This window comes from Homo sapiens, chromosome 1, assembly GCF_000001405.40.
Source record: "Homo sapiens chromosome 1, GRCh38.p14 Primary Assembly".
NCBI lineage: Eukaryota > Metazoa > Chordata > Mammalia > Primates > Hominidae > Homo > Homo sapiens.
In genome coordinates, this window is record NC_000001.11 from 147,299,887 (window position 1) to 147,876,602 (window position 576,716).

The window sequence follows — 576,716 nt, forward strand, 5'->3', positions numbered from 1 at the left end:
CCTGTAATCCCAGCTACTTGGGAGGCTGAGACAGAAGAATCACTTGAACCTGGGAGGCAGAGGTTGCAGTGAGCCAAGATTGCACCACTGTACTCCAGCCTGGGCAACAGAGTGAAACTCCATCTCAAAAAAAAAAAAGGATCATAAGAAACTGTTATGCCAACAAATCAGATCACCTAGAAGAAATAGGTAAACTCTTGGACACATCCAATCTACCAATATTGAATTATAAAGAAACAAAAAATCTGAACAGAGGCCAGTTGTAGTGGTTCACACCTGTAATCTGAGCATTTTGGGAGGCTGAGGTGGGTGGACCACTTGAGCCTGGAAGTGAGAGACCAGCCTGGACAACATAGTAAGACCCTATTTCTACTAAAAATAAAATGAAAAATTAGTTGGGTGTGGTGGTCCACACCTGTGGTGCCAGCTACTCAGAAGGCTGAGGGAGGACTGCTTGAGCCTAGGAGTTTGAGGCTGCGGTGAGCTATGATCACATCAGAACACTCCAGCCTGGGCAACATAGCAAGACACTGTCTCAAAAAAAAAATCTGAACAGACCAATAAAGAACAAGGAGATTAAACCAGTAATAAAAAGCCTCCCAGGGAAGAAAAGCCCAGGAACAGATGGCCTCACTCCTGAATTCTACCAAACATTTAAAGAATTAGTACTAAAAATTTAAGAAAATGGAATACTTCCAAACTTATCCCACAAGGTCAGCATTATCCTGATACCAAAAGCCAAACATATCAAAACCAAACAAGGACATAACAAAAAAAGAAAGAGAACTACAGGCCAGTATCCCTGATGAACATAGATGTAAAAATCTTCAACAACAACAAAATTCAGCAAACCAAATTCAACAACCCATGAAAACGGTCATCCATCATGATCAAGTGCAATTCATCCCAGGAATTTGTGGGTGGTTCAATTTACACAAGTCAATAAATGATACACAGTGTTAACAGAATGACAGACAAAAACCTTATAATCATTTCAACAGATGCAGAAAAGGCATTTGACAAAATTCAAAATTCCTTTATGATAAAAACTCTAAACAAATTATGTATAGAAGGATTGTACCTCAAAACAATAAAGACCATATATGACAAACCCATAGCTAACATCATACCGAATAGGGAAAAGTTGAAACCCTTTATGCTAAGATCTGGAACAAGACAAGCATGCTCACATTGGCCACTACTATTCAACATAGTACTGAAAGTGCTAGCAAGAGAAAGAAAAGTAATTGAAATTGGAAAGGAAGAAGTTAAATTTGTCCCTGTTTGCAGAGACATGATCTTATATAAGAAACCCTAAACTCTCCATCAAAAAAACTGTTAGAACTAATAAATTCAGTAAAGCTGCAGGATACAAAAATGAACAGAATTTATATGCAGTAACAGCAAACTCTAAAAAATCAAGAAAACAATCCATTTGCAATAGCTACCAAAAAATAAAATACTTAGGAAGAAATTTAACCAAGGAGGTGAAAGATTTCTACACTAAAGACTGTAAAACATTCATAAATTAAAGAAAATACAATAAAGTCTTTGTTGATAGATTGGAAAAAATATTGTTATAAAATGTCTATACTACCCAAAGCAATCTATATATAAAGTACAATCCCTATCAAAGTGAAATAGAAAAAAAATGCTAAATTTGTATTGAACCACGGAAGATCCTGAATAACCAAAGCAGTCTTGAGCATAAAGAACAAAGCTGGAAATACCACATTATCTGACTTCAAAATGTACTACAAAGCTGTAGTAACTCAAACAGCATGGTACTGGCATAAGAACAGACATAGATCAATGGAACAGAATAGAGAGACGAAAAATAAATTCATGCATTTACAGTAAATGGATTCTTTACAAAGGCACCAAGAATACACAATGAGGAAAGGACAATGTCTTCAATAAATGATGCTGGGAAAACTGGATACCACATGTAGAAGAATGAAATTAAACTCTCTCATCTTTTATAAGAAAAAATCAATTCAAAATGGATTAAAGACCTCAAACTGTGAAACTTCTAGAAGAAAACATAGGGGGAGACCTTCATGACATTGTTCCAGGCAATGATATGACCTAAATAGCATAAGTAACAAAAGCAAAAATAGACAAATGGAATTACATCACACTGAAAACTTTCTGCACAGCAAGCGATCAACAGGGTGAAGACATACCCTACAAAATGGGAGAAAATGTTTGCAAAGTATGTATTTGATAAGGGATTAATATCCAAAATATATAAGGAACTGAAATAATGCAATAGAAACAAATAACTGGATTTTTTAAATGGGCCAAAGACCTCAATAGCCATTTCTCAAAGAAGACATATAAATGGCCAACAGGTATATGAAAAAAATGCTCAACATCACTAATCATAAGGGAAATACATATCAAAACTACAAGGAAATATCACCTCCTGTTAGAATTGCTATTATCAAAAAAAAAAGATAAGTGTTGGCAAGGATATGAAGTAAAGGGAACCCTTACACACCATAAGTAGGAATATAAATTAGTACAGCCATTATGGAAAACAGTATGGAAGTGCCTCAAAAAATTACAAACTGAACTACTGTATGACAACATATGATTGAGCAATCCCACTACTGGGTCTATATCCAAAGAAAATAAAATCAGTATGCTGAAGATATCTGTTCTCCCTTGTTCATTGCAGCATTATTCACAATAGCTAAGATATGGAAGCTAAGCGTTCATCAGTGGCTAAATAAAGAAAATATATGTATACACAATGGAATACTTACTATTCAGCCTGTAATTTGTGATAACAGATGAACATGGAGGATGTATGTTTAGCAAAATGAACCAGACACAGAAAACTACCATCTGATTTCCCTCATATGTGGAATCTAAGAAGTTGATCTCAGAAGTAGAGACTAGAATGGTGGTTACCAGAGGGTTGGGTGGTTAGTGGGCTTGGGGAGTTGGGGAGATGTTGGCAATGAGTACATATTTACAATTAGGAGAAATAAGTTCAAGACATCTAATGTACAGCATTATCTTGCTAATGTACAGTAAGATGACATTAACGATGTATTGAAAAATATTTAGAATGGATGTTGTGTTCTCACAAATATATCAGATAATGCATATGTTAATTAGCTAGATTTAACCATTCTGCAATGTATATATAAAGAACATCATGTTGTACATGATAAATACGATTTTATATGTCAAACAAATTTGAAAAGGAAAATGGAAAAAATGCATATATAGGAGGATAGCAGACATGACAACATCTGGATAATAGCATTATACAGGACAGAAAGATTAAAATGGAGATGAAAAATTATTAGAATAAATATTGGAGACAAATTTCTCATTAAAGAAAGATAAACTACTTCAAATTCAGTGTTCAGAGAGTACTAAGTAGAAGAGGTGAGAACCCATACCTAGACATATAATGACATCTCCAAACATCTCAGCGGTTTTGCCACAAAGGATTCATTTTAAAAACATTTTTGGAGGAACTGTTTAAATAAGAGAAATAGAACCAGCAGATGTTGGCCTGGACCACTTTACTACCTTGCTAACATGTCTCACTCCTTCACCCCACTTTAGGAACTTAGTGTAGCTCAGAATCTTTTTATTATTCACACACATTTGAATAAATTCTCGGCTAAATATAAAATTTGTTTCAAAGTAATTTTCCAGCAATCCTGAGCAAAAAGAACAAAACTGGAGACATCACATAACCTGACTTCAAAATATGTTACAAAGCTATAGTAACCAAAACATCATGGTATTAGTATAAAAATAAACACATAGACCAATGGAACAGAATAGAGGATCCAGAAATAAAGCCATGTATTTGCAGCCAGCTGATCTTCAACAAAGCCAACAAGATCTTACACTGGGGAAAAAAGACTATCTTCAACAAATAGTGCTGGGAAAATTGGATGGCCACATGCAGAAGAATGAAACTGGACCCCTTACCTCTCACCATACACCAAGTAAATTCAAAGTGCATTAAAGACTTTAAATATAAGACCCAAAACTATAAAAATACTAGAAGCAAATCTAGGGAAAACTCTCTTGGATATTGTTCTAGGCAAAGAATGTATGACTTAAGACCTCAAAAGCACAGGGAACAAAACCAAAAACAGAAAAATGGGACTTAATTAAACTAAAAAGCTTCTCTACAGCAGAATAAATGAGTGAAGAGACAACCTATTAAATGGGAGAAAATATTTGCAAGCCATTCATTTGACAGGTGACTAATATCCAGAATACACAAGGAACTCAAACAACTCAACAGTTAACAACAAAAGAATAAAAAAGTGGACAAAGGACATAATAGACAACTCTCAAAAGAAGACATACAAATGGCCAAGAGGTAAAAGAAAAATGCTTAACACCACTAATCATCAGGTAAATGCAAATCAAAACCACAATGAGATAATATCTTACCCTAGTCAGAATGGCTACCATTAAAAAGACAAAAAAAAATGCTGGCAAGAATGCAGAGAAAAGGGAACTCTTATTCACTGTGGGTGGGAATGTAAACTAGTACAACCACTATGGAAAACAGCATGGAGATTTCTCAAAAAACTCAAATAGAATTACCATTTAATCTAGCAGTCCCACCACTAGGTATCTACTAAAGGAAAATGAAGCAATATATCAAAGGAAAACCTGCATTCACTTGTTTATTACAGCAGTATTCATAGTAAGGCTTGTGCCTCTCTGGGATGAAGCTTTGAGAGAAAGAAACAGGTAGCAATATTTGCTGTTCTGCAGGCTCTGCAGGCTCTGCAGACCCAGGCAAACAGGGTCTGGAGTGGACCTCCAGCAAACTCCAGCAGACCTGCAGAAGAGGGGCCTGACTGTTAGAAGGAAAACTAATAGAAAGCAATAATATCAACATCAACAAAAAGGATGTCCATGCAAAAACCCCATCCAAAGGTCCTCAGCATCAAACATCAAAGGTACATAAATCCATGAAGATAAGGAAAAACCAGTGCAGAAATGCTGAAAATTCCAAAAACCACAATGCCTCTTCTCTTTGAAAGGATCACAACTCCTCACCAGCAAGGGACCAAAACTGGATGGAGAATGAGTTTGATGAATTGACAGAAGTAGGCTTCAGAAGGTGGGTAATAACACTCCTCTGAGCTAAAGGAGCATGTTCTAACCCAATGCAAGGAAGCTAAGAAACCTTGATAAAAGGTTATAGGAAATGCTAACGAGAATAACCGGTTTAGAAAAGAACATGAATGACCCAATGAAACTGAAAAACACAGCATGAGAATTTCATGAAGCATACACAAGTATCAGTAGCCAAATTGGTCAAGCGGAAGAAAGGATATCAGAGATTGAAGATCAACTTAGTGAAATAAAGCGTGAAAACAAGATTAGAGAAAAAATGAAAAGGAATGAACAAAGCCTCCCAAGACATATGAGACTATGTGAAAAGACCAAACCTACGATTGATTGGTGTACCTGAAAGTGATGGAGAATGGAACCAAGTTGGAAAACACACTTCAGGATATTATCCAGGAGAACTTCCCCAAATTAGTGAGACAGGGCAACATTCAAATTCAGGAAATACAGACAACACCACTAAGATACTCCTTGAGAAGAGCAACCCCAAGACACATAATTGTGAGATTCACCAAGACTGAAATGAAGGAAATAATGTTAAGGGCAGCCAGAGAGAAAGGTCAGGTTACCCATAAAGGGAAGCCCATCAGACTTAACAGTGGATCTCTCTGCGGAAACGCCACAAGCCAGAAGAGAGTGGGGGCCAATATTCAACATTCTTAAAGAAAATAACTTTCAACCCAGAATTTTATATCGAGACAAACTAAGCTTGATCAGTGAAGGAGAAATAAAATCCTTTCCAGACAAGCAAATGCTGAGGGATTTTGTCACCACCAGTCCTGCCTTACAGGAATTCCTGAAGGAAGCACTAAATATGGAAAGGAAAAAATCAGTACCAGCTACTGCAAAAACATGCCAAAATATAAAGACCAATAACACTATGAAGAAACTGCATCAACTAATGTGCAAAATAACCAGCTAACATCATGACAACAGGATCAGATTCACACATAACAATATTAACAATAAACGTAAATGGGCTAAATGCCCCAATTGAAAGACGCAGACTGGCAAATTGGATAGAGTCAAGACCCATCGGTGTGCTGTATTCAGGAGACCCATTTCATATGCAAAGACACACATGGGCTCAAAATAAAGGGATGAAGGAATATTTACCAAGCAAATGGAAAGCAAAAGAAGCAGGGTTTGCAATCCTAGTCTCTGATAAAACAGACTTTAAGTCCAGGACCAGATGGATTCACAGCCGAATTCTACCAGAGGTACAAGAAGGAGCTGGTACCATTCCTTCTGAAACTATTCCAATCAATAGAAAAAGAGGGAATCCTCCCTAACTCATTTTATGAGGCCAGCATCATCCTGATACCAAAGCCTGGCACAGACACAACCAAAAAAGAGAATTTTAGACCAATATCCTTGATGAACATTGGTGCAAAAATCCTCAATAAAATACTGGCAAACCAAATCCAGCAGCACATCAAAAAGCTTATCCACCATGATCAAGTGGGCTTCATCCCTGGGATGCAAGGCTGGTTCAACATATGCAAATCAGTAAAAGTAATCCAGCATATAAACAGAGCCAAAGACAAAAACCACATGATTATCTCAATAGATGCAGAAAAGGCCTTTGACAAAATTCAACAACGCTTCATGCTAAAAACTCAATAAATTAGGTATTGATGGGACGTATCTCAAAATAATAAGAGCTATCTATGACAAACCCACAGCCAATATCATACTGAATGGGCAAAAACTGGAAGCATTCCCTTTGAAAACTGGCACAAGACAGGGATGCCCTCTCTCACCACTCCCATTCAACATAGTGTTGGAAGTTCTGGCCAGGGCAATTAGGCAGGAGAGGGAAATAAAGGGTATTCAATTAGGAAAAGAGGAAGTCAAATTGTCCCTGTTTGCACATGACATGATTGTATATCTAGAAAACCCCATTGTCTCAGCCCAAAATCTCCTTAAGCTGATAAGCAACTTCAGCAAAGTCTCAGGATACAAAATCAATGTACAAAAATCACAAGCATTCATATACACCAATAACAGACAGCCAAATCATGAGTGAACTCCCATTCACAATTGCTTCAAAGAGAATAAAATACCTAGGAATCCAACTTACAAGGGATGTGAAGGACCTCTTCAAGGAGAAATACAAACCACTGCTCAATGAAATAAAAGAGAATACAAACAAATAGGAAGAACATTCCATGCTCATAGGTAGGAAGAATCAATATCGTGAAAATGGCCATACTGCCCAAGGTAATTTATAGATTCAATGCCATCCCTATCAAGCTACCAATGACTTTCTTCACAGAATTGGAAAAAACTACTTTAAAGTTCACATGGAACCAAAAAAGAGCCCGCATCGCCAAGTCAATCTTAAGCCAAAAGAACAAAGCTGGAGGCATCACGCTACCTGACTTCAAACTGTACTACAGGGCTACAGTAACCAAAACAGCATGGTACTGGTACCAAAACAGAGATATAGATCAATGGAACAGAACAGAGCCGTCAGAAATAACGCCGTATATCTACAACTGTCTGATCTTTGACAAACCTGACAAAAACAAGAAATGGGGAAAGGATTCCCTATTTAATAAATGGTGCTGGGAAAACTGGCTAGCCATATGTAGAAAGCTGAAACTGGATCCCTTCCTTACACCTGATACAAAAATCAATTCAAGATGGATTAAAGACTTACATGTTAGACCTAAAACCATGAAAACTCTAGAATAAAACCTAGGCAATACCATTCAGGACATAGGCATGGGCAAGGACTTCATGTCTAAAGCAACAAAAGCCAAAATTGACAAATGGGATCTAATTAAACTAAAGAGCTTCTGCACAGCAAAAGAAACTACCATCAGAGTGAACAGGCAACCTACAAAATGGGAGGAAATTTTTGCAACCTACTCTTCTGACAAAGGGCTAATATCCAGAATCTACAATGAACTCAAGCAAATTTACAAGAAAAAACCAAACAACCCCATCAAAAAGTGGGTGAAGGATATGAACAGACACTTCTCAAAAGAAGACATTTATGCAGCCAAAAAACACATGAAAAAATGCCCATCATCACTGGCCATCAGAGAAATGCAAATAAAAACCACAATGAGATACTATCTCACACCAGTTAGAATGGCGATCATTAAAAAGTCAGGAAAGAACAGGTGCTGGAGAGGATGTGGAGAAATAGGAACACTTTTACACTGTTTGTGGGACGGTAAACTAGTTCAACCATTGTGGAAGTCAGTGTGGCGATTCCGCAGGAATCTAGAACTAGAAATACCATTTGACCCAGCCATCTCATTACTAGGTATATACCCAAAGGATTATAAATCATGCTGCTATAAAGACACATGCACATGTATGTTTATTGCGGCACTATTCACAACAGCAAAGACTTGGAACCAACCCAAATGTCCAACAATGATAGACTGGATTAAGAAAATGTGGCACATATACATCATGGAAGACTATGCAGCCATAAAAAATGATGAGTTCATGTCCTTTGTAGGGACGGATGAAACTGGAAGCCATCATTCTCAGCAAACTATCGCAAGGACAAAACAACAAACACAGCATATTCTCACTCATAGGTGGGAAATGAATAATGAGAACACATGGACACAGGAAGGGGAACATCACACTCCGGGGACTGTTGTGGGATGGGGGGAGTGTGGAGGGATAGCATTAGGAGATATACCTAATGCTAAATGACGAGTTAATGGGTGCAGCACACCAACATGGCACATGTATACATATGTAAGAAACTTGCACATTGTGCACATGTACCCTAAAACTTAAAGTATAATAATAATAAAAAAATAATAAAATGAAAAGACTTTAAACCAACAAGGATAAAAAAAGACAAAGAAGGGCATTACATAATGGTAAAGAGATCAATGCAACAAGAAGAGCTAACTATTCTAAATATATACAATACAGGAGCACCTAGATTCATAAAGCAAGTTCTTAGAGATCTACAAAGAGATGTAGACTCCCAAACAATAATAATGGGAGACTTTAACACCCCACTGTCAACATTAGATCAACAAGACAAAAATTAACAAGGATATCCAAGACTTGAACTCATCTCTGGACCAAGTGGACCTAATAGATATCTACAGAACTCTCCACCCTAAATCAACAGAGTATACATTCTTCTCAGCACCATATCACACTTATTCTAAAATTGACCACATAATTGGAAGTAAAACATGCCTCAGCAAATGCAGAAGAATGGAAATCATAACAAACAGTCTCTGAGACCACAGTGCAATCAAATTAGAACTCAGGATTAAGAAACTCACTCAAAACTGCACAACTACATGGAAACTGAACAACCTGTTCCTAAGTGACTACTGGGTAAATAACGAAATTAAGGCAGAAATAAATAAGTTCTTTGAAACCAGTGAGAACAAAGACACAACATAACAGAATCTCTGGGACACAGCAGTGTTTAGAGGGAAATTTACAGCACTAAATGCCCACAGGAGAACGTGGGAAAGTTCTAAAATTGACACCCTAACATCATAATTAAAAGAACTAGAAAAGCAAGAGCAAACACATTCAAAAGCTAGCAGAAGACAAATAACTAAGATCAGAGCAGAACTGAAGGAGACAGAGACACAAAAAACCCTTCAAAAAATCAATGAATCCAGGAGCTGGTTTTTTGTAAAGATTAACAAAATAATACCACTGGCCAGGATAATAAAAAAGAGAAGAATCAAATAGACACAATAAAAATGATAAAGGGGAGATCACCACTGATCCCACGGAAATACAAACTACCATCAGAGAATACTATAAACACCTCTATGCAAATAAACTAGAAAATCTAGAAGAAATGGATAAATGCCTGGATTTATATACCCTCCCAAGACTAAACCAAGAAGAAGTCGAATCCCTGAACAGACCAATAACAAGTTCTGAAATTGAGGCAGTAATTAACAGCCTACCAACCTAAAAAGGCCCAGGTCCAGATGGATTCACAGCTGAATTCTACCAGAGGTACAAAGAGGAGCTGATACCATTCCTTCTGTAACTATTCCAAACAATAGAAAAAGAGGGACTCCTCCTTCTCATTTTATGAGGCCAGCGTCATGCTGATACCAAAACCTGGTAGAGACACAACAAAAAAAAGAAATACCCTGATGAACATCAATGCAAAAATCCTCAATAAAATACTGGCAAACTGAATCCAGCAGCCCATTAAAAAGCTTATCCACTATGATCAAGTCACCTTCATCCCTAGGATGCAAGGCTGGTTCAACATATGCAAATCAATAATCATAAACCATCACATAAACAGAAGCAATGACAAAAACCACATGATTATCTCAATAGATGCAGAAAAAAGCCTTTGATAAAATTCAACACCTCTTCATGCTAAAAACACTCAACTAGGTATTGACGGAACATATCTCAAAATAATAAGATCTATTTATGACACACCCACAGCCAATAAATGTGATACTGAATGGGCAAAAGCTGGAAGCAGCTTTTGAAAACCAGCACAACACAAGGATGTCCTCTCTCACCACTCCTATTCAACATAGTATTGGAAGTTCTGGCCAGGGCAATTAGGCAACAGAAAAAAAATAAAGGGTATTCAAATCGGAAGGGAGGAAGTCAAATTGTCTCTGTTTGCAGTTGACATGATTGTGTATTTAGAAAACCCCATTGTTGGCCAGGCACAGTGGCTCATGCCTGTAATCCCAGCACTTTGGGAGGCTGAGATGGGTGGATCATGAGGTCAAGAAATCAAGACTATACTGGCCAATATGGTGAAACCCTATCTCTACTAAAAAAACAAACATTAGCTGGGTGTGGTGGTGCGCACCTGTAGTCCCAGCTACTCGGGAGGCTGAGGCAGGAGAATCGCTTGAACCCAGGAGGCAGAGGTTGCAGTGAGCTGAGATTGTGCCACTGCACTGCAGCCTGGTGACAGAGTGAGACTCTGTCTCAAAGGAAAAAAAAAAAAAGAAAAAACCCTATCGTCTCAGCCCCAGAACTCCTTAAGCTGATAAGCCACTTCAGCAAAGTCTGAGGATACAAAATCAATGTGCAAAAATCACAAGCATTCCTATACATCAATAATAGACAAACAGAGAGCCAAATCATGAGTGAACTTCCATTCACATTTGCTAGAAAGAGAATTAAATACCCAGCAATACAACTTACAAGATATGTGAAGGACCTCTTCAAGGAGAACTACAAACCACTGCTCAAGGAAATAAGAGAGAACACAAACAAATGGAAAAACATTCCATGCTCATGGATAGGAAGAATCAATATCATGAAAATGGCCATACTGCTCAAAGTAATTTATAGATTCAATGCTATCCTGTCTCCTGTATAGCCAAGACAACCCTAAGCAAAAAGAACAAAGCTGGAGGCATCATGCTACCTGACTTCAAACTATACTACAAGACTACAGTAACCAAAACAGCATGGTACTGGTATCAAAACAGATATATACCAATATATAGTATCAAAACAAATATATACCAATAGAACAGAAGAGAGGCCTCAGAAATAACACCACACATCTACAACCATCTGATCTTTGACACACCTGACAAAAACAGGCAATGGGGAAATGCTTCCCTATTTAATAAATGGTGTTGGGAAAACTGGCTAGCCATATGCAGAAAACTGAAACTAGACCCCTTCCTTACACCTCATACGAAAATTAACTCAAAATGGATTAAAGACTTAAACGTAAGACCTAAAACCATAAAAACCCTAAAAGAAAACCTAGGCAATACCATTCAGGACATAGGCAAGGGCAAAGACTTCATGACTAAAACATCAAAAGTAATGGCAACAAAAGCCAAAATTCACAAATGGGATCTATTTAAACTAACGAGCTTCTGAACAGCAAAAGAAACTATCATCAGAATGAACAGGCAACCTACAGAGTGGGAGAAAATTTTTGCAATCTATCCATCTGACAGAGGGCTAACATCTAGAATCTACAAAGAACTTAAATAAATTTACAAGAAAAAAACAGCCCCATGAAAAAGTGGGTAAAGGATATGAACAGACACTTTTCAACAGAAGACATTTATGCAGCCAACAGACACAGGAAAAAATGCTCATCATCACTGGCCATCAGAGAAATGCAAATCAAAGCCACAATGAGATACTGTCTCACGCCAGTTAGAATGATTAAAAAGTCAGGAAACAACAGATGCTGGAGAGGATGTGGAGAAATAGGAATGCTTTTACACTGTTGGTGAGAGTGTAAATTAGTTCGACCATTGTGGAAGACAGTGTGGCGATTCCTCAAGGATCTAGAACAAGAAATACCATGTGATCCAGCAACCCCATTACTGGGTATATACCCCAATTATTATAAATCATTCTGCTATAAAGACTCATGCACACGTATGTTTATTGCAGCACTGTTCACAATAGCAAAGACTTGGAACCAACCCAAATGCCCATCAATGATAGACTGGATTAAAAAAATGTGGCACATATACACCATGGAATACTATGCATCCAAAATAAAACGGATGAGTTCATTTCCTTTGCAGGGACATGGATGAAGCTGGAAACCATCATTCTCAGCAAACTAACACAGGAACAGAAACTGCAACACCGCATGTTCTCACTCATAAGTGGGAGTTGAACAGTAAGAACACATGGACACAGTGAGGGGAACATCATACACCAGGGCCTGTCAGGGGGTGGGGGGCTAGGGGAGGGATAGCATTAGGAGAAATACCTAATGTAGATGACAGGTTGATGGGTGCAGCAAACCACCATGGCACGTGTATACCTATGTATACATTCTGCACATGTATCTCAGAACTTAAAGTGTATTAAAAAAAAAGAAGTCTTTTAGAATTAGCTACAGCTAATGGATAAAGAAAAACTTGGAGAAGTTGAGCAATACAATAAAATTTGGTTTAAGAGATAATATGTAGAACTTAACGTGCCTTAAAAAAGAATATACATCTTTTTTATATACCATGAGACATTTATAAAAATTGATTATGTAATTGACTCCAGAGGAAGCCATAAACTTTAAAAAACAGAGAGCAAAAAGGAGCAGAAAGGGAGGGGGGAGGAGAAAGGGCTAATAAATATGTAAACAGTCACTATGCTTCATTTGCAGTCAAGGATGCATATTAAAGTAACAATGTACACTTCTTACCATTAAACTGACAAAATTTAGAGTGACAAAATCTACTGTTGACAGTGATAGGCTACTTTCATACCTTTTTGGTAGAAATATGAGGTATTACAGCCTTTTAAAAAAGCCACCTGACAATATTTGTTAAAATTTAAACTACACATACCCTTCTAACACGTGTTCCCAATTCTGGAACTCTATCACATAGATATAAAAGCAGAAGTATGTAAATGATATGCTTACACAGATGTATTAACAGCTGATTTTCATTACTAAATACCAGAATGACCATGCCATTTGTTTACAGATGGTAAACAATTGTCCTATTTGAACTAGCAAAACCTCTGGTTGGTTGAGTTCCGTGTCATACTGCTTACTGTTATTTTTAGTATCACTCCAGTATGTAATGGATATATATGTCTATGTAGGTATGAGTGTATGGTTTGTAGTGGCAAAAAAATAAAACCTCAGACAAGTTAAATGTTCACTAACAGAGGAAAAATGGTTAAATAGATGGTACATCTATATTACATAAAACATTTTGTAGCCGTTTAGGAGTTTGATTGTGATGGATAAAAATAAGATAAAGAAAGTTGTAGCAGAAAGTGCTAGTTGCCAGCATGATATCTATTCTTCCTCAGTATGAAACAAGACGCTGTTTGTTAGTGTGTGTGTGTAATGTATCCAGTTAAACAATGACACATTCCAGCTATGTTTGCTGCTAGCAGTGGCCATGTCACTAGGTTATAGCTAATGATAGGTAGGTGAAAATTGTTGGGTGGGCTTTATGTGAAATAGCTTGCAGATTGTAAAGCGTCTTCTGCTTCTGGCCATGAGGAAGTAATTGAGTCCAGAATTATGCTTCCACTATAGACTATTAGAAAACTGGACCAATAAAACAAACAAACAACAAGGAAAAAAACGGTTTTAAGCATTGGAAAATGGAAAGCTCAGAACTATAACACCTGAAAGAAGTGAAAGAAACAAAGTGAGCCTTAGGCACCAAAGCTTTACTCTCACAGACAATTTTTGGACTGTGGCACCAGGAGGGAACCCAGACAAATCATGACAAACTGTTAAGTAAAAGAGAGACCATAGTTCAAGGGAGCTTGGATTTTGGCATAGAGTAACCAAGAGGAGGGAGAAAGAGAGGAAGACTTCCAGATATATGTATAGTTGTCTCTATATTGTCCTATTTGAACTAGCAAAACTTCTGGTTGGTTGAGTTCCGTGTCATACTGCTTACTGTTATTTTTAATATCACTCCAGTATGTAATGGAAATCTGTGAATGGTAGGGTAAACCTCCAAGAGGCTGGGCAAGAACAGCTTCTTGGAGAAAAAAAAAAAAAAAAACAGCTGCTAGCAAGAAGACAAAAATATTCCTAGAGATCACACTGAGCTAGAGATTATTATAGTTCCCAGAGCAGCCAGACTGGAAAGATAGAGAGACCACATTGAGTACACAGAGCATTTAGTAGAGAACCCAGAAGGGCCATGCCTTGGAAGTGGGGCCAAGTTAGCCCTAGAATAAAGAAGACTATAGACTTACCCTGAAAGAACTTAAAAACAAGTTTCAAAAGAATAAAACAACACAAGTAATTTAACTGCTAGAGAGAACAAACTCCAACAATCTTTTTCTTTTTAATGCAAAAAAAAAAAAAAATCCAGCAACCAGCCATGTATAATTTACAATGTCCAGCTTCTAACAAAAAGTGTTAAACATTGGGCAGAAAAATAAGGCCCATAACCTGGTGTATTAGTCCGTTTTCACACTGCTGATAAAGACATACCCGAGACTGGGCAATTTACAAAAGAAAGAGGTTTACTGGACTTACAGTCTCCCTTGGCTTGGGAGGCCTCATAATCATGGTGGAAGGTGAAAGACACATCTCACATGGTAACAGTCAGGAGAAGAGCGCTTGTGCAGGGAAACTCCCGTTTTTAAAACCATCAGATCTCGTTAGACTTATTCACTATCACGAGAACAGCACAGGAAAGACCCACCCCCATGATTCAATTACTTCCCACCAGGATCCTCCTGTGACACGTGGGAATTGTAAGAGTTACAATTCAAGATGAGATGTGGATAGGGACACAGCCAAACCATATCACCTGGAGAACATTCAGACAATAGAAACAGACTCAGAAATGAAAAAGATGATAGAACTAGTAGATAAGGATGTTAAAACAGATTCTATAAATACGTGCATATGTTCAAAAATGCAAAATAAACATGAACATAATGAGATAAATGGAAGATATAAATATGGACACAGTAGAACTCCTAGAGGTGACATATAAAACACCAGGATAAAACATTTACTGTATAGGACTAATGGCAGGTCAGAGACTGTAGAAGGAAATATTAAACTTAGAGACTTGGCAACAGAATATATACAAAATGCATCAAAGAGAAAAAGAACACTGATAAAGTCTCAGTGACTTGTGGGGCTATTAAAGCACATGGTATATACATATTTGGTGTCTCAGAAAGAGATGAGACAGACTGGGGCAGAAAAATAACGGCTCAACAGTTTCTAATTTTTTTGAAAGCTATAAATACAGAGAATAAAAAATCTCAATGATCTTCAAGAAAGAGACACATAATACACACACACCCCAAACCACTCCAAAGCATACAACAATCAAGTTACTGAAAACTAGAAAACTGTTTGACTAAAAAAAGATACTTTACATATATCGGAACAACTAGAAAAAGACATTGCACACACATAGGAAAAAGATTAGTATGGATTTCTTATAAGAAATTACTTACAGCTAAAAACAATGGGACAGTGACTTTTAAGAACCAATAACAAAACAGAACAACCCCCTGAAAAAAAAACAAAAACAAAAACAAAACAAAAAACCTTGTCTATCCACAATTTTCTATCCAGTGAAATTATCCCTCAGAAATGAATACTAAGGTGGGGGCCAAGATGGCCAACTAGAAGCAGCAGTGATCAGAGGCTCCCATCGAAAGAACCATAATAGCATGTGAATCCTGCACCACCAACCAAGGTATCCAGGATCTCTCACCAGAACTGACTAGGCAGCTGGTGTGATCCATGGAGAGGAAGGAAGAGCAGTGTGGTATGACTGCACACCCAAGAGCCACATGGAGCAGGGGAAACCCCACTCCCCAAGCCAGGGGAGGCAGTGAGAGTGCTACCCAGCTGAGGAAACTGTGCTTTTTCCATGGAACTGTGCAATCCATGGATTAGAAGATCCCACTCGCGATCCCATGCCACTGGGGCCTAGGGTCCCAACCTCAGACCTGTGCAGATTCTCTACAGCCTCTCAGCTAGAATTTGCTTAAGCCTGCCAAGTTACAGGGGAGAGGGGTGACCAGCACCACAGCTGCAGCTGCCTGCTGTCTACACCATTTGAGCTCCTTGGGGAAGGGGCAGCAGCCAGCACTGGGACTCATAACTGCTTATCACACTAAGCTCCCTGGGCAGGAGAAGGGCGGCATCCATCTCTATAGCTCCAGGTTGCACTTTTCCACTGCTGGAGCCAATGAGGTGGGACAGCTTGGTCACAAGAGGTGTCTCCCACAGCCCAACACACTGGCTGTGGCAGACTGGCCAGACTGCCTCTTCAGGCCTGGGTGGGGCCCCCATGCAGGAACTCTTAACAACTCCAGCCAGAGGCTCCGGGACAGGACCCTGATCTCCCTGGGCCTGACCCTTTTGGGGTAGGGGTGGCCGTAGTATCTGTCGACCAGCAGACTTAGCCTTTCCTCCTGGTAGTTTTGAGTAATTGCAGCAGCCCAGATGAGTGGGTTTCCCCCAGCGAAGCACACCCTCTCCACCAAGGGACAAAGTGCTTCATTAAACAGGTCCTGTTCCCTGTGCCATGCAATGAGGTGAGACCCTCAAAAAGGGGTTGTCAGACATCCTATACAGGAGTGATACTACTGGCATCAGGTTGGTGCCCCTTGAGGTCAGAGATCTCAGAATAAGGAGCAGGAACTTACCTTTGCTGTTCTCCAGCCTTCTTGAGTGACATCTGCAGGCATAGGAGTGAACCAGAGGAATATGGCCTGAAGTGAAACCCCAGCAAACTGCAGCAGCCCTACAGAAGAGGGACCTGACTATTGAAAGAAAAACAAACGAAAAGCAACAACAGCATCAACAACAAAAAAAGTCCCCACAAAAACCCCATCCAAGAGTCAGCAGCCTCAAAGATCGAAACTAGACAAACTCATGGTGATAAGAAAAAAATCAACGAAAAAATGTTGAAAACCCAAAAGGCCAAAGTGCCCCTTCTTCAAATGATCGCAACGCCTCTCTAGCAAGGGCACAGAATTGGACAGAGGATGAGATGGAAGAATTGACAGAAGTAGGCTTCAGAAGATGAGTAATAAAAAAAACTTCTGCTGAGCTAAAGGATGATGATCTAAGCCAATGCAAAGAAGCTAAGAACCTTTATAAAAGGTTAGAGGAGCTAACTAGATTAACCAGTTTAAAGAGGAACATAAATGACGTGATGCAGCTGAAAAACACAGCATGAGAACTTCGTGAAGCATACACAAGAATCAATAGCCAAATCGACCAAGTGGAAGAAAGGATATCAGAGTTTGAAGACCACCTTGCTAAAGTAAGGCATGCAGACAAGATTAGAGAAAAAAGAATGAAAAGGAGCACACAAAGCCTCCAAGAAATATGGGACTATGTAAAAAGACCAAACCTATGATTGGAGTACCTGAAGGAGACGGGGAGAATGGAAACAAGCTGGAAAACACCTCAGGATATTATCCAGGAGAACTTCCCCAACCTAGCAAGACAGGCCAACATGCAAATTCAGGAAATACAGAGAACACCACTAAGATACTCCATGAGAAGATCAACCCCAAGACACATAATTGTCAGATTTACCAAGGTGAAATGAAGGAAAAAATGTTAAGGCCAGCCAGAGAAAAAGGTCACGTCACCTACAAAGGGAAGCCCATCAGACTAACAGCAGACCTTTCAGCAGAAACCCTACAAGCCAGAAGAGATTGTGAGCCAATATCAAACATTCTTAAAGAAAAGAATTTCCAACCCAGAGTTTCATAGCTGGCCAAACTAAGCCTCATAAGTGAAGGAGAAATAAAATCCTTTCCAGAAAAGCAAATGCTGAGGGATTTTGTCACCACCAGGCCTGCCTTGCAGGAGCTCCTGAAGGAGACACTAAATATGGAAAGGAAAAACTGGTACCAACCACTGCAAAAAACACACCAAAATATAAATACCAATGACACTATGAAGAAACTGCATCAACTAGTGTGCAAAATAAGCAGCTAGCATCATGATGACAGTATCAAATTCACACATAACAAAACTAACCTTGGCCGGGAGCAGTGGCTCATGCCTGTAATCCCAGCACTTTGGGAGGCCAAGGCAGGTGGATCACCTAAGGTCAGGAGTGCGAGACCAGCTGGGCCAACATGGTGAAAGCCCCGTCTCTACTAAAAATACAAAAATTAGCTGGGTATGGTGGCAGGCACCTGTAATCCCAGCTACTCAGGAGGCTTAGGCAGGAGAATCGCTTGAATCCAGGGGGCAGAGGTTACAGTCAGCCGAGATCATGCCATTGCACTCCAGCCTGGACAACAAGAGTGAAACCTTGTCCAAAAAAAAAAAAAAAAAAAAACCTTAAATGCAAATGGGCTAAATGCTCCAATTAAAAGACAAAGACTGGCAAATTCGATAAGGAGTCAAGACCCATTGATCGGTGTGCTGTATTTAGGAGACCCATCTCACATGCAAAGACACACATTGGCACAAAATAAAAGGATGGGGGGAAATTTACTAACCAAATGGAAAGCAGAAAATAAAAATTAAAAATAAAAAAAGGAGGGGTTGCAATCCTAGTCTCTGACAAAACAGACTTTAAACCAACAAAGATCAGAAAAGACAAAGAAGGCAGTCCCAGCCACCAACCCCAGACAGTGGAATCCTTGGGCTCCTGAGCTTCAGGATGATTCATGCTGAGATGGACCCTGAAGAAGCACTTTGTTGGCAATCCTACTAATAGTGACTTTGAGTTGAAGACAGCTGAGCTCCCACCCTTAAAAAATAGAGAGGTCCTGCTTGAAGCTTTGTTCCTCACTGGGGACCCTTACATGAGAGTGGCAGCCAAAAGACTGAAGGAAGGTGATACAATGATGGGGCAGCAAGTGGCCAGATTTGTGGAAAGTAAAAACGCAGCCTTACCAACAGAACTATTGTACTGGCTCCTTCAGGCTGGACAGCACACTCCATTGCTCATGGAAAAGATCTGGAAAACCTGCCAACAGAATGGCCTGACACAGTACCACTGTCTCTGGCTCTGGGGACAGTTAGCATGACAGGCCTCACTGCCTACTTTGGCCTACTTGACATCTGTGGTGTGAAGGGTGGAGAAACAGTGATGGTTAATGCAGCAGCTGGAGCTGTGGGCTCTGTTTTGGGGCAGATTACAAAGCTCAAGGGCTGCAAAGTGGTTGGAGCAGTAGGGTCTGACGAAAAGACTGCCTGCCTTAAAAAGCTTGGATCTGATGTCTTTAACTACAAGACAGTAGAGTCTTTGAAGAAACTTTGAAGAAAGCCTCTCCTGATGGTTACAATTGTTATTTTGGTAATGTAAGTGGATGGTTTTCAAACACTGTTATCTCCCAGATGAAGAAATTTGGAAGAATTGCCACATGTGGAGCTATCTCTATATATAACATATACATATCTACATATAACACCTGTAATCCCAGTACTTTGGGAGAATGAGGCAGGTGGATCACCTGAGGTCAGGAGTTTGAGACCAGCCTGGCCAACATGGTGAAACCCCCGTCTCTACCAAAAATACAAAAATTAGCCGGGTGTGGTGGTACCAGCCCACTTCCCCCAGGCCCAATCCCAGAGATTGTTAGATGTATCAGGAGCTTCACATGGAAGGGTTCATTGTGACCTGCTGGCCAGGAGATGCCCACCAAAAAGCTCTAAAGGACTTGCTGAAATGGGTCTCAGAGGGTCAAATCCAGTACCAGGAATATATCATTGAAGGATATGAAAACATGCCAGCTGCATTTATGGGAATGCTGAAAGGAGATAATTTGGAAAAACAATAGTGAAAGCGTGAAAAAAAATGACACATGGAATCTGAATGCCATTTAGGTGATTACTTGTTTTTCACCATTTAGCAAAAATGTGTACTACGTTAAATGTCTAAGAAATAGTACTAGTAACGGGTTTGACCTACCTAATAAAATACATTTAACTGGTATGTAATTAGTGATGGAGGATGAAAATTTCAGAGCCAACAACAACCAGCCACCTCACTGTTCACTACAGCTTCTTCTGAGTTGTGGTAGAAAATAATGGCTTTGGAGTTTGAAAGTTTATCAAACACTGCATGTTCTCACTCATAAGTGAAAGCTGTACAATGAGAAAACATGGATACGGGGAAGGGAACAACACATACTGGGGCCTATGGGGGGTGGGAGGAAGGAGAGCATCAGAATAAATAGCTAATGCTGTGGGGCTTAATACCTAGGTAATGGGTTGATAGGTGCAGCAAACCACCATGGTGTACGTTTACCTATGAAACAAACCTACACATTCTGCACATGCATCCCAGAACGTGAAATAAAATAAAAATTAAAAAAAAAGAAAGACAAAGAAGGGCACTACATAATGGTAAAGGGATCAATTCAACAAGAAAAGCTAACTGTCCTAAATATACATGAACCCAATATAGGAGCACCCAGATTCATAAAACAAGTTCTTAGAGACCTACAAAGAGACTTAGACTCTCACACAATAATAGTGGGAGACTTTAACACTCCACTGTCGATATTAGACAGATCAATGTGACAGAAAATTAACAAGGATATTCAGGACTTGAACTCAGCTCTGGATCAAGTGAACCTAATAGACGTCTACAGAACTCTCCACCTCAAATCAACAGAATATACATTCTTCTCAGCACCACATAGCACTTACTCTAAAACAGACCACATAATTAGAATTAAAACACTCCCTCAGCAAATGGAAAAGAACTGAAATCATAACAAAATTATCTTAGAATATAGTACAATCTAATTAGAACTCAGGATTAAGAAATTCACTCAAAACCACAAAATTACATGCAACTTGAACAACCTTCTCCTGAATGACTCCTGGATATATGACGAAATTAAGGTAGAAATCCAGAAGTTCTTTGAAACCGATGAGAACAAAGAGACAATATACCGGAATCTCTAGAACACAGCTACAGCACTGTTAAGAGGGAGATTTATAGCACTAAATGCCCATATCAGAAAGCTAAAAATCTCAAATTGACAACCTAACTTCATCATTAAAAGAGCTAGAGAAACAAGAGCAAATTAGTTTTAAAACTAGGAGAATACAAGAAATAAATAACATCAGAGCACAAATGAAGGAGATAGAAACACGAAAAACCCTCCAAAAAAAATCAATGAATCCAGGAGCTGGGTTTTTTTTTTTTTTTTGAGGTGATGGATACTTTATTTATCCTAATGTGATTACTACACCTTGCATGCCTGTATCAAAGTATCTCACGTACCCCATCAATATACATAGCTGCTATGCACCCACAAAATTAAAAACTTAAAAAGAAAATAAGCACTTTTGTGTAGCAGACACTATCAGAAAGTGAAAAGACAACCTATTAAATGAAAGAAAAAAAATTTTTTTTTATTATACTTTAAGTTTTAGGGTACATGTGCACAATGTGCAGGTTAGATACATATGTATACATGTGCCATGCTGGTGCGCTGCACCCACTAACTCGTCATCTAGCATTAGGTATATCTCCTAAAGCTATCCTTCCCCCCTCCCCCCCACCCCACAACAGTCCCCAGAGTGTGATGTTCCCCTTCGTGTGTCCATGTGTTCTCATTGTTCAATTCCCACCTATGAGTGAGAATATGCAGTGTTTGGTTTTTTGTTCTTGCGGTAGTTTACTGAGAATGATGATTTCTAATTTCATTCATGTCCCTACAAAGGACATGAACTCATCATTTTTTATGGCTGCATAGTATTCCATGGTGTATATGTGCCACTTTTTCTGAATCCAGTCTATCATTGTTGGACATTTGGGTTGGTTCCAAGTCTTTGCTATTGTGAATAGTGCCACAATAAACATACGTGTGCATGTGTCTCTATAGCAGCATGATTTATAGTCCTTTGGGTATATACCCAGTAATGGGATGGCTGGGTCAAATGGTATTTCTAGTTCTAGATCCCTGAGGAATCGCCACACTGACTTCCACAATGGTTGAACTAGTTTACAGTCCCACCAACAGTGTAAAAGTGTTCCTATTTCTCCACATCCTCTCCAGCACCTGTTGTTTCCTGACTTTTTAATGATTGCCATTCTAACTGGCGTGAGATGGTATCTCATTGTGGTTTTGATTTGCATTTCTCTGATGGCCAGTGATGGTGAGCATTTTTTCATGTGTTTTTTGGCTGCATAAACGTCTTCTTTTGAGAAGTGTCTGTTCATGTCCTTTGCCCACTTTTTAATGGGGTTTTTTTCTTGTAAATTTGTTTGAGTTCATTGTAGATTCTGGATATTAGCCCTTTGTCAGATGAGTAGGTTGTGAAAATTTTCTCCCATTTTGTAGGTTGCCTGTTCACTCTGATGGTAGTTTCTTTAGCTGTGCAGAAGCTCTTTAGTTTAATTAGATCCCATTTGTCAATTTTGGCTTTTGTTGCCATGGCTTTTGGTGTTTTAGACATGAAGTCCTTGCCCATGCCTATGTCCTGAATGGTAAAGCCTAGGTTTTCTTCTAGGGTTTTTATGGTGTTAGGTCTAAAGTTTAAGTCTTTAATTCATCTTGAATTGATTTTTGTATAAGGTGTAAGGAAGGGATCCAGTTTCAGCTTTCTACATATGGCTAGCCAGTTTTCCCAGCACCATTTATTAAATAGGAAATCCTTTCCCCATTGCTTGTTTTTCTCAGGTTTGTCAAAGATCAGATAGTTGTAGATATGCGGCATTATTTCTGAGGGCTCTGTTCTGTTCCATTGGTCTATATCTCTGTTTTGGTACCAGTACCATGCTGTTTTGGTTACTGTAGCCTTGTAGAATAGTTTGAAGTCAGGTAGTGTGATGCCTCCAGCTTTGTTCTTTTGGCTTAGGATTGACTTGGCGATGCGGGCTCTTTTTTGGTTCCATATGAACTTTAAAGTAGTTTTTTCCAATTCTGTGAAGAAAGTCATTGGTAGCTTGATGGGGATGGCATTGAATCTGTAAATTACCTTGGGCAGTATGGCCATTTTCACGATATTGATTCTTCCTACCCATGAGCATGGAATGTTCTTCCATTTCTTTGTATCCTCTTTTATTTCACTGAGCAGTGGTTTGTAGTTCTTCTTGAAGAGGTCCTTCACATCCCTTGTAAGTTGGATTCCTAGGTATTTTATTCTCTTTGAAGCAATTGTGAATGGGAGTTCACTCATGATTTGGCTCTCTGTTTGTTATTGGTGTATAAGAATGCTTGTGATTTTTGTACATTGATTTTGTATCCTGAGACTTTGCTGAAGTTGCTTATCAGCTTAAGGAGATTTTGGGCTGAGACAATGGGGTTTTCGAGATATACAATCATGTCATGCGCAAACAGGGACAATTTGACTTCCTCTTTTCCTAATTGAATACCCTTTATTTCCTTCTCCTGCCTAATTGCCCTGGCCAGAACTTCCAACACTATGTTGAATAGGAGTGGTGAGAGAGGGCATCCCTGTCTTGTGCCAGTTTTCAAAGGGAATGTTTCCGGTTTTTGCCCATTCAGTATGATATTGGCTGTGGGTTTGTCATAGATAGCTCTTATTATTTTGAAATATGTCCCATCAATACCTAATTTATTGAGAGTTTTTAGCATGAAGGGTTGTTGAATTTTGTCAAAGGCCTTTTCTGCATCTATTGAGATAATCATGTGGTTTTTGTCTTTGGTTCTGTTTATATGCTGGATTACATTTATTGATTTGAGTATATTGAACCAGCCTTGAATCCCAGGGATGAATCCCACTTGATCATGGTGGATAAGCTTTTTGATGTGCTGCTGGATTCAGTTTGCCAGTATTTTATTGAGGATTTTTGCATCAATGTTTATCAAGGATATTGGTCTAAAATTCTCTTTTTTGGTTGTGTCTCTGCCCGGCTTTGGTATCAGGATGATGCTGGCCTCATAAAATGAGTTAGGGAGGATTCCCTCTTTTTCTATTGATTGGAATAGTTTCAGAAGGAATGGTACCAGTTCCTCCTTGTACCTCTGGTAGAATTCGGCTGTGAATCCATCTGGTCCTGGACTCTTTTTGGTTGGTAAGCTATTGATTATTGCCACAATTTCAGAGTGTGTTATTGGTCCATTCAGAGATTCAACTTCTTCCTGGTTTAGTCTTGGGAGAGTGTATGTGTCGAGGAATTTATCCATTTCTTCTAGATTTTCTAGTTTATTTGCGTAGAGGTGTTTGTAGTATTCTCTAATAATAGTTTGTATTTCTGTGGGATCGGTGTTGATATCCCCTTTATCATTTTTTATTGCATCTATTTGATTCTTCTCTCTTTTTTTCTTTATTAGTCTTGCTAGCAGTTTATCAATTTTGTTGATCCTTTCAAAAAACCAGCTCCTGGATTCACTAATTTTTTGAAGGGGTTTTTGTGTCTCTACTTCCTGCAGTTCTGCTCTGATTTTAGTTATTTCTTGCCTTCTGCTAGCTTTTGAATGTGTTTGCTCTTGCTTTTCTAGTTCTTTTAATTGTGATGTTAGGTGTCAATTTTGGATCTTTCCTGCTTTCTCTTGTGGGCATTTAGTGCTATAAGTTTCCCTCTACACACTGCTTTGAATGCATCCCAGAGATTCTGGTATGTTGTGTCTTAGTTCTCGTTGGTTTCAAAGAACATCTTTATTTCTGCCTTCATTTCGTTATGTACCCAGTAGTCCTTCAGGAGCAGGTTGTTCAGTTTCCATGTAGTTGAGCGGTTTTGAGTGAGATTCTTAATGCTGAGTTCTAGTTTGATTGCACTGTGGTCTGAGAGACAGTTTGTTATAATTTCTGTTCTTTTACATTTGCTGAGGAGAGCTTTACTTCCTACTATGTGGTCAATTTTGGAATAGGTGTGGTGTGGTGCTAAAAAAATGTATATTCTGTTGATTTGGGGTGGAGAGTTCTGTAGATGTCTATTAGGTCTGCTTGGTGCAGAGCTGAGTTCAATTCCTGGGTATCCTTGCTGACTTTCTGTCTCGTTGATCTGTCTAATGTTGACAGTGGGGTGTTAAAGTCTCCCATTATTAATGTGTGGGAGTCTAAGTGTCTTTGTAGGTCACTCAGAACTTGCTTTATGAATCTGGATGCTCCTGTATTGGGTGCATATATATTTAGGATAGTTAGCTCTTCTTGTTGAATTGATCCCTTTACCATTATGTAATGGCCTTCTTTGTCTCTTTTGATCTTTGTTGGTTTAAAGTCTGTTTTATCAGAGACTAGGATTGCAACCCCTGCCTTTTTTTGTTTTCCATTTGCTTGGTAGATCTTCCTCCATCCTTTTATTTTGAGCCTGTGTGTGTCTCTGCACGTGAGATGGGTTTCCTGAATACAGCACACTGAAGGGTCTTGACTCTTTATCCAATTTGCCAGTCTGTGTCTTTTAATTGGAGCATTTAGTCCATTTACATTTAAAGTTAATATTGTTATGTGTGAATTTGATCCTGTCATTATGATGTTAGCTGGTTATTTTGCTCGTTAGTTGATGCAGTTTCTTCCTAGTCTCGATGGTCTTTACATTTTGGCATGATTTTGCAGTGGCTGGTACCGGTTGTTCCTTTCCATGTTTAGCGCTTCCTTCAGGAGCTCTTTTTGGGCAGGCCCGGTGGTGACAAAATCTCTCAGCATTTGTTTGTCTGTAAAGTATTTTATTTCTCCTTCACTTATGAAGCTTAGTTTGGCTGGATATGAAATTCTGGGTTGAAAATTCTTTTCTTTAAGAATGTTGAATATTGGCCCCCACTCTCTTCTGGCTTGTAGAGTTTCTGCCGAGAGATCCGCTGTTAGTCTGATGGGCTTCCCTTTGAGGGTAACCCAACCTTTCTCTCTGGCTGCCCTTAACATTTTTTCCTTCATTTCAACTTTGGTGAATCTGACAATTATGTGTCTTGGAGTTGCTCTTCTCGAGGAGTATCTTTGTGGCGTTCTCTATATTTCCTGAATCTGAATGTTGGCCTGCCTTGCTAGATTGGGGAAGTTCTCCTGGATAATATCCTGCAGAGTGTTTTCCAACTTGGTTCCATTCTCCATGTCACTTTCAGGTACACCAATCAGATGTAGATTTGGTCTTTTCACATAGTCGCATATTTCTTGGAGCCTTTGCTTGTTTCTTTTCATTCTGTTTTCTCTAAACTTCCCTTCTTGCTTCATTTCATTCATTTCATCTTCCATTGCTGATACCCTTTCTTCCAGTTGATTGCATCGGCTCCTGAGGCTTCTGCATTCTTCACGTAGTTCTCGAGCCTTGGTTTTCAGCCCCATCAGCTCCTTTAAGCACTTCTCTGTATTGGTTATTCTAGTTATACATTCTTCTAAATTTTTTTCAAAGTTTTCAACTTCTTTGCCTTTGGTTTGAATGTCCTCCCATAGCTCGGAGTAATTTGATCGTCTGAAGCCTTCTTCTCTCAACTCGTCAAAGTCATTCTCCGTCCAGCTTTGTTCCGTTGCTGGTGAGGAACTGCGTTCCTTTGGAGGAGGAGAGGCGTTCTGCTTTTTAGAGTTTCCAGTTTTTCTGCTCTGTTTTTCCCCATCTTTGTCGTTTTATCTACTTTTGGTCTTTGATGATGGTGATGTACAGATGGTTTTTTGGTGTGGATGTCCTTTCTGTTTGTTAGTTTTCCTTCTAACAGACAGGACCCTCAGCTGCAGGTCTGTTGGAGTACCCAGCCGTGTGAGGTGTCAGTCTGCCCCTGCTGGGGTGTGCCTCCCAGTTAGGCTTCTCGGGGGTCAGGGGTCAGGGACCCACTTGAGGAGGCAGTCTGCCTGTTCTCAGATCTCCAGCTGCGTGCTGGGAGAACCACTGCTGTTTTCAAAGCTGTCAGACAGGGACATTTAAGTCTGCAGAGGTTACTGCTGTCTTTTTGTTTGTCTGTGCCCTGCCCCCAGAGGTGGAGCCTATAGAGGCAGGCATGCCTCCTTGAGCTGTGGTGGGCTCCACCCAGTTCGAGCTTCCCGGCTGCTTTGTTTACCTAAGCAAGCCTGGGCAATGGCAGGTGCCCCTCCCCCAGCCTCGCTGCCGCCTTGCAGTTTGATCTCAGACTGCTGTGCTAGCAATTAGCGAGACTCCGTGGGCGTAGGACCCTCCGAGCCACGTGCGAGATATAATCTCCTGGTGTGCCGTTTTTTAAGCCCGTCGGAAAAGCGCAGTATTCGGTTGGGAGTGACCCGATTTTCCAGGTGCCATCTGTCACCCCTTTCTTTGACTAGGAAAGGGAACTCCCTGACCCCTTGCGCTTCCCGAGTGAGGCAATGCCTCGCCCTGCTTTGGCTCGTGCACGGTGCACGCACCCACTGACCTGCGCCCACTGTCTGGCACTCCCTAGTGAGATGAACCCGGTACCTCATATGGAAATGCAGAAATCACCCGTCTTCTGCGTCGCTCACGCTGGGAGGTGTAGACCGGAGCTGTTCCTATTCGGCCATCTTGGCTCCTCCCCCCCTTTTTTTTTTTTTTTGAAAAAAAAAAGACCACTATCTAGACTGATAAATAAGAAAAAAGAGAAGAATCAAATAGACACAATAAAAAATGACAAAGGTGATATCACCACTGACCCCACAGAAATACAAACTACCATCAGAGAATACTATAAACACCTCTACACAAACAAACTAGAAAATCTAGAAGAAATGGAGAAATTCCTCGACACATACACCCTCCCAAGAATAAGCAGGAAGAGGTCAAACCCTTGAATAGACCAATAACAACTTATGAAATTGAGGCAGTAATAGCCTACCAACCAAAAAAAGCCCAGGACCAGATGAATTCACAGCCAAATTCTACCAGAGGTACAAGTAGGAGCTGGTACCTTTTCTTCTGAAACTATTCCAAACAATTGAAAAGGAAGGACTCCTCCCTAACTCATTTTATGAGGCCAGCATCATCCTGATACCAAAGCCTGGCAGAGATACAACAAAAAAAGAAAACTTCAGGCCAATATTCCTGATGAATATCGATGCAAAAATCTTCAATAAAATACTGAGAAACCAAATCGAGTAGCCCTTCAAAAAACTTATCCACCACGATCAAGTCAGCTTCATTGCTGAGATGCAATGCAAGGCTGGCTCAACATACACAAATCAATAAATGTGATCCATCACATAAACAGACCCAAAGACAAAAACCACATGATTATCTCAATGGATGCAGAAAAGGCATTTGATAAAATTCAACATTCCTTTATATTTAAAACTCTCAATAACCTAGGTATTGATGGAACATATCTCAAAATACTAAGAGCTCTTTATGAAAAACCCACAGCCGATATTGTACTGAATGGGCAAAAGGTGGAAGCATTCCCTTTGAAAACTGATACAAGGCAAGGATGCCCTCTGTCACCACTCCTATTCGACACAGTATTAAAAGTTCTGGCCAGGGCAATCAGGCAAGAGAAAGAAATAAAGCGTATTCAAATAGGAAGGGAGGAAGTCAAATTGTCTTTGTTTGCAGACAATATGATTCTATATTTAGAAAACCCCATAATCTCAGCCCCAAAACTCCTTAACCTAGTAAGCAGCTTCAGCAAAGTTTCAGGATACAAAATTGATATGCAAAAGTCACAAGCATTCCTATACACCAACAACAGACAAGCAGAGAGCCAAATCATGAATGAACTCCCATTCACAATTGCTACAAAGATAATTAAATACCTAGGAATATAACTTATAAAGGATGTGGAGGACCTCTTCAAGGAGAACTACAAACCACTGCTCAAGGAAATAAGAGAGGACACAAAAAAATGAAAAAAACATTCCATTTTCATGGAATATTCAATATTGTGAAAATGGCCATACTGCCCAAAGTAATTTATAGATTCAATGCTATTCCCATCAAACTATCCTTGAGATTCTTCACAGAATTAGAAAAAACTTAATAAATGAAGACCCCGTTTTGCCAAGACAGTCCAAAGCAAAAAGAACAAAGCTGGAGGCATCATGCTACCTGACTTCAAACTATACTACAAAGCGATAGTAACAAAAACAACATGGTACTGGTACCAAAACAGTCATATATACCAATGGAACAGAATAGAGACCTCAGAAATAACGCTACACATCTACAACCATCTGATCTTCAACAAACCTAACAAAAACAAGCAATGGGGAAAGGCCTCCTATTCAATAAATGGTGCTGGGAAAACTGGCTAGCCATATACAGAAAACTGAAACTGGACCCCTTCCTTACACCTTGGACAAAAATTAACTCAAGATGGATTAAAGACTTAGATGTAAAACCTCACATTATAAAAACCCTAGAAGAAATCTAGGCAATACCAGTCAGGACATAGGCTTGAGCAAAGACTTCATGATGAAAACGCTAAAAGCTATTGCAACAGAAGCCAAGTTGACAAATGGGATCCAATTAAACTAAAGAGCTTCTGCACAGCAAAAGAAACTATCACCAGAGTGAACAGGCAACCTACAGAATGGGTGAAATTTTTTGCAACCTACCCATCTGATGAAGGGCTAATATCCAGAATTTACAAGGAACTTAAACAAATTTACAAGAAAGAAACAACTCCATCAAAAACTAGGTCAAGTACATGAACAGACACTTCTCAAAAGAAGACACTTACACAGCCAACACACGTGAAAAAAAGTTCAACATACTGATCATTAGAGTAATGCAAGTCAAAACCACAATGAGAACCATCTCATGCCAGTCAGAATGACGATTATTAAAAAGTCAACAAACAATAGATGCTGGCGAGGCTGTGTAGAAATAAGAACACTTTTACACTCTTGGTGGGAATGTAAATTAGTTCAACCATTGTAAAAGATAGTAAGGCAATTCCTCAAGGATCTTGAACCAGAAATACCATTTGGCCAAGCAATTCCATTACTGGGTATATACCCAAAGGAATGTAAATCATTCTGCTATAAGCATACATGCACACATATGTTTATTACAGCACTATTTATAATAGCAAAGTCATGGAACCCCCAAATGCCCATCAATGATAGACTGGATAAAGAAAATGTGGTACATATACACTGTGGAATACTGTGCAGTTATAAAAAGGCATGCGATCATGTCCTTTACAGGGACATGGATGAACCTGGAACCTATCATCCTCAGCAAACTAACACAGGAACAGAAAACCAAACACCACATGTTCTCACTCATAAGTGGGAGTTGAACAATGAGAACAGATGGACACAGGGAGGGGAACAACACACACCAGGGCCTGTTGGGGGTTGGGAGGCGAGGGGAGGGAACTTAGAGGACAGGTCAATAGGTGCAGCAAACCACCATGGCACAGGTATACCTATGCAACAAATCTGCATGTTCTGCACGTTTCCAGAACTTAAAGTAAAATAAAAATCAAAATAAAAAAATGAATACTAAATCAAAACTTTTCAGATAAACAAAAGCTGAGAAAATTAAGCAGAAGCAAGTCTACATTACAAGAAATGTTAAATGAAGTTCTCCAGACAAAAGGAAAATGATGTAACTTGCAAACTTATATCTACACAAACAAATGAAGAGTACTGCAAATAGTAGATATGTGGGTACATAAAAAAGACTATTCCCCTCATTTTTAAGATCTTTAATGGATAATTTAATTCTAAGATCAAAATAATTTAGCATGTGGTTCATAACACGCAGAAATAAAATGTATGACAACAATAGCACAAGGGACAGAATGGGGAATAAAATACTACTTTAAGAGTTTCAAATTATTTGTGAAATATCATTATAACATTTAAAAGTAGATTATAATAAATCAAAGATACATATTTTAAACCAAAGAGTAGTGTAGGCAAATGGAAAAATGTGAGCCAAATATGTAATTTCAAATTTTCTAGTAGCCACATTAAAAATCTAAAAAGAAACCGGTAAAATTAATTTTAATGATTTTATTTAACCCAACAAGAAAAAACTGTCATGACAAGAAAAAAGCTGAACAAATTAAAAATCACCAACTGAGATCTCCCAGAGAATTGAGGTCACAGGGCAAACTACCACTCCGAAAACCAGAGAGATGGGCAGATACAGTGAATCACAACTTACCAGGAGCAGAAACTGTTGAAATCAGTAACTGATAGGAACACTTAAATAGTAATTGACAAATAGCTACAGACTGATTGCAAATTAGCTTGAGAATTAAAAACTCCTAGTGACCCAGTGTAGGGTTCCCCACACTTATGATTTTACTTCTAAAAGCCCAACCAAGGGTCTCACAGTGAAGATGAAAGAAAACATCTCCTTGTGCTTTGGGAAGGGGAAAAGGGGAAAGCAACCCTTTTGAAATTGGCCCAGAGTGTTCTATTCTTCATAACAAAGACCTGCCCTCAACAGAAACTACTTTACCAGGGCCTTATCTGATCAAACATGGGGGCAATTAGACAACTCTAGTGCACTCTACCCATCTTGTCTCACATAAAGAAGGGGAAAAAAGGCTAAGAAATTATTCTGGAAGTTACATCCCAGGGACTTTGCTCATTTGAAAAAAAAAAAAAAAGATTTAAGCAGATGATTATAGAATGTTTCCCTTCCTGTCCTCCCCAATACTTTATTATTACAATAGGGCTCCAGTATAATAAAAGTAGATTATAACTGAGAGCATTAGAGACAGAGTCTAATTAAGAAGCCATTTCTAGGGAAATCCAAGGATGACAAGGTAGACAAAAACTAGGACACTAGAGGAAATTTAAGGCTCTGACACCTATAGCTACAGCAAATACTAAATACTGCATAACTCCTAGCCAGATAAACATAAAACCTTACACGAAAGCCCTATTTACCTCAGTTCCTATTAGTATACCACATACAGCTTTCAAAACAAAAACAAAAACTACTCAAGTCATCTTAAAATGCAGGAAAAGGCCAGGTGCGGTGGCTCATGCCTCTAATCCCAGCACTTTGGGAGGCCGAGGCGGACAGATCACAAGGTCAGGAGTTGGAGACCAGCCTGAAAAACAAGGTGAAATCCTGTCTCTACTAAAAATACAAAAAATTAAAAAATTAGCCAGGCATGGTGGCACTTGCCTGTAATCCCAGCTACTCAGGAGGCTGAGGCAGGAGAATCGCTTGAACCCAGGAGGCAGAGGTTGCAGTGAGCCGAGATCTTGCCATTGCACTCCAGCCTGGGTGACAGAGTGAGACTCTGTCAAAAAAAAAAAAGAAGCAGGAAAAAAGACAAGCAGTCTAAAAAGACAATATAAGCATTATAACCAGACCCAGCTATGACACAAATTGTTTTTTCTAGGCTGGAAATTTTAAATAACTATGACCTGTTAAGGGCTCCAAAGAAAATGGTAGACAACATGTAAGACCAGATTGGTAATGTAAACGGAGAGATGAAAACTCTAAGAAATAATCAAAAACACTGTGACAAAAATAAAGAATGCCTTTGATGGTCTCAATAGACTGAATATGGCTGAAGAAAGAATCCATGAACTCGAAGATGAATTAATAGAAACTCCCACAACATAAACGTAAAGACCAAATAGAGTGAAGCAATTACAATAGAACATCCAACTGTGAAACAATTTCAGTAAGTGTAGCACGCACAACTGAAATACCAGGAGAAGAAAAAGAATGGAGCAGAAGATATATTTGAAATAAAAATGTCCAAGACTTTTCCAAAATAATGACAGACATGAAACTGCAGTTTCAGTTAGCTCAGAGAACACCAAGCAGGATAAATGTAAAAAAAAACCCACTATACATAGGCATATCATATTCAAACTTCAGAAAAAGAGAAATCTTTCAAAAAAGCCAGAGGAAAGAACAACTTACTTACAGAGAAACAAGGAAGAGTATTACAGATAACTTCTCATCAGAAACCACACAAGCAGGAAGAGAATGGAGTGAAAGATTTAAAGTGTTGAGAGAAATAAACCCACTAACCTGAATTCTATATCTAGTGAATTTATTCTTCAAAACTGAAGGAGAACTAAAGACTATTTCACAGAAACAAAATTGAGAGGTCATTGTCAGCAGACCTTCCCCTGTAAGAAAAACTAAAGTTGTTCTTCACGGAGCAGGAAAATGATCTATGTCAGAAACTTGGATGCACAAAAGGAAAGGAAAAGTGTCAGGGAATGAAGTACAAGTAAAGTAAAATGTTTTGTTTTTCTTATTCTTAATTGATTGAAAAGATAATTATTTAAGGTAATAAGAGTGACAATGTATTGGTGATTGTATTCATATGGACAAATAAAATGAATGACAGTAATGTCATAAGAGATGAGAGGGAAAATTGGAAATAGTCTGTTATAGGGTACTTTCACTGCACATGAAGAGGAAGAAATATTAACTGTACATGTATATGGCAATCCATAGGGCAACTACTTAAAAAATTGAAAAGCGTAATTGATATGCTAAAAGAAGAGATAAAATGGAATCATATAAAACCAGAAAATGCAGAAAAAGAGATTTTAAAAAAGAACTGGTACAATGAATAGAAAACGGTTACAAACAGTAAATATTGATTCGACAATATCAATAATCACTTTAAGTGAGAATGGTCTAAATGTACCAATTAAAAGATTGTCAGAGTGGCTAAAAAACAAGATTCGACTATTGTATTTGAATACAGATGTGATTCCCAGTCTATTTTCAGGCAAGTTCTCACCACTGTTTGTTATTTGGTTTCCTGTCATTAAAAAAAGTTGACTAACTTCCCTACTAACTGGCATATTCAGACAGTAAAGAGCTTAAAGGAGAGGGGCTTTGAGCAGAATGGTGGCATCCTGATATAAGAGAGTAAGAGCAGGGAGCTAGGAGATGCATGAAACTGCAGCAAAGTAACCTCAGCCTCTGAATTCAAGTGCCCTTCAAGGAACTGAACTCATTTAACCATACTATCATATTTGGGAAGCAGGGATTATTACTTCCATTTCACATTTTGTGAAAACTGTTAAGTATCTTCTGTGTACTCCAGACAAGACATCCAGGCTCCAGGCCTCTCTTACATGGTCCAGCACTTATTTCATGGAATCCTCTCTACTTTGCCCTTCTGTATTCGCTAGTGCCCACTCCCTTGTCCTCTGCCAATTCCATCGTGGTTCTATAGGAAAATGGGATGTCTGTCATTCTCTGCAGCTGTGAACTTTGCATATTTCTTTGGCTTTAAAATATCTGGCCTGTAGTGATAAGGATTCAGCAAGCCACTGAAAAGCAATGGCACTTAAGAAAATCTCCGGCAACTCTGTCTTTTCCTCTTGCTTTCTCGGTCCTGCTCAAAGTTGTCTTGTTGGCAGGCAGCCACCTGTGAAATGTGCACATTTCAAAGCAAATGGCTCCAGGAGCTCATAATTGCTGCCAAACGTGTGTGGATTTTAATAGCCCATTTTCATTAGCCTTGTGTGAAATCACCTGTCTCTGTGTTGTTACCCAACTTAATTGTCAATTATGGTGATTAAGCTTGGCTTTCACTACCATCACTGGTAATCATTAGTATTATCTCTGAGGCTGAACGAAGGGAAAAAAATCATGCCAGAAAAAAATATCATTTTGTAGGTGAAGGTGAATATTTTGGTGTCAATGCATGAGGAGAATGGCATTTTTTTTTAATTTGGGCTGAACCAAACTTGAGTCTACCTGTTATTTCCAACCTGCCTTTTAGATGTGTTAGGACAAACGCTTCTCTTTTGTCACTTGGTTTTCTCTCACCAAAGAAGTGTTCCTGATGCCTATCCCTTTGCAATTCTCCTGAGATGAGCATAGGTAATTAAGACAGTAAGTTAGATAATTAATGCCTTTAAAATGCTTTCAGCAATGTCGGTGATTCCAAGTGTAATAGGTGGAGCCCTAGAAAAACTTGGGAGATAGCACAGAAAGTGCTGCCAATGTACAACTTGAGATTTTGATTGATGTTCTTTCTGCTTTCATCAGTCTCGTTAAATTTTAAGCACCTTACCTTGCCTTCTTGACTACAGGGTCATCTAATTTTGCATCTTGACTAATATTTTACTTTTTCGTGGAATTTGCAATGAACAATAATGAAAATCAACGACATTATCATTATCATCCTTTTCCTCCTTCTTTACAAATTTTAATTTAGTAAAATCCCAAACTCATTTCTGTTATGCTTTTATGGGATTTCAGGACATGGCAAAATAATGAAAGACATTTTTGAAAATGGTATCATTAGACATCATCTCTAGTATTTGAGTGCCATGTGTGTCCCCAAGGTTTATGACACTCTTAAGACTTGACAGTTTCCTTTATCTTTCCAAAACCCTTGGAGGAAACTAATAAGAGTTTTTTTTTAATTCTAACTTAATGGGAAGAAAGAAATTAAGTCATGCAAGCTTAAGGGATATGAAGTGTGAATCAGTGACTGTTGCCTTCTGGGGTAGAGGAGGAATGAGGCTCTATTCCAGATAGTCCTTAATGAAAACACCTAAAATCCATAACCTAGCAAAGATCCTCTGGCAAGTCTGGACTGAGGCTGGCAAGAGTTACAAATGAATTAGCTGGACAGTTTCCCTCTCTTCCCACTTTCCCATTCCCATTTAGTGTTCTTTACAGTGTTTTGTTTTTAAAGGCCTGATTATAACAAATGCTGTCTTCATCACTTGGTTTCCAAAACCCCTGTACTCAAGATTACAGAGTGTCCTCAGAAGCTTCATGGTTGCTCACCCGTGAAGAGTGGAGGACTGGAATCCAAACTCTTATGGTGCTTTTGTAATTTCTGTAAATATATATTTTTCTTGTAATTAAAAAATGTATTTTTTTAATTTCCCAAAAAGAATATAATTTATCATTTAGGAATAGAGGAGGAAGACAAATTACAGCTGAAACATTTTCTCTTTTATGAAGCTTTAACCAACTCTTCCTCTTCCAAGTCCCTAGGACAAAATAAATTGCCCTTTTTCCTGTGTTTCCCCTTTTTCCTGTGTTCTTTATTCTTGTGTGGATTTTAGAGTGACCACATTTTATTATAGTTATTTGTTGTATAATCCCACATTTTTATCCTTAAATTTTGGTCAAGAGAGGTCTTCTTTTTCAGCTGCTGTGTAATTAAGTTTAAGGGTGACGAAGGAAAGAGAAAATTCAAACAGCCAAGAACTGTGAAGGATGAGCCTTTTAAAGGAGAGCTTACTGCCTTATGGTGAACTGATTCAAATGCTTTGGTAACGTGGACATGCTGTTAAGGGCTGAGTGGTTTCTTTATCAAACAGCATTCTGCAAATTCATGGAGTTCCCACATAGACTTGCAAATGCTTGTACTTTGTGATAGAAATGTCTCTGGAAGAGCTGACTTTGGTCTAATTGTAAACTTTTCCATTTCTCTTAGTGTGTATGTATCCCCCATTAGGACAGATTGTATATTGTATTCATTCTTTTCCATATCCTAGCACAATGTCTGACACAAAGAGAACAGCAACAAATGTTTGCTAAATAGACTTACAGTATCACACGCTACCCCCATAACTCCAAAAATCAATTTTGAAATTAAAGGAGAAATAATGTTAGATATTCATGTTCTTCCTTTAAAGTCTGCACGTCCAACATATATTGGAAACAATGAAACAAGACATAATGATGTCTTTTGATATCAGAATCTCAAACTCCAGCTGATCCCCACCTCTTTTTGTTTTCATAGAACCTATGACTTCTCTCAAGAAGCTAGCAGGACAAGAAATTGCTGTTTCTAGACCCACCCTTTGCTTCTCCTTTGAGCTTATGGATCTGTTATTTTCTGGTTATTTAAATTTAAAGCTGCCTTTGAGATTTCAGCCCTCAGTATCAAGAGCTCCCAAAATTTTCCTGCAGAAATTCCTCAATTCAGCTATCTCTGCCAGTTGGGGTTTCTGAGGAAATGAACCAAAGCCGGCAGTGGTTGCTATGGTGACTGAGTCTCCCTGGAGTGAAGTCAGGGGAGCATCCATTTGAAGGAATGGGGGAGCTACATTCTAGAAGAATGACCATCTGCTAAGAATGAAGTGATCCCGGAGAAGGGGTGGGGTTAGGGGAATCTTAAGGAATATGGAAAAAATTAGAATAGATACTATGAGAGATGCATCAGCAACTCAACAAGAGATGAGTAAAGTGATTGCCTGAACAGCAGTGAGAGTCCAGCCTAGGAAAGATTGCATGTATCAGAGTGGACCCTGGGAGCACGGCTTTCTGGTTCTTCACAGAAATTCTCAGCAGCCTGGGAGTGGCAGCAGAGAAGAGGACAGAAGAAGTGACCATCGAATTGGCAAAGAAGAAACATGAAATATGTGTAGATCATGCACACTTGTGAGACATAAATACACTTCAGATTATGAAGAACTACATTCACAGAAGTTTTTGTTTAAAACAGTTTGCCACAGAATGAACAGAAGTTTGTTTGTGTGAAACTGAAGTGTGATGGAAAGCAAAACCTCTTATTATTTGTGCAATAATCCCCAAATCACAGTTACTATGAGGGTACATTTTATGATTTATTAGTAGAGACATAGTACTTGTTACATAGTCTAGCTCAGCAAATTCTTGTCTTGATATTTTAAAAATTATTTTCTGTCATGCAGGCTAGAGTGCAGTGACATAATCAGCTCACTGCAGGCTTGAACTCTTGGGCTCGAGAGATTCTCCCACCTCAGCCTCCCAGGTAACTGGGACTACAGGTGTGTGCCACCACACCTGGATAATTTTTTTTATAGAGTCAGGGTCTTACTATGCTGCCCAGACTGATCTTGAACTCTTGGGCTCAAGAGATCCTCCAGCCTCAGACTCCCAAAATGCTGGAATTAGTTTTAAACCACTGTGCCTGGCCATTTATTTATTTATTTATTTATTTATTTATTTAGACAGTCTCCCTCTGTCACCCAGGCTGGAGTGCAGTGGCGCAATCTCGGCTCACTGCAACCTCTGCCTCCCGGGTTCAAGTGATTCTCCTGCCTCAGCCTCCCGAGTAGCTGTGATAACAGGTGTGTGTCACCACGCCAGGCTAATTTTTTGTATTTTTAGCAGAGATGGGGTTTCACCATGTTAGCCTGGATGGTCTCAATCCCCTGACCTCGTGATCTGCCTGCCTCAGCCTCCCAAAGGTATTTATTTTTTAACCTGTTGATCCACTAGTTGGTAAGTCATTTGAAGGCAAGAATTACGCCTTATTCATTTTTTTTGTCCTTCGAAGCACTGATATAGGATTTCTTGCATAGTAGTTTCCTAATACCTGTTTGTTGCCCCAGAATAACGAATTCTCAAAGTTGGAAAGGAACTCGAAAGATCATAAGACACCATCCCATATCCAGGAATGAATTTCCTCCCAAACCTCCAGGGTAAATGGTGTTCCACCTCTCCATGGTGCCTCCAGTGATAGGGAGCCTGCTGCCTCCCACAGCAGCCCACCCCACAGTTGGACAGCTGGTATTGCTGGAAAGTGTTCCTTTGTACCGTGTTGAGATTTCAGCCAGCCTAGTGTGATAGCTCAAGCCTCTAATCCCAACTACTCAGGAAGTTGAGGTGGGAGGTTGGCTTGAGGCCCGGAGTTTCAGATCAACTGGAGCAACACAGCAACACTATGTCTCAAAAAAAAAAAAAAAAAAGAAAAAAAAAGAAAAAGAAAAAGAAAAAAGAAAAAGAAGAAAGAAAAAGAGAAAGAAAGAAAATTGCTTTCCTGTGATGTCTACTCATAGTGCCTTTTGCTGCTCTCAGAGCCACACATAGTTCCTTCATGAGTCCATCTCACAGCCCTTCAAGTATTTGAAGCAGCTTTCATGTTATTTGGGATCTAATATTGTCTATTCCTTTAAGTGTTCTTCAAATAAATGTTTTTCAAGATCCTCCATCTCTTCTCTTGGGGTCTGGTTAGCCAAAATTTCTCATAACATGCAGAGCCTGGAAAGAACCCCACACAACAGTGAGGCAAAACCAACACAGAGTAGAGCTGGACAAGGCTTCTGTTCATATACTTACGGACACTTAACTTTTCTGGCAGTGGTTCCTCTGACACCAATGTAACTAATAGTCAACTGAAGCACCCATGTTGTCTCCTGTAAACCACTGTGCAGTCCAATCTTACTCATTCCAGACTTGTGCAGCTGGGTTTAGAAACCAGGTAAATGGCATTATATTTATCCTTCTTAATTGATTGTCCTCATTTATCAGGGCTATTGAGATGCTTTTAAAAGCCTGGTTCCATGAGGAATAATGTTCCTTCCCTCTGGTGTTATTGTGAGGATTACGTGAAACAATGCATGCGAAGCACCTAAAATACCATGCACATAGTAGGTACTCAATAAATAGTAGTTCATGTGATTATGGCCAACCAAATTTGAATTAAATAATGAATTCTAAGTTCTCTGACACCTCTAGTATTCTGGGATAACAGAAACAAATATTATTTTTCACAGTAAACAAGTAATTTGGGACACCTGATTCTGTTTTATTACTCAACCTAACATTTTTATTTGTTGCATGTTTTAAAAACTCTGCCTGTAACTAAAAAGGAGTAGAAATAAGTTAGGTCACAAAGCAAAACACTCCTTATCCTTACTCGACAAGCATGTTATCCAAGCGATCTAAACAGTAAGATCATCAGATGAATGACTGTCAAAAGGAAAAGATTTGCTGAGAAAATATAGTCAGAAGCATCCATCAAAAATGGATGAAGTGGCAATTTCTACACTGGGAGTAAGACTGATAAATATAAACAAAACATGATGCCAAAAAGATATGTTTTTGTATTTAGTGCAAATTTGAGTTAACAAATGAAATAATTTGATATATGTAGGGATATCAAATGAGTTATACGTAGCTATAAGGAGTGACTTTTAGCTGGTTGCATTATTTGGGCCCTGAAGTTATCAAGCCTGTAATGTCAAATTTCCCAAAGTGTAGTTCAAAGACTTTATGCATCAGAATCACCTGGGGTGCTTGTTTAAGATGATTACTAGGTATTGTCCCAAACCACTAAATTATAATTACTAAAGATTGGACCCAGGAATCTGAACATTAACAAGCTTTCCAATTGATTCTGATGTCCACAAAAGGTTAAGAACCTCTGCAGTATAGGGTAACCTGGAGAGCAAAGGGTAGTTACTGCTTGGAGGAAAGAGAGGGAATTTCACCACCCCTACTGCAGGGACACGAATCTACTACATGCCTTGTCACTCCCTTAGAAGCTATTAACTTGAAAGCTAAGTCTCTCCCTTGATCTGCCTTACCCATTCTGGATCATAGTACAGATCATATAGAAAAACTGAGGCCTCCACAGCCATGAAACCTCTGAAAAGACTCAGCAAGATAACCTACCCAGGAGTAAGCTAATTCCTGAGAGATCAGAGAAGGCCTCCACCATTGCCAGCTTCCTATATCCAAAAAGCACCTGAAGGATTAATGATCTTGAGTGCATTGGACTTAACTTCCTGAATCACAACTGGGGACAGCACTCCTGCTCCATAGCAGTTCACTGCTAGCTGTCATGTTTGTACCATGTGACTCCACCTTTGTGGCTGACTGGAAGGGGAATGGATTCCTACCCAAGCTGTGACAATCAGATTTTCTCTCCTGAGGTTTTAGAATTGGATCTGAGAGTTAGCAAGTTGATTGCTCAGTTGGTTAGAAATAGAACATGTAAATTTGGGATCTCTGTTTACTCTGTGGACAAAAAAGCAGAAAAAATGAGTTGCATGTAGAGATAAGAAGGAAGCAAATGGGCAGAGAAGCAAAGACATGGGAACCGTTCCTGCTTCTAGCTTCTTCTGCAGATCCAGCTGCACTCTTGCCCTTGGGTTCTATGAGAGACCCTTGTATCCTTCTACCAAATCCTTCTTTACCATATTATACTGATTGAAGGAGCACTCTGTTACTTTCAGCTAGAAGGATCCTAATTAGCTAACTCCTTTTTGCCACGTCCATTTTTCCTTTCTCAGCACCCAGTGAAATCCTTTCCTGTTACCTACATTTCCACTCACATCTCTGTGTTCTGTGCCTTTGACTCAATTTCCCACTGTTGCCTTCCCACCCAAACTTTTCATGGAATCTGTCCTGTGACTGATAAACTCCTCTCCATCAGTAACTCATTGTTCTTTCTCCTCTGGCTTTAATTGAAGTCCAGTTCTTCTCAGAGGATAGCAGTACCCTGTGGCCCTCTCAAGAGGAGACTGTTCTTTTCATATGCTTGCTAATAGAGCAATCATTGTTCAGGACAGCAATGAGATTTCTAAAACTGGTTAGGCCAATCATGACTTATTCTGTAGGCTGGGTAGAGGCTCTCTTCCCTGAGGTTAAGAAATATCCACTGCATGTTTATCTGGGAAGAAGTAGGAGATTGGCTACTGGGTTGACCATGGTTTATGTCTGACATGTCTCCTGCTACCGCCTTCCCCCCATCACATACACCCATGAGAGTGTGCACACACACACGCACACACAGGCACACACGGGCACACATACTCCGTTCTCCAGCCACAGTGGAGATTCTTTCACCTTTGGACTTGTCCATATGCTGTTCCTATTGACTGATAACCTTTTCACCTTCTTCTTCACCAGACCAATACCTGTACACTTTTTAGGTCTCCCTAAAATGTCTCTTGCCCTGGGAAGTTTTCCCTGACAACCCCTCCTGAGTCAAGCACCCTTGCTGTGTTCTTTCATTACAGTGCATGTCCCTTATCTTCATGTTTATCTATCTTACAATAGTACTGTTTAAGTATCAGTCTTTTCTACAGCATCTTTCTCAGCACACATGGTAGAAAGAGGACATGCTGCCTTCCTTATCTTTGCATTCCCAGTAGCTGTAACAGTACCAGGTCAACAATGGCAGGAATTTTATAAGCATTTGTTGGGTAAATGAACAGTCTCCTTCTGAGCTGGGCTTAGATTTTATTAACCACCAGGTTTTCATAATTTGAGGACACATTCAAAATCCTGAGAGGTAAAGAGACCTCAGACAGATAACAAAATAGAGATGAGAAATTTTGCAGCTACAGAAATATAATGCATCATTTGACAACAAGCTGATTGTAGAATTTAGGCAATTTCCTGGGTGAGAGTCTGCCTTCTGACCTGAGGCACTGACAGACCCAGCCAATGTCCAGGCAGTGTGACAGAAGCTAGCATGGTTGTGCTTCTCTGGGCCATCCAGACTGATGAACCTCCCTCCTTGCTTTTCTCTACTTTTCCTCCTGTGTGGATCTTCATGTCTAGGGGCTGGGGAATGCAGACAGCATGTCTCTCTGGTTTTTTTAGTTTTGTTTTCTAGTCTTAATACCCTTCCTCTTTCCTTCCTCATTTCTCACTACTTACGCCAAGACAAACACTAGTGACTTTTCTTTCTTTTGTGTATGCTAGACAAGAAATGAAGTGTAGTTAAAACAGGAAGCTTTAGGTTAGATACTACCTTAGAATACTATGAAAAATGGAAGAAAAAGGGAGAAATAAGAGGTAATAAAGATAATAACAAGCAAATACCTAAAATTGTCTAGAGAGTGTTGGGAATCAAAGTTGGCCCTTTTCAGAGAGAAAACAGTCAATTGCTTTCTTAAATTTTCCTTTATACTAATATTTAATAATTATCTCTCTCATGATTCAAGCAGCCAGGTAACCTGAAAGAGAAAGATTGCCATGATATCTCTTACATTATTCTTCATTTTTAAAACAAAAGCAAAATCCTTATTTAAATAGCCAACATTAAACACAGCCATTTAAAATGATACAACAGGGGCATGGTTCCAAGATGGCTGAATAGGAACAGCTCCAGTCTACAGCTCCTAGCGTGAGCAATGCAGAAGACAGGTGATTTCTGCATTTCCAACTGAGGTACCGGGTTCATCTCACTGGGGCTTGTTGGACAGTGGGTGCAGGACAGTGGGTGCAGCTGACCGAGTGTGAGCTGAAGCATGGAGAGGCATCACCTCACCCAGGAAGCACAAGGGGTCAGGGAATTCCCTTTCCTAGCCAAGGGAAGCTGTGACAGACGGCATCTGAAAAATCGGGTCACTCCCACCCTAATACTGCGCTTTTCCAATGGTCTTAGCAAACGGCACACCAGGAAATTATAACCACGCCTCGCGTGGAGGGTACCACGCCCACGGAGCCTCGCTCATTGCTAGCACAGCAGCCTGAGATCGAGCTGTAAGGTGGCAGCGAAGCTGAGGGAGGGGCGCCTGCCATTGCTGAGGCTTGAGTAGGTAAACAAAGTGGCTGGGAAGCTCGAACAGCGTGGAGCTCACCACAGCTCAAGGAGGCCTGCCTGCCTCTGTAGACTCCACCACTGGGGGCAGGGCATAGCTGAACAAAAGGCAGCAGAAACCTCTGCAGACTTATATGTCCCTATCTGACAGCTTTGAAGAGAGTAGTGGTTCTCCCAGCATGGAGTTTGAGATCTGAGAATGGACAGACTGCCTCCTCAAGTGGGTCCCTAACCCCCAAAGTAGCCTAACTGGGAGGCAACCCCCCAGTAGGGGCAGACTGACACCTCACACAGCTGGGTACCCCTCTGAGACGAAGCTTCCAGAAGAATGATCAGGCAGCAACATTTGCTGTTCAGCATTATTCGCAGTTCTGCAGCCTCCACTGCTGATACCCAGGCAAACAGGGTCTGGAGTGGACCTCCAGCAAACTCCAACAGACCTGCAGCTGAGGGTCCTGACTCTTAGAAGGAAAACTAACAAACAGAAAGGACATCCACATGAAACTCCCATCTGTACATCACCATCATCAAAGACCAAAGATAGATAAAACCACAAAGATGGGGAAAAAACAGAGCAGAAAAGCTGAAAATTCTAAAAATCAGAGCGCCTCTCCTCCAAAGGAACGCAGCTCCTTGCCATCAATGGAACAAAGCTGGATGGAGAATGACTTTGAGAAGTTGTGAGAAGAAGGCTTCCGATGATCAAACTTCTCTGAGCTAAAGAAGGAAGTTCGAACCCATTGCAAAGAAGCTAAAAACATTGAAAAAAGATTAGACGAATGGCTAACTAGCATAATCAGTGTAGAGAAGTCCTTAAAGGACCTGATGGAGCTGAAAACCATGGCAAGAGAACTACGTGACAAATGCACAAGCTTCAGTAGCCAAATTGATCAACTAGAAGAAAGGGTATCAGTGACTGAAGATCAAATGAATGAAATGAAGCAAGAAGAGAAGTTTAGAGAAAAAAGAGTAAAAAGAAATGAACAAAGCCTCCAAGAAATATGGGACTATGTGAAAAGACCAAATCCACGTCTGATCAGTGTACCTGAAAGTGACAGGGAGAATGGAACCAAGTTGGAAAACACTCTGCAAGATATTATCCAGGAGAATTTCCCCAATCTAGCAAGCCAGGCCAACATTCAAATTCACGAAATACAGAGAACACCACAAAGACACTCCTCGAGAAGAGCAACTCCAAGACACATAATTGTCACATTCACCAAAGTGGAAATGAAGGAACAAATGTTAAGGGCAGCCAGAGAGAAAGGTCGGGTTACCCACAAAGCGAAGCCCAAAAGACTAACAGCAGATCTCTCGGCAGAAACTATACAAGTCTGAAGGGAGTGGGGGCCAATATTCAACATTCTTCAAGAAAAGAATTTTCAACCCAGAATTTCATATCCAGCCAAACTAAGCTTCATAAGTGAAGGAGAAATAAAATCCTTTACAGACAAGCAAATGCTGACAGATTTTGTCACCACCAGGCCTGCCCTAGAAGAGCTCCTGAAGGAAGCACTAAACATGGAAAGGAACAACCGGTACCAGCCACTACAAAAACATGCCAAATTGTAAAGACCACCTATGCTAGGAAGAAACTGCATCAACTAACGAGCAAAATAACCAGCTAACATCATAATGACAGGATCAAATTCACACGTAACAATATTAACCTTAAATGTAAATGGGCTAAATGCAAATTGGAGAAAGAGTCAAGACCCATCAGTGTGCTGTATTCAGGAAACCCATCTCATGTGCAGAGGCACACATAGGCTCAAAATAAAGGGATGGAGGAAGATCTACCAAGCAAACGGAAAACAAAAAAAAGCAGGAGTTGCAATCCTAGTCTCTGATAAAACAGACTTCAAACCAACAAAGATCAAAAGAGACAAAGGCCATTACAAAATGGTAAAGGGATCAATTCAACAAGAAGAGCCAACTATCCTAAATATATATGCACCCAATACAGGAGCACCCAGATTCATAAAGCAAGTCTTTAGAGACCTACAAGGAGACTTAGCCTCCCACACAATAGTAATGGGAGACATTAACAACACCCCACTGTCAACATTAGACACATCAATGAGACAGAAAGTTAACAAGGATATCCAGGAATTCAACTCAGCTCTGCACCAAGTGGACCTAATAGACATCTACAGAACTCTCCACCCCAAATGAACAGAATATACATTCTTCTCAGCACCACATTGCACTTATTCCAAAATTGACCACATAGTTGGAAGCAAAGCACTACTCAGCAAATGTAAAAGAACAGAAATTATAAGAAACCATCTCTCAGACCACAGTGCAATCAAACTAGAACTCAGGATTAAGAAACTCACTCAAAACTGCTCAACTACATGGAAACTGAACAACCTGCTCCTGAATGACTACTAAGTGCATAACAAAATGAAGGCAGAAATAAAGATGTTCTTTGAAACCAATGAGAACAAAGACAACATATCAGATTCTCTGGGACACATTTAAAGCAGTGTGTAGAGGGAAATTTATAGCACTAAATGCCCACAAGAGAAAGCAGGAAAGATCTAAAATTGACTCCCTAACATCACAATTAAAAGAACTAGAGAAGCAAGAGCAAACACATTCAAAAGCTAACAGAAGACAAGAAATAACTAAGACCAGAGTAGAACTGAAGGACATAGAGACACAAAAAAACCCTTCAAAAAAAATCAGTGAATCCAGGAGTTGGTTTTTTGAAAAGATCAACAAAACTGATAGACCGCTAGCAAGACTAATAAAGACGAAAAGAGAGAAGAATCAAATAGACGCAATAAAAAATGATACGGGGGATATCACTACTGATCCCGCAGAAATACAAACTACCATCAGAGAATACTATAAACACCTCTACACAAACTAACTAGAAAATCTCGAAGAAATGGATAAATTCCTTGACACATACACCCTCCCAAGACTAAACCAGGAAGAAGTTGAATCCCTGAATAAACTAATAACAGGCTCTGAAATTGAGGCAATAATTAATAGCTTACCAACCAAGAAAAGTTCAGGATGAGAGGATTCACAGCCAAATTCTACCAGAGGTACAAGGAGGAGCTGGGACCATTCCTTCTGAAACTATTCCAATCAATAGAAACAGAAGGAATCCTCCCTAACTCATTTTATGAGGCCAGGATCATCCTGATACCCAAAGCCTGGCAGAGACACAAGAAAAAAAGAGAATTCTAGACCAATAGCCCTCATGAACATCGACACAAAAATCCTCAATAAAATACTGGCAAACTGAATCCAGCAGCACATCAAAAAGCTTATCCACCATGATCAAGTGGGCTTTATCCCTGGGATGCAAGGCTGGTTCAACATATGCAAATCAATTAATGTAATCCAGCATACAAACAGAACCAAAGACAAAAACCACATGATTATCTCAATAGATGCAGAAAAGGCCTTTGACACATCAACAGCCCTTCATGCTAAAAACTCTCAATAAATTAAGTACTGATGGGACATATCTCAAAATAATAAGAGCTATTTATGACAAAACCACAGCCAATATCACACTGAATGGGCAAAAACTGGAAGCATTCCCTTTGAAAACTGGCACAAGACAGGGATGCCCTCTCTCACCACTCCTATTCAACATATTGTTGGAAGTTCTGGCCAGGGCAATGAGGCAGGAGAAGGAAATAAAGGGTATTCAATTAGGAAAAGAGGAAGTCAAATTGTCCCTGTTTGCACATGACATGATTGTATATCTAGAAAACCCCATCATCTCAGCCCAAAATCTCCTTAAGCTGATAAGCAACTTCAGCAAAATCTCAGTATACAAAATCAATGCGCAAAAATCATAAGCATTCTTATACACCAATAACACACAAACAGCCAAATCATGAGTGAACTCCCATTCACAATTGCTTCAAAGAGAATAAAATACCTAGGAATCCAACTTACAAGGGATGTGAAGGATGTGAAGGACCTCTTCAAGGAGAACTACAAACCACTGCTCAATGAAATAAAAGAGGACACAAACAAATGGAAGAACATTCCATGCTCATGGGTAGGAAGAATCAATATTGTGAAAATGGCCATACTGCCCAAGGTAATTTATAGATTCAATGCCATCCCCATCAAGCTACCAATGACTTTCTTCACAGAATTGGAAAAAACTACTTTAAAGTTCATATGGAACCAAAAAAGAGCCCACGTCACCAAGTCAATCCTAAGCCAAAAGAACAAAGCTGGAGGCATCACACTACCTGACTTCAAACTATACTACAAGGCTACAGTAACCAAAACAGCATGGTACTAGTACCAAAACAGAGATATAGACCAATGGAACAGAACAGAGCCCTCAGAAACAATATCACACATCTACAACCATCTGATCTTTGACAAACCTGACAAAAACAAGAAATGGGGAAAGTATTCCCTATTTAACAAATGGTGCCGGGAAAACTGGCTAGCCATATATAGAAAGCTGAAACTGGATCCCTTCCTTACACGTTATACAAAAATTAATTCAAGATGGATTAAAGACTTACATGTTAGACCTAAAACCATAAAAACCCTAGGAGAAAACCTAGGCAATACCATTCAGGACATAGGCATGGGCAAGGACTTCATGTCTAAAACACCAAAAGCAATGGCAACAAAAGACAAAATTGACAAATGGGATCTAGATAAACTAAAGAGCTTCTGCACAGCAAAAGAAACTACCATCAGAGTGAACAGGCAACCAATAGAATGGGAGAAAATTTTTGCAATCTACTCATCTGACAAAGGGCTAATATCCAGAATCTACAATGAACTCAAGCAAATTTACAAGAAAAAAATGAACAACCCCATCAAAAAGTGGGCTAGGGATATGAACAGACATTTCTCAAAAGAAGACATTTATGTAGCCAAAAGACACATGAAAAAATGCTCATCATCGCTGGCCATTAGAGAAAATGCAAATCAAAACCACAATGAGATACCATCTCACACCAGTTAGAATGGCGATCATTAAAAAGTCAGGAAACAACAGGTGCTGGAGAGGATGTGAAGAAATAGGAACACTTTTACACTGTTGGTGGGACTGCAAACTGGTTCACCCATTGTGGAAGACAGTGTGGCGATTCCTCAAGCATCTGGAACTAGAAATATCATTTGACCCAGCCATCCCATTACTGGGTATATACCCAAAGGATTATAAAACATGCTGCTATAAAGACACAGGGACACGTATGTTTATTGCGGCACTATTCACAGTATCAAAGACTTGGAACCAACCCAAACGTCCAACAGTGATAGACTGGATTAAGAAAATGTGGCATATATACACCATGGAATACTATGCAGCCATAAAAAAGGATGAGTTCACGTCGTTTGTAGGGACATGGATGAAGCTGGAAACCATCATTCTCAGCAAACTATCGCAAGGACAAAAAACCAAACACAGCATGTTCTCACTCATAGGTGGGAACTGAACAATGAGAACACATGGACACAGGAAGGGGAACATCACACACCAGGGCCCGTCGTGGGGTGAGGGGTGGGGGGAGGGATAGCATTAGGAGATATACCTAACGTAAATGACAAGTTAATGGGTGCAACACACCAACACAGCACATGTATACATATGTAACAAACCTGCACGTTGTGCACAGGTACCCTAGAACTTAAAGTATAATAAAAAAAATCACCAAAAACAATAAATAAAATGATATAACAAATGTATGAAAAATACAAGATTCAAAGAAGTCACTTAGGTAAAATCAGCAATCTTTCTCACATTGTTATTTATGAATGTTCAATCCAGCCCTGATTTATATCCTTAGGTTTTTGCAAAGGTTCCTTTCTAACTCATCTTGAGTTCTTATATTGTTAACACTCCCTAAACATCTTATTGAGACAAATCAGGGATTTCAGGCTATCTTAATATGAAAAGCTTTACCCATCTGCCACAACTTCCCTCGGTCATAGCCACAAGTATTCTTTACCCTGCTTAACTGTTAGGACTAAATCTAGAACCTGCATCACCTTCCCCTTGGCTCAACTGCTGCTGCTGCGGCTTTTACTTATTTTCTTACAAACAACATAAAGAGAAAATGATCAATTTTTCATGTTAGCTGTCTGTGACAGTAGCATGAACCTCTGTGTCTTTTTCACAATAAGGGGGTCATATTTTATCCTCCTCAGAAAAAGAATAGTAGCTACTCCTCTTCTAAAACAGCTTTTCCTCACTGGGAAACCCTTAAGTTTGCATAAAACAAACAATTTTATGCAAAGCTTAAAGTTATGCTTTATGCATAGTGGTTGCTCTATAAGGCTGTTGATGAAACAAAGTCCTTCCAGTTAAAGAAACCATGTGCCTGTCATATAAGACAAGCATCAAACACACACACACACACACACACACACACGTGCAAATTGAAAATTTAGCAATGCTTTATAAGGATACTCAGTAACTCCATTTTACCACAATCCTCCCTGAAAAAAGTCAGATGAACACTCATGTGCCATGATGACATAACCTCATTTCTTTTGGAGTCTAATGTTATTTTTCTCCCTAAACCCCAAACTGCAGAAATACCAAAGGCTGCCAGCAAAAGAAGTAGTTGAGCTGCTGAATCAATGAATCCTGGATGCACCCTTGGAAAACTGTGATTAGCTTTCTCTGCAATCAGGATCATTCAGGGGAGCAGAGTAACCACATGGAAAGTTGCCTTCTTCCAACTCTCCTACACTGAACATTTTATTCTTGGTGTCTCTACCTCCTGTGTGTATCACAGGATGAGGCAGTGGAATAGTTAGTTGATCCCCAGGTTTTCCTGTCACCTGTACCTGCCTTGTGGGTTGTTAAGCTGAGCCAAATTATTCCAGAGGAGGTGAATTCCAGAATTTTTTTCAACAATTCAATAGAGTTTCAAAATTTCAGAATACAGTCCCAAATTATAGGTAGAGTCATTCTTTTTCTAGTGACTTATATTCACATTTGATATTCTAAACTAGTAACTAAATCTCTCCCCTCTTACATGTATATAGAGGGAATATTTAGGCAAGGAGAGAGGGATATCAACAACAGCTTAATATGTACTGACTACTCCATGTCCAAAGCTCCATTTATTGTCTCAATTAATCCCCAGACACTTCTGTAGATTAGATACTATAATTATCTCCATCGTACAGATAAGGAAGCTGAGGTTTAAAAAGTCAGTAATGTGCCCAAGGTCAAATAGTTATTAGAACTGGGATAACCTGGAATCTGACCCTTACTTCATTGCCACTCAGCTATTTCAAAGCTCCTGGCTGGTACAACCAAAGAGGATATGGCCAGAGGCAGGGTGGGAATCCTGGTTCTGTCCCATCATGTTTAGGCTCTGCGAATGGGGAGGAGACTTCTTGGCCACTGAGAGAAGCTTTTGTTCTTTTATCTACAGATCAAAAAGAAATAAGAATATAGAAAGGTTTCTCACCTACATACCCAAGGCCCATAGCTTTAGTGACATCTTGTAACTTCACTCACTCCTGGCGAGTTGTGGTAGTAAAAGTTTATTGTTAATTTTGTGAGGTTTTGTTTCTGTTTGTTTGTTCTGCAGAAATCTTATGCATGGCACTCTGTTCTTCATGACACACGATCTGCTCTTAAATCCCCTTCTTCGAATGAGCAGTTCAAAGGAGTGTAGTGACTATTTACATTCATAAACTATATCAGTGACAGAAGTGGCATGAAAATGACCCAATCCTAAATCCTTATGGAAATAGTCTTTTCTCTCACTTTGTGGGTCATGATAAGCTAGTACAATATGGAGGGCAAGGTAGAAAAGTGTGTTTCAACTCCATACACACTGCTGCAGAAAAGCACATGCCCTGCCAATGGTACTGATTCACTGCCAAGTCGCACTATTCTGAAAGGAATCAATTGAGTTATCCTGCATGCAATCTTTAACCAGTCCCTCTTCCTTTCATGCATACATATTCATCACTTTTATCAGAAAATAATCCATTCTGGAGAGGCAGCTGCTTTCTAAATAAATTGCTGTTCCTTAGCAGCTGAATCCAACAGGCTGTTTTTCTCACTTCGGTGAATTTGTTCTGACAACAGTGCACGCCAGTCATTTGCTCTTTTCCTTTCATGATTTGGTTTTATTATTAATCTATTCATTATGTTTATTGGCTCTGTCCATTATTTAAGAGCCTCAGTGCATATTTACAAGTACAATAAAAAGAGACAGCCTCAGCCATTGTAGCATACAGGCTAATAGGCAGTCAAGACATAAAATGATCCTTCTCTCTTCACCTCTGACTAAAGCTATGTGGGGCTGTTGGGTTGACAAACCAAATCAACATGCTAGTACAATATGACCCAGTCAAATAGCCAGATGATGTAATCAAGCAATTGGTTTGCTTTATTTTTCCTCCATTTAATCAAAATTTAAGGATTAATTGTTCTTTTTAAAAATTACTGACATATAACCCACATACCATAAAATTCACCCTTTTTAAGTGAGCAATTCAGTGGTTTTTAGAATATTCACAAAGTTATGTAGTCATCACTACTATATAATTTCCAGAACATTTTCATCACCCCTAAAAGAAATCCATATTATTAGCAGTCACTTGCCTTTTCCCTTCCTCCTAGCCCCTAACAACCATCAATCTACTTTCTATCTCTCTGGATTTGCTTATTCTGGACATTTTACATAAATAAAATCATATAATATGTGGCCTTTTATGTCTGTCTTCTTTCACCTAGCATAGTGTTTTCAAGGTCCATCCATGTTTTGGCATGTACCAGTACTTTAATCATTTTTATGCCTGAATAATGTCCCTTAGTGTAGATGTACTACATTTTATACATTCATCAGTTAATGGACATTTGGGTTGCTTCCACTTTTGGACTATTATGAATAATTCTGCTAGAAACACTTGTGCACAATTTTTTTGTGAACATGTTTCATTTCTCTTGAGTATCTTCATAGGAGTGGAATTTCTGGGTCATAACTCTATATTTAACATTTTGAGGAACTGCCAAATTGTTCCAAAGTGTCTGCACCATTTTACATTCCCAACAGCAATGTACAAAATGTACAAGAGTTGTAATTTCTCCACATCTTCACCAACACTTGTTATTATCTTGTTAGTTATAACCACCCTAGTAGATGTGATGTGATATCTCACTGACTGTATTCATAATTACTTTTTTCCTTATGGCTAATGATGTTGTACAGATTTACATATGCTTATTGTCCATCTATATATCTTCTTTAGAGAAATATTTATTCAGCTATTTTGTCCATTTTTAAATTGCGTTATTTGTTCTTTAATTGTGAATTTTAAGGTATGTATTCATTCTTATCACATATGTGATTGGAAAATATTTTCTCCATTCCTGTGGGTTGTCTTCTTGCTTCTTAATAGTGTTCTTTGTAACACAAAAGCTTTCAATTTTTAGGAAGTCTGATTTATGCATTTTTTTCTTGATTGTGCTTTGCTTTTGATGTTATATTTGAGAATCCATTGTATAATCCAAGGCCATGATGATTTACATCTATATTTTATTCTAAGAGTTGTATAGTTTTCTTATATCTAGGTCCATTTTAAATTAATTTTTGTATATTATATGAAATTTCATCCATTTTAAATTAATTTTTGTCTATTATATGAAATTGGATCCATTTTAAATTAATTTTTGTATATTCTGTGAAATAGGTGTCAAATTTTATTCTTTCGCATGTGGCTATTCAGTTGTTCCAGCAACATTTGTTGAAAAGACTATTCTTTCCTCCTTTGAATTATCTTAGTACCCTTGTTGAAAGTCAATTGATCGTAAACGTATGAACTTGTTTCTGGATTCTCAATTCTATTCCATGGATTGACTGATCGACTGGTTGATTGATTTTTGAACAAGATCTTGCTCTGTCACCCAGGCTGGAGTGCAGTGGTACAATCACAGCTCATTGCAGCCTCAAACTCCTGGGCTCAGGCGATCCTCCTGCCCCAGCCTAGGACTAGTAGCTAGGACTACAGGCACACACCCCCACGCACTGCTAACATTGATTTAAATAGCTTGCTTATCGTAGCTTTGTAATAAGTTTTGGAATCACAAAGTGTGAGCTTTCCAATTTGTTCTTCTTTTTCAGTATCATCTTGGGTCCTTCGCTTTTTCATGTAAATTTTAGGATCAGCTTGTCAATTTCTGCAAAAAAGGGAAGCAGCTGGTATTTTAATAAAGGTGTTAAATCTGTAGTTCAATTTGGATAATACTGCCATCTTAACAATATTAATTATTCCAATCCATAAACACAGAATGTCTTTCCATTTATTTATGTCTTTTTAAATTTATTTCAGTGACATTCAAGAACAATCCAATAATCATTCTTTATTGAAATAAACAGGTGGTTCAGAGACATAGAGAGACATAGAATGAATTAATCTCCCCCTCTCTCATTTTCCCTGTCTTTCATTGTTTCTCTTGCCCTCTCACTCTCATTTTCTCTCTTGGCTTCATTATAAAGCAGCAGAAAAACACATTTTAAAAATATTTGAAAGAAATCTTATTATTAACACCACATTTAAAAAAATAAGCATAATCCCAGCAGTAGTCCCAGCACTGGTTATTTCCACCAGAGACACAAACAACACATATTCTGTTTCTTGTATGGCAATTGCACTTCACTATAGAAATACAAACCATTTTAGATGTCAATATAGTCTAATGGCAACATTTTATGTTACAACTGGTGAGCACTAGGGCATAGCTAGCAGATGATCTGCAGCTTTTCTCTCAAATTCACCCAAATATGGAGTCTATTTACTCAATACCTTCTTTATTTATAGAATTCCATGAATGTAAACACACACACACACACACACACACACACACACACACGGCATATCCCTACTAAAACAGATGTTTACAAAAACAGAATCTGTTCCCTCAAGAAGGTAACAGGCTGGGTGAGGTGGCTTGTGCCTGTAATCCCAGCTGTTTGGAAGGCCAAGGCAGGAATGCTTGAGGCTAGGAGTTTGAGACCAGCCTGGGTAACATAGTGAGACTCATCTCTACAAAAAATACAAAAATTAGCCAGGTGTGATAGTGTGTGCCTATTGTCCCAGCTACTCAAGAGGCTGAGGTGGAGGACTGCTTGAGCCCAGGAGTTTGAGGTTGCAATGAACTATGATCATGCCACTGCACTCCAGCCTGAGTAACAGGGCAACAGAGTGAGACCCTGTCTCTAAAACAAACAACAAAAAAAGCAACAGTTTGTTTAGAAAGAGCCTGTGCACATATGAAACCATTTGGTAGTGGTGTAGCAGGGCCCACAGTAATAATATCAAATGGATGGCCAAGGAAGACCACAAATGAGAGGTAAGACAAAGGAATACTTGTGTGGTCCCTGCCTACCACACACTTTCCATCTCATGCAAAAATGTCCATCTGAGGGTCTCTAATTAAGAAAGACGTTTTAGGCATCGTGAAAATGCTCTCTTCCCACTTGGTCTTCTTAGGGATTGCGCTTTCCCTTCTGGGTCTTCACGATCATTGTTTCAATGATGCCCTTCCCAGCATGTTCCGCCACCATTTTCACCTATAGTCACTGTCAATATCCAGCCCTTCATTATCCCCACCACCCAACTTCTCAGCTCTTTATGGTGGTTTGTCGGGGCCTCTTGGAGTTACGAAATCCAACCTGATTCCTATTGATTCATATTAGCAATACCTCATTGATTCTAGTAAATGTCGCCATAAAAATTACTTCACATTTTTACCCTATGTCTTCACTCTTAATGAATAATATGTTCTCCCACTTCAGACAGAGATCATAAGCATGAATATTTCTACCTAAATATATTTCCTAAAAGCAGTTTCTCATCTTCCTGTTTCAGAGTAACCATTTTACCTTCTCAAAGCACTAACCCCTCAATTTGTAACTCTCCTACTTTATCAGGAAGCTAGCTGCAATAAATACATTCCTACTCTCTTGATATCTTCTCTCTCTCTCTTTCTTTCTCTCTCCCCCCATGAGGGCTCATTTCTTTTCATCTCCAAACAAAACAAAAGAAAAATAACAAACAACTTTCTTTCACACAGGTACCCATTTTGGTCATTGCCTCCTTTTCTTCCTCTTTTGTGTGCACATTTTTTTTTTAGTATGCAATTGGATTTCACTTTATCCTCTGTTTACCCATTTACTTCTCAATATCATGCAATCTGGCATCAACTCTTAACATTCAATTTCTCCTCATCCTTTTTGTCAAACCACATCCCATGCTCCTTCTCTGCCTTTCTTTCTGCTAGAGGTTAGCACAGGGTCCTGCGCTTTTAAGATTTACAGAGAAATTGTCTCTCTGGACTGCTTCTGCCCCACACAGAAGTATGACACTCTGAACCCCTTCTCATCTTCAGCTTTCCTGAAATTCTCAATGAATTCTATAATAGGCACTTTTCCAAAATGTTTCCTACTCTTTTCCTCTTTGTGTCCTTAGCTGATTCCCCTTTATCTCCACAGTGCATGGACTGTTCATTTATCGTTCTGCATGTCCAGCGCCCATTAAAAGGACTTCTTTCTTGACTTTTGTTTGATGATGTCTTTCTGATTATCACCAATACTATTGTGACAAGGGCATAGAAATTTATCTGAAACCTAGTAAAGCTTGAAAATTATGTCTATCTATTTTGGATTGCCTGTTTTTAAAGAGATTTATTGCAATATTTTCTTAAATTTGACTTATTTCAACTTACGAGGCTCCAATAGAGACCAAATTGAGATGCAAATAGAGAAGTTCCTTGTCATTTTTCGGAAATTAAAGTGTTACTATAGCTTCTTGAGTTTCATGAGTTGACTTCTCTTTGACCCTAAACCAAATTAAAGGTACATATTAAAAAGAATTTTAACATTCTCCTTAAGTTCTTACTCTCAAGGCTTATTTAGTAAAAGTGTACATCAGTGACATCAAGTTTCTTCAATTTCTTTGAATAAAGTCATTGCTGAACAAGGGGGGCTGTCCACATTTCTCATTTGTAATCTTGTTTTTTGTTTTTGGTAGAGATGGGGTTTTACCATGTTGCCCAGGCTGGTTTCAAACTTCTGGGCTCAAGTGGTCCTCTAACCTAGGCTTCCCAAAGTGCTGGGATGACAGGCATGAGCCACAGCACCTGGCCCTGTAATCTGTTAATTTACGCAGTATTAGTTGAGCATACCAGGAGTAGCTTCGGATGAGAAATGACTTTTGAACTGAATCTGTGAAAATGTTTACTAGGTGAAAAAAGTCTCAGATGTAGGGAGGAAAGGGCATGAGAAGACATTCAAGGAAGAAGGAACGAGCACTAACAAAGGCAGAGAACTATGAAAGGATATCATGTTTGAGTGATTGCAAAGATTTCAACGTGGCTGGAGTATAGGGTAGAATAGTGGAAAATTAGGCAGGAAGCAAGCATAGGCTGTGGTTAGACTGGAAAAGTGCTTGTGCATCAAACAGGGGAGGGAGTAGTGGTTGAGAGAGGGCCCAAGAAAGACTGGCAATTTTCTGTTTTTTAACCTGAGTCATGGTTATAGGAGTGTTTGTTTCATGGTATTTTGTGTACTTCTGTATTTTGTGTACTTCTGTGTATATGTGTTATAGACAAAACATTTTTAATAGGAAAAAATAGAAAACTCATTAATATTCTAACATATGGTAGCTAGACACACCTAGAAATAAAGCAACTAAAACAGTTCTTGGCACATAGAAAAAGCTATGAGAGTCAATATTATCTTTTAAAGACAATCTTTGTCCGACTCCTGGTTCCCAGCTTCCTTTCCTAAACAACTTTAACAGTGTCTTCCAGAAATCTTTTAGGCACTTAGAAACACCCCTCTACTCTCTCTACACTTTGAATTATCAGGGCTAAAGAGCTGGCTTGATCTTCTCTATCCATGCATACACTCTTGAATTCAGGGTCTGCAAGTGATTCAATGCTGTATCTCCCTCAGTTCTTATCCCAGGACTTTTTGCCCAGTAGGAGCTCAGCATATATTTGTAAAGGGAATAAGTAACCTCTTCCTGTTTCCACTCAAACTCAATATCAAAGTTAGCACTTGTATCATAGGCTAATCTAACAGAGGTGACACCTTAGTGCAAGAGAGCGTTACCAGTAGCTGAATGGACATATTGCTTCCCATTAAAGAATGGCTAGGGAGTGGGGCCTGGATGGCCAACTAGAGCAGCTGAGATAGGAGACTCCCGCTGAAAAGAACCAAAACAGCCTGCGAATCCTGCACTGGCAACCGAGGTACGCAGGTTCTGCCATCAGGACTGACTAGGTGGCTGGCATGACCCACGGACAGGAGGAAAGAGCAGGGTGGTGCATCAGCCTACCTGAGAGCTGCATGGGGCAGGGGAGCCCCTACCCCCAGCCAAGGGAGGCAGTAAGTGAGCATGTTACCTACCCAGCCTGGGAAACCGTGCTTTTTCCATGGAACTGTGCAACCCATGGATTGGAAGATCCCATTGGTGAACCCATGCCATCATGGAGCCTTGCAGATTCTCAACGGCCACTTGGCTGGAATCTGCCTAAGTCTACTGAGTTCCCTCAGGGGAGAGGCGGCCATCACCATTGCTGCTGCCTGCTGTCTAAGCTGTCTGAGCTCCATGGAGGAGTGGTGGCAGCCACCACCACAGTTGCCTAAGACAAAAGAGCTCCCTGAGGGAGGGGCGACCACCACCACTGCTGCTGCCTGATGTCTAAGCTATCTGAACTCCCTGGGGGAGATGTGGCAGCCAACATTGCAGCTGCTAGCTACCTAAGACACTAAGCTCCCCGGGGAGAAGGGTGGCAGCCATTACTATAGCTCCAGGCTGTGCTTTTTCCCCTGCTGGAGCCACGGTGGCTGGATGGCTTGGTCCCAAGAGGTATTCCCCACAGCACAGCACACTGGCTGTGGCAGACCGTGGCCAGACTGCCTATTTAGGCCAGGCCCTGACCCATCCCTCCTCACTGGGTGGGGTGTCCCTGCAGGACCTCCAACAACTCCAGACAGGGGCTCAGGGACAGAACTCTCATCTGCCTGGGCTGGAGTCCATAGGGGTAGGGGTGGCCATAGTCTCTGTGGACCAGCAGACTTAGTCTTTCCTTCTGCTACCTCTGAGGTATCTGGGCAGCCCAGACAAGTGGGTTTCCCCACAGTGCAGCACACTCCCTCCACTAAGAGATAGCCAAAGTGCTTTGTTAAATGGGTCCTGTTTCTGTGCCCCCCTACTGGGTGAGACCTCACAACAGGGGTCACCAGGAGCATTCATACTGGCATCAGGTTGATGTCCCTCGAGGTCAGAGATCCCAGAGGAAGGAGCAGGCACCCATCTTTGCTTTCTCCAGCCTCCTGGGGTGACATCTCCAGGCATGGGAGTGAACCAGATGAATAGGGCCTGAAGTGAACCCCAAGCAAACCGCAGCAGCCCTACAGAAGAGGGTCTTGACTGTTCAAAGAAAAACAAACAGAAAGCAACAACAATAGTATCAACAACAAAAAAAAGTACCCACAAAAACCCCATCTAAGGGTCAGCAACCTCGAATATCAAAACTAGACAAACTCATAAAAATGAGAAAGAATCAATGAAAAAATGCTGAAAATTCAAAAGGCCAGAGTGCCTCTTCTCTTCCAAATTATCACAACACCTCTCTAGCAAGGGCACAGAATTGGATGGAGGATGAAATGGATGAATGGAATTGACAGAAGTAGGCTTCAGAAGGTGGGTAATAACAAACTTCACTGAGGTAAAGGAGCATGTTCTAACCCAATGCAAAGAAGCTAAGAACCATAATAAAAAGTTACAGGAGCTGCTAACTAGAATAACCAGTTTAGAGAGGAATACAAATAACCTGATGAAGCTGAAACACACAGCACGAGAACTTTGTGAAGCACACACAAATATCAACAGCCAAATCGATCAAGTGGAAGAACAAATGTCAGAGATCACAGACTATCTTGCTGAAATAAGGCAGGCAGACAAAATTAGAGAATAAATGAAAAGGAACAAACAAAACCTCTAATAACTATGGGACTATGTAAAAAACCAAACCTACAATTGATTGGTGTACCTGAAAGACATGGGAAAAATGGAACCAAGTTGGAGAACATACTTCAGGATATCGTCCAAGAGAAATTCCCCAACAAAGCAAGACAGGCCAACATTCAAATTCAGAAAATACAGAGAACCCCACTAAGACACTACATGGGAAGATCAACCCCAAGACAAATAATCATCAGATTCTCCAAGGTTGAAATGAGGGAAAAAATGTTAAGGGCAGCCAGAGAGAAAGGCCAGGTCACCTACAAAGAGGAGTCCATCAGACTAACAGTGGATGTGTCAGCAGAAACCCTACAAGCCAGAAGATAGTGTGAAATAATATTCTGTATTCTTAAAGAAAAGAATTTCCAACCCAGAATTTCATATCCAGCTAAACTAAGCTTCATAAGTGAAGGAAAAATTAAATCCTTTTCAGACAAGCAAATGCTGAGGGAATTTGTCACCACTAGGACTGCCTTGCTAGAGCTCCTAATGGAAACACTAAATATGGAAATGAAAAACTGGTACCAGCCCATTCCTTCTGAAACGATTCCAATCAATAGAAAAAGAGGGAATCCTCCCTAATTCATTTTATGATGCCAGCATCATCCTGATACCAAAACCTGGCAGAGACACAATAAAAAAAGAGAATTTTAGACCAATATCCCTGATGAACATCGATGCAAAAATCCTCAATAAAATACTGGCAAACTGAATCCAGCACCACATCAAAAAGCTTATCCACCATGATCAAGTGGGCTTCATCCCTGGGATGCAAGTCTGGTTCAACATATGAAAATCAGTAAAAGTAACCCAGCATATAAACAGAACCAATGACAAAACCCACATGATTATCTCAATAGATGCAGAAAAGGCCTTAGACAAAATTCAACAACCCTTCATGCTAAAAACTCTCAATAAATTAGGTATTGATGGGACGTATCTCAAAATAATAAGAGCTATCTATGACAAACCCACAGCCAATATCATACTGAATGGGCAAAAACTGGAAGCATTCCCTTTGAAAACTGGCACAAGACAGGGATGCCCTCTCTCACCACTCCTATTCAACATAGTGTTGGAAGTTCTGGCCAGGGCAATCAGGCAGGAGAAGGAAATAAAGGGTATTCAATTAGGAAAAGAGGAAGTCAAATTGTCCCTGTTTGCAGAAGACATGATTGTATATCTAGAAAACCCCATTGTCTCAGCCCAAAATCTCCTTACGCTGATAGGCAACTTCAGCAAAGTCTCAGGATACAAAATCAGTGCGCAAAAATCACAGGCATTTTTATACACCAATAACAGACAAACAGAGAGCCAAATCATGAGTGAACTCCCATTCACAATTGCTTCAAAGAGAATAAAATACCTAGGAATCCAACTTACAAGGGATGTGAAGGACCTCTTCAAGGAGAACTACAAACCACTGCTCAAGGAAATAAAAGAGGATACAAATGGAAGAACATTCCATGCTCATGGGTAGGAAGAATCAATATTGTGAAAATGGCCATACTGCCCAAGGTAATTCATAGATTCAATGCCATCCCCATCAAGCTACCAATGACTTTCTTCACAGAATTGGAAAAAACTACTTTAAAGTTCATATGGAACCTAAGAAGAGCCTGCATTGCCAAGTCAATCCTAGGCCAAAAGAACAAAGCTGGGGGCATCACACTACCTGACTTCAAACTATACTACAAGGCTACAGTAACCAAAACAGCATGGTACTATTATCAAAACAGAGATATAGACCAATGGAACAGAACAGAGCACTCAGAAATAATGCCGCATATCCACAACCATCTGATCTTTGACAACCCTGACAAAAACAAGAAATGGGGAAAGAATTCCCTATTTAGTAAATGGTGCTGGGAAAACTGGCTAGCCATGTGTAGAAAGCTGAAACTGGATCCCTTCCTTACACCTTATACAAAAATCAATTCAAGATGGATTAAAGACTTACATGTTAGACCTAAAACCATGAAAACCCTAGAAGAAAACCTAGGCAATACCATTCAGGAGATAGGCATGGGCAAGGACTTCATGTCTAAAACACCAAAAGCAATGGCAACAAAAGACAAAATTGACAAATGGGATCTAGATAAACTAAAGGGCTTCTGCACAGCAAAAGAAACTACCATCAGAGTGAACAGGCAACCTACAAAATGGGAGAAAATTTTTGCAATCTACTCATCTGACAAAGGGCTAATATCCAGAATCAACAATGAACTCAAACAAATTTACAAGAAAAAAACAAGCAACCCCATCAAAAAGTGGGCAAAGGATATGAACAGACACTTCTCAAAAGAAGACGTTTATGCAGCCAAAAGACACATGAAAAAATGCTCATCATCACTGGCCATCAGAGAAATGCAAATCAAAATCACAATGAGATACCATCTCACACCAGTTAGAATGGCGATCATTAAAAAGTCAGAAAACAACAGGTGCTGGAGAAGATGTAGAGAAATTGGAACTCTTTTACACTGTTGGTGGGACTGTAAACTAGTTCAACCATTGTGGAAGACAGTGTGGTGATTCCTCAGGGATCTAGAACTAGAAATACCACTTGACCCATCCATCCCATTACTGGGTATACACCCAAAGGATTATAAATCATTCTGCTATAAAGACACATGCACACGTATGTTTATTGCGGCACTATTCACAATAGCAAAGACTTGGAACCAACCCAAATGCCCATCAATGATAGACTGGATAAAGAAAATGTGGCACATATACACCATGGAATACTATGCAGCCTTAAAAAAGGATGAGTTCATGTCCTTTGTAGAGACATGGATGAAGCTAGAAACCATCATTCTGAGCAGCTTGACAGAGGAAGAGAAAACCAAACACCGCATGTTCTCACTCATAAGTGGGAGTTGAACAATGAGAACACGTGGACACAGGGAGGGGAACGTCACACACTGGGGACTGTGTGGGGGTTGGAGGGCTAGGGGAGGGATAGCATTAGGAGAAATGCCTAATGTAGATGATGGGTTGATGGTGCAGCAAACCACCATGGCACATGTACACGTACGTAACAAACCTGCATGTTCTGCACATGTATCCCAGAACTTAAAGTATAATAATAAAAAAAAGACATTCATGGGGCCAACAAACATATGAAAAAAAGCTCAATATCACCGATCATTACAGAAATGCAAATCAAAACCACAATGAGATACCATCTCATGCCAGCAAGAATGGCAATTATTAAAAAGTCAAGAAACAACAGATGCTGCTGAGGCTGTGGAGAAGTAGGAACGCTTTTCCACTGTTGGTGGGAATGTATATTAGTTCAGCCATTGTGGAATACAGTGTGGCGGTTCCTCATGGATCAATAACCGAAATGCCATTTGACCCAACAATCCCACTATTGGGTATATACCCAAAGGAATATAAATCATTCTATTATAAAGATACCTGCACACATATATTTATTGCAGCACTATTCACAATAGCAAAGACATGGAACCAACCCAAATACCCATCAATGATAGACTGGATAAAGAAAATGTGGTACATAGATACCATGGAATACTATGCAGCCATAGAAAGGAATAAGATCATACCCTTTGCAGGGACAGGGATAAAGCTAGAAGCCATCATCCTCAGCAAACTAAAACAGGAACAGAAAACCAAACACCACTTGTTCTCACTCATAAGTGGGAGCTGAGCAATGAGAACACATGGACACAGGGAGGGGAACATCGTACACCAGAGCCTGTCGGGGGGGTGAGGGGAGGGAGAGCATCAGGACAAACAGCTGATGCATGCTGGGCTTAATACCTAGATGACGAGTTGATAGGTGCAGCAAACCACCATGGCACATGTTCACTATGTAAAAAACCTGCACTTTCTGCACATGGATCCCAGAACTTAAATTTAAAAAAAAAAAAAGAATGGCTAAAAGGTGACATATTTCCTTATTCCTCCTGCACTCCTTTTTTCTAAACCAACCCTCCAAACATATTTGGACATAATTCTTTGAAAAATCTATCCAATGTAAACTGTGTAGATCTCTTGCCATCTAATATTTTTGGTATGAGGTTCATCTTAACCTTAATGTGTATAATGTCAGTAAGAATCCCCAGGCAAAAGGGCTTAAGCGTACTAAGTCTCATTATGTTAGTTTTACCATAAAACTGTTATTGAGGAGGATATGGAAATAACAGGAGACTTTATGAGAGCTGTGGGCTTCTTGAGCTCTCTCATGGCTCCTAATGAGAGCATAATCACAAAATTATTATAGGGAATTTTTTTCTTCACCCAATAAAAATGACACATTTTTCTGAGCCTGAACTAGAAAACAACTTTTGCACGTCCCTGCTGTCATTTACCTGAACATGGTGCAAGCACTTATTTTTGGTTCTTAATGAAGGCACGGAGCTTCTAATTATTTAGGGATGTGATTAAATGAGTCTCCCAGTGACTTGGTGTCGCAGGAGAAATCTTTTAATTTGTACGCTCCTATGGCTGATGTATCTTGCAAACAGTGACTATTTAACAATCCCCATTGCCGCTCATTTGCACTGCTACTCCAACTCATTGACTTTGAAAGTTTTAACAGTGCCCAATGAAACTTTTAATTGCCACTGATTAGCGTTTAGGTTTCCGAAGGCAGGCTGTTAGGGGACATGGTTTGGTTCTGCAAAGAACTGACTGCAGAGGTCTTGGATGAAGATCATGTAAGGAACAGAATTCCCTCATCTCGGTCTTTCTCCTACCCACTCTTTTGTCATGAAAGCTCCATATCTATTTTTGAAGACCTGCCTGACTTATTTTTTTATCTTTATTTCATCTCAGATGACTGTAAGAAATTCACAAACAAGAACAGAAAAGCAAAGAACATCATAATTTCAACACAAATTCTGAAAATATGACTTAGGGTTTAAAAACTTTAACCTTTACTTTTTCTTGCCCAAGTCTCATTAGCCCTGATTTATCTCTCCGACTATTTTGGAGTAAAACCTAATCTCAAAATTTCAATGGATTTGGCAGCTAATATCAGAACATGACAGTCACTGCACCTCCCATGTTAAAATCTTGCTATGTAATCTACATTTGACTTGGAATAATTGTGGGTAATGAAACTAAAAGCTGATTTTCAGGAAATTATAGGCAATATTAACAGAGTAGAAAATAAATTGAAAAAGAGGTGGATCCTGTGTTTTCCTCAATCAACCAATAGTGAAGTGTCAGATTCAGTAGATATCTTAGCATCAAGGAAAGAAGATTAGAAAAATTACAAAGACAAACATGTCAAAAGTAAATTTGGGGGCCAGGCATGGTAGCTTATGCCCATAATCCCAGGGCTTTGTGGCCAAGGCAGGAGGTATCACTTGCTCCCAGGAGTTCAAGACCAGCCTGGGCAACATAGCAAGACCCCTATCTTTACAAAAAAAATTTTTTTAATTAGCTATGCATGGTGGCAGCCACCTGTAGTTCCAGCTACTTTGGAGGCTGAGGTGGGAGGACCTCCTGAGCTGAGGAGTTTGAGGCTGCAGTGAGATATGATCAGGCCACTGCACTCCAACCTGGGCCACAGAGCGAGACTCCATGTCTAATAAATAAATAAATAAATGTTGGCAGGACTTTTGGATATGGAGAAATGAAAAAAAATGTTTAAGTTCTTTCTGGTTTGGAGAACTTGATTGATTATAAATATGGACACTGCACTAATCATTTTGGGGGTTCTTTCAATTAAAGAAAAAGTATTAAAAACATTTTAATAGAGACAGGATTTCACCATGTTGGCCAGGCTGGTCTTGAACTCCTGGCCTGAAATGATCTGCTCACCTCGGCCTCCCAAAGTGCTGGGATTACAGGTGTGAGCCACTGCGTCCAACCTCTTTCAACTTTTTATGGTGATGTAGTTTCCATCATCTTTTTCTGAGTAATTTGTTTTGTTTTGCATCCTTTCTCCTTTAAGAGAGCTGGAAATGATTTAATTAAAACATTTGAGGGGAAGTTCGGTATGATCATCTGCAATTATTAGTAAAAAATTTACCATTTTTCCATTTGTCTTTTAGTTGCTTCATTAGTTAATTTCAACGAATGCTTAGGGAATCACTGATTATGTGTTTGCTGAGCACAGAAACTGCCTGGTTACCGGTAGTATTTGCAGGGGTACTGTTTGGAACAGATCTTTCTAGTATTTCAGGCCTTGCTCTATCGATTTGGTGCAATTAGTAGTGCGCTTTACAAATCAGTTGTTGGCCTCTAACCCATCGTGTACCATATGCACTTTTTCTTTTAAACCCTCCTAGTTTATGAAATGACTTTCACTGTGCCAGGTGAATTTTTCCAGGCTGGAGACCATCTGTCATTTCTCCTCTTTCACCTCACTTTGACAATTGTCTTCTACTTTACAAGGAGGGGCACATCTGTTACCCACACCAAATCTAAATGAGCTCACCACTGCCTCAGGGTACCAAAGAGACAAGTTACAGTATTGGCTTAGGCAAAGTCTCATTTTTAAGGAACCTCAGTGTGGCTGTCCTTCTCAGTCTTTCACATATTTCTGTTAAAGGAGAAGCTTGATACTTGAAATGATGTCATTTTGACCCATGTAAGGTGTTGTAAATTCAGATGTATTACAGATAACAGCAGAAATGACAACAGATTTTCTTCGACAAGATCTCACTTCTTCTACTCTCTAACCCAGAACATGGCATCAGAAAGAAAGAGCAAAGGCAACAAGGCCTTATTTCATTCTTGGAAAGTCTCTATATTTTGCATATTTATTTATTTCTTTATATATCTTATAATAAAAAATTAGCAGTTGGACAACTGTCACAGAGATGCATAATATGTTTAAATATTTTTACGTCACTTTTTTCTGATTTCGCTGATGAATTTGACAACGAAAGCTGGCTTTGTCAATTAGATTACATAGTGGATATTTACCATAAATTGAATGAGGTGGGTATCAAGTCATAGATTCAAGATTTTGAAAAAAGCATACAATAAAATAAAAGCATTTTACCAAGAAAACATTGCATTGCAAAGATGTATTAAAATGAACAGTGATTTGATTTTCTGAACTCTTTCTGAGTCTACCGAGCAAAGTAAGTACCTTTAAGTGGAAGAGTAACAGGCATAAATAATGGTAGTTTGACAATTCTTGGTAAAGCCTTTTTGGGATACTTCCCAGAAAATGAGAAAGTGATTTGACTGTAATGAATAGGTAACAAATCAATTTGTAAATCAGGTGGTTTCCAATTCTTTGCTTCAACAAAATTTATGTAGTAGCTGATATACTTAAATATTATTGATTATACAATACTATGTGATTTTGTCAGATAGCTCAGAAGAAGTTAAAAGATTTAAGTGACAGTGGTGTGGCAAAACTGTTTCCATTTTCAGCTACTTATTTACTCGAGCTTAGTTACTTAGCACTGAAAGTGACAAAAAAAGTAGAAGAATTGATGCTAAATTCTATTTCATTCTAGCAATAAGTAATATTGGATATACGAACTAACTTTTTAATTTCTAAATTGTATTTATGTCTTTGCCTTGTTTGCAATTAAAAAAATAATTTCAACTTTTATTTTAGATTCAGAAGGTACATGTACAGGTTTATTACATGGGTATGCTGGGTGATGCTGAGGTTTGGGGTATGAATGATCCTGTCACCCAGGTAGTGGGCATAGTACCTAATAAGTAGTGTTCCAACCTTTCCACCCCTTCTTCTCTCCCCCAGCTAGTAGTCCCCAATGTCTATTATTTCCATCTTTATGTCTATGAGTAATCCAATGTTTAGCTCCCTCTTATAAGTGAGAACATGCAGTATTTGGTTTTCTGTTCTTACTTGAATTCACTTAGGATAATGGCCTCCTGATGCATCCATGTTGCTGCAAAGGACATGATTTTATTCTTTTTTATGGCTGCATAGTATTCCTTAGTTTATATGTACCACATTTATCCAATCCTATATTGATGGGCACCTAGGTTGATTCCATGTCTTTGCTATTGTGAATAGTGCTGTGATGAACATACAAGTGCATATGTCTTTTTTTGTGGAATAATTTATTTTTCTTTGGGTGTATACCCTGTAGTGGGATTGCTGGCTCTAATGATAGTTCTGTTTTTAGATCTTTAAGAAATCTTCCAGCTGCTTTCCACAGCAGATGAACTAATTTACATTCCCACCAACAGTGTGTAAGTGTTCTCTTTTCTCCACAGCCTCACCAACTTCTGTTATTTTTTCACTTTTTAATAATAGCCTTGCTGGCTGGTGTGAGATAGTATCTCATTGTGATTCTGATTTGCATTTCTCTGATGATTACTGGTGTTGAGCATTTTTTCATGTTTGCTAGCTGCTTGTATGTCTTCTTTTGAGAATTGTCTGTCCATGTTTTTTGCCCACTGTTTAATGGAGATACTTCTTTTTGGCTTGTTAAGTTCCTTATAAACTCTGGATATTATACTTTTGTCAGATGCATCGTTTGCAAATATTTTCTCCCATTCTTTGGGTTGTCAGTTTACTCTGTTGATAACTTCTTTTGCTGTGCGAAGCTCTTTAGTTTAATTAGGTTCTATTTGTCCATTTTTGGTTTTGTTGCAATTGCTTTTGACAACTTAGTCATAAATTCTTTGTCAAGGCTGATGTCCAAAGGCTATTTCTTCTAAGATTTTTATAGCTTGAGGTCTTACATTTAAATCGTTAATCCATCTTGAGTTAATTTTTGTATATAGTGAAAAGTAGCAGGTCCCGTTTCATTCTTCTGCATATGGCTAGCCAGTTCTCCCGGCACCATCCATTGAATAGGCAGTCCTTTCCCCATTGCTTAGTTTTGTCAGCTTTGTCAAAGATCAGATGGTTGTAGGTATGCAGCTTTACATCTGAGTTCTCTATTATATTTCATTGGTCTGTGTGTCTGTTTTTGTATCAGTGCGATGCTGCTTTCATTATTGTAGCCTTACTGTAAACTTTTTTGGCTATCCAGGCTCTTTTTTGATTCCATGTTACTTTTAGAATAGTTTTTTAAATCCTGTGAGAAATGACATTGGTAGTTTAATAGATAATAGTGTTGAATTTGTAGATCGCTTTGGGCAGTATGGCCATTTTAACAATATTGATTCTTTCGATCCATGAGTAGGGAATGTTTTTCCATTTGTTTGTATCATCTGATTTCTTTCACCAGTGCTTTGTAGTTCTCTTCTTTGTAGAGATCTTTCATCTCCTTGCTTAGATGTATTCCCAGATATTTTTTGTGAGGCTATTGTGAACAGGATTGCATTTTTATTTTGGCTGTCAGCTGGAATGTTACTGGTGTATAGAAATGCTACTGATTTTTATATGTTGGTTTTATATCCTGAAACTTTACTGAAGTTATTCATCAGGTCTAGGAGCCTTTTGGCAGAGTCTTTAAGGTTTTCTAGGCATAGAATCATATCATCAATGGCCAGGGGCAGTGGCTCATGCCTGTAATTCCAGTACTTTTGGAGGCTGAGGCAGGCCGATGACTTGGGGTCAGGAGTTTGAGACCACCCTGGCCAACATGGTGAAACCCCGTTTCCACTAAAAGTACAAAAATTATCCAGGCATGGTGGCACACACCTGTGGTCCCAGCTACTCAGAAGGCTGAGGCAGGAGAATCACTTGAACCTGGGAGACAGAGGCTGCAGTGAGCCAAGATTGTGCCACTGCGCTCCAACCTGGGTGAGAGAGCAAGACTTTGTCTCAAAAAAAAAAAAAAAAAAAAATACCTATCATCAGTGAAATGAGGTAATTTGGCATCTTCTTTTCTATTTTGATGACTTTTAATTATTTCTCTTGCCTGATGGCTCTAGCTAGGACTTCCAGTACTATGTGAAATAGGAGAAGTAAGAGTGTCATCCTTGTTTTGAAATGGATAAATTCCTGGAAACACAGAACTTCCCAAGATTGAATCAGGAAATCGAAACCTTGAACAGACCAATAATGAGGTCTGAAATTGAATCAACCATAAAAAACCTACCAACCGAAAAAAGTGCTGGACCAGATGGATTCACAGCTGAATTACCAGAAGTACAGAGAAGAGCTGGTACCAATTTTATTGAAACTAGTCCAAAAAATTAAAGAGAAGGGACTCCTCCCTGATTCTATGAAGCCAGCATCACTCTGATATCAAAATCTGGCAAAGACACAACAGAAAAAGAAAACTACAGTCCAATATCCCCAATGAACATAGATTTTAAAATCCTCAACAAAATACTAGCAAACCAAATCCAGCAGCACATTAAAAAGTTAATTCACCACCATCAAGTAGGCCTTATTCCTAGGATGCAAGGTTGGTTCAACATATGCAAATCCACAGATGTAATTCACCACATACAGAGAAATTAAAAGAAAAACTATATGATTATCAATAGATACAGAGAAAGCTTTTGATAAAATCCAACATAAGAACCCTCAACAAACTAGTCACCGAAAAAAACCAATATTTTTCAAGATTTAAAGTTAATTTACATGGTTTTGACCAATTGTGTACCATTATTGTTTGTGTTAATAACTCAATCCAGGAGAAATTTTTAATATTCAGAGCTTTATGTTAATGGGAAATTTTAAATATTTAATTTCAGTTTATTAGTTATTATTTATAATTTTATATTATATAAATTATTTATTTATTTATTTATTTTTGAGACAGAGTCTTGCTCTGTCACCCAGGCTGGAGTGTAGTGGTGCAATCTCGGCTCACTGCAACCTCTGCCTCCCGGATTCAAGCGATTCTCCTGCCTCAGCCTCCTGAGTAGCTGGGACTACAGGCACCCGCCACAATGCCTGGCTACTTTTTTGTATTTTTAATAGAGATGGGGTTTCACCACATTAGTCAGGATGGTCTCAATATCCTGACCTCATGATCCACCCACCTCGGCCTCCCAAAGCGCTGGGATTACAGGCATGAGCCACCACGCCCAGCCTATAATTTTATATTATAAAACATATACTTGGATACAATTCTTGAAACGTACAATAAAAAAATTAAATGATGTAAATTTCTAACTCTTTAAGAAGAGCATGTTCATGTAGTTTTAAAAATGGGTGATGGTCTTGTTAAATTATCATTTAGATTCCCTAATAAATTTAAACTAGTGATATACGTATCTTAATTAAACATGCCAATAGGTATTATAGCCACAAAAATTATATTTTTGCAGCCTTTTGAAGCCATAATGAAAAATTTTAGCTATTATTTAAAAATGTAGATGGTGTGGTACATATTTTCAAAATTATTTAAGGGGGAAAAATATATATATGAGGACCACTACTCCTTTCCTGAATATATATGTATCTGTCATGATCATCTTTGGCTGAGAGAAAATTATCTTAAGTAAATTTTAAAGTAGTTCTAGTGAGAACTACCTAAAATTACTAGTGTATCACTGAGTTGGGAGAGGTGATATCAATCTTGGCTTGATCTCTCATAAACAACATGATCCAGAGGTAATTACCTAATCTTGCTAAGCCTTGCTTCCTACTTCAAAGAGAAACTAGAGGGTATTAATGAGAGATTTCTTCAACTTCATGCCCCTGCCTGCCATCCTCTTGACTACATCAACACTCCAAGGGACAGTGGTCCTTCCTGTCTAAGACTGACTCCTCCTCCTGTGCTCCAAATTTCACCACTTCTTGTCTTTCTCAGGAACTCTGCTCATCAATTATTCTTCCCCCTCTCTGTTACCTCCAATTATCACAACTCTAGTGGGTTTTTCCACTCAGCATTTAGAAAGCCCAAGTCTGTGCCATATTAAAATTGGAAAAACGGTGTGGGGAAGGAGGCACTCTCATGATTTGTTGCAGGTAGTTTAAATTGGCATTTCCTTTCTGTAAGGCAAGTTAGTAATAGGAATCAAAGGCTTTAGAAATGGATGTGGAATTTGGTTTGTCAGTTTGAACTGTTGAACTGTATCCTTAGGAAATAATCTAGTATATGTGCTTGTATGTATGCCTATTTTACAGGGATGTCCATCACAGCAATATTCATAGTAGGGGAAAATTAGAAGCAGTTTAAAAACTCAACAGCAGTTTTGTTGAACTAATTATCATATGTGCCATTTAGAGTCATGGTGTTGAAAAATTTAATTAAATGAGGAAATGTTTGCATTAGTGGAAAAAGTCAGATTGTACACTGCAGGGTGGTATATATATCTTCCAGTAGTTATTCCTCTCTGGATATGGAATAAGAAGATTTTTCTCTTTGCATTTTACTACATTTTATTTACTACAATTAACATACACTGCTTTGTTTAACCCTTTTAAATTTATTTCTCTCTAACTGACATACACTAAAGAAAAGAAACTGGAAGAGCCCAGGGTGGTAGTGATGGAATTGGCATTAGCAGGTGAGAAATTTCAACAAATTCATAGATGTGAGGAGTTGTGATCTAGAATAATCTATTTTCTGGTCCTTTTATATCAATAGCATTCAAAAATTTTTATTTGCAGACCACTTAAATAGGTCAAAATACGTGACACCCCATCTATCCCACTTTCTGAAGTAAAAAGAACTTGCTGATAGCAGATTTGAAAGGATCAAAGAAACATGCTGCCATAAACATTTTTAGCAGCATTATGAATCAAGTATTACTTACTTTATAAGTTATAACACAAGGCTCTAGAAATTTAAAAATCACCTAGAAATTATACTTACATTGAGTATATACTGTAACTTCCTTAAATGGCAGAAATGTATAGATAATGTATCATCAATGAAGACTTACTGTACTAGCTAATGATTTTGGATTACATATGTACTTATTTAACAGTAAGGAAATGGGTAGTACACACTTCTCATTACTTTTAATATTGAAAAGTTGCTTTCATATGAAACATATATACAGATAGGAAAAGTTTAAACAAAGTTTATCAGAGTTTCATTTTAAAAAACCGTATCACAAAAATTCCAGAAATTGCAATGTTCTCCATGTCATTGTTTCTTCAGAGTAATTTGCAAGGGGTTTTCAAACATGTCTGCAGTCAAAATTTTTTCACTAAATTTCTTCAGAAAATTTGTCATACATTTTAATTGTTTTTGGTGAAAACTTTAAAAATTTGTGGTGGCTTGGGATTTTCAAGTTCCTATGGGGTGCAGTTTGTATCTCCAACCCCTGTGGCATTATATATTCCCCGCATATAAACTGTAGAACCTAAATAAATAATAGTTGCTCTATCATTGTAATGACAGAAAAATAGAACTTGAGTTCTTCCTCGCTGAAAGAACCTGTGTGTATAACTAGGAGTTCTTTGAATTAACTGTTATGTAGAAGATAATGTTTATGAAAGGATAAAAACATGTTAACTGGAGGTTAATATATATTATGAAAACTCAGTAGTAATTACAGTGATTATTTAGATTATTAGATGCACAAAGGTTTTTTTTTTCAGGAAAGAGTATTTTATCACTGGCATTTTTTACAATTCCTAACACACAACAATAATAAAAAGCAGATGCATGTCCACTAATTTTATCACTGCTTTAAATTATCTGTAGTTAATATAGCCCCTCACTGCATATCACCAGGTTGGACCATTCTCACTGCCACAAAAATATGGAAATTAACACATTCAAACAACCAATGGATCAAAAAAGAAATCACAAGGAATATTAGAAAATACCTTGAGATGAAAGAGACTGAAAACATGAGATTCCAAAATTTATGGGATGCAGCAAAAGCAATGCTAAGAGAAAAATTTATAGCTGTAAATGAATACGCTTAAAAAGAAGAAATATATCAAATCAATAACCTAACTGTGCATCTCAGGAAACTAAGAAAAATAGCAAACTAAACCCAAATCTAGCAGAAGGGAGGAAATATTACCCAAAGTGATCTATAGGTTCAAAGCAGTTCCTATCAAAATCCCAATGGTATTTTTTTCAGAAATAGAAAAACCAGTCCTGAAATTCATGTCAAATTGTGACGTGTCCCAAATAGCCAAAACAATCTGGAAAAAACAACAAAGTTAGAGGACTCATACTTTCTCATTTCAAAATTTACTACAAAGCTACAGTAATCAAGACAGTGTGATCCTGGAATAAGGACAGACATATGGAGCAATGCAATAAAATAGAGAGCCTAGAACTAAATCCTTGCAGATATGGTCAAATTATTTTTAATAAGTGTTCCAAGACCATTTAATAGGGGGGAAGATGTTTTTTCCAATAAATGATGTTAGAAAAACTGGATATCTACATGCAAAATAATGAAGACCAACTAACCCTTCGGGTAGTTAGAACAAGAACAAGAACAAACACTCGGTAGCCCTCATAGCCTTCTCAATAGTATTCAGAATTGCAAGCTCAAATATAACTAGCCACATGCATATTTTAGGAGGAAGAAAAGCTCACATTAAAATGTGAGCTCCTAAAAATGTGAGATTTACTGGTAGAGTTTATCAAAGACAGAGATAACTGTATTACCCCGGAATGAACTGGTCAACATAAATTATTTTTTAAACTTAAAAAATAAAAATAAACAAAAAATATTTTTAAACTTAAAACTAATTTAAAAATTTAAAATTTTTATTTTAAATTTCTAATATTTTTCTGAAAGATCTTCTAAAATAGTCTTAGATATTTCACTGCTTTCTTTAAAAAAGTAGGTTAAATACAATTTAATAATTTATTGATAGCTAAGAATTATCTTTTTGGAAAAAAAATGTATCCTTTTATAATACAGTGATCTCCATAACCACTGTTGAGGTGTGAAAAGTTTGGTCCTTTAATCCATCTTGAATTAATTTTTGTATAAGGTGTAAGGAAGGGATCCAGTTTCAGCTTCGTACATATGGTTAGCCAGTTTTCCCAGCACCATTTATTAAATAGGGAATCCTTTCCCCATTGCTTGTTTTTCTCAGGTTTGTCAAAGATCAGATAGTTGTAGATATGCGGCATTATTTCTGAGGGCTCTGTTCTGTTCCATTGATCTGTATCTCTGTTTTGGTAACAGTACCATGCTGTTTGGGTTACTGTAGCCTTGTAGTATAGTTTGAAGTCAGGTAGCGTGATGCCTCCAGCTTTGTTCTTTTGGCTGAGGATTGACTTGGCAATGCGGGCTCTTCTTAGGTTCCATATGAACTTTAAAGTAGTTTTTCCCAATTCTGTGAAGAAAGTCATTGGTAGCTTGATGGGGATGGCATTGAATCTATAAATTACCTTGGGCAGTATGGCCATTTTCACGATATTGATTCTTCCTACCCATGAGCATGGAATGTTCTTCCATTTCTTTGTATCCTCTTTTATTTCACTGAGCAGTGGTTTGTAGTTCTCCTTGAAGAGGTCCTTCACATCCCTTGTAAGTTGGATTCCTAGGTATTTTATTCTCTTTGAAGCAATTGTGAATGGGAGTTCACTCATGATTTGGCTCTCTGTTTGTCTGTTGTTGGTGTATAAGAATGCTTGTGATTTTTGTACATTGGTTTTGTATCCTGAGACTTTGCTGAAGTTGCTTATCAGCTTGAGGAGATTTTGGGCTGAGACGATGGGGTTTTCTAGATATACAATCATGTCATCTGCAAACAGGGACAATTTGACTTCCTCTTTTCCTAATTGAATACCCTTTATTTCCTTCTCCTGCCTAATTGCCCTGGCCAGAACTTCCAACACTATGTTGAATAGGAGTGGTGAGAGAGGGCATCCCTGTCTTGTGCCAGTTTTCAAAGGGAATGCTTCCAACGTTAGACCTGAAACCATAAAAACCCTAGAAGAAAACCTAGACATTACCATTCGGGACATAGGCATGGGCAAGGACTTCATGTCTAAAACACCAAAAGCAATGGCAACAAAAGCCAAAATTGACAAATGGGATCTAATTAAACTAAAGAGCTTCTGCACAGTGAAAAGAAACTACCATCAGAGTGAACAGGCAACCTACAGAATGGGAGAAAATTTTTGCAACCTGCTCATCTGACAAAGGGCTAATATCCAGAATCTACAATGTACTCAAACAAATTTACAAGAAAAAAACAAACAACCCCATCAAAAAGTGGGCAAAGGACATGAACAGACACTTCTCAAAAGAAGACATTTATGCAGCCAAAAAATACAAGAAAAAATGCTCACCGTCACTGGCCATCAGAGAAATGCAAATCAAAACTACAATGAGATACCATTTCACACCAGTTAGAATGGCGATCTTTAAAAAGTCAGGAAACAACAGGTGCTGGAGAGGATGTGGAGAAATAGGAACACTTTTACACTGTTGGTGGGACTGTAAACTAGTTCAACAATTGTGGAAGTCAGTGTGGCGATTCCTCAGGGATCTAGAACTAGAAATACCATTTGACCCAGTCATCCCATTACTGGGTATATACCCAAAGGACTATAAATCATGCTGCTATAAACACACATGCACACGTATGTTTATTGTGGCACTATTCACAATAGCAAAGACTTGGAACCAACCCAAATGTCCAACAATGATAGACTGGATTAAGAAAACGTGGCACATATACACCATGGAATACTATGCAGCCATAAAAAATGATGAGTTCATGTACTTTGTAGGGACATGGATGAAATTGGAAATCATCATTCTCAGTAAACTATCGCAAGGACAAAAAACCAAACACAGCATGTTCTCACTCATAGGTGGGAACTGAACAATGAGAACACATGGACACAGGAAGGGGAACGTCACACTCTGGGGACTGTTGTGGGGTGGGGGGAGCGGGGAGGGACAGCATTAGGAGATATATCTAATGCTAGATGACGAGTTAATGGGTGCAGCACACCAGCATGGCACATGTATACATATGTAACAAACCTGCAGGTTGTGCACATGTACCCTAAAACTTAAAGTATAATAATAATAAAATAAAAATAAAAAATATATAAAAAAGTTTGGTCCTTTGCCGAGTGGCTCATATTGCTCTACATTTTGAAATAGTTGTCCTCAGTTTTTAAAGTTTTTTTGCTCTTACTTTGTTGTCATGCTGTCAGCTATCGCTGTGTCTGTGTGTGTACTGGCAACCAGCAGAGTTCTGCATTTCATGTCAGCTCTTAGCATCATTTCTTTGTTGGTGGGGGGGGGGCGCGTGGGGTGACTGTGGTGGTTTGGTAATTTCATTGTCTTTTTTCTTTTTTTTTTTTTGTAGACAGGGTCTCGCTCTGTCGCCCAGGCTGGAGTGCAGTGGCGTGATCTCAGCTCACTGCAAGCTCCGCCTCCCGGGTTCACGCCATTCTCCTGCCTCAGCCTCCCGAGTAGCTGGGACTACAGGCGCCTGCCACAATGCCCGGCTAATTTTTTGTGTTGTTTGTAAAGATGGGGTTTCACCATGTTAGCTAGGATGGTCTCGATCTCCTGACCTCATGATCCGCCCACCTCGGCCACCCAAAGTGCTGGGATTACAGGCATGAGCCACTGCGCCCGGCCTCATTGTCTTTTTAAAAAATACTTCTTTTCTCAATTTTGTTATGGATATATGAGGCTGGGAAGCTGATCACCAGAGAAATAAAATGTAATTGAGATTCTATGATATTTCTGTTTCTTTTTTATCACAAGAAAAGTGATTAAAGAAATCCAGCTGTGAGTGGGATGTACAATACATATACATGGTACATATGTCTTGTACATATTATATATATTGTATCTTTTATAGCTTGCTACAAAAGGGGAAAAAACTTGAGGTACACCTTAGAGAAGCTAAAGAAACACAGTGTCATGAGTGGAATGATTTTTCTAGTGATTTCCAGATGTCTTTTTAAGGGTAACATTGACTTGTCAGGAATAGGCACAAGCTGTGTATTCTAACAGAGACCACTGCCGTAGATGAGGCTGCAGGGGAGATGCCTATGCTAGGACACACACAATGTCAGTCAGAGGATGATTAGAGGGAAGGTTCCCTCTAATTTTTGTATGAATAATGCAGTTGTAAGGAAGATAAGCTGGCATTCAAATCCAGTCCTATCTGACCGCTAGGTTTGAGTGCTTTCTACAGAAACATGTGACCTCCACAAACAAAATGCACATCCTACATGGGCCACTGTTTGCTTTCTGGGAGTTCAGTCCTGGGCTGAGCTGCCAAACATAAAACCTTCTTCCTCCAAGAGCCACAGAAGTGTGGCCAAGTCTCTTTCTTAGTAATACTATGGTTAAAAATGAATACACAGTGTTAGTGACAAAGCTGGTCTCCCAAAAGATGGGGTCTTTTTCTGTTCAGTGTCATGAAGCCAATACACAAAACTGAAAATGAATTGTCAAGCAGTTCGGGCTTCATTTCATGGCCATGGAATGGAGAAGTGGGAACACAGCTCATACATCAACTTCTCAACAAGTGATGGGTGAGGAGGTTAAAATATAGGATTTCTCTAATGAAGGGGTTGGATATTAAAAACAAGGAGAGGAATATTCCTTTCTTTTCCAGAAATGTGTAGTGAACTTTCTGGAGCTGGACTGCTGCCTTTCTTTTTGTCCTTTTATGGCTTCTTCTGGTCATTGTCATGTAATTGTCAACTGTCATAGCACTGCTGGGAGTGTCATTTAGCATGGAAATGAGATTATAATGAAGCCCGAGATCTTTCTGAAGTTGTTTGGTCAGCTATCTTGGTTCTAGCCAGACTCAGCTGGTCTGGTTACAAAGGGAACTTTCTATCGAAGGCATCCTGTTTCTTAAAGATAAGCAGAGTTAGGAAAGGGTAGAAATTCAGCTCTGTCATGTAGTAACAATAGCAACATCAGTGTGGATAACCTAAACTCAGGGGCAAAGATGACCAGCTTGGCTTGCAGCTTGGACTGAAAAACAAAACAAACAAAAGCCCTATTTCTATGGCTTCATCTGATGAGCTTAAAAGCAGGAATTACCTCACCTAGTTGTTTTGTCTATAACCCTATATGTTTTTCCTCATTCTGTTGTACGCACTGAGAAGCTGGGTTAACATTAAGTCATAACAAATTCGGTGACAGTGAATTTTGAGAGACTTACTTTCAGATAATTTACTGCCAAATTAACACAGAGCAGTTAATCACTTTTAATGTCTCTTTTCATACATCTACTTTCATCAAAAAGGTCCTTTCTGTTTAATTACTCTGACCCAAATATTTAGAATAAATATTGCTGCCATCACAGATTCAGTCTAGGGAGGAATTTAATGGGAGTAAAAACACTCACATGAAAAATAGCATTCAGAAATACAGAAGGAAAAATATATAAGTAAATGTGATATAATATTTATTTCACTCAGAAAGATCACTCAGGCAATTTGTATATATATCAGGGCTCTAAAAAGTAATTTTCACTGTAACTCTTGGTCAAAACAGCCAGTACTATTTGCTTACATGATAACAGGATTAGGACTAACCATACATTATGACCTTCGCTGACTGTACAACTTTGCAAATACACCATTCTGGAAGACACACAAAGCTACACTTTCACACAGGACACCCAACCAATTTTCTGACACCAAATGGGTGTCCTGCAATTCAATTAAATTCCAACACTCTCTACCTGGAGTTAGCATCAGATCTCACAAGTTAAGGGCTGTCCCACAAATCTACCCCCACTTCAGACGCCAATCTCAAGCCTAGCTATAATTCAGGAGTTCCCACAATCCCCTCCTTGGGTTCAATAATTTGCTAGAATAGCTCACAGAACTCAGGGAAACTCTTTATTGTATTTCTTTGGTGGGGGGTGAGGTGATTGTGGTGGTTTGGTGTTTTCATTGTCTTTTTAAAAAATACTTCTTTTCTCAATTTTGTTATATGAGTTATATATGTTAACTAGTATATTATGTTAACCAATATATTATAAAGAATACAACTCAGGAACAGCTAGATGGAAGAGATCATAGGGCAAGGTATGCAGGGGAGCTTCTCCAGTGTGCCACCCCTGAGCACCTTGATGAGTTGACCAATGCAGAAGCTCATCAAGTCTCATTCGTCAAGAGTTTTTATAGAGCTTGATCATTAGCTCCACCACCTACTTTCAGGAGGTTGGTAGATGGAGGTGAAAATTTCAACCTTCTAATTTCTTAATCTTTCTAACGACCATTCCCATCCTGAGTCTATCTTTTTCGCGTAAACTCTATGACCCCACCTAAGTCATCTTATTAGCATAAACTCAGGTATGATCAAAACTACGTCATTATGAGTAACAAAAGACATTTCTATCACTCAGGAAATTCCGGGGTTTTAGGAGCTCTGTGCTAGGAATCTGGGACAAATATCAAATATATTTCTTATTATGCCACAAACATGTTGACAGGAAACTTAAATAGGGAACCCTTTTATAGAAGAGGCAACTCAAGACAACTCGAAAACTGGTGATGCCCTAAGGAAAGTCAGAGGAGACTTGATTGCTTTCTTACAAAAAGTCACAGCTTTTGACATTTTGCACAACCTGATTCAAAGTTTCTGGTTCAATTGTACTGAATTCTAGTCAGTTCTCTTCCTCCTTCTGCTCCTCCTCTTTCTTACTTGATGCAATTGGACCTAGAAAACCTTAGGCCTAGAAGACACTTAGAACTAAATTTGAATGTTGGCTTTACCACTTACTAGTTGTGTGCTCTTATGAAGTTCTTTAAATTCTTTGATCCTCAATTTCCTTATCTATATACAGCCCTGCATTTCTTAACAACAGGGATGATTCTGAGAAATGCATTGTTAGGCGATTGTGCGCTATGATAACATCATAGAGTATAATCACACAAACCCAGAAGGTATGGCCTACTACACACCTACGCTATATGATATCATCTGTTGCTTCTAGGCTACAACCCTGTACAGCATGTCACTGTTATGAATACTATAGGCAGTTATGACACAATAGCATTGGTATATCTAAACATATCTAAACATAGAAAAGGTACAGTAATAATATGGTATTTAAAATTAAAATTCACCTGTATAGGGCACTTACTATAAATAGAACTTACAGGACTGCAAGTTGCTCTGGGTGGGTCCCTGAGTGAGTGGTGAATGAATGTGAAGGCCTAGTACATTACTGTACACTATTGTAGACTTCGTAAATACTGTATACTTGAGCTCCACTAAATTTATTAAAATTTTTTTCTTCAATAATAAATTAAACTTATCTTACTGTATCTTTTTTACTTTATAAATTTTAATTTTTTAACTTGTTGGCTTTTCTGTAATAACATAGCTGAACATGCAATATGGCTCTACAAAAATTTTTATTTATATCCTTATTCTACAAGTTTTTTTCTATTTTAGAAATTTTTTATTTTTATTTTTTACTTTTTAAAATTTTTTGTTGAAAACTAAGACACAGAACGTATCTTGTCCCACTGGGAGGTCTTCAGGGGCAATAACACGCATGTAGCTGTCATCTCCTAGAATAACAATGCCTTCTTCTGAAATACCTCCTGAAGGACCTGCCTGAAGCTGTGTTACAATAACCTTTTTTCTTTTCTTTTTTTTTTTTTGTAAACGGAGTCTTGCTCTGTCGCCCAGGCTGGAGTGCAGTGGCATGACTTCGGCTCACTGCAACCTCCACCTCCCGGGTTCAAGCAATTCTCTTCTTCAGCCTCCCGAGTAGCTGGGATTATAGGCACACGCCACCATGCCTGGCTAATTTTTGTATTTTTATTAGAGATGGGGTTTCACCATCTTGGCCAGGCTGGTCTTGAACTCCTGACCCCGTGATCCACCTGCCTCGGCCTCCCAAAGTGCTGGGATTACAGGTATGAGCCACTGCGCCCGGCCACAGTGACCTTTTTTTCATAAGTAAAAGGAGTACACTCTAAAATAACAGTAAAAAACTATAGTATAGTAAATATTATATATAAAGCAGTAACATAGTCATTTGTTACCATTATCAAGTATTAGGTACTGTTCATAATTGTATGTGTTATGCTTTTATGTGACTGGCAATGCAGGAGATTTGTTTATATCATCACCACAAACATGAGTAATGGGTTGTGCTACAACATTATGATGGCTACAACATTACAGATGATAGAAACTTCTCAGCTCCACTATAATCTTATGGGACTACTGTCTTAAATGCAGTCCATCACTGACTGAAACTATGTGGTGCATCACTATATATTGGGGAAAATAATAGTATCTACCTCATAGTATTGTTGTTAGGATTAAGTGATATAAAGCATATATGAGTACACAAAGGCATACAGAGTGATATAATGGACTTTGGAGAATCAGAAGTGGGAGGTTGGAAGAGGTTCTCAGGATAAAAAAAACTACCCATTAGGTACAATGTACACTACTTGGGTGACAGGTGCACTAAAATCTTCAAATTCACCACCGTATAATTCATCCATGCCACAAAAAACCACTTGTACCCCAAGAGCTATTGAAATAAAAATTTAAAAATATAAAGTACTTAGCATGAAGCCTGGTACATGGTAGGGGCATTATAAATATTAACTATTATTTGTATTATTAACAAATATGGATAATTAACTTTACCAATCTATGGTTCTTATAAGTGCCATTTTAGTTACCTTTTCAGATTGATTGCTGACTTCTGGAAACTGAGATAAGTATGATGAGCACTTGAGGAGGTCACTGTTCTGTCCTGATTTGTAGGATTTACATGTAGATGGTCCCAATGTCAGTCAGTAATACAAATTTATAGCAGTACAAGCTACAAAAATCTTGCTTACTGTGAATTAATCTTTCTTGCACATCTTACTTAGTAATGATAGTTTTCCTTGTCCTGAGTAAATATCAGTCAATAGCCAGATTAATTGCTTCTGCAATTAATTGCTCCCCAGATGTTACGGCTCTACCAAAAACAAGTTAAAAATATGTTAATTATTTTATTGATACATAATAGATGTACATATTTTGAGGGTACATGTGACAATTTAATACATCCATATAGTTTGTAAAGATCAAATCAGTGTAATTGGAATACATGTGTTCATTTTTTATATACATCATATGCGTGCTGTAACAAGGTGCTCCGCAGGCTCATCTCAGGCCAGGAGGCTCATTGCTGAGTTTTCACATGAGACCCAGGTCCAGAAGGCTTTGCACCGTGGCTCCTTTACAATTCTCGGAAAAGTGCTCCTGTTACGTGCATGTGGACAGATCTTGACCTTGGTTGATGAACCCAGAGTAAGACTGAGGGCCAGCTTCAGAGAATAGTCCACTCATTAAAGAGTTGAAACAAGGCTGGTATTCAAGAAAGCACACTGAATATTCTAGTTTCTCACACATCATAGAAAAAGAAGTTGATGAAAATATAAAGTTGGAAACAGGACATTTCTAGTTTCAGGAAAACAAAATTGTTGGGTTTGGGTAGTTACTAATAATCTCTAAAACCAATATGACTGACACCTGTGGCTTGAGAAGCTCCAAGAGAGTAAGAGAAGGGCGCTGTAATGGAACGTGATGATTCCCCACATTGTCTCTCTAGGTTGCCTCGCTCCCTCCCAGGTCACTGTCATCACCAGTGGCCACTTTTTCAGTTCTGTGGGCCCCTTTTTCCATTGGTATTAATTCTATCATCAAATTTCCACACCTGTACTTGGCTGTGGGTTGAAAATTCTCAGGAGAGAATGTGATTATTTCTGTGCCCAAGGTAGGTATTCAATAACTGTCTATTAATAAGTTCTGAAAATGAGCAAACAAAAATCCCTTCCTATAGCCTTCTAAAACCCACAGAAACATGAAATTCTTTCTCTCTTTCTCTCTCTTGGTAAAGGGGTGCATACTGCAGGAAACAGTGGGTTAAGCTATATGGAGGAATTTATAGCCAAGACATTCTAAATACATTCAACTCAGTCTTATTCATCATCAATTGACAAAGCAGATGAAGGTATCTATCTAAGACTAAATGACTTCTATCTGTGCATCTGTAAATTCCACAGGAATCCAAGGATGAAAATGGAAGATGTGGCCTACTTCTGCATCACGAGATCAGAGAATTACAGATGTGACCCTCACTTACAGGTGAGGCCCACTGGTGAATCTCCCCTCCGTACCAGGCAAGTTGAACAAAATTAGACAATTCAAGACTAAAACAGAAATAACCAATTTCCACTACAGCAACATGGACCCTGAATTCTTGGTGTGAATAAATAGGCAAATAAAGGAAATAAAATTCAGTGCATGTAAATTTCTTGGATTTTCAACCTAGAAAGACAGTGCAGGCAATTGTCACATTCCATTGTTGCTCTTCTGTTACTCTCTTAGAGCTTCTCAAGACATAGGTATTGGACATATTCAGTTTTAGGAATAATTAACTACCTGTACCCAACAACCTTGTTCTCCTAAAATCAGTATCTTTGGATACTCGTGTAATTATTCAAGATTGCTCAAGAATCCATTCTGGGGCAGAGTCTGTTGAATAGGTTTATAAATGATGATAAGGAAGGAGTACATAGTGAAGTCTCAGACTCCAAGATATACAAATCTCCCCAGAAAGAAGACACCCCAGAGAAGAGAGACATTATAGAATAATCCTGAGATTCGTGTCAATGGGCAGAGCCTTAAGAGATGTTATAATGTGTGTGAGGAAAAAGTAATGAATTTATGAGTAATCTAAAACACATCTATAAAATGAAAGACTATCCCTTAGATTCTGCTCAAGAAAAAGACCCAGAGTCATTAAATGTTGACCCCAGCATATGTACCAATATTCTGCATCAGGCAAAAAGACCTAGAAAATGAAGAAAATCATTAAGGACTATACTGGAAAGCAAGCTTTATACTGGTATATCTCTGTTTGAAAAGATTTATGTAGTTCTTGCTGCTATGCCTCAAAACCAAGTTTGCCATAACTTGAAAAGATCCAGAGAGCACAAGCTCAAAATAATTGGAGATATTGAGAATTATAAAAAGAATTTTTTGTTTAAGGTTAGATTTGTACTTCCAATATGGAAATCTAATTAGAAGTAATTAAATCTATATAACCATAAATAGTACAAATAAAGTGAACAGAGATTTGCTTATTCAACAACTTTAAAGACCTGGGACAGGGAGATGGTAATTTTTGAAACTCATAAAATGAATGCATTAGCCAAAGAGGTAGGTGTGACAGGAAATAGAAATGCATTTCAAAACATTTGGACAAATTTTGGCTGATGCAGTTATCAATGACTTTGAAATTGATTCAACTCCTGGAATTAAGATGGCTTCAGAAGGGGCAGTAGAAGTATTTCCTTGACATTTTTGTGGGCAGGATAATTCAGATGTGGATTGACCATATGCTCAAATATTCCCAAACAGCTCATGAGTTATAAAAGTTTGAAAACTATTGATATAATCAAAATATTACCTTTAATCCATTCAGCATACCACTTTTTATCCTTCTTCCTTTTAATTTCAAGGAAGTTGAATACCCAGTACAGTGAAGACAAACCTTCAGTAGTGAACGCTTCCCTTTGATCGATGGCCAGAGGTCAGGACTCTCCAGCAATTCTGATGAATGTATGTAACTTCTTGGTTCTTTCTCTATTGTTTCATCTTAAATTCTGCAAAGGAGATGATGCAGATGAGCAATGCTGCAGTTCCTTCTCATTTGCATTTTACTAGCTTTATGACAGTTTCCTTCTTGCATGATATTACCTAATTACATCCTTCAAGGAAGCACTAACATACCACTCTCCACTTTCAATTACTCACTCCAACGAAGGAAATCATGAAACACCCATCCCTTCTCAGAAAATTCACCCAGCAACTGGGTCACTGTGGGACAAAGATCGTGTGAAGGAGTGGAACTACAATCTCAGTCAGGAGGTCCTAAGACAAGCCAAGCTCTGGCCCTGTTTCCCTTCAAGCCAACTTCCTAGCCATACAATAATACAAGTCTCAGACCCATATATGCCCAGATGGTACTACCCAACTTACTGCTCATGTACTTCAATGAATTTGTTCCAAAAACAGCTTATTTCAAATAACTTTGGGATGTTTCCAAAAATCATCCATTTACAAGAAATCATCTTTTCCCAATACTTCAAAAAAAAAAGGGCTGTAATCTCTGAAAACCTTTGGAAAGAGAAAATCCAGACTAATGTTGAGCAGCTTGTGTTGCAGTTGGTGTGTAGCTTCCTAGGGGTTTGCTACACCTTTTACATATGGATGATCAGGCCTATGTAAACTTGTGAAGATGTGTCTTTGATGCCTGATTTTCCTTCCTTGACTCACTTTTATTTTTTTTTAAAGTTCTGGGGTACATGTGCAGGATGTGGAGGTTTGTTATGTACATAGGTAAACATGTGCCATGGTGGTTTGCTGCACCTATCAAACCATCACCTAGGTATTAAGTCCAGCATGCATGAGCTATTTTTCCTGATGCTTTCCCTCCACCTTCCCCATCACTGCCCTACAAGCCCCAGTGTATATTGTTCCCCTCTATGTGTCCATGTGTTCTCACTGTTCAGCTTCCACTCATAAGTGAGAACAAATGGTATTTGGTTTTCTGTTCCTGTGTTAGTTTGCTGGGCATAATGGCTTCCAGTTCCATCCATGTCCCTGCAAAGGAAATGATCTCATTCCTGTTTATGGCTACATAGTATCCCATGGTATATATGTACCACATTTTCTTTATCCAGTCTATCATTAATGGGCATTTTGGTTGATTCCATGTATTTGCTATTGTGAACAGTGATGCAATGAACCTACAAGTGGGTTTACTAGGTCATATGGTAGGTATGTGTTTAACTTTTTAAGCTGCCGCCAAACTGTTTTCTAAAGAGATTTGTTATTTTACATTCCTAATAACAACATATGAAAGTTTCAGTTGTTCCATATCTTTGGCAACACTTGGTTTGGCCCTTTAAATTTTAGCCATTCTAGAGGAAGTTTACTGGTATCTTATTTTAATTTGTGTGACCCTAATGAATAATGATGTTGAGCATATTTCATATACTTATTTGCTACTTATACATCTTCTTTGGTGAAATGTCTGTTCAAATTTAACTATTTTTAAATTTGGTTGTTTGTCTTATAGTTGAACTGTACATTTTTTTGTACTAGATACAAGTCCTTTTTTGGATATCTGTTAGCAGATATTTTCTCCCAATCTGTGGCTTTGCTTTTCACTTCCATTAGAGTATCTTCTTGAAGAGCAAAAGTTTTTAAATTTTGATGATGGCAAATATATGAGTATTTTCTATCTCATGCTTTTAGTGTCTTATCTATGAAATCTTTGCCTCACCAATGTCATTAAAATTTCTCCTATATTTTTGTAGAACTTTAATAGTTTTAGATTTTATATTTAGGTCTATGATTGATTACAAGACTATGTAGTACACAGAAATTTCATTAGCTATTCTAGGTTTTTCAAATTTCCACATAAATTTTAGTATCAAATTGTCATCTTTTTTTAAAAAAAGAGAAAAACCCTGCTATTATTTTGAATGGTATTATATAGAATCTATAGAACAATTTGGAGATAAGTAACATGTTAATATGGAGTCTTCCTATACATGAACAAATTCCCAGCTTTGTTTTTTTAAAATAGTTTCTGCTATTCTGAGTCTTTTGAGTTTTCACAGAATTTTTAGAATCTGCTTGTTTGTCTCCACACAAAATCTACTGGAATTTTGAATGGCACCAAACCCATAGATCAATTTGGAAAAAATTGCCATCTTAAACAATATTGAGTTTTCCAATCCAAAAACATTGAAAGTTTGTACATTTACTTAGAGTTAAAAAATTATCTCTACAAGGTCTTTTTTTTTCTTTTTTCAACTTTTATTTTAGAATCAGGAAGTACATGTGCAGGTTTGTTATTATACGAAGGTATATTGCATGATGCTGACTCTACAATGTTTTGAAACTTTCCATGTACAAGACTTGCATACCGTCTATTAAATGTATTCCTACATGTGGTATTCTTTTTAATGCTTTTATAAATTCATAATTCCCTTTTCAGATTGTTTATAGCAGGTAGACAGAAATACAACTGATTTTTGTATATTGATCACATATCTTGTGACCTTGCTAAATTCCCTTATTAATTCTAGGATTTGTTTTGTTGTTATTGTTGTTTCTTGCGTAGACTCCCTAGGGTTTTCTACATGGACCACTGTGTCATCTGCACATAGGTATAATTGTTTTTTTTTTCCTTTTGATCCATATGTCTTTTCTTTCCTTTTATTTTCTTTTTGCATGGGCTACAACCTCCCATAGAGGTTAGAATGAATCGAAGAGGTTAGAGTGAACATCCTTGCCTTTTACCCAATCTTAGATGGAAAGTCTTCAGCCTTTTATCATTAAGACTGATGTTTGCCATAGGTTTTTTTGTAGATGGCTTTCACCAGACTGAGAAAGCTATCTTTTATTCCAAGTCTTTTGAGATTTTTTAAAATCATAAATAGGTATTGAATTTTGTCAAATATTTTTCTGCATATATTGAAATTATCATGTGGTTTTTGTCCTATATTATTTTAATATGATGTATTTCATTAATTGTTTTTTGGATGTTAAACAGCGTTGCACTCCTGGGATGCATCTTACCTAGTCATGGTGTATAATTCTTTTTCATATTCTTAGATTTCATTTTCTAATATTTCCATTTATATTCAGAAGAGATGTTGGTCTATAGTTTTCTTTTCTTGTAATATGCTTATCTTACTTTGGTATGAGGATAATATGGCCTCATAGAATGAGTTGGAAACTGTTCCTTCTGCCTCTATTTCCTGGAAGAGCTTGTGGAGCAGCAGTCTTATGTCTTTGTTAAGTGTTTGATGGAATTCACTTGCAAAGTCATGTAAGTCTGAGTTTGTATTTGTGAGAAGGTTTTAACTACAAATTTCTTTACAGATTTTGGATCTATTCAGATGTTTCATTTCTTCTTGAGTTAGTTTTGGTAGTTTATGGGGTTTTTTAAGAATTTGACTATTTCACCTAAGTTGTCTAATTTGTTGGCATAAAGTTCCTCATAATATTCCCTTATGATGCTTTTCATTTAATTTGAAATATTCTTTTTCTTTTCTAATATAGGCATTTAAAGTCATATGAATTTTTCTCTGTGTTGCTTTAGCTGCATCCCATAAATTGTAATATGTGTGGTTTTCATAGTGATACAATTTAAAATACTTTCTAAATTTTTGGTAATTTCTCCTGATTCATTCATAATATAATTCATTCAGAAATATATTGCTTAATTTCCAAATATTTGTGGAGTTTCCAAATTTCATTTTGTTGTTGGTTTCTAATTTAATTCCATTGTGGCTGGGGAACATACTTTGTATTATTTAAATACTTTCATGGAAAGGGACAAAATGGCTGACTAGACACAGCCAGGAAATGCCTCTCCCACAAAGAGAATCCAGGATTTCAAGTAAAACATCATAGTTCAAACAGATCATTTGAGAGAAAACACAAAAAGTTGATAGAGAGGTGACAGAGACACTGAGGGTGAAGAAGGAGGAAGCTAGGCGCCTGCATGGAGTCACTCAGAGTGACAAGACCAGCTCCTGATCCTGAGCAGGTCCTAGGGAAGCAGTGAGTGAAGGAACTCCCAGGCACCACACTCCCGCCACACACCTCTGGGATCCAGACTACAAGAGATCCCATGACCCCCACAGGCATTTGAACTGATAGAGGAAACTGCCTTGAAGCAGAACTGGAACCTGCATGGAGTCCAGAGCTACAGCAAAAATGTGAGCATAGGCTCCCATTCCCCAAGGCTCTCCATTTTGTTCTGTGTGGCTCTAGCCCCTGCTGACTGCCGGGCTGGGAGAGAGCAGAGCTACCTTTCCCGTGGGACAGGGGCACATCTGATACACATGGCCCTTGTACACCAGCTCCTCCCAAGGCCACATGCCTGGCTGCTCCTGCAACAGGGAGCACAGAGCACAGCCTCCAGCCTCCACTGCTCCACCTGAGTATTTTTGCCAATCGCCTGGCAGCAGTTTGGCTCCCCGGAACACAGCCAGTGCTCAACCCCAAGAGGCCAGAGGGCAAAGCCATGGGCCTGGTCCCCAACCCCCAGGGATTGTGCACACTGCCCAGGGGCATCAAGCTGAGATCTGTGACCTGACCTCAAGCAAGGGAAAAGCCTCCACTCTCAGAACACTGAGAAGAGTGAGGCGTGAGTTTGTGGGCATGTGCTGGCGTGGGACTTGAGCATCTCTTCCTATGCAAAGCTGGCCTGGGAAGAGCCTAGCCTGTTGACCAGCTGCAGCTTCTGCCCAAGAGGGCCCCAAGGCTTGGAACACCTGGAACAACCCAGCGATCTGGATGCAGAATGCTTGAGACAAATCTAGCTGGTCAGGCCTCCTCCTGGGGCAAACATCTGAGGGAGGCTCAGTTGGGGGACTGCAAGCTCAGTAGACCCCATAGCCATCTCCTGGGCAAAAATAAAAAACCCAGGCCGTGGACGCCACACCAGCTGCACACTCGTGGCACTACCACCCTGCCCAGGGATCCTCCGCCCATGATCCACTGCATCACCAGGCCAACGCAGACATAGCCCACAACCCTCTCTGGCTCTGCCAAACACAGAGAATCAGCAGGTTCCCTGGAGTGGTGGGTCTCTTGTTGACCCAACCTGTGGATCTGACTGCCCCTAACGGAGGTGGGAGTGCAGGCCACCAGGACCCCCACTGGAACTAAGGAACATAGACACAGTGCTAGTGATTGGAGGGGGGTCCCTCAAGGCCCAGGAGCAGATACCACGAGGGAGACATCTCTTGCCCTCCCCTCTCCCTCTTCCCCTAAGCACTGCTGCTAATGCACATAGCTAACAGCATATCTGCTGGCTCTTACTCTTAAGTGCCATCTACTGGATCATGACATGAATTACACCACCAACCAAAAGTAAATTTGTTGGGCAGGCAAAGCCTGTGAAACCCAGTGCAGGAAACTAGCCACAATTAAGGAATGCCCACAGACCCTTTACCCTTTGAAAGCACCCAGAAATGAAGCCAATCGACTATACACAACATACACCACAGTCAAAACCTCAAGGGGAAAAAAAGAATATAAAAACAAAAAGCCCCACTCAATCAACAGCAACTTTAAAAAGACAAAGAGACACCAGCCCTCTCAGATGAGAAGGAATCAGTGCAAGAACTCCAGCAATTCAAAAAGTCAGAGTGTTTCCTTACCTACAAAGTATCGCCCTAGCTCCCCAACAACGTGTCCTAACCAGACTGACATTTCTGAAATGACAGACATAGAATTTAGAATCTGAATAACAAGGAAGCTCAATGAGATTCAAGAGAAAGTTGAAACCCAAACTAAGAAAGGCAGTAAAATGATCCAAGAGTTGAAAGACAACATAGCTATTTTAAAAAAGAATCAAACTGAGCCTCTGAAATTGAAAAATTCACTACAGGAATTTCAAAATACAATGGAAAGCCTTAACAACAGAGCAAACCAAGCTGAGAAAAGAATTTCATACCTCAACAACTCAACCAGCAAAAAAGAAAAAACTCCATTAAATAGTGGGCAAAGGATATGAACAGATACTTCTCAAAAGAAGACATAAAAGTGGCCAAAAAACATATGAAAAAATGCTCAACATCAGTAATCATCAGAGAAATGCAAATCAAAACCACAACAAGGTACCATCTCACACTAGTCAGAATGGCTATTATTAAAAAGCCAAAAAGTAACAAATGCTGGTGAGGCTGTGGAGAAAAGAGGATGCTTATACACTGTTGGTGGGAATGTAAATTAGTTTGTCCTCTGTGAAAAGCAGTTTGAAGATTTCTCAAAAAACTTAAAAAAAAACAAAAAACAAAAAACGACCACTTAACCCAGCAATCCCATTACTGGTTATATACCCAAAAGAAAATAAATCATTCTACAAAAAAAAGACACATGCACTCGGATGTTCGTCACATCACTTTACAATAGCAAAGACACGGAATCAACGTAGGTACCCATCCGTGGAGGATTGGATAAAAAAAATATGGTACATACACACCACGGAATACTACACAGCCATAAAAAAGAATGAAATCCTGTCCTTAGCAGCAAAAAGGATGCAACTGTAGGTCATCATCCTAAGTGAATTAACACAGAAACAGAAGACCAAACACTGCATGTTCTAAGTGAGCACTAAACACTGGGACTCATGGACATAAAGATGGGAATAATAGACACTGGAGACTACTACAGTCGGGAGGTAAGAAGGGAGGCAAGAGTTGAAAAACTATCGGATACTATGGTCATTACCTGAGTGTTTGCTATGGGTATTGCATGAAATCTGTGTCTTAATCTAAATCTAAAAAGTTCAGATTAATATCAACTTAATTCCCATTATAAACTCATTAACACAAATTTGTAAGTATTGTTTTATCTTTAAAACATTTTTTATTTGATTTTTTTTTTGGGGGGGGAGCAGTGGGGATGGAGGCTTACTTTGTCACCCAGGCTGGAGTGATGAGATCAATCATACACCAAACCTCAGCATCATAGAATATGCCCGTGTAACAAACCTGCACATGTACCCCTTGAATCTAAAGTAAATGCTGAAATTTTTTTTAAAATAAAAATAAATAAACCCTTTAAATTCATTATTGCTTTGTGGTCCAGTATGTGATCTATGCTGGAGAATATTCCACATGTGCTTGAAAAGAATGTGTATTCTACTGTTGGATGGAGTATTTGATAGAGGTCTGTTAGATGAAGTTGGTTAATAGTGTCTTAAAGTCTTTTATATCTTTGCTGGTTTTCTGTCTATTCTATCCATTATTGACAGTGGAGTATTGAAACATCCAATTATTATTGTATTATCTATTTCACCCTTCAATTTTGTCAGTTTTTGTTTCATATCTTTGGATCTTTGTTCTTAAATGCATATATGTTTGTAATAATTAAAGCCTCCTTCTGAATTGACCTTTATGTCATTACAAAATCTCCCTCTTTGTCCGAAGTAAGCTTTTTTGTCTCAAAGTCTATTTTTTTCTGATATTAATATGGTCATTCCAGCTCCTTTACTGCTTGCACAGTGTATATTTTCCATCCTTTTACTTTCAATGTATTTGTATTTTTGAATTGAAAGTATGTCTTTTAAAGAAACACTTATCATATCATTGGATCCTGCCTTTTTTTTTTTTGAGGTGGAGTCTCACTGTCACCCAGGCTGGAGTGCAGTGGCATGATCTCGGCTCACTGCAGCCTCTGCCTCCTGGGTTCAACTGATTTCTCCTGCCTCAGCCTCCCAAGTAGCTGAAATTACAGGCACCCACTATCATGCCCAGCTAATTTTTGTATTTTTAGTAGAGACAGGGTTTCACCATGTTGGCCAGGCTGGTCTCAAACTCCTCACCTCAGGTGATCTGCCTGACTTGGCCTCCCAAAGTGCTGGGATTACAGGCGTGAGCCACTGTGCCTGGCCTGGATCCTGCTTTTTAATCCAATCTGAATCCCTGCCTTTTATTTGTAGTGTTTAATCCACCTACGTTTAATGTAGTTATTGAAATAATAGGAGTTACATCTGCTGTTTTGCAATTTGTTTTCTATATATTTTATGTATTTTTGTTCCTCTACTACTGCTATCTTTTATGTTATATAGAGATTTTCAATTGTAGCATTTAAACTCCCTTATTAGTTTTTTATTGTTTTGGTGACTCATGTTTAAACACAGACTTTAAGCCGGGTGTGGTGGCTCACCCCTGTAATCCCAGCACTTTGGGAGGCCAAGGCAGGCAGATTTCTTTTTTTTTTTTTTTTTTTTTTTTTTTGTAGACGGAGTCTCGCTCTGTCGCCCAGGCTGGAGTGCAGTGGCGGGATCTCGGCTCACTGCAAGCTCCGCCTCCCGGGTTCACGCCATTCTCCTGCCTCAGCCTCCCAAGTAGCTGGGACTACAGGCGCCCGCCCCACTACGCCCGGCTAATTTTTTGTATTTTTAGTAGAGACGGGGTTTCACCGTTTTAGCCGGGATGGTCTCGATCTCCTGACCTCGTGATCCGCCCGCCTTGGCCTCCCAAAGTGCTGGGATTACAGGCGTGAGCCACCGTGCCCGGCCAAGGCAGGCAGATTTCTTGAGGCCAGTAGTTTGAGACCAGCTTGGCCAACATGGCAAAATCCTGTCTCTACTAAAAATATAAAAGTTAGCCAGGCACGGCAGCACATGCCTGTAATGCCAGCTGCTCAGGAGGCTGAGGTAGGAGAATCACTTAAACCCGGGAGGCAGAGATTGCAGTGCGCCGAGATCATGCCACTGCACTCCAGCCTGGGTGACAGAATAAGACTCCATCCTGAAATAAATAAATAAAAATAGACTTTATTTTTTAGAGCATTTTTAGGTTTACAGCAAAATTGTACAGAAGGTACAGAGATTTCCCATATACTAATGTTTTTCTACTATATATTTTAAAGTATTTTTAAGTGTTTGCAATGGGTATTGCATGAAATCTGTGTCTTAATCTAAACCTAAAAGGTTCAGATTAATATTAATTCCAGTAGTTTATAAAAACTTTGCTTCTATATAACTCCCTTCCCATTATAAACTCATTAACACAAATTTGTAAGTATTATTTTATCTTTAAAACATTTTTTTATTTGATTTTTTTTTGGGCAGTGGGGATGGAGGCTTACTTTGTCACCCAGGCTGGAGTGCAGTGACACGATCTCGGCTCACTGCAACCTCCGCCTCCTGGGTTCAAGCGATTCTTCTGCCTCAGCCTCCCAAGTAGGTGGGATTACAGGTGCACACCACTCCGCCTGGCTAATTTTTGTATTTTTAGTAGAGATGGGGTTTCACCATGTTGGCCAGGCTGGTCTTGAACTCCTCACCTCAGGTGATCCATCTGCCTTGGCCTCCCAAAGTGCTGGGATTACAGATGTGAGCCACTGCGCCCAGCCATAAGTATTATTTTAAACAGTAGTCTTTAAAATCAGTTAAGAGAAGAAAAATTTAAAATATAAGTTGGTAATGACTTTTATATTTACTTCACTTAATTACTTTTACTTGTGTTCTTTAATTTTTTCATGTACTTTTGGATTACTCTCTAATGTTCTTTCTTTCAAGCCTGAGGTAATACCCTTTAGTATTTCTTATAGGGCAGGACTGCTGGTAGTTCATTATTTGTTATTGCTGAGTAGTATTCCATGATGGATGTACCATAGTTTGTTTAACTATTCATTAACTGGAGGACATACTGATTGTTTCCAGTTTGGGGCTATATAATAAAATGTTATATATATATAGTTATATAAAATATAGCTTATATACCACTATATAATTTATTATATGTAATAATGCTCATCTGAACAATCATGTACAAGCTTTAGTATGGATGTCAACATTTATTTCTCAGGGATAAATGGCCTGGTGAAAAGTTGATGGATTGTATAGCAGATGCACATTTAGTTTGTAAAGAAACTATCAAACTATTTCCCAGAGTACTTGTATTATTTTATATTCCCATTAGCATTGTGACAGAGATCCAGTTTCTCCATGTCCTTGCCAATATTTAGTACTATTTATCTTTATTTGAGCTATTCTAATGATTATGTTGTATCTCATCATGGTCTTCTGTTGCTTTTCCCTAATGGCTAGTGATACTGAATATCATTGTTATCTATATAACTTATTTTATGAAATGTCTCCTTGTGTATATTGACAATTTTCTAATTTGATTTTTTATTGTTAAGTTTGAGAGTTCTTTATAATTCTAGATGAGTCCTCTGTCAGATATATGGTTTGAAAATATTTTCTCCAGATCTGTATCTTGTTTTTTTGTCCTCTGATCTTCCACAGAGAAAAAGTTTTAAATTTTGGTGATGTCAATTTACTATTTTTTTCCTTTTATGGATCAAGCCTTTGGCATTATGTCTAAAATGTGTTCACCAAATCACTGGTCCACAAAATTTACTCCTATGCTTTTCCATAAAAGTTTTATAGTTTTATGGTTTAAGTTTAAATATATGATGCATTTTGAGTTAATTTTAGTATAAACTGTAAGGTTGAGGTTTAGTTTTTTTAATATGGATATCTAAATTCTTCATCACCATTTATTTGAAAGACTAAATTGATTTTACACTTTCATCTTAAATTAGTTACCCATGCCGCATTGAGTCTACTTCTAGGTTGTTTATTCTGTTCCATTGATCCAAGTGTCTTATCCTTACACTAATACTACACAGTCTTGTTGTAAGGTACAGTACTTTTTCCCATTTTATTTTTTTAAAACATAATTGCTTTAGCTATTCTAGTTCCTTTACCTTTTCATTTAAATTTTGGAATAATCTTGTCTATATCTGTTAAAAAATCTTACTGGGATTTTGATGGAAAATGTATTAAACCTGTAAATATCAATTTGGAGAGAACTGATATGACTATATTAATCAATCCATGAACACATATGCTCTTCCACTTATTTTTAGATCTTCTTTGATTTCTTTCATGAGCATTTTGTAGTTTTCAGTGTGCAAGTTGTGTGTATGTCCCATTACATTTATACCTAAGCATTTTTTTTAACAATTGTAAATGGTATTGTATTTAAAATTTTTGGTTTCCACATGATGCAAGATAGCTGAGCCCCACAACTGGGGCTTAGCCCAGGAGGGTTCTTAGCTTAACCCTGGAAATAATTCAAGGGCAAGCTGGTGGTGTCAGGCATCAATTTTTATTGAAGCAGCAGTGTACACCAGCAGTAGAGGTACTACTCCTTGCAGGGCAGGGCTGCCCAACAGGCAGTGAGCCCTGAGTAGTAGCTCAGGGCAGTTCTGCCATCACATTTATATCCACTTTTAATTATATGCAAATTAGGCAGATTATGAAAATTTTTAAGAAAAATGGTGGTAACTTCCAGGTGTTCCCATGCCACTGGTAAACAGGTGGCACACTGGTGGGCATGTCTTAGGGGAAGGTGCTCCCACCCCATCCCTGTTTTAGTTAGTCCTCAATTTGCTCTGGTGTCTGAGCCCCACTTCCAGAGTTGAATCCCACCTCCAAAATCAAGTCCTGTCTCCTACTTCACACGTTCTCATTAATAGAATATACATGTACAGTTGATATTTTGTTTGCTAACCTGTGACCTTGCTGTACTCATTTACTGGTTCTATGATTTTTTTTGTAGGCATCTTAGCATTTTCCACATAGACCATTATATCATCTGCAAATAAGAACAGTTTTATTTCTTTTTTCCTGATCTACCTGCCTTTAAAAAATTTTCCTGCCTTATTGCACTGCCTAGAACTTACAGCACTACACTGAATTAAGAGTAGTCAGAGCAGACATCCTTGTCTTGTTCCTGATCTTTTACCACTAAATGCAATGTTAGATGTGGGTTTTTCTTGCAGACTCCCTTTATCAAGTTGAGAACAACCCCCTCTATTCCTATTTTTCTAAGAGTTTTGCCATGGTTGTGTATTGGATTTCGTCAAATGCTTTTTCTGCATTGATAATACCATTCGGATGTTTGGCCCCTCCAAATCTTATGGTGAAATGTAATCCCCAGGGTTGGAGGTGGGCCCTGCTGGGAGGTGTTTGGGTCATGGGGGCACATCCTTCATGAATGGCTTGGGCTATCCTCATGATAGTGGGTGAGTTCACAAGAGATCTGGTTGTTTAAAAGTGTGTGGCACTACCTGTCTCTCTCTCTTGCTCCCACTCTCATCACATGATGTACTGGCTCCCCCTTTTTCTTTCACTGTGATTGGAAGCTTCCTGAAGCCCTCACCAGAAGCAGATGCCAGTACTATGCTTCAGGTACAGACTACAGAGCTATGATCCAATTAAACCTCTCTTCTTTATAAATTACCCAGCCTCAGGCATTTATTTACAGTAACACAAAAAATGATGTAATACAATTAATTAATATAATCATGTGACTTTTCTTCTTTAGCCTATTAATATGCCAAATCACATTAATTAGTTCTTAATATTGAACCAGTCTTGCATTCCTGGAATAAATCCCATATGGTAGTGGTGTATAATTCTTATTACATATTGCTGAATTCTATATGCTGATTGGTTAAGAATTTTTGTACCTACACTTATGAATAATAATGATTTATAGTTTTCCTTCCTTTTGATGTCTTTGTCTAATTTTGGTATTGGAGTAATATTCACTTCATAAAATGATTTGGGAAGTTTTCCTTTTTCTTGTATTTTTTGGAAGAGATTATGTAAAATTGATGTTAATTCTTTAAAAGTTTGGTGGAATTCTCCAGTGGACCCATCTGGGCCTGGAAGTTTCTTATACTGAATTTTTAAAATGAAAAAGTTGATTTTCTTAATAGTTATGGATAGGGCTATTCAAATTATCTATTTTATATTAGGTAAGTTGTGACAGTTTGTGCTTTTCAAGAAATTGGTCCATTTCATCTAAGTTGTCAAGTTTACATGTGTAGAATTATTTGTTGTATTTTCTTACTATCCATTTGATATTGGCAGGGTCTCTAACGATATCCCCTGTTCATACTGATATCAGTATTTGTGTCATCTCTCTTTGTCAGTCTTACCAGATGTCTATCAATCTTACTGATATTTTCAAAGAACCAGATTTTTTTCATAAATTTTCTCTATTATTTCCTGTTTTCAATTTCATTGATTTCTGCATCATTTTCCTTCCTTCTCTCCTTGCTTATTTTTCTCTTTTTTCTATGTGTGTGTGTGCGTTTGTGTGTGTGTGTACGTCTGTGTGTGGTGAGAGTTTAGACTAAGAATTCTAAACTCTTCCTCTTTCTTAATGTAATTTAGTGCTTTAAATTTTCCTCTCAGCACTGGGTTAGCTATATTCCAAAAATTTTGATATGTTGTATTTTTATTTTCATCCCATTCAATGTACTTATCAATTTCCCTTAAGGCTCTTTCTTTCACTCACGGACTATTTAAAAGTTGTTTGGTTTCCAAGTGTTTGGAGACTTAACTGTTATCTTCCTATACTGATTTCTAGTGTGATTCTATTATAATCAGATAATATACTCTGATAATTTTAATTCTTATATAATTTTTGATTTGTCAATTTTTCCTTTTAGCTCCCTCAACTTTTATTTAACACGTTTCAAAGCTCTGTTTTTTGGTGTTTATACATTTAGAATTACTTGGTCTTCTTGGTGGATTGACTCTTATCACTAAAGTTCCTCTCAATTCTCTGTTTTTAAATATGATATTAATATACCCACTCCTGCTGTACTTTTTTTCAGGCTTTTACTTTCAGTATACCTTTATTGTTTTATTTAATGTAAATTTCTTGTAGATATATATAGTTAGTGGGCCATTTTGTGGTTTTTGGTGGTGCTGGTGGTGGTTTGTTTTTTAAAATCTACCAATCTCTGTCTTCTACTTGACATGCTTAGACCATTTACATGTAATACGCTTATTGATATATTAGGGTTTAGGTCTGCTGTTTTATTTTTGTCGTCTAGAACAAATAGCTCTTTCTGCTGTTCACTTCTCTGTAGTATTTTTTCCCTGCCTTCCTGGAGGTTACCTGAACATTTAATAAATTCTACTTTGATTTATTTGTAGTCTTTTGAGTTTATCTCAATGGAATATTTTTAAGTGGCTGTTCTAGGTATTATACAGTCTACCTCTATAAACATTTTTTCAATTCAAGGGATGTGTAGAAAATTTACCTCCTTTTACATCTTTTTACTCTCTCCCATTTATTAAATCATTTATTAAATATTTGCTCTACATACACTGAGTGATACATGAGACAGTGTTATAATTTTGCCTTAATCATAAAACTTAGAAAACTCCAGGGGAAAAGGAAAGTCTATTGTATTTACCCATATTTATACTCTTTTCATTGCTCTTTCTTCCTTCCTGATGTTTCAACATTTCTTCTTTCATCATTTCCTTTCTCTTCAGAGAAGTGTTGTTTTAAAAGTTTTTTAATAGTAGATCTTCCGGTGACAGTCTTTTGGTGTTCCTTCATCTGAGAATATCTTAATTTTTTCTTCATTCCTAAAGGGTTATTTTTGCTGGATCTATTCACTGGAGTTAGAGTTACAGTTCTTTTCTTTCTGCACTTGAAAAATGTTGTACCACTTCCTTCTGGCCTCCATGGTTTCTGATGAGAAATCCACTATCAGTGAAGTTTTCTTTTTCCCTCTTGTCAAGATATCATTTTCTTTCACTGCTTTCAAGACTTTTTTCTCTTTCGTTTTCCGTAGTTTGTCTATTGACTCTTGGCATGGATTTCAATGAGCTTATCCTACTTTGGCTTTGCACATCTTGATTGATAGGTTTATGTCTTTTGCCAGATTTGAGAGATTTTCAGCTATTATTTCTTTGAATATTTTTAGCCCCACCCTCTCTCTCCTCCCCTGAGACTACAATATGAATGCTAGATCTTTTGTTATAATTCCACAGGTCCCTGAGTCTCTGTTCATTTGTTTTCAATCTGTTTTCTCTCTGGTGTACAGATTATTTAATTTCTATTATTTTATTTACATGTCCTCTGATGCTTTCCTCTGTACCCTTTATTCAGCTTTTTAACACATCCACTGATTTTTTTCATTTTGGTTATTATATTTTTTTAAATTTCCACCTTTTTTAAGTCTTCTCTTTCTCTGCTGAGACACTATTATTTTCATTTGTTTTGAGCATTTTATAATTTGTTGAAGCAGTTATATGGTGGCTACTTTAAAATACTTGCCATAAAATTTTAGCATATATGTCATGTTGGTTTTGGTTTTTATTGACTGCCTTTTATCATTAAAATTGAGATCTTCCTATATTTTGGTATAACTGAACTTTTTATTAAAATCTGGACATTTGAGTATTATGAGACTCTAGATCTTTTTTAAACCTTCTGCTTCTACAAGGCTCCTCTTACACCACCCCCGCAAAGGATGGGGGATGGCACTGCCTTATTACTGCCAGGTAGGGGTGGAAGTCCAGATTTCTCACTTGACATCCACTAACACCTGGTTATGGAGAGGAGAATCTTCATTACTGTTGGTGGGAATGGAAAATCTGGCTCCCTACTAGACTTCCATTGATACCACCCTGGCTGGGAAAGGCAGGCATGCCCCAGAACTGCTCTTCACATGAACTTCCCTGGCACGGTGGTGGGTGACCTTTTTACTGCTGGGTGATGGTGATAGTCCTGACTTGGCCTTCCCTAACACCACCCCAACAAGAATGGGAAAGTCTCATTACCGTTGAGTGGGGGTGGATGTCCAAGCTCCTCATGTGGTCTTCACTGATACTGCAGGGAATATGGTGAGGAATAGTCTCACTTGGGGATATCTATTCTCCCCACTTGGCCTTTGTTAACAGGTGTGGATTTGGAGCTTGTTTTTTTCTGTGGTGTTTGGCTAAAGTAGAGCAGCTATTGTCTAAATGTTTTTCTGTCTTGCTATGCTGCCACCTTTCTGATCCTGTGGCTGAAGACAGCAGGCGTTTTCCCCCTTTGTCTGTACCCATTGGTATTTCTGGGTTGCCAGCATGTAGATATATAAGACAAAATTAAAACAGCTAACTCACTACCATGTTTTTCCATGCATCCAAAGTTCCAAGGTCCCTGACTCGTCTGCCTTCTTCACTCCACCTTTCAGAGTTTTCTCATGTTTTCTAATATAGAATGTCCAGAGTTTTGAGCTTTAGTTAGAGGAAGGCATAGAGAAAAGCATTTCTACTCTATCTTTCAGAAGAAGAAATACCTCTCTCTTTCATTTAGAAGATGGGATTCTTATTGTTTTATACAGATTTCTTGATTGACATTCTTTTTCTTTCAGCACACTGACCATGTTATCCCACTGCCTTCTGACCTCGATAGTTTCTGATGAAAAGTCAATTGTAGATATTTTTTATAAGAACCTGTATGTGATGAGTCATTTTCTCTTGCTACTTTTATGTTTTTCTCTTTGTCTTTGGCTTTTTACAGTTTGACAATGACATATTGAGGTATGGATCTTCTAAATTTTCTTTTCATTGGGGTTTTTTGAGCTTTTTGGATATGTATGTGTTAATTTCCTACTGCTGCCATAGTAAATTACGACAAATAGTGATTTAAAATAGCTCTGGAGGTCAGAAGTCTAACGTGTTCACTGGGCTAAAATCAAGGTGTCAAAAGGGCCACATTCCTTCTAGAGGCTTTAGAAAAGAATTATTTTCTTGCTTTTTCAAGCTTTAAAAGACTGACTATATTTCTTGGCTTGTGGCCTCTTCCAACATTTTCAAGTCTAGCAATTGCCTCTCAAGTCTTAATCATACAGCACTTCCTTGATACTCCTTCCTCTGTCTTATAAAGGCCCTTGTGATTACACTGGGCTCATGCAGATAATCTAGGATAACCTTCTCATCTCAAGATCTCTAACAATTATATCTGCAGTTTCTTCTGGTAACATATTCACAAGTTTTGATGATTAGAATATGAACATCTTTGAAGGGTCACTGTTCTCCCTAACCACAGTATCAAATGTTTTTTAAAATCAAATTTGGGAAGTTTTAAAATATTTATTTGAAGGTGGAAAAATCAACTCAAGAAAAGGCAGATTAGTAAGAGAAAAAGCATATAACCTTATTAACATGTGCACAGAGAGAACCACAGGATGTCTTCCCACCTCCAAGGGGGTGCAGAAGTTTATATAACATCTGGAGGTTACAGAAAGAATGGGGACTCAGAGTATGGCCAAAATCAGGGTTTGGTGATAAATCAGGTTATAGCAGCATCTGGTTATGGGAGGAAAAGAAGATACTTGGCTAGCAAAGATGATCTTATTATATAAATGAAACCTCACAAGCAGCAGCCCTCAGAGATACTAGATGGTAAATGTTACTTTCAGACATTTAGAGTGTGTCAGACCATCAGTTAATATTTTCTAGCTCCAGACAAGGGAAGTCCTGGCTGCATCAATGCAGATTCTCCACAGATATAAATTTTCTCCACAAAAGACAGATTTGCAGGACTACTTATGTTTGCTGGCTTTTTGACAGCCATCTCAAAATATGCTAAATAAATATATTTTGGGTTAAAATATTTTTATGTCTTTCAACTGGGTGGAGGGATAAGGAGAAGTTGGTTGAACGGTACAAAAATACACCTATTATAGATTGAAGGAACATGTTCTAATATTGGATAGTACAATAAGGAAATTATAGTTAATAATCACAGACTGGGGACCTCGGGGGGAGGAGCCAAGATGGTCGAATAGGAACAGCTCTGGTCTACAGCTCCCAGCGTGAGCGACGCAGAAAACAGGTGATTTCTGCATTTCCAACTGAGGTACTGGGTTCATCTCACTGGGGAGTGCCAGACAGTAGGTGCAGGACAGTGGGTGGAGCGCACCGTGCACGAGCCGAAGCAGGGTGAGGCATCACCTCACCCGGGAAGTGCAAGGGGTCAGGGAATTCCCTTTCCTAGTCAAAGAAAGGGGTGACAGACGGCACCTGGAAAATCGGGTCACTCCCACCCTAATACTGTGCTTTTCCAACGGGCTTAAAAAATGGCACACGAGGAGATTATATCCTGCACCTGCCTTGGAGGGTCCTATGCCCATGGAGTCTCACTCATTTCTAGCACAGCAGTCCGAGATCAAACTGCAAGGTGGCAGAGAGGCTGGGGGAGGGGCGCCCGCCACTGCCGAGTTAGTTGTTTGATTAGGTAAACAAAGCGGCCAGGAAGCTCAAACTGGGTGGAGCCCACCACAGCTCAAGGAGGCAGGTCTGCCTCTGTAGGCTCCACCTCTGGGGGCAGGGCACAGACAAACGAAAAGACAGCACTAACCTCTGCAGACTTAAATGTCCCTCTCTCACAGCTTTGAAGAGAGTAGTGGTTCTCCCAGCACGCAGCTTGAGATCTGAGAGCAGGCAGACTGCCTCATTAAGTGGGTCCCTGACCCCCGAGAAGCCTAACTGGGAGGCACCCCCAGCAGGGGCGGACTGACACCTCACATGTCCGGGTACTCCTCTGAGACAAAACTTCCAGAGGAACGATCAGGCAACAGCATTTGCAGTTCACCAGTATACTCTGTTCTGCAGCCACCGCTGCTGATACCCAGGCAAACAGGGTCTGGAGTGGACCTCTAGCAAACTCCAGCAGACCTGCAGCTCAGGGTCCTGTCTGCTAGAAGGAAAACTAACAAACAGAAAGCACATCCGTACCAAAAACCCATCTGTACATCACCATCATCAAAGACCAAAGGTAGATAAAACCACAAAGATGGGAGAAAAACAGAGCAGAAAAACTGGAAACTCTAAAAATCAGAGCACCTCTCCTCCTCCAAAGGAACACAGCTCCTCACCAGCAATGGAACAAAGCTGGATGGAGAATGACTTTGACGAGTTGAGAGAAGAAGGCTTCAGACGATCAAACTACTCCGAGCTACAGGAGGAAATTCAAACCAATGGCAAAGAAGTTAAAAGCTTTAAAAAAAATTAGATGAATGGATAACTAGAATAACCAGTGCAGAGAAGTCCTTAAAGGACCTCATGGAGCTGAAAACCAAGGCACGAGAGCTAAGTGACGAATGCAGAAGCCTCAGTAGCCGAGCGATCAACTGGAAGAAAGGGTATAGTGATGGAAGACGAAAGGAATGAAATGAAGGGAGAAGAGAAGTTTAGAGAAAAAAGAATGACAAGAAACAAAGCCTCCAAGAAATATGGGACTATGTGAAAAGACCAAATCTACATCTGATTGGTGTACCTGAAAGTGATGGGGAGAATGGAATCAAGTTGGAAAACACTCTGCAGGATATTATCCAGGAGAACTTCCCCAATCTAGCAAGGCAGGCCAACACTCAAATTCAGGAAATACAGAGAACGCCACAAAGATACTCCTCGAGAAGAGCAACTCCAAGACACATAACTATCAGATTCACCAAAGTGGAAATGAAGGAAAAAATGTTAAGGGTAGCCAGAGAGAAAGGCTGGGTTACCCACGAAGGGAAGCCCATCAGACTAACAGCTGATCTCTCGGCAGAAACTCTACAAGCCAGAAGAGAGTGGGGAGCAATATTCAACATTCTTAAAGAAAAGAATTTTCAACCCAGAATTTCATATCCAGCCAAACTAAGCTTCATCAGTGAAGGAGAAATAAAATATGTTACAGACAAGCAAATGCTGAGAGATTTTGTCACCACCAGGCCTGCCCTAGAAGAGCTCCTGAAGGAAGCACTAAACATGAAAAGGAACCACTGGTACCAGCCACTGCAAAAACATGCCAAATTGTAAAGACCGTCAAGGCTAGGAAGAAATTGCATCAACTAATTAACAAAATAACCAGCTAACATCATAATGACAGGATCAAATTCACACATAACAATATTAACATTAAATGTAAATGGTATAAATGCTCCAATTAAAAGACACAGACTGGCAAATCGGATACAGAGTCAAGACCTATCAGTGTGCTGTATTCAGGAAACCCAACTCACGTGCAGAGACACACATAGGCTCAAAATAAAGGGATGGAGGAAGATCTACCAAGCAAATGGAAAACAAAGAAAGGCAGGGGTTGCAATCCTAGTCTCTGATACAACAGACTTTAAACCAACAAAGATCAAAAGAGACAAAGAAGGCCATTACATAATGGTAAAGGGATCAATTCAACAAGAAGAGCTAACTATCCTAAATATATATGCACCCAATACAGGAGCACCCAGATTCATAAAGCAAGTCCATAGTGACCTACAAAGAGACTTAGACTCCCAAACAATAATAATGGGAGACTTTAACACCCCACTGTCAACATTAGACAGATCGAGACAGAAAGTTAACAAGGATACGCAGGAATTGAACTCAGCTCTGCACCAAGCGGACCTAACAGACATCTACAGAACTCTCCACCACAAATCAACAGAATATACATTCTTTTCAGCACCACACCACACCTACTCCAAAACTGACCGCATAGTTGGAAGTAAAGCACTCCTCAGCAAATGTAAAAGAATAGAAATTATAACAAACTGTCTCTCAGACCACAGTGCAATCAAACTACAACTTAGGATTAAGAATCTCACTCAAAACCGCTCAACTACATGGAAACTGAACAACCTGCTCCTGAATGACTACTGGGTACATAACGAAATGAAGGCAGAAATAAAGAGGTTCTTTGAAACCAACGAGAACAAAGACACAACATACCAGAATCTCTGGGTCGCATTGAAAGCACTGTGTAGAGGGAAATTTATAGCACTAAATGCCCACAAGAGAAAGCAGGAAAGATCTAAAATTGACACCCTAACATCACAATTAAAAGAACTAGAAAAGCAAGAGCAAACACATTCAAAAGCTAGCAGAAGGCAAGAAATAACTAAAATCAGAGCAGAACTGAAGGAAATAGAGACACAAAAAACCCTTCAATAAATTAGTGAATCCAGGAGCTGGTTTTTTGAAAGGATCAACAAAATTGATAAACTGCTAGCAAGACTAATAAAGAAAAAAAGAGAGAAGAATCAAATAGATGCAATAAAAAATGATAAAGGGGATATCACCACCGATCCCACAGAAATACAAACTGCCATCAGAGAATACTACAAACACCTCTATGCAAATAAACTAGAAAATCTAGAAGAAATGGATAAATTCCTCGACACATACACTCTCCCAAGACTAAACCAGGAAGAAGTTGAATCTCTGAACAGACCAATAACACGCTCTGAAATTGTGGCAATAATCAATAGTTTACCAACCAAAAAGAGTCCAGGACCAGATGGATTCACAGCCGAATTCTACCAGAGGTACAAGGAGGAACTGGTACCATTCCTTCTGAAACTATTCCAATCAATAGAAAAAGAGGGAATCCTCCCTAACTCATTTTATGAGGCCAGCATCATCCTGATACCAAAGCCAGCAGAGAGACAACCAAAAAAGAGAATTTTAGACCAATATCCTTGATAAACATTGATGCAAAAATCCTCAATAAAACACTGGCAAACTGAATCTAGCAGCACATCAAAAAGCTTATCCAGCATGATCAAGTGGGCTTCATCCCTGGGATTCAAGGCTGGTTCAATATACTCAAATCAATAAATGTAATCCAGCATATAAACAGAACCAAAGACAAAAACCACATGATTATCTCAATAGATGCAGAAAAGGCCTTTGACAAAATTCTACAACCCTTCATACTAAAAACTCTCAGTAAATTAGGTATTGATGGGACATATTTCAAAATAATAAGAGCGATCTATGACAAACCCACAGCCAATATCATACTGAATGGGCAAAAACTGGAAGCATTCCCTTTGAAAACTGGCACAAGACAGGGATGCCCTCTCTCACCACTCCTATTCAACATAGTGTTGGAAGTTCTGGCCAGGGCAATTAGGCAGGAGAAGGAAATAAAGGGTATTCAATTAGGAAAAGAGGAAGTCAAATTGTCCCTGTTTGCACATGACATGATTGTATATCTAGAAAACCCCATCGTCTCAGCCCAAAATCTCCTTAAGCTGATAAGCAACTTCAGCAAAGTCTCAGGATACAAAATCAATGTACAAAAATCACAAGCATTCTTATACACCAACAACAGACAAACAGAAAGCCAAATCATGAGTGAACTCCCATTCACAATTGCTTCAAAGAGAATAAAATACCTAGGAATCCAACTTACAAGGGATGTGAACGACCTCCTCAAGGAGAACTACAAACCACTGCTCAAGGAAATAAAAGAGGATACAAACAAATGGAAGAACATTCCATGCTCATGGGTAGGAAGAATCAATATCGTGAAAATGGCCATACTGCCCAAGGTAATTTATAGATTCAATGCCATCCTCATCAAGCTACCAATGACTTTCTTCACAGAATTGGGAAGAACTGCTTTAAAGTTCATATGGAACCAAAAAAGAGCCCGCATCACCAAGTCAATCCTAAGCCAAAAGAACAAAGCTGGAGGCATCACGCTACCTGGCATCAAACTATACCACAAGGCTACAATAACCAAAACAGCATGGTACTGGTACCAAAACAGAGATATAGACCAATAGAACAGAACAGAGCACTCAGAAATAATGCCGCATATCTACAACTATCTGATCTTTGACAAACCTGACAAAAACAAGCAATGGGGAAAGGATTCCCTATTTAATAAATGGTGCTGGGAAAACTGGCTAGCCATATGTACAAAGCTGAAACTGGATCCCTTCCTTACACCTTATACAAAAATTAATTCAAGATGGATTAAAGACTTACATGTTAGACCTAAAACCATAAAAACCCTAGAAGAAAACCTAGGCAATACCATTCAGGACATAGTCATGGGCAAGGACTTCATGTCTAAAACACCAAAAGCAATGGCAACAAAAGACAAAATTGACAAATGGGATCTAATTAAACTAAAGAGCTTCTGCACAGCAAAAGAAACTACCATCAGTGTGAACAGGCAACCTACAGAATGGGAGAAAATTTTCGCAACCTACTCATCTGACAAAGGGCTAATATCCAGAATCTACAATGAACTCAAACAAATTTACAAGAAAAAAACAAACAACCCCATCAGAAAGTGGGCAAAGGATATGAACAGACTCTTCTCAAAAGAAGACATTTATGCAGCCAAAAAACACATGAAAAAATGCTCATCATCACTGGCCATCAGAGAAATGCAAATCAAAACTACAATGAGATACCATCTCACACCAGTTGGAATGGTGATCATTAAAAAGTCAGGAAACAACAGGTGCTGGAGAGGATGTGGAGAAATAGGAACACTTTTACACTGTTGGTGGGACTGTAAACTAGTTCAACCATTGTGGAAGTCAGTGGGGCGATTCCTCAGGGATCTAGAACTAGAAATACCATTTGACCCAGCCATGCCATTACTGGGTATATACCCAAAGGATTATAAATCATGCTGCTATAAAGACATATACACACGTATGTTTATTGCGGCACTATTCACAGTAGCAAAGACTTGGAACCAACCCAAATGTCCAACAACGATAGACTGGATTAAGAAAATGTGGCACATATACACCATGGAATACTATGCAGCCATAAAAAATGATGAGTTCATGTCCTTTGTAGGGACATGGATGAAACTGGAAACCATCATTCTCAGCAAACTATCACAAGGACAAAAAACCAAACACCACATTCTCACTCACAGGTGGGAATTGAACAATGAGAACACATGGACACAGGAAGGGGAACATCACACACTGGGGCCTGTCGTGGGGTGGGGGGAGGGGGGAGGGAATAGCATTAGGAGATACACCTAATGCTAAATGACAAGTTAATGGGTGCGGCACACCCACATGGCACAAGTATACATATGTAACAAACCTGCACGTTGTGCACATGTACCCTAAAACTTAAAGTATAATAATAATAAAATTAAAAAAATAAAAAGAATCTGGGACCTCCCCATTCTCACTCTCTTGCTCTTGCTCTCACCATGTGACATGCTGGCTCCCCTTCACCTTCTGCCATGACTGTGAACTTTCTGAGGCCCTCATCAGGAGCTGAGCAGATGTTGGTGCCACGTTTATACAGCCTGCAGAACCATAAGCCAATTAAACCTCTTTTCTTTATAAATTACCCAGTCTCAGATATTCCCTTATAGTAATGCAAAAAAGGCCTAATACAGAGTTATTCAAGTCTCTTGAATAACTAGGAGTGGAATGGCTGGGATGTCTTGTAGGTACATGGAATTGTGTCATTTTTTATTCCCACAAGCATTGTATGAGAGTGTTTATTTCCACATGTTAAGAACCAATTCATTGCAATTTTCTTTTTTTTAGTAGGACGTAAGTTGAATTTTTTCAAAGGCTTTTTAAGCATCTGTGGAGGTAACCGTGTGATTTTTTTTCTTACTCCTATTAGTATTGTGCACTCTAATAGTAGGTTTCCTAACAGAATGCTAACAGGTTCTTGCATTCTTCGTATAAATATCAAGTCATGGTGTGGTGTTTTTTTTGAATGTTGCTTGGGAATCTATTTCTAAATTGTATTTCAGATTTTTGCATCAATTGTCATAAATGATATTGCTCTATACTTTTCTTTTTTGTGCTACCATTACCAGGATTAGGTGCTGATGTTATATTTATATCATTAAAATAATTTAAAAATTCAAAAAAAAATAATAACTGACTGTATATGTCAAAATAGAATAGAACAAGTGTAATGTTTCCAGTGCAAAGAAATGATTAATGTTAGAGGTGATGGATACACCAGTTACCCTGATCTGATCATTACATATAGTATACTGGTATCAAATATCACATGTACTCAAAATATGTACAACTATTGTATACCAATAAAAATATTTTTATGTAGGCATGTAATTTTTGCATCCATTTCTATATATTCTCTTTTTGGTACTTTCATTATGCAAATTTGTTATTTTTGTAGTGTTCCACAGGTCTCTGAGGCTCTGTTCATTTTTTCTCATTCTTTATTCTTTCTATTCCTCAGACTGCATAATATCTATTGGCCTAGTTTCAAGTTTCCTGAACATTCTTCTGAAACTGCCTTTGCAAAAATTTTAGCAGTGAGAAAAATCTAATCTGACTCCATCTTGCTTCTAACCTCACAAGCTAATTGCCTCTGTTAACTTTAAAATAAAGATGTTAACAGTCCCTTCCTGAAACTAACTCCTTCCTTGCTAAGGGACAAAAACCACTTTTGTATGACTAACGAAAGGCCACAGAATTAGGACTATGGGAGTAGCTTGAATTCTGCTAAAATATACACATAGTTAATGATAACAAGCCATTGTTCCCTAGCTTGCCTTTCTATATAGTTGTTTACTGCTCTGGAGATCACAAGATTTGTAACTTCTCCAATTGTTCCTGTAGATAACATGACTATTGCCAAAACCTAAAATTAGTGTTTGAAATATTTTTCAGACTGCGTATTCTGGTGACAAACTGATTCCACCCAGACCCATGACTTACAACAAGGAACTGGCTCAACTAGTCATGTGAGCCCCCACCCAGAAACTGATTCAGCATGTGAAGATAGTTTGTACACTCCTATGATTTCATCTCCAACCAATCAGCAGTACCCATTCCCTAGAACCCTGCCTACCAAATTATCTTTAAAAACCCTAGCCTCTGAGCTTTTGGGGAGGCAGATTTGAGATTATCTCCTGTCTTCTCATTTGGCTGGTCCTGTGATAATTACATTTTTACTGCTGCAATACCACTGTCTCAGTGAGTTGGCTTTTCTGTTTAGCAGGCCAGAAGAACTCATTGGGTGGTTACACTTGTCTCTGCTAAAACTACTGGTTTAACTCATATAGTGAATTTTTCATTTTCGTTATTGTACTTTTCAACTCCAAAAATTCTATTTGGTGATTTTTATAACTTTTATCTCTTTATAGATACGCTCTATTTGGTGAAACATAATTTTTACACTTTCCTTTAGCTATTTTAACATAGTATTTTCTTTTTTAACTTATTTTTAATAGCTGCTTTAAAGTCTTTGTCTACTAAATCCAACAGCTTGTCCCCCTCAAGAACCTTTCCAATCAAATGCAGTGTTTTTCCTATGTGTGGGCCATACTTCCTTATTTCTTTGCATGTCTGATTTTTTGTTTTTGTTAAAACTGGACATTTTAGAGGAGAAGATATTGTAGCAACTTTAGATTCAGATCCTCCTTCTATCTTCCAATTTTGTTGTTATTGCTTTGGGGTTTTTTAATTGACAAAGAGTATATATATTTATCATGGACAACATGATGTTTTAAAATATGTGTATGACATAAAATGGCTCAATCAAGCTAATTTTAAAAAATAAAATCCTGCTTGATGCTTGTTTTTTTCCATGACTTTTCTAAACCAATTCTGTAGATTTTGTATTTCCTGGAGTGTACAGCCACTGAGTTTTCTGATTACTTTTTAAAAATTCTCATTTTTACTTTCAAGCCTGTCTTTTTAGGGGTCACCTCTAGGTCAACATAGTTGGGTAATTATCCAATGATTGGTCAGAAGATTTTCTTAATGCTTTGATCCAGTGTCTTCAACGTTTTGCCAAGGAGATTTGTATGTGAAGGCACATCTTCAAATCTAAAGGGGTTTATAAGTCAGCATTAACATTTACTTCTTGCTTGCACAGGGCTGCAAGTTTGCCCAAATGTAAGTTACTGGATCCCTCTCTGGTTTTCCCTGGCCATGCACTTGGTCCTGTGCAGCATGTGTAGCCTTCTGGATCTCCAGGAATATGTCAGAGCTTTACAAAGTCCTCTGTTATCATATGACTTGTTCCCCAAGTCATCCTTTTAGATTTTTGGCCAGGCTCTTTTTTGTTATGGGCTGAATTGTGTTCCCCTCAAAATGGTGAAGTCCTCACCCCCACTGTCTTAGAACATGGCTGTTTTTGGAAACAGGGTTTTAAAAAAGGTAATTAAGTTAAAATGAAGTCATTAGAGTGAATTCTAATCCAATGTGACTGGTAATCTTACAGGAAAATGAAATTTGTACACAGATATGCACACAGGGAGGACAATGTGAAGACGGACAGAATGGCCATGTACAAGTCAAGGAGAAATATTATAAAAATATTGACAGTGCTCTGAGGATGGGGGTTTTCACAAAGCTCAAAACAGGTCAAACTTCTTCACTGGCTGCCAGCTCTTCACAGCTACCACCCTGGTACTAGGGGTTGGGTACGTGGGAATAGTTCCAAGTTAAAGCACCATAGACCCCACTGTTCTTATGAAGCTCGGCAGTTATATTTGAGTGAATGCTTTTCAGTGTGTTCTGTGCCTTTGGTTAATTTTCATAGTTTTAAAATGGTTGGTTTCTATTGGTGTTTTGCCAGTATTTTTGTTGCTTTTGTGGGAAGAGGATTCACTGAGGTCCTCACCCTGACATTCTGAAAGTGTTGTCCCTAACCTTGTTTTTGAAATATATTTATGTTGGTTAGACTTTTAGGTTGACAAGTTTGTTTCCTTTCAAGCTGTTGCTCCTTAAAACATTGGAAGGAAACAAATAAACAATACAGTCTTTTGGCTTGCATTGCTTGGATGAGAAGTCAGCTGTCATTCTCATCTCTATTCTTCTGCATGTAATGTGCGTTTTTTCCTAGTTGCTTTTAAAATTTTCTATCACTAGTTTTGACCAATTTGATTATGATTTGCATGGTGTAGTTTTCTTTCTGTGCCTTGTTTGGGGTTTGTTAAGCTTCTTGAATTTGGGGGCTTAAAAATTTCATAAAATTGGAAATTTTGGCTACTGTTTTTCCACATTTTTTGTTCCCTTCTCTTTCTTGGGCTCCAATGCATATTAAGGCACTTGCTGTCCCCAAGCTCACTGATGTTCTGCTCATTTCTCTTCAGTCCCTTTTTTCTTTTATTTTTTTATTTTTTGAGACAGAATCTCACTCTGTTGTCCAGCCTGGGGTGCAATGGCGTGATCACAGCTCACTGCAGCCTTGACCTCCAGGGCTCAAGCTATCCTCCTACCTCAGCCACCCAAGTAGCTGGAACTACAGGCACAGGCACGTGGCTGGTTAATTTTCATATTTTTTTGTACAGATAAGAGTCTTTCCATGTTGCCCAGGATGGTCTCAAACTCCTAGGTTTGAGCAATCTTCCCACCTCAGCCTCTCAAAGAGCTGAGATTACAGGCATGAGCCAATGTGCCCAACCTCTTATTTCATTTTGGATATTTTCTATTAGTATGACTTCACATTCACTAACCTTTTTCTATATCTAATTTGCTGTTAATCTCATCCTGTGTATACTGTATCTCAAACATTATATTTTTACTTTAGAATTTCAATATTTTAATATCTTCAATGTCTCTCCTTGTCATATACATAATTTCCTCTACTTTCTTGAACATATAAATGTATTTATAGTAGCTATTTTAACATCATTGCTTTATAAGTCTATAATCTGTGTCATTACTGAGTCTTTTAAATTATATTTTCTTTTTAATATAGGTTGTATTCCCTTCCTGCTTCTTTGTATGCCTGAAAATTTTGGATTGACGCCAGACACTGTGAATTTTACATAGCTAAATGAAGAAGTTTTAGTATTCCTTTAAGGATTTTTGGACTTTGTTCTTGGACACAGTTAAATTACTCAGAAATAATTTGATCCTTTTAAGACTAGCTTTTAAGCTTTGTTAGGTGAGCTTAGAATAGCCTTTTGCCTAGTGTCAATTTTGCCTCTCTACTAAGGCATCTAATGAGTCTACTTTGTATGTGTTAGGATTTCTTTGCGCACTGATTGGTGCAAAGACTAACTATTCCCAGCCCTGCGTGAGCTCTCCAGATTATTCCAACTGATCCTCTCTAATCTTTTCCTTGGCTCTCATGTGCTGATTAGCATTCTGCTGAAGAGGGAATTCTGTGGATCTCTGAGACTCTCTTTTTATGTGCATCTCCTCTCCAGGGCTCTGCCACGCAAATTCTAGGTACCTTGATCTCCCCCAAACTCTGAATTTTCTCTTATTAATAAAGGGAGACTACTGGGCTCCACTTATGTACCCCCTCCTTGTGCTGTGGCCTGGACACCCTCTCCATGCAGTGAGCTGGTGCATTCATAGGGTTTACCTCATTTGTTTCCCTTGTCTCAGTACTCTCTGTCCCATTCCACTCATTGTTTAATATCTGAAAACACATTTTGTTTTATCTTTTCCCCCAAGTTTTTAGTTATTAAGACAGAAAAGCAAATCTGGTTACTTTTATTCCATTATGGAAGAAGTTCCAAAACCTGATTATTTATTTATTTATTTATTTATTTATTTATTTATTTATTTTTTTGAGAAGGTATCTCATTCTGTCACCCAGGCAGGAATGCAGTGACATGATCTTGGCTCACTGCCACCTCCGCTTCCTGGGTTCAAACAATTCTCTTGCCTCAGCCCCCCAAGTAGCTGGGATTACAGCCACATGCCACCATGCCCAGCTAATCTTTATATTTTTAGTAGAAACGGGGTTTCACCATGTTGGCTAGCCTGGCCTTGAACTCCCGGCCCCAAGTGATCTGCCTGCCTTGGCCTCCCAAAGTGCTGGAATTACAGGTGGGAGCCACTGCACCCGGCAAAAACCTAATTCTTAAAATGGACAGTTGAACGCTTGGATTGGCATTCAAGGGGCTTCAATTACAGGAAAGTAAAGAAGGGCCAGGAACATTGTTTGTTGCTCTTTAAATCAAATGAGGATTTAAGATTCAACCGTCCATCCAGATGTAATGTTCAGAAGTCCAAGCAGTAGGGAATATAGATAGAACTCAAATATGTCTCATGTATGATAGAGACTAAATATGTCCTGAGTACCCCAGCTGAGAAACTATAACAAATTATCACAAATTTAGCAGCTTTAAACACCACAAATTTTATTATCTCACAGTTCTCCAGGTCAGAAATCCAAGTACAGCATGGCTTGACTTATTCCTTGGCTTGGTTTCTCAAAAGACTACAATTAAGGTATTAGCAGGATTGCGTTTCCTTCTGAAGGCTCTAGAAGAGAATCTTTTTCTAGGCTCATTCAGGTTGTCAGGAGAATTTAGTTCTATGTAGCAGAAGGACATGAGCCCCACTTGCTTTTCTGGCTGTCAATCATAGGTCATTCTCAGCCTCCAGAGGCTGCCAGGATTCCCCAGCTCATGGCTCCCTTCAAAGACAGCAATGGCACATTGTGTCCTTCGTGTTTTGGATCTCTCTGACTCTGCTTCTTCTGTTTCATCTCTTTTGCTGTATGTCTTCTCACTCTAGTTGGGAAAATGTGTCACTTTTAAATGCTCAAGTGATTAGATTTGGCTGACCCACATAACCCAGAATAATCTCCCCATATCAAGGTCCAAAGTCTTGAGTACATTTGCAAAGTCCACTTAACATAAAACGTTCTCAGGATCCAGGGTTTGGGGCATAGACCTCTCTGGGCATTGGAGGGGGTGGTGGTAGAATTATTTAGTCCACCACATCAGTGTACAGGATAAAATCCCCATCTTATCCTTGACCTTTATATCCCATGAAGACAAATGAATAAACAACTATAGTATCCCTGGGAGATCTTTGACTTTTTACCCTTGCTCTGTTACATGGTTTCATTTTGGAGACTGGGAAATATGTAAATACCAAATATCATCACAGAATATCAGAGGTGGAAGGAATGTCGTCAATCTTCTAGTCTAGCTCTGTTTTACAGATGAAGAAATTCATGTCCAGAGACAGAAAGATTCTCTGATGAGCTAATAGAGCTGAACATTTATTCTGGATCTCCATATCTTTGCCAATATGTGGTTTTATTAATTACATGACTATGGGCATTTACCTACCCTCTCTAAACTTCAGTTTACTCATATAAAATTAAGGATAATAATGGTACTTCTTAAAGGTGTTTTAAGCATTAAAGGAAATAAATATACGTAAAGGAAGCATGTAGTACAGTAACTGTACTTGGCATTTAGTAAGTACTGAAAATACCAGCTATTATTATCATTGTTATTATTATATTATTATTCTAAAGGTCAAAGCTGCATCAACACATAGACCCCTTCTTTTGACTGAATTGATTGGTTAATAATTTAGTCCAAGCAATTGTGAATTTGAGGTTTTATGTTATGTCACCACTTTTTCCAACATGATGCTTTCTGCTTGACTGATTTGAACATTTAGATAGGTGAGAAAATCTATGCTACCATGACTGAACTTTTATTTTAAGGTGATAAAGTAATACAATATTTATTTTCCATTTTAATAAATCTGGTAATTCATTCATTCATAAAACCAATGTTTATTGAGTGTCAATTATCGGTCAGGCAGTGAACAAAGTAGTCATGATTCTTGTTCACTCAGCTTATTCACCAGGGAGAAACTGGTAGCCAATGAATAAACAAACACAAAAATAAATATTACTTTAAATTCTTTGAAGGAAAATAATAGGATGCTGCAAGAGATTTAATTAAAAAAACAACTATGCTAGATTAGTGGTCACAAGGTTTCTCTGAGATATAATATTCAAGCTGAGACACAAAGAATGAGAAGGAATAAGCCATGTAGAGAATGTTCATGTGTTTGACGATGGAGAGGGAAATAAATACATACATTTGAAATATACTTGAGACAGAGAATCAACAGGATTTGCTGAAAAAATAGATATAGGCAGGGGATGAAGGAAGGAAGGACTCAAAGATGACTCCCAGGTTTCTGACCAGGAGTTAGGGAATATTGTGAGAAGGAAGTTTAGAGGCAGTAGGTAATTTTATCAACCACTTGTTGTTATTTTTATCAAACACTTGGTAATTTTATCAAACACTTGGTGTTATTTGCATCCTCATGATATTCAGCTATTTTAATTTTTAGTTTCAGAGGAAATTTTATCTAAAAGTATTGACAAAATATACTTCCTTACAGAATTCCTGTAAAAATATGTTCAAAAATGTAATTATAAAACAAAAAAAAAAGCAGATACAACTGTAAGGGTAGACCATAGTACTTATTTTATGAGAAATATGTGAATTCAATTATATACCAGTTGCTTAAAAGTGGATCTGGTAAAGTTGGTGAAAAAGAATTAGAGAAGGCAAGCCCATAAATAGAAAATAACGTCATATTCTTATCATAAATAGCATTTGAGTCAATATGAAGAAATATGCAGGGGAAATAACATTTTTGTTGTTGTTGTTCTTAATTTATTTTAAAATTAAAAAAATATGGAAAGCTTCACGAATTTGCATGAAACTTGAAATTTAAAGGGAAACTTGAAATGGGAGCAGTGGCATAATGGGGAGAATGTGTGTTGTAGATTAACTATGTTCACTGCTCTCTTACATATTACTTATTTAATCCAAACAAAACCTCTGTAATCCAAACATTCCATATTGCACATGGTCAAACTAAGGCATATAAAAGCTAAATAACTTGCTCAAGGTCAAAGCTGACAAGTGACAAAGGCATGATTTAAACCCAAGTCTGTCAAACTCCCAAACCCAATTGCTTACACCAGGGGTTAGTAAACTTTTTCTGTAAAAGAACATAAAGTAAATAGTTCAGGCTTTGCGGGTCATATGTTCTCTTTATCAGCTACTCAATTCGGCCGTTGTAGTATGAAAGCAGTTATAGACGATACATGAATGAAAGGGTGTGGCTGTGTTCCAGTAAAACTTTATTTATAAAAATAGGTGGAGTGCTGGATTTTACTGCTGACCACTGGTTTACACTCAGGAAAAAAGACAGCTTAGCAGTTTCTAAAGAAAATTGGGAATCCAAGATACACAAAGCTTCGTTTAAGGACAATCCACCAAGAAAATAATATCAGATGCAAATGAATGAGCTCTCAAGATTCCTAGAATTTGGGATTGTTATGGCACAGTCTAGCATATGTTTGTTGTTTCTGGTAAAGAGGGGGAAAGAGATGAATTAAAATTTTTAAATAATCCAGAAATATCACTCTACTCAGTTCCAAATTTGTCTTTCCCCCAACCTTTTACTGGAGCTACTTACTGGGAAACTGAATAGTATAAGTTTGATGTTTTCTTTTGTATTCTATTTGTTCTCTGAGGGATAGAAGAAGCCACTGGCAGCACAAAGGAAAAGAGAGCAAAGACGAAGAGACGGATGCTCAAAGATTTGAGAGGGTATAGGATGAATTCACTTCTGATGCTTCTAGAGTGGTGTTCTGTCATAATTACCCCAAATGATCAGAAGTTTCTTACACAAAATGGGATGCTCGGTGTATTTGTTTTCTATTGCTACCATAACCAATTACCACAAACTTAGCAGTTTAAACAACCATTAATTATCTCACCATTCTGTGGTTCAGAAGGTCAGGTGTGGCATGGCTCAGCTGGGTCCTCTGCTGAAAACAAGGTGTCAGCTGGGTAGGATAGAGTGAGACTTTGCAGAAGATTCTACTTCCAAGTTTATTCAAGTTCCTGGCAAAATTCAGTTTCTTGTGATTGTAGGACCAAGGTTACCTTTTCTTTAACAGTGGCCCCCTCCATCTTTAAGCCAACAATGACATGTCAAGTTCTACTTGTGATTTGAAACTCTGACTTTATCTTCAGCCCAAGAAAGATCTCTGCTTTTAAGGGCTTATGTGATTATCCCTTAAAAGGGCCAGTCAAGGAGTTTGAGACCAGCCTGGCCAACATAGTGAAACCCTGTCTCTACTAAAAATACAAAAATTAGCCAGGCCTGGTGGCACATGCCTGTAATCCCAGCTACTCGGTAGGCTGAAGCAGGAGAATTGCTTGAACCCGGGAGGTGGAGGTTGCAGTGAGCCTAGATCATGCCATTGCACTCCAGCTTGGGCAACAGAGCGAGACTCCGTCTCAAAAAAAAAAAAAGAAAAAGAAAAAAGAAAGCCAGTCAAATAAGCCAAGATAATCTCTGTATTTTAAAGTCATGTGACTAGTAACTTGAGTTACAACTGCAATTTCTTTCTGTCATGTATTTGAATAACACTAGAGGGTAAAGATCATTGAGGCTACCACACACTTGGTAAGGTAGAATTTGGTATTGTGACTTTTCTCACGGAAGAGAGAAGCTGGGAGAAAAAGTTTGGGGCTCTGGTATAATTCACCAACTGTTGTTTTTGCAACATCAATGCTGACTAGATTTCCTTCCTTACATCTGAAAAAAAATTTCTGGAGAGCATATGGACTAAGGAGAGAGAAAAATTCCTGTCTAAGAGAATTTTTCTGGTGGAGGTGAAGCGCGGGCAAACAAGTTAATAGACAATAGTGATATGCATGACAAGAAGACGGGGCAGAGAATCAAGAGAATGAGGGCAATACAAAACCCTATTCTCAGAGTCAAGCTACACAATCCAGAAGAGATGTCATCTAATCCAAGAACTAAAGGATGAGTAAAAGTTAATCAGCTCTCCTGATGTCTGTTATCATATCACATTATTATTTTATTTATCTCCCAATATTCATTTCAGTTGAGAAAGAATTCAAAGTAGAAAATCAAATGGTGGTCACTGAATTCATCTTTTTAAATTTTTCCAAGCACCCTGCATTACAAATGGTTTTCTTCCTGTTCTCCTTGGTCATTTACCTGATCTCTCTTCTGGGAAATGCAGTCAGGGTCAGTCCTGCCTTCTATACTCCAGTGGGTTATTTTCTTAGCCACTTAAGCTTCCTGGATATCTGCTACATGTCTACCACCATCCTGGTCATGCTGGTGAACTTCTTCCAGGAGAGTAAGACCATCTCTTATGAGGGCTGCCTTTCCCAGATCTTCTTCCTTGCATTATGAGCCAGCACTGAGGGGGTTTTGCTGGCTGCCATAGCTTATGACCACTGTGTGGCTATTTGCCACCATCTTCAATATAGGCTCCTAATGAGTGGAAAGGTCTATGTTTGTTTGGTGACTGGGTTTTGGATGTGTGGGCTACTCAATTCTGGGACACACACAGCACTGACAGCCACACTCACTGCGTGAACCCAACCCCATCAGCTGCTTTCTCTGTGCCATCCCATTGCTCCTGAAGCTCTCCTGCTCAGACACCTGTCAGTGAGTCTGTGCTCCATGTGGTGAGGGCCACCACTGGCCTGAGCCCCTGCCTGTTTATGGCAATGTCCTATATATTCATCATCTCTACCATCTTTGGAACAGACCACTTCAACTATGACAGGCCCACAGAAGGGTGCTCCCTGGACACAGACATCCTGGTCTCTGTGCTCTTTTGTGTTGTGACCCCAGTGTTGAACCCCATCACCTACAGCCTGAGAAACAAGGAGATCAAGGGTGCAGTGATGAGGCTGACAGGAAAACATGAATTCTCTAGTGAGGTCACTGACTAGATAATGTTTCCCATTCTGGAAAATTTCTTAATTAGAGAAAAACATGAACATTCCAGTGACTATTATAAGAGGTTGCACTCCGTATAGCATCTCTTGACAATTTTGGTGCCCCATCCCACCAGGACAAACAATTGTATCTGCGCTGAGAATTTCACACATTGCGATCTCATGTACATTGTGTTCTCTCCAGTGAACTGATATTTTAGAACATTTCATCATCCACAAAAGAAGCCCCATACCCATTAGCAGCCACTAATAATTTTCCCTAGAAACCTCCAACTTTAGGCGACTATATTTCTTAAGAAGAGTCAAGTGAAACAGTGGGAGTGGAGAAGGAACAAAGAAATCTCTACCTGGTTGTGATCAAGTAGTTATAAACACCACTGCAATTGGAACAGCCATTAGGCAACTATTAATGTACTTTATGTCTCATGGATTTGCCTGTTCTGAACATTTAACATAAATGGAAATATACAATGTGGTGTCTTTTTAAGACTGGCTTCTTTCACTTAGCTTAGTGTTTTCAAGTTTCACCCATGTAGCAGCATGTTATCAGTACTTCATTCCTTTTAATGCCAAATAGGATTTCATTTTATGAGTATACCAAATTTTATTTGTCAGTTCATCAGTTAGTGGACAAATAAAAATACGTACAATATGTTATCAAACTTTTTTTTATTTTTGAGACAGAGTCTCGCTCCGTTGCCAGGCTGGAGTGCAGCGGCATGATCTTGGCTCACTGCAACCTCTGCCTCCCAGGTTCAAGTGATTTTCCTTCCTCAGCCTCCTGAGTAGCTGGGACTACAGGCGCGTGCCACCATGCCTGGCTAATTTTTTGTATTTTTAGTAGAGACAGGGTTTGGCCATGTTGGCCAGGATGGCCTTGAACTCCTGGCCTCAGGTGTTCCATCTACCTTGGCCTCCCAAAGTGCTGGAATTACAGCTGTGAGCCACTGTGCCCAGCCATCATATGCTTTTAAGGGGTAGATATATCCTGACACTGGGTACAGTTCTTCTCAATTGTGAGAAATAAACTACTGGTAAATAAAGTTACCATACATTTATTCATGGTAAATAAATAAACTACTTACCACAAAGTCTCACTGAAAGGCTTGGATTTCTGGCTTTGGGGGGTGGGGCTTGTGCTCCCCAAACTCCTATGGAAAGAATACTCTTTGAAACAACTGGCTATTGACCTCCATGCATCATGAGGCAGACCTGCCCTTCCAGGAGCTGCCTACGGCGTAGTCATTGCCTAACGCAAAATCACTCCACAATTCATTCTTTTAGGGCCATCTATAAACACTTGGGGACTGTCCTTTTGGGAGCTGGTGTTTCCACTTTTTGTATATTATGAATAATGTTGCCAAGAATACTTGTGTACAAGTTCTTAGTGGACTTATATTTTCATTTCTTTGGGATACGTACCTCGGAGTTGAATTGCTGGGTCATATGGCAACTTCCAATTTTTTCACATTCTCGTCAATATTTGGTATCTGTCTTTTTCATAATAGCCATCCTAGTGAGTAAAGTGGTATCTCATTGTTTTTGATTTGTATTTCCTGGATAGCTGCTGATTCCAAGGCCTTTAACAGGCACCATCTTTGGGCTTCTTCACATCTGGAAAAACCCATGTTGCTAAGGGATTTTTGAGCTTTAAACACATAACTCTTAACATTATGTAATGTTTTTATCTTAATTTTGGTGCAGGAAAATACTGCAAGATTTTCAGACTTATACGTTCTCCACATCTGGGCCCTACAGAGCTGTTTGATGGCTCTGCCTTTTTCCCCTTCAGTAACTCCACAGCAAGCAGTGCCATCAGCAGGTCATGAGCAATGGCAGGACCAGAAATCAGGGGCCACGAAAGTCTAAGGGGTGCTTGTGGGAAAAAAGGGAAGCACTGCATGCAGGGGGCAGCCCTAAGTAGGAACCGCTTGGAGCCGAGACAGCAGACGTGCTGTAGTACCGTGGCTCCAGATACACGTCCCTCTGGTGGGGCATGTGGCATGAAGAGGCTAGGTCCAAGCAAAGCCCATGGCCATGGCCACCAGAACAAACAGAGAAAACTCCCTCACGTGTTGTAAAATCCAACCAAATAAGCCCACATCCATGCATACGCCTTCACTCACTAACTAGGAGGAGGACAATGCTGTCCTTCAGGCTTTAGCCTCCACAACTCCTGACAACAAATCCAGTGCCAAACTCCATTCACAAATGTCCCCAAAGAGATAGAAAGCTGATCTCCTCATTGCGTGCTGGGAAAAGATGATTGCCACGACCTTAATGAATCCGAGAGAACTAATTGCTCTTCATTTCTACACTTTCTAATCAAGCTGTTGACCTTGAGTTGTGTTTGTATTTGGAGGAGTCCCAGAACATCTGCTTAGAGAGAGATTAGATGGATACTCCCCAAAGGACAGTCCACAGGCGTTTATACATGGCCATCCTAGAAGAAGGAATCATGGAGTGATCAAAGGGGATTTTTGGTTCCTGCATTAAGCAATGACTACGCCGTAGGCAGCTCCTGGAATGGCAGGTCCCCCTCACAATGCATAGAGTTCAATAGCCAGTTGTACCAAAGAGTATGCTTTCCATAGTAGTGTGGGAAGCACAAGCCCCACCCCCAAAGACAGAAATTAAAGCCTTTCAGTGAGACTCAGTGGTAATAGTTTATTACCATAAATAAATGTATGGTAACTTTATTTACCAATCATTTATTTATTTCTCACAATTGAGAAAAACTGTATCCAGTATCAGAGTATATCTACCCCTTAAAAGCATAAGATATTGTGCATAACTTTATTACCATTTATTACCACTTATGTAATGACATAGGCTTACCATCATTTCCTGCATTATTCATTTCTGAAGTAGTAATGATAAAACCAGAGTTGAAATGACCTTAGAGATTATCTACTTGAAAGCCTGATAGATGCCTGAATTCCTCAAGTGGTGTGAGTGGAAAATATATTTACAGTTAATAATATGCAGTATAATATAAAATATTACTCCTACTCTAATTTTGACAATCAGGATAGTAGCAATAGCTTTCAGGGAAAAAGCACAGGGTTACATTTCTCCTTTGATACATTGTAGTATGACAGCAGGGGCACACAAAAATTTGTTTAAAGAAAATGTAATTAAATTTTCCTAACACTTTTATTTGGATACTTTGTTCACTCTACTAGGGGTTCTTATCTTTACGTTGTAACACCTCAGTGCTTGCCAGGTGTGTTACAAGCCACTTTGGAATAATCAAGCTCTGAAGTTTGTGAATGATTTACTTCTCTCACAATCCCTTTTAAAAGAAACCTTGGGGGAGGAGCCAAGATGGCCGAATAGGAACAGCTCCGGTCTACAGCTCCCAGCGTGAGCGACGCAGAAGACGGGTGATTTCTACATTTCCATATGAGGTACCGGGTTCATCTCACTAGGGAGTGCCAGACAGTGGGCGCAGGTCAGTGGGTGCGTGCACCGTGCGCGAGCCGAAGCAGGGTGAGGCATTGCCTCACTTGGGAAGCGCAAGGGGTCAGGGAGTTCCCTTTCCTAGTCAAAGAAAGGGGTGACGGAGGCACCCGGAAAATCGGGTCACTCCCACCCGAATACTGCGCTTTTCCGACCAGCTTAAAAAACGGCCCACCACGAGATTATATCCCCCACCTGGCTCGGAGGGTCCTACGCCCACGGAGTCTCGCTGATTGCTAGCACAGCAGTCTGAGATCAAACTGCAAGGCAGCAGCGAGGCTGGGGGAGGGGCGCCGGCCATTGCCCAGGCTTGCTTAGGTAAACAAAGCAGCCAGGCAGCTCGAACTGGGTGGAGCCCACCACAGCTCAAGGAGGCCTGCCTGCCTCTGTAGGCTCCACCTCTGGGGGCAAGGCACAGACAAACAAAAAGACAGCAGTAACCTCTGCAGACTTAAATGTCCCTGTCTGACAGCCTTGAAGAGAGCAGTGGTTCTCCCAGCACGCAGCTGGAGATCTGAGAACGGGCAGACTGCCTCCTCAAATAGGTCCCTGACCCCTGACTCCCGAGCAGCCTAACTGGGAGGCACCCCCCAACAGGGGCACACTGACACCTCACATGGCAGGGTATTCCAACAGACCTGCAGCTGAGGGTCCTCTCTGTTAGAAGGAAAACAAACAGAAAGGACATCCACACCAAAAACCCATCTGTACATCACCATCATCAAAGACCAAAAGTAGATACAACCACAAAGATGGGGAAAAAACAGAACAGAAAAACTGGAAACTCTAAAAAGCAGAGTGCCTCTCCTCCTCCAAAGGGACGCAGTTCCTCACCAGCAACAGAACAAAGCTGGATGGAGAATGACTTTGACGAGCTGAGAGAAGAAGGCTTCAGACGATCAAATTACTCTGAGCTACGGGAGGACATTCAAACCAAAGGCAAAGAAGTTGAAAACTTTGAAAAAAATTTAGAAGAATGTATAACTAGAATAACCAATACAGAGAAGTGCTTAAAGGAGCTGATGGAGCTGAAAACCAAGGCTCGAGAACTACGTGAAGAATGCAGAAGCCTCAGGAGCCGATGCGATCAACTGGAAGAAAGGGTATCAGCAATGGAAGATGAAATGAATGAAATGAAGTGAGAAGGGAAGTTTAGAGAAAAAAGAATAAAAAGAAATCAGCAAAGCCTCCAAGAAATATGGGACTATGTGAAAAGACCAAATCTATGTCTGATTGGTGTACCTGAAAGTGACGGGGAGAATGGAACCAAGTTGGAAAACACTCTGCAGGATATTATCCAGGAGAACTTCCCCAATCTAGCAAGGCAGGCCAACATTCAGATTCAGGAAATACAGAGAACGCCACAAAGATACTCCTCGAGAAGAGCAACTCCAAGACACATATAATTGTCAGATTCACCAAAGTTGAAATGAAGGAAAAAATGTTAAGGGCAGCCAGAGAGAAAGGTCGGGTTACCCTCAAAGGGAAGCCCATCAGACTAACAGCTGATCTCTCAGCAGGAACCCTACAAGCCAGAAGAGAGTGGGGGCCAATATTCAACATTCTTAAAGAAAGGAATTTTCAACCCAGAATTTCATATCCAGCCAAACTAAGCTTCATAAGCGAAGGAGAAATAAAATACGTTACAGACAAGCAAATGCTGAGAGATTTTGTCACCACCAGGCCTGCCCTAAAAGAGCTCCTGAAGGAAGCGCTAAACATGGAAAGGAACAACCGGTACCAGCCGCTGCAAAAACATGCCAAAATGTAAAGACCATCAAGACTAGGAAGAAACTGCATCAACTAATGAGCAAAATAACCAGCTAACAACATAATGACAGGATCAAATTCACACATAACAATATTAACTTTAAATGTAAATGGACTAAATGCTCCAATTAAAAGACACAGACTGGCAAATTGGATAAAGAGTCAAGACCTATCAGTGTGCTGTATTCAGGAAACCCATCTCATGTGCAGAGACACACATAGGCTCAAAATAAAAGGATGGAGGAAGATCTACCAAGCAAATCAAAAACAAAAAAAGGCAGGGGTTGCAATCCTAGTCTCTGATAAAACAGACTTTAAACCAACAAAGATCAAAAGAGACAAAGGCGGCCATTACATAATGGTAAAGGGATCAATTTAACAAGAAGAGCTAACTATCCTAAATATATATGCACCCAATACAGAAGCACCCAGATTCATAAAGCAAGTCCTTAGTGACCTACAAAGAGACTTAGACTCCCACACAATAATAATGGGAGACTTTAACACCCCACTGTCAACATTAGACAGATCGACAAGACAGAAAGTTAACAAGGATACCCAGGAATTGAACTCAGCTCTGCACCAAGCGGACCTAATAGACATCTACAGAACTCTCCACCCCAAATCAACAGAATATACACTTTTTTCAGCACCACACCACACCTATTCCAAAATTGACCACATACTTGGAAGTAAAGCTCTCCTCAGCAAATGTAAAAGAACAGAGATTATAACAAACTATCTCTCAGACCACAGTGCAATCAAACTAGAACTCAGGATTAAGAATCTCACTCAAAACCGCTCAACTACATGGAAACTGAACAACCTGCTCCTGAATGACTACTGGGTACATAACGAAATGAAGGCAGAAATAAAGATGTTCTTTGAAACCAACGAGAACAAAGACACAACATACCAGAATCTCTGGGACGCATTCAAAGCAGTGTGTAGAGGGAAATTTATAGCACTAAATGCCCATAAGAGAAAGCAGGAAAGATCCAAAATTGACACCCTAACATCACAATTAAAAGAACTAGAAAAGCAAGAGCAAACACATTCAAAAGCTAGCAGAAGGCAAGAAATAACTAAAATCAGAGCAGAACTGAAGGAAATAGAGACACAAAAAACCCTTCAAAAAATTAATGAATCCAGGAGCTGCTTTTTTGAAAGGATCAACAAAATTGATAGACTGCTAGCAAGACTAATAAAGAAAAAAAGAGAAGAATCAAATACACGCAATAAAAAATGATAAAGGGGATATCACCACCGATCCCACAGAAATACAAACTGCCATCAGAGAATACTACGAACACCTCTATGCAAATAAACTAGAAAATCTAGAAGAAATGGATAAATTCCTCGACACATACACTGTCCCAAGACTAAACCAGGAAGAAGTTGAATCTCTGAATAGACCAATAACAGGATCTGAAATTGTGGCAATAATCAATAGCTTACCAACCAAAAAGAGTCCAGGACCAGATGGATTCACAGCCGAATTCTACTAGAGGTACAAGGAGGAACTGGTACCATTCCTTCTGAAACTATTCCAATCAATAGAAAAAGAGGGAATCCTCCCTAACTCATTTTATGAGGCCAGCATCATCCTGATACCAAAGCCGGGCAGAGACACAACCAAAAAAGAGAATTTTAGACCAATATCCTTGATAAACATTCATGCAAAAATCCTCAATAAAATACTGGCAAAACGAATCCAGCAGCACATCAAAAAGCTTATCCACCATGATCAAGTGGGATTCATCCCTGGGATGCAAGGCTGGTTCAATATACTCAAATCAATAAATGTAATCCAGCATATAAACAGAGCCAAAGACAAAAACCACATGATTATCTCAATAGATGCAGAAAAAGCCTTTGACAAAATTCAACAACTCTTCATGCTAAAAACTCTCAATAAATTAGGTATTGATGGGACATATTTCAAAATAATAAGAGCTATCTATGACAAACCCACAGCCAATATCATACTGAATGGGCAAAAACTGGAAGTATTCCCTTTGAAAACTGGCACAAGACAGGGATGCCCTCTCTCACCACTCCTATTCAACATAGTGTTGGAAGTTCTGGCCAGGGCAATTAGGCAGGAGAAGGAAATAAAGGGTATTCAATTAGGAAAAGAGGAAGTCAAATTGTCCCGGTTTGCAGATGACATGATTGTATATCTAGAAAACCCCATTGTCTCAGCCCAAAATCTCCTTAAGCTGATAAGCAACTTCAGCAAAGTCTCAGGATACAAAATCAATGTACAAAAATCACAAGCCTTCTTATACACCAACAACAGACAAACAGAAAGCCAAATCATGAGTGAACTCCCATTCACAATTGCTTCAAAGAGAATAAAATACCTAGGAATCCAACTTACAAGGGATGTGAAGGACCTCTTCAAAGAGAACTACAAACCACTGCTCAAGGAAATAAAAGAGGATACAAACAAATGGAAGAATATTCCATGCTCATGGGTAGGAAGAATCAATATCATGAAAATGGCCATACTGCCCAAGGTAATTTACAGATTCAATGCCATCCCCATCAAGCTACCAATGACTTTCTTCACAGAATTGGAAAAAACTACTTTAAAGTTCATATGGAACCAAAAAAGAGCCTGCATCACCAAGTCAATCCTAAGCCAAAAGAACAAAGCTGGAGGCATCACGCTACCTGGCATCAAACTATCCTACAAGGCTACAATAACCAAAACAGCATGGTACTGGTACCAAAACAGAGATATAGATCAATGGAACAGAACAGAGCCCTCAGAAATAACGCCGCATATCTACAACTATCTGATCTTTGACAAACCTGAGAAAAACAAGCAATGGGGAAAGGATTCCCTATTTAATAAATGGTGCTGGGAAAACTGGCTAGCCATATGTACAAAGCTGAAACTGGATCCCTTCCTTACACCTTATACAAAAATCAATTCAAGATGGATTAAAGACTGACATGTTAGACCTAAAACCATAAAAACCCTAGAAGAAAACCTAGGCACTACCATTCAGGACATAGGCATGGGCAAGGACTTCATGTCTAAAACACCAAAAGCAATGGCAACAAAAGCCAAAATTGACAAATGGGATCTAATTAAACTAAAGAGCTTCTGCACAGCAAAAGAAACTACCATTAGAGTGAACAGGCAACCTACAAAATGGGAGAAAATTTTCGCAACCTACTCATCTGACAAAGGGCTAATATCCAGAATCTACAATGAACTCAAACAAATTTAAAAGAAAAAAACAAACAACGCCATCAAAAAGTGGGCGAAGGACATGAACAGACACTTCTCAAAAGATGACATTTATGCAGCCAAAAAACACATGAAAAAATGCTCATCATCACTGGCCATCAGAGAAATGCAAATCAAAACCACAATGAGATACCATCTCACACCAGTTAGAATGGCAATCATTAAAAAGTCAGGAAAGAACAGGTACTGGAGAGGATGTGGAGAAATAGGAACACCTTTACACTGTTGGTAGGACTGTAAACTAGTTCAACCATTGTGGAAGTCAGTGCGGTGATTCCTCAGGGATCTAGAACTAGAAATACCATTTGACCCATCCATCCCATTACTGGGTATATACCCAAAGGACTATAAATCATGCTGCTATAAAGACACATGCAGACGTATGTTTATTGCGGCATTATTCACAATAGCAAAGACTTGGAACCAACCCAAATGTCCAACAATGATAGACTGGATTAAGAAAATGTGGCACATATACACCATGGAATACTATGCAGCCATAAAAAATGACGAGTTCATGTCCTTTGTAGGGACATGGATGAAATTGGAAATCATGATTCTCAGTAAACTATCGCAAGAACAAAAAACCAAACACCACATATTCTCACTCATAGGTGGGAATTGAACAATGAGATCACATGGACACAGGAAGGGGAATATCACACTCTGGGGACTGTTGTGGGGTGGGGGAAGGGGAGAGGGATAGCATTGGGAGATATACCGAATGCTAGATGACGAGTTAGTGGGTACAGCGCACCAGCATGGCACATGTATACATATGTGACTAACCTGCACAATGTGCATATGTACCCTAAAACTTAAAGTGTAATAAAAACAATAATAAAATAAAATAAAAAATAAAAGAAACCTTGAGGTTATTCCTAAATAATTTTATTCCCAATCATTTGCCTTAGAGATTATTGATTGATTGGGAAAGAGGCAGGATTGCTGCTCTCTGGCTGGGAACTGAGCAGAACGTGCCACATGGTCTCCATTGCAACCATTGCTCTTACAGGGCCATGGTGCCACATTTATGCCCCAGCAGGCTCATCTTTTCCTCAGGTCTCTAAGATGTTTTCACCAGAACTGCTGAACAGAAATGCCCTTCAGAGGTCAGCTGAGATGTTCCTTCTTAATTTTCTTTCTCTGCAGGTCTGACTAAAGTGCTGGATTATTTTATCTTTCCTGTTCCCCTGACTTCCACTTGACTTGTTTGTGAACAGCGTTTGTGCCTCAAGCTTTGGGTCTCTATTCAGCTTCAGTAGACAGGGAGTCTGGATGCCATTAGGAGTATCAAGCTCTGTGATGCCAGGGTCAAGGATGTGAGGCACCTCTCATAGGTAGGGCGTTGGAGGCCAGTCCTTCTCCACTCTGACATACATGTTCATGAGAAGGGGCTCAGAATTTGACAGTGGTTCTATGCTGTCAAGGTCACAGGCTGGAGAAGAAGTGCAATTTTCTGTGAGACCCCTATAGAGTTACCCTCCTCTCCAAGCTGAGACTAAGTACGCAGGTTAAGAAACGCCAATCTATGTCATGTTCGAGGCAGAGACAGATGTTGAGAAATCCGTGCCTGATAAACACTACATACTATGATGCTGGGGCTCCCTTGGGGTAGGGGCAATTGGTGGAAAAATAAAATAGCTAATCATTTAAATCATTTTTATAATTATAAATCCAAGAACTTGGTTTAACTGATCTTATGAGTAATTTCTTTTCATAGTGTGTGGCTTTTTTGGTGCGAATTTGCTTGAACTTTTAGGAAATTAAAAAGTTGTAGATATTTCCCTGATTTGCTCCTCTCTTTATTTCTTATTCCACAAAACATTTTTTTTGCAGGACAGTGAACTGGAAAAATTATGTTCTTCAATGTCAGATGGACAGGATTAAATTCTAGCATCTTGTAATTGCAGTTGTACAGCCTTAAGCATCAAATTCCTCACTTGCTAACCCTAATAAAATCTATATTATGATAGATAAGAGATAATGTGTTCAAAGCAGCCAGCATCAATAAACAGCAGCTACCGTTATACTTGGGCTATTGTTATCATGAATCCCAGGGCTTTTGAAGAGGGCTATGAAAGGATGCAAAGAATGTTGGAAGTGTTGGTGAAGCTGGCTTTTTTTATTTGCTTTGTCATAAATGCATGTAAACGAAGTACTGAATGGACATACACCAAACTGTGAATAGTGGTGCTGGGCAGATTTTGGTATGATGGTGAAGATACTTCATTTTCATTTGATATGTCTTTGACTCAGATAAATTTTTCAGTGAGTATGTGCTATTTAAAAATGTTTAAACCCCATAACAATTTTCATTTTAAAAATATGAGGGAACTTCCCTATATATTTCTTTATAACTTCCTGTGAATCTATAAGTATTTCAAAATTTTCTAAAATGTAAATGATAAATAAAATGTTGAATCTATGTATTTATCTATCTGTGACAGACCAAGGCGGCTTGTGTGTGTGTGTGTGTGTGTGTGTGTGTGTGTGTGTGTGAGAGACAGAGTCTCACTTTGTCACCCTGGCATGATCTTGGCTCACTGCAGCTTCAGCCTCCCCGGTTCAAGAAATTCTCATGCCTCAGCCTGTCGAGTAGCTGTGATGACAGGCGCCCACCACCATGCTTGGCTAATTTTTGCATTTTTGGTAGAGACAGGGTTTCACCATATTGGCAAGGCTGGTCTCGAGCTTCTGGCCTCAAGTGATCTGCCTGCCTCGACCTCCCAAAGCCAAGGAGGCTTTCAGTCATGTGAAATATTTACCATTCCAGAAGATGTTCATAGATACTAAAAAGGGATTTTCTCAAGTTGGATGAATACAAAGGAGTGCATTTATATGTTAGGTTTGATCCAGTCATATGAAACATGAAATTTTCATGATCTTAATAATGCCAAGTTTTTGCCTGTGTAATGACATGGATAGAACAATGGATTGAATCGCAGGGCTGAAAAAAAAAACAGTAAGAATTAACTCAAATGATCTTCACTTGAGACTTGAGTCAGTCTTTTTGGTAGGTGATCTAGCTAACATTTGAGCAACTGCAGTAATGGACTCCCATTACTCTCTCAATATTGTAAAATGCTTGCTTATCTAGCTTACATTCAGTTAGTGAACCAGAAGTTTCAAGGCTAAAAAAGACAAAAGAAGAATAGATATCAGGCCAATTAGGCCCAAGGGAAATTTCAGTTCAAGTTGATTTTTGACAATTTGGCCAAGTGAATTTCCAAGAAGTACTTGGAATGAAACAAGTATGTAGAGTTGTGAGCAGGTAACCTGATATTCATACAGCAGGAAGTGGGAGGTGGTATTGCTCAGTGGTCAAAATCAAGGCTCTGAATTTAGGCTACCAGTGCATCCTCTTGAAGCCTCGGTTTTCTTATCTGCAAAACAGGACTAATAACAGTACTAACCCTATCAAGTTTCTCTGAGAATGAATGGGGCAATCCATGAAGAGTTCCTGGCACATACATCATGTTCATCAAGTATTAAATAGGAGGCACAGTGATGGCGTTAGCAATATGTGCAGGTGGATAGGAGAACACAGTGCCCTACTTTTAGGCGGCCTTGACTGGGTAATCACAAATTTTGTAGGAAGTTTTCCAAAGCTGAATGGGTGAGAACAAGGTAAACTTTAACGTCATTAGTATAGACTGTTTGAGATGAAAGGGACCTCAATCCATCTCACTTCACGAAAATACTCTTGATTTGCACACACATCAAGGTTTGAGAAATACACGTCTATTTGATAACCTCTGAATATTTCATGTGGTCCTTCATGCCCATATTATGTGGAAGTGTACAAATAGTAACCTGGGGCAAAGAAGAGCTTATATTCCATAGCCACAGATTAACTTTGCCACAAACACCTCAAATCTTCTGGACTTGCTATTAGAAAAATTCTCCTGAATGCTATTATTAATTGTTGAGAGAGAGAGAGAAAGAGAGACAGTGTTTGTTTGTGTGTGTGTGTGTGTGTGTGTGTGTGTGTCTGTGTGTGTGTCCATGTTTTAAGTATATAGGCAATTTACTAGGCTACATGAAAATTAGATTTAAATTTTTTAATTATTGCCTTGTATTACTGAAATCAAATAAGAATAGATATGCTGTTTTTCTTATGTGTTCCCAGGATTTTCATAATTACATCAACTACCCTGGTTTATTTTATGCCCATCCTGTTTCCTTTAAGAGAGTAAATTACTAAGGTTAGTCAACAAAACATTCCCTAAAGGTTAGCTTTTATTATATAATGTGTATTTCTATTTATTATTTAGTTTGAAAAATCCCAATTGAATTGAGGTATGTAAAAATGTTGTTTCTTTTCAAAGTAACTCATTGAGTTTTGTTTTGTTTTGTTTTTTGATTGGATAGGTTATCATAAAGCTATCTTCATCTTTAAAGAAAAACACTTCCTTTAAACTAAATTCAGCAAGATTTCTTTCAAGCTAGACAATTTTGTGTATAGAATCAGTCAAAGAAAACTTATTCTCCATCTATTTTTCCTATGAAATCTATCCTCACTCATCAGTGGGAAAAAAGATCATTACTATAAGGCAGAGGGTTTGAGATTGAGGTTGCCTATTCATATACAGTATGTATAAATCCCAAGAGGCAAGAATCTAGAGTATCACATAAGCTATTATGTATAAGTGGCACTTGTTAATAATGGATTTTGATGATGATGATGATGGTGATAATTCACCATTGTTGTCCTATGCAAACAGTATGAGCATGAAAAATATGGAAAATAAAATAGACATCACTCCTCACTCATCCTCCTGGCCCACAAAAAGACTAGCCAATCAGAAGAAAAAAGTTTAGTACAGTTCTGATTCTACATAATATATATATTATATTCTACGAGTATGTTTCTCAGGAATGGGCTTCAAGTCATATTTAAAACATGTAAAATAAGCAGTGTGTGCAGCTTCAGAAACCATATTTTTAAAAATCCCTAAACATTTAAAAATCACTTTTACAATTTGGTTATACACAGATCAGTCCTTGTTTTCTTTTTGTGTGGCTACCTTTCATGAAGAATTTTATTTCTTTCTATGAATAAATCTAGACATCTCCCTATAAAAGAGATTGTTGTGTCAACCTTTTCCATATCATGAGTTAAATGCATGTCACCGTGTAATTGATGGAGAAAACAAACAATAGTACACACATTACATACAAATTTTCTGAGAGGACATGCAGATTCCCAGCCCGAACAGAATGTTGCTTTACTGTTAAGCAATGCCTACAGCTAACCTAGAGAAGTGCTGAGTATCAGTAAACCTACTTCTTGGATGCATCTTACACCATACTTCCTATAAACTTCAAGGATCACAAGTCCCACCTTAGCCCTCTCTTCTCACTCCATTATTCTCCTTGGTGGATTCCATGTACATCTATGGCTTCAACAGCCTTTAAGGCAATGACACCTTTAAGGCAATGACTCTCAAATCTATACCTAGAATAGGTATATCCTGTCTCCTGAGGACAAGTCCTGGATTTTTGACTGCCTGTTGAGACTCTCCACATGGATATCCCATAGGTACCTAACACTCAACATTACTTAAATCTCCACTATCTTCTATCCCAAAACTGTTGCACCTCATTTATTTCCTGTTTTAATTAATGATCCCACCATCCACTCAGGCTGCCCAAACTGATTTGGTGTCGTCACCACCCATAGACTTTAATGTGCTTCAAACTTGGCCCCTTTTCCACAAACTATTGCTTTAGTGGTTTTCTCCAAGCTCCAAAGCCATCTTTACGTCTGTACATCTTCAATTACAGACCATTTTACTTGATCTGGTTTTAGCTCTCAAACTACTCTCTTGAACTAAACAAAGACGTTTTAACCTGAGGAACATGGACTATAAGGGACTTATTATATGACCCCTTTGAAATCACAGATACTCCTCGACTTATAATGGGGTTACATCCCAATAAACCCCTCAAAAGCAGTAAATACCGTAAGTCAAACATGCATTTAACATACCTAACCTACTGAACATCATAGCTTAGCCTAGCCTACCTTAAACATGCTCGGAACACTTACATTAGCTTACAGTTGAGTAAAATCATCTAACACAAAGCTTATTCTATAATAAAGTGCTGAATATCTCATGTAATTTATTGAACACTGTACTGAAAGTGAAAAACAGAATGGCTGTATGTATGGGTACACAAAATATGGTTTTTACTGAATGCATACAGCTTTTGCGCCATCACAAAGTCAAAAAATTCTGAATCAAGCCATTATACGTCAGGCACCATCTGCACATTGAAGATTCTGTGCATGGGTACACATGCATTTCTGGATCTGTAGATTCTTATCAGTTTCTCAGAGCTACTGATTTTCTAAAACCCAGGCATCTACCTCCATATACTCCCTGCTTCTAATCTGCCCTTACCTAAAATGTAATTTACGGGCCATCACTGATACTCTGCAGTCATCCTGGTCCATTCTCACACCAAAGCCTGGCTTCCTGCTGCCTCATGAGGGGAGGGATTATTTTCTGAAGCCCCTGTTGAAGGACTACTCAGCTGTTTTTTTTCTAAGGACTTTGCTCAGAGGGCAGACCTGACATAGCCCTCACATCTCAGTGTTATTCCCCAAAGGCAGCTGATTCTCTGCTACCTCTTCTGGGGTAGCTAATGAGCTTGTGCTTGAAATGAAAATAATCAGGCTCTTTAGGATTAGTCATGGGGTTTGGTGGAACCACCCAGGGCTGACCTACTAGCTCTCTGCAACTAGCAGAAATCTCCAGGGACTGGGGACACAGCTGTAGGTGACGGGGTTGCCAGCAAAGCTCAGAACTCTGCAGTTTTCCTTCCTCTAATAGAAACAAAGCTCTCAGCAAAGTTCACTAGGATCTTGAGGCCTACTGGATGCTTTCTCCTACAAACATGAGAACAACATGAGTCTTTTGAGTTTTCTTGCCCTTGGCTGGACAGATGCCTATTTTATTTGAAATTTCTGCCACCAATATTGCCTGGGATGCTGACCTGCCATCTTTTTGCTTATGGAAAAGAGTTTTCACACATGCTTACCTCCACAATAAAACACACATCCACACACACACACACACACACATTGTGAGCATGGCTTTTCATCTGTGTTCCAGGGTTCATAGGACCACCAACCAGGCTGACTCTCCCAAATTAATCATTATGAGGAGAATGAATTGTATTTGCATATGCATGAAGGGGCAAGGCTGTAGGCAGGGAAACAATTTAAAGGCAGTTGCAATAACTCAGATAAAAGGTGATAAAGTATTGAACTATAATTCTGGTAGAGAGGAAGTAGAAAGATGAGAAAAAGGGAAAAATATTTAGGAGGTCCCGTAATTTACTGGACTTAGGTCTGACCAATCCTAAAATAATCATTGTGTGAAAAACACCTCTTGCTTTTATCTTCCTCCTTATTTTATTTTTAAAAAGTGAATTCTATTTAACATATAGTAAAATGCAAAAATCTTCAGTGTACAAGCTGATGAATTTTTACCTATATATGCAACAATGTAACCACTACCCAAATGAAGATATAGAACATTTCTGTCAGTTTAGAAAATTTCTTCAGGCTCCTTTTCAAACAATGTCATTCAGAAGGGTAATTACTATAAACCAAAAACAAAATCCTAAGTCCCCAACCAACTGAACAGACACCCTCTGGGCCAAGGGGATCCCATAGAACATGAAAAACTGAATTCCCAGCCATTATGGGAAGGGAGGTTGGACACATCTCATTATACTCCCTCCTTTTTGGAGTTTAGGCACAACTGACCAGCATTATCATTAAGATGGAGATCATAAGACTGACAAAATAGACTCTTTATTGCTATAAGATACCAAATTCCAACATGACTCTGGGACAGCATCATGTGACAGATAACAGTCCCTGAAGGAAATCAAAATATTTTACTGCAAAATATATTTCTTTGAAATATTTTGAAATGACCCTGCAAAGCCATCTTTTGTGGGGAAAAAAATGCATTCTTAGAGAATCTCCATTACCGCAGCCAGGCCTTTCATGGATCTAGGAAAGATTGATTAAGAGTCTGACACCTTTTAAGGTCTGAAAAGAGACATTTGCCATCTATTCTCTCTGAATGCTGCTGCCTGGAGGCTTCATCTATATAACAAGAACCTTGGTCTCCACAAAGCCCCTCCCCCTTAACTCAAGCATTTCTTTCTACTGTCTTCAAGTCTTCAGTCAAAACTTACCTCTTTCAACCAATTACCAATTAGAAACTCTTTGAACCCACCTATTACCTATAAGCCCCAACTTCAAGATATCCTGCCTCTTTAGGCTGAACCAGTACATCTTTCATGTATTGATTTATGATTTTACCTACAATCCCTGGCCCATGGTCACTCATATGGGCTCAAAATAAACCTCCTTACGTATTTTAGAGAGTTTGGTTTTCGTGTTAACACTACTATGCTTGCTTTATCACCAGAGATTAATTTTGCCTATTTTTGAACTTCCTTTAAATAGAAACTACAGTACAAATTCTTTTATGTCTAACTTCTTTCATTTAAAAGAATATATTTTAGGTTTGCTATCCAAAACACCACCAGGATGACTAAACAGTAGAAAGGAGAGCTTTATTGGTAGTAATTGTTTGCAAGCTGGGAAGAGAAAGTCTCCATCGTGGACTGAAGGTCTCTCTCTCCAAAGAGGGTAGGGACAGGTTGGGTTTTATGCCTTACAGGGCCTCTGTCATAGATATTCAGCAGGTTTGGAAGAAAAGTTATACATATTTATGATGGGACTTGAGTGCATGCATAATGGATAAATATACATGCAACATACACCCCATGTTCACTTTGGGGGCAGGGCTTTAGCATTAAAATGAGATGAAATTTGACTCTACATCGAAAGGTAAACTGTAGGGCACAAAGGCAGTCTGTGTGCAGCCTCTATAAGCTGGGTGAAATTGGCTTTGGGCCTGCAATTGCTTATCAGAGAAGAACGTTTGTTAAGGCCAGTTTTCTATCCAATCGGAGTTGTAGTGGTCTGGGCTGTAAATCAGAGCTGATTGCTCTGATTTGTTAGAGAGTTTAGCTGTAAGAATTTAGAAATTTGTGAGGCCAGCCAGGCCCAGAGCTTGACTAGTAAGGAAACTAACTTTGTTTTCCTAACCCTTGGGTCATCCTAATTGATAAAGGGGCATCTATTTTGGTGTCTTAGATCACAGATTTATCAATGTTTTCAGATGTATCAATATTTTAATTAACCGTATAGTATTTCCATATGTATATACCATACTTTTGTATCCATTCTCCTATTGATAAGCATACCACTGATTTCTAGTTTGTGCTTTATGAAGAAATTTGTTTTGAACAGTTTTATACAAGTCATTTTGTATGCATATACACTTACTTTTCTTGGGTATATACCTAGAAGTGGAATTTCTGAATCACAGAGTAACTATGTTTGACTCTTTGAAACTGCCAAATAATTTTCAAAAGAGGCTGAATTGATTTCCAGTTTTGACTCGTAGGTTTAGATAGCTGGAAGAATGTTGCTCCCAGCATTATAGCAACAAAGCTGGACATAATGTGAATTCATGACTTTTCTTGAACCCATCAGGGAAGTGAGATTGCAAGGCAAATGACTAAATAGAAAACTGGGGAGATTAGAAGCATGTAGGGAGAAACGGCCTAAACATTTTGTAACCCGAGGTAGTAGCCATCAGATGCCATAGAACTGGTAAGAAGACTCATAGCTTTTTTGTGAATTTAATTAATTGCTAAGGAGTGAGCAAAGTCCCTGGGGGCCACAGACATAAGGTTTGCACCCTTTTGCTTTTCCACCATGAACTCCTCCAGATGCTCACAGTGAAGACCAAGCAGTATTCTGAGAAAGCTTCCCTAATGCTGCAGTGTGGGAAGGGTGGGGGAGGAGCAGTCACTGCCAAAACTTCTCCGTGACCCATTTCCCATATTTTTCCTGCAGAACAAAAGCCACAATCCGCAGAGCAAAACCAGAAAGCTGTCACCTCAGGACACTGTGGAAACTCATTCTAGCTGGGAAAGGGACAGGGACCAAAAAGTCTGACCCATCAGGGAGGGGCAGAAATGAGTGCTAGGCCCACACTACAGCTGGAAGAAGGGCAGGATCACTGTGAAAATCATGCCCCAAGGCCCAGTCACAATACCTAAGACTGACGCTTACCCAGAACACAACAGAACACCTTCCCCCTCCTCCCTGGTAGCCAGGCTAACAAGCGATGAGTAAAATTAATAGTGGAATACATCTCGAAATGTTTAAGAAAAGTGTTATCTCTGGGGTTAGCCATGTGAAGGGAAGACCCAAAGACAAACAGGGAGTAGAAATTAAAACAAACAAAAACCTCTGGCAAACTTTCCTATGGCCTAAGCACAAGGTATCACTGGAGAAATTTGAAGTCTGCAGCGCACTGAGGGTAAACACCTCAACACAAACTCCAAATTCAGCCCACCCCCTGACTAGATTAGCACATGCTCCAACATTAGAGGTCTAGCAGAAGAAGAGACATACTCATCTCTAAGCGAAAAAAAAAAATGTTTTTACCTAATTCTCTACTGTCCTATATAACATTTGTAATTTCAGCAAAAAGTTATGAAGCATACAAAAAGGTAAGAAAATAACAGTCTGAAGAGACAAAGCAAACATCAGACCAGACTAAGATGTTAAAGAGAGATGAAAACTATGAGACAGGGAATTTTAAATTACTATGATTAACAGGTTAAGGAATGTGGAGGAAAAGTAAGCAACATGCAAGATCAGACAGGTAATTTCAGCAGAGAGATGGAAACAATGAGAAAGATCAAATGAAAATGCTAAAATAATAAAAAAAAACAGAAATAAAGATGAACACCTTTTATGGGTTCATCAGCTAAAAAAAGAATCAGTAAACTTGAAAATATGTTAAAGAAATCATCAGACCAAAACACAAAGACAAATAATAGTAAAAAAAAAACAAAAAGAAAATCCCAGAGTATCAGACAGCTATTGTACAATATCTAACACATACACAAGTTGAGTCCCAGAAGTAGGATTATAAGAAAATACATCTCAAAAGATCCAGAAAAATCACTTAACAAAATTTAATACCTATTCACGATAAAAACTCTTAGTAAAGAAGAGATAGATAGTAACTTCTTTAACTTTTAAGGAACATCTAGGTCTTTGAGGAATCGCCACACTGTCTTCCACAATGGATGAATTAATTTACAATCCCACCAATAGTGTTTGTTTTTCTCTACAACCTTGCCAGCATCTGTTATTTTTTGACTTTTTAATAACAGCCATTCTGACTGGTGTGAGATGGTATCTCACTGTGGTTTTGGTTTGCATTTCTCTAATGATTAGGGATGTCGAGCCTTTTTTTCATGGTTGTTGGCCGCATATAAAACAGAAATACCATTTAACCCAGCAATCCCATTACTGGGTATATACCCAAAGGAATAGAAATCATTATATTATAAAGACACATGCATGCATATGTTCATTGCAGCACTATTCACAATAGCAAAGACATAAAATCAACCTAAATGCCCATCAATAATAGACTGCATAAAGAAAATGTGATCCATATTCACCATGGAATACTATGAAACTATAAAAAGAATGAGATCATGTTCTTTGCAGGAACATGGATGGAGCTGGAGGCCATTATCCTTAGCAAACTAACACAGGAACAGAAAACCAAATACCACATGTTCTCACTTCTAAGTGAGAGCTAAATGATGAGGACACATGGACACATAGATGGGAACAACAGACACTGGGGCCTACTGGAGAGTGGAGGGTGGGAAGAGAAAGAAGATCAGGAAAAAAGAGGATCCGTACTAAAGGATACTAGGCTTAATACCTGGGTGACAAAATACTCTCTACAACAAGCCCCCATGACACAAGTTTACCTATGTAACAAACCTGCACATGTATCCCTGAACTTAAAATAAAAGTTAAACTTAAAAAATAAAATAAAATAACATCTGAACAGAACTCTACAGCTAGTAAAATAGTAAAATACTGAATGCTTTCCCCTGAGATCAGGAATGAGGTAAGGATATCCTAAGTGCTCCTATTTCACATTGTTTAAATTTGCATTTACCTGATGTTGATGCATCTTTTCCTAAGTTATTGGCATTTAAATATATTATTTTGTGAAGTCCCTGTTCATGTCTGTTGCAGGAGTCTGGGCAAGACAAAATGGTGACTTGGACTGGGGTATCACTAGTGATGGTGGTGAGAAATGACAGTATTTGTAAAATTTGGAAGGTAGAGTCGAACAAAATATTTTATCCTGAAATATTTTACATGGACTACAAAATAATAGCATTGACAGCTTCAGTTGATTGAATACCTCTGAAGTACCAGGTACATTATTTATTTTATATCACATTACTTCTTCCAACAACTCTGATATAGGCATGAATAATATCAGAATACAATGAACAAACTGAAGAACCAGGAAGTCAGCTAACTTATCCACCATCTACACCTAGTAAGCAGTAGAAGTAGGATTTAAAAATCCCCATCTATCTGATTCAAGAGCCCACTCTTTCCAACATATCACCTCCTCTCTAAGATTGAAAAAGATGAGAAAATTACAGTTCATAAAAATGGTTGTGAGCTTATTAGAATGGATAGCTTAATAGAAAGTGGGTAATTCTATCAATTTTTTTCAAGAAATATGTAATGTTGGGCTGAGGATAAATCTTGGATTAATACAATTTAATAAGGTAACATATCTAAGTACATATGTTTAAAATTGTTATACCTTTTAAACTCTGAAAAGATAAATGACCCAAGTGATTTTTAAAAATTAGTATATTTCAAAACAGAGTCTTAAATTTTTATTCTGAAGAGATAATCAGAGATGCTCACATTTATGTGCGAAATTACAGCATTCATAGGGAATGGAGACAACCTGAATGTTTAACCAAAAAGGAGATATGAAGTTTATTTCATATAATGAAATACAATGCATCCCTAAGAAATGAAGCTCATAACTTTTTGTCATTTATTTTTAATTGTGGTAAAATACATATGTTTATTAGTTGACCATTTATAAGTGTACAATTTTATGGCATGAAATACATTCACAATATTGTATAACCATCACTGTTATCTATAACCAAAACTCTTTCATCGTCCTCAACATAAACTCTGTACCTATTAAACGGTAACTCCCCATTTCAACTCACCTTCAAGCCCCTGGTAACCTCTATTCTATTTTCCGTCTCCATTAATTTGCGTGTTCCAGGTATTTCATGTAAGTGGAGTACAAATACAATATTTATCTTTCTATATCTGGCTTATTTTACTTAGCATAATATCTTCAAGGTCTATCCACGTTGTAGTATATATCAAAATTTCATTCCTTTTTATGGCTAAATAACAATTCGTTGTATGTATACACATTTTATATCTGCTGATGGACACTGGGGTTATTTCTGGCAATTGTGAACAAGGATGCTATGAACTGGGATGTACAAACATCTGTTTGAGTACCTGCTTTCAATTCTTTCAGATGTATTCCTAGGAGTAGAATTGCTGGATCATATGGTAGTTCTATGTTTAACTTTTTGAGGAACTGTCAAAATGTTTTCTAAAGCAGCTGCACCATCTTATATTAACATCAGCAATTCACGAGGGTTAAAATTTCTCCACATTGTTGCCAACATTTGTTATTTTCCATTTTCTTTATTATAGCCATTTTAGTAAATAAAAACTAGTATCTCATTGTAGTGTTGACTTGCATTTTCCTAATGACTAATGGTGTTGAGCATCTTTTCAGGCCCTTATTTGTATATCTTCTCAGGAGAAATGTCTATGTCCAGTGTCCACATTTGAATTGGTTGGTTTTTATTACTGTTGTTGAGTTGTAGGAGTTCTTTATATTATGAATATTAATGCATTACTAGATTTCTGATTTGCAGATATTTTCTTCCATTCTACAGATTGTCTTTTCACTTTATTGATGGCATCCTTTGGATGACACTTTCTTAATTTCAACGAAGTAAATGTTACCTACTTTTTCTTTTGTTGTCTGTACTTTTGGTGTTATTTCTATGAAATAATAATCCAAATTCAAATCCAATGACATGAAGATTGTCCCCAATTTTTTTCTGAGACTTTGACAGTTTTAGCTCTTATATTTAGGTCTTTGATCAATTTTGAGTTAATTTTGTATATAGTGTAAGTTAAGGGCCCCACTTCATTCTCTTGCATGTGGATATATAGTTTTCTTAGGACCATTTTCTGGAAAAACTGTTCTTTCCCCATTGAATAGACTTGACATGCATGTTTAAAATCAATTAACCAAGGGATGTGAAGGACCTCTTCAAGGATAACTACAAACCACTGCTCAACGAAATAAAAGAGGACACAAACAAACGGAAGAACATTCCATGCTCCTGGATAGGAAGAATCAATATCGTGAAAATGGCCATACTGCCCAAGGTAATTTATAAATTCAATGCCATCCCCATCAAGCTACCAATGACTTTCTTCACAGAATTGGAAAAAACTATTTTAAAGTTTATATGGAACCAAAAAAGAGCCCACATTGCCAAGTCAATCCTAAGCCAAAAGAACAAAGCTGGAGGCATCACGCTACCTGACTTCAAACTATACTACAAGGCTACAGTAACCAAAACAGCATGGTACTGGTACCAAAACAGAGATACAGACCAATGGAACAGAACAGAGCACTCAGAAATAATACCACACATTTAAAACCATCTGATCTTTGAAAACCTGACAAAAACAAGAAATGGAGAAAGGATTCCCTACTCAATAAATGGTGCTGGGAAAACTGGCTAGCCATATGTAGAAAGCTGAAACTGGATCCCTTCCTTACACCTTATACAAAACTCAATTCACAATGGATTAAAGACTTAAATGTTAGACCTAAAACTATAAAAATCCTAGAAGAAAACCTAGGCAATACCATTCAGGACATAGGCATGGGCAAGGACTTCATGTCTAAAACACCAAAAGCAATGGCAACAAAAGCCAAAATTGACAAATGAGATCTAATTAAACTAAAGAGCTTCTGCACAGCAAAAGAAACTACCATCAGTGTGAACAGGCAACCTAAAAAATGGGAGAAAATTTTTGCAAGCTACTCATCTGACAAAGGGCTAATATCCAGAATCTACAAAGAACTCAAACAAATTTACAAGAAAAAAACAACCCCATCAACAAGTGGACGAAGGATATGAACAGACACTTCTCAAGACATTTATGCAGCCAACAGACACATGAAAAAATGCTCATCATCACTGGCCATCAGAGAAATGCAAATCAAAACCACAATGAGATACCATCTCACACCAGTTAGAATGGCGATCATTAAAAAGTCAGGAAAGAACAGGTGCTGGAGAGGATGTGGAGAAATAGGAACACTTTTACACTGTTGGTGGGACTGTAAACTAGTTCAACCATTGTGGAAGTCAGTGCGGTGATTCCTCAAGGATCTAGAACTAGAAATACCACTGGACCCAGACATCCCATTACTGGGTATATACCCAAAGGATTATAAATCATGCTGCTCTAAAGACACATGTACATTTATTGCAGCACTATTCACAATAGCAAAGACTTGGAACCAACCCAAATGTTCATCAATGATAGACTGGATTAAGAAAATGTGGCATATATACACCATGGAATACTATGCAGCCATAAAAAATGATGAGTTCATGTCCTTTGTAGGGACATGGATGAAGCTGGAAACTATCATTCTCAGCAAATTATCACAAGGACAAAAAACCAAACACCACGTTCTCACTCATAGGTGGGAATGGAACAATGAGAACACTTGGACACAGGAAGGGGAACATCACACTCTGGGGCCTGTTGTGAGGTAGGGGAAGGAGGGAGGGATAGCATTAGGAGATATACCTAATGTAAATGGTGAGTTGATGGGTGCAGCGCACCAACATGGCAAATGTATACATATGTAACAAACCTGCATGTTGTGCACATGTACCCTACAACTTAAAGTATAATAAATAAATAAATAAATAAGAAAATCAATTAACCATATATGTGGAGGTTGATTTCTGAGCTCTCTGGTCTATCCCATCAGTCTATGACTGTTCTTATTACAGTACCATACTGTTTCAGTTTAGTGTATCGTTATTGTAAGTTTCAAAGCCAGGAAGTATGAGTCCTCTAACTTTATTCTTCCTTTTCAAGGTTATTTTGGCTATCCAGGGCCCCTTGCAATTCCATACAAATTTGAGGAGGGGCTTTTACATTTCTATGAAAATGGCTGCTGGAATATGATATGGATTTCATTGAATCTGTAGATCACTTTGGGTAGTAGTGATAACAAAGTTAAGTCTTTCTATCAATGAACTTAAGACATATTTCCATTTATTTAGGTTTTTCTTTAATTTATTTCAACAATGTTTCGTAGTTTTCAGAGTACAAGTTCTTCACCTCCTTCGTAAGATTTATTCTAACTACCTAATTCTTTTGTGTACTGTAAGTAGAATTGGTGTCTTAATTTCTTTTTTGAATTGCTATTGCTAGTATACAAACACACAACTGATTGTTGTGTGAGCAACTTTGCTGAATTTGCTTATTAGGGCTAGTAGTTTTCCAGAAGATTATTTGATATTTTCTCTATATATGATCATGCCATACTTGTATAGAGGTAGTTTTAGTTCTTCTTTTCCAATCTGGAAAAATTGTTAATATTTTAAAGCTATAGAGATCAAGATTTACGTAAAACAAAAAAAACTACAATGAAATACACTGAAAGGTAGTATTGACTGATTCTGCAGATGACTGAATTATTTATAGCTTTCTGCATGTTCTTAAATTTTTGTAATAAAATTTGTTTTATTACTTGCCAGGCACAGTGGCTCATGCCTGTAATCCCAGCACTTTGGGAGGCCAAGGCAGGCAGATCACAAGGTCAGGAGATCGAGACCATCCTGGCCAAAATGGTGAAGCCTCATCTCTACTAAAAATACAAAAATTAGCCAGGCATGGTGGCACGCGCCTGTAGTCCCAGCTACTCGGGAGGCTGATGCAGGAGAATTGCTTGAACCTGGGAGGCGGAGGTTGCAGTGAGCCGAGATTGTGCCACTGCACTCCAGCCTGGCGACAGAGCAAGGCTCTGTATGGTTTCTTTCTTCTTTGTTTTGTAGCTGTGACACCACTTGAAATAAGCAATCAAACATATGTCACCAAATTCATCTTTTGGGTATTTTCCAACCACTCCAACCTACAAGGTTTGTTCTTCCTGGTCTTTCTGGTCATTTACCTGACACTCTGGGAGAATATGCTCATAATGGTGGCCACCAGATTTAGCCCTCCACATTCCACTGTATTATCTCCTCAGTAACCTGAGCTTCCTGGATATCTGCTACATGTCTACCATCATCCTGGTCATGCTGGTGAACTTCTTCCAGGAGAAGAAGATCATCTCCTACGAAGGCTGCCTTTCCCAGATCTTTTTCCTTGCATCATGAGCCAGCACTGAGGGTGTCTTGCTGGCTGCCATGGCTTATGACCACTGTGTGGCCATTTGCCACCCTCTTCAATATAAGCTCCTAATGAGTGAAAAGTTCTGTTTGGTGACTGGGTTTTGGATGTGTGGGCTGGTCAATTCTGGGACACACACAGCACTGACAGCCACATTCATTCTGTGTAAACCCAACCCAATCAGCCACTTTCTCTGTGTCATCCCATTTTAATTATCCAGTCCCAAAAAATAGCAGTCACTCCCTATTTGCCCCCAATTTTGTAGCTCTAAACAACCACTAATCTGTTTCTGTGTTTTTGGATATTGCTATTCTGGATGTTTCATATAAAGGAAATCATATAATATGTGCCGGGTATGTCTAGCGTCTCTCACTTGATATAATGTTTTCAAGTTTCATCAACATGACAGCATGTATCAGTACTTCATTCCTTCCTACTGCTAAATAATTTCCATCATATAGATATACCAGATTTTATTAACCCATTTATCACTCGATAGACATTTTGGTTATTTTAACTTTTTATGAATAATGCTCCTATAAAAATTTATGTACGAATTTTTGGTAGACAAATATTTTTATATATCCTGGGTGTACAGCTAGGAAAAGAAGTGTTGGATCATATGGTAAATCTATGTTTAACTTTTTAAAGAACTTCCAGACAGTTTTCAAAGCAGTGGCACTGTTTTACATTACTAAAAACAGTGGATGGGGTTTCTAATTTCTCTAAATCCTCACCAATACTTATTGTTATGTCTGCCTTTTATTATAACCATCCTGGTATGTATGAAGCACTACATCAAATACGATTTTGATTTACATTTCCCTGAAGGATAATGACCCTAAGGGTTTTAAGAACCTCCATTTCTGTGCTACTTCTTCACACATGGGAAAACCCGTTGCTATGGGATTTTTGAGCTTTAGTGACTTAACTCTTAACACTGTCTAATGTTTTTATCTTAATTCGGTGCAGGAAAATACTGCAAAGTTTTCAGACTTATACCTTCTCCATATCTAGGCCCTACAGAGCTATTTGATGGCTCTGCCTTTTTCCCCTTCAGAACTCCACAGCAAGCAGTGCCATCACCAGGTTATGAGCAATGGCAGGACCAGAAATCAGGGGCCACAAAGGTCTAAGGGGTGCTGGTGGGAAATAAGGGATGCACTGCATGCAGGGGGCAGCCCTAACTAGGAGCTGCTTGAAGCTGAGACAGCAGACGTGCTGTAGTACCATGGCTCCAGATACACATCCCTCTGGTGGGGCATGTGGCATGAAGAGGCTAGGTCCAAGCAAAGCCCATGGCCGTGGCCACCAGAACAAACAGAAAACACTCCCTCATGTGTTGTAAAATCCAACCAAATAAGCCCACATCCATGCATACCCCTTCACTCACTAACGAGGAGGAGGACAAGGCTGTCTTTCAGGCTTTAGCCACCACAACTCCTGACAACAAATCCAGTACCAAATTCCATTCAGAGTGTCTCCAAAGAGCTAAAAAGCTGACCTCTTCATTGCATGCTGGGAAAAGATGACTGCCATGACCTTAATGATTCCAAGAGAGAACTAATTGCTCTTCATTTCTACACTTTCTAATCAAGCTGCTGCCCTTGAGTTGTGTTTGTACTTGGAGGAGTCCCAGAACATCTACTTAGAGAGAGATTAGATGGATAGTCCCCAAAGGACAGTCCACAGGCACTTATACATGGCCATCCTAGAAGAAGGAATCATAGAGTGATCAAAGAGGATTTTTGGTTCCTGTGTTAGGCAATGACTACGCTGCAGGCAGCTCCTGGAGTGGCAGGTCCCCCTCATGATGCATGGAGTTCAATAGCCAGTTGTACCAAAGAGTATTCTTTCCATAGTAGTGTGGGGAGTACAAGCCCCACCCCCAAAGCCAGAAATCCAAGCCTTTCAGTGAGACTCAGTGGTACGTAGGTTATTTATCATCACAATTGAGAAAAACTGCCCAATGTCAGGATATACCTACCGCTTAATAACATACTGTATATTGTGCATATTTTTATTACCATTTTGGTAACATTTATGTAATGACGTATTTTTAACATCTTTTCTGTGTGTATAAATTTCAACAGTACAACTTATAGAATTAGAGTAGAACTTACTTTAGAAATTATCCACTCCAGAACCTAAGGAATGCCTGAGTTATTTAAGTGAGATAATATAAGTGAAAAAATTTTTATGACATAATACAAAATGCAAAGTATTAGTATTCTATTTTTGACAAGCAGGACAGAAAGGAATAATTTTTTGGGAGAAAGCATAGGGATATATTTCCACTATTACACATTACAGTACAACAATAGGTGCAGACAAAATAATTGTTTAAAGAAATTTGATTAAATTCATACAAAACATATATTTGGAAACATTTATTCGCTAACCAGGGGTTCTCATCTTTATGTGGCAACACATTGATGTTTGGGAGAGGTGTGTTGCAAGCAATTTATTGACTATAATAAAGGCTTGAAGCTTGCGAATGATTTACTTTACCTGTGATTCTTTTTATTATAAATATACATTTAAAGTTATTTGTAAATAATTTCATCCCCAATCATTTGCCTTAGAGATTACTGATTGGGAAAGAAAGAAGCAGGATTGCTGCTCTCTGGCTGGGAACTGAGCAGAACGTGCCACATGGTCTCCATTGGGACCATTGCTCTTACAGGGCCATGGCGCCACATTTATGCCCCAACAGGCTGTTCTTTTCCTCAGGTGTCTAAGATGTTTGCACCAGAACGGTTGAACAGAAATGTCCTCCAGAGGTCAGCTGAGATGTCCCTTCTTAACCTTTCTCTGTAGGTCTGACTAAACTGCTGGATTTTATATCTTTCCTGTTCCCCTGACTTCCACCTGAGTTGTTCGTGAACAGTCTTTGAGCCCCAAGCTTTGGGTCCCCGTTCAGCTTGGATGCCACTGGGAGTATCAGGCTCTGTGATACCAGGGTCAAGGACCTAAGGCACCTCATAGGTAGGGCATTGCAGGCCAGTCTTTCTCCACTCTGACATATGTGTTCATGAGAGGGGGCTCAGAATTTGCCAGTGGCTCTATGCTACCTCTGGCATAGGCTTGGGAGGAGTGCAATTTTCTGTGAGATCTCCATAGAGTTACCCTCTTGTCAAAGTTAACACAGGTTAAAAAATGCAAATCTATGTCATGTTTCAGGCAGACACAGATATTGAGAAATATGTGCCCAATAAATACTATATGGTCTCATCATGAGACTGATAGGGTAAATATAATTGGTAGAAAAATAAGTCAATAATTTCATCCTTTTTTAATTCCAAGAAATTCATTTGATCAGTGTTAGCATTAACTTTAGTTTTGACTTGTTTTGTTTCGTTGTTGCTGCTGATTGAACCAATTCTCAGGAGATTGAAAAGAGGTAGGTATTTTTCTTATTTGGACCTTTCTCTCTCTCTTTATTTTATGGAACTATGGAATGCAGAACAGGGAATTGGAAAGAGTATGGCCTTTAGAGTCAGATGGACATGGGTTAAATCCCAGTCCCTAATATAGTAGCCAGGTAACTTGAAGCATCAGTTTCCCTACCATCAGAGTGAACAGGCAACCTACAGAAGGGGAGAAAATTTTTGCAATCTACCCATCTGACAAAGGGCTAATATCCAGAATCTACAAGGAACTGAAACAAATTTACAAGAAAAAAATCAAACAACCCCATCAAAAACTGGGTGAAGAATATGAACAGACACTTCTCAAAAGAAGACATTTACGCAGCCAACAGACACATGAAAAAATGCTCATCATCACTGGCCGTCAGAGAAATGCAAATCAAAACCACAGTGAGATACCATCTCACACCAGTTAGAATGGCCATCATTAAAAAGTCAGGAAACAACAGGTGCTGGAGAGGATGTGGAGAAATAGGAACACTTTTACACTGTTGGTGGGACTGTAAACTAGTTCAACCATTGTGAAAGACAGTGTGGTGATTCCTCAAGGATCTAGAACTAAAAATAACATTTGACCCAGCCATCCATTACTGAGTATATACCCAAAGGATTATAAATCTTGCTGCTATAAAGACACAGGCACACGTATGTTTACTGTGGCACTATTCACAATAGCAAAGACTTGGAACCAACCCAAATGTCCATCAATGATAGACTGATTAAGAAAATGTGGCACATATACACCATGGAATACTATGCAGCCATAAAAAAGGATGAGTTCATGTCCTTTGTAGGGACATGGATGAAGCTGGAAACCATCATTCTGAGCAAACTATCGCAAGGACAGAAAACCAAACACCACATGTTCTCACTCACAGGTGGGAACTGAACAATGAGAACACTTGGACACAGGGTGGGGAACACCACACACTGGGGCCTGTCGTGGGGTGACAGGGATAGCATTAGGAGATATACCTAACATAAATGACGAGTTAATGGGTGCAGCACACCAACATGGCACATGTATACATATGTAACAAACCTGCATGTTGTGCACATGTACCCTAGAACTTAAAGTATATTTTAAAAAAAAGCATCAGTTTCCTTACTTACAAATCTTAATCAACACCTACTATATAAGGTTGTTGTGATACATACATGGGACTGTGTGTACAAAGCACCCAGTACAGTTCCTGGTACCTCGTAAGTACTTAATAAGCAGTAGCCACCATTATATTTGGGGCTATCATTACTGTCAATCACAGGGTTATGTAGGGATGGAAAGGAAGCTGGGATTGTTTGTTAAGCCGGTTTCTGTTATTTGGTCAATCATACACAAATAACACACTGTGAACAGTGATGCTGAGCAGAGTGTTCTGTGAAAGGGAAGACATTCCATTTACATTTTATGTATTTTTCACTTATGTGAAATTTTTCAGTGAGCATGTGCTACTTTAGAAATTTAAAATTCCTATATAGTTTTTATTTAAAAAATGAAATGTAAGTACAAGACTCCCTGTATAGTTCCTTAACTTTTCCTGTGATTCTATAATTGTTCCAAAATAAAAAATTTTAAAATCTCTATTTGATAAATAACATAAAATAAGGGATACACATATATATTACATAATATTGGAGCCAAGGAGGCTTCTGGTCATGCGAAATGTTTACCTTCCTGGAAGATGTTCATAAACACCAAAAGTGGATTTCCACAAGGTAGGTGAATGCTAAGAGACGACTGATGCACTTGGTCTGATCTGATCTAATGAAATATGAAATTTTCGTGGTCATAAAAATGCTATGTTTTCACATTGACAGAACAATGGGAGCTAAAAAGGACTATAAGAATCAACTCAAAAGATCTTCACTTGAGACATGAGTTAATCTTCTTTGCAGGAGATGCAGCAATCCAGCCTCTATTTGAATATCTCCAGTAAAGGTATCTCATTACTCTCTATATATTATAAAATGCTTGCTTAAGTAGCCTAAATTCAATTAATGAGACAAGAAGTTGCAATGTTACCAAAAAAAAGAAAGAATAGTTATCAGGTCTCTATACTTATATTTACACACTTCAATTAAGTAGAAAGGTGGAGATTTCAATTCAATATGCCAAGTGGATTACTGAGAAATTCTTGGAATGAAGCAAGTAAGTAGAGTTGTAAGCATGTAACTGAATATTCACACACTGTTATAAAAAGGGGGTGTTGCTCATTAGTCAAAAATGTGACTGAATTCAGAATACCAGGAGAAACTCTTAAAGTCTCAGTTTTCTTATCTGCAAAATGGGGTTAATAACAGTATTTACACTTTTTAGTTGTTTTGAGAATAAATGGGATAATCCATGAACACTGGCTGGCACATAGCACATGCTCAACAAGTATTTAATAAGATGAACAGTGTTGGTATTAGTAATATGTACAAGAGGATAGGAAAACACAGTGCCTTACTTTGAGGTGGCCTTGACTGGCTAATCACATATTTTCCAGAAAGCTGTCCAGTGCTGAATAGGTGAGAACAACAAGGTCATCTTTTTATCATCGCCATAGGCTGCTGAGATAGAAGGGACCTCAGAGGTCAACCAGTCTGGATCTTTGTTTAGGAAACAATGAAACAGAAGCCTAAATCATACTCTAACAGAAGTAAATCTCTAGGTTACTCCCTTCATAATTTTTAAAGAATATGTGATTTGAGACAAACAGGAGGGGGCCAAAAGTTGGAGCAACTCAGAAGGAAAGAGCCAATCCTGGGCACCAGCCTCCATGGCTTTGCTTCTCTGCTCTCTTTACCTCAAATGATTATCCCCATATTTCTGCCTGTTTAAGTCCTTTAAGGTCCATCACAGTGCTACGTCTTTAAAAAGCTTTTGATATCTCTAATCCCATAGACGTTCTTTACCGTGCTTCTATACTCATCAAACATTTATTGAACGCATGCTTGTACATGAGGCTCCAGGCTACATTTTCATATAGAATTGAAAGGCTCAGACTGTAACTTCAAGGTATGTGTATTTAAGATGGAACTGGGGGCTTTGAGCAAGCACTGAGTGTTCTATTCCTACAAGTGTTCAGCCAGGGGCTATCTGACCAAAGATTAGTAAAGAAAAAAAATAATAATAATTTTAAAAGTAAACAAAATGTCACAAAGCTCTCTGCCTCATATTGTAGTTTACCTTCCCATTAGATTGTTTGTTTACTGAAGACAGGAATTAGGTCTTACTCCCCTTTGGGTCTCTTTATAATACCTGTTACAGAGCTGTACTAGACCCTATGGAGGAACTAAATTGGTTTGAATTGAAAACTAGCCACTACCAAAGAAAGATTATTGGAAAATGCTGAAAGTAAGAATTTCTTAGCTTGAAGAATTTTATAGCTAGAAGGCACTTACATGTCATAAGAGGTAGCAATTTGTCTTTCCTTTTTCCTTTACACTAGGAGAAGTGCAGGTGAGATATAAAGCAATGAAAGAAATATTAAATGCTAGAATAAATTTCTGAGATGCAATGGAGAATTTTTCTTGACAAATAATTATTAAGACAAGACTTAACCTACTAATTTTAGAGGTAAACGTAGCTCTGTCAGGTGGAAAGAGCTTACACTTGTCGCTCAAGTGTGGTCCCTGGGTCAGCAGCATTGGTGTTGCCTGGGAACTTACTGGAACTGCAGGTTATTTACATGCACGTTCAAGTTTGGGAACACACTGGCCTGCACAATGACCTCTGAATATGCCATCTGGTTCTAGGCACTCATATTATGGGAGAGCTTACAAATAGAAATCTAGGCCAGGTGAAAATAATTCATATATTCATGGCAATAAATTAACTTCACCACAAGCACCTGAAATAATTTGGTTTTCTTTTAGAGAAATTGTCCTACATACTGGTATTCTGAGTGTGTGTGTGAGAGCATGCATGCACGTGTGCGTGTGTGTGGTTTAAGTAGATCAGCAATTTACTGGGCAACATGAACATTTGATTTAAAAATTTTAATCATTGCTTTGTGTTATTGAAATTAAATATAAGTAGATGTTTCCCTGATGTGCTGTAAGGACTTTCAAAAGCACATCAGTTACTCTAGTTTATGCCCATTTTGTTTCTTTTGAGGAAACAAACCCCTTAAGGTTAGTCAACAAAACATTTCATTTATTGCCAAAGCAAAAAAAAAAAAAATTCCTCTTTTAAGACCCCCATGCTTATTTTCCAGAGTTTATACTTACATTTTAAAATTATTTATGCTTAACTTCAGTACCAACTTTCTATTGAAATTTAAATACTTTAAGCTCCTGAAGCCCCTGAGATTTGGAATTTTTAATGAAAGCTGTACTGGCATATTAATCACATGCCTTGAATTCTCAGAATCAAAGATAAGAATGCATTGGCTTTCCAGACTATAGAGCAGTTTGCAAATATAAGATATTATCAGGTATCACTATTAATAATTATTATATGACTTAAACCCTCTGTGCTTCAGTTTATTTATCTCCAAAATGGGTGTGGTAGGTTGTCTTATAGGTTATTATGTGAATCAAATAAGTTAATACATGTAAAAAGCTTAGATGTAATACATGTAAAAAGTTAGCACATAATATAAATTTAACTAGTGCTGGCTATCATTATCTAACGTTTGTTTCTATCCATTACCCAGTTTGAAAAATACTGTTTGAATTCAAGTATGTAAAAATGTTGCATCTTTTCAAAGCAACTCATTGGGTTTTGATTGGATGCATTATACTAAAATCAATTTAATCATTAAAGAAAAACATACTTTGAAACTATTAAGCAAGATTTTTTTTTTTCTGAGATGGAGCCTTACCCTGTTGCCCAGGCTGGAGTGCAGTGGTGTGATCTCGGCTCATTGCAACCTCCGCCCGCCAGGTTCAAGCAATTCTTCTGCCTCAGTCTCCTGAGTAGCTAGGATTACAGGCGTGTGCCACCACGCCCAGCCAATTTTTGTATTTTTAGTAGAGACAGGATTTCACCATGTTGTCCAGGCTGGTCTCCAACTCCTGACCTCGTGATCTGCCCTCCTCGGCCTCCCAAAGTGCTGGGATTACAGGCGTGAGCCACCACGCCCGGCCTAAGCAAGATTCTTTTAAAGCCAATTTTTTGGTACAGAATCAGTCTAAGAAAAATCACCCTCAAATTATTTTTTTCTATGAAATCTATCTATCTCCATGTGATCATGGAGAATAAAGTCATTATTGTACAGGAGAGGGTTTACAATGAGGCTACCTATTCCTAGGAATACGAATTTAAATTCTAAGGGACAAGTGTATATTATATTACAGAAAGTGTCATGCATAGGTGGTGATTGCTAATAATAAATTTTAATGACGATGGTGGTGATTGTCTCAGTCCTTTTTGCATTGCTCTAAAGGAACACCTGATGCTGGGTAGTTCATAAATAAAAGAGTTTTTTTTGGCTTACAGTTCTGCAGGCTGTACAAGAAGCATGGCACCAGCATCTTCTGGTGAGGGTCTCAGGAAGCTTCCAATCATGACAGAAAGGGAAGTGGAGCTGGCATGTAAAGTGGCGAGAGAGAAAGAACGAGAGAGAGGAGGAGATGCCAGGCTTTTTGACAATCAGTCATGACGTGAACTAATAGAATGAGAACTCACTCATTACTGCAAGGATGGCACCAAGCTGTTCATGACAGATTTGCCCCCATGAGCCAAACCTCCCACTAGGCCCCGCTTATAACATCTGGGATCAAATTTCAACATGAAATCTGGAGGGTGAAATATCCAAACTATATCAGGGATGATGAGTAATAAGAAAAAATAAGGCTGGGCACAGTGGCTCACCCTGTAATCCCAACACTTTGGGAGGCTGAGGTTGGCAGACCACTTGAACCCAGGAGTTTGTGATCGGCCTGGGAAACATGTCCAAATCCCGTCTCTGCAAAAAATACAAAAAATTAGCCAGGTGTGGTGGTGCATGCCTGTGGTCCCAGCCACTCAGGAGGCTGAAGTGGGAGGACTGACAGCCTGGGAGGTTGAAGCTGCAGAGAGCCAAGATTGCACCACTGCACTCTAGCCCAGGCAACAGAGCCAACAGAGCAAAACCCTGTCTGGGAAAAAAAAAAAAAGAAAGAAAGAATAAGAAAAAATAGATTCACATTACTACTTATCCCATCTTATCCCCCTGGCCCACAAGAAATTAGATTAGCCAGTCAAACTAAGGAAAAAAAGTTATAGGTAGACATATATAGAGAGATTTTTTTTAATGCCCCATGAATATGTTCCTCAGGAACTGACTTCAACTAATATGAAGTCACATTTCAAGGCGCTTATAATAAGTAGTGTGTGCAACCTCAGAAACCCTATTTTAGAAAATCCCTGAAAATTTATATTCACTTTTCTAATTTAGATATCCATAGACTGGGTGGTGTTTGGATCAGTTTCCCAAAGTAAACTCTTACAGAACCACCTTCCATGAGGAATTTCATTTCTTCCTGTGAATACATCTAGACAGCTACCTATAAAAGAGATTTTCATATCTACCTTTTTGATATGAGGAGTTAAAAAAAACCATGTCACTGATTTTCAAATGACTCGAAGTTTATGCAGTTAACAGAGAAGACAGAATAAAACACGCACATAAGAAATTTCCAGGAGTACATGCAGATTCCCAGCTCAGTTCCAGTGCTGATTTATTGTAAATCATTGCTAATAAGAAACTAATAAGGGAAATGCTTATTATTTAGGGAAATTACTTAGGAAAAGCAATGCCTACAGCTGACCTAGATAGGGTGGTATTTTCAAATCCTTCCTGGATACCTCTTCACCACATTTCCTGTAAACATTGAGAAGCACAAGATTCCCACCTTAGCCTTCCTCTCCTCTCACTGTATCTATTCTCCTTGATGGAATTTATGTACACCTGTTGCTGCAACAGTTGTCTTCAGGATGACTCCCAAATTAATATCTGCAGTTCTAGCCTGTCTCCTGAGACCAAATCCTGTATTTTGAACCACCTATTAGGAATTTCTGCATGGAGATCCCACAGTTACCTAACATTCAACATTATTTGAATCTAATCCACTATCTCCTCCCGCTAAACCTGCTCTATCTCATGTATTTCCTGCCTTAATTAATGATTCCACCATCCAGCCTGCCTGCCCAAATTGACTCCATATCCTCACATGTCCTCACCACACATAGACTTTAAAGTGCTTCAAACATGGCTTCCTCTCTGTGAACCAATACTGCAGTGATTTTCTCCAAGCTCCAAAACATCTTTGGCTATAAACCATTTCATTTTAATCTGTTTTTAGCACTCAAACTACACTTTGGGACCAAACAGAAGTGTTTTAACCTGAGGCACATGGACTATCAACAACAGGCAGACTCTGCAACTCTTCTTGCTCATTCTTACACCAAAGCCTGGCTTCCAGGCAGACACATAGCAAGACCCACATCTCTGAAAAATACTTTTTTAATTGGCCCAGCATGGTGGTGTATGCCTATAGTCCCAGTTACTTATGAGGCTATGGCATGAGGATTGCTTGAGCCCAGGAGTTTCAGGCTGCAGTAAGCCATGATCACACCACTGCACTCCAGCCTGGGCAACAGAGTGAGACCCCATCTTAAAAATAAAGGTAGGAAAAAATACAGCCTGAAGAGACAATACAAACATCAAAACCAAACTCAAATATGAGAAATATTTTTAAACTATCAGACAAGGAATTTAAAATTATAATGATTAATAGCTTAAAAGCCCTAATGGAAAAAGTAACCAATCTGCAAGATCACATAGTTGATTTCAGCAGAGAGGTGAAAGCTATAAGAAAAGATCAAATGGAAGTGCAATAAATGAAAAACATGGTAACAAAAATCAAGAATTCATTTAACAGGCTCTTCAATAAACTTGATACAGCTGAAGAAAGAATTGGTGAACTTGAAAATAGGTCAACAGAGGCCGGGCGCAGTGGCTCACACCTGTAATCCCAACACTTTAGGAGGCCAAGGTGAGTGGATCGCTTGAGGTCAGGAGTTCGAGGCCAGCCAGGCCAACATGGTGAAACCCCCATCTCAGGCCAGGCATGGTGGCTCATGCCTGTAATCCCAGCACTTTGGGAGGCCAAGGCAGGTGGATCACAAGGTCAGGAGATCAAGACCATCCTGGCAAACACGGTGAAACCATGTCTCTAGTAAAAATACAAAAACAAAATTAGCCGGGCGTGGTGGGGGGTGCCTGTAGTCCCAGCTACTCAAGAGGCTGAGGCAGGAGAATGGCGTGAACCCAGGAGGGGGAGCCTGCAGTGAGCCTAGATTGTGCCACTGCACTCCAGCTTGGGTGACAGAGCGAGACTCCATCTCAAAAAAAAAAAAAAAAGAAGAAAAAAGGAAACCACGTTCTATGAAAAATTACAAAAAAAAAAAAAAATAGCTAGATGCAGTGGTGGACACCTATAATCTCAGCTACTCAGGAGGCTGAGGCAGAAGAATCTCTTGAAACTGGGAGGCAGAGGCTGTGGTGAGCCAAGATCATGCCACTGCCCTCCAGCCTCAGTGACAGAGTGAGACTTCATCTCAAAAATTAAACAAAAGGAAGAAGGAAATAGGTCAATAGAAATTACACAAATCAAACACAAGGAGAAAAAAAGAGTTAAAAACAATTTTTAAGCCAGAGTATCCAAGAGATATGGTACAGTACCAAACTGTCTAACATATACAAAGTTGGAATTTGAGAAGGAAGAGACAAGTAGTAGGAGAAAAAAAAAACCAATACAGCATCACAAATAAGAATTACAGCAGACTTCACATCACAAACTACACAGTTGCTAAATGAAGTGGTGTGACCTCTTTAAAGTGCTAAATGGGAAAAAAGAAAAAAATAACCTGTTAACCTGAAGACATCATTCAAATATTGAGAGAAATAAGTATTCTCTCAGACAAATAAAAACTGAAGGAATGCGTTGCCAACAATATACTCTAAACAAATGTTAATGAAAGTTTTTCAGGTATAAGAAATATACTGTAAGTCAGAAACTTGGATCTATACAAAGAAATGGAGAATGTTAGAAATGAATTAAATTAAGATAAATATATTGGGTTGAATAGTGTTCCCCTAGCATTAATATCTAACCAGAATGTGATATTATTTGGAAATAGGGCCTTCGAAGGTGTAATTATTTAAGATGAGATTATACTGGATTAAGGTGGGGCCTAAACACAATTAGTGGCATCATTATAAGAAAAGGAGAGGACAAATAAAGGCACACACAAATGAGAGTGCCATGCAAAAATAGAGGCAAAGATTGGAGTGATGCAGCTACAAGCCAAGGAACAACAGGGATTGTCAAGAACCACTAGCTGTTAGGAAGAGACACAAAGGTATTCTTCCCTAGAGCCTTCAAACTGGGTTTTAAAAGGCAATATCCAACTATATACTGTCTAAAAGAAACCCACTGTAAATACAAAGAGAGGGGAGAGTTGAAAGTAAAAGAAGAGAGAAAGATATACTATGCATATGTTGCATAGTAAAAGTGGACAAAGGATATATTAATTTTAGACAAAATAGACTTCAGAATGAAGGAAGATCACCAGGGATTAAAAGGAATATTGCACAAGGATAAATCACATCTCCAAGAAGACATTGTACCTGAAAAAGAACTTCAAATTACATGAGGCCAAACCTGACAGATCTGAAAGGAAAAATAGACAAATGCACAATTACAGTTGGAGACTGCAACACACCTTTCTCATCAACAATAAATATCAAGCAGAGCATATTCTTTGGCCATAATAGAATATTAGAAAGATATCTAGAATATTCCTAAATATTGGCTATTAAACAATACATTTTAAAATAACTTATGAAGCAAAAAAGTCTCAAAGGAAATTTTTAAGTATTTTGAACTGAATGAAAATAAAAACAATAAATCAAAAATTCTGAAATACAGCTAAAGCAGGGTTTAGACAGAAATATACACCACTTAATGTGTATATTACAAAAGCTTGTATCTATAATCATTAACCTATACTTCTGCCTTAGAGAAAGAGTATATTAAACCCAAATCAAATAAAAGTAAAGAAACAATAAAGATGTGAGAAAAAAATCAATGAAATTGAAACAGTAGAGAAAAATCTGTGAAAATAAACTAGTTCTTTAAAAAGAGCAATAAGATTGATAAACATCTAGGCAGGCTGACTAAGAAAAAAAGACAGAAGACACAAATTATAAATATCAGGAATAAAACAAGAGCAATCAATACTGACCCTACATTATTCAACATAGTGTTGGAAGTTCTGGCCAGGGCAATCAGGCAGGAGAAGGAAATAAAGGGTATTCAATTAGGAAAAAAGGAAGTCAAATTGTCCCTGTTTGCAGATGACATGATTGTATATCTAGAAAACCCCATTGTCTCAGCCCAAAATCTTCTTAAGCTGATAAGCAAATTCAGCAAAGTCTCAGGATACAAAATCAATGTACAAAAATCATAAGCATTCTTATACACCAATAACACACAAACAGCCAAATCATGAGTGAACTCCCATTCACAATTGCTTCAAAGAGAATAAAATACCTAGGAATCCAACTTACAAGGGACATGAAGGACCTCTTCAAGGAGAACTACAAACCATTGCTCAATGAAATAAAAGATGATACAAAGAAATGGAAGAACATTCCATGCTCATGGGTAGGAAGAATCAATATTGTGAAAATGGCCATACTGCCCAAGGTAATTTATAGATTCAATGCCATCCCCATCAAGCTACCAATGACTTTCTTCACAGAATTGGAAAAAACTACTTTAAAGTTCATATGGAACCAAAAAAGAGCCTGCATCACCAAGTCAATCCTAAGCCAAAAGAACAAAGCTGGAGGCATCATGCTACCTGACTTCAAACTATACTACAAGGCTACAGTAACCAAAACAGCATGGTACTGGTACCAAAACAGAGATATAGATCAATGGAACAGAACAGAGCCCTCAGAAATAATGCCACATATCTACAACTATCTGATCTTTGACAAACCTGAGAAAAACAAGCAATGGGGAAAAGATTCCCTATTTAATAAATGGTGCTGAGAAAACTGGCTAGCCATATGTACAAAGCTGAAACTTGATCCCTTCCTTACACCTTATACAAAAATTAATTCAAGATGGATTAAAGACTTAAACGTTAGACCTAAAACTATAAAAACCCTAGAAGAAAACCTAGGCATTACCATTCAGGACATAGGCATGGGCAAGGACTTCATGTCTAAAACACCAAAAGCAATGGCAACAAAAGACAAAATTGACAAATGGGATCTATTTAAACTAAAGAGCTTCTGTACAGCAAAAGAAACTACCATCAGAGTGAACAGGCAACCTACAAAATGGGAGAAAATTTCCACAACCTACTCATCTGACAAAGGGCTAATATCCAGAATCTACAATGAACTCAAATTTACAAGAAAAAAACAAACAACCCCATCAAAAAGTGGGTGAAGGACATGAACAGACACTTCTCAAAAGAAGACATTTATGCAGCCAAAAAACACATGAAAAAATGCTCATCATCACTGGCCATCAGAGAAATGCAAATCAAAACCACAATGAGATACCATCTCACACCAGTTAGAATGGCAATCATTAAAAAGTCAGGAAACAACAGGTGCTGGAGAGGATGTGGAGAAATAGGAACACTTTTACACTGTTGGTGGGACTGTAAACTAGTTCAACCCTTGTGGAAGTCAGTGTGGCGATTCCTCAGGGATCTAGAACTGGTAATACCATTTGACCCATCCATCCCATTACTGGGTATACACCCAAAGGACTATAAATCATGCTGCTATAAAGACACATGCAGACGTATGTTTATTGCGGCATTATTCACAATACCAAAGTCTTGGAACCAACCCAAATGTCCAACAATGATAGACTGGATTAAGAAAATGTGGCACATATACACCATGGAATACTATGCAGCCATAAAAAATGATGAGTTCATGTCCTTTGTAGGGACATGGATGAAATTGGAAATCATCATTCTCAGTAAACTATCGCAAGAACAAAAAACCAAACACCACATATTCTCACTCATAGGTGGGAATTGAACAATGAGAACACATGGACACAGGAAGGGGAACATCACACTCTGGGGACTGTTGTGGGGTGGGGGGAGGGGGGAGGGATAGCATTGGGAGATATACCTAATGCTAGATGACACATTAGTGGGTGCAGCGCACCAGCATGGCACATGTATACATATGTAACTAACCTGCACAACGTGCACATGTACCCTAAAACTTAAAGCATAATAATAATAAAAAAAAGAAAATATTTTCCCACTCATTCTTCTTGTCTTTTTTTCTTTAACTTCTTAGATTCAGTGAAAAATTCCTATAGTGCTATGTGCATTCAAAACAATTGTTTATCCCATAGTTATTCAGTGTCACACTCTATAAATATCAATTAACAGAGGTAGGTTGCATTGCTGAATCTTCAACTAAAATTATGGGTTTGTCTATATCTCCTTTTAGTCTATTAATTTTTGCTTCATGTAGTTTGAAACTAGGTTATTAGGTGCATACACATTTCTTAAATACAGTCCCATATTTATATTTTAAAGAGTTCAAGTTTTAAAGGATGTGTTAGTCAGTATCATATTTTTAGTAGAATCTATATTACTTGATGTGATTTTTAAAGTTTTACTGAGACATAACTCACACAATAAAATTCACCCTTTTAAATTGTATAATTCAATGCTTTTTAATAAATTTATAGAGCTGTACAAATATCACCAAACCCAACATTACCAACATTTTCATCAGTTCAAAAAGATTTCTAATTTCCACTTGCAATCAGTCCCCATTTCTATTTCCAGCTCCAAGCAACCACTAATCCACGTTCTGTGTCTGTAAATTTCATATTCTGGACAATTCATGTAAATTGAATCATATAATGTGTCCTTTTGTGTCTGGCTTATTTCACTTAGCATAATGTTTTCAAGGTTCATCCACACTGTAGTATGTATCAGTACTTAATTCCTTTTTATTGCCCAATAATATTCCATTGTATGTGTACACCTCATTTTATTTATCCATTCAGCAGCTGTTGGACATTTGGACTGCTTGCACTTTGAAGTATGAATGATGCTGCTATTAACATGTATGTACCAGTTTTTGTTTGAACATGTTTTCATTTCTCTTAGGAACATACCTGGGGGTGGAATTTCTGGGTCATTTCCTTTTGAAGAACTGCCAGGCCATTTTCCAAAGCAGCTATACCATTTTGCACCCCCAACAACAATGCATGAGGATTCCAATTCCTTCCCATCCTTACCAATGTTAATTAGCTCTCTTTTATATCATAGCTATCCTACTATGTATGAAGGGATATTTCATTGTGGTTTTGTTTTGCATTTCTCTGATGACTAAGGATGTTGGGCATGTTTTCATGTGCTTATTCGCCATTTATGTATCTTCTTTTTAACTTTTATTTTAGGTTTGGGGGTTCATGTGAAGGTTCATTAGATAGGTAAACTCATGTCATGGGGGTTTGCTGTTTAGATTATTTTATTGCCCAGGAATTAAGCCTAGTACACAATCATTATCTTTTCTGCTCCTCTCTCCTCCCACCCTTCACCCTCAAGTAGACCCCAGAGTCTGTTGTTTCCTTCTTTGTGTTCATAAGTTCTCATCATTTAGCTCCCAATTATTAAAAGAAAGAACTTGCAGTATTTGTTTTTCCTGTTTCCGCACTAGTTTGCTGAGGATAATGGCCTCCAGCTCCATCCATGTTCCCCCAAAAGACATGATCTCATTCTTTTGTATGGCTACATAGTATTCCATGGTGTATATGTACCACATTTTCTTTATACAGTCTGTCATTGATGGGCATTTAGGTTGAGTCACGTCTTTGCTATTGTGACTAATGCCACAGTAAACATTCATGTGCATGTGTCTTTATAGTAATGGTAGAATGATTTCTATTCCTCTGAGTATATACTCAGTAATGGGACTGCAGGGTCAAATAGTAGTTGTGCTTTTAGCTCTTTGAGAAAACCACTGCTTTCCACAATGGTTGAGCTAATTTACAGTCCTACCAACAGTGTATAAGTATTTCCTTTTCTCTGTAACCTCGCCAGCATCTATTATTTTTTGACTTTTTAATAATAGTCATTCTGACTAGTGTGAGATAGTGTCTCATTGTGGTTTTGAATTTCTCTAATGATGAGTGATACTGAGCTTTTTTTCATATGCTTGTTGGCCACAAACTATGTCTTCTTTTGAAAAGTATCTGCTCATGTCCTTTGCCCACTTTTCAATGGGGTTGTTTGTTTTTCTCTCGTAGAGATGTTTAAGTTTCTCATACATGCTGGATATCAGACCTTTGTCAGATGCATACTTTGCAAAATTTTCTCCCATTGTGTAAGATGTCTGTTTACTCTGTTGATAGTTTCTTTTTCTATGCAGAAGCTCTTAAATTTAATTAGATCCTATTTGTCAATTTTTGCTTTTGTTGAGATTGCTCTTGGTATCTTTGTCATGAAATATTTGCCCATTCCTATGTCCAGGATATTATTGCCTAGGTTGTCTTCCAGGGTTTTTATGGTTTGGGGTTTTACATTTAAGTCTTTAATCCATCTTGAGTTGATTTTTGTATACAGTGTAAGAAAGGGATCCAGCTTGTCTTCTGCAAATGGCTAGCCAGTTATCCCAGCACCAATTATTGACTAGAGATAAGTTTTTTCTGCATTATTTGTTTTTGTTAGCTTTGTCAAAGATCAGGTGGTCATAGGTGTGCAACCTTATTTCTGGGCTCTCTATTCTGTTCCATTGGTCTATGTGTCTATTTTCGTGCTATTATCATGCTGTTTTGATTACTGTAGCCCTGTAGTATAGTTTGAATTCAGGTAATGTGATGCCTCCAGTTTTGTTCTTTTTGCTTAGGATTTCCTTGGCTATTTGGGCTCTTTTTTGGTTCCATATAAATTTTTAAATTGTTTTTTCTAGTTTTGTGAAGAATGTTTTTGGTAGTTTGATAGGAATAACATTGAATCTGTAAATTGCTTTGGGCAGTATGGCCATTTTACTGATATTTTTTCTTAATATCCATGAGCATAAAATGTTTTTCCATTTGTTTGTGTCTTCTCTGATTTCTTTGAACCGTGTTTTGTAAATCTCATTATAGCGATCTTTCACCTCCCTGGTTAGCTGTATTCCTATTTTATTCTTTTTGTTGCAATTGTGAATGAGATTGCCTTTCTGATTTGGCTGTCAGCATGGCTGTTTTTGATGTACAGGAATGCTAGTAATTTATGTACATTGATTTTGTATTCTGAAACTTTGCTGAAGCTGTTTATCAGCTGAAGGAGCTTCTGGGCAGAGACTGGGTTTTTTAGATATATAATCATGTTGTCTGCAGATAGCAATAGCTTGACTTCCTCTCTTCCAACTTGGATGCCCTTTATTTCTTTCTCTTGCCTGATTGTTCTGGCTAGGATTTCCTATGTTGAATAGAAATGGTGAGAGAGGAACATCCTTGTCTTGTACTGGTTTTCAAGGGAAATGCTTCCAGCTTTTGCCCATTCAGTATGATGCTGGCTGTGGGTTTGCCATAGATGGTTTTTATTATTTTGAGTTAAGTTCCTTCAATACCTAGTTTCTTGAGAGCTTTAAACATAAAAGGGTGTTGAATTTTATTGAAAGCCTTTTATGTGTCTATTGATATAATCACAGTTTTTGTCTTTATTTCTGTTTATGTGATGAATCACGTTTATTGATTTGTGTATGCTGAACAAACCTTGCATCCCAGAGATGAAGCCTACTTGATTGTGATGGATTTATTTTTGATGTGCTGCTGGATTCAGTTTGCAAGTGTTTTGTTGAGGATTTTGGCATCAATGTTCATTGAGGATAATGGCCTGAGGTTTTATTTTTTGTTGTGTCTCTGCCAGGTTTTGGTATCAGGATGATTCTGGCCTCATAGAATGGATTGAGGAGGAGTCCCCCGTCCTCAATTTTTCTGTAAGAATGCTACCAGCTCTTCTTTGTACATCTGGTAGAATTTGGCTGTGAATCCATCTGGTTCTGGGCTTTTTTTGGTTGGCAGGCTATTTATTACTGATTCAATTTCAGTGAGTGTTATTGGTCTATTTAGAAAATGAATTCTTTCCAGGTTCACTCTTGGGAGGGTGCATATGTCCAGGAATTGACGCATCTTTTCTATATTTTCTAGTTTGTGTGCATAGAGGTGTTCATAGTAGTTTCTAATGGTTATTTCTATTTCTGAGGGATCAGTAGTAACATTCACTTCATTATTTCTAATTGTGTTTGTTTGAATCTTCTATTAGTTTTTTCACTGTTTTCTATTAGTTTCATTTTATTAGTTTTTTTCATTTCATTTGTTTTTCATAGTTTTTTATGTTTTTTGAAAAAAAAAACAACTCCTGGATTCACTGATCTTCTGAATGGCTTTTCATGTCTCAATTTCCTTCAGTTCAGTTTTGACTTTGGTTTTTTCTTGTCTTCTGCTAGCTTTGGGGTTGATTTGGTTTTGATTCTCTAAATCTTTCTGTTTTAATGTTAAGTTGTTAATTTGAGATATTTCTAAGTTTTGATGTAGGCATTTAGTGCAATGAATTTCTCTCTTAATACTGCCCTAGCTGTGTCCCAGAGATTCTGGTATATTGTGTCTTCATTCTCATTAGTTTCAAATAACTTCTTGATTTCTGCCTTAATTGTGTTATTTACCCAAAAGTCATTCGGGAGCATGCTGCTTAATTTCCATGTAATTGCATGGTTTTGAGTAATTTTCTTAGTCTTGACTTCTATTTTTATTGCACAGTGGTCCAAGAGTGTGTTTGGTATGATTTCAGTTCTTTTGCATTTGCTGAGGATTGTTCTATGTCCAAGTAAGTGGTCAATTTTAGAGTATGTGCCATGTGGCAATGAGAAGAATGTATATTCTCTTGTTTTGGGGTGGAGAGTTGTATAGAGGTCAGATCCATCTGGTCCAATGTTGAGTTCAGGTCTTGAATGTGTTTGTTAATTTTCTGCCTATTACAGTCAATACACTCAATGATCTGTCTAATACTGTCAGTGGAGTGTTGAAGTCTCCCACTGATACTGTGTTGAAGTCTATGTCTCTTCGTAGGTCTCTAAGAACTTCCTTTATGAATCCAGGTGCTCCTGTGTTGGGTGCATATGTATTTAGAATAGTTAGATCTTCTCGTTGAATTGAACCCTTTACCATTATGTAATGTCCTTGTCTTTTTTTCATCTTTGTTGATTTGAAGTCTGTTTTGCCTGAAATTAGGATTACAACCTTTAATCAAATTACAACCTTAGTAATCAAATTACAACCTTACTAAGCAAATGATTTCCTCCATCCTTCAATTTTGAGCCTATGGGTGTCATTTCGTGTGAAATGTGTCTCTTGAAGACAGCATACCATTGGGTTTTGCTTTTTTATCCAGGTTGCCACTCTGTGCCTTTTAAGTGGGGGCGGTTAGCTCATTTACATTGAAGGTTATTACTGACAGATGTGAATCTGATCCTGTCATTGTGTTGTTAGCTGGTTATTGTGTTGACTTGTTTGTGTGGTTGCTTTACAGTGACGTTGGTCTATGTGTTTAAGACTGTTTTTGTATTAGTTGGTAGCAATCTTTCCTTCCTATGTTAAATGCTCCTTTCAAAATCTCTTGTAATGCAGGTCTGGTGGTAATGAACTTTTTCAACATATGCTTATCTGAAAAGGATATTTCTCCTTTGCTTAGGAAGCTTAGTTTGGCTAGACATGAAATTTTTGGTTGAAGATTTTTTTCTTTAAAAATGTTGAATATAGGCTCCCCAATCTTGTCTGGCTTACAGGGCTTTAGCTGAAAGATCTACTGTTAGCCTGATAGTGTTCTCTTTGTTGGTAACTTGCCCTTTCTCTCTAGCTGCCTTTAACATTCTTTCTGGCATTTTAATCTTGGAAAATCTGACAATTATGTGTCTTCGAGATAATCTTGTATAGAGTCTTGCAGAAATTCTCTGTATTTCCTGAATCTGACTATTGGCCTCTCTAGCAAGGTTGGGGAAGTTTTCGTGAATGATATCCTGAAATGTTTTCCAAGTTATTTGCTTTCTCCCTCTCCTTTTCAGGGATGCCAATGATTTGTGTAGATCTGGCCTCTTTACGTAATCCCATACTTCTTAGAGGGTTTGTTCTTTCATTTTTATTCCTTTTTCTTTATTTTTGTCTGTCTTACTTCAGAGAACTAGTCTTCAAATTCTGAGATTCTTTCTTCAGTTTGGTTTATTCTGCTGTTAATACTTGTGACTGCATTGTGAAATTATTGCATTGTGTTGATCAGCTCTGTCAGACCTGTTAGGTTCTTTTTTATACCACCTACTTCGTCCTTCAGCTCCTATATTGCTTTATTGTGATTCTTATTTTCCTTGGATTGGGTTTCGCTGTTCTCCTGAATCTCAATGATCTTCATTCCTATCCATATTCTAAATTTTATTTGTTATCCCAGCCAGTTCTTATTGGAGAACTGGTACAGTCATTTTGAGGCCATACAAAACTCTGGTCATTTGAGTTACCAGAGTTCTTGCATTCGTTCTTTCTCATTTCTGCATATGGGTGTTCCTTTAACTGTAGTATAGATTGATTACAGTCAATAGACTTCTGGATGTTTTCACCTGGCTGAGGCCTTGTGCAGGGTCTCTATCTGAAGCTGATTTCTTGTCTCTGGTTTCACAGGGGGGTATGTTAGTGAGGCATTTTTTTAAGTTGAAGCTTTGTGGTGTGATCCAGTAGGTGGCATTTAGGCTTACGGGTCAGTTGGTAGACTCACTCAGTTGTGTAGCTCCCCTATGGTTCCCCACAGTGGCAGCTATATTTCCTCTCAATCCTCTGGGAACGTGGCTTCCTCTCCCCCTTAAGTGCTGACTGTAGATCACGGCTTGTCACTCCTGGACTGCCCACTGTAGCTCTGGGATGATCTCAGCATTTATGATTCTTCCCCATCTCAGAGGCAGCAGAGGAAGGGACCTTAGTAGTGGTTTTGACCAAGGGTCTTTTGCTTGTCTCCTGAGGGCTCCACCCGAAAGATGGAAGATGGACTGACCTCCTCTTCTTAAACTGACTGCAGCCTGTTGGAGGTATGGATAAAGCACTTAAAGCCTTTGTTCCTTCATTAGTCTGAGGGCAGCAAGGGCAGTTCTACTGCAGAGGCAGTGGCAGGGAAGCTTTCAGTTGCCCCTGGAGGCTCTGTCCAGGGAGTTGCTGAGTTGCTACTGGCTCAATAGCTCTGGCAGTGGGTGGCTGGAAGCCCTGGAGAACCTGCCCAGTGAGGAGATGTGGGAATAGGCACCCATTTGTTCTGGCCAGTTTTCCATAGGGCTGCTGTGGTATGCTGGGGTCCCTCTGCAGTTCCTAGTTGCCTTGAATTTTCCAGTAAGTGGAGATATCATCAGTAAAGGCTGCAATACAGCAAAGACAGTAGCCTGCCCCTCCCTCTGGAAGCTCCATCCCAGGAAGGTATGGGCCTGTTGCCAGCCCAAAAGTGCCTGTAGGAGGTGGCTGGAGACCCTGGTTAGGAGGTCCCACCTACTGAGGAGGAAGAGGATCAGGAACCTACTTTAAAAAGCACACTGGCCATGTTTTCATAGAGCATCTGTGCTGTGCTGGGGCTCTGCTTCAGCTCCCAGTCACCTCAGACACTCCAAAACCACCCAAACAGCAAAGACAGTGGTCCACCCTTCCTCTGGAAACTCCATCCCAGTGAGGTTTGAATCTCTGTCAGCCAGGAAACACTGGTGAGGGTAGCTGGAGACCCTGGTTGGGAGGCCTCACCAAGTGACGGGGAATGGGATTGGAGACCTGCTGGAAAATGTAGTCTTGCCATGTTTTTGTAGGGAAGCTGTGTTGTGTTAGAGGTCCACTTCAGACTCGGGTCAGCTTGGACTCTCCAAAGCCCAAAGGCTGGAAAGGCTAAGTTACTCAAACAGCAAAAATGGTGGCCTACCCCTTCCCTGGGGAGCTCCGTCCCAGGAAGGTGCAAAGCTACTATTGGTGGCTGGCTGGAATTCCAAGCCAGTGGGTCTTATCCTGTGAGATGGCCGTGGATGCGGGGCCTGCAGACTGTAGCTCATCAGCCCCCTGGATTCAGTCTCTTTCCTAGGGGTATATATGGGGTCTATCCTCCCGCTTTGCCTGAGTTTCAGCTACTTTTCCTAGGAAGCCCAGATAGCCTGAGAATCTAGGGCTTCCAGGTCTCTGGAAGTGCTGACTGGCTGCTCTGACAAGACTCCATGTAACTCTATGTGTCAGACTGAAGGGCCTGGTGGAGTGGGTTCATAAGGGGATCTCCTGACCTAAGGGCTGCAAAGATCCATGGGAGAAGTGTGGGTTCCCAGGGTCACACATTCACTCATTACTTCCCTGGGTAGGGAAGGTTCTCTTGGCTCTATGTCCCTCTTGGGTGGGCCACCCTCTTGCCTTCTCCATTCTCCATGAGTCAAGTTGTTTCCTTGATTAGTCCCAGTGCTAGTACTTAGATGTTTCAGTTGAAGGTGCTGTATTTACTTGCCCCTTCCATTCCTCTCCATGAGAGCCATGCACACTAGCTGCTTCTAGTTGGCCATCTTGGCCACCTCCCCAATGTGTGTGTCTTCTTTGGTGACATGTCTACTTAGAACTTTGCTCATTTTTAAATAGAAAAATTTGACCTTTTATTATTGAGTTGTAACAATTGTTTATATAGTCTAGATACAAATCCATTACCATATATACGTTTGTAAATATAATCTCCCATTCTGTTGACTGCTTTTTCAATTCCTTGGTGTTGTCCTTTAAAGCACAAAATATTTTAATTTTATGAAGCCTAATGTATTCATTTGTTCTCTTGTTGTATGTGTTTTTTGTGTTACACCTAAAAAACCAATGCCAAACCCAAGGTCATAAAGTTTTATTTCCAATAAATCTCTGTCTGACACACAGAGCTAAGTGGAGTCTTGGCAGAGCAGCCACTCAGTCACTTTCAGATACCCAGGAGCCTTCCCTCTGACCTGGAGGCACAACTTTGCCCTGAAGAACTGCTAGGCTAGTTTTCTTTTTTTTTTTTCCTAAGAATTGCATAGTTGTAGCTCATACATTTAGGTCTATTATCCATTCTGAGTTAATTTTGTGTATATTACTTATAAATCCTACAAATGGTATTTTGTAAACAAAAATCATTTGTGAACTGGGAACTGCCTATAACACATGACCTTTTGAATAACATAAGATTTCACCTTGACATTAATTGTGATGAATAGAAATATGTCAAACAACTGCCTTGGTGCTTTTGTTTTGGGAAGTAGGCAAGGAGGGTTGTTCTTCACAAAATCTATTGGTAAACGTGTATTAGTAAAATGGACCATTCATTCGGGTGCGGGCACTTTTTAAAAAATAGGCAGCTGGGCTACAAAAGTTAAATCTCGCTACAACATTCCTATTTTGTATGCCTGTTGGCTATGCCCAGATTTCATAAAATTTACATGTCTGTATTATGACATTTCTAAGGTCTCCTAATAAGCAATATTGCTCCTTAGTGAGTAGAAATAACATAAATTACTAATGATGTCTGCATTTTTGATATATAAATCTGACACTGTCAGATGTTTTTGTCCTAGTTTTGTTGCAGCGAAATATTGCAAGATTATTCAAGCCTACTGCCTTCCCTCTGACCTGGAGGCATAACTTTGCCCTGAAGAGCTGCTTGTTTTCTTTTTCTTTTCTTGTATTCCGGAGGCAATTGCTGTTAGTACCAGGTCTTGGGAAATGGCAAGCAGAACATCAGGGGACCCATGAACTGCAGGAAGCTGGGGGGACGCCAGAAGGCACAGCACTTAGGAAAGCATTTTCAATCAGAGCATGGGTTGGTACTAAGAAAGTGGTGTATTGTTAGAACCATACCTTTGGTGCCAAAGCACAGGTCAGTGTAGGTTGGTAAGTCAAAAGAAAGGGAAGGTGTGATATGGAGTCCAAGAAGGTCTGTGTCCAAGGACACCAGCCCAAATGGAGGAAAAAGTCCATGTGTGAAGTCTAAGTAAGTACATGGGCTATGGTTGGTATACTGAAATCCAGGCAATAAATACATCAGAGAGGTTTGTGTAATCCCAGCTTTGGGAGGCCAAGGCAGGTGAATCGCTTTAGCTCACAAGTTCAAGACCAGCCTCGGCAACATGGCAAAACCCCATGTCTACAAAAAATACCCTTAGCCAGGCATGGTGGTGCATGCCTGTAGTCTCAGCTATTTGAGAAGCTGAGATGGGAGGATGACTTGAGCCCGGGAGGCAGAGGTTGCAGTGAGATTGTGCCACTGCACTCCAGTCTGGATCATAGGGCCAGACTTTGCCTCAAAAGAGAGAGCGAGAGAGAGAGACTGAGATAGTGAGGTCTGCTAGCATGTATAACCATGGGAAGAACATGGAGGGTACTCAGACTGGCCTTGAGGGAAACAGGTAAGGAGCGGAGTTCAAAAAAAGCAAGAAACAGAAATTTGGATCATAGAACCCCAGAGCAGCATAACCAGCATTACGGCTGTGAGCTTCTTAAGGCTGGGAATTGTGTCTTTTCATTTGTTACTCCAGTGTCTAAAATGGACCGGAGATAAAACAAGTGCTCAGTACGTGCTGTGGAATTAATGAATACATGAATGTTTCTAATAGGATTGAAGTTGTCTGCTCCTAGCCTTAGTTGTTTTTGTGGATGTCTAAGGTTGTTGGGTATGCACAATTCTCTAGAGAGGGGAAGGACTCTGTAGATGATTAAAGTTGGAGACCATAGCTTATGGGGTGAGCTGACTTTGGTCCACTGAAGAGTACTCACTCTCAATACCCAATAGTCAGAAACACAGTGGTTAAGACAAAGAGAAAATGCAGTAAGGTGCAAGTTTGCATAAATTAGGAAAAGAGTCAAGAAACGATGACAATTTAGGTGGCCTGACCGAAGTTATACTAACGAGCTTCAACAATCAGCCATTCACAGAGAGTCTGATTTGAAACTTAAATTATGGAGAGTAGCATATTTTTGCTATCTCTGCCCTCTTACAGCATAAAAGAGAGCTTCAGGGGAGCTGAGATGGAGAGCTAATCTGTTCACTGGGTGTGTGGGATGACCAACACAAAAAAATTCCTGTGTTCCTTGCAAATGTAAGGATTTAATCAGAGAATTCTCAACCCTGAAAATAACAGACCAGAGGATGATTTGAACCAGTGTCAGGAACACCCTAGTCTCAGGGACTGTCTACTGCTCATCAGAACTAACTGATTTAATCCACTGAGAAGAAATGTTTGGACTCTTACGGTATTATAAATAATATCATATTTATATTACATAAGTGTCTGAGCATGACAATAAAAACTCATGATTGGTAGGAGCTGTTAAGAGTGATCTCACTGGATGTAGCAGTCCAGTTCAGTCATGAGGAGCTCATTACTCCCTAAAAGCTATAAAATGCTTGTTCAATTAATAAAACAAGGAATTGAAAAGCAAAAACAAATATACTAACAACAACAAAGACAAATTTTAAAAACCAAGCCTCTATGACAACACATACTTGCCTCAATTAAACACGAGAATGAGATTATTACAATTCACTACCAACTTACCAGCTTCTCCAAATGCTAATCACACATTCTCTGGGAAAACTTGTGGATTTACAAGTAAAGAAAGTAAGTTCCGAGTTGAAACCTGAACATCCTGACATTTAATATGGGGAGAAAGTTTAAACTTCTAAGTTACTCAACAGATATTTCATATGTTGTCAAAGCAAATTATTGACAGGCATACTCATTGTGCTTCACTTTACTGCACTTCACAGAGATTGCATTTTTTACAAAATGAAAGTTTCAAGCAAGTCTATTGGCAAAGTATCAAGCAATTCTATCGGCTCCATTCCAGCAGCATGTGCTCACTTCATGTCTCCGTCATATTTTCGTAATTCTCATAATAGTTCAAATTTTTCCATTATTATTTTGTCTGCTATGTTAATCTGTGATTATTGATCTTTGGTGTGACTATTTTAATTGTTTGAGGTGCAAAAACCACACTCTTATAAGATGGCAAACCTAATCGATTAATGTTGTGTGTGTTCTGACTGTTCTACCAACTCACCATTCCCCTGTTCATCTCTCCCCCTCTCCAAAGGCCTCCTTATTTCCTAAGACACACCAATATTGAAATTAGGCCAATAATAACTCTCCAATGGCCTCTAAGTGTTCAAGTAAAAGGAAGTGTCACATGTCTCTCATCTTAAATCAAAAGCTAGAAATGATTAAGCTAAGTAACTAGTAAATGATTAAGCATGTCAAAAGCTGAGATAAGCCAAAATCTATGCCTCTTGCACCAAATAGTTAGCCAGGTAGTGAATGCAAAGGAAAAGTTCTCAAAGGAAACTAAAAGCACTACTCCAGTGAACATGTGAATAAGAAGAAAATGTCATAACCTCATTGTTAATATGGAGAAAGTTTTAGTGGTCTGGGTGGAAGATCAAACCAGCCACAACATTCCCTTAAGCCAAAGCCTAACCCAGAGGAAGGCCCTTACTCCCTTCAGTTCTATGAAGGCTAAGAGAGGTGAGAAAGCTGCAAAAGAAAAGTTTGAAGCTATCAGAGTTTGGTGTTTATAACATAAAAGTACAAAGTGAAGCAGCCAGTGCTGATGTGGAAGCTGCAGCAAGTTGTCAAGATTTAGCTAAGATAATTGAGGAAGGTGGCTACACTAAACAACAAATTTTCAATGTAGATGAAACAACCTTCACCCACATTGATGAAGATGGAAGAACATGTCATCTAGGACTTTCATAGCTAGAGAGAAGTCAATGCCTGGCTTCAAAGCTTCAAAGGCCGTGCTGATAGTCTACTGCAGCTGGTAACTTTAAGCTGAAGCCAATGCTCATTTACCATTCTGCAAATCCTAGGGCTCTTAAGAATTATGCTAAACCTGGCCAGGTGCAGTGGCTCAAGCCTGTAATCCTAGCACTTTGGGAGGCCAAGGCGGGAGGATCACGAGGTTAGAAGATCGAGACCATCCTGGCTAATGCGGTGAAACCCCGTCTCTACTAAAAATACAAAAAAATTAGCTGGGCGTGGTGGCGGGCGCCTGTAGTCCCAGCTACTCAGGAAGCTGAGGTAGGAGAATGGCGTGAACCCAGGAGGCGGAGCTTGCAGTGAGCTGAGATCGCACCACTGCACTCCAGCCTGGGTGACAGAGCAAGACTCCATTTCAAAAAAAAAAAGAATTATGCTAAACCTGCCCTGCCTGTGCCCTGTAAATACAACAATAAAGCCTGGATAATGGCACATTTGTTGACGGTGTGATTTACTGAACATTTTAAGCCCACCGTTGAGACTTACTGCTTAAAAAAAAATCTATTCCAAAATATTACTCATTGACAATTCACATGGCCATCCAAGAGCCTGATAGAGATATATAATGAGATCAGTGTTGTTGTCATGCCTGCTAACACGACCACCATTTTACAGCCCATGTACCAGGGAGTAATTTTGCCTTCAAGTCTTATTATTTAAGAAATACAGTTTGTAAAGCTCTAGTTGCCGTAGATAGTGACTCCTCTGATGGATCTGGGCAAAATAAATTGTAAGTCCTCTGGAAAGGATTCACTATTCTAGACGCTATTAAGAACATTTGTGATTCTTAGGAGGTCAAAAATGTCAAAGTGAACAGGATTTTGGAAGAAGTTAATTCTAACTCTCATGGATGACTTTGGAGGGTTCAAGACTTTGATGGAGGAAGTAACTGCGAATATGGTGGATGTAGCAAGAGAACTAGAATTAGGAGTAGAAACTGAAGATGTAACCAAATTGCTTCAATGTCATGATAAAATTTGAATGGACAAAAAGTTGGTTCTTACGGATAAGCAAAGAAAGCAGTTTCTTGAGATGGAATCTACTCCTGGTGAGGATACTATGAACATTGTTTAACTGTAATCAAAGGACTTAGAATGTTACATAAGCTTAGTTAATAAAGCAGCAATAGGGTTTCAGAGGATTGACTCCAATTTTGAAAGGCCTTCTCCTGTGGGTAAAATGCTATCAAATGGCATCATATGCTACAGAAAAATCTTTTGTGAAAGGAAGAATCCATCAATGTAGCAAACTTTATTGGTCTCTTATGTTACCAAATTGCCACAGCCACCTTAACCTTTAGCAACCACCACCCTGATCAATCAGTAGCCAACACCGAGGCAAGACTCTTCACTAGCAAAAATATTAAGACTTGCTGAAGGCTCAGAAGATTAGTATTTTTAGCAATAAATTAAGGTATGTACATTGTTTTTATACATAATGCTACTGCACACTTAACAGACCACAGTATAGTGTAAACATAACTTTCATATGCACTGGAAAACCAAAAAATTCGTATGACTCATTTTATTGAAATATTTGCTTTGTTGCAGTGGTCTGAAACCAAACCTGCAACGCTGTTGAGGTATGCCTGTATTTCTTTGGACCTTCTAGGCTTATTATATTTCTACCATTTAAATTTAGCTTTAGGAATTGTTGCATTTTAACTTCAGTATCAAGTTTCTATTGAATAATAAATACTTCAAAAGATCCTGGAGACTCTGAGATTTGGAATTTTTAATAAAAGCTACGTTTGCCTATTAATCATGTGTCTTGAATGCTTGGAATAAAGAATAAGTAGCGTGCATTATTTTTCATGTGCTTTAAATATTTCAAAGTATTTTTAAAACATATCATTTCATAAGTATATAATATGGCATATTATCTAATAATTCATAACATTATTATAGCCACTTAACCCCTCTACGCCTTGAATTTCTCATCTACAAAATGAGAATAACGGTATGACCTCAGTGTTGTAAGGATTAAATAGCTAATACACGTAAACCAATTTCAACAAATTCTGGCATCTAGTAAGTTTTCAATATGTTATTATTATAATACTGCCTAATATGTATCCATACACAACACGATTTGGAACATCCTAGTTAAGTTCAGGCATGTGAAAAATGCATGTTTTCAAATTAATAGCCTAGATTTTATTTGCGTATTTGTCAGTTTATAATGAACTCAATCTAGAGGTGACAAGTCAGGATAGAGGATACATAGCACAGCATTGATGGCATAGACTCTAGAGTCTTATAAGCTGGATTTATATCTCACTTCTGACACTTAGCTGAGTGAACTTGGGCACCTTATTTAAACTTTCTGTGTCTCATTTTTCTCAGTTGTAAAATGAAGTTCATAATAGTATCTATCTTCTAATGTTATGGTAAAGATAACTGAATTAATATACATAAGATATTTAGAGCAGTGAACTCCATATAAGGGTTTACTACTATTATATCTACTATTATTTTTCAGGGCCTACCTTCAAGTAAATAAAAGTCACATATCAAGATATTTAAAATAAGCAATGAGACTAATTCCAAAGACAACCAATTTTGACCCTGAATATCTGTATCCTTTTTGTTAATTTGGTTATTCAAAACAAGGCAAGTGTCTCTCAGAGAAACTATAGAAAGTGTCCTTTTTTCTTTTCCTTCTATAAATACACCTACATCAAGTTGGAATATTTATTTAGGATTTTCTATATCATGAGATAAAGTAATATACCAGCTCCCAAGGGAGGAGGAACTTGAGGTTTATCATCAGAGATGATAAAAACCACAAAAAGCAGCACCCTCATTACAGAGAAATTTGTAACAGGTATACTCAGATTCCTAACCCATTTAAGGGGTGTATTTGCTAAAAAATGAATGCCTAAGCCTTGGGGATTTCAGTGCCTGCAGCCGACTCTGGAGATTGAGGTATCTGGAAACCCATCACAGATCTTCCTTGACAACTTTTTCTACCTTTTAAATATATGAAGACCCCATCCTCAACTTCTTTTTGTAAGTACTCTCCCTGGTACATTTCATACACAGTCAAGGGCTTCAACACTCACTTTCATGCCAATGACTCTTAAACTGATATCTTCAGCCTTTCTCCTGAGTACCAATCCTATATTTTCCATTATTGACTGGGCACTTCCTCCTGGAGTCCCACAGCACTTTAAATTTCCAAAATGCATTCATTATCTTCTTTCCAACACCTGTTCTTTCTCAATAATTCCCACTATCATTTAATGACACTCCTAGACTGTCCAAATTGGCTCAACAAATTCATACCCACCCATGGACTCTAGGATGTTCAAAAAATGGCTTCCATGCACTGAACTATACCTTCAAGGACTCTCTTCAAACTCCAAAACCTCTATCTTCACATCACAGACCATTCTATTTTTTTGTTTGTTTGTTTGGTTTTTTTTGAGACAGAGGAGTGCAGTGGTGTGATCTTGGCTCACTGCAGCCTCTGCCTCCTGGGTTCAAGCGATTCCCCTGCCTCAGCCTCCCGCGTAGCTGGGACTACAGGTGCACACCACCACGCCCAGCTCATTTTTGTATTTTTAGTAGAGACGGGGTTTCACCATGTTGGCCAGGATGGTCTTGATCTCTTCACCGCATGATCCTCCTGCCTCGGCCTCTCAAAGTGCTGGGATTACAGGCATGAGCCACTGCACCCGGCCCAGACCATTCTCTTTAAATATGGTTCTAGGTCTACCCACTTCCTGGTCTAAATGAGGAATTTTGAACCCCAGGATCTATTGACTGCTATGAAAACTCAACAGGTTTTGTAATTCTGAAGTTCCTTCTTGAAATTACATGCAAAATGCCATGAATGTAGGTAAGTTCATTTTTCTTAGTCCTTGAACTGCATTATGCTTTGCAATCCATCTGTAGTCTATGGACCGTTGACTCACCAAACAGATTCACTACTCAAAACAAATTATTGACTCTCGCTTTTGAAAGAGATATCAGTCCTTACGTATACACATGGGCACCCTACTGTTATTCATAAAGAAAAATAATGATGGTCAAATGTGGCAGACTGCCACAGTTACTACTTGAGACCATCACTGTGACAGTTTCTACTGTTACTACCTGAGACCGTCATTATGACAGTTACTACTGTCACTACTTGAGACTGTCATTACAAGACTGAACAAAGGGACAAACGCAGAAATGAAAACTTAAGACAAAAGAAATCTGTTTTAAAGAAAGGGCCAGGGGAAGAAGAAGAGAGCTCCCTGCTTCTAGTGAGCAAGGGCAGCCCCCTCCTCCCGGAGCTTCTACAGCCCTTTGTATTTATTGGGTAACAAGAGCAAGGAGGCGGCAGTAACAATTGGTCGGCTGCTTAATTGATCACAGGTTCATATTATTACCAAGAGGCTTCAGATGTACCTAATCACAAGAAACGTTGCACTTGGGGTGTGACTGCCCTCAGCACTACTTCTGGGTGGCATACACAGTTTGTCAGTTTGCCAACATTCCGCATTTATGAGAACAGTTTGCTGTTTACTCATATAGCCTCCAGTGGTATACTAAGTTAATCACGACCCTCAATCTTTTGGCCTCCAACAGTCAAATCTCTGCCATGCATCACTGGCCACAGTGTAGTCATCCTTTGGGGCCATTACCAGTTTCTCTGAGCACCAGGCTTTAGGGCCTTCTCTGTCATACCATTCTTCATGAAATAAGATGTCTGGAATAGCTTTAACCTCATCTTCATCCAGGGAGTGGAAGACAGCCTTCCAGATATGTCTTTATCAGTGTGAGTTCACCGTGACATCCTCTGGGCTCTGCAACATACCAACCAATGTCCTTACATGATAAGTAGCATTTTGAGTGGCCTTGGAGTAGGATCTATTAGTACTTAAAACACATGCTAATATCTTCTCCTACGCTGACATCTCATGGACCCCTGGGCAGCACTTAATTACCGATTTCAGAACTGCCCCCAAATCAATTGTAAGAGCATTTAAAGATTCTGGACACAGTATCATTAGCCATGCAGTCTATGTGATAGTGAATGTATTAGCTTCCTCTTGCTACTATAACAAATTACCACATACTTAAGGGTTAAAATAACACAAATATATTGTCTTCCAGTTCTGGAAGTCAGAAATCCTAAAGTGAAGATATCATTAGGGCTGCGTTCCTTGTGAAGGCTCTGGGACCGAATCTGTTTCCTTGCCTTTTCCAGTTTCCAGAGGCTGGCTGTATCCCCTGACTCAATGGCCCCTTCTTTACTCTTCAAAGTCCATCATTCCAATCTCTGCTTCCATCATTACATGTTCTTCCTCTAACTTTGACCCACCCATCTCCCTCTTGTAAGGATCCTTGTGATTACATTGGGTCTACCTGCTTAATCCAGGATAGCGTCCTCATTTCAAAATTCTTAATTGAATCACACCTAAAAAGTCCCTTTTGCATTCACAGGTTTGGGAATGCTTATTATGTCTACCATAGTGAACAAGGTGGCAGTCTTTTTAGGGTAAAAGCCTTCCCTTATTTCTGTTACTAAGAGTGTTAAAGATATCTAGGTTTCCCAGTTACTATCGTCAGCTCACTTTCTGCTTTTTCACCCTGACATCTCCAATACTGACCCCTTTGAGAAAGGTGATTTTTTAATAGGTGGAAGATGATGCAGTGTTTTGTCATATTTCTCTCTGCTGTGACTAAACCTTGCTCTGACTATGCACGGTCTCACTGGTAGGACCATATACCTTCCCCAGGTGAATCCTAGTCTCTCCTCGGCTTATTTAGTACAAAAGCTAACCTGGATAAAATTTAATACCTGATTTGGTAGGTGGGCCCAGTGTGCTAGACACGTGTAAGAGCAGAAAGTAGATTGGTGCAGTTGCAACAGAGTGAGCAAAAGGTAGAATGGTTTAAAATGAGGTCAAAGAGCAGCCATGAATATCTGAGGACTTGGACTTTACTCTGCTTGATGTGGAAAGCTACTAAATGGTTTTTAGCCAAGAACTCCCCTTTCCAATCTATGGGAAGCATGGGGATAGAACAAAGGTGAAATAATAGAAAACAGCAGACTATTGCCAGTAGGTGAAAGATTTTTTTTCTACAGGTGATGAGAATGTATTGAAAAACTGAGCACAGGTATGAAATAAAAATATTTACATCTATAAAGAAACACCCTGGCTGCTATGAGAAGAAAAGACTAATAGAGGTAAGGATAGAGGGTAGGAGATCAGTGGAGAGGCTATTGGATAGTCCAGGGGAAAGAAGATGGTAGATTGGACTAGGGTGTTAGCAGCAGAGCTGGTGAGAAAACAGGTGGAAAGCACTCAGAAGAGAGTGCTTTCTGATGAGACTATTGTATTTTAAAAGCTTTTTACATGGACTGATATGTAATCTAATTTAATCCTTCTAAAACACATATGAGTTAGATACTATGATCTTTATCATTCAGATGAATAAACTGATACTCAGGGACGACAGTTTCTAGAACACACAGAGACAAAGCCAGGACTGAAATCTACCTGGCACCAAAGCCCACCCTTTCCATCATAGTTACACTGACTCCAATTCTAGAACAGATACACTGCAAAATAACCCAGCATGGGTTCAAAGTTTAAGTTAATAAACTAGTAGAAAATTGGTGGTCGTATTGACTGCTCTGTTAGGAAAGAGAAAATATTTAACAGAGGATGTCTGGGGTTAGTAACAGTTTATATCAATGAGAAAATATTCCAGAAGAAATTGGCATAAAATTAATTGGCTGATTAAAATTTCTAAGAACTTATGCACTCTGAAAAGAGAAATCATATTATTAGGAAAAATGAAGTCTATACAAAAGAAAAAAAGTTCTCTCAAAAAAATTCTCAAGAAACCTTTTAAAAAACACAGAACTCGCTGGGGTCACCCCAGTAATTCCAGCACTTTGGGAGGCCAAGGTGGGCGGACGACCTGAGGTCATGAGTTCGAGACCAGCCTGGCCAACATGGTAAAATCCCATTTCTACTAAAAATACAAAATTAGCTGGGCTGGTGGTGCATGCCTGTTAATCCCAGCTACTTGGGAGGCTGAGGCAGGAGAATCACTTGAACCCAGGAGGCGGAGGTTGCAGTGAGCCAAGATTGCGCCATTGCAGTCCAGCCTGGGCAACAAGAATGAAACTCCCTCTAAACAAACAAACAAACAAACAAACAAAAAACCACCGAACTCAAACATTTATCTTAAGGAAATTAGCAAAAGATGGCATATAATATAAAAAATGCTCATCACAATACTTCTATAAAAGAAAAATCATGAACACAACCTAAATATTGAACAATGTGGAATAATTAAATACAATTTATATATATTTCCATATAATGGAATATTACACAGCCATTGGAAATTGTACATTCAAATATACTGAAAGCTATGGAAAATGTTTGTGCTACAATATTAGTTTTTTATGATGAGATTGGCGTGCTGCCCACTGTGCTGAGGATGAAGATACTAGTTTTTAAAAGATACAAAAATTAAATATAAAAGTATCTATTTTGTGAAGATATGGACACATATACAGATATAAATGAAGACAGAGACACAGAAAGAGAATAGGAGAGAAGAGAGGGCGAGAGGAAAAGAGAATGAGAACATAGCAAAATACATTGAAGTGAAACATTAATTCGGAAGATGTTAAGCATCTTTTTGTATAATTTTTATTCATAAACATCTATTATATTCATAATGAGACCTTTATATAAATAAATTTAAATAATATAGTGAAAGCAATGCTAAGAGGGAGGTTTATGTAGCCTTTGGAAAGTGAGCTCACTCTAACACACAGATTCACACAGGTTTGAACTAGTGCAGTCATACAAACATGGGAGCTGCCTGAGCCTGAGATGGCAAGGTCCATCCTGTCAGGAGAAGTGGTGGTCTTCCTGAAGGCAGCCCTGCTTGCTTTTCTCCACAGTCCAGGCTGCTTTGCTCCTAAAGTCATTTGGCATAACCCTACAAGTTTACAAAACTCACTTAAGATGCTCTCTGTACATTTTCATTATGGTTTATTTTTTCTCATTGTTTTGTAGGTGTGATGCCATTTGAGTAAACAATCAATCACATGTCAACAAATTTGTCTTCTTGGGATTTGCCAACATCCAACCTATAGGGCTTGTTCTTCTTGGTCTTCCTGGTCATTTACCTGACTACTCTTCTGGGGAACAGCCATAATAGGACAAGACTGACCCTGGTAGCCACTGTAATAACAGCCACCAGGGTCAGTCCTGTCCTCCACACTGCAATGGGTTATTTCCCCAGCAACCTGAGGTTCTTAGACATCTTCTGTATGTGCACCACTGACCCAGTCTGCATTGAATATTCCACATATATAAGGTCAATATCTGCTTCACCTTCTTTAATATTACAGGGTTAGAGATTTACAAATAAAACTAAGAAGTGTACCACATGCCCTACAAGAGGGGATGTCAACTTTTAGTACTTCAGTCACCCTTTTAGGAGTGCTTTATCCATTCTTATAACTTTAAAACTCTTATGTCTGCAACTCTCAAATTTATTTTTCCAGTCTATACATCTCTCCTCGGCTTAAGACTTAGAGATTTGACTGCCTCCTTGACATCTCCTCCTGAATGTCTAGTAGGCATTACAAATTTATTATGTTCGAAATGAAGTTTTTGGTTTTCCCTGCTCTTTATTTGATCCCCTATTCATCTTCCACCAATTCTCAAACTATATTCAGCATGCAATCCGTGACCTAATGCTGTATTTCTGAAGACTATCCCTTCTACCCTACCACAAACCTGGGCAAGCCACTAACAGTCTTTGCTCAGATTCCTGTAATATTTTTCCCATGGTGGTCAGGCGCAGTGGTCTGTAATCCCAGAACTTTGGGAGGACAAGGCGGGCAGGATCACCTGACATCAGGAGTTTGAGACAAGCCTGGCCAACATAGGGAAATCCCATCTCTACTAAAAATATAAAAGTTAGCCAGGTGTGGTGGTGGGCACCTGTAATCCCAGATACTTGGGAGGCTGAGACAGGAGAATTGTTTGAACCCAGGAGGCAGAGGTTGCAGTGAGCCAAGATTGTACCACTGCACTTCAGCCTGGGCAACAAGAGTGAGACTCTGTCTTGAAAAATATATATATAGAGAGAGAGATATATATGTGTGTGTGTGTATGTATATATAATGTGTGTATATATACATATACACACACACACACATATATATATACACACACATATATATATTCCCCTCATAGGTTTTTCTGATTCCACTCTTACGTCATTGTAATTCATTTTCTACAAGATAGCCAAAATGATATTTCAAGAATATCAACCGGAAATCACATCACCAACATCAACACCAACACCAACGCCACCAAGGTACATTATAATCAAATTGCTTAAAAAGAAAAACCTCTGATAAACAAAGTATTGAAAGCAATCATAGGAAAAGACATTATATACAGAGGAACGAAGATAAGAATTATCACAGAGTTCTTGTCAGAAACAATGCAAGCCAGTAGGCAATGGAGTGATATAAAGTTCTGAGGGGAAATGGTCAGCCCAGAAATCTACATCCAGTGAAAACATTAAGCACTTTGGGAGGCCGAAGCAGGCGAATCACCTGAGATCAGGAGTTCAAGACCAGCCTGGCCAACATGGCGAAACCCCATCTCTACAAAAAAATACGAAAATTAGCTGGGCGTGGTGGCTTGTACCTGTAATCCCAGCTACTAGGCAGGCTGAGACAGGAGAATCACTTGAACCCGGGAGGCAGAGGTTGCAGTGAGCTGAGGTCGTGCCACTGCACTCCAGCCTGGGCAACAGAGCAAGACTCTGCCTCAAAAAAAAATGCAGCTGTAGTGAGTTTTACTTGGAACTTTATTACATATTCTTGGTTTTAGGGCCAGAACATGCATAATTGGGTGAAATCACGTATGTGAAGTATTGTAGCCTACTAAGCCTGAAGTTCTGCAAACTCTCCTTCTCTCTTACAATAGAGCCAGCAGATTTTTTTTTAGTGAGTAAATAAGAAAACAATACAATCTTATGTGTCTAGAGCCTCATAACATTTTTGAATTTCTTTACTTTAAAATATTCCCATTTTTATAATATTAAAATACAGCACTATTAGCTGTAATTTAATGAGCCAAATACTTTGAAAGCACTTCCCCCAAATCATCTCATGTACTCGTCAATAATAAGTTTGTGAATTTATTATGAGCTCTCATAGAAGGCATTTGGATGTCCATACTTACGCATATGGGCTCTGTCCTGGAGATGAAGTTCAGAAGCACTTAGACTGTTAGTAGCCTTATTATCTCACAAGGTTAAGTTAGTGAAATTTAGCATGATTGTAACTGAGCTATGTTCTGGCTCTGGGGGGACTCCAGATGATTCCTGAGATTATTGTTCCTCCTGTCTGGTACCTGCAAGCCTCTCAAGCCAGGGAGATAATTCCTTATTATAAATGGTCGAGGTACCTGCATTCCACCAATCAGAGCTCCAGCTTCCTTCCTTTTTGTGTGCATTCCAATCCATAGTGAAAGAAATAAGAAAGGCCAGGGCTGAGAATGGGGAAGATTGATTAGAAAGAGAAAGGAGGGAGCTTTTTGGGCAATGGAAGTGTGAGAGAGAGAGAGAGAGAGAGTGTGTGTGTGTGTGTATGTGTGTGTGTGTATGTGTCTACGTATATATAAAATACAACATATGTAATATATATATCTTATTATAATAATGTAGCCCCAATAAAGTTGATTTTAAAAGTATGCTTCTTACCTTAGGTTGTAGGGGTTCTATATAATCTGGCTCCTGCCTCTGTCTCCAACCACTCCTGTCTCCTGCCACTCTCCATCTATCTCATACTGGTCTTCTCTTTGCTCTGTTTCAGTTACAGGGGGTCGCTCTTTTTTGACAAAGCAAGGCCTTTCTTGCTTCAAGGACTTGGCACTTGATGTTCCTTCAGCCTGGAGTGCTTTCTCCTAGCTCTTCCTATAGCCGGCTCATTCTCATTCTTAAGATTAATCTCAAATACTCCTTTCTCAAAGAGGTTGCCTTTGCCATTTTAATATAGCCACCCCCTCCCCCATACCACTCCTCCTAATGCCTTGCTTGGCCTTCACTATCATGAAGATGAACATGTAAATATAGATCTTCCAAACACGACCAAATGATTTTGAGAATCTGTTTATCAATAATTTGTTACTTTTTAATGCTGATTAGTATTCCATTGTATAAATAAGCCACACTATTTTTATCCATTCACCTTTTTTGATAGAAATTTGGGTCATTTCCAGTTTGGGACAATTACAAATAAAACTACAATAAACATTTGTGTGTTTTGGGGGACACATTTTTCATTTCTCTTGCAACATTGTCACTCAGAAAAGACAGATATTTGCAAAGTTTCTCATGTTACAGAACACTGTTACCATATTCTGAACTGCCAAGTACTTTTGATGGGAGATGCTTGTCTTTAAATAACATTAAACAAATAATAATATTTGAATATCCAAGAAATATCCAGATTGAAATGGTGAAAGACAGAATAATTTATAGACTTGGTCATTTTTCCTAGAAACATGACCTCACAATTTTAACTGTTAGTATAAACTGATAGTATAAACAAGCATTTTAAAGATCACTTTAAATATCATTTTAAAGTAACAGTGTTCCATATGGATATCTACGGAAAAATACATAAATTGTGGTATATTCATACAATGCAATATTAAATAAGATGTGAACAAACTAAAGCTACATGCAAAAAATATAGATAAATTTTACAAACATTAAGAGAGATCATGTGATACTTCCGGTTCACCTTATATTTTTTCACCAATGGTATACAGCATATAAAGTTCTCTATTTTCAATTAAAGAAATGGCACATCTATAGGCACTAACAAAGAGGTAGCTCTAAACAACCATATTATATCACATGACCCTTCATCCCCCACCACATATTTTGGACAGTAGATGTGTGTCTGACCCAAGAGCAGTCAATCCATAATTAAAGCAAACACATGTAATCCATGCTTAGTAAAATGAAAACAAACACAAGCAATTTGCACCCAGTGGACTCCATGCTTAGCACAAACACTACAAATAATAACAAGTTCTGTCTTGAGAAGTTTCATAGAGAAGATGTTTCTAAAGGGGCCTTGAACAAAGGACAAAAGAAACGTAAATATGACGGAGGCTGAAAATGAAATATATTGACTCACATCAGTAAACTAGCAAAAGGGAAACAAAGTATACTTCAGAATAAAACATATAACCAGGAATAAAGAAGGGTATTTATAAGGATAGAAAGGTCAATTCTTCGAGAAGTTATACCTAAGCCTAAATGTTTATGTACTTTAAAGAGCATCAAAAACTGACAGACCTGAATGAAGAAACAGATAAATCCATAATCATAATAGCAATTTCAACATCCTTTTTAATCGCTGATAGAAAAACAGGTGATGATAGCTTTAAAAACTACTACAGAACACCAAAGGCTGTGAGTATTCCAGCTACCAACCAGTAGTGGATCTTTCATTCCCAGCAATGGGCTGGTGATCCAGTTCCAAAATCCTTTTTAGAGTCTGTTTCCTAGGACTATTCTCAATATTTATTATCTTAAGTCAGGTTCCTCAGGAAACAGAGTCAGACAGAGATTGGTGTTCCCAGAGACCCATCTCTGGAACATCACGGTAAAGGCAGTGAGAGGGGTAGGGTTGGGCAGACAGAGATGCAGCGCCGAGCATCACTCCACTGTGATGGAGCCGTGACAGAAGCCTCTGCTGATCCGACATGGAGCTGCAACGACTCTTCAGAGTTGTCTCAAACTGAGGTAATGGGGCTGGGCCTTTTTTCTGTCACATCAACCACGCATTGGAGAGGAAGTGCCTCAAGTAAGACTGTTATCTTAAGCAAGACAGGTCCCTGAGGGCAATTCTTAAAGAGGGACTTTGCTGTGAGCTGGCAGAGAACTGCCTCAGTTCTGAGGGGGATGTGGCCAGCACATCACAGCAGTCACTACATAAAGATCTGAAGTTTAGCTTTATTATGTTTGAAATGCCTATTAAACATCTAACTAGAAATGTTAAGTAGCCAGTTGAGTATAAGAACTTGGAGCTCAAGAGAAAGGCTGGGCTAGAGACAAAGTTGCAGTCAACAATATTTGGGTGACACTTTCAAAACCTTGAGGCTACGTGAGATCACCAAGGGAATTCAAAGAGAAGCAGTTCAAAACCTGAACCTTGGAGCACTTCAAAGTTAAGAGTTAAGGAAGAGTAGGAGCCACCTAAGGTAAATGAGGAGGAGGAGCCAGTGAAGCAGGAAGAAAGCTAAGAGTACGGTGACCAGGAAGCCAAGTACAAAAAGTGTTTCCAGAAAAGAGGAACAATCAATGATGTCAAATGTGGCAGACAGGTCAAGGGAGATGAGGACTGAGACTTGACCATTGGATCTAAACATGTGAAAGTCACTGGCCGTCTTGACAAGAACAGTTTTGGTAGAGTAGTGGGGGTGCAAGCCTGACTGGAGTGAGTTTACAAGAGAATGAAAAGAGAGGAATTAGAAGTATTAAGAATAAATGAGCTGCTGGGTGCCGTAGCTCACGCCTGTAATCCCAGCACTTTGGGAGGCCGAGGCAGATGGATCACCTGAGGTCAGGAGTTCGAGACCAACCTGGCCAATATGGTGAAACCCTGTCTCTACTAAAAATATTTTTAAAAAATTAGCCAGGCATGGTGGCAGATGCCTGTAATCCCAGCTACTTGTGAGGCTGAGGCAAGATAATTGCTTGAACCCGGGAGGTGGAGGTTGCAGTGAGCTGAGATGGCGCCACTGCACGCCAGCCTGGCGACAGAGCAAGACTCCGACTCAAAAAAAAAAAAAAAAAAAAAAGAATGAATAAGCTGGTTGTGGCATTTACTCTAAAGGGAAGCAAATAAATGTGATGTAGCTGGAAGGGGAATGAGATTAGAAAAGAAGTTTTACAAAGGATAAATAACAAGAGAAAAATAATTAGTCAAAAGAAACAAATTGATAATGTGGGAGAAAGGGGATAATGCTATAGTGATGGCCTTGAGTGGAGGACAGTGTATGAGATGGCGCATACTTGGAGAGGTTGGTCTAGTTAGGGGCACAGACACCAGGTGGGGAGGCAGAATATATGGCAGTTAGTAGGAGTATTGGGTAAGTTCTTTGATTACTTTGATTTTCTCTTCAATGTTGGAAGCACTAGGATCAGCTGAAAGTGAGGATGGGGAGGTGTTGGAGATTTGAGGAGACGAGAGAGAGTATACAATCATCTTGGAGAGTGAGAAAGTAAATGGAAGAGAGATATAGTATGATAGGCGGGCAGCGTTAGGCCCACTTGAGGTTTGTGGTCATTAATTGAAAATGGGAGGAATAAGCATGATTGTGCTTCTCCACTGCAGTTATTCATCTGTAAAATGGGGCTATCAGTGCCTTTCTCCGTCGGGTTGTTGGAGGATGTGAGGATTAAACATCTTAGTACAGGTAACATGCCTGGTACATATCACTTAATGAGTGTTAATTATTGTCCTGTAGAGTACATTGTTATCTTGTGTACATATCTCTGTTTTGATCACAAATAAGTGGACTCATAGAACTAAAGGTTAAAAATCATCGAGTCCAACCACTTACTTGATAACCTGAATTTCATCTACATCCTCATTCGGCCTTTGTTTGAGCTGCTTAGGGTAGGGCACATATTCTGTCCCAAAGCAGTCATTTCATCTTTGGACATCTCAAATAACTGGAATGGTCTTCCTTCTTTCATAGTGAAATTTGCCCTGTGGTAACTTTCACCAAAACTTACCCATTGGGCCACACTGAAAAAATCATCCTTGTCTATGGTTCCATCTCTCCTACAAACGGCACTCTTCATGTTTGACTATAGAGCAGACAGCATTCTGTGCAGCCGGTCTCAACCTTTTCAATACACCCTCCAACCTTTCCTTCCTTATCAGTATCATTTGCATTTGCAGAAGGAAAAAAAAGTCTATTTTTCAATACTTTCACCCCCTGGAGCCACATTCTTGTTAAAGTGTCTGACTTTGTTACCTTGCTTTTTTCTGCAGAGAAAAGTGGATAATCTGCTTTTTTCTAGTCTAGAACAATTTTCCTTTACTGCGTTTTGTAGAACACTGTAAGATTCTAACGATTGTTTCACTTAAAGACGGTTTAACACAAGCAAATAATTTTGAAAAACTGTAGTCAAAATTGCAGTTTTCTCATGTTGAAATAGCTAACATATACTATCAATTCCCAAAAAGGTAGCTGTAGTGCATTTCCTAAATGTATTTGTTAACAAAACATTTTGTTGTTGTTGCTGCTCATTTCCTGGAACTAGCATTCCACAGAATAATCTTTGGGAAACACTCATTCAGAAAAACGTCTCTTAAACTTAACTAACACATGACATATAAAATGTTGGCTTATATTACATGTATTATAAAGTTGCATAAATATGCACAATCATAAAACTAGGTGTTAACGCCAATCTTTATGCTTATAGTTCTTATATAAGCAACTATATAACTATAAAACCAAATCAATTTATAAAATAAATATAAGTAAAACAAATGAACTTCAAATCGACCACATTAAGTTAATGTGATATGTAATATTGCTTTGTTTAAACAAAATCACCAATGCAGAGTTTATTGATAATGACATAACATATTATTATTAACGGTTCTTTTTTATTTTGTACATGATACACTTGCATTTGAATCAATAATATGATTGCTGATCATTTCAGTTTTTTAAAAAGAAACTCATAACCACAAATTTATTTTTGGATAGGTCAATCAATTAAGGATTCACTTCCAAATAAAATACTATAATTTTAAAAAACTTTTTGAACAAAAAAATTATTGTATATTTATTTTCTTCTGTTGAACTGTATCAAGTTGGTATGAACAAAGAATACAAGTAAAACATTTAAAATATTGATACCATATGAATGTACTCACTATATGCACAGATTCTTTTTTTTTTTTTTTTTTTGAGACGGGGTCTCTGTTGCCCAGGCTGGAGTGCAGTGGAGCCATCTTGGCTCACTGCAACCTCCACCTCCCAGGTTCAAGCGATTCTCCTGCCTCAGCCTCTTGTGTAGCTGGGATTACAGGTGCCTGCCACCACACCCAGCTAATTTTTGTATTTTTACTAGAGATGGGGTTTCACTGTGTTGGCCAGGGTGGTCTCAAACTCCTGACCTCTTGATCCACCCGCCTTGGCCTCCCAAAGTACTGGGATTACAAGCGTGAGCCATCGCACCCGGCCAGATTCTTTAAAGTCTGACATTTCTATTCTTCTGTCACGTGGTTGTGATAGTCGTTCTCCCAGCGCTTTTACTTTCTTGACCTAGTGCAAAACCTTCATTCACAGGACACTCTAGGATATTATTTAGACTTCACTTGGCAGAAATATAATAATAGACGCAAACTCAGGCACTAAAACTGGGTGACCATATTCAGTTTTTAAGATAATTATCTATAACCCAGAAAATTTTTATATTATTTTCAGAAATTATTATAAAAGTGGAACCAATAATGGGAAAATAGAGATGAGGAGCTGCTGAAATGTCCATAATGATCTTTGCAGAGAGTGTGGATTGGCAGCCTCTGTTTTTTTGCACAGGGATGAAGAGAAACAGCTCAGCCGAAGTCTCCAGCACTCCCTTTTCTCCTCTACAGTTCTCCACCCACCCACCGGCCCAAAACACACAGGAAAGAAAACTGTCAGGTATATTTTTACATTCCTCACACCAGTGTGTTTCTTCCATTTGAAGCTGTAAGGCTTTTTAATCTATTATTGTAGAAGAAAGGCTTTTCCTCTCATTAAAGGGAATTCAAGTTCAGACTCCCTGGACTGATAGAGGATTCTGGATTTGGGGCTGGAGAAGATATATACTGTGATTTTCTCCTTAGAATTTAAGCTATAGTTCGGGATAAAATCTAAGCTAATGCTAATCTAATCTGAACTCTAACCTCCACTTGCAGGTGTAGGGAGTGTGATCTGCCACAAGACACCCCAAGTTCCTTTTTCACAGTGCCCTGTCCCCCGTACCAGAGTTGTCTCCAGCCTTGTGCTTTCTCCCTGCTTGCCTCTCCTGTTTCCTCTAGGGGCCCCCCCTTAGTCCTCCTCACCCTTCACCCTTCCTGCCCAAGGAGGAAGAAATTCCTCTAGGACCATGCTTCTGTGGAACTGGGAAGTGGTGGGCTGGCATGAAAAAGAAATGAAAGGCACCTCATCTAAAGAGAAGCTCAACTCCTAAGAAATAACATGCTTGCTTTTTGTCTTTCAACTCTTGGATGATAATAAACACACTAGGACGTTGAAGATTACAAAACACAGAACGTGGTCTCCAGGTCCACACTGATGATCTTTAACTACAAAAAAAATAGTGGGCAACTCTGGTTCAGCTAAATGGGAATATGTCTTAATGGTTTTCTCTGGATAGTAACCTCTTTCATTTACCTGCATTTCCTAATCTGAAAATCTCTAAGAGGTCAATATTCCACTGAAGTCAGGCATGGAAGGATCCTTGCCTCTTCTTCAAGAAAAAAGAAGGAAAGATAAATAAAACTGCACTCTGGGACTAAGAGCATGCAACTCAGATACTTGATACAAGGCATGCTCCGAATTCCTTTCTGTATAGTAGTGTTCACAGTTTTTTCTTCTCATTTTTACTTTTTAATTTCTTAACTTTTTTCTCAGTTGTTCAACAAACGTTTATTAAGCCCCTTTCATGTGATGGGCTCCCTGCTAAGTGTTTCCGGATTTAAAGAAGAAAAAGATTGGTGCCTGCCTTCGAAGGACTTTCAGTCTAGAGACAGACACTATACTATAAACTATAAATAGCCAAGTTAACAAATAATTTGCAATACATAATCATTCCTTAACTTGTTCAGAGCTGGTATGCCCATCTACATTTCCTTTATTTTTTATTTTCTGTTATAATCTCCACAGAGCAAGGCTCACCCTGGCCTGCCCAGGTTCTGCAGAGCTTGCTTACAATCTTTCAGAGAAGAGCATTCAGCATAGCTGCTTTTGATAATGAAGATATGGAGCTTTATATAATGACAACTGATCCATCTATAGATTGCAAGCTCTTTGTGCAGGCCTGTGTCTAATTGTCCATTTTGTATAGCAGCTAATCCACTGGGAAAATACCTTAAGTGTTTAAAAAAAAAAAAATGTGTAGCAATATTCCCCTGCTGCCACCTGGTGCTTTATTTACACTAAGTTACACTCTGAATTCTAGGTAAGGCAGCTTAAAATCATTTACCACACTCAACTATAAAATGAAATCCCAGCCCCTCAATACACACGCAAGCACATACAAATACATACTGATCACACATACATACACTCCTTCATTCCTTCCATCTCTGCTAGCCCAGAGCAGACATTTCTTCATGTTTTGAAGAAATGCTACTATGATAGCCAGAATTGAATCTTGAGAACTATGTTCAGTTAAGACTAGAGAATAGGACTAAGATAGTGTAATTGAAAAAACTTTCTGCTAGGCCGGGTGCGGTGGCTCACACCTATAATCCCAGCACTTTGGGAGGTCAAAGCAGGTGGATCACCTGAGGTCAGGAGTTCGACACCAGCCTGGCCAACATGGTGAAACCCCATCTCTACTAAAAATACAAAAATTAGCTGAGCATGGTGGCATGCACCTGTAATCCTAACTACCCGGGAGGCTGAGGCACAAGACTCCCTTGAACCCGGGATGTGGAGGTTGCAGTGAGCCAAGATCGCACCACTGCACTACAGCCTTGGAGACAGAGTGAGACCCTCTCATAAAACAAACAAACAAACAAACAAACAAAATATAACTTTCTTCTTTCTTCTGGATGACAAAATTGTGTGCTATACTGACGAGCCTGTGTAAAGAGTTAATGAAGCAGGCCGGGATCATCAGCTGTCAGTTAATTCATCATGAAATATTTTTGAAGACCCATAATTCAAAGCTCTGGAGAATCAGTGGTGAGCAAGAAGAATACCTTCTATGCTCAAAAGGAAGTTATATTCTAGTGTGGAGAGTGCTGTTAAGCTCCTAAACAAATTTTTAAAAATCAGGCAGGAGTAAGGGATAAAAAATACATAAAATATGGGGCTATGACTCAGGCGCTGCTTCCGTTAGTGGGGGCAGGGATGGCCCCTCAGAGGAGGTCACATTTGGGACTCGAGGCAATATTGATCATGAGGAAGACAGCTGTGTTAAAATCTAAAGGAAGAGCATTTCAGGCAAAAAAATGACAGCACAGGCCCCACGAAGAGAAAGACTTTGGTATCTTCAGGGAAGGCGGGAAGGCCGGGGTGGCCAGAGCAATGTGAGATGAAGGAGGGGTGGGTGGAGAAAGACTGGCTGGTGAGCGTGGGAGGGTTGGAGCAGGAGTGCCAATAGATTAGGGATTTGATTTGGTTCTGTAAGCAAAGGCAAAACCACTAGAGGGATTTAAGTAAGGGGGCAACACAATCTGTGCTGCTCTTCTGAATAATCACTCTGAAGGATGAATTCCAGGGGGAAGAGTAGAAGTCCAAGACCTGTTAAGAGGCTATGGCTGGCTGGGCGTGGTGGCTCACGCCTGTAATCCTAACACTTTGGGAGGCCGAGGCAGGCGGTTCACAAGGTCAGGAGTTCTAGACCAGCCTGGAAAACATGGTGAAACCCCGTCTCTACTAAAAATACAAAAATTAGCTGGGCGTGGTGGCACACACCTGTAATCCCAGCTACTCAGGAGGCTGAGGCAGGAGAATCACTTGAACCCGGGAGGCAGAAGTTGCAGTGAGCCAAGATCGCACCACTGTACTCCAGCCTAGGTGACAGAATGAGACTAGGTCTCAAAAAAAAAAAAAAAAAAAAAAAAGAGGCTATGGCTGTCATGTCATCCAGGTGGAAAGAGAGTAAGGTGTTACAGTAGCAGACAGTAGAGATGGAAGAAATTGTCAGCTTTGAGATATATTTTATAGGTAGAGCGAAGGGGTTTTTGGAAGACCTAGACATGGGGATATAACTGAAAGAAGAAAAGTAAATAGGGCTCCTAGAGCAACTAGGTAGATAGTGGTACCATTCACTAAGGTGGGAAAGGCCAGGGTTGGGGAATAGACCTAGGAGGAATGGGGAATAAATAGCTCTATTTGGCCATGTTAAGTTTGAAATAGCTGTTAGATTTCCAAATGGAGCAGACAGGTAGATACTAAGTCTGGATCTCAGGGAAGAGGCCCAGGTCATATGTGTAAGAATTGTCAGCATGTAGGTGGCTCCTAAGGCCATGCTTGTTCACCTTACTCTACCTTAAGCTCTAGATAATATCTTTTCCTAACCCCTCTGTCCCAGCTTCACTGAAAGGCATGTTCCCATCAGCAAAAATCTCAAAGACTGAATGGAATGGTAAAACTCTGCCATTCTAAAGAATCAGCTCCATGCACATGCATAAGACAGAGTTGCAAGGCCTCTTCCACCAAACCCCTCATTTACCCATGATAAGTTTGGGGTGCAGAGAGGTGAGAGACCCAGTGGTGTCAATGCCTAGCATTACCAGGGCTTAAACCCGATGTGCTGGTCCACAACACAGCATCCCTTCAGCAATCCTGTTGCCGCCAAGATGGCCTGATTATATTAGGGCTGTGGGATATGAACAAAGTCAGGTACATGCACATACCATGACTAAATTTAAAATTACAATTTTAATCTATGGGGAGGGTTCATTCTTTATCATTCAAAGGTGAGTGAGAGTCCTAGGCATGGTATAGAACAAACAGAAAGCAAAGTTTTAAAAATAATAATCCCTCTGAGGACCAATGAGGCTCACGTCTATCTCCAGGGCTCCTCTGAGCCCTGCTTGTCTTTAATTCATGGTCAGTGAATGTGAACAGGCATTGAGGCCCCAGGTGCCCTGGCAGTCTGCATCAACGCTTTGTGAATAACTGCCCTGGAAAGGTTAGGTACCACTTGGTTCCTGCAAAGCACCACTAGAGGGCTGCAGACACTAGCAGTGGCTGGTACAGACAGCCACTGAAACCGAATTTGAGAACCGCGCCATCGCCTAGTGGTCCAACCCTCCCTGTAGGTTGAGGAAATTAGAGCCTCAGAAATATTAAGTGGCTCTCCCAAGGCCTCCCGGCTGGTTAGTGACAAAGTCACAATTCCACCACAGTTCCTCTGATGCAAAATTCAGTGTGATATAATGGAAAGTATATGGGTTTTAGAGCCAAGAATCCCATTTTGCTGTGTCTTATCTTGGGTGCTCAGTGAAACTTCCTAACTTCTCTGAACTTCAGCATCTTGATCTGTTTTATGGGTGATGAGTGCTTCTGCCGTGCCATGTGTTCTGTTGGTACACTGTCATAGTTGAGGGGCCCGGCACTTAGTGAACACTCAGCCAATGCTGTGGCCTTCACCTCTTTCTGCTGAGGCCAGGTTCTTCTCTAAGATGGCTCAACCTCAAGAAGCAACTTTCAGGAATGAACTCAAATGATGCAGTCTGGTTACAATACTTTGCTGCATGTTGGAGTACACATAAAGAGAACTATATTGCTTTAAAAGACACAACAAATAAATACAACCATAGGAGGTACATATAGCTTTAGTTGAACAAGGAGGCATGGAAAGGAAAGGGGCTTCCTTGCTCTGTCCTAAGGTTTAGATTCCCAGCATGTCCTTTCATGCACCCCCATTCAGTGGATATTTGTTGAGTGCCCATTGAAGGAGGGACCTGGGCATTTGGGGAGGACACACACGAATCCTACCCTCAGCAAGAAACAACAATTTCATGCCAGGCTTTTCCCTGTAACTTTATTTATCTTACCTCTTGGATTCTCACGATAGTCACGCCAGTGATTATTAGTCCTTAAGGATTCATCAACAGTCCCTCATGATTTTAGAGATGAGAAAATTGAGTCTCCGAAAAGTTAAATAACTTGTCCAAGGTCTTTCAGAAAATACGGAGAAGCTCTGGAGTTTAAGCCCAGCTCTGCCTGAGCTTTCACAGCACTGCCTGTGCCCTATTCCTGGAGGTGTAAGGATTGAGGACGTGGGAAGTGCTGCAACAGGAAGGCTGCTGGGAATTCTGAGCAGCGGCCCCTAACTGAGGGGATCCAAGATGGCTTCAGGGGAAGCTCACACTGGCCTGGGGAGGTGGGAAGAAGAAATTCCTGCCACAACTGTATATGGTAAATCAGATGCATCAAAACATGGTGTGTTTGGTGGATGAAGGAGAACACACACACACACACACACACACACACACACAGAGTTAGGGCTGGTTGAATTCCATAAAAGAATTCTTCCTGAAAGGAAGTACAGTCAAAAGCTGAAGTAAAAAATCTAAAGTTAGATTTGTAACACCAGTATACCTCACTACCAGCTTGCCCAGAAAATTAATTTCATGTTCCACTGTTCTATTAAAAAACTCTGACTGAAATGTCTTCACAAGGTAAACAATAGGAAAGGGTCCAGGAACTTCCTAAAGCATTTAACACAGCCAAAGGCTGACCTGACCTAATTGGTGGGAAGTAGGAGGGAGGCCAGGGAATCCCAGCTCCCTTCCGCCTACCCAAGGCCTGGCACACTGCCACTTAGAAATACTAACTAGCCCAGTGGCCACGTTCAGCAACTGCAGGGCCGCCCCATCTGGCCCCTTGAGGTGCTGCCCACCAGCATGTTTGTCATTGTGAGCATCTTCTGAACATGAATGTCCAGATGCTCTTCCAAAGCAGTTCTAGAAATAGCCAGGCGCCTGAATAAAGCCTGACACAGGAAACATCTTTCCATCCAGGACAAAGCACACTCCTCCAGGGAAAGGAGAGAGGAAGTCATAATTAGAATCATTCATTCATCCAACAGAACTGAGCCTCCAGCAAAGAGCCAAATGTAATTTTTGACTCTGACTGCACATTGGAATCACCTGGGAACTTTTAAAAATACCAATGCCGCAGCTCCACCCTAAAACAATTAAGTAAGAATATCTGGGAGTGCAGCCCAGGCCTTTGTATTTTTTAAAAGCTCTCTGGATGATTCTTATGTAGTTGAGAACTACTGCATTAAATATTATATACAACAAAAAACAGAGTCACTGACCAGGCCTCAAGGAGCTCACAGTTTCACAGAGCCCTACAGTTTGCAATATGTTTATTCCTGCCAGTGACCTTGGTTGATAGTCACAACCAGTCTGGGAGGTTGTTGTTATTGCCTGTTTTGCAGATGAGGCAGCTAAGCCTCAGAGAGAGTATACAGCTGCCCAATATTACACAGCAGGTAGGCAGCAAGTGAGCACAAGAACCAGGTTTTCTAATTCCATGACTCCTGCTCTCACATCACAGACCAACATGTAGAGGAATCGGACCGAGGAGAGGCTCAAAGCACTTCATAACTGCAGCATGGCAAGAGTCAAGAGCCAAAGGAATAAATCGAGGAGAGTCTTAGGTGGACCTACCTGCCCTAACTAATGTCCACCAACCAGCTGATGTCCATTAGTGTTCCTAAAACTGTGCCTGCGTTGATCAACTACTTATTTAACTCTTCTCATTAAGAATTTTCTAGGCAACAGAACCTTGTGGATAGAATTTTAAGCAGACACTTAAAAGATCACCTTGCCAGGCTCCACAATTGGCCTTCGGATATGCTAACAACCCCTAAGAAGAATACAATTTATTGCATAAATTCTGATACTGTGAACAGTAAGTACTTAGTACAGTGTCTCAACTGATTTGTTGGCCATTAATTAATGGTCAGTAGGTGTTAGAGGGAGAGCCCATGTTAGTAAAAAGGAAAAGGGAAACAGGTGCAGCATGTGGCTAAGCAGTGGGCCAGAACGCAGAGGCTTTGAAATCTAATTCCCTTCTGGGTGGCTGTTTAGCCTTATGTAAACCCTTGCCTCTTTAGGTTACATATACAGTTTTGCCTAACCCGAAGTGGGCTGTACATTCCCATGGCCTCAGAGATATTTAGTCTAGTTTCCCAAGTGCTGGTCCTTTGGGAAGCAGGAATTACTCTTCTCAAACAGATTTTCTACCCCTGCCCTTTCCCCTTCAGCAACTGTGATCTGGCTCTTCTCTGTCTCTCTTCTAACCCCTTTTCTTCCTCACTCCTGGTGTTTGTCAAAGGGCAGTTTCCCTGTTCACCACTTGGAAATCACCAATAAAATGCAACCCTTCCATTTTGCAGATGAAGAGACTGACATCCAAAGAGAGACCCTGGCCAAAGCCACCTAGACAGTGACAGAGCTAGGACCAGCCCAGCCTCCTGGTCCCACCCCAGTACTCTGTCAGGACAGAAACAACCAGGACCATAAAGCATTTGTGAGTGTAGGTTCCATTCCCAATGCTAACTAGAGCAACTCACAGTTACTAGACTCAGCTTAGTGGCCTTTGGATATGGGTCCAACTGTGGGAAAAATCACGATGAAAGGAAATGTAGTCTGATAACCCCTTGCCTCTTTCAGGTCAAGATGAAAGTACTTAGATGGGTTAGTAATGTATGTTACTAACACCTCAGTATATGCAAAATCCATATCTGTTTTTTAAAAGAGGATCCACCGGGAGAAGAACCCAAAGAAGTAAGTCTCTAATAACAGCATTTATGGTCTGTGATATCTGGATTCAGTTGACCTTCTTGGTTCCTTCCATAACAGTAGTAAGGATAGTAATAATAATACCCTACCTACCATTTACTGAGTGCCCAATATATTCCAGTGGCTCTGAAACAGGCTTCATGTATCATTTAATGCTCATGTGAAGCAGGTCTTATTTTCTCCTTATACAGTTGAGGAAAGTGAAACTCAGAGTGGGTAATAACATGCCCACGTTTCCACAGTTTGTAAGCACCTGAGCCAGGGTCAAGTCTGGGTCTTTATACCACATACATAAACCCCTCCTCAGAGGACCTCAGTCCTAAACAAACATCGAGAAATTTTGGACATGGCAAAGGCCACACATAGATACAAGGATGCATAAGAGAGAGAAATATCAGTCCTCAAAGGCTGAGCATTCTGCAGTTGGCTTTGAACTGGTTGCCCACCCATCCCCTGGACCATTCATCTTCCCCTCAGTCATGGACCCTGGAGGCTGTGAGGGAAGCAAGCAGCTTGAGCACTGTCTGGTCCAACACTGGAGGGAAGCCTGATGGCTGTGACATTCATCAACTGGTTAATTTCAGAAAGGCATCCATTTGCACCAGCTGCTTAAAAAGCTCCTGGCCCTCAGGAGACACTCAACCAATCACAAAGCAAAGGCAGGGAGTGTTTCTGGTAACCACATTCAATTGGGTGTCTGTCTGCTGCTTGATGGGTTGTATAATTTCAGCAAAGCAAAGGACAGTGGAGAATAGAGTTAAAATGAATGATCTTATTTCTTTTAAATTATTATTCTTATATTTATGACTCACATTTGTCCTTAATGCACAAGTGCCCTATTAACCTATCATGATGATGATGGTCATGATGAAAATGACTGCTGTTGCTCTTTACACGGCGAGAGATGCTTGGCTGTCTCTGACAAATTCTCCCTAGGTGGCTGCATCTTGTGTGTGTGTTTGGAGGGAGAGGTGAGGGAAAGTCACCACAGGTCCAGGGTCTCCTCCTGAACTCAGTCAGTTCAAGTTAAAGTCTCAAGTAAGAAATGTCTTATAAAAATGATTGGTAAACCAGAAGGCAAACACATTCACATAGACAAGGAGAGATTTCCCACCACTTCCCAGAGTTGGTGTTGAGGAATGGGGCACTTCCTCCTAGTTGTCAGTTCCCCTCATGAGAGCAAACGCTCTATGATCACAGATTTGAAATAAAGTGCATGGGATGTTCTTAAGAAACCATTTCTCCTCGTTGGGGTGAAGATGAATGAAGAGAAAAGCAGTATGATTATTTCAATCAATGCATAAAATGGATATGACAAAATACTGCTCCCTCTTATGATAAAAACTCACAGCACACTAGGAATACAAGGGAATGTCCTCACTCTGATAATAAGTATCCACAAACAAATTAAAACTAATCATATTAAGTGGAAAAACACTGAACGTTATCATTTCTATTCAACATTGTACTGGTCTGTGCCATATACTGTTAATGTCAGAAAAATAATTAAAATGCATTGCAATTGGAAAGGAAAAAATAAAATAGTAATTATTTGCAGTGACATGATTGTGTGTGTTGACCCTTCACAGCCTCACTCTATAGTTAATTCTTATCGGGACCTCTCAATGTGGCAAACACTGGACAACAATGATCTCACTTGGTCCTGCACTGGTTATCTCTTTCATTTTACTAGTGGTGAAGGAGAAGCCTAGAGAGGGCAGTACCCTCATTCAACTCCAGGTTTGTCTACCTACAAAGCTGAAGCTCTCAACTGCCCCCTTTGTCCCATCTCTGTAGGTTTAGAGCTACTTAAAGAGTTAGCACTGTGTGTCTATACTCAAAAGTACCTTCTCCCTCTGTAGTATTGAGCACTTCTAATTTTTGCTTACTCATTCCTTTTATAGTCTCTATGTAATCCACCAGTCTGGCTGCATTTGAGAGTTTATATGTTTGTTTTAAACTCAATGGTTTATTAAAGTTAAGAATGAAGACTCAGTCCAGAAAAATAAAATATATATACACGTATATATATATACGTGTACATATATACACACGTATATATATATACGTGTACATATATGCACACGTATATATACGTATATATACACGTATATAAATACACACATACACACACAATAGTAGAAAGAAGTTGGGGATTATGGTAACAGGGCAGGTAGGTAGGAGAGGACAGAACATAAATCTGAAGATGCTACATTCACTCATTCAACAATAAATAAGTGTGAAACATTTACTGTGTGCCAGCTACTGAATGCTTAGAACTGACAATAAAAAGATGAGGTCTCAGCCTTAGCGCCATCTTCTTGGAAACCTCTGTGCCATGAGAGCCAAGTGGAGGAAGAAGTGAATGTGCAGGCTGAAGCGCAAAAGAAAGATGAGGCAAAGGTTCAAGTAAATCACTAGTCTGTGCACCAGTGGAGGCCGCAGGAGTAGAAACATGGAATGGCAGAGGCTGGAAATGCTGGTACAAGTTGTTGAACTGCATGGATCTAGAGCTTCTCTCAATGGATCTAGAACTTCATCGTCATCTGATCACCGAGACTACCTCTGAGGCTCACCTTGCTCATAACAAAAACTGTCCATGTTGGTCCTTTGCCCCAGACCTGTGACATTCTGGACTATTTCTGTGTTCACTTGTGGCTGAGTGAAAGAGCCATACGATAAATTACCTCTTACTCTGTCTTAGCTGAAGAGTTAACAAAAAAATAAAAAAACAAAAAGATGAACAGGACTAAGCTATACCCTCAAGCTTCCCGCAGCATAGTACGGGTAGAAGTGGGAAATAGTTATGATCCAATGGGTATTTTGGAAGCAAAGGAAAATGCATGACCCGACTGCCAAAGTCCCTGAGTAGGGAAGCAGGGCTGGGAAGATTTCACTTGCCCTTTAAAATTATACATAATATCTTCTATTAGCTCATTCATAGCACCATAAGATGAAAAAAAGTTCATTTTTTTAAGTCCATGCTTAGGACAAAAAAGTCTTAACACAAGTATTTAGAAATATCGCCTTATAAATGAATAATGAAATATGCTGAGGTGGAATAAAAAATAATAATAAACTAACTATATTAGTCCATTTTCACACTGCTATAAAGAATACCACCTGAGCCTGGGTAATTTATAAAGAAAGGAGGTTTAATTGACTCACAGTTCCACATGGCTGGGAAGACCTCAGCAAACTTACAATCATGGCAGAAGGTGAAGGAGAGGCAGGCACCTTCTTCACCAGGCGGCAGGAAGGAGGAAAGAATGGGAAACTGCCATTTATAGAACCATCAGATTTCATGAGAATTCACTCGCTATCACAACAACAGCATGGGGGAAACTGCCCCATGATCCAATCACCTCCCACCAGGTCCCTCCCTCTGCACCTGGGGATTATAATTCAGATTACAATCCAGAGATTTGGGTGGGGACACAGAGTCAAGTCATATCATTAACATTTATTAATGCAGGCACTAGTCTAAGCTCTTTACATGTATTAACTCATTTAAGCCTCACTAGAACCCTAAGGGATAAATATCAATACTATTCCCATTTTACAAACTAAAAATTGACTCACAGGTTGCTACACATGGCCAAATAACACTTATTATCTATTATGTAACTGATCCTAAAAGGAGGTAGCAAGGAGTAGAGAGAAGAGAACAAACTTTAATTAGAACAAGGCTCTGCCACAGTTAGCTCTGTTGATTTGGGTCTTTATGGGTAAAGCGAGTGGGTTGGTAGATAACTTATGAGGCTCTTTCAATTTCAAGCCTTGAAAATCCTTCTTAACTTTATTTTCTATGGGAATAAGGTAAGGAAGGACAAAAGATGAGCAGAGGTGAGAAGCAAACTGAAGCCACCAGGGCTTTGGAAAGTGTCACTGGAACTGCAGCAGAGTTAATACAACAGAACTGATGCCCAGTAGGTGGTCAGGAAATAGATGCTAAACAAAATGAATGTATGAAGGGAATAACTAGTGAAGGAAAAACAAAATCTTCACTCAGAGATGTTAAAGATTGATGCCATACAATATAGCAGAAAAGAATGTAAACACTGTGTTTATAATAGAACCCCCAGTGGGACTGCAGAGGAAGAAGAATGACAGACACTGATCCTGTGGTTTCATGGCAGGGTTGTCAAGAGCATGAGTTCTGGCATCAGACTACTTCAAGTCCAGACTCTGCCACTCTTTAGTGTGGCCTTGCGCAAGTCACTCAATCTCTCTGTACCTTGTTTTCCTTATGTATAATTCAGGAATACTATTAGCACTTTCATCATAGAGTCGCTGAAAGATAAATTGAGATAATATACGTATAGCCCTGGCACATGGTGAGAGCACTATTAATTTAGGCATTGTTATTAATTCTGAATTGGTGGGAGTGAGACAGACAAGTAGGAAATAATGATTGCACCAGTATTGGTATCTTCTCATCATATCCAGCCTGATTTCTCCTCGAAAGAAGTTGTGGCAGGGGCAAAAGGATGATGTAAATATTTGGTTAATGAGATTACTGACAAACATGGAAGGAAATAAGACTAGGAATTGCAGACAAAGGGGGTTGAGGCATTACATGGATTGGTGCATAAAGGGCTCCTTAAAAAAGCCAGCGAGGCCGGGCACAGTGGCTCACACCTGTAATCCCAGCACTTTGGGAGGCCAAGGTGGGCAGATCACGCTGTCAGGAAATCGAGACCATCATGGCCAACATGGTGAAACACTGTCTCTACTAAAAATACAAAAATTAGCTGGGCATGGTGGCACATGCCCGTAATCCCAGCTACTCAGGAGGCTGAGGTAGGAGAATCACTTGAACTAAGGAGTCAAAGGTTGAAGTGAATCGAGATCACGCCACTGCACTCCAGCCTGGTGACAGAGCGACACTCCGTCTCAAAAAAAAAAAAAAAAGACAGCGAACTGGAGCTCTCCATCTCCTCCAAGGGCAGGTCCAGAAGAAATGAGCTTGCTTCCCAACAGAGGGGAAGACTGTCCTAATAAGAAATTAAGAATAGAGTTCTAAAGGAGGAAGAAAGGTGCCTGTTTGCTACTTTGTGGAGCTTTATAATGTAAATAGAAACATATTTTGGAGCTTTACATACATTCTTATCCTACTGAAATAAGGACTTAACTAAGGCCAAGGATGAGTTGGAATGAATCAGTATTCCAAGCCTCAGGCCTAAGAACCTAGCATTGTTGGCATTCTTTTTCTTTTTTTTTTTTTTTTTTTTTTTTGAGATGGAGTCTCGCTCTGTTGCCCAGGCTGAACTGCAGTGGCGCGATCTTGGCTCACTGCAAGCTCCACCCGCCGGGTTCACACCATTCTCCTGCCTCAGCCTCCCGACTAGCTGGGACTACAGGTGCCCACCACCATGCCCGGCTAATTTTTTGTATTTTTTAGTAGAGATGGGGTTTCACCGTGTTAGCCAGGATGGTCTCGATGATCCGCCCACCTCGGCCTCCCAAAGTGCTGGGGTAACAGGCGTGAGCCACCACGCCCTGCTGCATTGTTGGCATTCTTGCCATAGCTCTGGTTCTACTTTGTCACATTCAGCCCCCACTCGCTGAGCACCTACTGTGTGCCAAGCACCCTCCAAGGCCTCACAACCTGGTTTATATTCCAGACGTCCTAGCTGGCCTTTCTAAAGCACCATAATTGTGTACATGGGCGTGCAATCCCCATTCAACCTTAATTCTCCTGCTCTTCTCCAGGAGCTGATTTCTGACTCACAAACTCATACCCAAGTCAGCCATAACGCCGATGTACTTCCCTGGTGTGTGCGCTGAAGGATGGGTTGGAGGAGGCAACAGTGACACTGGTTCAGATATTGAAAGCCTCCTTAGGGTCTGGGCCTCTGCCCTCGCACCTAGCAACCAGGGCCACAGAAATCATTAACACAGTGCACTGATTTCCTTCTATTTCTCGGGTGCTGAGAAATGAAGGTAAATTAAAGAGAAGACGCGTATAAATAGGCCACTTTAACAAGTGATCATATTCACACCCAGGAACCACAATAACAAATCGGAACAACAGAGAAACATAGCGCGCTAATGAGACCGGAAGGCTGTTTCAGTTTCTGGGCTCTGCTCACTTGTGTTTTGAAAGGGCGAAGCAACTCAGTTGCAGGAATGTCCTGGGGGAGAAAATTCCACCAGGACGGACTATTATCAAGTTGTCACGGAGGAGGTGGGAAAAGGCTGCCAAAGAGAGTCTGACTCGTAGACTGCTCTCAGAAGGAATCAATGCTGGGTCTGATCAGAGCTCATCCTCTTTCATGCTGCCTGATTTTTTGAGAAATAACGCCCAGGGTTACACTGCATCATTGCAAACTCACCAGCCAGCCCCAGTCAGAGCTAGAGACCAGGCAGGGGAGAGCAAATGTAATCTGACCCTACCACCTGCTGGCTAGCTGGCTGGAGGGCGGGTACGGAAGGCAGGCCATGTTTGAGAATCTTTGTTGAGGCTTTGCTTCATCCCCCTCCCTCCCCCATCCTCCCACAGAATTGCTTATTCCTCTGGCAAAACCCTGATTCTCAGTGCCAAGCTTCTCCATGCATAAAATAAGGATGATAACATTTGTTTTCCACTTTTTCAGTGTCTTGTGAGACTTCATCTGCTAATATTTATAAAGCATCTCAAACTTCTTCAGTGAAAGGTGACAATCTGTAAGCACCTTGAACTGCCATTGACAACTGACATTTATTGAGCATGGACTTCGGATCAGACCGTGTACCAGGTAATTTATATACATGTTATTCAATTCAGTCCTGGTACAACAGCCTGGTAAAGTAGATGTTGTTATTCCTGTCTGGCAAAGAAAAGGAAACCCAGAAATGTCAAGTAACCTTGCCTAAATGCACACAGGTAAAAAGAGTCATGATTGAGTCTGATTCAAAGATTTCCCAATATGTGGCTCAGCCTCTCTCATACACTTTGCTTTGAATCTCCTTTGATTGTGTGTTCATTTATCCAATGAGCCGCTATGTGCCAGGCATTCTTTCCCTATCTTTCATCATCTACCCTTTTCCATGTCTCTGTGTGTACGTATCTGTTTCTATGTGTCTTTCTCCAATTTTTGTCACACACACACACACACACACACACACACCGAGCCAGGTGGAGACCAGTGTTCTCATCCTATAGCCCAGTTATAGGGCACCCAGCTTTTCTGGGCCTACGCCACAAGGTTTATTACCCTCCACTAGCAGGGGCAGCCCCATCTCTTGGCACAAATCCCAGGGACCCCCATACCTGGCGCTGCTTAGGGGTCCAGTTCATCTACCTGAAACTGAGTGAGCTTTCCTTGGCAAATTCTGAAGAAGTTTTTTCATTCATTGTTTGCTACAATTCATTTGACAATAAATCATATATTGCTTTGTGGCAGCTCTTCCATTGTTGCCTTAAACAACTGTTCAGCACTTAAATTTTTCTCATGTTTATGTCTTGTTCCTGGAAGCAAGAGTCGTGTCTTATGTCTCTGTTTCATCTGCAGTCCCCACAGGCTTGACACGTGAGAGGCATTCAAGAAACATTTGTTGATTTTATATTCAACTTCCTCCCGTTCCTGGGAATGGGTCTGCCTAATTACCCTTCCTGACAAATTCTGTGCCTTGCTATATATTCCTATCTCCCCATACCCCATCCTTTCTTTCTATTTTTATTTTTTTCATTCCTTCCTCTCCTCAGTTAACTAAGCAGAAATCATGGAGTTAGGTTTATTTGTTAAATTATCTTCCTTGGGTCCTATAGGTGGAAAGAAAACAAAATTTGGAGTCTGACAATCTGAGTTCGGGTCACTATGTGACAACAGAGTTCACTGGCTGTGTGTCCTCAGCCTAACTACCGAACTCGTCTGAAAATCCATTTCTCCCAAAATTACTATCTCCAGGTCTTCTCATCTCAGACCATGCTCCTGAAACATACCTTGCAAAGGTCATCAATGTCCTACCTACAGCCAAATCCAATAGACTGTTTTCAGCCTTTTTATTTTGACCTCAGTACATTTGTCTTTATTTATGTATTTATTTTTTGCAGAGACAAGGTCTCACTTTGTTGCCCAGGCTGGCCTTGAACTCCTGGGCTCAAGAGATCCTGCCATCTCAAGTCTCCCAAAGTGCTGGGATTACAGGCGTGACCCACTTCACCTGGCCCATTTGTCCTTATTGACCAGTTTTTTCTTGTCTCAACACTCTTCCCTCATGCCATCAACTTCATCTCATGTTCTTCTGAGTACTCTACTTGTTTTTTTTCATTGTTATCATTCTTCTTACTAAAACATGAGCTAACCTTAATTGATGCTTACTATGTGCCAGAATTGCGATAAACTTTCTAGGTACTGCTCCGTAAGGTAGGTGCTATTACTGTCCTTGTTAGAGATGAAAAGACCATGGCTCAGAGAGGTGACCTAACTTGCCCAGAGACATATGGCCAGAATATACTCTCTCAACAGAACAACATGCTTCTTCAACTCCTTTATGGGTTCTCCTTCTCTTCTTTTTACTTTTGAAGTTCCTTGGAGCTCTATCCTGGGCCTGTTTCTCCTCTGTCTACTCTCCCTGGCAATCTCAGCTACTTCTTTGTCTTTAATAACCAACCATGTAGCAATAGTTCCATATTGCCATCTTCAGCCCATGCTCCTCTCCTGAGATCCAGATCTTTGTCTTCAACTACTTACTGGACAGTGTGATACATGATGTTTCCGACATGACATGTCTTAAACTGCATTAGTCAACTCTCCCTCAAAACCTGCTTTTCCTCTCAGGCTTCCTACCTCAGTAAAGTCATCCACCCACTGCCATCCACCAACTGCCATCCGCCAACTGCCCAAGTGAGAAAGCTCAATGTCGTCTTCTTTACCTCTCATTCATCCTTCTTAACATGGCTTCCAAGACCCTTCAAGACTTGGTTCCTTCCTCTTTCCAGTTTCATTTCTTCCGATTCATCCCCTGACATTCTTCATCCAGCTGTGATCACCAAAGTGTGGGTCCTAGAGTAAGGCAAATTCACTTGCTTGCTTTCTCTGATTTTCTCTGACCTTCTCGTGTCTGGGTCTGCAATAAATTGTACCTCTAGCTGTAACATGCTTCCATCTCTTACCCCTCACCTAAGCTCATCTTTATTTACTAGGTCTCATCTTAAATGTCACTTCTTTTGAAAATACTTGCCTAGACCACCTCAGATCTTCCTGCTGGCTGTGCCCAGCTACCCTTACCGAAGCATAATCCTGTCAATGGCAATTACTTTTCAACTGTTGATATAGTCTTGTCTATTGTAGTATCTCCAGTATCCAGCACAGTGCCTTGTGCATAAAAGGCTCTCAAAATATGTTGAGCAAATGAATGAATTATAAAATAGAGTTAGCTAAAACTACTTCTCAGTAACATTAGGTAACTGTGGAAATTATGAGATAATATGTGTGATTATACTTTGTAAACTGTAAAATTCTAGAACAAACTCCATAGTGATAAAAAGAATTATGCATGGTTGATCTCCCACACTTTTCCAGATTCTTCATCCCCTTTCTGGACCCACTATCTCCTCAATAGCCAAGAGATCTTGATGTATCAAAGTCCCATAAGGGGACTCCAGCTGAGATTCCCCCCAGGTTCTCTCACTTTGAGGCTTCTTTCTGACCCAGGAGCTACTTAGGTAAGTTGTCTTCCATATCATCTCTGTCAGTTCCATGCTGAACTTGGCTCAATCAGCAGCTACTGACAAAACCACTCTTCCATACCTATACCTCTGCTCTGGCCCAATCCAATTTGGTTCTTTAAGCTGATTCTCCCCACTCACTTTACCCTCTAATCTGCCAGGACACTTAGTGACTGAGGATTAGACTTTTCACTGAGGATTAGTGTCTTGCCCTACCACCCCAATGGTCCCTCTTGCTTTCACTTGCTACAGAAACTTTACGAGAGAAGGACATCCTAACCTAAGGTTCTCCTGGCCATAGAGAAGCTAATTTGGAGAAGATTACGATGTTGATACATTTTTAAAGCAAACCCTCAATGAGTTGATTACTGAGTGAGGGAAGCTGATGTGGGTATGAGAAAAGGGAGACAAGGAGAAACAAGGAGTATCTGTGAGGGTATGAGAGTTGTTGGGGGAGGAGGAGCATGAATTCGATCCTCCCTGGTGATGCACTGTTTCCTCAGTGATAGCCCGTCTCTCCAACAGCAGGGTAACTTCTCTGGCTGGCTCCCAGAGAATGGGTGTCCCATTCTCAACCAGCATCACCTAAGACACACTTGGATACAGGGTTGCTTATCCAGAACCATCCCTGAGTTTAGAGGCCCAAATCGGGGATAATCTCAGTGATTTTTTTTTTTAATCATCACCAGGGATATTTGGGAAAGTCAATCACTGTATCAGCTAGTGGTTTCAACTTATAAAAACAACCACAATTGCAACAGCAAAAACCTCTGATTCACTCACATAAAGAGTGTGTAGACGGGCCTTCCTTTCTACTTCAACACCTGCTCCTCAGACTCACCCCCTTTGTGACTTCTTGAAAAATGCCTTGGGTGTTCATTAACCTGATGTAACCAATATAAATATGTTAGAGGAAAGCACTCAATGTTATCTGTCCTGGACCATCCTTGCCAGAGAAGGACAAGCTCTTAATACCATAGGAGATTGTTTATCTGAAAAATCTAACCACTGGAAGCATCCAAGGACTGTTTATACGCTAAATTTATTTTCTTTTTTTTAGGCAATATGTTCACATGTGGAATTAACATTATCTAAATTCCAGAGAAAGTGCTGATTGGACATTCAAGGTGAACAGTCCTCCTTTACAGTCCCTGAGCTCAGGCACCTTCCCTTCCCTCAGGCCCTTAATGTCTCTCTCCCCTATAGGCTCTTCTTCCCTTCTGGCTTCTGTTGCAGCACCTCTTTCTACCACACACCCCCATCCTCAGCCCAACACAGCATTGCTTACAAAACACTCAAGGTGCTAAACTTACCTGCACCTTTGTGTGTTTTTACTGCGTAATTTAAGGAAGTGACAGAACTGTCATAATGTGTGAGTTTAAGTCTCTGAGTTTTAAATTCAACACAAAAGTAAAACAAGGGGCTCATGAAGATGAGAAAGGTAGCAGACATATTTCATAATTTTTCAAGATATTACTCCTGGAGCCTTATGTTTTTTTCCTCCCGAAATCCTTGCATAACAACTAGACAGAATGATGAGCAGTGGCACCTTGGAAGGCAGCCAGTCTCACAGTATTAGAGAGATAATACAATTTTAGAACTGGAGGGGACCTCAGACCTGATTTAGTCCAACATTCTCATGTTAAGATTAGGACAGTGGGGCCCAGGGAAGTGTTGTGATTTGCTCAAGGTCGCATAGGGGATTTGGTGGAGCAAAAGCCCTCTGGGCATGCAAGGCCATACTATCCAGATTCAGGCAGGGCTTGACTGGCAGCAACGGGGCCTGTGCAGAGAGCCAGAAAGAGGCAGTGATAAAGAAAGTGAGGCTGCAGGGTGCCTGGGGAAAAGAAGCCGGGAAGGATCACAGAGGAAGATGCCTTTGAAGCACAATTTCAAACTAAGTGGTCAAGCTTGCAACATTTGGAGCATGAGGGTTACCAGATGGGCCTGGGATGGGCAGCAATCAGGCACTGGGGGATTCAATGGGAGTCAAGGCAACCAGAAGAAGCTGAGTCAAAGAGACTGATGTGCAAACCACATATGGCTCTCCATATAGTAGCTACAGCTGCAAACCCAAGGTCAGTGTTTAGATTTACAGGTGTGTGGATAAGACTTTTGGTCAGGGCCGGGTGCAGTGGCTCATGCCTGTAATCCCAGCACTTTGGGAGGCTGAGGCAGGTGGATCACGAGGTCAGGAGATCAAAACCATCCTGGCTAACACAGTGAAACCCCGTCTCTACTAATAATACAAAAAATTAGCCTGGCGTGGTGTCGGGTGTCTGTAGTCCCAGCTAGTCGGGAGGCTGAGGCAGGAGAATGGTGTGAACCCGGGAGGCGGAGCTTGCAGTGAGCCGAGATCATACCACTGCACCCCAGCCTGGGTGACAGAGCGAGACTCCATCTCAAAAAAAAAAAATGACTTTTGGTCAGCATCAGTCACCTCAGCCAGGTCCCTGAATCACAGCCAAGCCTAGATGAGTGGTATTATTGACCATGATAATGGGAGGATGAATGGTGGCTATGACTGCCTGCTGCAATCAACCTTTAGGATGGCCAGAAATTCTGATTTGGCCAGCCCTTGGCCCAGACAGCAATGTCCCCAAGACACAGTGATCACTGTGAACAGAAGCAGCTTCCATGACAAAGGCCACATACACAGCCCTGTGATCGAGGAGACCACTTTGTCATGGGTCAGAGCTCAGGTTAAGATAGACCTTTGGGGGTGTGGGGAATGGAGACAGTGAGGAGAGCACAGAGCTGCAGAGTGGAGAGAACTGAATTGACTATTTTCAAATCTTATGGATTCAGAAGCTGTCGATGGAGCAGTAGCAAAACATTCGTGCCACTGATACTAAAATGGCAAATCTCTCAACAACTTTATTGCCAGTATATTCAGAAGGTTTTGTCAGAAATCTTGAGTAAGTGACTTAACTTTGCTGTGTGTCAGGCTAAATCAATGCAATGCAAAAACATCTGGATGAAAATGAAGCATCTCTGTCAGTTGTCTGGGTGTTTTGTCTACCTGACATCAAACAGCTGGATTCTTGTAAACATTTCGATGATGCACTAAATTTTTCATTTTTCACTCAGATCACAAAATCATAGACTCTCCAGCTTGACAGGAACTTAAAGGTCATCTAATCCCTGATATTTGGCATAGCCTCAAATGACCTATTTTGTATTATCACGCAAATCAAACACTAAGATAGGGGTATGTGTTCTGTCTAATTACACACATTGTATCTTATTTAAAAACATGTTTAACATTTGGTTCTCCTTGGCTGTTTAATTGAATTGTAAATGAATCATTTACAGGGGAAACTAGATTATTATATGTATAAAAATACAATGAAATCCTGTAATTAGGCCAGACCTGATCTACAAAAAAAGAAAAAAAACTGCAGGTGTGTAAATGCTTGTGAACTTTGGTGCTATGTTCAACACAAAGCCAAGAGGCTATGTGAGTTACCGTCACTCATAGAACTACCTGCTTAGTTTCACAAGGAGAGCAGTTTGCAAAGAAGTTTGCTTTAGCTCTTTTTCACTTCTTACTTATTCCTGCCATTTAACAAGCTTACACCAGGTGTCTGTTTCTAGACTGAGACAAGCAAAGTAAGGGCAAAGGACTGTGAAATTCATTAACTCCAGAGATCTGTTTCAGCATCTGAATCTTTCTCATCCAGATGGCCAAGGCTTCATCCCACCCCAACCCCCTTTCATATTCAGAGAGTTCCTTTAAAAACATTCACCCAATCACAGCTTCATAGAGAAGACAGCTAAGGAAGCTTTCTTACCCATAGATTGAGCTCCTGGTCTAAAGTATGTGTTTAATTTCCCTGAAAGTCTGCACAGAGTTTTTCATTTTTTACAAATTGTTCTTTGAGCTATTGTCTCATTTATACTAGTAGGCAGCATAGAAATGGGGACAGCCAAATTAAGATATAGGAGCAAATAGGGAGTATTTTCCAAAACTAGATAATGTGTGCATGCTGAGTGAAAAAAAAAATGGTAATCTGGGGAGAAAAAGTTAGAAGGTCCAGAAAAAGGAAGAAAGGGTGAAATGAGGTGATGAGTCAATGAGGCAGGGAGATCTATGAAGACTGTTCTGGATGGCAGGAGATGTAGAAAAGAAGGTTCTTACATTTGCAGTGATGAAAGCTTATAATGGGCAAGGGGGAGGCATAGTAAATCAGTCAGCCAGCCAGCAGCATGTGCTGGGTGCCCACAGTGTACAGAGCATTCTTGATACTAATAACTGCAGGGCGTTATCGAGGTTGTAAAAGACCTTCCAAGATGAGCTTGAAAACTAGTGGAGGAGAACATCACAGAAAAACCACACCTCACTAAACTTCAGAGGAAACCAGAATCATATTGAATAATGAAGATGGCTATTACCTAAGCAGGCATCAATACAGCCACATGCACAAAAAATAATTCAAGCAATCTAGCTAGTATAGATTTAATATATATGTATGTCAGAGTTAACATTTATGGAGTGCTTACTATGCAGCAGACATTGTATTAAGCACTTTATACACATTACATCTTTTATATGGGAGATGTGGACAAGCCTAGAAAATCTAAACATGTAATGGGTCTGTTCATTTTGGTATGAAATGAAATAGATGAAAGGATATGGGTAAAGATGTAAACACGGACTCCAGCATTTAAGGATTTGACATAACTAGCTATGACTATTCATGGGCAACCCTTAAAGTAAAGGGGTTAAGTTGTAATTTTCTCAGATTTGGATTGACTTATGGTGGGCAATGACTCTCCTTCAGCTTTGGGTAGAGAATTGTTCACTACCACTGTCTACATCTCTGTACACCTTGATTGTTCTATGTGTTTCATTGAGTTTGTCTTTTTTTTTTTTTTTTTGAGACGGAGTTTCACTCTTGTCGCCCAGGCTGGAGTGCAGTGGCGTTATCTCGGCTAACTGCAAGCTCCACCTCCCAGGTTCAAGTGATTCTCCTGCCACAGCCTCCCCAGTAGCTGGGATTACAGGTGCCCGCCACCATGCCTGGCTAATTTTTTATATGTTTAGTAGAGACGGGGTTTCGCCATGTTGGGTAGGCTAATCTCAAACTCCTGACCTCAGGTGATCCGCCCGCCTCGGCCTCCCAAAGTGCTGGGATTACAGGCATCAGCCACCACACCCGGCCAAGTTTGTCATCATTCTTTTGAAGTTATGCTTTTCTGAATTATAGGGGGACAGTATAAACTATTGTTTAACCAAGAGTTTAAAGATTTGCAAATGTCTTCAGAAGTATAAATATTCACAAAGGGAAAGTGTCTCCTGACTTTAGAGAAATGTAGAAGTACCCCACTGGGTATGAGTAAGTTCTCCAGAGTCTCTCTTTAACCTAGCTCTAGGGTAGGATAGAGGTGGAGCCAGAAGGGTCTGTGTCTGCAGTTTTGACAGTGTTACCCTTCTTCAGCCTCCTGCACAGTGAGTGACCTCCAAGGATTATTCAGGGTTTGGGAACAGAGAATTGTAAAATATTTTAGATGGGCCAACCTTTTCTCAAAATCCTCTTCAAAGGAAAATTAGCCTCTTCCTCACCATTGCCTTCTGTGCTGAGGAAGAGGACCTGCTGCTCCTTGAAGGAGGGTGGCCATTTCGATACCACAAGAGCCTACTCTGCCCTTTGACTGGATGCCTGGCCAACTCCTGACATTAAGGCAGCAAGCAATCCCAGTACTGCACAAAGTTCTGCAGCAACAGAAGTGATGATTAAATAGGGCAATGGGTTCTCTTGGGAATACGAACTGGGAAATTCCAAAAATCAATCAGTATCATGAGAAACATCAGGAAGAACACAGAAGAGCAGCCCAGGCATGCTCGTGGTGAACAGCACAGAGATGAAGGGCCACCTCAGTGTTAGATCCTTCCAGTGTCCATATGACATTTCACTCACCAGGATGCCACTGGTGCCAGATGCTCCTGTGATGTGCCTCTCTCTCTCATCGCCACAGGTATGCTGCAGTAAGCCCCCACTGACTAAGGTAGCCTGAGGGAGTGTCAGCTCCTGGAAAACAAAAAATCACCATACTGTCAGAGCTGGTCACTTAGTCAGTGCTACTCAAAGTGTGGTCCAAGGACCAGTGGAATCCACCACTGTTCCAGTGTGCAGAAACAAAGCATAGAAACAAAATATGCATTTGGAAATCTTTAAATAGGAATTTGACCTTGCCCCAGCATCCAATTTTATGTCTGTTAAATCTAATAATAAAAAGTTGAGCTTGCATTTCATAAGTCTATGGGAGTTTTTTCATTTCATTTTTCTAATAATTTATTTTTATTGTGTTTTACAAAAGCATCAGTCAGTATGTGAAGGACTGAAAACTGTCAAATATTTAAAAACTGGTGCTTCACAACAGACAGTTTGAGGAGCACTGATCTAGTCCCGTTTACAAACTGTGAATCCTTGACCCATTCGTGGGTAGTAACCCATTAAGGAGTCACGAAATTAATTTGTGTGGATACCAGCATTAACAAAGAATAGAATAAAAAGTATCAGGGTACATTGCATGAATACAGGATTAAGTTCTTTTTTGTGAAATTTTTATTTTAAAAAGCATATGCAAATACATATGCACATACACACTTGTATATTTTTGCATGTATATAAAACAGAAAAAGGAACCTGGGATGCCCATGTTTTATTGTAAAAGATACTTCTGCTTTTCTAACAGTTGTAAGGAAAATGTCTGCACATATTTGGAAAACTATGTGTTGTCCATCACACACCCTTCTGCTATCTTTTATCTGATTTGGATTCTATGGGAGCTATTTCACAACTTTGTAAACTGTAGCTAGCTGATAGCATTGCAAAATAATTATTCTCTGTAAACATTCAAGTTTTGTCCCTTCTGGTAGAGGTTCAATTGATTCCCGCTCCCTCTGTGGAAGAAGTCAGTTTTGCCCTTTTTTTGTGCATTCAATATTCTTGATCTATACATGTTCTTTGTATTCTCTTTTGATCCAGTTATAATATCTGCCTAGTTCTCTCATAGATTGAGTTAAATAAAATCTCTAACACATGTTCATGTTCAATCTGTATGAGTCATGATTCTATGTTTCGTTTTTTTTTAAATTACCTTTTAACGTAGGTCACAGTAGAGCTTTCATGCATCAGGTGGCAGTGTTTGTTCAAACTTAGGTCAACTGTAATGAAATGGGATACCTCAACAGGAAGGCAAACCTGGATCCCTAGCAAGGCAGAGGGACTTCCTGGTTTAACTTTGTGCTGTTGCCTAGAGGAATCAAAAGGAAGGGGAGAATTTTATTGTGAAAGACCACATGCCAGCAATGATTTTAACTGCTGCTCTGTAAGATCCCTCCCACGCCTTGTTCTCATGATGTTTGAAATACACATCTCTTTTACTACAGTTCAGAAAAATCTGAAGATACAAATGAATATGGACTAGGCAAATTAGAAGTACGAGGTCTCAGACATAGCAAGAAAGAACACCAGCCTGAGAACAAAAAATTTAGGTTCTAGGCCCAACTTGATCCCTAATGAGCTGTATGATTTGATTTTAAGCATGTGACTTAGCTTCTCTGGGCCTCTTATTCTTTATCTGTACATTAATTTACTTAAGTTGGTAGTTTTCAATTCTTTTTCAGGCATAACAACTTTTTTTTTCAAAACAAAGCTTGTACACAGTTTTAATGTGCAAAACAAGACAACAACTCTGGTTTAGTAGGGTGTCTGCTTGGTTTCAACTCCTCCACTATGGTGGCCTCTAATTATAGGGGCCCCTCAGAACTGTGAGGATTCCAAGATAGCACGGTCTGAGAAGCATGGAATCCAAGAGCACTAACATTCTTCCTAATGCTGCGATGTTCCAGTCAATTACTTTGTCTCTGGTTTAAGAGCATTCAAAATCTTTTCCAAGTTGTTCCACCCTTTCCTTCCTTGCCCCATCCCCACCCTGTTGAGTATTTCCAATTTTAGCTCTGACCTTTAGAGTCCTTGTTCTATCTTCATTCAGTTCCTTCAACTGCTGGGATCCACCCCACAGGTTTGGTCCAAAACAACCTATGGGGTGTATTCCACTGTATTCTAATTATCTGTTTAATTATCTGCTTCCCCAACCAGACTGAGTTTCCTGAGAGTGGGTGTCTTGTCTTCTCACCTTTGTCTCCCAGGTCCAGTGCGGTGCCTCGCCCTCTTCTCTATTCTCAGTACACACTGTCTGAGTTCTTCTCTCTACCTTACCTATGTATGTTCTACCCAGATCTCTCTCCTCAACTTCAGCCTCTCTTGTACAACTACTTTCCAGACAATTCCACTTTGGGTATCTCATAGGCTCTTCAAAAGCAGCACATCCAGTTCTACAGCTTCCATTCAGAATATTTACCTCCTCCTAAAGTCCTATCTCAAGAAAATATGCTGCAACCTACCTGCTGCTGCCCAAGCCAGAAACCCTTGACACCTCACTTTCTTTCATTTCCACTTCCACATCCAACCCTTTAATTCCACCTCCTACCATTTTTTAATCCATCTACACTTTTTTTAGAGATGGAGTCTTGCTATGTTGCCCAAGCTAGACTTAAGTGATCCCCATCTCAGCCTCCTGAAAAGCTGGAGCTACAGGTGTGTGCCACAGCACCAGCGATCTGTCTTTCCATTTCCACTACTGTTGCCCAAGTTAAGATCACATGGATAATAACAGATCATTTTGATGGTGCTTCCAGGGTGCCAACTGTTGCAAAAATAATAAAACCCTTTTCATACATTAGATCCTTGAATGTGCGTATCTGCTCTGGTTATTACTGTAGCCCCATTTTACCATTAAGGAAATTGAAATTTAAAGAGAATAAATAACTTACCCAAGCTGGTAAGGGTTGGAGCTGAGAATTTAGTCCGTCTCTCCAATGCCAATACTCTAGCCCTTACCTATAATACAACAACTGAAATATTAACTGGTGTTGTATCCCTACTATCAGCTTTGCCTTCCAAGTCTTTTTTTTCCCGTTCTACAGCCCAGAGATTTTTTAAAAATAGAAATCTTACTGTGTGCGGAATTCATTCCTTCTGGTGGGTTCTTGGTCTCGCTGTCTTCAAGAATGAAGCCACGGAGACTCCCGGTGAGTGTTACAGTTCTTAAAGATGGTGTGTCCGGAGTTTGTTCCTTCAGCTGTTCAGATGGGTCCAGAGTTTCTTCCTTCTGGTGGGTTCGTGGTCTCACTCACTCCAGGAATGAAGCCGCAGACCCCGGCGGTGAATGTTACAGCTCTTAAAGATGGCGCATCACAGTTGTTTGTTCCTCCCGGTGGGTTCGTGGTCTCCCTGACTTAAAGAACGAAGGCACAGAACCTCGCGGTGAGTGTTACAGCTCACAGAGACAGTGCGGACCCAAAGAGTGAGCAGCAGCAAGACTTATTACGAGAGTGAAAGAACAAAGCTCCCACAGCAGGACACCAGAGGGCAGCGGGTTGCAGCAGCTGGCTGGGTGCTCCGCGTGGCCAGCTTTTATACCCTTATTTGCCCCGCCCACATCCTGCTGATTGGTCCATTTTACAGAGAGCTGATTGGTCCATTTTACAGAGTGATGATTGGTCCATTTTACAGAGAGCTGATTGGTCCATTTTACAGAGTGCTGATTGGTCCATTTTTACAGAGTGCTGATTGGTGTGTTTACAATCTTCTAGCTAGACAGAAAATTTCTCCAAGTCCCCCACTCGACACAGGAAGTCCAGCTGGCTTCACCTCTCCTTATCATGTGTCCTCCACTTAAAATTCTTCATTATTTTTCCTTTGCCCAGGGATACAATAGAAATGTGTTAATATCTCACTATGCCCTTCATAATCTGTATCTGGTGTCTTTTCTTGCTACTGTCACCCTTGGCTTCAGTCATACTGAACCGTTTATGATTTGGGGGGCATATATTGCAGTATCTTCCATTCGTCCTCCATATCTTCTTTTTCCTCTGCTTGAGAAATTCTTTATTTCCCCCACCTCTTTACCCAGCCAGCTCCTAGTTATACTTCAGTTCTCAGCTCAGAAATGTTCAACTCTAAAGAAACACTCTGTGACCATTCCTGTTCCCAGAGCACCATGAATCTTCTGAAGCTACCATTGTGACTCTACATTATAAATGCTTGTGTATTTGTCTGTATCCTCCCCCAGTACAAGTTCCCAGAGGGAGACTACTTCTGATTTATTCAGCATTGCCCATTGTCTTAACTTGGGTTCCTTAGAAGAAGACCCTGAGGTGAGAATTCTTCTTACTCAAGTGATTTATTGAGGATGAAATTCATATGAGTGAGGGAAACTGGATAGGGCTGGGGAGATCAGTCAAGCTGTGGGTCTAGCCTCAGCCTGATTCCAGGGGGCACTTTGGAGCTTGAATAACATCACAGAGTCAGCCCACTTGAGACAAGGGGACTGTGCTTTTACCCCCATCCCCAACAACTGGGCATTGGCTGCAAGCTGCTCCTAGAGTGTGTGTGTGTGGGATGAAGGCAGCATAATCTCCCAGGCATAGCTGGGGGGAGTGCTTCCCTGCTGCAGGGCTCCAGAGAAGGGTGCAGCTGTGACTCCTTAGTAACTGGGGGATGCGTGCTCCACCAGACAACAGGGGTCTACTACATACCCCAGCTGCTAGAACATGTCCTACCACATCATACTCAATACATGCCAAAGAAAGAAATGAGAGAATTTTTTCATTCATCTATTTCTCATTTATTCCCAGCTGAATGATTTTTCTAGTGGATTACATTCTCTAATATTCCCAATCTTGATTTTTTTTAAAGCCTCTCAATTTTCTTCCACCTTTCCTGAACACTAACCACTTTATAAGATTTCCAAACTTGGGTAACTCTAGTTTCTCACCTCATGTGCTTCGTTTAGTTCTAGTTTCTCACCTCATGTGCTTCATTAAGTTCTAGACAAACATGAGCACGGCCATTAATATTTCTACAACTTAATTAGTTGTTTAAGGTCTGACTGGTTACCGGTCAAAATGTACACATCTTCTCAAATTGAGTGGGACTTATGGGGAGAAGGTTTCTGTCAATTAGGAGAAAATTTGATTTTTTTTCTTTTTTTTTTGATGGAGTCTTGCTCTGTCGCCCAGACTGGAGTGCAGTGGCGCGATCTCGGCTCACTGCAAGCTCTGCCTCCCAGGTTCATGCCATTCTCCTGCCACAGCCTCCCGAGTAGCTGGGACTACAGGCGACCGCCACCACGCCCAGCTAACTTTTTTTGTATTTTTTGTAGAGATGGGGTTTCACCATGTTAGCCAGGATGGTCTCAATCTCCTGACCTTGTGATCTGCCTGCCTCAGCCTCCCAAAGTGCTGGGATTACAGGCGTGAGCCACCACGCCCGGCCGTATTTTTTTTTTTAGTTTTTTTTTTTTGAGACGGAGTTTCGCTCTTGTTGCCCAGGCTGGAGTGCAATGGGTCATCTCAGCTCACTGCAACCTCAGCCTCCCGGGTTCAAACAATTCTCCTGCCTCAGCCTCCCCAGTAGCTGGGATTACAGGCATGCACCACCATGCCCGGCTAACTTTGTATTTTTAGGAGAGACAGGGTTTCTTCTTGTTGGTCAGGCTGGTCTCGAACTCCCAACCTCAGGTGATCCTCTCACCTTGGCCTCCCAAAGTGCTGGGATTACAGGCATGAGCCACCACGCCCAGCCTGGAAAATTTGATTTTTAAACCGTTTGTCTAGAACAATTTGCTCCAAAATATCTACATATATCCTACCTGGGGGGTCTACCCAGAGAGATCTGTGAATTCTCTGTAATCCATGAATGCATATTCCAGGCTGTGTGCCCTTACCTATGGCAGTCAGCTGCCACCTGCTCAGATGGATGGACACCAGCAGCCTCCTCCCTGATTGGGAAGTTAGACCACATGGAGGGAAGACGACTTCTTCCCACAAGAAGGTTCCCTTCTGCTCGAGTGGACTGGAGCCCTGAGCTTATTCCTCAAGGAAATTTTCTCTCTGGAAGAAATCCAATCCTATCAGACTCAGACAAAAGGTAAAAGCCTTAAAGGTAGAGATCGGGTCCTGTTCTTTACATAAAAACTAACAATATCTCACACTCAACTGTTTAGAAGTGCTTTCACATATTGTATCTCATCTGATCCTCAATAAAATCCCACCCATGAGAAAACTGAGACACCTAGCAGTCAAGTGACTCACCTAAGATCACGTAGCCAACAAATGGTAGAGCCGTGATTCAAACCCAGGATCTCCGATGCCAAATATGAAGGTCTTTTCAGAGTACCCTGCTGTGTAACACAAGGCCTGGCTTACCATATGCCCTCATTAGCTTTTCGTTGAGTTGAATTACCTACGGCTTCTATTATTCATGTCCAGTGCACCCCTTCTTTAGAATAGATAACAAAAAGTAGATGATGGGCTAGTCTGTGTCAGCTAAAGCATTGTGCCAATGAGGTCCAGGTCATTGGTTCAAATCCCAAAAGACCAGTTACCTTTGTCTCAAAATGGCAGTAAGCTTAGTTCCGCTGATACAGGCCACTGCCCTAATCACTCATTTTGCCTATGAGTCAACATCAGAGAATGGCAAAAGGATTTGGATAGAGCAGGGCAAGTTCATTACTAATTCTAGAGGGACATTGGGAAGAAAATCTTATTGCTTTTATTTTTGCCCAGGAGAAGGGATAGTGCATCATTGGACTTAGCCACATAAGGCTCTGGGTTGATACATGTGGAGTTGAATTCAGTGACTTGAGTGGATCTGACCCAGGAAGGCATCATGAGGAGGGGGTGTGCCAGGCTGAAGTGAGAAAAAGGGCTGGGAAGAAATGACCAGCTGGAAAGGCCAGTCCAGCACCACCAATGTCTTCAAACAGAAGGCTGCAGAGATAACTTGAAGACCTTGAGGAGCAGGAAAGTGTCATGGTTCTGGAGGTTAAATTTAAAATCCAGAGCCCCAAATAAAACCTTCACTCAGGTTCTCTTCTTCCATTCCTATAACTTAGCTTATGGTGCTGACAAGGAAGCAAATGCTTAAAAAGTGCAGAGCTCTTATTATCTATAATTGTTATACCATTCAATGCAATGAACACTGACAGGCCTGTTTTGCATCCACTGCTGTACAAGCTCCTGGGGTTGGGGTTCATGAAATCTCTGACCATAAGTTATTATCCAAGGAGTGAAATGATCGTAGTATATTATACAGATCAAGCAAAAATAAGTTCTATGTAGTGACTGCTCTGAGAGTTTAAAGGGAAAAGTTGGCTATGGTCAGATTCCTTTAGAAGAACTTCTCAGGAGGGGACTGAGTTAGTCTTTGACGAATTGGCAGGATCTGAATCTGAAGGTGGAGGGAGGTGGAAAGAGGATTCATCCCCTGAATCCAGTGCCCCACATACCTCCTTTGGGCCCACCTTATTGTTTCAGCCATTGCTGTAGCAACCAGCTGTGAGCAAGTGAAACCTGGCCGCGCCGTGTCTTTGGATGCAGAGAGCAGTGTTCACCTTCTGTTCCCGGTTTCTTTGCCACATCTGCCTGCAAGAACCTGCTTGGCCATTCTGATACACATGCAAACCTGAGAGTATGGGGAAGTTATCACCCAAAGGACAATACTGGATCAATGGGAGCAGACGCTGGTAGATTAATACTTCCCTCTTCCACCCTGCAGGCTGCCAAGTCTGAGATGCATTCTACAGGGGCTTCATAGCCTTCTAAGTAGGATTGAGCTCTGGTTGCCCACAGTGACGATCCGATAAAGTAACCATGGATTGGCTTCTCCTTCTTCCTTCTTTCAGCCTTCACAGACCCCAAATGTCCCAATCCTACTTCTTAGCGTAACTCCCCCAATTCAACCACCTGTACAAGCCCTTTTTTGGGAGGGAACATGGAATGAAGTTAAAAATGGGCTTGTTGCTTTTTCCCTATATCCCTGAAAAGTAGCTGTTCCAGAGATAGGAGAAAGCCGAGCAATATGGCACAGGGAGAATGTGCAGATTCTCTTTACTACACCTCCGAAGCCCACAACTGGCTCCCGCATTTGATCAATCCTATGGGGACTTCTCTTAGAGCCACCAGGGGTCTTTAGAGAGCTCCCTGAAGCCTGAGTGATGGGAAGCCTCACACCCATGTGGTAGGGAACATTTCACTGAGAGTGACATAGCCAAGCCCTCCTCTCCTTCCCCAGTTCCTTCAGACATCTGTGAAAGTTTGAAAAGGGTTCTTGCATTCCCAGGCCCAGGACTGCAGGGAGGGAGGAAGCTGACCCTCAGCCTCCCTGAAACATCCTTTGTGGGACTCCCATCCCTACCACCTCTTTAAGTTCTCAGACCTCAGCACTGGGCTGGGATCTTCCCAGAACCACCAGCCCACCCAGCCCCAGAGTGTATTCACCAGAAGCCCTGCTCAGAAGTTGGCCTGATCTTAGTAATAGTCCTGACTCTTTCCGAACATAGATCATGCTGAGTTTTATGCCTCACAAGTGAAGTGTGATAACAAGAACTTGGAGAGGATCTAAAGCAACCAAAGGGCAGGGCATGGTGGCCCATGCCTGTAATCCCAGCACTCTGAGAGGCTGAAGTGGGAGGGTCACTTGAAGCAGGAGGATTGCTTGAGGCCAGAAATTCATGGTTACAGTGAACTACAAGTTGCATTACAGCCTGAGTGACAGAGCAAGATCCTGTCTCAAAAAAAAAAAAAAAAAAAAGTAAAATAAGATAAGCAACCAAAGGGATATGAGTTTGAAAAACAGCTCTAGGCTGCACCCTTAGAGAAGCAGGGCAACTTACCTTCTCGAAAAGGCAGGAAGTACAAGGGTGCCCACTCAGTCCAGAGGAGGACATGATATGAGAGACTGGGGCAGGACAGAACTTTCCTCTTACGAGGATTGTAGAAGGCCTTGAATTTTGTGGGGAGGTAAGAGGAGAAAGATAATTGGAGAGCGTGAAGAAAGGATTGTTAAATAGTTTTTTTCTGGCAACATTTTTAAAAGTTCAGGTAGTTTAAAGATGGCTGAGGCAATGCAATGCTTGGAGAGAGCGGTGGGGGTGGGCTTTTTCTTCGCAGCAATCTCTCTGGCCCTGAGTGCCCCCGTCAGATTCTACCCTTGTACACTTGAAGGCACATGAAAGTGATAAGGAGAAGAAGGGAGAGGGGACAGCAGAGAAGGAAAGGTGAGAGAATGACATTGGTCATTGCTGTGGCGCGCTTCAGGTCACCACAGCCTGCCCACCTGCAGGAATCCTTACAAAGTCTTCCCGGACCTGTAATATGGGACTCTCTTCAGGGAAGCAGTACGGCCTAGGATTAAGACCATTAGCCTGAGAGTCAGACCCAAGGGTCCCAGAGCTGTTTATAGGCTAAACAACCCTTGCTCCACAAATACTTAACTTCCAGGGCCAGTGTTTCCTTATCTAGAATAGGAGCTCCGTGAAGTCTGCCTTATTCTCTACAAGAGCCCTAGAGCCTCGTATTGCACCTGGCAATACATATTTGCTGAATGAATAAATAAATCTATAAAATTAGAATAACCTTATTACCACTCCAAAGGAAGTAAAATCATGATAAGGAACATGGATGCTGGAGCCAGACTCCCTGGATTTGAATCTGGGCTCAGTGGCTTCCATCGCTGCCACTTTGGCAGGTTAGTGAATCTTTCTATGCCTCTCTGTGCCTCAGTTTCCTTGTCTGTGAAATGGGGTTGATAACAGAACACCTACCTCAAAAGGTTAAAACAAGTTAACCTTTTTGTGGGGTTAAAACAAGTTAACCTTTTGTGGGGCTTAAAACAAGTTAATGTATGTGAAATGCATAAAATAGTGCCTGACTATATGTCAGTTCACTATTATTATAAGGGTTAATTGACTAAATCCAGAAAAAATGGTGAGAATTTCATGTTTTTTTCTATATACTTCTGAACTATTCAAATCTCAATCTCTCTCCCTCTCTCTCTCTCGCTCTCTCTCTCTCTCTCTCTCTTTGAGACATAGTCTTGCTCAGCCACCTCCCTCTAGGCTGGAGTGCAGTGGTGTGATCTCGGCTCACTGCAACCTCCACCTCCTGGGTTCAAGCGATTCTCGTGCCTCAGGCTCCCTAGTAGCTGGGACTACAGGCATGTGCCACCATGCCTGGCTAATTTTTGTATTTTTAATAGAGACGGAGTTTCACCATGTTGGCCAGGCTGGTTTCGAACTCCTGACCTCAAGTGATCTTCCCCCCTCGGCTTCCCAAAGTGCTGGGATTACACACGTGAGCCACTGCACCCGGCCTCAAGTCTCTTATAATAAAATGTAAACAGGTATTGTTATTAAATATTTTTAAGCAGTTAGCTCATCACCTGCCACATTGTAAGCTCTCACTAAGTGCTGGCTGTTTTTGTTGTCATTGAAAAAAAAAATTATTCTGATCTTACTAGGTCTGACAGTTGATGATAAAGCCAAAAGTTTGTCCTCAGGATCAACTTAGAATAGGAGCAGGCAATTGCAGGCTTTAACTGAAGAAAGATCCTCAGGAAAACTGCTATTGGCACTGAATAGGATGAGAGTAGTGGGAGCTGAGTTGGTTGTAATGTTTAGCTGCAGGCTAGAGAAACAGACTTGAACGGGAGAAAAACAGTGCCTTGCAGAAGCACATACACTGAGTGGAACTTGTTGTAATATACCAGACCAATTTCTTTTTCTTTACAGTTTATTTCCATTTCTAGTCAGGGAGCTGGTTCAATTCCTCAAGAAGTAGTTACAAAACTTCTATTTTTTTTTCAGCCCTGTCACTGGGGTTGTGGGAAAAAGAAAAACCGTACACGGCAGCCCTAACTCTTGCAGAGAGAATATGTTAAATCATAAAGCAAGATCATATATGATCACATCTCAAAGTGTGCAAAACAGGTAACTGCTACAGTAAGTTAAGACAAGGGAGACCTCAATTCATTTGTTCATGCTCACATATATTCATTTACTGACTCATTATCTAAAAGACACTAAGCACCCACTGCACCGAAGGCCATAAGAAACAGGGAGCTTGGGATGGGTTCCCTTCCCTCGAGGAACATATGCTTCATTGATGTTGGTGTCAATCTGTATGAGAATAGCTCCAATACAGGGCAGAATGTGATCATGCTTTATGAGGCCACAGAGCTTGCTTGGGGTGAGCATTATCAGAGTTGCCTGGTTGAGTAGTCTGGTATGGCTTTTTGAGGGTGGTGGGACTTGATTCAGACTTTGAAGGCGTGGTATTAGCTAAACAGATGGGAGTGAAGGATGGCATCCCAAGCAAGAAGACACTAGGAGGAAGTTCACAGAAGCAGGGATGAATATGGCTGTTATATTATTGATTCATCAATGCACTGAACAAACTTTTTTTTTGAAATATTTGTTATGTGCTTGAAAGATGAACGCATCATCATTCTTTCCCTCCAACAGTTTGTAGTTTAATGGGGGAGGCAAACTCATAAAGAAAAACGTCTATTACAGTGTGATAAGTGTATCAGCCAAGGTAGGTGTAAAGTTGCATGCAGAAGGTTCTCCCCGGGAATGAGCTGGGGGCTCAGTGGGTGAGGAGGGAGCCATGGCGCTGCAAGCACAAAGGGCTGCAAAGGCCCTTTAGGATGCACATTGGAGGAAGGAGTACAAAGGCCACTGGAGAGTGATGGGAAATGAGGTAGTTAGACGGGTAGAGATCAGATCATAAAGGCACGTTGAGTACATTCTGTGAAATTTGGGCTTTATTCAGAGGACAGGGCAATCACTGAAAGATTTCATATGAAAGGACATATTACATTTGCATTTTAGAAAGATAATAAATAATAACATTGTCTTACATTATTTACACTATTTAGGGCCAACTGTGATTTAAACATCGAGCCTCACAATAATGTCTATCATCTCCAGAGAGATGCATGCACTGTTGCCCCAAGTCAGTTGAGTAGTAAGGAGCAGAAAGATGCTCTGTCTCCTGGGCCAAACTCTTAACCCTTATACTCTGCTACCTCTGCAGCGTGGAGGAGGGAGGCAAGGAGATGGTAAGGAAAGAGGCAGGAGCCGAAGTCAGAATGAAAAATAATGAAGCCAGAACTAAAACAGTAGGGGTGAGAATACAGAGAAAGAAACAGAATCCAGAAATATTGAGTAAGTAGGCTCTACCGGATATTAGGATTGATTAGATGTAGGGAGAAATGTGGAGGGAGGACTGGAATGGCTCCCAGGTTCTGCTCCTCTAAGTGTGTCTCTTGTGAGGCTGTTATCAGTGAGAGGAACTATAGGAAGTAAAGGAGGTGAGGAGATAATGAGTTGAGGAAGCTGTGGGACTCCATGGCAGAGATCCTAGTGGGGAGTGGGATAGACCCAGCTGGAGCTTCGGAGCCAGGAAAGGGCTGGAAGAAGAGACTGGGAAATCTGATGGATTGGCTGGGGCAGGGCGGGCTGATTAGGTTGTAGGAAGCTAAGATGACAGGATAACATATGGACTTGAATTTGAAGACTGTAAGGAGTTGCTAAGGCCTTTTGATTACAGAAGCAACATGGTCAGTAACAGCCTTTCAAATGTCAAGCCTCAAACTAAAATATCCAAGAACTGACATGGAACTTTATTTCCAACCTTCCCTCCAGTCTCTGGTGAAAGCAACACCTCAGTATGGATGGTCCAGTCCCCCATGCTCAGGGTGAAGACCAAGTTCTGGGGGGCTTAGCGGACACTGGGGAAGGGAGCTGGTCCTTGACCACTTTCCCCCTCGTGCCCCTGGGACATCCTCATCCTGTAGGTCTGCTCCACAAGGGCCCCAGCCACAGCACCTCGTGAGGGTTGCGAGATCTTTCCTGGTCTGGAAGTGGTGAAGGGCTGGAACCCCTGGATTCACAAGCACTTGTCTCTTTGCTTTGTCCCTCATATTACCTGATGGATATAGGATGAAAGATGAAAAGGAATGTTGGGAGATGAAGCAGAGGTGGGAAATATTAATAATATCTTGAATATTACCCTGCCATTTAATTAAAATCATATTTTGGGAAAACCAGTTCACAGCACTGGACAAGGTCTAATGGAGGAGGGAGAGGACAGGGGAACAGGCAGACCAACTTAGAGACTATTGCAGTAACGGCAGGGTTGTGCAGGACTGCGTAACTTACAGTGCACTTTGACCGCTCATTTGATCCTCACAGTGCCTCTGCAAGTTGGCCTTACTAGCCCCATTTTACAGATAGGGCAACCAAGAGAAGTTAGCTCAATGAGGCAAAATCATCTGGCTAGCAAATAGAAGAGCTCAGGCTTAACACCTTGGTCTTCCAATAAAAACCTTTAGGAGAAAAAATAATCCCTTCCTCCAGTACATTCATCACCTGCTGCACATCCCACAACACCAGGCTGCCTCTCGGGAATAAGGTGCTCTAAACATCAGAGCCTAAACGTGCATTTGGAGGCTCTGTCTTCAGAGAAGATCCCACTGGGAAACAAGTCTGCACCACCTTAAAGGATTCCTCTGGGCTTTGGAAGGGATTTCCCACAGAGAGCTGCTTCCAATCATAACACATTGAGCCTTCTGCAAGGTCCCTGTGTAACTTAACTGTAGAGGCACAGTAGAAAGCCCACTCCAAAAACCATCCTCTGTTCCTGCCTAATGAATCCCTGGTATACGCTGTCAGAATTTAAGAGGCAGGTGTCGCTCCCCTGACGCTTTGAATAGGAACTTGTTCAAATCGTGTATCCTCTCTAGGAACAGTTTTTCAAGAGTGGTTTATAATTTTTCATCTGCAGCAGTAGTGAGGGGGTGGATTCAGAGGAAGAAGGAGGAAGTACTGACGGGGGAGGCAGGAAAAGAAATGCCATCCTGGATCAGAGCTGTGAACGTCAAAGGAGAGGGGTGATCCTCACCTCTGGAGATGAGAGACTGGAAGAGAATGCCTGTGAAGGTAAAGGAAAGAAAGAACTTAGATGTGGTAGGTGGAGCCTTCTCTATGGAGAGACACAGAAGAGGTTTCTATTTCCCCAGATGATAGCTAGTAGTCAAGGCTTCCTGCCCTCACCATCATCCTCTGCAGGCATCTCCACGTCAACCAGGCCAGGCCGCTCCTCTTTCTGCCCCACTCAGCACCCTCCCTCCACCTTTTCTCTAGCTTATGCAACCCAATATCTATACATTTGTTCATCTGGTTTACTCTTTCTTGATCACTCTCTACCCTTTGCTCTACTCCACTGATCAGAATCAAATTTAAGTGCCAAATGCCCTATAAGTCTGACCTGAAACTCCAGCCTACAGTGGTTCTTATTGCCTGTACCAGCAGTTCTCAAACCCTAGCATGCATCAGAATCACTCAGGGGGCATTTGAAAACACAGGTTTCCAGGACTCTCAGAGTTTCTGATTCAGTAGGTCTGGGCCACGGCCTGAGAATTTACCTTGCTAACAAGTTCCCAAATGACTCTTGCTGATGCTTCTTGTTTGGGAACCACTAACCTGTACCATTCGTTTAGCCTTAATCATGCACTGCCCTGTGCTGATACTGTAACTGAGTATCCAGATGCAGCTGTGAACATATCAAAGGCAGTTATGTTGTAGGTACTGGGCTGTATCTCCCACAGGACTTAGCTAGCATACTCAGAGCAGGTACCCAAACCCAATATAATTTATTAATTGTTGTGAAAACTTAGTATTGGTTTTAGGTAAAATTAGGAAGACAGTAGATTGTCCACAGGAAGCTTCCACTTTCCCTCCTTCATTTCTCAACCAACTTCTGTGTCACTCACTCTTCCTCCTCCAAGCGACCCAGGCTCCCCTAAACATAGGCTTGTCCTAAATACCCAGAGCTCTCCCATTTGCCCCTCAAAGTTTACAGGCAAATCTCAGAGAAGCTTGACTGAGGCCGGACGTGGTGGCTTATGCCTGTAACCCCAGCACTTTGGGAGGCCGAGGCGGGTAGATCATAAGGTCAGGAGTCCAAGAGCAGCCTGGCCAACATGGTGAAACCTCATCTCTACTAAAAATACAAAAAAATTAGCTGGGCATGGTGGCGGGCACCTGTAGTCGCAGCTACTTGGGAGGTTGAGGCAGGAGAACCACTTGAATCAGGAGGGGGAGGTTGCAGTGAGCCGACATTGCACCACTGCACTCCAGCCTGGGCGACAGACCAAGAATCTGTCTCAAAAAAAAAGAAAAAAAGAAGCTTGACTGAGAAGTTAAGAGACAGCTGAGTGTATGAGCTTATTTAAATACTGATGGAGAGAGGCGCGCAGTGGTGCCAGTGTGGGAAAGAGAGGGAATAATGGCAGGTGGGATCCACAGTGCAAGGAGAAGGATTCGCTTAGACAGGAGCAGGGACACCTCTCCCACTGTAGATGGAAAAAGGAAAAGATAGGTTTAGATGCAAGAATAATGAGGCTTTAGATGCTAGGTGACTCCCAGCTCTAACATCTTGTGATTCCATGAAATTAAATTGCCACGGTGTCAGTGGCTTAATATGTCACCTCTCCCTGGCAGAGCTTTAACCCAAGGAAATGAATGTTTCATGAGAGGCTCTTAGGCTATGGGAGGCCTGCCAGTGGGACAGCAGGGCCTTCCCAGTGGTCTTGAATACCTGTTGCCCTGCTAGGCAAGGTGGGATTGGGAAAATGGGATAAATATATCCAACTGTGACAACGTAAGAACTACAGCAAGGCCACAGAGCTAATACATTCTGGAACCAGATTTAGAACTCTGTGTCACTCAAGCCCGCAGTCATCTGGTCCACCCAGTCATATTCTGACCACCTGAAATTGCAAGGGAGGGCTGGAAGTATTAGGAACAACTTCTTCCTAACCCTTGGGCTAGAGACTTGAGATGACATGCTCCATCCCAGATCCACACAGCCCCAGCCTATCTCTGGGGCTCTAAGAAACACCTGATAGTGACAGGAATAATAACAACAATAATAATTTATCTAATGCCTCCTCAATTAAACTAGCATGTAAGGTGCCTGGTACATTGTGCCAAAATCTGGATCATAGGAAGAAGTCAACAAATGTAAGCTGTCATCCTCCTCCTCCTCCTCTTTCTCATTATCACCACCTTCACTGTGTGCCAGTAACCATATTAGGTATTTTTAAGTATATTTTTTCCTGATTACAAAAGTAACCAGTGTTTAAAAATTCTAACAAGAAATGCATAATATAAAAAGTCCAAGTGTGGTGCACTAGAAAGAGAGGAAGCACATAAAATAGTTACTGACCCATTCCCTATATTAATAGTTACTGACCCATGCCCTATATTCAGTCACTTAAAAGCACAGCAGACTGTCTATGTTTACTTTCTGGTTCTTCTAATACTCACTGGGTGGTCTTATTTAACTTTTCTGTGCCTCAGTTTTCTTATTTGTTAAAAGAGAGCAATGATAGTTCTAACATCTAGAGTTCTTGGGAAATTTAAATAAGATGCGATACACATAAGGCAATGAACACAGTGCTCTGCACATAGTAAGCAGTCCATATAAAGTGGTTATTATTTATATTATTTTTTAATAAATAAAATTCTCCAAGATCCACATGTCAGAAGTAACCCATATTGGCCAGGCGTGGTGGCTCATGCCTGTAATCCCAGCACTTTGGGAGGCTGAGGCGGGTGGATCACTTGAGGTCAGGAGTTCAAGACCAGCCTGACCAACATGGCAAAACCCTGTCTCTACTAAAAATACAAAAATTAGCCGGGCATGGTGGCATGCGCCTGTAGTCCCAGCTACCTGGGAGGCTGAGGCAGGAGAATCGCTTGAACCTGGGAGGTGGAGGTTGCAGTGAGTCAAGACTGTGTCATTGCACTCCAGCCTGGGTGACTGAATGAGACTCCATCTACAAAAAAAAAAAAAAAGAAAGAAAAAAGAAATAATCCATATTGATAGCTTATTGCATACTTTTCAGACTAGATATATGTATATCTATATATACATTCTATGAGATCCAAAACATATACACTATTTTACATGTCTTTACTCATTTGACAAATAATTGTTGGATGATCTTTTTTTTTTTTTTTTTTTTGTAGATGGAGTTTCTCTCTTGTTGCCCAGGCTGCAGTGCAGTGGCGCGATCTCAGCTCACTGCAACCTCCACCTCCCAGGTTCAAGCGATTCTCCTGCCTCAGCCTCCCTAGTAGCTGGGATTACAGGCATGTGCCACCACGCCCAGCTAATTTTGTATTTTTAGTAGAGACGGGATTTCTCCATGTTGGTCAGGCTGGTCTCGAACTCCCGACCTCAGGTGATCCACCTGCCTCGGCCTCCCAAAGTGCTGGGATTACAGGCGTGAGCCACCGCGCCCAGCAAATATTATGGATGATTCTTAAAATAATCTTACAAAGTACTTATTGATACATGGTTTTGTTTCTATTATATTTCTTCTAAGGTTGCATCTCCACCTCCCAAATGTTCAGAGGAAACCTCTGAATGGGTGGATGGGTCAGCAACCTTTTTTTCTTTTTGAGACTGAGTTTCACTCTTGTCACCCAGGCTGGAGTGCAATGGTGCGATCTCGACTCACTGCAACCTCCATCTCCCGGGTTCAAGCAATTCTCCTGCCTCAGCCTCCTGAGTAGCTGGGATTACAGGCACCCACCACCACGCCTGGCAAATTTTTTGTACTTTTAGTAGAGACGGGGTTTCACCATGTTGGCCAGGTTGGTCTCGAACTCCTGACCTCAGGTGATCCACCTGCCTCGGCCTCTCAAAGTGCTGGGATAACAGGCGTGAGCCACTGAGCCCAGCCAGGTCAGCAACCTTTTTTATGTGAAGGACCAGACAAAAACAGTTTAAGCTTTGCAGACCATACGGTCTCCGTTGCAGCTACTTAATGCTGTGGTTGTAGTGCAAAAGCAACCATAGACAATATGTGAATAAATGAGAGTGGCCATGTTCCAATAAAACTTTTTTTTTTGAGACAAGGTCTTACTCTGTTGTCAAGTACAGTCGTGCCATCATAGCTCCCTGTAACCTGGAACTCCTGGGCTCAAACCATCCTCTTGCCTCAGCCTCCTGAGTAGCTGGGACTACAGGCATGCACCACCATGCCTGGCTAATTTTTAATTTTTTTGTAGAAATGAGGTCTTACTATGTTGCCCAGGCTGGTCTTGAACTCCTAGCTTCAAGTGATCCTCCCACCTCTGCCTACCAAAACGTTGGGATTACAGGTGTCAGCCACCATGCCCAACCCCAATACAACTTTATGGAGATTGATATTTGAATTTCCTATAATTTTCAGGTGCCATGAAATATTCTTTTAATTTTTTTCCAACCACTATTTAAAAATGTAATAACCATTCTGAGCTTGCTGTACTGTGTAAAAACAGGTGGCTGGCTGGATTTGGCCTGTAGGTCACAGGGAGCAAACTAGCTTGCCATTCTGGAGCCAGGTTGAAGATTAGAGGGGCAATGAAGCGTAGAAGTAACATCTTAATATAACCTCCGTCCCTTTTCAGTGAGAAGCGCCTTTTCCTCTTCTTGAGATGCACGATCCCACCACACCTGTTAAAATCCCCCTGAAGAATTAAAAGTTGCTGCCTCCTCAGAGTCCTCTCAGCACTTCTTTATAGTATATACTAAACACTGGGTGTCCCCCATACCAAAATTCCTATGAAGCCTCAAACTCCTTGCGTGTTCAATTTACTGCTGTTCATCCAGAACTAGCACAGTGCTTGGCAACTGAGAAGGGTTGGGTTGAACCACAAAGCTTCACTTTCACTCTATTGGTGCAAGCAAAAGGAATCCATTAGAACCAGTCTAGGGGGAGGGAGAAAGGGGAATCATTTAGAACTAGGAACATCTTAGTGTGCCTAAATTCAGGAAACCTCCACCAGGGCTTCGGGCTTCATTCTGTCTCTCTCTCTCTCTCTCTCTCTCTCTCTCTCTCTCTCTCTCTCTCTCTCTCTCTGGCTTGGGCCACATGGATTCTTATCTCTTTGTCTCTGAGTGGGTCTATTTCTTTTTTTTTTTCCTCATCAGTTTTATCAGTTCAAGAACTAATAGAGATCAACTAGCTTCCGTGAACCCTACTTTTAAATATCTGGGAGAAGGCCAGGCACCGTGACTCATGCCTGTAATCCCAGCACTTAGGGAGGCCGAGGTGGGTAGATCTCCTGAGGTTAGGAGTTCGATACCAGCCTGGTCAACATGGTGAAAGCCCGTCTCTTCTAAAAATTCAAAAATTAACCAGGCATGGTGATGTGTGCCTGTAATCTCAACTACTCAGGGGCCGAGGCAGGAGAATCGCTTGAACCCGGAGGCGGAGGTTACAGTGAGCTGAGATCGCACCACTGTACTCCAGCCTGAGAGACAGAGCTAGACTCTGTCTCAAAATAAATAAATAAATTTATGGGAGAGAGAATCTGATTGGCCAGGGAAACTGGTCATACAGTATAAATATAAGTGCAGAAGCTTAACTGAACAGGTAGTCTAGGGATTATTTTCCAAAAACAGAGGGAATGTGTTGTGCAGGCACTTCAAAATGCCTATAATACTTGCTGGCTTCATTTATTTCATGATGGCTGTGTCATGGTTACTAGTGTACATCTTTCTCTTTTCTACTATCTAGATGAAATGCTCCTTTAGAACAGGGAAAAAGTCTTCCTCATTTTGGTGTCCCCAGACCTAGCACAGTCTTTTGCACGTAATAGGTAATAGCAAACACTTATTGAACTGAATGAAAAACACTACCTTCTATTCAGCCTTTCATGCATCTTTCATCTTTATGAAAGGTACACATTCCATTGCTAGGCAAAAGACATGGTATAAAAGATAAATTTCCTTTTCCTGGCTTCAGTACTGCTTTTTATTAAATTGTCTTTAGCTCAGATAATTGCATTATTTCCATTTTAGGTTTTCAGAGGTCAAACAACCTCAGATCCAGATGTACTATGAATGCAACTATAATAGTTTCAGAGCAATTATCTCCATCTAGCTCTGTAGGGCAGAACAACTCGAACTCTGGAGCCCAGCTGGTGAGAAATCCTTTTATACATAGCCCTCTCAGAATCAGTCCAAACTGAATTCAAGATTAGTTTCAGCAGAGAATCTACTTAGCTGTGGCTAGTGGCCTAGGTAGCTGTTGCCTCTGCAGGCATCTAAGCAGCCCTGAGAACAGCTGAGTGCCCCAGGTCATACCTGAAACTCTCTGCCCATTAACCAAGGCCAGCGTAAGCTCATGTTCAACACCATTGCAGCAGCCAAGGTCAATCAGAAGAAGCAGTCTCTTTCTGGCGAATGAGTCACTGCAAATGGCTGGAGAGTTTCTCTCCATAGTTTATTACATCTCCTCTGATCTGCTCCCCTGGGGGAGAAGTTGGTTCATTGTTTACCAAAATCAGTTGCTCCCACTGGTGTCTCTGCTGCCTCTTTCTGCTCTGATGAGCTGCAAGCTTCAGGCAGAAGCATATTTCAGGGAAGGGGCGTTACAAACACAGCCCATAGCAAATGCAACTTGTTCTAGTTTGTGCCTTCCTTGCTTTGGCTCATATCAATTCATAAGGCCTTTTTCAGAGTGTTCTAAGCTCCTTTCCACATCTTCATTAGAAGGAGTTTAGGACAGGACAAAGTGGCTTTTCTGTCCTACTGAAATATCAGTTGTATTATTACACATATACCATGTTCATAATAGACATTCTAAGACTTTCATATCTGGGGTTCTAATAAGGTACAATCCTGGCTGCTCCTTCTGCAAGAGGAGCACTTGAGGATTCACAGTGTTCACAAGAGGAACACTGTGTGAGTGTTCACACACATATGTGCCGCATCTCTACATGAAATGCACAGAACTCCAATTTATCATTAGTTAATGCATTTAAATAACAATTACAAATACGAATGAAATGCATATGAACTCAAGCAAATTTCTTTGACTCTCCCTTATCAGTTAATCAGGATCCTTCTTAGGTCTTCTGCAACAATTAGAGTTTTTTCAGAAAGTGGTCCAGAAAAAAAAAAAGCTGTGCTTTTAAAAAATGTGTTAAGATCTTGGGCATTTAGTCTGTTGGCCAATTCTAGAATGGTCATCCTGTCAACCTACCCATATGTGAGTCCATCCTTCTGATTTATTATTGTTTAAAAAGAACAAAGAAACTGCGCTCATTTATTCTGAAGGATAGGGGAATTTCTGTTCCTCACTACAGTGATGCCACCTCTCACCAGAGTTCAATAATGTGAATCTCTTGTTAACACATATTTATAAGTTAGTTGTGTTCCCTTAAATATTTTTGCTTATATGAACTGTAGTTCTCAGTTTTCTACCCATCTAATATTACATATTTCAGTTTGTGGATTACCCAGATGCCTTGTTCTTTCTTCTATACTGGAGCTTTTGGCCACTTAATGTTCTCTATTGACCTGAAGCTTAGCTGAGAAGAGAAAAAGATGAAATTTAAATGCATAATTTTTAAGTTCTAAATTATGAATTTGTCACTGTGCTTTTCTGAGATGCTTGAACTCTACCATAGGTCACTTTGAGGGGTCTTTTCAAATAGTATTTTTATTTTTTCCATTTTTTAATTTTTTGAGCTTTTTATTTAACTTCCTGCACTACGCTGATGTAGTATTTTTTATTTTTTTTAACAGATGTGCTCTCACTATGTTGGCCACAGTGGTCTCAAACTCCTGGCCTCAAGCAATCCTCCCATCTCGGCCTCCCAAAGTGCTGGGATTACAGGTGTGAGCCACCACACCCAGCCTCAAATAGTATTTTTAAATATTAACATCATTTCTCTAAGGTGCCCTGTGTAGAAAATATTTTCCTTGAGTGTTTGTTTACAGACTAACTGTTCAAATGGGAACCTAATAAGGGCAAAACAAATGATGATAATTAGTATGTCCCTTCAATTATTTGTGGGTCAGAAAAATCCATAGCAAGATAGACAATATGAAACAGCTGAAATAACAGGGGCTTTGGGTCAAACAGAACCAGGTTTGAGACCCTTATAGTTATGAACTGTGTGACCCTGGACAAAGTACTTAACCTCAGCAAGCCTGTAAAATGAGAACAAATATAACATCTAACATTTGTTCATTACTTTTTATGTACTGGGCACTATGCTAATTATGTCACATGCATTCATTATCTCATTTTGTCCTCAAAATAATCCCGTGAGGAAAGTACTATTAATATCCTCATTTTACAGATGAAGAAATTGAAGCTCAGAAAGGTTGAGTAACTTGTCCAAAGTCACAGAGTAGCAGAGCCTGTAACTCAATGTCATGTCTGTCTGGCTCTAGAGACCAAGTACATAAACACCACTAGTAGTACTCCCAATAGTAGTACTCCCCTTATAGGGTGAATTGCAAGGATTAAATGAGATAATGCATGTAAGGCACATGCCTAGCACATAGCGCTGTTATTCTTACTAAACATTATTATATATTACTAGCTAAAATTTGTATAGCACTTTACTGCTTGTAAAGCTCATTTACATAGTAACTCATTGGAAACTGTCTCAGAAAAGTTAAAAGACTTGGTCAAGGTCATTTAGCTTGTAAGCACACTAATATCAGAACCTGGATCTTTTAATTCCAAAACGAGCCATTTTACCTTGGCTTTTAATCACTGGGGAGTGCTATGTTTTTCTATAGTTATTATTAGTAAGAGGTAGCTATTTTCAGATTAGGTGAGTTCTAATCTTGCCAGCCTCTAAATTGCTCCTTTATCTGGTAAATCTTGAAATCTGTTTCTTGATTTTCTGCTCGATTCTCTCCTTTATGTCAGATAATTCACCTTTCCAGAAATGTGGAGAAGTCTCATTTGTCCCACTCCTACATTCTTTTCCACAGTTAAATATATACATGTAGGTAGATGTCAAATTATGAATGGGCTATAGTTTGTAAGGTTATTTTGTAAGTTGGTTGTTTAGAAATCTGAGCATTTCTCCCATGTTTTGAATGAACATTAAGTCCCATAGGGAACCCATAGGAACCTATTATGAGCCTGTGCCAGATGCAGGAAAAGGGAGAGGGAATGTGGAGAATTATGAAGCTCCTTCAATTCATTCTGGGCTGGGCTAGATAAAAGTTTTGAAAGTCTTTGCTTTTCACATCTTCTCACCTCCTACAGCTTGTCTTGTTTCCTAGTGTCCCTTCTCTTTCTACTGCCCTGTACAGCCCCCAAATCAGGCCTGCCGTACACCAAGGAGTCTTCTAAGTTACAAAACTATCTACCTGCTCCTACTATTGTTTTCCTCTTCTCCCTCTACTCTAAATGGCTGTTTGATATGATATAGGAATTTGTAGAAAAGTAGGCTAATGAAATAATTCATGCTAAAGTAGGAAAGGCTGACTTCCCTTATCCCTTCTAGAGGTGTTTACATTTTAAAAAAATTATTAATAATGCAAGTGAATTTGTAATTGGTGAGAGCTGTAGCAGTGAAACAAAATAAAGTGAAAAATGGATATTATGTAGAAGGCATTTTGGAAGAGGTGTGTTGCAATCTGGGTAGAACAGCCCAGATAGGGTCTAATTCTTGTTCCATTCCTTAAACCCCCTCCAGCGCATTTACACACATACATGCCAAACACACCTCATCAGTTACCTTGGCTTCTAGTCTTTTTCTTTTCTTTTTTTTTTTTTTTTTTTTGGAGACAGAGTCTTGCTCTGTCACCCAGGCTGGAGTGCAATGGTGTGATCTCAGCTCACTGCAAGCTCTGCCTCCCGGGTTCACACCGTTCTCCTGCCTCAGCCTCCCCAGCAGCTGGGACTACAGGCGCCCGCCGCCATGCCCGGCTAATTTTTTTGTATTTTTAGTAGAGACGGGGTTTCACCGTGTTAGCCAAGATGGTCTCCGTCTCCTGACCTCGTGATCCGCCCACCTTGGCCTCCCAAAGTGCTGGAATTACAGGCGTGAGCCACCGCGCCCAGTCTGGCTTCTAGTCTTTTCCTCATCAACCAGATAACTATTAGCATGATAGCATTTCAGAACTGGAAAGGGTTTTAGAGCTAATGTCATTAGCTTATTTTATAATTGAGGAAATAGGGTTCAGATAGCAAGGCTCGTGCTCACAGTTCTTCTGCCTAAGAATCTAGGACATTTTCATCTATACTCCATGCTTAGCTTTCATAAGTCTTGTAAAATAAACTTAGAAATGCTCATGCATTGACCTTGTTCACTTATCCACTTGGAATTTCTTTTTTCTCTTTGGAGTTGGCAGGTGGAAGCCATCAGTGCTGGAGGCAAGATAGTCTGACCTGGTGTTCTTACCAACATGTTCTGGCCTGGAGGCCTGGCATTCTCTGTCCTCTGCCAAGTGGAGGAATTGGAAAATTAAAGGTTGTTTGGGGGCCTGGGCACATGCTTTCTTTTTCTTTAACTACTTATAGGAGATATCATGAGATTTAAAAATGCATGTGAAAGTGTTAGGATCATGATTGCCTCTTTCTTCTTTCTCTCATTGAGCATTTGTATTTTCACTCTAACAATTGGAACAAGTCTTTTTGCTGCCTTAGCAGTACAGCATAGTGGTGGGGATCCTGGTCTCTAGAAAGGCAGACCACCTGGGGCCATATCTCAGCCACTACTTCCTGGCTGGATTACCTTAACACGCTCCTTCACTTCTGTGCCTCAGCTCCTTCATCTAGAAAATAGACACACTGATAGTTTACACTGTATGGGGTTGTTTAATATATGGAAATTCTTAATAAATGTTAGTTGCTGTCATCACCATTATCATCAATATCTATGGGCCTTTTTAGTTTGCTTTTTTATTTAAAAAAATTTTTTATACTTAAGAAAGGGAAGCTTTTCTGGTCTTAGCTGCCTTTCTCTATTGCCTAGCAATCTGAAAATAGTGCAGTCATTGAAGGTTAAGTCGACCCTTTATGCAATTCTTGCCTGGGAGGCCTCATTGTGTATAGTGAGTCACCACCACTTAGAAGTGGACAGTGAGTCAGTAGCCTATTAAGGGGAGGTCAGAAGTTCCCCTGGCTCAAAATGAAAGGATCCAAACCCAACCCTGGGGTACAGAAAAAACAGTGTACTTATATGGCTGACTGGACTTGAAGTGCCATGGAGTACCTGGACTACTCCAGTGAGAAGGCATAATATGGCGGGTAAACGCTGGGGCTTTAGAATCACACAGGCCTCAGTTGGATTTCAGCTCTACCTCTGCCTTGCTGTGTGACCTCAGACAAGTTGCTTAACCTCTCTGTGCCTCGTTTTTCTATCATCTGTAAATGGAAATGATCATAACAAAAATTACTTCATGATACAAATGAGTGGGAAAATGCTAAGAATCAAGTAAATACTTAAAAAAAGGTTATTATTATTATTATTATATTACCACATCATCATCATTAATGGGAGTCGGGACAGACAGTTCAGGGATCAGGGATAATGGAGGAGCAAATTAAGGGGGAAAATAACAGGAACAAGTCTGTGTCTTTGATGTGGTGAGTTTTAGGTAGTGACACCTCATTTAGCTGGTGTTAAGTATGAAAGAAGTCATAATTTATTCTTTACTGCATACCTATGAAGGAATGAGTGATGTGTGTTCTCATAATTTCCATTTTGTAAAGGAAGATTCTGAGGAATAGAGTCTAAACAATCTTCATGAAAAAGTACAGAACTGATTCAGCAGCAGTTAGGAGCTAAGCTTCCATTCAGATCCTGTTGCATAGGGATAACTCTTCTGGCCTAGGCAGAGGAGACCTTGTTAGGTCTGTGAGTCCACAGTATCTAAAAATATGAATGTCATATAATCATCCTGTCATTCTTCTTCCTGATCTCAATTGGCCCTCCTGATTTCATGCCATCTGCAAATTTGCACATCCTTTGTGCTCCTTTTTGCTCACATTTTATGCCTTCTTTTACCATCTCATTTACTCTGCATGTTTCAATCTTTCTGGGCTTCCATTTTTCTTCTTTTTTTAATGCAGTGTTGTTTCTCTCTCTCTCTCTCTCTCTCTCTCTCTCTCTCCACTCCTTTACAGCCCCCACCTCCTCCCTCCACACCAATCAAATTCCTGCTTGTTTCTTGCCATATTCATTATCCTACCTCATTCCCCTCTTATTCCTAGAAAACAGCACACTCACCCTCCCCTCCTCCAACTCTCAGGCCCACCCTCCATAAATTCCAGCAGCCTGGCAATCAGTAACTTTAGCATCACACTTCACAGCTCTCCTAGTTTACACTACTTGTTACTACTCTCCTTGCTACTGCTCTCTAGGGTTTCTGCTAAAATAAAAAATAAAAAAAAATAAAAAAAGCTTCACTTTAAAAATATCTTGGGTACAAGTTGAACCTACAGTTAAGTTTACTCACACATTTACACATTTCATGATTTTATTTTAACTAGTAGCTCAAGTCCATGCTCAATTATGCAGTGAAAGAAGGCTAGATCCTTAGGAAACAAATTTTTCTCTATTGTAAAGAAGAAAAATCACCTAACCACTCAACAGAAACCCCAGTCCTGGGGCCACTCACCCTCTTATCTCCCTACTCCCCCAATCTCCAGCTAATGGGACTTTGCTTTTTCCTTTGTCGGGTCATTTATTTCACTTTTCCTGGCGCTGAGATGGCCTGAGTCTGTGTATGTGTGCACACGTGTGTGGCCACTGCTTTTCTTCCAAAGGACTCACCTCTCTTCTGCCATTTTACTAGGACACAGGAGGCGGCTCTCTGCTCTCGCTCTCCCTCTCTTTTTCTCCCTGCCCCCAACTCAGCCTGGGCTTTTTCCTGTCTCTTAACTCCACCAGTGCAGCAGCAACTAGCTGAGCTGCTTGAGAGAGAGAGAGAAGAGAGAGAGAGAGAAGAGAGAGAGAGAGAGAGAGGAGAGAGAGAGAGAGAGAGAGAGAGAGAGAGAGAGAGAGAGAGAGAGAGAGAGAGAGAGTGTGTGTGTGTGTGTGTGTGTGTGTGTGTGTGTGTGTGTGTGTGCCTGCGTGCGCAGCTAGGCCAAGCCTGCGAGCCTGCCTGTCACTGGAGAGTTTTAGTTTGCATTCAGAAGAAAGGAGGAGGGGAGACAAGAGGGGAGGAGGAAAAGGTGGAGGGGGGAGGAGTGGGGGGGCGCAGAGAAGGGAGGGAGAATGTCTTGTTTGTGGCTTGTCAGCAATTGCTTGAGACAAGCTTCCATGTGTGAAAGCTACTTGGCATGAATGCCTGGGCCGTACCAAGTGTCACCGCAGCAAGAGGGGGAGTCAGAAGAAAAACAGATCAGACCAGAGCAGACAATAGGCCCCTAAAGTGTTCCCCCTAAGTTGCTTTGATGTTGTCCTGGTGTCTTGATACCAGGAGGCCAGGGATTGCGGGAAAAGGGTCTTTTTTGTCTTCATTCACTTTCCCCCCTCAGTTTCTGAAATGATTCTCCAGAATTTCTCCTCATAAAAAAGGTAAGAGCCCTAACAATTCCTTCTTCGGTGGCAGGCTTGTTCGCCTGTGCCTGGAAGTGGGGGTCTCATTCCTGCGCTGCTCTGGAGGAGCGCTGGGGTCCTGCGATTGGAGCTCCTGCGTTGCCCCTGGAAGTCTTTCAAGGCATCCAGGACTGGGGATGGCCCCTCTTTCGAGGGAACCCCAGTAACACGATCTGTGCCTCTGGGTTGGTGGGGGAGAAGGGGTGGATGGAGAGGGCTGGGAGGAGGGTGTGAGGGTGGGAGGGAAAAGAGAGAGAGAGAGGGAGCGCGAGAGAGGGAAGCCTGGAAAAGAGGGAGAGAAGGGCAGAGCCTTGGTTCAGGGAAACCCCAGCCCAGAGCCCAGGGAGGCCTTGCAGGCTCCGAGCTGTGCATTCTCAGGCTGAGCAAGGGCCGGCCAGGGCTCCGCCGAGTGACTGCAGAGATTGCATCGAGCTTTGTGTGTGCCAGTGTGCCCGTGGGTCTGTGTGTGCGTGTGGACTTCCCACACACTGCCCTGGCGTGCCTCGCTGTGAAGGGGAGGCACCCCGATCCTTACCACCCCAGCCCAGACTCTCCGAGGAGGAGCGGCATGGCAGGCAAGAAGGGAGAGCAAGAGAACTCTGCCACAAGACGATCCAGAAACTTTTCCAGTCTCAGGGATTCCTCTGGTCGTAGAGACTGTTGAGTTGTGGGGTGCCCCGTGCCTCAATTTCCCCATCTGTAAAATCAAGGTTGCTGATCAGGGATGCTGTATGCCTCCCTGGGATTGAGCGAAACAGAACAGATCACTGTGTCTGAAACGCGTGGAGAAATCGTCAGCTAGAGATGCTGTGGAATCACAGAGTAGAAGTGTTATCATTATTCTTGATCATCATCATCAGGGTAATAAAAACATCATTAAAGACACCCTGAGACAAATAGACTGAGGAGCACAGATCAAGTGTCTGAGCATTTCTAAGGAAACAAAAAGCCTTGTTCCACCTGTTGGCTTCTGTCCTTTTTCTCTTGTGTCTTTTCGTTAGATTTATTGGCCGATTTGTACAGAGAATGGGGTGGGAGGGGTTGGGTTTTCCCCTTTCCTCCTCCTTGTACGTATTTTTGTTTTAAAGAAGGTCAATGTAAGATGCTTGAGCGAGAAAATGTGCCTCCTGGTATAGTAGTTTATTCAAGACCTTGTGTTTTCTGGGGCTGGCAGGGCATGCAGACGCATCTGTAAACTCTACCTTGGAGGTTAAAGATTTTTATTGTGGCTTTTAGAGATTAAATGAGATTTATTTACAATTGCTGTTTATCAGAGAGTAAATATCTTACTGTGTGTGTACGAGGCTAAGAATGTGAAGGCTGTTTACTCGCCGGTGGTTTTGTGGATAAAACCTTTTGCTTTTTCAAGTGACATCTTGAGGGATGGAACAGAGGGCTAAAATCAGTGCCTAACATTCATCTTAACAATTTTTTTTGAGGAAAAAAAATGTCTGCTTATTTTCTTGAATTGTGGATTTCCTTTCTTCTGTTCCTACACATTGATTGTTTAAAGGCTCTCAGTTGTAGCTCTCTCTGAATTCTCTGGAGGAGTTCTGCTTTCTTACCTAATTCTAGGTTTTCTGTGACTCTGCTACTTGTCCAAAAAAATCTGTAAAAGTCTAGGAGGCTGTGCCTCCTTCCATTCTAACTGCAAATGTTTATCAGACTGACTCCCTGTGATAGCTGGAGATTGAAGCAAAGGGCCAGCCCTGGCTGAGAATATTTATGTGCTTTTCACAGAGGCCTGGAAACCTGACTTCTGAGTATGGGAAAAGCTGAAGGAAAGCCATTAGTTGGCCTGGATCTGGCAAGAAGGTCCCCCTACATTTAAGGTTTTATTAAAATAAAGCTGTATTTTATGCATATATATATCTGAAAACTTAGTTGTTTTCTACTTTATAGTCAGAGATCTTACCATGGTTGTTCCTGACAAGATTTCAGGGTCCAGATATCTTCCTAAAATGTTAGAATTTAAGAACTGCAAGGAAAAAGAAGTGTTATTCCATCATGTTATAGATGAGGATGTTAAGGTCCAAGAGAGATAAGCACTGATCTGAGGCGGGTGCAACAAAGCTGTGGTAACATCTAGACCACACCCTGGGGTTCAGAGTACCCCAAGGGTCTTCATGCCGGGTACCCTTACCTCACACCCACATTTGATTTTACAAACTCCAGCACTTGGCCAACCAAAGAGAGGCACCTTTTGTAGTTCTGCTTGCTGTGCTGGATTACAGCAGCACACTCTGCCCTGCTCATGTCATCAAATGGTACAAATATGCAAACATGGGTCCACAACATGAATTTGCATAAATTCATTCATGTATTCATTTGTTCATTCAACTTATATTTTGGGGCTCTTTACTCTGCAGCAGGCAAATACTGGGCACTGAGGATATAGGAAGAGAAAGGCAGATATACCCCTGCCCTCAGGGAACTTACAGTCTTGTTGGTATGATCAACATTAACCACATGGTCACACAAACCAGTAATCATAATATTGATGATACTTGTTGAATAGCATGCAAGTATTATGACGGAGTGCATAGAGTTGCATAAGTTATTGACTCAAAGTGTGTAACTAGACATAAGCTAACTGTTCTCTTTCTCTGTGTGGCTGAGTTCCCCTTGCCCCAGCCAACCTCCATTCCACTGGTGCCATTCCTATTCACAGGGAGCCCAGCAATTCCAAAGAGCAGAAAATTCTCCTTCCCTCTCTCACCATCCTTCACTCTCTCTCTTTTTCTTAGCACACAGACCAACAAATAATATCTGCTAATCCCCTACACTTGTGCCATGAAGTAACTTCACTCTTGTAGTGAGCAGCCTAACATTGTTACCTGGATAATTCATGTTGACCGTGGTTAGTGAGACTCTGATCTCGTTTTACTGATTCCATCGTTCTTCCAGGGCTGGTACTAAACACTCAGCTGCAAGAGACTCCACCATTATCACTGTCATCTTGGAATTCCAAAGACAATATAATAAAATGACCTTTCCTACCCCTCCCAGCAAGGACACATATCCTACCCCTCCCAGTGAGGACTCATAAAGGGAAAAAAAAATTAAATACCTTTTTAGCAGATCTCTGGTTGTGCTATTAAAATCTGACTGGTTTAGTGATATCAAAGATAGAATGTTTTTTCTCTCTCTCTCTCTCTTCCTCCTATTTGTGGCCTTTCTTGGAAAGAATATAGTGTCTGGTTGAAATGCCAGTCATTTCCACGGAGGCAGATTTGTGTTAATGTTGGCATCACCATTTTCTACATCGTGTCTTTCTCTAGTACTCAGTGGAGTGTTGTCTTCAGTGTTGTCAATCCATCTTTTTTTTTAAGATTAATTTAATAGTTTTTTTAGAAGACAGACATGCCCACCCACACATAAATCATAGGTTCGATGCCTATACTTTGGGAACCCACACATAATGTGTGGTTAAGTCGTGTCATGAGAAAAATAAGAGTCATTTCTACATACCCAGCATTGTTACACAGGGATGTGCCCAGCCCACATTGTAGCAACAACCTAAACCGGAGCTTGCCAGCTTGCTGTGGTCTGCATTTGGCACCTGTGGCCAACGCCTCCTCCTCTGAGCGGTATGCACTTCATTTGCAAGTCTTTGATCACTTCCGACATACTCTCCCCCACCCCAAGTGTGTTACTCACCGGGGAGCTGCCTCTTGGGGAGGCAGTCTGAGTTGGCATTGGAAGAGTAATCTAAGAAGAGGAGTAATCCAAGTGGGGAGTTGAGGAGTGAGTAAAACGAGGATCTGGTCAGAGGAAAGATTTAACAGAACTGGAGAGCCAGACAGCAGTGATAACAGGTCATCTTTAACTCTGGGGGAAGAAAACTGAAGACTGTTATGACATTTTAAAGGTGCAATGTGTAGGTACTCTGCATAAATAAAAATTCTAGAGTCTCTAGTCCTGCTGAAAGTAAAACCAACACAACATGCAGGACATTCCCAAAACTCACTAGTTACAAATACGGCTTTTGCATATAGCTTTACTGAAGGGGATTTTGTAGTTTTTCTACTCCCAAGAGACATAAATATAAGATGTACAATGGAAATTTTCTCCATTCCTTTTAAACCTTGACATTTTAATGCACTTTAAAATATCTGCTTAGTCCTCTATTATAACAGCTCTGTGAATTAAACAGTATTGTTATCCTTCTGTTATATTTGAGTAAGGTTATGTGACTCACCCAAGGACTCACAAGAAAATGAGGGGTGAAACTGCTAGCTAATTAAATCTCCTTGTTAGGCCATCTCTGCAAGAGATGAGAAGCAGAGAACAGAGGCAATCACCACAACATTCAGATTAAAGGTAACGTGTTGACTTGGCATTAAAATAATTGCCTTGGGCCAGGCACGGTGGCTTAATCCTGTAATCCCAGCACTTTGGGAGGCCGAGGCGGGCGGATCACGAGGTCAGGAGATCGAGACCATCCTGGCTAAAACGGTGAAACCCCGTCTCTACTAAAAATACAAAAAAAATTAGCCGGGCTTGGTGGCGGGCGCCTGTAGTCCCAGCTACTCCGGAGGCTGAGGCAGGAGAATGGTGTGAACCCAGGAGGAGGAGCTTGCAGTAAGCTGAGATCCCGCCACTGTACTCCAGCCTGGGTGACAGAGTAAGACTCCAAAAAAAAAAAATAATAAATAATAATAGTTGCCTAAGTTTTGCCATCCCCCCCCTTTTTTTAAAACACTAGAATTTAGAGTGTTCATCGAAAAAAGGGATCCTAGTTCTAGTTTAATAATGACATGTTTTCTACAAAGTGCAATGGACCAGCTTCTAGCTTTGGTTTTGCCAGTCTGTGGCCTAGAAATCCCCATTCTACTTCTCTAGACCTCTCAGAATGAGGGAATTGGACTAAATCATCTTTAAGCTTCCTTCCAGCTCTGCTATTCAGTATTTTTCTGATTCTGTGAATAGGATACTTCATGAATCTGGTCTTTGGTCACCTTATATGAAGCCCAATTCAAGAACTATAGTTATCAAAGGGGAAAGGGTAGTGGGTTTTGTGGATATATAGGATTCATTCCTATACGTCTATATCTATCATAGCGACTATGTTGACATTTTGAAGTGAAAAGCTCAATGGGAAAAAGTGAGATTTTAATTTATATCCTTTAGGAGAAATTGCCAGTCAGCATGCAGACACATGTGCAAGAGACCAAAGAACCATTTCTGAAAGAATAGGCTGTTTTGAATGCATGTTTTTCTGTATAAGTATGAATTTAAAATGGACGGGCACTGGGTACATCTCTTAGCTTTGCTGTTCTCACAGGCTTTTCCATAAAAATCGTGTTTTTTTTTATATTGTGCTCACATGTTGTTTTGAGGATGCAAAGAAACAGTGTAAGCAACTATAGTGCTGATGATACATGCTATGCGTTTAACACTATGCTTTTGGGGATGACAGGACAATCTTTATGACATGCAACTCCTGAAAGAGATTATTGAAGACTTGCTGATATGTTACGTATGTGTATGTGTGTATAAAATATGTGTGTGCATATATATTATATATGCCTTTAAGATATGAGTAATAAGCTGCTTCTGAAATGTGATTGAGGGTGAGACAGAGGGTAGAGAATGAATGATGTTTTCATTAATCATGTCATCTCTATGAGTAATTCCAAGCACTATTCATTTGAAATTGGTTAAACCTTTGAAAAGATATAATTTAAAAATTTCACACAATGGCTCTTAATGCAATTTTTAGAACTCCAGAGTAAATTTTCTGCCATGTTTTAGGAATATCATCTTGCTTGGAGCAAGGGAAACCAGTTCAAGGTTGCTTTGACAGTAAACCACTGACTCTATTTTAATTAGTTTTACGTTTTCTCATCTGGAAAAAAATAGTATGTAAGATATAATTACTTTCTAGCTGGGAAAGAGGATTTTTCACACTGTATGTAATAATTTTTTGACTTACAATGTTCCTTTATTCTGGGTTGCTTAAAATTCCTGACATTGAATATCTTGCTTAATGTCATAACAATAATAATAAGTAGATGCATAAGAGAAATTTATTGTTAACTTTAAAGACGGGAAAAAAGAAATAGTTTAGTGAAGTGGACATGCCAGTAAGACTTTTAGAACCTAAGAATGTACTCTGTAGAAATTTGTGAAGCGTTTGGTTACCGATGAATGCTAAACATTATAAAGGAAAAGAAAAGCATATTCTACATATTATTGTTGCCAATCTAATTTTTAATGATCTAAGTAGTTATCAAAAGTATTCTTAAAGATTCAAAATGCCTTCAGTTTAAAACTTTGGAGAGCTTTAGTAATTCCATGAAAATCACAATCACTCTTTTTCCTGAAAAATACGCAAATTCAAAACTACCACTAATGGCATTTGAAGGAAACCAAGCTGTCATTTGCTCAGAAGAGAAACTTATGAACCTTGGAGTAGCTTTTTATCTGGGATAATACTAGATATGTTGGACTTTCTGTTATCCTTAGGGCTTGTGTAGTTAGTATATGTTTGAGGAGAGAAATTTTGCTGGGGGTCTGTGGACAAGGGTCATTTTGAGTGAAGGTTAAGGTCATACTTGCTCTAAGGATGCTTGGATTGGTGGTTTACTGTATAGACATCCATGACACACTGGAGTGTTTAAGGCAACCATAGTCTAAAGAATTCAGGACTTTAACTCCTGTGCCAGTGCCCACGTTGCTGTCTCTGCCTGGAGTGTCTTTTTGCCTTATCTTTTCCAAGCCAGCTCCAGCTGCTCCTTTCAAGATTTATCCTGGGCATTTCTTCTGGGAAGTTTCCTGGACCCAAACCATGTCATTCCTGCTCTACCACCTCCTAGACTGGGTATGCACTTATGTGGCTCTTATCATACTGCACTAGAATCATCTGCCTCCTGCTCTGGGCTGTGGCCCCTCAAAGATTGGGATTGTTTGTAGTTTTTGTACCCCTAATCCTTAGCATAGGGTGAAACAGAACAGGCAATCAATAAATGTTGGTGAATGAATAAACAGTTCACATTGAAATAGAGCTAATTAATAAATTTAATTAAATATACATCCAGAGGCTGAGGTGGGAGAATTGCTTGAGACCAGCCTGGGTGAGATAGTGAGACCCTGTCTCAAAAAAAAAGTATAAATACAAAAAGAATTGACAAGAAGAATCTTAAATTGCAACCTTATGTTGCATTAAAGAAAGGAAATTTCTCATAGGGTATCCGTTTTCTCTCCTGTTGCAAAGAATAAAATATACAGTCATAATAAAGCATTTCGTATACTCTCAAATTCTCTCCTTTTCTTTCTTTCTTTTTTTTTTTTTTTTTGACTGAGTTTTGCTCTGTTGCCTAGGCTGGAGTGCCGTGGTGAGATCTCGGCTCACTGCAACCTCTGTCTCCTGGGTTCAAGCGATTCTCCTGCCTCAGCCTTCCAAGTAGCTGGGATTACAGGTGTGCACCATGACACCCAGCTAATTTTTGTATATTTAGTAGAGACAGAGTTTTGCCGTGTTGGCCAGGCTGGTCTTGAACTCCTGACCTCAAGCGATCCACCCACCTCAACCTCCCAAAGTGCTGGGATTACAGGCATGAGCCACTGCACTCGGCCTCCTCTACTTTCTTATGCCCAGCTTTTTCCCCCTAAAGCTTTTGTTTTTCATGTTTCCCACTCTTGGACCTTGTGATTTCCTACAACTTTATTTTTTACGTCAAAGAATCACAGATGATAAATGAGTTAGTTAAGTTTGCCTATCTTACCTGCTATTTATTAATATTTAGGTAGTAGCTAAAGAAGAGAAGTTTCTTCTAGCTCAGAAACAGGAAAAATCAGAGATCTTTGAGGAAGTCTGGACAATCAGAGAATAGAAGGTGAATGCCTGACTTCCAGGAATCTGCAGTTGTGACCATCTGAAACAAAGAAGGAGTCACTGTAATTTAACTTTCATTTTCTAAAAAAGGTTTTAAGTGCTAAACCCTCTAGAAAAGGGCTTCTGGTTGCAAAGGACTGACTCACTCAGGTTTCCTCTAGAAAAGTGACATTCATCGTGAAGATGCTCACAGATAGAGCCTGCAATCAAGACTCGGAAACCTTTTAGGTGCTGAGGCAGCTCTGGGGACAACCTTCTCTTTCATATCAGTCTGATTCTCTCCCTCTGTGTTTGCTTTCCTCAGGCTCTTTTGCTACTCACTGCTTTGATCTTCTAGCTTTTTTCTGAGTAACCACTCTCAATCTCATAGGTTTTTAATTACACCCCTAATTGTTGCTTCTTTGACTTGTCAAGAGCCCCATGTCCAGAATCTACTCTCTCTACTCTTCCCACTTCATGGCTTTTCCTCATGGTTTCTTTCCTTACATTCTTTCAGCTGCAATTTTCCCTGATAATTGCTTCCTTCTCTCAGAATTCCCTAATTTAGATTCCCAAGAAAGGATCCAGTTAACCCAACTCATCTTTTCACTGCCATGCTTTATAGGTTCTTAGCCAGCTTAAGGTTGGAGCTGTCCGTGAGCCAGAAGGTCACCTCTAGTCTAGGATGTTGTGGTAAAGGGAGATGGGTAGGGGTAGAGCGGTTGTCACTTGGTATAAAACTGGACTGTCTTTTAGTACGAACCATGGAAGGGCCATCTTCCCTTCCACGTAACTGGCAATGAATATATTTGACACAGCTAATATAAGCCCATTATGGAAGTCTAGGAAATTAAGGCTAACTAGATTACTAAAAATTAAAATTTTCATGGGTGACAATTAGTATAACTGAGATAAAAAGACCATGAGAACAATGGCAAATTTATAACAAAAAAAATTGGGAGAGGGAAGTGTATTAGAGTTAGCTCTTAGATGAGTGACGTCATTTCATGTATTTATCAAAAAGCAAGAATAGGTGAATAGTGAGAGTGAGAATATATTGACATGGATCCCACAGGCTAGTTTAAAAAGCAAGCATACTACTGGAATTGGGGACCAGGATGAGGATAAATAGAAGCATTAAACTCCATAGGGAGCTTCAAAGCCTGTGCTTTCTTCCTGTGCTTTCTTCCTATGCTTCCCTGTTCTGTACTTGATCCAACTTATTTGTAACTTCTGGAACAGTCTGTCCTGAACTGGTTATGTGACCTTGGGCTGGTTATTTATTCTCTCGGAAACTCAGTTCATCATCTGTAAAATAGGGATAATAATTGTTATTTAAATAGCTTGTCTTAAGAATTAAATTAGATGGGATCATATATTTAAAGTGACTGATACACATTACCTGATATGTAAAAGGCACTCAATCAGCTGTAGCAATTATTCTAGAACATAAGGAGGAAGGAAATGTTGACAGAACAATGTGCTGGGTAAAATTCCACTTTTTGTATCATTTATTCCTTATAACAATCCTGAGGGACTTGTATTATTATTTCTACTTTATAAATGAGGAGACAATAATAATAATTGAGTATTTGCTATGTGCCACACACTGAGCTAAACTCTTCCAGGCATTGTCTCATTCAAACTGCGATAGGTGCTATTAATACCTTCATCTCATAGTTGAGGACACTGCGGTCTAGAGAGTATAACTTGCCCAACATCATCCAATTAGTAAGTGACAACTAGAGTGTAAGTCTATCTAAAGCTGGGTCAGTCTGACCGCAAAGGATTTCCAAAGTCATATAATTGCTAAGTGACTGAGTCAAGGCTCAGGTCTTGTTAAGGGCAGTACTTCTTCAGTGCACAGCCAAAGGTACATGCTGATTGAATGAAGGATAGTGGCAGGCACACACCTATTAGGGTCTCTGACTCTGAGTGCCATGGTTAGTCAAGGATAAGTTTTGGATAGGGTACTGTTACGGTTCAGCTGTTCCCTCCATAACTTATGTTCAAATTTAATTGCCATTATGACAGTATTAACAGGTAAGACCTTTAAGAGGCGGAGAGGTCATAAGGGCTTCATCCTCATGAATGGATTAGCACTGTTATCTTGGGAGTGGGTTAGTTATCAAGGGAGTGGGCTCCCGATAAAAGGATGAATTTGGCCCCCATTTTCCCTCTGCCATGCCCACATGTTCACTCACCATGTGATGCCTTCTGCTATGGAGTGACCCTCACAAGATGTGGCCCCTTAATCTTGGACTTTCCAGACTCTAGCAAATAAATTTCTTTTCTTTATAAATGACGCAGTCTGTGGTATCCTGTTACAGCAGCAGAAAATGGACTAAGGTATAGACTTTTAAAAGTTTTAATAATTTAAATATGTCAAAATAAGGTCTCTGAGACCTGAGGAAGTGATTTAACAAATATGATAAATATCTGTTGTATGTCAGGCAATGAAAATTAGCTTGGCATTGTGGGGTGCAAGATGACTGAGGCTTGAATCCCTACCTTTAAGGTGCTTTCATCCTGGTGGAGAGAGACAGATATTCACAGAACTAATTATAAAGCATATACCAATGGATCAAAAGAACTGTGGTAGTCACGGGAGAGAACAATTAATTTGGTGGTGAAGGGAATAATGGTGGAAGGAATTGGGGAACACTTCATGAAGGAGATGACATTTGCAATGGTCCTTGAGGGATGAATGTGGAAGTACTAGACGTCTTCTATAGTTTAGTTTTTCTTCACACCAGTGGTTTTATAAAGGGTGATATAAAGTAGCATTGTAATGACTGAATAATAGATTGAGGCCAGGTGCAGTGGCTCACACCTGTAATCTTAGCACTTTGGGAGGCCAAGGCGGGTGGAACAACTGAGGTCAGGAGTTCGAGACCACCCTGACCAACATGGAAACCCTGTCTCTACTAAAAAATACAAAATTAGCCAGGCGTGGTGGCGCATGCCTGTAATCCCAGCTACTCGGGAGACTGAGGCAGGAGAATCACTTGAACCCAGGAGGCAGAGGTTGCAGTGAGCTGAGATCGCACCATTGCACTCCAGCCTGGGCAAAAAGAGTGAAACTCTGTCTCAAAAAATAAAACAAACAAACAAACGAAAAGATTAACAGATAATAATGCTTTTAAAGATTAGTTTCCTTGAGTGAAAGCAGAGAAATATCCACTCTTACTAACCATAAGACTATATTGGCATTTTCCTAGTCTGTACTTACCCAGAGTTCTGTTGAAGGAATCACACAATGAAATACCCTGTTCTACGCTTTCTAGGTTTGGGTTCTAGAGTTGAACAGCAATCTAACAAGGGCCTATAAATCCCTGGTGTGACCATATGGGACACTAGTGTGAGTTCTTGTGCAGTACAAAGGAGTACTAAGGTACTGACAGATGGGTCATTTATTCATCTACTCTTTGAGATTTTAGTCTGCAGTTGGGAATTTCCAATTTTTTTTTTTTTACATACAATACCAGGCTTTCTGGATTTGGTGGTTTTTTTGGAGACAGTCCTAATTTAAAACATTCTGCCTTGTCTCCATAAGTATATTCATGATTAGTAGTCAGTATATTCTGGTGGTTGTTTCAGGTTGTTCAGTTATATTGAGTTTCTACATCCGAATCCTGTTTAAAGAGGGCCTAGTAGACATCTTCTGCATTATGGACTTTGTTCACTTGCTGTGACAAAGTGCATACTGACTGGTCTTTACACTGTAAGGTAGAACCTCAGCTAAGCTCTCTTATTCTGTTTTGGTTTGGTTCTTTACTTAGCTTCTCTTTTCCCAAACTCTGCAGATGGACATTAGACTCATTCTTATTTCAAGGACTGGCTCAAATGTCACATTCTGCACGGTCTTTTTCAATTCCTAGAGCCAGAGGACTCTTGCATCCATGCTATATTCTACTTTGCTTAGAATGATCATATTAGCTATATGTGTTCACTATCACAAATCCCTTAATAGAGAGTAAACCAGAGGGTAAGGATTTAGGTCCTGTTCACCTCTGCATCTCCAAGAGCATCCAGCAGAGTTCCTCTCCTTACAAGTGGTTGTGCTCAGAGATGTTTATTGAACTCAACTGAATTGAATTCTTGGCTTCATTGGATTTGCTTTGAGTATGGTAACATTGATGTCTGTGCCCTAGTTCCCTTTTGGAAAAGAAATGCTGCCTTAAAAATAAAAAGCATCTTAACTGATTTTGGGATGAAAGACACCATGTAATATAAGCAGTAATTGTAATTATTATTAATAAGCATCATTAAAATAGTATGAACTGATAGGATTACTTCCTTTGCTTGCTTTTGCCAGCAGAGTTGGCAGGTTTGATAAACTAACTGGTCTTTTCCATCTTCAATATCTATGATTCTTTGAAATTTTATGTAGACAAGTGCAAACTAATGTACACTGGAAGGAACAATTGAAACAGCTCATACTCACTGATGGGCTCTGAATTACTCTACTTGTAAGTGCTCAGGAAAAAGATCTTGGATTCATTGTGGATTGCTCAATGGAGACATCTGCTCACTGTGCACCAGCAGTCAGAAGAATGAATGAGATATAATAGGCTGTATTAACTTTGAGAATGGGATAAAGAATAATGCAGAAAATAATATAGTGTGCATAATTTGCCATTGACTATTTCTGTAATTACAATAAAACATTTTAATGATATACACTGATGTTACGATTCACCTTAAAATCAGAAATCAGCATTGGGTCCTTTCATTTCAAAGAAAACAAAGCAGAAATACAAAGGTTCCAGGGAAGAACAACAGACAGTCTCAAAGACATACAGGGATTTATCTGTAATGAGAAACTGAAAAGACAAGGACATTTTAATTTTGGGTAAAGGGAAAGATGACATTGTATAAATTTATTTAAAATTAACGAAAATTTCAGAAAATTGCTGGAGCTGGCTTCTGTTTATCCTTAGTAATGGAGGTCAGAGATAGGCAGGATAATTGGAATCCTTGATAATCTCCAATCCTCATTTTAGCTATTAGTTGCAGCATCCTGTCCTACCAGTAGTTTTAACAAATGAAAAAATATAATACCAGACATGACAGCTCAGGGTTTGTGAAGTGAACAGCTCATGAGAAAGGCAGTCTGGGCTATTGAGAAGTCCACAGAATTTGGAATCAGGCGACCTGGGTTCTAGTCCTTGCTCCCTGTTTATTGTCTGCGCAACCTTGAATGAAGTGTTTAACTTCTATGAGACCTAGTTTCTACATGGGTAAAATGGAGATAGTGGAAATAGTTATTTTACAGGATCTTTGGGGGAACTGAGTGAGCTAGTTGGAAGTGATGGCTGGACTGTGCTGGTTGAGTATTGGTTGTTGAGAGTGCTTGCCTCAGGGGCCAACATATCTCCAGGTCCCTGGTGCTTACACACCACCTTTCTTTCTCTTCAATCTCCTACTTCTTAATGATCTTGGCAAGAGATTTTAGAAGTATAAAACATTTTCTTCATCTCAGAATCAGCATTCCTACTCCCTTGCTCCTGAAAAGCCTTAAAATAATTTTGCACTCATTTTTATTAATGTATGATTAATTAGAGGTCATCTTATGTAATCTTCACAGCAGCCCCTTGAGGTGGGTACTGCTATTATCCTCATCTTTCAGATGCAGACCCCGAGACATAGAAGACTTGTTTAAGAACACACAGTAATGGCAGACTAAAGAGTCAAACTTATGCTATCATGCCTCTGGGTTGGTTTACGAAGTCTAGAACACTGAGTTATGTGACTATACTGATTTCTCCCCTGGGAAGTGACTGGCTTTCCTTATTTCCCTAGGAACTCCTACTCTATACTTTGGCACCCAACTCAGGACTCACCTGCCCCCATGGAGGCTGTCCTAAGCCCTCTCTTCCCCTGTAAGAGATCATCTTGTTTGCCTTCACACCCTGTATTGTAGCTTTTAACGTATTATTTGGTTAACAACAGTAGAGACCCTTATACCCAATTCAATTAATAACTAACGATTTAGTTGAACAAGTTAGTTAAGGCAGGAATCATACCAAATGATGGAAACATACCTTAAGCTTTTATTTTAATTTAAAACATGCCTCAGGTTTTTGATGTTGGGCCAAGGCCCCATCTTTGGAGTCGAAGGCTTCCTATTAGACTTCTGAGTCTCGTTTCTTACATAAGTCACACCCCTGAAGCTTTCCCAATCATTTTTTGTCCCGGGTTCTTTAAAGTGGAGCAAGATCTTAAAGACATTTGTGGGGCAATCAGATTTTCCAGATTTAATGATGTTTTGTGGTTGGCTCTCTCATGCCTAAGTTGATAGCACATTTTTTAGTAACTCATTTTTAAAGCCTTTTCTAAACATTCACCTTAGATCTTACAGAAACAACATCTCTTTTGCACTCATATTTCATTACTTTAAGTAAGCTTAATTAAATTATGTAATTACAATAATAGGAAGAAGTAGCACAAATAGGCTTGGGAACAAACACTGATTCTTGGTGAGCAGACAGCTCCACTGGTGGCAGGAAGGGCATGAAGGTGTCCTAGAGTAGCCTACTACTAGCAGTGAGGCTCAGCAGATTGAGGGTCTTACATCTTTACAATTATTTATTTATTTACTTATTTACTTATTTATTTTGAGACAGAGTCTCACAGTGTTGTCTGGGCTGGAGTGCAATGGCTCCATCTTGGCTCACCACAATCTCTGCCTCCAGGGTTCAAGCAATTCTCCTGCCTCGGCCTCCTGAGTAGCTGGGATTACAGGAGCCCGCCACCACTCCTGACTATTTTTTTTTTTTGTATCTTTTAGTAGAGACTGGATTTCACTATGTTGGCTAGGCTGGTCTCGAGCTCCTGACCTCATGATCTGCCTGCCTCGGCCTCCCAAAGTGCTGGGATTACAGGCGTGAGCCACCGCGCCCAGCCTCATTTATTTATTTATTTATTATTTTTATTTTTATTTTTATTTTTTGAGACAGAGTCTCCCTCTGTCGCCCAGGCTGGAATGCAGTGGCACAATCACAGTCACTGCAACTTTGACCTCTCAGGCTTAAACAGTTCTCCCACCTCAGCCTGAGTAGCTGAAACTACAGGAGTGCATCACCACACTTAGCTAATTTTTAAATGTTTTTGTAGAGACAGGGTCTCATTATGTTGCTCAGGCTGGTCTTGAACTCTTAGGCTCAAGTGATCCTCCCACCTTGGCCCCCAAAGTGCTGGGATTACAGGTGTGAGCCACTGCACCTGGCCATCTTTACATTTAAGGAGTGAATGGAGACCACAGATTAGTCACTTAAGTGTTGGTCACTTGAGACAGCTCCTGCTCAATATGACATCTGTTTCATGTCTTTGCCATAGATGAATGCCTTGAAGGTCTAGATTGTATCTCTCCAGTTAGTCTCAGAACCTAGAGCAGTGATGGGTATACAGTGGGCCCTCAGTGACCATTGACTGACTAGCTAACTGACCATACCAACAAAAACAAAGCTTGGCTTTGCCACTGCACATCCTCAGGCAGGGTACCAAGCAGCAATCTACTGTCTAGAAGTTGAGCAAGGGGGAGAGAGACAGAGACAGATCTAGCAAATGAATTTCTAATATTGCTGCAAGATAAGATGATATATACCATTAAATAGTTTTAAAATGTAAGGCAGCTATAAAGAAGATGACTTTGTAGTAATATGTAATTAACCTGGGTAACTCACTAGCACAAAATAACAGTGACACAACTTGCTTGATAACATTTTATAATGGACTAGATACATTCTTATGTGAGGAAAAAAATCCTCATTTACAACCATAATATCTGAGCACAAAAAGTCTTTCTGGTGATTATGTTCAAGGCCAGCCAGATCAAGAAAAAATTTCCCTTACAGATATATCCTTGCAGCTTTGAGTTTATTATATGCTTCTTGTGACAAAGTAAAGCATCTTGTATTGAGCACCAGTAGAGGAAAGAAGTCAGATCTGGAGGATATTCAGCTTGACAAGACATCTGTGGTAAGTGACTGGTTTGGAAGATAAGGGTAGAGGCTTGGTGATCGCAGGGATATCCTCCTTCCTAAGATAAAGCAGGCAAACACATTTAGCCTTGTGCTCAATAAATGAATTTCACGTTGAACTAAAATATACTGAGCAAGCAGAGTTGGAAAGTTGTAGAATATTTACCCTACCATAGGAAATGGGATGAGAAAAAATATGTATACATGTATATTTTATATATGCATGTCTATAAAAGAAATAATCTTCCATAGGATCCCATGGGTGCAAACTTTCTCATTAATTTTCCACATTGGAAATCTGTAGGCTTCTTCCAATTATTAATTATTTAGAACCTCCCTGTTCCTCAAGAGGTTGTGAAGCAGTTGTCTAAAACAGGAAGGATGAAATTAACATTGTACTGAGTACTCACTGTGTGTCAGCCATTATGCTAATTATTTAATATATGTCACCATATTCCTTTGAATGTAAGTTGCCATTGATTTTTGTAAGACCCACATTACTTTACATGCCACTATGAAAGAAAAAAAACATACCCAGTCAAACTGTATGTATACCATACACACTATCAATGTTAAAAAATGTGCATCTTAGAATCAGTGAGATGTGGTATGTCATTTAATTCTCCCAACAACCCTTAAACTAAGTAATAATATGGGTAGATGAAAAAAGTGAGGCTTGGAGAAGTCAAGTAATTTGCCTAAAGTCAAATAGCATGTAAGTGTCAGAGCTGCGGTTTGACCCAGATTAATCTGTCTCAAAATCCAGTATGCTGTCCTTAGTACCATGCTGCTGATTGAAATCAGCACTTGCCCAGAACTCAGAGCTAAATAAATAAATAAATGCATGGTATCCCCCTAAAAGCACTTATCTTTGGACTTCTCTCCCAAAGACCTTTCCTCAGAGAAAACTCTGGATGACTCTGGAGTCAATGGCTGCTATGGATTTCTAAGAGTAGAAGGAAATCTTGCGTTCCTTGGTCTGGTCTCCTCTGGTGTCTGATAATGCCTGCTGCCCCCACCAACCCCAAGGAACCACACACGCTCTGTGGAAGCACAAGTGGGCTTTGCTTTTATCTACTTGTTGGTCCTGGTTCTATCTGTGGAGACATGGAGAGTGAGCCTTACGCATCTTACCATGACATGGCCCTTCCTGTATTTGAAAACAGGTGTGAGCGTCCCCCGAAGACTTCTTTTCTTCCAGCAGAACATTCTGAGTTCCTTATAGGACATGATATAGAAATCTCTCTTTCTCTCCAGCTACTATACTGAATGCACTTCAGTTTGTCTGTGGTCCTTTTAAACAGAAGCATTCAAAATTGATTGCGTGGCTCCACAAGGAGTAGGTGAACTATCACCTCCCTTGCTTTAGTCCACACTTCTCTGGGTGCAGCCTGAGAGTGCATTTGATTTTTCCAGCACCTCATCACATAAGTATAAACTCCTCCTCCCCCTACTTCATCTCCTTTACTCTAGCCTTTTCTCCTCCTCCTTTTAAACACATGCTTCTATGTAGGCAACTTGGACTTTTGTAATTTTTATGTGGGGCTGAAATTATTTCTGCTTTTATCACTTTTGAAATTTGTCTTGTTAGAATTGATATTTTGAAGGTTTTTTCTTTCTTTCTTCTTCTTTTTTTTTTTTGGCATTTGATGGTCATCTCTCCTACTTTTTTTTCTTCTTTACCAGGAAAGTCAGTGATCTTCTAATTTTGTAACATCCTCAAATGAGATTTTTAAAAGTATTTTCTATAGTTTTAGCCAAATCATTGCTATCTAAATTGAGTAGGACAGGCTCAAAGACAGAGCTCTTTGGGAGGTCATAAGAAATCTTTTCATTGTTCTGTTACCAATCCATCAGATTCCTCTGTCATCAGCTTGTATTTCTCTCTCTTGTCTATAAACATAGCAGTTGCTTTATATGTGCCATTCCATTTAAACTGCAAAATTTCACATACCAAGTACTTTTGTTCCTGTTTAGGTTAGGCAAGCCAAACTATAGATAGGTGAAGCATTTTGCACAGAATTTCCCTGTTTGTTAAAAGAAGAACCAGGATTTGCACCCAAACTTTCATGTCCCTTCTACTCTGTCGTGGTTGTACCCATTGTGGATTACCTTGATGAAATGCAGAGATGGTATTTTTACCTCATTTTCCTGGACTGCAAGAGAGTGCTTTTGACCCCAAGGAGCCAAATGTTATAATAGAAATGTACTCTCTTCCTTCCTCCTTCAGAGAACCACAAGCAAGAGAGTAAATACCTCGTTCCTCTCTAAGGACGGTACTCACACCCTTACTTTCCCCACTGACTTCTTTTAGAAACAGATAGAAAAATAGTATTTGAAAAAGAAGATTCTTTTCTGGGCTGTCTGAGCAATGGAACAGTTGTTGGGTCCTGAAGGCCAGGAACTAAGACCCAGAGAAAACAGAGACTTTCAGAAGCTTAGTAAAACCCTGGTTACATAAACTCTTGGAAACCAGAGTTTGAAAGCCTTGCTTTCACTCTCTTCCTCTAGGATATGCTAAGAGAACTTCATATTTCAGAGTAAGTACAGACTGTTGTAAAGTTAAAAGAACAGAACAGAAAAAGAATGTAAATGATGCAGGGAAACACTTGTGCTATTCAGACCACAACTGCTATCAAGCTTGTTGGTAGGCAAGGTGTGTGGGATAGACGAAATTCATGAGAAGCAGTAGCCCAAGGTGAGTGTCAAATGCCATGCTTCTCTCTCACACTGAGGGACTGATCTTTGGTGGATTCCTTAATCTTTCAGGAGGGGAGTCTTTTTAACTATTAAAAAGGAATAAGGCCAGGCCGGGCGCGGTGGCTCACACCTGTAATCCCAGCACTTTGGGAGGATGAGGCGGGTGGATCACCTGAGGTCAGGAGTTCTAGACCAGCCTGGCCAACATGGTGAAACCCCCTCTCTACTAAAAATACAAAAATTAGCTGGGCTTGGTGGCTGGTGCCTGTAATCCCAGCTACTCAGGGGCGGGATGGGGGTAGGGCGCCGAGGGTGGAGAATCGCTTGAACCCGAGAGGCGGAGGTTGCAGTGAGCCGAGATCGCACCATCACACTCCAGCCTGGGGGACAACAGCGAGACTTCATCTAAAAAAAAAAAAGAATAAGGCCAGGAGCAGTGGCTCACTCCTGTAATCCCAGCATTTTGGGAGGCTAAGGGGGGTTGTGGGGATGACTTGAGCCTAGGAGTTTAAGACCAGCCCTGGCAACATAGTGAGACCTCATCTTTATAAAAATAAATACATACATAAATAATTTTTTTAAAGTAATAAAAACAAGGCATCGTTACTTCATGGAGTTTCATGATTCTCAGACATAATTAATAATAGATGGTTTACAATATATTAACAATATATGTAATTTAAATAACAACAGGGACACCTAGGTATCCTCTTACTCATAAAGAGAGTCAAGGTCAGTGCCTGAGGCAAAAGACAGTGAGTGAGGAAAAGTTGCCTCATTGCTTTCCAAGCAAATGTTACGCCCATTTTCTACATAAATAGAAGTCTTTGCTCCATGAGGAGGTTCATTCACTATCTTTGTTCCAAAGCAAAGTCACTTAAGATAAATGAACTCACCAATGCAATTGATTGAGGTAAACCCCAACACACACTTTAGTCTTTCTGGAATGCTAATATAGTACAGCAAAGAATTAGGAAATTAGCTGAAACTTTTATCTTTTTTTCTCAAAAGAAACTGCTCAACTCAAAATTAATTGCTAAGGGAGATGGTTTTACATTATTTCCCATAAACCTACCACGGGGATTGAAGGACCATGGATAGCGGGGAGGCACAGACATGGAATCTATGTCCTAGGGCACTGTTAACACAGTGCATAATTTTCAGCAACTCCCAAGTGACTTGTTCTGACATCCATTCCATGTAAAACAATGGAAACCTATTTCCAGGCTTATTTGTGTTTCCTAGGGGCCCTTCAATGCCATTGTGAAGATTAAAGGACTAGACCCTTCTCATTCCCTCTTATGATTATTCATAATTTTCTAAAATCATCTTATTGCGTGATGCAGCCCAAACATGAATTTTAGTGTCTATTTGTCTATTTATTCATTTGTTCATTCATTCTTCAACGAATATTTATCAAGCACTTCCTTCACATCATGTTTTCTGCTAGGAACTTAATAGGCATAAAAAATGAATACGATTCAGTCCCCATCCTTAAGGAGCTAATAATATAATAGGGGAGTAAGACATGTACACAGATAACTGTAATACAAAGAATATAATAAATGCCTTAAACAGGTTCAGACAAAATCCTATGGGAGGTTCACATCTAGTCAGAAAGAGCAGCGAGAGTGTCATGGAGATGGTATCATTTGACTCTCTAGGGATTGACTAGTATAGGAGCTCAACAGATGTTATTGGAGGAAATGTCAATTCAGACCCAGAAAATGGCATAAATAAAGAGTCATGTTCTGAGAAGAGGAAGTAAACCAGTTTGGCCAGAACATAGGATAAATGTAGGCAAATGTGGAGAGGATAGAGAAGAGCAGTTCAAGATACCTGGTAGAGGCCGGGCGTGGTGGCTCACGCCTGTAATCCCAGCACTTTAGGAGGCCGAGGCGGGCGGATCACCTGAGGTCGGGAGTTCAAGACCAGCCTGACCAACATGGAGAAACCCTGTCTCTACTAAAAATACAACATTAGCCAGGAGTGGTGGCGCATGCCTGTAATCCTAGCTACTCGGGAAGGCTGAGGCAGGAGACTCGCTTGAACTCAGGAGGCAGAGATTGCGGTGAGCTGAGATCTCACCATTGCACTCCAGACTGGACAACAAGAGCGAAATTCCATCTCAAAAATAAATAAATAAATAAATAAAGGTACCTGGTAGAGGATCTTAAACAGTGGGTTAGAGAATTACAATTTCATTTCTTCGGTACTGGGGAGCCATTAAACGTTCTTGAGCAGGAGTGACATATGCACACCTTTATTTTTCAGAGACATAATCTGACAGTAGTGCATGGGTTGGATTGCAGAAGGATCAGAAGACCAGTTTGAGAGTTACTGAAGTAATTCTAGGGAGAAATGATAAGGACTTGAATTAGAAAGCTGGCAATAAAAATGCAAAGGGGAGTTGAGCTTCATAAACACTACTGAGGCTGACTTGATGGGATTTGGGAATAGACTGAATGGAGGCAGGGAGAGACTCACATGTGACTACCTAACTGGCAAAATAATGATGCTCTTAAGAGAAAGTGGGTGCATGCACTTGCACATTTATACTTAGGAGTGTGGACGGGGGGTGGCAGGATTAGAAGTAATCTTTTTAAAAGGCAAATCAAATCTCATTGCTGTCCCACTTAATATCAAAATGGCTTTCACTGCATTTAGAATAAAATCCAAACCCCTTACCATGGCGTGGTGGAAGCCCTACAGGATCTGGTCCCTGCTTTTCTCTGACCTCATCTCTTAAAACGCTCTCCTTTGGTTTAGCTTTAGCCACACTGGCCTTTTTTCAGTTCCTCAAGTGCACTGAGTTCATTTCTGCCTCAGGGCCTTTGCATTCACTGTAACCTCTGCCCAGAACACTGTGTCCCCAGATCTTCACATGGTTGGCCCCTTTTGTCAGTCAGGCCTTAGCTTAAATGTCACCTCTTCAGAGAGCCGTTCCTAACCAATCAATTCTCTTACTCTTCACTCACAGCCACTCTTTGTCACATGGTCCTGCTTTTTATTCTTCACAGCACTTACTAAAATCTGAAATGATCTTATTTATTTGTTTACTTTGTTTATGTCGGCTCCTCTTCACCAAAAGTAAGCCCCTAGAGTGTGTCTTGTTCATTGCTGTGCCCTGATGATTAGAACAGAGCCTAACACATAGCCATAAATAGTCATTGAATGGATGAATAAATGAGTGGGTTCTATTAAGGGAATGTTGGCTTCTCATGCAGGTATAACAACATTCAGGTAGACATGGGCAACAAGGACCTAGATACATGGGGTTAGGACTCAAGAGAGGGCTAGATTTAACATCTGCTTTCAGGATATGGAAAGTCAGGGGAAGGTATGACAATTTGTGGGCCTTTTTGAACAAAGGCATCACTTCAGTGCTTCTGCCATAGTCACCGATCCTATCAATGACTGTTTTAAAACCTGTGATATCCATCCAACTTAACTTTCAGTGTCCAAGTGAGTGTCCTGAGATCATCTACTTGGTAGACTTTAGCAGAAATGCTACCACGTCTGAAGTCATTTTTGGAATTTCTATTTTAGAATTGCCTATAGAGTCAGCAGCACTTTAATAATGTAAAATATTAACAACCACTACTCATTACACACTTGTACCAAGCACCGTGCTAAGTGTTGTCACACATTATCTCATTTAATCCACTTCATAATCCTGAAAACAGGTAAAATGATTCTCCAATGTTGCAGTTGAGGAAATTGAGACTCAGAAACGTTAAATCCTTTGAACTGTGTGAGATCTGAGGTTCAGGTTCATTCTGAATAACTCCAAAGCTGGCTTGTTAACTACTTTGCAGCATTCTAGGAGGAGTGGGGGTGAAAGGGTGGGAATCTTCACTTCCTTCGAACGTGGATGTGACTTGAAAACAGACAGAAGCTATAGAACAGAATCGCGGCTGTGCCACTCTATAGGCGTGTGATCTCAGACTAGTAACTTCCTCAACAATAAAATGATGCTACTAATGCTCTCTCGTAGGATTGTTCTGTTGAGTGCAACTGTAAAACCCCTGGCACATTGTGGGAAAATAAGTTTTTGCTCCTTTTCATTTCTCATAACAGACACAAGTAGTTCTTGATTCGGTCAGGGTTTGATTATCTAGTTGGTGGATTATTGAGCCCCTGGCATTTTCTCATCTTTCCTATTATCATATTTAGTATTTTATAAATTGTTACCATTTCCATGTTGAAGTCAGGCAAGGTGAGGGACTGGAGGTTGTACTGCCCGTGAAAGGAACTGGAAAAATAAAGTCTGAAGTGATTGGTTCAAATTACAGCTTTATTATGTTTGAAGTCTGAGACCTTGGGGAAAACGTCTGAGTCTCAATTTCCTCATCTGTAAAATGAGGAAATATTTCTTCTCTTCTACATCCTGAGAGTTGTTTTGAGGATCAAACTGTAGCTGTGAAGGACTTTTGGAGAGCATAAAGTTAATTACAACTGTAAGGTACTATTATCATTGCCTGCATTACAAAACGAGGGTCTATCCTTCTTTTTAGAAGGTCTAAAAGAATAAATGTGCTCTATTTGTGAATTGCCTAAATTAAACCTGTGCCTTCCTTTATTCTTCTGTTGAAACAGTTCTCAAACCACTCCCTTGTTCTTTTATCTTTATACCTAAAGTCTGGCTTACATAAAGTTAATATCTACCCGGTCCAATATGGTAACCACTATCCGTATGTGGCCATTTAAATTTAAATTAATAAATAAAAATTTAAAAATTCAGCTCTTTAGTCACACTAGCCTAATTTCGAGTACTCAATAGCTACATGTAACTAGTGGCTACCATATTGGGCAGTGCAGATAGAGAACATTTCCATCTCTGCAGAACGTTCTAGTGGACAACACTGTTGTTGATTCTCTTGAATTCCATTTTTTTAATGCTTTCTCTCCCAACTTTAGCCATGATAAAACCAAGCTAGTTATTCTTTAGTTAATAACCCAGTGTACTTGCCAATGACTACATCACAGACTGTCAAGAATCTAAAGGCTGTTAGCCATCCTCTACTCTAACCTTTTAATTTTATACATGAGAAAATGTAAGCTCAAAGAGGCAAAATCACTCGCTCAAGCCCATGCAACTCTTCAATGGATTCCCACTACTGATTCCACAATGTAACTACAAATACATGAGTAATAGAGGAGGCTTACATTCCTCTCACAGAAGTGCTAATACCTTCCATCTCAGAAGAAAATATGCCTGAGACAGAACTTACAATTTGCTAGCTGTTATCAGTGGGCATTCTTCCTCTTGCCTGGCCAAGTGCTGTTGGTGAGTGCTCATTATGTCACAGTGAAGATACGATGAAAATTGGATAGCACATCTTTCCACTTCTACCTCTGTTAAATTACAAGTGTCCTAGAAGGCTGGCTGCTTTGGGAGCTAGAGTGTTCTGTGATTCAGAATTCCCCAGACCCAGCTAAAATCCCCTGGGATAGGCCTTACTTCTTCTTTACACACTCACTTAAATTATGAAATATTGGATCTTTAAGCAAACTTCTAGAGAATTTGGAATGGAGATTGTTGTCTCCCAGGATTGCATGCAATACAGATATAAAACACTCTTGCTCATAGCTCTTGGTATGTAGTAGGTGCCCAGTAGATATTTGACATAGCTCTTGGGACATAGTAGGTGCTTGGTAGGTGATTAATTTCCTCCCCTCCAGATCTACCCACTTTCACCCCCATCCTCTTACCAGAGGCCAGCGCTTTTCTAGATAACCAACACAATACTTGCAATTCCCATCTTCTTGTTGCTAGAACCCCAAACTACTGTTTCTTACAATTATTTTCCCATTGATTAATCTTCACTGAGAGCCCATAATCAAGGGCACAGTGTACCTAACAGTTGTAAAGTTGGTGGGGGAGGGGGAATATTTGTAACATTTATCATGAAGACATTTAGCATCAAGACAGAGGAGCTGGTTGCTGGAAAAGCATTTCTAAAGACAACAGGGCACCACAGTTGAGGCAGGAAATATGCCAAAAACTTCACTGTGTAGTTTCTCTATTTCTCCAATATGCATTGTAGCTGTAGGGTCCATTCTTCAGGTGAAAATTGAATGTTGGGGCCCTACTGGGAAAGAGGTTAGCTGGGTACCTGAGAATAAAATGTATGTATAGGCAGGAGTGGGTCTAGGTTTTGTGGAGCCTGAAGCTTCCTCAATTCAGGGGACCCCCCTGAAGAAAATAATATTCAAAATTACTTAGATGCAGGGCCTTGGAAGGAGACTATGAAAGTCATGGGCCGGCCATGGCCAGGCGCGGTGGCTCACACCTGTATTCCCAGCACTTTGGGGAGGCCGAGGCAGGCGGATCACGAGGTCCGGAGATCGAGACCATCCTGGCTAACACGGTGAAACCCTGTCTCTACTAAAAATACAAAAAATTAGCCGGGCGTGGTGGCGGGCGCCTGTAGTCCCAGCTAGACGGGAGGCCGAGGCAGGAGAACTGCGTGAACCCGGGAGGCGGAGTTTGCAGTGAGCCGAAATCGCGCCACTGCACTCCAGCCCTGGGTGACAGAGCGAGACGCTGTCTCAAAAAAAAAGAAAAAAAAAGAAAGTCATGGGCCATAAAGCTAAAGTTTCATTGGCTTTTGTGTAAAGGATGAACTGTGTTTGTTTATGTTTAAGATACATTTGGGGTGAAGAGGGAATGCTAGGTGGAAGCTAATCACAGAAAGTCTGAATATGTAAAGTTATTGCATCAGGCACCTTTTACTAACTAATCTTGTACAGAAGCTAGAAAAAAAGCATTAAATTGGGCCCTGTGGGAAATAGAGTCTGGGTGGTTGGGAAGCTTAATAGGAGGACAAGAACCTCTTCCAACGTGGGTAAGGAGTTCATTCCAATACTGATATTATCTGTTTACAGTTTTATTTTACTTAGTGAAATGATTATGTATTATTTGATTAATTTATTGTTTTCTAAGAAAAGCAACCCCTTCCCAACCCTCCTTCTGCTGACACACACATAGTTTCAACAAGTGGATTTTACAAACCCATTGGCTTTGGTGATGTTTTCTTGTACGAGTGAATTCGTGGACTGTACAGAATTGAAGAAATCAAGTGAAATTTTTCAGAAGAGAATTTTTGGTTTGTTTAAATCTCCTTAATGGAGATTATTGATACTATTGCAATAGTAACATCATCAGTAAGTATAGGAAGAGAATGCTACTCTGGCCTGCTTTGTACAATTGTAGATAACTTATTTCCAAAATATTCTATTTGAGTCGACATTTCCACACATACTTGGTATATGCCTAAAGGAAATTTGGGAGGGAAAGACAAAATGGAACCCAGTCATTTATTTTTAAGTCGAGCAAAAGCAGGAATAAAATATTTCACTTATGAAAAAGGTATGCTGAACAATTAATGGCACAAAATTCAATATCTTTAAAGCATCAAATTTGGCATGTAACTGACCCTCAATGAGAATAATGCCTAACTCTGTTGAAGGAAAATATGTGGGGAAATAATGAGACCACAAGAAGTGAAAGCAAGTAGTGTTCCTGCACAATGAAGCTTAAAACCGTTCTTGTCTTAGGAGCCTGCCCCTTCCCCCTCCCCCTGCTAGGAACCAATCTCTCCTTCCTTCTAATGTGCAGATCCCCTTATCTACTTCCAGGGTGGCATTGCTAGTGACCCAGCAGGTCTGACTGCCTTTCTGCTCTATTGCTGGCGATCTATTTCAAATTTTATATCCCATTGCAGCTCTAACAATCACACCTTGAAAGTGTGTTCCTTACTGCTCTGCAACTCCCATGCACACACAAACACTAGCAAACCTCATACAGCTGCATCTCTCTGTGACAAAGCATGCTAACTCCTTTCTTATGGAAGCCCTTGCATATCAAGCTTTAGAAATGCTAATGATCTCACCTACCTCTGTAATCAATGCCTCTTCCTTTTGGAAATGTCCAAGCTACCCTGTTATTCTCAAGAAAGTCCTAGTCTTGTTACTTCTCCCAATAGGCTGTCATAGGATTGAAGCACTTTATGGGGAAGCATTGTGGTCAGATCATCTCCTAAGAAATGCAGTTCTATAGCCTTGAGAGGCTTTAAAATCTAACAGCAAAATCTTCCTAATAAATGCCCTGTTGACTGATACAACCTAGAATGCTCCACTTCATTATGGAATTACAAAGTTTTGAGTTAGAAGGAATCACAGTGTATTCTAACTGAAGGCTTAAATTCCTTCTATCATTAAATTTCATAGTTGGGCACTGTTCAAATACAAAGGTTGTTGAAAGAAAAAGCAAAAAAGAAAAAAAAAACAAGTTTCTTAGTCATTTCACTTGGATCCAAACAGAACAAGAATTAATATTTTGTGATTTCTGTACACCTACCGAGGGGGATTTTTTTTTTCTCTTTTTCAAATGTAGAAAGGGGTTAGACAAAATAGGAGAGCTGATTCAAGAGGACTATTAACAATCTCCTTCTCTTATCTGCTTCCCTCCCTCCCTACAGATCTTTCTAAAAGACATGGTAAGTTAGATAGTAAGATGTGAGGCCATCTTTGAAAAATGTCAGCTGTGTCTAGCCCCAGGGCATTGGGCGTTCCAAAAGAAGGAATACATTTCTTTAAATGTATCATTATTTCGGTTCTTAGTTTTTTCTCAGGAGTTTATGTCTGTCTTGTTTCTCCTACCATTCTCATTCATTCATTAATTCAGTCAGTCATTCCCTGAGTACCTACCATTCTGCCAAGTGCCAGGTATCTCTAGAAATCATAAGATAAATGTTTTCCCTTCAGGGAGCACACTGTGTAGAGTAGTGATGAATAAGCAGTCCAATATAAAGTGACAAAAATTATTAATAGAAGCCTGGAGGAAGAAGGATCTAACCAACAGGTAGCTGGTGGAAGCAGGTGAAGGAGAACACTCTTAGAATGAGTTCTACAGGTCTGGAGGAGGCTTATGGGTGAACAAATGGACAAAGGTGTCAAGTAGAAGAAGGGCAGCGAGGAAGAGGGAACAGAATGTGCAAGGTCATGGAGCTATTAAAGAACTAAAAGCCTTTTTAATAAATAAGTATTTTCTTGAAAAAGATTCTTTTTGGAGAGAGTAAAAGGAAATGAGCAAGGGGCCAGAAGAGGAAGGGTCTGTCTCATGATAAGAAATTTAAACTTGCCTGGGTAACTATACCCACGCCTGTAATCCCGGTACTTTGGGAAGCCGAGGAGGGTGGATCACCTGAGCTCAGGAGTTCAAGACCAGCCTGGGCAACATGGTGAAACCCTGTCTCTACTAAAATACAAAAAAAAAAAAAAAGAAAGAAAAAAATCAGCCAGGTGTGGTGGCATGTGCCCGTAATCCTAACTACACAGGAGGCTGAGGTGGGAGAATTGCTTGAACCCGGGAGACAGAGGTTGTGGTGAGCCAAGATCTCACCACTGCACTCCAGCCTGGATAACAGAGTGAGACTCCGTCTCACAAAAAAAGAAGAGAAAAAGAAGAAAAAAGAAATCATTCTTACAGTACTTTGGAATAGAGCAAGACTGGAGACAGAGATATTAACTAGCAGACTGTCATAGTGAAACAGGTGAAAGGTGATCAGGGCCGATGGCAGTGAGAAAGAGGAGGAAGGGATGTATTTAAAACATTTTGGAGATAGAATCTGCAGGATAATGTAGGAGTGAGGGAGTAGAAAGAGTCTAAGATGAATCAGGTTTCTGGCTTAGGCATCTGAATATTAAAGAGGCCATTTTCTGAAGGGAAAAAAAAGGAGTTAAAAAAGAAGAATCAGTCACAGGAGAAGATTAGTTCTATTTATGTTGAATATAAAGACTCTGTGGGACATCTTGATGGTGATGTCTAACGGAGCTTGTGGTTGGAAAAATCTAGCTAGAACTCTAGTTAGTTTCGTCAGGCATTTACTGCTTATTTTCTGTGTGTTAAATATTGTGTTTAACAGGATGTCTGAGCTGGAGCTATTGGTTTGAGAGCCATCTGTTTGTAAGCAGCAATTGAAACTATGGAAAATCACCTAGAAGGAGCATGATGAATGAAAAGAGAAAGTCTTGGGATGGGACTCTGGAGATCCCCGATATTTAATGAAAAGGTGGAAGAAATAGCTAAGGAAAAGGAGAAAGATGGTGTCACAGAAGCCATGTCAGGAAGAGAACTTCAGGAAGCATTGAGGAGTCAATAGTCCAAATCCACAAAGAGGTTGGGCAAGATGTAGGCAGGAAGGTGCCTTCTAGATTTGACAATTTGAAGCCATTTGTGACCTTGGCGAAAGCAGTTTCTATGAAGCAGGGCAGGTGGAAGCTTTGCAGTATCATCTTTGGGGCAAAAATTTTATTTTCAAATTCTTGTCTATTTACACTCTCTGCCTTTTGCTTCTGTTCCTCATCCTATCCCTTTGCCCCCCATTCCCACTCTTCCTAACACAAAATTGTTGACTGATTTTCTTTTTTTTCTTTTTTTTTTTTGTAGATGGAGTTTTGCTCTTGTTGCATAGGCTGGTGTGCAATGGCAAGATCTCAGCTCACTGCAAACTCTGCCTCCCGGGTTCAAGCGATTCTCCTGCCTCAACCTCCCGAGTAGCTGGGATTACAGGCATGCGCCACCACGCCTGGCTAATTTTGTATTTTCAGTAGAGATGGGGTTTCTCCATGTTGGTCAGGCTGGTCTCGAACTCCTGACCTCAGGTGATCTGCCTGCCTCAGCCTCCCAAAGTGCTGGGATTACAGGTGTGAGCCACTGTGCCCAGCCCATTGACTGATTTTCTTTTTTTCTTTTCCTTTTATTTTTTTTGAGATGGAGTTTTGCTCTTGTTGCTATCGGGGTATTTGCATGCATCTCCCATCCACCAGGCTGTACACCCTGGGACCCACCAGGTGCCCCTGAGAACATAGTAGGTCACACACGTTCCAAGGCATGTCTCATCATAGAGACAATTCGTGGTCAGGAGGTAATAGCTCATTGTTACAGCATTTGCAGTGTGTGATCGGTTGTGGCATTTGTTCTCAGAACTTTTCATTTTTGATTCTGACTGCTCTGAGGTGGGTAGGATTGTTTTTATTATCCCCATTTTACCTAGAAAAAAAATGAGACAATCTGGTCTCAGATCTGAGTCTTCTGATTCCAAATCCTTCCTTCCTTCTTGAGCCTTCTGGCCAACCATCACTGATACTCCCATTCTGCAGAGAAAGACCAACCTGACACCACCCTTGGGTGGTGTATTTTAGACATAGGCAAGAGTGGTTTCAGGTTTTCTAATCTCCAAAAAAGTAGCTGCAGCTAGAGACCCTCCTCTTCATCAAAGCAAAGCTCCTGGGTTGGGAGGAGCTCAATGAACTGGGAATTTGGGGGAGAGTTTACCACTAGCCCCTCCCCAGGTTATGTTGAAGTCCCTTAGTTCTTCCTCAAATGGTGAAAAAGCACCCTTTTCCCTGTATCCCACTCCCATTTTCCTACAGAGGGACCTCAGGGTGATGGAAATCAGAGAGAGGAAATGGCCTCACAACAAGGTGTGGTGGTAGGCAGCCCTCCAGACACACTTGGTAAGAAAAGCTGGACCTGCTGAGGGTTGCCTCCTGCAGAGATAACACAGGAAGAGGAGAGAATATGTGCCTTCCCAGACCTCTGCATACCTGAAGCAGCATCTAAGTTTCCTTGGTTTTGCCCCAAACTCCTGTACCAGAACCCAGGACTCTATTCATTTTCTCTATGCATTTGATCCACATACGTTTATTGAGCACCTACTATAAGCCAGGCCCTGTTTGGGTATAAGAGATAAAACATCATGCCTGTAATCCCAGCACTTTGGGAGGCTGAGGCGGGCGGATCATGGGATCATGAGGTCAGGAGATCGAGACCATCCTGGCTAACACGGTGAAACCCCGTCTGTACTAAAAATACAAAAAAAAATTAGCTGGACGTGGTGGCGGGAGCCTGTAGTCCCAGCTACTCGAGAGGCTGAGGCAGGAGAATGGCGTGAACCCAGGAGGCGGAGTTTGCAGTGAGCCAAGATTGCGCCACTGCACTCCAGCCTGGGCAAGTAGAGCGAGACTCCGTCTCAAAAAAACAAAAACAAAAACAAAAACAAAACAAAAACAAACGTAAAAGAGATAAAACACCGTAAAACACAATTCTGTCCTGGAGTTTACATTCTTGTGGGGTATAAGACTAAAGTCCAGGCATGGAGCAGGCTTTCTCAGAAAAGGTTCCTAAGAGACAAGTGACCAATGTGTTTCCATTTCAGCCTCTCCTAGCATTGATAGACATCACTTCCAGGACAGGCTAGAGCTCTGCTGGATGGGAAAGCTTTTGACCTGAGCTGACCATAGGTGACCAGCCAGTATGCATTCTAATCACCTTAACACCTCTTTAGAAGGAAAGGTTCATAGGTAGAAGTTTTTGTTTGTTTGCTTTTGAGACAGAGTCTTGCTCTGTCACCCAGGCTGGAGTGCAGTGGCACGATATTGGCTTATTGCCACCTCTGCCTCCTGGATTCAAGCGATTCTCCTGCCTCAGCCTCCTGAGTAGCTGGGACTACAGGTGCGTATCACCAAGCCTGGCTAATTTTTGTATTTTTAGTAGAGACGGAGTTTCGCCATGTTGGCCAGGCTGGTCTCGAACTCCTGGCCTCAAGTGACCCACCCACCTCGGCCTCCCAGACTGCTGGGATTATAGGCGTGAGCCGCTACACATGGCCACAGGTAGAAGAATTCAATCCTCAGTGGTAACATTTAATGAGAAGCTGGGGCTTTGTTCATTCATTTTTGTTTCTCCGGATGGAACAATCCAGCAAATAACATCTATGTGTGTTTCTGTATGTGTGTACTCACATGTGTTTGTGTACCCACATATTTGTGGAACATCTTATTAGCCTTGTCAGGGTGTTTTGTATTGGGGTGAGCATCTTATTCTCCATAGGATGGAGGACTTATTAGACACACAATAAAGACTTAATAATTGATGAATATTGTTAAAAACAAGGTTGAGGCCGGGAGCGGTGGCTCACTCCTATAATCCCAGCACTTTGGGAGGACCATGTGGGTGGATCATCTGAGGTCAGGAGTTCAAGACCAGCCCGACTAACATGGTGAAACCCCATCTCCACTAAAAATACAAAAAAATTACCCTGGCGTGGTGGCACATGCCTGTAATCCCAGCTACTCGGGAGGCTGAGGCAGGAGAATCACTTGAACCCAGGAGGCGGAGGTTGCAGTGAGCTGAGATCATGCCACTGCACTGCAGACTGGGCAACAGGAGTGAAACTCTGTCTCAAAAAAAAAGAATAAGGTTGAAAGGCTCACCCTTGAAGATGTTTTCTCTAGTTCCTTCAGTTACAAAAGGGAGTGGAAGCAACTCGGTGGGACAGTGATTGAGAGGATAGGCTCCGGAGTGAGACCGGGGTTCAATTTCTGACCCTGTCATTTAATAGAAGTGAGGGTTTGTTTTGTTTTGTTTTAAATTATTTATTTATTTAGGTCTCAATTTCCTTATCTCTAAAATGGGGAGCATTGCTGTAAAGGTTAGGTCAGAAAATTCATGTACTACATTTAACACAATGCCTGGTTCACTATATGCAGTGAATATTGTTATTTTCCAGGAAGGAGAAGTGACTTCTTTAAGTCACACAGCTGGTTAGTTAGAGATAACCTGAACTTAACTAGGTTTCCTAACTCTCAGTCATGTGTTTTTTTCCCACTGTCACTGCATTATGCCACAAAAGAGTAGCAAGACAGATAAAATGTGGAGCTTAGTTCAGAGGTGGATATTATGGTGCCTTGAAGGGAAAAAAAAAATCCTAGTGAGGGCTCATTGAGGGCTACTATGTGCCAAGTACTATCCTGCATTATATATATGTTACCTCTTTAATCCTCACAGAATCACTATATGACATTGTTATTATCCCTACTCTAGAGACAGAAAACTGAGGCTTAGGCAGACTAGTTTACATAAACCTAGGCTTGTCTGACCCTCAAACCCATCACTCTATCCTGTGATGACTGTGGTAAGAATATTGAGGTCTTATAAATATAACTGCAAGGCAAAAGGCACTCTGGACAAGGCTGTGTGGGGGTCAGCTTTTGCCACTGTGTCCACTCTCAGTGGCAGCCCCTTCCTGACACCGCAGTTGTCATTTGTGGAAGAACGTAGTGCAATGTGAGTGGACAATGTTTTTACAGTATTTGTTTCACCGTATAGGAGAATCTGTGTAGACAAATGAAGAACCTACTGCCATTTAGGACCAGAATTCCAGAGGAACCAACCATCTGTGCACCTCCATGTCAGGGGAAGGTGTTTTATTTCCAGTGTGAAATGCCAAATAGTCCAGGAATGATAAAATCACCCTAGTTTTTCTTATGAACTCCTAGAAGTCATCTTTGTTGGTATAAATGAGATCATTTAGCCTAATTAGTTCCAAGCTTAATTAGCAGTAATTATCCCAACATGGGAGTAATATCCGAGCAGGAAGTGCCGAGTCCTCGATTAGATAGATCTCTAATTGGTGTTACAATATTGTAATTAAAGCGTGTTTGTACGCCTCTGCCACAGCACGCGATTTGTTTCATGTCTGATTAAACAGAGAGACCCAGCAGCCTTTGAAGGGGCCAAAATTTTAGATCTGACTCACATAACATGTTAACCCTGTGACAAAAAAGATATGGGGACCTACCTCAGTGGCCAAGGTGAGTGTACAGCTCTGAGCCAAAGGCATTTTTCCAGAGAGGATGAGCCCTTGGTCTACTCCACACTTTGACTCCCATGTAGCAAGTATAGGAAAACAGAAGTATATGGTTGAGGGGCCACTTTGTAACTTTTAAACCTTTGAGGGCTGACTCATATATAACCAGAGAAGACTGTACAAAAAAGACGAATAATAATAGCTACTGTTTATTGAGCATTTACTATGTGCTGGATGCTGTGCTAAATGCTTTCAATATCAAATTCATTAAAACTTCAAAAAGCCCTCTGAGGCAGCTATTACAGTCCCTGTTTTACAAATAAGGACCTGAAGATGAGGGAGTTGCTTCACCCAACTAAGTCTGTGTTACCCTTCAGGTCTTGCCTTGAGCATCACTCCTCTAGAAAGCTACTTCTGATCCCTAGACCATGTTGGTTTCCTGACACAGCTCCTTGTAATTTTCCTTCATACACTTTAATATAATTTCATTGTCTGCCTTTCCCACCAAACCATAAGCTCATTTTTGCCTTGTTCACTGCTTTTGCCCAGTGCCCAACACCAAGCTAAGTGCCAGCAATGTAGCAGGTGTTCGAGGAGTAAGAGCCAAATGAATTGTCAGAAGTTACCCAACTGACAGGTTGGATGATTTGAACCCAACTCTGTGTGATTCTGTAGTCCTGTGTTTTCCATTACATCATGCTTCCTTTTTTTTAATGTTAAAAACTCCAAAGTTTCTAGGTAGCAAAACTATAATAAACATGTATTTTGAGGAAGGATAGGGGAATAGAGATTTTCTTTCCTCTCATTTCAAAGTGCTGTTTAAAAATTTTGCAATACATGCCTTAACCATTCACTATATTTATCTACTTAATGCTTCAGCCTGATGTTATAATTTAGATTTTTGTGTGCATATTCAAATAATTGGTCATTGAATTTAATAAGCCCAAGAGAATTAGAGTAAACTAATGTGATGTATAAATGCAGGTAGAACTTATATGCATTTATACATCACTGGATTCTGCAATCTTTAAAAATGTACCTAACACTTTCAGAATCTGTATTTCAGTGATTCCCAGCTGTGGTTTTGGCACACCCTAAGAATCTCCAGTTATTTTGAATGATGACATAAAATTCTCAGTTTTTTTTTCAAATTAACTTTTTTGGATATTTAAAAGAAAACATGCCACATGATGCATTGCGGGGGAATAAGAAACAGGCTAGATCAGAATGGAGCCAATGCCTTTGACCCTTGGGAAATCATTGCTATTTAATCTTGGTCACTGCTGAAATATATTCAGGGATTAAGAACCTTAACAAGAATTTTTGTTTATTCTTTAAAAAAGTTTTAACATAATTATTAAAAATTAGTAGATGATACTTGCACAAAGTATAAAATTCACAAAAATGTCTAAGTGAAAAGGCCCCTTCCACCTTTCTCTCATCTCCCGGCCACTCTAGAGATAATCAGTTTTGCATATCTTTCTGGAATATTCTATGCATACGCAAATATATCATTTTAAAGGTATTATTTCTTGGTAAAACACCGGAGTGCACACTGACTCATAAAGGTCAATTCGTTCACTTTTCAGTTTAAGCAAAGATAAAAAGTTATAATGAGAAATTCACTACATAGAAACCAAAGGCACAAAGCTTTGAAGTCTATTTTCTTGTAAAACTATTACTAAACATTGTGGTGATATACTGTAATGAAATATGGTACTAATGAAGGAGAAATGCTGCTTGACTTATGACAATAATGGTATCCAGTGTGGGTCCTGAATCTTCCTGAGTTTTCTGTTCTGATTAACTCCTAGATGATGTTTCTGTGTGGCGATTTATCTCAATACCAGCAATAAAGAAGCCAAGCTGATAGGTTCCAGTCACTGTAGGGAACTTATGTGAGGAAACTTACTGCTGGTCTCTTGTCACTTTCTCACCCGCCTCCTCTGGTGACCTTAAGTTGCCTACAGTGTGCAAAATAATGTAAAGACGATACCTTTTATATCAACAGACATTTCTCTTTTGACTGTAATAGGTTTGCAGAATCTATCCGTTATCGTCAAAAGAGAAATGCCTGTTGATATAAAAGGTACCATCATTACGTTATTTTGTGTGGACAGGGCTTGATGAATCTTTGGATGATGATTTTAGTGCAAGAAAATTCACAAAGCTTCCTGCAGTTAGTACGCTATATTTTTTTTTATTGTTTCTGGCTTTTGAATAATCAGAAGTGATCGAACCAAGAAATTAAAATAATTGAATTGCATTTGGACAAGCCTACAGATAAACTGGGTTTAAGTAGTTGCAGCATGAGTATCTTACGATACCCAAGGAGTACACTAGCCAAGGTCCTCGTCAGCTTTTGATAGTTTATATTTAGAATTTATTGAGCCCTGCACATGCTCGGCTCTGGAGAAAACTTGGTGGCCTGTGAACTGATAGTCTTCAGTTATTTATCATCTCATTTTGCTTATCAAAGACTTGCCTACAGTCCCTGTGGCTTTTCTTTTCACCAAGGGCTTGCCTTGGATGGAGACAGACTCTCATGCTCTTCTCTTATGACTATGGAAGGCACTCATGTCTGAGTAGAGTGTGATTTTCTTCTGGAATGTGTCTTTGGCAAACAAAAGGACGAATGCCGTGGAATGTTCTGGAGGTATCATCTAAGACCACAGTAACCTTTAGTCTCTATTTTAAGTACTCTGTTCCATTGTGTTCACTTGTATTTTGTGTCTCAATTTTTGGCTTAGAAAATATAACCACTAGAGCTGGAACAAAGTGTCTCTAGAGTTGGGCCCAACTCTTTTTGCTTTCCTTAGTGGAAAGATAATTTTGTGTTTTGTTTTTCTGGACCTGGATCATTCCATTGTAATGATATGTTGGATCAATTGATTCCTAAGGCCCCTTCTGTCTTTGCCATTCTCCGAGTCTACCATCCAAGCTTTGGAGCAGTGCTTCTAAAGTTTTTCTACCAATGTGTGTGTGTGTGTGTGTGTGTGTGTGTGTGTGTGTATAAATGTCTTCATGATATCAAGCTCTGAATGAATGTGGCTATAATTGATATGACAAATGAAGACATTATGTCTGTAAAGACAAATTCCAATTAGTTTTGATATATGAGTTAATTGATTATTTCCCCTTTTATTCAGCTTAAATGTAGAAAACCTTCCCCTCTGAAACCTTAATACGATTTGAGTTTTCCCTCTCAAGGAATAGCTCTTCATGGGCCAGCTTCTATTTGCCATCACGGCATTTCCAAAAGTCTGCCTTTCTCCTGCTGGCGAATGACTGTGTGACTGACTTCAATTATTCCCCTTTCCCCATTAATTTAGTCAGTACTGCTTTCTTTTACAGCAGGAACCATGTGATACTCATCTTATTGGACTTCCTCCTCCCATGTCAAGTGTTTGCATATACAGGTTGAGCATCCCTAATCCAAAAATCCAAGATCCAAAAGTTTTTGAGCCCCAACATGAGGGAAAATTCCACACCTGACTTTCATGTGACAGGTCACAGTCAGAAAGCAGTTTATTCAGCATCCTCAAGGGAAAAATAAAATTACCTTGATGCTATGTGTATAAGGTGTATATGAAACATAAATGAATTTTGTATTTGGACTTGGATTTCACCTCCAAGATATCTCATCAGGTATATGCAAATATTTCAAAATGTGAAAAAAAATCTGAAACATTTCTGATCATAAGCATTTTGGAGAAGGGATACTCAATCTTCTACTAGGCATTCAGAAAATGGTTGTTGAATTAAACTGAATTTCTGACAATTTCCTACCCCTGGAATCCTTCAGACCTTCCTCCAAAGAAACTTTCTGGACTAACTCTATTCAAACTTTGCATTCCCTTAATTTGCATTTCATAACACTTCTGTGCACATGGTTTGTGTCATATTAACTTGTGTGGTTATTTGTTCTTGTTATTCCTTTTGAATTTTATGTGAAGTATAAGGGAAAGGTACCCAGACTTGGAGTCAGGAAATTTGGTTTTCTTTCTTTTTTTTTCTTTTTTTTGAGATAAAGTCTCACTCTGTTGCCCAGGCTGGAGTGCAATGGCACGATCTCGGCTCACTGCAACCTCTGCCTCCTGGGTTCAAGCGATTCTCCTGTCTCAGTCTCCCAAGCAGCTGGGATTACAGGCGCCTGCCACCACACCCAGTTAATTTTTGTACTTTTAGTAGAGACGGGGTTTTGCCATGTTGGCCAGGCTGGTCTCGAACTCCTGACCTCAAGTGATCCACCTGCCTTGGCCTCCCAGAGTGCTGGGATTAGAGTCGTGAGCCACCGCGCCCAGCTGAAACTTGGTTTTCATCTTTCCTAATATGCTAGTTGAGTGACCAAGGACAGTCCATTCAACTTCCATGGATTTCAAATTTTTTTATCCAAAAGATGGAAGGAGAGGTGAGGCAGAATGGATCAAATGATTCCTAGGATTCTTTCTAACCTTAGCATTTTGATTTTTGGCATATTCATTCCCTGACAAAATCACAAACTTCTCAAATGCAGAGAATTGCCTTTCTCTACTATATGGAATATATACACTGCTTGACACAGATGGTGCTTAATAAATGCTTCCTTAGAAAATGACTGCTGTTCTACCCCTGCTAGCAAGAAGTTAAACCTGAGGGTGCCCCTCTTATAGCCCATGTCCTAAAGGGGCTCTCAGACCCATGCTGGGAAATGCTATCCTGGACTTAGACATCAGAAACTGAGACTAGCACACTGTATTAGTCATGAATAGGGGCACACCTAACAGCTTTGCCTTTTTAAGTAAATGTGTTTATGGTTTGTGCTGCTTTCCTCAGTAAGATCATTTCCTTGCACGTAATGAGAGCTGTGTGTGATATGGTTGAAATCCTGTCCCTCGGCTGAGATGGAGAACTCACGTGATGCTGAGTGGGGCCCATTATCCCAACGGCACTCACAGGAATGCTAAGTCTGGCAAATATTAACTCGAACCACAGCAGCAGTTAGGAGGCAGCAAGCAGTCTACCCACCTTCCTGACTATCACTTTGGGTTTTTCTGATTTTTCTTTCCTTGGCTTGAGCATTGTGTTTATTCCCCCTTTCATTCATTCTTCCTCTTCTCTTAGAAAGCAAAAACAAGACATATTTCCTCCATTCATCTCTGACTGGAAACTCTGATGTTCTCATTCATTTCAGACAGAAGGCTTTCCCTCTTTTGCCTAAGCGATGTACAACATGTTTATTCATCCTCCCTGCCTCCATGCCATAGGTCTGGGCATTGGAAGAACTCTGGAGTCTTCCAAAGGTCTTGGGGAACAGACTCTCATTGCAGGCAGCTATGGATAGAATAGATGGATTGTGAAAGCCTCTCAAAACCAATCCTGTGTGCTAGAGAAGCTTTCCTTGGATGAAGAGAAGCATATGATATTTTCCCATGTGGCAGGGAAAGGAGTGACAGATGAGATGGAAGACACCTAACACACATCTGAATGTACGTAAAGAAAAGATTTATAACTAAAAGGGAGGAGTTGTGGTTTAGATTAAAACCACAAAGGAAGTGAAGGACGTTACCACTTTCCTCTTTGTGGGTAGAAGATTCTCCTTGGGCTCATCTAATGGGCTCTGTGAGACTGAGTCTTCCTATAGGAATATGTTTATCCCTCCTACCCTTCTAGAAAAGCATCGTGCACAGTGGTTTGTGGTCTTAAAGAGTTTAGACTTAATTTTGAAAGCATAAACATGCCATAAAGCACCTCCATTTCTAAATCCATTGTCCCAAACATGCTTCTCTTATTGTAAATAGAAAAGCGAAGAATTAAAGCTCTCTGGGAAATGAAGGAAAGGAAAAGCCCCTTTCCCAAGTTACCTAAGCAATTTCCCTACCTCACCTTAATTTTCCTTTGTTTTCCTGGTGGAGACCTTGTGCCTGTTTTGACTTAGCAAAGGAAATTATTAGTAGCTCCATTCCTCTAATAGCCACCATAATTGAGGACCTACTATGTGCTGGGTATTTTTCTTGTATTATCTCTGAACTTCCAAAACTTCTGAGAGATAGATTTTATTACTACCATTTTTAAAAGTGAAAAAAACTGGGGCTCAGAAAAAACCATTGCCCAACTATGACCTGAAGCCTTGCATCCAGGTGTGTTTGATGATAACACTGGTGCTCCTCCCTGCCTCTTCTTCAAATCTGGTTTTAGAAGTATTTTGGCCATCGGTGTCACAAACTTGGAAGTGGGTTTGAAACCTGGTTCTGCCTCTAATTACCAATGTGACCCTGGGCAAATTATTTGACCTCTCTAAAGTCTTATCTGGTATGTCTTGTCTGGTATGACAATTGCTTAGATAACACTGGGAAAAGGCTTCCTTATTGGCTTCTTCTTAGAATTAAATGAAGCAACAGATGTAAAGACATGGCATATCAACTAGCAAACAGTAAACTCCCAAAATGACAGCTATACGCTAATTGTGTGTAGGTCAGTTTCTAGACCAAACTGTGAAATAGCTGAACTCCGCTTAAGGGAACCCTCTGTTTTCTTAAATTCCTCATCCTCATTCCTGTCACTCTCAGCTTCTAGAAAAATGCATCAAGGTGTAAGTGGCTATGAACACTTGGAAGAGAGAAGTCATACTTCTTCGATAATAAAACAAAAGAAGCAAGTGCTAGCTGTAGAATTTCATCCTTCTAAAGTGTGAACCGAAGGTTGTTTTTTGGTCTTTTGTTTGGGGGAAGGTGGGTTGCTGTAGGGTAGGAAAAAGGAAACCCTGTGAGTCCCCAAGCCACACTGTGCACAGGACCTACGTCAGCTCTTTAATCTCATGCTTCTTTTTCTGGATACATTCAGTGTAGGGCCAGTTGTAGATTCCAGGTCTCAGCTGCTTTTGATCAGAACTTTTTTTTCTTCCTGTGGTGATCTTGCATGAATTTTAGACGCTGGCGACTTTCTATTGCCTGAGTCTGTTTTTCATTGCAGATATTTGTCAGGTTTTTACATCTAGGTTGCATTTTGAAAGCTTTTCTGCTTTTCTTCTCTGACTATTCTCTGTGAACTTCTGATTCTGGATTTTTTTCCAATTTATTTTAAACATAATATTTATACATTTTCCTGATTACAAAATTAATAACTATTCATTGTAGAGAACTAAAACAAAAGAAGAAAAGATTTTAATCACCCATAAACCCAGCATCCAGAGCACTTTTCACATTTTATTGCATTTTCTTCCATCCTTTCTCTACACATATGTTTCTGTCTATATAAATTGTATGTATGTATATGCTTTGCAAAATTGGGATAAGACCATGTATGCATTTTGTATCTTACTGTTTCATATAACTTTATATCATGAGCATTTCTTGCATGTGATAAAACGTTTCTGTGAAAGATTTATGTCTGCATAATATTTCATCATATGAATGTACCAAGGTTTATTTAACCATTCCTATTCTGCTCTATGTTTAGATGTTTCTTTGTATAAATTTCTGTCCAAGTTTCTCCATTTCCTTTTGCTTTGTAACTTATTCCTAGACAGGGAATTATTAAGGCAATTAGGGCAAAGAGTATGAACATTTAATTTTTTATTTAAAAATGTATTTATACTTGGTTATTTTAATACAGACACCCTGTGTATGGCCTTTTAAAAGCCTCTTGCTATTAGTGCCAAATTGATTTCCAGAAATGTTCTTCTAGTACAGGGTGGCAAACTAGGACCCGAGGGCCGAATCTGTCCTGTGGCTTGTTTTTGTACAGCCTATGAGCTAAGAATGGTTTTTACATGTTTAAATGCTTAGGGAAAAAATCAACAGAATAATAATACTGCATCACATGTGAAAATTATATGAAATTCACATTTCAGTGTCCATAAATAAAGTATTTCTGAAGCAAAACTATGCTCATTCATTTACATATTGTCTATGACTGCTTTCACCGTACAATGGCAGAGCTGAGTAGTTGCAATAGAGACTGTATGACCTGCAAATCCAAAAATATTTACAATCTGCCCTTTACAGAAATTGTTTACTGATCCCTGCTTTAGTATGTAATCCTACAAGCTGCATATGAGAGTGTTCATTTGACCACACACATACTAACACTGAACACTGGAATTTTTTAATTCTTTGTTAATTTGAGCAAGTCAACAAATATTTACCAAGTGTTTGCCACGTAACAGGCCCTCATGAAAAATACAATTAACTTAGCATTTCTTTGATTACTAGTTAGGATGAGTTTTTCCATAAGTTCATGTAAATTTTTTTGTATTCACATTCTGTGTATATGAAATATTACATTTCAACTCAGGCATTTACATTTTTCATACCCCTTTGTATGAGCTCTTTATATACTAAGAATATTAATGTCTTTTCAGTCATTTGTTGAAATCATAGTTGTTGGAAATATTTTGCTTTTATTAGACTGTTTGCCTTTTATTTATTTATTTATTTATGTATTTTTACTTTTTTTGAGATGGACTCTTGCTCTGTTCCCCAGGCTGGAGTGTATGGGTGCAATCTCGGCTTATTGCAACCTCCACCTCCCAGGTTCAAGTAATCCTCCCGCCTCAGCCTCCCAAGTAGCTGGGATTATAAGCATGCAACACCATGCCCAGCTAATTTTTGTATTTTTAGTAGAGACGGGGTTTCACCATGTTGGCCAGGCTGGTCTCGAACTCCTGGCCTCAGGTGATCTGTCTACCTTGGCCTCCCAAAGTGCTGGAATTACAGGCGTGAGCCACTATGCCCAGCCTAGATCGTTTGCCTTTTAATTTTATGATTTTTTTTTACATACAGAATTTTACATTTGTATGTAATCAAGTCTATTCAATTTTTAAAAATTTTTGGCCAGGCAAGGTGGCTCACACCTGTAATCCCAGCAGTTTGGGAGTCCGAGGTGGGCAGATCACCTGAGGTCAGGGGTGCGAGACCAGCCTGGTCAACATGGCAAAACCCCGTCTCTACTAAAAGTACAAAAATTAGCTGGGCATGGTGGCTGGCACTTGTAATCCCAGCTACTTAGGAGGCTGAAGCAGGAGAATTGCTTGAACCAGGGTGGTGGAGGTTGCAGTGAGCCAAGATTGCGCCACTGCCCTCCCTCCAGCCTGAATGACAAGAGCGAGACTCTGTCTCAAAAAAAAGAAAAATTTATTTTAAGAATATCTTTCCCTGTCCCCAAGTTCAGATAAATATTCACCTTTATTTTCTTTCATTTCTTTAATGGATTCATTTTTTTTTTTGAGATGGAGTTTCACTCTTGTTGCCCAGGCTGGAGTGCAATGGTGTGATCTCAGCTCACTGCAACCTCTGCTTCCCGGGTTCAAGTGATTCTCCTGCCTCAGCCTCCCAAGTAGCTGGGATTACAGGCGCACGCCACCACACCCAGCTAATTTTGTATTTTTAGTAGAGACGAGGTTTTGCCATGTTGGTCACACAGGTCTCCAACTCCTGACCTTAGGTGATCCGCCCTCCTGGACTTCCCAAAGTGCTGGGATTACAGGTGTGAGCCACCGCACCCAGCCGGATTCATTTTTATATTTGCCTCTTTCATCCCTCTGTAACTTTTTTTTCTTCAACTCTGGCCTACAGAACCTCTGGAATTATTTGTTTTATAGTATGAGATGAGGATCTTAAATTTTCTTCCAGACAGTAGAATTATTATTCCAATGTTATTTGTTGACTAATCTTTTTTTTAATCCACTTATCTGTGATGTCACCTTCATCAATTCCCAGTTATGTTCAATGGTGTATGTGTCTCTTGTTTTTGTTGCTGATTCCTTGTGGATGTCCACCTTATTGTTCCTGATTAGGCCTACACAGAATACAGACCCTGGCTGGATTTTCAGACTTATGTCTTGTGTGCGCCTCCCAGGTACTACTCCTTTGCAACTGTAAATTTCAGTAGCATCTTTCCTTCTTTTGGTCAATTTGTCAGGAATGCAGTAGAAGTTTAGCTCCTAAAGTACACAAATGGTAAGGAACCTTCCTACTAAACAAGAGATGAGGGCCAGGGCCGGCCCTTGCACATAGGTGAACCATGAACCGTGGTTCTCATTCATAACCACTCCAGGTGACAAAGGCTCTATTTGTAACCTCGGAGGTTGGAGGTTTTCTGGCCAAATAGCATCAACCGGCATAAAAAGAGCAAATCTCTGGAAGGGGCTCCCAGAAGAGCTGTTACATGATGCACAGCCCCTAACCTTCTGTTAATGGCTCACCCCAACCCAACCTTGGTTCATAGTGGAGTTATTTCATTTACCAGGTGTGAAAATTGGATTTTACCACAGAGGAGGGGAGTTATTACCTATCAGGTCTGCTCTTTAGGGGAGCGGAGATTGTGGTGGGATTTATTAAAAGAGATTTGCTATGCATGGAACATATAATTAGAGATGTGTTCCTTTAAAACTGGATTTATAATCTTTGTCATTTTAGAAATGCAGTTTTTTGCCTTCTGTTTTTCTGACAGCCTTCTTTTCCATGTAGGTTGCACACAACCTACCTAGGATCTGAATATTTTATATGGCACCATTCTGCCAAGAGACGGACCTCAGGGGTGTGACATGTGACAAAGAGTACAGCTTGGGGGGATTGTGGGGATTGCCTGTAGTATGGATGCTGATATTAGTCACACAAGATGCTAACGATGGGGAGGGGATGATAAAGTAATTTTCATGTTAATTAATTGCTATGTAGTCCAGGCCTCGGTTTCATGGAGGTATTAGGGTCATTCTGAGACCCTCTGATGAGAGTACTCTTGAAAATCGAGTTCAGATTTAATTACCTGTTGTTAGAGGCTATATAAGACAACCTCAAAGTTAGTACCGGTTAACTACACCTGCTTTTAAAAAAGACACCTTGTTTATTATTATGGTGAACTGGGGGTGGCTGAATTTATTATTGTTTAGCATTTCTAGCACACTTTGTTCTTGCTGAGTGCTTTAAGCGTTTTTATGTATTTATATTGGTTGCTCTTCGCAGCACTCCCAAGGGATGAGTGGGTGATAAGTTTTATTATCACCTGCTTTTCCAAGGAGGAAACAGAAGCTCCTAAGAGGAGAAGGGACTTGCCTGGGTTTATAGCTCAGAGCTCCTGCCACTTTGTTAGGGGATCCTCAACAAAATGGTGATAAATTCAGCCCTTGCTCTGCCTGCTCTCAGCCCACGAGTACCACCTGTGCTCCATCCTGTATCCCACTAACTACAGTGGGATGCAAAATAAAAATCATCACTATTATTGGCCTCTCTGTGCTTGGCACTTTATCTCTCAACTGATCACCTTCCTAAACTCACCTTATTAACTCTGCTTTTCTTTTAAAAGCTCTGCCGTTTTCCCCACAGCCCAGCTTAGCTCCCTAAAGTCATGTGTGACTCAGCCTTTCCACCCACTTCAGTTGCCCAGGGAGCCATGTAGATTCTGCCACCCAAATGTCTTACATCTGTCCCTTCCCTATTCTTCCCCCTCCCACTACCAAAATTCAGTCCTCATTACCCCCTACCTGGACTACTGTAATAGCCGTTTAACTGGGTCCCCACACTTTCCATCCTAAGTTCTTCTGTCTGGTAAACCTTCCTGAAGTAAGGCTCTGATAAATACCACTCTCCCACTGGGTCCGTTCTCAGGAGCCTTCCCATTTAAGTGCAGATTCTTATCCTGCACTCAGAGGTCACCTTCCTTTTTGGCCTTCTCGCCTACTAAGCCACTGAACAACTTTACTGCGCATCAAGAGCTTGGCTAGCAGGCGCCTGCCGTGAGCAATTCTGATTTGGCGGGTCTGCTCCGGGGCCAGGGGACCCGCCCTTAATAGGCCTCCATGTGATCCCAGTGCTCGGGACCCTATGGACCACACACTGCTCTCGCAGGCTTTTCCCAAGCCCGTAGTCTTCAGCCCCTGTGCCCGGCTATGCTGTTCTTTTACCCTGAAACGCTCTCAGCCCCCTCTCCACCTGTAGAAATTTTTCTCATGCTTTAAGGCCCAGCTCAAATATCTCCTTCGTGAAGCATTTTCTGATTGTTCCAAATGGATAAGATGCAAACTCCTTAGCCTTAAATTTAAGATGCTCTGTTTTACAATTCCAGGCCCATCTCCTGCCTTCCTGCCTGGTTCCTCCGCTATCCCTAAGCCCACCACACCGAAATGGTTCTCAGCATAGGCCCTTTACACATACCTCCTCCAGGAATGTGGTTCGTTTTCTCTCTCTTTCTCTCTCTCTCTATATATGTATATACATATCTCCTCTCTCCCCACCCAACCCCGTCTCTCCTAAACTTACCCTGCTAGACCCGGCTCATATGTCACTTACTCCGTGCCACATTCATCACAACGACAGTCTTTCTAGACTCTTCCCCGCCCCCATAGCCGCTAAGTCACTCCCTCCCCTGTGCTTCTCCAGACTTTATACGCCCGAGAGAACCCAACGACAGTAGCTTACTTGTGGTTTATCTGTTTAATTTGAACACTAGGCAGTGAACTTGGCTCAGGCTGTGTTCTGAGGACCTAGCCCGGAGTCCACAGGCAGTCAGTCCTTCTAGAATGCACGCATGAATGAATCTCTTGCTTCCCAGCCGCCCCTCCCCCGGAACAGGCTTTGCTCTTTGCACCTCTGCCGTTGCATTTCTCTTCCTGTCTTTTTTGTACTTGTTTTACTCACCGTACTAGATTGCAAGCCCCCTTGAGGGGAGAAACCTCGTGGGATTTTGCTCCCTATTCCCAAGTCTGGCTCCTTAACCATGGCAGGAGGTCAATAAACGTTTGTTTAATTGAGTTGTAGGATGTTGTGCCCAGCTAGCTGCTAAACAACCTCATTTAAGGGGTTAACTAATAACACTCAGAGAAGTTCTTCTCCTTAGGGGGCATTTGCATTTTAATGGGAATCTTAAAAACCCAAAGGAAATGTTCTCTAATGGTGGGATTTCAGGCCTTGTAGTGAGGCCTGTGTGTGTGTGTGTGTGTGTGTGTGTGTGTGTGTGTGTGGTGTTTGATGGGGATTAGGGAAGAGTTCCTCCAGCCCAGGGGTATTTCAACTTTTCTGTGTCATGGGCCCCCATGAGCAGTCTCGTGAAGCCTATGAACAGAATAATGATTTAAGACACATAAAATAAATTACGTAGGTTTACAAAAATAGGTTATAATGAAATATAATGATCTAAATATTAAAAACGTCAAGTTTGTGATATAGTAATATGTGCTTCTTTATTAGAACGTTAATTAAAAAGTCTACTGGCAGGTCTTATAATTATTGTAATGTCATAGTGATGACTATAAGCGGTATTTGGGATATCTGTGATTCTGCTGGTTAAAAAGTCATGAGCTGCTCATACCACCTTGATCTGTTGCCTGGATCCATAATTGAAGGAAATGATAATTTTCAACTAGAAGTTAGTGGAAGCAAAGATGTATTTTTTTTCTGCATCCAAGTTCTAGCCCTAGTTTCCGTTGCGGACCCAGGGTTAAGAGGCCTGACTTGGCTGAACCCTCAATATGATGTGGGTGGTCTTGAAGCCAGTGCCATTTTGGATCCTAGGCTTCCTTTCCTACTCTCCACTACTTTGACCTTAAACTCTCAGATTCTTATTTTTTACCCTTTATTTAACAAAAAACGACAGTATACACTTACTTCATTTACAGAAATATGAAATAAGGTGAAACAAAAAGGATTGTTTGGGTTCTCCCTCCATCAGCCAAGGCATCAAGATGTCAGACTATGGGAGAAAGAGAGGCTCGCTAGTTTCCTAGCCTGGGAGCACCCCCTCCCAGAAGTGCTATCCATGGGGCGGGGTGGGGCGAGGCCAGGAGGAAGAGGAGGATTTGTCCCAAATTCAGAGGTGGGAAAGCAGTTGCAGAATTTACCTGAGAGTCTCTGCTGGCTCTTTCTAAATTCAGAAGTCAATATTGGGACCAAAGAGCGTGATTCTAGGGGTGGTCCAGCATCATATCCATCTTGGTAGTTAGTGACTAAGTGAAATATTGCTTTTGAGACCCTGCACTCCCTAATGCTGATGTGATTTCTAATTTAGGTTAAAGTGTTTGTGCAGTTCTCTTTTTAAACCCAAAATACAGGGAACATATTCAATCCTTTCCCAGTTATCTTTGTGTATTTTAGTCATTTAGAGGCAATTTTCCTCCAGGCAGATTTACCCTACTGTTTGCCATGCCTTGGGGCTTATACCTCTGCTCTCAGTGGATGCATGCTTGGAGGATATCAGTGAATTTTAATATTAGCTGGACATGTTGTTACCAGGGTGAGCACCATATTAGCCCAGGCAAACCATCATCCCTGTCCCTAATGGTAGTGACACTGAAAGCTTTACCCTTGACATCTTCCTTTTCTCTTGCATATGTTTTCCTTTGGTGAGCTCATTCATTTTCCTGGCTTCAGCTCTCACCTCTGCACCTCCAGCCTGTCCTCTCACCTGGCAAGACATCTCCGTTTTGGTGTTCAGTCACCCATAATTCTAAAACTCGACCTCTTTTGTCTTCTACAAATCAGCTTCACTTTTCCAAAACACAGCTTTATTGAGGTATAATTTACAAACCATAAAATTTACCCATTTTAAGTGTATGATCTATTGATTTCTTGTAAATTGACAGTGTTGTGCAACCAACACTAAAATCCACTTTTAAAACATTTACTTTACCCCAAAAAGATCCCTATACTATTTGCAGTCGATCCCCATTCCCACCCCAACTAATCTGCTTTCTGTCTCTATAGATTTACGTTTTCAGGACATTTCATGTAAATGAAATCATGCAATATGTAGTCTTTTGCATCTGGCTTCTTTCAGGCTTCTTCTGCTTAGCAAAGGGGTTTTGAGGTACATCCATGTTGTAGTGTGTGTTAGCAGTTCATTTCCTATTGCTGAATAATATTTCATTGTAGGGATAGACCACGTTTTATTTAACCATTCTTCAGTTGATGGACATTCAGATTGATTCCACTTTTTGGCTATTAGGAATAATACTGCTATGAACATTCACATACAATTCTTTGTGTAGACATACATTTTTATTTCTCTTAGATAGACACCTAGAAGTAGAAGTTCTGAGTCACATGGTAAACTTACATTGAACTTTTTAACAAACTGCTAAACTGTTTTTGAAGGTGACTACAGCATTTTACATTCCCACCAGCAATGCATGAAAGTGTTAGTTTCTCTCCATTCTCACCAACACTTGCCATTGTCTTTCTTTTTTATTATAGGCATTCCTAGCTGATGTGTAGTGGTAGCTCACTGTAGACCAGTGTCATTTTTTATTTTATTTTTATAGAAACGAGGTGTTGCCATCTTGCCCAAGCTGGTCTCTAACTCCTGGGCTCAAGCCATCCTCTTGCCTCAGCCTCCCAAAGTGCTAAGATTACCAGAATGAGCCACCAGCACATCCTGCCTAGTGTCATTTTTGAATTCATCTCACTTCTGACCACACTGCCCCTGCTTTCCACCAATTTTATGGCTAGAAACCAAACTTACACTATTCTTCCTTCCTCTTACATTTATATGCTGCGGAAGTAAGCTGCTACAATCTTCTTCAGCTAGCACCTGAATTTCCTACTTCTTCATTTACCTTTACATTGCCCTACCTGGATCTGCATCATTTCACACCTGAATTTCTGCCGTTTTCTGGCTTCTCTCCTGGCTTCTTCTCTCTTCTCTCTTCTTCTGCCTGTTGTAGCTCTTTCTTCAAATCTTCCTTCCTGTAGCTGCAGACTGATGGTTAAAATAGTAACATGAAAAGAGCATGCGTGGATATGGAATTGGAGGATCTGTGTTCTAGTTCAGGAATCACCACTCATCATCACATGACCTTGAACTAGTCTTGTAACTTACCTGAACCCAGCTCCTTTATTAAGTTACTTAACCTCTCTGAGCCCCAGTTTCCTCATATGCAAATTAAGGATAATTGTAGAACCTTTCTTATAGAGTTGTTACATAATACATGCAAAGCCCTTAGCACAGTGCATGGATGTATGAAGAGCACTCAATCAGTGCTGGCGAATGTTGTTATTTTAATGATTATTATGCCCATTATTATTAATCGTTATGATGGGAGCTATCTACTACGCCTATCATATGGTTGTCATAAGGATCAAGTGTGGCTGTGAATATAAAAGAATACTTTGAAAAATACCATGCAAATTGCACTGATGTTATTTTTACATGTTTTTTTCCCTTGCATAAGGAGAAAGGCAGTGCAGGATAGCAGCAAGAATACAGGCTTTGCCATTAGCCTAGCATTCAAATCTGGACTGTGCTTTTTAACTGTTGAGAGGCTTGAACAAGTCATTTACCCTCTCCATTTGGGTTTTCTCATCTGTAAAATGGGTATAATTATAAATCACATTCAGGATAATGCTGTCAGGATGGTGCCTATTCCATAGGCAGTATTCTGTAAACTGTAGCTTTTTAAAAAAAATAACTCAGTGTATTCTTCTTATATACTTTATCTAAATTATATTCTTCATAATTAATTCCCACCTTATTTATCTATCTGTATTCCCCACTGATCCCAACACATACATTGAAGAGAGGCTATAATGTGGAAAGATTAAACATTTTCACCTCAGGCTGACTTTGGCTTTAATCTCAGCTCCACCACTCTCTAGACACATGACTCAGCACAGTTACCTTACCTTGTTAAGTATCTGGCTCCTCAACTGCAAAACAGTTGAGGGAGAGCAATTCATACCTCATGGGGTTATTGCGTATATAAATAAGATCATACAAAGTCCTTAGAATAGTGCTTGGCACATGCACATACTAAATACTCAATAAACAGCGACTGCCATTATGTTTGTTTCTAATAACCTTTACCACTATCATTTTCTGATTCACTGCCCACACATATGCTGTGCTCCTTTCAGTCTCTGGCTTGGCTCCTTGTCTCTCCCTCCTGGCCATCCTCCCCTCCTGGAACTGCCCAAATCCTATTCTTCAAGCCAGTTTGGCTTCTGATCCTTCACAAAATTATCACACACTAGTCCAGATTCTAATCATTGCTTCCCGTCCTGCCCTCCCACTCCCCAGAAATCTATGGTTTGTGCGGTGTCTGTAATTCTGTTTAGAAATTAATTATTAAACATCTTCTGTTGTAGTTGTTTCCTCAACTGGACTGTAAGGTTCTGGAGGAGGGGTATTTATCCAGCTTCTAATGAAGCTCTCACTCTGCTTAGTTTGGCACTAGACACATAGTAGGTGCTTACTAATGCTTGACTGATAAACTATAACTAAGAAAGCAAACATGTAAAAGTCACTATGAGATTTTACAAACAGGGGTTCCTTAACCACCTGGATAGTGTCCTCAATGACTGTGAATCAAGAGTGATCCTGAGCAGTGTTATTCCAAAACACTAGCACAGAGTAGAGAAAAGAGCAGTTGATACAGAACCCCCAAATCAAGGTCAGCACTGTTTAAGTTAGCAAAGCCTGTCTTTACTGGCACAGATGACCTTGTTTTTGTTTTCCTCACCACTTCTTGGCATCTCTCGCCAATCTCAACCACTTTTTGCAATCCCAGAGGACTTGCTGCCCTCAGAAAGCCCTCTGAGTATCTTTCCTTCTATCTTGAATTTCTGGGGAGAGTTCTCCAAGCTTCAAAATTAGCCTTTTCTTTCTTCCCCTCAATATTCCCTCAGTGCAGTTAGCAGTTAAGGAGGATAGAGGTCTGGCCAGATAACTTATTAAAATGAAACAAGGCTAACCTTTTATTATGTTATCCACCCCCAAGGGCTGGGGGAAGTGACATCTTAAATCCAAAGTATGAACTTCTAATGGCAGAATTTAAAAGAGTGTGTCAGGAGAGTTGAAGAGATATCAGTAAGTGATGTTGGGTGTGAGAATGAGTAAGGTATTGAGGGGATAGCCTTTCAGTGTCCCTAAAATCTCCCCACAGGCCAATTCCATTTTGGAAAATCCAGAGATGACCAAATGCAATAATAAGAACCAACATTTATCGGGCACTTAACTATGTGCTAGGCACTATTCCTACATGTCTACAGTCATTCATTTATTCCCACACTACTCTGGGAGACAAATACCTATTACCAGTACTCCACTTTATGGGGGAAAAAAAAACCTAGAGAGGTTAGGTAATTTTTCCAAGGTTATATAGCCTGCTCATGGCAGAGGTAAGATTCAAAATCAGGTGGTTTCCACCCTGAAGTGGGTTTTTGAATCACGCGTCTCCCCTTGTAAGCATTCTGGAAAAACAGAGGAACAAACTTCATGAGAAACAAACCTAGATATTATCATTATTACCATCACCATCATCATCACAGCAAGCAAGGTGCTGTCCCTGTTGTGTGCAGGGCACTGCACGAGGTGCTGAGAAGACAAAGAGGCATCCAGCCCCACTGCATGCCTGAATCCTGACCCTCAGATTGCCTCAAGTGCTTCCACCTCCATGAAGTAGTTTCTGCTCATGTCTTCTCCCTCAAATAATGTATCTCCTATGATTGCTGATTTACTTTTTGCTTCTGCTCTGCCATTTATTTATTTATTGCCTTCTATCTTGCATTGTGGTTAATTATATACATTGTCACACATCTGAGCCTTTGCACATTGCTGAGTCCTTTGCCTGGCTGACTCCTACGCATTCTTTAAGATTCCACTCAGGTCTTATTGCATACTCTGACTCTCCTGCCTGAACTAGATACCTCTCTTCTGTACGCCCAAAACACTTGGTATTTATTCATATTATGCCACTTATTATAAGTGATTATAAGTGTTTGCTTGTCAATATTTTTAACAAGCTAGATCACTGATCCCAACATCAGGGGAGTTAAGTTATACTTTTTTGAATCTTCAGTACTTTGCACAATACTTAGCACATGGTAGGCACTTAGTAAACTCTTTTTTTTCTTATTAATGAATGAGCCCTCCATACAAATTTGATTATACTTTGAAAACAGAATTGAATGTTGGATTCATTTTTTGTATCCCCCAAGCCCTGTACTTAGTAGTTGCTCAATAAATATTGCAATGAATAAGTAATTGAAAAACAAAAGATATGTGAGATTCTGCTCTTGGGATATGGGGGAAGACTGGGACCTAGAGTAAAATTTGCCTATCTAGGCTATATTTTTAAGTTGATTATAAAAACATCTACCACTAAAATAGATGAAAAAGAAAACATTGTTTTTGACCAAAATTACTTGGCTACAAAAATATAGTTTAATATCTAAACCCAGGTCCATATGACTCTAAAACCAATATTGTTTCTGTTATACAATACTGTTGAGATCTTAAGGTAGATAGAGGGGCCCTCATTGGGCTCAGCAGAACCAGTAGGGCTTAAATAATTAGAAAGGAATAGACAATTCACGAATTATGTAAAAAATGGTGGTATACATAAACCACTTTTTAAAGAAAGATCTATCTGGCAAGAGCATGTAGAATTGACTGACGAGGGGAGAGGCTGGAGGCAGGAATATCTATTGCAACGGTCCCATCTTGGAAACAGAAAACAAGAAATTGATTTAAGGAGGAATTTGTGGACACTGGTGATGAGAGGAGACAAAGACAGAAGATGTTGAGCCAGGATTACCACAGAGTTTTAAGCCTAAGTGAAAGATATAGGGAATTCAGAAGTGAGACTTAATCTTGACAGATGGTGAGTTTGCTTTTTGATATGTTAAGTCACTTTAGATGAGCAAGCTGAGTAGATAGAAATGCAGGATTAAGTTCAAGAGAGGCCTGAGCTAGACTTGTAGATGTGCTGGTCATAGTTAAAGTTCTTTAAACTTCAAAGAGATGATAGCTAAAGTTAGGAGAGTGAAATGACTTAGGGAAAATTGGAGAGAGACAAGATCAAGAACAAACAACTTTAAAGAACAACAATTAAGAGACAATGGGAAGAATTTAAATCAATAAAGAAGGCAAAACTGTATCATCACATCTTGGAATTAACAACTAAAAAGAGATTCAGGGAGGAAAGGATATTCATTATGTGAATTTGGCAATTAGGTTTGGCCATATTGGACAGAGCATTTTGGTAGAATGGTTGGGTTAATTACAGAGGAGGAAACACAATAGTTGTGGCAGAGAATGTAGGTTGCCCTTTGGATAAATTGGGAATAAAAAGAAAGGGGGAAAAAGGGTACTAATGTAAGAAAAATGTTACTGAAGTTTCTAAAGCAAAGAGTAAGAAGCCAATGGATGGGAGAAGAGTGAGCAGCGTCCTTCAGAGGTGAGATGAGATGACAAGGTTGGTCTTGCAGTGTAGAAGAAGTGTGGATAGAATTTGGAGTAATTGCTGTGGAAAATGATAGCGGCAACAATGAGGATACATAAAAGGATTACAAAGTGGTAAGTAAAGATATTCAGCATCATCACCTTAATTTTGGTTGGGATCCATTTTATTGGCTTCATGTTTTTTCTAGCAAGGTCTGGTTGACCAGATGTGGAAACAAGGAAGTGAAGGTACATCTTAGCATTAGAAATTTCCGTGGCCAGAATGGTGGATGGTCAAGGATTCTATGGAGACAAAGTGGCCAGTGGGTGCAACCTGAATGCAAACCACAAAGGTGAAATCAAGGCTGAAATAGTTGGGTAGTAATTCTAGAGAAACTGGGAAGAGATTGATTGTGTGAGCTGGGAAGAGTCCAGTAGCACAGGCTGAAATCAGGAAAAACAAAATAGGTCATCTGGAGGGCAAAATTCCTAGGGAAATATCTAGGAGAATGAAACAAAATGAAGTAGTAGAAACATCCGGAATTATTGTTGGGAAAGCAGTTATGAATAAGAAATGAGTCTGGGTTCACTGGTTTATGCCTATAATACTAACCCTTTGGTAGGCCAAGGTAGGAGGATTGCTTGAGGCTAGGAATTTGAGACCAGCCTGGGCAACATAGTGAGACTATCTCTACAAAAAATAAATAAATAAATAAATAATAAATTAGTGGAAATTGAGGAAGAAAAGGAAAGTGGGATTCTAAGAATGGATGTGAAGAACTGGTATGAAGGTCAAGAGATTTGGAGATAAATGGTTAAAGCATGTGGAACACGTAGATTGTCCCTTGGTAAGGCATGATGGACAATGGTTAAATTGGAAAAGTGGGGAAGGATCAGGATCATTATGTCAATCATTTAGGACTCAGGAAATGAGAATGTCACAAAACTTGAATTTTAGAAGGTAGAGTAATGAGAGTAGGAGGCACAACCATAAAGGTTTGAGCATGAAAACAAAGGGGAAGCATTGGTGGTGCCTTCTTATGGGATCTGAGTGTCACTTCAAAGCTTCTTAAGAATGGTGACTCTGATTCTCAAGTTGTGAAGAGCAGGTATGTGGTGACACAGAACAAGACTCAAGCTCTCATCGAATGCCAAGGGCCTCAGGTGAAGCTGCAGGAGGAAAGGAGGTGGGAAAATTGATTTCCACCTAACGAAGGAGACAATTAGTTTTAAATTTTCCAGCCAGGGATGAAGCTCTGGGACTCCCCCATTGACTTCAATAGACTGGTGAAAGGTAGGATAAGGAGATTTGTTTCTTTTGCCTGGAAAACCTAAAAAGAAATAATTTCCTGGCTATGTTATTACAGCATTGGGGCACAGCACTATGAAAGTCAAGAGATTAGATTGACTTTCTTTTTTTTCTTTTCTTTTTTTTTTTTTTTGAGACGGAGTCTCGCTCTGTCGCCCAGGCTGGAGTGCAGTGGAGCGATCTAGGCTCACTGCAAGCTCCGCCTCCCGGGTTCACGCCATTCTCCTGCCTCAGGCTCCCGGGTAGCTGGGACTACAGGCGCCGGCCACCACACCCTGCTAATTTTTTGTATTTTTAGTAGAGACGGGGTTTCACCGTGTTAGCCAGGATGGTCTCAATCTCCTGACCTCGTGATCCGCCCGCCTCGGCCTCCCAGAGTGCTGGGATTCCAGGCGTGAGCCACCGCGCCTGGCCGAGATTAGACTGACTTTCTAATGGTTAGATGCTATTCCATTCTAACCCATCATTTTCAATTATTAATGACTCTCTTGGTAGTATTCTTTTGGAGCTGAAATTCACCAGTTTTGGTGAACAATGAGGTAGATGAATCGGTAATAAATATTAATAGTACAAGCAGCAGGAGCCCATGGACAAGCTGAGGGCTTTGACCAAGGCAAGAATTTGTTAAGCCCTCTTATAACCCTGATACTAGCTGGCTGAGTGGGCTCAACCTTTGTTAGTCTTGGTTTCATCATTTCTGAGGAAGACTTTCATATTCTCTCCTACAATAATAAATATTGTTAGGAATGAACAATCATTGGAATTTAGAATACTGCTGTGGAGTCTTGGACTCAAATTCTAGTCCCTAAAACTGAGCATAATCTTGGCAAATCATTGAACTTCTATGCCTTAGCATTCTGTAAGACAGAATGGAATTCCTTCCAATCCTAAAATTTAGGTTTAAGTTTATCAAGAACGGAGGAAACAAAAGCACTTGTTGCCTCAACTTGAAAGTGGAGTTTACAGGTGGAAAAACTGGAGGCAAACCTAACATAAATGCTATGATTAGCTAAAGAACTAAGAAGTCAAACTTACATCATCTATGTTTGCAACACAGTGAGTGCTCATCATTATGAGAAGCAAATTTCAGTAAGTGAGAAAATCAAAACCAAGTCTCTTTAGCATCAAAATCCTTTATTTTTAGCAATTTTACCATTTGGGTAAAAAAATGATTTCTTATCTTAAAATTTCTAGAGTAGCAGTACCAGTTTGAAGCTCTTATTCATAGGATGCTTTTAAAAAAGCATTTCATTATCCATTAATGTTTATGTATATACAGTGTGTTAAATCCTTATACACCAAAATAGAATTCTTTCTCAAGTGAGATGAAAATGCATACAAGGTAGAAAATTCAGAGGGCAAAAATTCTAGTAAAATAACCTATTTAATAGAATAAATCCTAGTTTAAAACACATTTCTATCCCATGTGCAATGTAGCTAAATTACCATTTCTATGGAACCTCTAACCTTTAGATTTCATGACTTTTTAGCGTGCTTAAATTCTCAATAGTATTATTCTTTTACCCTAGTGTCGTATGTTTAATATTCATTTGCATTTTTCTTCTGATTCAATAATAATTTTGAACTTTGACACATAATGGCTGCATGAGGGCTTAACGCTTAGTAAAATGGCTAAGACTTTCTTTTAACATGTGTATTATTGTTTTAATGAGTTTGTTTTGAGCTTGCTGAGCAGAGGTGATCTGGTCTGGGATTCCCCCCAGGCCAGAGCTTATTTTGGCAGTGGTTTTCTCTTATAGACAAGTTCTGTGAGTTCCTTCTTTCCACCTACATTAGCAATCCCAAATGTTTCTTGCATATTGCTGATTTGGTTGTCTTTTCTAATACCATAAGAAAAGTCCGTAAGTCCATACCTGACTTTTTCCTCCTGCCTTCTTTTACAGGGGTTCTTAGCTATGTTACATCAAATATTCTATGCCCCAAACTTGACAAAAGGCATTTTAATTATTTTCTATTTGGAATTCTTCAATTGATCTTGATATTGTTTATACCAACTATTGCCTTTCTTCTTTATTTAATTTATATCCTCAGTCATGACAGAAGACAAAGAGAAAATACCTTGCCACAGTTTTTCATAGGATCTAAGCAGGGGAGGCGGCTATGGTAACTTACGTTGACCAGTTAAAGAGTTTTAAATGATTTCGAAAGCAGATCGGCTTTATCATTTAGGGCTCTCTTGACCATCCTTTACAACTAGCACCATTCCTTAAAAGGTTGCCCAAGGAAGGTTTCCTTTAGGAAGGGAAACTGACACAGGAATAAGTACCCTGGTTAAAACCATGGGTGATAGAAGCAAGAGCAGAAGATTTATCTCGTCCTCCTGGCCATATTGCCTCCATCTGTCTCCAGGGAGAACACGCAGTACACTCTAACATGGGCAGTCTTCACCTAACGGATCCAGAAGAGCTGCGGGGTCAGTGCACACAGTTGCCGAAGCAGCTAACTTAGATCAAGACCCCACAAGGCACAAGGACAGAGGTGTAACAACAGTGTATTCTGGGGAGGGTGCAGAGCAGACAGATCTATAATAACGGTTGTTCACCGCAGCAACCGGGGCCACACAGATGGAGCAGAATAGCCCGAATCTGAGCTTTGATTCAGCAACATGCTCTAACCATGATGCCGTCATTTTTTCCTTCTGAGAAAAAGTGTAATCTAATGGGCTACCCTCTCACAACAGCGCCGGGATACTCAGGCTTTGACCCCTTCAGAGCAGAGGTCTTCCGAAAAATTAGGGGAGCTAGCCCGGCTGTGAAGCGACGTGAGGTCCTGGACAGAGGTTCCCTCTGTGGGCACCAGGCAGCGATGCCTGAGCCAGGCTGGGCTGGGCCGGATGTGAAAGGAGACCCCTGCACCCCCGGCGCATCAGCGGGACTCCTGCACTTCGCAGAGGGCGGAGGAGAGCGCAGTCCTGGGTGGGGGCTGCTCTCCTGCGAGGGGAGAAAGCCGGCCATGGCCCAGGCGGTGCAGACTCAGAGGTGGAGAGAAGGGACAGGAAAGCGGGGTGGAACTGCGTCCCGAAGGTGTGAGGAGGTGGCCTTGAAGGTTGAGGGCTAGGCCGGGACCTGGGCAGCAGGGAAGAGTGAGGGAAAGACCGGCTCTTCAATTCGTTTCTGTCAAAAGATGGCCAAATTCCACGCTGCCCTTCCCCCTCCGCGCCTTTCCTGGCCCCCCGCCCCCCTCGGTTGCTCCCAGGACTGCGCGAGGCGGCGGGAAGGTCCGGGAGAGTGAGCGCGTGGGGAGGAGGGGACGGGAAGAGGAGACCCTCCCGTGCCGAACCTCCCGCCCCGCCGGCCCCTCAGGAGGCTCTGGAGTTGGGGACTAGAGCTCTGCCGCTTTAAGGGGGGAGTGGGCGTCCCCTCCAGCCGGGTGACGGTCCGGGGCGGGCCCTGGCGGGCGTGCCTATGCAAACCAGGAGGTGGTGCCGGCGGTGGGCGGGCCCGTAGTAAAATATCGGGGGCGGGGCGGCGGGAGGTGCGGCTGCCTGGTGGGCAGGGCCCTGCGGGAAGCTGGGGGCGGGAGGAGGCCGCGGCGGGTTGGTACCATCGCGCGCGTCTGGGGAGGGGGACGAGCGACTTTCCCTGAAGGGGCACGAGCGACTTTCCCTGGAGGGGCGGGCCCTTGCTGGTCGCGGGGCCGGACGCTGAGGCGGGGCGGGGCGGTCCCGGTTCCCCGCGGGCGGGACGTCGGGCCGGTGGGGAGGGGGCACCCTCCGCTCGCGTCCGAGGCGGGGCCGGCTGTACCTTTCGTGGCGCGGTGCGGCGGGGGAGGGCCGAAGGGAGGGAAGGGGCGGGACCGGGAGGGGGGAGCCGGAAAGGGGGAGGCGCCGGCGGACAATGGAGCCTATGTGTGCTTGCCGGAGTGGGACGGCGCCGCCGCCGCCGCTGCCGCCGCCGGGGGGAGACGCTGCGCCGCCGCTGCCGCTGGCCCCGGCCCCGCGGGGCTGAGAGCCGCCCCGGACCCAAGCCTCTTTCCCTGCTCCGCACCTCCTCTCCCCTCCCCCACTCCTGCCTCCGGGGTAAGTGGCACCTGGGGGAGGGGGAGGGGAAGGACCGGAGCCGGGGGTAGTGGGGGCCAGGTCCGCGTCCGCGTGTTTTGAGCCGGTTTGGGGGCAGGGGTAGCCACAGCCGCGAAGAGCGGGGTGGAGGGGGGCAGAAAAGGGGCGGGGGCCAGGGTTGCGGATTTAGTGAGGCGAGTCTGGAGGAACCTGTGGGGGGAGGTGGGGGTGCTTCACGGGCGGTGGAGAGAGAGGGCATCTCTTCTTTTTTTCAAAGGTTGTGTCCCAAGCAGTGCTTGGAGAGGTTAAACCAGGAGAGTGAGGACAGTCCCAGGGTCCTGGGATGCAGGAGTGTTGGAGGGGCGAGATGGAGAGCTAAATAAGGGAATTGGGATTGAGTTTGATGAGGTCTGTAAGACCCCTGAGATGGATAGAGGTAAAGGGGACTTTGCAGGCCAGTGACTTGTTGAAGGGTAGGGGAGGTGGAAGCTAGGAAGAATGTGTGAGTAGTTAAGGGCCCAAGCAGGTGAATTGGTGATGTCTAGGTCACTGAGTCATTGTGGGGGTCTTGGGACACACCAGTGATTTCCAAAGTGGAGCCTGAGTCACTGGCCTTTGAAAGTTGCAAAGACTATTAAGATGTCACTGATGAGTGTTGGGTGAGCCTGGTGAAATGGAGATATCCTAAGTAAAACAACAGCAGGGTTGGTTATTATGTCCAGAGGGAAGGAGAGGGAGGGGCCAGAGGCCTGTAATAGTATTGCTGGGGGCCTTATGGGAAGGCTACCAAGCATGAAGGAGGAGGCCAGAAATCTGTCCTCCAAGAGGTCTGAAGGAGGGGGAAGGAAAAATGGGTTTTTAGTGATAGGAGAGACTTAGAGCCTAGATTGGAGTCCAGCTGGGGACTAATAAAGTTACTAGATAAGTTAGAGAAATGGACATAACTATCTCTTAGTGGAGAGTCTGTAAGATGGGATAGAATTGATGCAAAATTTGACTTTGATTACAGCAAACATAGGTAAATCCCTGGCAGTGATTTCAGTGGGGAAATGATTTTCTATGTAAAGAGTTACATTTTGGTCAATGATGGGTATTGGAGTATTAGTTAGCACTTGATATATTCAGGAATTAAATGTTCGTTTTGGGGCAGAGATTTGGATTTGTGCACTGAGCAAAGTGATGAATTAGAACTAACAGACAGTAAGGATAAATTGTAAAATCATTGAGAGATGGGAGGAGGGGGCAAAAGGATGTTGGAGGTAAGACTCATGTGGGTTTAGAACCTTTGTGGAAATTGTGCAACATGATTGTCCTGTTTTGTGTTTTCTACTGAATACTAGTGATTGGAAAGTTTTAGCAAGGAGAGATGTTTGCGTGAATAATGTGAAGGCCCTACATAAAAATTTAAGAAAGACATCCTTATTCACTATTGAAAAACACCCAAACTATTAAAGACACAGATGGGTTTATAAGAGGAGCTGTTAGTTAAATGGCATAAGGATGCTTTGAGCAATGAAGGTTCCATTAGTTGTTTGAGGGCTTGGATAAAAAGAGAAATTGTATTTTATTTTATTTATTATTATTTTTATTTGTTTATTTTTTGAGACGGAGTCTCGCTCTGTTGCCCAGGCTGAAGTTCAGTGGTGCAATATCGGCTCACTGCAACCTCCGCCTCCCAGGTTCAAGCTATTCTCCTGCCTCAGCCTCCCAAGTAGCTGGGATTACAGGCACGTGCCACCACGTCCAGCTAATTTATGTACTTTTAGTAGAGATGGGGTTTCACCATGTTGGCCAGGGTGGTCTCGAGCTCCTGACTTCTGGTGATCCACCCACCTCAGCCTCCCAAAGTGCTGAGATTAACAGGTGTTAGCCACCGCGCCCGGCTAGAAGAGAAATTTTTTTTTTTTGTAGATGGAGTCTCACTCTGTAGCCCAGGCTGGAGTGCAGTGGCACGATCTCAGCTCACTGCAACCTCCGCCTCCCCATCCCAGTTCAAGTAATTCTCCTGCCTTAGCCTCCACAGTAGCTGGGATTACAGGCACGCACCACCATGCCCAGCTAATTTTTGTATTTTTAGTAGAGACAGGGTTTCACCATGTTGGCCAGGCTGGTCTGGAACTCCTGACCTCGTGATCCGCCTGCCTCCGCCTCCCAAAGTGTTGGGATTACAGGTGTGAGCCACTGCGCATGGCCTAGAAGAGAAATTTTAATGTAAATTTGAGAAAAGTTGATATGAGGAATGGGAGTATGAGATTTGGAAGTTTTATGACTTAGAGATTTGGAATTGAACCATTAAAACATTTTGTTAATAACCATGTTGAATATAAGATGATAATGGTTTCAAAAGAGATGGTAGATAGACAGGGAGGTCATTGGCTAAAAGATAAAAGAACAATTTCCATAGAGTTCTCATTGTATAAGGCAAGTGTATGTCACTTGCTTCCTCAGAAGTGTCTGCTCCTGTGAATAAAAGAAAATGCTCTCTTGTTTGTGGGGGGAAAAGAATACAGATGTTTCACAAGCATTATAATAAACTAAATATTTGTTCATGGTGACTTGGTACAGTAGTTAGAGCCTTGGATGTAGAATCAGGAAGTTCGTTCTCCCATTGACTTATGTGTGACTTTGAACAAATCCCTTATATTTCTCCAGTTCTCCCATCTACAAAGTAGTAAAACCACCTGCCCTAACCACTCATAATGGCGTTTCTGCCTAACAGGTTAATGCCTAACTGCAAAGTGCTCTGAACATCTCTTAGAATGAGAGATTATGTAGCCCAACTCTTCCAATTTCTGTAAAACTACAGTCTTACTAACAGACCAAATTCAGCTTTGGTAATGTGCTTGATCAAGGAACAAAAAGGAGTATCTTGTACATCTGTCTTGTTCTGTTGTTTGGGTTTTTGTTTTATATTAGTTTTGAAAGGTAATGCCTCTCTCCCTTTAGTGGCAAGACAGTAATAGTGATGACAATTGTAGAAATGTAAGCAAAGGTCCCCATGGAGATGGAAGATAGATGCTGCTGAGTACTAACATGGGCTACGCCAACCCCAAATGTCTGAGGCCTTGGATGTGTTTCCTGGCTTCCTGGCAGCTTAATTTTCTTCAGCTATGAAATAGTGTTGGCAGAATAACTTCTCTGTCTGCCTTGGTGAAGATTACTTGCTCTAGATCAGGGTTTTTTGTTTTGTTTTTTTTTAAATTGAGACAGAGTCTTGCTCTGTTGCCCAGGCTGGAGTGCAGTGGCACAATCTCAGCTCACTGCAACCTCCACCTCCTGGGTTCAAGCAATTCCCCTGCCTCAGCCTCCCAAGTAGCTGGGATTACAGGTACACGCTACCATGCCCAGCTAATTTTTGTAAATTTTTTTTTTTAGTGGAGATGGGGTTTTCACCATGTTGGCCAGGCTGGTCTCGAACTCCTGACCTTGTGATCTGCCTGCCTCATCCTCCCAAAGTGTTGGGATTGCAGGCTTGAGCCACCGTGCCCGGCCAGATCAGGGTTCTTAACCTTATAATGTCCCATGTGCTCCTTTGGCAATCTAGTGAAACAGAGGACCCCCTTCTGAGAACGTTTTTTAAATGCACAAAATAAAATACATTGAATTATAAATCAAATGGAAACAGTCATCAAAATATTAATTGTAACAGTATGTTTCTTTATAACACATTAAATAATAAAATATAGCTGCAGGTCTAATGAGACTGTAATTTTTGAAGTAGTGTATATATTATGCCAAGATATCTGCAACAACTATGTGACATGAAAATGTCTTGTGGTTTCTGTTGGTGACAAGGTCACAGAATTGCTAATAATACCAGGGATGGTTACTTCCATTCGCCATTGAAGGCCATGCAAATTTTTACTTAGAGGTTGGTCAAAATGAACATCTGAGCTTTCCCCAGGAGGTTCACAAACATTTTCCCGTCCCCCAGGTCTATCCACAGACCTCTTGGGAGTCCGTGGGATCCCAAGTTAAGAACTCTTACCCTAGACCAACTGATTTTTGAAAGTTATATTATCTCATGGCCACTTGCATTTTAGGTTTTGCAGTATTTTTTAGCATCTCCACTATGCTAAGAACAGGAGCATAGAGAAGACATGAAACAAAAGTCCATTTCACAACCTGTGATGACTGTTTTTGATGGTGGAAAATGTTAAAAACAATGATTAAAATGAGGCTTTTGTATCTGGTGGCTTTTGCTTTTCTAAACTCCCAGTCATCCATTAGCGTGGTTAGGCCTCAGTGGGATGGATTTGGGCTGCAGTGACCCTATCTTGGACTTCTTGTATTTTGAGTTTTAGTGGTTTTGCCTTCCTTCTCCCTTTTTGACCTAACTGTTTTCTTACTGTTTCTTCTTCCAAAGATTGCTTTGGCTGCAGAGCACTGGGGAATGGGTGGTTTTCCTTGGAATCAGCATGAATTGGAGTATGAACTTTTCTTTTTCCTTATCTGTATAGGACTGAATGTGGGCCCAGTTGGCGTCATTCTGCTTTGACCTAAACATTCCCATCTGATTGGGTGGCAGAGATCATTTTTGGAAAGTTCTTCCGTGTCCCGATGTAGAAGAAATAGCAAATTGGACATATTGAAAGGTAAAGAATATTCTGATAAGTCAGTTCCTTTTGTGATTCAATCTGAATATGTTGGATTTTTGTTTCTGTTTCTATAGGGCCTCTTGTAAGTTAAAACTACGTTTATTCATTATTCTAAGAATTCTCAAGGCAAAAGTCATCAAACTAAATGCAAGTCAAAAATATAAGAGCAGTTACACCTTTCTGTGAGCAGGGACTTGTACAATAACTCATTTCATAGGGCCAAGGATAAAGGCAGGTGGTGAGAAGTTAAACAGGTATTTATCATACCATCGTTGTGTGTGAATGCAAGGTAAAGGTAGCAATACACAAGCCCCAAGCTCATTATAATACATGGATCAAACAGCATTGATTGAGTTTCTTCCAGGTATCAGGTGCTGAGAGGAGGAATGACAGTGCCCTCAGAGAGTTCCGTGTCTACACATACAGTTTTGTGTTATAACAGTTTGTGATTATAATGCCGGGGGCCATGGAGGACATACAGAGGAGAGTTGGTAATCAAGGAGAATTTCACAGAGAAGGGACATCTGTGCTGAAATAATATTTTGGGTAGCCATTATTCCAGATGGTGATAGTTGGAATTCATTTTGAATGCTTGAATTTTGTCAAAAATCTTTAGCTTGATATAAAATTTAATTTGCTTAAAGTTAGCTATTAAAAGGTGACAGAGGTATTTTTACCCCATGAGTACTAAAATGTACATTAATATTTTGCTTGGACCAAGGTTTTCTCTACATGCCCATTGCATAGTTTACTTTCTCCACATGTTGGGGAAAGATTGGTTTTTCCTATTGTGTACTTTTTCTGAGAGGAAGCCTTTTAGTAGTCGGTATGCCAGAAGTTAAGAATGAGCTAGGAATGGAATCCTGAGGCTTTTTAGTTCCACATTCTAAGTTTGATACTATGCCTTTTATGGAGTAGTGGTCATAGCATAGAAATGAAATTTGTTAAACATGACATCGTTCTAATAAACTGGACTTCTTAGAGCAGGGAAATGGGAAAGCATCATTGAAAGAGTTGAAATTGGAATCATAGAGGTGATTCTGAGCTTGGTTAGATTAATTTGTGAATTTAACAACTTAATGGCATGCTTCTCTAGGAATCCTTCTAAAGATTCCTAAATAATTTAGCCCTAAGACAGTCTGCAACTTGCTTCTCCCTTGCCACTTCAAAACTATAAATTCTGGGCAAAGAGGGAGGCTCAGTGTCATAATTCTAGTTTACAAGGACTAATGGTGGAAATTGTTCTGCTTGGCCAGTACTTAGTGTTTTATTGACTTAGCCAGCTCAATTCAGTACCGCACTTTGCACACAGTAGGCACTGAATAAAAGGAAGTCATCTGGCCACATTATTCAGCTCTTAAGTTCCCCACAAGTATATGAAAATAAATGTTCTTGCTGGATGTAGAGTTATGGTGGAGAGCAGGGAGAACTGTGAATGATCTTCACTTTGTAAATTCAGAGACATATCTGGAATTTTGTCTCTTCTCACCTTTACAGTCAGCTTTCAAATCTCTATACTAATAAGGAATGGAAAGAAGCAAAATTATGAGGAGTTTCTTTCTACTAAATTCCCAGAATTCTAAAAAGTAGAAAACTTGATTTGCAGTTTATATTTCTCCAGCCTCTGAAAATAAAATGTGCAGTTGGGAAGGAGGAAAAGCCACAAGAGCCTTGAACTGGCTACAGATCAGATATAATCCTTCAAAAATTGGGAGTTGATTCTATTTGTGTGGGGGATGACAGCTTCGTCTTAAACTGATATTCTGGAATAAATAAGAAACCTGTTTTTCTCTTAAGATATTCATTGACAAATTGATGTTGTTGATTTTTTTAAAAATCTGCTTAGGACTTCTTTTTTTCCTCGTCTAGACAAGGGTCATCTTTGAGAAGGGGGTTCCTGGACTCCTCACCTCCAGGATGAGCACTGCAGTGTCGTGACCCTTGGGGTTTTGGTGAGTACACTGATGGCTGATAGCACTGGAGCACACGCCTGGCTTAGAAGAACGAGCTTAGGGAAAAGCTTCAGCTTTTATTTAACGATTTTTTTTTCTTTACATCACCCAACCCTCCCGCTGCCTCCCCATCCAGCTCCTGCCCTTGGTCACCACCATTTTACTGTCTGCTTCTACTACCAACTTTTTTAGATTCCACGTATAAGTGAGATCATGTGTTATTTGTGTTTCTGTGCCTGGCTCATTTCACTTAACATACTATCTCCAAGTTCATGTACATTGTTGCAGATGACAGGATTTCCTTCTTTTTAAAGGCCGAATAGTATTGCATTGTGCATATATACCACCTTTTCTTTATCCATTTCTCTGTTGATGGATACTTAGTTGATCCCGTCTTAGTTACTGTAAATAATGCTGCAGTGAACATGGGAGGGCAAATATCACTTCCATATACTGATTTCATTTCCTTTGATTAACAATGAAAATTTTTTAAAGCAAATACTATGTGCTAGGCACTATAGTAATTGCTGTGTATACAGAGATGAGTAAGTCAGTTGTGGTCCCTACCTTCATGGAGCTTATGGTCTAGTGGGAGAGATGAATGTTACACAGATGATCACATAAATTGCATATGTAATTACAAAGCATGAAAAATGTTGAAAAACCCTAGATGCTTTAAAAAGAATGTAATAGAAAATTTTATGTAGATTGATGGCATTAAGGGATTCTTCTCCTCTGAAAAAGAAACACTTAAGCCAAGACTTCATTCATTCAACAGAACTATTCAAACTTGATATGGGAAAGTTGAAGTTTAGGGAGAGAGGTATCAAGAATTACTTCCAAATTTCTGGCATGAGCAACTGGGTGGATAAAGGAGCCATTTATTAAGATATGGAAAACTGAAGGAAAAAGGTTTCAGGAGGAAGGCTATACACAGAATTGAAGAATTCATGTTTGATCCTGTTAAGTTTGAGACATCCAGGGAGATGTCAAGCAGGTAGATGTGTATACAGATCTGCTGGAATGGACCTGCAAATTTGGGAGTTGTTGGCATGGAGAGAACTTGCAGCATGAGAAGAGAAGATGACTCAGAGTAGAGTCCAGAGGAACTCTAAAGTTGAGAGATCAGGTAAAAAAGGGACCTGCAAAGGAAGCAGATAAAGAAGGCCTGGAGAGGTGGGAGGAAAGCTAGGAAAATGAGGTGTTATGGAAACCAGGAGAAGAGTTAACAAGAATGAAGTGAGCAACTGGCAGAATCTAAGAGATGGAGTAAGATGAGATTAGCAAAGTGGCCAGTGGTGACCTTAACAAAAATAGTGGTCACTATGATCTGGGGGTGGAAGTTGGTTTAAAATGATTAAAGGTCGAATGGCAAGTGAGGAAGTGAACCCTGTGTCTCGTCAACTCTGTGGAGAAATTTGGCTCTAAGGGGTAATAGAATGCTAGACCTGGGTTTTGTTTTGCTTTTTTTTTTTTTTTTTTTTAGCACGGAAAGATTCTACAGCCTGTCTGAATGCTGATTGGAAAGATCCAACAGACAGAGGGGATGGCCAGAGGGGAAAATGAGAGCTCTCAGAAGGCTGGAAGGGATAGGCTTAGTCCACCTGTGGCTGGATTGACTTTTGGGAGAAAGTGGGCTATTTTTTGTTTCAGTAATAGAAAAGAAAGAGGAGATAGATATTGATGAAAATTGGTTTGTGTATTTAGCAGTTAAGAACTTTCTGCCTGGCAACATCTCTTCCTATTAAGTACTGGGCAAGTCCAGGTATTGGGAGTGGGAAGGAAGGGAGGAAACGGGGTACCTAGGAGACGTAGAAGGTATTTTGAAGTGGCTTCTGGCATGATAAGCCAGCGTGCTTGCTAGAGAGTGTAGTAGTCATAGTAATACTTAACACTGGAGTGCTTACATTATACTGCTGAGCACTTTATATGAACTAGCTCACCTTGCCCACCAAGGCTCTACTTTAACAGGCACTACAGTGATGAAGAGCATAGACTTTGGGGCCGGAGTGGCCAGAGTGCTGGTTAAATGCCCACTACCACTTACTAGGGTGTGAGCTTGGTCAAGTTACTTAACATTGCAGAGCCCGTTTTCCCATCTCTAAAATAGAAATAGTGGTGGCACCTGCCTCCTGGGGTTGTTGTGACTGGGTTAACATGTTTGTACAGTACTCAGAACAATGCATGGCACATAGTAAAAATTTTAAGTACTAATTTAAGAAGAGAAGAGAAAAACATTGTATAAGTAGATCTAAGGTGTTAGGAGATGTAGTTATGTTGGGGGAAAAAAATCTCTCTGGCTATAATGATTCTGTGGAGGATCCTTTCCAGTCCTTAAAGGTGGTTAAACAGTTGAACTCTAACCTCCTGAAGAGCCTAATTTTATTCTTTGGAACTATAGAAGATGTTTGGCAGATTTTTTGCTCAGTCGTTTTTATCATCAGAAAGGCTAAAAGTAGGGACAACTTATTTCCTTGGGCTAGGGATTGAAAAACTTAGATTTTGATCCCAGTCACTGGGTGAACCCACATGCTTATTTCAACCTCTGTGCTGTCTCTCCCTCCATAAAGTAATGGGAAGGAAGATGGCTTCAAGGAAAGAGCCAGGGTCTGAGAGCAGTGATTGGAAACCTGGAAGAAGCCATTCACACCCCATGTGCTCCATTCATTCATCTCTAAAATGCCTGTCAATCAAAGTCAGGCAAATTGTGAGAAAATGAAACTGTATGTAGAAGTACTTCGAAAATAAAAGTGTTTTATGTTCACAGCATTATTATTAGAAATAATCTTTGCTACCAGCTCATCATAAATGCTTGGCAGATTAATGAGGTGATTTGATAATTGTAATGTTTTGAGTTTCTTTGGAAGACGTGTGTAACACAAATGCCAGGTGTTTCTGTTATGGGAGAACTTGAATAAGTCACAGAGGATCTAACTACATGCTTAGTACATCATGCTGAGTATTATAGAAAAACAAAAGAACTTTAAAACAAGGTTCTTGGCTTCTAAGAATATAGTTTTCACAGGGTGATAAAATATACACCTAGTATTATTCAGTACGACATGTGATTGAGTGCTAGAATACGTGATGCAGACAGAAAGTACTAGAAGAAGTTGTGGAGGGGGACTATATAGGTGGTAACTGCTTTTCTTTTCCTGAGGTAAATGTTTTCTGATGGCTTTGTCCATGCAGGATTCATTTTCTACTTCTATTTTCCCAGTGATTTCTAATGTTCATTGAGAGGTTACAAAATGGTTTATGATTATATATGTCCAACTTGACAACCAGAATCCATTTCTTAGTCTAAACCAAAAAAAAAAAGCTGGAAGCTGATGGGGATAAAAATAGAACCTTAAATATGATCAAGACCAAAATGTTTTTTAACATGCTGTCTCCTGAGGTCAGCATAGAAACATTCATAATGTTTTTATTCTAGTTCTTTTTCCTGACTTTTTTATTTAAAAAGGAAAAAATTTAATTGAGTGTACTCAGAACTTCCATAAATTTCTTTCACTGTCCCAGGTAAAATAGCTGAGACTATTGCAGATTTCTAAATGAAGAAATAGACCTTTAACATGTGACAGTGATCATAGTGCTACAACCTAGGATATAATTGATCCTCCCAATTTTAGCCCAGTCTCCATTCTCTCAAAGTACATGTAAGCTGCAACACCTGAGCTGTTTCTAACTCCCTTTGGTTCTGTAGTCACTAGTCCTGCACCTAATATTCTCCTCCTTCATTCCTATACTTTGTCAGTAAGATACTAGAAGCTGGAAGGGGGTTGATAATGGGATAGTGGTTACAAGAAAACCATAATGGAATTACCCTGGGAGGGAGCAGAGACTTAAAGTATGTCTTGGTTTTACCTGAATTTGTCTAGGCTTCCCTGAATAAAGGACTTTCTCATTTGTTCTCTAGCTAGGTTTGGGAATATTTTCTTGACCTTTATGCTTCAAATTAGCCTTGCAAATTGGCTCAAAAAATATCTTAGCCTTCAAAGATGTTCTTTTACTTTCAGAATTATGGATCATTCCCATGCTTACCCATGCCTGCAGTCCCTGTCATTAAGCAGTGAGAACACTAGACACATACTTGGCATAATTTAATAGAAAGATCATGGAAATCAGGGGGCAGAACTGATTGTATTTGATGTTGGTTCAATATTTGATTTCAGAAGTACCTCCTTTAAAGTCCCCCCGCCCCCAAGGCCCTGAGAGTGTAAACATAGATTAATTTGCATCATGGTTTGAAATTGGGGGGGTTGTTTCATTTCAGTGCTGTTGTTTGCCATCAGAACTGAAACACCAGATAGTCACTATGGATCTGCGGTACCTAGGGGTTTCAAAGCATTGTTTTGAAAAAAGAAAGACACAAGTTTTTGAGGGTTTTGTATTCAAAACTACAGAAATGTAAGGGAGAATACATAGCTAAAGAGAAAACTGCCTTTTTCACCTGCTCACCCTTGCCTGGTCCATGCTGCTTGCGGGGGAGGCTTGCATGCTTGGCAGGAAGTCCTAGTCACCCTCCAGCTGGTGTGGCCCCTGAGCCTTTGTCCACAATGGGAGCATCACCCTTTCACCCTGATGGAAGTGGAGGCATGGTCTAGCTGCTTCGCTGAGTTGGCTAGTGCTTTCACCTTGATCCTGTTGTGAGGGTGTTTTATGTCTCTGTTTTTGCTCCCAACTTTTTTTGGGTGGCCTTTTCCTGTAGTATGCCCTGGAGATGCGAGATTTTCCTCTGGCAGCAGGAGGCACGCACCCAGAGAATGCTGGAGCTGCAAGGGGAAAGGACCCACTTCCACAGCAGAGAAAAACAAAGAGGAAAAAGGCATACAGGCAGCGAGCGCTAAGGGACGCACCCAGCAAGCAGTGGGCCAGTGCCACTGCCCCCAGCAGCTGTTTCTGCTGCAACCCGAGAGGAACTCGGTGAGCCTGTCCCGTTTGTGACTGCAAGCTCAGGATTTCAATCAATGCATTCCAGTAACCCTAAAGTGAGGAGCTCTCCATCAGGAAACACACAGAGGTAAGGGCTGGGCTGGGGCCTCTTCCTGCAGCCCCTTGGGGATGCCATAGGCACATCATGAACACTCATTGGTGAAACAGTATGTTGAATTAGAAATAAATGAAACCCAAATGGGAAAGGAAGAGAAAATAGACTAGTAAATAGTAATATAACAGTAAGCAGGATACAGTGTAATCAAAGCTTATGTTAGAGTTTTCCTTTGTTATTCTTTTGTCCATCATTCCCTGACCTCTCCCCGCACCTCCCTGCCAAAGCACAAACGAAAGGACCATAGAGACCAACCAGTACAGTTTGCCTAAGTTTGCAAACAAGGAAACTGAGGCCTGGAATGGTGAGGAAGCCTAATGTCGTAGAACTAAAACGTTATTCCCCGGACTCCCACTGTGACACTTTTTCCTCGGTTTCACAGTAGTTAAATTGTTACTTTAAAAGAATTTTGTCCTCACTCCCTGAGGGCAGTGGTTGGTTTATCTGCTTTGGTGTAATACTGCTTGTTGGGAGGGATTAGTATCCTGGAGGATTTCCCTAACCTGACAGTCACCAGCTCCCGTGCTCTTTGGGACCAGCTTGCATTTTCCAGCAGGGAAGTGAGGCTCTCCTACAGCTGTTCCTTGTCATCAGCCTGGGGGTGGGTAGTATTTTGATCTTAACGATGCCTGTTTGTTTACTCTGAGCTAGTCTTAGTGTAAGAGTCACCTCTCTATGTACATAGAAACCGTTGTCCTTTATTGACAGAAGCCCTGGAGATGGGTCCCCATGTGACTGTAGGGTTCCTGAAACCTGGCAGGCCACTCTGCTTGATCCTCCTCTCTGTTGATAGCTCTGAGATGGGATCAGGGGTGGCGGGAGCAAGCAAATGGCTGAGGTGAATCATGGGGTGGTTATTTTAGTCCTAAGGGTCTCCTTGACCCCCAATAGAAACTGCCTCTCTCTAATTTGTGCTGACCAGCTGTATCTGGTGTCTGATCTTCCTTTGTTATTTGTTTCTTTTAGTAGCCCTAAGTCAAAGCAGGAGGTGATGGTCCGTCCCCCTACAGTGATGTCCCCATCTGGAAACCCCCAGCTGGATTCCAAATTCTCCAATCAGGGTAAACAGGGGGGCTCAGCCAGCCAATCCCAGCCATCCCCCTGTGACTCCAAGAGTGGGGGCCATACCCCTAAAGCACTCCCTGGCCCAGGTGGGAGCATGGGGCTGAAGAATGGGGCTGGAAATGGTGCCAAGGGCAAGGGGAAAAGGGAGCGAAGTATTTCCGCCGACTCCTTTGATCAGAGAGATCCTGGGACTCCAAACGATGACTCTGACATTAAAGGTATGTCTATAAGATCTTTGAGACTCAGAGGGAAGTAGGTGTTCCTGAGGGAAGGCCTCTGACATTCGACAGAGGCCAGAGAGCCTAATATCAGACAAGTGGGGAGAGTAGGTATCAGATTCATGAGTTCTCACAGTTTATGATGGAACTATTTCTTCTCATTTTGTTACTAACTGAAGAATTGTTTGGAACCTCCTAGTTGAGGAGTTCTTGCCCTTAAGGATGCAACGGTTTAGGGGTTATGGTAGGATGTTTCACAGGCCTATCCCTGTTCGTACACGTTTCTGGCCTCTATGCTGTTTGTACTTTAGTTTCAAGCCAGTAGCTCTAGTTTGTCTGTGCCAGTGGCCCCCACTGGGGTAGTTTTTCTGGTATCCCCTTCTCTTCTCCATCAGAGCAATCCTCCAAGGCTTGGGTCTTGTGTTCTCTAGTTGCCATTTTGCCAGACTTCAGACACAAGAGGAAGCCTTAATGGCCCTGGCAGTAGTCCAGATTTGTTACAGCTGATTTTAGTGTAGCAGGAATGAGTGGCTACCAGATGTGTAGAGATTTGGCAGGCACCAAAATGGAGTGAGCCAAGAAGGGTATGGGACCAACAGCTGTGGTTTTAGGCTTTTTCCTCCTAGTATAAGACCAAAAGTCTTAACTGTAGGCCAGAACATGAAGTTAGTATTCAAGGAATGGAAGTATGATTTTCCAACCCAAATTAGAAATGGAAACTTGGGTGATTGTTTCTCCCCTCCTTCCTCCCCTCCTCCCTCAAGTGTTTTGGCAGGCCTGCTATGAGTGCCAGCACTATGCTGGGGGGCCATGGTCAGCAAGATAGATACAGCTGTTGTCCTCAAAGATTTGAATGCACCTAGAAAGCTGATTATTAGACAGTTACAGTAAAATATGATAAATGCTGAAATAAGAGAAGTTAGAGGGCTGTGAGATCCATCCCCAGTTAAGTCTAGGAGGTTTCAAAAAGGTTACCAGAAGAAGGGACATTTACACTAATATATGAAGGAGGTGTAATAGAGAGGTAAGGAAGCTGGGGAAGACTGCTTTATGGTTAGTCATTTGAGAGAGAAGAGTATTTGAAATTTTATAAGTAGAAGAGGTTTCCTCTTAGCAAGGTGGTACTTCCTTGAAATTCTCAAGGTGGGTTTGTGTTGTGATGCTATATATGCTGGCAGAAGAAAGGAAATTTTATTCTTTCTGTGACGAGTCATTTTATTCTTTTAGAATGTAATTCTGCTGACCACATAAAGTCCCAGGATTCCCAGCACACACCACACTCGATGACCCCATCAAATGCTACAGCCCCCAGGTCTTCTACCCCCTCCCATGGCCAAACTACTGCCACAGAGCCCACACCTGCTCAGAAGACTCCAGCCAAAGTGGTGTACGTGTTTTCTACTGAGATGGCCAATAAGTAAGTTGATGGCTGTGTCTTGCTGTTGGGCAGGGCTTGTCTGGGGACCTAAATTCTTATTCCCATTGCAGATTGATCTTTTATTATCACCTAAAGTTAACAGTACAGATAAAACATAAAACCTCCCCAACCCAAACTCCCCCAGAGGCAACCACTGATAATACATCCTTTGCTTCCCTTTCAGAAATTTTTCGTGCTTGTACAAATATACATATATATCTCTTTTTCTTTTTTTTTTTTTGAGATGGTGTCTGTCTCTGTCGCCTAGGCTGGAGTGCAGTGGCAGATCTCGGCCCACTGCAACCTCCACCTCCTGGGATCAAGCAATTCATCTGCCTCAGCCTCTTGATTAGCTGGGATTACAGGAACCCGTCACTACACCCAGCTAATTTTTTGTATTTTTTAGTAGAGATGGGGTTTCACCATGTTGGCGAGGCTGGTCTTGAACTCCTGGCCTCAGGTGATCTGCCTGCCTCAGCCTCCCAAAATGATGGGATTACAGGCATGAGCCACCGCGCCTGGCCATATATACCTCTTTTAAACAGAAGAAGTTGATTGCACAATACACACTTTTCTGCAACCTACCTATTATTATTTTCTAAACAACACAAGTAACAAATGTCCATTCTAGAATAATTAGAAAGTATAACTAAAAATTAATATCTCTGGAATTCACAGAGATAACTACTGTAAACATTTTTATATATAAATTTTTAGTGGATGGATGCATCAATTTTTATTTATCAGAATTGTGATTATACCCTACATATATGGTTTTCTGACTTTTTTTCCACTTAAGATAAAAAGTGAATCTTAACAGCCTTAAACTATCACTAGGTATTGTACGATCTCATCTTCCCCCTTCTTGGGTTGGGATTTTGAACTCGGATTCTCTATAAAACACCTACCACAGCGGATTAGTTTCAGGAGAAAATCTTGGTTTTTGTCTTTTAATGCCTCTTTTGGGATTTGCTAATGGCTGTCTTTTAATTTTAGAAGTTTGATGATAAGTGGTAAATATAAATAATGAAACATGTTTGTCTTGATTTCTTCTTCAACATTTCTGGTGGTTCTTTCTATTCCTTCCTCTCCCTTACAAGTTTATTGTGTGGTTAAAGTGCTTTGGAATTACAGTTAGTGAAATAGAAACAAGTTCTAGTGTGTGCTGTCTCTTCCATCTTTGCAGAGCTGCAGAAGCTGTTTTGAAGGGCCAGGTTGAAACTATCGTCTCTTTCCACATCCAGAACATTTCTAACAACAAGACAGAGAGAAGCACAGCGCCTCTGGTATGTTGTTTCAGAAACTGAGTAATGGTTTAATGATTCTACAGTGACTGCAAAGGAAAGGAGGTGGTGAATTTAATTGATAGGAAGGTAGTCTTGATGGCATGAGTTGCATTCTTGGCATTTAACCTAATTCTGGCATTGTGGGGCATTAGGCATATCATACTATACTAGCCTTTTCTACGAGAAAGCTGGTAGATTGATGAATTACTAGGGGGAAGAAGATGCAAACTAAAAGAGGAGCTATACAGATATCTTTGGGTTTCCTTCATGTAATCGTCTCTGGGAAAATCTAAATTCAGACCCTGTGTACAGAGCAGGTTTTTTAAAAATAACACTCTTGAGCTAGTTGAATAACAAAGAAAGAACAGAAAAAAAGCAACAATTAAAACTTCTAGAGTACATGATGACAGTATCATAATCAGAGCCTCATCGACTTTCAGAGTGATTCATATTTATTTCAAAGTGATAAGACCATTGAATGTTTTTAATTGCTTGATATTTGTAAAATTGTAATAAATGTTAGTCTGTTTTCTATCTGGATCTTAAGCACCTGCTATAAACTCCATTAGAAAAAGCATACAGTGGCCGGGCGTGGTGGCTCATGCCTGTAATCCCAGCACTTTGGGAGGCCGAGGCAGGCGGATCACAAGGTCAGGAGATTGAGACCATCCTGGCTAACCCAGTGAAACCCCGTCTTTACTAAAAATACAAAAAATTAGCCGGGCATGCTGGCGGGTGCCTGTAGTCCAAGCTACTTGGGAGGCTGAGGCAGGAGAATGGCCTGAACCTGGGAGGCGGAGCTTGCAGTGAGCCGAGATTGTGCCACTGCACTGCACTCCAGCCTGGGTGATAAGAGTGAGACTCTGTCTCAAAAAAAAAAAGCATACAGTGGATGTTTTAATGCATGTAGTTTACCAAATTGAACCAAAAGATACTTCTTGTATCTGGCATCGTCAAGCCATTGCACCAAATGCTATGGGGGATACTAAGAAGTTCAAGACACAGTCCCTGCTTTCAGGGAGCATGAAATCTAATACTGGGATGAGTCTTAAACATGGGAAAAGTTAATTGACAATAAATGATCAAAGTGACAATTCAAGATAAAATAGGTGACATCTTTCCTATTTTGTGTATCAGAAAAGTCTCCATCTTTGTAGACATAAGCAGAGCTTAGGCCTTCCTAAACTTAGAAAAGGAATTTCATATTCCCCATGCATCTTGACTACTCAAGGGTAGAAGATGCATACAGTTATATTTAAAATGCTTATTGTCCTGGAATGAATATAGTACAGTGTAACTGAAACCAACCTTTTATTGACTTAATGGCAGTTCTTAATACCTACACCTTAATACCTACACCTACACCTTCTCTGGTACTAAAATCAGGAAAGGAGTTAAGGAAGGAATTGGGAATAATCCATTGTTCCACATCTAAATGTTTTCTGACGTCATGGTTTCGTTATATGAAATCAGTATCCACCCACAACAAACAAAACCTGACCAACAAAACCAAACTTAAAATGGCACTAGAAGGAAAATCAAGGTGACCTCTACACTCCAGTTAGGAGTGTGGATATGAAATATACTTTTAACTGTACAGAATCATACAAGATTCAGCTGATCTTACCCACACAACTCTTTACCTATAGGCAGAAGTGCATGGATACCTCAAAATCCAACATTTATATATATATTCACAGAATATAAGTGCTCAAAGATATGTTTTCATGTGTATACAACACAAATTGTTCATATGCAGAGATACACGTAATTATTTGTTTACATATTTGCACACAGGTAAACATTCCAGAGAGTAGGTGAGGAGGTAAGAGCCTGAAGGGTTTGGAAATACAGACTGGATTAAGCGAACAAGTAGGAGCAAATGAACACGGAAAAAAGGGTCTGGAGAAAGGCCTTTGGTGAAAGGTCTCTGAGACAGGGTTTGTAGATCAAGTCCTTCTGTTCATCAGTGCCCTCTTATATTTCAGCAGTGCTCTTGGTTTAGACCCAGAACATACACATCTCTCTTCCAAACATTCAAGGTGTCCATGTCACCTATTGTAGGTGAGTGTGCTTCTACCCTGGACTTAGTATAGCAGTGGTACTTAATAAACAATAATAAGGCAATCATCCAGCATATTAAAAAAGGGCAGTCTACTGCCTATTGGAAAGAACAGTTCAAGAGACACCATGAGCTAGATAGCCTCAGATTTCTCCACAGAAGCTTCCTGCCTGCAGATTATCTCACTACAGTTAATGTACAAATTCTTATCAAATGTGGAATCAGTGATCACCAACCAAAAACGGAAACCAGAGATGTCAGGCCTCCTGGAAACTCCAGGAGGGGAGTGCCTCAGTAGTCACCCTGCCAGAGGAGACGTTGAAATGGAGCAGCTGCTTCCTCGGCTGGTAGAATACAGAGCTGCAAGTGACTTACGCTTTCTCTCTCAAGATGGCAACATCAGGCCTTTTGATTGACAATGAGAAGTCTACATACCCAGTTATACTTTCAGGGAAAAGAAAAAGGTGTTAGGTACAGCCTCCCACATACCAAGAAACTAATCTCTCTCTGAATCAGAAACACATAGTAGACATGTGATATCAAACCTGTTCCTCAAAATAGATACTGAAATGTATTCACTTTGGCAGAGTGGCTCTCCCCTGGCATACTTTTAAAGTTATTGAAACCTAATCTTCAGCAAGGGAAAGAGGATACCATTTGACAGTAAGTTTAAAAAAAAAAAAATCAAAATGTCTCCATGCCCAAAAGAGGGTTGTACGTGAGCAATTTCTACAGCCAGTGTCAGTTAGATTTATGTGCCTGGGGACAATTCCTTTATAACATATCTTGCTCTTTTAATTGCCCTTCTGTTCAGTTTACTAATGATTTTTAAACTATTTGTTTGTCTTCAGAACACACAGATATCTGCCCTTCGGAATGATCCGAAACCTCTCCCACAACAGCCCCCAGCTCCGGCCAACCAGGACCAGAATTCTTCCCAGAATACCAGACTGCAGCCAACTCCACCCATTCCGGCACCAGCACCCAAGCCTGCCGCACCCCCACGTCCCCTGGACCGGGAGAGTCCTGGGGTAGAAAACAAACTGATTCCTTCTGTAGGAAGTCCTGCCAGCTCCACTCCACTGCCCCCAGATGGTACTGGGCCCAACTCAACTCCCAACAATAGGGCAGTGACCCCTGTCTCCCAGGGGAGCAATAGCTCTTCAGCAGATCCCAAAGCCCCTCCGCCTCCACCAGTGTCCAGTGGCGAGCCCCCCACACTGGGAGAGAATCCCGATGGCCTATCTCAGGAGCAGCTGGAGCACCGGGAGCGCTCCTTACAAACTCTCAGAGATATCCAGCGCATGCTTTTTCCTGATGAGAAAGAATTCACAGGAGCACAAAGTGGGGGACCGCAGCAGAATCCTGGGGTATTAGATGGGCCTCAGAAAAAACCAGAAGGGCCAATACAGGCCATGATGGCCCAATCCCAAAGCCTAGGTAAGGGACCTGGGCCCCGGACAGACGTGGGAGCTCCATTTGGCCCTCAAGGACATAGAGATGTACCCTTTTCTCCAGATGAAATGGTTCCACCTTCTATGAACTCCCAGTCTGGGACCATAGGACCCGACCACCTTGACCATATGACTCCCGAGCAGATAGCGTGGCTGAAACTGCAGCAGGAGTTTTATGAAGAGAAGAGGAGGAAGCAGGAACAAGTGGTTGTCCAGCAGTGTTCCCTCCAGGACATGATGGTCCATCAGCACGGGCCTCGGGGAGTGGTCCGAGGACCCCCCCCTCCATACCAGATGACCCCTAGTGAAGGCTGGGCACCTGGGGGTACAGAGCCATTTTCTGATGGTATCAACATGCCACATTCTCTGCCCCCGAGGGGCATGGCTCCCCACCCCAACATGCCAGGGAGCCAGATGCGCCTCCCTGGATTTGCAGGCATGATAAACTCTGAAATGGAAGGGCCGAATGTCCCCAACCCTGCATCTAGACCAGGTCTTTCTGGAGTCAGTTGGCCAGATGATGTGCCAAAAATCCCAGATGGTCGAAATTTTCCTCCTGGCCAGGGCATTTTCAGCGGTCCTGGCCGAGGGGAACGCTTCCCAAACCCCCAAGGATTGTCTGAAGAGATGTTTCAGCAGCAGCTGGCAGAGAAACAGCTGGGTCTCCCCCCAGGGATGGCCATGGAAGGCATCAGGCCCAGCATGGAGATGAACAGGATGATTCCAGGCTCCCAGCGCCACATGGAGCCTGGGAATAACCCCATTTTCCCTCGAATACCAGTTGAGGGCCCTCTGAGTCCTTCTAGGGGTGACTTTCCAAAAGGAATTCCCCCACAGATGGGCCCTGGTCGGGAACTTGAGTTTGGGATGGTTCCTAGTGGGATGAAGGGAGATGTCAATCTAAATGTCAACATGGGATCCAACTCTCAGATGATACCTCAGAAGATGAGAGAGGCTGGGGCGGGCCCTGAGGAGATGCTGAAATTACGCCCAGGTGGCTCAGACATGCTGCCTGCTCAGCAGAAGATGGTGCCACTGCCATTTGGTGAGCACCCCCAGCAGGAGTATGGCATGGGCCCCAGACCATTCCTTCCCATGTCTCAGGGTCCAGGCAGCAACAGTGGCTTGCGGAATCTCAGAGAACCAATTGGGCCCGACCAGAGGACTAACAGCCGGCTCAGTCATATGCCACCACTACCTCTCAACCCTTCCAGTAACCCCACCAGCCTCAACACAGCTCCTCCAGTTCAGCGCGGCCTGGGGCGGAAGCCCTTGGATATATCTGTGGCAGGCAGCCAGGTGCATTCCCCAGGCATTAACCCTCTGAAGTCTCCCACGATGCACCAAGTCCAGTCACCAATGCTGGGCTCGCCCTCGGGGAACCTCAAGTCCCCCCAGACTCCATCGCAGCTGGCAGGCATGCTGGCGGGCCCAGCTGCTGCTGCTTCCATTAAGTCCCCCCCTGTTTTGGGGTCTGCTGCTGCTTCACCTGTCCACCTCAAGTCTCCATCACTTCCTGCCCCGTCACCTGGATGGACCTCTTCTCCAAAACCTCCCCTTCAGAGTCCTGGGATCCCTCCAAACCATAAAGCACCCCTCACCATGGCCTCCCCAGCCATGCTGGGAAATGTAGAGTCAGGTCAGTATGCTTGCATCCTCACAGTTGCACCTAGTAGCTGGAGACTGCTAGACCTGATAGTTACTTTAAGAAAACTGGTGTCTTGAGTACACAGACAGAGGAGGCAGTCTTTGTTGAAATGGCCATATTTGTGGCAAGGTGCATAATCAGTGCTTCCATGGGGTTATGCAGAAGTGTCCAATCTCAGCAAAAAATACGTATGTCAGAGAGACTGTTAAAAGGAAGAGGGGAAATGGGGAATATGTGTTGGGTTCACAGAATAATTTACATTCGCACAATGAACAAATGCAATAAAATGTCTTAACAGTGGATGAATGTGGCTTCTTTAAATACTGGACCCACTGCAAGGGGCTGCCCTTGAATCGAGATTCTGGGTATAATCCTAAGCAGAGAGAGGGGAAGCTGCTGTAAGACTTGTGTGGTTCTTGTAAATACCTGTTGACCACAGAAACAGTTCCAAAATCTTCTCCTTGATAGACCACTGTTTTCACAGATCAGCTACAATTTAGGAGGATTTTCTTCCTGGGAGAGATTCTTGCTGATGATGATGGTTTTGTGAGTGGGACTAGAGGTGGTCAGTGGAAGTAGTGCCAAGGTGTAAATACTAGGTTGGTGCTGTCTCCACCTGAGAAAGACTAGAATCAGAGCAAGATAGAAGATTTATCCTACCAGCCTAAAGTGCCTCTCTGTAGGGTAGCAGTTCACTGAAGCAGTACAGTGGAACAGCCCCCTCAGACCTTCTTGGTTCAAACATCTTGGTTGTGGAAATTAATCAAGAATGCGTGTAGGGTGATGTCGTTAGTACCTGGGATCATATCACTAGTCTGGCTTCATAGCATACTAATACCTGAGTCGAATTCTAAACTGTGATTGGCAAGGGAAAGAGATCCACTTATTTCACATTCTATTCAGTGAAATGGTTGTCTGTAAACCATATTTTCCCCAAGCTTGAACTAATATTTCTAACACATTCCTGGTGTGTTTGTCTTCACATCTGCTGATCGGTCATGTCACCTCCATATCACACCACAGTCTCCCTCTGCACTCACACAGAGCTTGACTAGAAGATTGATGATTTGTGTCTGGGATCTAATAACACTGTCCTGTTCATCTGTCTCATTCCTGGCCTTGCTAGTTCATAATCATAGGGCCCAATACCCTTCAAAAGGAATCTAATTCCCTGCCCGTTTTGTTTTATTTTGCTTCCTTTTAGGTGGCCCCCCACCTCCTACAGCCAGCCAGCCTGCCTCTGTGAATATCCCTGGAAGTCTTCCCTCTAGTACACCTTATACCATGCCTCCAGAGCCAACCCTTTCCCAGAACCCACTCTCTATTATGATGTCTCGAATGTCCAAGTTTGCAATGCCCAGTTCCACCCCGTTATACCATGATGCTATCAAGACTGTGGCCAGCTCAGATGACGACTCCCCTCCAGCTCGTTCTCCCAACTTGCCATCAATGAATAATATGCCAGGTAAGAAATCAGAAAGGCAGGTTGTGGAGTGAGTGCTAGACCAAAGAGAAACCTCTTGAAGCGTTTTCTCAATGGCTATACACCTGAATAGGTGGAAGTTCAACAAGTAGAAAAAATCTTCCATCTAAGGTAGTTTCAGTAGAATGAAAGTGTCTTGACTAGAGGAAGATAATTTCTTATTAGCTTGATTCCTTATTTGTTTGTAAGAAAGCAGGTTTCTTTATAGTTCTGATGCTTCTGTGTACCTGGATGGTTTTGAGGGTTTGTTGTTTTTGTTTTTCTCTTTGGGTCCTCATGTAGCAATATAGAGAGTAGTTTCTAACAGGCTGATTGGAATGTCTTTAGTCCTCAAGTTTTTTTTTCTGGAAGAGCAGCCTCAAACCACAAGCAGCCACAGGATTTCAGACAGTGGAAAGCCCCTGTTTCCTAGACAAGCCTTTTTTTTTTTAGGACTAGGGAGATAATAAAATCCTTCCCTTCCCTACACATTCGGTACACCTTCATTCCTATACCCACCCCTCACCTCGACTCCTGCCACCTGACTAACAGAAAATGATCAGGATGGTGAAAGCAATCAGCAAAGAGACCATGACTTTTCAGCCATGAGTTTCTGGTTCCAGTTCTATTCTGATTGTTACAAATGCTCTTTATTTATCAGTAACTCTAATTAACTGGGTTAGTACATGTACCAGGAACAGCATAAGCCCCCTGCCACACTCGGTGGTAATTCCAACAGAGACACCAAATACTTCAATGTCCCAGGGACTGTATTAGAATATGTTACTTTCCTTTTCTATTAAAAGTTATTTCTTGAACATTTCGTGGAATCTCGAGTTTTAAATGCTTTCTCTATAAGGCACTTATAAAATAATGCCAAATGCCAATTGAAAAATTACCTGTTTAGTTTCTTTGTTATGATTCCTGATCATTGGGATTGTAGTACTGATTTCTCCAAAAGGACCGTACTTGAGTCATTCAGGCAAATTGTTTTCTTCTGTATTAAATATCTCCAATGAGGAAGGCGAAACTCATTTGTGTGCTAATTTATAACTTTTCACACATGACAATTTCTCCCTTGCTATCTTCTACACACAGTTTAAGACTCAATAATATATTGTCCTGTAGAGCTCTTGGTTTGTATGTCCCCAGATGTATTATGATCTTATTGATGGCAGGGATTGTGTGTTGTATGTTTTCCCAGCATTATACTATGCACATTGGATGCACAATAGTTTTTTTGTTAATTTATTATAGTTTTTCTGAGTTGATTTTTGGTTAAGTTGATTCCTTTGATATCTTTATTTTTCTAGGAATGGGCATTAATACACAGAATCCTCGAATTTCAGGTCCAAACCCCGTGGTTCCGATGCCAACCCTCAGCCCAATGGGAATGACCCAGCCACTTTCTCACTCCAATCAGATGCCCTCTCCAAATGCCGTGGGACCCAACATACCTCCTCATGGGGTCCCAATGGGGCCTGGCTTGATGTCACACAATCCTATCATGGGGCATGGGTCCCAGGAGCCACCGATGGTACCTCAAGGACGGATGGGCTTCCCCCAGGGCTTCCCTCCAGTACAGTCTCCCCCACAGCAGGTTCCATTCCCTCACAATGGCCCCAGTGGGGGGCAGGGCAGCTTCCCAGGAGGGATGGGTTTCCCAGGAGAAGGCCCCCTTGGCCGCCCCAGCAACCTGCCCCAAAGTTCAGCAGATGCAGCACTTTGCAAGCCTGGAGGCCCCGGGGGTCCTGACTCCTTCACTGTCCTGGGGAACAGCATGCCTTCGGTGTTTACAGACCCAGATCTGCAGGAGGTCATCCGACCTGGAGCCACCGGAATACCTGAGTTTGATCTATCCCGCATTATTCCATCTGAGAAGCCCAGCCAGACGCTGCAATATTTCCCTCGAGGGGAAGTTCCAGGCCGTAAACAGCCCCAGGGTCCTGGACCTGGGTTTTCACACATGCAGGGGATGATGGGCGAACAAGCCCCCAGAATGGGACTAGCATTACCTGGCATGGGAGGTCCAGGGCCAGTGGGAACTCCGGACATCCCTCTTGGTACAGCTCCATCCATGCCAGGCCACAACCCCATGAGACCACCAGCCTTTCTCCAACAAGGCATGATGGGACCTCACCATCGGATGATGTCACCAGCACAATCTACAATGCCCGGCCAGCCCACCCTGATGAGCAATCCAGCTGCTGCCGTGGGCATGATTCCTGGCAAGGATCGGGGGCCTGCCGGGCTCTACACCCACCCTGGGCCTGTGGGCTCTCCAGGCATGATGATGTCCATGCAGGGCATGATGGGACCCCAACAGAACATCATGATCCCCCCACAGATGAGGCCCCGGGGCATGGCTGCTGACGTGGGCATGGGTGGATTTAGCCAAGGACCTGGCAACCCAGGAAACATGATGTTTTAAGCTGCTAAGATGGGATGTGCCGATCCTTGTCAAGATGAGATTCCAGGTCCTGAGAGCTGCTTTGAGGGAGTTCCAGGAGTACTTACTATTGGTCATGCAATAGGAGAACAGAGACCCGAGGGCTGCTTTGGGGGAGGGGGGAACTCGAGAATGTATGGATTTACCTGAAAACAAATTATTCATTTAATCAACAGGTGTGTTTTTTTTAAGATTTATTTTTTAAAAATTATTTTTGTGGACTTGGGTATCAATGATGGCACCTACTTTTGGGAATCTGTAGCTGTGCTTTGAGAATTGCCATCGGTCATGTGTTGCACCGTTCTCTGTATGTTTACGTCCTTTGGACTGGCTTCTCCCAGGATTCTTTTCTGTTTTTGTTTTTTTGATTTGGGCTTTATTTTTTTCTGTGTACTGTACTATATTGTAAAAGGGATTTTAGCAGAGACTTTAGTCTTTGGGGCAAGAGGAGAACAGGAATGCTGGGCTGTTTACTTTAGGTGGAGAATCCATCTTCAGACCTTTGGACTATTTTCTTTCAACTGCAGTGTATAGAAAAACCAAACTACGACCTCAGAGCAGAGTATTAATGAAAAGCACAAAAAAAGGAACTAAGTTCAGCGAGGGGTGGGGGGAGGGGGGAGATTTTTCTTTTGAAAAATAATGACTCTTAGGACATTTGTTTTTCAGTTCAAGTGCTCTTCAGCACTGTCTTGTCTCCCAATATACCAACCCACTGGCACATTTTTCTCTTGTTTTCTCTCTCCGATTTTGCTCTGTCTCCTCAGTTAAGTGTTTCCTTCCTTTGTGCCCCCCGCTGGTGACCCTCTGCTTCCCTCTCTCTTTCCCTTTGGCAGCTGCAATACACAGTGTTATTTTGGGGAAATAAATCTAGCAAAGCCTCGCCTTCCATGCCGAGCGTCCTCTTGGCTCTGAGAGGGAAAGGTCTGTCCTTGGGATGCTCTCTGGTCTTTTTTCCCCCTAAGTCTTTCTCTTTCCCATCATACCCTTCCCTGCCCACCTTGTTTTCTGTTCTCCTTTTATTAGGAATTCCCAAGTGAATTTTATTAATGTGGGAGTGGAACAGATGCTAAAAGCTATCCAGGATTTTGTTTCTGTTTGTTTTAAATTTTGTGGTTCCTTCCCTTTCCTCCCCCTCCCATGCGTAAGACGTTCTGTGTAACCTCCATTAAATTTGGTACAAAACCACTCGCCAGAGCTGTGGTGTCAGAAAAATAAAATATATTGTTTCTTACAAAATTGAACTGCCTTTTTTGTTCATTTGGATTCCTGATTGTTTAGTATTGGGCATACCGGTTGCCATGTGACCCAGAAGCGTAGACTCTTTGTATTGGAGTTGATCAGTAAGGTGATGGTTAGGGAAACCACATAAAAGTACCTTCTCAAAGCATATTCCATGCTGTTAAGGAATAACTACTCATGTAGGTTTATTCTGTACTGTTCCTATCTCAGTCATGAAATCCTAGTTATAAGCAGAAGAGCAACCCTGGTCCCATTGCTGAACTTTACCTTTAGGGCAATTAATGGTCTTTATTAGGAATGTTTGTGAGAGCCAGTTTAGTGGTATGAAGTAATTAAGAAGGCCAAAGGTTGTATGTTTAGTTATTTGAATAAGCTATGAGATGTCCCTTGGTCTTGTTAAGGTAGAATATTATTACTATACCTGCAAATTATGGGTTTCCACAGTCCGTGGGTTTCTGTGGTCCTTTCTGGCTCCCCACCTCCCCCTTACCCCATCACCTCTGCTAACGCTGCTCAGTCTTTGTGCACAGTTCACTTCTCACCACACACATCTTCAGCAGATCAGTGTGTATCCTGCAAGGTATGTGCTAATGGACTTGCTGTTGTGCTTCTGTGCAGTTAATTCTGTTCTGGTGTGTGTATTTCTTTGAGTTGTAGGTGTTTTTAGCTCAGTGAGTGGGCGTCTGTGTGCGTGTTTGTTCTTAGGTGAGAGAATCTAAGCGAGGAGCGGCAGGTGCAGAGTCATCTGCAAACAAACTTGTACAAATTGGGCTCTGCTGGTGTTTCACAGTCTGAGCTTTTCTCTCCGACAATTGTTTTGGAGAGCCATTTTCTCTTCCTTTTCAGCAGCCCTGTCTTCTCAGTAACACAAGTGCCCCAGACAACAAAAAATGTGGAGATGAACATTTGAGTACCTACTCTACCAGTCGCCTCCCTGCACTTTATCTTGCTGATTTTTAAGGGGCCCTGTGAAGTGAGTGGTAATGATCTCATTTGCAGATGAGAAAACTTGAGCTCACAAGTTTAAGAATTCTGATTCAATCTGATGTATTCTGTTGGTGCTGGGTAGTGAAACTTTCATGTTGTAGAGAAATTAGGATAGTAAAATGAAGATTTTGTTTCACGAACTTAGCCATGTTTCTGGGTTCTCTGGCTTTAAAGTATATAGATGAGAACAGACTAACAGCCAAGCATGGGCAGCACAAGATGAGAACCTGAAGGAAGGGTCCCACCTGGCATTTGTCTACTGGTCTGGCTTCTTGGGTTGCTCCCCTCCTTGCTGTACCCAACAGTGTTGCAGTCACTAATGGTGTGTGGTCCTGTTGTTACTCTCACAGGCAGGGAGTCAAGGCATAAAAGGTACCCACATAGGAGAGCAGGTACTCACTTAGAGGGCTAGCAAGAGACCGGTGGGTCTGGCTGCTGTGGGCAGCTGGATGTGTGGCACTCCTCTCGCAGCCCCCTGCTGGAGAACTTGGGGCAGTGCAGATCAACTTCCCCACCTGAGTTTTTAAAATACCCCATCATACAACTTCATTCACTTTATCAGCACATGCCATTTCATCACGATAATGTCTGACAAGCCAAATTTAGGGTCTAAATACAACAATTTATCATTTACTAAGATTGTTATAAAATAAAATTACCTTTAGAGAGACTGGATGCTAGTGCATGGAGAACTGATGCAAGATTTTTTAAAAATCAGTGGAAGAGTGATGAAAGATGTTTCATATTAACATATTCCTGTGAAAGCCCAGCCAATCTTCTCTCTTTCCTCTCCTGAAGTTTGGGACTGAATGGAGAAAATGCAGTAGTGACTTGTTCACTTCAGGGGAAAGTGGTGGAGTGTGTGTGGCTCATAGCATTTGTTAAGGACTAACTAGAAGTATGTAGCATTTTCCCTGAAACAATGTAAAATAAAATAATTTACTTTAGAAACGATTCTGCACTTATACATGAAAACAGACATAATTATAGGGGTCTTATGAAGGAGGCGGCATGAGAAAATAAATTGAAAACAATTTTACATATTTAAAGCTACTCCTTAAAAAATGGATCCAACATTTCTCCCAGCCTCCCTGCGCTCTATACTTCTTGATATTATCATCACAACGCAACTGTGGTCATCTGTGCCACCTGTGCAGTTGGACAGGACTCCGGCTTGGTTTAATGCTCCGCTGTCACTGTTTGGAGTTCTTAATTATTGAATAGGGGCTCCACATTTCCATTTCGCCCTGGGTCCCACAGATTGCTTAGCCAGGCTGTTGTAAACAGAAATCACAACAGCTCCACAGAGGTGCTGGGACCTCAGTCTCCATATTTATTCTTTCTCCTTAACTAGTGGCCAGGAGCACCTCAGGCAGGGTACTTGCTGTGTTCCGCTTAAACTGTCTACACTTCAGTCATTTCCTTTTCCTTTTCTGAGTAATTTCAGGGTGCTGAAAGGAGAGGGAAGTTGCATTTTAACCCGAGGACTCATTATTTAGCAAATATTTATAGAGCACCTACTGTGTATCAAGAACTGTGCAAAGGCTGGGATGTGGAAACAGGTGTGTAAACCAGTTATTGCGATGTAATATGATGATTGCTACAGTGAAGGTGTGGACAGGGCGCAATGGGCCAGAAAGGAAAATTCAATGAATCCTCAAAGGAAAGGTGATTTTTTGAACTGACTCTTAAAGGAGAGAGCATTCCTGGAGGATGGTGGTGAGCACTGAAGCAGAGGAAATGGGAACAGCAAGGGCTTGCTGATGGGATGGCCTCTTTAAGGGAGGAAGAAGTAAAGAAGTAAGAAATAAGCCTAGGCCGGGCGCGGTGGCTCACGCCTGTAATCCCAGCACTTTGGGAGGCCGAGGTGGGCGGATCATGAGGTCAGGAGATCGAGACCATCCTGGCTAACATAGTGAAACCCCATCTCTACTAAAAATACAAAAAATTAGCCAGGCGTAGTGGCGGGCGCCTGTAGTCCCAGCTACTCGGGAGGCTGAGGCAGGAGAATGGCGTGAACCTGGGAGGCGGAGCTTGCAGTGAGCCGAGATCGCGCCACTGCACTCCAGCCTGGGCGACAGAGCGAGACTCCGTCTCAAAAAAAAAGAAAAGAAATAAGCCTAGAGAGAGAGTGGATCACAGAGAGCCCAGTGTGGCCCACTAAAGAGTTTGAACTTCAAAGTTTTAAGCAAAGGATCAGGTGATCAGATTGTGGAAGATAGCCTGGGGGCGGGGTGAGAGAACCACAGGAAGATCACTTGCAAAAATTTGCTTATTCTACAAAATCCTCAGACTCATCTCTTTTGCTTGAAATAACATTAAATTGTATCATATTTCCCATGCTGTTTAGGCAACTTGAGCCTCACTGCCACTTTCTTTTCTCTAACTCAGACCTGTAATTTTTTTCAAAGTCACAAACCCTTACATTTAAGAAAAGTCATGGAATCCTAATTTGGTGGTAAGATTTTAATAACACATTTAAAGCAATAAGTATATAAAGCACAAAACCAGTGGGTGGCCAAACATTTCCTATTGGAGGGAGCTAAATCATAAAAATAATGTTAAAAGGAAGGTATGCTATAAGGATTGTAATAAAAGTTGTCTCTATTTAACATGGCTTCTTATTTGGGTTACTGTTAAACAGACACGAATCTATTTTCTGCCTATAGGTGACCCCACTTCAGCTGTTAACTTTCTGTCTCAGTGCTTAATTGTGCTTGGTAATCAATACTGTCAGAGGAAGACGGTGAGTGTATGTATGACCATAGAAAGAGAAAATAAACAGAAGAACCAGAAATTATTTCCTCACACATAGTTAAAGCATGGGAAAATTCAGTTATTTCACCAAACACGAAAGAAACCAGATTTCTCTTGCAAAATACCTGCTTAGTGTCCACGAACAATTATGTGGGTACCCTGGGGTTCCAAAGAACAGGTTAAAGAGACCCAGCCCTAGGAAACTGCATGTCTTCACCGGGGCCAGCTGGGCGTGTTGCTGTGTGGCTCTGGGCGGCTGGGTTTCTCATACCTCAGCACCTGCACCTAGACCAGCAACTCCCTCTCATGAGGGGCTGACCCGCAGCTCTGTGCTAGCCACACTCTTCCATTCTCCAGAGGCTGGAGCCAGGGTCAAGGGCAGAAACAGCTTACAAATCTCAGTTATATCCAGTGTCCAATTAATTAGTGTTGAGGGTGAATTTAGTTTTCAATAATCTTTTTGTTTTCTACAGCCGAAGTTCTCTTTATTAAAGACCCCAGGAGCTCATGTTTGTTTCTCATCTTTACCAAGCTTCCAGGAGCTTTCATTTTCCTCACTTCCCACATAGAAGCTCAACAGCTACCCCATGAGCTGTTTTCCCTGGAGACTCCTGCCCATCCCCATGAATCAATCTGTGATCTAAGGCCACGCTTTTGGCGGTGCTTTACGGGCTCTGGAGTACTGGCTTCTGGCTGCTCGGTTCTCAGCGTCAAATGAAGACAAGGGCTGCGTCTGGCACCTTGCTAGAAACTGAGTCATTGTTATTGGGTTCAGTCAAAATGTATTTGATTACAGGGGATGGTGGATTACTGTGATTTATTTTGTTCTCCAAACTGCAGAAGATCTCCTGGGCTTTGGTAAAATTCTCTAGGATAGCTGTGAGTAGTCGAGCTATTGAAAACTTTTATACACACATATACACATACAGATTTACTTATACACATGTATATGTACCTTAATATATGAAAGTATGTAAATAATTAAATGCCAGTTTTGAAATGTCAACACTGCAATGAAGAGTAGTTTGCTTTTTCCTTGTCAATGAGGCTGGAAAAGCCCTAGAATTTTCTTCATTCCTGTTATGCTTGCTACCTGCAAGTCCTTTAAAATAAAATCATCATTATTTAAAAGTGTGATAATACCAATGAGGAAATACAAGGATCACTTCCATACAAAGGAAGAACCAGGCCCAGGAGAGAAATTATCTGACAGGCACCTCAAACTTAACATGTCTTAAACTTAACCTCTGAATTTCTCTCACATCTTATCTCCACACCCCACTTCCCCATCACAGTAAATGACATTATATCCATCCCCTAGTTTTCATATCAGACACCTGGGACTCATTCCTAATTCTTTACTCCTCATGTAAAACCATCAGCAAATCCTTTCATGCCAATTTCCAAAACATATCTTAAATCCATGCACTTTTCTTCATCACTCTAGATGAAGTTACTATCTTTCACCTCATTTATTACGTGTTTGTTTGTTTTTTAACCAGTATTTTCACTCTAGCTCTTCAGTCTATTCTCCACAATATAAACAAAGTAACCTTAAAAAGTATGAATTGGCTGGACACTGTGGCTCACGCCTGTAATCCCTGCACTTTGGGAGGCCGAGGTGGGTGGGTCACAAGGTCAAGAGATCGAGACCATCCTGGCCAACATGGTGAAACCCCGTCTCTACTAAAAATACAAAAATTAGCGGGGCTTGGTGGCACACACCGGCAGTCCCAGCTACTCAGGAGGCTAAGGCAGGAGAATCGCTTGAACCCAGGAGGCGGAGGCTGCAGTGAGCTGAGATCGTGCCACTGCACTCCAGCCTGGGCGACAGAGTGAGACTCTGTCTTAAAACAACAACAACAACAACAAAAAAAACAGTATGAATCACACCACTTTCTTCCTTAAGACCCTTTCATGGCTTCCTAATGTAATTAGTATGAAACCCAAGATTTTTGGCAGGACTGCCAGGCCCCAGCGCCTCTCCAGTTTTGCTTCATGCCCTTCCCCCACCCACTGTGCTCCAGCCGAACCATGCTAATTTCAGTATCTCCAGCGTGCCAAGGCCTTCTTGCCACAGGACCTTACCCACACCAGTTCTTTGGCCTGGCATACTTGACTCCAGGCTTTCCCAATGGCTGGCTTCTCCATGCCCCTCAGGTCTCAGCTTATTTGTCATCTCCTCAGAGAGGTCTTCTCTGAGTACCCTGTCAAATACCTACCTATGCCCAACACACACACACACACACACACACACACACCATCATTTTGTATCACGACTCTGTTTGTATCCTTCATAGCAATTATGTATTTTATCTTGCCCACTGTGTGAAGTCAGGAGCCAAATTTTTCTTGCTCATCACTTGTTCACCAGCATCTGGCATAGTGTCTGCACTCTATCAAAGATCAGTAAATAGCTGTTAAATAAATGAGAGGGAAGAAGGATCCATATGAGCTTGGGTGGCCAGGAAAGATTTCATGCTGGTTGTGGTACATGAGGTGGACCCTATAATGAGGCTGGGGGTGGAGGACACACAGAGAACAACACGAATGAGGAAATGGCAGTGGGAATGGACGGATAAAGAAAAGCAGGCCAAATGACAGCGAAGGGAACAGCTTAAACAAAATTGATCATGTGCACAATAGAATGTGAAATTGAAAAGGGAGGGAAGAATGAATAGCCCCAAAAGCCAAGAAAAGGAATTTCATCTTGATATGGGAAACAATTGGGACCCACTCTTTGGTCTTAATCAGAGGACTTACATGCTAAGTGTTTTATCAAGTGAGTCTGGCAGGGGCAAGCAGGATGGATTGAAGCAAGGACAGGCTGGAAGAGCTGACTGGAAGCACGCACCTATTCTGGGGTTGAGGAGGTGAGGCTCCTGGCGATTCAGTGGAGAGTAAAGGGTGAAGCAAAGACAGCTGTGAAGGAAGAACCCCCAAGACTTCATTGGATAATGGGGACAATCACTGGAGAAGAGGTAGGAATCAAACACGATGTGGTGATTTTGAGACTGAGAAGCTGAAAGAAAGGTAGAATCGTGGTGTTGGAAGAGGCCATCCTACTGCCCTAAGTATCCCTGACAGGTGGCCAGCACCTCCACTTGAGCCGTCCGATAATGGGAGCCCATTCTATTGAACATCATTAGCTCTAATATTTAGAAAATTCTGCCGCCTAATGAATCAGGCTTCTTTTAGTTTTTTGCCCATTCATCCCAATTCTGACTGTAGGAGTAAATACAGAATAAGAGCAGTCCTTCTTTCTCATCCCAGCCCTTCAGATAGTTGAAAACAGTTATTACTTCCCTCCTAATTTTCTTTTTCCCAAGCTAAATGCCCTGGTCCATCAATTAAGACCAATGAGATCAGGTTTTGAGTTCCCTAACTGCCCTCATAGTTTTATCTTGTTTTATCACAGTTTACACATACCTTGAAAGAAGAAATAAAGTGTTTGGTGCCCCAGTACTATCTGATCAGCAGAGAGCACAGTGAGACTATTACTTTCTTTTATCTGAGCACAATTTCACTAATAGGCAAAAGTTTCTTTTTTTTTTTTTAACTGCTATGGAGTTATATTGGAATTTTAGGAAATGAAAACCCCAAGATCTTTTTCATGTAAAAAAAGTCATCACTCCTAATCCTGTGTATTATTTTGCTTATTTTTATCCTATATTCAGAATTCTAGTTATTCCTATTTAATTTCAATATTCATTCTGATCTGTTGTTCCACAGTCTGAAAGTCCTTAGAAACTTATTCTAACAATCTTTATATTGGTTCTAACTTTTCTATCAAAAGCAAAGCTGGTAATATTTTCATCAAAGTGATACAAGAACCCAGGATAAAAACCTGGAGCTCATAACTGAGGTGCTTTTTTCACCCATTTAAAAAAATTGTGGTAAAAAAATACAGCAAAAAATTGACCATTTTAACCATTTTTAAGTATACATTAATGTGTTATGGCTTTAAGTACATTCACATTGTTGTGCAATCATAATCGCCATCCATCTCCACAACTTTTTCATCATGTAAAATTCTAACTTTGTACCCATTAAACAATAACCCCATTTCTCCCTCTGAAGTTTCTGAGGAATTGCCATACTGTTGTCCACAAGTGCTGCACCATTTTGCATTCCCACTAAGAATGTACAAGGGTTCCAATTTCTCTAGATTCTTATCAACATTTATTATTTTTGTTTGTTTTCTCATTGTGGTTTTGGTTTGCATTTCTCTGATGAGTGACGTTGAGCATCTTTTCATGTGCTTACTGGCCATTTGTGTATCCTCCATGGAGAAATGTGTATTCAAGTCCTTGGCCCGTTTTTTGATGAGGATTTTTGGTGGTGGTTGTGTTGTAGGAGTTCTTTAAATCTTCTGGATATTAATTCCTCATCAGATAAATGATTTTCAAATATTTTCTCCCATTCCATGGGGTGCCTTTTCACTCTGTTGATTGTGTCCTTTGATGCCTAAAAGTTTTTTTTTTAATTTTGATAAAATCCAACTTATCTATATTTTCTTTCCTTGCCTGGGCTTTTGGTATCATATCCAAGAAATCACTGTGAAATATAATGTCATAAAGCTTTTCCCCTGTGTTGTCTTCTAAGATTTTATAGTTAGAGCTAATCTTTAGAGTGACATCAATTCAGAAATTTTTAAATGTTTTAAATATACTTGTGTAATCACTTATAATTCTACCTCTTATCATCCAGCTCACATTCTCCATCTACCTATTGAGTAATTGGCTCTTTGATTGATTCATCAGTCTCTACAAGGCTAGGAACTGTGGATGCAGCAGTGAACTGGTCAGGAGTGGTCCCACCCTGAGCTCATCAAACCCAGAGTCTATTGAAGAAGTCAAACACTGAATAAGCAATTATAAGCACAGTCATGGCATGAAAGAAAAGGAAGCTGCCCACATTGAAGACAGGGAAGTGCAACCTAAAATATTTTATCAAATTTCCTGAGAATCTTCTATCTACTGGTCTGTTAACCCAAAGGAGAAAGGAAATAGTTCAGCCAAGTACTAATAATGATTGCTGCTTTCTTTCCTAAGTGCTCCACAGACTTTTCCTTTGTTTAAAAGTCCACTCTAGACCAAGGAGCTCTCCAGTCCTTAAATTCTGGAGTCTATCATTTTATGGGTTTTAAAAACTAGGGCCACATTTGCCTTTGTATTTTGGTTCTTTGAGACTAGAAATCTGAGAGTATCTTCATTTCTCATAGATTACTGTCTGAAGTGACATCTATAACTTAACTTTTTATCTACTCCAGGGTATTACCTACCAAATAGGAAGATCCGAACTCATTGACATCAACCAGGTGCTGTCCTCACTGCTCTAAGATTTCAATCCCTCCCAGCAATCTTGGGCCATTTGTGGCTTAAAGGTAGATTCTGTTGTTAGGAAAGACTTACTAGGAAAGAGAGGGATTTGGATTTAACTGCTTTCATTTTCTCTCTCTCCTCTATTAAATCTTCTCCCCCAGACGCTGAGCCTATCTTTTACTTCTTCATTACTTTTTTTCTCAGAATACAGCTTAAGAGCCCTTAGCTTCCTCTTCCTGTCCCAATCTTGCCCAAGCTTCTAGTATTATCATGAGTAAAAATTAGGGAAGTTGGGGAGAAGTCCTTGTTGGGGTTGAGGGAGTGTTGAGTATGAAATGATGAAGTGGTGTCTATGTGTGGACAGTTGGAAATAAGAGACAGGGATGAATGAGCAGTTTGGACTAGATATGGAGATGTGAATTCCTCCACATGGAGATGAATATAGATTATTTCTCTATGGGAGTGAGAGAATAGAGAGCCAAGTGGAGGGCCAAGAACTCAGTCATGAGGGATTGGCACAGTCCGCAGGCAGGAAGAAGTTCCAGCAAAAGAAACTGAAATTCACAGAATAGGAAGAAAACAGAAATGATCTAGCCCACCTCTCCCATCTAACTGATGAGGAAATGGTTGTCCAGATAAAAATGAATCAGTGACTAAGGCAGCTATGAAAATATAGAGTTGCATAAGTCCTGAGGGGTTGGGGGAGTGGCTTTCAAGAAATAGGAGGTGGTCCACAGGGCCAAATACTTCTGATCAATCAAAAAAGGTGAGGAAACTAACGATGGTACTTGAAATTGATTAATGTGTTGGTCTCCCAGAGTGTAGCTGTGGTAAAGCAGAAGACAGAGAAACCTAAGCATGTGGGGGAAAGGGTGTAAATGTGAAAGAGGCAAAGAGATACTGAGTTATACATGCTCAGTACGTTTGGCAGTACCAGGCAAGAGAAATAGGATGGTTAGATAGAAGAAAAATATAAATAAGCAAAGTTTAAGACAACAGAAGTACTACTAATTTAAGACAGAAAGGAAGGAACCAATTGAGTGGGAAGGATTGAGGACACAAAAGAAGTCCTGCCATCTTTGGCAGGAAGATCACAAGAAGCGGGACAGGAACTGAAGCACAGGTAGCGGTAAGCTTTGGGGAAAGAAAGATACCAGAAGTGAAAGGAGAAAGGTGCCATGTGTGATGAAGCAGATAAAGCAAAGAGACAAAGGGACACATCCCGGAAGCCAGATGTGCAGATATGGAAGGAAAACATGCTGATCCTCAGGTCAAAGGTGAAAGTTTGAGTCCTGCCTCTGCCTCTCCCTGGATATTTGACTTTGATCTCTTTGAGCTGGCTGCTTCACATTTGGATGTCATAGGCTTTTTGTGAAACTGTTATCGGACAACATGTGTGTATGCCTAGTATGAGTTATCAGAGCATTTTTGAGAGATGCCTTAGGCTGTAATGCAAAAAGATATGAAATGGCTGCTCTGGTAAATTAGAAAGCTCACAAGATACACCAGCTGGGCAGTAAGAGGGTTCTAGCTGAAGCAGAAAATCATGATTCTTCTTTCAGAAGGGACACCCAGGGACCCCTCTTGCTGCCCTCCTGGGCACTGAAAGGTAGCACAGAAAAGCCATAGAGAAAGAAGCACCACAGTGGAAATTCCATGATGGGATGGTGGTGGCCACAGCAGGAAGGCATTTTCAAGAGCTACTGGAGTCCCCAGGCCCAGCCAGCCCAAGGTGGGGATAACAGCAACACTTTAATAAGGTTACACTGGGGTCACCAGATTCTCAAGCACTTCTCTCCTCCTGCTTTTAAAGTTCAGAATCATCTAATTAGAGGACCAAACTCCATCCCTGACCACATGAAAAGCAAAATGAGGCCTGACTCTGACTCAAACTGTTCACAGAGAATGAAGGATGCTGTGGAATCCTAGAACTTCAGATTCTCATGGTAGGCAGGGACTGGCCCGTGTGTGACCCTCTACAATACTTTGCCTAATGCCAGTGTAAGCTTATAAAAGAACCCTCTAAGGTAGCCCAATTCATCCATGGTCAGCTCTGATTATTTCAAAGGTTTTCCTTATGTTGATCTCAAGTCTATACATCCCTGCAACTTACACAATACTGTTCTGCGTGTGGTCCTCAGTGCCCACATAAATCAAATATTTGATATGCCCTCTGTCTCTTTGATCCCTTCCTCTTGATGGTCTTTCTCCAATTGACAAGCTTGTCTAGCTCTGCTACCAAGTCTGGCTCTCAGATCTGAGAACAGTTCCCTGGCTGTGCTCTGAACTGTGCAGGATGGAACATCACTTCCTTCATTCCAGTACCAGGATAGCCATTGCACATTTAGGATTTTGAGGAACACATCATACTATGGATTCACACTGAACAAATCCCTCACTAAAACCCCTCTTCAGTTGTGGGCAACTGATTTTGAGGCCCCAAGATCAGAACTCTGCATTTGTCTCCATTAAGTTCCATCTTAAAATATTTGGCCTAGGATCTAAAACTGATATCAGCACAAACATATCTAAGACATCTATCATTTATTCATTCATTCAATTAGTCATCCAGTAAGTGATTTTCCCCAGTTGTATGTCTTCAGTAAATGTGGCCAGTCTGCACCCTGTATCTTTACTCAGTTGTATTTTATGCAAATCTTTGAAAAAAACGTGTCCAACAGGGCAAAGGCCTATCATACAACATGGAACACTTCCCTGAAGAACAGCTGACCACTGAATTAGTTTCTTTATTAATTCAGCAAATTCATTCAGTAAGTACAAATTGAGTCCCTACTACATGCCAGGTTATGATCTACAGATAGCATCCAGCATGTTCACTGCATACAGCAGTGAACCAACCAGACAAGGTTCCTGCTTTTTGCAGAGAAGGTTACAAGGGATAATAAACACTTAAAAACAAATAATCGCTAATATTGTTTAGCTTGCCTATGTGCCAGCCATTGTTCTAAATGCTTTATGTGTTTATTCCTCACAAAGCCTTATGAGGTAAATACTCTTCTTGTTCCCATTTTATAGATTAAAATGCAGAGAAGTTGTCACTTGCTCAAGGTCATATGGATCCTAAAGGATGGAGCATCAACCTGGGTAGTCTATCTGTAGAGCCTGTGTGTTTAACCACTGGGCTTCTACTGTGTCTCTGTAGAAATAAACACTCAATTAAATATATATGTATATACATATATTCCCATGTGAGAGAGGGTGATATTTAAGCTGAGATCTAAAATGACAAGAGGCAGCCAACTCCTTGAGATCTAGCGGGAGAGCAAAAGGGAGTGTGGTGGAGGATGAGGCTGGAGAGGTGGGCAGGGGGCCTATTCCATGAGGCCTTGTATACCAGGGATTGGGGCTCCAGTAATTTAACCAGTGGTGAACATGCCTAGTTGCTTCAGTATCCAGCCCATACATACCCATCTTGTCCACAAATATACTGCGAACAATTTCCTTTCCTGATCCCCATACATGATCAAAGGACATTCCCTTTATACTCCAAACCATTACCTTCCAGTCTTCACCATCAGTGTGGCACAGAAAAATACACTGGTTTTTGCTTTTGTTTTTGTTTTTTTGAGACAGAGTCTTGCTCTGTCACCCAGGCTAGAGTGCAGTGGCACGAACACGGGCCACCACAGCCTTGACTTCCCACGCCCAAGTGATCCTCCCACCTCAGCCTCATGAGTAGCTGAGACTACAGGCACTTGCCACCACGTAAAGCTGAATTTTAAATTTTTTGTAGAGATGAGGTTTTGCCATGTTGCTCAGGCTAGCCTCGAACCCCTGGGCTCAAGCGATCCTCTGACCTCAGCCTCTCAGAGTGCTAGGATTACAGGTGTGAGCCACCTGGCCAAGATGTACAATCGCAGTTCAGAATCCATTAAATCTCCATGGTGCTATATGACCTTGGCCAAGCCACAGGCTCTCTGATCTTCAGTTTCCAGGGATATTTCCCCATTGTTCCATAATGTTACCTTACTCCTAGAACTGAACCCCTGAGGTATTCAGCATTTTGGAATTTTTGACCTAGAGAACAACCATTCCTTCAACCTTTCCCCTTCCTGATCTCTTCCATTCTTCTCTGTGCAAGGCCCAGGTAAGCTGTGCCTACCTTTATGCAGCTGGCTTCAGTTACTAACAGCTCCAGGGACTGCTCTCTCATCTCCCAAAAGCCCTGCTGGTTTGACCCCATCAAGTTCTACTTACCCAAGTGTTATACAACCCTCCCCTTAATTACACACTCAATCAGTTCCTCCCAAGCTCAGCAATTTGTGGTCTCTGGGCATCCCCCAGCTGCTTTTCCGGAGGTAGCTCCCAGGCTGGGTCCTGGCAAGCCTCTGAAGCACTGCTTGGGTTTTTAAGGCCATGGTACCCAGAGTTGAAAGCCTTGCTGTTATTTCACACTCTATTTCCTTCCAAATTAATTCTCTGATGAATACTGTCCTTTGCAGTGATTCAGTGCAGGCCATTTCCTTACATCTTTCCCCTACCTTTGAGACTTTTAATCTCTCTCAAATCCAGATTTTCCTTTGTGAAAGGCTTGCCTCAGAGAAAAATGCCCTGCTTTCCTACCAATATAAACAGCTCTACCAACACTGGCCCCAGCCTCCCGGCACACTCCCTTTACTGCTTGACTTAGCTATTCCTTTGATTTCAAAGCACACATACTTGCCTTCTCTAAAAATCTCTGTACAACACAGAGCAACTCAAACTTCTTGGCTTACAGTAAGCTGCTGGACCCTAGTTTCCTTAAGCCCCAAATACAAGAAGATGCAGGTTCAAAACTTGTATCTGAGGAGGTAGCACCTTCCATACCCTTTCACATGGTTATTTTGCTTACATCCCCCTCCCCTAACCCCAGCAGATAGTATCACCATCCTTCCATGTGGATAAACAGAAACTCTGCCATGCTAAAGGAGTTGCCCAAGGTCACAGGGCCCAGGAAAGTGGTAAAACTGGAATCCAAATCCCTGGCTCTTATCTCCAAGGTAGGTGCTTCTTTCAGCATCCTTCATGTGGCTTAAACACCCCTGAAACAGCCTAGTCTTCAGCCACCAAGATCTTACCACCCAGGGGCAAGCCATCTAGGTCCGCAGGCACCCACTGCCCACAGCCCTGAGGAATGCTCCGGAGGAGCCACAAAGAGGCTCCTCTGGCATAGCAGGAGCAATGGCTTATATTTGTATAACACTTTTCATATTAGGAAGTGCTTTCCATACCTAATCTATGTCATTCCTAGGATAATTCCATGAGGGAGATGCTATATTAGAGTCCCATTGCACAAATAAAGATATACAGGCTTATCAACAGGAAATTAATGGACTTGCCCAAAGTCACACAGGTAGTAGGTACAGGGCAGGACTTGAACTCAGAGCACATGACTCCAAGATCAGTGGTCTCTTGAGTTCTCAGACATGGTGACTGTGGGCCACTGCCCCCCTCCCAATTTCTTCAGGAAAAGGTACATTTTATTTAAAGGCCAAACGGAGAGCGGAATCCTGAGAAGACCAGCTTTTTACTGGGGAAAGTGTTTTTCAGTTCTCCCCAGCCAGCCTTAGACAGGGGTCAGGTTTCTAGAGGCTGGCAGGGTGGACTGGGAAGGGCCGGGCTGCAAAGTCCCCTTGGCCACTAGAGGGCAGGGTCTGAAGAGAGCACACAGCCATCTCCCCGGGGAATTCCCCACCCAGCAGAAGAGACTCATCGCTGCCTAGCAGCCCCAGGACACGCTCTAGCCCAAAGCCGAAGAATGATCCCTTCCTGGCATGTTGTAGACAGGGTAGGTGCCCTTAGCCCACCCCTCCCCCCACAGCCCGCCCAGCCTCCTCTGCAGGTAGATGGCGGTGCCCTAGAGGATTCCAGCTGAGGAAAAGGGGTGCCAGGTGCCACTGACAAAGACCTGAGTTTCCTACAATGAAAATAAACAGGTCAGCACTCCAGGTCCCGGTGCTTCGAGGACTAGGGGAGGGTGGGACGGGAACTCTCTCCTCCTCCCTCTTCAGTTGGGCCCTTCAGGGTTTCTGTCCCCTTGCTGCAGTTTTTAACGATCCACGTGGAACTAACTGTTACAGGGGAATAGGCACATGGCAGTGAAGGGTCTTGTCTAATGACAGTCCTTCATCCCAGGGCCTGCCAGAGCCAAGAGCTCTGTAAGATAAGCCACGAGGCCCTCGGGAAGAGCTATCAGGGGAGCCGCAGATGAAGTCGGCCTTCCCTGGCAAGCCTGGCTCTCCTCCGTCCTGGGAAGCCTTTCACTTTGCCATACACGGGTGAGAGCCTCCTGTGGGAATTCTTTAAACCTCAACAGCACTCTGAGGCCCCTTAGAGAAAGGAGTCAAGGCAGGGACAGGTTAGGAATTTATGAAGAGCTTTTCACACCCTATTTTCCATCCTCAGGACAAATCATCAGGTAGATAAACATTAACTTCCCCGCTTTATAGTTGGGAAAATGGAAGCTCAGAGAAATTAAGTGACATGCCCACAGTCACACAACTGGTGAGTGAGGGAGCCAGGGTTCTGTACAAATCTCCTGCACACACAGGCACAGTGCCCCGGGAAGGGCAGGCGGAGGCGGGGCGCTGCCTGCAGAGGAGCATCCCCAAAGGCTCCCTTGGCTTGCGAAACCTACCACAGTTAAGAATCTCGTGGGAAGTGAGATGAAAGAGAAAAGGGAAAATAAGAATACTTGAAGGCACTTATACGTTTCCTTAATTGATTCTCACAACAACCCTAATTAGTACGTATCATTATGCCCATTTTTACATGAGAGGAAAAACAGGCTCAGAAACACCCGTCCAAGCGTTGCAAGGAAATAAATACGCTGTCAGAATTTGAACCCAGCGAAAGCCTTGGTGTTTTCCTTTACTCCATGCTTCCCCCTGGTGGTGAGTGGAAGGAGAGTGCATAGAAGCCACCTGGGTGCCAACAGAAGAGTTAAGTCAGCGTTCTGAACTCATTTATTCATTCGGTAAATCTTTGCTGAGGTCCACTTTGTACAGTCTCTGCACTTGGTTCTAGAAATACAATAAAAGACAAGACAAACAACCTTCTATTGAAGGACAAACAGAAACACGGGAGGCCTAGAGATAATTGGATTACACAGGAAAAGGGAGTGTGGGTCAGGGGTCAGGTGATGGAAAAATGTGTGCCAAGGTAAAGAGGCCAGAGGAGTGCGATTTCCTTTTTTTTTAAACATACTATAGGTCTGGCTAGGGAGATATGTGAGGGGTGAAGCTGGAGAGGTATGCAGGGGCCAGGTCTCAGGGGGTGATGGAAAGCAAGTGAGGGTATGGCCCATTAGGAAGCCACTGTGGTAACCTAGGAGGGTGGCCTTGGGCCCCGGAGAGAAGTGACAGAGGGGATATGTCATTCAAATGTCCAAGTGTCTGAGCACTGGCATGCACTAGGCACTATTCCAGGTGCTGGGGACACATCAGTGAACAAGAGGAAATCTGCCTTCATGGAGCTTCCATTTTAGTCAGGGAAATAAGCATATAGATACACAAATATGTAATATCCGGCACTGATAAATATCACAGGGCGGGGGAAAGACAAGACAAGTGTATTCATTTGCTAGGGCCTGCCGTAGCAAAGTATCACAGACTAGGTGGCTTAAACAACAGAAATTTATTTCCTCACAGTGCTAGAGGCTAGAAGTCCAAGATCGTGGTGTCAGCAGCATTGGTTTCTTCTGAGGCCTCTCTCCTTGACTTGCAGATAGTCATCTTCCCTCTGTGTCTGTGTCCTCATTTCCTCTTCTTATAAGGATTCCAGTCATATTGGATTACAGCCTACCCATATGACCTCATTTACTTTACCTCTTAAAAGGCCCTATCTCCAAATACATTACACCTGAGGTACATTCAGTCCTCAACATCATTGATAGGTTCTTGGAAACTGTAGCTTTAAGTAAAACAACATATTAGAGAACCAACTGTTTTGCTCATCAGTGTTACAAGGCAACGATGTTGAACAAAACACAATGTTATTCAAGGACCTGCTATATGTCCTTTCACTGAAAGCCGACATTTCCAAGAGCCTATTGATAGCATCAAGTGAGGACTTACTGTACTAGGGGTTAAGATGTCAACATATGGATTTAGGGGGGACACAATTCAGCCCATGACAGAAGGTGGCAGAGTATACCTAAGGCAGGAGGTAGAAGGAGGGCAAGGAGGGCCTCTCTGAGATGACAATGAGCTGAGATCTGAATGAAAAGAGGGAGCTAGCCACGCAAATGTCTAGGAGAGCATTCCAGGCACAGGAACAACAGGTGCTCACCCCGAGGTGAGGACATGGCTCAGGACTACTTGGCATACTCCATCTTCAACGATAGTAAGAATGGGATGGGATGATGGGAAAAAGGGAGATGTTAGTCAAAATGTACAAAGTTTCAGTTAAACAGTAGAAATAAGTTTTTGTGATCTAGTGCACAGCATGGTGACCATAGTTCATAACAGTATACTGTTGTCTTAGTCCATTTTGTGTTGCTATAACAGAATACCACAGATGGGGTAATTTGTAATGAACAGAAATTTATTATCTCACAGTTCTGGAAGCTGAGAAGTCCAAGATCAAGGCACCAGAAGGTTAGGGCCTGGTCTCTCTGCTTCAAAGATGGTGCCTGTTGCTGCATCCTCCAGAGAGGAGGAACACTTTGTCATCATATGGCAGAAAAGCAAAAGAGAAGGAACCCATTCCTGCAAGCCCTTTTTATAATGGCATTAATCCATTAAACATCCCCATTAGGCTCCACCTCCCAGTAACATTGTACTGGGCACTAAGTGTCAACATCAAATTTAGAGAAGACAAAAGCACTCAAACCACAGCGACTGTACACCTGAAAACTACTAAAGAGTATATCTGAAACATTTTCACCACAAGAAAGTGATGAGTAGATGAAGTGATGAATATGTTAATTAGCTTGATTTAATCATTCCCTCATGCATACATATATCAAAACATCACATTGTACTCCATAAATATACGCAATTATTATCTGTCAACTAAAAAGAAAGTAAAAAGTTTTTATTACAAAAAAGAAGAAGAATGGTAAGATGGCGAGTATGGCTGGGGTGCAGTGAGATGTCATAGGACCGTGAGGGCATTATGACTGGCCCTTAGTTTGAGATGAGAAACCAATGGGGAATTTAGAGCAGAAGAGTGGCACGATCTTACTTTGTTTTAAAAGCAACACTGTGTTGAGAATAGATGGGCAGAGAAGGGAAGGGCAGAAACAGGAAGACTAGTTACGAGGCCTTTACAATAATCCAGGTAAAAGATGACACTGGGACTAAGACAGTAGCAATGGAAGTATTGGGACATGGTCAATTCTGGATATAGTTTGAAGAGAGATACAACAGGAGTTACTGATGTAGTAGAGGTAGGATATGAGAAAAAGAGGGGAGTCAAGGGCAGTTCTAAAGTTCTTGGCCAAAGCAACAGGGTGAATGGTGGTGTCATTTACCTAGATGGGAAAGCCTGTGGAAGGAGTAAGTTTGAAAAGGCACGGAAATTGAGAGTTTATTGTGGACAATGGGAAGTTTGATACCTATTGTATATCTTAAACATCCAAATAGAGACATTGATTAGACTGTTGGAAATGAGACTGGGATTCACAGGGAAAGGTCTAGGTTGAAGGTATAAATTTAGGAGACATTGTGTAAATATTTAAAACTGGAAATTCTTTTTTTTTTTTTGAGATGTTATTTCTCTCTTGTTGCCCAGGCTGGAGTGCAATGGCACGATCTTGGCTCAGCACAACCTCTGCCTCCTAGGTTGAAGTGATTCTCCTGCCTCAGCCTCCCAAGTAGCTGGGATTACAGGCACATTGTACTCCATAAATAGACACATACAGCCTTCCGAGTAGCTGGGATTACATCACATTGTACTCCATAAATATAATAATTTTATAAAATTATAATAATTTTATAAAAATATAATAATTTTTGTATTTTTAGTAGAGGCAGGTTTAGTGGAGACAGGGTTTTGCCATGTTGGCCAGGCTGGTCTCGAACTCCTGGCCTCAGGTGATCTGCCTGCCTTGGCCTCCCAAAGTGCTGGGATTACAGGCGTGAGCCACCGCGCCCGGCCTCAAACTGGAAATTCTTGAGATCACCTAGTGGGTGAGTGTAGGGGAAAAGGTGGAAAAAAGGTCCAAGGAGTAAGCCCTGGGACACCCCAACACTTACGGATTAGAAAAAGGTAGATTCAGCAGGAACAAAGTCGAGAAATTGGAGGAAAACCAAGAAAGCATTTGTCGAAGCCAGTGAAGGAAATAGTCTAGGAATACTGATGAGAAGCTTAGTAAGAAGAATGAAAACTGGCTATTGGATTCACCACACAAAGGCTATTGATGATTTTGACAAGAGCAGTTTCCATGGAGTGGTGGGGGTGAATACTTAATTGTAGCTGGTTCATGAGAGAACTGGAAGGGAAGAATTAGAGGTAGCAACTCTTTTGAGGAGTTCTGCTATGAAGGGGAGAAGGAAAAGAGAACAGCAGTTCAAAGATGCAGAGAAAAAAGTTTAAGAGATTTTACAGCATATTTGTATTGCTAATAGAATAATTGGTCAGGAAAAAAATTGACAATCCAGAAAAAAGACACTAGGAGTCAATGTAAAGCTAGAGGGTTGGGCTTTGATAGGAATAGTGTTGGTTCATTCTTAGTAAGAGGGAGGAAGGAAGGCTATAAAAGCACCAATGCAACTGGGTTAGCAGATTTGGTGGTTGGGTGTTGGGGGATGTGGAAGTTTTCTTCTGATCTCTTTTAGATTCTTAGTAAAATAGGAAATACAGTAACCAGCAGACTGAGGATGGGAAGGGGATGCTGAAGATTGAGGATAAAGATATGTGAATAGATTAAAGAAATAAACAGGTAGTATTGATAAAACTTAACTGATTAGACATAGGAAAATGTGAGACAAAGAAAACAAAGACAGATTTCTGATTTGGCAACTGGGTGGAGAGTGGAGGTGTCTTTCATTCAGATAGGGAAGTGTGTGGGAGAAGCAGGTCTGGGAGGAGGGGGGTTTGATTCTAACATGGAAAGTTTTGTGCCAGTGAAATCCAAGTGGATAAAAGTGTCTGAAGCTCAGAAGAGAAACCTGAGCTTGAGATATCTCAGCTCCCTGATCTGGAAGTTGTCAATATTAAGATAGTAGGAAGTGGAGAGGCTTTTGTGGTTGCTGTTTTCTCTGAGAGGTAAAGGGACTGGTGGTTTGAAATCAGAGAAGGGTTGAAATAGATTCTGGAGAAGAACAGCAACATTGACAAGGAGATAGGGGGATCATCAGGTACTCTTAGGGGGCACAGTTAAAGGTGGAGCTCTTATGTTGAGTAGTTCCAGCCTTACCATTGCAGAGCCCTGGGGCCCACATTTGTTTCTGGAACTAAAACCACCAGGGGCCCAGTGTCCTTCCTGCTTCTTCCTGCTGAGCCTCCACATCAGGGTTCCATCTCACCACCCAGCAACGTTCCCTGACCTTGAAGCCTATCCTTTATCTAAACGCAACACGCTTTCATCCTTGCTTTCCTGGTTAACTCCTACCCACCTTTCTCTACTCAGATCAGGCCAGGACTTTTTCAGAAGCCTTCCTTGACTGTTCCCCACATCCCCTGCCATGTGAGCAGGAAGTTTCTTCTCTATACCCAAATAGCCCCTCAAATACCTATTACAGCATAAAACATACAGCACTGTATCACTGATTTACTCGGCTGCCTCTCCCACTGGACTGCAACAACTTGAGGGCAGAGTGTTTTCACCTTTATAATGATCACTACTTAGTAGGTAGCTCAATACATGTGAAATTAATATAGGAGAAAAGAACTAAAGTCCAAAACCGACACAATTCTACAGGGTCATGATGTCCCCAGCCCGTGTCACACAAAGATGCTTCTAACCTTAGAAACCAACTCACAAAATAGAGAAATATCCTTTTGGTCTCAATATTATACCCCTTTTCCGTTCAGGAAGAAATCTTAGTAAACCCACAGAAAGGAAATATCCTTACATTATATTAAAGTACATTACCCCTTGCTCTCTCCTCTTCCCAAACACACAAAGCAGGAGGCATTGTATAAAGGCACTTTATTTTAAAATCAACACATCCTGCTTTTATAAATCAGTTACTCTTCATTTCCAACTTCCATCACCTGAGTTTGAGAGCAGAGTGCGTGGTATTTTTCTGGGCTTAAGGTATAAACTGACATGGCATTCAAGAACATGTCCAGCGGGCAGAGCCCATCAGGGCAACCTCTCGGCACCTGCTCCTGCAGAAGAAACATAACTCAGCAGGTCCGCCGAGGAACCTGTCCTTCTGCTATTTCCAGCTAAGCCCAGAGATCTGAGAGGCTCTGATCCATGTGGTATACATGTGCATACATATTACAGACAGGAAGGCCCCACTACCCGGTGAGCTTCCAGAATAAAAGCACTATGCTCTGCTTGTAAAAGTCACTCAAAAAGTGTTGAATTGACTGGGAAGAAAGAGTCGAGTTACATCCCCGAGCTGGGAGAACCAACAGGCTCATCCCTGGGGCGTGCTCTGGCCTCTGCCCTGGACCCCAGCCCTGATGAAGCAGCCAACACCACGGGTGCTAACAGCAGCACACATCACCTCCCAAAGATACCACCAACAATCTCCAAAACAGGTCTCACAGCCAGGAGGCGACATCCTGACAGGGACGCTCAGGAGAAGAGGAGGGGGACCCTGTTCCTAGGAGTCTGTAACAGAACTGGGATAAGGCTCAAGCCCCATCCTGCCACCATCTGTCAAGTTCTGCCTGACCCCTGGGCCATAGCCAGGAGTTGCCCTATAGGATTCAGAGAGCTGACTGTGCCAAGAGAGACTCCACTGGGCCTGAGGAGGGAGACTTGGTGCTAACTCAGGTAGGTGGGTTTTGCAGGAGGGTGCCTCACCACCACCCAACCCCACCTCAGGGGTATTACCTTCCCGTGGTAATAGAGCTGCACAAACCACTCCTTAGATTCCAGGTGCTGGTAAAGTTCCATGGTCAGGTCAACAGCAAACGGTGGCCATTTGTGGTCAAAAATCCCCAGGGTCATTAAGAGCGGTATGAAGGTCACATCATGAGCCGCATAGAGATACAGCTTTCTGCAAGAGGAAACAGCTCTCCACAATTCTCTGCCTCAGGACTCTGAAGGTCAGGATGTGGCCTGCCTCCTTTACGTAAGACACACTTGCCTCAGAAACTAGGTGACATCTAGAAATCAGCTGAGCCTGGTATAAAAGTCCTTTGCAGTAGATCGTGGGAAGAACCCTTGTTCCCACTCCCCGTGTCTTCATGAGGAGGGTCCCCGCCAGAGAAATTCTCCTGGCCTCCTCCTTGCCACCTACTCACTCCTCCCTGGTGAGTTTCAAAGAAGAAACTGAGCGTGTGTGGCTTAGACCCTACCTCTCTTCTCTCTTTGGGTCCTGCCAGCCTACATGAATGCCCTTCCTACTCTCAGCCATGGGATGAGTTTAGTAGGGCTCCTTGTTGGGGAAGCTTGAAGTTTTGGGGTATTAAGTTTATTTCAAAATAATATTCACAAGCCCATTTGGCCCTCAGCACATTCTCCAAATGGCTTTAATCTGTAATAAGAATGCCATTTTAATCTACATCTGCCTGACACCAGTATCCATCTCTTAGGAAAGACCAAGGATTTTATTTATGGACCCCCATCCTAGAAGACTAGCATTGGATCCTGTGGTGTTCTAAAGATCCAAGGCAGAAGGTGGCAAGGTGGCAAAAGCCAGAAAAAATGTACTGTCATTGCAGGTACTGTGAAGGACAGGAAATGGTATTCACAAGATTTGCTATTACAAATCTTGGCCCAAAGTTCCTGTTTCAACTCACTGTCTCCTATTCCTCTTACGCCATCATGAGTTTCTAGCTGTGATACCACAACAGTGCTTCTCCAAAATTCAGGTGACTATCAATCACCTGGGGATCTTGTTAAACTGCAGATGCTGATTTAGTAGATCAGGCTGGAGCCTGAGAACCTGATGAGTTCTTGGGCAACGGTGAAGCTGTTTTCCTGCAGAACGCACTTAGCAAGTGCCTAGGACACATAATATTCCACAGCCGTAGTCCCAACCTTGGATTCAAGGCTCCAAAAGTGGCAATGGAGGCTCATGAGCTACTTCCAACATTTTTTTTTTTTGAGACAGAGCCTGGCTCTGTCACCAGGCTGGAGTACAGTGGTGTGATCTTGGCTAACTGCAACCTCCGCCTCCTGGGTTCAAGCAACTCTCCTGACTCAACCTCCCGAGTAGCTGAGACTAAAGGTGCGTGCCACCATGCCCGGATAATTTTTGTATTTTTAGTAGAGCAGGGTTTCACCATGTTGGCCAGGATGTTTTCAATCTCCTGACCTCGTGATCCACTCACCTTGGCCTCCCAAAGTGCTGGGATTACAGGCGTGAGCCACTGCACCTGGCCACTTCCAATATTTTTAAATGCCTTATGGATATCATACCTTCTTTACACTCAATGAAAGTGGTTCAAACTACACAATCCATTAAGCAATTTATCTTTGTTTTGGACTATTATCATATCAAATCAGTGTGACATCATAATTGGCTACTGTTTGACATATCTTCAATTAATAAAAAAAAGAGAGAGAGAAAGCAAAAATAAAATTTTCAAAACATGGTAGGAGGGGTGCAGCAGGAAGAAAGGTTAAAAGATTGTGAACCTCTTTGACACTTGAGGCCTGTTAAACATCTACCTTCGGTCACTGACAGCCTGGTTCTTGCCTCACTAAGATTTGGGTTCCCTCCCTACAGCCAGAAGTTCCCACGGCCCTTAGCTGCACAAAGCAGAGTTGCTGTGCCAGGTACCTGATCTTGTCGGGGGCAGTGGCAGAGTCCATGGCTTTCAGCAGGTTGCTCTCTAGGATGTGGAGGAATGGGCCTACTGCCATCTGAAGACTTTCCCTGTGAAAAGTGAACAACATTTAAGCACCTAGAGGGCACTCAGCATTCAGGGGACACAGACTGATTCTGCCCCCAGGACCTCATGAGTCCAGACAGAGCTGAGAAAAAGGCAAGTAATGCATAAGGGCCAGCAACGGGCCAGAAGGAGAGAAATGGCACCGAGTCCGGTCTTGGGGTCCTCTGTGAATGAAGACTCCCAACAACACAGGCACCAGCACACAGACCTGTTGTGAACACAACTGAGATGGGAGGGGCTGAGGGAGCAGGAGAGTGGTAACCTGGATAAGCCGTGACCAACTAGGCCTTGGGGAATCAAAGAACAAAGCTGACAAGCTGGGAAGAAGAAGGGGTAATAATTTCCAGGAATTCTAGAAGGCCCTTAGAAAAATAATCAGAAGGAACAAGAACATCCTTAATTTTGTTTCCTATGTGCCAGCCTTCCTTCTTTTGGAGTTTGGGCCATAAAGACATTTCTTATTTATGTCTTATTTATTTTACAGAAGAAGTTCAGTGGTCGTGCTCCCAGGCTTGGCTGTGTGGCTCCACCACTTTCATTCTCAGGCCTGTCACATCATGGCCACAGGTGACTACTGCAGCTTAAAGCATGTTCACTCACAGTAGTGAACAAAGTCCACTTACTATAGAAGAAAGAAATGTTTCTCATCTACTCATCCTAGCAGCTGATCAGCTTCCATGGAGACTTCAGAGACTGGTCTTCTCCTTGTTTTTGTGCTTCTCACTTTTTATCAAAGAGAAAAAAACACCCCTCCTAGAATTCCCAGAACCCAGCCACTGACAAATGAAAACAAGGTTGCCATGATTGGCTTAGACAAATCCTTATTTGTGGTGATTGGGTAAATGACCATCTTTATAAGTCAAGGAATGTTGCAGCAATGGATGAAGAGCAGGCAACCAACACTGTATGCAACACATACTTTTCAGAAGAATGTATACAGGCAAAGCCAAGTTGGATGGCCTTGTGAGGTTGTAACCATTTGTCCTTGAAGAAATGTTAGTTTTACAAAACCAGGGCTAATTGGAATGGAATAGACAAGGTCCTGTTTAAAATGATTTACACCAGAATAAAGCAAACTATACCATAGGCCAAATCTGACCAGTTTTGGTAAACAAATTTTACTGGCACACAGCCATGTCTATTTGTTTGCATATTGTCTTTGGTTGCTTCATGTTACAAGGGCAGAGATGAGTAGTTGTAACAGAAATTGCATGATCCTGACAGCTTAAAATATTTACTAAATATGTGTGTGTGTGTTGATAAAGGAGAGGGAAGTAAGTAACAATTTAGGTATGGTGGCACCCCTTCACAAGCAGAAAAGGGAAGCTGGCAAGTCCCAGGGAGTGGCAGCAAGCTGTGTGGCTTGGCAGGAACCTTCTAGATGCCCTAGGCTTGCACAGAAGTGGACACACTGACCCTGAGTGGAAGGAATGCAGTCAGGGGCTCTTATCCTTGGGCACCCAACCGTGCAAATTCTTGAACTGTTAGATGCCTTTCCCCCCTACTCATCTTTCCCAGGGCTACTTCCTACCTCCCCTCCTCTATCAAGTCACCTATTTTTAGTGCAAGTTGAATGCTCTCAACAAATCAGAAAAAAAGGTGTCTTCTGAAATTTGGTGAGAGAAAAACTTTCCATTCTGGTAGTCAGGAAACAGAACCCTAACTGCTAGTAATATAGCGAAAACACAGAATAGGCAGTCAGTGGATCTGGGTCCAAGTTCTGGCTCCATCACTTGCTAGCTGGGCCTAGACCAGGTAGGCAATATCTCCCAGCCTCAGTTTCTTTATCTATAAAGCCAGGGAGAAAGGTATCTCTCTCACCTCACAGTGAGAATGTGAAAATGGTTTGCAAATTGTAACATGATGACTAAAGACAGAAATGAATATTCTTTCTTCAGCTCCCCCCACCCAAATCCTTTAAACCTTAAAGCAAAAGGAAAAGGCAAGTGATAAAGTCATGAGGGTGGTGGCTCCTGGTTCTGCATAACAGGGAACAGAAGCACTAGGCCACCAGTCCCAGCTGTAGAAGTGCGAGGACCTAGGGCCTACTGGTAGGTGGGCAGAATGGGGTTCAGCCTCCTTACACGAGGAGACATCAGCTGTCAGGTGTGAGTGGGCCTGATGAACTCCTCTTCCCCATACACTTGGATGTCTGACCAAGCGTGACTTCATGCCAGCAGTGAGAGCCCCTCACCTGTCTTCCTTGGGCAGTATGTACAAGGATGTGTCCACAGCTCTCTGTTCGATCATCCTTGCAAATCTCTTCAGCATGGGGCAGCTTGGGAGGTTGTGTGCCTGAAAGGGCCACATGTAGTTTTAGAAAAAAATGCTTCTTACCTACTGATTCTGGCAGCTGATCAGCTTCCATGGAACCTGCAGGAGCCCATCTTCTCCTGGGGAAGAGAAGACAGGCTCAAGAACAGCTATGTCTGTTAACAGGTCAAGAAGCTATGTCTCTAAAGCTCTTCCAAAGCTATTACTAGATACCTGAAGGCCAGGAAAAAAAAAAAAGAAAGGGTTTCTTCCCTTTCTGATGACTCCCCATCCACTCAAAAATGAAAAGCATTTTTGTTGTTTTTTTGGTTTTTTTGAGACGGAGTCCCGCTCTGTCGCCCAGGCTGGAGTGCAGTGGCACGATCTCGGCTCACTGCAAGCTCCACCTCCTGGGTTCACGCCATTTTCCTGTCTCAGCCTCCTGAGTAGCTGGGACTACAGGTGCCCGCCACCACGCCCGGCTAATTTTTTTGTATTTTTAGTAGAGACGGGGTTTCACCGTGTTAGCCAGGATGGTCTCAATCTCCTGACCTCGTGATCCACCCTTCTCGGCCTCCCAAATTGCTGGGATTACAGGTGTGAGCCACCGCGCCCGGCCTGTTTTACTGGTTTTTTTTTTTGAGATGGAGTCTTGCCCTGTCACCCAGGTTGGAATGCAGTGGCGTGATCTCGGCTCACTGCAACCCCTGCCTCCCAGGTTCAAGCAAGTATTCTGCCTCAGCCTCCTGAGTGGCTGGGACTACAGACATGCACCACCACACCCGGCTAAATTTTGTATTTTTAGTAGAGACAGGATTTCTCCATATTGGCCAGGCTGGTCTCGAACTCCTGACCTTGTGATCCTCCCACCTCAGCCTCCCAAAGTGCTGGGATTATAGGCATGAGCCGCCATGCCTGGCCTGTATTTTTTAACTTAAAAAAAAAAGATGAATAAAATACAAAGCAAGGAATTCATAAATTCCTACTTGATCTTCATTTTCCCAAAATGAAGTCTAAAAAATACGCCATACAAATACATGATATGAACTCTTGCCTTCTAACCTTAAACCTATTTTACACATAAAAGCAAGGTGCATTTCTGCCTTTAGGGTACACAGTCATTTTATTTTCACAAGAGTGGGGAGGATCCTATATAACTTTGGATGTCCAACTTTTAAATCTAGAGAAACCTTTCCCATTGTTAGTCTTCTTTATGTATTTATTACAGAAAAAAAGATCCTATGGCTAAATAAGCTTAAGGAAAACAGATTTAAAGATTAACCAGCTTTCTTTATGAAGGGCATCTCAGATTTTTTTAATATGCTGATGTACATATAGTACTCTCAAGAAGTGATGCAATAAATAAGGATTCCAAAATTTTTAGACCCTACTCATCCCTCCCTACCCATTGCCCCTGCCTGCCCAAACACAAACTGCATATTGGGTGTTCTGGGGAACATGCCTCAAGAAGCTCTGGTCTAGAGTTCAGTGTCTGTGTTCCTACCTGGGTAAGGAGTCTTCCTCGATTGCTCCCTATCCCTCAGTCCCCACACCCATTCTATCTGTAGGTCTTATCACAGTTGCCTTCAAACCAGGAGGCCTCCACCCACTTCTCTCCACCCGGTTCTAACTCCGGAGCCAGCCCACCAAGGCTATTATCCCAGGCTCCCCAACCCCAGGACTCACCTGCTCGGCAGCCACGTTGTCCAGGAGGATGAAGAAGTCCACTTTATCACTACTGTCAATGCCCATCCTGTCCTTCACCTTTTTCAAATCCTCTGAGATTCCTGGCTGTAAAGAGGCAGTCTGCCTCCGGCCTCTGACAAAAAATAAAAAGTAAAGCCTTATATTCTATAGTGATTAACAGTTTACAAAGTGTGCTTCACACTTGGGTTATCATTTGGGATATCATTTAATCCCCACAACCCAATGGGGTTAGCTGGTATTATCCCAATTTTATAGATGAATAAACTAAGGCTCTATAAGGTCAAATGACTTATAACGTTAAGTTAGCAAGTACCAGGGTTAGGATAACAGGATGAAATTTTCCAAATCTCACTCTAGCATTTGCATTGCATCAAAAATGATGCAAGCATGGCCCAGGTCTGTCTGAAAACAGCATTTTCTTTTCTTTACGGAATAAATACCATATAGTCTTAGTGCAGCCTAGAGATACCTGAAAAGTGTCATCAGCCCAAACCGATCTATCTTACATAGAAACATATTGGTAAGAGAAGAAAAATCTGTGTCTTGTTGGGCTTGTACAACTGGATTTGCCGGTTAAAGACAGTCTCAATCATCTTTTATTTAACCTGTTGGTTTTCTCATTTGCCCCACCTGAGAGACCGGGGTTGTCAGAAGGATCATACTTTGTAAATGGCAAAGGCCCACTCGTGGCTGTATGTATCATCTCGCTAGCCCAGTGTGCGGCTCTTCCCAGAATTCCTGGCCTTCACCATGGGTCTGTCATTGTGAACAAGACTTCTTCGCTTCCTAGACAGCTGATGTCACACTTAAGTGTAATTTAAACCTTCCCATCCATTATTCGCCAGTAGGGTAAGCCTGGACAGGCCCTCAGTATAGACAGAGTTCTGCCAGCAAAGGTTGTAAAAGGTTGTCCCCAACTGGTGAGCAAGAACCCAGGGGCAGTTACCTGGTTCTCTGCCTCAGGCTCCAGCAGCTTTGGTAGTTGGGATACAAGACTTCTGAATCTGCTTCATCAGTGTGGATGATGATGGGTCCTGGAAGAAAGGGAGGAAGCACAGGCAGGCAGAGGCTTCAGCTTGTTCTTCCCAGCATCTCCACCCCCTTCTCTTTGTCTACAGAGATGGAGCAGAGATCTGCTCTGAGAGGCAGATCATCAAGGTTACTCCTTAAGGACAGAAAATGCCTTCAACATGCCCTGGCCCTGCCAAAGGAGGCTCTCCTATAATCTGAGCAATGAAAAAAGTTAGTGGCAGCAGCCTTGTTCTGTCTAGCGCAAGCCCTCCTATCGGGCCACAAATAGACTAGAGCAGGTAATAGACCTGAAACAGACTGGCAACTCCCTGACACCTTCCAAAAAATCCCTGCTGTAAAGCACTACCAGCATTTGGGCATTCTAATAAATAATAGTGTTATCAGAACTAAGTTGCTTCCTGAAGCCTGATCCTATAGGCCACTATGGTGACTTATCACATAACAAACTGAGAAAAGTGGACACAAGGCCACAGATCCTCTCAGAGACCCCATAGCCTTGCCCAAAATAAAAAGCCAGGCTTTTAGATGAATTGCTGGTCTAACCAAAGATCTAACCAAAGAAACTACAATGTTTCTCATATATCTCATGGCAGCTCATTGCTATTCAGACCCCCTCAGTACCATTGTCCCCTCCCGTCAATGCCCAAAGAAAGTGTCCTAACGCCTTCCCATGCTTTGCTCTGTGTCAGAGATGGCAAGTGCCATCTCTGTGTGGTAGGTTCTTTTTCCACACTGCTCAAGCCTGATGGCAAAAGAAGGAGCTCCCCAGCAGCAATTTGGGATTCACTGAGGTCCATCTACAGAGTGATCAGCTGAATCAAAGTCCCAAAGGGGTATTTATTCCCAAATTATTGATAGTCAGAACCAAGGGCTTTAAAAATAGCCTATAACTTTACTAGAATATCAGAATTCACACACACATCGTTGGTCTGGACAGAAGAAGAAACCACACTGAAAGTCATGAGTTTAGTCTTCAGTCCAGAACTAACCAGCAGTCGCCCTGGGAAGTCACTACCATTCTCTGGGGTTCATCTGTAAATCAAAGGGGTAGGACTATATCAGCCACAGAACCTCCTCCAACCTACGGCTATTATGTAAAGTATAATAATAAAAGAAGAGGTGCTGATGGCTGCAAGGTGGAGATCGAAAGCATAGTCCACTTGCATGTCCCATCCCCTCCTTTTCTGTGCTTCCTCAGACCCCTCTGAAGAATCCTGGGGTTCTGCAAGATTTGTTGTGAAAAGGAAAAACCAAATGATCCGATGCCGCCTCCAGATATACATGTCCTCAAATAAACAGTTGAGCATAAAAGGAAAAAGTAGGATTCTGAACCAAGACTGCCAGAGTTTGAATCCTAATTCCACCATTTACCAGTTTTGTGTCCCTGGGCAAGTCACTGAGCCTCTCTGTGTCTTGGTTCTCTTATCTGTAAAAGGGGATAATGACACCTATCTTATAGGGTTACTACAAGAATTAAACAAGTTAATATATGCGAAGTTCTTAGAACAAAGTTTGCTGCATACAATTGGTCCTCCATGTCCTTGGATTCTACATCTATGGATTCAATCAACCATGGATTAACAATATTTGAGTAAAAAAGAACAATACAAAATAACACAATAAAAATAACATAAATTAGAAAATAGTACAGGGTAATACACAGCATTTACATTGTATTGGGTATTATGTCATCTACAGATGATTTGAAGTACATGGGAGGATGGGCATAGGTTATATGCAAAGCTATGCCATTTTATAAAAGGGACTTGAGCATCTGTAGATTTTGGTATCTGCCCGGGGAGAGGGTTGTCCTGGAATCAATCCCTTTTGGATACTGTGGAATGACTGTACTAAGTCCTTTATGTGTTAGAATAACTATGACTTAAACTTATAACACTAATAATATTATAAACCTCTAATATTTCCATCTGGAGTCTGATATTGGTGTCTGGATTTTGGACCCAGTTTATGATAAATAAGGCACACTTGAGTAGACAAATGTACATTGAGCAAATGACTTGGCCAGTGGGCAGACCAACAATCTCCAGCTTTCCCCACAGCCTGATTCTCTGTAGCCTATACGTAACCACTGGGATTTTTCTAGGATTTTACTCCTAAAGCAATATCCCAAAGTTGCACCATTTCCATCAACAGTGCCACCTTCTGGGATTCTTTTTTTGTTTGTTTGTTTTTTGAGATGGAGTCTCGCTGTCACCCAGGCTGGAGTGCAGTGGTGCGATCTCGGCTCACTGCAACCTCCGCCTCCCGAGTTCAAACGATTCTCCTGCCTCAGCCTCCTGAATAGCTGGGATTACAGGCGCCCACCACCACGCCTGGCTAATTTTTGTATTTTTAGTACAGATGGGGTTTCACCATCTTGGCCAGGCTGGTCTTGAACTCCTGATCTCATGATCCACCCGCCTCAGCCTCCCAAAGTGCTAGGATTACAAGCGTGAACTACTGTGCCTGGCCCCTTCTGGGATTCTTTGTTCAAGTCCCTTCATATAGGAAAGGCATGGAAGTAGCTACAAAAGAAGCCAATCTGGAGTCCCAACAACTGTAGGTCCAGCGCAGGGAGCTGCTACCCAGACACCTGCACCTGAGGCTAGTGATTTCCTTCCCTGATGGAAACCTGGGATATTCCCAGTCTGGGACCTGCCTAAAGAGAATGTTGCCACCAATAAACATCTTTCCTTCTCAGTACCACTTCTGATGTTTCTGAGAAGATCTTTGCCTTTTAGAAGCTGAGCAGTTGAGAGCTTTCAGAAGATCAGGTGCTGTGGATCACTCCTAAACTCAAGGCTTCCCAAGAAGTAAGGGGCAGCCCATCCTGCTTTATGTGACCTAGACACGTACTGTTTGTGTGCAGCAGCCAACTACAGCCAGAACTAGCAGCAGTATCCAACCCAGTTGAGGGCAAGACCAGATTCCTCTTTCCTGAAGGTTCCATTATTTTACATATTTCTTAAAAAATGTGATGGAAATTTTGTTTCTATTTGAGATACTGCCAAAAAGCTAAACAAAGTAACAAGAACCTTTGCTTTTTGGCACCTTTTTAATAAGGTCATGATGATCTGAAACTCAGACCAGTAATTAAATGTAAATTTGAGCCAATAACAAATGACAAAATGCAGCTTCATGTGATGGCCAAAGGCTCTCAACACATGGGATCCATGAGGGAAAATAATTAATGCAGTCCTTGGGGATGAAAAGGTTGGGAACCACTGACTGCAACCATTCAGGGGCTGAATGTATCAAAACCCAAACTCGATGGACTTTCTCAACTAGGAAAGGCTAGACGGAACAGTGTTCATGCTGTGGATTATCACCAAGATTAGGGCAGTAGCAGCAGTGTTGGGTCCCAGTGTCCTTCCTTTCCAGCAATGTCTCACCTAAATAAAAAGCCCCCTCGATTGTTCACAAAACATGGTTAGGACTGCCTTGTGCAGCTTGTGTAGAAGCTTGAGGGGAGAAGCCAGGAGCCAGAGGCAGATCAGAGCAGCTGCTACACTGCTGCTGCTGTGGAGGTCAGGCTGGCAGGGGCACCATAAGGCCAGACAGGGAAAGACCCACTGGACTAGGTACACACTGGAAGTCACACATGCAGGAGAAAAAAAGTCAAGGGAACAGGCACCAAGAAAGAGATAGGGGCTTCGGAAGTGAGAAGCAAGACCCCTCAGGGACAGGGACTGACTGGGACCCCAAATACGAACCTTCTTTCTGACACTGGAAAAGCCCAGCCAGCAAACAACGGGTGGACTCCAGATTCCGAAAAATGTTAGTGGAACGAATACTGAAAAAAATGAGAAAATAGTGACACTCATAAAAGGAATATTTAATTATATACACTCTATTTTATTCCACATACGCTCCAGGGGTCTTTCAAGAGTACATAAGGAGAGCTATGGAACTAGGAAGAATGCTTCACTTTTCTGTGGGATGTCAGCCCCTGAGAGACTCGAAGTGCAATGAATGCGACCTCCAGGAACGACCTGTTCACCAGATCCTGTGACATAAGGGTATGCAGCATGACAAGTTGTCCCCCAAACTACCTTGGGTGACAGTGGGAACCATCTTGGGGAGTCAGGACAGGTATCCTCATGTTCAAGACCTTAAATTAAGTGCAACATCCCCTTTCAAGTGACTCACAAGACCTCCTGTGGGTTGAAGGTTGGTGAAAGAAAGGGAATGTCTTCCACATAGTTCTTCCTCAGTCTCTCTCCCAAGGCAAACATTTGCTGCATGCCCACCTTGGTCAGCTGCCCAGCAAACATGCCCCCCTAAAGTAGGGAAGAAAGAGAAAGAAGAATGAAAACACCTGACAGCCTGCTGAACTCAGCCCAGAGAAAACAACCCAACCTTTGCAGTGGGGCTCCCCAGAGCAAGGAAGCATTGCTCACCTTCAGGGTGGTCTCATGGTATTGAGAGTCGTAAGGAGAATATGGTTTCGGACCACCAGCTAGATTGGTGACTGTGTAATCAAACTGAGTTTGGGGTGGGACCTCTAATAGCTGGGGGTTCCACTCTACCTGTTAGTACAAAAAAAACACACCACATTGTTTAAAAATGGTTCTTGAAATGTATAGCATTAACATCTCAAGCACTCAGAACACATGGCTGGAATCACTGACACTAGGCCTGCAACCTTCCTATGGGATGGAAGGAAAGAAATGTTAGCTAAAATTAAGGGAAGAAAAGATGGTGATTTATTATTCCAGGTGTCCTTAGCCTATGTCCTGTTATTGCTACACTAGTAATGACTGCTAAGGGGCTGCTCTGGCACTTAGCCCACACTGAAGTAAAGGGGAGAAGTGACCAGAATGCCTGGCATGCGGATACGTGGTGAATGAACGAATAGATGGATGAAAGAAATAAGATGTCAGTGACCATATGTAAGAATTTATAAGGAATTAATCTGGAGGTTTATATGCCCTATCCCAGCTTAAGGATTCTACTTAATGTCCCTTGTAACTAATATACTTTTTTCCTCCTTTCATGCAATTCGTGAAACAAGCAGCTGCCATCTCAGAAGATGTTGCTTTTTCATCATCTTCCATTATTCCTTGCAATCTGGCTCCTGCCCCAACTGTGCTGTAATGATTTCAAAACATCACTAGTGGCCACAGGTCTCATAGCTCCAACTGTTCATAAAACTCTGACACTCATTGAGTCAGATGTGAATACTTCAATTTTAAAAACAAGTCTAATCCCATAGACCAGTTCCCCTTCCCAATCTACTATGTCCCTCTCAATGTTACCACAGTTCTCCTAGGCCCCAAACCTCAAACCTTTGGCTCCCTGTGGATCCACTATCCCCACACCAAGCCCTGTTGATCACTGCCTAGAAGAAAAGTCCCTCCCAATGGTCCTTCCATTATCTTATTGTAGAATGTAAACCTTATTAGTGCCTGTGACAAACTCCTCCCTTTCACCTGCACAATCCATCTATCCATAGCCAACTAATTAATCTTTTTGGAAAAAATATTTTTATTGCATTTAAATATTTTGTTTTATTTTTAATTGACAAATAATTGTATATTGTATATATTTATGGAGTACAATGTGATGTTTTCATATATATTTACATTTGATATATGATTAACTAATGTAAACAAAATCCATCAGCTCACATACTTTCATTTTTACGTGATGAAAATATGTAAAGTTAACCTTTTAGTAACATAGGCATACATCATTTTATTGCTCTTTACAGAGATTGCATTTTTCACAAATTGAAGGTTTGGAGAACTCTGCATTGAGCAAGTCTATCAGTGCCATTTTTCCAACAGCATGTGCTCATTCATGTCTCTGTGTAAAATCTGGTAATTCTCATAATATTCCAAACTTTTTCATTACTATTAAATCTGTCAAGGTGATCTATGATTTATGATTTGTTTTTCTTTTTGAAATGGGGTCTGGCTCTGTTGCCCAGGCTGGAGTACAGTGGCATGATCTTGGCTCACTGAAACGTCTGCCTCCTGGAGTGCAGTGGCATTACCTTGGCTCATCCTCTCACCTCAGCCTCCCGAGCAGCTGGGACTACAGGCATATACCATCATGCCCAGCTAATTTTTTTTTTTTGAGAGACAGGGTTTTGCCATGTTTCCCAGGCTGATCCTGAACTCTGTGATCTTTGATGTTACTATTTTAACTATTTGGGAGCGCCACAAACCGCCCCCATATAAGATGCCAAACTTAATCAATAAATGTTGTGTGTTTTCTGAGTGCTCTGCTGACTGGTATTTCCCCCATCTCTCTCCCTCTCCTTGAGCCTCCTTATTTCCTGAGACACAACAATATTAAAATTAGTCCAGTTAATAACCCTACAATGGCCTCTAAGTGTTAAGTGAAAGGAAAAGTTTCAAGTTTCTCACTTTAAATCCAAAGCTAGAAATGATTAAGCTTAGTAAGGAAGGCATGTAGAAAGCTAAGATAAGCCAAAACCTATGCCTCTTGCACCAAACAGCCAAGTTATGAATGCAAAGGAAAAGTTCTTGGAGGAAATTAAAAGTACTACTCTGGTGAACACACAAACAATGAGAAAGTGAAACAACCTTATTGATAACATGGAGATATTCAATGCAGAAGAAACAGCCTATATAGGAAGAAGATCCCAGCTAAGACTTTCATAGCTAGAGAGAAAGTCAATGCCTGGCTTCAAAGCTTCAAAGGACAGGCTGATTCTCATTAGGGATTAATGCAGCTGGTTTCCTTAAGGTGAAGCCAAGGCTCATTTACTATTCTGCAAATCCTACAGCCCTTAAGAATTATGCTAAATGTACTCTGACTGTGCTGTATAAATGGAACAACAAAGCCTGCATGGCAGGACATCTGTTTACAGCATGGTCTACTTAATATTTTAAGCCCACTGTTGAGACCTACTGCTCAAAAGAAAAAATTGATTCCTTTCCAAATATTACTGCTCATTGACAATGCACCTAGTCACCCAAAGGCGCTAATGGAGATGTACAAAATTAATATTGTTTTTGTGCCTGCTAACACAATGTCCTTTCTGCAGCCCATGGCCCAAGGAGTAATTTTGACTTTCAAGTCTTTATTATTTAAGAAATACATTTTGTAAGGCTATTGTTGCCCTAGATAGTGATTCCTCTGATGAATCTGGGCAAAGTAAATTGAAAACCTTATGGAAAGAATTCACCATTCTAGATGTCATTAAGAACATTTATAAGGAGGAGGTCAAAATAGCAACATTAAGCGAAGTTTGGAAGATTTGACTCCAACCCTCATGGATGACTTTGAAGATTCAGGCTTCCGTGGAAGAAGTAACTGCAGATGTGATGGAAATAGCAAGAGAACTAGAATTAGATGTGGAACCTTAAGTTCTGACTGAATTGCTGCAATCTCATGATAAAACTTGAATGCATGAGAAGTTACTACAAAGAAGTGGTTCCTTGAGAGGGAATCTAGTCCTGGTGAAGATAGTGTGAACACTGTTGAAATTACAACAATGGATTTATTACATAAACTTAATTGATAAAGCAGTGGCAGAGTTTGAGAAGATTGACTCCAATTTCAAAAGATGTTCTATTGTGGGTAAAATGCTATTAAACTGTGTCATAAGCTACAGAGAAATCTTTCATGAAAGGAAGAGTCTATCAATGTGGCAAACTTTACTGTTGTCTTATTTTTAGAAATTGCCACAGCCACCCCAACCTTTAGCAACTACTACCCTGATCAGTCAGCAGCCATCAACATCAAGGCAAGACCCTCCACTGGCAAAAAGATCATGACTCACTGAAGGCTCAGGTAATCACTAGCACTTTTTAGGAATAAAACATTTTTAAATTAAGGTATGTACATTTTTAGACATGCTATTGCATGATAGGATACAGAAGAGTGTAAACACAACTTTTATATGCACTGGGAAACAAAAAACAACTGTGGGTCTCACTTTATTGCGATATTTGCTTTATTGTGGTGGTCTAGACCTGAATCTGCAATATCTTCAAGGTATGCTTGTCTGTGTAGAATCTAAAGAAGTCAAAGTCACAGAATTAGAGAGTAGAGTGATGGTTATCAGAGGTGGGGGGGTGCAGTAAATGGGGAAAGAGAGATTTTTATCAATGGGTACAAAATTTCAGTTACACAGGAAGAATAAGCTTTAGTGATCTATTGTACAGGATGGTGACTACAATAAATAATAATGCATTGTATGTTTCAAAATCACCTAATTAATCTTGCTAAGCCAGTGTCATCATATCAGTAACTTTTTCCTAATGTCTCAGAGGAAAGCATCTGTCCTTCAAGAACTTCTACATCGTGGCTGAGTGCAGTGGCTCATACCTGTAATCCTAGCACTTTGGGAGGCTGAGGTGGGAGCATCACTTGAGGCCAGGAGTTCAAGATCAGCCTGGGCAACACAGCAAGACCCCATCTCTTAAAAAAATTTTAAAAAAGGACTTCTACCCCCTTTGTCCAGCCCCTGTACTCAGCTTCACTGCCTCTTTCCTCCCCTCCAACCTAGAACCTGCCCACTGTTTCTGCATCTTCTTCCAGCTTGCTTCTCTTGCTTGGAGGGACTCCTGTTCCTATCTGCCCATCACCTTGTCTTCAATGTTCAAGGATAGCTCAAGTCTTACTTCCCTATCACTGACCACTCTGGCTTTTGATGGTTATCTTTTAAATCTGAATTCCTATAACATTGATAACAAAAAAAATTTAACTCAATTTCCTACTACTTTGTTTAGTTTTAAAACTAACATTTGGAAACCTACTATGTCACATATCGTCATATTTATCTTCTACCCTCCCCGAACTATCCCAGGAGAATGGTACTGGGAGCCTCAGATTCTCTTGGCATCTAGGGAGCCCTCCATTCTTCCCAAAGGCATGTGTCAGTCCCACTGGCACCTGGTCTCCAACACCTGAACCTCCTTCTGACACATCAGAGGACCAGGTGTTCACAGAGAGGCCTTCTTCCTTCTTTCACAGTTAATCACTGCTCCCTCTTTCTGACCCTCTAACCCCTCTGGATAAAAAAAACCCTTCGAGGGTTCATGGCTCATGTGGCCCCACCTCCTCTCTAGCAGCCCCCTTACCACTTCTTCCCTATTCTACATACTTACTCACTAGCCACGCAACTTCCTTTCCTTTCTCATATTTCATGGCCTTTCAGTATCATGTTTCTTATGCCTGGAATTTTCTCTCCTCATTCATTTAGAAAGACTTTTGTTCATTCCTTAAGACTTAGCTTAAGTGTTCCCAGAAACCTTGGTCATGGCCTTATGCTTTCACAGTAGCTTCAGTGGCTCTCTTTAGTAGCCTTTACCAAAGTGTATTAAACGAGCTCCTTTACTGGTCTGTCCTGGCTTCCTGAGAACAGAGACTCGGTCATCTATTGACTTCTGTTTCCCAGCAAAGGGCCTCACACACAGTAGGTACAATTAATAGCTCCAACAATTTGCCAGCTCCTGTGGAAGATACCCATCTTGAGAAAACTTGACCCTGCCTTTCCTGGGTGTTCAAGTTAGTAAAGAAAAAAGGCCAGCTGTGAATGTAAATGACAGCAATACCATAATAGAAGCTGACATGTGCTGCAAGAAACCATATGAAGGCCATAGCAGTTCAAAGGCAAGACAGACCTTCTCTTCTGGCTGGGGATTCAGGAGAAGTTTCATTGAGGGAATAGCATTTTAAATGAATAGTATTTAGACAAGCAAATACCTGTACTTATAAAGGGTGACATTCAGAATTCCAAAAATAACTAGAAAGCTTGCGCAAAGCAGAGATGGTAAAGAATGTGTATGGCAAAGAAGTGGTTTGGTTTGCCTCAACCTGGGAATGGTTTTCCAATTTTTAAATCAGAAAATACCACATAAAGTTTAACTTTAGATTTGTATGTATAAAGGCAAAAACTCGAATTTCTCTAGTTGAAGTAGGAGGGAATCCCACAGCCCCAGCCGCTCAACATCCTCTTAGCCCACAGGCTCCACAGAATAAATCTGAAACCTGGCAGCATACATCACAATTGGAATGGGAAGACTAGATGCAGAAAAGCCCATTTTGAGATGTTAGCAATAGTCCACATGAGAGCCTAAGGCCTCATCTAAGCCAGTTAACAATAGAGGAGGTAGATGTAAGACATTTGAGTTAGACTTGGCAAGTGAGTAAATAAAAGCTTTATGTGGGGACTGTGTTGGTAGGTAAACACAGAAGAACAAAAAAGAGACTACTTTGATTTTTGAGCCTTGTAATGGAGATATTCCTTGACTAAAACTAAGACCAAGACAGAAAAACAGGTGGAAAGCTGATTTCAGTTTTGGACATTTGGAGACACCTCCTTTGTGTTCCCAGTGCTCCCAGCATATTGCCTTAATTGATATCTGTTGTCTCTGCTTTATCACATTGAAACTCCTTTAAAGGCAAGACTGAATTATCCATCCTTGTAGTTCCAGTGTCCACCACAGGGCCTGACACAAAGCTCCACAGGGCCATTCAGCCTCACTAAGAAATCTGTTAGGCACATTCACCAAGAGAGGACCCTTGGCGTCTCCTAGGAGTCTGGAGTCCAGGTCACGTCAAGTCTAAAGTACAGTTTTCAGATTTTCAAGAATGGATGATACATCAGTTTCATATAATAGTGTCCACCCCACATACACACTCTCATTCTCATTCCTGCTCTTAAGCTTCCCAGTTAGTGGCAAAGACTAACTTGATAATTTTACTTATTTTGTGTATACCCCTCTTCAAGGGGTAATAAAGTAGATATAGCAAAAATTAAAATATAGTAAGACAACCAATTCAAAGTAGGCAAGAAAGACAAAAGCAAACAAATGTAGGGACAAAGAAATGGATGCAGTAACACGGTTACTAAAATATGTACACCATGAAGATCTGTTTACTTACTATAGGTGGGCCACAGACTTGGCACCCAGCTTCCTGACTTTTACATAAAGAAACAAACTTGATCAGCTAGACTAGTTTAAAGAAAAAAGCAAGCCAATTGTTCAGGAGAAGCACACCATTCCTAATGCTAACAGACAAATTCCTCCCAAGGGTCCTCATAAAGAGGATAGAGTAATATAATGAACATCTTTTCAGCAGTCACAGCAATGAGTTCTGTGGGATTGTTTCTCCTAGTTCTCTCAACACAGAAAGATAACCTCTTACCAAAGCACATTTCAGCGAAGGCAATTCTGTACTGGGATTGATATACTACATTCCAGGTAAAAGAACAAATCTACATAAAAGTAAACAAAAACCTCCCAGGTGTAGATTTTAAAATAAAGCAATCATATTAAACCTTGTCTGTATACTGGTATTACCAGGACATTTTTTAAAAGTTACTGATGCCTGAGTCCCAACCTGGGATAACCGCATTTGGATTATCCCCCAAAAAAGTGGGGCCTCCACTTTTTTAATGCTCTTCAGTCCAGATAATTCTCAAGCTTCACCAGAGAGTCTTTTACATTATCTGGATACCCCGGACCAATTAAATTAGAATCCTTCGGAGGGAGACCCTGGCATGTGTATTTTTTAAAGCTTTCCAGTTGACTCCAATGTTCACCACGGTTAAGAACCATCGATCCTGAAGAATGGGTGGACCTCATGTAATGCTTCTTGAATACCGCTTCTTTTAGCTGAGTTTTGGAAAGGTACTAAGCAATAAAAGATTCTTACATTATGCTTCCCAGCTCATCTATATTGTCAAATAAATAGGGACCCAAATGTCTTAATCAACAGTGAAGCTGGGGTAGGTTGGACTTTATTTTATAAAAACTGAGGAATCTCCCTGGGTGGAGGCCATCTTGACACCCAGGGGAGTTGAGGGAAGCCTGGAAGCAGTGCCAAATCTTTTCTTTTGATAGTGCATTTGGATCTGCTCTAATGATCAGGAAAAAAAATGGCCAATCAAGTTCTATATTTTTATTTCCAAAGCACAATCTTTTAGCAAAACAGGTTAAACCAACAGCCATTCAAGCCATAAGAAAACAACCCAATAAAACACTAGTTTTTTGTTTTTGTTTTTGAGATGGAGTCTTGCTCTATCACCCAGGGTAGAGTGCAGTGACCCAATCTTGGCTCACTGCAACCTCCGCCTCCCGGGTTCAAGCAATTCTCCTGCCTCAGCCTCCCGAGTAGCTGGGATTACAGGCGCCCACCACCACACCGGGCTAATTTTTGTATTTTTAGTAGAGATGGGGTTTCACCATTTTGGCCGGGCTGATCTCGAACTCCTGACCTCTTGATCCACCTGCCTCAGCCTCCCAAAGTGCTGGGATTACAGGCATGAGCCACCACACCCAGCCAAAACATCTAGTTTTAAATCATGCTACTTTCTGAGAATTTGTGAGATGGCTGAATGAAGTGACTTGTCACATATATTAATCTATAAACCAGTCAGAAATCAGGAAACATGTACCAAAGACAAAAAATTTTTGCCAGGCAGTCCCTTCTGACTATAATTAATAGCAGAACCAAGAAGATTAAAAAATCCCAATAACGGCCGGGTGCTGGCTCACGCCTGTAATCCCAGCACTTTGGGAGACTTGAAGCAGGCGGATCATGAGATCAAGATATCGAGACCATCCTGGCCAACATGATGAAACCTCGTCTCTAGTAAAAATACAAAAATTAGTCGGGCCTGGTGGTGTGCACCTATAGTCTCAGCTACTCGGGAGGCTGAGGCAAGAGAATTGCTTAAACCCGAGAGGCGGAGGTTGCGGTGAGCCGAGATCGCGTCACTGCACTCCAGCCTTGCAACAGAACAAGATTCTGTCTCAAAAAAAAAAATCCCAATAACAACCTCTATCAAATTGGATCTTGAAATGAACACTGGACAGAGACTATCCAGAAACAAGTTTTAAGAGGCTAATATTTGCTCATAGCCTAAATTGAAAGAGAGTTGGTTCACCCCTGATTTTCATGCACACAACTTTATACTAGAGAGCCGAAGACGTTTAAAGCATCTGTCTAAAGTCTGGAGAATATGAGCAGAAAGGAGAGGTAATATGCCTTCTCTAATTGCAAAGTCAGGCCATGGATTCAGATGCTATTTTGTGGCTACACAGATTGAAGATGAATGAAGCTGGTATCCTAAGCTACAACGGACCTTTCAACCATAAAGGCAGAAGATATCCATCACACACCCACTCTCCCTTAGGGATAAAGCCCTAAAAGAATCTAAATCTTTTCCTAGTGCCTTCAGGATATATATATATATATATATGGTACATACTAGGTCTAGGCCTACACATTCAAAGTTTTACTCTCCATTACCACTGATAATTTTTTGTCTTCTACGTGAATATAATATATATTCCTACATGTGATTCCCCAGTCCTTCTGTACCAAGAATAAATAGAGAAGAATTGGGGGAAGGGGAGCATCAGAGATGGGCTGTATACAAAATCATAAGGAAAATTTAGTGATCTAATATAAAAAGGCAAAGTAAGAGACTGAAAAAAAAATCAAAGAATCAAAATGAAAGAAGAAATCCCGGTTCCAGAGAGCAAGTGGTAAAGCCAGAGTAAGGCTAACTAGAAACCTGGTAATAGAATTAAGTGCCTTCCAAATGTATTTATTTATGTGGAAAATGCTTTAGAAGTTTAATTTCATGTGCGGCCAACCTTGAAAAATGGGTTTCCAGTTGTACAATGTAAAGACACAATCCTGAAGGTTTCTAGAAAGCAACTGTTATTATGAAGAGTATACCTAACATCAATTTTGGACAATCTTTTCGACCTCCTCCAACATCAACCTGGAAGACCAACGATACAAAAGCACTCCACAGGTGTAATACCTGGGAGTTTGGGGATTTCAGGTTGCCTGTTCCTCTTCACTAGGCCTTTCTGCTATAAAAAGTCACATCCAGGAAAGATAATCATTTTTTTTTAAACTATTTGTGCTTTAGTCATAATTATCCTGACAAAACCAGACAGATTTTTAAAACATTACTGCCACAGACTAGCCCATTTTAAATTTGTTCCGACCTCAGATCCCTCCCACTATAGGTTTAGTAACCTTAAATAGAAAAGGAGAACCCTAGAATACAACACTTGTTACAAAAAAAAACTTCAGGAGATCTCAAATGGCCTCCAGCAAACCCTGAGAAAAAGCAGTTATAAAGTTTGTTTCCAAAGGCAACGACCTCTTATCCACTGTAATCTCAGTTAAGAGTGGTTCCTATCACTAAAGTCCCTTCAGCCCTTCAGCTCTGACAAACCACCTTCAAAATGGTCACACAGAAGTGCACTGCACCCTTGTATTCAAGTTCACCTAGACCCTTAATAGAAATGCTGACCTGGGGCACTACTCCACACCTGCTGAATCAGAATCTGCAACGTAGCAGGATCCCCAGGCGACTCCCATGCGTCTTAAGCAGCGCTTACTGATGGCTGCGCCATCAGGGCAAAACTGGAAGTTCCGGGGCTGTCCTAACCCCAGCAGGTCCTTTGCTCAAGAGCCTGGGGAGTCACTGGCTACTGCTGTTTTCCCTTCTTCTGGACCCAACCCGAGCCCCGCTCCGCGCGAGTAAAGCTCTGAAGATGTGTGTCAGGGCGAGACTCCTGGCCTGGCACACGGTCCTCGCCCCACCAGCCCCAGCCCGGGCCGACCTCTCACCTGCTCCTCCAGCGGGAGCGGCTTGAGAGGACTCCGAGCCCCGTGTCGAAACACGACCTGCACCATTTTCAACTTCAGCAGGCTGCGGTCGACCGGACACTGGCCATCGGCCTCCTGCAGCTCGGCCAGGGCCACCCGCCGCTGGTGCAGGCAGTACGCCAGCGAGGTCAGGACGCCCACTGGGGTCCACAAGCGCATGCTGAACACACCAGTGATCATGGTGGTAGGCCCTCGCTGCCCTCCGGGTTGAGGCTGCAGGAGGCAAACACAAGTCTTCTGCGGGCGCCGGGGCTCAGCGGGCGCCCCCAAGTCCGCGGGAACCTGCGGATGCGTACATCCAGCCCTTCAGCAAGCAGGGACCGCTGTGCCTCCCGGCCCTGAGGGAGACCCCGAGTGGGAACGGGGGAGAGAACAAGAGGTGGCAGCAGCGAAGAGTCCCTGGGAGTTTTAACCCGGGTCGGGGTTGGTCGCTCCTGCTGCACACCGGGCCGGGGGAGATCGGATCCTTATCTTTTGCCCGACGAGGAACATTAAACTTGTATTTCAAGTTTGGCCTCCAGCACTCTTGAAGGAACAGGAGCCGGCCCTGAGTTCCCTGGCGGCAGCGGCTCCACCAGCAAGGACTACTCGATTCCACTTTTCTATAAGCAAGCTCCTACCCACCTCCTCACCTACTCAGGGACCCGTCCCAAGTGGACCCGCGCACAGGAGCACGGGAAAACGAGTCCTGTGGTGACACCTCGCCTGGAGACTCAGAGCTGCGGAAACTACAACTCCCACAAGGCTGCGCGTACCGCGGCTCCCAAGAAGTGGCTTGTACCCGCCCCCCTCGCCTGCGGGCCTCGCCCCTCCGGCCCAGCCAGCCGTTTTCCAGGCGTGGATGGCCCACGGACGTGCCTGGTCCGGCAGTGGAGTGGTAGTGAATCTGTCGGGCCATGGAGTTTGCCAGGCAGGAGGATCGCGAGCGCAGGAGTAGAACTGGGTGGTGGAGGGGAGTAGTTTGAGTCTAGTTTTGAATGTAGAAGACTTCCTTCCAGTCCTGGAAGCCTGGTTGCTGCAGCGAGGAGCTGAGACACCTGCCGAGTGATTGCCATTTGCGAAACACAGCACTAGGTGCTTTATATTTAGTCATTTACTACTCCCTTCTCTGTTTTTAAAAAAATTCTCAAGCTTAAGTCATTGTAATCATGTAGAACTTTCAGGTCACTGATGTGTTTACTTCCATCCAGAATACTTCTTGTGGAAAAAGCCAGGCCTTGCCTGTGGGTGTCCCAGTGATTAAGAACCTAAGAGGCGCCATGGCTCACGCCTGTAATCCCAGCACTTTGGGAGGCCGAGGCGGGTAGATCATGAGGTCAGGAGATCGAGACCATCCTGGCTAACACGGTGAAACCACGTCTCTACTAAAAATACAAAAAAAAAAAAAAAAAAAAATTAGCCAGGCGTGGTGGCGGGCACCTGTAGTCCCAGCTACTCAGGAGGCTGAGGCAGGAGAATGGCGTGAACCCGGGAGGCGGAGCTTGCAGTGAGCCGAGATCGCGCCACACGACTCCAGCTTGGGCAACAGCGCAAGACTCCGTCTACAAAAAAAAAACAAAAAAAAACCTAAGAACACAGAACAATGCCAGCCTTACCACCTGCTAGTCTGGTTTCTGTTGATATACAGGTATCCCAAGCCTGTGTTTCCAGATCTTTGCAACAGGACACAATCTGGGACCCACTATGTGTCTATCTCCAAAGATCAAACTGGGCCAGATGTAAAGACAACATACTTACAGAGCATGGCTCCTGGCCTGAGAACAAATTCTGTTCACCAAGCTGGAAGGTTCTGAGTGCTCCCCTCCCTGATGCAGGGAGGAGGGTCATTTTGGAACACTACATATTGTCACAATTTTCTCCCTAGCCCAGCCAAGGGACTCACTTTTCAGAGTCTTATTGTGTGTGCTGATGTGATTAAAAATCGAATACTGTTTGCTATGGACTCAGTTGTGTCCCCCGCCAAATTCGTACCCACTAAGTGACTGCATTTGGACATAGGACTTTTAGAAGGTGATTCTGTCAGAGGCATTTGAACCATAGTGACTCCATCTTGAATAGCGGCTGGGTAAAATGAGGCTGAGACCTACTGGGCTGCATTCCCAGGAGGTTAGGCATTCTCAGTCACAGGATGAGGGGGGAGGTCAGCAGGACTGGTATCACAAGAAACCAGTCAAAAAGACCCTGCTGATAAAACAGGAAGTGGTAAAGAAGCTGGCCAACACCAACCAAATGCAAGATGTTGATGGAAGTGACCTATGGTCAAACTCACTGCTCATTTTACGTTAATTATAATGCATTAGCATGCTAAAAGACACTCCCATCAGCACTATGACAATTTACGAATGTCGGGGCCAGCAGTTACCCTATATGGCCTAAAGTGGGGAGGAACCCTCAGTTCCAGGAAATCCCACTCCTTTCCCAGAAAATTCATGAATAATCCACCCCTTGTTTGGCATATAATTAAGAAATAACCATAAGTATTTTCAGTTGAGCAGCCCATGCCCCTGCTCTGTCTATGGAGTAGCCATTCTTTTGTTTCTCTTTTTCTCTAATAAACTTGCTTTCACTTTATGGACTCGCCCCAAATTCTTTCTTGCCCGAGGTCCAAGAACTCTCTCTTGGAGTCTGGATCAGGACCCCTTTCCAGTAGCAATTTTGGTTAAGTGAAGATATAAATGTGAGGTCCTAATCCAGTAGGATTGATGGCTTTATAAGAAGAGAAAGAAGGATCTCTCTCTCCACACAGGAGATCTGATGGTTTTATAAGTTTTTGGAAATTCCTCCTTCTTTCTCCTCTCTGGTCTGCCAACTTGTGAAAAAGGTGCCTGCTTCCCCTTCTGCCATGATTATAAGTTTCCTGAGGCCTCCCCCTGTCCTCAGCCATGCAGAACTGTGAGTAAATTTACTCCTTTGTTTATAAATTGTAGTATCTTTATAGCAGTGTGAAAACGGACTAATACAGCAATGGTCCTGTCAGGGCTCATGTGTCCTGTTGGAGGGGGAGTGTGGGGAAGTGTGGGGAACAACTTAGCAGCAGATCTCCAAAAGAAACCAGAGTGAGGGTGGAAAATAGCTGATTTCATGTGGTTGTTAAAAGCACTGTTTGTCAACACATGTGAGACAAACCATGGGGAGTCCAGATGTATTTTGTGTGTGATAGTAGTGGCAGTGAGCTGCAATTTAAAAGAGGCTGGGCCGGGCGCGGTGGCTCACGCCTGTAATCCCAGCACTTTGGGAGGCTAAAGCAGGCAGATCACCTGAGGTCAGGAGTTTGAAACCATCCTGGGCAACATGGTGAAACGCTGTCTCTACCAAAAATACAAAAATTAGCCGGGTGTGGTGGCACACATCTGTAATCCCAGCTACTCGAGAGGCTGAGGCAGGAGAATCGCTTGAACCTGGGGGCAGAGGTTGTAGTGAGCCGAGATTGCACCACTGCCCTCCAGCCTGGGCGGCAAAGTGAGATTCCATCTCAAAAAAAAAAAAAAAAAAAAAAAGAGAGAGAGAGAGAGAGAGAGAAAGAGAGAGACTGGAAGTCCTGACCCAGGGTAGGACCGTGTGGGTGGGGGTGTTAGGGTGGTTGCAGGAAGCAGGGGAACACTGAGTAGCTGTTATTTTGACCCTGGTTTTAAACTACCAGGCAGGGATGGCTCGGGAAATAAGCCCTTTCCCAGCCAAATTGTCTTCAGAGGATTGCATTTAATATTATGTAAAAACTCAGTTTTAATAATGAGATTAGATAAGAAACAACCACATTCACATTTTTTTCCCCAGTGGTGAGCACAGTGCCTGGCTTGTAGTAAGTACTCCATAAATACTTGCCAAATGAAATTATAGGATATATCATAGGAATGTTGTTGAGCCATTGCTCATTACATCATTTATTGCTTCCTTTATAAATCTCCTCCTGAGAAATTTGGTTTAGAGTGTTAGAATTAGAACAAGCATTAAGAAGTATGAAGATTACTTTTCCTTCAATTTTGTCTTGGTTGTCAGGAAGCTTGGTGCCTAATTTTCAAACTTACCTATAGAAAATATTTAGAATCTAGTGGCCAGTATAACTATGATCTTTCCCTCCAGAGTATTACTCTGGATTGGATGGGAGCAAAACTGGAGAAAGGACCGTTAGGAGGCTGTTGCAGCAATCCAGCTATGAAACATGTAAGAGGTAGTTAACAAGTGAGAAGGAGGAAGGAGTCAAGGATGACTACTCTACGTTTCTGGCTTGGACAACCTGCAGATGATGCCATGCACCTGGGAAGGAGGTTAAGCAGAAATGACCAAGTTAATTTTGAATATGTAGATCATAAGGTACTTAGGTATCAAGGAAGCCAAGAGAAAAAAGGTTTTTTTAAAAAAGAGAATGGACAATAGTGTCAAATGGAACTGAGAAGCCAAGTAATGTAAGGTCCAGTGTCCAATGGATTTAACAACAAAGTAATCTTCTGTTAGTTAAGTGAGAGCAGTCTCAGTGAAATAGTGGAATCCTAATCCAATAATGGGGCAGAAATGGAATGCAAGTGGGAAGTAAGTGTAGACATCTTTAAGAAGCTTAGCTGAGAAGAGGGAATGAAAAAATGCAGTAGCTGGAGGTGTTTGATTCATGAAATTAAGGGAGAATTGTCTTTTGAAGATGAGAGAAGCTTGTATATATGTTTAAATGTTGATAGAAATAAGTTTCCAGATAAGGAGAGACAGGATAATAGATCTGATTAAGTGCTTAGGAGGGCAGGATAAAATCAGAAATGAGCTTAAGTGGCATAATTAGCTTCAGAAAGAAAAAGTATGTATTTTCCATGTTTATAGGAGGGGAATAAGAAAGAATAGGCATGGGTGAAATACATTCATGGCATGGAGATTCATGGGGCTTTTTTCTTTGTTTTTTTTTTTTTCTGCAAAATCAGAGTATGAGTTAGAGGGGTGGTGATTGGTGCTCCTGACAATTTGAGGAATGTGAGAAAGTAAAATACCCACAGTATACACAAGAGAGAGGGTCACAGCTAGGTAGCCAGAGGTTTGCCAGGTACCATGGAGAGCCCAATAGAGAACAGTTTTCTCCAACTTTATGGTACATCATAATCACTTGGCTTATTTGTTAGAATGTAGGTACAGGAGCACCAATATGTCTTACTATAGCCGAGTGGAGTCTGGAACTCTGTGTTTTAAACAAGCATCCAGGTGATTCTGATACAGAAGCTCTTCAGATCACACATTGAAAACTATGGATAGAGAGTCAAAGAGGGGTTAGTTTTAGTTTTAGTATGGAGGTGTTTTTTATAAAATGGGTGCTATAGTTTGGATGTTTGTCCCCTCTAAACCTCATGCTGAAATTTGATCCAGTGTTAGAAGTGGGGCCTAATGGGAAGTGTTGGGTCATGGCAGTAGATCCCTCATGAGTAATAGATTGATGCCCTCCCTCAGAAGTGAATAAATTCTCACTCTCCAAAAACTAGTTGTTAAAAAGAACCTGGCACCTCCCCACCTCCTTGCTTCATTTCTCATCATGTTATCTCTGCACTCACTGGCTCTCCTTCATCTTCCACCATGAGTGGAAGCAGCCTGTAGCCATCACCTAATGCATATGCCCAACCTTGAATTTTCCAGCCATCCAGAATTATGAGCCAAATAAACTTGTTTCTTTATAAATTATCCAGCTTCAGATATTCCCTTATAGCAACACAAAATGAACTAAGACAATGAGGACAATTCCCAATGGAGGGGAAACAAGAAGACAAAAAGAAATAATTGGTAGAGAAAAATTCCTAAGGAGTTGAGAGAATGTGTGATAAAGAAGAAAATAGGAAGGGTCACCCTCGGACAGGAGAGAAGGGTTGCATCTTTCATTAAGGGTCGTCACTTCTATTAAAATGAAGAGGAGGAGGTAAAGATAGATGGTGAAGCAGGGAAGATTGGTAGTTTCACCTCCAACAAATTATTTCCCCCAGTTATATCTCCAGGAAGCTTGGAAAAAGGAAAAACATCAATAATAGTAATTGAATTAAGTGCTTACCATAACCATATACATGGCATTATGTAATGTGACATTTAATCCTTATAGTAACTCCAGTTGTAGGTACTATCACCATTTTGTAAAGGAAGAAATTGAAATTAGAGAACAGAGAAGTAACTTGCCCAGGAATGCACAGATCTTAAGTGGCAGAAACTGAGTAAACTAAATTTGAACCCATGTTTGTCTGGCATCTGGGCCCACACTATGAGTCACAGATATTACAGATATTATAATGCTTAACTTATATTAGGGAGGGGGTAGCAATTTGTGTGATATTTAGCATGGATAATACCCCTGTAAGATGAGAGATTAAAACTTTCCTTTGTGACTTCTCTCCAATAAGTCTCTTTTTTCCTACCATTTTCTCAATCCTGATGGATGGCTTCCTGTTTTTTCCTTAATATCACTTAGGTTCTTTCTGTTGCAAGTGGCAGAAGACCTGATTCAAGCTGGTTTAACAGGAAAAAAGACAAAAGAATTGATTAGCCCACACAATTGAAAATTTCAGGAGAACTGCCTTCAGGCTTAGCTGGATAGAAGCTCAGTTAATATTGATTTTTTATTTCTTTTGTAGCCTCCAGCTCCGTCTCCTACTGTTTTGTCTTTGTCCTCAAACTTTTTCTGGTGACTCAGAGCTCACCCCTTCATTACACAATGACTCAAGCAGTCTAACTGGAAATAAAGAGCTCTTTTCCCCACACAAGCAGAAATTCTGGGCCTCAGAATTTTTTGCCAGATTTGAGATATATGCTTAATGCTTGAACCAGTCATTTCCAACCATCCCTGAAGTTGAAGGGGAAGTCAAACCCACCCAAACTAAATGAGCTACTAGGGGGTACAGGCGATTCTTCAAAAGAGGTTCAGATAACTGTTTTTACTTTAAAAAGAGTGAATGAATGATGAGGGGAGAATAATAGATGTCTTTCATGCCTTTCTCCAATCTCTTCTTTCCTCATTAATCAACTTCCTGTATGCATTGTTGGTGACTCATGCTGAAGTTGCTGACCTTTCGACAGAGGGACAGAGGGAGGTGGGCTTAATACTCTCTACAACTCCTACAACTCTAACAGAGTACGTCTGTGTCTATACATCTTTGTGACTTCCTTGTTTAAACATCTTTATTGGCTCCCCATTGCCCACAGAAGAGTGACTTACAATACCAGTTTTCAATGTTCCACCACTCTGATATTCCATGCTGTTTTCAAAGGTACTAGAATACTGGTATTTCTGTTGGTATGATACTGTTAGTTTGAAGTTAAAAAAAATCTGAAATCTGAAACATTTATGTTCTGAGACATACCAGAGACACGTTTCATTACAATTTGGGAATCACGTATAGGTGACTGTGTTTAGAAAGCTGTCTTATATGCCTTTATAATCCTCAAGAAAAAAGAAAACAAAGCAAAGCTTCTAATACAAGAATAATTATTATCTATCACAAAGACTTTCCAACACATGGACATGAATGGAATACTATTGGTATTAACAAGGTGTCTGTATTAGAATCTTCATTTATGGAAGATGAGATGGAAAAATAAAGACAAACCAGAAATACTTTCATTGAAGCAAAAAAAAAAAAGTTTGTTACTGTCTTAGTCCATTCAGGATGCTGTAACAAAATATCTAAGACTAGATAATTTATAAATAATAGAAATTTACTTTTCACAGTTCTGAAGTCTGGGTTATCAAAGATCAAGGTGCCAGCAGATTTCTCATCTGGTGAAAGTTTGCTCTCTGCTCCACAGATGGTCCTGTTGTTGCATGATCATATGATGAAAGGGCAGAAGGGCAATAAAGGGCTAAATAGGGAGAACTCACTCCCTCAAGCCCTTTTTTATGGGCACTAATCCCACCCATGAGAGTGGAGCCCTCCTGAACTAATCACCTTCTAAAGACCCCACCTCTTAATACTGTTGCACTGTGTTAGAAATGCTTGTTTCCCGGTGCCATAAAGAAATAGCACTTGAACATAAATTTAATTTTCTCAGCAAGGCCATTTTTACTTTCTGCAGAAAGGGTACACTCACCAGCAGTTTTGCCATGAGAGTACACCGAACAAAGGAGACAAGGTTATTTATAACCTCATGCGTCCACCCTACTGCTGTGTCCGGTTTCCATTGGTTGGAACGGGACCTCACATTCTGTATTTGTCCCAATTGGCTTGCAACTTAGAACTTTTTAAAAGAGGCAAAGGCAGTGGAGAACAAAGGAAGGAGGAGGTAACTTGTGGAATGCTGAGAAAGGTAAAAAACACCTCCAAATAAAGAAGAGGAACAGGCGATGACCTAACGCTTGCTTGGACCAGTATAAGCATGCCAGGGCAAATATTTAGGCTAACTTGTGGGAGCGAAGAACACAAAGTACATTGATTTCTTTATTACGGCTAGCAGATATCTAAGAATGTTAGCACAGGTCTTTGAATAAATTTGCTTCTAAGTGAAATCACTATTTATTCCTAATTAGATGGGGAGGAAAGTCTTTTTGAAGAGGAACCTTTACTTTACTTTTTACAATTGGAATTATGTTTCAACATGAATTTTTCAGGGATACAAACATTCAAACCATAGCAGTTAGAAATTAAAAAAACTGTTCTTGCAAAGAAATGTAACCTTGGCCCCTGAAAAAAATCTCCTCAAAGTTGTTAACCAAGAGATAGGATTGTTGGTAGATAATGGGTGTCTTAGTCTATTTTGTACTGCTACAGCATTAATACCTGAGACCGGGTCATTTATAATGAACAGAAATGTATTGGCTCACAGTTCTGGAGGTTGAGAAGTCCAAGATTGAGGCACTGGCATCTGGTGAAGGCCTTCTTGCTGCATCATCCCATGGCAGAAGGCACAGGGGTGAGAGAGAGAAAAGGGGGCTGAACTTGTCCTTTTATAAGGAACAGGTTCCTGTAATAATGGCATTCATCATTCATGAGAATGGTGCTCTCATGGCCTAATCACCTCTTAAAGGTCCCACCTGTCAACATACTTGCACTGAGGATTAAGATTCCAATGCATGAACTTTAGGGGACACATTAAAACCATGGCAGTGGATTAGAGAAAAATATTTAAGAGCAGTTTATAACAAGATCTTTATCATTCTCTTAACTAGCATAGATTCAGAAAGAGGTTTTCAGCACTGGAAAGCTTTACACAGCTCAGTGATGACATCATTGATGGACTAAGTACACATTAAAAAATTATAATTCTATTTTATTTTTAAGCTCAAACTTTATGTAGTATGTGGCCAGGTGTGGTGGCTCACACCTGTAATCCCAGCACTTTGGGAGGCCGAGGCGGGTGGATCATGAGGTCAGGAGATCGAGACCATCCTGGCTAACACGGTGAAACCCCATCTCTACTAAAAAATACAAAAAATTAGCCGGGCGTGGTGGCGGGCACCTGTAGTCCCAGCTACTCGGGAGGCTGAGGCAGGAGAATGGTGTGAACCCAGCAGGTGGAGCTTGCAGTGAGCCGAGATCGCACCACTACACTCCAGCCTGGGCGACAGACTGAGACTCCACCTACAAAAAAAAAAAAAAAAAGTTACAAGTATATTTACATTTTACTTATGGTTATTAATTTTTGTATTTGAAAAGTGTTGTGTCTTAATCAGCAAGATGGCAGAAAATAACTTTCCAGTGCTAGTCTCTCCACAGAAACATCAATTTGAAAAACTATCCATGCATAAAAATACCTTCACGAGAGTGAAGAAAACCAAATGAGAGATTACAGCACCTGAGTGTAGCACAGAAATAAGAAAAGACACATTGAAGAGGATAGGAAGGACAACTTTACATTACCCACATCACCCTTACCTCCATACCAGGCAGCACAGTCCACAGAGAGATACCTTTCACTTCGGGGAAGATGAGGAAAATAAGCATCAGACTTTGCCTCAAACCCCAATACTGGGCCCACCGATAAAACCCAGCACTGGGAAGGCCTCCACAGCCCCAGATTCTAGGCCCATGATGTGTCCAGAATTGGTGGGTTCTTGGTCTCACTGACTTCAAGAATGAAGCTGCGGACCCTGCGGTGAGTGTTACAGCTCTTAAGGTGGCGCGTCTGGAGTTTGTTCCTTCTGACATTCGGATGTGTTCGGAGTTTCTTCCTTCTGGTGGGGTTCGCCGTCTCCTCGGTCAGGAGGGAAGCTGCGGACCTTCGGACCTTCGCGGTGAGTGTTACAGCTCTTAAGGCGGCGCATCTGGAGTTGTTCTTTCCTCCCAGTGGGCTCGTGGTCTCGCTGGCTTCAGGAGTGAAGCTGGAGATCTTCGCGGTGAGTGTTACAACTCATAAAAGCAGTGTGGACCCAAAGAGTGAGCAGTAGCAAGATTTATTGCAAAGAGCTAAAGAACAAAGCTTCCACAGTTGTGGAAGGGGACTGGAGCGGGTTGCCACTGCTGGCTTGGGCAGCCTACTTTTATTCTCTTATCTGGCCCCACCCACATCCTGCTGATTGGTAGAGCTGAGTGGTCTGTTTTGACAGGGCACTGATTGGTGCATTTACAATCCCTGAGCTAGACACAAAGGTTCTCCACTTCCCCACCAGATTAGCTAGATACAGATTGTCAACACAAAGGTTCTCCAAGTCCCCACCAGAGTAGCTAGATACAGCGTGTCAACACAAAGGTTCTCCAAGTCTCCACCAGAGTAGCTAGATACAGAGTGTCAATTGGTGCATTCACAAACCCTGAGCTAGATACAGGGTGCTAATTGGTGTGTTTACAAACCTTGAGCTAGACACAGAGTGCCAATTGGTGTATTTACAATCCCTGAGCTAGACATAAAGGTTCTCCACCTCCCCACCAGACTCAGGAGCCCAGCCAGCTTCACCCAGTGGATCCCGCACCAGGGCTGCAGGTGGAGCCGCCTGCCAGTCCCACGCCATGCGCCGGCACTCCTCACCTCTTGGGTGGTCGATGGGACTGGGCGCCATGGAGCAGGGGGCGGCACTCATCGGGGAGGCTCGGGCCCCACAGGAGTCCACGGAGGGGGTGGGAGGCTCAGGCATGGCGAGCTGCAGGTCCCGAGCCCTGCCCCGTGGGAAGGCAGCTAAGGCCCGGCGAGAAATCGAGCGCAGCGCCGGTGGGCTGGCACTGCTGGGGGACCCAGTACACCCTCCGCAGCTGCTGGCCCGGGTGCTAAGCCAGTCATTGCCCGGGGCCGGCAGGGCCAGCCGGCTGCTCCGAGTGTGGGGCCTGCCAAGCCCACGCCCACCCAGAACTCCAGCTGGCCCGCAAGCGCAGCGCACAGCGCCGGTTCCCGCTGGCGCCTCTCCCTCCACACCTCCCTGCAAGCTGAGGGAGCCGGCTCCGGCCTTGGCCAGCCCAGAAAGGGGCTCCCACAGTGCAGCGGTGCGCTGAAGGGCTCCTCAAGTGCGGCCAAAGTGGGAGCCCAGGCAGAGGAGGCACTGAGAGCGAGCGAGGGCTGTGAGGACTGCCAGCATGCTGTCACCTCTCACTGACACCAGGCCAGATCCTACATTCCCAGGCTCCAGGTCTGCTCCCCAGTCTCAATCTCCAAGCCAACCCTAACATCCCTATGCTCCAGTCTGACCCAACCTCTAGCTGGCCCCCATGCCTCAGGCTTTGAGCTCACTATAGTGCCAGGCCAGCCCTCACAGATCAGGCTCCAGGCCTACCCTGAAGATTCCATCTTCAGGTTTACTCCAGGGTCAGACCAGTCCCAGTGGTCTCAGGCTCTGGATGCCCCCCAACCCAGCATCAGGCTGGGCCCCATAGCATCAGGCTTCATGCCTATCTCAGAACTAGGCCAACCCCTACAGCCCTAATCATCAGGCCAGCACTCAGCCTTCAGGCTGGCCTGCAGATATAGGTTCCAGGCCTGCCCAGGATAAGGCTAGCTCCTGCAGCTCCAAGCTACAGGCCCGCGCTAGTTTAAGGTCAGCCCAAAGCCACATCAGCCCACACAGCCTGATGCCTTAGGCCCATCTCAGTGCCAGGTCAGTACATCTCAGGCACAAGGCTGATACCACAGACACAGGTTTCAGTCCTGCCTAGTGCCAGGCTGATCCCTGTGGCCCCACACTCCAGGCTGGCCCCTGCAGTCCCATGTTCCAGCAGATGTAAGGGCCAGATTTGTCCCAGCTGACCTCAGTGCTAAGCTGACCCTCATGGACCTAGGTTCCAGGACTACTCCTAAATACCCAGGTTCTAGGCCAGCCCCCATAGACCCAAAACTCCATGAACTCAGGATACAGGTCTACCCCAGTGTCAGGTCAGTCCCCATGGACACAGGCTCTGGGCTTATCCTAGTGGACCCAGTCTCCGACCCATTCCATGGCCTAGCCAGCCCCTACAGACTCAGGCTTAAGGCTCACCCTAGTTTCAGATCAGCTACTATGGAACCAGGCTTCAGGCCACCCCCAATGGATATAGGCTCTAGATCTGCCCTTGGACCTAGGCTCCAGGCTCACCTCTGCAGACCCAATCAATACATCTACCTCAGTGGATCCAGGATCCAAGCTCAATCTTATGAACCCAGGCACCAGGTCTTCCCACTTGCGAACCCAGGCACAAGGCCCACTCACCCAAGGACACCAGCAGCAAGTACGCCAACAGGCCACGCTAGATGGACTGCCCAGAATCTCTGGACATGCTGACTGGTGAAGGATTTCCCAAACAAACCTAGTTTGCAAAGACTGGAATAAGTCTCCACTTCTTAAAATAAGCAGACACCAGCAAATGGCCACAAAGATCAAGAATAATCAGAGAAACATGTCATCACCAATGGAAGAAAATAAAACATGAGTAACTGACACTAAAGAAATGGAGATATATAAACTGCCTGATAAATAATTCAAAATAATAGTTGTATAGCAAACTTCAATAAAATACAGAGAAATAATTCATTGAAATCAAGAAAACAATAAATGACCAAAACAAGAAATTTAACAGAGATTGAAATTATGAAAAAGTAACCAAATTCTGGAGCTGAAAAATACAATGAATTAAATTATAAAATGCAATAGAGAGCATTGACAGCAGAATTGATAAACAGAAGAAAGAACCTCCAAACTCAAAGACAATTATTTGAAAATATGCAACAAGAAGAGAAAAAGGAAAAAAGAATGAAAAGGAATGATGAAAGCTTATGGGATTTATGGAACAGTATCAAAAAAGCAAATGTTCAAGTTATAGGAGTTAAAGTAGAAGAAAGAGAGAGAGAAATTTATGTTTATTTAAAGAAATAATAACAGAAAATAAATTAAATCTGAGAAAGAAATATCCAGGTACAGGAAGGTCAAAGGACTCTGATTAGACTCAAGCCAAACAAGACTGCAAGACATATTACAATCAAACTGTCAAAAATCAAAAATAAAAAGAAGACACTGAAAACAGGAAGAGGAAAGAAGCAAATCATCTATAAAGGAATTCCTAAAAGTCTATCAGTGGATTCCTCAGCAGAAACACTGCAGGCCAAGAAATATTGGGATAATATATTAAAAGTGCTGAAGGGAAAAAAAAACCCTATCAACCAAAAATACTATACCCAGCAAAGCTGTCCTTCAGAAATAAAAGAATGATGAAAACTTTTCCAGGTAAACAAAAGCTGAGTGAGTTCATTCCACATGATCTGTCTTACAGGAAATGCTAAAGGGAATTCTTCATGCAGAGCAAAAAGGATGCTAATTATTAATAGTAACACAACATATGAAAGAATAAAGCTTACTGGTAAAATTAAGTACACAGTCAAATTCAGAACACTATAAAACTGTGATGGTGGTATGTAAATCACTTATATCTTTAGTATGAATGTTAAAAAACAAGTATTAAAAATAATAATAGTCACAATAATTTTTAAGGGATATACAGTATAAAAAATGTAAATTGTGACCTCAAAAACAGAATGTGGGAGTGGATAAAGTAAAAGTGTAGTTATTTTATGTAGTTAACATTAACTTCTTATTAGCTTAAAATTGCCTGTTATGACTATAAGATGTTTTATGTAAGCCTCTTGGTAGCCACAAAGCAAAAAATTATAGTAGATACATAAAAGATAAAAAGGAATCAAAGCATACCATTGGAGAAAATCATCTAATCACAAAAGAAGACATCAAGGGAGAAAAAAGAAACAAAGGATCTATAAAACAACCAGAAAACAATTAATAAAATGGAAGTAGTAAGTTTTTACCTATCGTTAATTACCTTGAATGTAAATGGAGTAAATTACCCAATCAAAAGACATAGAGTGGCTGAATGGATAAGAAAAGAAGACCAAATATACACACCCTACAAGAAACTCACTTCACCTGTAAGGACACACATGAATTGAAAGTAAAGGGATGGAAAAAAATATTCCATGCGAATGGAAGCCAAAAGAGAGTGAGAGTAGCTATACTTATATCAGATAAAATAGACTTTAAGTCAAAAGCTGTAAAAGGAGACAATGAAAGTCAATATACAATAATAAAACGGTCATCAAATATGTAACAATTGTAAATATGTATGTTCCAACATTGGAGCACCTAAATATATAAGGCAAATATATTAATAAATCTGAAGAGAGAGATGGATTGCAATACAGTAATAGCAGGGGACTTAAATACCCTACTTTCAACAATGGATAGATCATCCAGGCAGAAAATCAATAAGGAAACATTGAACTTGAACTACACTTTAGACCAAATGGACCTAATAGATGTTTATAGAATATTCCGTACAATAGCAGCAGAACACACATTCTTCTCAAGTGCATTGCAATATTCTCCAGGATAGATCATATGTTTGGCTATAAAACATGTCTTAGCAAATTTAAGAGGATAGAAGCATATCAAGTAGCTTTTCCAATGACAATGGTATGAAACTAGAAATCAGTAAGAGAAGAAATTTCAGAAAATTCACAAATATGTGGAAATTAAGCAACATGCTTCTAAATAACCAATTGGTCAAAGAAGAAATTAAAATAGAAATTGAAAAATATCTCGAGACAAATGAAAATGGACATGCAATATACCAAAATTTATAGATACAGCAAAAGCAGTTCAAAGAGGGACTTTTATGGCAATAAATGCCTACATCAAAAAAGAAGAAATACATAACCTAATGTTACACCTCAAGGAACTACAAAGAAAAAGAATAAACCAATCCCAAAATTAGTAAAAGGAAGGAAATGATCAGATCAGAAATAAATGAAATAGAGACTAGAAAACAATGGAAAAGATAAACTAAGAGCTGGTTTTTTGCAAACAGAAAAGAAACTAACAAACCATTAGCTAGACTAGCTAAGATAAAAAGACTCAAATAAATAGAATTAGGAATAAAAGAGGAGACATTACAATTGATATTATACCATAGAAATACACAGTATCATAAGAGACTGCTATGTGCAATTATATGCCTACAAATGGTATAACCTAGAAAAAATTGATAATTATTGGACATATATAACCTATTAAGACTAAATCTTGAGGAAATAGAAAATCTGAACAGAATAATGAGTAAGGAGATTGAATCAGTAATAAAAAGTCTTCCATTAAAGAAAAGCCCAAAACCTGATGGCTTCATTGCTGAATTTTACTTAACATTTATAGAAGAACTAATAACAATCCTTTTCAAACTCGTCCAAAAAATTAAATAGAAGGGTGCTATGGTCTGAATGTTGGCTTCCCTGAAAATTTATACCTTTAAATGTAATCCCAATGTGATAGTATTAAGAGGTAGGGCCTTTGGGGACGTGGTTAAGTCATGAGGGCTCTGCTCTTGTGAGTGGAAGTAGTGCCCTTATAAAAGAGATGAAGGGATCATGTTTGCCCCTTCTGCCATATGAGAATGTGACAAAAGGCACCATCTTTAAAGCAGAGCAAGTTCTTACCAGACATCAAGTCTGCTGACATCTTGATTTTGGACTTCCTAGCATCCAGAACTATAAGCAATACATTTCTATTGTTTATTAATCACCCAGTCTAAGGTATTTTGCTATAGGAGCCTGAACAGACTATGACAGAGGGACAACTTCCAGAGTCATTTTACAAGGCCAGCAATACCCTGATACCAAAGTCAGACAAGACCACCACGAGAAAAAAAGTTACAAGCCAATATCCCTGCTGAGCATAGTTATAAAAGTTCTCAACAAAATACTGGCAAACTGAATTCAGCAGCATGTTAAAAGGATCATTAATCACTTTGGGAGGCCAAAGCTGGTGGATCACCCGAGGTCAGGAGTTTGAGACCAGACTGGCCAACATGTTAAAACCCTGTCTCTACTAAAAATACAAAAAAGTAGCTGGGCGTGGTGGCCCATGCCTGTACTCCCAGCTACTTGGGAGGCTGAGGCAGAAGAATCACTTGAACCTGGGAGAGGGAGGTTGCAGTGAGCCAAGATCGCGCCACTGCACTCCAGCCTGGGTGACAGAGCAAGACTCTATCTCAAATAAATAAATAAATAAAAGGATCATTTACCATGATAAAGTGGGATTTATCCCTGGGATGCAGGAAGGGTTCAACATATATGAATCAATAACAGATGAAGGATAAAAACCATAATGATCATCTCAATAGATGCAGAAAAGGAATTTGACAAAATTCAATATCGCTTTATGATAAAAAAACATTCAACAAATTAGAAATAGAAGGAATGTACCTCAATACAATAAAGATCATATACAATAATCCTGTAGATAACATATTCAATGGTGAGAAGTTGAAAGCTTTTTCTCTAAGATCAGGACTAAGACAGGGATGCCCACTCTCACCACTTTTATTCAATATGGTACTAGAAGTCCTAGTCAGAGCAACTAGGCAAGAAAAAGAAATAAAATGTATCCAAATTGGGAAAAAATAAGTTAAATTGTCTCTGTTTACATGTGATATGATCTTATATAAAGAAAACCTTGAAGACTACTAAAAACTGTTAGAACTAGTAAACAAATTCAGTAAAGTTGCAGGATACAAAATCAACATACAAAAGTCAGCAGGTTTCTATACACTAATAACAAACTATTCAAAAAAAGAAATCAAGAAAACAATCCCATTTACAATAGCTAGAAAAGATAAAATACTTTGGAATAAATTTAACTAAGGAGGTGAAATACCTGTACACTGAAAATTATATAACATTGATGAAAGAAACAGAAGAAAACACAAATAAATGAAAAGATATTCTGTGTTCATGGATTGGAAGAATTAATATTATTAATTCTATACTGCCTGCTAGAGTTTGAGTGTTTGTCTCCTCCAAATCTCATGTTGAAATTTAATCCCCAAAGATGGAGGTGGGGCCTAATGGGAGGTGTTTGGGTCATGAGGGTAGATCCCTCAGGAATAGATTAATGCCCTCCCTATGGGGATATAAGATCATGTTATAGGCAAACAGTGAGTGCATTCTCACTCTGTTAGTTCCCATAAGAGCTAATTGTGAAAAAGAGGCTGTCGCCTCCTGCCTCTCTCTCTTGCTTCCTCTCTTGCCATGTGATGTCTGCACACACTGGCTCCTCTTCACCTTCAACCATGAATGAAAGCATCCGGATGCCCTCATCAGAAGCAGATGTTATCACTATGCTTCTTGTACAGCCTGCAGAACTATGAGCCAAATAAACCTCTTTTCTTCATAAATTACCAGCCTCAGGTATTCCTTTATAGCAACACAAATGGATGAAGACACCACCCAAAGCAATCCACAGATTCAGTGCAATCTCTATTAAAATTTTAATGACATTTTTCACAGAAATAGGAAAAAAACCTAAAATGTATATGGAACCATAAAAGACCCCAAGACCCCAAGACCCCAAATAGCCAAACCAATTCTGAGCAAAACGAACAAAGCCAGAGGCATCACACTACTTGCTTTGAAAATTTACTACCAAACTAGAAGAATCAAAAGTGTATTGTGCTGGTATAAAAACAGACACATAGACCAATGAAATGGAATAGAGAGCTCAAAAATAAATCCATGCATTTATAGTCAATTGATTTTTGACAAAGTTGCCAAGAACACAAAATGGAGAAAGAATATCTTCTTCAATAAATGGTGCTAGGGAAACTGGATATCCACATGCAGAAGAATAAAATTAGACCCTCATCTCACACCATATATTTATACAAAATTAACTCAAAATGAATTAAAATCTTAAATGTAAAACTTGAGACTGTAAAATCAGCAGACCAAAATCTCCATGACATTGGTCTGGGCAAAGATTATTTTGATATGACCCCAAAAGCAAAAGCAACAAAAGTGAAAGTAGACAGATGAAATTACATCAAACTAAAAAACTTCTACATAGCAAAGGAAACAATCAACAGAGTGAAGAGACAACATATAGAATGACAGAATATATTTGCAAGCCATACATCCAATAAGAGGTACAAAATATAAAATATAAAAGCAACAAATACAAAGCAAAAAAAATACAAAAAAATACAAAATATAAAAGCAACTCAAACAACTCAATAGTAAGAAAACAAATAACCCAAATAAAAAATGGGCAAGGGACCTGAATAGACATTTTTCAAAGGAAGACATATAGATATCCAATAGTATATGAAAAAATGCTCAATAACACCAATCAGGCTGGGCGTTGTGGCTCACGCCTGTAATCCCAACACTTTGGGAGTCTGAGGTGGGTGGATCACAAGTCAGGAGCTTGAGAACAGTGTGGCCAATACGGTGAAACCCCGTCTCTACTAAAAATACAAAAATTAGCTGGGTGTGGTGGCGGGCACCTGTAGTCCCAGCTACTCGGGAGACTGAAGCAGAAGAATCCCTTGAACCCAGGAGGCAGAGGTTGCAGTGAGCCAAGATCACACCACTGCACTCCAGCCTGGGTGACAGACCGAGACCTCGTCTCAAAACAAAAAACAAAAAACAAAAAACAAAAACCACTAATCACCAGGGAAACGCAAATCAAAACCACAATGAGATATATCACACTTGTTAGAATGACTACTATCAAAAAAGATGAAAGATAAGTGTTGAGGATGTGAAGAAAAGGAAACCCTTGTACACTGTTGGTGGGCATGTAAATTGGTACAGCCATTACAGAAAGCAGTATGAAGCTTCCTCAAAAAATTAAAAATTGGACTACAGTACCATATGATCCTGCAATCCCACTCCTGGGTCTATATCCAAAAGAAATAAAATCTGTATGTTGAAGGGACACCTACAATCCCATGTTCACTGTAGCATTATTCACAATGTTCAAGATATGGAACAACCTAAGTGTCCATCAAAGGATGACTGGATAAAGAAAATGTGTTATATGTACATAATGGAATACTAATCAGCCTTAGAAAATAAAAAAAATCCTCTCATTTATGACAACATGGATGAACTTGGAGGACATTTTGTTAAGTGAAATAAGTCAGGCACAGAATGACAAATACCACATAATCTCGTATGTGGAGTATTTAAAAACTCAAACTTAGCCAGTGGTTAAGTGGCACATGCCTGTAGTCCATCTACTCCAGGGGCTGAGGCAGGATGATTGCTTAAGTCCAGGAGTTCTGGGCTGTAGTGTGCTATGCCAATAGGGTGTCTGCACTAAGTTCAGCATCAGTAGTAGGTGACCTTTTTGAGAGCAGGGGACCGCTAGGTTTTCTAAGGAGGGGTGAACCAGCCCAGGTCAGAAATGGAGCAGGTCAAATATCCCATGCTTATCAGTGGTAGGATAAGCACTCCAGCCTGGGCAACATAGTGAGACCCCATCTCTTTAAAAAAAAAAAACAAAAACCTCAAACTTAACAGAAATAAGGAATAAAGTGGTACTTACCAGAGGCTGAGGGATGGGAGGATTGGGGAGATATTAGTCAAATGACACAAAATTTCAGGTAGACAGGAGGAGTAAGTTCAGAAGATATATTGTTCACTTTGTTGACTATAGTTAATGACAATATATTATATATTTGAAAATTGCTGAGAGTAGATTTTAAATATTCTCACCATAAAAAAAGTATCTTAGATTATAGATATTTAGATGATGGTTAATTAGCTTGATTTATCCATTTCACAATGTATACACATATTAAAACATCATGTTGTTGTATACCACAAATACATACAATTTTTACTGGTCAATTAAAGTAAAGAAATAAATAATTACAAGTATTGAATACTTAGTTTTACTGATCTCAAGTACTGAAAATATGTCAATACAAAACATACTGAAATACCAAAATACACTGAAATTATACTCCAGTATTTAAATGACCCTTCAGTTTGGTACTGGAGGCCCTTTAAATCAGCTTCCCGTCTACATTTTCCACTATTTCCATCCCAGAGATAGATGTTTTTCTCTATGTGTCCTTTTCCAAATAGACCTTGGATCTGGCTACCTCGATTCCTTTTATCAAGACCCATTTTCCTATTTCTATCTGTAATGTTTATATGAAACAAACACAACTGGTAGAATGGAATCTTAAAGCAAATTCATTTTTGACTGTCTCTTTACATCTCCACTGAGGGGCTGTTCTCCTTGACCCTAGGAAAAAACAGAGGTTGCCCCTCAGAGATATTAAAGGTACTCAGCCATTTTTAAAGTCACAAAACATGGTGGAAATCAGGAATTAAAATGGCAGTCATAGGTAAGAATGATAATTCTTAACCTTGAAGTTTCTCCTCCTCTCCTCCAGTTTGTACTGGCCACAGGCTAGAAGTCTGAAATTTGAAAGTGGGTTAGGGGATAATCTCATGATTCTTCTCCTTTTACCATCTTTCTAAAGCTGATTCTGACCACTCTAGGATCTGGAGCTTAGGAAGGGAGATCAATGAAGGAGTACTAGCAAAGTTCTTAGTTGACTGGTGCTGTGCAGGTGATCAAGTTGGTGCTCTCTGGCCTTTGCAGATGTTTAAAGCTGATTGCTCTTTTAAGGGATTTTCATGGGTTGCTCTGAGACTCTTCCTTTTCCCCACCTTTCTGCAGCCTTAGGTATCCAGCAGCAGTTCATCTCCAGCTTTCCTGTATTGAGGCTCCTCACTCCTGCAGGAGGTCATTATAAACACGGGCTAAGCAACACCACACAACTCCCTTTCCCTCATGGGCCACATCTGGTCCATAGGAAACATGTTTGTCCAGGAAAACTCTGGGAATGCAGCCCCTTCCCCATAACTCAGCACTCTGGATTTAGATTTCTCAAGCATGAACCAGTCAGAAGTCCCCTGTGTCCCTCAAACTTTAGAAGACACATATTAAGCTCCACGGATGGTTCCATAAAAGTTCTGTCCTTTGGTTTGATTTAAGGAGCAGATATCCCTCCTTCCCACCCCCACCCTCTTTCTCCCCCTTTCTCCTCTCCTCTCCTGTCCTTTCCTCTCTTCTTCTCTCCCCTTTTTCCCCCATAATGAGAAGGATAGAATTCTTGGAACCCAATACTTCCCTCCAAAGAAATCCTTTTCAAAAGTCTTCCTGATCTCCAATTCAGCATCCCTTTACGCCATCAGTGTGGGTAATCATTTAAGAGTTACCAACCCAGGGCTAGGCACGGTGGCTCACGCCTGTAATCCCAGCACTTTGGGGGGTCGAGGCTGGCAGATCATGGGGTCAAGAGATCGAGACCATCCTGGCCAACATGGTGAAACCCCGTCTCTACTGAAAATACAAAAATTAGCCAGGTGTGGTGGCACGCGCCTGTAGTCTCAGCTACTTGGAAGCTGAGGCAGGAGAATCGCTTGAACCCAGGAGAAGGAGGTTGCATGGAGCTGAGACCACGCCACTACACTCCAGTCTGATGACAGAGAGAGACTCCATCTCAAAGAAAAAAATAATAAAAAAAGAGTTACCAACCCTTCCACCCCTTTTTACCACCTACTTTGAAAGTGTTTGCATTTTGGTCCAACACATAGCTCTAGAATGTGCCTTAGCTGAAGCTTTCCTTTTAACATCTTGTTACATCCCTAAAGCTCACTTTTATACAACTATCTTTTAAAAAAATCTTCCCCATCACACTCAGGTAGTAATTTTTACTTCTTTGAACTATTAGGTGTCGATCATTATGCCGTTTACATAGCACTTATTTTCTTCCTTGCTTTGTAGGTATTTAAGTCTACTTATTTTTGTCAAAAATATATAAGTTCCTCAAAGGTAGAGACTATGCCTCTTTCATTTTTATATCACAAAAAACTTACACACAGTTTATATGTACTATTTATTATATTTATAAATGGATTGCTCAGTATTACTGCAGATTGTAAAAGTCTTGGAAAATATCTTCAATTCAACATATATTTATTGAATATGTGCTGAATTTCAAGCACTGTGCCCAGTTGAGGATACGGACATGGACAAGACATAATCCTGCTTCTGAAGAGCTTACTATTATCAGAGGAGGCTGGCATACATGAAAAATTGCATTAGTCCACAATAACAGTGTGCTCTAAAGGTTGTGCACAGGAGGGACTGGTTAGTTCTAACCATGAGGCTCAGGGACATCTTCATGAAGTTGGATCTGTCTGAATTGTTTTGTATGTTAAATGAGCTAAAGTTCATGTACCATAAAATTCACCCTTTTGAAGACTACAATTCACTGATTTTTAGTATGTTCACAAAATTGCACAATCATCACCACTATCTAATTCCAGAACTCATTTGTTACCCCAAGCCCATTTGCACTCACTCTTCATTCTTCCCTCCCCTGAACCCCTAGCAACCAGTAAGCTACTTTCTGTCGCTATGGATTCCCTAATTCTAGGCATTTCATATAAATGGAATCATCCGATATATGCATTTTGTGTCTGACTTCTTTCATTTAGCATAATGTTTTTAAGCTTTATTTGTGTTGTAGCATGAATCAGTGCTTCATTTTTATGACAGAGTAATATTCCACAGTATAATATATATTTTATTTATCCATTTATCTGTTGATAGACGTTGTGAATAATGTGCTATGTGAATAATGCTATTCACGTAACACACTATTCTATGCTATTCACATAGCATTCACATAGCATTATATAATGCTATGTGAATAAAGGCTATTATGAACAATGCTGCTATGAACATCTGTGTACAAGTCTTTTAGGAACATGTTTTCAGTTCTCTTGGGTACATACCTAGGAGTAGAATTGGCAGGTCATATGGTACTGAATTGATTTTTGAGGGATCCATAGTTTGCTGGTAACTAGACTAATAAGAGAAAATGGCAACATTATTACATCAAGACACTCAGACTCTCAGTCCAAGTATTTCTAGGTTCAGGAGCCCTCTCTACCTTCCTGTCAGATGTTATTTTAGTACCTTGTGGTTTTAAATCCATGAAATCACTCTACCTCTTTGGTAGGAAATATGACTTTTTCCTTAATGAAATACTCTTTCTGCAACTATGGCTCATTCAAGGTGAGATGTGGTGATTTTAAGGATCCAATCCACTGTTACTCATCTAACCCCACAGTCACTGCTTCATGGACAAGCCCAGAGCTTTTGGCAGGATAAACCAATGGGACATTGGTCTTGGAAAGGCTAGTTCTCCCTGAGCCCTAGAAACAGCTGTGTTATAGCTATGTGCTCAGGATCCCTTAAATTACCTGGAAAGCAATCCATATCCCTCCTCCAACTGCAGAGCTTAGTTTATTAAACTATTTTTCAAATAATTACAAGCGACATACTTTGATATGATTTTTTAACTAACATTATATTGTTTGTTATAGGGGAAGATTTTTTTTTCCCCAAAGGAGGAAGTGGGTAGAATTGGTGGAAAAAACAAACTAAAATAAACTAATGCCTAATTTCTCAAGCCCCTTTCAGAGGCTAATTTATATAGGAGTGCTAAATGAGCCCACTCTCCTGCAATCCTAAAACAGGACAGGCTATATCTGCTCATAGGTATTCTTTTCCTAGGCAATGTTAGTGTATGTGCATACTAATTTTCGAGACCCAGCTCATTTTCGAGGCCACCTTTCCTGAGAAATGCCTTTCCTGGTCCCATAGGCAGAGTGACAGACTTCCATTTACTACACTCCAATCCTTTAGGTGCTGTCTTGGTCTCCTTTAGGTTGGTATTACAGAATGCCACATACTGGTTAATTTATAAAGACAGGGAATTTATTTCTCACAGTTGTGTAGGCTGGGAAGTCCAGTATCAAGACACTGGCATCTGGGAAGAGCCTTTGTGCTGCATCATCCCCTGGTGGAAGGCTGAAGGGCAAGAGAGAGCAGGAGAGGAAAGTTCCTTTATATCAGGAACCTACTCCTAATGACATTAATCTGTCAGTTAGAGCAAAGCACTCATGACTTAATCACCTCTTAAAGATCTCACCTCTCAACATAGTTCAACTGGGGATTAAGTTGCAATATGTGAACTTTGAATGATACATTCAAACCATGGCAGGTGATCGTCTCTAATAAACTTTATTTTGTGTTTGATTCCATTTGTCTGTTTGTGTTCACCGTTCTTTTCATCAGTGCTTTGCTCATAGTAAGCACTAAATAAGTGTTCAATTTAATTATTCTGAAGTGATGACCCTATACTGGTAGAGTGTTAGTCTGCCAGCACATCATGCCAGTTTCAGCTTCGTGAAAGAAGGAACTCACTACCCAGGGAAGCACAATGCTTTGCTAGGTTTATGCTCATACTCTGAGTTTGCACAATGCAGGTAAGACACACAATTCCCAATTTTGTGTTCTCGTCCAGCAAAATTTGTTGGGCATTTACCGTGTTCTGGGTGGGATTCAGAGGTGAATAGGACAGAGTACAATGTGCCAGGCTGCTGTATAATTATTACATTTACTTCCTCCAGTAACAAAGAAAGGTAAGTGTGTTAGTCAGGATTTTTCTGGTTGCAAAAGATAAAAAGACAACTTAATGACATAAAACAAACAAAAAATCAAATGTATTGGCTCATATATCCAAAATATACAGATGTGGACTTCAGGTGCTGCTGGATCCAGGAACTAGATGATCCTATCTTGATGCTATCTCACTCTCCATCTCTTGGCTCTATTTTTCCTGTGTCTTCTTTATTCTCTGGTAGGCTTTCCCTTCATAGTCATTAGTGGCTCCCAGTACCTCCACAATTACCTTCTATCTTGTTGGCAGCCCTTGTCAAAAGAGAAAAATTCTTTCTAGCTGCTCCAGCAAAAGTTTTGGGATTACCTCTGTTGAACTTTCTCAGATCTCAAGCCCATTCCCAAACCAATGGCTGTGCCCAGAGGGAGGAAATACACTGATTGACTAAACCTAGATCATATGTCCTCTTTACTTTTTTAAAAAATTTATTTATATATTTTTTGAGACGGAGTCTGTCACCAGGCTGGAGTGCAGTGGCGTGATCTTGGCTCACTGCAACCTCTGCCTCCCGGGTTCAAGTGATTCTCCTGCCGCAGCCTCCTGAGTAGCTGAGATTACAGGTGCACACCACCACACCTGGCTAATTTTTGTATTTTTAGTAGAGACAGGGTTTCAATATGTTGGTTATGCTGATCTTGAACTTCTGACCTCGTGATCCACTCACCTTGGCCTCCCAAAGTGCTGGGATTACAGGCGTGAGCCACTGTGCCCAGCTGCCCTCTTTAATTTCTAGAGTGGACTCAGACAATTAAACCTTATGGGCGAAGGGTGAAGAAAGGGTAGCTCTCTAGGGTGATTTGGCATCCTATTATGTGAAAGGAAAATGGATACTGGACAGACAGAGACCATTCTGATAGTTATAATAAACTCCACTTTAGAGATAAGGAAATTATGGCTTGGGAAGTTGGCATATGTTACTCAAATTCTCATTGCTAACATGTATTAGTAGAGAGAGGACTAGGACTCATGTCTGTCTGATTTCAAATTCTGGGTAACATGCCATGTAGCCCATGCTTTCAAAGAGCTTATACACCAATGGCCTTACAGCCTTGCCAGTCAGTGGGAATCACTTAAAAAAAATTGTGGTAAAATATACATAACATCAAATTTACCATTTTAACCATTTTGGAAAGTAAAGTTTAGTGATATTAAATACCTCCACCATGCTGTGCAACTGGCACCACCATCCATCTCCAGAAATTTCCATCATATCAAACAAGAACCACCGACTCCTTCCTCCCTCAGACCCTGGAAGCCGCCTTTCTGTGTTCTGTCTTTATGAGTTTGACTACTCTAGGTATCTCATATAAGTGCAATCATATAATATTTGTCCTTTTGTGTTTAGATTATTTCATGTAGCAGAATGTCTTCAAGTTTCATCCATGCTGTAGCATGTATCAGAATTTATTTCCCTTTTAAGGCAGAATAATATTCTGCTGTGTGTACATATCACATTTTGTTGATGGACATTTGGGATTTTTTTCCTATCTTTTGGCTGTTGTAAGTAATGTTGCCATGAACATGGGTGTACAAATGACTGAGTTCTTGTTTTCTATTCTTTTGGGTACATACCCAGAAGTGGGATTGCTGGATCATGTGGTAATTCTATGTTTAACTTTTTAAAGGAGCAACCATAATGTTTTCCACAGTGGCTACACCATTTCACATTCCCACCAGCAATGCACAAGGCCTCCAGTTATTCTACGTCCTTGTCAACACTTGTTATTTTCTTGTTTTTTTTTTTTTTTTTTTTTAATAACAGCCATCCTAATGGGTATGATGTGGTATCTCGTTGGCTTTGATTAGCTATTTTCCTAATGATTAGCGATGCTGAGCTTCTTTTCATGTGATTTTTGGCCATTTGTATATCTTTTTTGGAGAAATGTCTATTCAAGTCCCTTGCCCAGTGTTGAATTGGGTTGTGTGAGTGTTTTGTTGTTGAGTTGCAGGAGCTCTTTATATAGTCCAGGTATCAATCTCTTATCAAGTACTTTATATATGACTTGCAAATATTTCTGCCATTCTGTGAGTTGCCTTTTCACTCTGTTAAAATAGTGTCCTTTGAGACACAAGTTTTTAATTTTGAAGTTCAATTCACCATTTTTTTCTTCTGTTGCCGGTGCTTTTGGTGTTATATCCAGAAATTACTTTTGAAAAGCAAAAAGGACATGTTTAAAAGAATAGCACATGGTCGTTAGTCATAGAACATGTATGCATAAATGTATTGGTCATTTTCTAATTTCAGCCAGTTGAAGTTTAGTTGTAGAAAAGAGAGTGAGCTACCTGAAGGAGCATTTGGGGTAGGATGCTACAATGAGCAAAGAGACTTTTACCAATATTAGAGCAATAACTGTCTGACAGGGAAAGGGAGAAGAGTTGCTAGGAGGGGGAGAGTGATATGTTGAGAAGAAGCAGCACAAATGTTACGTGTTTCACAATTTTAACTACACTGATGAAATGGTCTTACTGAAGTGTGGTGAAAGCAAATGTCATTAAAAATCTGTACAGTACTTTAAAAAAATAGCCTTCAGACTCCTTGGTTCAGTACTGTGAATTAGGGAAGCATGCCATACATGAAAGCATTATAAAAGTGCTACGTAAGATTATATTATTATTGCTAATGTGTTTGTTCAACAAATAAGCATATGAAATTGGAGCACAAGAACACGGACCTAGGAGGGAGGTAACAGACATGGAAAGGCCCCACTCAGATCTCCTTCCCAGGAAAGACTTATAGCCCCAGCTGTGGGGAGTGTAATGAGCACACGTCCTCTAGCTGTAGCTCCCTCAGATTTGGTCTCATCACAGAAAGCACTTCACCTCAGGTCATGACCTTTTGAGTGTATTTGGTGTCTAAGTGAGGTGAGAATATAAAAGCCAGGCCATTTTGACCCAATGTAGGACACCCTTGTTGGTAGTGTTTGTTCTAAAGCTCCCTCAGGTCTGTACTGCAGTTTAACTTCTTCCTCTGCTTAATCCTCCCTCTGCCTTCTTCCTTTCACAGGTGTTGATCCTGAATAAACATCTTACACCCAAACTTCAACTCAATATCTGCCTCCAAAGAACCCAACCTGTGACAAGTGATTTTAGAGATTACCTAACCCAAACTCTTTCTGAAATAATAAAGTTTATTTTTTCCAAATTCAAAATTATTCTTCTTTTAGAATGAGGTGATTATTCAAGTAGAAAGAAAAACATCGCTAACAATGTTGGCAGCCATCTTTGGAGACCACTTGCCGTAACTGTAAGTAATGGTTTTAATCTTTGGGTGTATCATAATATACTTATCCCTTGAACAATTAATACTTTTTCTAGTAGTTTTTTCTAGTTTTTCACTAGTTTAAGTAGTGCTACAATAAATATCTTTGTGCAATAAAGGTTTTTATGTATTCTAAATTATTTTCTTAGGATAGATTCCCAGGTGTAGAATTCTGGTTTGCAGAGTATGATTTTTTTTTTTTTTTTTTTTGAGACAGAGTCTTGCTCTGTTGCTCAGGCTGGAGTGCAGTGGTGCGATCTCGGCTCACTGCAAGCTCCACCTCCCAGGTTCGTGCCATTCTCCTGCCTCAGCCTCCCGAGTAGCTGGGACTACAGGTGCCCGCCACCATGCCCTGCTTATTTTTTGTATTTTTAGTAGAGACGGGGTTTCACCATATTAGCCAGGATGGTCTCGATCTCCTGACCTCGTGATCCGCCCACCTCAGCCTCCCAAAGTACTGGGATTACAGGCATGAGCCACTGCACCCGGCCCAGAATTTGATTTTTGTTGTTGTTGTTGTTGAGACGGTCTCACTCTGACACCCAGGCTGGGTTGCAGTAACATGATCATAGCTCACTGCAGCCTCATATTCCTTGGCTTAAGCAATCCTCCTGCCTGAGTCTCCCAAGTAGTTGGGACTACAGACACATGCCACCATGCCTGGCTAATTTTTTTTCTTTTTCTAGAGGCAGAGTCTTGCTATGTTGCCCAGACTGGTCTCAAACTCCTGGGCTCAAGCAATTCTCCTGCCTCAGCCTCCCAAAGTGTTGAGATTACAGGCATGAGTAACTGTGCCCACCCAGGTATGCCATTTTCAGTGCTCTTGATGGATAGTTTTCCAAAGGCTTGAATCAGTTTTTATTGTCAACAGAGTACAGCAGGGCATCAGGAAGCCCATTTCAATACATTTTTCTATCATTTTATAGAAGAGATAATTACTGGTTAAATATTAATTTGTGACAGTGTTGAGTCTTTTGCTTCTTAGGTGAGATTAATTCCCTTTGGTCCATATGTGTAGAAAACCTGAAACTGTAAAGTGTAAAGCTCTTCTCATCAGCTTACCAGTATTCCTTACTCTCAGGCATGGAATGCCAACCCCCAAAGGATGCTTTTGTGAGGACAAAAGTGAGCAGGTGGTGACGGTAAAAGATACAGAGATTCCTCCCTGGAGAGCAATAGAAATCAGGAGGCAGTGGTCTCGATGAAAACCAGCAGAAGTGAATAGGGACCCATGTACTAGTTGAATCCATGTATTTCCAACATGGTGCGACGTGTATGTGGTAGCAGTGGACCCAAACACCACAGAAAACTTGGGGCAGCCACACAATGGTGTTATTTCAGTCTATAACAATGTTCCATAACCACCTTTTTTTTTACTTAATATGTCATACATTTTCCATGTTATTAAATGTCTATGTGTGATTTAAATCATTTATATTATGTTAAATAAAGCATATAGATTCTGAGATAAGTACTAATACTTTCATTTTAAAGATGGGCAAACTGATGTGCAGAAAGTTTAAAAACGTCTACCATTCCCACAACTAGTAAGTGAGGGGCTCATATTGAAATCCAGTCGGGGCTGACTCCAAAAGCCAGGATTTTCTCACTACACTATGTTGATCCTCAGGGCATAAAAAAACCAGGCCCAGCACATACCCTCTACTTTTGATATCTGGCAGAAGGCCTGGGGAGCGAGGTGTCTGTATGAGAAAGCAGAGTGGTCGAAATACAGCCCCTACCACCATCTTCTTGAAATCGTTCTATTATTTTGCAGTTAACAAGCTGATGGCAATTTAAATTCAGTTCAGGTGTTTAAATACTAGACACTGGGAACACACAGATAAACAGGGATGCCAGTTTAAACAGCTGTATCTGCTTCAACACATTTCAGAAGCAGGAGCAACAGGGAGACCAAATTAAGGCCTGGCACCTTGTGTGCTAGAGACAGATTCTCAGAGTGAGCCCGTGGAGCCCACCACACTCATACCCCACCGCTAGTTCTGCCATGTGCACTGCTTCTGCCACAGAAATGTAGCCTAATTTGAATGGCACAGTCTGTTAGACTCCTCTTGATACCAAAGGAAGGCTTCTCTCTGTCTTTTAGTGATGAAGACACCAGTTGCCCCGCTTCTCTTTTCTTTCCTTTTTTTCCCCCCAATTGGCATCATTTGCTAAGCCCCTCTAAGTACCCAATTCAGGCAGGACATTAGAATTTGCCTCTCAGAGAGGATGCCTCTGACTCCCTCTAGAGGGCACTTGCTGCCAGTTATGGGCTAAGTGCCATTGCTGGGAGGATTCTGTGATCAGCCGGCTGTCAGATTCACGGAAGGCTCCTGGCGCTTGTTGGTTGGTTTGTTCTAGAGAAACAGTTGGAGAGTGTTTCCTTGGGCAGCTGGGAGAGGTGGGGGGACTCCCTGCCCACCTCAATCTCCTCAACACCCCTCCATCCCTCCCCTCCCTGACTGGGCCTTCACTCAGCAGGCCCTTCTAGAGGGCGGAGGCCAAAGGGTGTCACCCGCTTTCATGAACAATGCTGCCTGGAGCCTGTGGTGTTTAGAGGAGTAGATTTAACCACAGAGGGTTTGTGGGAACTCCTAGTTCAGAACACAAGGGAGGAGAGAACAGAACATTGAGATGCAAAGATTTATGAGGGAGAAAGACTCATGTAAGAAAAGGAAATTAGAAACCAAGCAAGCAGAATATTCCAAAGACAGCCACATACCACCCATAATAATGAAGTTTCCATGACTCTCTTTGGCTCAGATAGGTCTGCTTAATAATTAATATGGCAACTCTCCCTCTCTCTGCAAACAGGTGGCTGTACAGGGCTTGGCAAATATTTCCTTATTGCTCCCTTTACTTTCTCCGAGAGGAAGGTTGGGTGGTCCAGAGGATTTCCCAGATGGAGCAGCAGGCTTCCCATGCCTGCCATTTGCATAAGGTAACAGAGTGAGACAAGAGCAGTTCTGGGACTGGCAGGCAGAGTTCCTTAGTGCCATGCGCACAGTGGCAAGATCCCTCAGGCACCTCAGGAGAGTGGGATCAAGGCCGAGAGGGTAGGCGAATGTCGGTACATGAATGGATTTTGAAATGGAGGCAGCACTTGTCATGTGCCAGCTTCCTTTGGAAAATGATGCTACAGAGATCCCATCACTGGTTGGGTCTTGTCCAGCTGCTTTGTGGAGGGAAGGATGAACAGGACATGCTCTCCTTTGTGCCACCACCCCAGTCAGGTTTGTTCCTCTCCATCTCTGGACTCGTTGTTAGTCTTCCCTGGCTTCACCTTCTCCTCTTCAGTCTAGACTGTACATACTGCTGCCAGAAATATCTTCCCAAAATACTGCTTCTGCCATGTCCCTCCCCAGATAGAAAACCTATGGAGGAAGTCACAAACAAGTCATATCAGTCCTGTAGATATGCTTTGTTTCAAGTATGTGATGTTTTAAGAAATATTTTGAATTTGTTTCCAACACGGAAAAAAGGAAAATCTTAGATAAAAATCTGAATTTCTAGCTTTTGGTGGGGGGAGAACTAGGTGATCTGGCAATTCTATACCTGTATTTCCACATTGCAGTTGACTGGAGTGAAGTAGCAACTGCTGCCTTCAGACAGGGCACTGATGATGTTGAGCATCTTTTCATGCACTTATTAGTCATTCATATATCTTCTTTGGTGAAATATCTGTTCAAATCTTTTGTCTATTTTTTAAAAAATGAATTATTTGTCTTCTTATCATTGAGTTATCAGAGCTCTCCTTCACTTTTTACTAGATAATTCTTCTTTACTCCAATTCTCTGTTATGGTGAATAATTCCTTATATTACACTTTCCCTGCTCATATTACTATGTGGTATCTCTCTTTATTGGATTCCAATTTATACACATGGCTACTAATATTTATACTCTGTTAAGCCAGCAAGAAATGCTCAGAACGTAAGTAAGAAAAAGAAAGTGTTTGAGCTAGACAGATTTGCGTTTGGATCCCAGTTTTGTCACCTCTATGTGGCTATAGACAAGGCATTTCATCTTTCTGAACTTGCCTGTTATTACCTTTAAAATATGAAAATAATGGCCACCTCGCAGGATTTTCTTAAAGATTAGAGATAATATACGAAAGTAGCTTATCACAGAGATTGGCAGTTAGTAACAACTCAAAAAATGATAGCCAAAAATAGCAGCAGCAAGTGACCAAGAGCTGAAAATAAGTCTTAGGGTTTCTACAGGTGAGAGTAATATTCATTTAAGCTACATTTGATAACAAGGTCCTTGTTATTTAGCAAAAAGTACCCCTTAAGTGGCACCTGTGTGCCACTATAGCTAAAGAGATGCCAAAGAGAAGCTGGATGATGATGGCCCAGGAAGGTCCTCATGCCATGACCACGCTTTGGGAGCTCATCATAAATATGAAGACTGGTCTTCAGCTTCATAGGATCCATTTTATCAGTACCCCAGGAGTGTCCAAGCTTTAGAAGGCTGACGTATGTCAACTAAACTCACGTAGTTAGTCTTCAGGATAACTGGAGTGACTCTCTTTTAGGGATTGATTCATTATTCAGTTGCTGCCTATTATGAAAGTTAAAAAAAATTACTTATTCTTATATTCAACCCAACTATTTATGGAGACACAACCTCAAACTAAAATGATCAAGTTGCTATTGAAAAAAACATAAATTACAAGATACCACAGGCACTGTGATATCACTAAAATGCAATGACAATAATTATTTAGCTTACCAGCTGATTTGGACATTTTATATATTTAAGTTTTGTGCATGATTAGAACCAGAATCAGGAATAGACACAATGAAGGTGTCATAGAGTGGTAATTCATAGGTTTTCAAGTAGTGGCTTGATCTTTGCCTGAATGGAGTGGGAAAACTGCCAGCTAGAGGCCTGTAAACAGCATCTGCACTCAGATGAGGATACTGGAGTGTGTTAAGATCCTTCTCTTGTTTTGAGACCCTTCTGTTCTGAGAGAGTCTTGTAAGTGATCTCTTTGGTCAGGCAGATGTAAGGTAAGAATCCACTTGTCCTTGGGGAAACCTGCTAAGTATTCTATTTGGATCTATTATCTGGAGTGTGACCTCAGATTTAGGACATTTTTTTCTACACATGGATTTGAGCTGTGGTATTCTGAGCATTCTATGTGTATGAAATGCATAGGGGTTTTGCTCAAGCATTTGCACACTGAACGCAGGAGGCAAGGTTATGGCAGGTATGATGCACAGGACTTATTGTCTCTTTACTGCACACAAGATAAAAGACTGGAGAGGATGTGGACTGTTTGTTGTGCCACATGGTTTTATTTAGTACAGAATAGGCCATTTTTGTTACAGAATAGGGCCTCACTGTGCCCTGTAAGAGAATGGAAGACAATAGATGCTCTACAGAGACAGAGAAATGAGGTGGGCTTTGGACTGAAAATGAGGGAGATCTTTGGGTCTGGTGGAAATTGAGCCTAGATTCTGAGCATGGAGATATAATGGCATTTGTCAGCTACTCTCTGTTGTATGTCTTTGTTCCAAGGGCATTTATTACACACCCAGATTAGATTCAGATTAGCCACATTTGGGGAGCTAAGGAACATGGCTATATGCATATTTAAGGCACTACATGTAGAGGGAGTTGGTATTCCTGGAGTTACAAGACAACAAGAGGTGAAAGCAGGAGCATGGCACCTCAATATTCTGGGGGGCAAGGGCTCGGACTGAGATGGCACGTGACAAGCAGAGAGGGTTTATGGAACCGGGGAGGTTTTCTCAGTGACCACTGGAGGTACTTGAGGAGGCGAACCTGATAAAAGGCACTTTCTGCAGCCCTAGAGGATGCTTGATAGGAATTTAGCTATTGTTATTTGTGTATTAAAAGGCCAGAGAATTTGAGTACTTCTGTGCTACATAAATATACATATTTTAACACCATAGGTATAACAAGATCACTGACACTATTAGAAGCAGAAGCTCAATTCTAGGACAATATTATGAACTGGCTTTCCAAATCATTCCTAATAATGAGTAGCAACACAGAAAAGACCTTTTTTCCCCTCTATTTTCCTTCCTTTTCTCTTGCTGAGCTTGGAAATCTGGGTGAGGATCAAACAGTCCTTGCTTATGGTTCATATGGGGCTCTGCTCTCTGGAGCTCCTCCTAACAGCATATCATGCTTCATGACTCCTGCAACCGACTAGCTCTGATGCTCTGATCTGACAGGTTTCTATTCTTGATGTTTGTTTTGCTATGCATTATACATTACCCCATGCTTATGAAGAACTGGCCATTCTATCTGACTTAGGCCTTCGTGGTTTCCTTGGACTTTTAGTAGTCTCTGACCTTCTTTACCTTCTCCTTTTTTTCTTCTTTCCTCCTCTTCCTTATTCTAGAAAAGATTTTCCTTCCTGTAAGGGATAGCTTTAAAAAAATTTAAAGTGCGTATACAGATATAGTTAATCAAGATTAAATTAAAGGTAGATGAATAAAAGAAAGGAAAAACAAGGACGAGGAACAAGGGGGATACAAAAATGTATCCCTAATGATTCCAACTCTTGATTACTGGTGGGCCACCAATTGATGCCAAGCTTCCCGGAGATCACTTGAAAAGGTGGGAGCTTATTAAGTGCCCAAGCCACAGGGGTCACGAGGTGAAAACCAGCAAAACAACTTATTCCTAATATTAAAACCAGAAAGAAAATTATCTTAAGACACGCCATAAGGAAGATCTTGTGTAATATCATGAAAAGGGTCTTCAGTAACAACTCTTTACTGTAGGCACTGGGATGGAACTCATTAGGGGTAACTGCACCAAAGCTCAAGAAAAGCAATTCTCTGCTAGGTGCAGTGGCTCACACCTGTAATCCCAGTACTTTGGGAGGCCAAGGTGGGCAGATCACTTGAGGTCAGGAGTTTGAGACCAGCCTGGCCAACGTGGTGAAGCCCTGTCTCTACCAAAAAATACAAAAATTAGCCGGGTGTGGTGGTATGCACCTGTAATCCCAGCTACTGGGAAAGCTGAGGTGGGAGAATTGCTTGAACCCGGGAGGTGGAGGTTGCAGTTAGTGGAGATCAAGCCACTGTACTCCAGCCTGGGCAACAGAGCAAGACCCTGTCTACAAAAAAAAAAAAAGAATTTTTTCCTTTTTTTTTATTATACTTTAAATTCTAGGGTACATGTGCACAACATGCAAGTTTTTACATAGGTATACATGTGCCATGTTGGTTTGCTGCACCCATTAACTCGTCATTTACGTTAGGTATTTCTCCTAACGCTATCCCTCCCCCTGCCCCCAACCCCACAACAGGCCCCTGGGTGTGATGCTCTCCGCCCTGTGTCCAAGTCTTCTCATTATTCAATTCCCACCTATGAGTGAGAACATGAGGTGTTTGGTTTTCTGTCCTTGTGACAGTTTCCTCAGAATGATGATTTCCAGCCACATCCATGTCCCTGCAAAGGACATGGATGCATCCTTTTTTATGGCTGCATAGTATTCCATGGTGTATATGTGCCACATTTTCTTAATCCAGTCTATCATTGATGGACATTTGGGTTGGTTCCAAGTCTTTGATATTGTGAGTAGTGCTGCAATAAACATACGTGTGCATGTGTCTTTATAGCAGCATGATTTATAATCCTTTGGGTGTATACCCAATAATGAGATCGCTGGGTCAAGTGGGATTTCTAGTTCTAGATCCTTGAGGAATCACCACACTGTCTTCCACAGTGGTTGAACTAGTTTACACTCCCACCAACAGTGTAAAAGCATCCCTATTTCTCCAAGTCCTCTCCAGCATCTGCTGTTTCTTGACTTTTTAATGATCGCCATTCTAACTGGTGTGAAATGGTATTTCATTGTGGTTTTGATTTGCATTTCTCTGATGACCGTGATGATGAGCATTTTTTCATCTGTCTGTTGGCAGCATAAATGTCTTCTTTTGAGAAGTGTCTGTTCATATCCTTTGCCCACTTTTTGATGGGGTTGTTTGTTTTTTTCTTGTAAATTTGTTTAAGTTCCTTGTAGATTCTGGATATTAGCCCTTTGTCAGATGGATAGATTGCAAAGATTTTCTCCCATGCTCTAGGTTGCCTGTTCACTCTGATGGTAGTTTCTTTTGCTGTGCAGAAGCTCTTTAGTTCAATTAGATTCCATTTGTCTATTTTGACTTTTGTTGCCATTGCTTTTGTTGTTTTAGACATGAAGTCCTTGCCCATGCCTATGTCCTGAATGGTATTGCCTAGGTTTTCTTCTAGGGTTTTTATGGTTTTAGGTCTAACATTTAAGTCTTTAATCCATCTTGAATTAATTTTTGTATAAGGTTTAAGGAAGGGATCCAGTTTCAGCTTTCTACATATGGCTAGCCCATTTTCCCAGCACCATTTATTAAATAGGGAATCCTTTCCCTATTTCTTGTTTTTGTCATGTTTGTCAAAGATCAGACAGTTGTAGATGTGTGGTGTGGTGTTATTTCTGAGGCCTCTGTTCTGTTCCATTGATCTATATCTCTGTTTTGGTACGAGTACCATGCTGTTTTGGTTACTGTAGCCTTGAAGTATAGTTTGAAGTCAGGTAGCATGATGCCTCCAGCTTTGTTCTTTTTGCTTAGGATTGTCTTGGCAATGTGGGCTCTTTTTTGGTTCCATATGAACTTTAAAGTAGTTTTTCCCAATTCTGTGAAGAAAGTCATTGGTAGCTTTATGGGGACGGCATTGAATCTATAAATTACCTTGGGCAGTATGACCATTTTCATGATATTGATTCTTCCTATCCATGAGCCTGGAATGTTCTTCCATTTGTTTGTGTCCTCTTTTATTTTGTTGAGCAGTGGTTTGTAGTTCCCCTTGAATGGTTCCTTCACATCCCCTGTAAGTTGGATTCCTAGGTATTTTATTCTCTTTGTAGCAACTGTGAATGGGAGTTCACTCATGATTTGACTCTCTGTTTGTCTGTTATTGGTGTATAGGAATGCTTGTGATTTTTGCACATTGATTTTGTATCCTAAGATTTTGCTGAAGTTGCTTATCAGCTTAAGGAGATTTTGGGCTGAGACGATGGGGTTTTGTAAATATACAATCATGTCATCTGCAAACAATTTGGGACAATTTGACTTCTTCTTTTCCTAATTGGATACTCTTTATTTCTTTCTCTTGTCTGATTGCCCTGGCCAGAACTTCCAACACTATGTTGAATAGGAGTGGCGAAAGAGGGCATCCTTGTCTTGTGCCAGTTTTCAAAGGAAATGCTTCCAGTTTTTGCCCAATCAGTATTATATTGGCTGTGGCTTCATCATAAATAGCTCTTATTATTTTGAGATACATTCCATCAATACCTAGTTTATTGAGAGTTTTTAGCATGAAGGGCTGTTGAATTTTGTCGAAGGCCTTTTCTGCATCTATTAAGATAATCATGTGGTTTTTGTTGTTTGTTCTGTTTCTGTGATGGATTATGTTTATTGATTTGCATATGTTGAACCAGCCTTGCACCCCAGGGAGGAAGCCAACTTGATCGTGGTGGATAAGCTTTTCGATGTGCTGCTGGATTCGGTTTGCCAGTATTTTATTGAGGATTTTCGCATCAATATTCATCAGGGATATTGTTCTAAAATTCTCTTATTTTGTTGTGTCTCTGCCAGGCTTTCGTATCAGGATGATGCTGGCCTCATAAAATGAGTTAGGGAAGATTCCCTCTTTTTCTGTTGATTTTCCGGAATAGTTTCAGAAGGAATGGTACCAGCTCCTCTTTGTACCTCTGGTAGAATTCAGCTGTGAATCTGTCAGGTCCTGGACTTTTTTTGGTTGGTAGGCTATTAATTATTGCCTCAATTTCAGAGCCTGTTATTAGTCTATTCAGAGATTCAACTTCTTCCTGATTTAGTCTTGGGAGGGTGTATGTGTCCAGGAATTTATCCATTTCTTCTACATTTTCTAGTTTACTTGCGTAGAGGTGTGTATAGTTTCTCTGATGGTAGTTTGTATTCCTGTGGCATTGGTGGTGATATCCCCTTTATCGTTTTTTATTGCATCTATTTGATTCTTTTCTCTTTTCTTCTTTATTAGTCTTGCTAGAAGTCTATCAATTTTGTTGATCTTTTCAAAAAACCAGCTCCTGGATTCATTGATTTTTTGAAGTGTTTTTTTGTGTCTCTGTCTCCTTCAGTTCTACTCTGATCTTAGTTATTTCTTGCTTTCTCCTAGCTTTTGAATTTGTTTGCTCTTACTTCTCTAGTTCTTTTCATTGTGATTCTAGGATGTTGATTTTAGATCTTTCCTGCTTTCTCTTGTGGGCGTTTAGTGCTATAAATTTTCCTCTACACACTGCTTTAAATGTGTCCCAGAGATTCTGGTACAATGTGTCTTTGTTCTCATTAGTTTCAAAGAACATCTTTATTTCTGCCTTCATTTCACTATTTACCCAGTAGTCATTCAGGAGCAGGTTGTTCAGTTTCCATGTAGTTGTGTGGTTTTGAGTGAGTTTCTTAATCCTGAGTTCTAATTTGATTGCACTGTGGACTGAGAGACAGTTTGTTGTGATTTCTGTTCTTTTACATTTGCTGAGGAGTTCTTTACTTCCAACTATGTGGTAAATTTTGGAATAAGTGTGATGTGGTGCTGAGAAGAATGTTTATTCTGTTGATTTGGGATGGAGAGTTCTGTAGATGTCTATTAGGTCTGCTTTCCTGGATATCCTTGTTAACCTTCTGTCTTGTTGATCTGTCTAATATTGACAGTGGGGTGTTAAAGTCTCCCATTATGATTGTGTGGGAGTCTAAGTCTCTTTGTAGGTCTCTAAGGACTTGCTTTATGAATGTGGGTGCTCCTGTATTGGGTGCATATATATTTAGGATAGTTAGCTCTTCTTGTTGAATTGATCCCTTTACCATTATATAATGGCTTTCTTTGTCTCTTTTGATCTTTGTTGGTTTAAAGTCTGTTTTATCGGAGACTAAGATTGCAACCCCTGCCATTTTTTGTTTTCCATTTGCTTGGTAGATCTTCCTCCATCCCTTTATTTTGAGCCTATGTGTGTCTCTGCACGTGAGATGGGTCTCCTGAATACAGCCAACTGATGGGTCTTTATCCAATTTTCCAGTCTGTGTCTTTTAATTGGGGCATTTAGCCCATTTACATTTAAGGTTAATATTGTTATGTGTGAAATTGATCCTGTCATTATGATGTTAGTTGCTTATTTTGCTCATTAGTTGATGCAGTTTCTTCCTAGCTTCGATGGTCTTTACAATTTGGCTTGTTTTTGCAGTGGCTGGTACCAGTTGTTCCTTTCCATGTTTAGTGCTTCCTTCAGGAGCTCTTGTAAGGCAGGACTCGTGTTGACAAATTCTCTCAGCATTTGCTTGTCTGTAAAAGATTTTATTTCTTCTTCACGTATGAAGCTTAGTTTGGCTGGATATGAAATTCTGGGTTAAAAATTCTTTTCTTTAAGAATGTTGAATATTGGCCCCTGCTCTCTTCTGGCTTATAGAGTTTCTGCTGAGAGATCTGCTGTTATAGAGTTTCTGCTGAGAGATCTGCTGTTAATCTGATGGGCTTCCCTTTGTAGGAAGGGGTGGCCTGCCCCTCCACACCTGTGGGTATTTCTAGTCGGGTGGGACAAGAGACTGAGAAAAGAAATAAGACACAGAGACAAAGTGTAGAGAAACAAGAGTGGGTCCAGGGGACCGGCGCTCAGCATACTAAGGACCTGCACCGGCACTGGTCTCTGAGTTCCCTCAGTTTTTATTGATAATTATTTTCATTATTTCAGCAAAAAGGAATGTAGTAGGAGAGCAGGGTGATATAAGGAGAAGGTCAGCAAAAAACATGTGAGCAAAAGAATCTATGTCATAATTAAGTTCAAGAGAAGGTACTATGACTGGACGTGCACGTAAGCCAGATTTATGTTTCTCTCCACCCAAACATCTCAGCGGAGTAAAGAATAACAAGGCAACATTGCTGCAAACATGTCTCACCTCCCACCATAGGGCGGTTTTTCTGCTATCTCAGAATTGAACAAATGTACAATCGGGTTTTATACCGAGACATTCAGTTCCCAGGCAGGCAGGAGACAGTGGCCTTCCTCTATCTCAACTGCAAGAGGCTTTCCTCTTTTACTAATCCACCTCAGCACAGACCTTTTATGGGTGTCGGGCTGGGGGACGGTCAGGTCTTTCTCATCCCACAAGGCCATATTTCAGACTATCACATGGGGAGAAACCTTGGACAATACCCCGCTTTCAAGGGCAGAAGTCCCTGTGGCTTTCCGCAGTGCATTGTGCCCTGGTTTATTGAGACTAGAGAATGGCGATGACTTTTACCAAGCATACTGCTTGTAAACATTTTGCTAACAAGGCATGTCCTGCATAGCCCTAGATCCCTTAAACCTTGATTTCATACAACACATGTTTTTGTGAGTTCCAGATTGGAACAAAGTGGTTGGGTCAAAGTGGCTGGGGCAAAGCTACAAATTAACAATATCTTAGCAAAGCAGTTGTTCAAAGTACAGGTCTTTTTCAAAATGGAGTCTCTTATGTCTTTCCTTTCTACATAGACACAGTAACAGTCTGATCTCTCTTTCTTTTCCCTACAGTGGGTAACCTGACCTTTCTCTCTGGCTGCCCTTAACATTTTTTCCTTCATTTCAACCTTGGAGAATCTGATAATTATGTGTCTTGGGGTTGCTCTTCTCAAGGAGTATCTTTGTGGTGGTCTCTGTATTTCCTGAATTTGAATGTTGGCCTGCCTTGCTAGGTTCGGGAAGTTCTACTGGATTATATCCTGAAGAGTGTTTTCCAACTTGGTTCCGTTCTCTCCATCACTTTCAGGTACACCCATCAAATGTAGATTTGGTCTTTTCACATAGTCCCATATTTCTTGGAGGCTTTGTTCATTTCTTTTTACTCTTTTTTCTCTAAACTTCTCTTCTCACTTTATTTCATTAATTTGATCTTCAATCATAGATACCCTTTCTTCCACTTGATTGAATCAGCTATTGAAGCTTGTGCATGCGTCATGTAGTTCTCATGCTATGGTTTTCAGCTCCATGAGGTCATTTAAAATCTTCTCTACACTGTTTATTCTAGTTAGCCATTCGTCTAATCTTTTTTCAAGGATTTAGCTTCCCTGCGATGGGTTTGAACATCCTCCTTTAGCTCAGAGAAGTTTGTTATTACCAACCTTCTGAAGCCTACTTCTGTCAGCTCATCAAAGTCATTCTCCATCCAGCTTTGTTCCATTGCTGGCGAGGAGCTGCAACCCTCTGGAGGAGAAGAGGTGCTATGGTTTTTAGAATTTTCAGCTTTTCTGCTCTGGTTTCTCCCCATCTTTGTGGTTTTATCTACCTTTGGTCTTTGATGTTGGTGACCTACAGATGGGGTTTTGGTGTGGATGTCCTTTTTGTTGATGTTGGTGCTTTTCCTTTCTGTTTGTTAGTTTTCCTTCTAACAGTCACGTCCCTCAGCTGCAGGTCTATTGGAGTTTGCTGGAGGTCCACTCCAGACCCTGTCTGCCTGGGTATCACCAGCAGAGGCTGCGGAACAGCAAATATTGCAGAACAGCAAATATTGCTGCCTGATCCTTCCTCTGGAAGCTTCATCACAGAAGGGCACCCACCTGTATGAGGTGTCAGTTGGCCCCTACTGGGAGGGGGTCAGGCTACACGGGGGTCAGGGGCCCACTTGATGAGGCAGTCTGTCCATTCTCCGAGCTCAACCGCTGTGCTGGAGAACCACTGCTCTCTTCAGAGCTCTCAGACAGAGACGTTTAAGTCTGCAGAAGTTTCTGCTGCCTTTTGTACAGCTATGCCCTGCCCTCAGAGGTGGAGTCTACAGAGACACAGGCCTTGCTGAACTGTGGTGGGCTCTGCCCAGTTCAAGCTTCCTGGCCACTTTGTTTACCTACTCAAGCCTCAGCAATGGCGGATGCCCCTCTCCCTGCTGGGCTGCTGCCTCGCAGGTGGATCTCAGACTGCTGCACTAGCAGTGAGCAAGGCTGTGTGGGTGTGGGACCACTGAGCCTGGGTAACCATAGTGAGACCTCATCTCTACAAAAAATAAATTTTAAAAAACTGGCCAGGTGTGGCACACACCTAAAGTCCTAGCTAATTGGGAGTCTGAGGCAGGAGGATTGCTTGAGCCCAGCAGTTCAAGGCTGCAGTGAGCCAAGATTGCACCACTGCACTCAAGCCTGGGTAACAGAGCAAGACCCTGTCTCTACAGAAATGGGTGGGTTCTGTATCTGTATCATGTTTTGGAGAGTACATGAGAAATCATATGTGAATCCTCTAGCACAGTGTGCCTGGCAAATGGGAGGCAATTTATAAATCTTAGTTCTTCTCCATCCCTCTTTCTTCCCTTCTCCTTTAACACAATATGGTGTTTATACTTAAAGACTTGTTAAATCTGGTGCAGTACTTATTTCACATATGATTTCTCTTTATAAAGAGACTATTGTCTTCAACTCTTTAAGCCTCTCCTCTCAAATTATAGATCATAGTGCTTTGGACATAGTAGGAATGCAGTACCTATGGGCTGAGTGATTCCAATTGGAATGTCATGAAAAGGAGGAGTAGAACAGGGTCCTCATGGCAGTCACTTAAAGTCGTGGCAGGACCCTGTTCCCAAGGGCCCCTCGTGCCATTCTCCAAAAGCTATTTCCCCTGTCAGAGTAGGACTGAGAGAGAGACAGAGAGAGTGAAGGTGACAGAAAGAGAGAGAGGGAGGGGAAGAGAGAAGCAAGGTAGTGGGTAGGAGGTAGGGGGAAGCTGGAACAGTCTTTTTTTTCTCCTCACTCAACTTCAGTAAATAACTCAAATATTTTAATAGCCTGATTTTCTCAGTTCTCTTATAATTTAATTTGAGGGCTTTGGTAATGCACAGTGTTAGTACAATAAGGATTTTTTCTTAAATAAAGAGAAGCTTTGTGTTTGAATGAAAATCACATACAGAAGGAATCTAATTTTTTAAGAAAATCTCTTTGTTGTAGTACATTTCTCAAACATTAGTCAAACACTCCCTCTGCCACTTTCTCCACCAACCTCCCCCAGTGCCACCTAAAGAGACTTGAAAATAACTCATGATGTTTAGGGAAAATCAGCAGGCTATTTAACTTTTCCTAGATGGGTCATAATAAAAAAAAAAAGAGAGAAATAGTCTCCCCTCAGTTTATGGAACAAAGGGGAGGTAGGGAGAGCCTAGGATGGAGGAGCTAAGTCAGCCTTCCTGTTTAGGGAGCTCAAGCATATCAAAGCATGTCGGAGTATGCAGGGTACCCCACCACTGGTTCTGTTTGAATAGGGGCCTTATAAGCCTCAAGGGAGACGAGACCAATTGGAGCTAATGACTGCCTGCTGTAATAATTGTAGATAGTAAGAGAGATGCCATTTTTTAAAATTATACTTTAAGTTCTAGGGTACATGTGCACAACGTGCAGGTTTGTTACATATGTATACATGTGCCATGTTATTGTGCTGCACCCATTAACTCATCATTTACATTAGGTATTTCTCCTAATGCTATCCCTCCCCCCTCCCCCCACCCCACAACAGGACCTGGTGTGTGATGTTCCCCACCCTGCATCCAAGTGTTCTCATTATTCAATTCCCACCTACGAGTGAGAACATGCAGTGTTTGGTTTTCTGTCCTTGTGGTCTTTTGCTAACCATCATTCTGAACCGTCGTTCTGAGAGATGCCTTTTAAAGTTCCACACTGAAACATTTTACCTGGAGGAAAGGGATAGACACATGTACCAATTCAATTTAGGGACACTGGGTATAAGTGGAGGAATGATTTTGAATATAACATTGAGTGATGATATACAATATAGTATGCCCTCCTGGAAAAACCTCAAGGGATTCTCTGTCTTTGCTGGTTCTGACCACTTTGGGCACCTTTGAACCACTTCAAAAGTTGTGTAAGGTCCATCCAATCCAGATCCCTCTCTATAAGAAAAGTATCTTTTTACCTTGGAACCTTATGAAGATGGCTGAATTAATTAAGAATAATTGAGCCCATATTCTGGAGTTAGAATTTTATATCTTTACCATATGGCTAAGTCACACATAAATGCATACACAAATTATAAAGGATATAAAGTAGACATGCTAAAGAACTGATAAAAATCCTTAGGTCTGGCAAGAGAATTACCAGTGTTCTGGTCAAATTCATAATTCTCTTATTCTAGTTCTATAGATTCCCTCCTGTGTGCCATGCCATTTTTTCTAAACAACAGGCTATGCTGAGGTACGTTTTTCCTCTCCTGGGACTTTTATTTTCTGTCTTTCTTATGTACTGGCTAGAGGTTCATTTTATGCACAGTTTCTATCAGTATATTGCCAGGAAAATCTTTGACTTCCTCCAATAAGCAAAGATAAATAATCAGACAAGAACTGCCATAGCCTCCTACCGCTACATCTACTCTCCTACAATATCTGTCCCATATACTCTTGCCTTTCTGCTTCTAACACAGATGAACCCTCTGTCTCCTCTTTAAGTCTGACTCTTCTGCCTCTGTCTTCAATCCCATCCCCTTTCACCTACTCAAGGATATTGCTTAGCAATTTTCCTTATCTTTGTCTCTTTATCATCTATCATCACTGCATCGTTCTCATTAGCTTGCCCACATGCTATTATTTCTCCCATCTGAAAAATAAATCTTTTCTTGACCCCACTTTCTTCTGTAGCTGCATCTGATTTCTCTTTTCTTTACAGCAAAACTCCTTGAAAGAGTGGCTGCCTTCAATTCCTTTTTTCCATTATGTTGTAAACCCACTCCAAGCAGGCGTTCATCTCCTTCATTTCACTGAAACTACTTTTGTCAAGGTCAACAGTGACTTCTATGGAGCTCAATCCAATAGCCATTTCTCATGATCGGCCACTGTCCTTCCCCTCTTGACCTTTTCAGACTCATCTCTGACTTTTCTCCCTCCTTTCTTCACTCCAGCACACTGTCCTTACTGTTCCTCAAATCTGGGCAGGCTGTCTCCTCAGGGCTTTGCACTGGCTTTTTCCTTTGCCTGGGATGCTTTCCCCCGGATATGGGCATGCCTAGCTCCCAGACCGCTATTAAATCTCTGCTCATGTCACCTTTTAAGTGAGGACCACTCTGATCATCCAATTTAAAATTTCACCCCCCACCTCACCTCGTTGTCACTCCTGGTCCCTTTTGTATTCATTAACTATTGCTGTATAACATATTACCCTCAAACTTAATAGCTTAAATAACAACAGACATTTATTATCTTGCACAGTTTCTGTGGGTTAGGAATTAGGGAGTGCTTTAGCTGAATGGTTCTGGCTCAGGATCTCCTATCAGGTTATAGTCACATGTCAGCCAGGATAGAGGATTGGCTTCCAAGATGGCTTATTCACATGGCTGTTGGCAGAAGGCCTCAGTTCTCCCCACACAGACCTCTCCCAAGAATGCTTGAGTGTGCCTCATGACATGGCAGCTGGCTTTCCCCAGAACAAACAATCTAAGACAGCTAGGCAGAAGCTGCAATATCTTTTATAATCTAGCCTTGGAAGTCATACACCATTACTTCTGCCAGATCCTATTGTTCTCACAGGCCAGCTCCATTAAATGTGGGAAGAAATACAAGGTGTGTTTCCAGGAGGTGAGGAACTGGGGGCCATCTTGGAGGTTGGCTACTACATCTTTGCTTGATTTTCTCCGTAGTACTTATCACCTTCTAATACATTATACAAGTTACTTATTTAAGATTGTAAACCAAAAATATCTGAGACAGGTCTCAATAAATTTAGAAAGTTTTCTTTGCCATGGTTAAGGATGTGTGCCTGGGAGGCAGCTCTGTGCCTTTCTCTGAAGATGACCTTGAGGGCTTCCATATTTAAAGGGGAAAGGGCAGCTATTGGGGAAAGAGGAAGAAAATTCTTAAAGGTGTGGATAAATAAGAGACAAACAGTTGTGTACTTTTGATTTTTGAGCAGCCTTTCACCGAATACAAAATTTACACATGATGAGGGTGGGGGTAGAAAAAGAGTCTAGCTCAGTAAATCTGCATTTTTACATCAGAGGAAGCAATCAGATATGCATTTGTCTCAGGTGAGCAGAGCGATGACTTAGAGTTCTGTCCTTCGTCCTACCTGTGAGGATAAGCTATCAATTTACATTGTCAGGGTAAAACTCAACAGAACCCTTTTAGGGTAAAGATCTTGAGGCTCACAAGGAATTTCGTAGTGGTCAAATCATGAAGGAGGTATGTGGCTTTTTTATCTTTGTAACTATCTTATTTAGGAATAAAATGGGAGGCAGGTTTGCCTGATGCAGTTCCCAGCTTGACTTTTCCCTTTGGCTTAGTGATCTTGGGATCCTGAGATTTATTTTTCCTTCACAAGATGTTTATTTTTAGTCTCCTTGTTCCTGGAAAGGGGTCCCAATCCAGACCCCAAGAGAGGGTTCTTGGATCTCACTCAAGAAAGAATTCGAGGCAAATCCATAGAGTAAGATGAAAGCAAGTTTATTAAGAAAGTAAAGAAATGAAGAATGGCTACTCCATAGGCAGAACAGCCCCAAGGGCTGCTGGTTGCCCATTTTTATGGTTATTTCTTGATTATATGCTAAACAAGGGATGGATTATTCATGAGTTTTCTGGGAAAGGGTTGGGCAATTCCGGTAGCTGAGGGTTCCTCCTCTTTTTAGACCATATAGGGTAACTTCTTGGTGTTGCCATGGCATCTGTAAACTGTCATGGCGCTGGTGGGAGTGTAGCAGTGGACTATCAGAAGTCACTCTTGTCACCCTTTTGATTTTGGTGGGTTTGGGCCGGCTTCTTTAATGCAGCCTGTTTTATCAGCAAGGTCTTTATGACCTGTATCTTGTGCCGACCTCCTGTCTCATCCTGTGACTTAGAATGTCTTAACCTCCTGGGAATGCATCCTAGTAGATCTCAGCCCTATTTTATCCAGGGCCTATTCAAGATGGAATTGCTCTGGTTTAAACACCTCTGACATCATCATGCTAGGTGGTTAAGCTCCTCGAGGGCAGTGATTTTGTCTATTTTATTGACTGTTCTATGTTTAGTGTCCAGCACAGTATTTGGCACATAGCAAGACTCAAATATTTGTTAAATAAATAATTGAATATAAAGCTCTGCAAAATTCTGTCTACCTTCCCTGATTATTAATCTGGAGCAGCTTCTATCTCTTAAATTGCAAAGAGCTGCAGCTCCAGTCAACTATTTTCACTGCTCTGAGCATTCAGTGACCCATATTTGTTTTCTGACTCAATATATATAGTGCATTTGCTGGAGTGAAGAACTTCCTGATTGAAATCTGATCTTGTAAGGTACCTGGATGTGCTCTGGTGAACAGTAGGCTGAGGCAGACATCCGGGCTAGAGTGACTCATAGAGTTTAGGGTGCAGGCGCTTACTCCACCTGTTATATAACCTGTTTGTGTAAGCTCATACCTGGCTTGGAGCCACTGTTGTTTGAAAAGGTATAATTGTCCTGCTGATGCTGTACACAGGGGACATGGCTTGGCTCAGCTCTTGGGCATGGCTCAACATGGCTCAGCACACTGGCACCCAGAGAAAGAGAGAGAGAGCCAAAGATGTCTGTCTTGCAGGCAGGCAGGTGGGAGCCAGGAACCAGCTTTTGCCCAGAGAAAGAGTTAAGCTGCTGACCCTGAAAGCAAGGGAGAGTCAGCCGTGCAGCTCTGCATGGAAGTGGCCGGCTCAAGCAGCTGAAACAGAGCATACAGTGTAAGAGAGCTGCTGATGAGAGAGCTACTGAATAAAGCCATATTTCACCTACACATGGCCGCCCGAAGTGTTCTTTCAGCTATCCACCCACTCCCCTCAGACCTAAGCATGGGCTGGACCCTGACCCTGGATCTAACAATTGGTGACATTGGCAGGATGAGGTGTGGTACCCAGTGGCAGTGGTGCTGCTTGGATGGGCCCTAGTGGAAATGTGAGAGGCAATGGACAGGGCCCCCATGAGTATGGGGAAGGCCCTGAAGTACCTGGAGGTGCACAACACCAAGGAGGAACATGCCTTTGCCAGCAGAGTCAGATGGGCGTTTGTGACTGTGCTGCAGGAAGTGCACGCCCAATCCCTGTGAGACACAGTGCAGGGAGGAGGAAGAACTTCTGTTGCAGGCTTGCCCAGTGATCCGTCTGAAAATAGAGCATGGACAGCTGTTGGGCCCCAAGGGTGAGCCCAGGGACCCTCCCCAGTTGTGATGGAACACATTTCCTATAGTCCCGGTGCCCCTACTGAGTTGTGGGAGTTAAGCAAGTAATGTCGGCAGTCATGTACAGACTTAGTGCAAGTCATTCAGGAGAAGGACGTTGCTGTGCAACCCAGTCCCACCCAAGTGCTCCGGTTCAAAAAATACCTGCTGCAGTCAGGCAAAAGTGTAAAGCCTTTTCTGTTTGATAAGAGAACTGACCAAAGTGCCAGGATGGGTACATTCATGGGTAACAACCCCCCGGACTGGGAAAGTGGTTAGCAACTGCATATGCTGCCCTTCGGGCTCATAAGAGTGTGGCAGGATGGGCTACAGTCATCGTCTGGATGACTTACCCAATAGTGGGATGGGTGCATTCATGGGTAACTACCCCTGCCAGACAGGAATGGCACAGACATCCACTTTAGTGAAGTGGGGTGTCTACTTGGAACAGTGGAGTACTCTGAGTACAAGTCCCTTAGCAGTAGAGGTTTTAGGGCCTGTAGTCCTAATGCAAGATGAGGCCATGGGGCCTGAGGCACCCCTAGACCCTGAGCCATCACTGTTTAAGGAAGGGTGCCCTCCCATTCCTGATAGGGCATGGTACATAGCTAGGTCTAGCCAGGGTGCTACTGCTGTCTGGACTGCTGGTGCAGTCCAGCCTAGTTCTGACACCACATGGTTTGAAATCAGGTGTAGACAGAGTAGCTAATGAGCTGAACTCAGGGCAATGTAAATGGTAATCACCAAGGAGGTGACACCTAAGGTAGTCTGCACCAATAGCTGGGCAGTTTATCAGGGCCTATGTATGTAATGGGCCTGTGTGCCCAGAAGCCTATGTTTATGTATCAGGCCTGTGTGTCAGGCCTGTGTTCCCAGGCTTATGTATCAAGTCTATGTGTGTATATTGGGCTTGCATGCCCAAAGCCTATGTGCCAGGCTTATGTGTCAAGCATATGTGTATGTATCGGGCCTGTGGGCCGAAAGCTTATGTGTCAGACGTGTGAATCAGGGGCTTATGTGCCAAACCCGTGTATTGGACCTATGTGTCTAAAATCTATGTCTCCCTCAGCTTAGGGGGTGGAGTGTAAAGTACATGGATGTGCTTTGGTCAACAATAGACTGAGGTGGACATCTGGACCAGAATGACTCAGCAAGTTTAGGGTGCAGGCGCATACTCCACTTTTTATACAACCTGTTTGTGTAAGTTCGTACTTGCCTTGGAGCCACTATTGTTTGAAAAGGTATAACTGCCCTGCTGATGCTGTGCATGGGGAACATGGATCCGCTCAGCTTCTGGACATAGCTCGACATACCTCAGCAAACTGGTGCCCAGAGAGAGAGAGAGAGCCAAAGCTGTCTGTCTTGCAAGCAGGCAGGGGACAGCCAGGAACCAGCTTGTGCCCAGAGGAAAAAAGAGTTAAGCTACTGACCCTGGAGGCAAAGAAGAGCCGGCTACACAGCTGTGCATGGGAGTGGCTGGCTCAAGCAGCTGAAACAAAGCAAACAATGTAAGAGAGCTGCTGATGAGAGAGCTACTGAATAAAGCTGTATTTCACCTACCTATGGCCCCCACAAGTGTTCTTCCAGCTATCCACCCAGTCCCCTTGCATGGGCTGGACCCTGACCCTGGACCTAACAGATCTAAAAACAAATTTCCCTCATTGGAACCACCACCACCAACACACACATAAAGTTAGAGTCATTTTTTGTTTGTGTTTTTTTGGATCATTTTATGCCCACTGCAGATACTCCAGTATATACAAAAATAATAGTGTCAGAGGCGTTTGAGCCAGAGCAACTCCATTTTGAATAGGGGCTGGGTAAAATAAGGCTGAGACCTACTGGGCTGCAGTCCCAGGAGGTTAAGGCATTCTTAGTTACACAATGAGATAGGAGGTTGGCACAAGATGTAGGTCACAAAGACCTTGCTGATAAAACAGTTTGCGGTAAAGAAGCCGGCCAAAATCCACCAAAACCAAGATGGTGATGAGCGTGACCTCTGGTCGTCCTCATTGCTCATTATATGCTAATTATAATGCATCAGCATGCTAAAAGACACTCCCACCAGCCCCGTGAGGGTTTACAAATACTGTGGCAATGTCAGGAAGTTACCCTCTATGGTCTAAAAAGGGGAGGAACCCTCAGTTCTGGGAATTGCCCACCCCTTTTCTAGAAAACTCACGAAAAATTTACTTTTTGTTTAGCATATAATCAAGAAGTAACAATAAGTATAAGCAGCTGAGTGGCCCATGCTTCTGCTCTGCCTATGGAGTATACATTTTTTATTCCTTTACTTTCTTAATAAACTTGCTATCACTTTACTCTATGGACTTGCCCTGAATTCTTTCTTGTGTGAGATCCAAGAACCCTCTCTTGGGGTCTGGATCGGGACCCATTTCTGGTAACAACAGGGTCTCACCCACAGTGTCTTCTGGCCCTGCCAGGCCCTCCAGCTAAGCAGGGAATTATACTAAGCAAGAGGAGCAAGTCAGCGAAGGAGCTCTGGGGCTAGGGCGGCTGTAAGGGCTCTAGGGGCACATGGCGGCTCTATGCTGTGGCCTAAGAGAGGCATTTTTAACATCTGGGTGGTGACCCTGCTGCCATCAGAGTTCAGGAATTGCTGAGAGGAGAAGCAGCACCTGTTCTCTGGGTCTCTGCAGTGGCAGCAGCTGAGATGGTAATAGGTGTGCTGATGCCTGAGGAAGTGGAATCCCAGCTGAGGGAGTGGTCAAGCGCTGGCAGCAGCTGCGAAGGGCAGGGGCCCAGCTGGTTAAGGAGAGAGCCCTGGCTTCTCCGCCTTCACAGTAATCCCTTCACCTGTGCTCTTGGGCCCATCCTGACTTTTCCTCACAGTCTCTTGCTTCAACCACTTCCCCTACTCATTTCAGGCTTCCTCCTATTCCATGGTCTTTCTCCCCTCAGCCTGCAAATATGCTTTGCTCTCCCCTTTTCTAAAAACCTCTTCTGTCTCCTGGGACCACTTCTCTTAGGTCTTAGCCATCCCTCAAAAAAACAAACACACAAAACCATACTCTTCTACCATTTAGTCCTGTTTCCAACCAACAGCTATAGTTGCATTTGTCTTTCCTTAGCAAACATGTTAAATGAGCTATCCATATACCTGGCCTTCCTCAGCAACTTACCCATTTATGAATTTATGCAATAGGCAATGTATTGAGGACCTACTATGAATAATAGACTGGGAATAGAGGATAGATTACGGTTTCTTCCCTCAGAGGAGTTCTCTGCCTAATAGAGGACATAAATGGGTTAAAAAATTTACAGTATAATGTGATAAGTACAACAAAGAAGGGAAGTACAGTGTTCAGAGGTATAATAACACAAAAGAGAGAGTCATCGACTAGAGAGAAGACAGGCAGAGATCGAAGATGGTTTCCTGAGGGATGTGGAGTCTGAACTAGATTTCGAAGGACAACAGGAAAATGTAGGGGAAAACACAGTTTCTTGGAAGCTGAATAAGAGATATCAGTCAACTTCATCTACTGCCACAGAGAGATGACATAAAATGAGGAAAACACACAGATAAATTAGCAGCATGGAGGTCATTATGGGACTTTGCCGATAAATCAAAATAGAGAGGATTGCAGTGGGATGAGAAGCAAACAAGGTGTGAGAAGGTAGAGGTTTTGGCAGAAGCCTAGCTGAGATGGGAGAGCATTGTAAGGCAGCAGCTAGAGAGAAGTGCAGGGTGGGAGGAGAACTGCCAAGGTTGAGAGAGAGACATACCAGTTGCCAGCTCCTTAGGGATGTCACAAGGAATCAGTGAGTTAATACACGTGGAGTGCTTACACAATGCCCAGCACACACTCCATAGGTGGTGTGGCCAGAATGCAAATTCTCATGCCTGGGTGCTAATCCCATGCTTATTTCATTGCATCAGGAAGGCCTGGGGGGAAATTTCCACATTCAGAGAGTTCTTGGGTAATGGGGAGAGATGAGAGAGATTGGGTAGTGCCATTTGAGGCCAGTCAGAGGTCTTATGGCTCATTCAGGAGACACAAGGCTCTGAGCTTCCTATGTTCTGACAGGGTCAAAGTTTCCCTCACCAATTCTCCCCACATGGCTTCTTAGCCAGACTTCTTCAAAGAGGCTGATCGCAAACCACCTTACCTCATGACAGCCCCCCAGACATCCCTGCATGCCTCCCAGCAGAATATTTCAGGTGGGCAGCTTAGCCATCAGGGGAGGGGACTGCAGCTGCTGAGGACAGCTGAGCTCCAGTCCTTGCTGTTCTATTGGCTGCCCAGTGAGTGGAGAAGGTGATGGGGGTGGGGCGATGTCCTTAGGGAGGAGGGTTAGAGGAAGCTCCCAGATGGGACACCACCACAGGAGGCTGTGATCACACTGACTGAAGGAAGTAGCAGGTCCCATTCAGTCCCTGACCTGGGGACAGTCTCAGAAGGGAACAGTCTCATGAGTCCAATTTTAAAGAATTGCTGAATTGTCTGAAATAATGGATTTGGAATTTTTTTCCACTTGGGATAGTAAATTCCACCAAGAGAGGAAATAACTTATAAATGATTAACATTGGCATAAGTTAATATTTCTGATTGCAGGACCTTGTCAAATGGAAGGCCGCGTAGGATTTGGAGAGGGGAGAAAGGGAAAAGAGAAAAAATACTCTGAGTAGGGGACCCTGCTAATGAGAGAGCAAGCCTGTTGGGTGGTAAGGATTGAAGTGGGGATGATGGGATGAAATCTATGAGGGTTCAGGGGGCTCCTAGAATCCTAGGAATATGGAGGATCTGAGGGGAAAGAGAATACATTGGTTGAGAACATACCATGTGCCAGGTACTCAGCTAAGCAGAGTAGATACAATGAGTAAATCTAAGTTTCTGACCTTTCAGAATCCACAGTCTGAGACTGAGGGGAAAAAGGTACATTTCAGTAGAAGGTGTGAACCACTATGGTGGTTACAAGCATGGCACTGAACCAGCCTGCTTGGATCTGAATCCCAGTTCTGCCACTTATTAGTTGTATGGCTTTGGGCGAGAGTCTTAACCTCTCTGTTTCCATTTCTCCATCTATAAAATAGGGATAATAGTAGTAGCTACTCATAGGGTTGTTGTGAGGAAAGAATGAGTTAATACACATACAAAGTGCCTCAACCAGTACCTGGAATAAAATAAACACTATTGTAGGGTCCTCCAACTTCCCCCACTTTTTCTCTGGTCCTGCCGGGAAACGTAGAACACTTGCACCACTCTCCCAGCCAGATATATGTTTTCTCCTGCAGGCTTGAACCCAAGTGGGGCCCTTGAACATTTCCAGGCACCGATAAAGGTGTTTGCATTTTTGCCCAAAACCCTGAAAGAGACTAGCCCCAGCCCCGAGTCAAACTCCTTAAACCCTCTTATAAGCTCCATACCCTGACTTTCTCATTGCAGACATACCTAGGTAGGACATCCCTTGTCTCATTGTCCTTCGGGAGGATGCTCTCCAGCCCCCCTCTGTAATACAGTTCACCTGATACAGTAAATGCTTTTAACTAATCACCTTGACATTTTAGTACTTCTTTCTTTGGAATCCCAACTGGCCCCATCCTGGAATCATTTGGGGCAGTCCCTTGCAGGAACTCCTCTGCCCCTGCTTTTGGGTGACTCCAGCTGTGGGTTCAGCCACAGAGGCTGACATCAGGTTTTGTCACAGAGGCAGGCATCAGGTACTATGGGAGAGGTGACCAGAGAAATCTCAAGAGGCAAGTTTGTCCCCTACACAACCGGGAATTTTTCTGTGCCTTTGCCTTTGTTTCCCTTTTTCTTTCCTAGGTCTCTACCGAATCACTTGCTTCCTCACCCCGCCCTGCAGGGCCAGTGATGTGCCATCACAAGCCAGTGCAGTAAGTGCCTGACACTCCCAATGCCCCTTTGATAAGGAAGGCTCTGCCTCCAGGAAACAGAAGCTGTCTTTATCTTTTATTCCTGTCCAGTGTGCTTTCCTTCAGCCATCTCCTTTAATCATCCACATTGTCCACCTGAGCCCCAGTTCTGAGGTCCTTTCCCTGGGACCCTTGAGGTTCTCACACAGTCTGGGCAGTGGGTGTCGCTGGTCTCCAGCTTTTCCTGCTCTTAGCGATCTGCAGTAGTCTCTTTCCTCCTAGGTGCAGTGTGCTCTGGTTCCCTGAGCCATCCAGGGATGTTAGGAAGATCAGGAACCAAAGACAAGTTCAGGGAAGGAAACAGAATGTCTTAGGGCTCTTCAGAAGCCCTAAGAGCACGAGCCTAGAGATATGGATATGGCTCACCCTGACTGCCTCTAGCTCGTCAGGTGACCCAGCACCTCACTCCACCTCAGTTTCCTTTCCTAGATGTAAAGTGAGAGGGTTGGATGAGGTCAGTAGTTTGCAAACTTTTCTCTACCATGGAACTCTTTTACTATTTCTCTTTGCATGGACTTTATGTTTGAAAAGATTTGATCAGCTCAAAACACCCTGCCATTTAATAAATTATTTTTCCATTTTTTAAAATTTATTTTTATTGTATATATTTAAGGTAAACAACATGATGTTTTGATGTACATATACATAGTAAAATAATTATTACAGTCAAACAAATTAATACATCCACCACTCTCCATAGTTACCCCCATCCTTTTTTTGTGGTAAGAGCCCCTAAAATCTACTCTCTCAGTGAATTTTCAGTACACAGTACAATAATGCATTATTACTATAGTCCTCATGCTGTACATTAGGTCTCTTAGTCATTCTACCTAACTGCAAATTCCTACCCTTTGACCTGCTTATCCCCATTTCCTCCCTCCCCACTCCTGGTAACCACTCATCTACTGTTTCTATTTTTTTAACTTAACATATTTTTTAGGTTCTGTATATAAGTAAGGTTATACAGTATTTTTCTATGTCTGTCCTATTTCACTTAGCATAATGCCCTCCGCATTTATCCGTATTGTCACAAATGGCAATACCTTCTTTTTAAAGACAGAATAATACTCCATTGTGCATGTGTGTGTGTGTGTGTCTGTGCATATATATATCCATATACATATATATATATCCATATACATATATACATATATATCCATATACATATATACATATATATCCATTTTAAAAATCCATTCATCCATCAATGAGCACTTAAGTTGTTTCCATATCTTGGCTCTTGTGAATTAATATGGGAGTGCAGCTATCCCTATGAGGTGCTGATTGCCTTTCCCTTGTATAGATACTCAACAGATAGATCATTTTCCATCCTTTATTACTCAAAGACTTAAATCAGCAAGAGAAAGGAATTTTGTAACACAGAATTGACAAAACCTTAACTAAAGCAAACGTGAATAAGCCTGCCTTTTCAAAAGCTTTTGTATAATTGCTAGTAAACGCACGATTTCCACTAGACTTTTTTGAAATATTGAAAATAGCACTGGCTCTGCCATTGGCCCTTTAGTGTAAACCTGAGCATCTAAGGTCTCTGGGCTGGAAGAATTTCACTAGATGATTTCTCAAGTCCCTTCCACTGCAAAAATGTTCTAAATCTATGATCTCCTTGTGTCAATAGTGAGTTGATGCGAGCTGGAGGTTGGAGGTCCATACAAAAGGGGCATGTTAGGGCTGGCTGCAGCTCTGTGTTTAGTACAGTCTTCCTCCATTTTGATGCTATCATTCAAAATTGGGGTTACTTTCACCGGGGTTGGGTTGAAGTCTATCTTTACTGAGTTTATGAAACAAGTTTACCACAGTAAATATGTCAAAACTCCCAGTAGGCTGGATGTGGTAGCTCATGCCTGTAATCCCAGCACTTTGAGAGGCCGAGGTGAAAGGATCGCTTGAGCTCAGGAGTTCAAGACCAGCCTGGGCAACATAGTAAGACCCCATCTCTACAAAACAAACAACAACAACAAAAAGCAAAACTCTCAGTAGCTTGTGAGGGTTGTTGGTAATGACATGGGAAGCACAGCATTTCCTAGCATTTAACCTCTCCAGTCCCATGTATGTACCCATGAAAATGATATCCCAATAATGTATCATTTTTGCCATCTGAAATATTTTAACTTCCTTGGAAATTTTATAGCACTGACAAAACCACGTATTAATTGATCCAATCTATTTTGAGCCAGGAGCTGTGCTAGGCATTGCTGGGAGGGCTACTGAAGTATATAATAAGGTAAGCTTAACTGAATTTTTACAAAAATGTTTTTTAGCAGATAAGTCTTTGCAAATCATATGCATTACAGAGGTTTTGTTCTCATTCTCACTCCTAGGGAAACACAAAAAGAGATGGAGCAGTAAACAGAGAATCAAAGGGATCTGGGGGAGGTAAAGTCTGCTTGCTGTTGCCACGGAAGCAGACCTAACAAAGAAGTTAGGACAAACGGCTTCTGCTGTGTGAGGTGGGGGTCCACTTCCTCTGTACTGGCTGGGCATCATTAGTTAGTAGAGATATAAAAAAATATGCTGAATGCAGACCAGAAATGATTCAATAAGTCCATGAAAGAAATATTTATTACACACCTACCATATGCCAAGCATGTGTAGGAATACAATGGCAAATATGTCATGGTCCTTGTCTTCAAGGAGTTCTGAAACCAAAGAAGTCACATAGGGAAATACGCACCCCTGGGTGAAAAGTGCCACAGGAGTACCAGGCAACACAGGGAAGGGAATGGCTAATTCCGTTGTGGGTTACTGGGGCCACCTCACAGAGGAAGTGACATTGAGGCTGGGCCTTGAAGTAAGTTTTAGCCTAATTACAAAGGGCTTCGAAGGCATAGAGAGCCATATGACAAACTTGTGAACACTCATTATCAGAGGTGGCTGGACTTGAGTGGGGGAAAGGTGAAAACGAAGAGAAACTAGTATTGGGCCAGAGTGAGAAAAATCTGGCACTGTTACAAGTCATCACTTTACTTAAAATAAAAATATTTATTTTCCCCAGGATTCAGGGGTGTGTGGTTCTCAGGAGACTATTTAGCCAATGATTGGACAGACATTCAGTAATCATGAAAAACAAGCTGTTATTTTAGATATTAATAGTTAACAGGTAAGAAGTTCTATTTACAAGCATTTTTAATTTGTCTTAAAAAATAATTTTAGAATTTCTATAAATCACCCATTTTTAGTTATGTAAGGCATAAAAGTATTTTTTAAAATTGAATATGCTTCCAATATGCCACAGGAATAGGTTTGATTTGACAAACAGATTTGTCAAGTAGACAAAGGACAAATATTTTCATTTTATACTAACAATTTATGCTGTAAATATATCCATTATTGTGTTCATAACTATGTGTTGCTCTCTCAAGGCACTGGTCTTGTTAAGCATAGGGAAAAAACAAGATTAATTGTGTTTACAATAAAATACATGAATAAATAAATAAAATATTTGAAAGTTTTATGGATAACTATTACATTCTGATTAAAAGGTATATGTTGAGCTGTCTATAGGAAGTTAAAGTAAAGGAGACTACACTGTGGTATGTGGGATGTGAGAGTGTGTGTATATAGAAAAGGGAGGAAGTTGGACAGAGATACATTAAGAAGAGAGGCTGGGAATAGTTTCTGGGACATTATTTTGTGCAAGCAAATGACAATTAAAAAGTTAAACAAAGAAAGATATCAAAGAGTGAAGATTTTATGAGTTACATAAATGAAGAAAGGAAAGAAAATTTTAGTACTTTAGGAAAGAATGCAATTAAATATACATGAAGCATGCATAAGTGTGTGTCTATAGTACATGCAGTACACAAAATATACATTACTGAATGTGTGTGCCTATGCAATAATTATTTATTAAGCACTTGCTATGTGCCAGGAACACACAAGGCTATTTCTTCCTTTCTTGGCATTTTTACTGGATTTCTATGCATTTGACAAAGAAAAGCTGTAGAATTTTCTACAATGATTTGAACTTTCTTCCACTATATAATAATTGCATGGGGGTATATTTTTAAATATATCAAGTCAGAGCCGAGGTGTAACTATGGGTGAGTTTTCCCAAAATAACCAATCGCTGTCAATTTTGTGAGTGCGTAGTGCCTTTTTCTTTTTTTTGTCTCAGTCCAGAGCACTCTCTCAGAATTTAATTCTGAATAATGCCGTGTTATTTATTTATTCATTTTTAAGTTTCTACTAGACCTCAGGTTTTGTGAATTGAGTTGAGTACACTCCTCAGTTCATGGCTCCCTATGATTGTTGTCTTATTCGGGGACCTTTTAAATTTTTATTCAGTTTTTCCCTTTATCCCCTCTCGATCCTTCTCCCTTGCCTGTAGGTTCCTACTCCTGTGTTTTTAATGTATGTCCTTTTCATTCACTTTCCATAAATTTATTACATAGAGGGGGTCTAGGTTGGAGGAGCTGAACTGTAACCTCAAAGGAGGTCAGAACTGTGGACTCGCTGCCTTTTATCCCTTTTGAGGCTGGAGGATCAAAGGTTAGAGATAAAATTGTTTAGAGGAGTATCAAATGTTAGAGATAAAGGTGCTTTAGACACTCTCAGCCCTATCTATATAGATTCCACCATCACCCAATAAGACAGCTGGGGTGGGATTGGGGTCAGGCCAGTGGAAAGGGGGTTGCAGTTTCACTTTGAAGCAAAAGGTTTGGTAATTGGCAATATTCTTATTTCTAGATATCTTCCCAGATTGTTATCATAATGGTCCCTGTTGGATGGGATGAAATAAACTTTTTTTTATTAATACATAATATTTACACATATTTATGGGGTACATGTGATATGTTCCAGCATGCATACAATGTGTAATGATCAAATTTGGGTATCTAGAACATCCATTACCTCCAACATTTGTCATTTCTTTGTGTTGGGAACATTTCAAGTCTTCTTTTCTAGCTACTATGAAATATACAATATACTATTTTCACCTATTGGCACTCCACTGTGCTATCAAACACTAGAACTTTCCTTCTATCTAACTGTATGTTTGTATCTCTTAACCAATCTTTCTTAATCTCCCTCCACCCCCCTACTCCCCAACCCCCGCCCTCATCCCCCCAACCCCTGCTCCGCTTCCTAGCCTCTAGTATCTATCATTTTACTCTGTACCTCCATGAGACCAAATCAACTCTTTTAGCTCTCATATATGAGCAAGAACATGCAATATTTGTCTTTCTGTGCCTGGTTTATTTTGTTTAACATACTAACATCCAGCTGTATCCATGATGCTGTAAATGACATGATTTCATTCTTTTTTGTGGCTAAATAGTATTCAATTGTGCATACATACCACTTTTTTTATCCATTCATTCACTGATGAACATTTAGGCTGATTTCATATTTTGGCTACTGGGAATAGTGCTGCAATAAACATCGGGGTGCAGATAATTTTTTAATATACTGATTTCCTTTCCTTTGGATAAATAACCAGTAGGAGTATTGCTGGATTGTATTGCAGTAGAGGATTGCTCTATTTTTAATATTTGAGAAATCTCCATACTGTTTTCCATAGTGGCTGTACTAATTTACATTCCCATCAACAGTGTATAAGGTTTCTCTTTTCTCCACATCCTTGCCAGCATCAGCTATTTCTTGTCTTTTTAATAATAGCTATTCTAACTGAGGTAAGATGATATGTCATTGTGGTTTGAATTTGCATTTCCCTGATGATTATTCATACTGAAAATTTTTCATATATCGGTTGACCATTTATTTTATTTCTTGGAGAAATATCTATTCATGTCCTTTACTGTTTAGTGGAACTATTTTTTTTAAACTGTTGAGTTGTTTCGGTTGCCAAATGAATAGTTTGTGAATATTTTTTCCCAATCAACAGATTGTCTCTTCACTCTGCTGGTTGTTTCCTTTGCTGTGCAGATGCTTTTTCAGTTAACATAGTCCCATTGTCTATTTTTGGTTTTGTTGCCTATGCTTTTGAGGTATTAGCCATAAAATCTTTGCCTAGACCAATGTCTTGAAGTGTTTCCCCTGTGTTTCTTCTTGTAGTTTTATAGTTTTGGATCTTAAGTGTAAGTCTTTAATTCACTTAATGTTGATTTTTTTAATATGGTGAGATATAGGGGTCTAGTTTCATTCTTCTGCATATAGATATCCAATTTTCCCAGCACCTTATTGAAGAGGGTCACATTTCCCCAATGTACATTCTTGTTGCCTTTGTAAAGAATCAGTTGGCTAAAAATATGTGGATTTACTTCTGGGATCTCTATTCTGTTTCACTGATCTATGTGTCTGTTTTCGTACTAATACCATGCTGTTTTGGTTGCTATGTCTTTGTAATACATTTTGAAGTCAGGTGGTGTGATGCCTTCAACTTTGTTCTTTATGTTCAGAATTGCTTTGGCTATTCAGGCTCTTTTTTTTGGTTCCATACACATTTTAAAATTATTTTTTCTATTTCTATGAAAAAATGGCATTGGTATTTTGATAGGGATTACATTGAATCTGTAGATTGCTTTGGGTAGTATGGACATTTTAACAATATTAATTATTCTGACCCATGAGCATAAGATGTTTTTTCATTTGTTTGTGTCCCCTTCAATTTATTTCATCAGTGTTTTGTAATTTTCCTCTTAGAAATCTTTCATCTCTTTGGTTAAATTTATTCCTTGGTATTTTAAAAAAGCTATTGTAAATGAGATTGCCTTTTTTATTTCTTTCTCAGCTAGTTCATTATTGGTGTATAGAAATGCTACTGATTTTTGTATGTTGATTTTGTACCCCGAAACTTTACAGAATTTATTTATCAGATCTAAAAGTCTTTAGGTTTTTCTGAATGTAAGATCACATTATCTGCAAACAGGGACAATTTGACTTCTCTTTTTCCAACCTACATGTCTTTTGCTTCTTTCTCTTGCCTTAACTGCTCTGGCTAGGACTTTCAGTACTATGTTGCATAGGAGTAGTGAAAGTAAGCATCCTTGTCTTGTTCCAGTTCTTAGAGGAAAGGTTTTCAGCTTTTCCTCATTTAGTATGATGTTACCTGTGGGATTGTCATATATGGCCTTTATTGTGTTGAGGTGTGCTTATTCTATGCCTAGTTTGTTGAGAGTTTTTATAATGCAGGGATCTTGGATTTTATCAAATGTTTTTCAACATCTACTGAGATGATCATATGGAGGCTTTTGTCCTTCATTCTGTTTATGTACTGTATCACATTAATCGATTTGCATATGTTGAACCATCCTTGCATCCATAGAATAAACCCCATTTGATCATGGTGTACTATCTTTTTCATATGCTGTTGGATTTGGTTTGCTGGGGATTTTCACCCGTATGTTTATCAGGGATATTGGCCTATAGTTTTCTTTTTGTTGTGCCCCTGGCTGGTTTTGGTGTCAGGATAATGCTGGCCTCATAGAATAAGTTAGGGAAAATTCCCTCCTTTTAAATTTGTTTTGAATACCTTGAAGAGAATTGGTATTAGTTCTTCCTTTAAAGTTTGGCAGAATTCAGTGGTGAAGGCATCCAGTCCTGGGCTTTTTCTTTTTGGGGAGACTTTTTATTACTGATTTCAATGCTTGTTATTGGTCTATTTAGGGTTTCTATTTCTTTCTGATTCAATCTTGGCAGGTTGTATCTGTCTAGGAATTTACGAATTTCCTCTAGGTTTTCCAGTTTTTTAGTGTATAGTTGTTTATAACAGTCTCTGATGATCTTTTGTAGTTCTGTGATATCATCAGTTGTAATGTCTCCTTTTTCATTTCTGATTTTGTTTGAGTCTTCTGTTTTCTTGGTTAGTCTAACTAGCAGTTTATTGATTTTGTTTATCTTTTCAAAAAACAGCTTTTTGTTTCATTAATTTTTGTATTTTTTTTTTTAGTCTCTATTTCATTTAGTTCTGCTCTTTATTCTTTCTTTCCATCTACTGATTTTGGGTTTGATTTGTTCTTGCTTTTCTAGTACCTTGAAGTGCATGGTTAGATTGTTTATTTGAACTCTTTCTACTTTTTTGATGTAGGCATTTATTACTATAAACTTCTCTCTTAGCATTGCTTTTGCTGTGTTCCATACGTTTTGGTATGTTGTGCTTAAATTTTCATATATTTCAAGAAATTTTGTGATTTCCTCCCCAGTTTCTTCCTTGAACCAATGGTCATTCAGGAGCATGTTGTTTTGTTTCCATTTGTTTGTACAGTTTCCAAAGTTCCTTTTGTTATTAATTTATAGTTTTACTCTACTGTGGTACAGGCTGGTCTCGAACTCCTGAGCTCATGTGATCTGCCCACCTTGGCCTCCCAAAGTGCTGAGATTATAGGCATGAACCACCACGCCCAGCCAGATTTGCATTTCTCTAATGATCAATGATGTTGAGCTTTCTTTCATATGCTCGTTGGATGCATGTCTGTCTTCTTTTGAAAAGTGTCTGTTCCTGTCCTTTGCCCACTTTTCAATGGGGTTTTTTGTTTTTTTCTTGTAAATTTGTTTAAGCTCCTTATAGATTCTGGATATTAGACCTTTGTCAGATGCATAGTTTGCAAAAATTTTCTCCCATTCTGTAGGTTGTCTGTTTATTGATAGTTTCTTTTGCTGTGCAGAATCTCTTTAGTTTAATTAGGCCCCATTTGTCAATTTTTTCTGCAGAGTAAACATTGCTCTTATCAGCACATGGAGCATTCTCCAGGATAAACCATAAGTCAGGACACAAAATGAGTTTCAACAAATTTTAAAATATTGAAATCACAGCCAGGCGTGGTGGCTCACGCCTGTAATCACAGCACTTTGGGAGGCTGAGGTGGGCAGATTACCTGAGGTCAGCAGTTTGAGAACAGCCTGGCCAACATGGTGAAACCCCGTCTCTACTAAAAATACAAAAATTAGCCGGGCATGGTGGTGGGTGCCTGTAATCCCAGCTACTCGAGAGGCTGAGGCAGGAGAATCACTTGAACTTGGGGCTTCATACATCATTGGTGGGAGTGTAAATTAGTTCAACCATTGTGGAAAGCATTGTGGCAATTCCTCAAAGAGCTAAAAACAGAACTACTATTAAATCCAGCAATCTCATTACTGGGTATAAAGCCAAAGGAATATAAATCATTCTATCATAAAGACATATGCATGCATAGGTTCACTGCAGCACTATTCACAATAGCAAAGACATGGAATCAACCTAATGCCTATCAAGAATACATTAGATAAAGAAAATGTGGTACATATGCACCTGGAATACTATGCAGCCATAAAAAAGAATGAGATTGTATCCTTTGCAGGAACATGGATGGAGCTGGAAGCTCCAGGAACTTCCAGCAAACTAACAGGAACAGAAAATCAAATACCACATATTCTAACTTATAAGTGGGAGCTAAATGATGAGAACACATGGAAACATAGAGGGGAACAACAGACACTGTGCCTACTGGAGGGTGGAGGATGGGAGTAGGGAGGGGATCAGGAAAAATAACTAATGGGTACTAGCCTTAATACCTGGGTGACAAAATAATCTGTATAACAAACCCCCATGACACAGTTTTACCTATGTAACAAACCTGCATATGTACCCCTGCCCTTAAAAGTTAAAAAAATGTGTAATTGTCTGTTAGGTCCATTTGGCTTAAAGTGCAGTTTAAATCCAGTGTTTCTTCACTGATTTTCTGTCCAGATGATCTGTCCAATACTGAGAGTAGACCGTTGAAATTGACAACTATTACCACATTAGAGTCTATCTCTCCCTTTAGATCTAATAATATTTGCTTTATATATCTGGGTGCTCTGGTGTCATATATATTTAGAATGGTCTTTTTTTTTTTTACTGTTTTTTTTTAACATGTTCTGTGGAATAGTCAATCTGTTTACTGTTTTGACTTAAAGTCTGTTTTATCTGATATAAGTATAGGTATTCTTGCTTGCTTTTGGTTTCTGAAGGGGTGGGTTGCCCCTCCACACCTGTGGGTGTTTCTCGTTAGGTGGAACGAGAGACTTGGAAAAGAAAAAGACACAGAGACAAAGTATAGAGAAAGAAATAAGGGGGCCCAGGGGACCAGCATTCAGCATACGGAGGATCCCGCCAGCCTCTGAGTTCCCTTAGTATTTATTGATCATTCTTGGGTGTTTCTCGGAGAGGGGGATGTGGCAGGGTCATAGGATAATAGTGGAGAGAAGGTCAGCAGATAAACACGTGAACAAAGGTCGCTGCATCATAGACAAGGTAAAGAATTAAGGGCTGTGCTTTAGATATGCATACACATAAACATCTCAATGCCTTACAGAGCAGTATTGTTGCCCACATGTCCCACCTCTAGCCCTAAGGCTGTTTTCCCCTATCTCAGTAGATGGAACATACAATCAGGTTTTATACCGAGACATTCCATTGCCCAGGGACGGGCAGGAGAAGATGCCTTCCTCTTGTCTCAGCTGCAAAGAGGCCTTCCTTCCTCTTATACTAATCCTCCTCAGCACAGTCCCTTTACGGGTGTCAGGCTGGGGGACGGTCAGTTCTTTCCCTTCCCACAAGGCCATATTTCAGACTATCACATGGGGAGAAACCTTGGACAATACCTGGCTTTCCTTGGCAGAGGTCCCTGCGGACTTCCACAGTGTTTGTGTCCCTGGGTACTTGAGATTAGGGAGTGGTGATGACTCTTAACAAGCATGCTGCCTTCAAGCATTTGTTTAACAAAGCACATTTTACACAGCCCTTAATCCATTTAACCTTGAGTGGACACAGCACATGTTTCAGGGAACACAGGGTTGGGGGTAAGGTTATAGATTAACAGCATCTCAAGGCAGAAGAATTTTTTTTAGTACAGAACAAAATGGAGTCTCCTATGTCTACTTCTTTCTACACACAGTAACAATCTGATCTCTCTTTTCCCCACAGGTTTCCATTTACTTGGGATATATTTTCCTATCCCTTTACTTTCAGTCAGTATATATCTTTACAGGTGACATGCGTTTCTTGTAGGCAACATATGATTGGGTCATGAATTTTTACTCATTCATGGCAAGTTTTATCTTTCAATTTGTTAATTTAATCCATTTACATTTATGGTTATTATTGGCAGATAATGACTATCTCTGTCATTTTAATGATTGTTTTCTTACTGATTTGTATATCCTTTGTTTCTTTTTTTCTCTTATTGTTTGTCACTGTGGCTTGGTGGTTTTCCTGAGTGGTAACATTTGAGTCCTTTTTCTCATTTATGTGTCTGCTTTACCAGTGAATTTTATAATTTTGTGTTTTCATGATGATAGATATTGTTCTTTCATTTCCAGATGTAGAGCTCCCTTAAGCAGAAGATGAACTTTTATAGATTAGTATTTAATAAGACTCAAAGCTTGACTAAAGGCATGTGATCACCCCATAATCTGTGTAACATGAGCCTATGATCTCCTGGGCTTACTTGTGTATCTGCAACACATGTCTACTGAGATCCTTTCTAGAGAAGTTCTAAAGGACTATCACATTATTACTTCACATGTGTGGTGTCCTTACACTGCATATAACAGCTAGAACATGCACTGGATGAGATGGAAACAGAAGCAGAATGGGGGTAGGGCTGAGCAAGGCATAGTCTTTAAGTTCTGACTCAGTCAATTTTTTATCGAGTCATTTTTTAATCTGAGTTTTCAGCTCTATCAACATTCCAGGGGGCTTTGGGGACAGCCACTTTGACTCTTGGAAACTAGGCTGAGAGTGTGGTTGCTGTGGCAGCTGCTGTTGGAGTGTGACTGGATGGAGCACAGTCTCAGCTGTACTTGTGGTGACAGGGAGACAATCATGGCTCCCACCCACCTCCCTATACTGACTGCTCCCTACTCACTGAGCATACTAACAAAAAACCTTACATCAAAGCCTCCTGGAATAGGTGAGGGAGATGGAAGAAGCCACAGGAGGAGAGGGTAAAGAAGGGAGTAAGGTGGGTTTACATCTTACCTGCAAAATGTTACATGTGCTGCAATATCCAGTGCTGTTTCTGGCACTGAACCTACAAGTAGCCCATGCCTACAGACTAAATAGGCATCTATGAGAATAAATACAGAAGTGACTTGGGCAGGATGGTGCTCTTTGGAACCTTTCCATATATATATATATATATATGTATATATATATATATATATATTTTTTTTTTTTTTTTTTTTTTTTTGAGACAGGGTCTCCCTGTGGTGTCCGGGCTGGTCTCGAACACCTGGGCTCAAAGGATCCTCCTGCCTCAGCCTCCAAAAGTGCTAGAATTACAGGTGTGAGCCACCACACCCATCCTTCCATAATTTCTTGTTGTTCAGAGTCATGTAATGCTGGGTAGGGGCCCAGCTTTGCCCTCTTGGGGTACCTCCGACTGTCCTACAGAACTTAGTAACCATCTATGGCCTGCTACATGCAAGGTCCTCTCTGTACCACAAGACTCATATCAGATCACAGTAAACGCCTTCCTGGCCTGAAACAACAGCTCAGAACATTTTTCCATTTTATTCACTGAGGAGCACTTTTTATCAACTATGCAATTAAGTGCACCTTTGTTTTTATTTTTATTTTTTTATTATACTTTAAATTCTGGGGTACATGTGCAGAACGTGCAGTTTTGTTACATAGGTATACACATGCCATGGTGGTTTGCTGCACCTATCAACCTGTCACCTACATTAGGCATTTCTCCTAATGCTATCCCTCCCCTAGGCCCCCACCCCCTGAAAGGCCCCAGAGTGTGATGTTCCCCTCCCTGTGTCCATGTGTTCTCGTTGTTCATCTCTCACTTATGAGTGAGAACATGCTGAAGTGCACCTTTATTTTTAAATCATTTTTAGAATTTCACATGCAAAATCCACTGACCTAGATTAATGTTACCAAATCCCACCTCTTCTGTTTACAAGCTATGGGACTGTGAGCAGGTCACTTAACTTAGCTAAGCCTCAGTTTCCTCATTTGTAAAATGCAAATATTTATAATATTAGTCAACCTACCTTAGAAGGTTGTTGTGAGGATTAAATGAAATTATTCAAGTGACATACTCAGTACTGGGCCTGATACATTCATTGCTTAATAAATGTTACCTCCCATTATGATTTTCACTCACAGCTGTTTGATGCTTTAAAACAGATGACACACTTGACACATGATTTTTCTGTCAGAGTGGTTGCTATTATGGGCAATCTTGTGAATGTCCTGTGCAGAAAGGTGTTGTAATCAGCTGGACCACAAGGAAAATCAACCAATCAGAACTCAGTAAGACCTTTCTTATAGGAAAGTGTGCCCAGATGTGTGGGCTCACACCAGCAATAGAATGCCATAGCTGAATAGTGGTAGTTGATAGGACATTTCTAAAAATGGCACCAAGTAATTGAAAAACAAATGACCCATCAATGGCAAACAATTGCAAAATATTTTTTAACTTATTGCAGAAATATCTGCAAGTGGGAGTAGGTGGAACATGTACATACAACCTAAACCAGCGTATTTGAAGGCACAAAGGTGGCACCCAGGGGAAAGCTCTTGTTTCAGGAGGGATTTCTGCTGAGAACCCCTGCTCTCTACAGCCTCATACTGGGTGAGACCAAAGGGCTGCCAGCATTGCTCTGACACGCACCTGGGGATGTTTCTCGTGCTGTCCCATGCAAGCACGTCTTCTTTGAAGCTTGTAAACATTTTCTAGGAGGCTGGCCCTCTCTTGCTTGAGTAAGAAGAGCAAGCATGTTTTCTGCTGCCTGTCCAAAGAGAAATATCAGCTTCAGGGGTAGAAAAAAAAAGGAAAAATGGGTCAAGTGTTAACAGGCCCCACAGCTTCTTAGGCTGGAGGGGCTAGTAGGATTTGGGCTATCTCGGGATCCTGCTATCACACATCCTGGCTCCTGTATTACTTCATTATACTACTAAGTTTGAAGACGGGAGTAAGAAGCAGTTGGGAACAGAAGAAGCAGAAGTAACTTCCATTTGCATGGCTTTTTGCAATTTATAAAGATTCCATAAGCATGTCCTCATTTGAACCTCCCAACAACCCTGGGAGCTGGGGAGACATGATCATTCCCACTAAACAAATGAAGAAACTGAACTCAGATGAAGTGACCTGCTCCATGGAAGATCTGGGTTCATAGCCTGGTCTTGCCACAATTTTTGTATAGCCAGAGGCAAGTCTTTAGTGTCTGTCTCCTCCTCTATAAAGTGTGCACCTTCGATTAGTTCACCTTAAATGATCTTTTCAGCTCTTATATTCTCCAATTCAACAAATTAAGTAAATAGACCCTTCCCAGCATACAAATCATGCTCAGTGAATGCCCATTCCACACAAATGACCATTCCAGCCAAGGACTCGCATCCCTGAAGCAAGGAAGCATTCAAACTCTCCTCTCCTCCTTGCTGCTGGGGACACTTAGGCACCCACTTCAAACACTAGACACTTCAGGAACTCTCCTTCCCTGCCATTTATACTGGCTGAGGGCACATTCTGCCACTACATGGGCCCTGTGCAGGGGAGAGGACCTTCAAGCGTGTGGCCAGGGCTGTACTTGGAGGAAATGGCATTCATACTGGAATGCAAAATGACTTTTTCTGTTGGAATCAGATTTTAAAAGCTTCTTGAGTTCTATAATGTTAAGATACTATAGTTAGTTACATTATGAATTAAATTGGCTCCTCTGGAATAGACTGGAAACCTCACTTTCCTATTCATAGGTTTCTCCAAAGTAAACATTTTAAGTTTCCTGTGGTTCAGGAGCACAATCTGTCTGTCTACTGCACATTATCCTGACTTCTACTTAACCATATTTCTTACCTTTCAGGGTTGTATCACCCAGAGTCTCTGGTCCAGAGCCTGGCACATAAGTATACTCAATAAATTATCTCAGATGGCTGCTTTTCCCCCTGTATAACCACTTGCCTCCCTTGCTAAGTTCCTGCGTTCCTCCATTCCTCACAGACTAAGCAGTCATGTGTTCACCTCAGATGATAGGTCCAGAGTCGAGTAAAGGGACTAAGGCAGTGTGGTGGATGATGTCCAAATGTTTTGATATCAACACCATGCTCTGCCCCAAATCGCCAGCCTGGCTCCACGGTTAGACACAACACTGGGCTGAGAGGGGCGGGGAGGATTCTTGGCCTGTCAGGGTGGCATTTCTTATCTAGTGATAACCTACCATAGAACAAGGAGTAGAAATTGTGTGGGTCTTGAAAGATCAGCATGTCCTAGGCTCAGGATGGTTGCTCTTAGTGTTTAGATATCTATAGAACTATTCCAAAAAGGTTTTTATAAACTCCAATACGAGAAACTCATCAAATATTTCTTTTGTCAATTCTATTTTTGCTTTCTAAGAGCATACAACATAATAGGAGAAACAGACATTTATAAATAACTCTGATACTGGGCAGACAGATAAGTGCTGGTGTAGATACATGATATACAAATACAGTGGCTTGAGAGACTATTTCAAACTAGAAGATCTTAAAAGGAGTTTTGAAGGACATGAGATTAGAACCAGGCCTTAAAGAATAACAGATCTTCAACAGAAGACCCTGGGAGAAGGCAAGGGAGGTTGCAGAGAGGAAGGAGAATGGGTAGAGGGCCCAACACGAGTCAGCCAGAGAGGTGGGGCCTGTAGAAGGACAGGTGCATGAAGGATCATGCTCAAAAGGAGGTTGTGGAGGACTTTGAAAGGCAGGCTTAGGAGTTTGGACTTTACTCCATAAGGATACATTGAAGGAGCTGAAGGAGGGAGTGCTGGGATAGGCCAAGTTGTGTTTCAGGAAGATCATGACAGCATCAGCGTGGAGGATGGACTCATATTGGGTGGTGGAAGGTGGGTGCCAGGAATAAGGCTGAGCGAAAGCCTAGGTGGAATGTTTGGGGCATCTAAACCTAGACAGGGTCAGTGACGTCCAAGCTTCCCATACTCACCTTCAAGGGCCCATTAACTGGATCCTTCATGGTTTCCTCTCCAATGTCATCTGCAAACGCTAATACTGTAACCATTTAGTTCCATTTTGGTCACATCAAACTGCTCATGGTCTCTGGCCCTTCCTGGGTTCCTAACACAGAGGGCCTCTCTCTTCTCAGCTGAGGCCAACTTGACCCCCCATCTCCACCTATACTCATACCTACAGGGCTTGTATGCTAAGTTTGGCCCAGCTCCCTTGGTGCAATACTGACATGAGCTAGGAAGACCTGCCCCATGTAGTTTATTTCCAGGTCCTGGCCCTCTTCAGTGTGTCCCAGCCTGCTGGGTCTCACACTGCTCTGCCCTTAGCTATGACAGAAGGGATTTTGATAGCTCATCCAGGCCCACAGAAAGGAGAGACAGAGATGAGACAAAGTGGGTAAGGCTCAGCTACCCACCTTTCCCTGCCTCACAATTCAATTAGGACTGTTCAATCAGCATTGGCCAGTTCTGTGCGTGAGCTTACAGGAGATCGTATTTGAAGAGCTTCCCTATTACAAAAAGGCTTTAAATGCACTGACCTAGACCAACTTCTTTTCGATGCAAAAATGGAAAACAGGGTTGGAAAGATTTGTTCTTTCTATTTGCTTCCCGGTCAGGCGCCTACAGGGGCCCAGGGGCAGGAGCTTAAGTGTGAGGGAATAGGAACCTTGTCCCAAGGCTTTGGAATTTCCATTCAGTCTGTTTCTGGGTACAGCAGTTGTTCAGTGCAACTTATTTTGAGAAACTCTATAATCCTTGACTCAGAAGGTGGTGGCTTTGTGAATCTATATTGAGCAGGAGGTGGTAAAGCAACCCGGTAGAGCCAAGACAGGGCTGTGGTATGTGGTGGTATTAGGGATGGGGGTGGGATGGAAGGCTTGGCCAGCCTTCCTTCAGGAGACCTGGGACAGGAAAACAACCTTCATTGCTGCCACCAGGTGCCCAGTCTCCCCTTACAAAAGTCCTGTGAGGTACTCTTTATTTTCAGAAGTCAAACTATACTTTCCTAAAACACCTGCTCCTGACAAACAATGTCTGTTTCAGCATTTATTTTTAGCCAATTTTAGCTGCCACCCAACCCTGCTCCATGCTTGGCAAAGATGTTTAAAAGCTACGGATTAAAGAGGGATCAGGCATCAGGCTCCAGGGTTTACCTTATCAGAGGGAAACACCTAGAACTGCCATATTCCCTTCTCTCCCACATCTCTATAGGGATAGCCAGCCTTTCCCTTGCTTGGCCAAAAGAAAGTGTGGCTACTTACACAGAAGAGTCGTAGCTGCTTACAGAGTTCCCTCTCCCTATTGATTATCAGTGGTGGCACTGCCTCAATCTGATTGCACTCAGTAAGCAAGCCCTCCTTTACCTCATTTCCCCCATTGTGTGTCTTCTGCTTCTCCTAGTCCTAGGCATGCACCACATTTATTCACTCAGTGAGAGTTGGGCATGAGCCAACCAGGCAGTTTTCCAAAGTGTCAACCTATGATAGTTGCTAAAGCATTACTGTGCTCTAAAACATCACTGGATGTAGTGAAATGAAGAATAGCTTTACCAGAACATCTGTCAAGGAGAACACTAAATTCATTTCATCTATTCATTAAATAAATGTCTATTTGTGCCTATTCCATTCATTCATTCATTCATTCATTCATTCAATAGATACTTGTTTAGCACCTTAAATGATTATGTGCTAGACACTGGTCTGGTCTAGGCATTGGGATATAGTAATAAGCAAGATAGACAAAGTCTTTGCCATGTTAGAACTTACATCCTAATAGGGAGATGGTCAATATACAAGGATCTTGGGTCAAGTTCTTCACAAATAGACACTGAGATGATTTGGGTTTAGTAATCTGTCATGAAATCCAAATTAAAGGTTATAAAGGCAGTATGGGACCTTGTGGGACTGGAAAAATTGAACTTTCTGGGCCTCAAACAATGGGAGTTAAGGTGCAAAGTATATTTGGGCAACAAAGGTTCATTAAGATTTCACAGTTATACAGAAGGACTCAGGCTATGAAAAAGATCAGCTTCAAGTTATTACCTCCATACTGAACCCTGTGGCCAGATGGTTATAGGGTAGCCTCAGATGAGTTGAGAGAGGCATGAGGGTGAGGAAACAAAGAAATAGGACAGTACTAAGACTTGTGTCTAGGAAAGACTTTTGGGCTACTGGCACATGCAATTGACTGGAAGCAAATAGATTAGAAGCCTACTGTCTTTGAGAGAATTGTGTTGGCAGATAAATCATAATCCTGGCTAAAATAAATAAAAAATACCCTGAAATATAAAACAGCTCTCAGGGCTCCAAATCTGCACTAGCAGGAAGCAGGCTGTGAATGTTGTGTAGTTCCAAGGAAGGCCAACTCAACGATGTTCATTTCAGATGAGACCATGGAGGAAAGTGTACACGGAAGAATCTGCCAAAGGTGGAGCCAGGTACCAGGGAGAACAATGGACAAGGAAATTCCACCAGAGATCAGAATTAAGATCTAATCCAGAAATTTCCCCTCATATTGGAGCAGGCAGTTTTTATCGTGCCTATTCAAGCAAGATTTCATCATTGTGATGGACAAGAGACTGCTCTGTAGCTCCCATTCTTCCCTTCCCGAAAGAGGACTTTAGAATGTCCTGTACTATTCCTGTGTTTCTACCTCCATGTTGTATTTTGGGTGGTGATTAGTGGAACACAGATAGTTGTTTTGAGTTTCTAAGTCTCCAGACCATAAGGAGGTAGATCCAGACTTGCCAAAAAGAACTGCACACCTCTCAGAGATCCTAGACTTTGAGCTGGATGTGGTGGCTGAATGAGATTTTTTATTTCGTGGTGTGTGTTTATGTTCTAAGTGTTTAAGTATGGGAAGAAAGGTATCCACTGATATTTGGTGATCAATTTTGTATTTTTTTTGTATAGATGGGGTTTTGCCATCTTGGCCAGGCTGATCTCTAACTCCTAGGCTCAAGCCATCCACCTGCCTTGGCCTCTCAAAGTGCTGGGATTACAGGTGTGAGCCACCATTGCCAGCTTGTCATGGAGTCTAACATGTAATTGTTTCAAGCATCACCATAATGCTAAACCAAATGCATAATTACCATAATGCATTTGCCTGGCACACAGATAACATTAGACCTAGATGACTAGCTGTTCACCAAATATTCATATAGAATTGACATTGGGATTGACTATTTCTGAGCATCCCTTCCATTTGTGTAACTAGCTATCCCCAATGGAATATGAGTAGAAGTGATGTGTATCACTTCCAGGCTTTGATTTTTAAGAAGTTGATGGGGATGATCCACATTCTCTTCTCCTGTCTGTCATCTGAATGCTGGGAATGTTCAGCTTCTAAGGAATACTAGAGCCAAAAGATGGCCCCTAAACACCACATGAAGGGATACTGCAAATCAGAAATATATACTTTGGACAATTACATGAACAAGAAATAAATTTTCATTTTGTTAAACCACTGAATTTTGTTGTTGTCATTGCTGTTGTTACAGCATTATGGTAATTATGCAGTTGGTTTAGCATTATGGTGATGCTAGAAACAATTACATGTAAGACTCCATGACAGGCTGGGCATGGTGGCTCACGCCTGTAATCCCAGCACTTTGAGAGGCCAAGGCGGACTAATGGCTTGAGCCTAGAATTAGAAAAAAAAAAAAATTAGCTGGGTATGGTGGTGCTCACCTATAGTCCCAGCTACTAGGGAGGCTGAGGTGGGAAGACTGAGCCCAGGAGGTCAAGGCTGCAGTGAGCTGTGGTGGTGCCACTGTACTCTGGCCTGGGTGACAGAGTGAAACTCTGTCTCAAAAACAAAACAAAACAAAAGATTCCATGACGGTGAATCAAGCATCTGTTAAACCCGTAAGTGATGTTCCTGACAGAAGCATGGCGGACAGAGAAGGCAAATCCATATCCAGATAAATATCTGCTCCAATGAGAACCAAATTGTTGCCCCCTCCATGAAAAGGAATCCAATGTAATCAGCCTTCCAGGCAAGTGCTAGACTGAGACCTCTAGGCCATGGTACTAGATTAAAGGTTTCAAGGTTAGTCACTGCCTCTAAGAAATTGAATACTCAGCAGTGGTGTGGTCAGATCAGCCTCAGTAAAGGAAAGTACTTGTTGAGCTTATCTATGATCTTAATCCTACCACCATGGTGATGTTCATAAACTCACTGAGAAAAATACTGCGGTGAGTGGGAAAGAGGTTGACTGACATTCATATGGCATGAAATCTTGTACACTATTTGAGAGTCTCCTACACTGTGGACACCTTTGGGAGAACATTCTCATGGAATAAATATATTTTCACCCATTATGATTAGTTTGTTTATATGTATTTTCCCCAAAACTCCTTGTCACAAATCCATGAAGTTTATTCCTTCCAAGTTCCTGACTGCTTAACCAAACCATTAGCCCTTGTCCATGAATTGGCTTAGATCCAGATCTCAGGTCATTTGTCCTTCCACACAAAGTGCACCATGACAAATACCACTCAAAGCTCTGCATAGTGGAAGGATTTCCCTTCTCTACCGTCCTGCAGGGTCACCCCTGAAGTAGAGCTGTAAGAGCAGTCCGCTTACTGCTGGTGCCAGAATATTATACAAATCCATCTGTAAACTAGATTATTTTAGGCTGGCATTGCAGGTAGGAGATGATGCAATTGAAATGAGCTCCCTGATTTCACAGGAGATGTTTGGATCCTGGAGTGGAAGAGGCAACACTTAGCCATCAGAGGTAGGGCAGCCATGGTTACTACAAAGAACATCAGGGCCAGAGTGGAATCAGCAGGTTTGACCCACGGGAATCACTGGAAGTATTAACCTGATTATGGGTCCCTAAGAGCAACATAGAGGGGCAGCTCAGTAAATTACTTCTTTGACTGGATAATCAAATAAATTGGAGGTCTGACAAACATAAGCCTGACACAAATCACCACGGTAGAGAATCTAGACCAGAATCAGTTCAAAGACCCAGAGCTCCTTGAATAAAAGAAAGTCTGCGCCGAGATTGGTGGCTCATGCCTGTAATCTCAGCACTTTGGGAGGCCGAGGCAGGTGGATCACGAGGCTGGTTCAAGACCAGCCTGGCCAACATGGCAAAACCCCATCTCTAATCAAAATACAAAAATTAGCCGGGTGTGGGGGTGGGCACCTGTAATTCCAGCTACTTGGGAGGCTGAGGCAGGAGAATTGCTAGAACCCAGGAGGCGGAGGTTGCAGTGAGCCGAGATCATGCCATTGCACTCCAGCCTGGGTGACAAAAGCAAGACTCCATCTCAAAAAAAAAAAAAAAAGGCTGAAAACACTACAGAAAGAACTCTGAGATAGTGTCACAAGCATGTACTACAAATCTTTGTATCCTTCCCCATGGAGGCCCTCCTACAGCCATTTCCCAAATAACTGTGCACTGGGGGAGAGGAAATTCTCAGACCTTTTCAGAGTTTATTGAACACTAGCTCTAAGCTAAACCCTGACGACCCAGAACATCACTGTAACACACCAGTCAGGGTGGGGGGCTTTGGGGAATGGGTGTTGTGACTTAGAGACTTTTATTTTTTCACTCTCTCAAAGGTATCAGGGTAGGTGGCTTTAGCTCAGGCTTCCTGCCTGACCAAGATAGTGAGGAGGAAATACATGGAATTTACTCTAAGTCCTTATCACAGTAGTCCCAGTAGGTCCACAAACACATCCTGTAGTTTCACCCCAAGTTCCTGAGTGTATATTGGTAATAAAGATACCAAAACACTAATAGAATCTTCATGTTTCTCCCTGACCTGTAGAATGCGGGCTATCACAGTAGAAAGAAAGCGGAATCCTTGGAACTACCCAACCGAAATAGGGGACCAAAGCAATGCCCCATTTATGGTAGAATCACAGTAGAACCACCGTCAAAGCCTTGAAAGAGGCAAGAAGGGTGACCCCCACTATATTCCCATTTACTAGGACAAAGTTAAGGGGTAAATAAGTGGGGTTCCACATGATCAATACATTCCAACATCCCTGTCTCCCTAAATCATTGGATTCCTTCCTCTACATTATACCAAAGAATTACCATTGTTGCTGATGAGAAATCTGCTGTACTTTTTTGTCTATTCCATAACTTTTAGAAATTTTTATTATTTTTAATGTTTTATAGTTTATCTATAATGTGGAGTTTACAAATCTATCATTTAACACTTGATGAGCTTTATGAAACTAGATACTAATTTTTTTCTTCAGTTCTAGAAACATTTCCAACATTCTATCTTCAATTATTGACTCTTTCCCATTCCCTTCTCTCTTGAAACTCTTATTAGACTATATTAGAGTGTCTCTCTGTCTTACAATTTTTCTTTCAGGTTTTCTATCTTTTAATTCATTGTGCTGAAACTGTAAGAAAATTTCATCAGTTCTATTTCTCAGGTCACTCATTTTCTCTTCAGTTCTGTCAAATCTTAATTTTAACCATTTCTTATTTAAATGCTGTATTTTTCATTTTAAAGATATACTTCTGTTTTTATCTCCGTGTTCTTGCTTCATAAACCCTGTTTTTCTTCTGTGGGTGCTACTCCATCCTTTATTTCTGTAAGAATTTTCAACGTATTTTAAAGTCTTTTTTCAGATTATTCTGTTATTTGTATTTTCTCAGGTGTGATTTTCCAGTTGGTTGTGTATGGTGACTCATGGTGCTGACTTTCCTCAAATGCTTTATCAAGCTCAAATTCTGAGCTTGTCTTCCGTGGCACTTTTTAACAGTTTTATTAAGATATACTTCACATACCACACAAATCACCCATTTAAAGTATAACTCAATGGCTCTCAGAATATGTAAATATCTGTGAATCTACCACCACAATCAATTTTTCATGACCCCTTCCATGACATTTTATTCCATATGTACCCCTGGACTATGATGGCCTCACTGCACAGCACATTTGCAGTTTCAATGCACAGCACCAAAGTAGGGCTTATGTTTGAAGCTTGGCTCAAGACTCAGCCGCTGAGAAAATAGAATACTGAGCTCTGAACTCACCACAAAGGTCTATGCCTGAGTATTATGCAGGTGACTTTTCTTTCTTAGCCTCTGGTAGGCACCTTGTTTTTGTGTGCAATTCCAGAAAATAGGACAGAGCTATTCCAACTTCCTTCTTTAGGTATCCACTTATTCAGGGATTCTGGTTCAGGCCCTTTGCCAATAATAGGACTCCCAACTAGAACAGTGGCCTCTATCCTTGCTTGGGTGTTGAAACCATGGCCTTGATGATGCTTATGTGTTTCTTCTTCCCATGGATCATGAGGCTCCAGTCTTTCCCTGTGGCTGTAAGTTCCTTCCATATATTTTTTTTTCTCCTTTTCTTAAGGGTAGAAACTTTATTTTTGGTCCATGAAGACATCTCTTCCTAGCGTTTTATGTATGGATGGAGTTTTAAATACTCAATTTATCATATTGTATTAGTCCATTTTCACACTGCTATAAAGAAGTGCCTGAGACTGGGTAATTTATAAAGGAAAGGTTTAATTGACTCACAGTTTAGCATAGCTGGGGAGGCCTCGGGAAACTTACAATCATGGTGGAAGGGGAAGCAAGGCACCTTCTTCACAAGGTGGCAGGAAGGAGAAGTGCCGAGCAAAGGGGGAAGAGCGCCTTATAAAACTCTCAGATCTTGTGAGAACTCACTCACTGTCACAAGAACAGCATGAGGGAACTGCCCCCATGATTCAATTACCTCCACCTGGTCTCTCCTTTGACACATGGGGATTTATGGGGATTATTGGAATTACAATTCAAGATAAGATTTGAGTGGGGACACAAAGCCTAACCATATCATATATATAATGTGGAATGAAAGTGTGAGGTTCAGCCTGTGCTCAATCCACCCTTGTGCCATAGAATTGGTAAATGCCCTTTTAAACAATCTTCCAGCTGTCCCCTCAGGTGCTCAGGGTACTTATCTTGTCCTTGACTCCCCAGGATGCTTCCACTGGAGTACCCCATACTTTGAGCCATCATCCCTACAAGATAGGCTCTCTGGGAGCAAAATGTGTTTGCAGTTTTGATGCAAGTACACTTACAGGTCAGAACTATTCCTGTCCTTTAACCCTGGTCCTGTAGCATGGGAAAGTATGTGCAGGGGACCTCGTAGCAGGCTGCTGTCTATCTTCATCTACACATCCTTCTCTCTGGCCTGCTAAGATAGAAGGAGCACAGAGAATCTCATTAAAGCTGCACCTGTGATGGGACAGAACATCAAACTAGAAGGAAACATGGGATTGTAACTGATTCTATCACTAACTAGCTCTGAGGCCTTGGGAAAACCACTTTGTTGTCTCAGCTTCTAAAATGGGAATAATGATAACAGCTGTTTATTATGGCAAATTGTAGTCCATTTCATTCATGCAGCAAGTATTTCAGAGACAGCCTGCCTTGTGGAATGAACTGGGTTCTGGTCTCACCTCTGTCACCAACTCTAACTCACTGGGTGACTTTGGGCAACTCAAACAAGATGGAAATTCTAGGAGCAAAGATTTCAGCTAAAAGAAAACTAAAACATTTCTAACAGAGCTACCTAATGATAGGCTGGGCTGTATTGGGAAATGGCATAAGCATATCTAATATTTATTCAGCAATCACTTTATTAAGCTATTATACTAAGTGCTTTACATGCCTTGCTTCATTTAATCTTCACAGTAATCCTATGTGTTAGATGCTTTTACAGATGAGGAAACAAGCTCAAAGAGGTTAAGTAGCAAGGCTAAGATCTGACCCAAAGATCCATGAAACCAGGCCGAGTCCACTTAACCACTCTGCTGCTTTGCCAGTGGAAATGCTCAGAAGAAGGTGGAAGACCATTGGCAGGCAGTGGAGAGATCATAGCAGCAATTAGGTTAGGCTAGATGACTGCTCAGCCCTGAGGTTCTAGGACTCTTGCTCCTTCCAGGCTCAGTTTCCTGGAAAATAAGAGTTAAATGTGATTGCTAGGGGCTCCTCACCATTATAAAATCCTGTGACTCATGTGCTAGGGACAGAGGGCAACAGAAAAGTAACGTCAGATGTACTCTCTGATGTCCCAGAGTATAGTTGGGAGGGCGAGTCATATCTCACAACCTCCATGACCCAGTGCTCTGTTGTATGGGAAGGGAAAGTCAGTGGGGTGGATGGAAAGTGTTGGAAGGAATGAGCATGGGGGCTTAGAATGGCAGGGTCTAAGTAGGTGCCAGGGAAAGGAAGCAGAAAGTGCATGTTTGAAAAGCCAGAGGTGTTTCCCTTTGAAAGCTTAGCTGCTACACAGAGCAGCTCTATCCATGCCTTGACAGCTCCCAGACCCAGCTGTCAGAGGGCACCTTTCACTCTCTTTAACCAGCTGAAGTGCCCTGGCTGTCCTGAACTCAACACCTCCACACTCTCAGCTCTCCTGCCTGAGCCCGACATGGGAGGCAGAGCAAAAGGCCACCATCATTTTAGCTGCCCCCTCCCACTCCCACAGAACCCACTGGGTTAAAGGCTGCTATACATATTAAAATAGGGACCCCAACATGTGTGAGTATGTGTGTAGTAATTTTTTATTTTCCTAAAATCTTGAGACTATTTTAGGGGGCAGGGAAGAAGACAGACAAGTTAGTGACAGGGAAGTCCTTGATTAACTGTTTCTTTCCACATTTTAATTTCCTTTCTGATAGAAAATTCAAATAAAACTGGGGGGCTGTCACAGTTTGTCAGTGGTGGTGGGGGATGGGAGGCAGGATGTCTTGGAAACATAGGAGGACATAGGGACATGATAGTAGCAACAAGCTTGGATATTTCCCAAGCAGGGCCTTCAGAGCCACTGTCTGGAGAGGAGAGCTCTTTGGATAAACCGTTGTGTCTGTTGGAAAGTGGTCATGCTTTCATGCTCAGTGTAAGTTTCCATTGGTGCTGTATTTCACCATGCACAGGCAGCACAAGGAGAGGAAGAAAATGCCCTTTTGGAAACTAGTTTGTAGATAAAGTGAATCAGCAAAAGACAAGGTAGAATCCAGAAAAATAAGAAAGAACAACTTCAGTTCAACATGGCAGATGTTTTCCAGCATCTCTTGCCTGCCTAACGTTGTCCTAAATGTTGCAAGGCACAAGGTCTGGAGGGAAAGGTCTATCCAGGTAGACAAGACTCACACACAGGAAACCACAGGAATTTTTAAAAATCCCTATAAATGCTGGCAAGAATACTATCAAATGTCAGAATGTTTTTCCCTACACACATATACTTGTTCTAGCAGTGAAGGATACCTACTAACTTTGATGCTCCAGGCTTGGTCTGAATGTCATACTATTGTAGAATGAGGAAAGCTACATTTCAAACCGGAATCATTGGCTCAGTCTGGATTCTCCAGGAAGCAGGCCTGAGGCAAAGGCTGATGTGCTAACACATCAATAGAGTGTATAGTCTTAGGGGCAACAATAGGGAATGAGGTGAGAAAGACAGGTAAGGAGACAGACTCAATAGGAAGATGTGTCATCAAGCAGGACACTGCTAAGTGTCACTGGCTGCTCAATCCACAGGACCACACCCTTGAGTAGCCCTATCATCCAGATCTCAGAACCACCAGGGGAGTGGGACAGGGGTGGAGACAAACCCACTGAACAGAGGTTTGCCATGTGTTGCATTAGGCCCACACTTTAAGGTTGCCCATGTGTTGGGGAAAGTACTGAGCAGGGTTCTACCACTGCTTCCTTAGGGAAATCCTAGGGGAAGTCAGATGCAGTCAGCTGCACCCATGTGAAATTGATCCATATGGTTTCCAGACAGCTGGAAGAAGAGGCAGGTGAGGCGGAGAGGATCTGTAGTAAAGCAGAGAAGGGTCTAACACACCCATGATCCCTCTACTGCATAATAATTGTCTGACCGCAGTTTTCCTCTCTGAATCCCCAGGTCCTGGTGCTGCATGAGGCATACAGCAGGCCTGAATCTTACGTTTGTTAAATAAGTGAATGGAATAAATTTTGTTGAATGACTAAGACCTAAAGCCTCTTAGTCATTCCTGACTTCTTCCTACCACCATCCCCCACCCCATACCTGACCAGTCACCAAGTCCTACTGCCTGTGTTCCTAGCTCATGCTGACCCCTCTCCCAGCCCCACCAGTCTTCCCTGTCTCACCTGCTGCAACTCTGAAGTGTAACTCTGAAGTGTAGCCCTGATCATCCCACTCCCAACACACAAAGAAACTCAACAGGTCGTTACCACTTACAGAGTGAAAGTGTCCAGCATCCCCCACTGCGCATCCCACCTCTTGGCCTCACTCCCTCAGGGCTCCTCCCAGCTCCTGGAACACATCAGTTCCTTATCGGTTCTGTTGCTGGTGTTTGTTTGTTTGTTTTAATTTGTGTCATTTTCTCCCACCGGGAAGTCTTCTCCTCTGACATAGAAAATCTTATTCCTCTTTCAAAGGCAATTTCAAGTGCCACCAACTCTATGAAGCCCTTCCTGAGCTCTTCCTCCTCCCCAGGTTCTCCCGTTCCTCTGAAGACCTTCAGTGACATTTTTTCCTCTTACCACACTGAGCACTGCTCCCTGGTAATATGGCATTGTTCCCCTCCTCTACAAGGTCCCGAGTGGTTGAGGGCAGGATTCTCTCTTACAGATATCCTCCCAAACGGTGCCTGCCCGTGGCCCTGACATGGTGTGCAGTGGGCGGTCACCACACTGGGATGTGTAAGAAGGGTTCATGGGGGAAGCCTTGCCTCCCAATTCACTCTAGTGCTCTGCCATTCCCAGAGGCCACAGCTGGTGGGCCATCCGCTGTCACACAGTTGACTGCCAGAACCCTGGGGTGGGCACCTCCTGCTAACCATATCCCATTTAAGGGTGACAGTCTGAGCCCAAACAAAAAAATTTTCCCAGGCATGAGGATTGCAGAAACTGAAAGGCAGCTCCTGGCAGCCACCCCAGGGGAACACCAAATTTAGCCCAAAAGTTGAATATAAATATATTTTAAGTGTGTTAATTTCAAAAATAGCATCATTACATTAAAATAGTTTACAAAATTAAGAGAATTAAAGCACCCCCACCAATCCACCAAATTGCTTTCATTTTTGTTTGTTGCCCTCAAGTCTTTGCTCTTATAAATGCCTTTTTTTTTGAGATAGGGGTCTTGCTATGTTGTCCAGGCTGCCCTGGGACTCCTGGGCTCAAGTGATCCTCCCACCTCAGCTTCCCAAATAACTGGGACTATAGATGCGCAGTACCACGCCAAGCATAAATGCCTATTTTTGCACATCGTAATCATGCTACACATACAATTTTGTGTCTTGCCTTTTTACTTAAGAATATGTGATGAGCACTTAAGAGAAGTATAAGGCAGGTTTAAATCCCAATCCTACTGCCTAGTAGCTGTGCAAGTTACTGAATCTAAGTCTGTTTCCTTATCTGTAAAATGGGGTCAAATAACCTTGAAGGATTACTGTAAGGATGAAATAGCAATTCATAAAATCTCTTAGCACAATGCCTAGAAAACAGCAAGCACTTAATAATTGAAGGTGTATTTCATTATTACTATTAAAATATGTGAGGGTTTTTAAATTGACTTTTCCCCAGCCAACTACACCCTGCACAAGCTTTTACAATGGTTTCAAATGTGGAATTTTACCTCAAACCTTTGTAAATGTAATCCCCTCCAGGTTATATTTTATCACATTTAAAGACAAGTCCCAAGAAGGTATAAAATAACTTTCTATCCTGCCCCGTTAGCTGAACAGCAGCTGCTGCTGGAGGGGATTTAGCCTTGGCCAGGCTGCAGAGCCCAGGGCGATGAACACTCCTGAAAGGTTCCTGCTTAGTTCTCACTTTCTCTGAGAAACCCTTTGTTAGCAAGTACATGCACGCAGTCCCATAAGGGCCTTGAATCAGGGTAATGGAAAATTCTGTCAGGTTGAAGGGACTGAGGGGGCTTGAGTCTTGCTGCCAAGCGATGGCCTCCCCCGGGGCTGTGCTGCCCTTAGCTGAAGGTGGAGATAGATAAAGAAAAGCATTAGCCTCCAACCCCCAAATCATCTCCCCACCCGCCGGCTTGATGAGGTGCTTAGAAGTCTCATGGTTGTCATTCCTTTGGTTTAAGGCTTTGAAGGTACTGTATCTATAAACATCATATATATTGCCATGAAGAGCTTGACTCAGTTTATTCATCTGCAGCTCTGTAATTCTGATAATGGGCCCCACAAGAGTACAAGAGCCTGCTTGTACTCTATCCAAGACTCTGTCCTAGTGCCTTGCTTAGTAACCCAGCTACTAGGGTGAAGTTCCGCTCTGCCCATGTCAGACTCCCTTCCCTGAGTCTGGAAGTCCAGCTCCAAATCCAGATCAGGGTCTGGGGCCCTACTGCCAGCTGAGACATGTCCCCAGCAGTGCCTGCCTGCCTGTCTGGTGTCTTACACAACTTCCACGGCTTGGCTTCCCTGCTATGTGCTCCTCCACCCTCCCCATTCCCCACCTCTCTGTGTACTTGATGTTTTGCTGCTTTGACTTCCCTGATGCTAAGGCTACTCTGGGCCATGCCCTGCTGGCTCTTTCCCAGCCCCTTTGGATATAGTCTTCTTCCAACAAGCCTGGACTGTACTCCTTTCTGTCCCCGAGCACCCCTGCCTCCCCTCTCCAGCCCTACCCCACAGAATAGGCCTAGTTTAGAAGGCCCAAAGTGTGTTATCAGAATTGATACTGGTGGATTCTGACAGTCTTCCTGATCATGAAAAAAAAATAGGGCTTTTAGAACTTAACATATATTTTCTTGTTTTAATTCAGATCTTTTACATATGCCCCTTCTGCTTCCTTGAGTAAAAAGATTACTGTCCTTTGAATTTTTTGCAGAAAGAGGTATGTGTGTTTTGCTACAGTTGGCGCCAAACCATGCTGTTTTAGTTACTGCTTGAATTCTGTCTTTCAAAAATGTTGGACTAAACTGAGATAAGGGACAGCTGTATTCTGGAATTTTCTGGAAGGAATTTAGATTCACCCACCTGGGTTCCTCCCCTGCGCATCAGTGCCTGGCTTCTAAACTTTCACATCTCAGCTTCAATGTTACCTCCTCAGAAAAGACTTTCCGCTACCCTATCTGAATACTAGAATCTCTCAGCCCACCTTTGCTAACCCCTTGTTCCCTTCATGACACTTGTCACAATTTATTTTCTTTAGCCCTGGGTGTGGTGAATCACACCTGTAATCCTAGCACTTTGGGAGGCTGAGGCAAGTGTATCACCTGAGGCCAGGAGTTCGAGACCGGCCTTGCCAACATGGCAAAACTCCATCTCTACTAAAAATGGTGTTGCATGCCTGTAATCCCAGCTACTCAGGAGGCTAAGGCACAAGAATCACTCGAACCAAGGAGGCGGCGTTTGCAGTGAGCCAAGATCGCGCCGCTGCACTCCAGCCTGGGCAACACAGTGAGGCCCTGTCACACATACACACAAAAAAATTATTTTATTTGTTTATTTGTGTTAGAGTGCCTTCCCCACCAAACTCTAAGATCCAAAAGGCAGAAATCATGTCTGGTCTCTAAAATTATACTCCTAAAGCCTAACATAATGCCTACCTGAAAATAGCTGGTCAATAATTCTTTGTTGAGTGACAATATTTTCCACTTGAAACAGTAAAAAACTATAGACTCTACCTATCTCTGATGATCATCAAGTGACCAGTGAAAGGGAAAATCCTTAATCATATTCTACTTAAAAATCTAGGATTTTAAAAAATCTGTTTATTATCAAGGACCAACTGCAGGGGCTTCCAGAACTTCCTGAGGATTGGGACGTGGGCAGCTCCCTCCAGCCTCGCTGTTTTCCTGATTTCCACATCATGACAGCAATCCTTCAAGATGCCTGCAAGGTGCCTACCGTCCTTGTTCTTTTGTTTTTCTCTCTGGTATCGCAATTTGCTATTAGGAAAAAATCTGAAACCCATTCATACTATGATTTTACATAGGAGTATTATTAGCATTTAACCACTTAAACACTTGAGCCATTGGAATGAAACATTCTGGTCTTATCTGGCACTGGAGGAAGCAATTTAAGGAAATGGGCCTAAAGAGGCCTGCAACTTGAGTGTGTTCACTCTATTACCAACCAGCTTATGCTCTTTAGTGATGAAGCTTTAGAAGGGAGGGAGAAAGAAAGAAAATGAGAGTAGACATACATGAGGTTGAAATCTTACTATAAGTTACTTTTTGTAGTCCAGCATATAATGAACTGTTAAATGTTAATGACTATGTTTATAAACATGTGAGATGGACTGTTTTTTTTTTTTTCTAGGAGAAAAAAATGGGTTCCAAGTGCTTTCTCTGGTTAGACTACTGCGGTATCTCTGGGTGGAGCACCTTATCCTCAGACAGAGGCCAGGTGTACTCCTAAGTCTCCATATTGGTGTCATAATATGCGTTCTATGATCTCTTTGCAAGACCTTTTTTAAAAAGCTTTCCTGCCCTGATAAACAAGACTGATTGGTAGTTAAGATTACACTTCTGTTTGTCTTTCCTAATCTTCTCTCAGAAATGACACCCATTTGTTGGTGAAAGGCTAAGTGGCCGGTCCCTTGACCCTTTGTTTGGAGCAACAGTTATTTCTCTTCTTCCAAATAGATGAAATATCAATAGCGAGCCAGTGAGAAGCAGCCCCACTCTCAGGGAGCTCTCCTGGGCGTCAGTTTACGTATCTGTAAAATGGTGATACAAACACCTATTTCACAGACTCATCCTTGGGGTCTATACTTCTTTAAAGCCTTCTCATTTTTAGGTCCAGGTCAGGTCTCCCCTCTTCTCTGTGTAGTTTGTTAGTTTTTTGTTTTGTTCTGTTTTGTTTTATTTTTTATGTATCACCTCCTGGAGCCTATGGTTCCTAGAATTGATGATAAATGAATTCGTGTTTAATTCTGTTCTAATTGTTAGAATAGAATAATGTGAGTTACTCTGATCACATTAGGCAGATTGTGGGCTTGATAAAGGGAAGTTCTGGAATCATCCCTCAACATCCCATTTTCAAATACTGTGTATTCAAAACAATAACAAAAATAATCAGATAATAACAACAATTACCATGTAATGACTGTTATTTCCCAAGCACTCTGCTAAACTCTTTACAGTCAACTCAGTTAACAGCCCTATGAGGTACTTAACAGCTCAGTTAACAGCCCCATGAGGTAGATATTAATGGGGCCCAGTTTACAGATGAAGAAACCAAGGCTCAGAGATTGTCTTGCTGGAGTCCAGATGTAAGTTAACAACTGGAATTTTAACCATTGCATGCCTGACTTCAAAGCTCTTTGCATTACTGGCTTACTGATGGGTATAGTCCAAGCGCTCCCCTCCCCACCAAGTCTGCCATCCTTCTCTTGTAGTCACAGTATGAAGTGGACAACAAAAGAGAGATAGATGTAGAGATAGATTTTATTAAGACAAATTACACATTTTACTATATTTTTCCTTTCTAAAACCCTCACCATCAAAGATTGATCCCACAGAATTTCTAATTCAAGAACACTCATTTCATAAAACATTTCAGAGATAGAAGGAGAGAAAATATTAATGCTAGGCAATAGATTAAAAGGTGTCCCCTCCAGGGACCCGGGATGATCAGACATTCCTTCCTAAATGGCATCCTAGTCACTTTCCTCCACCTCTCCACTCTCATTTATCTTTCCACCCAACAATAGCATCCAAGTGTCAGCAGAGGGCCCAGAGATGGGCAGGTGAGTCAGAGGTTGAACCTCCTTCTGAGCCTTTACCCTCCTCTGTCCCAACCTCTTGTGGCTATCTGTTTAGGTTAATAACTGCCAGGCAGCCGGAGAGGAGAGCAGGAAGACACAAGTTTCTCTGTGGTTTCCTTTCCTTATTTCAGGACTCCCCAAGCCTTTACCCATCCCATCAGCACCCACACACACACACACGTGCATTTTAATAATGTAATAATCCCTCTATAAGTCTCAGTTTCCAATTCCAAGCATCGTTTACCTTCATCCAAAACAACAGCAACCCATTATGGATCCAGTGAATACAGAGACCAGGCCAATCCCTGGGGAAGGCAAGGCTTTTCTACAGCCCCCACTTGGCAGTCTCATTAGGGGCACTAGGGAGACATAGGAATCTCTGCGCTCTTTAAATAAAGGCCCTGCCAAGAGAGCTGGAGATTCCCCTACTATTTCCTTGCCCCTGCTAAAGCCTCCAGGAGAGAGAGATCTGGGGGCCTCCATAGCTGTCATCACACCTCCTCTTGGCACTAAGTTGGCAGTCAGCAAAGGAAGTAAATAGGAGGGGAAAATAGTTTTCCAGTGTTTTCTCTCCATTTTTATTTTCATCTTCACAGCAGAATTTTTTTTTCCACAAGGGGAATCTGAGAAGTACAATGCTTTCTTTGTTTTAACAAGGCCTGGGGAAATTCCACTGGCCTCAGTGGCTGATGATCTGGTCAGGGTTCGAGAGAGGACAACAGCTTCTTGGATATTCCTGTTGGTAAGGCCTTCAGGGAATGGCTGGGTGAACAGCCAAGGGAGAAAGGGAAGGGATGGTTTCTATCATTGGATTGAACTGTAAAGGAGCTGCAGGGTGACAGATGTTGGCAGGAATTCCAGTAGAGTTTGTGTGTACAGTGACTCCCTAGCAGGGCTGACACCTGCACAGGCTAGGTGTACACCCTAGCAGAAGGAAAGGTTGCAACATCACCAAGGTGGGGCATTTGCCAGAGGTACATACCAGGGCATTTGCCAGAGGTACATACCAAGGCATTTGTAAAGCTGAGGCTGCTGGTAAAGTTCCAAGAAGCCCTTTTTAAGGCTGAGTAGAGGGAGGAGAAGCCAAGGGCAACCCAAGGCCATCTCACCACTACTCCGAGGAATGGTCCATGGAGACAACAGATTCAAGAGCACATATAATGCAAGTTCCTTGATTCATGCTGTCTATTGGCTGGGAACTTTGAGCTCTTCCTTGGAGGAGGGAGGGTGATCAGGTCAAGGAGGTAGGAACTTAGAGAACGCATTTGGTATGCTGCTGGTATGTAGAGAGAGAGTCATTCTATCCCTCTGGCTATCCCTTCCAGGCCAGCTTTTGCCATGCTTCCCTTCTTTCCCTCTACCCTGTTTCATGAGTAATCTGAAAGGCTTCGTATACTGGGTAGAGGGTGGGGAGGGAACTGCAGTCTGGGTGGGTTGTCACCTCTCTTACTATCCCAGAGCCCTGGTTATAGTTTCTAGAATTAATGAGCAACGTCATTGAGACCCGGGGCTCAAAGGAGCCAAGCAGTGATGACAGTGAGAAAGCATCAGTTCAGAAGGGACACGTCTTTCCTCTCTGAGCCTCCTTTGTTCCCACCTGGTCCTGATCCTCCCATAAAGGAGGGTCACACTGATAGGTCATCTGACCTTGCCTTGCTGCTGGCCTTACTAAGACGTCGCTTGTCACTATGATAGCCATGGGGAAGGCGGTGACCTGGTGAGACTCCATTGGGCACCTCAGGCTTCTGGCCATAACGAACCTGGATGAAACCTTCCCCAGGAGTCTGCTCCTGACCTCGTACTTGCTCGGTGACCAGGTTGTCTGTGTTTTGTTGGGAGGCCATATTATTGCTGAAGGGATTGAAGAATTTTCCCCCAGGGCCATTCTCCAGGCACTGATTAAAGTCGGGGGGTGGTGTGCAGCTCTGGACTATGCCCACAGAGGGGCCAGAAAGCTGGCACTTAGCCATGTGCTGCCGCGGTTTGACAAATCGCTGTCTGATCTTCTTCCAGCCCAGGTGGTAGAGTTCAGCCAGGCTAAGGAGGAGGGACAGTGCAGCCACAGCCAGCATAAAGACAATGAAGACATTCTTCTCTGTGGGCCGGGATACGTAACAGTTGACCGGGTGGGGACAGGGACTCCTGCGGCAGACATGCAGGGTGGTCAGGAAGATTCCGTAGATGAAGTACTGGCCCACAATGAAGCCCACCTCCATGGTGGTGCGGATCAGGATGCTGCACACATAGGTGTTGAGCAGAGTGCCCTGGAGGGCAATCCTTCCATTCCCTTCCTCCCAGCAGGACAGTTCTGCCTTCTCTGCCACCGGGTACTCGTAAGAGCCAGAGCCCCGGACCTCTTTGGCCCTCTCGGCCTCCCGTAGCTTGCGCTTCTCCTGCATGCGCACAGTGTGCATGGCGTGGCCCATGTACACCAGAGAGGGCGTGGAGACGAAGATGATCTGCAGCACCCAGTAGCGAATGTGGGAGATGGGGAAAGCCTGGTCGTAGCAGACATTCTGGCAGCCAGGCTGAATCGTATCACACCGGAAATCAGCCTGCTCATCCCCCCAGGAAGACTCAGCAGCTGTGCCCAGCACGAGCATACGGAATATGAAGAGGACAGTGAGCCAGACCTTGCCTACCACGGTCGAGTGCTTGTGTACTTCCTCCAGGAAATTTCCCAGGAAGCTCCAATCGCCCATCTTGGCACAGCCAGGGAACAGATGCCAAAACTTCTGCAAATGGGAGAGAGAGAAAGAGAGAAAAGAAGAAGGATGTTCTGTGAAGGTCTGGAATGTCTATCATGTTCTGGGATTCCACTGATCCATCCATCCAATGGGTTCTTTAAGAAAATGCAACTTAGAAGTCAAAGCAACCAACGAAAAGCTCGCTCTCCTTTCCCAGCAAAAATAAAAAGAAAGAGAAGATTCAAAGTAGCCATATTAGCAAAATTAGAGCATGGCTCCCACACTTTAACGGATCTAGAAATCGTGGTGTGTGTTACAATATGGATTCTGCTCTTGCCCCAGTAATTCTACTTCAGGAGGTCTGGGATGGCCCCCAGGAATCTGGATTTACAACAAGCAGCCCAAGTAATTCTGATGCAGGCGGTGAGGGACCGCACCTGGAGAAACACGAGTATTAAAAAGAACACAAGACTGGGGTCTGCAAATGTGACTCTGGGCATTTACCTCACTGAGTCTGTTTCTTCATTTATCGAATGGGGATGGGAATAGCTACACCAGAGAATTCTGAGGATTAAATGATATGAGGTGTGTGATATTCTGAAAATCATTCCACAACTGTTCCAAATGTTTAAATGGCTGTTGGATGGAAAAGGAATTTTTTTATGGCTCCAGAGGGCAGAACTAGGTGGAGGAGGAAAGAGTGAGGATGGGATTGGCAAATTTGGCCCCTCAGGAAGCACTCTGCAAAAATCAGAACCATCCAGCATGGACCAGCTGTGTTGGGAGGTGGCAAACAAAAAGTGTGCTTTGGTCACACCAGCTAACAGTATCACAGATGAGTGCTCACTTCCCCTGGCTGGTAAGGCAATGTTGATCTCCCATGCCTCGGTGCAACACAGCCATTCCAGCCACACAGCTCAGCTCGCCCTGCTGCTAAGTTTCTGTGTCTCATTTAAATAAGGTTCCCACACACAGATCTGCCCACCCTTATGTCCAGAATAAATGTCCCAAAACTTTATGTCCCTTACAAAATCCTCCCTCATCTGGCCTTTGTCTGCTTTTCCAGCCTGTTCCTGCCTGTCCACATGAGTTCCTTTTGTCCAGCCATGCCAAGTCTTCCCAAATGCCCTCCTTCTGTACCCCTACATGTCCCCTCACCCCTAGCTGAATCCCATTTACCTTTCAAAACTTAACCCAGTCATTGCCTCCTCCAGCCCTCCCTCCTCCCTCAAGCTGAGCCTCTTCAGCTCCTGTGATGGCCCCCGGGACACTTACTCGTCTCCCAGTGCTTGCTGCCTTGTGTTGTAATCCTCTGCCTGTCTGTGTTCTCCCAGGAGGGACTGTTTGAAAATGGAGACTGTCTTTTCTTCTGTATCACCAGAGCCTGGCCCAGAGTAGGTGTTTAATATATCTTAGTTGAGTGAATGAAGGAGGGGCTGACAGGCACTGTTGTTTCCTACCCAATAGAAAACCAATTCCCTGTTTCTTGCCTGCCTCCCATTGGCAGGGTGAAAAAGCCAGGTATCACTTTCTTAATCTCCTCTGCAGTTAGTTCTGGTAGGTGAGGTATGGGGAGAATCTAAAGTAGAGGGAATGCTCCAGAAAAGGTTTTTCTACCCCCCAGTAAATGGAGAGAGCCTCACTCACAGTGCTCCCATCCCCCTGTGAACAAGAGGGAACCTCACTCACAGTGCTCCCATCCCCTGGTGAACAGGAGGGAGACTACTCACAGTGCTCCCATCCCCCGGTGAATAGGAGTGAGCCTCACTTAGCCCCACCGCTTCCTGCCTGTGGACAGAGTTGTATGAACCAAGATGTCTAAAGCTGTCCAGAGAATCTCAGAAATGTCAACCAGTGCCCTGAGGCCTCTGAAGCAACTCTTGAGGCTCCCTACCTCCAGAATTCTTACTTAGTGAATAACGAATGTTCTTACAGTTTAAGCCTCTAACCATTCCTAACCAACAGGATGACAAACGTCTCGGAGGGAATGGAGCATAAATATTCCTTTCTTAGAATCATAAACCTCAGATTTGGGTGGGTCCTTAGAGGTTTGTCAAATTCAAACTTTGACCGTCATATCTTTGCTGCCAACGTGCTCCTGGTTTCTGTCTGAACATTCTTCATGCTTATGGGGAAAGATGGGGTCAGGGTGGTGCATTTCATAGTCCAGGCTTCCTCAGCTCTTGAGTTGATTGTTGCCTTGACAGGGACCAACCTCCTGGCCCTGTATTCTCTCAGACCCCAGGTCCCCAAACTTGAGAGTATACAGTGTCCCTGGGAATGAGGGAGTTCCTGAGTGAGCGGAAAGCATCTTATCTCTGCTCCTCTCTATATCAAAGACCCATGCAGGTCTTGAGGCCTTTCCTGTCATTTGTGATCAGACATCTGCCCCATTTCCTTAGGTGGCGAAGCGCCCCCTCTTTCAGCCTCCAAATGTGGAAAATTGTGGAGCATGTGCTCAAAAGGAAAATGGCTGATTAGATAAGAGTTTGAATTGTCTGTCCTCTCTTCTGGGCACATGTACAGTGTTCAGCACCTTCAGGGTCAGCCACACACGTGCAGTGACTGAACTATGGTAAATGTCTGAGAAAAAGAGGGAGGGAGAGAAGGGGAGGAATAAAAAGAAGAGAAGAAAAGGGAAGGACAAGGGAGAGTTGGAAATGGAGAAAAAGACCATGTAGGGTTAAGAAAAGACAGATGCAGGAGTTAGCTTACTGAGGTTTGACAAATTTCTATTACCATCTGCTGGGCTTAGATAAATGATTCAATCTGTGTTCCACTTTCCTCACCTGCAAAATGGACATACTATTAACTCATAGAGTGCTATGAGATGATGCGTGCAAAGCACTTAACACAGTGTTCAGCAAATAAGAACTGAATAAAAGGTAGCCATTACTAGCAACAAGAGCAGTGGGGAAGGATGAGAGTAGAAGAAGGAGGGAAAAAGAGAAAGCAGAAAGTAGAGAAAGGTGCATTACAAAGGAGAAAAGAAATGGGAGCAAGAGTAGAAGGGGAGGAAATGAGAGGAAAATGGAAATAGAAAAAAAAAGAAACAAATGTCATATTCTTCCAGGATTTGGGGCAAGTTTTCCACACTCAGTCCCTGAAGACTTCTCCCTTGATCTTCTCACTCTGTCACTCATTCCTTGCAAGTCCCCAAGGAAGTATAAAAATAGTTCCAGGCAAAGAATGTGACCCTTTGGTCTAGTCTGCCAAGAGGCTTGACTGCTGACTCCTTCACTGCTGTCCAAGGAATTCCACCTGGAAGAGGTAAAGCACAGATACAAGAAAGGAACACCTTGGAAAACCAGAAAGGCAGTATTAGGAAGGATATCTTATTGGGAGGGAAAAAGAGAAACTATCTGAGGAGGTATAGGGGTGAGGCAGACCTCCTGGGCCCAGGCAGAGGAAATAGGGTGAAGGGTTTTTCATGTATGACTTCCTGCTGACGCTCAGGCAAGGTCAGAGAAACTTAAAATAGCTACCATGTACCAGATGCTCAGTTTATAATGTGAAAGGTCTCTGGCTGTAGTTACTTTTCCAGCTACGTTGGCTCCCTTTGGATACCCCATCTCAGCCAAAGAAATTTGTAGATTAGATACTCAGTGAGTTTACTGGGCGTATAGCATATAAAATACTTTGTAGATTATTATCTGCTTCTTGGCAGGAAGTGTATTAGGAGGGGCAAAGGAAGCTGCCCATGCCATGAATAAATGCTATCAAACACAATGGCAATTTACCTCACTGCTTTAGCAGTTATCCTCACTGGCTTCCTACCACTTAGAAAGTCCAAACTGCTTAACTTGCCATGTGAAACCCTGTACAGTCTTATGCTATCATTTTTCCACTTTTCCACTCACACACTCAATACTTAAGCTACACAATTTCACATGTACTTATGTGCATCTCACCATTTCTCACCCATTTATCTTGGCTTCTTATGTTCCCTCTGCCTAGAATGTCCTTTTTAAAATTCATTTAATACGTTTATTGAGTGGCTACAGGGTGCCAGCCATCATTCTGGACAATGAGGATACAGCAGGAAGGAGGGGAAACAAACAAGGGATTCCCTGACTTCACTGAGTGTAACTGCCTTTATACCCCTTTATTAACAGCAGACATTAAATACATGATTTCAGTAAAACACAATGTGTGTTAACATAAAGGAAGTATAAGGTGTCATGGGAATGTGGGGCAGGAGCCTGAATCTGGTTTTTGGGTTTTGGGGAGAGTCCTAGGGAATTGCGTTCTAAAGCCCTCTGCCACTGATACAAGTTCTGAAATCAGCAAGGCAAAAAGAGATGGTCCCTAGAACCTGGAAGAGAACCATCCCAACTCTAAAGGTTCTTCACTCCCAAACCTTCAACATCCTCTTTCAACTTGTCCTATCCTGAGATAAAGCAAATTTTGGAGGGGCCACTAGGAAACTTGTTTGGCAATAGCAACATGGTGCTTAGATAAGAGGAAGAGGGCCAGAGGAAGGATTTTGTGTATAGTGAGCATGAATCATTTTATGATTTTATTTCATGTACTGTATGGCCAATGACCAGAAATAAAGCTCAGGCACCTACATTCTGAATCCAGTGCTTCTTTTTTTCTTTTTTGAGATGAAGTCTCGCTTTGTCACCCAGGCTGGAGTGCAGTGGCACCATCTCAGCTCACTGCAACCTCTGCCTCCCAGTTTCAAGCAATTCTCCCTGCCTTAGCCTCTGGAGTAGCTGGGATTACAGGTGTGTGCCACCACACCTGGTTAGTTTTTGTATTTTTAGTAGAGAAGGGGTTTCACCATGTTGGCCAGGCTGGTCTCAAATTCCTGACCTCAGTTGATCCTCCCGCCTTGGCCTCCCAAAGTGCTGGGATTACAGGCATGACCCACCATGCCCGGCCCAGTGCTCCTTCTCGTGGTCCCCCTACACGGCCAGTGTTTTTCAAAGAAAATCATTTCAGAGCAACCCAGATTAATCATAAACTCATAGCCAGAACCTCTTCCTCTGACTCCGCAAATCTACAGCAAAATGGATAAGTCTTCTAAAATTGACCTCAGCCCTCTTTGGTGTCCCCTGAACTCCAGAAGACTGAGCATCTGGTACATGGTAGCAATTTTAATTACCATCCAGCATGGAGGATACATCCTCACACTTGGTTATATATTTCCTTAGACTTGTTTTCCAAACATTTGTCTATCAGCCAACCTGCAGATACTTTGCTGAGTCCCCTTTATGTGCCTACCACTGTTCTGAGTAATGAGAACAGTACCAAAGAGGTGCAAGGCCTGACACACACTGGGCACTCAATGGTGTCTATTAAATTAATAAAATCGGCCGGGTGTGGTAGCTCATGCCTGTAATTCCAGCACTTTGGAAGGCCGAGGCGGGCAGATCATCTGAGGTCAGGAGTTTAAGACCAGCCTGGCCAACATGGTGAAACCCCATCTCTAATAAAATTCAAAAATTAGCCCAGTGTGGTGGTGGGCACCTGTAATCCCAGCTACTCAGGAGGCTGAGGCAGGAGAGTTGCTTGAATCCGGGCGGTGGAGGTTGCAATGAGCTGAGATCACGTCAGTGCACTCCAGCCTAGGCAACAGAGTGAGACTCCGTCTCAAAAAAAAAAAAAAAAAAAATTAATAAAGTCAGGCATGATTCCTTCTGTCAAGTATTTAACAGCTTTTTCTCTCAAATGGGTAGTATGCTTCTCAAAGTTAAAAGCCCTGTCTTCTACTTTGCATTCTTATTGCATTAGGTTCTCTCATTTGGTACACAATAAATGCTTTCTTAATGATTGAAGAAAATGTTTGGCTAGCAGTAAGATTGCAAAGAGGTCCTAAGGAGGCTCAAGTCTTTCTTCTTAAGGTCAGCAGTAAAAATAAAACCTCACAATAAATAAATAAAAATAAAAGCTTACATACTGTTCAAAATGTGCTTCTACATTCTCTTGTTGGTTCCAAGAGAGCAGGATCATATTTGTTCTGTTCAAGACCGAATACCTTCAGAATGTTATAGACATTCAATTTTTATTGTTGAATGAATGAATCCTCATAACCACTCTGTGGGGTGATTGTTATTGCCTGTGTTTTGCAGAGGAGGAAACATATAAAAGTGATTCGTTCAAATAAACAATTAATGGGGGAAGAACCAGGGCTTCATTCCAGAGTTTCTGTTCAAGTCTGGTGCATGCCAGAAAGTTTCATTCCATCTCCCCTCCAAGAGTGGAGCTCATCAATTCTTAGACCTTCGAGAGGACTTCCCAGTGGAGATAACTCTGGTGTAGGAGTTAGGGGTATGTGATGTCTGTAGGGGTGTGGAGTGGATGGAGGAGTTGCAGAAGAGATGAGGGGATTTCAGACAAAGGCAAGACTGCATGAACAAATTCATTGAAATGAAAACCAGCATGGTTTTAGAGTACAATGAGCAGAGCATGGAAGGAGAGTCTGCATAGCAGGCAGGAGCAGATTGTGGAGGGCTTTAACAGCCATGCCTAGGAGTTTGGAGTCATTCTCAACCCACATGATAGGCCATGCTTAGTCCATTATTTGCTCCTGAGGGCCTAATCTGAAGCCTCCAAATGGGGTTGGGGATGTAAAGGACTGCACAATTAGTAATGTCCATGCTTGTAGCAGTCTTTTAGTAGTGGCTGCAGCATCAACTAGGTAGGCTGCAGATGACAGGTACCTCCCAGCACACTTGCTGTGACTGCACCCTCGTCTCTCCTGCTTAAGAAGGTATATTGCTAGTGAGTGAGGCCCTACCATAGGGATGCCTTGAAAATTCTCTTCTTTCTCTTGATTCCAGTTCTGTCCTGTGGAGTCACACATAATAGCCTTTCTAATATAGTATTTTACAATAATTTCTGTGTCCCCCAAGTCAGCAGCTGGGCCTTGGGCTGAACTGTAAAGCCTTGGAGGTCTCACACACCTGAGAATTAGTTGCTCTACAGGCCATGTATTCTCTCTCCCACTCAACCCTGAGCTCTTTGAAGACAAACTGCTTTTCTGTTCATCATTGTATTATCCTCCTGAAATTCCCTCCACCCCAAACCCCTTAGTGCTCAATACCACACCCTGCACAGTGTGGTATGTACTTTATAAAAACAACGATGGATGAATTGATAGCATTTAGGTCTCTCAAAACACCTAATGCCAAATTGATCAAGGCAATTATTTACCGGTTGCTGAAGAAAAGGATGAGAATGCACACAGAGGCCAAGCAACACGTTGGGGCCATGCTGCATGTCAGTGGAGGGGCCTGCCTGGGAAGCTGGCATAGGGACACCTGCCCAATGACGATGGTGACCAGAACACCAGGGAGATGGAAGCCACTGAGTGTTTCTTCTACCTGTGACAGAGCCGTTCTCTCAGCAGGAATGAATGTGTCTCAAGCAGAAATTCCATCACTGTGGACTACTCTCTCACTGCCTCCTCCCCTCATAGTACTGGGGAACTTATCCAAGCTTGTCAAAATTAGATGACAAGACCACTCCACAGAGTCTGAGTCTAATTCTGGACAACGACACATGTTCTGGACAGTATCTAACAGATCTCTGGTTCTCCATAAAGGTTGTTATTCATAGTAATAATAACAACCCCCTGGGCCCATGCTATAATTCCACTCACCATACAGTGGAATGTGGTGCAGGGCAGAGTTCATTTGCTTCCCAATTAAGAAAATTCTGTTGTGAAAGGACCCAAAGGGCCTCACTGAAAGGCTGCCTGAGAAATAGTATCATATCAGTGCAGTTTAGTTCAGAAAGTGCTTATCGAGCTCCTCTGCCATGTCAGACATCAAGGTAGCTTTATAAAGCAAAGCACCAAGCATAACCTTTATGTCAGAAGTCTTTTGTACCTTATTAATTTGTGTACATGTTTTCTGATTTCCTCTCACCCCAATAATTTCTCCTTAAAATGGGTATGTAGGGAGAATTGCATGAGAAAGTGGTCTTGATCCTCAGCTACTTCAGTAATCTTTGTTATCCTTTGATATTCCCAACTACGTCTTCTAGTTTACCCAGTTACACACACAAAAAAAGAATTTGGATCTAGGTGATAATAATAATAATGGAAATAAAATAACACTCACTGACACCTTTCTATGTGCCAGACACTCTATAAGTGTCTTTCCATATCTGTTTTCATTTGATTCTCACAACAGCCTGAGGAAGTGGGGACTATTCTTTTTTTTTTTTTCTTGAGACAGGGTCTCACTTTGTCACCCAGGCTGGAGTGCAGTGACACAATCACAGCTCACTGGAACCTTGACCTCCTGAACTCAGGTGATCCTCCCACCTCAGCCTCCCAAGTAGCCAGGACCACAGGCATGCACCACCATACCCAGCTAATTTTTGTTATTTTTTTTTTTTTTTTTAGAGATGGGGTTTTGTCCTGTTGCCCAGGCTGGTCTCAAACTCTTGGGCTCAGACGATCTACCCACTTCGGCCTCCCAAAGTGCTGGGATTACAGGCATGAGCCACCATGGCTGGCCTCTCATCTTTTGTTACAGGGCTCAGAGAGGGTAACTTGAGCAAGATCACACTGCTAGTAAGAGCTCCCAGCTCATCTGACAGCAGTGTCCCTGCCTTGACAACTGTGCTAAACTCTATCTAAATCACTTGAAGTTCCTTCTTTGGAAAATCCTAACCAGTCAAAGGCTGGCCACTTTTATATAAGATGATTGAAGCAGGAATGTTCATTGAGATCATTGTTCGGATAGGGAGTTGATTGTAGGTGACTGGTGCTAATTCTTACATTTAGGATTTTCATTCTTTTCCTGATTTACATTTGGGGTAACTACTTCAGCCTCAGGAGAAATGATCAGGCATGTGATGTAACTGTAGCTACTGAGCTGGGCAGTGTGGGCACCTTCCTCAGAATTAGAAGTCCACTGAGGGCCAGCATCCCTGAACCTTGTTCATTGTAGAGGGGAAAGGAAGATAGAGATAAGAGAGGAGAAGAGATGAGTGAGATGAAGTACTCACTTCAGTCTTCCTCTTACTCTGGCCAGTGGCACCAATGGCAGATAATTAATTCCTTTTTAAATTTAATTATTTTATTCTGGCAAGAACAGATGGGTCCACTCAGAGACACCCTGCTGGCAGACAGTTGTTTCAAAGCCAAGGAAGTAGAAGGGAGTAAAGTGCAGAAAGAGATTCGTGCTAGGATAAATAATTTTCTTAAACTGTTGGAAGAAAAAATATGAAAAGTGAAAGAAAGGGAGTAGTAAATGGAGATATTAAATGTCAACAAAATATTGGTAGGTCCTTATTAATTGCTCCAAGGGGGTAACTTAGTACCCATGCAATTAATTACTAATGAAAATTATAATACCCACATTTCTTTATTATTTTCCCCATTTGTCATAGATTTATAGTGCAGTAGAGCTGAACGGAATGTAGAGATCAATCAAACTCAACTCCTTATTTTTAAACAAGATGACAAGGGTCCAAGGAAGTAAAGTAAGAGTGATAACAACACTAACTTGAGTATTTCCCATGTGTGAAGCCCTTTATAACTATACTTTCTAACCCTCCCATTAACACTGCAAGGAAAGTAGTATTGCCCCATTTCACTGATGAAAAAACTGAGGCTCAGAGGCTAAGTACTTGTACTAAGTGCCACAACTGGCAAATGCTGCATAAAGGGTTTGAATCCAGCTAGCCTAACTCTAAAGCCCACATCCTCTCTACATCTCTGACAAGAGAAAGAAAACCAAGGACTAGGACTGATAGATGATGATAAGCCCGTGCCCAGAACTCCAGTCTCTTAACTCTCAGAGTTATCATCATCTATTTTTCCCACTTTACCTTGCCTCAGAAGAGACCCAGCGTTTTTCCTTTTAGCTTCTGCCTTACTGGCTGGCCATCCCTTACATATGCTGTTCCTAGAATTAATTATTACATTGGGGCCCTCAGCCCACAGTGGTCAGGATTCCCAGACTCTTCGGCCTCTGCCATCATTTGGCCAGAATTCACATATAGAAAGTTATTTCCTTTTTTAGCCAGCAAGTGTTCTTGGCTGCAGCAGTGTCTACTGCCCGGTTCTTGGCTGGCCAAACAGCAGGCTCTGGTGTTCCATTGATGTGAAATCATAACAAGAACAACAGAAACAGCAATTATTAGGCGGAGGAACTTCCGGTCTCTAAGGACTAGTAGGGCTAGGACCCTGCTTGCATCACTCTCTAGTAGTGTAACCCTAGGCAAGTCACTTATCCTCCCAATTTCTAACTCATCTAACAAATAGGAATGTTTATTCATGGGGATAACGTAATGTGTGGACATGTGGAGTCACCTAGAACAGTATCTGGCATATAGGCACTCAATGATATTAGTTCCTTGTTTTCTTTTCTGACATTTCCAGTAAAAACTCCTCTCAGACATGATCCAACTAGCCAACTTGATGCAGAATCTGATAGTGCTTCAGGCTGGTTAGTGACACAGCAAGGACCCTCATGTGGCACAGGTAAAAGAGGGTAACTGTCAGAGATGGGAAAAACACAGACAATGGAAAGTATAGGAATTTGTCTACAAATTAGTTATCTCACAAGGCATCCAGACCTCCTGGGTCAAGTCTGGAGAATCAGGGAGGTGTAGGGCCCAATCAAATTAAGCCACTCTCATTCCTGTTTCAAGTCCAGCATGCCTCCTAATGTGTCCTTAACTCAAGATTTTGGGCCTGGAGTTGGACTCCACATGGCTCCATATTATAAAATGTATGCCTCATGGGATGCCTCTCTTCTGAGAAGCTGCAGCACTTTTGAATCTGATCACCAAGCAGAAGGCACACTCACAATGAGAGGTTTGAAGCAGGCTCAGTTCTACTTGGAAGAGAAAGAGGGGGTTGTCTACTCTGTGATCTGAGGGTAAGGGACATCTTGATCCCTAGCCACCTCTGTCCTCTCCTGAGGTTCTGAATCATGGAGTTGCCAGGTTGGAGTAAGATTCGGGAAATCCCCTGTGAAAATGCAATGTTATCATTTCATGAAGAGAGGCTCTTTTCTGGTTCCAGCTGTTTCTTTGTGATCCTAGACAAGATATTTCCCCTCCCTGAGCCTCACTTTGCTCACATGTGAAACAAAAGTGTAGAGGCTCTTCCATCTCTAAGTTAGAACATCTGGGGAGTCTGTGACTTGCCCAGTTGTGATAGCATGGCAAGTTAGTGGCAAAGCCAAGAAACAAGTCCAGAGTTTCTGACTTCTAGCTTAGAGGACAGCAGAAGGAGTCCTAGAAAAAAAAAATCTGTGGTCATAAAAAACCAGCAATACCTCCTTGGAATTATATGTCGTAGGAAGCCTTTCTATTTGATAGCCATTTAAAATATTTAATCCTCATAAAACCTTATGAGGAAGATATTTATTAGCATCTTTGGCAGATGAAGAAACTGAGTGTAAGAGACATTAAATAATTTCCCCAAGATCACACAGCTAAAATCCTAGCCAAATGTGACTCCAAATGCCCAGGTTCTTCCTTCGGCCCTACCCCTCAATTAGATAAACTCTAAGGTCCCTCTGTGATTTTTTCAATACCTCTCATTCTGCGACCTCCTGACTCTCAGTGGACTGTTGAATACTAAATTTTACTTGCCCATTATTTACTAATATATCAGAAACAATTTATTCTCAAAGTGCATCAAGCTGGCATCACCAGGAGCCAGCAGCTTCCAACAATAGTAAGGAAGTCAGCTTCCTTTCCAGGAACCCTGAAGCTTTCCAGGAAAATGGTCATCTCTCCCCTTTGTCCAGCTCAACCCTTGAGCCCAGGTTGGTGCTTATGGGAGTTCATTCACACAGAGAGCTACTGGAATCCCCAGTAAGTGAGTCCTTCCCTAGGACGGGGGCAGAGCTTTGGCCTTGGGTCTCCCTGTCCCTGAAAACGGCAGGTCATCCAGTTCCTGTCCTGATTGATCCACATAGACAGGTCCCCTGTCCTAAGAGGTGGGGTCAGCCAGTACCTGAGAGACCAGGCGGCACTGTGGCAGTGCCCTCCACTGCCTGTGCCCCACGAACAGCCAGTGTAGACGATGAAGAGCAGGTGGGCAGGTGGGAGTCAATACCAAAAAATGGAATTGTAGAGACACTCAAGTGGAAGAATCAGGGAGACTCAGGGAGAGATGGAGGCTAGGAAAATCCAGCCGGGGGATGGACATTAGAAGAGCCCTCGGTATGAGTGAGCAGGGCAGGGTGCTCTCCCAACTCAATCAGCCCTGACTCACTGTGTCGTCTCCTACGAGTCATGCCCTTCTCTAGTCCTTGTTCTCCTTATTTGCCAAAGAAGGAGGCTGGTAATGGAAGAGACCTCTTTCAGTTCTAATGTTCTCAGACCTTAGGCAGTACTAGGAGAGGGGACAGGAGTGAGGCAGTTAAGATGTAAGAACAGTGACCAGCTTCAGGAGCCCAGCAAGCACACCTCTGGGGTTCCAAGGCAGAGACAAAGCAGGGCAGCCTGATTCTGTGACTGCTGTGGCTCTGTGAACGTCACATGTGTGGGTGAAGGATGCTCAGAGAGTGTTGGGTTGGAAGCCACAGAATCCCCTCCTGGTACTCTCTGCTCTGCAGACTGTGGTCATTGGGACTCCTCACTGGCAGGTGCTGAGTGAGGAAAAGGCTTGGAGGGACAGCCAGGGGAGCAGGCTCCAAACAGCTCTGCCGCCGGGCAACTTGGCAGGAAGGTGGAAAGTTCAGAGCTGTCCCTAGAGAGCAGTGAATCAAGGACTGGGCTGGGCTTGGCTGTGACTCTGGGGACAGTGGGTGGAGGGGATGGAGGCTGCTTGGCCTGCTGATGTAAAAGTCAGGTTAGAAGGCCTCTAAATACCAGCTGGTGTCCCCAGCCATGAGCCACAGCACCAGGCAGTCAGAGGCGCTGCACCTCCACACGCTCCCCTTGGTCTCTTCTCTCCTTCAGTTTTGCTGGTTCCAGGTCTTCTGACTCCCTGTTCGGTGCTCTTTGCACTGCCCTGCCTCCCCACGCAGCCAGCTGGACCTCTTTGCACCAGAGCCTTTTTCCAGAAACAGCAGCCCCAGTGATTTGCTGGGGAGTGAGAACAAGGAATCCCTCTATTATAATGGAATACTGCGAGGGAGAATAAGGAAAAAACTGAGCAACAGAGCAGGATGAGAAATTCTTGTGTTGCGCCTCCCTTTTTCAGTGGTTCTGAGTTGCCTTTGAGCCTATGGAATCACAGCCTTACACACCGTTACTGCTGAATGGAACCAGAGGGAACCTTCTACTTCAAATTCCCCATTTTATAGATGAGGAAACCGAGGCCCAGCATGGGGATGTGTCTGCTACAAGGCCTCCCAGCCCCTGAGTTTGGGCTCTTTCACTGCATGCTCAGAAGAAAGGTCCAGGAAGAAACTAACAGAATCTTTCTACCCCATGGCCTCCTACTTCACACCACAAGTGGAAAGGAGACCTTCAGTGGGTGCTTTCCTGGCCTTCCTCGCTGGTTTCACATGCCTCTTTCCTCCGGCTGCAAGTGGCAGCCTGGATCTCTCACATGTGGCCACTGCACAGCGGGGACATGATACTCTGCAGGAAACTAAGCAGGGAATATTTTTAAACCATCCAACATGCCTTAGGGAGAAAAAAAAAAAAAAAAGCAAAACACTCCCCTAGATGCTGCTAAAGGCATTTTGAAAAAGATTCCATGCCTAGCAGAAGCATCGTAAAACAGTGTTGGTTTTATTTTTAAAGGGCCAATTCCCTCTAAGAAAAGTTCTTGGGAATGGACTGGTGACCCACTTCTAAGATGCCCCCAGAGGACTGAACTCCACAAAAGTAGGCTGGAACCCCAAGGGCCCTCCACTCGCAATTCTTCATCTCCCTCTAAATCAAGGAAGTAATTTATCTGCTGCTTCGCTAAACCTTCCTTTTTAATATATCCATACCTCACTATCACAGGAAATAGCGGGAGGGGTAAGGAATAAACTCACAGGTAGAAAGAAAGAGCTTTGTTTTTATCCAGCCTAGAATCCAAGCTCCCTTCCTCTGGCTACTTCATATCCACTTGTAGCTTTAGCTGTTCAAATTCAAGTCTACTCTTACCTGCTTCTTTTCCTCCTCCCTGGACTTTCCTTCCGTGGGCTTCTTCACACTCTGGCTGCTTCTTCTCCAACTGCCCACGCTTTTTGCTCTTGAGCCTGTCAGTTGTTCCTCTTCCACCCTCTTTTTAATCGTATCTGTCGCCTTCCCTCCTCCCACTTCTTCCTACTCTTTCTCTCTCCACCCCTTTTCCCCTCTGAATCCCTCCCTCCCCTCTCTCTCTTTTGTGCTCTTAGAGTCTTTGCTCTAAAAGTCTTCTTCCCTCCACCTCCTCGTAGCCTCAGCTCACTGTGCTCCCCTTCTCTGGCCCCCAAGGAGGCAGAGCCCCCTCCTCCCTGCAGCCCTCCCCCTGTCTGTCTGCCTGTTGTCCTTGTCCTCACAGCAGTCCTCCACATTGCCTCTCCCCCGGGCCGCTGGTGCACCACCTCCCTAAGTCTCTTCCTGCCCACCCCTCTGCTGCGTCGCCTCAGACTTCCCAGGCCATGGCTTTCCTGGAGCATCAGCAGGAAAATTGGCACTGCCCAAGAGATCCCTCTTCCCATCCTTTTCCCGTCATCAGAAAAAAGAGGGTGTTCACTCACATAACAAGCCTTTTTTGGGATTTCCACTATGCCCACACCAATGAACTAAGCATAAGCCAGCACAGGAAAACACGGTCTCACAAGTCACAACCATCCAGCGCCCAGAATAGGCACCAGGACTAACCTGAAAGGAAAGAAATGCTAACCTCCCAGCTCCAAAAGTGTAGGGCATTCCTCACTCCCAGAATCATACTCTCTCCCCTTCTCCTCTAAAGAGAGGCGAGCACCTTCTACGCATCAGGCACTGGGCTAGAGACTTCATATATATATATATATTGCCTATTTTTATCTTAATCATTCTATTTTCCAATTCTATAAGGTAGACCTTTTCTGCATTTTACATTTGAGGAAATTGAGGTTCACAGAAATTAAGTAACATGATTATGGCGACCCAGTTTGTAAAGTAAGTGGTAGAATCAGGATTAGAAGTTTTCACCAATGCCAACATTTATCTTATTGCTCCTTCCGTGAAAGCAAACAGGTCTCCCAACTGGAATTGAACTGATGAAAGTAAGGTTGGCTCTTGTTAGATCACATGCCACAGGTGACCAAATTCAGAAACTGTGGGGGTATCTCTTCCCTCAAACCCTCCCATTCTCCAACTTCTCCCCCAGACTCCTCAACTTAAACACTTAGCCGTGGACCCAGTTGGAATGAGGTAAGTGTCAACAACAGAGGTTACTATGAGTGGACTGAAATCAGACAAAACAATGACTAAGAGCCCACAGATTATGAGAACTAAAGAAAATTTCAGTGATCATCTGGAACAGCCAGGGAAACTGAGGCCCAGAGAAAAGGCCACTTGTCAATGTCATATACAGTAGTATGTGGCAGAGGCAGGGCAGGAAGCCGGAATGGTCCCTTTGCTCCACATCATCACCTGAAACATGCCTTTCCCGCAAAGCACCGGTCACAAGCATTCCAAGATTCTGCAAAGATGTTTCCTTAATGGGCTATATTTTTCATGGGTGAATGAGCTTAGGATCAGCAAGAGGGAAAAGAGCAAGGGGCTGAATTTCCAGTTTCAAGGGAGGCAACAGCCCTGGTGAAAGGAAATGCAGGATTCTTGATTCCTTGGCCAGAGTTTACCCCACTTTTATGCAGCATCAGAGCAGATTCTGGGGCCAGCCTGACTGGGTTTGAATCCCGGCTCCGCCACTTACTAGCTGTGTGACATTGGGCAAGTTAACCTCTATGCATCTCAGTTTCCTCAACTCTAAATTGGGAATATTATCTACTTCACAGGGCTGTCATGAGGACTAACGAGTATGTGAAAAGCACATAGAATGGTTGGGAACATGGAGGTACTGTAGATGTGGCTGCAAAATAATAATACAATATACAATACAATGCAATGCAATACAATACAATACAATGCAATGCAATGCAATGCAATGCAATGCAATGCAATGCAATGCAATGCAATGCAATGCAATGCAATGCAATACAATACACAACCTCCTCCCTGCCTGTACTTGCCATGGCTGTACCAAAGTCCTGTGATGGAATTTAGCATGTGAAACCAATAGCAAGCCCTGCTTCTCCAAAACAGAGATGAGTTTCACACTGTGACTTTGCCCCTACATCCCAGCCTCTCTACAAGAGCAGGGGACACCTAGGAACACCTTATTATCTCCATCCAGGAGGTAGCCAGTTAAAGAACCCATAAAGTCTCAGCTGGGAGATAGTCTGAAAGTGGGAAAGGTTTAGTGGAATGTACACTCCTAGATCACTGGGCTGCCAGAGGAGAGATGATCTCGGGCAGGCCTGGAGATTACAGGAAAATGCCGTTTTCCTCTGAATGTGCAGAAGGGAAGAGCTGCCCAGATACAGACACACTCATGACCCTGGAGGGAGAGCAGGGTATACAAGGTAAATTTTCCCTTCGTGCTTGGCTGACAGAGAACTAAAGCAGTGAAGAAACTGGATGGCTTGCTAGAAAAGTCCAGGAAGTTCGCCTCAGGGCTGGGAGAAGGCTGAGGTCTCTGACTGTGATCATCCCAAGTCAATGAGGTCAAACAACTCTCCACCCGGGGACCATTCATCATGGCATCCAGGACAGCTACGTTGCTTCAGCAAGGGCTTCACAAATGTGGTTTATTCCGCACCTGGCTCAGGCAATGACTAACAAAAGTTGAAAGAAAAAAAAAAAGTCATTTGGGCTGTGGATGTGAGGTGATTCTCTAAAGGGGCTTAACCTGGCAATCACCACATAGCTAAGAAGGACCCCGTAAGCAGATATTCAATGCACCAGAGAAAAGGACAGGACGAGGGCCAAGGGTGGGAACTGAGGTTCTCCCATGCCCTCCCCTTCTTCCTCATATTTCACACAAGAAACGGTCTTAGAAAGAAGTATCAAAGTCTGTGTTCCACGCATTACAAAATATGGAGGACTCGGGATTTAGAGAGGAAGCCCAAATCCAGTCAAAGAATTAGTAAATCATACCTGTAAGGAAAAGCTGTAGAGGTGGGATTGCAAAATAAACTTTATTCAACATTTATTACATGCCAGGCATTGTACTAGGCACATTTCACATTCTTTTACTTTGAGATAAAAAGACAGAAAAATGACGTTATAAAGCCTTTCTCACTATAATCAGTGTCTTATCTCAACAGGAATCATTGGCTACTCCTATGGGCCCAGCCTATTCTATGTGAGAAACAAGGGCTCTCCCTGTCCACAAGGAGCTGACATTCTAGTTGTAGAAAAGAGCTATTGAGACAAAACAATTAGTATAAAGGGTAGTATCCTATATGTATGTGTGTCAGTGATGGTATAATGAAGTGCTAAATTATGTGAGAAAAAATCATTTGGGAAACAGCTTCGTACAGAGTGATCTCTTTGTTGTGCTATAATGAAGGGGAAGAAAAAGCAACATTTTTTATATTTAAATTAAATTTATTTATTTTAATTTCAGCTTTTATTTTTGATTCAGGGGGTACCTGTGCAGGTTTGTTACCTGGGCATATTGCAGGATGCTAAGGTTTGGAATACAATTGATCCTGTCACCCAGGTAGTGGGCGGGTAGTACCTGATGGTTTTTCAACTTTTGCCTCTCTCCTTCCCTCCTCCTTCTATACAATAGACACTACTACTCCCTAGTGTCTATTGTTGCCATCTTTATGTCCATGAGTACCCAGTGTTTAACTCCCACTTAGAAGTCAGAACACGGGGTATTTTGTTTTCTGTTCCCGTATTAATTTGCTTAGGACGATGGCCTCCAGCTGCATCCATGTTGCTGCAATAGCCATGATTTTGTTCTTTTTAATGGCTGTGAGGAACATTTATTGAAGGCCTTCAGTGTACCAGGTATTTTCACCTCACAACACTGTGAGATAGATAGTATGTTATTATTTCCATTTCATGGAAAAGAAAATTCAGGCTCAGAGAAGTGAAGTAACTTTCCCAAGATCACTCAATAAGTACAGAAAAGGTTCACCTGGTGCGAAAGATTAGGCACTTTCTCCCCATGGCTGTAGAAGAAATTCTCATGAAACCTATTGGCCTGGTAAGACAGGCGGGCACAGGGCCCTCCAGGTAGGAGCAAACAGACCTGCAGATAGCACAAGAAGAATGGACTCCAACCCTAGGAGAAGAGATTGTATTCAGCCCTGATTATGAAGGTGGTTCAGCACTGTCACTGATTTCCAGGAAGAAGCACCATCACCTTCTTCACAAGTCTTTTAAAACTGGCATACTGAAAATTGCTTCTTTTTTTTCTTCTCTCTAGTGGCAAGGGGGGGAAATGAGGAGACCTTCCAATGTCTTCTCTACCAAGTGAATCTCTGACTCTACAAGTTTCCTTCCCAAGACACTGTGGTCCAGGGCTACCTCCCTTACAGCCTACATGACAACATGTGCAAATTATTTGTCAGCATCTAATTGCAAGAACGGTGAGTCCTCCGTGCCTCATTGGAGGCCATAAATGGGTAATTGGAGCCACGGTTAGTGGGCTGAGGTCACACTTTTCTGCTGGTTAAGATGCAGACACCACAGGCATAAGCCGTCCCCTTTAAGACTTTTACTGGCTAAAAAGGGCAAGAACACTCTGTTCCAAGAAGCAGAAAGCAAAAGAAACACAGACTTCCTTGCTCCTGGTGTTTAGATCTATGAGCCTACTCTTATCATATCTCAAGTTTTAATCCCAAAGACAAGATCAAGATCATGTCCATACTTCTTAGGCTTAAGGCAAATGGAATCTTCTGGGATCCCAGGCTTAAGAACTCTTGTGGTGGGCTTGGAACAATAGCCTCCACGGACAGGAGAAAAGGAGAGGGAATCCACTACCAACCATGCCTAATTCTCTCCCACTGAAGTCAGGGCATGAAGGCAACAGCTGAGTGCAGCTTCACTTGAGCTCTGAGAGTCCCAGGACTGGGGATTTTAATCTTTCTTTCTTTCTTTTTTTTTTTGAGACAGAGTCTTGCTTTCTTGCCCAGGCAGGAGTGCAATGGCACGATTTTGGCTCACTGCGACCTCTGCCTCCCAGGTTCAAGCAATTCTCCTGCCTCAGCCTCCCGAGTAGCTGGGATTACAGGTGCCTGCCACCACGCCCAGCTAAATTTTGTATTTTTAGTAGAGATAGGGTTTCACCATGTTGGCCAGGCTGGTCTCAAACTCCTGACCTCATGATCCACAGGTGTGAGCCACCACACCCAGCCTGGGGATTTTATTCTACAGCAAAAAATTAGACCTTGGCCTGGGAGATCTTGGAATGGCATTTGCTCTCTACATCCAGAGGGAAATCTCTGAAAGCAAGAAGACTGAGAGCCTCATATTTTGGTCTGATTATAAGCAAGGTCTAGAGTTTGTAGTGCACCCCAGGTATACATTCCTTCCTCTTCTAACAACTTATGCATCCTTGATCCACACTCCCTACCTACCTCACAAGACCAAAAAGGTCTTGCTTTTCTTTTATTTTGAAAGGTGTTTCAGTCATGTCCAAGATATAGTATTAGGTGGTCTATTGAAAAAAAAAAAGTCGTAAGACACAAGATCAAGAAACTTTCTGCCAAATATGCTGTTAACTCAGACACCCTCAGACATGTCACTCTGAAATAGAGGTATTTCCTTGTGTGTAAAAGTGAGGTACAATACCCTGTACCTGTCCTGATAATTTAGCCATTGATGTTCAAAGCCTAATTCAATAATGATATGGTTAGGCTTTGTGTCCCTACCCAAATCTCATCTTGAATTATAATCCCCATAATCCCCATGTGTCAAGGGAGAGACCAGGTAGAGGTAATTGAATCATCAGGGCAGTTTTCCCCATGCTGTTCTCGTGATAGTGAGTGAGTTCTCATGAGACCTGATGGTTTTATAAGGGGCTCTTCCCCCTTTGCTCAGCACTTCTCCTTCTTGCCACCGTGCAAAGAAGGTGCTTTGCTTCCCTTCACCTTCCGCCATGATTGTAAGTTCCTGAGGCCTCCCTAGCCAGGTTGAACTGTGAGTCAATTAAAACTCTTTCCTTTATAAATTACTCAGTCTCAGGCAGTTCTCTATGGCAGTATGAAAACGTACTAATACAAATAACAAAGGTTTTATGTTTCCTCCCAAATTAGTGTCTAGAGTCAACGTTAGCTCCTAGGGTCAAGCTATTATACAGGATTAGAGGCATTTAGGAGATTACAACTTTTCCCTGGTTTTTCAAAGATTAGTCACATGTTCACTTGGCTGAATACACAAGGTAGAATGGACAGGACTTGAGGCAAATAACCTTGTGGTTAAGAGTACTCAGGTTCAGATTTTGGCTCCACCACTTGGCAGCAATGTGACCCTCTATTTCTATATCCTTCTTGCTTTTAAAATGAGTATAACAATGGTAGTTTTTGGTTGGCTATGAAGATTGAGTGAGATATATGTCATATTTGGCATGTAGTGAGTGCTAAATATTCTCTATCATATATATTGTATATAATATACAATATATACCTCTCTATATATACATACATAGCTAAATATACAGAGAGATAGATATATAGATACAACGAATCATGCCATTTATGCTGAAGATAAAAATTAAATTATAAATGGGAGAGTACTCTGAAAGGAGATAAGATTTCACAATGGAAACATGGGTTCTGATGATTATAGCTCTAACTATTGTGCCCACCTTCATTGCCTCCTTTGAGCAAGGCCACCAGATACAGCCAAGCAGTTTGGGCACTGCACACATCCAAAGGCACCATTCACATATAACCTTCCCTTTGTACCTGAGAGCACATGGCAACTACTCTTCAGGTAAGCCTGTGCTTCCCTCACAGTTGTTCCTCCCAGAGTCTGAGGAACAGCACCTGCTCTATAGAGCCATTCACTCATTAGTCCTTAATTCAGTGAAGGTATACTGAGAACATACTCTGTGCAAGGACTGGGCATACAAAGATAAATGAAACACAAACTCTGCCCTGAAGCTCCTGGTGGCTAGGGAGAGAGTCCTGTGCACCAAGAAGTAGAATGCAATGTAAAGAGTGCTAAAGTGCATCTATGTACAAGAGATTAGAGGATTGCCAGCTTTCTTTCTACATGGCAGTGGTCATGGACAGGGGTAGTGTGGGGATTCACAGAAGCAAAAATGAGACAAGTCTAACTCTCTTAAAAAAAAGTTCTCATAAACACCATTTTTAAAAGTCAAGAAAAAGTCAATGGGGTACAGTTTCTTCAGAGAAATCCAGTGGGGATCTTTTGTTGTGGCAGGAAGGGACTCTACTAAGAACCTCTAGCAGAGGCACCTCTGGTAGAAGGAAGGTGCAAAAATAGCTCCCCTAATACCAGCCCAGACCAGAAGAAAGGACAGGGATTTATCACTCATACAGTAAATTTGAAATGTAGATTCTTACCTAACATGAAGATTCCCTTCTCAGGGGATAGACCAAATTCCCTTCTCGGGGGATAGACCAAAGCCCGCCAGCTTTAGACAGATGCCTTCTCTTTGCATCTTCATAGCCTCTTTGAGAGAGGTGAACTTGGAGTCAGGAGATCTGAGATGGAATTTTAACCTTGTCCATTTGTTGTTTTGTGATCTCAGGCAAGTCAATAAGCCTCAACTTTGTTGTCATAATAAGAATTAAGAATGGTCATAATAAGATGGTCTTCACAAATTTGTTCTTTGGACACCAAACACCTTAGTTATTGTCATATGCTCTGGGATAGAGGTGAGATCTTAGGAAGGAGGCAGAGACAGCACAGAAGTCCCTCCATTCACAAACAGGGTCTGCCCACCATCCTTTAAGGAGCCTCTGCAGCTTGTTTATAAAGGAGATCTTGTCCTGAGAGCATTATGCTCCTGAGCTGGCCAGCTCAGCCCTTCCCTGGCTCCAGCGCCTTCATTTGTAAAGAAGGAATTCCAAGGCTATCAAAAAGGAAGTCAGATTGTTTTCGGAAAACAATAGCAAAGTAACTACAAGTCATTAGCTTCCTCTTTGGGGCCTGAAGTCAAGCTTGTCTGGGTAGCTGAAAGGACCGGTAGCACTGTTTACTTAAAGACCTCTGGACAGTACCTATAAATTAATTCCTGTGCATGACTTTCTGGAATGAGAGGAGGTGAGTCATGGAAGTGGGAGGATGCCTAAGAGTAGAGATTTCTGTTTCTTAGGACACAGCTAAATCTCTGATGCTGGCCTTGCCTTTTCTGGTCCTCTGGGTGAAAGTTTCATTTGGATATGTACGTGCACCTAACAGACATCTGCTGTCTGAGATGGCTCTTAATGAGTTTTTTTCCTAGAGCAAAAAGAAAAACAACAAAATATCTGTTTCCTGTGGGTCTCCTGAACGCCTCGAGGAAGCCAAATGCTTCTGAGACAGGTGCTGTAGAAATTGCCTTTTGAACAGGAATTTCCTCAGTGACAGGAGCAGACCAAAGCTGGGAATTGTGAAATTCATCACTCCTTAGAGGACTGTCTCAGTGTCATACAGATATCAAGGAATCACAGATACCAGAACACTGGAGCTTGAAGAGAAACTGAAGATCAAGTGGGCCAGATGAGAACATTGAAGCCCAGAGAAGGCAAGCAATTTATCTAAGGTCAGGAGCAGAAGCCAGATCTCCCAAAGAATCAGGAAACCTGGGGACTTCCCTGAGGGTAGAATGGGCCAGTTATTGATCATAGATATTCCTATGATGCTGTTAGAGCACTTAGCTGAAAGTCCCTGGAGCTTAAATTACTAAAATCTAGAGAAAAGGCATGGTTTCTTGACCTCTCTAGATCCTGGAACAGCTTGTATCCAAGAGCTACACATGATTCTAGACCCTAAAGTTTTCTGAGAAGAGATGCAAAACTTCTACTTGAGCTGTTTTTAAACATCTTTGGTAAAATCACGAGGATCTGTTGAGCTTAATGATTTGAAATTTAGTCCAAAGATTATCAGTATTACCTGCCTGGACCCCTAGAAGATTTTTGGTGGGCTTCATGGAGCATAGAAACCCCTGTGTTCATTTCAAAGCTTTAGGGGAAGAGGGACCACAGTCTTGATCTATTCATAAAGCACTCTTGACCCAAAAAAGATTAAAAGTCACTGTTCTAGGTATAGGAGGTCAAAAAAGATTATTTCACATCAACCTCCAAAGTAATTGAAACAACCACCAAAATGCCAATATGTTCTATCCCTTCCCCAACCTAGAAGCCTCTTATTGAACAGGTTGAAATCTGTTCCATAGGCATAAGGCCACTTCTCAGTTCAGAGTCTTCACCTGTCAAATATAAAAAGGTTTTCTGAGATAAGCATGCTTATTCCTTCCTTTCGTAACTTTCCCAAACTCAAACAGCTAGCCAAGACTGGCACCTCTCATCATGCCTAGTCCAGTATTCTTTCTGCCACCTCAGAAGGTTTTTAAGGATTTATTAAGCACCATTTCTAGATGGTCCTGAAATGGTCCCAAATACTACAGGAGCTATAGGATTACAGGAACTGTCCCTGAATGCAATACGTTTGTAAATGTGGTAGGTAAATGAGTGCATGCCCCTGAAATGAATTATTTCCTTAATGCCTTTCCCAACAGTGTGGACAAGGGAAGTGAGACTGGAGGAGTGCTGGGGGAGACATGAACCCTGGCATAACTGCCCCATCCCTGGACAACTCCAGCCAGCTTGACAATCAATGAGCAGTAATATTCAGTAACTAGGTGCCAATTTCTAAGACCCCTCCGATCTTGAAACCCCTTTGACTGTGTGCTGGGTTAACAAATAAAGCATAAGCCAAAAGACTTGTTCACCAGTTTGTAATCTACTACAAAATAATAGAGATTTTTCAAATAATTAGTGAATAAAGGGGAGGGGGCAAGTAAGCAGGTCTCCAAACTGAAAATAGTTGCATCCTAAAAGCTTCAATGTAAATTGGTGGTGTGGAATTTGGAGCATGTTTTCCCATAGAAATAATGTTATAAAGAGTAGTTAGCTTCCCAGGCTAGCCCATAAAAGCTTATTTCAGGCATAATGTTGCTCAACTACAGTGTTGAGAGTACTAGAGAAGCTAACAACCTAGTTAACATGGTCTCTGGATGGGAGAGAATGATGCCAAGTTCTGGCTGGGGACTCCAGGAATATATCTCCCTCTGAAGAGTTTCAGATTCAAGCGTCTCCACTCCATCCCTGCAATGAGGATGGCGTCTTCCTGTCTCCCTGTCTTCATGGGGAAGGGAAATAATATTTATTGATCACCTAACTTTATTAATGCAAGGACTGACCCACTCAGCATTGTCCCTTTCATAAACTAATATCCGAGACCAACCACAGAAAGAAAGCTTTATATTTTTCAAACTGTTCCAGTCTTTTCCTAATTAGAAAAAGTAATAGCGTATTATTGTAAAAATGTAGGTAATATAGAAGAGTCTAAACATGAGATAAAATCACATATAAGTACTATTAAAATACTGATAGCTTTCTACCACATTTTTGTACTTATAAATGTTTTTAAAAAATTGGAATTGTATTATGAACACTTTTTGGTAATCTGCTTTTTTTCACTTAACGATGTGTCAGAGACGTTTTCTATGTCAATAGAAATACATCTTCTTCACCTTTTTAATGATTATCAGGAGTGTAGTCAAAGAGAATGGCACCCAAAGGCAATGTAATGTGTTTGTATCTTTTCTTTCCATAAGGATGTTACCACTGCACTAGAATTATCAAGGACTAGTATCTGTGCAGTACTCTTTAGACTAATGTCAGGGTATATATATCACCTCCACCCTTTGCTAAGTACCTGGGTTACACAGTTTCCTGCTCTTGGATTTACCAAAATTCATTTAATGCCCTATTATTGAGCACTTCAATTTTGGGTGAATATAAATATCACCATATTGAATGTAAGTGGTGCCCTTTTAATTTCTAAGACAAAGCAACTTGCTGTTAACCCATTTCTTTCTCTGCCCCAAATAAGTTACTCCATGTAATTCTGAGCTGTCCTTTCAAAGCCTTGCAAACAGCTCATGGGAAAAAGCAGAATTTCTGAACAAAACAATTCAAAACAAAACAAAAAATACTAGCTTCCTCCATTCAACCAACCCCTTCTCTACCATACACATAAGACGCAAAAGGAAGTGTGCTGAGCGAGTGGTGAAACACTAGGGCAGATAAGAATAATCTTGACAGGTTCGGAGAAAACCCCTCATGAATCTTGGGAGAAGATTTCTATGGGTAAATGGGGTAAAGGTTCAAATCCTGAAGGGCTAAACCAAACTTTGCAAAAGCTCACCACCACCACAAGCCTGTTACCCCAGAACAGCCAGCTGTGCCTCATGCCTCCAATCCTGCTCTGGTTTCTGTGAATTCACACACAACCCTGGGATTGAAGTACCAGCTCTGCCTGTGGTGGGAAGGACGTGTGTAACTGACAAAAGCTGATGAGGCAGAGAGGGACCAGGGAAATGCAGGAATCAGGTCTCAGGTCCTATCTCTAACACTTAAAGAATTGAGTGCCCTTGGGTTAAGCTACATCAACTGTGCCTTCTACTTTTAAATTTTAATATCTCTATGATTCTAAGTAATTGGTTATCTCCATACCAAGCCAAAGCTTGGAAGAAGTTGAAATTTGTCTTAAGTGCCCAACTGTATTTACACTTGTAGCTCCTCCCTTTCTTTACCTATACAGCACTCTGGGGAGCATGAGAGATATTCTTAGGCCATTTTTTATTCCAGATGGTGCTGCGGTATTGAAAACTTAAGGGTATTCCAAATAAGGAAAATACAAATGAGCAACACTTGGAGGTGTGTTTCAATTAGGATGCTACCAGCCATCAGTAACAGAAACCCCAGCTGGAGTCAAACACACTGACCACTACACTGTGGGAATGCACAGAGGGTGTCAAAGTTAATGGATGGCCCACTTACAGCTGATCCATTTATTTATTCATTTATTCATGTATCCACTGATTTTAAAAACCCACTGAGTTTGGGACTGTGCTAGGAACTAGATATACTAGTGATTCAGACATGGCATCTGAATTAAGAAATCAAAACCTAGGGGTTTTATAAATATCAATGCTCCCTGACCCCTCTGAGAGCTGAGTGATGTCACCAACTTAGAATCCCACAAGACTAGCTGGAGACCTAGTTGGAATAAAAATGCTGCCTTGTTTTAGACCATCAAGTCTATGATAATACTGCGATTTCCAGGAATCTATCTGGATTGAGGGAGCTAGGCAATGCATGCTGACATGGCCTGTAAAAGGGATTGAGGTGGAGCTCTGATCGCAGGAGAGTATAGAATGGAAACCAGAAACTAGGAACCATGGACATCTGCATCTATTCACCCTCCATACAAGGGGGTGTAGGGAGTTCCCATTTACCTCCAGGTCTGGTTTATGAACTGTGGGCCTGCAAGCAGCCTAAACATGATTGTTGATGCTCCAGTGGACCTGAATAGGCAGGGACCATGACAGGTGGCTGCAAACAGATAATAGAGAGCTAACAGAGAATGCCAGGCAGTGGTCTAAGTGCTTAGCAGAGTTTGCTCATTTAACCCTTACAAAACTCTTGGAGATAAGAATTAGTATCCATATTTAACATAGGTAAAAAATCAAGAACAGAAACCTTATCCAAGCTGGTCAGTGGTAGATCTGGGATTTGAATCCAGGCAGTCTAGTTTCAACATCTGTGCACTTAACCACAAAATAAATTATATGACTATGTGAGAAGTGCTACAATAGAGCTACGATCAGAATGCTGTGGGAACTGAGAAAGGAATGAAAGTGCCAGGAAAGGCTCCGCATAGGAGACGACATTTGTGATATGTCTTGCAAAATAAGTAGAAGTTTCAGACAGAGAACTGGAAGTGGGAGAAGTACATCCCAGGCACCATGGGACAGATGGGCAATGGCATTTTGGAAGACTACAGAGTAGTTCTTTTGCAGGAGAGGTGAGCCCCAAATCTGGGGCCTTAGCTCAGGAAGGTTTTTGGTTTTGCTCCAGAAAGAATTCAAGAGTGAGCCAGTGGTAGAAGAAAATAGCTTTATGGAGGTGGCAGTGTTACAGCTCTGTGACGGCTCCTGCAGAACGGGGCTACCCCACAGGCAGTGCGCTGACAGCAGGAGCTCAGGGCAGTTCTACAGTCATATTTACACTCACTTTTAATTACATACAAATTAAGGGGCAGGTTATTTAAGAGATTTTTAGAAAGGGGGTGAAACTTCTGGGTCATTGCCATGGAAAGAGGCAGTAACTTCTGGGTATCGCCATGGCAATGGTAAACTATTAAGGCACTGGTGGACATGTCTTATGGAGCAGTGCTTCCCGTGCCTCTTCCCTGTTTTAGCCAGTCTTTGATCTGGTCCAGAGTCAAGTTCTGCCTAACTCAATTCTACACAGCTGGACCAAAAAGGATGGGGGAGTTTGGTTTCCAAAGAATCCTGAGTTTGGGGCCAGATTGTTAAGAACTTTGTAAACCACATTAATTTGTTCTGCAGGCAGCAGGGAGCCAAGTAAGGGGATGAGTCTGAATCCTCCTACGGTTTTCAGGGATTTCCAGGATGGTTCCTCAGTATGCGTGTCCTGGATCACACCCAGTGCTAAGTAAAATCATTTCTCTGGCCACTTGTTTCTTGCTTTTAGTCTCTTCAGCATTGCAGGTAGAGCCCAGGGCTGGGTAACTTTACTCCTACTGACTTGGAAAGTGAAGGATGCATAGTTGCTCAAAGGCAGAGCATGGCAGGGCACTCTACCAGTGTTCCACCTCAGAATCTTGGACCATTCTTTCACCTGGGAGCCCTGAATTCAAGAAAATCCAAATGGAGACCAGCAAAAAAAGGGAATGCTGTTTTATGGAGATTTTTAAACCAAGGCTGAGGGGCCATTTTCAAGGGATGCTGACTCAGTAAACGTTCTTTGGCAGCAAGCATCAGAAAACAACTGTAACTACTTTAAGCTGAAAAAGAAAAGGAAGAGAAAGAAGTGAAGAGAGGGATGAGGAGGACAGGAACAAAAAGGGGAAGAAAGGTGAAGAGATTTCCTTAAAGTCTCTGCAAGAATCTGTTAAGAATAAGCCCCCAGTTAGAAGCTCCCTTGGGCTTCAAAAACATTAGAATGAATAGATATAACTTGACTCTCCCTAAGACATGATTCTTCCGATTTATCAGTCTATTATCTTTCTCTCCAGGACACACCTGCAGCCTTACAAAACAATGAGTCTTTCATTAAGCTGTGGCTCTTCATCCAAAAGTTCCCCTACTTATAAGCAGAAAGTCTATAAGTCCAAGGGCTCTCAGGGCACCTGCTTTTAAGTGTCTGTGGTGACCATTGAGAAGGGGGCCACTGGAGGCCCTGCGGCCTCAAGGGCAAACCGATATAGTCACAGGAATAATCAAACAGCAGCAGAAGGCTTCAGAACAAGCACATCACAAAAAACACTGAACTCAACTCCAATGGAAGTTGCGTCACTTGGTGGCTGTGTGATTCTGGGCAAGTCCCTTAATGTCTCCAAGCCTTAATGTTCTCATGTATAAAAAGGGTGCCCCTTTTTGTAAAAAGGCTTTCTGACTGTGACAAATTCATTAAAATATTGTGATGAACAAATGTGTTCCAAGCTGCAATGTGCCAGGCAAGTGATGTTATTATCAACTAGACTCTTGCTCTCCATGCAGTGAAGCCTCTTCCTATGAGTGGAAATTATTCAGCCTTGTCACTGGCATGTCAACAACCAGACACAGCTTAGCACAGAGTCATGCCATAGGTCTGGGGCAGGACAAGCCAAGTGCAGGAAATGTGTCTGGTCAGCTTCTGCACAACCCTGGATGGAACGGGCCAGGGGAAGGGGAAATGGTTTGCCCCCTGCATTCTGCCCGTATGCCTTCCTGTGCCATCCTCCAGACCCCAGGCTCTACCCTCAGGCCTGGGCAGTGGGATAGGCTCCAAGAGTCTGGAGTGTCTAGGGCTGGGTGAGTTGGGTAAACTTTAACACAAAGCCTTATAAAATGCTTGTTTGTATTTCACTTTTAGTAAACTAAAGAGGCAGGAAAGTTGAAGACAGGTTTGGATCTTTCCAAGAAGGGCTTGGCCTCACAGGGAAGAGGTCTCCAGATGGGTCAGGGGGAAGCAGGGCATATCGAGCCTGGGGGAAAGAGGGATATGAATATGGCATCTCGGTTTTCAAAAAGTTGGCATGAAAAGGAAGATTTGACTTATTCTGGGCAGCTCAGAAGGATGGAACTGGGATCTGAGTGAGGACGGGGAGGAAGAGGGCTCACATTAACTTACTCTTATCAGGCACTGTTCTTTACAAATGTTATGACATGTAATCCTCACAACAATACCATGAAGTGGTTACTATTATTATCCTCTGTTTTACAGATGAGGAAACCAAGGCACAGAGGTTAAACAACGTGTCCAAGCCACGTAGCAAGTAAACAATTGAGCCAGGCTCCAAATCCAAACGTTCTGGCGTCAGAGTCCTATAAAGATTTTTTTGGCCTAATGTGAGGAAGTACTTTCTAAGAATAAGAGTTTACCAATTAAAAGGGGGTTGCTGTTTTATGAAGATATTTAAACCAAGGCTGAGGGGCCATTTTCAAGGGATGCTGACTCGGTAAAAGTTCTTTGGCAGCAAGCATCAGAAACCAAATGTAACAACTTTAAGCTAAAAAATAAAAAGAAGGAAGAGGAAGAAGAGAAGATGGGGTTGAGGGAGGAGGACAGGAAAAAAAAGGAGAAGAAAGGTGAAGAGGAAAGTGAGGAGGAGGAAGAGGCAAAAAAAGGGGCATTTGTTGGAAGTGGGGTGCAGAAAAAATAAACAGCTGAAGATTCAAATTCAAGAAGGACCAGAAACAAGGACTGCCCTAGGATCCAGGGAGCAGGAACTGATTAACCGTTTCTTTAGGGCACAATTACCCAAATAAATCAGCTCTAATGGATTTCTGTCTTTTTGCCATTCTGCTTAAGATTCAAGTTCCAGGGAAAGAACATTCCCTTGGCCTAGCCTTGGGAAAGATCGACAATAAAAATCGCTAATATTTATGGTGTTTATTCTCTACCAGCCACTGTTCTAAGCACCACATCTGCATGTATTTTCTTCTCACAGACACCCTATGAGATAGCTACTATTATAGCTAAGAAACTGAGACAGAGAATGTTAGCTGTCATTCAACGTGAGGCAGTGTGGTTGCCACCATGTTTGCTCTAATATCAAAATGGAAAGGATAGGCTCCCTAAGACAAAATGTTGATGTTGATGAAGAAGGGGAATGGATGCTAAGAGATAAAACCCACAGATGCTCTCTCAGGGCTTGGTCTTGCTAGAAGGGAAAGAGAGGACTCCCGAGGTGTCTTCTGACCCAGGAATTCTACATTCTAGTTTCCATCCTAACCCTCTTGGTTATTGCAAGGAGAAGATGAAACAAAGCAAGGAGGCCGGGTGTGGTGGCTCACACCTATAATCCCAGTACTTTGGGAGGCTGAGGCAGGCAGATTGCTTGAGTCCAGGAGTTCGAGATTAGCCTGGGCAACATGGTGAAACCCCACCTCTACCAAAAGTAAAATTAAAAAAAAATAGCTGAGCATGGTGGCATGTGCCTGTGGTCCCAGCTACTCAGGAGGCTAAGGTGAGAGGATTGCTTGAGCCCCGGAGGTGGAGGTTGCAGTGAACCGAGATTGCACTAATGCACTCCAGCCTGGGCAAGAGTGAGACCCTGTCTCAAAAAGAAAAAAAGCAAGGAGCAAAAAGACAACAGAAAAGATATAACAAAGGACTGAGTGCAACAGAAACATAGGAGAACAAATAGTTCCTGAACAGGATACAACCAAATGACAAAATTCTGAGAGAAAAAAAAATGCCTATCAAAGTATAACTTGAAAGACAACAAAGAAAAGATTCCAAGTCCTATAAAAGTTTGAGAATGAAATAAAATGAAGAAAAGCAGAGAGGCCAATTTCTCACAAATAGTGAAAACCTGATGTGAAACTCTACTACAAGAGGTTGCACTCCATCATGATTCACAATGAAAGTTTGGAGTCAGGCTGCCAGAATTAAATCCTGCCTCCAGCACCTCCAGCTGTGTCACTTTGAAAGCATTACATGACCTGTCTGTGCCTCGGTCTCGTCTGTAAGATTTTAATAATGCCTAATTATTAAATTAACAATTTAATAGTTATTAATAATTGTTAGTAGTGTCAGAGGAGTGTTGAAAGGGTAAAGTCTTAAGCACAGTGCCTGGCACATAGCAAGTGCTTACTAAACGTTAGCCACGCGGCCACTGTATGTGAGCTCCTACAAGCCCAACATGGTCTTGGGACAGGCCGACAGGTTGAGTGCCTGGAAGAAACCCCTCTTGGGGAATCATAAGCAGAGACCCCCGAAAAGCAGAGACCTGGTTTCTGCATGGGAGGTCAGGAAAGCGGCACCACCAACAGATGCGGGTCCTTAGCAGAGAGATGAGCAGGTGAGGAGAGGAAAAGCCTCCCAGGAGTTGAGAGTCTGGATAGTGGAATGCCAGAAATGAAGCTCTGGAAAAACATTCTACTTAAAATATAATTGTAAGAACTCCTCTTTGTAGGGCTCTCGGAGAAACCCTCTGAAATCTCCAAGGAGTTGGAGAACCGGACCCTGGGTTTGCAATCAAGAGCTCTGTGTTCTGGCTTCTGCTGATGCTAGTAGGCTCTGGGTCCTTTCAGGGTCTCAACTTCCTTGTCTGAAAAAGTGGGCATAATGGTATCTACCTCAAATGATTGAAGTGAAGATTAAATGAGGAATGTCTGTAAAACACCTGGAACATAGGGGCTACTGAATAAATGATAACTTTCCTTACACTCTCACTCACTGTTACAAAACAACAATGCATAGAACAGGGTGTCCCTGGAGCCAGAAGAATAAAGTAAGTGCATGCTTGTTGAATTCATCAACTTCCAGAATGCCCCATGTGTTCTAGTGAATCCATATCTGATATAGTTTGGATGTTTGGCCCCTCTAAATCTCATGTTGAAATGTAATTCCTAATGTCAGAGGTGGGGCCTGGTTGGGAGGTGTTTAAATCATGGGGTTGAATCCCTCATGAATGGCTTGGTGCCATCCTTGTGGTATTGAGTGAGTTCTCACTTTATGAGTTCAAATGAGATCCGGCTCTTTAAAAGAGCCTGGAATGGGCCAGACACAGTGGCTCACACCTGTAATCCCAGCATTTTGGGAGGCCGAGGTGGGTGGGTCACGAGGTCAGGAGTTCGAGACTAGCTGGACCAACATGGTGAAACCCCGGTCCTACTAAAAATACAAAAATTAGCCAGGCATGGTGGCACATGCCTGTAATCTCAGCTACTCAGGAGGCTGAGGCAGGAAAATTGCTTGAACCCAGGAGGCAGAGGTTGCAGTAAGCTGAGATCATGCCATTGCACTCCAGCCTAGGGGACAGAGTGAGACTCCATCTGAGAAAAGAAAAAGAGCCTGGAACTTCCTCCTCTCTCTTTTGCTCTTTCTCTCTTGCCATGTAACACACAGGTTCCACTTTGCCTTCCACCATGGTTGTCAGTTGCCTGAGGCTCTCACCAGAAGTAGATGCCAGCACTATGCTTCATGTCCAACCTGCAGAACTGTGAGCCAAACAAACCTCTTTTCTTTATAAATTACCCAGCATCACATATTCCTTTAGAGCAATGCAAACAGACTAACAGTGTCCTTAGCCATTCTCACAATCTGGAATGATCTCTCCACTCCATTCCATCCTACCTTGATCTATTCCCTATCTAGCAAACATCTTTTATCTTTCAAGGCCAAGCTCAAATATCATGTCCTCAAGGAACTGAGGAACTTCCTCAGCATGTGACTTGTTCTTCAGTTTTGCACTGATTCCCCTGTACTTTGTGTTGTAATTAGTTCTTGTAGACAGAGAGAATGTCTGACTCAACTTGGTGTTAGTCTAGGCTGCATTGCACATTCTTTTGCGGCATTTTACTTGTATGGGGTTATGGGCAGCAGCATATCCCTGAATTCACATCTCCATCTGAATTAACACTTAGTCCCTCCATTTAGGCCTCAATCAATACTCCCCAAGAAAGAAGGAGGGGATTATCTAGTTTGGAAACCTGGGTACAAGGACTAAGCATGCAGGGCCGACTTACCCATGAAGAACAGTAGCTAGAGTCCACAATACTTTTAAAGGCCCGCACACACACAAAAGCATTCAATTTCTTTTGAAATCAGTAGAAAAAATAAAATTTTAGGTCAAGCAAAATGTTTTAACATATAATATTAATATATTTATCTTTATGCCAATGCACATATAATTTTTAATATTTTTCATGGAAGAATGAGCCCATGAAACCAACAGTGCCTATGACCCACCAAAGTCACACAGCTCTGTGGGCATAAGTAGCTCATCCTTTTCTCCCCTTCCTCCTAGGGAGCTGCCTGCCTAGAGGAAACAGGGAGCCTTTAGCCTGCTCCTCCAGGCTCAACATTTGACAGGGGCATGACCATGTCCAGCATTGCTGAGTAACTGGGAAGAGAAGCCCACTGTTGCTGCACACCCTACGCCAAGCCTTCAAACAGTCCCAGCAGTAATCAAGGTGATATACTGACTTTTTTCTGACTGGCTCCTGTGTCTATCTCTCTCATTTTTTCTAACTTAGGCAAAGAATGGGAAAGTCATTTATCAGGCCCCCCGAAATCATATTGTTGATCCTCTAAATGACCTTATCAAGTACGTACAATCTTTATTTGACAGATGAAGACACTGATGAACAGAAAGGTTAAAGAATTTACTCAAGGTCAGTCATCCAACAAATGAGTTTAGAACCCAAACTTTTGGACCCCAAGTTAAAGCTCTTTCTCCGACTGCACTATAAAGTAGGGGCTCAATAAACGTGTGTTGAAATGAATCAAAACGGTGAGAGAATATTGCCAGGCAGCACAAAGCTTGGATGAAATTTTTCAAAATTTTTGCTGGTGATTTTAAGCTTCAGATGAAGTCTTTGACATTTACGATTCTCTTAATAAACACTTTATAAAACTCCAAATCCACGTTTCTGCCTTGAAGGATCACCATCAGTTGGAATATATTTTTACGCTATCCTCTGCCATCTTTGAAGGAGGAACAGATTAGGGAAAAAATGCTTTATTTACCAGTGTAATTAGAATGAAAATATAATGTTTAACTTTCATGGAGACAGACTGAAATATGAATAGTCATGTAGTTTTTTGAAATTAAATTTCTATTCTAGGAGGCCAACACTCTACTCTCTCTGGCTTTCAAACTTCCACATTAAGACTTGGGAAGTAAAAATGCTTTGGGAATGAAACTGGATGAATGGACATGTTTGTGCCAGTATTCTGGGGGGACTCTTTTTCCTCTCAAAATCCCAGTAGATCACTGGTCACGTTTAGAATCTTCAAATATGTGCTAAAAAAATGTTTTGGGGAGAAAACAATCTCCCACTCTCCTTGCCGAGATGGAATTCCAAGATTGTTGGGCAAGATGAAGTAAACGATTTTCAGGAGAATCGCTGTTTTCCACACTGAATTGACATGCATTTCTGCCTCACCTGGTTCCTACACACACCAGCCCCAACTAATGTTAGGCTTTGAATCACTGAAATGCCTGCCACACCTTAACAGCAAAGATTCAGACAAGATATTGAGTAAGCAAGTTTATGAATTTTTTTAAAGAGAATGATTTCTTAGTTAGACTTGTGTTCAACAAAATATTCTAGCATGTGGTTTCACAAATACAGGTGAACCATCTGGCCAGCCTAGGTTAGCTCTCTGCTGTCAGTGCTGTAAATCTTGCATTCTCTTTCACTCATGTTTCACACATGGAATTAACTCTTCTTTGTCCTCCTGTCCTGTTATACAATAGAAGCTCCAAGTCTTATTCACAACTTTGAGTCTAGTGTGTGGCTGTATAGAACAGAGATTAAGAGCATGGGTTCAAGGGTACGATGGACCTGGATTTGAATTCAACCGAGCAACTTTTTGTGTGACTTAGAGGTAGTCACACCACATTACTCAGTTTTCTCATCTGTAAATTGATAATAGTTCTTACCTCATAGAACTATTGTGAAAATTAAATTCACTCACATATGTAAAGCATTTAGCTTGCCCCGGCAGTAAATATTCACTACTATTATTGCATTAAGTGCTAAAAGAGTATTTCAAGTAGAATTTTTAAAATAAGAGTGAGCCTAGGCACAGGGAATGCATCAAACTGGCCTCATTAGGGAGAATTCTCCAGCCAACTGGGATATTGCCTGACTGGGTTCTGGGAGGTCCTCAACTGAGACCACAAGGGGCAAATGAGCAGATCATAAGCAGCCCTGGAGGCACCAGCTCTTAAGGTGTTAGCCCTCATCTCCCCAGAGCAGTGGGAACTGAGTTACTCTGAGACTCTGTTCCCAAGAAGAAAGTGATTCAGAGCAAAGGAGACAAGTTCCACTGTGGAGGAAGTGTGCCCAGGTCCCTCACCGGCCCCGGACATGCCGTCTGGGAGGCTATCAGCTCAGAGCCCACACCAGCTTCCTCTGCTATTGTTCAGCACTCACCATTCTTCTGATAACCCGGCTGTGGGAACCACTGCCCAGACGCCGGGCCAACACAGAGGCACGACTACAGCTGGGAAGAGTCTCTCCTTCACATGACGACTGAGCTCTGTAGGGGGTTGTGATGGAGAAGACTGAGACGGGGCAATCTAAGGCCCAAACGTGGCCCAGTGTTAAGCATATTGAGAAACCCAATACCAATCTGGTGAATTGAATAGTTTTGCAAAACTAAGGAAAATTAACAGTCTCCACAAAAAAGTGTTTATCCAAGTGTTAAAGTACTTAATTGTTCTCAAAAAACCAAATTGTCCCCATTCTGAACATTTTTTTGAACTTTCTCAATTGCAGTTAGTCTTCTGGGACATTGAAGAAGGCCTAGAACTCAATCAAGGAACAAAAATATCTAAGCATTGTATTTAAAAAACATGTGTTAGAGGTTTATTACCTTAGGAGATTTTTAAATATCATTTATCTGTTAAATTTAGTTGTTGCATCAGACATTTTGCTCATTTTTCCCTTTAATAATTATATCTTTATACCACTATCTGAATTTGTGTCTTTACTCTTTTTCACCTTGAAAAGGGCTTTTTCTTTTGATTATATAAATAATAGATACTCAGTGTAAAAAAAGTTCAACCATAACAAAAACATGAAGAAAGTTAAAAAATCACCTAAAATGCCACTACCCTGATATAATCACCATTTGCTTTCAGCGACTGTATCTATGTAATCCACATATCTAGATCTATGTTCATACAGACATATACACACGTGTGACTTTTTATAGAAGCTGTGCATTTTAAAAATTATGAACGCTTTTTTCAGTGCAGTGTTCTAGATATTTCTGACACAAGGATCCAGGAAATAGGTTGGTATCTGATCTGTATCTTAGATTTATCTACCTATATATAACTAGATATACAGTATAATAAAATATCTATAAGTAGATAGATATTTATATGGCCAGCTATATACAACTACCTAAATAGAGATCAGCTTATACAATGTGTGTATTTTTATTTGACATTCTAGTATGAATTCTTAAATTATCAACCAATCATTATGTGCATATGATAAATATGACACATTTGTTCCTTCAAAAGTTTAACATATTATTTGTGATTTGTTATTTTGAAGGTTAACCTGGCATATGTCACAAGGCATGTGGTGGCTATGGCATCTGTCAGAACCTAAGATCAGGAGACCTTAACGATGATCAGGTTCTAAACCTATGAGGGTGTTTGAAATTCAAAATCCTGAGACTGCCCACAGCTAAAAGTAAATCAGAACCCAAGACACACTCAAAAAAATGTCAACTCTGAAAGGAACTTGGTGACCACCTGCTCCAAATCACTCATTTTAGAGATGATGACAGTGGAATCCAGTGAGGCGGATGATGTGTCTAGAGTCCCAGAGCAATCGGTGGCTGAATGTATACTAAAATCTGCTTTCCCAAATCATCATGCCACCTCTTTCCATCAGATTTTGTTTCCTATTACATGTCACCTAAGCCAGAGCCATTTTCCCTTTTTCCAAATCACAATTGATCAGAGACAGCTGGCATCTGTCTAATTCGGACATTTTCAGAAATTGAGTTAAACGGGCCAGGTGCGGTGGCTCATGCCTGTAATCCCAGCACTTTGGAAGGCCGAGGTGGGCAGAGCACAAGGTCAGGAGATTGAGACCATCCTGGCTAACACGGTGAAACCCCGTCTCTACTAAAAAAAAAAAAATACAAAAAATTAGCTGGGCATGGTGGCGGGCTCCTGTAGTCCCAGCTACTTGGGAGGCTGAGGCAGGAGAATGGTGTGAACCCAGGAAGCAGAGCTTTTAGTGAGCCAAGATTGCACCATTGCCCTCCAGCCTGGGTGACAGAACGACACTCTGTCGCAAAAAAAAAAAAAAAGAAAAAAGAAAAAAGAAATTGAGTCAAACATAGAAATAGGGAAAGCAGAGTCCCTGAGAATTCAGACTGCATTATATCTAGGAAGATAGAGCAGAAGGAATAGTAATAATAATTATTATTATAGCAAGTGCGTTTAGCACTTACTACATTTCAAACAGTATTCTACTACTTTATGTATATATGCTACTTTACACGTATATATAAATTTATGTAAGTGATATGTATGTATATGTCATTTGACCCTCACAGCAGCTCAATGAAATAACTACCATTATTATCCCCTCTTTCCAGGGGAGGAAACTGAGGCACACAGAAGTTACGTGACTTCCCAGGATTATATAACTAGTGAGTAACAGAGCCAGCATTATAGAGTCAGCACTCCAGCCCCAGAGTCCAGCCTCTGGACCAATATACCACATACTGTCTCACAGAAGGAGGAACTCGGACAAATTATAGTAATGCTGCTGAAACCTCAGAAGCAACATCAACATCATTGAGATAATTAACCGAACCTTGTCTTTGTCACCTCACACACCCTGGTGGGAGTGCCACATAGAAGTCAGGCAATTCTAGGGCAATTCCTGGAAGCTTTCTGTGTTTACCTTGCTTAGTTCTGCAACTCCTGGCTAAAGTTTCCATAACTGGTTTTTGTCCTTTGTTCTTTGTTTAACATTTTATTATAAAAAATCCCAAACATATGAAAAAGTAGTCAGAATAATAAAATACTCCCCACGTACCCAGCTATCTATCTTTAACAGTTATCAACAAATGTTAGCCCATGTTTTTTTAAAATTCACTTATTCAATTTCTTCAGCCTTCTAAAATATGGTTTAATATATTGTGTAATATACGTAATGTATTAACATCACACATTTTATAATTTTTAGGTAAGTAAACGTACATATATTAGAGGGCACGCTCAAACATATGACACTTTAAAAAGCATGGCTATTCGTGGGTTTTGGGTGTAGCCAACGTGTCACTACAGAAATACAGTCAGAATGCCTGGGTTCAGGCCCAGGCTCCACTGCTTACTAGCTCAGTGACCTGCAGGAGTCACTTCACTTCCCAGAGACTTGCTCGTCTCATCTGTGCAGTGGGGATAGTAATGCTACCCACTCAGGGTTGTTGAGTGGATCAAATGAGATCAGGGATGTGAGACTTTACAAACAGCAAAGAGACACATAAAGGTGAGCAAGAAATCAGACTAACACAGGTGGGGTGGCTACGGCACTGGTGTTGAAAGCTGAAATCCAAAGTCAGGAAGGCCAATCAGAGGATCACACCAAGAGTGACAGGAGAGGCACCAGGTGGAGAACCAATTGCTAACTGAAGTAACCTAGGTAGGCTTTTGTGTCCTCTTTGTCCCTCCTGGGCACTTGAGGTGGCTGCAGTCACAGCTGGGCTCAGGACCCCATCAGACTGAGAACTGAAGGTTGAGCCTTATTTTATCTTCTTAGCCTCCCCTACTTTTTGTTTTCTTTTCTCTTTTTTTCTTTCTTGCAGCTTATTTGGATGTCTTCTCTGGCTGACATTACCCAGAAATCTTAGGTGAGGAATTCCCTCCTCCAGCCCTGGCCTACTAGCTGGGCCATCCCCAGGTCCTCTTGCCAGCCAAAGGGAATTGAGAGATAGGCCTTCTGTTCTAGACACTGTGGGTTCTAGTGTTTAAATCATATTTATAATGTTTGCCAACTATCCTCTGAGCACTGTGCCTTATTAGACTAGTCACTCCCTGGCTAAGGACATGGCAAAGGTATGACTGCCACCTATAGTAAGTGGAATCAAGATGGCACCAGGGCTGGTTTCTGTGGCCAGTGGGAAGAACACTAGCACATTGCCCTCCCTTGGTGCCCACACTGCCACCCAGATGACACCCAGCCCTGCCACTGCTGCCCATGCCCTCCCCCAGCTTCCTCAGGAGGATCAGTACTGCCTGATCTCTACCCCCAGAGTACAAGAGTCCCCAGCCAAGCCCACCATTAACTTGGGGTTGCTGATCTCTGTTTTAAGGGGTCCTTGTCCCTCATGGAGGAGACAGGATTAGACAAATGCAGTCTCTCTGAATAATCACAAGTAAGAGGAACAAATAAATACAGACAGGCCAGCTGCCACAGCACATGGAAACTAAGAGTAACTGAACTTGTACACATTTTATAAACCACTTGGAGAATATTTTTAAATTGGGATATTTCTGCCCCATAGTCACCCTCGGGACTTTGCTCATCAACATGCCTGACGCCTGAGAATGGCAACTTTCCAAGTAGACTTATGCATTGGGGTCACAAAGGCCACATACTCTGTATGTTTCCCCTGTGATCAAGGCCTGCAGAAACTAAAACGGCTGCAACAAGACCCCAGGGTGCTGCCCTGTTATATGGGCTCAGGGCTTTAGGTGGCCCATTCTTGCCATATTGGGGTATGTGATTTCTCTGCAACCTCAAATTGGGATGAGCGTATATCCTTCAAGTATGAGGATGATAGCCAGGGCTATTTGATTCATGTCCCTGTAATTGCAGGTATTATTCTTATCTGCATGTGTACTCATTTGATGCATATTTATATCTCAGTTCCTGAGAAATTATCAGGCTCAGTGCAGACATGACAGATGGAAAAAACAGTCTTTAGGACTTAAAGGATTAGAAGCTGCTCATAGCATGTGTCACAGTTTAAAACTGTATAATTTTAAAGTGCCATTTTCTTTATTCTCACCAGAAAATAGTAATTATACTTGAGAAGCAATGCTCGACAGTACATTTATTGAGCAACTATGGCGTTAGAGAGTGTTTAGCAGGGTTAACAAGACACAGTCCAGCCTTCGAGGAGTTCATAGTCTAGTGGTATAAACAGGTGAACCTGTCATTTCAATACAGAAAGGAAAAAAATACTTAAAATACTATTATAAAGTGTCGTGAGCACCAGGATAGAGTGACCAAGAGTGTGTGAAGCAGGATTTGGCCATGGGGGAAGACTTTGCAAAGCAACTGATGATTAAGGGCAGACACGGTGGGGCAGGAGGGGGAGTGGGCATGAGGACACTCCCGGCAACAGGAACATCTTGGGCAAATGCATCCTGGTGATCTGGCATCTCAAGTAGCTGGGTCGCCGATTCAGTATAGGGGTGACAAGAAATGAAGTGAGGGGTGCTGGCAGAGACCGGATTGACAAGGAACGATCTGCAGTGATGGGGCCAAGGGCTAGTATGTGGTACTTTACTGCTTCCCATCTCTAGCAACTACCTCCCAAACCAAATAAATGGTGCATGCTTGCCCTGCCAACGTGGCCTCATGGTATTTCTCCTTGGTTCCCTCATCCTTCCTATCAGATTGCCACCCTTAAACCTCTTCAACATAGAAATTCTGGAATTCCCTCTGCTTCTATGCCTCACTGGGGAGTTTTCTCTAGTATGTGATGGTAGCCACAACATTTTCAGCAAAGGAGGGATATGATAATAACCAATAAATCTATCCCCAACAAACCACTTGTGGAAGATTTTGGAAATCTGGAACTTCAGGGCAGCTATTGGTTCCCAGGTACCTTAATGAAAGTTTTAAAAAAAATGTGCCCCTCCTTCAAGATGCTTTATTCCTGGATGTCAGAAAACTCATAATATACTACTACTTTAATTCAAAGACACTTTTCTGCCACCTACCAGAAAATCATCCTAAATATACAAATCTGGCATATCTAAAATGTGAATAGAACCCCCTTACATGTGGCATTCTGTGCAGTGTACAACCTGCACAACCATACACAACAATTCTACTTCAGAGAAAAGCTTCTCTGCTTTCCTAAAAATGAGGCTCTGGGAGCTGGCTGAGATGCAGTGGGGTGGAGGCCTGGAGAAAGGGACCCTGCCAACTGGTCCTATAAAAACAAAATGAACGCAAACTACCCTTTGTTCTCTCCGACATCACCAGGTACTGAGTAGAGCTGAGGCTGGGACCTGGTAACAAGTCTTCCCTAGGGGCTTCTACTCCCTGTCTGCCCTCATCTCCGCCCCCTACCCAGGCTGCCTATGACCTCTGGAAGACAACTTCTTCTCCTGTGGTTTTTGCTCAAATGTCACCATCTTAGGGAGGCATTCTTGACCACCTTGCTTAAAATTTCAAACCCCAGCAACCCACCTCCCAACTTCCCCTGCTTTATACACTTTTTGACACACCCTATATTTAGTTTGTTTATTATTACCTGTCTGTCTCCACTAGAATGTAAGCTCCATGAAGGTAAGGGTTTGTTTCAATTCGCTGCTGGACCTGCAGCCCTAAGAACAGTGCCTGGCACATATGAGACACTCAAATATTAGCTGAATGAATTAATCATCTTCCTTTTGGCCACTTCCTTCCCTGTTTCTGAGGTCCACCCTCTTAGTTCTGTTGATTATGGAAGTTCTGTTCTTCTGACTCACACAGTGTGACTTTCCCAAGATCCTGAACCATCCTGTGCCTCCGTAAGAGTTTTGTTCTCTGGAGTAAGGTGTTGGGCCTTATTAAAATGTTTCTGGAAGGAGACAGTGCATTAATTTAAGGTCCATTATCAATTTGTGTGAATTGATTGATGAGATTCCTTCTCATCATCATATGACTTCATAATAGCTATTTAGCGAGTAGGAATTATAATTCCCTATTTATAGATAAGGAAATGTTCAGAAACATTAAGGAACATGCCCAAAGTCCCATGAATGGAAAGTACTGAAGTTGAGACTCAAATGCAGAACCATCTAAGCCCAAGGCCTAGAGTCAGGTGGCTGTGTTGCCATTCTCAACAGTGGTGCGGCCAAGTGAATATTTACTGTGGTTGGCTCACAGCAGAAATTTATAGTCAACATTAACCAAGTGGACTCCGTTTCCCTCTTGCTATTAGACACAATTACAGTGAAAAATCCTTTTCTTCAAGGCAGATGGTTTCCTACCTGGGAAACTGCAAGCAGGGAAACCAAAACAGAGTCTGCCACTGTTTAACTTGGACATAAGAAAAAGATGGGACAGAATAAATTTCAGCCATTGAGATACTCCTTTGAGTAGATTTGTTTTTCTCTCTTCCATGAAGTGACAAAGTAAACAGTTGTACTATGAATTGTACCTGATTCCCTAATACTTAACCATTTGTTAAATGTTTTAAAAAATTAGAGACAGGTAGGTTCAGAATAGGGCACACTAGCCTTGAAGAAATGGTCCTGAGTGGGGCACTGTGGATGGCTGTGTAAGGGATAGCGCCAGGCGCCTGAGCCAAGTTCATTTATTCATCTAACAACAGTAGAGGACCTACTATGTTCTAGTTTAACCAGAGCATACATATACAAGAAAATGCGTTGTTAAAAACCAAGTTATGTTCAAACTGAACTACAGAATCAGGACTGAAATAGTTGCAGGGTCCACGGGGCCAGATCCAAACCCTAGAAAGTTAAGCAACATGGAAAGAATGTATTTTATCCTTGCTAGAGGATGAGAACTGTATATGGTTTACTGTGTGGTAAATGGCAAACACATACAGATGCAAACATCTCACAGTAGTCCCCTCATGGTGACTCACAGCACCTCCTTAGTAAGAAACTGATGACAACTTTTAACTTGCAGTGCGCCAATGACCATCTTTGGTTTGGTGCATCCAGATTTTTTTTCCCTTTTGCTTCCCCAGATTCTGCTGATCCTTTTCTATGTCCTACACTATCTTTGTCTCAAGCACTACCCAGGGGAGAGGTCACTTCCTTGTGTCATGGATTCATTACTATTTTCAGCAAAGTCCGGCATCTTCACCTACTGTTTGGTCTGACAGCACCATAACCTCACCACGAATAAGGTTTTCATCTCTTCCAATACATGTGGTGAACCATTTGCCAGCATCCCTTAATCATCTTGGTGTCTCTTCGTCAGCTGCCTGCCTTCTGCCCACGTGTTCTGCGTCATCCTACCTGTAATGTGGCAGTGGGGACAAGGATTGTAGGGTTGTTCCTTTTGGCAAAAAGAGTAACCGGTAGGTTTATTGGTGCTGAAAATGGATCCCATAAATGAAACATAAACTCTCTGTGATCACCATCCCCCTTTGGCTGAGGCCACATGAGGTTTTATTTGTTTTACCATTTCATGCCCAATACTGTGTGGCCCAAGCAGGCTGTGCACTGAGCCCTGGAAATGCAAAGACAAATAAGACTCATCCCAGCCAGGCACAGTGGCTCACGTCTGTAATCCCAGCACTTTGGGAGGTTGAGGCGGGTGGATCATGGGAGGCCTAGGTCGGGAGTTCGAGACCAGCCTGACAAACATGGAGAAACCCTGTCTCTACTAAAAATACAAAATTAGCTGGGCGTGGTGGCGCATGCCTGTAATCCCAGCTACTCGGGAGGCTGAGGCAGGAGAATCGCTCGAAACCGGGAGGCAGAGATTGCAGTGAGCCGGGATGGCACCATTGCACTCCAGCCTAGGCAACAAGAGCAAAACTCCATCTCAAAAAAACAAAAACAAAAACAAAAAGACAAATAAGACTCATCCCTACCCTCAAGGAGCCCAGCATTTAGTTGGGGAGACACAGAGTGAATGGGTGACAATTGAACATGATGAGGGCTATCACAGAGCCAGGAAGAGAGGATTCATTGCTTGAAGGAGTTTAAGGAAAGGCCTGAACAAGGGATAACAATGAAAAAGCTTAGAGGCCAGTTGCGGTGGCTCACACCTGTAATCCCAGCACTTTGGGAGGCCGAGATGGGCGGATCACCAGAGGTTGGGAGTTCAAGACCAGCCTGACCAACATTGAGAAACCCCCATCTCTACTAAAAATACAAAATTAGCCGGGAGTCATGGTACATGCCTATAATCCCAGCTACTCGGGAGGCTGAGGCAGGAGAATCACTTGAACCTGGGACGCAGAGGTTGCGGTGAGCTGAGGTCATGCCATTGCACTCCAGCCTGAGCAACAAGACTGGAACTCCATCTCAAAAAAAAAGAAAAGAAAAACTTTGAAATGGAAGGGCTTTTAAGACTAGCTTCTCTCAACAGCACAGTTCTGCCTAAGACATCCAAGCCGGTTGCTGTTTTAGCAAGGAGTTTTAGCTTCTGCCCTCTCTACGCTCCCTGTGCTCTCAGCATTCAGAGGCAACACAAACTCTTCTAGGGCTCCATTCCCTAATATCCCTGACATATATATGCCTTTAGTGATTCTTAGGTGATTGGATGGCAAAGTCAGGAATGCAGACATGAAAATACATTAAATGAGTTTCCCAATGTGGGAATATCTCCATGAGATGGCGAGCTGGCTGAGCAAGCATCAGGACAACGTGGTTCTCAATACACACTTGGAAAGCTGACAAAAATTACCTCGAGCCACAGAGTGATTCTCAAACCAGGATTAAAAGCAGCAGTGACCATGTATGGCCAGTCTCCATCCAAATCTGGTTTCAACAAATGACACAGGTCTAAATTCCAGTATTCTTAAGACAAAAGAGCTAAGTGAATGGGAGTAACTCTTCATTTCCTCTGCTTCCCTGTAGATAACTGGGAAATTGGAATTCGTCTGGGAAACTAGCTCTGCTCCAGAGCTATGTTGTCTTTTTGAGAAAGTCAATTCACCTATATGAGATTAGCTTTCATGTTATATGTTGGAGACTGGTGCTCTCTCTTACCTACTTTATGGTATTTAATGAGAATTCCTAGACAGTAGGTTAAGCAAAAGTTTATATGAAGCATTTACAATGAGAAATTATGAAAATCAATGTTTATCAGCAGTTTATCTCCATCCTCTATCCGTGGTGTGAATGCTGGAAATGGAAGCAGCCCTCTGGGTTCAGGTCCCAGCTCTGCCGCTACCTACTTGTGAAAGCAAGTTACTTAACATCTTCGTTTCTCAGTTCCTTCATCATTAAGGTAGCAATAACATTACCAAATACCTAGTATTTGGTATTTTAGGAATTCATTCATGTATTCATTTTGCAAACATTTACTGAGCACCTACTAAGTGCTATGCAATGAGAAGCAGTATACTTTTCAGGTTAAAAGGATGAACTCTGGAACCAGAATACCTGGGTTCCAGATTCACCACTTACTAGCTGTGTGACTTTAGGCAAGTCATTTAACCCCTCCATGCCTCAGTTTTCTCATTCATAACACAAAGGTAACAATAGTACCTGCTTCGTGGAGTTGGTATAAAAAAATTAAAGTTTTTAACATAAGCTTAGAATAGGGCCTGGAACACAACACTACATAAATATTAGATATTTTTCCAGGTACTATACTCCTGGTTGGAACTTACATTCTAAGTGGGGAGCAAAAAAAATCATAAATAGACAAATTATTTAATATGTTAGAAGCTGGTAACTACTAGATTGGGGAAATAGAGCAAAAACAAGATTGAGTGTACCAGGGGTAGACTGCCGTCTTTTAAATAATGGTCATGGTAAGTCTCACTGAGGAGACATTGGAGCAAAAACTGGAGGGAGGCAAGGAAGTGAGTCAGGCCTGTATCTGGAGGAAGAGTGTTGGAGCAGACAGACCAACCAGTACAAGAGCCCTAAGATTGGTGTGGGCCTGACATGTTTGAGAAGTAGTAAGGAAAGCAGTGTAGCCGGAGTCCAGCAATGGAGTAGGAGGAAAAGAGAAGGAAATGAAGTCAGAAAGGTAACAGCACCAGATGACATCAGTCATTGTGAGGACTTTGGTTTTTACACTCTGAGAAGTAGAGAGCCATTGCGGGACTTTGAGCAGAGGAGACACATGGTCTGACTTATACTTTCTAAAAAGACCTATTTGGCTGCTATGTTGATAATAGACTGTAGAGAGAAGAGTGGAAGCAGAAAGAACAGATAGGAAGCTGTTGCAATAATCCAGGGAAGCAATAGCAAACGTGGTAGCGGTGGGGTGGTGAGAAGTGGTCAGATTCCAGACATGTTTTGAAGGCAGTGCAAACAGAATTTGCTGAAGGACCAGATATGGAGTATAAGGGAAAGAAGGCGGGGAGAAAAAGATGACTCCACAGAAAAATACAGTTGCCATCAATTAAAATGGGGAACTCTGAGGGTGGATCAGAGGGATGAGCTGAGATATTTATTAGATGTGGATATGTTAAGTAGACTGCTGGATATGTAAGTTCAGGAGAAAGGTTTTAAAGTCATGACAGTAGGCTAGGCTCAGTGACCCACGTCTGTAATCCCAACACTTTGGGAGGCCGAGGCTGGCAGATCACCTGAAGTCAGGAGTTCAAGACCAGCCTGACCAACATGGCAAAACCCCGTCTCTACTAAAAAAAAAAAAAAAAAAAAAATAGGTGGGTGTGGTGGCGGGTGCCCATAATCCCAGCTACTTGGTAGGCTGAGGCAGGAGAATCACTTGAACCCGGGAGGCAGGGGTTGCAGTGAGCCAAGATCGCACCACTGCACTCCAGCCTGGGCAACAGAGTGAGACTCTGCCTCAAAATAAATAAATAAATAAATAAATAAATAAAAAATCATGACAGTGAATGAGGTCACCAAAGATGCAAATATAAATGGAAAAGAGGGGAAAGGACCAAGCCCTAGTTCACACTAATATTAAGAGATGAGGAGGAAGCAGAGGAACTCTCACAGGAGACTAAAAGGAGGGAATCCCAAAGAGGCCAGACCAGCGTAGAAAGTCGAGTGTAGCTCTATAGGTCATTTTAAGTAAGAAGACAACTGAGAACTAACCATGTGATCTAGCGATGTGGAAACCTTGGGGATTAACTGATGTAACACATGAGGCTTGGTGAAAGGTGTGCTCCGGAATAGTGATTACCATTACCCTCATCAATAGGCTTTATTAAACACCCAATTGTATCAGCATCCCTGCTCCCATCTGCCTGACACCGAGGGATAAGAAGCCTGGGTTTTCATGAGTGCAGCTAGATTTATTTAGCACTGGACAGAGAGGAAAATCAAGCTGGAGTCTCTCAGGGAAAGTGGGGAAGACTGAACCCAAAGAACCGGAAGGAGGAATCTGAGTAAAGTCAAGTTAAGGGTCAGGGGAGACTGTGTCAGATCAAGGACAAATTGGGTATGAGCTAAGAAGGCCGTGGGTGATCTCAGCAAATACCTAGTTTGGCCTCTGTGGTCTTTCTGGATGGGTGGGGACAAGGTTCCTACAGGACTGGGTAGTTTTAAAGGTCCAGAGGCAGGCAGATAGTGTAGACACAGTCCTCTCCAGTTCTCCCTCTCTTAAGACTAAAAAAAAAAAAAAAATTAAATGTATAGAGTCCCATTATATGGCTCATTATACATGACTTGTCATTGGCCAAGTCATATGTGTGCCGGAAAATAACAATTACTAACCCAAAGGCACCCTGCACCATGAAGCTCGTCCTGGTCTCTTTTCTGATACTGAGTACTAAGTTATGAAGGACTCATAGCCTCAGGAATATATATCAATGGTCAGCCTGCACGGTGGAATGTTGGCACTGGAAGCTGTTCCCTACCCTCTAAATCCTGCTCACAGTCCCCACCTCACCTCCAAAATCTTTTCCCACATCTTGGCTTTCATCTGCCTTGATTTTGCTAAGACTTGGCCTTCTCTTTGTCCAAACAATTACAATTATAGTACCTTTCTTACAAGGTGGTTATAAGGATCAAGTGACATAATGCATGTGTATATGGTGCCTAGCACAGTGCTGGGCAAAGAAAAGTGTCAGAAAATGCTTGTTGGTGTTGTGAGTTAATCCCTTGTTAGGATGCAGATGTGCCTGAAAAGAGTAATGCTTTAAACCTGCCCCCGAGGGTAAAGGAAGTTCATTAGAAAAGGTTTTGATAAGGGTCAGGGTGGGAGCACACATGAAGAAATGGGGAAAAGGATATAAGGGGGCTTCAAAAACAAACTAGTCGTGTGGCCTGCCCCAGCATGTGGGCCTGACCAAAACAATCCTATATATAGGCACTCTCTTACCTTCCTTAGCATTGCAACCTATTGCGTTAATACCAGGCCCTCAGGCATCACAGCGCCTCTGTCTCTCTAGACCATCTCCAGCCACTACCTTCACCCGACTTACAATTCAGCTAAACTCAACTACTGTGTCTTTGCTTGTGCTGTTTCTTTCCTGCCTCTTCCTCAAGTGGCTCCCACTTTGCATTCAAGACTCAGCTCTTGTGTCTGGAAACCTTTTAAATCATTTCTCCCAAGCTGAGCATTGAGCCCTCCTCTGTGTGACTACAAGCCTATACTTACTTATTGTATACAGCTTAGCACTTTTAATATTAGTTGGTACAAAATTAATTGTGGTTTTGGACCGTGAATTTTAAACATTGTAACTAGGCTCAAACACTTCTTTATTAATTAAAATAAGAACCATTACAATCAACATATTTTTGCCAATGAGAAGCAAATTTGTTTATTCCTGTAGCATAAAAAATCTGTGCTTTGGGATTCAACAACTCTTGGAAAGTACTTTCTGCATCCTGCTGATTGTGGAAGCATTTCCCCTGCAAAAAGTTGTCAAAATGCTTGAAGAAGTGGTAGTCAGTTGGCAAGAGGTCAGGTGAATATGGTGGATGAGGCAATACTTCAAAGCCCAATTCGTTTATCTTTTGAAGCACTGGTTGTGCAACCTGCAGTCGGGGGTTGTCATGGAGAGGAATTTGGCCCTTTCTGTTAACTGATGCCAGCTGCAGGCTTTGCAGTTTTCAGTGCATTTCATCGATTTCCTGAGAATAGTTCTCAGATGTAATGGTTTCTGGGATTCAGAAAGCTGTAGTGGGTCAGACTGGCAGACCACCAAACAGTGACCACGACTTTTTTTGGTGCAAGTTTGGCTTTGGGAGGTGCTTTGGACCTTCTTCCCCATCCAACCACTGAGTTGTCATCACCGATTGTCATATAAAATCCACTTTTCGAAGTATGTCACAATCTGATCGAGAAATGGTTCGTTGTTGTTGCATAGAATAAAATGATGGTTCACAATGATGATTTTTAAAATTTTCACTGAACTCATGAGACACCCACTTTTCCAGCTTTTTCACCTTTCCAATTTGCTTCAAAGGCTGAACGACCATAGAATGGTCAACATGGAGTTCTTCAGCAACTTCTTGTGTAATTGTAAGAGGATCGGCTTTGACGATTGCTCTCAATTGGTCGTTGTCAACTTCCAATGCCAAGACACTATGCACCTCATCTTCAAGGCTCTCATCTCCTTTGCAAAATTTCTTGAACCAACACTGCACTGCATGTTCATTAGCAGTTCCTAGCCAAATGTGTTGTTGATGTTGTGAGTTGTCTGCACTGCTTTACGACCTATTTTGAACTCAAATAAGAAAGTCACTTGAATTTGCTTTTTGTCTAACATCATTTCCACAGTCTAAAATAAACATAAAATAAAAAGCAAGTAATAAGTCATTAGCAAAAAAAAAAAAAGCAAGAAGTGCACGTTAAAATGATGTATAACATAACCACATTAGTTAAGAATGTGTTCCAATATCAAATGGCCAATTTCAACAATGCAAAAACCACAGTTAAGTTTGCACCAAGCTAATAACATGCCATCTCCCACTAGGTTTTATGGTCTTCCAGCAATGCATCTGACACCTCTCACTCTGTACAGTGTACAGTCCCTGTACAGTGGCTGGCACACAGTAGGTGCTTACTAAGTGTGGCAGTATACACATGTACAGAGTCAGGCAAAAATTGGTGTATTTTGGAATGAATAATGCAGAGGAAATAGCCAAGCAATTTTCATGTATGTTTAGAAATAATCAGATAAGAGAGACCAAACTTTCTCTTTTATCATTCCAGAAACATTTCACAGAAAAGGTCACTTTTAATAGCTATTTGGAAGAAAATGAGAGATGAAAAGAGCACTTTCAGCAGTGGAATGGAATGGAGCAGAGTAGGGTTTGAAGGAGGGAGTAGAGAGGAATGGAGTCTCCTGGGCTTGTGGGGCCACAGCAGGAAAGAGAAGTCCAATTACACACAGGGTGTTTGAAGTTAGCATAAGGACTTCGTTTTCTATTCCTCTTCTGTTGGATCACATCAAAAAAAAGAAAGTGGTACATGGCATAACAGTTGGGGAGTCAGATAGACTCCCCAACATTTGAATTTTGTCTGTTTTCATTTTTTTATAATCCTATGCGAGTTGCTTGACTTTGGTGGACCTCAGCTTCCTCATCCACGAAAATGGAATGATCCACTGCACAGGTAATGAGGTAACATTTGAAAGTTCTTAGCACAGAATCTGACTGGATTAGTCAGATTTTGCTGCAGCAACATATAACTCCCAAATCTGAGTGGCTTACAAACACAAACATTTATTTCTTGAGGGCTGTGAATTGGCTTTGGCTCTGGTGGTCTCCACAGATCTCCATTTATCTTTTCATTCAGTGACCCATAGCAACGGGATGGCCATCGTCTAAGATAACCTGTTTTCACTGTGGAGCACAGGCTCTGAAGGGGACACAGCCAAACCACACCAGCTCATTAGCATCTTCAGCTCTGCCATGGCATAGGGCATGTCTGCTCATACTCCACTTGACAAGGTAAGTCCCATGGCCCAGCCCAAGGCCAATAGGGATGTCTTCTCCACCTCCAGAGGAGTGCAGCCATCGGGGAGTGCACACATCATTGTCAACAAGTAAAGCTGCCTACCACATGTGGCGTTTCATTGGCTACTGCTCCTGAGTCAGTAAATATGTTCATAGATATCTAGAGATGCAAGCGGCCTAGGAGAAGGATGGGACAGTTATGTCCAAGGAGGTAAAAAGAAATGTACACTTGTGTCAAAACCTATTCCCGCCACCACAAACCTCTTCTATTGCTCCAAATTCCCAGCTTTGGGAAAAAATGGGTGAAAAAGAATTAATTTTTTTATAGGGGTTCATGGTAACAGTTCCTTTATCTCTTACTTTCTTCTTCCTGCTCACTTCTCACCAACCAATCTGGCCTCCTTGGCATTTTTTGAAACATTAAACATGCTGCCAGCTCAGGGCCTTTGCACATACTCTTCCATCTGCTTGAATAAGCTGCCCCAACATCTGCATGACCCCATCTCTTACTTCATCAGGTCTCTGCTCAAATGTCACCTTGTCCAAAAGGCCTCCTCTGACCAATCTATATAAAATAACCAACCCCTGCCCCAACCATCCCTTATTACCCTTAACCTGATTTACTGTTCTCCATAGGACTTATAGTCTGGGATATTATATATGTACTTATTTTTGTTGTTATTTATTATCTATCTCCATCATTTAGAATATAAGCTCTGCGAGAGCAAGGAATTACTCACTGCTGTATCACCAGCACCTAGAATGGTGAATGATACATAACAGGTAGTCATTAAATATTTGTGGAATTAATTAATTGAGCAAATATGCACCATGACTTTACAGAAATGAATCTCATTTTAATCTTCACAGGAACTATACAAATATACACGCATGTGGTATTGCCAAGCCCCATTGAATGGGTATGAATACTTAAGTGAAAGATTTAAAATAACTCACCCAAGATCAAACAGCACAGGGCTGCCCACACTGCCAACACTATAAGGAGGGGTAGGCAGGGCAAAGGCTCTCCCTCCAGGTTGTAGCTGAGACACAGCATTGCTGCTTCTCCTTCCCAAGACGGAGGAAGTATGGAAGATCCCTTGTACCCTGCAGGACCAGCAGAGCCCTGTGCCCTGGCCACCCTGCCTCCCAGGAAGGTGCCAGGCAGAGAACAGAATATCCTCCACCTGGAGGTAGGGAGGTTAGGACTGGGGAGAGGGAGTAAAGGAGACACTGGTCTGCTTTTTGTGACCATGACCAGCAGAAAGAGGGCTAGCCCGGAGCACATCAATAGCACCTTGTTGACTTTTAACGCTTCCTCACCACCTCTTCTTCTGTGTGCGCCATCTCTGATAACATGCCACAGCCAGCGTAATCTCTTCAGGGTGTCTCTCAGCCCTCCTGCCCTGCTACAGCCTTTCCTCTGCCCAGCTCCAAGCATGCCGTCTGCAGACAAAGGCCTTGAAGAGGCTGCATGTGTCCTTGACCCTCACTGACAGCACTTGCTTCTGGACTCAGAGGGAGCCCCAGGGAATGCCCCGGCCACCTTCCGCCTGTTTCAAGGCTTTACCATCCAAGATCACTGGCAGTAAGAATTCGTTCATCCCTTTTACTGTCCCATCATTCCCACTGCCCCCTAACCCTGCAGTGCCTTTCCCTTGTCAGTAGCCACCAACAGAAAATTACAGAAACAAAAGATCATCACTCTTCAATTATTTATTCAATGCCTGTGTATAAAACACCACCATAATACTGTCCTACGTGTCTGCAGAGCTGACAGTGTCCAGCCCCCACTAGACAACCTCATGCCCTTCCTCAGATGTCACTCTACAGGAAGCTGCTCACCCAGCCCATACACAGAGACTAGCGAGATGACCCAGAGGTAAACTCCAGATCAGTGTGTCTCTCATGCTGATTTTTAACTTCAGATGAACTTGCAGGACCAAGGGAGCCTGCAGGAGGAATGATCTCCAGGAACCACCACCCCTTCCAGGAGCCACCGTTTAAGGGCTTGAGAATGGCCCTCTCTTCCCCTGCCAACTGTTCTTTGATCCTCTAGAAGAGTGTTTTTTAAACACAGCAAATCACAGCTCATTAGTGAGACATGAAATCAATTTAGTGAGCTGAAATCACCATATTTTATCTTAAAAGAGAAAAGAAAATAGTTTGCGTTGCACAAAGTAAAGGTGAGTATTGTTTTATAAAACTTCTCTTTCGGTTGTGTGTGTGTGTGTGTGTGTGTGTGTGTGTATTCTGGGTGGAGTATTGAGTGTATTTTTTGCTGTTATGACACAGAATTTACCCATCAAAGAAAAGCACCTATTATAAGCTGTGGCAGAGGGTCTTCCAAAGGCGGTTGTCCTACCCACTCAACAAGGACAAGCTTGGGGTTCATGAATCATGGGATGTGAACTGTGAGGACCTGACAGTCACCTTAGCTCGTGGGTATCAGGGCATCCAGAGGAGTTTGATTTGAGAGTGGGACTGATCAGAGGATTCAACAGTCCTAAAAGAAAAGGATTCTTGCTGCTAACAGTAAGGACAAAACTGAGAGACTAAAGGTAGCAGAACAAACAAAGGGTCTGGTGCATGGATTGCTCCAAAGAGGAAGGTTAAAGTAGGCTGTCAGTATTTAATGTTAATACAAAGCACCTAGCTAGGTGCTGTGGAGTTCAAAGGAACAAGATAGATCCTGGCCTTAATGAGCCCACATCACAGTAAGGTTGAAAACCAAGCAGATCTGAACCAGTAATGGGCCCACATGTGCAAAACAGCATGTTAATCAAGAGTAGACCTCATGGGTATCAACTATAAGAGTAGTAAGCAGCCAGAAGCAGAGAGAGTGTGAGCAAACTCACAGGGGAACTTGAGCAAGGCGCTAAGGGATGAGTCAGAATAGTGGGGTGGGAAAGGCATTTAAGATCCAATATCCAGAGAAATTGAGTCAAGGTGGGAGCTCCGAGCCAATGTGATGTGTTCTTGAGCCTACACCAATATTAGCCTAGCTGGAGCAGAGGGATTCTGTCTGGAGACTTGCTTTGTAGGGTGAGGCAAGGTTATGAAGGGTCAAGGAAATGGATGTGATATTATAAATAAAATAAAAATCTAACATAACCCAAATGTCAGTTTCAGGCACCCTGCCACTTGAGATTCAGATAAGATTGGCTCGAATCTCCATTCCACATCCTGTGGAAAGTTTAATGCCCTCCCCAAGATGTCTGCATTCTCTCAGAGCAGTTACTTTTTTGTGGCCTCCTCTGGTTCTGGAATTAGTTCTGTTGTTAGTGATCTCACCTTCCAGTGCGTGTAGCCCTCTTACCCAGTCCCTTGAGTGACAGTCCCTTGAAACCCAGTCCCTTTCCTTGATTTACTTATACACACATACATAGACACACACACACTACAATTTTACAAGGCCTTTGCTGACATTTTGAGAAAAATGAAGAAGGGAGGATTTACCCAGAAGCAATGGAAACAAATCAAAATTTAATATTAAAAAGTCTGTGTTCTTAACAGATTATTTCTTCCCTAACAGGAATTCTGATGCCAGCTACTAAGATAATAGTTGAGTTTTTATTTTTAATTATTATTCTGCTTCACCAAGAAATGTTACAGAAGAAGAGTGGCAGCTATAAATGACAGAGTAGGAGGTGGAGGACTAAGTGCAGAGGAGGAATGAAAGAAAGGAAACAAAAAAGAGGGTGTGGAGATGATTTTGAGGTTTAAAACATTGTCAAAGGAATGAAGAAAAACAGAAGTTAAGGAAATTCAACCAAGTCACATTGCACTGACTTGTATTTACTAAACTGATGTTTTGAAATTCAGGTCTGAGGCTGGTAGGAGGAAGGAGTTTGGAGAAAGGAGCCATGTAGAATGACACATGGAGGTTAGACCTCCAGCCAGAGAGGAACATGAAGCATCTGAATTCTAGCCTGAATATGCTCCTAACTTGCAGTATAATCTTATTTAACTCACTTCCTTTTCTGGAACACTCAGTTTCTTATCCGTACAGCAAGAAAGTCAGATTAGTGACCCTTTGCCATAAATTCCATCATCATCTGTTTATTTTTATTGTCTTTCTAAACTTATTATTAATAGCTGAAGGAGCCACAGGAAAGAGTTCAATAATTGTGAGTGGAGGGCAAGAGGGATATCAAAACTTCTGAAAATGAGTGGGATTGGAGATGTTAGACTAGTTGACTAGGACATTAGCTAAAATGTTGTACAGTTATTCTAATAGAGTTGTATTTTAATAGAGAAAGAAGATCTTTAGCAGAAACACATACTAACTGTTCTGAGACTCAGCTCTCCAAGAAGGCCTGGTAGGTGGGCCCACACCAACATGAACATTCCTCTCTGTTATTCTGGTGTCTCCTATCCCAACTTTGGACATAGTATCTAGAAAAGAAAAATACGCCCACTAAATTCTGTCTTGATAAACCTACCTTCCAAAGAAGAAGTGTTTCTCAAAGTGTGCGCAGTTGGTCCTAAAGATGCTCTGAAAATAAATGAAAAACAAAGGGGAACCCTTGTGGGAAACCAGCATATGCACCCCCCAACATGTGACTGTAGGAGACCAGAATATGTTACCCCAAAATATGACTATGGGGAACATAATATGCACCCCAAAGTATGACTATGGCAGAAAAGAATATCTACCCCCAAATATGCCTTTTTGGCATAAGGATTATTTTGAGCTGATTATTTTGAGAAACTTCAGACACAGGAGAAATTCTGAAAACAGAGTAGAAGTTACCCTTTTGTAAGGGAAATTTATACCCATAAGCCTCCATTTGTAAGGGCATCTTTCTCTCAGTATAAGGAAGAGAAGGCTGACTAAATAACAAGAGACTTATCAATGGAGAAGACACTGACTTTAATCTGCATAACCAATCTTACCCTTGTTTCCCATGCTTCTCCTGGGCATCTCCTCATAACCAGCCTTTCCCACACCTTTCTTTCTTTGTCTTAACAGATAATGGTATTTAAGTCTGTTCTGAGATTAACTCATTTCTCTGGGTATCTCCCAGAGATATACATGAGGTATACATGTTACTAAACTTCTGTTTCTTTTTCTTTTATTATTCTGTCTTTTTTTTTTTTTACAGGAGTCTTTCTTATCTAAAAACTATGAAGGATAGAGAGAAAAACATTTCCCCCCCACAACATGTACTTGCTTTGAGTCTTGCTGAACTTCCCACACATTCTGTGCTCATGGGACATTGTAGATGTTATATGTAAATAGGGTAACAGAAGGGCAGAGACACATATTCTCTCTGTTCGTGGACCTGCTCCGTTTTCCCATCAGATTCCACTTATCAAACAAAAGTTCAAAGATAAGATTAGGAATAATTTCAAGATGGTGAGAGCAGTGTACTAAGCCAAGTAAAGGGGTCTTCTGAGCACAGGGTCCTATGTGACTGCACATGTCTCTGCCCATGGAGCCAGCCCTGGAAAAGGGTTCATCAATCACATAAATGTCTCTCCCTCTGCTGGCCATTATTGTGCTGTATTTGGGAGATATGGCAGCCATCTTCCGACCACGAGGGGAACTAGCCTGAGGACACATCTGACATAAGGGAAGAAAGAAAGAATGGTGTCTCAGTTCATTTTGTGCTGCTGTAACAGAATATCAATTTGTGGGTAATTTATAAGGAACAGAAACTTCTTTCTCACAATTCTGAGGCTGAGAAGTCCAAGAGCAAGAGGGTAGCATCAGGCATGGACCTTCTTGCAGAGTTATCCCATGGCAGAAGGCAGAAGGGCAAGAGAGGGTGAGAGAGGGCAAAAGAGGGTGAGAGAGGGCAAGAGAGGGCTAAACCACTTTTATTATAACAACGCACACTCTCCATAACGAACCCACTCCCACAATAATGACATAAATCCGTGTGTAAGGGCAGAGCCCTCACGACCTAATCACCTTTTAAAAGTCTCACCTCTCAAAAGTCCCACCTCCCAACACTATTGCATTGGGGATTAAGTTTCTAACACATGAACTTTGGGGGACACATTTGAACCATAGCATTCTTCCCCTAACCCCCAAAATTCATGTCCTTCTCACATGCAAAATACATTTATTTCATCCCAATATCCCCAAAGTCTTAACTCATTCCAGCATCACCTCAAAAGTCTGAAGTCCAGAGTTTCATCTAAACTGATTATCAGTGAGACTGAAGGCAGAATTCATCCCAAAGCAAATTCTTCCAGCTGTGAGCCTGTGAAATTAAACATATTGTCTACTTCCGATATACAATGGTGGGACAAGCATATAATAAACATTCCCATTCCAAAAGGGAGAAATAGGCAAGAAGAAAGGAGTAACTGGTCCTAACTAACTATAAAACCCAACAGGGAAAGCAACAGTATGTCTTAAAGCTGGAGAATAATCTCCTTTGACTCCAAATCCTGAATCCTGGGCACACCTGGGTGGAGGTTAAGCCCCCATGGCCCAGGCAGCCCTACCCCCACAACTTTGCTGGGCTCAGCCAAGCTTCATCTCTCTCAAGCTGGAGTCTGGTATCTGCGGCAATCCCAGCCTAGATTACACTAAAGCACCCAGGCAGTGATATTCTGTTATGGCAGCACAAAATGAACTGAGACACCAATTTTGGAGTCTTGGTGGTGGTCTTGTTCCCTCAGCTCCAGTAGATATTTCCATAGTGGGAGTTTTCTGCGGTGGCCTCATTCCCATGGCTTCACTAGTCATTGCCTAGGTAGGGATTCTCTGTGGCAGCTTCACTCCTGCAGCAAGTTTCTGCCTGAGCCCCCAGGCTGTCCACAACACCCTTTGAAATCTCAGTGGAGGCCGCCATGGCCCCACAGCTCATGCACTCTTTGTGTCTGCAGAGTTAGCACCACATGGACAACACCAAGGCTTACAGCTTGCACTCTCTGGAGCTGGGGCACGAACCACATCTGGGCCTACATTCACCAAGGCTAGAGTGACCAAGGAGCACTGTGCCAGAATGTGGGGAGCAGAATCCCAAGGCAACCCTGAGCAGAGAGCTCATGGAGGGCACTCAAGGCTCATCCCCCCAAATCATTCTGCCCTCTTAGAGTTTTGGGCCTGTGATGGAAGAGGCAGCCTTGAAGATCTCTGAAATACCTTTGGGGTCATTCTCCCATTGTCTCAATGAATAGCATCTGGATTCCTTCCATCTGTAATCATCTCCTTATTAAATAGTTGCTTGTCTGCATCCTTGGTGTCCTCTCATAAACATGCTTCTTTGCCAGGCACGGTGGCTCACGCCTGTAATCCCAGCACTTTGGGAGGCCGAGCCGGGCGGATCACAAGGTCAGGAGATCGAGACCATCCTGGCTAACACAGTGAAACCCCATCTGTACTAAAAATACAAAAAATTAGCCAGGTGTGGTGGTGGGCGCCTGTAGTCCCAGCTACTCAGGAGGCTGAGCCAGGAGAATGGTGTGAACCCAGGAGGCAGAGGTTGCAGTGAGTTGAGATCGTGCCACTGCACTCCAGCCTGGGTGACAGAGTGAGACTCTGTCTCAAAAAAAAAAAAAAAAAAAAAAAAGGCTTCTTTATTCTTTACATGGACAGAAAACATTTTTCTAAATTTTTATATTCTGCTTCCTTTCTGATCATAAATTCAATCTTTAAACTATTTGTCTCATTTTTCATTTTACTGCAAGGGGCCAAAAGAAGCTATGCAGCACCTTTGGTGCTTTGGTGCTTAGAGATTTCTTCTGTAAGATATCCTAGTTTATTGCTCTTAAATTCTGCCTTCCATAAAGCCCTTGGGCATGGATAAATTCAGCCAAATTGTTTGTCATTCTGTAACAAGGATGACCTCTACTCCAGTTTCCAATAACTTGTCTCTCATTTCTGTCTGAGACCTCATCAAAATGGCCTTTACTGTCCATATTTCTACCAACATTCAGATCATGACCACTTAAGTAATCCCTAAGAAGACAGGCTCTCCCTACAGCTCTTGTCTTCTTCATAGCTCCCACCAGAATCACCCTTAACGCTCAAGTTATGACAATATCGGCTTTTTCTAGCCTGTTCCTCCAAATTCTTCCAGCCTCTACCCATTACTCAGTTCCAAAGTCACTTTGACATTTTTAGGTATTTGTTATAGCAACAGCCCCACTGCTTGGTACCAATTTTGTGTCTTATTTCATTTTGTGCTGCTATAACAGAATCCTACAGTCTGAGTAATTTATAATGAACAGAAATTTATTTCTCACAGTTCTGAAGACTGAGAAGTCTGAGATCAAGGGGCCGCGTCTGGCAAGGCAAGAGAGAACAAGAGAGGGCTGAACTTGCTTTTATAACAACCCACTCTGTCAATAACAAACCTACTCCTACAATAATGACAAAAATCCATTCATGAGGGCAGAGGCCTCTTGACCTAGTCACCTCTTAAAGGTTCCACCTCTAAACATTATTGCATTGGGGATTAAGTTTCCAACACATGAACTTTGGGGATACCTTGAAATCATAGCAGAAGTGTCTTTGGAGAGGTTATTGAGTCTCTAAATTAATCAGTTCCCCTAGCCACTTTGAGTTGAGTTTTCTCTTATTTGTAGCTGAAAGCATCCAAATTTGGCCCCAACCCAGAAATCTATATTTTTAACTAGCTCCCTGGGTGACTCTGATGCAGGTAGTCTAGAAACCATATTTTGAGAAACTCAGCTCTAAAATGATGGCAAACATCTCAGCTGTATCAGAAAAACCATGTTTCCACGAGATGGATCACCTCGATTGATTCAAGTGGGTGCCTCAAATGCACAGTTCTTACTTGCTTTGACCATCAATACTGCCTTTGTACAAAGTTCCACGTACCCTCTACACTTAAGAATTTCTTTTTTAAAAGTTATCTGTGATTGCTTAACATCCTGGGAACTAAATAGCTGAAAATCTTGGTTTTATATCTATTTTCTTCATGTTATCCCTCCAGGGTGATATGGGAAGATTTATTGACTTCCTTAGTACCTCATGGAGAAACTGCATGGTGTAAAATGTTTTTAGAGTCTCAGGATTCTCCAGGGGCTCACCCAATCACTCAATACCCATGCATTGATCTAAATAAAGAATAGCGGCGGCGGCTGCTATTCTTGCAAAGTAGGGTCACAGTGCCTAACTTCCCCTCCTGAGAAAACAGGGGCCCAGTTCTGACCTGCACTGTCCTCATAGAGCTTAGATCGGGCAAGGGAACAGAAGCAGCTGCAGCAGGGAGTATGGAGTAACTGGGGAAGAGAAATCATTCAGGGCTAAAATAGCGCCTGAAACTCAAAGACAGTCCAATTCAAGTGCCCAATTCACAGTGATCCGAAAAGAAAGACCAGGCCAAGGAAAAGAACAGGTCGTAACCTGGGTCAGTAAGACAGAGAGAGAGAGAGAAAGAGAGAAAGACAAAGAGAGAGAACTGGAAGTTGAGAGGGATACAACCAGTTTCCCTTTAGGGGTGCCTGTGGCTTTCCATGGAAGAGAAAGAACTATTGACGACATTAAGTTGGTTTGTTGTGGAGAAAAACACCACAAACTTCTTAGTACAGATTGAGTAATCCTAATCCAAAACTGAAATTCGAAATGTTCCAAAATCTAAAACTTTTTGATTGTCAACATGGTGCTTCAAGAAAATGCTCATTGGAGCATTTCAGACTTTTAATTTTCAGATTAGGGATGCTCAACTGGTAAGTATAATGCGAACATTCCAAAATTCAAAGAGACCTGAAATCCAAAGCACTTTTGGTCACAAGCACTTCGAATAAGGGATACTTAACCTGTATATGCATTTGTCTCTCAGCAAATTGGTAACAAGTAGAGGCTCAAATCTCCGACACAGTATATTATAGATGGCACTTTTGCTGCAAGGGGCAGAAAGAAGGGATAAAAAATTATTTTAAAGCTGTACATAGTCCTCCATAATGCACTGTCTTACATTATTTTCTTACTGCATCATGGAGAAGAATCGTCTGCATCTCTCAAGGGGATTATAGCTCCCTGAAGGCAAGGACCATGTTTTATACTTGTATCACCACTTTATGGTGAATTTACATCTCCACAAGTTGAACTGAATTGATTTGAGCTATACCATTTCCCAAAGGAGTCATTTGATTTAGAAAGCAATAAATGAAACAAGGGCCGTCCCTCTGTAGAGGAAAGCCAACAGGCACTTCCATAGACATTGTATCAGGAAGTGGGAGAACTGATTTCATCCCACCCAAATGCCATATTTTAGGCCATTATCCTTTTGTAATGAAAATGGGTGGGAATATATTAATATTTCTCCTCTTCCTCCTCTATCTTCTTAGTCTTGTCTCAAAAAGTCTCTCTTGAAACTCCTCCTTCCATAAGGCCTGCATTTCCGCCACTGGAGACTTGTTCCTTTGAATTAAGTATAGCCCTCTTGAGCCCAAAGTTTTAAAATGTAAATACCTCTGGGAAAAGAAACACATTACATCTCTATTACTTTTATATAAATGCATTTAACCCAGGCTCTTCTCCTCGTAGAAAGGACTAGGCTCCTCCGGGGGCTAAGAATGATGAAAAGGGAGGAAAGCAATGATGCCCAGAGAAGAACAGATGTATGGGGCAGGGAAAAATGGTGCTCAGGTAAAAGTCAGCCTCTGTCCCAATCTCACTGAGGTCTGGCCCTGAATAAAACCAATAATAATAATCACAGTAGCTTTTATAGCTCATTATGTGAGACTCATTTCTTCGTGGTAAAACTCCTTTACAAAGCTCATTACAAATAACTCCTTACACAGGGCTATTATCCCTTTGTAATTAAAACAATATATTGCATCCTCCACTTGGGATTCCTGTGAAACAGCATGGATAATACACAATGGCACTCTGAAAGCTTTTATTTAGTTCCTCTTGAGTCAAAGCAGAAGCTTCCAGGAAAGATTTATCAGCTAATTCCAGAGAGTTATCTCAAATAACTCACATGCAAGATATGGGAACCGTGGGGGAGATTCAAAGCTCCCTTTAGGGTGTGAAGAAGGTGCAAATGTAAGATCATCTCCAAAGCTCTCATGAAGCCAATGACGTATCACCTGTGGATTTACTGGGGAAAGAGTGAGAATTGTGGCGTGAGCAGAGAATGAGGGCTTATCTCTTCTAAGCAAGCTAATCTTTCCCTGACATCTTTCTTTTTGCACTAGAAAAATGTATTTTTTAATAGGTATGCTTTGTATAAAAGAAATTTTGAACTTTTGAAATCCACTGTTTGTTCTTTTCAAAGGGTACTAATAGTGGGCCTCAGTGACTTTATCTATAACTTGGATTAATAATGCCCACCTCAGAGGGCAGAAGTGAGGATCAAATGAAGTTGCATGTGAAGCACCTGGTCAGAGCCAGGCACAAGGGAGAGGCTCCATGGATATTTGTTAGGTCCCTTTCCAACTTCTCTCAACCTGACTGTAATCCCAGAACTTGCTCTGGGAAGCCACTGTGTCAAAACTCCTAGATCCCATTTCTAACTTCTACTCTCCCCTAAACTACATTGCTGACAAGGAGCTGCCTCTTCTAGGTACAACAAGAAAGGATTTTGATTTCCTAACTCTCCCATAACCAAATTTTCCAAAACCAAAGACTGGAATGCATGGCCTCACCATACGGATGGGTTTTTTTCTTTTCAGATATGTTAATTTATTTATGTGACAAGTCCTTCAAAGGCAAAATAATTAAGATACATTCAGTTATGTATGTAAAGAACTATCTTTTTAAAGAATGAAATTACATCAAAAGAAAGAAAACTCAGCAAAAAGTCCTGGATAATTTGACATTGGGACTGTTGGAAACAGCATAGTCATCACAGACACCTTCTTCATTCGCTGATCACTAAGGGTTTTTAGAGTTGTTGCCAACAATGTTAAGTCCCATTCGGTCATGGGCTGACCTTTCTTTGCCAAGTAGCCTGGAACATTTTAGTCCTTTGTTGCATGTGTTGCCATTTCCTCAGACCCACAGATCTTATGACACACACTCTGGGTGTTGCTGAGCTGAGATGCCTGGAAAGTGGTCAGTATGTCCAAGTGATGTGAATGGAGGGAGAATCCTCCAAAAATAGAAACATAAACAGATGCAAGGTTGAGAAATAAGTCAAATTGCCATATCATTATTTTGTTTGGGGTAGTTTAATGCTGTGGCTCATTTTTATCTCATTTCTTACATCCTTTAGCCAAAGCAGAAAGACTGGTTATCCCCATTCCCCTCTGCCCTACCTTCCTACCATCTCAGAGACAGGCTGCTTGAGGGCAAGGACTGTGCCTTCCAATAAACAATTCAACTAGCAGATGTTCATTGAGTGAGTCACAGTTAATTACTTAATAAATCTGACATTGAAGTCCAGACTGTGTGACCTGAACAATTGTTTCCCTTTAGTTAACACCATTCTTCATAGAGCTAATAAATCCACTGAGAATTCTCTAGAGCTTCCCCTTCTTCCACAAATGGAATGGCTCCAGCTTGACCAGGCTAAGAAGCACAGTGACACCCATCTTAGCTGGCTTAATTCTCAAATTCTCAATTGCTGGATAAGTCTTATCTATAGCCACGGCCAGCCCTTGACAAACTGTAAGTCTAGCAAAATTGCGTGTCTCAAACACATGTGTGTTTTTTTTTTTTTTCCTCCTACATCTCCTCCCCATCACTGGCTTCCCTCTTCCCCTACTTCCATTTTCATCACTGCAGGGCCCAAGCTCTTACCTGTCTTTATCAGAATTAACTCTTAGGGGGATAAGAATGGTATGGAAAATATACATCAGTTAGCATCAGTTAAAGAGGCCAGTCAATTCCTGCCTCTGAATACTATATTCCAGCCCTTCAATTAACCATTTCCCTCTTTTTAGCCCTGCTCCATTTCTCAGATCCATCCTGAGAGGCTGAAAGTATGTTTGCACAAGCACGAGCTTTGGAGTCTAGCTATGTGACGTTGAACAAGTCATATCATCTTGCAGTAAAATGGGAACAATAAATACCTACCTCTTGGGGTTATTGTGAGGAGTGAGATAATATGTATAAAGAGCTTAGTACCAGACCTGAAACATAGTAAGTACTCAATAAATGGTTGCTGTTATTATTACACTTCCCACCCCAATCTGGTACTTAATTTTGATCACTCTCTCCATATACCTGCATGTCTTTGAGGTCAGGATCTTAACTAATCTATCTTTGACCCCCTGTACAGTGCCCCATGTCTAGCAAAAGGTAGATGCTTAGTAAATGCTGAGTGAAGGAACAGGACCAACACTGCCTTAGATAGAGTGGGGCTGACTCCTGGGCTCCTGAATTGTTCCCTGAGTTGTAGCTCCTCTTGAATTGGGCTTCTGATTAAGCTTTATTCTAGTTTCCCAGTTCTCCAGAGAGGACTAAACATTTTCTGCACCTGGGACACTGGATTCCTGTCCCTGAGTCACATTTCAGGCTGGGGCTAAAGCCCAGGAATAATCCCAGGCATCGATTCTCTGCCCCAGGTTCTACATGGTCCAACTGCTGAGGAATAGCTTGAAGTTCAATACTCTTCATCTCCATCAGCGCTTCTCCCACCTATGTGGACAACTGCCATTTTCTAAACCTTACATAAAACATGAATAGAAGTTTTTTGTTGTTGTTTTGTTTTTTGACATGGAGTCTTGCTCTGTCACCCAGGCTGGAGTGCAGTGGTACAATCTCAGCTCTCTGCAACCTCTGCCCACCGGGTTCAAGCGATTCTCCTGCCTCAGTCTCCCTCTAGGACTACAGGTGTGCACCACCATACCCGGCTAATTTTTATATTTTTTAGTAGAGACAAGGTTTCACTATGTTGGCCAGGCTGGTCTCGAACTCCTGACCTCAGGTGATCCACCTGCCTCGGCCTCCCAGAGTGATGGGATTACCAGGCATGAGCCACCACGCCTGGCCTAAAAGTTTATTTTTAAAGTACTGCTTTGTTGATTGATCTATGCTGTACAATCTAAGTAAAAACAGAGTGCTTGCTATGCAAAAGCAGCTTCAAGACAAGAATCCTAACACCCACTCTGTCTTTGTCTTTTTGGGCTGCTATAACAAAATGCCATTGATTGCATGGCTTATACACAATAAAAATTTATTTCTTACAGTTCTGGAGGCTGAGGTCCAACATCAAGGCACCAGCAGAGTCAGTGTCTAGTGAGAGCTTCTTTCTGTTTCCTTCTAACTGTATTCTCACATGGCAGGCAGTCCAAGGCAACTCTCTAGGGCCTCTTTCATAAGAATATTAATGCAATTCATGAGGGCTCCATCTTCATGACCTAATCACCTCCCAAAGCCCCAACTCCTCATACCGGCACATTGGTGATTAGATTTCAACATGAGTTTAGGGAGTATATAAACATTCAGACCACAGCACCCGCCAATCTGATTCTTGTCCCTAAGTGCTACCCCAGTATGGAAATTCTAGAGCCACCACTAACCCTGTCCCCTGGTCACTGATAGATGACTTCTGCTAAACTTGGAAACTTGGGCTAAACTTGGGCTGGGGCAGCTGCCCAAGCACTGCCCTGCTCTAAGGCTGGAAAGATGGAGGGGATGTTCTTTTTTTTCATCCACCCATGGGAAAACCACCCTAGCCTTGGATCTTGCTTCCCTAGACCTGCTATTGAACCCTGGTCACTCTCATCTTCCCAGGCCTTGTCCAGTGTATAAAGGAGTGAGTGAAAACAACTGTGAAGGGTCTCCCAGCCTGATTGATGTATTCCTATACCAATGGCCCCTTCCAGGTAGTGGATTTAACTCAGCCAGAAATGGCCTTCTCAAAGCCAAAAAAGCCTCTTCCAGGCAGATGGAGGTCTACCTCAGCGTGACATCTGACACTCCCTTTCCTGCAGTGCAGCTCTCATTGCCTGAAACGCCCTCCCTGAGTCAGTCACCCTGCATCACTTGCCTCAGCACTCAGGGCTCTGCACACGTGCTGTAGGCATTTCATCTATTTTAATAATAAAACAAAAATGACCTCAGCATAGGGACAACAGCAACCAGTCAATGGCTGCAAAATCATTCCTACAATTTCATATTAACATTCTGTCATCAGTGACGGGAATGATGAAGACATTCATTAAAAAAAAAAAAAAAAAGGACAGACTTAGCCCTGGGAAGATGGATAATTATCTCTGCTAATTACTATTGCCCAGCCCAGAAGGCCTTGCCCCCACCTGCATGCCCATCAATTAAAGTCTTACTCATCCTTGAAGGCCCAACTCAAATGCCACTTTCTCCAAGAAGCCTTTCCTAGTCCTCCAGTTAGAATTAATTGTCCCCTGCTCAATGTTCCTGTGATGTTTATTGTATAATATTCCCATGTCATTATATTAAAATGTTATCTATTTATTACATAATATATATTATGCAGTATTCCTATATCATTATTATAAAAATGGTACCATAAAGGTATATGGAAGATGATTAGCACTCTGAGCAGCCTATAACTCAGCCTCAATAAAAAAGAACTATTTTAAGATTATGAATAACTTCATATCTGCCCCACAGGTCAGGCTCTAAAGGTACATAGTTAGAAAGAAACTAACTTCTTTGACATTGTGAATCACAAAATCTAGCTGTTCTAAAAACAAACCTGAAAGAAAATGTAGGTATGAGCCATACCCCACGTTCCTTCATCTGCTGGGATAAACACTTCACTTTGTCCAAAAGATGTCAAGTCTCAGAATGAAACAGGCCCTACTAACCTAACCAGCACATCACACCACATAAGACACACAAAATCCCCTTTCCATCATTCCAGCTATGCTCAAACTCACTTCCACCTGAGGCTACTCACTAAACTTTTAAGCAACTATAGCAACAAGCATCATAAAAATAGCTATCCCATATTGAGTCTCTACAAGTAGTAGACCATATGCTAGATTATTTAATATCTCAGTTAATCCTCATGAAAACAAAAGGGTCAGTTTCTCAGAGTCACAGCTCCTAAGTAGCATATTGGAGATTCAAATAAAGATCTAGCTCCAAAGCCTATGCTCTTACCATTAGGTATTCCTGCTTCCTTAGTCACCGGAAAAGTTTCCTAAATTTTGTAATTTAGGTGGAAGCTGCAAATTTCACCCATGGTTGTGAGTTTTCCTCTTGGAGACCATCAAAACATATCTAATTCCCCTTCTACTTTACCAGCCTGCAAATAATTAAAAAGAGGTGGTGTGACTCCAAGACCTCTTATCTCTGGGCTAGACATCCTTCAGCTGTTGTCCCTCTTATAAAATGGCTTCAGATCACATCATGGTCTGGCCCCCATCTCTTTTTTTATTATTGTTATTTTTCCATAAATTATTTTTAATTTATGGAATTACAATTCTATAATTTATAATATTCCATAAATTATAATTCCAAATTTAATTTATGGAATTTTAATTCTTAAAAAATAAATTATATTTATTTTTCCATAAATTATTGGGGTACAGGTGGTATTTGGTTACATGAGTAAGTTCTTTAGTGGTGATTTGGTGCACCCATCACCCAAGCAGCATACACTGCACCTTATTTGTAGTCTTATCCCTCACCCTCTTCCCACGCTTCCCCCAAGTCCCCAAAGTCCATTGTATCATTCTTATGCCTTTGCATCCTCATAGCTTAGCTTCTACATATCAGTGAGAACATATGATGTTCGGTTTTCCATTCCTGAGTTACTTCTATTAGAATAATAATCTCCGATCTCATCCAGGTCGCTGCAAATGCTAATTCATTCCTTTTTATGGCTGAGTAGTATTCCATCGTATAAATATACCATGGTTTATTCATCCACTCATTCATTGATGGGCATTTGGGTTGCTTCCACGATTTTGCAGTTGTGAATTGTGCTGCTATAAACATGTGTGTGCAAATATCTTTTTCATATCATGACTTCTTAACCTCTGGGTAGATACTCAGTAGTGGGATTGCTGGATCAAATGGTAGTTCTACTTTTAGTTTTTTAAGGAACCTCCACACTGTTTTCCATCACACTGTTTTCCATGGCGGCTGTACTAGTTTACATTCCCACCAGCAGCGTAGAAGAGTTCCCTGATCACCGCATCCATGCTAACATCTACTGTTTTATTATTTTTTTATTATGGTCATTCTTGCAGGAGTAAGGTGGGATCGCATTGTGGTTTTAATTTGTATTTCCCTGATCATTAGTGATGTTGAGCATTTCTTCATATGTCTGTTGGCCATTTGTATATCTTCATTTGAGAATTGTCTATTCATGTCCTTAGCCCACTTTTTGATGGGATTGTTTGTTTTTTTTTCTCGCTGATTTGTTTTTGTTGTATATTCTGGATATTAGTCCTTTGTCAGATTTATAGATTATGAAGATTTTCTCCTACTCTGTGGGTTGTCCGTTTACTCTGCTGACTGTTCCTTTTGCCATGCAAAAGCTCTTTAGTTTAATTAGGTCCCCACTATTTAAATTTGTTTTTGTTGCATTTGCTTTTGAGTTCTTGGTCATGAAATCCTTGCTTAAGCCAGTGTCTAGAAGGGTTTTTCCAATGTTATCTTCTAGAATTTTTATAGTTTCAGGTCTTTGATTTAAGTCCTTAATCCACCTTGAGTTGATATTTGTATGGGGTGAGAGATGAGGATCCAGTTTCATTCTCCTACATGTGGCTAGCCAATTATCCCAGCACCATTTGGTGAAAACGGTGTCCTTTCCTTAACTTTATGCTTTAAGATCAGTTGGATGTAAGTATTTGGGTTTATTTCTGGGTTCTCTATTCTGTTCCACTGGTCTATGTGCCTATTTTTATACCACCACCACGCTGTTTTGGTGACTAGGTGACTATGGCCTTATAGTATAGTTTGAAATCAGGTAGTGTGATGCCTCCAGATTTGTTCTTTTTGCTTTGACCATGAGGGCTCTTTTTTGGCTCCATATGAATTTTAAAATTTTTTTTCTAATTCTGAAAAGAATGATGGTGGTATTTTATGGGGATTGCATTGAATTTGTAGATTGCTTTTGGCAGTATGGTCATTTTCACAATATTGATTCTACCCATCCATGAACAGGGGATGTGTTTCCATTTGTTTGTGTCGTTTATGATTTCTTTCAACAGTGTTTTGTAGTTTTCCTTGTAGAGGGTTTTTGACCCCTTGGTTGGGTATATTCCTAAGGTGTTTGTTTGTTTGTTTGTTTGTTTTGCAGCTATTGTAAAAGGGGTTGAGTTCTTTATTTGATTCTCTGCTGGGTCACTGTTAGTGTATAGAAGAGCTACTGATTTGTGTACATTAATCTTGTATCCAGAAACTTTGCTGAATTCTTTTATCAGTTCAGGAGCTTTCTGGAGGAGTCTTTAGGATTTTCAAGGTAAACTATCATATCATCAGAAAACAATAAACGTTTGACTTCCTCTTTACCTATTTGGATGCCCTTTGTTTCTTTTTCTTGTCTGATCGCTCTGGCTAGGACTTCCAGTACTATGTTGAAGAGGAGTGATGACAGTGGGCATCCTTGTATTGTTCCCATTCTAAGAAGAAATGCTTTCAACTTTTCCCCATTCAGTATGATGTTGGCTGTGGGTTTGTCATAGATGGCTTTTATTACATTAAGGTATGTCCCTTGTTTTCCAATTTTGCTTAGGGTTTTAATCATACAGGGATGCTGGATTTTGTCAAATGCTTTTTCTGCATCTATTGAGATGATCATATGATTTTGTTTTTTAATTCTGTTTATGTGGTGTATCACATTTATTGACTTGCATATGTTAAACCATCCCTGCATCCCTGGTATAAAACCCACTTGATCATGGTGGATTATCTTTTGATATATTGTTGGATTTGGTTAGCTAGTATTTTGTTAAGAATTTTAGCATCAGTCGGGCGTGGTGGCTCATGCCTGTAATCCCAGCACTTTGGGAGGCTGAGGTGGGCAGATCATGAGGTCAGCAGATCAAGACCATCCTGGTTAACACGGTGAAACCCTGTCTCTACAAAAAATACAAAAAATTAGCCGGGCTTGGCGAGCGCTTGTAGTCCCAGCTACTCAGGAGGCAGAGGCAGGAGAATGGCGTGAACCCGGGAGGCAGAGCTTGCAATGAGCCGAGACCGCACCACTGCACTCCATCCAGCCTGGGCGACAGAGTGAGACTCCGTTTCAAAAAAAAAAAAAAAAAGAATTTTAGCATCTATGTTCCTCAGGGATATCAGTCTGTAGTTTTCTTTTTTGGTTATGTCCTTTCCTGGTTTTGGTATTAGGGTGATGCTGGCTTCACAAAATGAATTCGGGAGGGTTCCTTCTTTCTCTATCTTGTGGAATAGTGTCAAAAGGATTGGTACCAATTCTTCTTTGAATGTCTGGTATAATTCTGCTGTGAATCCAGCTAGTCCTGGACTTTTTTTGCTTGGTAATTTTTTAATTACCATTTCAATCTTGCTGCTTATTATTGGTCTGTTCAGGGTATCTAATTCTTCCTGATTTAAGCTAGGAAGGTTGCATTTTTCCAGGAATTTATCCATCTCTTCTAGGTTTTCTAGTTTATGTGCATAAAGGTGTTCATAGTAGCCTTGAATAATCTTTTGTATTTCAGTTGTAATATCTCCTGTTTTGTTTCTCAGTGAGGTTATTTGGATTTTCTCTCTTCTTTTCTTGGTTAGTCTTGCTAATGGTCTATCAATTTTATCTATCTTTTCAAAGAACTAGCTTTTTGTTTCATTTATTTTTTGTATTGTTTTTGTTGTTCTTTCAATTTCATGTAGTTCTACTCTGATCTTGGTTGTTTCCTTTCTTCTCCTGGGTTTGGGTTTGGTTTGTTCTTGTTTCTGTAGTTCCTTAAAGTGTGACTTTAGAATGTCAGTTTGTGCTCTTTCAGTCTTTTTTTTTTTTTTACTATAGAATGCCAGTTTGTGCTCTTTCAGTCTTATTATTATTATTTTTTTTTGAAATGGAGTCTCACTCTGTCGCCCAGGCTGGAGTATAGTGGTGCAATCTCAGCTCACTGCAAGCTCCGCCTCCTGGGTTCACGCCATTCTCCTGCCTCAGCCTCCCAAGTAGCTGGGACTACAGGGGCCCACCACCACACCCGGCTAATTTTTTTGTATTTTTAGTAGAGACGGGGTTTCACTGTGTTAGCCAGGATGGTCTTGATCTCCTGACCTTGTGATCCACCCACCTCGGCCTCCCAAAGTGCTGGGATTACAGGCATGAGACATTGTGCCTAGCCTCTTTCAGTCTTTTTGATGTAAGCGTTTAGGGCTATGAACTTTCCTCTTAGCACTACCTTTGCTGTATCCCAGAGGTTTTGATAGATTGTGTCATTATTGTTATTTAGTTCAAAGAATTTTTTAATTTCCATCTTGATTTTGTTTTTGATCCAATGCTCATTCAGGAGCAGATTATTTAATTTCCATGTATTTGCATGGTTTTGAAGGTTCCTTTTGGAGTTGATTTCCAGTCTTACTCCACTGTGGTCTGAGAGAGTGTTTGATATAATTTCAATTTTCTTAAATTTATTGAGGCTCATTTTATGGCCTATCAGATTGCCTATCTTGGAGAAAGTTTCATGTGCTGTTGAATAGAATGTGTATTCTGCTGTTGTTGGATGAAATGTTCTGTATATAGCTATTAAGTCCATTTGTTCCAAGGTATAGTTTAAGTCCATTGTTTCTTTGGTGACTTTCTGTCTTGACGACCTGTCTAGTGCTGTCAGTGGAGTATTGAAGTCCCCCACTGTTATTGTGTTGCTGTCTATCTCATCTCTTAGGCCTATTAACAACTGTTTTATAAATTTGGGAGCTCCAGCGTTAGGTGCATATATGTTTAGGATTGAGATATTCTCCTGTTGGACAAAGCATTTTACCATTATATAATGTCCCTCTTTGTCTCTTTTAACTGCTGTTACTTTAAAGTTTGTTTTGTCTAATATAAGAATAGCTACCCCTGCTCACTTTTGGTGTCCATTTGCAAGAGATGCCTTTTTCCACCCCTTTGCTTTAAGTTTATGTGAGTCCTTATGTATTAGGTGAGTCTCCTAAAGGCAGCAGATAGTTCATTGGTGAGTTCTTATCCATTCTGCGGTTCTGTATCTTTCAAGTGAAGCATTTAGGCCATTTACATTCAATGTTAGTATTGAGATGTGAGGCACCATTCCATTCATCATGCTATTTGTTGCCTGTGTACTTTGTTTTGTTTTTTGTTTTTACTTTTTAACTTGTATTTTTGTCTTATAGGTCCTGTGTGGTTTATGCTTTATAGAGTTTCTGTTTTGACGTGTCTCCAGGATTTATTTGTTTCAAGATTTACAGCTCCTTTTAGCAGTTCTTTTTTTTTTTCTTTTGAGACGGAGTCTCACTCTTGCCCAGGCTGGAGTGCAGGAGCACGATCTTAGCTCACTGCATGCTCCGCCTCCCAGGTTCACGCCATTCTCCTGCCTCAGCCTCCTGAGTAGCTGGGACTACAGGCACCCACCACCAAGCTGGCTAAGTTTTTGTATTTTTAGTAGAGACGGGGTTTCACCATGTTAGCCAGGATGGTCTCAATTTCCTGACCTCGTGATCTGCCTGCCTCAGCCTCCCAAAGTGCTGGGATTACAGGCGTGAGCCACCGCGCCCGGGCAGCTGCTCTTATAATGGTGGCTTGGTAGTGGCGAATTCTCTCAGCATTTCTTTGTCTGAAAAAGACTGTATCTTTCCTTTATATATGATGCTTAGTTTCACTGGATACAAAATTCTTGGCTGATAATTGTTTTGTTTGAGGAGGCTGAAGATAAGGCCCCGATCCCTTCTAGCTTGTAGGGTTTCTGCTGAGAAATTTGCTGTTAATCTAATAGGTTTTCCTTTATAGGTTATCTGGTGCTTCCATGTCACAGCTTTTAAGATTCTTTTCTTCATCTTAACTTTGGATAACCTGACAAAAATGTGCCTAGGTGATGATCTTTTTGCAATGAACTTCCCAGGTGTACTTTGTGCTTCTTGTATTTGGATGTCTAGGTCTGTAGCAAGGCAGGGGAAGTTTTCCTCCATTATCCCCCCAAATATGTTTTCCAAACTTTTAGAATTCTCTTCTTTCTCAGGTACACCAATTATTCTTAGCTTTGGTCATTTAACATAATCCCAGACTTCTTGGAGGCTTTATTCATATTTTCTTACTCTTTTTTCTTTGTCTTCGTTGGATTGTGTTGATTTGAAGACCTTGTCTTCAAGCTCTGAATTTCTTTCTTCTACTTGTTCAATTCTATTGCTGAGACTTTCCAGAGCATTTTGCATTTCTATAAGTGTGTCCAATGTTTCCTCATGTTTTGATTGTTTTTTCTTTTTTTTCTTTTTTTTTTTTTTTCTGAGACAGAGTCTCGCTCTGTCACCCAGGCTGGAGTGCAGTGGCGCAATCTCGGCTCACTGCAAGCTCCGCCTCCTGGGTTCACGCCATTCTCCTGCCTCAGCCTCCCCAGTAGGTTGTTTTCTCTTTAAGCTATCTATTTTCTTGAATATTTCTCCCTTCACTTCTTGCATCGTTTTTTGGATTTCCTTGCATTGAACTTTGCCTTTCTCTGGTGACTCCCTGATTAGCTTAATAACTAACCTCCTGATTTCTTTTTCAGGGAAATCAGGGATTTCTTCTTGGTTTAGATCCATTGCCAGTGAACTAGTGTGATTTTTTGGGGGGTGTTAAAGAGCCTTGTTTTTTCATATTACCAGAGTTGGTTTTCTGGTTCCTTCTCATGTGGGTAGCTTCTGTCAGAGTGAAGGTCTAGGGCTGAAGGCTGTTGTTCAGATTCTTTTTGTCCCACGGCGTATTCCCTTGATGTAGTACTCTCCCCGTTTTCCTATGGATGTGGCTTCCTGTGAGCTGAACTGCAGTGATGGTTGTCTCTCTTCTGGGTCTAGCCACCCAGTAAGTCTATCCAGCTCTGGGCTGGTACTGGGGGTTGTCTGCACAGAGTTCTGTGATGTGAACCGTCAATGGGTCTCTCAACCGTGGATACCAGTGCCTGTTCCAGTGGAGGTGGCAATAGGAGGTGCAATGGACTCTGTGAGGGTTATTAGCTTTATGGTTTAATGCTCTATTATTGTGCTGGCTGGCCTTCTGCAGGGAGGTGGCACTTTCCAGAGAGCATCAACTGTGATAGTATGGAGAGGAACAAGCAATGGACAGGTCCCTTTAACATCCAAGATTATATGCCTTTGTCTCCTGCTACCAGGGTGGGTAGGGAAGGACCATCAGGTAGGGGCAGGGCTAGGTGTGTCTGAGCTCAGACTCTCCTTGGGCCAGTCTTGCTGCGGCCGCTGTGGGGGATGGGGGTGAGGCTCCCAGGTCAATGGAGTTGTGTACCTAGGAGGATTATGCCTCTGCTGACTCACGCAGGTTGTCAGGGAAGTGGGGAAAGCTGGCAGTCACAGGCCTCACCCAGATTCCCCACAAACTGAGGGGCCAGTCTCACTCCCACCATGCCCCCACTAACAGCACTGAGTCTGTTTCCAGCTAGTGGGTGAGCCAGGCTTGACAACTTGCCCCAGGCTACCCACCTCCCAGCTGCAAAAGAAAAGGGCTTGGTTCTTCCCCCACCTGTGGAGTCTGCACACCAGATTCCCACCCTCCCCTGAGTTCTGGCCAGGAGGCTTCTTGACCTATTCACACTGTTACAAAGTTCAGCTGGAGACCTCCTTCTCCCTGTGGAGAAGGAAATGTTGTATCTGGGATATCACTTCAGTCTGCTGAAATCTTTCTAAATCCTGATCTTGTCATCCAACATAGTCACTAACCCTCTCAGCAAATTTGATCAGTATATTCTGTGAATCCATCCATGTCATTAATAAAAACGTTGACTGGGACCCTGTGTCAGGCCTCTGAGCCCAAGCTAAGCCATCATATCCCCTGTGACCTGCACATACACATCCAGATGGCCAGTTCCTGCCTTAACTGATGACATTCCACCACAAAAGAAGTGAAAATGGCCTGTTCCTGCCTTAACTGATGACATTGTCTTGTGAAATTCCTTCTCCCGGCTCATCCTAGCTCAAAAGCTCCCCTACTGAGCACCTTGTGACCCCCACTCTGCCCGCCAGAGAACAACCCCCTTTGACTGTAATTTTCCTTTATCTACCCAAATCCTATAAAACGGCCCCACCCTTATCTCCCTTTGCTGACTCTCTTTTCAGACTCAGCCCGCTTGCACCCAGGTGATTAAAAGCTTTATTGCTCACACAAAGCCTGTTTAGTGGTCTCTTCACACGGACACACATGAAACCCTGCAGCAAATGACTACAGACCTCCTGTAAAGTTGACGCAGATTCATTAATCACCAGTCTTCACATGTGATTGTTCAACCAGTTACATATCTGCTTAACTGTTCTGAGCTCACAGGTCTATATCCTGCTGAAACTCACTAGCTCAGTAACCCCATCAACAAAGGAAATGGGTTTAGTCTGGCATAATTTGTTTCAAGTGAGTTCCTGTTATTTTATGAAGGTTCATCTGGCAGGATGGATCCTAAACCCACACTGCTTCTGCTGACGGTGTCTGTACCTAAGGTGGGAGTTGTGATAACATAATAAATAATCTATAATCACTTGCATAACCCTAAGAAGCCAGGATTACCAATTACCTACCCAATACAAAACAAAAAATGAATATATGCAAAAGACCAGCCTAAAGTAAGATGGCAAAATTTTTCTTTGGCTCTCTGACACGTTGCTCTCAGCCTTCCTCTATTGCACGGTATCCTCTCTTTCCTACCCCATATGAATCCTGTGACCTCATGAGACCCTCTGACTTCCCAAGGCTCCCCACCTTGGTATTTTATTTCATTCCTGCCCTCCCTTAAATGCTCCAAGCTCCAAAATGAACCCTTCCTGAACTCCTCCCTCCATTCTATTTTCTCAGAGAGATAAGACAAAAAACAACTGGACTGTAAGAATTCACACTAAAGTATGAATGATGAATTACCCTGCAAGAATGCAGGTATTTGTAAAATAGGAACATAGTCAACCCCAAATAAGCTCTACTTAGTGGAATTACAAGCCCTGTGATAAAATCTGGGTGGAAAATTGCAAACAGAATTTGACATATCTTTTGCTGGGGGGGCTTTTGTAGTAGTCAAGGTTCTTGGATATAAGTAACAGAAACCTTCCCTAATTATCTTAATCAGAAATGAGATTGGAAAAGGTATCAGGTATGTATACTCAGAACTGATGAGGAGGCTTGGAAGTCAGACAGAACCCAAGAAAGACTGGGCAGCCGAAACCTCATTTGGATCACACAACAAAAACATGCTGTCTAGAAAGCCATGGCAGGCTCCACTGCTAATGGACCTTGACTCGTACTGGACTCTAAATACTGAATCCCTAGGCACCTGAATCCCTCCTGCTTTAAACATTTTCAACCCTTCCTAAAATTCAAAGACCAGGCCCAAAGTGTCCATTGGTCAAGGCTGGGCTGCATAGCCACTCCTCAGTGCCAGGGAACAAGAGAAGAGTATTTTCCGTTCTTTAGCTTTCTTAATGGGAGAGTAGTCCTCCTCACTCTTCCTCCTTCTTTTAGGATTCAGAAGTAGATTATCCAAGAGCATGAGAAATGTCTAGTATAACTCCTAGAACTCCTTAAGTTTTACATATACTTTTAATTACAGTCTGATCCTGTATCTGCCCCTTCTACAGCCATTTGTTGGGGTTGGGGTGAGCTTGCCACCTTCAAGAGTCATTGTGGTAGACAACTGAGTACTGTATCTGTTTCTTGGTGGGCAGGCCTACACAAACCTGTCCCCAGAGTCTGAGGAAGCCTCTCAGCTGCTAAAGAAAGAGGCTAACAAATCCAGTTTCTTAGAAAGAACATTTATTTAATAGGAACTTAACAAACAGAAGCCATGTCTGTGTCTCAGGCAGTGGCACGACAAGATGGATGATCCTGCACCATTACCCCCCAGACTGGGTGTTTATATACTGTAGAAGAGGAGCACAAGTGCTTCAGAGAGAACAGGTAGGAATGTGCCATAAGGGCAGAATTTACAGTAAGTAGGAACTCACCCATAAGGAACAAACCAAAAATCTTAGAGGCCTTCCCAGAAGAGGGGTCAATCAGAAGCCAAATGGCGAGTTAGCATCTAAGATAGAATTGCTTTGGCCTCTATAGTATCACCCCACATGTATCCCAAGCTCAGCAGTCAGAATCTTGACAAACTTTTTTTAAAAAAACTGTTGGAATATTCCACACATACAGAAAAGTGCACAGATCATAAGTGCACTTTCATAAAGCAAAGTGAAATTTCACAAAGCAAACATATCTTCTGAAGAAATATTACCAGCACCCCAGGTGCCCCCGATCTGTGTCAGTTACTACCTTCCCAAGGTGACCACTACCCTGGCACCTGGCACAACTGATTTTTTTCTTTGCCTTCAAATTTTGAAAAATTGAATTGTATGGTATTTTCTCTTTTAGGGCTGGATTCTTTCACTCGACATTTTGTTTGTGACAGTCATCCATATTGTATGTGGTTGTATTTGACCAACCACTTTAGAAAGATTGCTGTTGCACTAGCCGGCTGTCCCAAGGGGGCCTGGGATTTACTGACAATCATATACTGAGGTCAGCTCAGAAACAAAACTCTAGACATTTGTTACATTCACAAGAAATCTGGGCAACCATGATTAGTTCTAGTGAACTTGAATATCACCCTTTTGTTATCCTGTGCTAAAACCAGGGAGATCTGAGTAATAATAGTAGTGATACAGATATAAGGAATCCCTTAGATTTACAAAAGTGTTTTACATGAGCTTAAAATGCTCTAACGAGTGTCCTCTTGGTTCCTAAAAATGCTTGCACCAGAAACAGAATTCAACTTCCCAATAATTAAAGGACTTCATATTTGGAGTTCAGGGAGTTCTGGCCTTGTGACAGACAAGAACTCACCATTCACCTGGACATGCCCAAGTGAGTCATCTCTGTGTCCAGCGCAGTGGTCTCTAAACACATAGGTCATTTGGGATAAACTGGTAGTGGAGAAATCATGGTAATGAGGGGAAAGTTACTGGTACAGCTAGAGATAATGAAACTGGTTTACAAAGAGGCTGCAGATGGAGACAAGGGAATGCATTAAGGGATGGGCAGGCAGGACGAGGAATGCTAGATGATCAGACTAATACATTTAAGCTCTTCCAAAAATGTGCTCCGGAAAAGCAATCTCCGTGGAGAAACAGGTTGAAGATTAAATTGCCCCTCCCTGGGGGCACCCGCAGTCATACGATAGTGCGCTTGTGGGGTAGAGTGATCTGGAGGTGAGAAGCCAGAGGGAGGGCTAGCAGGGCTCTATGAGGAGGCAGCATTCCTGGTTCTCAGCTGTTTGTTTTGTAAATGGAAGAAGAAAGTACTTTGCATTCCACAGGTGTCTGTGGATAAAGCCATCACTTTGCAAACCTCTGTTCTTAACTCAAACCAACAGGACAAAGAGTGGTTGCTGCATGTCTGCAAGCTGAGTAGTTTGAAGTTAGCGAGGAAGGCAGTGAGATGGCAGTAGTCAGAGGGGAGTCAGAAGTCTGGTGCTACTGGGGACCAAAGAAGCCATGAGGGGTCACACCTTGGCTCGGTGGGCTAGCCTTTCTCCATGCGAATGTATCTGTTTGTCTCTGCTTCTCATCTTCAACCCAGCCCCAGACTCAATGTCCTTTATGGCTCTAGATGGTGATAGAGAAGGTGAGGCAAACAGGAAAAGCAGAAGGAGAAGAAGCAGAGAGAAGAAAGTGTCTGAGTCAAGAAGTTGAAAGACGGCCAAGATGAGGGAGAGAAAGGATTGTGGGAAGAGAGCAGGGAGGGGCATCTTAGTCCTGTGTTGACACTTCCCCCAAAATCCATTAATTCCCCCACGGTGTGAGTGGCAGATGAGGTGAAACCATGAAAAGACATGGAGGGGTAAGCAGGGAGAGGCTGTAGTGGGCTGGGAGCTAAAGCCCTGCTTCACACTTCACTGCAGTGTTCACTCACATTTGCCTTGTCACTCACTCTTAGCCTATTGAGAATTTTTGAAAACGAAACTTGATATTCAAAGTTAAGCACTCTTCAAGTCAGGTCAAGAGTCTCAACAATTATGTGCATCTGCATATATGAGGCACTGTTAGAAGTTGTGGAGATATGAAAACGAGACCAAAGAATGTCTTACCAAGGAGTGTAAGACAGATGATGTTAAGGGCCACAGGAGGGTAGATATTACTAAGATGCTGAGAGTCAGCAAGGGGAGAGAACTCACCCAGTTGGAGTCAGAGAAGCCTACCAAGAGGAAGGCATACTTAAGAAGAGCACTGAAAGATAAGGAATGCAATAAGGAATTCCAAGTAGAAGGAAACACCTCAGCTGGGCAAGGGGGCTCATGCCTGTAATCCCAGTGCTTTGGGAGGCTGAGGCCGGAGGACTGATTGAGCCTGGGAGTTTGAGGCTGCAATGATCACACCACTGTGCTCCAGCCTGTGTGACAGAGCAAAACCCTGTCTCTAAAAAATGAAAATAAAGAAGGAAACACCTTAAACCAAGACCCACAAATGAAAAAGTACTGGGCATGTTTTAAATATGACTGATGCTTCTGTGTAGTCAAAGGTATAAGGAGATGAGGCTAGAAGGAAGAGAAGCCATGTTATAAAGGCATCTGAATGTCAGAGTTTGGATTTTACTTTGCAGGTAAACAGGAGCCATTGAAAATTTTTCTGCAGGGAAGTTCTATGACCAAGTAGCATTTTAAGAAGAATAATCTGGCAGCAATATATGTAAGTAATCATCATGACAAGGACTGAAGTCAAGGAATCCCGTTAGAAGGCTACTAGAATAGTCTAGGGGGAGTAATAGCCTAAACTAGGCTTGTGTGTGTGTGCGTGTGTATATGTGTATATATATATATATGACATATATAGAGAGACATATATATGAGACATATATATAGAGACATATATATGAGACATATATATGAGATATATATAGAGACATATATATGTGACATATATATAGAGACATATATATGAGACATATATATAGAGACATATATGAGACATATATAGAGACATATATATGAGATATACATAGAGACATATATATGAGACATATATAGAGAGACATATATATGTGAGACATATATATGTAGACATATATATGTGAGACATATATATGTAGACATATATATGTGAGACATATATAGAGACATATATATGTGAGACATATATATGAGACATATATATGTGAGACATATATATGAGACATATATATGTGAGACATAGATATGTGAGACATAGATATGTGAGACATAGATATGTGAGACATAGATATGTGAGACATATATATGTGAGACATAGATATGTGAGACATATATATGTGAGACATAGATATGTGAGACATAGATATGAGACATAGATATGAGACATATATATATATACATATGAGACATATATATGTATATATATGAGACAGGGTCTTGCTCTATTGCTCAGGCTGGAGCACAGTGGCATGATCATAGCTCCATAATCTTAGATTCATAAGCTCAAACAATTCTCCCACCTCAGCCTCCCAAAGTGCTAGGAGTACAAGCATGAGCCATTGTGGCCAACCCAGATACATATATTTTTAAATGTTTCATTGATAAAACCTACAGAACTTAGTTATTGATTGGATGTAGTTGATACAGGAAAGGAAGTCTTGACTCCAAGGTGTGTGTCCAGAGCTGATAGAAGTGTAATGGTGCCATTAACATAAATTTAAAAATCAGAAAGAAGCTCAGAAGTGTAGGGGGAGGGGAGGTCTTTGTTTTGGGATGTATTGAAATGTCAGTAGAATATTTAGATAAAATGTCTAGCCAGTATTTAAAATACAGAAAGTAAATGATTTGTGGCTGAATATATAGACATAATGACTAGCTTCATAGTAATAGGAGTAGTAAAAATCACACACACAAAAAATTGTAATGCTGAGTGTTCAGTTCCTGAGCAAGGAGTGTGGTAGTTTAAGGGAGGGGCTGTCATCATCCTTGCTTTCAAGTTAAACTGTTAATTAAATTCCCCCCAATGCTAGCTTGGCTTATGCCCAGGAATGATCAAAGATAGCTTGGAGATCAGAAGCAAGAAGAGTCAACTATGTCAGGTTTCTGTTAATGTCATAGTTATGAAAAGGTGGTCTCATACGGATTTTGGATGAGAGAGTTTCTTTTCTTTTCTTTTTTGTTTGTTTGTTTGTTTTGTTTTGTTTTTTTGAAATGGAGTCTCACTCTGTTGCTCAGGCTGGAGTACAGTGGTGCGGTCTCGGCTCACTGCAACATCTGCCTCCCAGGTTCGGCGATTCTCCTGCCTCAGCCTCCCAAGCAGCTGGGATTACAGGAGAGCACCACCATGTCCGACTAATTTTTGTATTTTTCATAGAGACAGGGTTTCATCATGCTGGCAGGCTGGTCTCAAACTCTTGACCTCAAGTGATCTGCCTGCCTCGACCTCCCGAAGTGCTGGGATTAAAGGCACGAGCCACCGCGCCCGGTCATGACGAGAGAGTTTCTAGTTGAGGGGTGTTTACTGCCTGTATATGGAATGTTAACTGAAAACTACACCTATCACTGAAGGACATAAAATGATCCTGATACCTGAAATACCCATACTGTCTGGGATGATGTCAGATAAATATGTTAATGAGGATGGCAGTTCCCAGAGTTCCATACTTAAATAGCAATGGTTTGTATAGGATCATGCCACCTGGGGAATGCCAGAAGGAGATACTCACAGGCACAGATCTTCTTTTTCCCTAAAACTGACTCTGGAACTACGTGAGGAGCTGCCAGTTTCCATGGTTCCTGATAAGCAGTTCCCTCACTGACAAAAAGCTATTGGATTTGTGGATGGCAGTTTCAAAGTGAAAGGACCACCTCTTGTTTGGAAGGCTGCTCCTCTGATTATTTATCAAAATGAGCCTCCAGGCCACACCCAGACTCCTGGAGCTGGTGGGGCAGAGCCTGCTGAGGAACCAGTTCTTGGCCATCTTCACCCTGGAGGAGCTGCCCAAGGAGGTCTTCTGTCTGCTGTTCACTGAGGCCTCCACCAGGAGATGCTGTGAGATTCTAAAGGCCATGGTGCAGGCCTGGCCCTTCCCCCGCCTCCCTCTGGGTTCCCTGATGAAGACACCTCATCTGGAGACCTTGCGAGCTATGCTGAAGAGACTTGATACACTACTGGCCAGAAGGTTCGCCACAGGAGGTAGAAACTTCAAGTGCTGGATTTGCGGGATGTTGATGAGAATTTCTGGACCATATGGTCTGGAGCCAGGGCCCTGTCCTGCTCCCCAGAGGCCATGAGTATGAGGCAGACAGTGGTGGACTGTCCAAGGACAGGAGAGCACCAGCCCTTGAAGGTGTTCATAGACCTCTACCTAAAGGAAAACACCCTGGATGAATGTCTGCGCTACCTCTGTGGGTGGATCCACTACAGAAGAGGTTTAGTACACCTGTGTTGTAGTAAGGTACAGAATTACTCAATGCCCACTTCAAATTTCGGAAATTTATTGGAAAAGGTATACCCAGACAGCAGTATCCATGATTTGGAAGTCTGGAAAAAGTGCTCGCTGAATAGAACAGGAAAGTTTGCCCCTTACCTGGGCCAGATGAGCAATCTTCACAAACTCTTTTTAGCCTTCAGTTATGGGTGTGAGTTATACATGTGCGGCCAACAGCAGTTCATTCCTGACTTGGACTCTCCATTCCTCTGCCTGGAACCCCCAGATGCTTTGAATAAGAAAGGTCAATAATATCAAAGAGCACCTGCTCAGGTGCCTCAAGAACCCCTTGGAGGCCTTTACATTCTGTCATGCTTACCTAGCTGATCGGGACATGGGGTGTCAGTACCCAAGCCTCAGTCAGCTAAAGCAGCTGCATCTGATTCATATCCTAATGTGGACCACCAATCTTGAGCCCCTTGGAGCTCTGCTAGAGAAAGCTGCTGCTACTATCGAGACCCTCGTCTTAGAGGACTGTCGGATCCAGGACTCCCAACTCATGGTCATCCTACCTGCCCTGAGCCGCTGCTCCCAGCTCACCACCTTCTACTTTCATGGAAATGAGACCTCCATGAATGCTCTGAAAGTTCTGTTGCATCACACAGGTGAACTGAGCAAGTTAGGCCTGGAGACATATCCTGCCCCTCTGGAGAGTCTTAACAACAGGGGTCATGTCAGTTGGGAGATCCTCGCCCCAATTCAGGCTGAGCTGATGCGTACACTCAGGGAAGTAAGGCAGCCCAAGAGGATCTTCTTGGTCCTGCCCCCTGCCCTTCCTGTGGCTCATGGCCATCTGAGAAACTGGAGCTGCATCTTCGCTTCTAGGGAAGGCCTGGTTAGTGGGGTGGATAGGCTTTCTCCCGGACACTTGGGCACTAAAATCTAGGACGTAGGTACATTTTGTTGTTGTTGTTGTTGTTTTGAGACAGAGTCTCACTCTGTCACTCAGGCTGAAGTGCAGTGGCACAATCTCAGCTCACTGCAACCTCCGCCTCCCAGATTCAAGTGATTCTCCTGCCTCAGCCTCCTGAGTAGCTGGTGTTACGGGCGTGCGCCAACATGCCCAACTAATTTTTGTATTTTTAGTAGAGACAGGGTTTCACAAGTTGGTGAGGCTGGCCTCGAACTCCTGACCTCAAGTGATCTGCCCACCTCTGCCTTCCACAGTGCCAGGTTTACAGGCATGAGCAGCCGGGCCCGGTCAGGTGCATCTTAAAGGAAGCACAGAGCCAGTGTGTTTCAGGCACGTGCTCACTGTGATTAGAAAAACAAAGGTGACTAAGCAGGGGACAGTACTGGGTGAAAATGCTAACTTGGCGTCCATGAGGCCTTCAGGGACCTGTGTCCTAGAGTCAGAACCTGAAGTTCTAGAGTGATGCAGGAGTTACTCCCACAAGGATGGTTATTTAAAAATGTCAAAAATAAATGGAACCTGAATGGAAAAAAAAAAATCGTAATTCTAACACATAGCTGAGACCAGGAATTAGGCTAAGATAATTAAGCTAAAATATATACATATATAAAATTTTTTTAAAAAGCCCTATAAATTATATGTTGTTTGTCTTTATCTGTTTTGCATTGCTAGAACAGAATACCTGAGGCTGGATATAAAGAAAAGAGCCTTATTTGGCTCACAATTCTGGGGACTGGGAGGTCCGAGATTGGGCAGCTGCATCTGTTGAGGGCCTAAGGCTGCTTCCACTCATGGCTATCAGTGGAAGGGGAGCAGACATGTGCAAAGAGGTCACATGGCAAGAGGGGAAGCAAGAGAGAGAAACTGAGGAAGCCAGATTCTAAAAGCCCACTCTCACCAGAACTAATCCATCCCCACAAGAGGAAGAACTGACTCACCCCCACAGAGGGCATTAATCTATTTATGAGAGAGCTGCCCCTGTGAACCCAAACCTCCCAGCAGATCCCACCTCCCAACACTGCGACATTGGGAATCAAATTCCAACACGAGTTTGGGCAGGGACAAACCACATCCAAACTATAGTACTGTTACTATCCATGCTTAGAGATGAACAGAACTAGGTTAGAGAGATTAGGTAAACGAGGATTTGAAGCCAGGTATTCTGACTTCCAAAGACTGCACTCTTGGCCACCATGCTTTACTGCATCTGTAAGGGCTATTTTGACAGCTAGTGTGCAGAGAACACGTGAGTGGTGGGGAAGTGGATGCAGTAGGCAGTGGAATGAAAAAGAACAAAAGAACAGAAGGCAGCAATGGCAGGACCCAGGGGAACAGATAGAAGCCTAAGCAAATGTATAAGTCTGGGGAGATCCTGAAGAGAAGCCTAAGAAAGGCTAATTGGCACAGAAGGACCCAGGAGGAAGTTGGAAGGGATGGAATTAGAAGGCCTAGGAAGGAGTTAGCCTGGTCAAAGAAAAGAGAGACTTTTCTGGAACAAAGAAGGAGGAAGGTGAAAGTACCAAGGAATTCTGAGGAGAAGCTGAGAGATCTTAGCTGTCATGGTCAAATTTTATCCCCCAAAAAATGTTGAAGTCCTAACCTCCAATATCTGCGAATGTGACCTTATTTGGTGTCTGCTGTTGATCAAGTCAACATGAGGCCAGTGGGTTGGGCCCTAATCCAATATGACTGTATCCTTATAAAAAGGGGAAAAATGGACACTAAGACAGAGACATGGGGAGAATGCCATGTGAACCTGAAGGCAGAGATCAAGATGATATGCCTACAAGTCAAGGAATACCAAATATTGAAATTGTTCTTTTTTTTTTTTTTTTTGAGATAGTCTTGCTCTGTTGCCCAGGCTGTAGCATGATCTTGGTTCACTGCAACCTCCATCTCCCAGGTTCAAGCAATTTTCCTGCCTCAGCCTCTCGGGTAGCTGGAATTACAGGCACCTGCCAAATCACCCAGCTAATTTTTGTATTTTTTTAGTAGAGACAGGGATTCACCATGTTAGTCAGGCTGGTCTCGAACTCCTGAACTCAAGTGATCCACCTGCCTCGGCCTCCCAAAGTGCTGGGATTACAGGCATGAGCCACTGTGCCTGGCCCAGATATTGCATTTGAAATGCAATATTGAGAAGACATCCAGAAGCTAGAAGTGAGGCATGGAACAGATTCTCCCTCACAGCCCACAGAAGGAACACTTGTATCTTGGGCTTCTGGCCTCCAGAACTGTGATAAAAAATTTCTGTTGCTTAAGTTACTCACTTTGTGGCACTTTTTATTATGGCAGCCCTAGCAAACTAATACAGTGACCTTGACTTTCTCAAGAAATAGGCAACTTGTTCCCCATATCACATAGCTTCTGTAAAGAAAGACTTCTGGCTCGGTCCAGGGCCAACCCAGGTGTGGTTGGTGGAGATAATATTATAAGTGTAGCACTTGGGCCACAGCTTAGGAGAAATCAAATGGGAAAAGTCTTTTTCCCTTCTCCCTCCAGGGACTCGAACAGCAACTGATTTCCTCATCCAACTTGACCCTCCAAGGTGTCCTGGGAACAGGGTGCAGGAGTGCAAGGTAGGCATGCTCCCTGAACTGAGCTGTAAGGAACCTGGCTTGCTTTGGTCAAGGATAGGCCGAGGTAAACGTTCAGAGTGACTCAGTGAGTTTAGAGCGCAGGCGTATAACTCCACTTGTTGTCATGCCATGTAGACATAACATAGAGAAGCTCACCACCATAGTCATAATATAGGGAAGGCTCATCACTTGGCTCTAAGCCGCTATTGTCTATAAAAGGTATAATTGCTTTGCCGACACTGTACAGGCACACTGGTGTCCAGAGAAAGAGCCAAAGCTGTCCATCTTTGCAGATGGACAGAGGGGAGCCAGGATGCAGCTTGGCTCACTCATGTCCAGAGAGAGAAAGAGTTAAGCTGCTGACCCTGAAGGCAAAGGAGAGCCAACCATGCAGCTGTGTGTGGGAGCCACTGAACTAACCAGCTGAGACAGGGTGGACAGTGTGAGAAAGCTGTTGATGAGAGCTGATGCTGAATAAAATCATCTTTCACCTGCCTACAGCCCCCCAAGTGTTCTTTCTTCTCATCCACCCACTCCCTTCGGACTGCAACATGACATTTGGCATAATCGTGAACCTGACATAAGCATAACTGAGGCAGGCAGATGTAAGACCTGAGTGTGCAAAGGGCCCTTCTAGGGTGGAATTTATACCTATGGCCAGGGCACTGAGACATCCAGCTCACCCTGGATGTCGCCATTAGCATAGCTCACTTGGCATTTGAGGTTACATTAGATCCCTTGAGGTATTGTTGTGAGGCTGGCTTTTTTTTTTTCTTTGAGGAGAAAAAGGAGGAATTCATTTTTATTTTCACAAGGTCTCCAGAAGCCTGGGTTGGTGCAGGTGGGAATGTGCAGCTGACATTGAAGCCTGTGGGAGGGTGGGAAGGAGCCCCACTGGGGATAACACACCCCTGGCCCCCACTTAGCTTTTACTCCTATCTCGGTGGTCTATGAGTCTTTGGTCCCCAGTAGCCCTACTGGTCAGGGACTGTGTCTCATTCTTTTTGATGGCCCCACAGTGCCTAACCTAGCGCCTGACACAGTCAGTCCCCAGTGAATATAGAGTAGTGGCTCAATAGCTTCTTCAATATTAGAACAATGATGAATGTTTCCATGTTTCCCATTCCAAAAGCAGATTTAGAACACTGACACCCATTTAGAAGCAGGATCAAAGCCCACAGCATAAGGGCTATTCTGACACTGTTGATACCACCTATTCCAGCACACCACCTTCCAAGGTCAAAAGCAACTGCTCCCCTCCATTTCCCAGCTGTCCTGCCTGGGAAAAACAGGATTGTAACAGAACAGGAAGTATTAAGTAGGAAAACACTAGAAGTTAGAATTGTAAAATGTAGTAACACACTAGATGCCTGAAGACTCCTTAAGCAGGCCTGATGGAAAGCTGGGAAGGAGGAGGGACAATTGTGAAAGAGACCAAAAGACCAGGTGCTTGAAAAACTTTGGTTCCCTGACTAATTAGTGGAGTCAAATGGAAAGACAGCCCAAGAGAGGACATTGCGGGTAAGGTGGAAATGGAAACCAGGCCATTAAAAATATATAAAGAAGAGCCTTGCAAGGAACTCCATAATCAATAACAAAGACACATACCCCTGAACATAAAATAAAAGTTTGAAAAAAAAAAAAAGACGTGAAAGAGAGAAAGCCAGCTAAGGACTCACCAACAGCAATGACACCTCCGGTGCAGATAGCACTTTATAAGGTGCTTTCATGTATAACAACATAGAGAGTAAGATAGGACTTTGTATTCCCACTTTATAGAGTGGGCAGCTGAAGTTCAGAGAGGGCATATAATTTATCTACAGTCACACAGCTGGTAAGTGGCAGAGCCTGTTCTCTAGCACTCAGAATGGAAAAGGATTCAGTGAATAGGCTGAAAGAATTCTTTATCTTTGTCTCACCAAAGGAGGTGGTAAATTTGCCACTAAAATAGACAAATAAATATGTTCTCCCTACCATGCAGCAGCAGCACAGCATAGCTAAGGCATGGTTTCTGGAGTCCAACAGACCTAGGCTCCAGCCGTAGCTCTTCTACCTACTAATGAGAGACCAGGAACAAGCTGTTTAATCTCTCAGAACTTAATTTCCACAACTGAAAGATAGGAATAATACTAGAGTTATTTTGAGGGGGGAAAACATGGTTGTGTATGTAATAAAATTGCTAATATTTATAAAGTGCTTAGTGTTTTCTTTTTCTTTCTTTTTTTTTTTTTGAGATGAAGTCTCGCTCTGTCACCCAGGCTGGAGTGCAGTGGCACTATCTCGGCTCACTGCAAGCTCCGCCTCCCGGGTTCATGCCATTCTCCTGCCTCAGCCTCCCAAGTAGCTGGGACTACAGGCGCCCGCCACCATGCCTGGCTAATTTTTTATTTCTAGTAGAGACGGGGTTTCACCATGTTAGCCAGGATGGTCTCAATCTCCTGACCTCGTGATCCACCTGCCTCAGCCTCCCAAAGTGCTGGGATTACAGGCGTGAGCCACCACACCCAGCCAGGTTTTTTTAACAATAACATGTTTTCTATTGAAAACTTAAAGTAAATTTTAACACCAAGTCTCCCAATTTTGGGTGAAACAAGCACACCCTCCTTTCCCCTCCCACCCTCACCGTTCTTTTCACCATCTCCTGGAAAGATCAAGAAGGAAGGGTTTGAGGGGGCTGGTTAGGTGCCCAGGCCAGGTGGGCCTGTGGGAGCTCTGACCACTCATCTAGCAGCAGTTAAGCATTTATCTGAAATGGATGCTGCAGATGGATGGAGAATCCTTCTGCAAAGACTAGCACAGTCTGAGGTGATGCCAGGGAGCTCTGCCCCACATTTCAGTCCCCCAAAGCCATCCCACCATGCTACCACTTTCTTTGAGGCCCAAAGAGCTTCTGTCTTCTCAAAAGGCCCCCTAGTAAAAATGGAAGTATTTCTGTAGGTGTTAAGCATATCAGCTAACACTTTTCTTATCAGCCACAGCACCTTTGTTATCAGCGAACACCTTGGCTCAAATTACTTGACAACTTTCAGAGTGTGTGTGCACAGAAGAAACCCCTGTTTTGTCCCTGGTAGAGGAAGGTGAAGGGTGGCAATAAGGGTTTAGGGAATGCAAAGTGAACAGGGAGAATTTTTAGAGGAGACCCAAGATAATGCTTTGCTTGCCCTGCACTCATGAGAGAGGGGACAGGGGGAGATGCAAGAGGTGCGTGTGTTCGTGTGTGTATGTGTTTGTGTGTGTTATATAATCTGTGTAAGGACTCCTGGGAAGCAGACATCAAGTTCTGAGAAGAGGATTGCAGAGAAGTTTGCATGGCCTGAATGGGGAGTGTAGACCCTCAAGGGATGCCTGAATCTGTTGTTGTAAAATGTTTTAAATCAATCATTTAAAAAATTTATTTAATAACTAGCCTCTCTCCTAATACCCAATTTGTACTTGCTTCACTTATGAAAAGCCATTTGAATATTTACCTTCCAAATCAGATCATTCTGAGCATCCAGTCAGTAGTTACACTATGAAAAACTTGTTAACAGGCAAGAGAGGCTATAGTTTATAGCCAGCACCTGGTAGCTGGGAACAGTGAGCTATGACAGATGCAGGGGGAGGGGATGTGTCCTGTTTCAGGGGCTGATCGTTGATACCAGATCCTGCTCCCCAAATCACACCTCTCAAATATTAGCTCAGCGTAGATGGCATCCACACCTCCTCTCTCTCATAGTAAGGGAATCAGGGGCATCTCCAGGTGTATACTCCACCTAGCTCTCAGCATCATTCACTCCATTTTGTTCTCCTAAGTTCTCCTAGGAATCTTCCACTAATATATTTTAGTGTGGCTCCAGGGAATAAAAGAGACAAAACCAATGGCTTACTGAGAATAATATTTTAAGTGATATTTAATGCTTCAGATAATTGGTCATAACAAGATAAAAGGTCAGTTTACCAAATTATAGATACAATGTTATCCCAACACTATAAAAATATACTGTTACGTATATATGTATATGCAAAAGAAAATACATGAAAATATTAACCTGGTTAATATTAACATTAACAATGGATATCTCTGCGCACTGAGACTGAGGGTGACTTCTGTTAGCTTTCCTCAAGTCCATTCACTTCTCTCCAGGTCTTTGGCATCACCTAGTCATGTCACTATCATCTCCCTCCTGATCTTCTACAGTAACCTCCTAAATGATCAGCCTGCAGCTGGTCTTACCAATTCACTCCCCACACAGAATCAAGACTGAACTTCTTCAAATGCAAATCTGGTGACCATGGAGACAGGATGACAAACTGGCACCAGCTGCTTGCTCCTTCCATGAAACCCAACCCTAGAGATGTCCAAGAAGCAAACGTGAGCTTATTAGATTCAATGCTTATTGCAAAAACTATTTTTTTGGTTTGTATGCTTGTTTGTTGATTGGTAGGGAGTTAAAGGTTGGTTAGGTTTTGGAGTTGTCACAAGGACAGAAAATGGCAGCCTACAGCAGACAAGGGCTAGAAACTTTGGACAGTATATTAGCTTCCTATTGCTGTGTAACAAATTATTGCAAATTTAGCACCTTAAAACAACATACTTTTAGCGTCTCTCAGTTCCTGTGAGTCAGGCATCCAGACATGGCTCAGCTGGGCCCTTTGCTCAGGGTTTCACAAGTCTGTGATCAGTGTCTGGACTGCATTTCTTTCTGGAGCTCCAAGTTCTCCTTCTCAGCTCATATAATTGTCAGCAGAGTTAGTTCCTTGCGTTTGTAGGACAGAGGTCCCTGCTCTCTTGCTGGCTGTCAGTAAGGGCCACTGTCAGCTCCTAGAGGCCCCCACAGTTCCCTGTCATATGGCTTTCTGACAACCTGGCCACTTACTTCTTCAAAGCCAGCAGGGAAGCTCACTCTATCTCCATCTTACTAAGATGGAATCTTATATAATGTAATATAATCACAGTGTGACTATTCCACCATATTCACAGGTCCTACCCACATTCAAGGGGAGGAGACTATAAAGGGTGTGTATACCAGGAGACAGGAATCCTGGGGATCATCTCAGAATTCCACCTACCACAATTTGACCTCTGGCCTCCAGTAATTCATATTCCTCCCACATGAAAAATACATTCACCTTATCTGTTACAGGCTAAATTGTGTCGCGCAAAATTCATACATGAAAGTCCTAACTCCCAGTATGTGACTGTATTTGGAAATAGAGTCTTTAAAGAAGTAATTAAAGGTCGGGCGCAGTGGCTCACACCTGTAATCCCAGCACTTTGGGAGGCTGAGGCAGGCAGATCACGAGATCAGGAGATCAAGACCATCCTGTCTAACATGGTGAAAGCCTGTCTCTACCAAAAATACAAAAAACTAGCCGGGTGTGGTGGCACACATCTGTAGTCCCAGCTACTCAGGAGGCTAAGGCAGGAGAATCGCTTGAACCCAGGAGGCGTTGATTGCGGTGAGCCGAGATCACGCCACTGCACTCCAGCCTGGACAACCGGGTGAGACTCCGTCTCAGAAAAACAAAAATAAATAAATGAATAAATGAATAAATAAATAAATAAATTTAAACACAGAATGACTCAAAATATACGTTTGCTTGTTTTTGAAAAAAAAAAGAAGTAATTAAATTGAGATCCTTAGGATGGGCCCTAATGTAACATGACTGGTGTCCTTATACAAAGTAGAAATTTGGGCATAGATGTATACAAAAGGAAGACCGTGTGAAGACACAGAGAGAGACAGGCATCTATAAGCCAAAGATATGGGCCCTCAGGAAAAAAAAAAAACCCTGCCAATACTTTCATTTCAGACTTCTAACATCCAGAATTGTGAGAAAAATCATTTCTGTCATCCAGGTCACCCAGTTTGTGGTACTTTGATTTGGCAGCCCTAGCTGACTAATACACCATCCCAGCATCTTCATCCCATTACATCATCAGCAAAATCTCTTCATCAAATCTCATCTCATCAGCTCAAAATCCAAAATCTCATTATCTAAATCATATAACTCAGGTACAGACAGGGATCCTGGGTACAGTCTATTAAGTACAATTCCTGGGGCACAATTTCTCTCCATTTAAGAACCTGTAAAACTTAAGAGACAAATTATCTACCCACAAGGTACCCAACATACAATGTTCAGATAGACATAGGATAATTGCTATAGACATCCTGGTTCAAAAATGGGAGAGATGAGAGATAAATAAAGGAGTCACCTGTCCATCACAGTATTGAAATTCAGCCAAGCAAATATTACATTTCCTTGATTAAGTTTCAAGGAATGGGAATAGAGACTGTTTAGCTCTCTAACCTCTGAACTCTGCACTCTGGTCTCTGAGTCATCTTTCCTTTTTGACAAAAGGTAGCTCATGTTTGCAGCTGAGTCATTTTAATCAGTCCACTTTCTGCCAGTAGCTCAGAGTCCTCTTTCAAGCCTGGTGTAGAAAGCTAGAACTAGCATATAGAGTGAGGAGGGCATATTTGCAGGTGAGGGGCTAGCAACGAAAATAGGAGATTGGTCTCGTACAGGAACACTGGTCACATAATTAAATATATTAAAGATATTGAGAGCCAGGTTTCTTACCATCAGAAAATGGATTAACAAATATGAAAAATGAGAAATATAGAATGAACTCTGTGGTTTTGGATTGGAATTGGAAGTATCCGTTTGCAATATATAGAGAGAAATATAAAAATATAGATATAAACGTGTGTGTATATCTATATATATTTCTTAGCTATGTCCACTGAGAAGTCCTGGGAAGTGAAACACCCCAAAAGCAAGAACCAAACCTGTTGCCCAGATGCGGGCTTCTCAACATCATTCTCTACTTGAAGGAACCAGGCCTCTTCAGAGAAATGTCTTGAGTTTAAGGCTTGGGCAGGGAAAGTATGAGGTGAGCTCATAACATTTTTTCCCCTCAGAAGGCAAGAAAGTACTCAAAGAATGATAGGACTATATCAAAAGCACACAAACACCAGCTTGAAGAGGCTTCCAATGGCCAAACTGGAGACAATTTGAGTATCAAAGAATGATAGTAACAGATCATAATTCATTGAATAAAATAGGAAACCATGAGCCCATACAGGTATAAAACAATAAATAAATTAATTAAAAGTTTGTTCAGGAATAGAATAGTTACAAAGCTTCAACATTTTTCACACAAAATATTCATTAATTACAAAAAGAAGTAACTTGAAACCGGAGACTAGTAGACATCATCTTAATAAAGCAACTCTTGGCTGGGAGCGGTGGCTCATGCCTCTAATCCCAGCACTTTGGGAGGCTGAGATGGGTGGATCACCTGAGGTCAGGAGTTTGAGACCAGCCTGGACAACATGGTGAAACTGCATCTCTACTAAAAATACAAAAATTAGCCAGGTGTGATGGTGCGTGCCTGTAATCCCAGCTACTCAGGAGGCTGAGGTAAGAGAATCACTTGAACCCTGGAGGCAGAGGTTGCAGTGAGTCAAGATCACGCCACTGCACTCCAGCCTGGGCAACAAGAGCAAAACTCCGTGCCAAAATAAATAAATAAATAAATAAATAAATAAAGCAACCAAAATTGACATCATCAATAATGGGAAAAATTGAAGTTTTGCACTACCTGGCATGATGCACTGAGAAGAACACAGTATCACTTCTATGTTATTCTTTCCAAAGATGCATAACCCAAGTCTATTCTGAGGAAACAGCAGATGGCTCTGAATTGAGAGACATTCTACAAAATAACTGGCCTACAATCTTCGAAAGTGGCAAGGATATGACAGTCAAGGAAAGATGAGGAACCATTTCAAATTGAAGTTAGCCAAAGATGTGATACATGCAGCATTTTGAACTGGATCCTCTTGCTATAAAGAGTATTATTGCAACACTTGGCAAAACTTGGAATGGGATCTGATAAAAATGATTCATCAAGGTTAATTTTCTTTTTTCTTTTTTTTTTCTTTTTTATTTAAGTCACAGGATTTCACTCTGTCACCCAGGCTGAAGTGCAGTGGCACAATCACAGCTCACTGCAGCCTCAACCTCCCAGGCTATAGTGATCCTCCTGCCTCAGCCCCCTGAGTAACTGGGAATTGTATTGTATATACTATATATAGTCTATATAAGCATATGGAAGAATGTCTTTGTAGGAAATAAACACTGAAGTTTTTGGGATAATAGGGAATCAGGTTAGCAGCTTATTCTCAAAGGGTTAAGGAAAAACAGTTACTTCTACCATACTTGTACGTTTTTAGTGTGACTGTAATCCTTTAAAAATATTTAATTTAAAAGTATACTAATAAATAAACGGGCCATGGTTTGACTACTTTTGGGCAGGCTGTCCTCTCACTCCAGCTTGTAGGCCATTTCAGGGCCTGTTGGGTTGGAGACCAATAGTTCGTTGCCAGTCTCAGGCAGGAAAATTGAACTGATTTTGTCCATGCATCAGCAGCTGCCTGAACGTGGCTCAAGATTTCCTGCCTGGCCACATTTCTGGTTAAACTTCACTGACAAATCATTCTCACTGCTCTCAAAATATTTCCCCATGTGTAACGGAGTCACCAAATCAAAGACTTAGGTCTGGCTCTAAAATCTCTCACATTCTTTAGACTACAGCTCTCTGTCTGTCCCTGAATCTTCCTAAACCAGCCAGGCACCCAGGGCTCCTCAGGAATGATTTACTTGCTATTATATTGTGGGGAATGTGGCTGACTTTTGCAAGAGATTTCCTGTCTTCTCTCAACAAGTGACTAAACTGGTTACAGCTAATTCTGCTGGGAAGTAACCAGCTGTTTTTCCACAATGCTGCAGCCATTTCCATGAATTAATTTGGGAGTATTGTAGACCCTTGAAGCAGCATAAGGCTCTGGTGCCTATAGCTTTAGTAGGATTTAGCATCCTCAGCAATGGGCTGAATATAAAGAAACATAAAATCTATTAACGGCTGCTCCTGAAAATGCCTGTGCAGTCTTGGGTGAGGTAAAGAATCTCCCTATTCTTATGAGTGATGAAATGATAGCACCACTAACCCATACCTATTGTCAAGGTGTGTGTGAGGATAAACAGAGTGTATTTGGAGAGTATTGAATTCTATATTAAGAGAATGTAGTATAGCCATATTGCCATATTTATTCAGTGTTAATAGCAGGAAGCAATTTAAAATCCTAGCCCTGCTAAATAAAGGAAGAATTATTATTACTAACAATTACATTTAGATAATAGTTTGTGTTCAGCCACTTATTTATATACTCAGCACACATTCACTGAACACATACTCTGTGCTGGTCACTGTATAGGCACAAAGGATGTAACTGTGAACAGGACAGCACAGTCCTTGCCCTCATGGTGCATAGAGCCAAATGAGGAACTGTGCAACTAGCCACTTCTTGCAAGTTTGAGGAGTAATAAAAAGAAAAAAAAAGAACTTAATTTTCAATGAAAATGACTATTATTATTAGGCAAGTGAAAAAAAAATCATAGGCTTGGAAGTCAGAAGAGGATTTGAGACCTGGATCTCCTGCTTACTGCTATGTCAGCCTCAAAAAGTTACTTAAATTCTGGTCGCCTGGGCAAGATGGCCAACTAGTGACAGCTCCAGGCTGCAGCTCCCAGCGAGATCAACACAGAAGGTGGATGATATCTGCATTTCCAACTGAGGTACCCAGCTCATCTTATTAAGACTGGTTAGACAGTGGGTGCAGCCCACAGAGGGCAAGCAGAAGCAGGGAGGGGTGCCACCTCACCAGGGAAACACAAGGGGTCAGGGAAGTCCCTCCCCTTGCCAAGGGAAGTCGTAAGGGACTGTACCACGAGGAATGGCGCATTCTGGCCCAGAAACCATGCTTTTCCCACAGTCTTTGTAACCCGCAGACCAGGAGATTCCCTCAGGTGCCTACACCTGGGTTTCAAGCACAAAATTTGGTGGCCGTTTGGGCAGACACAGAGCTAGCTCCAGGAGTTTTTTTCATACTCCAGTGGTGCCTGGAACGCTAGCAAAACAGACTGTTCACTCCCCTGGAAAGGGGGTTGAAGCTGGGGAGCCAAGTGGTCTAACTCAATGGATCCCACCCCCATGGCTAAGACCCACTGGTTTGAAATTCTTGCTGCCAGCACAGCACTCTGAAATTGACCTGGGATGCTAGAGCTTGGTGGGGGGAGGGGCATCTGCCATTACTGAGGCTTGAGTAGGCGGTTTTTCCCTCACAGTGTAAACAAAGCCGCTGGGAAGTTCAAAATGGGCAGAACCCACCACAGCTCAGCAAAGCTGCTGTAGCCAGACTGCCTCTCTAGATTCCTCCTCTCCGGGCAGGGCATCTCTGAAAGAGAGGCAGCAGCCCCAGTCAGGAGCTTATAGATAAAACTCCCATCTCCCTGGGACAGAGCACCTGGGAGAAGGGGCGGCTGTAAGCGCAGCTTCAGCAGACTTAAACGTTCCTGCCTGCCAGCTCTGAAGAGAGCAGCGGATCTCACAGCACAGCGCTCAAGCTCTGCTAAGGGAGAGACTGCCTCCTCAAGGCACCTCCTCCAGTGCCTCCTGACTGGGAGACACCTCCCAGCAGGGGTCGACAGAAACCTCATACAGGAGAGTGACAGCTGGCATCTGGTGGGTGCCCCTCTGGGATGAAGCTTCTGGAGGGAGGAAGAGGTAGCAATATTTGATGTTCTGCAGCCTCCGCTGGTGATAGCCAGGCAAAGAGGGTCTGGAGTGGACTTCCAGCAAACTCCAGCAGACCTGCAGCAGATGGTCCTGACTGTTAGAAGGAAAACTAACAAACAGAAAGGAATAGCATCAACATCAACAAAAAGGATGTCCACACAAAAACCCAACAGAAGGCCATCAACATCAAAGACCAAAGGTAGATAAATCCATGAAGATGAGGAAAAACCAGTGCAAAAAGGCTGAAAATTCCAAAAGCCAGAATACCTCTTCTCCTCCAAAGGATCACAACTGCTCACTAGCAAGGGAACAAAACTGGACAGAGAATGAGTTTGATGAATTGACAGAAGTAGGCTTCAGAGGTGGGTAATAACAAACTCCTCTGAGTGAAAGGAGCATGTTCTAACCCAATGCAAGGAAGTTAAGAACCTTGAAAAAAGGTTAGAGGAATTGCTAACTAGAATAACCAGCTTAGAAAAGAAGATAAATGACCGGATGGAGCTGAAAAACACAGCACGAGAACTTCGTGAAGCATACATAAGTATTAACAGCCAAATCAATCAAGCAGAAGAAAGGATAAAAGAGATTAAAGATCAACTTAATGAAATCAAGCATGAAGACAAGACTCAAGAAAAAAGAATGAAAAAGAATGAACAAAGCCTCCAAGAAATATGGGACTATGTGAAAAGACCAAACCTATGTTTGATTGGTATACCTGAAAGTGATGGGGAGAATGGAACCAAGTTGGAAAACACTCTTCAGGATATTATCCAGGAGAACTTCCCCAACCTAGCAAGGCAGGCCAACATTCAAATTTAGGAAATACAGAGAACACCACAAAGATACTCCTCGAGAAAAGCAACCCCAAGACAAATAATTGTCAGATTCACCAAGGTTGAAATGAAGGAAAAAATGTTAAAAGGAGCAAGAGAGAAAGGTGAGGTTACCCACAAAGGGAAGCCCATCAGATTAACAGTGGGTCTCTGCAGAAACCCTACAGCCAGAAGAGAGTGGAGGCCAATATTCAACATTCTTAAAGAAAAGAATTTTCAACCCAGAATTTCATATCCAGCCAAATTAAGCTTCATGAGTGAAGGAGAAATAAAGTCCTTTACAGACAAGCAAATGCTGAGAGATTTTGTCACCACCAGGCCTGCCTTACAAGAGTTCCTGAAGGAAGCACTAAACATGGAAAGGAAAAGCCAGTACCAGCCACTGCAAAAACATACCAAATTGTAAAGACCATCAATGCTATGAAGAAACTACATCAACTAATGGGCAAAATAACCAGCTAGCATCATAATGATAGGATCAAATTCACACATAACAATATTAACCTTAAATGTAAATGGGCTAAATGCCCCCAATTAAAAGACACAGACTGGAAAATTGGATAGAGTCAAGACCCATTGGTGTGCTGTATTCAGGAGACCCATCTCACATGCAAAGACACACTTAGGCTCAAAATAAAGGGATGGAGGAAGATTTACCAAGCAAATGGAAAGTAAAATAAAAGCATGGGTTGCAATCCTAGTCACAGATAAAACAGACTTTAAACCAACAAAGATCAAAAAGACAAAGAAGGGCATTACATAATGGTAAAGGGATCAATGCAACAAGAGAGCTAACTATCCTAAATACATATGCACCCAATACAGGAGCACCCAGATTCATAAAGAAAGTTCTTAGAGACCTAAAAAGAGACTTAGACTCCCACACAATAATAGTGGGAGACTTTAACACCCTACTGTCAGTATTAGACAGATGAACAAGACAGAAAATTAACAAGGATATTCAGGACTTGAACTCAGCTCTGGACCAAGCAGACCTAATAGACCTCTACAGAACTCTCCACCCCAAATTAACAGAATATACATTCTTCTCAGCACCACATCATACTTACTCTAAGATTGACCACATAATTGGAAGTAAACACTCCTCAACAAATGCAAAAGAACGGAAATCATAACAAACAGTCTGTCAGACCACAGTGCAATCAAATCAGAACTCAGGAATAAGAAACTCACTAAAAACCGCACAACTACGTGGAAACTGAACAACCTGCTCCTGAATGACTACTGGGTAAATAACAAAATTAAGGCAGAAATAAATGAGTTCTTTGAAACCAATGAGAATGAAGACACAATGTACCAGGATCTCTGGGACATATTTAAAGCAGTGTGTACAGGGAAATTTATAGCACTAAATGCCCACAAGAGAATGCAGGAAAGATCTAAAATTGACACCCTAACATCACAATTAAAAGAACTAAAGAAGCAAGAGCAAACAAATTCAAAAGCTAGCAGAAGGCAAGAAATAACTAAGATCAGAGCAGAACTGAAGGAGATAGAGTCACGAAAAACCCTTCAAAACATCAATGAACCCAGGAGCTCATTTTTTGAAAAGATGAACAAAATAGATAGATGGCTAGCCAGACTAATAAAGAAGAAAAGAGAGAAGAATCAAATAGATACAATAAAAAAATGATGAAGGAGACATCACCACTGATCCCATAGGAATACAAACAACCATCAGAGAATACTATAAACACCTCTATGCAAATAAACTAGAAAATCTAGAAGAAATGGATAAATTCCTGGACACATACACCCTCCCAAGACTAAACCAGGAAGTCAAATCCCTGAATAGACCAATAACAAGTTCTGAAATTGAGGCAGTAATTAATACCCTAACAACAAAAAAAAGCCCAAGACCAGGTGGATTCAGAGCCAAATTCTACAAGAGCTACCAAGAGGAGTTGGTACCATTCCTTCTGAAACTATTCCAAACAATAGAAAAAGAGGGACTCCTCTCTAACTCATTTTATGAGGTCAGCATCATCCTGATAACAAAACCTGGCAGAGGCACAACAAAAAAAGAAAATTTCAGGACAATATCACTGATGAACATCAATGTGAAAACCCCCAATAAAATACTGGCAAACTGAATCCAGCACCATATCAAAAGCTTATCCACCATGATCACGTCAGCTTCATCCCTGGGATCCAAGGTTCAACATATGCAAATCAATAAACAGAACCAATGACAAAAACCACATGATTATCTCAATATACGCAGAGAAGGCCTTCGACAAAATTCAACACTCCTTTATGCTAAAAACTCTCAATAAACTAGGTATTGACGTAACGTATCTCAAAATAATAAGAGCTATTTATGACAAACCCACAGCCAATATCATACTGCATGGGCAAATGCTGGAAGCATTCCTTTTGAAAACCAGCACAAGACAAGGATGCCCTCTCTCACCACTCCTATTCAACATTCTGGCCAGGGCAATCAGGCAAGAGAAAGAAATAAAGGGTATTAAAATAGGAAGAGAGAAAGACAAATGGTCTCTGTTTGCAGATGACATGATTATATATTCAGAAAACTCCATCATCTCAGCCCAAAATCTCCTTAAGCTGGTAAACAAATTCAGCAAACTCTCAGGATACAAAATCAATGTGCAAAAATCACAAGCATTCCTGTACACCAATAACAGACAAGCAGAGAGCCAAATCATGAATGAACTCCCATTTACAATTGCTACAAAGAGAATACAATACCTAGGAATACAGCTAACAAGGGGAGTGAAGGACCTCTTTAAGGAGAACTACAAACCACTGCTCAAGGAAATCAGAGAGGATGCAAACAAATGGAAAAACACTCCATGCTCCCAGACAGGAAGAATCAATATCATGAAAATGGCCACACTGCCCAAAGTAATTTATAAATTCAATGCTACACCCATTAAACTAACATTGACATTCTTCACAGAATTAGAAAAAACTATTTTAAAATTCATATGGAAGCAAAAAAGAGCCTGTACAGTCAAGACAATTGTAAGCAAAAAGAACAAAGCTGGAGGCATTACACTACCTGACTTCAAACTATACTACAAGTTTACAGTAACCAAAACAGCATGGTACTGGTACTAAAACAGACACATAGACCAGTGGAACAGAATAGAGACTCAGAAATAAGACCGCACATCTACAGCCATCTGATCTTTGACAAAGCTGACAAAAACAAGCAATGGGGAAAGGATTCCCTATTTAATAAATGGTGCTGGAACACTGGCTGGCCATGTGCAGAAAATCAAAACTGGTACCCTTCTTTGCACCTTATACAAAATTTAACTCAAGATGGATTAAAGACTTAAATGTAAGACCTAAAACCATAAAAACCCTAGAAGAAAACCTAGGCAATACCATTCAGGACATAGGCATGGGCAAAGACTTCATGTCTAAAACACCAAAAAAAAAATGGTAACAAAAGCCAAAATTGACAAATGAGATTTAGTTAAACTAAAGAGCTTCTGCACAGCAAAAGAAACTCTCATCAGAGTGAACAGGCAACCTATAGAATGGGAGAAAATTTTTGCAAACTATCCCTCTGACAAAGGGCTAATATCCAGAATCTACAAGGAACTTAGACAAATTTACAAGAAAAAAACAAACAACCTCATCAAAAAGTGGGCAAAGGATATGAACAGACACTTCTCAAAAGAAGACATTTATGCAGCCAACAAACATATGAAAAAAAAAGCTCACCATCATTGGTCATTATAGAAATGCAAAACAAAACCACAATGAGACACTCATCTGACAAAGGGCTAATATCCAGAATCTACAAAGAACTCAAACAAATTTACAAGAAAAAACAAACAACCCCATCAACAAGTGGGTGAAGGATATGAACAGACACTTCTCAAAAGAAGACATTTATGCAGCCAACAGACACATGACAAAATGCTCATCATCACTGGCCATCAGAGAAATGCAAATCAAAACCACAATGAGATACCATCTCACACCAGTTAGAATGGTGATCATTAAAAAGTCAGGAAACAACAGATGCTGGAGAGGATGTGGAGAAATAGGAACACTTTTACACTGTTGGTGGGCGTGTAAATTAGTTCAACCATTGTGGAAGGCAGTGTGGTGATTCCTCAAGGATCTAGAACCAGAAATATCATCTGACCCAGCCATCCCATTACTGGGTATATGACTCACTACACTCCACGGAAGCAACATGAAGTGATCTGCTGCAGTACTCTGAGCCCTGGGATTCATTTTTCTCTTCACTGTGGGTGGCCTAACCGGCATTGTACTAGCAATTACTAGGATTATAAATCATGCTACTATAAAGACACATGCACACATATGTTTATTGCAGCACTATTCACAATAGCAAAGACTTGCAACCAACCCAAATCCCCATCAATGATAGACTGGATAAAGAAAAAGTGGCACATATACACCATGAAATACTATGCAGCCATAAAAAAGGATGAGTTCATGTCCTTTGCAGGGACATGGATGAAGCTGGAAACCATCATTCTCAGCAAACGAATATAGGAACAGAAAATGAAACATTGCATGTTCTCACTTATAACTGGGAGTTGAACAATGAGAACACATGGATACAGGGCGGGGAATATCACACACCAGAGCCTGTTGTGGGGTGAGGGCCTAGGGGAGGGATAGCATTAGGAGAAATACCTAATGTAGATGATGGGTTGTTGGGTGCAGCAAACCACCATGGCATGTGTATACCTACGTAACAAACCTGCACGCTCTGCACATGTATCCCAGAACTTAAAGCATAATAATAAAAAAAAAGTTACTTAACTTCGAATAGCCTTGATTTCATCAGCATTCTCTGAGAATCCATATAGCAACATCTGTACAGCCTCTCTCATGAGGTTGTTGTGAAGCTCAAATGAGATAACCAATGTGAAAGCACTTGCAAAACTCATAGATGAGAGTTTTTAAGCCCTGCCAGGTGCCAGAAGATGTGACTGTCCCCAGACATTACTGATCCACCACCACCCACCACTGCCCACTGGCCTCATCTCTGTCCTGTTCAGTATGTTTAACAACATATTGGATGAAAACATAAGATGTTTATTAATATACAGCACAAATGAAGCTAAAAATAGAAAATACAAAGAATGATGGATTGATCTGTTCCAAGATGGCCAAATAAGGACAGCTTCAGTCTTCAGTTCCCAGCATGATTGACACAGAAGATGGATGATTCCTGCATTTCCAACTGAGGTGCCTGGTTCCTCTCACTGGGACTGGTTGGACAGTGGGTGCAGCCCACAGAGGGTGAGCCAAAGAAGAGTGGGCATCACCTCACTCGGGAAGTTCAAGGGGTTGGGGGATTTCCCTTTCCTAGCCAAGAGAAGTCAGAACCGACTGTACCTGGAAAAATGGGACACTCCCACCCAAATAGTGTGCTTTTCCCAAGGTCTTAGCAACCAGCAGACAAGGAGATTCTCTCCTGTGCCTGGCTCAGCGGGTTTCATGCCCATGGAACCTTGCTCACTGCTAGCGCAGCAGTCTGAGATCAAACTGCAAGGTGGCAGCCTGGCTTGGGGAGGAACGTTCACCATTGCTGAGGCTTGAGTAGATAAACAAAGTGGCTGGGAAGCTCGAACTGGGCGGAGCCCACCACAGCTCAGCACAGCCTACTGCCTCTATAGACTCCACCTCTGTGGGCAAGGCATAGCTGAACAAAAGGAAGCAGACAGCTTCTGCAGACTTAAATGTCCCTGTCTGACAGCTCTGAAGAGAGCAGTGGTTCTCCCAGCCTGGTGGTTGAGCTCCAAGAACAAACAGACTGCCTCCTCAAGTGGGTCCCTGATCCCCGTGTAGCCTAATGGGGAGACACCTCCCAATAGGGGCTGACAGACACTTCATGTACGCAGGTGCCCCTCTGGGACAAAGCTTCCAGAGGAAGGATCAGGCAGCAATATTTGCTGTTCTGCAATATTTGCTGTTCTGTAGCCTCCACTGGTGATACCCAGGCAAACAGGGTCTGAAGTGGACCTCCAGCAAACTCCAACAGACATGCAGCTGAGGGACCTGACTGTTAGAAGGAAAACTAACAAACAGAAAGCAATAGCACCAACATCAACAAAAAGGACATCTACACCAAAACCCCATCTGTAGGTCACCAACATCAAAGATCAAAGGTTGATAAAACCATAAAGATGGGGAGAAACCAGAGCAAAAAAGCTGAAAATTCTAAAAACCGGAGCACATCTTCTCTTCCAAAGGATCGCAGCTCCTTGCCAGCAATGGAACAAAGCTGGACGGAGAATGACTTTGATGAATTGACAGAAGTAGGCTTCAGAAGGTCATAATAACAAACTTCTCCAAGTTAAAGGAGCATGTTCAAACCCATCGCAAAAAAGCTAAAAACCTTGAAAAAAGGTTAGACAAAGGGTTAACTAGAATAAACAGTGTAGAGAAGACCTTAAATGACCTCATGGAGGTGAAAACCATGGCATGAGAACTTTGTGATGCATGCACAACCTTCAATACCCGATTCCATCAAGTGGAAGATAGGGTATCAGTGATTGAAGATCAAATTAATGAAATGAAGCAACAAAACAAGGTTAGAGAAAAAAGAGTAAAAAGAAACAAACAAAGCCTCCAAGAAATATGGAACTATGTAAAAAGATCAAATCTATGTTTGATAGGTGTACCTGAAAGTGATGGGGAGAATGGAACCAAGTTGGAAAACACTCTTCAGGATATCATCCAGGAGAACTTCCCCAACCTAGCAAGGCAGGCCAACATTCAAATTCAGGAAATACAGAGAACACCATAAAGATACTCCTCGAGAAGAGCAACCCCAAGACACATAATTGTCAGATTCACCAAGGTTGAAATGAAGGAAAAAATGTTAAGTTCAGTCAGAGAGAAAGGTTGGGTTACCCACAAAGGGAAGCCCATCAGACTAACAGTGGATCTCTCTGCAGAAACCCTACAAGCCAGAAGAGAGTGGAGGCCAATATTCAACATTCTTAAAGAAAAGAATTTTCAACTCAGAATTTCATATCCAGCCAAACTAAGCTTCAAAAGTGAAAGAGAAATAAAATCCTTTACAGACCAGCAATGCTGAGAGATTTTGTCACCACCAGGCCTGCCTTACAAGAGGTCCTGAAGGAAGCACTTAACATGGAAAGGAACAACCAGTACCAGCTACTACAAAAACATGCCAAATTGTAAAGACCATCTATGCTATGAAGAAACTGCATCAATTAACGGACAAAATAACCAGCTAACATCATAATGACAGGATCAAATTCACACATAACAATATTAACCTTAAATGTAAATGGGCTAAAAGACACAGACTGGAAAATTGGATAAAGAGTTAATACCCATTGGTGTGCTGTATTCAGGAGACCCATCTCATGTGCAGAGACACACATAGACTCAAAATAAAGGGACGGAGGAAGATATACCAAGCAAATGGAAAGTATAAAAAGAGCAGGGGTTACAATCCTAGTCTTTGATAAAATAGACTTTAAACCAACAAAGATCAAGAGACAAAGAAGGCCATTACATAATGGTAAAGAGATCAATGCAACAAGAAGAGCTAACTATCCTAAATGTATATGCACCCAATACAGGAGCACTCAGATTCATAAAGCAAGTCCTTAGAGATCTACAAAGAGACCTAGACTCCCACACAATCATAATGGGAGACTTTAACACCCCACTGTCAATATTAGACAGATCAACAAGACAGAAGGTTAACAAGGATATCCAGAAAAACAGACCTAATAGACATCTACAGAACTCTTCACCCCAAATCAACAGAATATACATTCTTCTAAGCACCACATCACACATATTCTAAAATTGACTGCATAGTTGGAAGTAAAGCACTCCTCAGCAAATGTAAAAGAACAGAAATCACCACAAACTGTCTCTCAGACCACAGTGCAATCAAATTAGAATTCAGGATTAAGAAACTCACTCAAAACTGCACAACTACATGGAAACTGAACAACCTGCTCCTGAGTGACTACTGGGTAAATAACAAAATTAAGGCAGAAATAAAGATGTTCTTTGGAACCAACAAGAACAAAGACACAACATACCAGAATCTCTGGGACATATTTAAAGCAGTGTGTAGAGGGAAATTTATAGCACTAAATGCCCACAAGAGAATGCAGGAAAGATCTAAAATTGACACCCTAACATCACAATTAAAAGAACTAGAGAAGCAAGAGCAAACAAATTCAAAAGCTAACAGAAGGCAAGAAATAACTAAGATCAGAGCAGATCTGAAAGAGATAGAGACACAAAAAACTCTTCAAAAAATCAATGAATCCAGGAGCTTGTTTTTTGAAAAGATCAACAAAATTGATAGACTGCTAGCAAGACTAATACAGAAGAAAAGAGAGAAAAATCAAATAGATGCAATAAAAAATAATAAAGGGGATATCACCACTGATCCCACAGAAATACAAACTATCATCAGAGAATACTATAAACACCTCTACGCAAATAAACTAGAAAATCTAGAAGAAATGGATAAACTCCTGGACACATACACCCTCCCAAGACTAAACAAGGAAGAATTTGAATCTCTGAATAGACCAATAACAGGCTCTGAAATTGAGGCAATAATTAATAACCTACCAATCAGAAAAGTCCAGGACCTGATGGATTCACAGCCGAATTCTACCAGAGGTATGAAAAGGAGCTGGTAACATTCCTTCTGAAACTATTCCAATCAATAGAAAAAGAGGGACTCCTCCCTAACTCAATTTATTAGGCCAGCATCATCCTGATTCCAAAGCCTGGCGAGACACACACAAAAAAAGAGAATTTTAGACCAAAATTCCTGATGAACATCGATGCAAAGATCCTCAATAAAATACTGGCAAATGAAATCCAGCAGCACACCAAAAACCTTATCCACCACAATCAAATTGGTTTCATCTCTGGCATGCAAGGCTAGTTAAACATATGCAAATCAATAAATGTAATCCATGACATAAACAGAACCAATGACAAAAACCACAGGATTATCTCAATAGATGCAGAAAAGGCCTTCGACAAAATTCAGCAGCCTTCATGCTAAAAACTCTGAATAAACTAGGCATTGATGGAACATATCTCAAAATAATAAGAGCTATTTATGACAAATCCACAGCTGATATCATATTGAATGGGCATAAACTGGAAGCATTCCCATTGAAAACCAGCACAAGACAAGGATGCCCTCTCTCACCACTCCTGTTCAACACAGTGTTGGAAGTTCTGGCCCAGAAAATCAGGCAAAAGAAAGAAATAAAGGGTATTCAATCAGGAAAAGAGGAAGTCAAATTGTCCCTGTTTGTAGATGACATGATTGTATATTTAGAAAACCCCATCGTCTCAGCCCAAAATCTCCTTAAGCTGATAAGCAACTTCAGCAAAGTCTCAGGATACAAAATCAGTGTGCAAAAATCACAATCATTCCTATACACCAATAACAAACAAACAGAGAGCCAAATCATGAGTGAACTCCCATTCACAATTGCTACAAAGATAATAAAACACCTAGCAATGCAACTTACAACGGATGTGAAAGACCTCTTCAAGGAGAAATACAAACCACTGCTCAATGAAATAAAAGAGGACACAAACAAATGGAAGAACATTCCATGCTCATGGATAGGAATCAATATCATGAAAATGGCCATACTGCCCAAGGTAATTTATAGATTCAATGCTATCCCATCAAGCCACCAATGACTTTCTTCACAGAATTGGAAGAAACTACTTTAAAGTTCATATGGAACCAAAAAGAGCCTGCATTGCCAAGACAATCCTAAGCAAAAAGAGCAAAGCTGGAGGCATCATGCTACCTGACTTTAAACTATACTACAAGGCTACAGTAACCAAAGCAGCATGGTACTGGTACCAAAACAGATATATAGATCAATGGAACAGAACAGAGGCCTCAGAAATAACACCACACATCTGCAACTGTCTGAACTTTGACAAATCTTACAAAAACAAGCAATGGGGAAAGGATTCCCTATTTAATAAATGGTGCTGGGAAAACTGGCTAGCCATATGTAGAAAGCTGAAACTGGATCCCTTCCTTACACCTTATACAAAAGTTAACTCAAGATGGATTAAAGACTTAAATGTTTGACCTAAAACCATAAAAACCCTGGAAGAAAACCTAGGCAATACCATTCAGGACATATGCATGGGCAAGGACTTCATGACTAAAACACCAAAAAAAAAAAAAAAATGGCAACAAAAGCTAAAATAGACAAATGGGATCCAGTTAAACTAAAGAGCTTCTGCACAGCAAAAGAAACTCTCATCAGAGTGAACAGGCAACCTACAGAATGGGAGAAAATTTTTGCAACATACCCATCTGACAAAGGGCTAATATCCAGAATCTACAAAGAACTCCAACAAATTTACAAGAAAAAAACAACCCCATCAAAAAGTGGGCAAAGGATATAACAGACACTTCTCAAAAGAAGACATTTATGCAGCCAACAGACACATGAAAAAATGCTCATTATCACTGGTCATCAGAGAAATGCAAATCAAAACCACAATGAGATACCATCTTACGCCAATTAGAATGGTGAACATTAAAAAGTCAGGAAACAGCAGATGTTGGAGAGGGTGTGGAAAAATAGGAATGCTTTTACGCTGTTGGTGGGAGTGTAAATTAGTTCAACCATTGTGGAAGACAGTGTGGCGATTCTTCAAGGATCTAGAACCAGAAATACCATTTGGCCCAGCAATCCCATTGCTGGGTATATACTCAAAGGATTATAAGTCATGCTACTATAAGGACACATGCACATGTATGTCTATTGTGGCAGTTTTCACGATAGCAAAGACTTGCAACCAACCCAAATCCCCATCAATGATAGACTGGATTAAGAAAATATAGCACATATACACCATGGAATACTATGCAGCCATAAAAAAGGATGAGTTCATGTCCTTTGCAGGGACACGGATGAAGCTAGAAACCATCATTCTAAGCAAACTATCACAAGGACAGAACACCAAACACCGCATGTTCTCACTCATAGGTGGGAACTGAACAATGAGAACACTTGGACACAGGACAGGGTACATCACACGCTGGGGCCTGTTGTGGAGTGGGGGCCTCGGGGAGGGATAGCATTAGGAGAAATATCTAATGTAAATGACGAGTTGATGGGTGCAGTAAACCAACATGGCACATGTATACCTATGTAACAAACCTGCACATTGTGCACTTGTACCCTAGAACTTAAAGTATATATAATAAAACAAAAAACAAAACACAAAAAAAGAATGATGGAGCCAGGATCCAATTATCTCCTCAGGATAACAAGATGAAATAGAATCACGATACATGTAAAGTCCTGCATTTAGGTTCACCAAATTGAACATTAACACAAAGAAAAGACCTAGGAGTATCTTGGTATTTCACATGTGAATAGTGTTCTGTTGTTCACAGAGCACTTGAATCTCATTTAATCATTTAGGAAGTTGGCTTCAGTGAATCCAATTTGTTAGATTAAAAATTTGCTCTGATTTATCCTTTTGGTTGCTAATCCACTATTGCTTGAATTAGGTTTAATTAAGTCTGGGTTTATGTTTATTACCACATATGGCTGTATTCTAATCCTTGTCACATCCAAGAGTGTTGGGAGTGTGTACCTTTCTCAGGATTACACAGTGATGCCTGGGTGGGACTGGGAAGAAGAGTAAGATTTCCTTCTTAAACTCAGAGTTCTACCTTTGCTTTAATCTCTACCTCCCCTATAAAAAACTTTCCTCTCTTCCCAGTTACAATTCATCCGTTTTGTTTTCACTATATTCCCCTATACAGAAAAGTGTGTGTGCATGTGTGTATGTTTGCATGGGAGTGTTTACTGGCTTAAACTCAGTTATCCTGCACCAACCAACTTCCCCGCCCATAACTCAACTCTAGATCATAACCCCTTACAAGATAAGATCCATGCCTTACACCTCTTAAAATCTTCAGTACTCTAGCAGAGATTTGCACATATTAGGTGCTCAATAAATATTGGCAGAATTGAGTGGTTTTAATGGAATACAGGCTTCACAGTCACACCTGAATTGAATCACTGTTAAGCTATTTACTAAGCTCCATCCATTACTTTTCCCTCTGATTTTGTTTTGTTTTTAATCTTTAAAATGGGCATAATAACCACTTCATAGGAATTTTCTGAGTATTAAATGCTATCATAAGTTAAATAAATATTAGTTCCCTTCCCTTTTGATTTCTAGCCTATTAACTCTACTGAGGTCATGAGGAGAGTTTCTTTACATGAAATAGTAAGGTTAAGGTACCTTAACTCTAGCCTTCCAAAGTTCCTATACAGAGATCAGATGTCCATGGCTTCTGGTCCCCATCAGCCCACAGTTCCTGCAGACTATCCCAGCCCCTGACTACTCCCTGGAGTCACAGCAAGGCAGCTCTTCTGATTTAAGTCCACCATGCAGGGCTATTTGGGAAGCATGAGGCCTCTTTTCTCCACCATGGCCCTTAACACATCTCATCTGCACAGAACCTGGGCTCTCAGACCTCACAATTATTTTCAATTCAAAAAATGTTTCACTATTTACTTTGTTCCAGGAACTGTGCTAGGGCCAAAAGGTCAAAAAGTTGACTAAGGCATAGCATAATTCTACCTTCAAGGAACTCAGTCTGCTGACAGTAAGTACACGTATACAAACTGATCTCCCACAGAGCAGAATGGAATAGCAGCCAATAAAGAGATAAGCCCCTGGGGAACTCCAAAGTGGGAGATCAACTCTAGATCTGATCAGAAAAGCCTCTGCAGGAATAGTGGTATTTGAGCTGTGCTTATGGATGTATACAGATAGCTGTGCAGGTGAAGAAGACTAAATGGTGGAAGGAATAGCCTAAGTAAAGGCATAGAGGTAGAAAAGAATCAGAGGTATTCAAGTCACAGCCAGCACAAAACTTTGGCCAGAACCTAGGGTATAAACAATGGAGTAGCAGACAAGAAGCCTAATACAGTAGGCAGCTTCTGAAATGTCTCCCACTGATTGCCTCCTGATACTCACACCCTGTTACCATACTCGCCTCCCAATCCAATTAAGTTCTAAAAGACTGGACTGACTTCCATCTTGGTCTCTCCCTCTCCTGTCATTAACTTTGATGGAGCCAGCTGCCGTGTTATGATCTACCCTATGGAGGTGCCCAATTGGCAAGAAACTGAGGGCACCCTCCAAACAAAAGCCAGTGAGGAACCAGGGCCCTCCATCCAATGACCCACAGGGAGCTGAATCCTGCCAGTAACCTCTGGCTGAGCTTGGAAACAGATCCCATCCCGGTCAAACCTTGCATTGACTGTGGCCCTAACTAACACCCTGATTGCAGTCTTTTGAGAACCCTAAGCTGGAGGACCCAGTCAAGCCATAACCAGATTCCTGTCACACAAAAACTGTTAGAGAGTAAATGTGTACTGTTTTAAGCCATTACATTTTGATTATGCTGCAATAGACAATTAGTTAATATATGTGGAAAGAATTAGAGGCAAATCTTGGAGAATCCTCAGTACCAGACTGATATATCTGACCCATGACTGATACATCTTGTCTGTACCTGAAGGCAATTGTGAGATATTAAATGTTGTGTGCAATGATGTGAGTGGAGACAGGTTTTTTGAACAGTCATCTGTCAGTGGTGCATAAGATGAGTTGGAGCAAAAAAGAGAGAGATTCCCAAGATAAGAAATTAAGCAAAACTCTTGAGAAGCTCATGATTCCCTGACAAGAAGCAAAGAATACTTGAGCAATAGTGACAATGGGATTGGAGGGAAGACAGGAGAGATATAAATTAGACTCACCTGGTCTTGGCTGTAGATGGAACATCAGGGGGAAGGAGAGACAGAAAATCAAAGGAAGATTCCAAAGAATAAGGCTTAGGAAGCTGGAAATAGGGAAACATCATTTACAGACTGAAGATCACAGAACTAAGGGCAGGTTTCGAGGGAAAGATGCTGAGCTCAGGTTAGCGCTGTTGAGTTTAAAGTGCCAATGAAACATCTAGATAAATTCAATATTCAAGACTGAAGCTTAAGCCAGAAGTGTGGGAGTCACCTACATAAACTTAGAATCTGAACCTAATGGGGACCAGGGTTACAAGTCACAGCTCGAGTGACGCAGCAACTACCTTAACACACAGCATGAGAAGGTGAGGCTGCAGCTCAGGGACCACAGTGCCACACTTTTCACCTTGAAATCATGGAGAACACAACCTGGAGAAATCACTGGCTTATTGCCAGTGATGCCAGGGATCATGCTGGGAGGACACAGGGCTCTACCTATTGATTCAGTTAGGCCCTGACAAAGGTGTATATATTTTCTTGCATTAATATACCAAATACTGCCCCAGGGAGTGATGTGAAGCCTTCAGGTCTCATTCCAGATGAATATTCATACTCATGTTTGAAAAAAGACATTATCTCATAATCTCCTACAAACATAAAGTAAAATTGTAGTTGCCAGGGACTTAGGGGAAGGAAAAAAAAGAGTCATTTAATGGGTATAGAGTTTCCATTTTGCAAGATTAAAAACTTCTAAAATTGGTTGTAGAACACTGTGAATCTACTTAATACTAAACCACATTTAAAAATTGTTAAGATGGTAAATTATAGGTTATGGACATTTTACCAAAATTTTTTCGATAAGAAATTATTTGTCTAAGAGTTCCTGGCACCTCATCAACAGAATTCTGGTATTGTCAGAGAAAATAATTTAAACAGCTACCATTTACTGACTACCTCCTACATGCCATGTGGCTATAAGTTAATCTTCATAAAAATCCAATGAAATAGGCTATTATCAACCTTATGGAGGCTAAGAAATGTGCACAAGATATACAGCCAGTGAGTAGCAAAGCCAAAATTTGGACCAAGATCTCTCTGATTCCAATAACGTGCTACTTCGTGTGCTACACTGCCACTGGTTGAAATGTAGAAAACAAGCTTAAGGTGTGGAAGACAACTTCGAGGTGGGGGTGGATGGAATTAGGAGAATATCATATAGTCTTAGGCCAAGAACCATGTCTTATTGTTCTTTCTAACTCCCACAAAGCCCAGCACAGTGCAATGTACAGTAAGACCTTCAAAAAATATTTTGGAGAAATAAATGAATAAGAAATCACTATTAAAAAAAACAAAATGACCCATTTCCTTCACTCCTAAAAGTTAAGGTAATTGCTTTCTCTGGCTTTCAAACCAGCCAATCAAAGGTAAGTTTATTCCAAATCAAAAGGCCCCTGGGTCTTCTGATCAACGATCCAACATGTACAGAGTTGGAAGTCAGCACTCCCATCCACTCAACAACAAAAAAGTTGAACAAACAACTCTTCTTAGATCCATCAGAGAACCAAAATCACAGGACAAACAGCCGTCCTGAAAACTGGAGAGACAATGAGGCAAATACAGAGAATTACAGTTTACTGGCGCAAAAGACCACAGCTGGAGCCAATTCCAGAAGAAACACTGACACTATAATGGATGAATTGCTGCAGGTTTAGTGTGGGCTAGCTTGAGAGTTAAACACTGAGGGGTAGCAGCTGTCTTCGAGGGTCCCCAACACTTTCCTGAGTTTTACCTTCAGGACCCCCACCAGGTTCTTATTGTGAAAATTGAAGAAAAATCCCCTGATGCTGCCAGCAAAGGGGTCGGAGATAGACAAAGTAACCATTTAAAAATATTCCCAGAGAGCCCTATTCTCCTTAAGAAAGCTGCCTTCAAGGAAAACTATTTTACCAGAACCTAACTGCCTTGGGGGAAGGAAATACCCAGTTCCAGCCCCTTCAAGCCTTCCATGACCCTATTTTAGAAAGAGTCTCTAGAGAAACCCAAAGACAACAGAGAAAACAAAAGCAAAGACATGAGAGGGAATTTTATCATCTGACACTACGGTTACAGCAAACAGTAAACACACCTAACTCCCAGCCAGAAAAACAAAACCTCACACCAAAGGCCAATATTCCTCTTTCTTTTAACCAGATGTGTAGCTTTGTATGGCAGATGCACCTGCTGGCAATAACTTAAGCATATCCCCAAGAATGCAGACTCACCTGATCTATATAACTGCATGCTTTCCACAAATGGTAGTGGTTTTCCTGTCCCAGCCCTCCACCACTGGTCCACCCTATATGTAAGTTCCCTCAGTAAACCCTATGTCTCGTTCTCTGACTCGGTCTCTTCTTCAGCCTCTCAAACCTAATATAGAACTCAATAGGAGTCTGGCTGACAAGCTCTCAACAAAAAAATACAAGATATGCCAAAAAGCAAAAAAACACAGTCTAGACAAAAAAAAAAAAAAAGCATCAGAACCAAAGGCTAATGTGGCAGAGGTTTTGGAAAAGACCCCTTGAAGGTTCCCAGTGGAGTCCATTTCTTTGAGAAGAGGGTTGTTTTTTCCCTTCTAACTCTATGATCCTGGACAAGCTTTCTAAAGCTGGTTCTGCTGATTCTTCTACCTCAAAGTCTGTCAAATCAATACTATACTTTCTTTTATTTTATTGTTATTATACTTTAAGTTTTAGGGTACATATGCACAATGTGCAGGTTAGTTACATATGTATACATGTGCCATGCTAGTGTGCTGCACCCATTAACTCGTCATTTACATTAGGTATATCTCCTAATGCTATCCCTCCCCTCTAACCTGACCCCACAACAGGCCCCGGTGTGTGATGTTCCCCTTCCTGTGTCCTTGTGTTCTCATTGTTCAATTCCCACCTATGAGTGAGAACATGCGGTGTTTGGTTTTTTGTCCTTGCGATAGTTTACTGAGAATGATGATTTCCAGTTTCATCCATGTCCCTACAAAGGACATGAACTCCTCGTTTTTTATGGCTGCATAGTATTCCATGGTGTATATGTGCCACATTTTCTTTATCCAGTCTATCATTGTTGGACATTTGGGTTGGTTCCAAGTCTTTGCTATTGTGAATAGTGCCACAATAAACATACGTGTGCATGTGTCTTCATAGCAGCATGATTTATAGTTCTTTTGGTAAATACCCAGTAATGGGATGGCTGGGTCAAATGGCATTTCTAGTTCTAGATCCCTGAGGAATCACCACACTGACTTCCACAATGGTTGAACTAGTTTACAGTCCCACCAACAGTGTAAAAGTGATCCTATTTCTCCACATCCTCTCCAGCACCTGTTGTTTCCTGACTTTTTAATGATTGCCATTCTAACTGGTGTGAGATGGTATCTCATTGTGGTTTTGATTTGCATTTCTCTGATGGCCAGTGATGATGAGCATTTTTTCATGTGTCTTTTGGCTGCATAAATGTCTTCTTTTGAGAAGTGTCTGTTCATATCCTTCACCCACTTTTTGATGGGGTTGTTTGTTTTTTTCTTTTAAATTTGTTTGAGTTCATTGTAGATTCTGGATATTAGCCCTTTGTCAGATGAGTAGGTTGCGAAAATTTTCTCCCATTTTGTAGGTTGCCTGTTCACTCTGATGGTAGTTTCTTTTGCTGTGCAGAAGCTCTTTAGTATAATTAGATCCCATTTGTCAATTTTGGCTTTTGTTGCCATTGCTTTTGGTGTTTTAGACATGAAGTCCTTGCCCATGCCTATGTCCTGAATGGTAACGCCTAGGTTTTCTTCTAGGGTTCTTATGGTTTTAGGTCTAACATGTAAGTCTTTAATCCATCTTGAATTAATTTTTGTATAAGGTGTAAGGAAGGGATCCATTTTCAGCTTTCTACATATGGCTAGCCAGTTTTCCCAGCACCATTTATTAAATAGGGAATCCTTTCCCCATTGCTTGTTTTTGTCAGGTTTGTCAAAGATCAGATAGTTGTAGATATGCGGCATTATTTCTGAGGACTCTGTTCTGTTCCATTGATCTATATCTCGGTTTTGGTACCAGTACCATGCTGTTTTGGTTACTGTAGCCTTGTTGTATAGTTTGAAGTCTGGTAGTGTGATGCCTCCAGCTTTGTTCTTTTGGCTTAGGATTGACTTGGCGATGTGAGCTCTTTTTTGGTTCCATATGAACTTTAAAGTAGTTTTTTCCAATTCTGTGAAGAAAGTCATTGGTAGCTTGATGGGGATGGCATTGAATCTATAAATTACCTTGGGCAGTATGGCCATTTTCATGATATTGATTCTTCCCACCCATGAGCATGAAATGTTCTTCCATTTCTTTGTATCCTCTTTTATTTCACTGAGCAGTGGTTTGTAGTTCTTCTTGAAGAGGTCCTTCACATCCCTTGTAAGTTGGATTCCTAGGTATTTTATTCTCTTTGAAGCAATTGTGAATGGGAGTTCACTCATGATTTGGCTCTCTGTTTGTTATTGGTGTATAAGAATGCTTGTGATTTTTGTACATTGATTTTTGTATCCTGAGACTTTGCTGAAGTTGCTTATCAGCTTAAGGAGATTTTGGGCTGAGACAATGGGGTTTTCTAGATATACAATCATGTCATCTGCAAACCGGGACAATTTGACTTCCTCTTTTCCTAATTGAATACCCTTTATTTCCTTCTCCTGCCTAATTGCCCTAGCCAGAACTTCCAACACTCTGTTGAATAGGAGTGGTGAGAGAGGGCATCCCTGTCTTGTGCCAGTTTTCAAAGGGAATGCTTCCAGTTTTTGCCCATTCAGTATGATATTGGCTGTGGGTTTGTCATAGATAGCTCTTATTATTTTGAGATACGTCCCATCAATACCTAATTTATTGAGAGTTTTTAGCATGAAGAGTTGTTGAATTTTGTCAAAGGCCTTTTCTCCATCTATTGAGATAATCATGTGGTTTTTGTCTTTGGTTCTGTTTATATGCTGGATTACATTTATTGATTTGTGTATATTGAACCAGACTTGCATCCCAGGAATGAAGCCCACTTGATCATGGTGGATAAGCTTTTAGATGTGCTGCTGGATTCCGTTTGCCAGTATTTTATTGAGGATTTTTGCATCAATGTTCATCAAGGATATTGGTCCAAAATTCTCTTTTTTGGTTGTGTCTCTGCCCGGCTTTGTTATCAGGATGATGCTGGCCTCATAAAATGAGTTAGAGAGGATTCCCTCTTTTTCTATTGATTGGAATAGGTTCAGAAGGAATGGTACCAGTTAAATATAGTGTGGAGGAACAAGGAGGAATCCATACTATATTTTCATCCTGCTGCTGTCCCCTGAATCTAGGTCCCTGGGCCACTTGGATTGTTATGTAATCTAACTATTCTCCCTGCCTCCCTGACCCTATAACTACCCCAGACTGATTATTCTAAAACATCACTTAGCACATCGCAGCTCCACCTGTGAGACTCAATGTCAAGGGAATCAAGGGCAAGCTCTTGAGCCTGGCTTCCTGAAGGAGCTTTCCACGCTGGTCCACCCATTCCACTGCCTCCCGGTTCCCTCCTCTGCCCTGTCCCAGAAGCCTGCCATTACCATGCCCAGTGCTGCCTTCTCCTTCTCTGTTTACCCAAGTGTGGGTTACCTTCCAAGTACAGTTCAGTCCAGCTCCATCTCAATAAGAGCCTCAGTGCTCTGTAGCCACGCCTTCCTCCATAATTCTGTAACTTTTTTCTGTACTATTCATTTAACCTTTATTTTTATTCATGTAGCCTTTATTATTAATAACACCAAAGAATGGTGTAAGCTAGTGTAAACTATTTATTGATCACTTATGTGCCAGATTTTTTTACATATTTATATACTTTACATAGTTATTAATCCTTAGTCATTAAATCTTACTAAATTCCCATGCAATAGGTATTATAATCCTCACTTTTCAAATGAGGAAACTGAGGCTCACAGAGGTTATCCTACTTCTCCAAAATCATACCAGCCAAGAAGGAGTACAGTTGGAAATCAAATTCAGGTCTGTGAAATTCCAGGGTCTCTATTCTTTTTGTATTATATTATGTGACTTCTCATTCACACCATCATTATTCATTCAACAAATAGTCCTGGTGTACCTATTATGTGCCATGTGTTGTAATATGTGTTATAACAGAGTTAAAGATGAATTACAGGCCAGGCGCAGTGGGTCACACCTGTAATCTCATCAACTTTGGGAGGCCAAGGTGGGCGGATCACAAGGTCAGGAGTTCAAGACCAATATGGTGAAACCC

At 41.3% G+C, this 576,716-nt stretch overlaps 4 protein-coding genes, 3 long non-coding RNA genes and 6 pseudogenes across 14 annotated transcripts, besides 34 other annotated features; 9 read left to right on the forward strand and 4 right to left on the reverse strand.

The window, feature by feature from the left end:
* LOC100130018 (prostaglandin reductase 1 pseudogene) lies at positions 19,196-20,491 on the forward strand (annotated as a pseudogene).
* Positions 27,843-28,040: a silencer, noted in NCBI's record as "peak402 fragment used in MPRA reporter construct". NCBI's record gives its function as "represses an SCP1 promoter by STARR-seq MPRAs in K562 erythroleukemia cells {active_cell/tissue: K562}" and the evidence as "EXISTENCE:reporter gene assay evidence [ECO:0000049][PMID:32103011]".
* Positions 36,317-36,903: an enhancer, noted in NCBI's record as "OCT4-NANOG hESC enhancer chr1:146807941-146808527 (GRCh37/hg19 assembly coordinates)". NCBI's record gives its function as "activates a minimal SCP1, AML or CMV promoter by ChIP-STARR-seq in naive and primed H9 embryonic stem cells {active_cell/tissue: H9 hESC(naive and primed)}" and the evidence as "EXISTENCE:reporter gene assay evidence [ECO:0000049][PMID:30033119]".
* LINC00624 (long intergenic non-protein coding RNA 624) lies at positions 82,306-217,989 on the reverse strand. The gene is made up of 4 exons (NR_038423.2): positions 217,557-217,989; positions 215,635-215,790; positions 214,452-214,562; positions 82,306-84,977 (listed from the first exon to the last, which is right to left on the reverse strand). It is a non-coding gene; the product is annotated as a long intergenic non-protein coding RNA 624 (long non-coding RNA).
* OR13Z1P (olfactory receptor family 13 subfamily Z member 1 pseudogene) lies at positions 119,120-120,012 on the forward strand (annotated as a pseudogene).
* Positions 122,993-123,529: an enhancer, noted in NCBI's record as "H3K27ac-H3K4me1 hESC enhancer chr1:146894606-146895142 (GRCh37/hg19 assembly coordinates)". NCBI's record gives its function as "activates a minimal SCP1, AML or CMV promoter by ChIP-STARR-seq in naive and primed H9 embryonic stem cells {active_cell/tissue: H9 hESC(naive and primed)}" and the evidence as "EXISTENCE:reporter gene assay evidence [ECO:0000049][PMID:30033119]".
* Positions 123,530-124,065: an enhancer, noted in NCBI's record as "H3K27ac-H3K4me1 hESC enhancer chr1:146895143-146895678 (GRCh37/hg19 assembly coordinates)". NCBI's record gives its function as "activates a minimal SCP1, AML or CMV promoter by ChIP-STARR-seq in naive and primed H9 embryonic stem cells {active_cell/tissue: H9 hESC(naive and primed)}" and the evidence as "EXISTENCE:reporter gene assay evidence [ECO:0000049][PMID:30033119]".
* On the forward strand, positions 145,593-146,348 carry OR13Z2P (olfactory receptor family 13 subfamily Z member 2 pseudogene; annotated as a pseudogene).
* On the forward strand, positions 182,352-182,742 carry OR13Z3P (olfactory receptor family 13 subfamily Z member 3 pseudogene; annotated as a pseudogene).
* Positions 187,029-187,196: a silencer, noted in NCBI's record as "fragment chr1:146958668-146958835 (GRCh37/hg19 assembly coordinates)". NCBI's record gives its function as "represses an EF-1alpha promoter that drives an FKBP-Casp9 reporter gene in an ReSE screen in K562 erythroleukemia cells {active_cell/tissue: K562}" and the evidence as "EXISTENCE:reporter gene assay evidence [ECO:0000049][PMID:32094911]".
* Positions 195,177-195,366: a silencer, noted in NCBI's record as "silent region_1280". NCBI's record gives its function as "represses an Ori minimal core promoter by ATAC-STARR-seq in GM12878 lymphoblastoid cells {active_cell/tissue: GM12878}" and the evidence as "EXISTENCE:reporter gene assay evidence [ECO:0000049][PMID:35858748]".
* Positions 202,978-203,823: an enhancer, noted in NCBI's record as "H3K27ac-H3K4me1 hESC enhancer chr1:146974675-146975522 (GRCh37/hg19 assembly coordinates)". NCBI's record gives its function as "activates a minimal SCP1, AML or CMV promoter by ChIP-STARR-seq in primed H9 embryonic stem cells {active_cell/tissue: H9 hESC(primed)}" and the evidence as "EXISTENCE:reporter gene assay evidence [ECO:0000049][PMID:30033119]".
* Positions 203,824-204,671: an enhancer, noted in NCBI's record as "H3K27ac-H3K4me1 hESC enhancer chr1:146975523-146976368 (GRCh37/hg19 assembly coordinates)". NCBI's record gives its function as "activates a minimal SCP1, AML or CMV promoter by ChIP-STARR-seq in primed H9 embryonic stem cells {active_cell/tissue: H9 hESC(primed)}" and the evidence as "EXISTENCE:reporter gene assay evidence [ECO:0000049][PMID:30033119]".
* Positions 204,672-205,517: an enhancer, noted in NCBI's record as "NANOG-H3K27ac-H3K4me1 hESC enhancer chr1:146976369-146977214 (GRCh37/hg19 assembly coordinates)". NCBI's record gives its function as "activates a minimal SCP1, AML or CMV promoter by ChIP-STARR-seq in naive and primed H9 embryonic stem cells {active_cell/tissue: H9 hESC(naive and primed)}" and the evidence as "EXISTENCE:reporter gene assay evidence [ECO:0000049][PMID:30033119]".
* Positions 210,175-210,833: an enhancer, noted in NCBI's record as "NANOG-H3K4me1 hESC enhancer chr1:146981878-146982536 (GRCh37/hg19 assembly coordinates)". NCBI's record gives its function as "activates a minimal SCP1, AML or CMV promoter by ChIP-STARR-seq in naive H9 embryonic stem cells {active_cell/tissue: H9 hESC(naive)}" and the evidence as "EXISTENCE:reporter gene assay evidence [ECO:0000049][PMID:30033119]".
* Positions 216,186-216,386: a silencer, noted in NCBI's record as "peak403 fragment used in MPRA reporter construct". NCBI's record gives its function as "represses an SCP1 promoter by STARR-seq MPRAs in K562 erythroleukemia cells {active_cell/tissue: K562}" and the evidence as "EXISTENCE:reporter gene assay evidence [ECO:0000049][PMID:32103011]".
* Positions 241,273-241,567: an enhancer, noted in NCBI's record as "tiled region #5908; K562 Activating non-DNase unmatched - State 8:EnhW". NCBI's record gives its function as "activates a minimal TATA promoter and a strong SV40 promoter by Sharpr-MPRA in K562 cells {active_cell/tissue: K562}" and the evidence as "EXISTENCE:reporter gene assay evidence [ECO:0000049][PMID:27701403]".
* Positions 241,273-242,040: a biological region, named in NCBI's record as "NANOG-H3K27ac-H3K4me1 hESC enhancer GRCh37_chr1:147012942-147013696".
* Positions 241,286-242,040: an enhancer, noted in NCBI's record as "NANOG-H3K27ac-H3K4me1 hESC enhancer chr1:147012942-147013696 (GRCh37/hg19 assembly coordinates)". NCBI's record gives its function as "activates a minimal SCP1, AML or CMV promoter by ChIP-STARR-seq in naive H9 embryonic stem cells {active_cell/tissue: H9 hESC(naive)}" and the evidence as "EXISTENCE:reporter gene assay evidence [ECO:0000049][PMID:30033119]".
* Positions 241,601-241,660: an enhancer, noted in NCBI's record as "active region_1632". NCBI's record gives its function as "activates an Ori minimal core promoter by ATAC-STARR-seq in GM12878 lymphoblastoid cells {active_cell/tissue: GM12878}" and the evidence as "EXISTENCE:reporter gene assay evidence [ECO:0000049][PMID:35858748]".
* Positions 241,615-326,330, forward strand: BCL9 (BCL9 transcription coactivator). Its single transcript, NM_004326.4, has 10 exons — positions 241,615-241,788; positions 304,891-305,025; positions 306,898-306,980; positions 311,692-312,003; positions 312,997-313,313; positions 314,541-314,730; positions 315,917-316,016; positions 318,930-321,171; positions 322,385-322,645; positions 323,956-326,330. The coding sequence occupies exons 4-10, from the start codon at positions 311,951-311,953 to the stop codon at positions 325,071-325,073; spliced, it is 4,281 nt and encodes a 1,426-aa protein (NP_004317.2). The 5' UTR covers positions 241,615-241,788; positions 304,891-305,025; positions 306,898-306,980; positions 311,692-311,950; the 3' UTR covers positions 325,074-326,330.
* Positions 245,204-245,722: an enhancer, noted in NCBI's record as "NANOG hESC enhancer chr1:147016860-147017378 (GRCh37/hg19 assembly coordinates)". NCBI's record gives its function as "activates a minimal SCP1, AML or CMV promoter by ChIP-STARR-seq in naive H9 embryonic stem cells {active_cell/tissue: H9 hESC(naive)}" and the evidence as "EXISTENCE:reporter gene assay evidence [ECO:0000049][PMID:30033119]".
* Positions 296,130-296,650: an enhancer, noted in NCBI's record as "H3K4me1 hESC enhancer chr1:147067805-147068328 (GRCh37/hg19 assembly coordinates)". NCBI's record gives its function as "activates a minimal SCP1, AML or CMV promoter by ChIP-STARR-seq in naive H9 embryonic stem cells {active_cell/tissue: H9 hESC(naive)}" and the evidence as "EXISTENCE:reporter gene assay evidence [ECO:0000049][PMID:30033119]".
* Positions 299,444-299,523: a silencer, noted in NCBI's record as "silent region_1281". NCBI's record gives its function as "represses an Ori minimal core promoter by ATAC-STARR-seq in GM12878 lymphoblastoid cells {active_cell/tissue: GM12878}" and the evidence as "EXISTENCE:reporter gene assay evidence [ECO:0000049][PMID:35858748]".
* Positions 299,554-300,603: a silencer, noted in NCBI's record as "silent region_1282". NCBI's record gives its function as "represses an Ori minimal core promoter by ATAC-STARR-seq in GM12878 lymphoblastoid cells {active_cell/tissue: GM12878}" and the evidence as "EXISTENCE:reporter gene assay evidence [ECO:0000049][PMID:35858748]".
* On the forward strand, positions 311,704-311,910 carry LOC128071544 (uncharacterized). The gene has a single exon (NM_001414892.1). The coding sequence runs from the start codon at positions 311,704-311,706 to the stop codon at positions 311,908-311,910; it is 207 nt and encodes a 68-aa protein (NP_001401821.1).
* Positions 312,544-312,838: an enhancer, noted in NCBI's record as "tiled region #10305; HepG2 Activating DNase matched - State 5:Enh, and K562 Activating non-DNase unmatched - State 23:Low". NCBI's record gives its function as "activates a minimal TATA promoter and a strong SV40 promoter by Sharpr-MPRA in HepG2 and K562 cells {active_cell/tissue: HepG2 | K562}" and the evidence as "EXISTENCE:reporter gene assay evidence [ECO:0000049][PMID:27701403]".
* Positions 319,545-320,424: an enhancer, noted in NCBI's record as "H3K4me1 hESC enhancer chr1:147091237-147092116 (GRCh37/hg19 assembly coordinates)". NCBI's record gives its function as "activates a minimal SCP1, AML or CMV promoter by ChIP-STARR-seq in naive H9 embryonic stem cells {active_cell/tissue: H9 hESC(naive)}" and the evidence as "EXISTENCE:reporter gene assay evidence [ECO:0000049][PMID:30033119]".
* Positions 320,425-321,304: an enhancer, noted in NCBI's record as "H3K4me1 hESC enhancer chr1:147092117-147092996 (GRCh37/hg19 assembly coordinates)". NCBI's record gives its function as "activates a minimal SCP1, AML or CMV promoter by ChIP-STARR-seq in primed H9 embryonic stem cells {active_cell/tissue: H9 hESC(primed)}" and the evidence as "EXISTENCE:reporter gene assay evidence [ECO:0000049][PMID:30033119]".
* ACP6 (acid phosphatase 6, lysophosphatidic) lies at positions 329,772-370,638 on the reverse strand. Of its 7 annotated transcripts, none has more exons than XM_011509601.4 (10): positions 369,944-370,638; positions 359,761-359,889; positions 359,510-359,640; positions 359,074-359,153; positions 355,275-355,362; positions 354,308-354,440; positions 352,563-352,663; positions 350,257-350,352; positions 348,360-348,525; positions 329,772-331,179 (listed from the first exon to the last, which is right to left on the reverse strand). In XM_011509601.4, exons 1-10 carry the CDS (start codon positions 370,160-370,162, stop codon positions 331,117-331,119), a joined length of 1,206 nt encoding a protein of 401 aa, XP_011507903.1. In that variant the 5' UTR covers positions 370,163-370,638; the 3' UTR covers positions 329,772-331,116. The 7 variants fall into 7 exon arrangements, 3 of the variants coding, with proteins under 3 accessions (XP_011507903.1, NP_057445.4, NP_001310554.1); NR_136635.2 differs by lacking the exons at positions 329,772-331,179; positions 352,563-352,663 and adding exons at positions 342,344-347,680; positions 352,706-352,761; NM_016361.5 differs by lacking the exon at positions 329,772-331,179 and adding an exon at positions 342,344-347,680.
* Positions 341,468-341,969: an enhancer, noted in NCBI's record as "H3K4me1 hESC enhancer chr1:147113153-147113654 (GRCh37/hg19 assembly coordinates)". NCBI's record gives its function as "activates a minimal SCP1, AML or CMV promoter by ChIP-STARR-seq in primed H9 embryonic stem cells {active_cell/tissue: H9 hESC(primed)}" and the evidence as "EXISTENCE:reporter gene assay evidence [ECO:0000049][PMID:30033119]".
* Positions 369,486-370,429: an enhancer, noted in NCBI's record as "H3K27ac-H3K4me1 hESC enhancer chr1:147141494-147142437 (GRCh37/hg19 assembly coordinates)". NCBI's record gives its function as "activates a minimal SCP1, AML or CMV promoter by ChIP-STARR-seq in naive H9 embryonic stem cells {active_cell/tissue: H9 hESC(naive)}" and the evidence as "EXISTENCE:reporter gene assay evidence [ECO:0000049][PMID:30033119]".
* Positions 369,486-370,590: a biological region, named in NCBI's record as "H3K27ac-H3K4me1 hESC enhancer GRCh37_chr1:147141494-147142437".
* Positions 369,641-369,700: an enhancer, noted in NCBI's record as "active region_1633". NCBI's record gives its function as "activates an Ori minimal core promoter by ATAC-STARR-seq in GM12878 lymphoblastoid cells {active_cell/tissue: GM12878}" and the evidence as "EXISTENCE:reporter gene assay evidence [ECO:0000049][PMID:35858748]".
* Positions 370,341-370,590: an enhancer, noted in NCBI's record as "active region_1634". NCBI's record gives its function as "activates an Ori minimal core promoter by ATAC-STARR-seq in GM12878 lymphoblastoid cells {active_cell/tissue: GM12878}" and the evidence as "EXISTENCE:reporter gene assay evidence [ECO:0000049][PMID:35858748]".
* Positions 371,031-371,100: an enhancer, noted in NCBI's record as "active region_1635". NCBI's record gives its function as "activates an Ori minimal core promoter by ATAC-STARR-seq in GM12878 lymphoblastoid cells {active_cell/tissue: GM12878}" and the evidence as "EXISTENCE:reporter gene assay evidence [ECO:0000049][PMID:35858748]".
* On the forward strand, positions 389,370-389,651 carry RN7SL261P (RNA, 7SL, cytoplasmic 261, pseudogene; annotated as a pseudogene).
* On the reverse strand, positions 400,180-440,189 carry LOC105371230 (uncharacterized). The gene is made up of 3 exons (XR_922077.4): positions 438,802-440,189; positions 437,620-437,737; positions 400,180-401,355 (listed from the first exon to the last, which is right to left on the reverse strand). It is a non-coding gene; the product is annotated as an uncharacterized LOC105371230 (long non-coding RNA).
* On the forward strand, positions 400,842-489,804 carry LOC102723321 (uncharacterized). The gene is made up of 3 exons (XR_922079.4): positions 400,842-400,922; positions 477,675-477,837; positions 488,722-489,804. It is a non-coding gene; the product is annotated as an uncharacterized LOC102723321 (long non-coding RNA).
* Positions 448,692-453,884: an enhancer, noted in NCBI's record as "VISTA enhancer hs2126". NCBI's record gives its function as "enhancer in: heart[5/6]" and the evidence as "EXISTENCE:transgenic organism evidence [ECO:0001131][PMID:17130149]".
* On the reverse strand, positions 456,313-473,465 carry GJA5 (gap junction protein alpha 5). Of its 2 annotated transcripts, none has more exons than NM_005266.7 (2): positions 473,366-473,465; positions 456,313-459,385 (listed from the first exon to the last, which is right to left on the reverse strand). In NM_005266.7, exon 2 carries the CDS (start codon positions 459,350-459,352, stop codon positions 458,276-458,278), a length of 1,077 nt encoding a protein of 358 aa, NP_005257.2. In that variant the 5' UTR covers positions 459,353-459,385; positions 473,366-473,465; the 3' UTR covers positions 456,313-458,275. The 2 variants fall into 2 exon arrangements, with proteins under 2 accessions (NP_005257.2, NP_859054.1); NM_181703.4 differs by lacking the exon at positions 473,366-473,465 and adding an exon at positions 460,613-460,716.
* Positions 458,495-458,789: a silencer, noted in NCBI's record as "tiled region #3144; K562 Repressive non-DNase unmatched - State 21:Repr". NCBI's record gives its function as "represses a minimal TATA promoter and a strong SV40 promoter by Sharpr-MPRA in K562 cells {active_cell/tissue: K562}" and the evidence as "EXISTENCE:reporter gene assay evidence [ECO:0000049][PMID:27701403]".
* Positions 533,348-533,957: an enhancer, noted in NCBI's record as "OCT4-NANOG-H3K27ac-H3K4me1 hESC enhancer chr1:147305372-147305981 (GRCh37/hg19 assembly coordinates)". NCBI's record gives its function as "activates a minimal SCP1, AML or CMV promoter by ChIP-STARR-seq in naive H9 embryonic stem cells {active_cell/tissue: H9 hESC(naive)}" and the evidence as "EXISTENCE:reporter gene assay evidence [ECO:0000049][PMID:30033119]".
* Positions 533,405-533,699: an enhancer, noted in NCBI's record as "tiled region #879; HepG2 Activating non-DNase unmatched - State 24:Quies". NCBI's record gives its function as "activates a minimal TATA promoter and a strong SV40 promoter by Sharpr-MPRA in HepG2 cells {active_cell/tissue: HepG2}" and the evidence as "EXISTENCE:reporter gene assay evidence [ECO:0000049][PMID:27701403]".
* Positions 533,958-534,571: an enhancer, noted in NCBI's record as "OCT4-NANOG-H3K27ac-H3K4me1 hESC enhancer chr1:147305982-147306592 (GRCh37/hg19 assembly coordinates)". NCBI's record gives its function as "activates a minimal SCP1, AML or CMV promoter by ChIP-STARR-seq in naive H9 embryonic stem cells {active_cell/tissue: H9 hESC(naive)}" and the evidence as "EXISTENCE:reporter gene assay evidence [ECO:0000049][PMID:30033119]".
* Positions 537,241-537,837: an enhancer, noted in NCBI's record as "OCT4-NANOG-H3K27ac-H3K4me1 hESC enhancer chr1:147309262-147309858 (GRCh37/hg19 assembly coordinates)". NCBI's record gives its function as "activates a minimal SCP1, AML or CMV promoter by ChIP-STARR-seq in primed H9 embryonic stem cells {active_cell/tissue: H9 hESC(primed)}" and the evidence as "EXISTENCE:reporter gene assay evidence [ECO:0000049][PMID:30033119]".
* LOC391092 (PRAME family member 17 pseudogene) lies at positions 541,066-542,611 on the forward strand (annotated as a pseudogene).

What these genes read in the sequence shown, in the direction of transcription:
- LOC128071544 (NM_001414892.1), top strand. Translation starts at nt 311,704, where the DNA reads ATGCGAGATTTTCCTCTGGCAGCAGGAGGCACGCACCCAGAGAATGCT.
- GJA5 (NM_005266.7), bottom strand. Translation starts at nt 459,352, where the DNA reads ATGGGCGATTGGAGCTTCCTGGGAAATTTCCTGGAGGAAGTACACAAG.
- BCL9 (NM_004326.4), top strand. Translation starts at nt 311,951, where the DNA reads ATGCATTCCAGTAACCCTAAAGTGAGGAGCTCTCCATCAGGAAACACA. An exon ending in TCTACTGAGATGGCCAATAA is followed by an intron (nt 314,731 to 315,916) that starts GTAAGTTGATGG and finishes CCATCTTTGCAG; the next exon opens with AGCTGCAGAAGCTGTTTTGA. An exon ending in AGAGAAGCACAGCGCCTCTG is followed by an intron (nt 316,017 to 318,929) that starts GTATGTTGTTTC and finishes GTTTGTCTTCAG; the next exon opens with AACACACAGATATCTGCCCT.
- ACP6 (NM_016361.5), bottom strand. Translation starts at nt 370,162, where the DNA reads ATGATCACTGGTGTGTTCAGCATGCGCTTGTGGACCCCAGTGGGCGTC. An exon ending in ACAACGTGGCTGCCGAGCAG is followed by an intron (nt 352,664 to 354,307) that starts GTGAGTCCTGGG and finishes TGGCCCTTTCAG; the next exon opens with GCACACAACCTCCCAAGCTG. An exon ending in ATACTGCCCAAGGAAGACAG is followed by an intron (nt 350,353 to 352,562) that starts GTGAGGGGCTCT and finishes CACTTTTCACAG; the next exon opens with GGAAAGTCTTCAGATGGCAG.